The 570311-nt window shown below is 44.2% G+C and overlaps 3 protein-coding genes, 1 long non-coding RNA gene and 1 pseudogene across 10 annotated transcripts; 1 reads left to right on the top strand and 4 right to left on the bottom strand.

Annotated features, from left to right (window-relative positions):
• Window positions 1-65043: 65043 nt before the first annotated feature.
• Window positions 65044-77730, bottom strand: KCNK17 (potassium two pore domain channel subfamily K member 17). Of its 3 annotated transcripts, XM_070360945.1 has the most exons (6): window positions 77276-77730; window positions 73625-73739; window positions 73424-73556; window positions 71740-71900; window positions 71123-71297; window positions 65044-65651 (listed from the first exon to the last, which is right to left on the bottom strand). In XM_070360945.1, the coding sequence occupies exons 1-6, from the start codon at window positions 77552-77554 to the stop codon at window positions 65453-65455; spliced, it is 1062 nt and encodes a 353-aa protein (XP_070217046.1). In that variant the 5' UTR covers window positions 77555-77730; the 3' UTR covers window positions 65044-65452. The 3 variants fall into 3 exon arrangements, with proteins under 3 accessions (XP_070217046.1, XP_005896486.1, XP_070217047.1); XM_005896424.3 differs by lacking the exon at window positions 73424-73556; XM_070360946.1 differs by lacking the exons at window positions 65044-65651; window positions 73424-73556 and adding an exon at window positions 65684-66092 and having other exon boundaries at window positions 71130-71297.
• LOC138984941 (uncharacterized) lies at window positions 77301-84636 on the top strand. Of its 3 annotated transcripts, none has more exons than XR_011462191.1 (3): window positions 77301-77416; window positions 84051-84261; window positions 84498-84636. It is a non-coding gene; the product is annotated as an uncharacterized lncRNA (long non-coding RNA). The 3 variants fall into 3 exon arrangements; XR_011462192.1 differs by lacking the exon at window positions 77301-77416 and adding an exon at window positions 79791-79970; XR_011462193.1 differs by lacking the exon at window positions 77301-77416 and adding an exon at window positions 82159-83972.
• On the bottom strand, window positions 79403-86061 carry KCNK16 (potassium two pore domain channel subfamily K member 16). The gene is made up of 5 exons (XM_005896425.2): window positions 85849-86061; window positions 82571-82685; window positions 81282-81448; window positions 80315-80480; window positions 79403-79993 (listed from the first exon to the last, which is right to left on the bottom strand). Exons 1-5 carry the CDS (start codon window positions 86059-86061, stop codon window positions 79770-79772), a joined length of 885 nt encoding a protein of 294 aa, XP_005896487.1. The 3' UTR covers window positions 79403-79769.
• An 8154-nt stretch (window positions 86062-94215) lies between these two features.
• Window positions 94216-522687, bottom strand: KIF6 (kinesin family member 6). 3 transcript variants are annotated; one of them, XM_070360917.1, is made up of 22 exons: window positions 522538-522687; window positions 517829-517938; window positions 510435-510509; window positions 430132-430279; window positions 425370-425479; window positions 394620-394749; window positions 365116-365322; window positions 352911-353054; window positions 351897-351983; window positions 343285-343388; window positions 303157-303262; window positions 302168-302306; window positions 297175-297390; window positions 184542-184650; window positions 174158-174213; window positions 129675-129725; window positions 116955-117039; window positions 115665-115800; window positions 112633-112733; window positions 104261-104350; window positions 101961-102067; window positions 94216-95775 (listed from the first exon to the last, which is right to left on the bottom strand). In XM_070360917.1, exons 1-22 carry the CDS (start codon window positions 522601-522603, stop codon window positions 95765-95767), a joined length of 2388 nt encoding a protein of 795 aa, XP_070217018.1. In that variant the 5' UTR covers window positions 522604-522687; the 3' UTR covers window positions 94216-95764. The 3 variants fall into 3 exon arrangements, with proteins under 3 accessions (XP_070217018.1, XP_070217019.1, XP_070217017.1); XM_070360916.1 differs by having other exon boundaries at window positions 94219-94440; window positions 112633-112730; XM_070360918.1 differs by lacking the exon at window positions 104261-104350.
• A 19465-nt stretch (window positions 522688-542152) lies between these two features.
• On the bottom strand, window positions 542153-568121 carry LOC102265236 (transcription initiation factor TFIID subunit 9-like; annotated as a pseudogene).
• Window positions 568122-570311: the final 2190 nt, after the last annotated feature.

Genomic DNA, 570311 nt, shown 5'->3' with positions numbered 1-570311 from the left:
TGCCCGCAGAGGTTGTGGTCTCATGGCCTCACGTTTCTTACTAGTGCTGGTGTATGAACTAAAATGAGTGTGTGCCAAATGACTGGGGTCAGGAAGTTATTACTACTGCTATTTTCCTTATAAGCCAATTTTCATTTGCTCATGTTTCTGCCAAGAACACCTGATTCTGTCTCTGTCTCACACACCTTCCTGTAAGACAGGGGAAAGGCCATTAGAAAGGGACTGGGGAGGCTGTAGAGAGTCAGAAGGTATCAGGAACTAAACCAGTCAATAAGGCGTGCATGGCTCCTCCCTCTCATTTCAGTCTCACCTGCCCTGGTGAGAGCGCCCCTCCAACCCACCCCCACCCCTCCATACCAAGGAAAGAGCAGTAAGAGGCAACCCTGTGCATACCCCTCCCGGCAAACACGCTGTGACTCTACAGGAAACACTTGACCTGTTTCATACTCCCAAACATATTTAAAATGGCAAACACCCCCTCCCACATACACACAGACGCATAAACACACACACTCACACACTCCTTATCCCCCTTGTTGGTCTTATTTTCTTCCTGGCACTAAATTCCTTCTGATATAAAACACTAAAATGATGACAGCTGTGGAGTCTGGACTGTTTGCTGACATAACCCCAGTGTGTGTTACATAGCAAACATTCAAACATTTGTGAAATGGAGTGAATGAATTTATGAATTTGTCGAAAGCACACACCCAAAGCCAGAGCACTTAGGCAAGAAAAAGAAATAAAAGGCATCCAGATCTAGATCAAGATCCTTTGGCCCAACTTGGTCCTGTGCGGCTGATCAGCGAGAGTAAGACCTGTAGGTGTGGCTCTGGTCACTCCAGGACTCGCTTCAGGACAGAACATTCCAGAACTGTGCTGCTGTCATAAGGCCTCCAACACAAGATGGGGACCCTCCTGAGGAGCTTCAGGGTACCATCCTCAGTTATCTGGGGGCGCTGCCCGACTCACATGGCCTGGGGACCACAAATGTCTAGTCTGCCCGCAAGGGTAGTGCAGAGCTAGGGAAAGTCGTGGCCTTGGGAATGTCCTCTGATGAAGAATCTGAAGGGTTATAAGATAGTTTTGTGTGGAATGTTGGTGTGCTGAAAAATAGTTGTGTGTGTTCTAGGCACGCCTGCACTTCTACCCCTTTGGTGTGGATCAACAGGGCTGAGGGAGCAGGCATGTACAGGAGTATGAGTAAAGACCATTTGGAATCTGAAAAACTCCAGGGAAACTAAAGATGATGGAAAGTCTAGTGGAGAGGACAGAATTGGGGAGGGGGAGTGGTGGTGGCAGCAGGAGTCCTATCTCCAGTGACAACAGCCCAGCAGGCACCCCTTGGGGTCCTCATCCTAAAATCCTCCAGCCTGGTAGTTGGATAAGCTGCAAGATCTTGCGTGGAAGGATGTTCCCATGTTGGCAAAATTAGCGAACAAATGGGTCTTGAATTAAAAAAAAAAAAGGCATCCAAATTGGGGGGAAAAAAGTGAAATTGTCAGTGTTTTCAGATGATGTGTTGTTATACATAGAAAGCCCCAAAGATTCTACCAAAAAAAAAAAAAAAACTGCTAGAACTAATCAATGAATTTAGTAAGGTTGCAGGATAAAAAATATGTTGTGTTTCCATACACTAATAATGAGCTATCACTAAGAGACATAAAAGCAGTTCTGTTTATAATGACATCAAAAAGAATAAAATATCTATGAATAAATTTAACTAAGAGGGTGAAGGATCTGTACACTGAAAACTGTAGGACATTGGTGAAAGAAATTAAAAAAGACACAAATAAATGGAATGGAGGGATAACCTGTGCTCATGGACTGGAAGAATTACTATTGTTAAAATGTTCATAGTCACCAAAGCAATCTCCAGACTCAATGCAACCCCCATTGAAATTGCAATAACATTTTTCACAGAAATAGAACAATCCTAAAATTTGTATGTAATCACAAAAGATCCAGAATAGTTGGCGCAATCTTAAGAAAGAAGAAAATAGCTGGAGGCAACACACTTCCTGATTTCAACCTATATTCCAAAGCAACAGTAGTCAAAACAGTAAGATATTGGCATTAAAAACAACTCATGGATCAATGGACAGAAAGGACAACCCAGAAATAAACCCACAATGTGGTCAATTAGCTTACAACAAAGGAGTCAAGAATACACATTGGGGAAAGGATAGTCTCTTCAAATAAAAGTGTTGGGAAAACTGGACAGTCACATGCAAAAAAGAAACTAGACTACTATCTTATACCACCCATAAAGATGAACTCAAAACGGATTAAAGATTTGAATGTAAGACCTGAAACCATAGAACTCCGAGAAGAAAACATAAGTGGTAAATTCCTTGACATCAGGCCATAATTTTTTGGATCTGACTCCAAAAGCTAAGACAGCAAAAGCAAAACTAAACAAGTGGGACTACACGGAATTAAAATTTCTACCCAGCAAAGAAGATTATCAACAGTGAAAGGGCAACATTTTGAATAGGAGGAAATATTTGCAAATCATGTATCTGATAAGGAATTAAAATCCCAAATGTATAAAGAATCCATATAACTCAATATTATCAGAAATAAACAATTCAATTAAAAAGTAGACAGAAGATCTGAATAGACACTGTTCTAAAGAAGACATACAAATGGCCAACTGGTACATGAAAAGATGCTCGACATCATGAATCATTAGAGAAATACAAATCAAAACCACCGTGAGACATCACCTCACACCTGTCAGAATGGCTATCATCAAAAAGACAACAAATAACAAGTGTTTGCCAGGATGTGGAGAAAAGAGTTCACAGTACCTGCCAGCACTGTTGGTAGGAATGTAAATTGATGTAGCCACTATGGAAGAGAGTATGAATGTTCCTCAAAAAGTTAAAAATAGACCACTATATGATCTAGCAATTCCACTTCTGAGTATGTATCCAAAGAAAATGAAAACACTAACTTGAAAAGCTACATGCACCCCTATGTTCACTGCAGTATTATTTACAATAACCAAGACATGGAGACAACATAAGTGTCCACTGATGGATGAATGGACAAAGAAACTGTGGTGCGTATCAAATTGGGAAAGGAGTACGTTAAGGTTGTACATTGTCACCTTGCTTATTCAACTTATATGCAGAGTACATCAGGTGAAATGCTGGGCTGGATGAAGCACAAGTTGGAATCAAGATTGCCAGGAGAAATATCAATAACCTCAGATGTGCAAATGACACCACCCTTATGGCAGAAAGTGAAGAGGAACTAAAGAGCCTCTTGATAAAGGTGAAAGAGGAGAGTGAAAAGGCTGGCTTAAAACTCAACATTCAAAAAACGAAGATCATGGCATCTGGTCCCATCACTTCATGGCAAATAGATGACGAAACAATGGAAACAGTGAGAGACTTTATTTTTGGGGGTTCCAAAATCACTGTAGATGGTGACCGGAGCCATGAAATTAAAAGACACTTGTTCCTTGGAAGAAAAGCTATGACCAACCTAGACAGCATATTAAAAAGCAGAGACATTACTCTGCCAACAAAGGTCTGTCTAGTCAAAGCTATGGTTTTTCCAGTAATAATGTATGGATGTGAGAGTTGGACAATAAAGAAAGCTGAGCGCTGAAGAATTAGTGCTTTTAAACTATGGTATTGGAGAAAACTCTTGAAGTCCCTTGGACTGCAGGATCAAACCAGTCAATTCTAAAGGAAATCAGTCCTGAATATTCATTGGAAAGACTGTTGCTGAAGCTGAAACTCCAATACTTTGGCCACCTGATGCGAAGAACTGACTCCTTGGAAAAGACCCTGATGTTGGGAGATTGAAGGCAGGAGGAGAAAGGGATGACAGAAGGTGAGACGGTTGGATGGCATCACTGACTCAATGGACATAAGTTTGAACAAGCTATGGGAGTTGGTAAGCCTGGAGTGCTGCAGTCCATGGGGTTGCAAAGAGTCAGACACGACTGAGCAACTGAACTGAACTGACTGGAATACTAAAAAAGAATACATAAATGAGAAAGAAATACATAGAAAAGAAAGAAACCTTGCTATTTGCAACAATATGGATGAACTTTAAGGGCATTATGTTAAGTGAAATGAGTCAGACATGGAAGACAAATGCTGCATGATCTTACTTATATGGAGAATAAAAAACACATAATAAATTCATAAATACAGAGAACAGATTGGTGGGTTGGAGGTTGGGTATAGGGTGTTAGAATGTATAAACTTACAACTATAAAATAAGATATGGGGATGTAATGTACAGACAGCATGGTGACTATAATTAAATAATACTGTATTGCATATTTGAAAGTTGCTAAGAGAGTAAAAAAAGATCTTCATGACCCAGATAATCACGATGATGTGATCACTGACCTAGAGCCAGACATCCTAGAATGTGAAGTCAAGTCGGCCTTAGAAAGCATCACTACAAACGAAGCTAGTGGAGGTGATGGAATTCCAGTTGAGTGCTTTCAAATCCTGAAAGATGATGCTGTGAAAGTGCTGCACTCAATATGCCAGCAAATTTGGAAAACTCAGCAGTGGCCACAGGACTGGAAAAGGTCAGTTTTCATTCCAATCCCAAAGAAAGGCAATGCCAAAGAATGCTCAAACTACCACACAATTGCATTCGTCTCACATACTAGTAAAGTAATGCTCAAAATTCTCCCAAGCCAGGCTTCAGCAGTATGTGAACCATGAACTTCCTGATGTTCAAGCTGGTTTTAGAAAAGGCAGAGGAACCAGAGATCAAATTGCCAACATCTGCTGGATCATGGAAAAAGCAAGAGAGTTCCAGAAAAACATCTATTTCTGGTTTATTGACTATGTCAAAGCCTTTGACTGTGTGGATCACAATAAACTGTGGAAAATCCTGAAAGAGATGGGAATACCAGACTACCTGACCTGCCTCTTGAGAAATCTGTATGTGGGTCAGGAAGCAACAGTTAGAACTGGACATGGAACAACAGACTGGTTCCAAATAGGAAAAGGAGTACGTCAAGGCTGTATATTGTCACCCTGTTTATTTAACTTATATGCAGAGTACATCATGAGAAACGCTGGACTGGAAGAAACATAAGCTGGAATCAAGATTGCCGGGAGAAATATCAATAACCTCAGATATGCAGATGACACCACCCTTATGGCAGAAAGTGAAGAGGAACTAAAAAGCCTCTTGATGAAGGTGAAACTGGAGAGCGAAAAAGTTGGCTTAAAGCTCAACATTCAGAAAACGAAGATCATGGCATCTGGTCCCATCACTTCATGGGAAATAGATGGGGAAACAGTGGAAACAGTGTCAGACTTTATCTTTGGGGGCTCCAAAATCACTGCAGATGGTGACTGCAGCCATGAAATTAAAAGACACTTACTCCTTGGAAGGAAAGTTATGACCAACCTAGATAGGATATTCAAAAGCAGAGACATTACTTTGCTAACAAAGGTCCGTCTAGTCAAGGCTATGGTTTTTCCTGTGGCCATGTATGGATGTGAGAGTTGGATTGTGAAGAAAGTTGAGCGCCGAAGAATTGATGCTTTTGAACTGTGGTGTTGGAGAAGACTCTTGAAAGTCACTTGGACTGCAAAGAGATCCAACCAGTCCATTCTGAAGGAGATCAGCCCTGGGATTTTTTTGGAAGGAATGATGCTAAAGCTGAAATTCCAGTACTTTGGCCACCTCATGGGAAGAGTTGACTCATTGGAAAAGACTCAGATGCTGGGATGGATTGGGGGCAGGAGTAGAAGGGGACGACAGAGGATGAGATGGCTGGATGGCATCCCTGACTTGATGGACGTGAGTCTGAACTCCAGGAGTTGGTGATGGACAGGGAGGCCTGGCGTGCTGCGATTTATGGGATTGCAAAGAGTTGGACACGACTGAGCAACTGAACTGAACTGAACTGAAGAGAGTAAATCTTAAAAGTCTTCATCACAAGGAAAAAATTGTAACTGTGTATGACACATGTTAACTAGACTTACTGTGGTGATCATTTTGCAACATATACAAATATCAAATCATTATATTGTGTTGCTGCTGCTGCTAAGTCACTTCAGTCGTGTCCGACTCTGTGCCACCCTACAGACGGCAGCCCACCAGGCTCCTCTGTCCCTGGGATTCTCCAGGCAAGAACACTGGAGTGGGTTGCCATTTCCTTCTCCAATGCATGAAAGTGAAAAGTGAAAGGGAAGTCGCTCAGTCGTGTCCGACTCTTAGCAACCCCACGGACTGCAGCCTACCAGGGTCCTCCATCCATGGGATTTTCCAGGCAAGAGTACTGGAGTGGGGTGCCATTGCCTTCTCCGTTATATTGTGTTAGGTTAGTGAAAAAGTAATTGCAGTTTCAGACTGTGAATTTTAAATCATTATAACTAGGTTCGAACACATATTTATTAATCAAAATAGGAAAAATTACAGTCAACACACTTTTGCCAATGAGAAATAAGATTGTTTATTCCTGTAGCATAAAAATCCATGCTTTGGGATTCAATAAACTCTTGGAAAGCATTTTCTGCCTCCTGTTGGTTGTGGAAGCATTTTCCCTGCAAAAAGCTGTTGAGATGTTTGAAGAAGTGGTAGTTGGTTGGCAAGAGGTCAGATGAATGTGGTGGACGAGGCAAAACTTTGTAGCCTAATTTGTTCAACTTTTGAATCACTGGTTGTGTTACCTGCAGTCAGGCATTGTCATGGGGAAGGACTGGGCCCTTTCTGTTGACCAATGCTGGCTGCAGGCGTTGCAGTTTTCCATGCATCTCATCGATTTGCTGAGCATACTTCTCAGATGTAATGGTTTTACCAGGATTCAGAAAGCTGCAGTGGATAAGACGGGCAGCAGACCACCAAACGGTGACCATGATCTCTTTTTTTTTTTTGGTGCAAGTTTGGCTGTGAGAAGTGCTTTGGAGCTTCATCTTGGTCCAACCACTGAGCTGATCATTGCTGGCTGTCGTATAAAATCTACTTTTCATCGCATGTCATGATCAGATTGAGAAATGATTTGTTGTTGTGTACAGTAAGAGAAGATGACACTTCAAAACAGTGATCTTTTGATATTCAGTCAGCTCATGAGGCACCCACTTATCAGACTTGTTCACCTTTCCAACTTGCTTCAAATGCCACACAACCATAGAATGGCCAACATTGAATTCTTGGGCAACTTCTCATGTACAGTCAGCTTTGATGATTCTCTCAGTTGGTTGTTGTCACCTTCTAGTGGCTGGCCACTACACTCCTCATCTTCAAGGCTCTCATCTCCTTTGCAAAACTTCTTGAACCACCACCACACTGTACGTTCATTAGCAGTTCCTGGGCCAAATGTGTTGTTGATGTTGACAGTTATTTCTACTAATTTACAACCCATTTTGAACTCAAAAAAGCAATTGAATGTGCTTTTTGTCTAACATCATTTCTATAGTCTAAAATAAATATAAAGTAAACAGCAAGTAACATCATTAGCACAAATCACAAATTGAGAAATGTGTGTTAAAATGATGTATATGTGTATTTACTTAGTCACTCAGTTGTGTCCGACTCTTTGTGACCCCGTGGACTATAGCCTGCCAGGCTCCTCTGTCCACGGGGATTCTCCAGGCAAGAGTACTGGAGTGAGTTGCCATGCCCTCCTCCAGGAAAATGATGTATAAACACATTTATTTAAGAATGTATTCCAATAGCAAATGGCAAATTTCAACAATGCAAAGAACGCAATTACTTTTGCAACAACCTAATATAATACATCGGAGGAGGCAATGGCACCCCACTCCAGTACTTTTGCCTGGAAAATCCCATGGATGGAGGACCCTGGTAGGCTGCAGTCCATGGGGTTGCTAGGAGTCGGACATGACTGAGCGACTTCACTTTCACTTTTCACTTTCATGCATTGGAGAAGGAAATGGAAACCCACTCCAGTGTTCTTGCCTGGAGAATCCCAGGGACAGGGGAGCCTGGTGGGCTGCCATCTCTGGGGTCGCACAGAGTCAGACATGACTGAAGCGACTTAGCAGCAATATAATACATCTGAAATTAATGTTATATTTCAATTATCCCTGAATTTTTTTAATGAACCAAATTTATTTTTTAAAAGAACAAACAAAACAGAACAACAAAAACAAAAAACACGGGACTTCCCTGCTGGTCCAGTGGTTAACTCTCTGAGCTCCCAAAGCAGGGGGCCCAGGTTCGATCCCTGGTCGGGGAACTAGACCCCACATGCTGCAACTAAGACCTGGTGCAGCCAAATAAATGAATAAATATTAAAAAAACAAAACAAAAACACTTACCCAGGTTTTTTTCTCATTCAGCTTGCTAATATTTACCAAGTGGTGGCTTAGGGGTTAAGAATCCACCTGCCAATTCAGGAAATGCGGGAGATGCTGGTTTGATCCCTGGGTCAGGAAGATCCCCTGGAGGAGGAAACAGCAACCCATTCCAGTATTCTTCCTGGAGAATTCCCTGGAAAGAGGAGCCTGGCAGGCTGCAGTCCATTGGGTTACAAAAAGTTGGACATGACTGAGCACAGCCTAATAATAAATAACATAAGCCTCAGGCTGCACTATATCCTTTCCAGGCATCTTCATCAGGGCCTGTCATTACACCCACTTTGCAGTGAGGAAACTGAAGCCTGTGTGGGTTAGTTTGTTCAAAGTCAGAAGTTAGGGAGGGGGCACACTCCCTCCAGCACTCTGTAAGAGAGCTAGCCCTGACCCGGCCCCTCTATGGGGGCAGGCATTGCAGCGGGCTGCACACTGACCCCTAGCCAAAGCCTTTTTTTCTTTCACACTGGGGGAGAGGGGCCTTTGCTCAAAGGGTCAAAAGTTAGCGTAGTTCTTCCTTGGGGGCTGGAAGATGATAAAGTGATATCTTCAAGTCAGACTGGAGCCCAGGGACTAGGGATGCAGGTTTGAAGGAACGCCCTGGGTTTGTGCATGTTTCCATTTCTCCTTTGTGGAACCGTGTGTGTGTCCCCTGCAGGTTGAGACAGGAAGCTGGGAAACCCCAGGTTCTGCGTTCTTGAAGACTTCGGGAGCCTTATCCCCTCAACAAAGGCCTTGGGGTGGCCCCCTCTGGAGACCACCTACTCTCCATCCAGAGCCCCTTACCCACTCCAGACAGACACCTCTTTCTTAACCCCTGCCCCGCTCTCACCCTGCACATCGACGCTCCAGGGCTCAGCCTGGAGGGAGAGCAGACCCCTCTCTCTGGATAATGTCGGGGACTGCAGTGTGAACAGTTTACCCAGCGTGGGGTCGGGGCAGTTGGGAAGGCCACAGGCTCTCTCTTTGTTTGGAAAGTTCTCTCCCATTCCTTTCCCACCTCCGGTCTGCGTTCTCTTCCTAAGAAAATAAAGGGCCTCTTCCTATTTCAGTCTCCCTGTCTCACAAAAACACTGCAGAAGAGTTTGGGGTGAATTGGCTTTTATTTGAAGATTTTTTTTTTCTAATCATTTCTACTTTCCAGGCTATTTCTCCATTCCCTGACCCCTTCCTCTTTCTCGCCCCCTCTATGTCACTTTCATTCTCTCCTCACCCTCTCTTCCTGCGGGCCCCCTTCCTTACCTTCCTGCATTTCCCCAACCCCCTTAACCCAGCCCTCCGTTCTCCCTGCTCCAGCCTCTCCCTCTTTCCTTTGGCTCCATCCTACGTTGAACGCTCTCCTCCCCTCCTCCGCCCTCTCCCTGGCCCCATCCACACATTTGGATCAGCAATTTCTGATGGAGATCAGGAGCTGTGCCCATTCTCTGCACAACAGACAGTGGGGCTTTGGGAAATAGAAACTGTACTGAAACCTGTGAATGTCTGGACGGCTGGAGCCTCAGGGACAGAAAAGGAAAAAGTAGGTATATGGGGGGAGGAGGTGTATTTTCTTATACCACTAATAAAAATACATTCCAATGGCGTTATTATTATGCTTATGGGTGGTAATTGCTTTGGATTGCTATTCTTTGCAAGGCAATCAGCTTTGAGAATGATTGACTTTCACTTTGGTACTAGACTAGCCCTTCACTCGAGTCAGCTGGGTCCCAGCAGAAACTGGTAGAGCAGATGAGTTGTTTTCTCCAAGGCCATGCTCCCAAACCCTGGCCGCAAGATGATCCCAACTCACCTTTGTCATTTCTTCCTCGGTTCAATTCGATGAAGGGTTTATCCTCTTGGTGAATGAATGGTTTGATGATCCTTTAATAATGTTAAGATATTTACTGTTTTATTTCTGCTTAGGATTATTTCTGTTTGTATTTTGTTTAGGAATTTCAGAGGGAATAATCCTCCTCTGAAATTCATGACTGATCTAAAGAGGCATATAAAACACCATTGAAAGAATAAAAAGTTGTTCAACATCACCTGAAGACCTTGTATCCTTAAACAAACAAACAAAAAACTATAGCTCTCAACTCAAAAGGTTTTATTTTTATTTTTGTTCTTGTCATATTACTTGGAAGAGAGACAGTTACAAATGCTTATAAAATAGCTTGCACTGTGAAAGACTATCAGTTAATTTATAAACTTGCTTTGTTTCTAATGGATCATTTGGAAACCTGGGGAAAGTATCTGTTAAATTTTCACATCTACAAAGCCTCTGTTTATTCAATTAGAAAGGTTTCTGAGTAGTAAATTCAAGGTACGTGATAAGACTACCTTTATGTTTTATACCAGGAAACACAAAATAAAATCACAGCACAAAATGAAATTTCAGAGCAATATAGTTGTACCAATAAAAAAAAGTAGTGAAAATGGTATACACAGATAATAGAATATTATTTGGCCTTAAAAGAGAAGGAAGACTTGTCATATGCTACAACATGGATGAATCTTGAGGACATAATGGTAACTGAAATAATCCATTTTCATAAAAGACAGGTACTGCAGGCTTCCACTTACATGAGGTATCCAAATTGGTCAAACTCTTGGGAACAGAAATTGAAACAGTCATTTCCAGGGCTGAGGAGAGGGAGAAAAGAATTATTCACTGCGCATATAGAGTTTCAGTTTTGTGAGAGAAAGCAGTTTAGAGATCTGATGTCTAATGAGATACATATGGTTAACTCTACTGTGCTGTCCACCTCAAAGGGGTTAAGATGAAAAATTTTATGTTATGTATAGCTTAAGGTAAAAACACAGTTTTAAAAAAAGTAGTGAAAATTAGACTTGTAAATCCAGTGTTAGCTATTCGAAGGGACAAGAATTAGCTGGGCATTGAGAAAAGAGATATGGCTAAGTAATCATAATAAAATCACATAAGTGTTGCCTTATCAGGGTTTCCATCACTCTTTTTTTTTTTGTTTGTTTGTTTTTAATTTTATTTTATTTTTAAGCTTTACAAATTGTATTAGTTTTGCCAAATATACACCAAAGCTACTTGTCCTTTTCTGAGAGCCAGTTAAGCTATGGAGAAACGAGTCCTCATAAATTAAGGGTTGAGCTTGAGCATGGATTTTGAATTATTTATATTTGAAGATTTCTGATAGGTCTCCATCGCCCTTTTAATGTATCTTCTTTTATGTATATGTGTATATTTATATGTATTGCTACGATATTTGGCGTGTGGGATCTTAGTTCCCCAACCAGGGATTAAACCCAGAGCCTTGGCAGTGAAAGCGCAGAGTCCTAAACACTGGACCACCAGGGAATTCCCAATGTCTTTTCCTTTGAAAGGGAACATGATAATATTAGAATTTCATTGCTGTGTGGCAACATCTGAAATTTCTACTGCCCCCAAAACAACTCCGTAACAAGAGAGGCCCCCACTCCAACCAGTTTAGACATCACCTGAAGCTTTTCCTTAGATGGGGTCATTTTAAGAGTAACACAGCAGGGCGTGAGTTATGGGACCTACCTCCAAACTTTTCTCTCCAACTATCATTGACCCTTGAAATTCTACCATTTGAGAGTCATCCCTTTGTGTTAAACATTGTCCTTCCCTCTAAGATCTCTTTTGAAACTCAGGGAAGGAGTAGGGCATTAAGACTCTGTGCATCTTAGCCTTTTTTTTTGTCTGTTTGCTTTGAGCATTTATGGACATTTTCTCAGAAAAAAAATGCACTCATGCAAAAACTGAAAAATTTTTTACAAATTCTGATGGTTCACAGGAACACCCTACCCTGACCACCCGCCAAAGTTGTTCCTGGCTGGGTGACTCTGTAAGCACCTTGGGCAGGGAACCCTGGGGTGACTGAATGGGGCTAGGAGGGAGGCTCAAGAGGGAGGAGAAATGTGTATACACATGGCTGATTCACATTGCTGTACAGCAGAAGCTGACACAACATTGTAAAGCAAGTATACTCCAATGAAAAAGTAAATGAATAAAACTGGCAAGTGAAAAAAAGAAGAAGAAAAGGTGAGTGGAGAGGATGGTGGGCCCAGGGAGCCAATTTGTGTTTTTAAATTTGCCTGTAGCAATACCAATTAGGTGCTTTTAAGTGTTCACTATGTACTAGAAATGCAATAAACACTCAATGAGATAATACAGATCAATAAAGCACTTAGTCATTATTTACTCATTTGATGGTTGCAGTGACACCATGGGGATTATTGGCCCATCTTACATGTGAGGGATGCTGAGGTTCAGGGAAGTGAAGTAACTTTGCCCAGGTTCCTTGCTCAGGGTGGTCTGAGCCCACAGGGTGTGGCTTTCCTTGCGACCTAGGCAGGTGCTGTCACCACCTGCTGTCCCGTGGCCTCCTTCACCTTCCCTGCAGCCTCCTGGTTTTTCCTTCTGGGCTGAGAATCCTCACCCTGCTGGCTCAGGTCCCCTATGCACTGTGGGGCTGACCGAGAATGACGGGAGGGCCTGGCGGCCCTGTGGGGATACCTCTGTTGTCTCTGTCTTTCAGTGAGCAACTTCCTCTGTAGCCTTCCTCTTTTGGAGATGGTGGCCTGTCCCCACTGGTCCCTTCCAGCCTGCTCCCTTTGGGTCACACTTAACACAGATAGGAGCTTTAGAGATAAGAAGAGTGGATGGTCAATGGAAGAATTGCTCTTTGCCTGTAGGATGATGGTACCATATTGACCCTACCAGAGTGGTCAGGTGACTGCTCGCAGTGCTTCATATTCATACATTCATGTATTCATTCATTCATTCCTTTGATTTTTTTTGTTTATTTGTTTGTTTTTGAGCAACTACTTCATGCCTGACTCTGTACCCAACACGGGGAATATAGCACAGTATGGCACTGCCCTTGTCCCAGAGGGCCTTCACATGACCAGGAGACAAAGCAGCAGGAAAAGTCTATCCAGGGTTGGGAGTAGGAAGCATAAAGGAGAGGGTCAATTCTATCTGGTAGAGTCAAGTAACTTCAAAGAGAGGGTGGCCTTGACATTCACTTTGGACTCTAGGTAAGAGTTCGCTAGGTGCACTGGGCGGGGACGAAAATCAATCATGAACGCAGAAGGCAAAGACACAAGTTGGACGCCACGAACTTGAACGCAAAAACATTTTATACCTTTATTTGAACTAACCTCTACCTGAACTTTAGCATCCTCTTCAAGGGCAAACTGCAGTCGTGCTAACAGCCCCTGAGACTTGGTCACCCACAGACAGCATGGTTCTTTGGCTATCACAAGGAGAGGGTGGCAGATATTTCAAAACATTGTCACAAACAAAAAGATGTCAGTTATTAGACCCACTGATATGCCTTGTAATACTACATGTTATTTCAAAACCACATATATTACTATACACAAACTTTATTTTTAAGAACTATTTTGATAATGGTGTTTTGATATAATTGGTTGCCTTTGGGACACGGCACATTTTATTTTAGGCATTGAAAAACATTTTACTAGGAAGAAGTCCACGGGCTTCACCAGACAGCCAGAGGAGTGTACGAAACAAAAGTAAGTTTAAGCACTGTGCCTGGGAGTGCTTTAAGCAGCAAATGTCCTGATCCCTGTAGTATATTCAAGAGCTCACCCAGGCAGCCGTGTCCTTTAGGAGGGGATGGCCACAGTCCAGAGGGGAGACAGTGGGAGTGGAAGAACAGTAGAATGTTCTGGAGTCTGGCACCCAGGATATACTGCCTCCCATCCCCCACTGCCCGAGTCCTTGGCTCACACAGGAGCCTCTTCCCTGCCTCCCTCACCCCCTGGCTGCTCTAAGCCACCCTGGAAGCCTTCCTTCAAACCTACTGTCTCATGCCTGCGACAGCCCCATCTGGCCCCACCACTGCTGTACCCAAGAGACATAAAGATCTCAGAGACAATTGGCCACTTGTCCCCCAGATGGGAGAGGTGCCTGGGGATTGGTGGAGAAGGGGGCGGGGAGGGGAGGGGGAGGTGGAGGAGGACGATGCCAAGGGGAAGGAGGAATTGGGATTCCTGGAATTTCTGCCTCCTGAGCCAACACCCAAGAGCAAGCCGGGCAATAACCAGAACTTAGCTGCACACAGGACTTTGGCCTTGGGGACCTGAGACATGAGTATCTGGGCGATGGCTCACCAGGCACTGGGGCTGCAGAGGCTCAGAGCCCCACACCTTATTATGGGATTCATAACACATAAGGGGCTATTCATTTAATATCGTAAGGGGCTGGAATCTCTGCCCTGGTCACAAAGCACCTCAGTCCTCAAACCAGCTACCCAAACCTTCTCCTATCCTTGTGTCGGCGACCCAAGCTGACCTGATCTGGAAAAGCCTTTGGTTGGAACCTTACTGAAGGTGAACATGTTGGGTGCACAGTCCAGCCCCTTTACTCTTTACCACCGTACTGTCAGGGGACAGAGGGGGCTAGTCTAAGCCACGCTGTGATAGGAGTCACGGGCACTGAGTGCTTCTCACATGTCAGGCACTGCAATCAGATCAGCGCTGAAACACGTCACTGCGTCTAACCTCGCAAAGACCCTCTAAGGTGAGCCTGGTAATTATCTGCCTTTTACCTGCGAGGAAACTGTGATTCAGGGAGGGGAAGTAACTCACCCAGTCTGGTGGGTGAGGAAGTCAGGATGGGGACCCAGGTTGGTCTGGTGGCAGAGACCTCTGAGTACTTAGACAAGGTGGGACCCTAGTGAGTTTTGTGCCTCCAGCATCAAGTCCCATATCCCTGCAAAGTCAGAGTTTTACCTACTGGGGCACAGCAGTGCTGGCCCTGCTACTGATTTCGAAGCTGAACACCTAAGGCACAAGGAAAGCCCAGCTGAGGGTCTCTTCATTTGCCAAGAGGCGGTACCTACACAGGAAAGCTTCCCTACCTAGGGTGAAAATTATTGGTGCTCAGAGGTAGTGGAGACAAAAATGTCCATGGACCACAGCTGCCCCTTTTTTCCAGCAAGCCCTTCCCAGAGGGACAGGGAGAGACTGCAAGCCACCTCGGCCTCCAACCTGCTCTCCCCTCCCTGCCTGACGCCAGGGGGCCATTCCTGAAGGACTGGTGTCCTAGGCAGTGAGTGTCAGTGGCTGTCAACCTCCCCAGAAGGGAGACAAAGTGGTACCCCCATGGGAAGTACCCAACACCACCCTGAAATAGACTTGCCCTAAACTGAACTTGAATCTGATGAAGTCTCTAGCTACAACTACATTCCTAGGGACTACAGGGGACAGAGGAATGTGTTAAACTAAACCATAGGGGTTTAATTGATAAAATCCAAGTCAAATGACTTGCTTTCTTTAACAAATAAGTCACAGGGGAAAAAAAAAAGAAAAACAGAGAGGCAAGGAGAAAGATTCAGCAGAGATCTACGGATTTCAAGGGACTTTAAAGAGAGCAATTACATGTAGAGACTTCATTTGGTTCTTGACTCTAACAGTAATAAAAATAAAAGAGCTTACCAATTTCTAACTTTTAAGAAATAATTAGAGCTATTCTGTATAAAATAAGCTACAAGGATGTATTGTATAACACAGGAATTATAGCCAAAAGTTTGTAACAACTATAAGTGGAGTATAACCTTTAAAAATTGTGAATCACTATACCATACACCTGTAACTAACATAATATTGTACATCAACTATACTTCAATTAAAAAAAAATTTTTTTTTAAAGAGACAATTGGGAAAGTGAACATCATCAAATGGACTTTTGATGATATTAAGGAATTTTGGTTAATTTTTTGCTGGACCACTGGCCATCTGATACCTATTTTTTTTTTATTGTGACAAAATATAGTAACAAAATTTACTACTTTAATCATATTTAAGCTTATAATTCAGTGGTCTTAAGTACATTCCCAATGTTATTAGACCATCACCCTATTCATTCCCAGATAAAATCCCTTATGATTATACAGTGGAAGTGAGAAATAGATTTAGGGGATTAGATCTGATAGATAGAGTGCCTGATGAACTATGGAAGGAGGTTCGTGACATTGTACAGGAGACAGGGATCAACAACATCCCCATGGAAAAGAAATGCAAAAAAGCAAAATGGCTGTCTGGGGAGGCCTTACAAATAGCTGTGAAAAGAAGAGAAGCAAAAAGCAAAGGAGAAAAGGAAAGATATAAGCATCTGAATGCAGAGTTCCAAAGAATAGCAAGAAGAGATAAAGAAAGCCTTCCTCAGCGATCTGCAAAGAAATAGAGGAAAACAACAGAATGGGAAAGACTAGAGATCTCTTCAAGAAAATTAGAGATACCAAGGGAACATTTCATACAAAGGTGGCTCGATAAAGGACAGAAATGATATGGACCTCACAGAAGCAGAGGATATTAAGAAGAGATGGCAAGAATACACAGAACTGTACAAAAAAGATCTTCACGACCCAGATAATCACGATGATGTGATCGCTCACCTGGAGCCAGACATCCTGGAATGTGAAGTCAAGTGGGCCTTAGAAAGCAACACTACAAACAAAGCTAGTGGAGGTGATGCAATCCCAGTTGAGCTATTTCAAATCCTGAAAGATGATGCTGTGAAAGTGCTGCACTCAATATGCCAGCAAATTTGGAAAACTCAGCAGTGGCCACAGGACTGGAAAAGGTCAGTTTTCATTCCAATCCCAAAGAAAGGCAATGCCAAAGAATGCTCAAACTACCACACAATTGCACTCATCTCACACGCTAGTAAAGTAATGCTCAAAATTCTCCAAGCCAGGCTTCAGCAATACGTGAACCATAAATTTCCTGATGTTCAAGCTGGTTTTAGAAAAGGCAGAGGAACCAGAGATCAAATTGCCAACATCTGCTGGATCATGGAAAAAGCAAGAGAGTTCCAGAAAAACATCTATTTCTGCTTCATTGACTATGCCAAAGCCTTTGACTGTGTGGATCACAATAAACTGAGCAAAATTCTGAAGGAGATGGGAATACCAGACCACCTGACCTGCCTCTTGAGAAATCTATATGCAGGTCAGGAAGCAACAGTTAGAACTGGACATGGAACAACAGACTGGTTCCAAATAGGAAAAGGAGTACGTCAAGGCTGTATATTGTCACCCTGTTTATTTAACTTATATGCAGAGTACATCATGAGAAACGCTGGGCTGGAAGAAGCACAAGATGGAATCAAGATTACCGGGAGAAATATCAATAACCTCAGATATGCAGATGACACCACCCTTATGGCAGAAAGTGAAGAGGAAGTAAAAAGCCTCTTGAGGAAAGTGAAAGTGGAGAGTGAAAAAGTTGGCTTAAAGCTCAACATTCAGAAAACTAAGATCATGGCATCTGGTCCCATCACTTCATTGCAAATAGATGGGGAAAGAGCGGAAACAGAGTCAGACTTTATTTTTGGGGCTCTAAAATCACTGTAGATGGTGACTGTGGCCATGAAATTAAAAGACGCTTACTCCTTGGAAGGAAAGTTATGACCAACCTAGATAGCATATTCAAAAGCAGAGACATTACTTTGCCAACAAAGGTCCGTCTAGTCGAGGCTATGGTTTTTCCAGTAGTCATGTATGGATGTGAGAGTTGGACTATGAAGAAAGCGTGGTGGTGAAGAATTGATGCTTTTGAACTGTGGTGTTGGAGAAGACTCTTGAGAGTCCCTTGGACTGCAAGGAGATCCAACCAGTCCATTCTAAAGGAGATCAGCCCTGGGATATCTTTGGAAGGAATGATGCTAAAGCTGAAACTCCAGTACTTTGGCCACCTCATGAGAAGAGTTGACTCATTGGAAAAGACCCTGATGCTGGGAGGGATTGGGGGCAGGAGGAGAAGGGGACGACAGAGGATGAGATGGCTGGATGGCATCACCAACTCGATGGACATGAGTCTGAGTGAACTCCTGGAGTTGGTGATGGACAGGGAGGCCTGGCGGGCTGTGATTCATGGGATCGCAAAGAGTCAGACACGATTGAGCGACTGAACTGAACTGAACTGTTGGCATTGTGGTTTTAGAAAAAGACATTCTTGGACTTCCCTGGCAGCCCAGTGGTAAAGACTCCACACTTCTGTTGCAGGGGGGTGGGTTCCATCCCTGGTCTGTGAACTAAGATCCCACATGCAGCTTGGCCTTAAAAAAAAAAAAAAAAAAAAAAGACATTTTTCGTTTTAGAGATTAAATCAAACATTCAAAGAATCTTGTCACTTCTCTGGTTTTCTGTTGCTTGAGGATAAAGTCCTGCATACCATGACCTCTGGATCCATCCCCTGCCTGCCCCTCTGGTCATCTCTCCCACCACCATCTCGGGCCACGGTCTCTGACTCAGCCATGCGGCCTTCATGCCAGGACCACATGGTGAGTTTCAAGGGCATTTCTGTCTTTGTTGGGGCCCCTTCTTCCATACATTACATTTTATAAATGTATTAATATGAAGAACAATGCATGAATATTTACACTTAAAACGTTTTCTTCAACCCAAAGTCCATTTCTTTTCTTCTGATTTTAAAAGAAATTAAAATATTTGCATGAGCTCCTTTCAGTGTGGTGGGTCCCTGACAGCGTATCCATGATGGCTATCAGCCTTTTCACAAATTCAGTCTCTACCTCCCCAAACATTCTTCCCCCACCACTTCCATCTTGGTGAGCCCTACTCTTCCTTGCTGGCCTTCCATGGACTTCCCTGGTGGCTCAGATGGTAAAGCGTCTGCCTACAATGCGGGAGACCTGGGTTCGATCCCTGGGTCGGGAAGATTCCCTGGAGAAGGAAATGGCAACCCACTCCAGTACTCTTGCCTAGAAAATCCCATGGACGGAGGAGCCTGGTGCAGGCTACTGTCCATGGGGTCGCAAAGAGTCGGACACGACTGAGCGACTTCACTTTCACTCTTCCTTGGAGAAGACTTCTCTGACCACCCCAAGTCCTCATGATGAGCTCACGGCCCCATCACACGTACTCTTGCTTCCCCACCCCCTGGCTTCACGAGCAGCATCACAGTTAGAGAATCATGTATTAATGTGCGCTGTTCTTTTATTTTTTGGTTGCGCTGGGTCTTTGTTGCAGCTCACAGGCTTTCCTACTTGCTGAGAGCAGGGGTTACTCTTGTTTGCCGTGCGCGGGCTTTTCATCGCGGTGGCTTCCCTTCTTGTGGAGCACAGGCTCTAGAGCGAGGGCCCAGTAGTTGCGATGTGAGGGCTGAGTTGCCCCGCAGTGTGTGGAATCTCCCTGGACCAGGGATTGAACCCATGTCCCCTACATTGTCAGGTGAATGCTTAACTGCTGGACCACCAGGGAAGTCCAATCGTGTGCTTCTTTGTTGTCTCCCCCACTAGGCTGTCTGTCTCTGTGATCCAGGCACCCAGTCCTGTGCCGGATGCTTAGTAATAAACATTTGCTGAGTAGATAAATACATCCGAGGTGGGAAGGGATACCAGTGGTGTTTTAAAACAATCAAATAAGAGAAAGAAAAATGTCTGAAGAGAAATACACCAAAAGGCTAACCATATTTTTAGGGGGTGGGGAGGGGGTTAGGGGAGGATAGTAGGAGTTTAGAAAGAGTGGTAAGTTGAAGAGTGAATTTTACGAAGTTGCTAAGAAACTAGATCTTAAGCTAAATGTCCTCACCACAAAAAAAGTAATGATAATTATGTGATTGAGGGAGGCTGTTAGCTAACGCTATGGTGGTAATTACATTGCAATACACAAACGTATTAAATCAATGTGTTGTTTACCTTAGACCTGCTCAGTGTTATACGTCAACTGTCTCAACAACAAAAAAAGAGAGTGATATTCAGTTTCCTGGTTATACTTAAGTGCATTTTCAAATTCTATCTCAATGACCACCTGTGTCTTGTGTCTTAAAAATATAAAAACCAAACAGCAGAGAAACATTTTTTCCAGATAGTGCTAAAAGAAAAACTCTATTGTCTACAAACTCCTTGAAGCATGACTGTGTCTGTCTTGTTCTCTGTGATATCCCTTGCAATGGGCATATTGTTGTGGTTTAGTCACTTCAGTCATGTCCAACTCTTTGCAACCACACGGACTGTAGCCCACCAGGCTCCTCATGGGATTTTCCAGGCAAGAATATTGGAGTGGGTTGCCATTTCCTTCAGGTGCTCAGTCATTATTACTGACTGACCAAATGCTGATCCTTGGGGTCTGGATTAGAGATGGGAGCCGCTGACAGCAGGAAGGAGGCTGTTGTTTTGCCTGGATAAGGATGAGAGGGGAATGATGCACGGTCTGCTGAAGTTGGAGAATATGGGACCTCTTAGAGGTAGGACTCTCAGGACTGAGAGAGAAGGAATTCATTTAGCCTGGACAACTGCAGAGATTGCAGAGAGAGTCCGGTGGAGGGGGAGAGATAATGAGCTGACCTTGGGCTTTTTACAGGTAAGATGCTCTTGGCACACCTGGGAGAAGAGGCCCAGATAACAGTGAGGATGAAAGACCAGGAGTTCAGGAATCTGAAGAACCAGATTCGGGGGTCACAGCACCCAGATGGTGTTTGTTGGCAACTGCCTTCTCCCCAGTGGATCAAACTGGCCCGCTCCTGATCTCAGGCTGGAAAACCAAAATGTTGGCAGCTGAGGCTTGCTTCAGAGCTCTTGGAGAGGAAGAGGACGCTTCACTGAGACAAGGATGCAAACTGATCCCAGGGGTAAGACAGAAACTGGGGAGAACTGGTTCAGCCTCTGAACTGAGGACCAGAACCAAAACAGCCATCAATTACATGTACTGAGTCAGAGTCCAAGCTGAAGTTTAAGAAAACAAGCACACAGGGACATGGAGAGGCAGCTCTTTCTACTCAGTAACAACCATTACCTAAGATCAACTGAATTGTCTTTCAGCTCATGCCCGGATGGGAACCACTTCTCATTCCTAGCACGTCCTTGCTCTGAAATGGGCCTATGAGTCACTGGGAAAAGAGGATTCGATTAACCAAGATTCAATTCGACTACAGCTGTGGCCAAAAAGTGGGGTGTGCCTGCAGGACAAGCCTTCTCCTTGGGCAGCCAGGTTGCCTCGTACCCTGTTCAGGCCTGCTGTCTGTCACCGTGCCCCGATCTCACCATCAGGGGGTGTGCCACTGGGGAGAAGGCATGACAGCCTCCAAAGATCTTATTTCAAAATGCAAACATCCCATTAGGGTAGCACATCCCAGAGGCTAAGAACTTGTTGCGAATTTACTTCTCAGTTCTCTTTTCTCCTGGAGGGGTTGCTAGGACCAGCACTCTGAGAGAAAGGAATATTAACGAGGGAGAAGGAAAGGACAGAGGTCGTCGTGCAATTTGTTGTAATGCTGGAGTGGGAGAGGGTTGGGTGGTGCGGCTTGACAGCTGTGGGCATGAGGCGGGGAGGGGTCTGCAGGAAGTGCAGTATGCTATTCCAGATGTGTGTGGGGCCCAGTAGAGCTGATCCTCTGAGCAGCTCACCTCCTTCCTGTGCCTGTGTGGACTGTTCTGAGTGGTCCACGAATGGTCCATGATTGTTCCTCAACATTATAGAAAGCCTCTTCTTCCAGCAGCCTTTCCTTATACTGACAGTGAACTCTGAATCTCTTGGCATCACACCGGACAGTCTCTTTCCTAAGAAGGGCCCATTGTTAGCTGGAAGAGAAAAGCCCAGCCAGAAACCAAGCATCCAGAAGGTATAGTAATTACTTTCAACAGATTTTGCACACACCTATTCACTCTAAGCTTATAATGTCTTTAACAAACATCCTATATTCCCTGGTGGTTCAGAGGTTAGTGTCTGCCTCTAACGCGGGAGACCTGGGTTCGATCCCTGGGTGGGGAAGATCCCCTGGGGAGAATCCCATGGACGGAGGAGCCTGGTGGGCTACAGTCCACAGGGTCGCAAAGAGTCAGACACAACTGAGCAACTTAACTTTCACTTTTCATAGCATCTGCGTATAAGAAAGAGCTCCACCAACAGCTGTAGTCTCCAGGCTCTGCAGCGCTAGGCTCTGCAGACACCTTCAAGTTCGGCAGACAGCTATATATTTCAAAGCAATTACTCTTCAAAACTGTGATTTGAAATTGAAAAAACACTTAACAGGATTTCCCTTGTGGTCCAGTGGTTAAGAATCTGCCTGCCAATGCAGTGCACATGGGTTCAATCCCCAGTCTGGGAAGATCCCACATGTCTTGAAGAAACTAAGTGTGTGCTCCAGAACCATTGAGCCCACCTGCTGCAACTACTGAGACCTGTGCGCCTAGAGCCTGTGCTCTGCAACGAGAGAAGCCAGCGCAACAAGAAGCCCGCGCATGGTAACCAGAGAGAAGTTCCCACTCACTACAACTAGAGAAAGCCCACGCGCAGCAGTGAAGACCCAGTGCAGGCCCCTCCCCACTAAACCAAACAAACAAACAAAAAAATCAGTGAAAAATTTATAGACCAGAGGCTCTGCAAATAGGGGTAGACGCCGCAAACAGCTGTGCCAGCTGTGAGATGTGTGAAGAGCTACAGGCTTTGCGAAAGGAGACAAGCTCTGTGAACATCTGCAGTCTACAAGTGCCTGCAGATTCTGCAAACAGCTATAGGTTCTGCAAACAGTTAGACAATAGGCTAAAAGTATCAATCACAGGCCCAAACCCGAGAACGCTATTAGAGCTTTTGAAACTGATCATCCCTTTAAACAGGAAATACTTATTAGAATAAAGATGGGAAAGGATGGGAGAAGGGCAAGTAAATTTGATAAAAAACAGTTAGGGGCTCTGGTTGGGTTGAAAATGTGCCCACATAATTCAACAAACATTTGGTTGTGCTGAGAACAGTGCCAGGTACAGTGAGAAATGTGGAGAGCTATGTGCTCTCACTGATCTTGGAAATTCAGACGCCCCCTGGGCCCTTCCTGATAGCCCTTGGGAATACCTGCACGCAGCCTGGTTTCCTTCTGAGTCATGATTACTGTGTACCTGGCTAATGCCCTGGTTACCAACTAGAGCAATAAAAGCATATCACAATCCACTTGAATACTGGATGCAAAGGTGATTGACACTTCTGCCAATGGCTGCTGGCATTGGGGCTGGGACAACCTTGCCTGTGGGAACACAGGTAATCTAAGGGCAAAGAATGGACCAGGACTGGGGCCAGGACTCCACGCAAGGCATCACCCCAGTACATGATCCCTGCATGCTCCTGTGTCCCTAGGTTCTGGAGAAGCATGGGAATGAGGCTGAACCATTTGCTTGATTAAAGCAGGCTTCTGGGAGGAGATGATGGGCTTGGAGCATAGACACACCAGCTGACAGCTGGGGAGAAAGACGGCTGTCCCTGGTGGCTCAGCTGGTTAAAAAAACAAAAAAACAACAAAACACACCAGCCAGTGCAAGAGACAGAAGAGATGCAGGTTACATCCCTGAGTGAGGAGGATCCTCTGGAGAAGGAAATGGCAACTTGTTCCAGCATTCTTGCCTGGGACATTCCATGGAGATCTGGGGGGGTACAGCCCACGTGGTCGCAAAGAGTTGGACACGATTGAGCATGCACAGAGTGCCATATGTACGAGCGAGAGGAAAGGAGTAGTCCTGGAGGAACGTTGAGGCCAATGCACAGACGCCTTCTGGCTGTGTGGCCTTGGGAAGATGATTTAACCTCTCTGAGCTTCAGTTGCATATTCTCTGGAAAGTGGGGATAGTAATACAGGACCCACCTCATAGGGTTGTAGTAAGGATTAGAGAAGTAAAGTGCTCAGAATGGCAAGAAGCTTGGAGTTCTAACCACTGGACCGACAGGGAATTCCCTGTCTCATTGTTCTTTACTGTCGCACAGTACACGCAAGTCTGAGGTCAAGGTGTTGGCAGGAGTGGTCCCTCCTGAGAGTGTGAGGGAGCATCTGTTCTGTGCCTCTCTCCTAGGCTGGATGGCAAGCGTTGGCATTCTTTGACTTGAAGACCCCTTACCCCGATCTCTGCTTTCATATGGCGTTCTCCTAGTGTGTGTGTCTATGTCCAAATTCCCCCTTTTTATAAAGACACCAGTCACATTGCATTAGGGCCCACCCTAATGACCTCATCTTCTCTGACCATCTGTAAAGACTCTATTTCCAAGTAAGGTCACATTCTGAGTAGCAGGGTTTCAACGTTTTTGGAGAAGACACAACCCATAAAAGTAATGATGAGGATGGTGATGGTAGTGGTGATAATGGTGTCTTTCCTTCCTTGTGCCTCTCTTTGCCTGATTGAACAGTTTAAAGAAATGCCTGTTCACTGCCTGAAGTTAGGCCTTGTCCATTTTAGGTTCAGAGTAAACATCTACAGCAGGGCTTCCCTGGTGGCTCAGTGGTAAAGAATCCACCTGCCAAGGCAGGAGATGCAGGTTTGATCCCTGGGTTGGGAAGATTCCCTGGAGGGCAACCCACTCCAGTGTTCTCGCCTGGGAAATCCCATGGACAGAGGAGCCTGGCAGGCTACATACAGTCCATGGGGGTCACAAAGACTCAGACACAACTTACTGACTAAACAACAACAACCACAAAACATCGAGTGCATTGAATCGCAGTTGACCCCACCCCACCTGATCTTGCTGAGTGACTTGAAGTTGGAAATTCCCTACTCCTTGTTCTGGGTCCCCTCTCCAATCGGAGACAGAAGACTACATGGGGTGCGAAAACTCAGCCCAGGAAGCAGGAAGCAAGTTTTTTGAGCCAGCATCACTGTATCGATATTCCCAAGGTTCTGAGCAAGCAAGGCAGGAGGCCATGTTGTTTTACACATGTCTGTATAAACAGATGGCAGGGAAACACTCCGTTGTGACAGGAAGGGATGATAAGGCATGAAGAGTCATAAACACTTTGGCACAACCTTCATCCCAGCTGAGCCCGGGCTCCATGTTTGCTCAGGTGTGGTCCTTCTCTTGCCACAGCTCGGATTGCATCACCTGTTGCCCTAGAAGAGAAGGGGTTAATATGGGGGATGTAAAATAAATAAGCACACACTCCTTGGCAACACTGCCACCCATCCTCTTACACGCACAGCATACCTCCTGAGAATAATCACACATTCTAACGCGTTACATAACAATAGTCCCCTCCTTAGCTTCCCTGCAGTTTGCAAAGCATTTGGATACACTTCATTTTTACATATCTTAAATATTTCAAGATCATTTCAACTTTACAGAAACTCTGCAAGGACAGTGCTAAGAACGCCCTTGTCCCTTTTATCCAGATTCTTCAACATTTCTCCACATTTGCTTTGTCACCTTCTCTCTTTTTAACATATTTAATTTAATTATTTATTTGGCTGCATCTAGGTCTTATTTGCATCATGTGGGATCTTTTCCTGTGGGCCCAATAGTTGCAGTGTGCAAAACTCAGTTGCTCTGTTGCATGTGGGATCTTAGTTTCCTGACCAGGGATCGAACCCCTGTCTCCTGCTGTGGAAAGCAGATTCTTAACCCCCGTACCATCAGGGAAGTCCCACCTGTCTTTTAATAGACACCCATTAGGGCTTCCCTGTTGGCTCACTGGTAAGGAATCTGCCTGCCAATGCAGGAGACACAGTTTAAATCCCTGATCCCGGAAGACTCCACGTACTGCAGGGCCTTTGCACCACACCTACTGAACTCTGTGTCTCGAGCCCGTGAGAAGCAACTGCTGAGCTGACATGCCACACCTACTGAAGCCTGAGTGCCCGAGAACCTGTACTCTGCAACAAGAGAAGCCACCAAAACGAGAAGCTCGTGTACTAGCGAGTAGCCCCTGCTCGCCACAACTAGAGAAAATCCCTTGCAGCAATGAAGACCCAGTACAGCCAAAAATAAATAAGTAAATAAAATTTATTAACAATTAAAGCGTTATTTGTTTAACCATATATTTACGACAGACTTTAATAGCCCAGACGGTAAAGCATCTGCCTGCAATTCAGGAGACCCAGGTTCGATCCCTGGGTCGGGAAGATCCCCTGGAGAAGGAAATGGCCACCCACTCCAGTATTCTTGCCTGGAGAATTCCATGGACAGAGGAGGCTGATGGGCTATAGTCCATGGTGTTGTAAAGAGTCAGATATGACTGAGTGACTTACACGCACACACACACACACACACACATAATTCTCTGAGCATTTTGTTATATTCTGGCACAAGCAAATGTCCCAAGCTCATTTGTACTTTCCCTGCTCTGGCCCTGGAATCAGCCATTGCTACAGGAGCCCTGGTTTGTTTTAGTGGAGGGTGGTGTTTAGAAACTGTGATCTGGGGGCTTCCTGGGCTGCTGTTACTGGGGTGTCATTACTTCTAGGCCTTAGGAAGGAGCTAGGACATGTTTGTATAAACAGCCACTTTTCTTTATTTGCAGTGGTTGTGTTTTATAAAGAAACTACAAACACCAAATGGACGATTTAGGGGAACCCTGGCCCATTTAGGAGAAATGGGAACCAACAGCCTCAACACAGGCCTAAGTGATCTTCTGGCCCCAAAGGAACTCATTCCAATTCAGGGCAGACGCAATATGTGGAATGAAACTCCAGTTGTGCAATAAATACTCTGCCTAGTCGTCGAATGGTGGTGATGACCAACCTGATGGTGAAGGAGAAGAGTTGGCTGTTTAAGGCAAGTGCTCCTGGCTGGCGGCAAGTCCACTGGGGAAGCCCAGTGGCCTCTGCCAAAGGAGAGCAGGCCTTGTTCACCGGTCCAGCTCGCATTCTCTCTTCTATGACTCAGCTACACTAATTCTTACTATTTTCCACTTGCCTGGGCCAGGGGACTTTCATGGGTCAGTGGCTCCGTGCCTGGGAGAAGTCTAAGGTCCTGGAAAGGCAGAGGCCCATGAACTGGCCCGGTCAGGAGATGGCAAAGGGATGGGAGTAGAGAAGCCAGATAGCTGCATACCCCCAAAGAATCTGACCCCAGAAAAGAATCAGCCAAACTCTAATGCAGTGCCCGGTCCCAGCTTAGCCGATCTTGATTGGGACATGAGTGGGAAAATGAGTTCCTTGCTAGGAACGGCTCAGAGCAGGACTTCTGAGCTGGGGCCTTGCCAGCTGACCCTGCCGCCCTTTCCTGGCCCTTCCTGGCCTTGGAGGAGCAGGATGGAGGTGAGGGCAACCACCCCTGGGGGTACAGTCTCTGTTTCTGTGCTTCTTGCACTTGAACACCCTCCCCTTACCCCCTCAGTCCCAAGTCTTACTGCTTACCACCACCACCCCACCCCCAGTGCTTAAACATTTACCAAAGCCTGGTCAGGCAGTTTTCCAGGGGCTTTGGCCCCGTCAGGCACTGCTGAGCACTGAGCGTCACTGAGCGGTCCACGGAGCAGAATTGCTGATGCTGACTTAATGCCCCCCACACCCTACAAAGGTCCCCACTAAGGCCCTTGCCACTCGACAGCCCTTCAGCCTTGGCCTACCTCCCAGACCCCAGGCACCATTGTTCCGAGTTACTTTATCACCAAAGCACCAGGCTTGTCTCCAGATTACAAGGAGAATGGGAGGAGAAGGCCGGGGCAGGGAGGCGGGGAGGCTGGGGTTGTTATAGTCACAGCCACATCTGAGTGACAGGTCAAGGAGCTGGAGATCTGGCTTTCCACATCTTAGGCAAGTGATGTCAATCTCTCTGGGTCTCAGTGTCCTCATCTATAAAGTGCAAAAACCTAGATACATAGATACTAGAAGTTTTTTTGTTTGTCTCAATATGACTGAGCGACTAACACACAGAAGTTTTGCAAATCTGAAGCAAGATCATGAGTATTTTTAAGTTGCTGAAAATAGGAATGATCCAGGAGAAAAAAAAAGTTTAACTCTCACTTGACTTCTTTTATCAGCATTTGTGTAGCTGTGGTACCAAATGCTAAGGAATCATATGTCCAGCTGTGAAGTCCTAGAAGCCAAGAATGTCATAAGTTGGATAGCATTTCTTACTTATTTAAAAGTTTCTGACATTTTCAACACTAATATGTATTGAGAATTGCCAAAAGAAAAGTTTTAAAGGGCATTTCAGCACTTTTTAAAATTTAAGTGTTTTTCAGTAATATATATATGTATATATTAGAGATGTATTATTAAAGTTTTATAGTAGAGTTCATTTTAACTAAAGTGTGTATGTTAGTCACTCTGTCATGTCCAACTCTTTGTGAACCCAATGGATTGTAGCTCACCAGGCTCCTCTGTCCATGGAATTTTCCAGGCAAGAATGCTGGAGTGGGTATCCATTCTCTTCTCCAGGGGATCTTCCCAACCCTGGGATCAAACCCAGGTCTCCCACATTGCAGGCAGATTCTTTACCGTTTGAGCCACATAATGTATAAAGAGTAATGCTGAGTTTTTCCAGTGTAACTGCCACTTACTATCTAAGCAAGAACATGATTTGTTGGATAACTTCAAAATGATAAGTTATATCACGTTTAGGTAGGGATTGAATGTATTTAAAAATGGATTGATACCATTTTATATGTTAGAACATCAACAATTTCAGGATGTGGTGCATGGAATTCTTGCATTTTCCATCATGAATAATCAGCAGGTTCCCTGCCATACATTTTAAGCATGGTTTCTACTCAGTGGGAGAGAAACTTTCAGGCTGGTTTTTCTAAGCATGTCTCCGTATTTAACACTATACAGTCTCCATTTCCAATAAAAGCAAAGCCAAATTGGAAGAAATCAGCATTTGCTTTTTTTTGGAAGAACCCAAGATGTCTTGTTGTGTTTTAAATACTGGGTTGGCCAAAAAGTTCTTTTTCATTGGTGAACATGTTGCTCAATAAAGTTCTTGGTGAGAATGAAAAATACGTCTTGTATTTTCACTTAGAACCGAACAACCTTTTTGGCCAACCCAATAATTTCAATCAAAGATGAATGCAAATTATAAACCTGGCGATGAACACTTTGAGGCAAATTGCAAGATTCCTCGTGAAGTTGCTATGCTTCAGCATCAATATTTTTTCTCTTTCTCCTTACTAACCAACCAGCCATTGTGGTTAGACATAAAATGATAAATGACGGTATTGAAAAACTATTTAAAGTTGTTTAATGGTCAAAAAATACACATCGACTATCATGTGCTGCTGAGTAAGAAGCTGTGCCCTGGAGAGGCCAGTCACAAGAACTACTTGCTCACTCCGTAAGTACTCCCATTGCTCTGGGGGAAGCTTTTTAATTTGTTCTAATTTATTTTTAAGCAGTTAATAGGGTTAGCTGGTTTTAAATGTAAAAACTACAACAGCAAAGTGGAATTACGGGGTTGAATTCAACATGCATTTATAATTTCAATAGCTGCTGCCAGACTGTTCTCCAGAGGGTTTGTTCCAATTTACATGCTCAGCAGAAAGATCTGAGTGCTGTTTCTACACATCTTTGCCAACTCAGGGTACTGATCAATGTTTGATCTTGGCTAATCTGATAGGTGAAAGTGATATGTTAGTGCTAGTTTAAATATGCAGTTCTCTTATTGCAGGTGAGATTGGCATCTTTGCAAATGTTTGAGTCATTTGAATTTTTTTCTGCCTGCAGATTGTCTGTTGATATCCCTCGTTCATTTTTTTCTATTGAGGTTTGTAGGTTTTGGTGTTTTTTTTTTTTTTTTTTAATTGATTTGGAAGAGCTCCTTATTTATGATCTGGAGAAGAAAATGGCAACCCACTTCAGTATTCTTGCCTGGAAAATACCATGGATGGAGGAGCCTGGCAGGCTACAGTCCGTGGGATCACAAAGAGTCAGACACGACTGAGCAACCAACTATTTATGAGGGAAAATTAGCTGTATGTTTATGACATTAACCACAAATACTTTTTCAAGTTTGTTGTTTATCCTTTAGTTTTGTTATCATAGTTTCTGTCATGCAGAAAATTTTGAAATATATATGTATATTTTTTTGGAGTGGAGTTTATCAAGCTTCTATTTTTACGACTTCTGGGTTTGTGTCCTAATTAGAAAGGCCTTCTAATTAGAAAGGGTGAGGAAAATGATTATTTAATTTAGTAAAACTGCATGAAATAGAATGGGACTAGACACCATCATCTCCTTTAAAAGTCCCCGGCTAGGAAGACGTCACTCTGGGAGATAATGAAGGACAGGGAAGCCTGGTTGTGCTGCAGTCCATGGGGGTCACAAAGAGTCGGACAAGACTAAGACACTGAACGACAGCAACAAAGAAGACTGGGAGACCTTGGGCTCTCACAAGCCTTTGGTTGGTACAAACGGATTTATCCCAATCTCTTCGTTGAATCAGCGTGAAGGCTGAGACCCAGAGAGGGAAAAGTCCAGTCAGGGTTGGTGTAGAACCAGCCCACCCGCTTTCCCTCAGGGGGCACTGCTTTCTCTTCTCAAGGCACCCCCTGGTGAGGGTAAGCTCAAACTGGGCCGTATTTCTGCATAGAGCAAGCCTCCCTGACTGCTGGGAAAGGGGAAGAGAGGCTGCCTCTAGCTACAAGGGCAGAGGCAGATTCTTTGAGCGCTGAGCCCGTGGGGGTGCGGGAGAGGGCGGGGGAGGGAAGGTCAGCCAGGTGTGGCGGGAGCCTCAGGCACCGCCCCTTCCTACCATCTTCTCGAGGCCACGCCCCTCCCGGGCACTCTCCTGACCTGTTAGAAAGCAGTTCCTCAGTGCCCAGCGCCTTCCTAAGAGCCTCATCTGGAGGATCAGCGCTTTCGTTCATTTCTGCATTTCTAAGAAGCAGTGAGCTGGGTTTACCGCAAAGCTCAAGAAGCTGCGGCTTCAGCATCTGCCCCGGTTTACAACAGGTCCTTCCCAGACTGCGATGGACCCCGGCGTGGTGTCCCCAGGGTCGCATATTTTTGTAAAAATCGTCTTTTGAATTCTCTTTCTGAGAGAGCTCCCTCCCACACTGGGGCTTCCGGTCCCACAACCCACTGCGGATCTACAGTTAAGCTTCAATAACTGTGAGGTTTGAGGCCAGCTCAGGCAAAAGACCCGCTTGTGGGAGGGGATCTTCCCTCCACGTCTAAAATCACATCGAGCCAGGGGACCATCTTTAGTCACAAGTTCTGCAGAACAACGTCAGCCTCCCAGCGAGCCTGGGCCCCGAAAAGCAGGGCTCTCACCTCTGAAAATTCTTTTCCAACCCGTGTCGGGACCACGACCCTTATTTATATTAAAGGGGGCATGATATAGTGACCCACTAAACATAGTTCTGATTTAAATAATCTACTATACAATGGGCTTCCCTGGTGGCTCAGATGGTAAAGAATCTGCCTGCAATGCAGGAAACCTGGGTTTGATCCCTGGGTCAGGAAGATCCCCTGGAGAAGGCAATGGCAACCCACTCCAGTATTCTCGCCTGGAGAATTCCATGGACAGAGGAACCTGGCAGGCTACTGTCCATGGGGTCGCAAAGAGTCGGACAGGACTGAAGCAGCTTAGCACGCAAGTAATGTGTAATCAAGAACCACTCTTCTTCATTAAAAGAGAAGTGGGAAGCCCACGTGCTCTACAGACACCTTCTCAGGGTTTTTTTTTTTTTTTTAACAGCCCTTTCTTTCTGCTCAACTTAGATCCCTGTCTGAGAGTGACACTCCCCACACAACACTCTGCTCTTAGCTTTTACCTAAATGCCAACAGTTATCAGGGAGCAGAGAGCCCCTAGTCTGAGGAGGGAGGCACCAGTCCCACCAGGAAGGAGCCCCCAGCACGACATGGGGCGCAGGGAATACAGAGCCTTGGAGGGATCAGAGGAGACAGAACAGGAGCGAAGGAACAAACGCAGATTAAATCACATTCCAGATTCCCTGGAGATTATGTGGAAAAGACTTGTTAGTTAGGAAGGGTGGGAAGGGCAGGGTGACAGAAGGGAAGGGAAGAAGGGAAGTACCACCCAAAAGCACATGGAGGGAGGCAGTGGTGAATATATGTGGACTGTGGGGAGCTGCCCCCCATCTCCTTCCCTGCCTGCCAGGTTCCTCTGTGCATGGGATTCTCCAGGCAAGAACACTGGAGTGGGTCGCCATGCACTCCTCCAGGGGATCTTCCTGACCCAGGGATCAAACCCACGCCTCTTACATCTCCTGCATTGGCAGGCAAGTTCTTTACCACTGGGTGTAAGGAGTGCTGAGTGACATCTGTCTCCCTCAGCCCTGTCCTCCAAACACCCAGTTCCCCTCCTTCCCCTCAAACACTATTGCCAGCACCTTCCTCCCACCACACAATGTAGGAAATGGTGGTGGTGAGAATGCAGCTGGTTATATGAGCTTAGACTTTCTCTTGTATTTAAAAAATAAAGGTTGTGCAACCACTTTTGAAAACTGTTTGGCGATATCTTGAAAACTGACCACTGGCATATCCTATAACCAAACAGTTTCTTTTCTAGGTTTCTTTCTGACAGAGATGCATGCCTCTGCTCACCATGAGACTGTTCAAAAATGTTCATCACAGCATCAGGTCTAAGAGTCAACCATTGGAAACATCCAACAACTCATGGAAGGCAGAATGGATAAATAAGTTACAAAATGTCTCTCTAATGAGCTAGCAAACAGTAATGAAAATGAACCCATGACTGGGTGTGTCCCAGGAATGTGCTGAGAAAGCCAGATTCACAAGGGGCATATGGAACTCTTTGTGCAAAGATGTAATGCAACAACCATGAATCTACAGTGCTTGGTGTCAGGTTATGGTGACCAATGAAGGGAGAGAAAGCGGTGATGGGGGTTTCTGAAGTGTTGTCTGTGTTCTCCTGGGCTCAAAATCCTGAATCCCCCCTGGGCCTGTCCAGGGCCTGTGGTGCCCCAAGGTAGAAGAACAACATGAAAATGGGGATGAGGGACAAACTGGCGGAGGGAAGTCATCATGTATGAGAAGCGTGGGGAGCCCCACAGGGACCGAGTGAGCTGGACGATCAGCCCCACAAACTGGCCTGAGCAGCCTGTTGGCTGGAGCAGGGCTGGGAAGGCTAATGTGCTTGCTAAATCAAATTCAGGAATTGAGTCCAAAGACTTTTACACAGCCTGGGTTGGTTCTCTAGGATACGAGAGGAGTGAGACCTGCTCTCAGCTCTCACGGGGCTTGCAGTTTGGTGGGAGGAAAATGTGGCGTCTGGATGAACAGCTTGAATGCAACACAGTGAGAGCCACCAGGGAGGGAGGTGTGGGCCCGTGCCACAGGAGCCCTGAGGAGGAGGCATCTCTCAGGCTGAGGAGCTGACACAGGAGAAGGAACAGGAGCCCCAGGGCCAGCGGAGGGCCAGCAGAGTCAGAGGATCAGGGTTGGGAAAGCCCGTGAGCTTTGGGCAACTGCATTTTCTCTGGAGCAAAAAGTTTATGCAGGGAAGGGAAAGGAAGTGAGGCAAGAAATGGGCAGGACAGGACCCCGAACTGTGACCAGCTTGGTTTATCTCACTTGGGAGTCAAACTTTCCCTTCCTTCCTTCCTTCCTTTCTTTCTTTTTCTCCCTTCCTTCCTGACCCTCTCCCTCCCTCTCTCCCCTCCTCGCTTTGTTTTTTCACTTTTTCTTCTGCCTTTAGAAAACCAGTACCTAAAATAACTTAAAATAACCTTCCCTAAAATAACTTTGAAATATGCAAAAACTGAGAGTGTGAGCTCCGTAAAAACAAGAACTTTGCTAATTCCCCATCATTTCCCCAGGGTTCATGGTTGGTACATGACATTAGGTAGATGCCCCAAAAATATGCATTGATGATGTGTTGATGACAAGGGTACTGGGCTGTACCTGTGATATAACATAGGCAAGATGGGGATTGACCGTCTTGAATCATTATAGTTAACCAGCAATCTTGGCAAATGCCACAGCAGGGGATGGGGGCCAAAACACCTTACCTTGGGGTGGGTGGGGAGGAAGGCTTCCTGGAGTGAGCAGTACATGGTAGGGGCTAGTCAGGGCAGGTTTGTTCCAGGCAGAGGAAACAACACTGGAGAGGCCCAGAGGCAAGAGAGCCCTGGCTGGGGTTGGGGGGAGGTGTTTGTGCATGGCTTGGGGGCAGGAGTGAGTTTGAAGAGGACAGAGCTACGAGGTTGAGTTGTAAAAGGGGAGCAGGGATGGCTGCAGAGTAGGGATCATACTTGAAGGCCAAATTAAGAATATGTGGCTTTGACAGGGAACTCTGCTCATATCATAATGTCATGTGGCAGCCTGGAAGGGAGGGGAGTTTGGGGGAGAATGGACACAAGTATATGTATGGCAGAGTCCCTTCGCTGTTCATCTGAAACTATCACAACATTATTAATTGGCTGCATTACAATATAAAATAAACGGTTAAAAAAAAAAGAATGTGGGGCTTTGTTTTAAGGACAGTGGAGTTCAGGCAGGACAATGCTGTGATAAATTTTGTGGCAAAATGAACAGATCTGAGAAGGCAGGGAGAGGGGAGCCAGGCAGGTAAGAGACTGTTAACACCAGGTGATGGAGCGGAGGGTGGTCTAGGCGAGGGCAGAGGCCATGGGGGCAGGAAACAGCAGGACTCACAGAGTCTTCTGAAGGGAGACTGGACTTCCCTGGCGATCCAGTGGTTAGGACTTAGTCTTCCACTGCAGGGGACATGGGTTTGGTCCCTGGTCAGGGAACTAAGATCCCATAAGCTAGTTGGTATGACCAAATAAATAAATAAAGGGAGACTGGTCTTGGGGACCAAGGATGGGTGAAGGAGAGAGAAGAGCATAGCATGACTCCCAGGTCTCTGGCCTGGAAAACAGGCTCAATATGGGGAGAGGGACATTATGTAGATGCTACACAAGTGTTATGTAAATGCTACACCGGGCCTGCCTGGTGGCTCAGACTGAAAGCATATGCTTGCAATGCAGGCGACCGGGTTCAATCCCAGGAAGATCCCCTGGAAAAGGGAATGGCAACTCATGTCAGTATTCTGGCTTGGAGAATTCCATGGGCAGAGGAGCCTGGTGGGCTATAGCAACCAACACACACTTAAGTGTTACTTCCACTTATTCAAATGTACTGTTTGCCTGTGGCTCCTCTTCAGTGATGACTGATAGAAATGACAAGTGGCCTGGCCGCAGGCTCTGCCGGCTCTCAAGGGCTCAGACCTGGTTCTTAGTCTGTGGATATCTTTCAGGCTCCTTTTTCCTCCCTCCACCCTCCAGCTCTTAAGGAAGCAAAAATTTTTCCTTTCTGGCCCTGAGCCCAGCTTTCAGCCAAGGATTGCATGAGTCCCTCTCCAAGTCACCTGCTCCTTACTCATTCCTGCAGGGAAATGCCCCACCTGCCATAGAAGTGAAGTCGCTCGGTCGTGTCCAACTCTTTGCAACCCCATGGACTGTAGCCTACCAGGCTCCTCCCTCCATGGGATTTTCTAGGCAATAGTACTGGAGTGGATTGCCATTTCCTTCTCCAGGGGATCTTCTCAACCCAGGGATTGAACCCGGGTCTCCCGCATTGTAGACAGATGCTTTACCATCTGAGCCACCAGGGAAGTCCTGCCATGGGGCCTGGCTTTTGACTCAATTTCCCTTTCTCCCACCCAGGATTTTCTGCTCATCTGTCAGGCCTCTTGCCCAGCAGCCCCTTCCTTCCTCTTGGCTTCCTTCACCTTTCTCCCCAAGCTGCAGCTTCTTTGAAAATCTTCCCCACCCTTCTGGAACCCCTTGATTGTGCATCGGTGCCTATACCTCTTGGGTGCTAAGCTGTAGGTACACTCTGATGCGGGCAGGTGGTCACCCTGACCTTGATACAAGATATCAGGGTACATACTCAGGTTTGTGCAGAGAGATGGGCTAGACTGGAAGGTCTCCAAGGCAGAGTCTGGTCTCATTGAAGAGCCCCAAAGCCTGGCACTCAGTAAATATTTGTTGAGAAGAAGAATACAGCAGACATGGAGGTGTGTTTGCAGACCTCCCTCCAAGAAAAGACTTGCTATTTGCTGCCAGGAGTGTGGTGAGCTGACGGGTCCAGTTCTTAGCCTCTCCCTGGTCCCCAGGGCTGGGACTAGGCTGAGGAGAGCGAGGTGCCCAGCACACACAATGTGAGGTGGAGCTGGCTCCCAGGGTCATCCAAACACCTCCTTTTATTTTGTGCACCTCGCTCACCTCTCTCTCATCCTGGCACTTGAGGGCCAATGGGGGCTGAGCACAGCTGTGGTCCTAGGTCCCAGTCATCTCTGCCCAGCTCAGGCCTGGCTCCTCCCATGGGCTGACTATCTTTGCTTGGGAGTTGCACATCAGGCTTGTGGAGAATTGGCAGATCTGCCCAATCCTGTTTCCTTTCACTGCAGTGACTCCCCAGGGACCCTTTCCCATGCCTATCTTCATCTCAGCAGCTGCTTCCTGGTGAACCTGACCTGATGAGCAGGTGCATCCAGATTACAAAGCAAAGCACTGATGCCCCTGGGAGAACTCACGCCCCGTCTTGGACCTAGTGCCTGGCATAAATCACAAGGACTGACTGAACGGTGAGGCGATCCCCAAGGGTCTGAATGCCTGGTGGGAGTCCAGTGACTAGATATGCTGGCCTTGGCACCCCTGTAGGTAGTCATGAAGGTGGCAGAGCTGTTTCCACAGTTTAAATGTTCTCCTGAAATCTATGCTTTTAGAGGAAACAAGGCCACTCAGGTTCACAAAAGGACCCAAACTTTTTGCTTTTGGTGGGAATGATATCAGAGCGGTGTGGCAACATCGGCTTATCTTGGGTAAGCAATAATTCCCATTGGCACCTGTATATAAACATGTTTTTCACTGGGCATAATGGGAGCAGAGGAGAGCAGTGGGAAGGTCAATGGCTTTGGACTGTCGCACCAGGTATCCTCAGGCGAATCATCCTACCTCTCTGAGACTCAGTTTCCCCATCAGTAAAGTGGGATCTAGGAATGTCTGGTTATGGGGACTGCAGGGATTAGATCAGATCACAATATAAAGAGCCCACCACAGTGTTTAGCCTAGCATGGAGTGGCAGCTACTATTATCATCAACTAATGCCCATCAAAACCTTTTTTTACTATTTGGCCATGCCACTCAGTGTGTGGGATCTTAGTCCCTGACTCGGGATCAAAACCAGTGCTTCCTGCAGTGGAATTGCAGAGTCTTAACTATTAGACTGCCAGGGGAGTCCTGCCCATCAAAGCCTTTTCAAAGATGGAGTTGATAGGCATGAATGTCACAAGGTCGTGAGTGGCCTAACTGCTTTGCAAGGACCAAGTCAAGACAATGCCAGTGCCAAGCCACTTCAGCCATGTCCAATTCTCTGTGACCCTATGGACCATAGACTTCTCTGCCCATGGAATTCTCCAGGCAAGAATACTAGAGTGGGTTGCCATACCCTCCTCCAGGGGATCTTCCCAACTCGAGGATAGAACCCACATCTGCATTGGCAGGCAGGTTCTTTACCACTAGCGCCACGTGGGAAGCCTAAGTCGAGACAGAGACCATTCATTTTGAGAATAAGAGAGCATTCAAACTCTGAGGCCACAGCAAACACGGACATGAGCTGAGCCAAGCTCCTTGGGAGCCAGGGACAAACTGGAAGAGTGAAGTGCAGTGGGAATCTTCAAGTTTCCAGCCAAAGGCAGAGCTTGGTGTGGAGTATGGGAGATGGAATAACCTCTGTATTTACAGGATTAGGGTTTAGTCAATGTCCCAGGGATGCTCATGTACATCAGCCTGAAGGATCAATACATACAAATGACTTGGTAGCTGGATCCACCAGGAAGATTCACAGATCTACATTTCTGTGGGTACCCAGGGCTTTTTAGAAAGGAGACTGTTCCCACATGCCAGGGGCTGTGGCCAAAAAATAAACCATAAAGTAAAATAAAAAAGAACGTTGGTGCCTTAAAAAAAAAAAAAAAAGAACAACAACAAAAAAATGGAGACTGTTGGTTTTTCCTCCTAGGAGGCAGGAGGTTGCATATAAAGAAGGCCTTTATGTGGTCTGGGGCTCTGTGGAATACTCCACATGTACATATGAAGTAAAGACTGAAAGGATTCTGTAAAGCAATTATCCTTCAATTAAAAAATAAATAATTTTTAAAAAGACTGCAAGGAAATACGTAAGTGTCAACCATTGTTTTTTCACTTAGGGAGTGGGATCATGGGTGATTTTAATTTTATTTTTTATACTTTTTTGTTTCTTCTGAATTTGTTCTCCACAGATGGTGCTGATGTAGGTAGATGGAGGGTGTAAGTAGTGGAGGGTGGACGTCAACAAGGAGTTTTAAAAAATGTATTATCCTCAGGATCTACTTAACTTGAAGATGAGGTTCTAGACTCAGCATTTTCACGGCATGACCGAGAATCTACTGTCAGCTTATGGTTTGTAGAAAACAAGTGAAAGAAATCCACCGAAGCTCTTTACACCCCATTCGGGATGGGAGTAAGGATGCTCCAGGAAGCCTGAATGATCATCTCAGATTCTCATTTATTCTTCCCTTTGACACAAGGAAGGGAAGTGGAAGCGGAGGTCCTGACTGTCCCTAGAGCAGCTCTGCGATGAGTCAGAGGCTCAGAGAGGATCTATGGAGAGAGATCTCTATAATCTAATACCAGGCTCAGCTTGTCGTTCTGAAGAGGAAGAGCCTGGGCACCAAGCCCTTTGATAACCTGACAAAGTGTGTGTTTGGCATTCTCACTCTCTTTCCTGAGTTATCTCTTTACTTCTAGACATACTTTCTTGTCCTTCCGTGTCTAGGCTCTTTAAAACCCTCCTGGACCCAAGCCTTACATATTCCCAAATTGTCCCTTTTCATTCCCAACCTCCCTCTCCACTTTTACATTTCCTTCACTGTCCTATTCTTTGCTATCTCTTTGCAAAGTGTGCTGACCACTAATTTTTACTATAGTGTAAAAGACTCCTACTATGTATTACAGTTTGTAAAACAAGATTCTAAGAAAAGCAATTTTACAATGGAATTCACTCTCTGGAGAAGTCAGTATGTTGTTGTTGTACAGTCTCTAAGTTGTGTCTGACTGCAACCCCACAGACTGCAGCATGCCAGGCTCCTCTGTCCTCCACTATCTCCTGGAGTTTACTCAAATCATGCCCATTGAGTTGGTGATGCTATCTAACTATCTCATCCTTTGCTGCCCCCTTCTCTTTTTGCCTTCGGTCTTTCCCAGCATCAGAATCTTTTCCAATGAGTTGACTCTTCGCATCCTGGCCATAGTATTGAAGCTTCAGCTTCAGCTTCAGTCCTTCCAATGAATAAACAGGCTTGATTTCCTTTAGGATTTACTGGTTTGATATCCTTTTGGTCCGAGAGACTTTCAAGAGTCATCTCCAGAACCTTGATTCAAAAGCATCAATTCTTCAGTGCTCAGACTTCTCTATGGTCCAGCTCTCACATCTGTACATGACTACTGGGAAAACCACAGCTTTGACTATACAGAAGTCTGTCAGCAAAGTGGTGTCTCTGTTTTTCAAATGCTATCTAGGTTTGTCATTGGAAAGGAAGCTTTCCTTCCAAGGAGCAAGTGTCTTTTAACTTCATGGCTGCAATCACTGTCCACAGTGATTTTTGGAGCCCAAGAAGATAAATCTGTCACTGCTTCTAACTTTTCCCCCTTCTATTTGCCATGAAGTCATGTGACTGGATACCATGATCTTAGTTTTTTGAATGTTGAGTTTCAAGCCAGCTTTTTCATGCTCTTCTTTCACTCTCATCAAGAGGCTGTTTAGTTCCTATTCACTTTCTGAGTGATATCAGAGTGATATCATCTACATATCTGAGGTTGTTGCTATTTCTTCCTGCAATCTTGATTCCAGCTTGTGCTTCATCCAGTCCAACATTTCACATGATGTACTCTGCATAGAAATTAAATAAGCAAGGTAACAATATACAGCCTTGTCATACTCCTTTCCAAAATTTGAACCGGTCTGTTGTTCCATGTCTGGTTCTAACAGTTGCTTCTTGACCTGCATACAGGTTTCTCAGGAGACAGGTAAGGTAGTCTGGTACTCCCATCTCTTTAAGAATTTCCCACAATTTGTTGTGGCTTTAGCATAGTCAGTGAAGCAGAAGTCAGTGTAGAAGACCCAAAACCTAATTCTAGAATCAGAAGATCTGGATTCAAGTCTTGTGTTGGCCTTTAAATTATTGGCTCACCATGAGCAAGTCATGCCCTCCTGGAGCCTATTTCCTCACTTGTCATAACAGGACCTCGAAACTGTCTTTTTAAAAATCAGGTCACAAGATACTTTCCCCCTCCATTGTCTTGTTTTATTTTCACACTAATCCTGTGGTTATTCCCCATCCATTATATCTTTTGATTGTCACACTAATCCTATCTGGGCAGGAAGCCCTATTTTCTGATTTGCCTTTCAAAGTTGAGTTCAGATAAGCCCGTCCCCAGAAAACCCTTCTTCCCACCCCCACCCCCAGGCTAATCATTCCATGGAGATGGGAGTGGGGGGCTGGGCAGCCTCTGAGTCTGGCATTGGCTCCTGTCACTCCACTCAATCCCCTACCTGCACCAAGGGCAGTGATCCCTCATTGTCCCTTTGGTTCCTTAGGGCTTTGCACACAGTCTCTAGTGGCTGTTCTAGAAAATTGAATGACACCAAGTCATCATTCACGGGGGAGACTGAAACTGAGCAGGGCCCTGTGGGGATCCCAGATGTGGATGTCTTTCTTTCCCCCATATCTTGTAGGCAAGACTCCAGCCTCCGTCATGACCTTCCGTGCGTTCCAAAGGGTGGATTCCAACAGCTGCTAATCAAGGGTGGGGCAGCCAAGAGAACACCTGCTGTTGTTCAGTTATGCCTGACTCTTTGGGACGCCATGCACTGCAGCACACCAGGCTTCCTGTCCTTCACTATGTCCCTGAGTTTGCTCAAACTCATGTCCATTGAGTCGATGATGCTATCCAACTATCCATCCTCTGCCGCCCCCTTCTCCTTCTCACTTCAGTTCAGTCACTCAGTCATGTCTGACTCTTTGTGACCCCATGGACTGCAGCACACCAGGCTTCTCTGTCCATCACCAACTCCTGGAGTTTACTCAGCCTCATGTCCATAGAGTTGGTGGTGCCATCCAACCATATATTTGATCTCAAGATGGTGGGGTAGAAGGATGTATGGTCCTCTTCTCCTTCGAGAACTCCAAAATTACAACTCACTGCTGAACAACCATCGACAGGAGAATGTTGGATCCCATCGAAAAAAGATACCCCAAGTCCAAGGGCAAAGGAGAAGTCCTAGAAAGATGGTAGGAGGGGCAAAATTGTGTTTAGAATCAAACCCCATACCTGCCAGAGATGCTTGAAGGGTTCAAACAAGATCTTGTGCACACCAGGCCCCAGAGACCCCACAGAGACTGAGCCAAAACCGTGTTTGAGTGTCTCCTGAGGAAGTACGGGTCAGCAGTGGCCTGCTCCAGGGGCAGGGGCTCTGGGTTCAGGAGACCTGGTCACACAGCCTGTGGCATAAGCCGTCTTGGAGGAGGTCACCATTAACCTCACCATAGAGCTGCCGAGCAGATGACCCACAAACTGCAGAACAATTATACCATAGAAATTCTCACACTGTGAAGAAAGTCCTAGGACTTACAACAGATTTCCCAACCTAGGGATCTGGCAAAGGGACTAAGAACTCCCAGGGAATTTGACTTTGGAGGCCAGTGGGATCTGATTACAGAACTTACACAGAACTGGGTAAACAGACTCCAGAGGGCACAAACAAAACCTTGTGTGCACCGGAATCCAGGAGAAAGGAGCAATGACCCCACAAGAGACTGACCCAGACTTGCCTGTGAGTGTCCAGGAGTCTCTGGCAGAGGCCTGGGTTGGTGATGGCCTGCTGCAGAGTCGGGGGCACTGAGTGTGACAATGTATGCATGGGACCTTTTGAAGGAGGTCACCATTATCTTCTCCTTCTACCTTCAATCGTTCCCAGCATTAGGGTCTTTTCCATGAGTTGACTCTTCGCATCAGGTGCTCTAAGTATTGGAGCTTCAGCTTCAGCAGCAGTCCTTCCAATGAATATTCAGGGTTGATTTCCTTTAGGATTGACTGGTTTGATCTCCTTGCTGTCCAAGGGACTCTCAAGAGTCTTCTCTAGCACCACAATTGGAAAGCATCAGTTCTTCAGTGATCAAGCCTTCTTTATGGTCCACCTCTCACATCTGTTCATTACTACTAACCATCTGAGGCAAGATTAAAGGGACCAGAGAAACTACTGGACCAGCTGAGACTAAGGACTGCAAATCCTGCAGAGACCTCACATTTGACTCACTGTTATAAAAGTGAAAATGTTAGTCGTTCAGTCGTGTCTAACTCTTTGGGACCCCATGGGCTGTAGCCCACCAGGCTCCTCTGTCCATGGAATTCTCTAGGCAAGAACACTGGAGTGGGTAGCCATTCCCATCTCCAGGAGATCTTCCCAACCCTGGGATCAAAGCCAGGTCTCCTGCATTGCAAGTGGATTCTTTACCATCTGAGCCACCAGGGAAGCCCATTCTTATGAAAACCCTCACCAGATCCTTTGGGGTGGAGACACAGTTTTTTGAAGCTTGGTGTGTGTCCCTTCACCTGGCAAAACAATAAAGCTATCCTTTACTACTTCCCCCGAAACTCTGCCTCCAGGATTTGATTTGGCACCAGTATACAGAGAAGCCAAGCTTCTGGTAATAAGAATGCCCTCTGAATTCTGTTTTCCACAATATTTATTAGCAACTACCTCCTCCCCCTTCCATGACCCTCTCTAGAAACTCAGCAGGTGGGCGGTGGGCAGGATCTAATGACAGCACCAGGCAGGAAAGATCTAAGGGCAGAGCCCTGGACCCCTTCTATAGCGGCTGTCATCCTCAGGGCACCAGTCCTACAAGTACAGTTGGTTCAAACACCAAAGAATTTTGAAATTACCTGCACTGCCCTGGGCCAAATATCACCTTACAAGTATCAAGATGATATTGCAAATATCATCTGACAAGTGCCTGACCCAGGGCTGGTACTTCACTGATCTCCAAGGCTTGTTCCTGCTTCCACCTTCTTAGCAGGTGGAGGTGGGCAAAGGGGACAGTGCAAATTGGTTTCCAGTACACACAGCACACACCTCTCTGATGGCAAGGCAGAGGGCCACCCCCCCGCCCCCCCCCCGCCACACACACACACACACACACACTTCCCCAGCACCAGCAGCCACTTTCTAATTTATCCACAGAGTCTATTTCCTTCTCTCAGGGTTCTGGGTGCCCTTCTCCTAGGGAGAAGTTTGAGAGGTTTGCAAGGGTGCTGCAGAAGCTGGGTCACTGGCAGCATGCTGATAAAGAGCAAGAATTTGAGGCTTCCCTGTTGGCTCAGTGGTAAAGAATCTGCCTGCCAATGCAGGACACAAGCGTTCGATCCCTGATCAGGGAAGATCCCAAACGTTGTGTAACAACTAAAGAAAAAGTCACTCAGTCCTGTCTGACCCTTTGCAACCCCATGGACTGTATAGTCCATGGAATTCTCCAGGCCTGAATACTAGAGTCGGTAGCCTTTCCCTTCTCCAGGGGATCTTCCCCACCCAGGGATCGAACCCTGGTCTCCTGCATTGCAGGCAGATTTGTTACCAGTTGAACCACAAGGGAAGCCCTATAATTGATGCTACTATATGTTATATATGAAAGTTGTTAAGAGTAAATGCTAACTGTAACAACTAAGCCTGGGCACAGCAACTATTGAGCTTGTGCTCTGGAGCCTAGGAACTGAGACTACTGAGCCCATGTGCCCCAGTTACTGAAGCCTGTGCGCCCTAGAGCCTGTGCTCTAAAACAAAAGAAGCCACTGCAAAGACAAGCCTGAGCACTGCAACCAGAGGAAAGCCCTGGCAACGATGAAGACCCCGCACAGTCAAAAATAAATCAATAGAATAAATAAAATTATTTTTTTTTAAAGAAAGAATTTGGAACTGGCATTCCCAGCTCAACCACTTACCGGCTAGCTATGCCACCTGGACATGTAACTATGTCTCTTGTAACCCCAGTGCTCTCGTCTGAGGTTATTGATATTTCTCCTGGCAATCTTGATTCCAGCTTGTGCTTCTTCCAGCCCAGCATTTCTCATGATGTACTCGTAGAGGTAATAACATAATAAGATTGCTACCTCATTGAGTTTTTAAAAAATATGTATTAATTTATTTGGCTGGGCTGGGTCTTAGCTGTGGCATGTGGGATCTTCAATCTTCATGGCAACACGTAGAATCTAGTTCCCTGACCAGGAATCAAACCCAGGCCCCCTGCACTGAGAGTGTGGAGTCTCAGCCACTGGAGCACCAGGGGAGTTCCTCACTGAATTGCTAAAGAGACTTAGGTGAGGAAATATATGTCACAGGATGGGCAGTGTAAATTAGACTAGTAATTTTTTTTCTTCTTCCAGATTTATTGAGAACTTCTTCCTGGTATAATTGACATACACAACAGCATCATTTAAGTTTAAGGTGTACTTATCGCAGTGTTTAATGAACATCCACCTCATACAGATACAAGATTAAAGAAATAGAAAACAATTTTTTATTCTGATGAAAACTCTTAGGATTTTCTCTCTTAACAACTTTCATACATAACGTATAGAAGCGTCAATTATAGGGCTTCCCTGGTGGCTCAGATGGTAAAGAATCTGTCTGCAACTTAGGAGACCCAGGTTTGATCCCTGGGTCGGAAAGATCCACTGGAGATGGGAATAGCTACCCACTCCAGTATTCTTGCCTGGAGAATTCCATGCAAAGATAGAGGAGCCTGCTACTGCTAAGTCACTTCAGTTGTGTCCGACTCTGTGCAACCCCATAGACAGCAGCCCACCAGGCTCCCCCGTCCCTGGGATTCTCCAGGCAAGAACACTGGAGTGGGCTGCCATTTCCTTCTCCAAAGCATGAAAGTGAAAAGTGAAAGTGAAGTCGCTCAGTCGTGTCCGACTCTTAGCAGACCCCATGGACTGCAGCCTTCCAGGCTCCTCCGTCCATGGGATTTGCCAGGCAAGAGTACTAGTGGGCTACAATCCATGGGGTTGCAAAGAGCTGGACACGACTGAGTGACTACTCCTACTCCTACTAGTGTTAAGTATATTCATCATGTTGTACATTACGTACACGTACTTATTTATCTTATAACTGGACGCCTGTGAATTTTGACTGCCCTCAGCCAACTTCTCCTCCCTTCGCTGGATCTCGTTTTCTATGAGTTTTTTTTTTGGCTGTGCCACGGGCTTGCAGGATCTTAGTTCTCAAACCCATGCCCTCTGCAGTGAAAGCCTGGAGCCCTGACCTCTGGACCTCCAGAGAATTCTATGAGCTTATTTTGAAATATAATTAACCTGCATCACTATGTTAAGTCCAATATTACTTCAATATTAGAATAGCAATTTTTATGATCATCTCCACTGTTGCCTTTGGGGGTCAGGAGGAAAAGCTGGGCAGGGGTCCTTCAGAGCACCCTACACCAGGACCCCCGGCCTAGAGTGAGTCCAAAGGCTGCCTTGGCAGGTGAGGAGCACCCAGGCAGCCCTACCCTTGCAGCCGGCTGGGGCTGGAATGTCCTGGGTGCTTGCATAAAATTTGGGATGGGGACCAAGTGGCTTGGTGTGTACAAAGTAAATCATTCTCTGGGCCTCAGAAACTGTAAGACTTGGCCAGGCTTTCTAGGTGATGAAATGTACCAACCCTGGGTGGAGCCTGTCAGCCACTGCCATGCATACACCGCCCTACCACCGGAGTGAGAACGGAACAGTGTGTCTCCCTCTGGGTGTCAGCCTGGCCCAGAGCCCCAGGACCAGGACAAGGCTGGAAAGTCAGGCAGAGGGAGAGAGACAGTGGATCCTGGTGCCCTTCCCCTTGCAGGACCTCAGTTTCAGGAAATTTCCAAGGTCCCATCAGTTCAGGGAGATGTCTCCCTTCTCCCTTCCCAAGGAAAGGCAGGGGGCTGGGCACTCTCTGAACTCTTACTCTGCCGTGAAAACAGTCTGAGTTCTAGTTTCTGTCATGTGTTTATTTGTTCATGTTTTCCTAAGGACTGAGCCCATCCTGCTGCAGTTAAAACACCTATTCTCAAGGCTTGAGGATCTAAGATAAGAAGAAAAGGGGGACTTCCCTGGCAGTCCAGAGGTGAAGACTTCATCTCCAATGCAACGTGTGCAGCTTCAGTCCCTGGTCAGAGAGCTAAGATCCCATGTGCCTCATGGCCAAAAAATCAAAATGTAAAACAGAGGGGATATTGTAACAGATTCAATTAAGACTTCAAAAATGGTCTACAGCAAAAAAAATAAAAGTTAAAAAAAAAAGAAAGAAAAGATGCAAACTCCCACCTACCCCATATTAGCCAGGTGACAGACAGCAAGGGTACCCAGACAGAATGTGTTGTGGGAGGTCTGAGGGCCTAGGAGGGGCTGAAGGAGAGCAGGATGTGGCACCCTGAGGGGAAGGGGCAAGTATTCCAGCTGAGGGGACTTGATGTGTGTCTGAAATGGCAGAAGTCAGAAGCCCTGGGCTACAAGTGACCTCTTCCCCTAGACCCCCTGGACTGCACCTGCTTGTATACTTGGCCCTGCCCTGACCCAGGGCTCAGCCCTGCTATGGGGGCTCCCCAGGGGCTGGCTGTCCTCCTCTCAGCCCCCCAGTTGGCCCTGTTGGTAGCTTCAGGGGCTGCTGGGGACCAGCTGGGAGCAGGCCCAGCGTGGAGGAGGCGGGAGCTGCAGGAGCTGAGCCCCCGGCAGCCTCTCTCATCACTCTCCCTTTCGGATTTCATTCCGGGTTCACTTAGCAGTGATTTTCCTACTGCTGAGTCACCCTGGGAAGAGCAATAAACAAGGATGATTAAACGTGTTGTAGTTTCTGGGATTTCCCAATTCTGTTTACAGAAATCGAGAGGCATGCCACAGACATATCTGTGGTGAGGTGGGCAAGGGCCTCCGGGCTCTAAGGAGATACCCCTCTTGGACTGGGGTCTCCGAGGGCACAGTCAGGGTCTCCCTGTCAGACCCTGGCTTCCTGGAGACAAGGCTCTATCTCCCCTCAGACTGGGGCTCCCTGAGGCCGTATCTCCCCCTTCCATCAGGGTCTTCCCGAGAGGAGCATCCAGCTCTCATTTTCTGTACCAATGCCCTGTAGCCGCGGGTCACTGGGTGCCCCCTCAGAGGTATAGTTGGACCCACTGTTTGGAACAGACTAGGTATTTGGTGTCCTCTCCCGGGATTCTTCTCACATCAGAGGAAAATGCCCAGACATGAAATCTCTCGTCTCTCTCCTGAGTTCCTTCCTCCTCTCTCCTTTCCCTTCTCCCACTCAGACCGCAACATTTCCGCCCCCACCCTGCCCTTTGGTCCCCTGTTCCATTCGAGAGCCACTCTGCTATTCATTGACCAGAGAGCAAAGGTGGCACACTTGGGCAGTGTGGTGACACCAGAGTCCAGGCTGACGGGGTGAGGTCTGGGTGTCTGCCTCTCACCCCTCCTGCTGACGGCTGAGTGAAGGCACTCAGGGTGCCTCTGGCTCCGTCCTCAGTAGGAGCCTCGGCTCACAGAGAAATGGCTGGTGTCACGTCCATAGTGGGAATGGCTTGCTGGTCACCGGCTGGCCCCAGGAGACGAATGTCAGCCAGCATTTCCACCATCCCTATTGTCGGCCCTGGCAGCAGCTCACCCAGGTGACCCCAGCAGCTACGGGTGGCAGAGCCTGTCCTTGGGGTCGTGGGTGTTAGACAACGTTGATCCTTCTCAAACTTTCCTGCCAAAATGACACCCCAAAGGGCCAGATCTCCTCCTCCGCCCCAGGGCTTTGGCTCAAAATAGCCCCCTCAATGCCTTGGTAGGATCTCAAGTCTTCTATCTAAAACCCACAGGTAAATGTTACATTCTATTCCATCACAGCTGTCTTTAATACAAAATGTCCGTTATCTTCCTCATGTTCTTTGAAGTCAAATGGATGTTGCAGGAGACTTGGGGGCCCATTTATCCTTTGGCTTTGCAGCCCTGGGCCCCTTGAGGACAGCGGTGGGAGCCCAGAGCAAGTGGCGCAGGGGCCCAGGCAGCCTCAGACTTAGTCCCAGTGCAGACTTACCACCCAGCTTCAGCTGTGCAAGAAGCTGCTCCATCCTTCCTGCCTCCCACTACCCAGGTGTCACAGTTGGAGGTCAGGGGTCTCTCGGCCCCCTGAGGGTGCAGGCAGGGTAGGGGAAGGGTCAGGGAGCTGCGGCCCTGGATGCAGGGCACTGCGGTTCCTCCTCCTGGAGAGCTGTTTGGCTCTGCTCCCTGAAGAGGCTGAAGAAGGATCACACACTTGGACTAAGGATGTTGATGAATCCATGGACAGTGGTGGTATCTACCATGTCTGGTCCCAGGAGGCCTTGTCACGCCCCTGGGCCTGACCACTTGGTAGGAACCCACATGGGACATGGCAGCTCCTGGCAGATGCTATGGGGGTGCTGCCTGCCAGAGCCTGGGCAAACCCCTAGGAGGAGGAGCTATGAGAGCCAGGGAGCTGCTGCTTCCTGCTCCCCTATGTCCAGGGGGGTCTTTCTGACCCAGGGATTGAACTCACGTCTCTTAACATCTCCTGCATTGGCAGGTGGGTTCTTTACCATTCACACCACCTGGGAAGCCCCCCAGAGCCCATGCTCCACAACAAAAGAGCCATGGGACGAGAAGCCCATGCATCATGACTAGAGTAGCCTCCATTCACCACAACTGGAGAAAGCCCATGCACAGCACTGAAGACCCAGAGCAGACAAATATAAATAAATAAAAAAATTTTTTAATTTATTTCACTTTTTTGAGATATAATGAACCTACAACACTGGGTAGTAAGTTTGAGGCTTACAGCACAATGACGTACATATATTGTGAAATGATTACCAAGATAAGTTAACATCCATCATCTTACATAGCTACTCCCTGCCCCTCCAAAAAAAGAAAAACAGTGTTTTTCCTTGTGATGAGAAATCTTAGGATCTACTCATACCACGTAATAACAAAGAGACAAATAACCCAATCGAAAAATTGGCAAAGGGCCCAAATAGATATTTTTCTAGGTAGGCCAAGAGGTACATGAAAAGATGGGCAACATTACTTGTCATTCCAGTTCAGTCGCTCAGTCGTGTCCGACTCTTTGTGACCCCATGAATTGCAGCACGCCAGGCCTCCCTGTCCATCACCAACTCCCGGAGTCCACTCAAACTCACATCCATTGAGCCGGTGATGCCACCCAGCCATCTCATCCTCTGTCGTCCCCTTCTCCTCCTGCCCCCAATCCCTCCCAGCATCAGAGTCTTTTCCAATGAGTCAACTCTTCGCATGAGGCAACCAAAGTATTGGAGTTTCAGCTTTAGCATCATTCCTTCCAAAGAACACGCAGGACTGATCTTTAGAATGGACTGGCTGGATCTCCTTGCAGTCCAAGGGCCTTTGTCATTAGGGAAATGCAAGTGAAAACAAGAATGAGATATCACCTCACACCCATTAGGATGACTACTGTCTAAACCCCAGGAAACAACAGAGTTGATAAGGATGTGGAGAAATTGGAACCCTTGTGCCCTGTTGATGGGAATATAAAATGATGCAGTCATTGTGAAAAACTGTGATGGTCCCTTTAAAAATTAAAAATAGAATTGCCATGTGATCTAGCAATTCCACTTCTGGATACATACCCCAAATAATTGAAAGCAAGGTCTCAAAGAGATGTTTGTACACCCGTGTTCATAACAGCATTATTCACAATAGCTAAAATGTGGAAGTGACCCAAGTGTCCATTGAAGGATGACTGGATAAGCAACATGTAGTAAATACATACCATGGAATATCTTTCAGCTTTCAGAAGGAAGGAAACTCTGCAATATTGCTACTATATGGATAAATTTGAGGACATTATGCTAACTGAAATAAGCCAGTCACAAAAAGACAAATACTGTATAATTTCACTGCTGCTGCTAAGTCACTTCAATCGTGTCTGACTCTGTGCGACCCCATAGACGGCAGCCCACCAGGCTTCCCCGTCCCTGGGATTCTCCAGGCAAGAATACTGGAGTGGCTCGCCATTTCCTTCTCCAATGCATGAAAGTAAAAAGTCTAATTTCACTAGAGTAGTCCAATCATGGAGATAGAAAGTAGGAGGGTGGTTGCCAGGGGCTACGGGGGAGGAGAGGGTAGAGAGTGAGTAGTCCAATCATGGAGATAGAAAGTAGGAGGGTGGTTGCCAGGGGCTACGGGGGAGGAGAGGGTAGAGAGTCCTTGTTTCATGGGTACACAGTTTCAGGTTTACAGATGGTCATGGAGTGGCAGACCTGACTCTGGTTAAAGGCTTCAGTCTCCACCAGCTCTACTATTGCAACTCCATTATCTCCCTCTGGAATGCCCATATTAACCAGACTCTCGAGGTCCCAGTAGGCTAAGTCCTGAGGCTAAAGCATTGCCTGGGAGAGAACTGTAGCCTTTTAGTCTGATCTGCCCATAAGTCTCATGGCCACAGGCCACTGCTGTGAACTGGTGCAACACATTCCTCTTCCTGAAAATATCTAAGAACTTACACAAATTGATCCACCTGCTCCCTTAAACCCAGAACAATGGATGCCCAACTGTTCTACTTTTGAGTAACTAAGTGTTCTCCAGGACTGACCCTTTGTCTCACAGAGAAGGTCAGTTGTCCCCCATTTCAGAAAAGAAAGAAGGAAGGAAAGAATAAAAGAAGGAAAAAAATACAGACAGACAGACCATCATACTACATCTGAAAGATGCAGCCAGGTGGGCATCCAGGAGAAAGTGCAGGGACACAAATGCCGAGTCTCTGAGATGGGCAAGTCAGATAAGACTGGACAATGTAGCTGGTGCCGTGGAAAAAGTCTGGGTCCCTTCAAAATTTATATTGAAGGGGGGTTGAAATCTTAATCCCCAAAGTGATGGGCTTAGGTGGTGAGGGTTTTGGGAGGTGCATAGTTATGAGGGTAGAGCCCATCTGAATGGGATTAGTGCCCTTATCAGGGAGAACGCTCCCTCTCCCCTTCCACCCTATGAGGACACAGAAGGTGGCTAGATAGGAACCAGGAAGTGGGCACCCACCAGACACTAAAAGCTCATCTCAGACTTTCTAGCCTTCAGAATTGTGAGAAATTAATTTCTGTCATTTATAAGTCACCAGTCCATGGCATATTTTTTTTTAAATATATATAGCTGCCAGAGACCCCTGGACTTAATAACATGGACATCTATCCTCACAGAGAGACACTCTGGGGTCTGATTCTTCACTGGAGTTGGGGGAAGGATGCGGCCAAGTGAGGAAGCTCAGTCAGGGTGTGTCTTTGGAGGTAGTGTGGGGTGGTGTGAACACCAGGGTCTTGAAGTCAGGCTGAAGGCTGGTTTGAACCCTAGCCCCAGCAGTACCACCTCACAAAATGAATGAATACATCAACACATAGTAAGCGGCGAGGAAGCTGTAGTTTCATTTCTTTCCCCATTTTCTTTTCTAAAAATATTTATTTAGGCTGAGTCAGGTCTTAGTTGTGGCACACAAGAGCTTCACTGCATCATGTGGGATCTTTCTCTTCCTTGTGTGGGCTCTCTAGCTGCAGCCATGGCCTTAGTTGCCCTGCAGCATATGGGATCTTAGTTCTTTGATCAGGGGTTGAACCTGTGTCCCCTGCATTGCAAGGCAGAGTCTTAACCACTGGACCACCAGGAAAGTCCCTCCTCATTTTCTGCTAAGAGTGCCCACGGGCAGTTCACGGTCTCTGAGCTTGGTTATTGTTTCTGAAATGAAATGCCTGTCTCTGTGTATGTCTCTTCTTCCTCCAGCAGGTTAGTACAGAAATGTTCTCATGGAAAACATGAGCAAGAGAGACAGAGAGAGAACAAGTCAACTCATAAGCACTTTTGAGCCTTAGTTGGTGGAAAATTCTGAAGGAGATGGGAATACCAGACCACCTGACCTGCCTCTTGAGAAACCTGTATACAGGACAGGAAGCAACAGTTAGAATTGGACATGGAACAACAGACTGGTTCCAAATAGGGAAAGGAGCACATCAAGGCTGTATATTGTCACCCTGCTTATTTAACTTATATGCAGAGTACATCATGAGAAATGCTGGGCTGGAAGAAACACAAGCTGGAATCAAGATTGCCAGGAGAAATATCAATAACCTCAGATATGCAGATGACAGCACCCTTAGGGCAGAAAGCGAAGAAGAGCTAAAGAGCCTCGTGATGAAAGTGAAAGAGGAGAGTGAAAAGTTGGCTTAAAGCTCAACATTCACAAAACTAAGATCATGGCATCTGGTCCCATCACTTCATGGCAAATAGATGGGGAAACAGTAGAAACACTGGCTGACTTTATTTTGGGGGGCTCCAAAATCACTGCAGATGGTGATTGCAGCCACGAAATTGAAAGATGCTTACTCCTTGGAAGGAAAGTTATGACTAACCTAGACAGTGTATTCAAAAGCAGAGACTACTTTGTCCACAAAGGTCTGTCTGGTCAAGGCTTTGGTTTTTCCAGTGGTCATGTATGGATGTGTGAGTTGGACTATAAAGAAAGCTGAGTGCTGAAGAATTGATGCTTTTGAACTGTGGTGTTGGAGAAGACTCTTGAGAGTCCCTTGGACTGCAAGGAGATCCAACCAGTCCATCCTAAAGCAGATCAATCCTGGGTGTTCATTGGAAGGACTGATATTGAAGCTGAAACTCCAATTCTTTGGCCACCTGATGCGAAGAGCTGACTCATTTGAAAAGACCCTGATGCTGGGAAAGATTGAGGGCAGGAGGAGAAGGGGATGACAGAGGATGAGATGGTTGGATGGCATCACCGACTCAACGGACATGGGTTTGGGTAGACTCCGGCAGTTGGTGATGGACAAGGAGGCCTGGCGTGCTGTGATTCATAGGGTCAGAAAGAGTCGGACACGACTGAGTGACTGAACTGAAGTGAACTGGTATCTCATTCACTAACATTCCATTGGCCAAAGAAAGTCAGATGACCAAACGTGTATAGTCATAAGTTATGGACAAAGGGATGCAGAAAGTGGCAAAGAAGAAAAAGAGTTGATTTTGGCTCTTAGCAATGTGGGAGGCATTGATTCAAGTAGCAACTAAAATGTGCTCTGAGGAAAATAGATATGGCAGGGGTTTATAAAGGTCATACACAAAGGCATTCCAGAGAAGTTATATATGTTATCTTTGCAGAACTAAGGGTTGGTGCCTACAGGCATCTGGTCACTTGTGGGGAGCAGATTCGTTGCTGAACTGCGTTCTCTAGGCAGTAAAGAGGACAAGTTCCAGGCGGTCTCAGGATCATTGGGTTGAAAGTTTATTTTGCATTCAAGAGCGAACAGGTGTAAGTTCTACTTTCTCAATGGTGCCCTGGCTTCATTTTAGATTCTGTAAAGCAATTTTCTGGCAGTCCGGGGTTAGGCTTTCATTGCCAAGGCTGTGGGTTCAGTCCCTGGTTGGGCAACTAAAGAAAAAGAAAAAAACAAAGCCTGTGACATAAGTAACTCCATTATGCTGTTCATAGTCCATAGAAGTCACTGTGAAGTCACATGACAGGGACGGAATGAAGAGTTTGGAGTATTTTCTAGGTCATACAGCAAGCAACACAGGGCCAGGGGAACACAGCTAAAAGCTCTGTAAAACATTAGAACTTCTCAGAGTTCCCCCTTCCCTCCCATTTCACCAACCATGTGATCACTGATAGCCGGGGGACTCTGAGCTAGGGGGTTTCCCAGGCAGCCCAATGATAAAGAATCTACCTGCCAATGCCGGAGATCCACGAGACACAGCTTTGATCCTTGGGTCTGGCAGATCCCCTGGAGGAGAAAATGGCAACCCATTCCGGTATTTTTGCCTGGAGAATTTCATGAACAGAGGAGCCTGGCGGGCTACAACCCGTAGGGTCACAAAGAGTCAGACATGATGGAGCAACTGAGCATGACACACCGCAAGAGCTAGGGAGATAATTCAGTTAGCCAGGAAGAACACTATCAGTTAAGAGTAGGTTCAGCTTGCCAGTGACAGAAATCCCAAGTAACAGTGTGCTAAGTGAGGTGGATACTTCTCTCATGTAAAAAAAATCCAGTGGGAAGCAGATCAAGGCTGGTATGACAGCACCTCAATTGATAGGAACACATGACCTTGTGAAATGAAATATCCCCTACAATGTCAATAAACAAGAAATGTCACAGCCATCAGCTATTTCTGGCCTCCAAATGGGAATGAGGGCTCCCAAAATGGAACAGAGCGTTTACAGTCCAGCAAGAAGCCACCATCTGCCACATGAACCACACCTTAAGATGAACAAGCAAACAAGATCTGACCCCGGCGAGCTGAGGTGCATATGAAATTAATGAATTCAGCAGGTCCAGAGACTTGCATCTTCCCATACATAGAATGCTAAACTCCTTAACTTGATATCTGGTTTCGCGTACCTCACAATAATCTTTGGTGTTCAGACTACCTGCTCCCTTTGTTGCAAACTTATATATAGTCTGACTCCCCCCTCCTGCCCCCTTGGAGCAGTTTTCTCAGAGCTACTGAGAAGCTGTCTCCTGGGCTTGGGGTCTTAAACATTCCCACTAAATAAAATAACTCTTTTATTAAAATAAAATATTTTTATTTTAAAATAAAATAAAATTTTAAAACAAAATAAAATATTTTCAGGTTGTGATTATATTTTTTAGTCAACACCTTCCTATAAAGTGAATTTCCTACCTTAATGCAGCTCTTTTACCTCACAGTCTAAGAGGGCTGTTGGAAGTGCTACCTTCCAAAACAGAAAGAAAGAAGGCTGAGAAAGGGAATACTCCCCTTTTTCAAGGACAGTTGTACACACAATTTCTGACTCTATCCTGTTGCAAACACAGAAGCCATTCTCCCCTCCTTACATAGTAATAGCATTTTTGATGGATCCTTCAGCTGTTTCCCTGAAGACAACGTTTCCCAGCCTCCCACGCAGGTAGATGTGCGCATGTGACTAATTTCTGGCCAATAGACTGTGAGTAGAAATGATACACCGACTAGCTGTCACCTTAAAGGGAAGAAGTTTGATCTCCCTTTCCCTTTTCTCCCCTTTCCACTGACTGGGATGTGGATGTGATGGCAGGAGCCATCCTATATGATGAGATGAAGGTCTTCTATTGAGAATGATAGAATAATAAGATGGAAGGGCCATAGACCACCTCTCTCTTTAGTCGCTAAGTCGTGTCCAACTCTTGCAACCCCATGGACTGTAGCCCACCAGGCTCCTCTGTCCAGGGGATTCTCCAGGCAAGAATACTGGAGTGGGGAGTGGGTTGCCATTTCCTTCTCCAAGGGCTAGCAGTATAGTTAATTCTCAATTCTCTAGCCCATAGACCATATACCAGGTACTTATATGAGAAATAAATACATTCCTCCATTATTTACCACTATTTTGCATCTCTTGTTTCAGTAGCAAACCAATATTCCTTTAATGTCCATTAGACACACTTATCACAAAGCCACTCTGTTTCAAGGGAGCCTGGAAAATGTGGTTTTTATTCTGGGCAGCCCTGTGCTTAGTTAATGACTGGAGGTGCATCCTTGAGGAAGAGAAGATCCTGGAGGCAACTCACCCATCCCACCCACTGGAGGAATAATAATAGTCAACACACAGTCTACTTAGTGGGGCCAGATGCTGTGCTGGTGGCTTTGCCTCCAAGTCCTTATGGAACCTCACAGTCATCCTGAGACTAGACATTAGAGTCCCAGTTTTAGAAGTGGGAAGACCACAGCCCAAGAAGTTGTAACCTGGCCAAGGTCACACAGGCCCTAGGAGTGGAACTAGGATTCAGACACATGTCTGTCTAGACTCAAGCTCCTAAACCTATGCTTGGTTCTTAAAGTGAGCTTGCTGGACCAGCAGCCTCAGCCTAAGAACTTGGAAAAGCAAATTGTCCTAGAAGTCATATACTCAGGAGGTGGGGCCAGCAACCTGTCTAGCCTTCTTGGCAAAAGGGATGTAAACTCAATGCTGAGAATTTTCCAAGTGGTTTCCGATTGCTCCAAGGCAAACCTGAAAATGGTGTGCAGGGATCCTCACCTCCTCCCTCTCCAGACAAACCCAACCACCAAGAAAGATTCAACCCTGACCAGCTCCAGGCTGCAGTTCACCTACCAGCCCCAGGACTGGAACTTGACTTAATTGGTGCAGGCAGAGTCAACTTGGGGTGGGGAGATGGCTTTGTCTTCTCCCCAGGAGACTCATAAAAGGGGTGATGGAGAGGGAAGTAGCTGTGGCTCAGCCCCTGGATGAAGTTTTGGGGTGAAGAGGGGAAGTTTACACCACCTTGGGGTCGTCTTTAGGTATCTGACGTATACTCTATGAATGAGATCACAAGGGTCCTCTCTGTCTCTCTGTCTGTCTCTCCCTCTCTCTAAGTCCCCTGGGCACTACTGTCCAAGGTACGGCTGGTTTTCAGCAGGGAGGAGGGGAATGGGAGTCTATGGTGAAAGCTTCAGGGACTTTGGTCATTTCTGGTTCCCTCCAGGGCAGAAGGTGATGATGATGGTCTTTTTACGACTATCACATCTGTAGCATTTACTCTGAGCCAGGCCATTTTCTAATCTCTTCATGTGCATGAACTCATTTAATCCTCACAATTCCGTGCTGCTAAGCTACTGCTGCTAAGTCACTTCAGTCGTGTCCGACTCTGTGCGACCCCATAGACGGAAGCCCACCAGGCCCCCCAGTCCCTAGGATTCTCCAGGCAAGAACACTGGAGTGGGTTGCCATTTCCTTCTCCAATGCGTGAAAGTGAAAAGTGAAAGGGAAGTCGCTCAGTCGTGTCCGACTCTTAGTGACCCCATGGACTGCAGCCTACCAGGCTCCTCGGTCCATGGGATTTTCCAGGCAAGAGTACTGGATTCCGTGAGCAAGGTACTATTATTAACCCTGTGTTAGATGGAGAAATGAAAGCACAGAAAGGTTAAGCATGTTGCCCGCGGTCTCACAGCCAGTAAGCAGTGAAGCTGATCTCTGAACACAAATGACGTGGCGGCTGTGTCCATGCTCGTAGCTGCTGAGCTATTCAGCCTCCAAATAATAGTAAAGACATTCAAGGAGTTTTTTTCTTTTCTTTTTTTCTTTACTTATTTTAAAAAGTGCAATGTTCTTACCATTGTAGAAAGTGAGATATTTCTAGCAGACCCTTGGTGTTGGTGGATTAAACATCTGTGCTTTGGGTTATTTTTTAGGACCCATTGTGCACATGTGTGTCTCACCAGGAAAAGCGGGAATGTCGAGGCCAGAGATTGTTGCTCTTTCCATGGTGTCATGTTCTAAAAGGAACCTGCGCATCACACTTGTGGTTCCTGTGAAAAAATAAACCCGATTCTCACTACCAGTCAAAACAACAATATTTGTGCAGCTCCAGTAATAACCACTAGAACCACTCTTTCTCCTGACTTCCTGGCAGTGCCTTACCCTCAGCTCACTCTCACTCTCAGGGCCCCTGCAGCTTTCTTCCTGTGAAACCCATGTTCTTAGGCTGACAGCAGCTTCTAACTGGTTTAGGGACTCACCTCCTCTGGGAAGTCTTCCGGGATGGCTCATACCTTCACTCTGGGTGGGACTCAGCTCTTCAGAACTGTGTGCTCTCTATTGAATTGACCTTTGTGATGCAAGCCTCTGTGGTTCTCCCTAGACACCTGTGATTGAAGTTTCTATTTTTCTTTTCCTTGTCTCCCAAGTTTGACTCATCGTCTTCCCCTCTGGGCTTCCCTTGTGACTCAGCTGGTAAAGAATCTGTCTGCAAGGCAGGAGACCTGGGTTTGATCCCTGGGTTGGGACAATCCCCTGGAGAAGGGAAAGGCTACCCACTCCAGTATTCTGGCCTAGAGAATTCCATGGACTGTATAGTCCAAGGGGTTGCAAAGAGTCAGACAGAGTGACTTTCACTTTCACTTTCTTCCTCTCTGCTATTTTCCCTTCCTTTTCCTTTCCTTGCCTTCTCTCCCTTTCTCTCTCTTCCCTTTCCCTCCCTTCCTTTCCACTACCATCCTTCTCTTTAATGCTCTTTTCTACCCTTGATCATCCTCACTTCTTTGCTTTAGCTCTCAAGGTTATTCCACCTGGTCTACTCTCTCTCCTTTTCATCTGGTGACCAGAAATCAGCCCAGAGCCTCAAGCCTTGATCCAGCCTTTCCTGATGCCCACAGACCTGACTGCATCACCTCCTTCTCTGGCTGCCCACAGCCCTCCAGCATCTAGTTAATCCCACAAGTTCAAGCATTTGAATCGCTCTCCACTTATTTGGCATCATTTAAACATTTATTGTGCACCCACCCCACACGAGGCCTCCCTCCTCCTCTGCCTGGAAAACTCCTCCTCATGCTTCAGAGCTCTCCCGGAAATTGTCTCCTCCAGTCTGGACTCCCTTTCCCACAGGTGGGCAGGGCCCCCTCTGCTGCCATGTCCCCTGCACATCATAAGTGTGATGGAGGTACAAGGGCACAGATGCTGACCGTGCCTTGTCCACCCTCCATTCACATCCCTGTGCACTCTGCAGGCTTCTGCACCACGTGTCGGGGGGGAGCTAGCACCTCTGGGTTTAGGGAGATTTGAGGATTATATATCCCAGATCCCTTGCCCCTCAGGAGGGCAACTCTAAGCCACCCAGGTTCCCAGGATTCTGCGTGGAGTGGAGCCCCAGCCGCCCACAGCAATCACCTGCTTGTGAATACTCTCTGCCTTGGTTTCCTCTTCTTCCCTGTGCTTCCCTCGCTTCTTACCAGTGCTTCTTGGAGCCACTTCCCAAGTAAACTACTCGAAGCCAAACCTTGTCCCATGATCTACTTGTAGGGAACGCAAACGAAGAAGGTAGATCACATAGAACTTACTCTGTCCGAATCACATAGAATGTTCTAAGTCCTGGATTTGCATCAACTCCTTTTTAAAAAATTTATTTTTGGCTGCATCCGGTCTTAGCTGTGATACACGGTCTTCTTTCTAGTTGAGGCGTGCGGGCCTTAGTTGCCCCAGGCCAAGTGGGATTTTAGTTCCCTGACCAGGGATCGAACCCACATCCCCTGCATTGCAAGGCAGATTCTTAACCACTGTACCACCAGGGAAGTCCCTGAATTAACTTCATCTATACCGCAGCCTTCTTCATGAGGGAGATCTTGCTATTTATCCCTTCCATTCACATATGAGGAAACTGAGGCCCAGGGACTTTGAGTAGAGGGGACAACTGTCTCTTTTTTTCCGGGGACTAAGGGGTTTCCTTGGGTGTGAGACTCTCCCAGGACAGTCTCGGGAAAATCAGGACTGGTGGTCACACAAGAGTGAATGGGAAGATGGGTTGGGAGCCAGGCAGGTGCTCCAGGGTGGCGTTCTGGAATACCCTGTCCCCCCACAGCACAATCTGCTCTGCTTTTAAAGGGGCCTGCTTCCCACCAGAGGGTGGGGTCACGTTTTGTACCTTTCTGTCTCTAAGTTTTGCACTGAGGAGATGTTTCTTGGTGATTGAGCTAGATATTGGGGATCATAGAAACAAACAAAGAAACAAGCAAGGACTTCCCTGGTGATACAGTGACTAGAAATCCACCTGTTGATTCAGGGGACATGGGTTCAATCCCTAGTCTGGAAGATTCCACAGGCCTTGGCACAACTAAGCCTTTGTGCTAGAACTACTGAGTCTGCGTGCTGCAACCACTGAAGCCTGTGTGCCTAGAGCCTGTGCTCTGTAACAAGAGAAGCCACCTCCATGAGAAGGTCCCACTCTCCGAAACTAGAGAAAGCCCACATGCAGCACAAAGGCCAGTGCAGCCAAATATTAAATAAATAAATAAAAATAAAAATATATGGGTGAGATGCAGCCCTGCACTCAGGGAGCATCTAGTCAGATGGGGGAGACCTGGTTTCTCACATCACGGAGCCCCCAGTCTGATGAAGGGGTTTCCTATTGGGGGCAGGGGCTGTTCCTGCCTCCTTGACTTCTCTGCAGGGCCCAGAACAGGGTTTCTGGGAGCTTTTTCCCTGCCTGCCCTCACGCTGCTGTCCCCAGCCAGGCAGAGCCAGGCAAGGGTGACAGGGTCGGCCTGACACCCCATCTAGGTCTCCACTCTCGCTACCCAGAGCATGAGCTGGAGCCTGTCCTGAACCAGGGTGGGTGGATTGATTCCTCCAAGCATTAATTCAGAGTTCTGAGCCTCCGTCCCCACCACCTGGCTTAAGTTTGACTCAGGTAGGTGAGAGGTTGATGAACTTGAACTGGGTGCTTGGCTCAGTCAAGCCCTTGCAGGGAGTGGGTGGCACGTTCCATGAGTTCATGGCAAAGAATGTCACGAAGAGAGCGTGCACTGTGGGCGGGTCTAGGCGATGGTGCTGTTCCCAGGGCCTAGAAAGGGCGGGGAGTCCTTACCACTCCTAGGCTGAGGGGGCAAGGAAGGGCAGTCCTGTGAGAAGCCAGCCAATGCTGCTACCCTGGGAAGGGCCACTGGACACTGTGCCCTTAGGCAAGGGACACAGCCACTGCCAAAACCAGGACCTGGGGGGAGAGGGGAGCAACTACCCTGACTCCTCTGTCCCCACCTCACCCCCCATCACTTTCCTTCTCAGGCCTAATCAAATCTGAAGCCAAAGACCAAATGAGCCTTGGTGATGCAGTCCTTGGGTGTCAGCCCCTGTCCCTCACCTTGGAAGGTTCAGAAGTTCAGAGAAAGTCAGAGGGTGGATGGGAGATGAATCAAGAGAGATTAATGACCAGAGAGCTGCTGAAGGCTCTCCCCTCTGCTGCCCGCCCCCATCCCACCCTACCATCAGGGGGAAGGCCCTGTTAGGTGGGTGGATCAGGAGTTGCCCTTCTGAGATTCACAATAACATTCTCATTTTACAGTCTGTCTCTTTGCTTCCCAGAACTCTGGCGAATTTATTCCATCTCCTCCTTACTTCCTGCCCCTCCCAGTCCACTGGAGGCCAAAGGGCAGGCAGGTCCAGGTCTGGAAAGAAGGGGCACAGCAGGGCTTCATGAGCTGCTTGATGGAAGAGGGTGGAGGGGGAGATGTTTCAGGCCAAGAAGAAGAGAAAGTGAGGGAAACAAATATTTCTGAGCCCTATACTGCGCTAGATACAACATGGGTGCTTTCTCACCAGTTACTCATTCCCCTGCATTCCTCAAAACAATCCTGAGGTTGGTATCAGAATTTCCATTTTAAGGATGGGAAGATTAAGGCTCAGAGAGGCTCTGTGACTTCTCAAATATTGCAGAGCAAGTGATGAGAGTAAATGAGGTAAATGTTGGTCTGAAAAGATATGAAAAGATTGGAATGTGGGCAAAGGTCAAACAGGATTCTATCCCCAGAGTCAGGCAGGGAGCAAGGGACTGGGTCAGTGGCTGGAGAAGAGCCAGCCAATTTTTCTTTTATACTTCTGGACAATATGCTGGTAAGCTGTGGGGACCATCCCCGGCGCCGTGTCTAGCTCCAGCTGTTGTTCCTATCTGCAGGTTGTGAGCTGCAATGGGTCCCGGAGGGCTTGGGAGAGATTTTCTGTCTGAAGGTTGGGGCTAGTAATCTTGGGCAAAGACCCTAGGGATGAGATGAGAAGGTCTGGGGGGAGGGAAGGGTGGCTGTCTCCTTGGTGCCAAGGAACAATTTCAACTGAGATGATTTCCCCCAGCAAAGAGCAGAGGAGAAACATGAGATAAGGAAGTCCTGCACTGTATTTGGGGGGAGGGGGAAGGAGGGTCAGGGAGAGTCAGAGGCCCAGTCACCACTGTGTGTACATGGCGGGTGGGATGGACTGGGGCAAGAGGCCAGGGACCAGCCCTGTGGGTCAGTGGGTGAGTGGATCTGTGGGTGAGTGGATTTGTGAGCTGGGAGGTCCTGGGGCCAGCAGTGTGGGTTGTCTGGGGAGGGTGAAGGAGGTGGTCCGTGGGGTCGACTTCAGGGCAGTGCTCTCTAGGCCTGGAGCCCAGGGGTGGGGACCTGGTGAGATAAGGGCTGAGGGGAATGGGGAACAGGGAAATTTCAGCATCGCTCTTGCCCCAGGCTGAGGATTCTTCCAGCTCCTACTGAGTCAAGTCCTTCTCTGGCTTGGCTCCTAAAATTAATGGACATCCCTCCCCAAGCTGGGCCTTCAGCATCAGACAGGCCACAAGGGAGCGGGCAGGGGCCTGGGAAACTTGTATTGTGTGTGTGTATATGAGAGAGAGAGGGAGACAGAGAGAAAGAAAAAGACAGAGAGAGATCCGTTGGATCCAAACTCTTAAGACAGCCCCAAGAGACATGTGGGGCCAGGAACTGCCCTCCCTGAGACGTGGTTAATTAGAACAGTCCAGACTGAGATTGTAGAAGTAGTAAGACTCAGACTCCCTGAAGCCAGCCTCTTCTTTTAGAGGTGAGGAAACTGAGGCACAGAAAGAGGAGTGGCTGGTTAAGATCTCACAGGACTTAAAAAAAAGGAATCTTCCTGCCTCCTCCAGAGAACTGGCAGCGATCATTAAGATGACCCACTGACGGGGATCAGTGGCTACCTCCCGTCTTAACATCCATCAAGAATCTCATTTCCCTCATTTTAAAATAGCATTAAATAAATAGCTCCTTTCTCACAGAGTTGATGGGAGAAGAAAATGACCAAGAGCTTAGAACAGTGTCTGATGCGTAGTAAGCACCCAATAAATGTCAGACATGATAATGATGACGGCGGCGATAATCATAAAAGATGCCACTGTTTTAAAGGTGACGGCTGTTTGACATTGAGTCTGATCTTGCCCGGGCTGTGCTGGAGCCACAGAACTGGGCCGCCCATCCATGAGGGAAAGGGGAAACAGCAGCTGCCTGGGGTGAGGGTTCTGTCTGCCCCTCCGCATCAGGGTCCCCAGGCTTGCATTTGCCTACTCGGTCTGCCCTTCCTGGTCTCTGCTAGGAGGTTCCCCTGTGACTCATGAGAGTCCAGACCCCTCCTGGCCAGCAGCACCACGGCATCAGCCTGGGAGCCTCCAAGGGCAGGGCTTAGTCCTGCATCACCACTTGCTCAGCCCAGTCCCCCTGGCCAGCCACCCACTCCCCCCAACCCAACCCTCAACCCCGCCCCAGCCCCAGAGGGATCAGCAAAGGCTGCTGCCTGCCACGTGGCTGCCGGCCGGCAGTGTCCGCCTCCTGCCTCAGCCCCCGGGCCTGCTGTGGACCGCCAGCAGCTGACGTCCACATTACGCTTCCTCTGGGCTGACGCACTCTTCTGGTACTTTGCACAGTCACTCATTTAATCCCGGGAGATCAGCTCTGCTCTTATCTCCGTCTCACGGAGGAGAAAACTGCTGCAAAGAAGCTTCGAGTGATTTGTCGGGGATCACGGAGCTGGTCCAGGGTGAGCCAGGCACCACTACAGTATACAGTTTTGAGGGCCCCATTCCCCCTCCTCCTCCAGGATTTGGTGGCCGAAGTTGTGTGAGTGAATGAAGGACTTGGTTCCTTGCCTGCACACTGTGGATCGCTCTCTGGCTGCGACTATCACAGTATCATGGTTCCACTTCCCCTCCCTCTTGACTATGTGGGAAAGACCTCACTGCCCATTTTGCTCTATGATTTCAGTCCTGAGGTCGGCTTTTCTGTTCTCGTCCCTTTCCCAGATCCCGACCTCTTTCTGTTTCTTATTATTTGTCTCGCCACTCTACAACCCTAGCTGTTCACCTGTGTTCTCTCTCCTCTACCGGTCCCCACTTCCCTATTTGTACTGAGTCCCAGTGTCTCTTCTTATTGGCTGTGGGGCAGACGTCTGTAGGGAACTGGCCAATCAGAAGCTTTCTTCGGCCCCGCCCCCAACATCACAGGTTGTCAGTTGCCTGTGCGGCAGACATTCTTAGCAGGGATAGGCACGCGGTGATGGGCTGAGTGGAAATAGGATTGTCTAGAGAGGCATGTGAAGAAAGAGGTTCAAGGCAAGACAGAATTGGAACCACCGAGGCCAATCTAGCACTCCGGGTTCCTCTCTCCTAGTTCTGAATTGCTAGGCCCTCCTTCTGGGGTGTGCTAAGTACAAGTAATGTTATTTCCAGAACTGCAGCAAACTCTTTTGTACTTCGACTTTCCTCTGCCCAGCCTGTGGGCCTTAAGAAGTGGGCATGGACCCTGAGGTTTACTCGCTGGTGTTTGCTCCTGAGTCTGGCCTTGGTCCACTTTGGCCCAGGCCAGATGGGGCAAGCTGGATGGTGTAACAACCCTTCCTTCTTACTCTGCCAAGAGACTGCCCCTGACCCAGTTCCACCAGGGCTCTGAGGCTGAGGGGTTTGCCCACAGGGAGGAGCTACATGGAGCAACCCCAGGTCCTTGAGATGCTATCTATAGGACGGTGGAGGGGAGCAGACTTGCAGGTGCCTGCTGAGACCAAGGACCCAGCTGCCCCAGGTGACCTGTAGGTGCTGGTTGGTACTGCCAGGGGCTCCTGGCTGGGCTTGGGTTCCTGGGTGTAGTGGGGACCACACAGCTCTGTGCTGCCTTAATAGCAACCCTGAGTAAGAGATAGAAATGCTTAGGGTGATGTGCTTTGCAAACAGAAATGACCTCTGCAAACTCTACCTGGCTTTACAAACAGTGGTTGGAGCCTTCAAATGCAGTGGGGCAGGCTGAGTCAAGAGGAGCCCACTGGCCTGTTCTAGGCTTTTCTGTGGTATAGTGAGTGATTGAGTAAGAATTAGGAGCCAAACTGGGACCAGTTGCCTGCTGCCTATAGGAGCCCTGAGAGGTATCAGCAAATCTGTAATGAATTTACCTGGAAGGTCTCTGGGGCTGTGGGGAGCCTGCACTGCAGCCCTCAGTCCATTCCCTCCTCCTGTCTGGGGCAAATCCACCTGGGGAGGGAGTGATTTCTCTAATATGCTCCAGTCTCAGAAGCTGCCTTTGCCTCTGGGTACACGTGTCACCTGGAGTCAGAATTAGATTTGGTTATGAGTGACAGAAAAACTCAATTCCTAGTGTTTTAAATAAGCTTAATTTTTATTTCTCTCTTATACAAATGAAGTCTTTTATTTCTCTCTTATCAAAGTCCAGGTCTCTGTTTCATTGTGTCACCAGTCTCAAACATGGCCTCCAACTCATGGTGCAACATGGCTGCCAGAGCTCCAGCCACCACTGCAGCCAGCCAGAAGGGAGTGGTAAAGAGGAGTACCCTCCACACACTGTAAGTCACATCTGTAAGTCACACGGATTACTTCTCTGTATATCCCACTGGATAAAATTTAATCATATAGCTGCACCTAGCTTCAAGGGAAGACCAAAAACTGTAAACTTTAGTCTGGGTGGTCTTATGCTGAACTTAAAATCAATAATCTTCTTGCTGAAGAAGAAAGTGGAACAAATGCTGGAATATAGTTAGCTGTCCTTTCCGCAGCATGAGACTTGAGTAGAAGGTTCTGGGTGCTGCCCCTCTGGAGAGCAGCTTGGCTGTGGGGAGTGGGGTCCTGCCTCCTCATCCAGGCCCTGACTCCAGCTTCGGGGCTTGAAGTTCCCCTTGGAACTCTGAGGATAGCAGGAGTATGATTCTCGTGGAGCCTCCAGTAAGGAGAGGATCAGTTTGATGATCAATGCCAGCCACGCCATCCCAAAGAGGATCCACAGAGACACTGTGTTCTGGTACCACAGCGGGTAATTCCGGGAGGGGTTCATTCCTGAGGGAGAAGCAAGGTCAGAGGATGCAGACCTGGGAAAGTCAGGACCAAGTTCCCCAAACAGAAACAGACACACATGGCTTTGTGTGTATAAGCAGAACGTGGGGGGTCCAAACTGGTCTGAGCTGGCTGGGATCACCTCCCTAGGATTCTAGGAAGCCTCCTGGATTAACTCCTAGAGTTTTGACCCTAAAATTCCCCTTTGTCTTTCTGAAGGACTCTGCTTATGCTCTGTCCCAGTGGTTCTCAAAGTGGGGCCTGTGGACCAGCACCATCAGCATCGCCTGAAAGTTTGTTAGAAGTGCGAATGGTCTGGATTCCATTCCAGATCACTGAATCAGAAACTGTCATAGGAAACCCTCCGAGAGTGTGTAATACCTGCTCTGCGGTTTGCCTGTTTCTATGTTTGGTTTTCTCAAAGGAAAGGCAGCTTGCCAGCAGCTTTAGGAAGAAGAAATGGAACTGCTGGGGTTTGTATCCAGGCTCATTTCTCACTAGCTGTGTGACTATCATCTGCCTGAATGTCCTTTGCCTGTGAAATGGGGACAATAATTTTTCCTTCTTGGCTCATCCCAGCGCCCACCATCTGCTTCTCCAGACTGGATTTGCACATCTCTCCCTTGAGCGCTGTGCTCCGGTTACTCTGGTCCTTCCCCTGTTTCTCCATCTATCAACCTTCCTGCCCCAGGGCTTTTGCATTCGCTGTCCTTGCAGTTCAGAATGCTCTTCATTTCCTCACCCTTCAGATCCCAGCTCAGAGACTAGACTGAGCCCCTGTGTTACCCTCTCTCACAGCCCTTGTGCTTTGGCCAGGTAAGTTACTTACTCTCTCTGGGCCTCAGCTTCCTCATCTATAAATCGGGGACAATAAGAGGGTCCACCTTCTAGGACTGTTGTGATTATCATATGGTTCATATCGTAACGTGTTCATATCGTACATGCCTGGCATGTAAGATCTGTAGTACATCTGTAGTCAGGTGACTGTTTTTCTCAGCTTTGGAGCCCCACGGATCAGGACTGGATAAGGAATGACGGAAGGAGAAAACAGATGGAGCTCCCTGTGAGGCTTAGGTAGGTCATGTGAAGAGCCTGCTCCAGGGCTTCCCTGTTGGCTCAGTGGTAAAGAATCCGCCTGCCAAAGCAGGAGATGAGGGTTCACCCCCGAGTCTGGGAAGATGCCACATGCTGCAGAGCACCTAAGCCTGAGTACCACAATTGCTGAGCCTGTGCTCTAGAGTCTGGGAACCGCAACTACTGAAGCCCAAGCACCCTAGAGCCTGTGCTCAGCAACAAGAGGAGCCACCAAAATGAGAAGCCCGCACAGCAACTGGAGAGTAGCCTCACAGCAACGAAGACCCAGCACAGCCAAAAATAAATTTAAAAATAAATAAAATTATATATATAAGAGGCTGCGTATAACTTCGTTCTTCCCTCTGTCCTGGGGGTCTATCTTACCTCCCTCATCAGAACAAGATTGTTCAAAGGGCAGAGCTCTGGCCTTTTATTTCCCTGACATCTTCTTCTGTCTCCGATCTCTACACTACCCACCTCTCTGTCCACTTCCCATTCTGTCCTGCTGGCCCCAACACTACCACTCCTCGCTGTCTTCCCCAGCCTGGACACATCTCCTGGGTCCCAGCTCGGGGATGAGCGCACAGCCCTGGACCTGACATCACCACCTGGCAGCAGCCTGGATTGGATTACGCTGATTGGGTTAGGAGGCCACGATTCCGCTGGCGGTCCCAAATGAGAGCAGCTGTGAGCCAGCTCTCTGCCCCTGGGGACCCGTTGGCTTGGCTTGCTCCTGTCGATGGAAAGGGGAGGAGGTGTTCTTCTCCCTTCTGATTTCATTTTTTCTTTAGCTGAAATCATAAGCAGCAGGAGACCCGGCAGCTGGCAAGGCGCTCAACTGAGTTGCAAATGCAATTGGGGGACGTGGGGGCTGGCTGCAGGGCCAAGGAGGGGCAAGCGGCTGGGACCTGGGGGCTGCTCTGACCGCGGTGTTTGGACAAGAGGAACGGCTATGAAGACAACGCCCCTGTGGCTGCTGACATGGGACAGTGGAGGCCCAGAGTCCAGGTGGTGGACCTCAGCATTCCCATCCGAGAAAGGGGTTTGACCCTGTCCCTAGAGGACAAGGAGGGCTGAGAGACATGGGGAAGAGCTGAAGGTGGATTGTCCCCTTTCAGCTATGGAAGATTCCAGAACATGTGCACATGAGGATCCCTAGCTTGGGAGTCTATCCTAGACCTGTCCTTGGCTTGCTTGCACTATGACTTTCATCAACTTCTTTCTCCTCTCTGGGGCTGTCAGTGAGGCAGCGGGGGCCTGGTTGTGCAGGCTGGGCACTGCACAACCCTAGAAGGTTGCCATTCACACCCAGCACAAGGAAGATGTGCTTGTGGACCTGGTATGGCCTCTGTCCTTGTCTCCACTAGGCTCTGTGACCTTTAAGAATTACAGGCACTATCATGTCACCTACCCAGCTCCTCTGAAAACCTTCAGAACTTTCTTGTAGTCTTAGGACAGAGTCCAAAATTCATGACTCAGCCTGAGAAGGCTCTTTATGTGACCAGGCCCTGCCTCCCTCTCCACTCTGAGCTCCCTGCTTCCCCACTGGACGTGGGTGCCCAGGAAATACTCTTCTGACCAGCCCAGCTGCAGTAGCCTCAAGCCAGAGCTGTGTGTTCTCACGGAGAGGGCAAATGAGGGTACATGTGGTCACTTGTCATGAGGCGCTGAGACGGCTGCAGAAGGAAAAGTGCGTGGTGCAGGGGACAGAGCTGCCCATTGCCACTCCGTGGGCATGGTCTGCCCGGCACCCCTGTGGACTTAAAGGGCCCTCATGGGTTCATACCAGGCCTTCTCAGTCACAGCATGTGGTGGGAGGGGGCTCTGGGGGGCCTGCACCCCACACACCAGCCTCCCTGCCCTATCAGTCCCCACAGGGTGGCTCACAGGGTAGCAGGGACCCTCTGATCAGCCCTCCTCGCTCCTGCAGAGATGGCTGTGTGGAGGTCGCGGCCCACCTCCCAAGCCCCTGCTCCCCCAGTGGTGGCAGAGACCTTGTCTCCTCTTTCCAGGGTGCCATGTCTAGAGATGCCTGCCTCCTCCCCTGGCCCTGCCTTCCCTCAGGGGACCATGGGGCCTCGGGACATCCTCACAGAGCGCCCTAACAACCCACAGAGGTTTGTCCAGACACGCTTCTAAGGAGCCTATTGTCAGCTCTTCCCACCTAGGACCAAACTCTGGAGCCCCAGTGGTCAGTGGGCACCAAGAGACTGTAGTTAGGGGTCCCATTCCCGTTTCTCTTCCCTGCTTTTTGCGCGGGGCACCCTCAGAGAACAAGGACTTGTGGGTTTAAAATGGGCAAATCCTGAGTTTCATCCTTTGAGCCCTGGGGTAAGGGGGAGAGTTGGTGGGAGGGGGCCAGAACGACTACAGAAAAGCCCTGAGGTTTTCAGAGGAGCTGGGCAGGTGACATGAATTTTTTTTTTGGCTGGCCCCCATGGCATGTGGGATCTTAGTTCCCCAAGTGGGGATTGAACTAAGGCCTCCATATGGGAAGCACAGAGTCTTAACCACTGGACAGCCAGGGAAGTTCTGGAACTTGTAATTTTTAAAGGTCATAAGAGCCAAAGGGACACAAGGACAGAGATTGTTCCAGTCCATGGTGCCCTTCTCATTGTGCTCTGTGTGAATGGCAACCGCTTAGGGTTGTGCAGTGCCCAACCTGGGCAACCAGCCATATGCAATGGCCCTGCCTAGACTAGGGAGACGGCAGTGGGAACAGAGAGGAGAGGACAGATCCAGAACTCATTCTCTGAGCTGCACGTGTGTGTGTGTGTGTGTGCCTGTGTCTGTGTGTGTTTGGGGGGCAGTTGAGGCCTTGGGGACGCTGGCGTCACCTGTCTCTGAGCTGCACGTGTGTGTGTGTGTGCGTGTGTGTGTGTGCGTGTGTCTGTGTGTGTTTGGGGGGCAGTTGAGGCCTTGGGGACGCTGGCGTCACCTGTCCTCAGACACATTTCTCCTCTGGGGCCGGGAGTGGAAGCATGACTCACTTGGAGGAAACCATCCCAAAGACTTCCTTCCAGAGCAACAGCATCCCTTCCAGGATGGGGGACATTGGGAAGGGGCACCATGAGGCCCCAACCCCGGACCCTGGGGATGGAGAGGTGCAGGGAAGGGGGCCCGGCACCCAGGCCAGAAGCCATCACCCGGCCCAGCCCCTCGTTTTACAGACAGGAACACTGCAGCCCAGACGGGGGTTATGGGAGGCCGTCTGGAAAGGGTAAGAGTTCTTGGAGAAAAACAGATCAGAATTCGTGTCCTACTAGCTGTGTGATTGCAGGCAAATGGCTTGGCCTCTCTGAGCGTCATCTTCCTCCTCAGTAAAATTCAGTGACAATCATTACTCTTAATGGGCTAGCTCTTTGTTACTTTGGTAGGACCTCATTTCTTCTTTTATTAAATTTATTTACTTATTTGGCTGCACCGAATCGTAGCTGTGGGACGCGGGATCTAGTTCCCTGACCAGAACTAGATGAAACCTGGGCTCCTGGCATTGAGAGCATGGAGTGTAGCCACTGGGCCACCAAGGAAGTCCCGGGACCTCATTTCCGTATTCCAGTCTGGGTTCTGTCTTTCTCTGAGGGAGAGAAGGGACTCCTCCCCGGTTTAGGATCAGCGATGGGAGGTGGGGCACAAAGCCCGCCTGAGGCCTGCGTGTCGTGATGCTGGGGGGCCAATGCTCGTTTGGTGACCCTTTAGGGGCAGGGAGTGAAGGGGGATGAGGCTGCCCCTGTGCCCACAGAACGCCTCTCTGCTGCCCCCTGCTGGGCACCCACCTGGCTCTGTTCTGCGAGGACAGTTGCTCCTGTTTACCTTGTCCACGATGGGTGATGACCACCGAATAAACCCCACCCTGGACACTCCGGACCACACAGCTCTTTCTTTCTAACACTCAAGAGTTTGGAGGCTGACTGGGGGCTGGGAGAGGCTGGGGTTTTCTGATTCTCTCAGGCTCTCCTGCCAGACACCCCTGCACTGTGATGGGGGCGACGTGGCCCTCAACCCAGGGACAGTAAGAAGTTGGCATTTTGTGGGGCAGGGTGAGGTGGGGGAGAGGTGAATGAGAGAGGCCCTGGCCAAAGATGGATGGGGGAGAGGACTCAGAGCCCCCCTTCTTCTGATAAGCTTTAAAAATAATATGTGACCCTGTGGGATCCTCAGGTTCCTCAGAATGATTAGAAATGTGGCTTACAACCCGAGGTGCTGGGTTCAAACTCCAGCTGTCACTTTTAGCTGGGAGGCCTTAACCCCATCACACCACAAAGGCAGGTTAAACCAGCCAAACTAAGCCTGTGTGCTCTGGACTTTGGGTCCCCAAACCCCATGGGGCTGGGCACGCAGCAGGTGCCCAGGGATGCGGGCTATGAGCAGACGCATGCAGGGTGCCCCTCGCGTCTCACCAATCACGTAGTCGCCGAAGCCCACGGTGCTGAGAGTGACGAAGGAGAAGTAGAAGCCCTCCACGTAGGTCCAGCCTTCCATGTGGTTGAAGAGCAGCGGGGGCAACAGCAGGAAAAGCAGGAGGCCCGACAGGAGGGCGCTGGAGCCTGCCAGCCACCGGGCCTTGGCCGGGTCCTGTGGGTGCACACGGCGCCCAGCCCCCGTGAGGCTAGTTCTGCCTGGCGTGTGCGGCCGTGGGATGGCAGGGCGGGGGCGGGCAGATAGCCTGGAGGGTACTGAGCTGCAGACGGGGCTAGCACTCCCCTGGATAAGGAGGGAGGTGCCCTTGAGGCTTCTCCACCAGTGCGTGTTCTCCGGGCTCCTGAAAAGGGCTCGGCTGCCTCGTGCCTTTCCTGTGTCTCCCCACTGATGCCCCTTTGTTACTGAAGACCTCCCCATTCTGGGCAGTGACCCCCCAACCCCACTACACTCCCACCGGGAACCCTGATTTCCAGAAAGACCTTCTGCTTCCACCAGTGGCCCACCCCCTGGGGCACCCCGTGACTGCCAGCATCCATCCTCTTCTACCAGAGACTCTCCCTCCAGGCGGCGGTGGCGACCCCCGCGGCCCCCTCACCTTCCAGGCGCCCCCCAGCCTGCGGGCACAGCGGTGTACCCCCTGCTGCATGCAGTGCCCCAGGCGGTTGAGCACCACGAGGTTGAGCGGGATCCCCACGAGAGCAAAGAAGATGCAGAAGAGCCGGGCGGCCATCGTGCGGGGGCTCAGGTTCCCGTAGCCTGAGGGCAGCAAGGGGACACTTCAGGGAGCCTTTCCATCCTCAGGGGCCCCGGTTCTACCATTGCTATGGATGGGACGCGGCAGCTGGGGTGCCCTTCCCAGGCGCCGTGCAGGGCCCGACACACTCCCTCCCTCAGCCCAGCCTTAACCTCCCTTCCCATGGAGGTCATGCCCCAGTCCTGCAGACTGGAAGACCAATGCTCTAGGAGGGACGGTGTTTGCACCATAAAACGTGAGAATCCCGTTTGTCCTCACTTCGCTTCTTCCCTCCCTGGGCGGGCGGAGAGACGCGGGAGGGGGACGGAAGGATGCAGAGCCCCTAGGGCCCTCCTCCCACTCAGAGCTGGCCCAGACAGTTTTAGGGCTACACTGAGCGGAGAGAAGGGAGAGGGACAGAGTCCACTTTGGGGATGGTAGAGCTGGGCAGAGAGGCTGCGAACCTCTGAATCAGGTGGGCCTGGGGCAGGGGGTGTCGGGATGTGGGGCTCAGAGATGAGGGCGCCCTGCACACCCAGGAGGCCTGGACCACAGTGACTACATCAGCAGTCCCTCCTGCTCTGGAGCTCAGGGAATGCTGGTGGAATGGGTATTTTGGAATTTATTAACATGTCAGCATTTGTTGAGTGCCCACGGTATGCCAGGCTTATGCTAGACCCCTGGGGTGTAAGGATGAATAAACACCATCCTGCCTCATCCTTCTGGGGCCCATGGAGTCAAGGGGCCTCCCAAGCATGCTTGCTTCACGGTGGAAGACTACCCAAGTCCCCGGGTAGCCTGAGATCTGCTTCCAAAAAGTATTGTCTAATTTAAAGCCAGATAGAGAGTCCCTGGGTGCATCTTCTTAGCTCCACTCTGGGGAGGAAGGGGCAGCAGGGGGTGGGGTGGGGCGGGGTGGGAGTAGGGGGCGGCTGGGATCCTGGTTTTCTGGGGCGAGCGTCCTGGCTGGAGGAGGTAGCTGTAGCCACCAGTGGGGTCAGCCTGCCACCTGGTGGTGAGTATGGTGTCATGCAGGCTCCGGGGCGGGGCGACCGGGCTGGTTGATCAGGCAGCCCCACTGAGTTATTTCCTGGGTGTAGAGTTGGAGGGGTCTAGGCCATTTTTCTTCTCCAAACAAAAGCCCCCAGACACCTTCCCAGGACAAGTTTCGCCTCTGCTCTCCTGAGGATGGGGCCAGAGGAAGGGGAATGAGAACTATTTGGGCGTCCCTGTGTGGGGGGAGGAGAGGGGTTTGGGGAGGATGGTGATGGGGGTGAGGAGGTGCCTTAGTGAGCTGGGGGGAGGCCTCTGACAGTGGCCACCTCTCCCAAGGCTGAGACAGGGGGTTCTGTCCCTTCTTCTTTCCCAAGTTCCCCTTATTCTCCTGCACCCCCTCCTGCCGCCCTTCCAGGCTCAGTGTTAGGTGGGCTTGACTGAGCAGACCAGGACCCTTACAGTGCCCAGAGGGTCTTTACCGCTACACAGGGGACCCTCTGCTTCCTGAAAAGTTGTTTAGCAGAAATCCCCAGAGCAGGACTTCACAAACCTCCCAGGAACCTGGGTGGAGGGCAGGAGCCGATTCAGCACATCTTCCGTAAGACCAAGGTTCTGCTCCCAGGCGGTGTCCAGGCTGCTCGGCCTGACTGTGCTTGAGGTCCTAGTAATGCCTCTGAAAGAAGCTGGTCCCCGGTCTCTCAGGCAAGGCCACCCTCCCCAGCAACCCTCCCTGACCCCATTCTTCTCTTACCGATGGTGGTGATGGTGGACACGGAGAAGAAGAAGGAGCCCACAAACTCCCAGCGTCCCATGCTGGTAGTGTTGCCAAGGACGATGTCCCCATTTTTGTATGCCTCGATGATGCCCTGGGGAGAGGCTATAGTGACCACCAGGCTCTCTGGGGCAATGGGGCCCCTGCACCCACCCACACATACACACACACACACACACGGCTGTCCTTGTAACCACTCTGATCCCAGCCTGTCCGGGGCAAGGAGGCTCTTCCTCTCCAACCAGGGCCTCCCCCAGGGCAGGGAGCATGGGGACAGCTCCTTCCCCTGTCTACCCTGGAGCCCAGATCAGCCCCAGGTATGGCCATTTGTTTTCTCTCCTGTTCACTCTCATTCTTGCAACAAGCCCTGGTCAGGACCTGCATGTGAGGTATCAGGGGAGCTGAAGATGAAAGAGACATGACCTCAGTTTTCAGTGCGACAAAGCCAAACTTAACTTTGTCTCTTTTAATTTTTAAATTATCTATCTATATTTTTGGCCATGCCAATCGGCATGTGGGATCTTAGTTCCCTGATGAGGAATCGTCCCCCTGAATTGGAAATGCAGCCTTAACCACTGGATTGCCAATGAAGTCCCCAAACTCAACTAACTTTGGTACAGTGTCATCCATGAAGCTTTAGGCACCCAGCTACGTGAGCTGGGCAAGATAGCCAACTTCTCTGTGCCTCAGTCTCTTTCTCTGTAAAACGGGAATACTCATAGCACCCACTTCATGGAGTTGTTGAGGTTTAATGAGTTATTAGGTGTAAAGGCTTAGAAGAGTACCTGGAACACGGTTAAGGTTAGCAACTGCTCTCATTATCATTATTATGAATATAATGCTGTAGAAATACAGGATAGGAAAGGTGTGCATTCTGATGGGGGTAGGGGCAGAAGACTTCATGGAGAGGGTGATTGCTTTTCTTTAACGTACCAAAGTACAAAATACAGTTTTTTTAAGGATTATGTGTGTTTTCCCCCATGATTCTCGATTTTCTGAAAGGTGCTTATTTTGCCTCCATACGTACTTTAAAAAATGTGTGTCATCAACATTAGCATTCTGTACAAATGTGAGAAGGCAGCTGAGGGTGATGCTTTAGTTGGGCCTTCCTAGAGGGTTGGCTAGGATTGTTCCTGGTAGAAGGACGTTTAGGGAAATAGGACCACAGGGGCAAAGGCTGGAAGGGAGGACTGTGTCTGGGATATAGACTAGGGAGACTGAAAGGTAGTTGGCAGCCAGGCTGGGGATGGAGTGGCAGGCCTGTCTCAAGGTCACCGAGTAAAGGGGAGGCAAGCTCAGGTATGTGTGCTCCGTGGCAGCTGGCAGTACAGAAGATGCTGGCAGATCCGGAGAGGAGAGAGTCCTGCAGGGGTGAGTGATGGAGAGGGCCTGGCCTGCATCCCGGCACGGAGTGCCCAGGAGGCACAGAGAGGAGGTTCTCAGAAGCCCAGGGCTCTGGCCTTATTTGGTGTAGGTAGTGAGGGACACATCTAAGAGCACTCTGAAGGTGTGTGGATGCGGGGACAGATATTCGGAGCAGGGAAGAGCAGAGCTGCTTACTCTTGACCCGGGGGGAATTTGAGGGCTGCTAGGAAGGTGCAAGAGGAGAAGAGGGCAGGAGAGGATGAGATGGTTGAATAGCATCACCAACTCAATGGACATGAGCTTGGGTAAACTCTGGGAGATGGTGAGGGACAGGGAGGCTTGGCATGCTCCAGTCTAGGGGGTCACAAAGAATTGGACACAACTTAGCAACTGAACGACAACAACAGGAAGTTACATGAACATGTCTGCCCTCACTGGGGAGATCTGGGTTGGAGACACCACATCTGTATTCCTGGGGATGGTTGAAGCCACAGGGGGCTGAGGAAGGAGGTGAAGTGGAGGTGAGCCGGAGGTGGGTGGAGGGGAAGAGATGAGAGCTCCGCTAAGAAACTTGGGAAGCACCCCCGTATGCAGATCTGCACTGAGGCAGTCCTCATGGTGGTTGAGGGCCCCAGCGCTCTGACTATGAAGCCGTGCCTTTGTATGTAATCTCTCTGAGCCTCAGTTTCTCCATCTCTACAATGGGCACGATAATAATGGCGTCCACCTGTGAGACAGGTGGGGGTGGAGCGAGCTCACACATTAGGAACAGCGCCTGACTCGCAGTAAGCGCTGCATAGAAGTATTTCCTATCATTCCCATTGCTGTCACTGTCATATTTTGGGGGGCCAGGCTGCTCGTAATTGAAGTTCACCACCTTTTCAAGGGGAGTGTCACATAGCCTCCAGGACTAGGCGGTCTGTATTTGTAGAAGTTTAGAGATAAGGTGGAGGTGTCATCTGAGATTCTTAGCAGAGATAGTCCTCTGCTGGGCTCCAGGCCTGACACATCCGCCCAGTCCCAGGGCTCAGGACTTCACCTCCGCTCCAGTGCCCTTGTCCCTCGCCACCAGACACAATTCCCTGCCACCTTCTGGGGACCAGCTTTGGGCTGGCAACTCTGGGACACAGGCCCTGCTTTCCTCGCCAGAAAAGGCACCCGGACTGCAGAGCGGGGACGTCTGGCTAGGGGTGCAGCTGTCTGCGCTCATGGACCAAGCCAGGGACCCGGAGATGGAAGCTTGCGTCAGATCCGAGCAGCCCTCCGTCCAGCCCAGGGTCGAAGGAGAACTTCATCCTTCGTGAGGCCTGGAAGAACCCTCCCCTGCCTGCCTCCCTCCCCTCGCCCCGCTGAGTCTTCCCCCACCCACTCAGCAGTCTCTGCCCTCCACGATCTCTGCATCCTCCCACCCACCGACCCCTGCAGACCCTCTGGGCCCTCGCTGCGTGCCCTCAGACTCGGAGAAACCCGGGTTCAGCCACCGAACGTCCCTGTGTCTGCTGCTTTCTTTTTGCGCACCTCAAATCCCCGGGCCCCTGGCTCCTGCACCTCGGCCCCATTCCACTTAACCTGGGGCGTGTGTGTGTGTGTGTGTGTGTGTGTGTGTGTGTGGCAGCGGGGACAAGAGCGCTCTGCACCCCCTTTCCTCCCAGCCTCCAAAGATCTTGCTGCCGGCTCGCTCATCATCAGACCAGACCAGCGCCCTCTGCTGTCCCCGCCCCCAGGTCTCAAATTCGCATGTGGGTCTCCTGTGGAAGGGGCCATGGGTGCCCCTTCGCCCTTCGCCCGCTGTCCGACCCGACACAGCGCCCTAAATTCCCAGGTGGACCCCTCCCGCCTTCTCCCAAGCTGAGCAGCGCGCTCTGTCCTAACGCTACCCGGACCCGGTCGGGCCCCACCAGCCCTGGACCCCGTCAGTGCGCCCCCTATCGCCTTCACCCCGAGATTTGGATGCGTGCGCCACGCAACTCTCCAGACAGGGAGGGTCCCGCCCTCTCGCCCCGAACCCTGGGCTCACGGCGCCGCGCTGCGCATTTCTCTCGCCCGAGCCGGGGTCTTTGCATCGGGATCCATCCAGCCCAGCACTCTGGTCTCCTCCCTGCAACGCGCGCCCCCAGTCGTCCGCGCGTCCGTGCCTTCCTTTATTTCGGAGAAGTGCTCCTGGCGGTGCCCTGACCGGAGCCGGGCCGTGCCCTTTCTCCCCGTGCCCGTGCGGTCCGCTGAGCCAGCGCCCCAGCGCCCGGGCCGCCCAGACTCTCCCCTCACCCGGATCAGCGAGTCCAGCGCCTGGCCATCCAGACACGTGAAGTTCCGCAGCAGCTCCCACTTGTCACGCTGGAATCTCTTGCTGGAATCGTGCGCCGCGGGGCTCTCCAGCGCCCAGAATACGCAGGTGCCCAGGACCAGGTAAGTCAGGTAGGTGAGCAGCAGGAGCAATGTGCTCGGCACCGGTACCGCGCAGCCCTGGACCCCGCGCTCGCTCGCATCCCAGGCTCTCCATCCGCTCTTAGCCGGAGAGGCGGAGAGGCGGGAGTCGGGAGCCATGGACCCGGACCGAGGCGCAAAGGAAGGGCAAGGGAGGAGCTCGGCTGGTCCCTTCTCTGGCTAAAGCCCGCCTCTGCCCCGTTTTCTCAGCAGTGGAGGTGTGTGCTGGGGAATGGGACAGCCCTGCCCCACCCCGCGCTGGGATCCAATCCCTGGGACAAAAAGAGGGCAAGCTGTGGGCATCTGGCCCCGCCTCGAATGCGTGTGGAGTGCCCACCCCCAGGCACGCCTAGCTCAGGAAGAAGGGGAGGTCTGTTGGTGACCGCAGGCGCTGGGAAAGACCGGCCCAGGGCCTCCCCGTGTCCTGTATGTAGCAATCGGTGGGAGGAACTCCTGCAGACCGCACTCAGAGGGAAGAGAAAGCGGCAGGCAAGTTTATTTTCCTGGGGCCCTGGGATTATTACCAAGGACCCGCTGCCTGTCAAGTCGTCTCTGGATCTCTCCCATCACCATCCTTGCCTTATATACCCAAGGATGCGAGATCCCAGCAATCTATCGCCAATTGCCCGTGAACTTGGGAGGCAAGAGGAGTCTCGGCCAGCGGGCTTGTCCATTCCCTGCTTCTGAAGATGCCCCCCTACCTGTTCCCTCCTCCACCCAGGATGGAGGAAGGATTCAATATAAAGAGTCCTGGGGGTTCCCAGTTTCTCAGGCTTCTCCTCCATGCCAGGAAGTCCTGGGTGTAGCCCGGGACTCTTGCTGCTGTAGATCCTTCCCTGAGTGTCCCACCCAGAGCCTCCTCGGCTTCATGGTCTAACCTCAGTCCAGTCCAGAGGTCCCTGGTCTGTCTTGCTCAGAGAGGTTTGCAGTCCGTGGTGAGCTCGGGCCTTTTGATATGTGCGTGTGTGCTAAGTCACTTCAGTCGTGTCCGACCCTTTGCGACCCTATGGACAGTATGTAGCCTGCCAGGGTCCACTGTCGCTGGAATTCTCCAGGCAAGAATACTGGAGTGGGTTGCCATGCCCTCCTCCAGGGGGTCTTCCTGACCCAGGGACTGAACCCGTGTCTCTTAACATCTACCTGCATTGGCAGGTGGGTTCTGCACCACTAGTGCAGCCACCTGGGAAGCTCTGGGCTTGGGATGGACTGGTATAAATCTGTCTTCTCCTTCTGGCCAGAGGTGTCACAGTCTGGCAGGAGAGAGGCCAGGCTGCATGAGATATTCCCAGTGGAGGCTGGGCCTCCTCACAGCTCATTTCCTGGAAATCTTCTGGGATCAGCTGGCTGGTGTTTTCCCAGGGAGGGTTTGGAAGGGCTTGTAAGAGCCCAGAAGGGGTAATGAGATCAAAGGGTGCCGTGAGGCAGTCAAGGGAGGCCATACTCAGGAAAGTGGGTGGGACGCCCGGGAGTGCTGAAGCCTTGTTCGAGGACAGCTCTAGACCTCTAGGCAAGAGGAAGAGGCAGACCTGGAGGCAGCCTGCCCACCCCTCTAGCTGGGAGCCTCCTGAAGGCATGATGATGGCTCCAGAGTCCCTGCCTGGGCCAGCGGATCCCATGGGTGCGCGTCATATCTTGGTCTGCCGGTGCCATGAGGTTTTGGTCACTGGGTTGTTTTGCCTCTCTGCTTGTCTAGTCCTTCCACCTGGGGGGCAGGAGCGTCACTGTTGCTGCCCTGGAGCCTGGGCCAGCGCCTGACGCACACTGGGGGCCTGATGACGCCCCGCACACGTATCAGATGAGGCCCCGCACACGTATCAGATGAGGCACAGATACAGCGGCCCTTTGTTTATTGTCCTGTATGAGATCTTCTGGGGTGGGGGGTGGGGGCAGTTCAGGAAGCGCGATGGAGATTTGGTCATAATGATCCATGTCTGGATTCAACTTTTTCGGGTCATTTTTTTTTTTTTTTTAATTTTTTGGCCATGTGGGATCTTAGTTCCCCGACCAGGGATCGAACCCACACCCCATGCATTGGAAGAGTGGAGCCTTAACCACTGGGCCACCAGGGATGTCCCCACAGGTCACTTTTGAGGGAGGGGCTCGGGGATCGCAGCACACATCTTGCTCCGCACACATCCGTCTCCTGTTCTGTCTCCTTTCTGTCACTTTCTTGGGCCCTCCTGTTTCCTTTCTCTCTCTGGAGAGCTCCTGAGACCAGCTCTGGCTGGGAAGTGAGTGGGTTGGCCAAGGAGGAGGTGTGGCAGGAAATCCAGGGGGCCTATGGGGTGGACAGAGGATGCTGTGAGGGGCTTCTGCAGCCATGGTTTTGGGGGGCTCATGCAGAGATGGGAATCTTCTGAGGTCTAGGGAGCCCATTGGTCTCGGGGGCTCCCCCTTCCTTGAGACCGAGGCCTCTGCCAAGCAGCCAGAGCTGGGAGCACCGGTGCAGAAGCAGGGGGCCCAGTGGGAGGACCAGCGCCAGCCACGCCAGGCCCAGGAGGATCCAGATGGCTGCCAGACTCCGGTACACCGAGAGGTAATGCTTGCTGGGGTCTGTGCCTGGCAGGGAAGGAGGACACGATCAGTGCCAGCGGTCGGAGGGACAGCCACCCTCCAGGTTCCAAAAGGGTTCCCACCAGTCTCCCCCTAATAAGGATCAGCAGGCGAGGCCCCTGGGGTGGGGGAAGGGTGATGGGTTCCCGGACCAGTGACTTCTGAGGATGTTGTGAGAATTCGCAGCAGCCTCACAAAGTGTTTGTCTCCCTTGAATAACCAGGGGCTCTCTGGTCCTCAAGAATTACCCACTTCCCCCCACTGATATCTCCCCCTCCCCCAAATCCCGGTGGCCCCCACCCTGTGATCTGTGGCTGCCTTTCTCACCAACGACATAGTCCCCGAAGCCGATGGTGCTGAGGGTGATGAAGGCAAAGTAGAAGCCCTCGCTGAAGCTCCAGCCCTCCACGTGGCTGAAGATCATGGGCGGCAAGATGAGAATGAGCAGCGTCCCCAGTGCCAAGAAGAGGGCCAGGCCCAGGGTCTGCAGCAGCTGGAAGCGGAGGAGTCTCTGAGTCTGCTTGGAAGGCCCATGGTTATAAGCAGGGGAGGGGGTCTGGGGTGAGCTAGGAAGTGGGCTGGGCCATAGTCAGGTCCTTAGCCTGCACCCTGTGGGGCGGGGGTTGTATCTCTGTGTGACATCTTGTCCGGGCCAGGGAAAGAGCTGGTCAGCAGGATTGCGTTGGTGGGTCAAGTTGGAGATGCCTTTCGGCTTGGTGTCCACGTGTGCAGGACCCCGAGGACTTAGATATGGGATGGAAGATGGTCACTGAGCTGTCCCCAGTCCTTCTACACCTCTGCCTCTTTGCACAGCTTTGCAAGGGCCCAGATGACAGGGTGGGCACTGGGGGTGTTCAGGGTGGTGTGGAGATGGCTATTGGAGTTCTCTGATGACCATGGAGGTGTGTGCCCAGATAGATCCCCCTTCGAAGAAGGCCTAGCCAAGCTGCCAGCAGGTGGCCTCCAGCCATCTCTCTTGCTCAGGGTGTATTTCAGCCTGGCCCAAGGGCACACCTTGCCATGCCCAATTGAGGCCAGGGCAGAGTCCTGGCCACGTCAGCGCCCACTGTGGGGCAGCTTGTGCCACCGGCACCTGCCCAGCTCCTTGAGGGGTGGGCTGAGGCTTTGTCCAGCCTGCATCACAATTTTGTTCCTCCTTCCACCTGGTCCTTTTTGTCCATGGGTGTCGAGCCCTAACACACTGCTAGCCAAACTCTGTCTCCATATCAGCTTCTGGGCGACTTGAGCGCAACAGACTCTGTCCCAGTGGGGCTGTGGGGAGGGAGGACCTTACCTGGGAGCGTCTGGGCTGGTCCTCCCACCTCTCCAGCATGGTCAGGTGGGCACGCAGCCCTGTGCCCAGGTGGTTGAGGAAGACCACGTTGAGCGGGATGCCCACCAGGGCGTAGAAGACACAGAAGACCTGGCCTGCCTCTGTGCTGGGCGCCAGGTTCCCATATCCTGCAGGCGGGGGAGAGGGTACAAATATGAGGAAGGGAGAGTTTGGAACGGCCTCCCTGATAGACTCTAGCAGAGGCTGGTTTTCCACCACCACGGGGAGGAGAGGTGCAACGGGGGAGGGTGGGGCGGGGCGAAGAGAAAGCTCCTCTGTTCCCATGAACACTCTTCTCAACCTCTTCTAGAATGATCTCGATTGGTAAGTATCCTTTGAAGGCTCATCTCCAAAAACACCACCTCTAGGAAGCCCTCCTGACTGCCAGCCTCTTCCTCTTTACCAGGTGTGATTCCCCACAGTGCTCTGTGTCATTCCTATCTAGCTATCTAGTTTGCCCTGTGCTCCTATTTTTAGCCTGCTTATCTTACCCTTCATTAGTGTATCAGAAGCTCCTTGAGAGCCAAGCTTGGGTCTGATCCAAGGTCATACTCTGCTATTTCCACTCTGTCCTTGGGTGCGATCCAAGTTCATGCTCTGCTACCTCCACTCCAACTGCTTTAATGTCACCTGAATTCAAGGACGGTGTGTGGAATTGAACTTAATCGAATGAATGGGGAGATCGGGCTTCGCGGGATGGAGGGGTTCCTTGTGGGAGGGGGAGTGGATTTTCTGGCTGAGGGAGTACAGCAGATGCTGTTGGTGCTGTGTCCCCTGGGAACACAGGGACAGCAGCTGCAGCTGTGTGGACAGCTCTTGGACACACAGGGGACTCCCCACCCCAAGTCCCTGCCTCTCTGTCTACCCGAGGGGTTCTTCTGGCCACAGGAGGTGTTTGGTCTGGGGGCAGGTCCGAAGTGCTGGAGAATTCATACATCCGGACTCAGTCCTCAACCAGCCAGGGCAGGAGTATGTAGATAAATATGCCTGTTTCCTCCCCACTTGGCTGGGCTCTCCTTGGCTTCTCAGAGGGTCCCCAGCACTGGTGAACCCAGTGGCTCTAACCAGTCCCCTGCTCATGATTGCGAACTCTTTTGCCCTTTCTCTTCTTCCTGTTTCACTCTCCCACTTCTCCTGCTTCCCAGAATCGTCTCCGAGATAAACCACATCCTTGTCTCGGCCACTGCTTTTGGGGAACTCAAACTTTAGCAGGGGTACTGGGGGTGGCCTTCTCCATCCCAGCGCTTTACCTATGGTGGTGACGACCGTGCCTGCAAAGAAGAAACTGCTGCCAAAGTCCCAGTTGCTGGGGTTGGTGGAGTTGCCTTTGGGGTTCACGCCCTTCACCCAGGCTTCCATGATGACCTGTTGAGGAGGGGGAGCAGCAGGGGGTGGGAGGAAGAGGTTGCTGACAGCACCGGCTGGTGGCCAGCCTCCCCGCTGAGTGTCTCCTGTTGTTTCACCTAATGAAGTTCTTAAGTCACATTCCCATTTCATGGAAGAGGAAACTAAGGCTCAAAGTGGCTGACTTGCCCAAGATGGCTGAATTCCAAGCTCACTTCCTGCTTCGCTGGCCAATGGCTGAGTGTGATGTGGGCATTAAGTGTGGCTAGTGGAGGGGAGATGGCCCCAAGGGGACAGACAGTACTTATGGAGTCATCCAGGTGGGACATGTTACCTATAGCCAAGAGAGTGAGACCCCAGGGGTTGCCAGGACGAGAAGACTTCGAGGTGGATGTTCCTGGAAGGGTGTGCTTGCGAACATGAGGTTTGGGACCACAGGAAAGCCATGGGGCTGCCCTCTCTTGGGGCTGATGGTGGACAGAGGACCTTGAGTTCTCTGAGCTTCCAGGTGAGCTGGCAGGCTTGCTCTCTGCCGCCCCCTGGTGAGTCCCAGGTCTATAGCAGAAATTCCATCAGAGGCCAGGGCAAAGGTCTCTGTGTGTGTGTGTGTGTCTGTGTATCTGTGTTGGTGGTGTATATGTGTGGTGTGTTGTATACATGTGGTGTGTGCATGGGTGCCGTATGTTGCACGTGTGTGCAGGCTGTTGTTTATAGAACTTGAATCCTGCAGACTCAAGCCTAAGCCCCTCTGTCCCCTGCCAAGCCCTCTTGGAGGTGGGCGGGGCACCTGCCCCCATCAGCTCCCAAAGCCCTCCCCTGTAGCCCTGAATTGTTCCAGGGTAGCTGCGCAGTCTGGCCACCTGGTAGAGCCCCAAAGGCCAGAGGGAGGTGGGGTACGGGAGGGGAAAGCTCCAGCCCCAGTGCCTGTGGGAATCGGTTTCCCCGCTGGCTGGGTGAGCAAGCACTGCAGGGGCTGGGGGTGACCCCTGTGAGGGCCGGGCTAGTCTGGATGTCGTGACCGGGGCTGTCTGCTTCTCCTCATTTTGGCAGAATTGGCCTCTTCTCATGTGAACCTTGGCCTCTTTCTCTTTCCCACACATCCAGAGAGGCCAGACCGAATATTCCAGAACACGCCTGCTCCCCAGAGACCCTAGCCCATGGGAGCAGCACTGGCCCTAAGACCTGGCTGTCCCCTCCGCCAGTCTGGGGTTCTCCATCCTGCGGAGGAGGGGCCGCAATGCGGAGGGTGCTGGGGGTGGGGCTCCCAGTGCCGACTGTCCATTCTTCTCTAAGAATCCCCGTGCCCAGGTGAGAAAGGCAGACTTGCACCCCGGGCAAGTTTCCTGATGGTGTCGGTCTTCAATACTGTTTTTGTTACTGTTATAGCTCCGCTCCCCCTATTGTCATCTGAACAGTAGAGCAGGCCCTCCGTATCCAGGAGATTCACACAAGCGCAGTTCACACTGGCAGATACGGAGAGCATCGCTGGGGTTCTTGGAAGCAATCCCGCGCGGATACGGAGCGATGACTGTCACGTGTGTTCTTTGGGAATCTTACCTGGCATTCTTCTGCCTCTGAGTTGGACATCCCCTGGCAAGTGAGGGTCCCTCCCAAGGAGGCTGAGGACCCCTGGGGAGGTCTGGGGGCCTTTCATCAGTGGCACCTCCCTCAGGATTGCAGTCAAGCCTGTACCTTTAATTACATACCAGCTACCAGTCCCTCCCCTGCTCCCTCTGCAGCTCCAGGAATTGCTTCCAACCAGGAGCTGAGGGTGGAGGGGTTCCAGGGCCTTTGCCTTACTCCCCATCCTGAGCCCTTCTCACCCCTGACTAGGGTGCTATGGTCCCAGCCCTGTGCTGCTGTGGAGCGAGGAAGTGAAACCTGAGGCCGGAAGCCCCTTTTCCTGGGAGAAAGGGCCTCTCACAGCTCTGGAAAGTTCTCTGACCAGCCAGCCCACATCTCATCTTCAAGGCCTGCTGTTCTCCAGTCTTGGGGGTCCATCAGTGTGGCCTGAGGACTTGTTAACACACAGCCTGTTGTCCTGGCTGCCCGCTGGAGTTCCTGACTCAGGAGGTCTGGGGTGGGACCTGAGGGGTGGCCTTTGTAAGGAGCGTCCACGTAGGGCTGATGCTGCTAGGCCAGGGCCCAGCCTTTGAGAGCTGCCCCCTGTACTTATGTTAAGCTGTGTGGCGAGGAGCAGCTGGCTTGGGTTAGAGTTCTGCCTCTGCCATTAACTATGCAGCTCTGGGCAACATATCCCACCTCTCTGTTGCCCAGTCCCCACCTGCAAATCTGAGAGAGTGGTGGCAATAGGTAATTACGAGGAAACACATAGAAAACACTGAGCCCCAGGGGATGGACCAGTATTGGTCTGACCCCCTCGTGATGGCCCTGCTCCCTGCTGATTGGGGCACATTATAAACACTCAATAAAGACCAGTCATTGTGATGAATCTGCATGTGGCTTGCTCCTTTGTGGTGGGTGTTGTCCCCTACCGGACCCCCTGGTCTCACCCTCCCCCACAACACCTTGGTTTTGGCTGGTTTCCGGGAGAGAAGGGACTGGGACCCCATAGTTTCTACAGAAGGGATCCAAGCAGGGGTGACCCATCCATCACCAGAGATGCCCCATGGGCACCAGAGGGGTGGGGCTCAGTCACCTTGGCTGTTGCTTATCAAGCCCAGGTCCATGGCGGCCGGCGTGGTGGCTGCTCCTGACCTTTATCTGTGTCTCCCACCCACAGTGTGGTCAGCAGCCCGTGGACGGGGGAGGTGAGCTAGTGGGAAGGCAGAGGAAGAAGCTGCCTGGAGCCGGGGAAGGGGAAGCGAGGAGTGTGGGGGCGGAAGTGTGCACCGTGTTGGTAGCCCTGACACATGATTCACATTTATGCAGCAAGTGGCAGCCTAGAAAGAGCTTTCAATCAGCTCTCAAACGTCTGCGGCACATATAAGACTATTCTCCTCACCTAGAAGGGGACCAAGGAGGTTAAGTGGCTTGCCCAATATCACACAGCAATCCAGTTATAGACCCCGGGGCCAGACTCGGACCTCAGGTCTCCCCTGGCTCTCTGTTCCCATCACGCTCGGCTTCCAAATGGGGCCTCAGCCATCGGTGATGGCTCTGCAGCTGCATTCTGCAACCCCGCCTCCCCAACCCCCATCCCACATCAGCCTGTCCCCTCCACCTGCACAAACTGCTCCACGGCCTGCTGGTCCAGGCAGGTGTAGTTCTCCAGGAAGCGCAGCTTCTCGAACTGGAACCGGTCCCTGGACTGAGACTCTGCCTGCTTCTCCAGCAGCTGGAAGATGGTGGCGCCGAGCAGCAGGTAGCAGATGTAGGCCAGGAGCAGGGGCAGCACCCGGCCGCCCCAGCGGCTGCAGAGCCCGGTACGGGGCATGGCAGGCCCAGGACTGTGCCAGGGCCGTGGGGGTGGCTGTGGAAACAGAGGCGGGAAGCGCCCGGGGATCTGGTCTGGCCTCCTGCCTGCCTCACCCTCCCTTGCGGCACAGGTGTTCGGAGGCTGGGGAGTCTGTTTGAACAGTGCAGCTCAGCTTGGCTGCACTAAGTGCCCTGAGTGCAAACAGGCCTGCCACCCCCCGCCCAGGCTTTTTTTTTTTTCCCCATGGAGAGCAGCAGGTCAGTGGCAGGGACCCCTCAAAGAGACCTAATGGTCCTCCTGAGCGCATCATGTCCCACTTTCTGCCTCCAAGTTGGATGGGTGTTTGGGGACCAAATCGGATGCTCCCCTTCACTCTGTCCCGGCTCCCTTGGCAGCTCCCAGCTTCTCACCCATGACGTCTTCTGAGCCCCAGGCTTAGGAGCTGGGAAGAAATCAGATCGGGTGTGAATAAAACTTGCACTCAGTTGCCTTGGCTACGAAATGGGGCTGGAGGGATGGACCTGCCTCTTGGGGGAACCCAAGGATGAGAGATCTGGGTGACAAATCAGGGGAAAGCAAACAGACAAAGGACAGCCTGGATCAGGAAAAGTGTGAGGCTTGATGTTCCTAATAAACTGGATGCGTTTGCTGAAAGTCCTCCTCGCTTGAAATCCTTAGCAGGTTCCCTTGGGAGGCTACGTCGGTGAGACATAAGTGTGAGTAAAAAGAAGCTAAAACAAAGTACCTCCCGGCCCGGAGGTCTTAACAGTGGTTCACTCCGGGTGGGTGGAATCGAGGGTGTTTTCCTCTCTTTCTCTGCGTGTGTGTGTGTGTATTTGCAGCAGCTTTTTTTTTTTTTTTTTTGATTTATAACTCACATGCTACCATTCACACACTTAAAGTATATAATTGGATGGTTTCTCTGTTCAACTATATTCAGAGGCCTGCAACTATCCCAAGATCAATTTTAGAATATTTTTAAAACCTCAGAACAGAAACTTGTACCTTTTAGCTGTCACCTCCATTCGTCCAGCCTGCCCCCTTGGCCTCTGGCCAACAGTTAACTTGCTGTCTCAGGATTTCCCTAATCTGGACATGTTTAAACATTTTTAAAAAGTGAAGTATAGTTGATTAACACCATTGTACCTATGTCCGCTGTACAGTAAAGTGACTCAGTTATACGCATGCTGTTGCTGCTGCTAAATCACTTCAGTCGTGTCTGACTCTGTGCGACCCCAGAGACGGCAGCCCACCAGGCTCCCCCGTCCCTGGGATTCTCCAGGCAAGAACACTGGAGCGGGTTGCCATTTCCTTTTCCAATGCATGCAAGTGAAAAGTGAAAGGGAAGTCGCTCAATCGTGTCTGACTCTTCGCCACCCCATGGACTGCAGCCCACCAGGCTCCTCCGTCCATGGGATTTGCCAGGCAAGAGTACTGGAGTGGGGTGCCATTGCCTTCTCCAAGTTATACACATATATACATTTAAAAAATATATTCTTTTCCTTTATAGTTTAATCACAGGATATCAAATATATCGGTAGTTCACTGTGCTATACAAAACGGCCTTGTTAGACAGCATTTCATTTAAATGCAGTCATACCATATGTGGACTTTTGTGTCTGGCTTCTTCAATTAGCATAATGTTTTCATTATCCGAAAAGTAGCAAGTGTCGCTACTCCATTCTTTATGGCTGAATAATATTTCATTCCATGGATATGTACCAACATTTTATGTGTATTTATATATCCGTTTATCAGTTGATAGATATTTGGCTGTTATGAATAATACTGCTATGAGTGTTCACGTATGAGTCTCTTTTAGTGGGATTGTAACTTTCCATTTCTCCCCTGTAGTGTCCTTAAGAGTAGAATTGCCGGGCCACATCATCACTCTATGTTTAATTATTTGAGGAACCACCAGACTGTTTTCCAAAGTAGCTGTGCCATTTTACATCCCCACCAGCAGTGTGTGAGGGTTGTCAGTATAATCTGCTTGTGTTCTCTGGTGTTTCCTGTAATGAGCTGCACCCGCAGACATGAGTTGCCACGCCGATAGCTTTTCCCTCCTTCTCAACGAACAGAGCCCCACATTTGTACATGTCAGCCCCAGGCAGTGGAGCCTGGCTGATCTCACCCATCATGATAATCCCACTCCTCACTGTCTCAGGAACAGCCCTGCGAGGGTGCTTTATGTACGGGCAGTGAAGTAAGTGAAGACCCATAGGGGGTTAAACAAAGCACCGTAGCTCTGTCCTCCCCTGGTTTCTGGGGAGCCCTGATGGGTGAAGTGCACCCAGTTAGTCCCCTGGAGGCAGGGAGGCCAGGCTATCATTGTCCCCACCCAGGCAGTCATTCTGGCATTTCTAGCTCTTCATCTGCAGGCAGAATGGCTCCGGGAGCCTGTGGACAGTCCACCGAGGAGCCCCAGGTGCAGCCAGGCCATTAGAAGCAAACACTTGAAAGCGGAGGAGAGGGGCCCAGAGAGGGGGAGGGGATCAGGGGATCGCCTGCCCCTCGTACCCACTTTCGGAGCTCCCTTTCAGCAGGGCCGCCCTCCCTGCCCCGAGACCTGGTTCTGGCCAATTAGATGTGAACAGAGACAGCTGCGGAGGAGTGGGCTGAGGGTGCTGCATCCAAACCAAGGGTGGTCTGCCCTGAATGCACAGATGCTGGCCCCTGCTCAGCCACCCCGTGTCCTTGCAGGAAAGGTCACGAGCATCGAAAAGATGCTCAGCTGATTCCTGCACACGCCTACCTCTAGATGTAAATGGGCTTGAAACCTAAGCCTGATTTGTTTAAGCCACAGTTAGGGATTGTTACTTCTCAATGGTTAGATAAGTTCAAGGTTCAGTCAGGGCCCTGTCTGGGGGTGGCAGGTGCTGGCTCTGGGTCCCTGAGGCCACCTGGGCGTCCACAGCTGTCTCCTGTAAGGCCCTCCTCACACCCAGAGCTTTCCCAGATAGCACCATGCTGGGAGGCTGGCTGGTCCTGGGGCAGAAGCAAGCATCTGGGTCACACATCTCGCCCTCGGTCCTGGCTCTAAGCTAGGGTTATGCTTACACACCTGCCAGGCGTGTGATAATAAAATCCCATTTTATTGCCTGGGAGAAGCTCAGTATGTGAAGATTTCTCCTTTACCATTTGGAAAGCTCACGTGCTTCTGTCTGGGGACTTGGGCGGGTCTTAGCAACCTCTTCTGTGCGAATATCCTTGCTGAGTCTGGGCACGGTCTGCAGGTGATGGTGGTGGTTCTCAGGCGGAAGGAAAGGGAGGCGGAACATGGGCGAGCACAGTGGGGAGGGCCGTCTGTTGCAGGTGGACAGGGCTCCCTCACGGCCTGGACAGGAAGGATGCCAGGCTCCCTGTGGGCCAAGACCCCCACTCCTTTGGGGACCCCCTGTTGAGGGCCTCGCCCCATTTCTCCCCGCTGCTGCTGTTTCCTCTCACAGGGCATTGTGTGTGTGTTGCTCAGTTGTGTCTGACTCTTTGTGACCCCCTGGGCTGTACCCCGCCAGATTCTCTGACCATGGAATTCTCCAGGCAAGAATACTGGAGCGGGTAGCCATTCCCTTCTCCGGGGGATCTTCCTGACCCAGGGATCGAACCCTGGACTCGTGCAATGCAGGCGGCTTCTTTACTGTCTGAGCCACCTGGCTGGAGTTTAAGACAGCCTTTCCCAGGAGCTCTTCCAGCTTAAGGGGACCACAGAGCTAAAGGATGGAGCCTTCATGGTGGACTTGCCGGGAGCTCAGCTCGATCGGTCCCCAAAGCACGCCCCACTCCAGAGCCAGTGCCTGCCCTGCCTCTGCTTCTCTCGTAGAATATGTGAGCTGGGTGCCCTCTATGTGCTGGCACCTGCCTTGGCTGCTCCCCTGCCTGGCTGTGGCCTGGCCTGGCCAGGTTTAGGAGGGAAACTTCAGGCCTGCAGGGACCTCCCCTGCCCATCAGACATGGTCCCTGCCTGCATGACACCTCCCCACGTGGGCGCCACTCTGCTGGGAGCGATGGACGGACACAGGGCATGATTTATAATCCTTTTCAGGGAATTACTGCTCCTAATGGGAAGCGCCAATTTGTGCTTCCCCAAGGTGGGAGGGCAAAATCAATTAATGGAGAGTCTAACGTGGCCAGGCCTGTTGGCAGAGTGTGGCCTGACATCCGGCAGTGATAAGGGACCTTCTGAGGCTGAACTAATAAGGAGATTGGAGGAAAAAAGAAGAAAAACAACCCTCCCCCCCACCGCAATCAATTTCATGTACAGTGGCCAGAGGATGCAGGGCAAACAGAGCAGCTGGATGTGGGTCTCTTTCCGTCTGAATGAGCCCGGAGGGCAGGGCAGGCCAGCTCGCCCAGCCGCCGTCCAACATTGGTATTTGCTCACGGAGTTTCTCGACAGGCGTGCATCTGCACAAATGAGAAAGGCACGGACCAGAGCTCAGGGGAGGGGCTGAGGCCCACCTGGCTCAGGTGCGTCCCCTGCAGGGGAAAGGGCAGGTGGAGCGCTCTGGTCTCAGGTCCTGCTGCCCTAACGGTGCCCACCTACATGGTGGCACATGGGGCCAGAGCCACAAGCCCGGCGTGTGGTTGTCTGGGCTCCTGGTGGTGTCCCCACTGTGAAGGGTGTGGGAGGCAGGCCGTATGGGTGAGTGCCCTGCTGGCCAGAGAGTCAGGGGAGGTTCCGCTGGGCTGTGTGGCCCCCAGGGTGTGGGGAAAGCCAAGGGGAAGGAGGCTGAAGATGGACAATCAGACAAGCCCACCTGTTACTGACCTCGTTCAGAAGATTCCATTGTTTACTGGGGCAGTGGGATTCATTTCTCATGAGAGATCGTTCCCTGAGCCCCAGTGTGTAGCAAGGTTGAGAGGGGGGCTCTAGTTGAAGTTGGGGGGACTCCCATTCTCATCAGCCCAGAGAGCTTGATGCAAGAGCCCCCTGCCATGACTCTCAAATAGATGTCCTTGCCTGAGTTGGATTGACCTTGGAGCAGACTCTGAGACCAGATGTGGGTGTGCATGGTTTATCTGGAAAGTGAGCCCAGGAAGGGATTCCGAGAGAGCGGGGAAGAGGGGCAGGGGAGAAACGTGGGCAGCCCCGCACATGTGATGGAGCAGGTGGCTGCTGTGGGCACCCAGGGGGGCACGACCTGTGTAGGGCTCACTCAGAGTTGTCCCACGGGGAGGAAGGAGGGTGGGGTGTTTAGCTCCCGACTCCCATCCCTACCAGCTGAGGGCTGATGGGGAGGTTACCTCCTGCACTGCCAGCCTGCCCGCACATAGGCGACTAGAGGGCTCACCTCACTAGTTTCTCTTCTCTTGGGGTTCCAGGTCTTGTAGTGCCTCTGGTCGCATGTCGGAAAACCCTTGTTTTATGTGTCTTGCCTCGTTTTCAGCCGCTTAGTGCAGGAGGCTGAATCAGGTCTCTGTTGCTCTATCGTGGCCAAAAGTGCCAGCTCCATACAACCTACTCTCACGTGCCTGCTTCCCTCCTAGCTCAGTCGGTAAAGAATCTGCCCGCAATGCAGGAGACACGGGTTCGATCCTGCATCGGGAAGATCCCCTGGAGAAGGAAATGGCAACTCACTCCAGTATTCTTGCTTGGAGAATCCCATGGGCAGAGGAACCTGGCGGGCTACAGTCCATGGGGTCGCAAGAGCTGGACACGACGGAGTGACTTTACTACTAGTGCATTTTATTTCTTGGTTGTGCTGGGCCTTCGCCGCTGTGTGTGGGCTTTCTCCAGCGGCAGTGAGTGGGGGCTACTCTTCCTTACGGTGCTCGAGCTTCTCGTCGCGGTGGCTTCTCTTGTGGCAGAGCACAGGTTCTAGGCACGGGCTTCGGTAGTCGAGGTGCGCGGCCTTAGTTGCTCTGTGGCATGTGGGATCTTCCCAGAGCAGGGAACAGACCCATGGCCGCTGTGTTGGCAGGCGTTATCTTAACCACTGGACCGGCACGGAAACCCCCGAGTGCCTTTTGATAGGCGGCATAGAAGGAAGGAAACAAATTCTGAGAAACTCTGGGTCTGTTCACATACGATCTCTGGGTTTCAATTCCTGTGGCTCTTGCTACAGTTAATGCTTCATAGCAAGTCAGAACCCCCACCCTGCCAAGTCTCAGTGGCTAATGACAGCCAGCATTTATTCTCAGGAGTATGGGTCCTCAGGTCAGCTAAGGCTCAGCAGACCTGGGTCACCTGATGGGGAATCCAGGCTCCAGTGCTGCGGGGCTCGACTCCAGGCTGAGGCCTGGGCCCAGGTTGGCTCGCTGCGTGTTCTGAGGTGTGGGCTCAAGGGGGCAGTGCCTGCCCAGGGCATGTTCTTGCCAAGCAGAGATCACCAGCCTGGCAAGAGGCAGGCCCAGCCAGGCGGCACATTTCACGCCTCTGCTTGTACCGTAACTGCCAATGTCCTCCCCACTAACCAAAGCAAGTCGCAGGGCCGAGCCCAAACTGAAGAGGGAAGGAGGCATACTCTGCCCTGATGAGGCCATGGCCAGTGCTTTGGATGCCTGTTTCTGTTACACAGCGGGTGAAGAATTAAGGCGAGTTATTCAGTCTACCCGGAGAAGGCAATGGCACCCCACTCCAGTACTCTTGCCTGGAAAATCTCATGGATGGAGGAATCTGGTAGGCTGCAGTCCATGGGGTCACGAAGAGTCGGACACGACTGAGCGACTTCCCTTTCACTTTTCACTTTCATGCATTGGAGAAGGAAATGGCAACCCACTCCAGTGTTCTTGCCTGGAGAATCCCAGGGACAGAGGAGCCTGGTAGGAGGCCGTCTGTGGGGTCCCACAGAGTCGGACACGACTGAAGCAACTTAGCAGCAGCAGCAGCATTCAGTCTACCACAGCTTCTCTGTTTTCTAACCACGGCTCCCCACCCCCACCCCGGGCCTTTCCAAGATCAGAGAGAGCCACATTCTAAGCCTCCCTTCTCCTAACACTTCCTGCCACGGGACTGGCAGAGCCAGTTCGGTCCTAGTAGGACCTGGGTGGGAAGTCACTGGCCAGGCCGCTTTCCGGAAGACGTTTTGGGAAAACTCCACATTTCGGCCTGGAGTGAACTCAGATACTCTGGACCTCTTCACGGCTGGCTCTCCAGAACCCGGTGCGGATTGCGGATGCCCGGTGCGGAAAGACCCTGCTGGAGGGTCTTTCCAGAACGTTTCCTCTGCTCCTCCCATTTGCAGGGCCCACAGGGCTGAGGGGAAGTTGCATCGGGGGAGGGGCCATCCATGTCAGAAGCCGGCCTCTGTGGGGAGGGGGCGACTTCAGGGGCTGTCTGTGTTCCTCTCGTCTTTTCCTCTCTGGTCAGCGACTGTTCTAGGAGGGGAGTTTGCGCTCTGCGTGGGGCCATGTCACACATCCCTGTCAACGAGGCCTTTGGGTCTGGGAGGTGACTTCTGGGCAGGAGCACTATAGTCCGCAGACGAACCAGTTCCAGAGGGCTGGGTACCCAGGTGTGCGGGGTACTTTGAGTCTGTTTCTGAGGGAGCCTGGCCCACTGCATGCCATCCTCGGGGCTCGTAAGAGAGAGAGTGAGAGAGAGAGAAAGAGCGTGTTTGTGCCCTGCGGGCTCCTGGGGAGGCTTCTAGAATCAGGCTGTGAGGGCAATTTGTGCCCCCTCACTGGTTCCGTGGACTTTCCCAAGGATTTGCCACATGCCACGTGGGCCCAGGGGAGGTCACGGGGGCCCAAGAAGCAGGAGCATGGCTCTGACTCTGTCACTCGTGAACTAAGGACATATTGCTGGGGACACAGTGACGGGCAGGACAAACAATCCCTTGTTGTGGGGCTTTTAGGCTTGGCGGTGGTGGGCTCTGAAGGCCATTAGAGAAGAAGCAAGCAGGGGATTCTCTGGCAGGCCAGTGGACGGCTTGCTCTCAATGCCGAGGACCTGGGTTCAAATCCTTGTTGGGGAACTGAGATCCCACAAGACGTGCACCATGGCCAATAAAGGGGAAAAAAGAAAAGCAAATAAAGATCTGAAATCTGTCAGGTAGTGATGAAAAGATAACAGAGTGACGGGATAGAGGGTGACCAGGGTGGGGGTGTCCCTCTAGTGGGCGTGATCAGGGAAAGCTGCCTGAGGAGGGGACCTCTGCCACTAACTGGCTGTATAATTAACAACCAGGACCTCCCGTTCACTTCATTTTTCTTTCTTTTTTAAAAATAATTTTATTCATTTATTTTTCGCTGTGCTGGCTCTTTGTTGCTACACGGACTTCTCTAGTTGCAGGGAGCCGGGGCTGCTCTCTAGTTGCGGTGCTGGGGCTTCTCACTGCGGTGGCTCCTCTTGTCGCGGGGCACAGGGGCTTCAGTAGCTGCGGCTCTGGGCTCTAGAGCAGAGGCTCAAGAGCTGTGGCTCACGGGCTTAGCGGCTCCTCGGCATGTGGGGTCTTCCTGGACCAGGGATGGATGGAACCTGTGTCTCCTGCATTGGCAGGTGGATTCTTTACCACTGAGCCACCAGGAAAGCTCCCCCCACTTCAGTTTTCTAATGTTATAAACAAGGGTGTGGGTCAGAGGAGCTCTGTCTAGCTTTGAAATGTAATCACCTAGCTTCTCTTGCATGATCCTGTTACCCAGACCTGAAAGGGTCCGGGGTGGGGGGTGGGTGGTGGGTGGGTGTGGAAACTGACTATGCCGTACTCTCTCTCTGCTCCCTCCCCAGGGCGACTCATGGGCCAGAGGTGACAGGGCGGTGGACAAGTGCTTTTATTCGGTTAGCTGAATTTCCAGGGTCCCTCCCTTCCCCCCGTCCACCCCACTTCAGCTGGCTTGGACCTACTGCCAGCGTCCTGAGGCGGGTGGCAGTCCCCACAAGGGCCTCTGAGGGGTGGCCCACCCTCCACTGGACCTGAGCCTGGAGTGCTGAGAGGGCTCCCTGAGACACGTTCCCCCATGGGAGCGGGGAGAATTGGCCCAAACCCTGCCGAGCCCCGAGGCATGGGGTGAAGGTGAGGCCCAAGGCGCCCACACTGCTCCTTGCGATTCTCAGCAGAGCTCCCGGGAGCCACCCACTGCCCTCCGGGTGCTGCCGTAGGGGTGGCTCCCTGGAGATGCAGCTGATTCAGGTGTCGCCCGTGGGTCATCTGGACCACGAGAGTGATGGTGCGGGGTCTGGCCTGAGAGGGCAGGGCTGGCCGTCCAGATGCCCTGCTGCTCTCCACTGCCTTGCCTATGGTCTGACCTGCTGTGAGGCTGCCCCAGCCATTCCGGGGCGTCTCACCCAGGGGCTGGGGCAGGGGAGTGGCGGGAAAATATTGGGTTGGCCGAGAAGTTCATTTGGAATTTTCCTGTATGATGTTACAGAAAAACCCATATGGACTTTTTGGCCAACCCCATAGCTAAAGATAGCCTATTATCATTTCTGCCTCCTTCTACCAGTATGAGCTTCCCTGCCACTGCGCTAGGATGGTACTGTTTCATGACCTCAAAGGCTTGTAGTCATCTGTGTGTAAGACCACAGCAAGGGTGAGCTAAAGCGCTCGTTCCACCCCTAGAACCCGGCGCTGCCTGGCTGCCCACGGCTCCAGCACCCACAGCAAGGACAGCACCGTAAGCCTGGCCCCAGCCCCACTGGCAGCATCCAGGGCTCCATCCTTAAAGAAACACAGCCTCCCGACTGGGATCCAGGTCACCAGTTGCTTCCAGCAGTCCACAGATCGCTGCTGGAGCTGAGCCCTTTGGAGTCCGTTCTTGCTGCCACAATGCACTGGGGTGCTTACTGGAAACCTAAAAGGAGACGGGTGGTCTCGGTTAGGCTCTGCTTGGGTCACGGACCTCTCGGATCACCCCCCGTGGGTGTCAGGTGGCGCGCCGCTCACGGCCTTACTCCCAGGGGGCTGTGTCTACTCCCCAAACACTGTAGGAAATGCCTGCCTGCTTTGCTCTTCGCAAAAGTCTCATCACCCCAAGCCAGGACCCACACTCACTTTCCTGCTCTGCGGTTTTCGCTGACACACCTGTTTCATTCTTGCAGATTCACTCCTTGCTTTTTGCCCCAGGTATTCATTATACTCCATGACGTTTCCTCCTGACCATGTGGCCCCATCTAGAAGCTTCCCATGGCGGGGCATGGAGAAAGGGTTCTCTGGCCTAAGAAGCATGACCCCTGGGTTCTAGCCAGGATGGTCCCCAACCCATGGTGTGACTTTGGGTAAAACATGCTTGTTCTCTGGGCCTCACTTTTCTCACTTCCAAATTGCTGGAGTAGACCAGGTACCTGGAAAAAGCCAAATAGCTAGTGTGGCTCCTTGCTTTGCAAAGCGGGGCCCACTGACCTGTGGGACGGGCATCTTCAGGAGCTTGTTAAGAGGTGTAGACTCTTGGGCCCCACTCAGACTCACTGGACCCAGAAAAGTATGAGAACTAATATGGGGGATATGCAGTTAATTTGCTCAAAGTTTGGCTACCATAATAAGAATTTTTGAAGATCCTTGGGTAAAGAACACGGTATTTTTTAAAAAACTGCATCAGACAGAGAGATGAGGCGGCTGCAGCATCCAGGTGTGGACGTGGATACCTGGCAGTAGGGGGTGTGGGCGTGGCCGGCTCGCTCTTCCGGAGGGGGAGTCGGTGATTCTCTGCGACGCAGAGGATGTGGGGTAACAGGGCGGAAGATGTTGAAAACAATTCAAGGCTGTGAACCCTGATCCCCAAATTTAGTTCTGTGTGCCAGATCTAGTTCCGTGGACTTCACTGTCTAACTCAATGGAGATGGTCCTTATTATTATTTTTTTTAATGTAAAAACTTTTATTTTTGGCTGCACTGGGTCTTCACTGCTCTGTGCGGGCTTTCTCTAGTTGTGCTGAGCGGGGGCTACTCTGTATTTGTGGTGTGTGGGCTTCTCATTATGCCGGCTTCTCTTGTTGCGGAGCACGGGCTCTGGGGGCGTGGGCTTCAGCAGTTGCGGCCCCGTGGGCTTAGTTGCTCCACAGCATGTGGGATCTTCCTGGACCAGGAATAGAACCTGTGTCCCCTGCACTGGCAGGTGGATTCTTAGCCACTGGACCACCAGGGAAGTCCTGAGATGTCCTTATTTATTTAAACAAAAATTATTTAATTTTTGGCTGCATTGGGTCATCATTGCTTCTGGACTTCTCTGTGGGGGCTCCTCTCTAGTTGCAGTGCGTGGGCTTCTCCTGCGGGGGCTTCTCCTGTTGCAGAGCACAGGCTCTAGGGTTCATGGGTGCAGTAGTTGCTGCTCCTGGGCTCTAGAGCACAGGCTCGTAGTTATGGTGCTTGGGCTTAGCTGCTCTGTGGCATGTGGGATAATCCTGGATCAGGGACGGAACCCACATCTCCGGCATTGGCAGGCAGATTCTTCACCACTGAGCCACCAGGGAAGCCCAGTCCTTATTTTTAAGACATTCCTGGCTGTCATAATTTGACTCCTAGACCAGGAAGAAAGTCAGACACACCAGAGCGTGGGAAGGTGATGTGTTCTAGTCACTCTGGACCCAAGGTTCCCCCAGCTCTGGTGCAGGTTGGAAAGGGCACCCTTACTGCTACTGCTAAGTCACTTCAGTCGTGTCGGACTCTGTGCGACCCCGTAGATGGCAGCCCACCAGGCTCCCCCGTCCCTGGGATTCTCCAGGCAAGAACACTGGAGTGGGTTGTCATTTCCTTCTCCAATGCATGAAAGTGAAAAGTGAAAGGGAAGTCGCTCAGTTGTGTCCGACCCTCAGCGACCCCATGGACTGCAGCCCACCAGGCTCCTCTGTCCATGGGATTTTCCAGGCAAGAGTACTGGAGTGGGGTGCCATTGCCTTCTCCCTAGGGCACCCTTAGAAATCCTCATACCCAGGCCACTCTCAGGATGGATTACATCAGAATCTGAATGGCCAGGCCCAAACCCGCTGCTTTCATCTCTCTGTCCCGAGAGTTGGCGAGGGCAGGTACTGGGGACCACGAGGCATGTGGCTGTGGACCAAGTCATGGGTCTGAGGCTTCTTCTGCACCACTGAGAAGCGTCCTGGGCCAGGATTCCTGGTAAGGAGCACAGAGCCGGAGCCAGCTCCCCACTAGGGCTGTCCCTGCTTCCCCGCCCCAGACACTTGCCTGCGGTGAGGACTGGGGGTGAGGGTGGGGCTGAGAAGAAAGGGCCCAGTGCTGGGCTCAGAGTGCACGATATTCAAAGACATAGCCTCTCACACAGATCGACCTCCATTCACAACAAATGTCCCGGTTCCCGTTCATTCTCTATGAACCTCATTTAAGTAATGGAGCTACCAGTCGAGGCTGGTGACTGTGGATTCCCAGGGTGGAGGGCACCGCTACACCATTGAAACCACCACCACACCTCACCGCGTTAGATCAGGTCTCAACACACAGGCCAGTTTCCCCGCTGATGGCTCCCTGGCGCTCAGCAGGTTACGAGGGAACTTTGTGGACCTTGTCTCAGGAGAGCTGCCCACCGGGGCAAAGGTGGAATCCGGACCTGACAGGGGTGACAGGGAGGCTGGAGGAGGTGAGCGGCCCAGGGTCGCCCAAGGCCGAGACGGACAGCCCTTATGTTCCGGTCTCTTCCTTCCCAAATCTGTGCTGTTTCCGTTTCCCTGGGAGGGCTCCTGATGGAAGGAGAGACCAGGGGCTTCTCAGAGCGGAAGTGCTGGGGCTAGGGGGACTGGGGGGCTTTGGGGGTTCTCCTCCTGGCTGGAGAAGAGGGCATTGTGGTCATGGGGGGTCACAGCAAACATCAAGGTTCCAGACAGACATTCTTCCAAACTCAGGGATTAAGGAAGATTCTAGAAAGGGGTTAATCTTATTTTCTCCACTCTCGAAGCCACTGTTGGCAGCTAGAAACAGCAGCTTTGACACCATGGATGACTAATGCCCCTTCCGGGGAAGATATACCTGTCCACGTGTGCCCCTGGCAGGGATTGGAACGCTCCACAGCTTCCCCAGGAATCCTAAATCAAACAGATTCATCCTGGCCCTTGGTGAAGCCTAAGAGCCGGCTAAATCACCCTTTCCGGGCTCTTGGTCCTTGGCTGACGGTCACAAATCCCCCATAATGAGCACTTGTGAAGGAGCACCGCCAGACAGCGCCACTGAATTAAGAGCAGAGGAGCCCAGGGCAGGGACGGGCAGTGTTTGCTTTGGCTGCGGAGGGGAGGGCAAGGTGCCTGGGCCCAGCCCATGTGTTTGCCCACAGGGAGGCCTGATAAGTGGGCTGTGTAGACAGCGCAGCATGGTGGACCCGGGCCATCTGCCGTGTGTCGGGGCGGGGGAGCCTGCACCTGCTGCTCTGCAGCCCCGACCTCGCCAGAGGGGGGCCCTTTGTCACCCTGTCTTCAGCTTCCCTGGGGCCCCGCGGTCACTAAGAACCTGGGATTATTTTCCTCCCCTTGGGGAATAAAAACTGAACCCTCGAACTTGTGTTTGTTTTGATGAATTACTTCCAGGCTGCCGTTTGTTTGGAGAACCAAGCTCCCCAGCTGCAGGGAGGGTGGAGGCTGAGGGAAAACACCCTCAGCAAGCTGGCTTTCCAGACGGCTCGGCCCAGCGGAGCGCGGGAGGCCTGGGTTCTCCTGGCTCTGCCATTGCAGTCGGGGGCGGTGGGTGGTGGGGGGCGTACCTCAGCTTCCTCTCCTGTCAAAAGGGGGGAATCACACTCGTGGTTCTGTGCGCCTTACAGGCATGTTGAGGGCACCACATGGAATAATGTTCATGAAGAAAACATAACTGGTAACCTGCTCTAAACATCATAATGAAAGCGCCCCAGCTGGACTTCCCTGGTGGCTCAGTGGCTAAGACTCCACGCTGCTCCCAATGCAGGGGGCCCGGGTTCGATCCCTGGTCAGGGAACTAGGATCGTGCATGTAAGCAACTAAGATTCCGTGTGCCACAATGGAAATGGACCATCCCGCGTGCTGCAACGAAGACCTGCTGCAGCCAAATAAAATAAATACATAAAAATAAATAGTTAAAAAAAAACAAACCCAAGAGTGCCCCAGTCTTTGACCCAGTTTCCTGCATCAGCCAGGCCTGGTGTCAGCGGGAAGATGCCCTCCTGCCATAGACCTTGGATGTCTGCCTTTTCTCTTTGGAGTGGGCTGGAGCGTCACATCGCTAATGTGTGAAACAAAAGCTGAGTAAATGGAACTTTAAAATATTGCTTATTTGTAGACTTTTGGATGGGACAAATGATGGTTGAATTTTATGAATTTGTTCTGGGGGGTGGGGGTGTCTCCTAGCTCCAAGAACAATGCTCCCTCCACTTACATCCTGGACATTATTCCGTCAACTTCCTCAAAGAATTTTCTCTTGCATTTTGGTCCTCTTTCCCACATCATAAAACCCCTTCCATTTTTCACCCCCTTCCTGGGCTGTTCCTTTCAGTGTATAAACAAATCTTCGTGACCCCCATGTGTCCGTGCAGGCGGCAGTAGGTCCGAGCCATCCAGACCTTCCCAGGAAGGTACTTCCCTGAGAACCACTGGCTCCTGGTCCTCCGTGGCCTGCACGACACTCTGTGGCCGGAGTGAGCTTTCCAAACCACTGGTCAGACGACATCACGCTATGGTTTCAATTCTTCCCTGAGTTCCCACCACTCGCTCCTGGAGTGGAAGCCAAGCCCAGGAGGCCTGTGGGGTCCCCCACCCCAGCTGTGCTAGTCTCTGTCCCACCCTGTGACCATGCTGAGTCCTTCCCCTCTGGGCCGGCCCCCTGCTGCTCCTCCCAGAGTGAGTGGAACCCTGGCCCCCAGAGCCACGAGGCTGCATCATCCTCACTCTCAGGCCTCAGTTTTGAGTCTCCCCCTTCCCCCCTCCCAGATAAAAGCATCTCTCTGGGGATCTCTATGCATCACGTATTCCAGCTACTTCGGAGCTCTCATTGGCACCGAGGATGATCTTATGTCTCTGGGATGTGTTCACAGTCTCTCTCCTTCCTTCCAGCCTGTCAAGGGCTTCAGTCTTGTTCACTGATACGGCCCCAGCACTGGTACAGTGCCCGGCATACAGAAGATGTCTAATAAACACAGTGCTCATTTACCGACTGGCTGTCTGGTATTGCTCTGTGTCTGATACGTATCATTAGAGTATTTGGGGGATGAGTGGGGGGGTGGGGGAGGGGGGGGCGTGGCTTGGAGAGTACTCAATCCGAATCCAAATTTTTCTAACCCTAACCCTAACCCTAACCCGTCTGGTGCCTTGTGGTCATGTGAAAGCGACGCTAAGCCAGACGAGTAGCCTTTGGATTACTGAGATGAGGCTAAGACTAAAAGGAGGGCTGGGGTCAGGGGCCCCGGATGGAGGCTGGTCCCACGGGTCTCCAGGGAGAGGGAAGAAGTCCTGTCCACGCAGGAGGGCAGGGGCCATGAGGAAGCGGGGGAGGCCAGTGACGGAGGCCAGGCTGGGCCTTCTCTTTCTCTTCCAGCTCCCGACACACTGCATATTTCTTCTCTGGCTGTTCCCATGTCCTCGGGCCTGGGCCTTCAAGTGGTGTTCACACCTACAACTTGCTGGCAAGAACCAGGCTCCAACAGAAGAGTAAGATTACGACCTGGATGTTGAACGAGCTCCAAGCCGTCAGTCAGCCCTTCCTGTTTGGAGCGGGCAGACGGAGGGGAGCTGGCTCTGGGGACAGGCGACCAGACATCATCCTAAAGACTGGGGATGGAGGGACTCTTTGCCAAGAGGCGCAGGCAGGGGTCCCTGGGCCGGCCATCCCCTTGGCCCGTCTCGGTGTGTCCGAGGCTGCCTTCTGGGGCTGTCTCCAGGAGGAGGCAGTGGTGGCAATGCAGGAGGTGACCTGAGGCCCTGCCCGAGGCTTTGGGAACCTGCAGAAGCTTCCTATTTCCTCAGCTCCCTGTTGTTCCAGCTTTCTCCACACCGCGCTCCCCCACCGCCACCAACCTAGGGCCTGACCATGACCTTGGCCCTGGAGGAGCTGCCGGGGAAGGGGCTCTTACCTGTCCTCTGCAGGATGTTATGTCTGGCCTTGATGAAGGCCAGGATGTCGGAGTCCGTCTGGCTGTCCCCTGTGAGAGGGACGGACGACACTGGCCTCTCTGGGATGCTGGGGACAATGACACACCACACTTTACCATGCTTGACCTTTGGCCCTGGGATTCACCTTTCCAGGGCACTTTTCCTTGCTCATAGCTGGATCTGCTCTCACCCCCGCTTCTCTGCAGCCTGTGCAGCAAGCCACCTGCACCCACGCGAGGCACGTGGCGCCTGGTCTTTTGGCTCAAACCCTGCGTGGCTTCTTATCAGCCTTGGGATGAAATTTGGACCCTTCCTGTGTGATCTAGGCTGCTCACTGCACTCCAGCCACCCTGTTTCTCTGATAGACCAGGCTCCTCCCGGCCTCTGGCCCTTCGCTTTGCCGTCTCCTCCTTCTGGGCTGCTCCGTCCCCAGACCTTCACAAGGCTGCACAAGCTTTCATCACCTCCTCCATCCCCTCACCCCCACCTCTCTGCCCAACCTCTAACTGACACAAACCAAGCCCATTCTAGGGTGGGCCTGCCTTCCTCAGCCCCTGGCTTAGGTGTTGTATCCTCTAGGACATGACCCCACTGCACCCCCACCCCCACCCCCACAGGAGGTGAGCGCAAGGCCCTGCCCGAGGCTTTGGGAACCTGCAGAAGCTTCCTGCTTCCTCAGCTCCTTGTTGTTCCAGTTGCCCCCTGGCCTCCCTGCCTTGGGCCTGACCATGATCTCGGCCCTGGAGGAGCTGCTTAGCTAGCCCTTAGCTAGTTGCTCCTGAGACAGAGGCAACTCTTTCCCCTTCTCTCCTTAAAAACAGAACCATACACTATTTAGCCCAGCAAGTTGCCACATTCAGAATACTACATTTCCCAGCCTTCTTTGCAGCTATGTGTGGTCAGGTGACTAGATTGTGGCCAATGAGATTTGGAAGAAGTGAGATTTCTTTTCCCCTTTAAAAAGGGAGAGATGCAAGGATCCTCTCCCTTCTCATTTTCCATGCAACCCCTAGACGTAAAATCCTCCTTGAGAAATTCAAACGAGGTGCTCTCCTGGCTCTGGCAAGCATGCGTCCTCACACCTGTCACTCCACAGGGAATGGACAGTATCCACTCCCTTAGAAGGTGGGGAGGATTATATGTAACAGAGGGTTGCTTATCACCTCATGCAATATTTGGTGTTCTGACTGCAGCTCCGCGAGAAGAGCTAGAGCAGGGGTGGGGCAGGGAGGCGGGGGCAGCTCTGCAATTGTGCCTTCTGTCCAGAGTGGGGGTGTAGGGGTGGAGTGGGGGGTGGTGGTGGGTGGAATTCACCCCTGGGCAGCCTGTGGAGAAGAGCAGGGCCTGCCGGGCGGAGCAGGGCTCGCGGGTAGTCTAGTCAGAGGGCACTGGAGACACGCACTGGGGGTAGGGGCCGCATCGGCTTTGCTCAGCCTGAGGCCAGGCCTATCCACTCCACCCCTTCCCACCTGGGGACTGTGCGTGGGGCTGGTGGGCTACATGGAACTGCCCTGGCCTGGCTCCTGTTCCTTTAGTGGCCCCAGGTACATCAATTTACAAGGACACATGGGCTTCCTGGGTGGTGCTAGTGCTAAAGAAGCCGCCTGCCAGGGCAGGAGACATAAGAGACGCAGGTTCAGTCCCTGGGTGGGGAAGATCCCCCGGAGGAGGGCATGGCAATCCACTCCGTTATTCTTGCCTGGAGAATCCCATGGACAGAGGAGCCGGGCAGGCTACAGTCCATGGGGTCACTAAGAGTCGGACATGACTGAAGCGACTTAGCACACATGCATATGAAGCAACTCAGGCTCCCCAGGTGGTGCTAGTGGTAAAGAACCCGTCCGCCAGTGCAGGAGACATAGAGATGTGGGTTTGATCCCTGGGTTGGCAAGATCCCTCGGAGGAGGGCATGGCAACCCACACCAGTATTCTTGTGTGGAGAATCCCATGGACGGAGGAGCCTGGTGGGCTACAGTCCATGGAGGCGCAAAGAGTCAGACATGACTGAAGCGACTTAGCATGCACGCACGCATGTGAAACAACTCTGTCTGCACGGGGCCCCAGTGACTCTGGGGACACTTCCTCAGCTCTGGGAGTTGGCATCTGTGAGAGATTCCAGGGAATTCCTGGGGTGCCAAGGTGGAGGCCTGCCCTGGGTTCCGTCTGTGAAGCCACTGCACTGAGGGGCTGCTGGGGCTGAGAGAAGCCGACTGGCGGTTTCAGCCCGCTGCACCCATGGCAGTGCTGTTGCAGGAGTCAGAGGGGGAGGAAGACCACAGACCTGTTCTCCATGGGGGCACCAGGGCTGCTCTGCTCCTGGCTGTGCAGGAGGGGGCCAGGTGAGGGCAGGATCTTCCTGGCGTACACATCACTATAAAGACAGATCAACAGGAGACAAATGTGTGGAAGGAGGTTTGCAGAGGAGAAATCTAGAGTTTATAGTTAGGAGCTGTATGGATTGATTGAGAGTTTGTGCCTTCTGAAAACTCATATGTGGGAATCGATTCCCCTGTGTGATGGTATCTGGAGGTGGGGCCCTTGTAAGGTAACTTGTTTGGATGAGATCATGAGTGTGGAGTCCCCAGCATAGGATTGGTGGCCTTATAAGAAGAGGAAGAGAAAGAAATCAGAGCTGTCCCTCTGCTGTGTGAGGACTCAGAGGAGACAGCCATCTGCAAAGCAGAAGGAGGTTCTCACCAGGAGCTGATCCCTCTGGACCTTCGCCTGGGACTTCCCAGCCTTCAGAACTGTGAGAAGTAAATAAATTCCTGTTGTCTAAGCTGCTTAGTCTATGGCTTCTCTTACGGCGGCCCAACCTGACTATGACAGATGCCAAGACTCCTCTGTTATGGATGATGATCAGTCCGTTCAAGCTGCTATAACAGAATGCCATGAATGGGATGGCTTCAACTACAGGAATTTATTTCTCACTGTTCTGGAGCTGGAGTTCTGAGGTCAAGGGATCTGCAAGGTCAGGTCAAGGCTGCCAAATTCTTGTGTCCTCACATGGTAGAGAGAGTGAGCTCTCTGGCCTCTTTTTATCAGGGCACAAATCCTCTTTATGAGGGCCCCGCTTTCATGACCTAAAGACTCATCTCCAAATACTATCACTTTGGAGGTCAGATGTCAACTTACGAGTTTTTGGAGGACACATACAGTTTATAACATTCTGCCCCTGACCCCACTCCCCCCAATTTATGTCCTTCTCATGTAAAATATGTTCGTTTCACTCCACCAGCCCCCAGCTTGTGCCAGCATCAACGCTAAACCTCATCCACTGAGGTATCATCTCAATCAGATGTGGGTGAGACTCAAAGAAGGATCCATCCTAAGGCAAAAATCCCTTGTTGGCTGTGAACCTGTGAGACCTGACAAGGTATGTGTTTCCAAAATGCAATGATGGGACAAAGCAGAAGACAGACATTTCCACCCATTTTACCTTTTCCATTCCAAAAGGGAGAAATAGGAGAGAGGAAGGGAGTGAAGGTCCCAAGCAAACCCGAAGCCTACAATGCAAACTTCATGGGATCTTAAGGTTTGAAAGGTCTGGACCCTCTTTGGCTTGATGCTCTACCCCCCAGACCCACTAGGGGTGAAGGTCCTGTCTTCTGGACCCATGGGTGGAGGTCCCTCATGGTTCTGCTGAGCGGCCCCACCTCCACATCTTTGGGCAGAGGCTGTCTGGCTTGTTGAAAGCAAGGCTATGCACCCCCCCCCACCCACTTTTGAAACAGACGAGGCAGTTGTGATGATCTGTGAATTGCCTCTGCGGTCATTCTTGCCTTGACCTAAAGGCTACTGCCCATTCACATCGGATTAGCTCTATAGTCCCATCCTGTGAGATCTGAGAGGTCCACCAGCCTTCCTTTCTTCCTCTCATCTCCTCCCCTTCAGTTCAGTCTCACAGTTTTCCCTCTAGGAAGGCTGATGAAGCCCGCGATCCACACCCACACTAGTCTCCCAGCGTTCTCTTCTGAAACATTTCTTCGGTTTTTGCAGTATGAATAGGCTGAGAATTTCCCAAATCTCTACATTCGAGTTCCTTTTTGCTTAATAATTCTCAAATCATTTCTCTCTTCTTGAATGTTGATCTCAGCAGTCAGGAAGGGCCGGGGCCTCTCCTGCAACTCTTTGCTTAGAAATCTCCTCAGCTAAACATCTGGTTTTGTCACTTGCAAATTACTCCTTCTGCAAAGGGCCAGAACGTGAGTGTAGTTCAGTCAAGTTCTTTGCCACTTTAGAACAAGATCACCTTTTCTTCAGTGTCCAGTAGCATGCTCCTCGTTTCTGAGACCTCACCAGAATGGTCTTTACCATCCATATTTCTAACATTCTCTACATGGTTATTTTTTTATTCTTTCAGAAGATGGACATGTTCTCCTCAGCTCTCCTCTTTCTTGTCTTCCTTTCTTCCTTCCTATTTTTTTTTTTTCTCCCCTTGGCTGCACTCCATCTTCATTTGGGTGCTCGGGCTTAGTTGCCCCGCAGCATGGGGAATCTTAGTTCCCAGACCAGGGATCGAACCCACATCCCCTGCATTGGAAGGCAGATTCTTAACCATTGGACCACCAGCAAAGTCCCTCCTGTTTCCTTTCTGAGCCCTCGCCGGAACTGCTTTTAAAAGTCCATTCATGATGATCTTAGTGTCTTACAGCACGAGCTTCCAACCTCTTCCAAGCTTCTACTCATGACTCGCTTCCAAAGCTGCTGCTACATTTCTAGGTATTTGTTATGGTAACACCCTACGTCTTGTACTAATTTCTGACAGAGTCAGTTTGGGCTGCTATAGCAAAGGACCATAGACCGAATGGCTAGTAAACAACGGAAATTCATCATTTCTCTTGGCTTTGGGGCTGCGCGTCCGAGGTCAGGTGCTGGCATGGTTGTGTTCTGGTGAGGGCCTTCATCTGGGTTTCAGACTGCTGACTTCTTCTTGTGCTCTCTCGGGGTAGAAAGAGAGAGAGCTAGTTCTCTGAACGTTTTTCTTTTTAAGATTTTTCTTTTTTTGGATGTGGACCAATTTAAAAGTCTTTATTGGTTACAATAGTGTTTCTGCTTTATGTTTGGGTTTCTGGGCCGCAAGGCATTTGGGATCCTAGCTCCCTGACGAGGGGTCGAACCCACGCAGCCTGTGTTGGAAGGCCAAGTCCTAAGCACCGGACCAGCAGGAAGTCCCTGGACTCCCCTTACAAGGAATAATCCCGTTTTTGAGGGCCTCACCCTCATGACCAAATTACCTCCCAAAGGCCCCATCTCTTAATACCATCTCACTGGGGATTAGCATTCGATATGAATTTGGCGGGGGCACGAACATTCAGTCTATAATAGATGTTTACACGTTAATTCTCATTGTCAGAGCATTGCATGCACCTGCTGTGGAAGCCGAACAAAGACAACAGTGATCACAGCTGTCACTTACAGACACTGGCCTCACACAGGTCCTGGGAGGGCGCTCGGCAAACATCACCCCACTTAATCCTCTCGATAGCCTCCTCATCCCCATTATATAGTTGAGAAAAGCTGAGGCTTAGGAAGGTTAAAGAGATTCTAAAAGTTCCCCAGCTGGTAAGTGGCAGTATCTGGATTTAATCACAACTCCGTGAAGCTTCAGAACTTGAGCTTTATTTTTACTTTTGGCTGTGCTGGGCCTTTGTTGCTGTGTGTGGGCTTTCTCCAGTTGGGGTGAGCGGGGGCTCCTCTCCAGTTGTGGTACGCAGGCTTCTCATCGCAGTGGCTTCTTTGCTATGGAGCACTCAGCTCTAGGCAGGAGGACTCGGTCAGTAGTCATGGTTCCTGGGCTCTAGACTACGGGCTCAGTAGTTGCGGCACATGGGCTTAGCTGCCCCGCAGCACATGGGATCTTCCCGGACCAGGGATCGAACCAGTGTCTTCTGCTTGGCAGGTGGAGTCCCAACCACTTGCTTTATTAACCAGACTCAACTCTGGCATTCTAAGGACACACAGGAGACACACAGCTTGTTCCTGGCTGCGTGGATGACCCTGGGTGGCCCTGGTTGACCGGCTCTGTGCTCCCTGAGTCAGGAGTCAGAGCCAGCAGCTCTGCAGATGCAGCTTTGCACGTTTAATGGATGCGGGCTCCTTGCCTTGGACCCCAGTTGGGAGACAGTGGAAACCAGCAGCACCCCAAGGAGGTGAAGAGATAAGCCGTCCAGAATGGCAGTGACGTGAGAGATCCCCTCCCTTGCTTTATGACGTCCTGCCTAGACCAGAGTCAGAGCAGAAGGAGGCCTGCAGAGTCACCTGGCCAGAGCCCTCCTTTTCCCAGTGGGGACTCGCAGGACGAAAGGCAGTAGGGTTAGAGACAGGGCCTCTGGCTTTGCCCAGCCCATGTCATCAGCCCCAGGCTCTCCATGGGCCCGACAAGCTGCTGTTCCAGCCGTGAGCACCGCTTCCTCCCCAGCTCCAGCCTTCTGCCTTCTCCCGTCTCAGCCAGCGGCAGGGTCTCTTACCCTGGGCCTACTTCTACTGGCTCAGGACTGTGGGTCCTACAAACAGGAAAGGAAACAGAGCCTAGGATTTTTTTTCACCCCCAGCATCTCAGAGACTCTGCACTGACTCTGAGAGAGCGGGGCATCTGTGCTGTTTGGCCAGGACTGCTGCAGGACCAGAGGTGGCCGCAAGGTGGCAGGCTCTGCACGCCTTTCTTTGGAGAACAGAGGCTGGCTTCCAGAGCTCCTTCTGAACAGTGTCTGGGGTACAGCCTCAACACGGGAGGGAGAAAGGGCTTTCCATCCTGCAGGTGCTGCAATGACACCAGTCTGAGGTCAGCTTGGAGACTGCAGTAAGTCTTGCAAGATCCAGCCATTGGCATGCAAATGGCTCAGGAACTCAACGGTTTCCAGGATGAGATGCTGGAGAATGCTCACAGGTGCCAGCTGCTGAGAGTTGGGAGTGGGCGGAAGAGAGCGGAGCTGGAGCTGGCAGGGCAGAGGGCATGACCACACCAGGGCAGAGGGAGCATCTAGTACCCTCTGTGGGGGCCCAACTGCCCAGCCCGTTACCTCCAGCAGCTCATGCGGAGGACGGTGCAGTATGGAGGCCGTAGCTCTAGGACGGGGGTGGGGGGCTGTGGGGTGGGGAGGATGGGGGTGGGTGGAGGGGAAGGACTCCTCCAGTCCCGAGGCTTCAGGAGCCTTCCAGGATGCTACAGCCTCTGAACCCTCAGGGTCATACCGCAGTGACCTTTGTCCTCTCTCCTGACCCTCCAGCCTTCGACAGTGAATTCATTTCTCACGCAGACGTGCCTTCTTGGAGAGACAGCACGCCAGCCATCAGAACTGATTATCTCTTTCTTCATAAGGATTAATTAGTATTATTAATAATCATTAGGCCTCCTGGGTTGCCCATCAGAGTGCTGTGAATTTAGTGTGATTGGCCCACAGGCCCTAAACGTCCCTGGGGAAGGGATGAAGTCAGGCTTCTGTCAGAGCCTAAGAAGCAGAGGACCAGCCCCTGGGCTGCGGAGGGTCCATTGGGAGGAGCGGCCTCTCTGGGGCTCAGCGGAGACCAGCAGCTGGACTCCCACTCTCCCGCTCTGGCAGCTTTCAACACTGAAAGCTGGGACACTTGTCTGTTCGTGGAAGGATAGTGACAGAGGGACCCGGGCGCAGCTTATGGATGAGACAAGGGCATCCCAAAGGGGAATGCTGGCTTGCCCGAGGGCCCGTAGCTCAGGAGAGCACCCTGGGTGAAAGTTAAAACTGAGGGGACTCCTTGCAGGTAACCCATGGTGAGCTGATGGGCACCTTCGAGATCCAAGGTTCTGAACCTCAAGGTTTAGGATCTATGGTAAGCACACCCAGGGATCACTTTAATTTGGGATGGGTGTGTGCACACTCAGTCGCTTCAGTAGTGTCTGACTCCTTGCGACCCCATGGACTGTACTCTGCCAGGCTCCTCTGTCTATGGGATTCTCCAGGCAAGAATACTGGAGTGGGTTGCCATGCCGTCCTTCACGGGATCTTCCCCACCCAGGAATCGAACCTCTGTCTCTTACCTCTCCTACACTGGCAGCTGGGTTCTTTACCAGTTGTGCCACCTGGGAAGCCCTAAACTTGGGATACCCAAGGAATATCCTGGAAGGCCAAGGCCAGATGGGCCATTCTTCTCAGACAAGGCAGATGACGGGGGAGGGTTCTAACAGTGTTTCCCAAGGAGATCCTAAGAGGTCTGCCCAGTGGCCGGGTCTTAGACCCAGTGCAGGGTGGGCACTCTCTTAGAGGAGCTGGCAGTGGATGGACACACGGACAAGCAACAGAGAGTTGCCTGGGTGGAGAGGGAGGAGGGGGAGAAGCATTGGGAGGAAGACGAGAAAAGGGAGAAAAAGAATGTAGGATGGGGGAGGTTAGGGAAAGCGAGAAAGGGAGGGAAGGAAGGGGAAGAAGGGAGGGAAGCAGTGAGCAGGAGAGAGGAGGCGGGGGGAGCGGGAAGGACAAAGTGCTGCTCTACATGGAGCCTGGAGTAGGGCTGAAACTGCAGTTCTTTCCATTGCTTTCTGTTTGTTTTTTGTTTTTGGCCACACCTCTTGTTAATCTCAGAATTCAGAGCATCACAGCGATGAGTGATGTTGCCTTTTCTCCACATCCTCACCGGCATTTGGTGGTATCTGTTTCATACATTTTATTCTAGCCATTCCCATAGGTGTGCAGTGATATCTGGTTCTTGCTTTAATTGTAATTGGCAATGATCTGTGATGCATCCTGTCATACACTTATTTGCCATCTGTGTATCTTCTTTGGTGAGTGGCTGTTCAGATCTTTTGCTGACATTTTATATATATATATATATATATATATATATATATACACATATATCAGAGAAGGCAAGGGCACCCCACTCCAGCACTCTTGCCTGGAAAATCCCATGGACGGAGGAGCCTGGTAGGCTGCAGTCCATGGGGTCGCTAAGAGTCGGACATGACTGAGCGACTTCCCTTTCACTTTTCACTTTCATGCATTGGAGAAGGAAATGGCAACCCACTCCAGTGTTCTTGCCTGGAGAATCCCAGGGACGGGGAAGCCTGGTGGGCTGCCGTCTATGGGGTCGCACAGAGTCGGACACGACTGAAGCGACTTAGCAGTAGCAGCAGCATACACATATATATATTTCAAACATTTTCTCCCAGTCTGTAATTTATCTTTTCATTCTCTTAACAGTGTCTTTCATACAGCAGCATTTTTTCATATTTATAAGGTCAAACTTCTCAATTTTTTTTTTCTATTGTGGGATCTAAACTGCCTTTTAAAACACCAGGGTAGCCAAGGAGGACACACCCTGCCGGCTATTAGCCTGGGGCCTAAGAACTCACATCGGCCCATGTTTCTTAAAGCTGGAATACAAGCCGAAGTGCTGGCCCTGAGGACCAGCTTAGGGGGTGTGAAGAAGTCCAGGGAAAATGTCAGCGAGGTGGTGGACGGCTCATTGGTTGGCTGCTTCAAGAACAGGTTTAAATTTTTTAAAAATTTGAAAATTTTTTGGCCACACCACTCAGCATGTGGTATCTTAGTTCCCTAAACATGGGGTCTTGAACCCATTCCCCTGACGTATAGAAGCCTGGTGTCTTAACCACTGGACCACCAGGGAAGGCCCGTGTAGGTTTAGATTTAAAGAGAAGTTGCAAAGCTAGTACAGAGAGTTCCCACGTACCCCACTTCCCGTTTCCCTTATATAATCTCACATTTAAGCGAGGCACGTTTGTTGCAATGCTGATACACTGTTATTAACTATAGTCCTCTTGTTATTTGGATTTTCTGAATTTTTCTTATCCAGTCCCATCCAGGACAGCACACTCCATTTGACCATCATATCTCCTCGGGCTCCTCTTGTCTGTGATGGTTTCTCAGAATTTTCTTGCCTTTGATGCCCTTGGGCAGGCATTTTGTTGAATGCCCCTCAACTGGGATTTGTCTGACCTTTTCCTCATGATTCAATGGGCATTACGGGTTTTTGAAAAGAAGACCAGGAGGCAAAGGGCTGTTCTCATCACAGCATCATGTAGAGGACACTGTCTGGCAACCCCATTCCTACCCTCTTTAAAAAGCTCTATTTCACATTCCAGTGCAAGAGCTCGGTTCCTGTCAAGGATCAGGCCCTGGTGGTGGAGGTCGAGGCCCCGCTCCCACTGGCCTGGCCACAACGCTAGCCGGCCTGTCTGAGGGATGGAGGCTGCACGAGGCAGGTGTCATTGGCTCCACCAGCTGCTCTGCGCCCCCTCCTGAGCCTGGGCAAGGGCACAGTCATCTGCCAGAGCTTCCTGGGTCATGGCAGGCCGACTCCCCACTGCCTTCCACCAACACCCCCCCCACCCCAGGTCACCCCTCCTTCTCCCCTCTGCCAGTCGTTCCTTCCTACCCCCAGGTGGGACCGCACCCACAGTCTGGCTAAGTTGTTCTTCTTGTCACTGTGGCAGCAGGTCCCCTGGCTGTCAGAGCCAGAGGGACAGGGCTGGGGGTGGGGAGGTTCTCCCACAAGCCTTAGTGAGAGCCACCAGCTTGAGCGTCTTCAACTAATTTAACAGTACAGGTCACTCATTTTCCTGGATCACTCAGCCTACAGAGGGACTTTTAGAGCATCAAGACTGGGTTGGGCGAGAGAGGTAGGGCACCCCCACCTGTTGCAGGGTTCTCCCCTTACCTTTTGTTAGAGAGAGGCTGGGACCTTTCGTGCTGGGCTTCTGACATCTGGGGAAAGGGCTTCACGTGATTCGATGGAGTCACTGCTGGGGAGTTTACCTGCTGGTCCGGGAGAAAGTTTCACAGTGTAAGTGTGAATCCAATGATGTGGGAAACTGTCTTTGATGTATTTCTCAAGGGGAAAGAACTAGCTATAAAAGTTGGAATATACAACATGTATGGGGAAAAAATAGATCTGGATGTAGCCATGGACCATGCTGATGGGCGTGGAAACATTCTCTCTGGATAGCAGGCTAAGGGGTGATGTTTGAGTCATTCTGTGTGCTTTTCTCTGTTTTCTGAGTTCTCCAAATTGAGCCTGCATTACTTTTTTTTAAAAATACAATTTAAAAAATTTATTTCTTTATTTTTGGCTGTGCTGGATCTTCTTTACTGCCAGGGCTTTTTCTCTAGCTGTGGCGCACAGGCTTCTCACTGCGGTGGCTTCTCTTGTTGCGTACCACAGGCTCTATCTAGGGCACGAGGGCTTCAAGAGCTGTGGCTTCTGGGCTCTGGGGCACAGAGCCTGTATTACTTTCTGAAGTTAAGAAAAGATGTGTCTACAGTGTGATCTGACAGTGCTCCAGAAGTCCTTTCAGCTTTGCCTTCCCTCGTCCCAAAGAGATGCTGGTAGAGTCAGGGGTGACGCGCTCAGCACCGTATGTGGGGGCGGCCAGGCCAGGGTCCCAGAGACCTTGTACGTCTCCAAATGGGTCTCTGGAGCAGCAATTAAACCTCAGCTGACCCGAGTCCTAGCAGAACGCCCCCCCCCCGCCCCCCCGCCGCCCCCCCACCGCCACCCCGATTCTCCCAGAACAGGAGGGCGTGGGAGGCTGGTGAGCAGCTGCTGCCAGGCCACTCCCCCTGTGCCTCGCCATCTCCTTTGGAGACCATCAAGGGGCAGCTTCTCATCACCTCCCGCCTTCTGATGAGGCTTATGGCTTTCTGCCCATTCCACTCAGGCTTCCTCCTCAGGCTATGAAATGGTGTCGTGGCTGCATGGAGCTGACTCCCCAGCTACACGTGACCCATTGCCCCTGCTGTGGTCACCTGGTCCCTTCTGCTTCTGGGACATGCTGCAGGGTGGAAGGCCCACGCAGTGACACCTTGGCTACCCTGGCTTTCACTGTCCACGCGAGTAATAAACGATCTGAAGCCAGCAGCCTCGACGGGACTCTTCCTGGGTCACACAGAATGACCTACACAACTCTCCCGCGGCCAGATGCCCGTGGGCACCGGCAGGGGCTAACGGCCTCACCCACTGATGACCCCACGAGGGAGGCCTCCTAACTGGAGAACAGACAGAACCCAAGGGGTGCTGTGAGTGTGACCGGGAACCAGGGACATCTTTATCCTTCCCAACTTCCACCTGAAATTTAACATTTCTTTCAGTGATTAAATGTGGAAACAAACCACAGGAAGCCACAGGATATGGGCGGCACCAGTGGCTCTGTAACCAGTAGAGATCACGGTTGTTTTCAGATCACGTTACAGTTGGTGCAGAAGTCTTGAAATATCTGTGTTCTACGTGTTCTACTTTGAAATTTTGGTAAGTATGGAGCACTCCCCCAGATCTTATTAATTTGTGCATTTGTAAAACACTATACATATTATTACACCATAAATTTGCTGCTAAAATATTGCGATAACTGTACTTCCATCTCATTGGTTGTATTTGTCATTGTGTGTATTTAATTTTATCCAAATAGGCTTCTGCATTGTCTGGTCACAGGTGGCAGTAACATACGGGTTATGGCTTGGTTGTGTCTTTGGGAAAATATCTTCCGTGCCTCTCAGCTTCCTCATCCTTAAAATGAAGTGAGCAGCCTGTGAGATGGCCTTGAAGCGTTCTGCCAGCCCCACGAGAAGCAGGATTATGTGTCTGTCATCTCCTTTGTTGCACACACCTGAGGGGAAGTCACGGGAGGGCGGTGGGAACTGGGGGTTTGTACTAACATTTCTTAACAGGTTATTGTAGCCTTTATGATATCATAGAGTACTTCTAGGAATTTGCCTAGGAAATATGCAAAAACGTTTCTTCAAATACGTTTCCAGGGAACCAGTCCCCAAACAACCTAAACATTAAACAATAGGAGATAAAATATATTAAAACAGATCCATATGCTTGAACAGCGAGGGCCTTGGAATGATGTCATGGAATAATAACATGGAAGAGGTGGCAGGCTGGACAACGAGGGAAAAACAAAGGCATTTGTAATACTCAGAGACTAATATGGGCACTTCCCTGGTGGTCCAGTGGTTAAGAATCCGCCTTGCAGTGCAGGGGACACGGGTTCGATCCCTGGCCGGGGAACTAAGAACCCACGTGCCGTGGAGAAACTAAACCCACGCGCTACAGCTACTGAACCTGTGCAGCACAACTGGAGGGTCCGTGCGCAGCAACCAAGACCCCTCGGGTCGCAATTACGACCCGGCACAGCCAAATAAATAAATTCATATTTAAAAAGAAGGAAGATTTCTTTCTTAAAAAAAGACTAGTATGATTCTATTTTTATAAAAGCATGTGGATGTATATGCATAAAAGTATAAAATAATATAATCCAACATGTTATATCGATTATCCTTAAGTGGTGGGATTATGTAATTTTACCTCGCGTCTATGTTTATAACATATATAAAAAAAATATATATATAACTGTAATAAAGAACAATCAAGTGTTGTCACTCCATCACAGGAAGCAACGGTAGCAAATCCCTCGGCTCTTGGGGAGCTGTGCACACTCCACCTCCACCTTTCCCTGGGAACAGTGAGGCATCGGACCACTCACGTTCCTTATTACTACTGAACGCTCACTTCAGGAGGCAGGGGCTGAGAGTGCGTTCGGTGTGGGTCAAGGCCCCCCATTCTTTTCCCTCTGCACCCACCCCCCCAGGGGAGGGCTGCATGTCCCGCCCCTCCCTGGCTGCCTGCCAGTCCCCAGGCCACAAGAGGAGGGCGGACTCTGGGGCAGCGAGCGGCACAGCGGCCAGTACCTGCAGGCTGGTTGCCTCCTTGGCCCACCAGGCTTCAAACTCTTTCTGCAGCTTCACCTTGGCTTTGTCCATGAGCAGCTGCAAATGCTCTATCTCCACCTTCAGGGCCTTCAGGCGTGCGAACATCGTTTTGTATCTACAGTGGAATCAGAGAAGGGGGAGGGAGGGAGGGTTCGAGAGACCAGGGCGAGCCTCAGAAGCCCGGCAGAACGGCCGTGGTGCCCGAGGCCAGAGCATTGTGCTGGTGTGTGAGCCCAGAGCCGGGCATTTCTGTCTAGCGGGCCATGGGCTCCCCTAGAAGGCTGGCTATCATTACTGGGCACTGAGGGGCAGGTGTTGCTCTAGCCACTTGCTGTCTGCAGACTCATTCAATCCTCTTCACCACCCTAGGAGGAAGGTGCTATTATAACCATCTCCCCTTCACGGGTCTGGAACCTGAAACATGGAGAGGTTAAGGAACTTGGCCCTTAACACAGAGCTAATAAACACAGGGGTCAGGGTTTGAACCCAGGCCATCCGGGGATGAGGGCAGGGTGACATGTGACCCACTTGGGGTACATTCCTAGCCAGCTCAGGGGTGGGTGGCTTGGGTGGCAATGACATCATTGCCCGCTGCAAGCAAGGAAAGTTTCTTGTTTGGTTTCCCGCAAGCAACTTTTTCCAGGGCAGAGGAGATAGCCAACCTCTCTGCTGAATGCCTAAATGAAGAAATGAATCGAGATGCTTGTATCAGTAAGGACCACAGGACTGTTTATGCTTGAGGCTCCTCGCTCTGCAGGTTAAATCATTCTGGGGCTCTCAGTGTCTGATGTTCTCCGTCACCCTGCAGGTAACGAGCCTCAGAAGAGCAGCGAGGTGGAGGCCCTCCGTGGTCATACTCCGGGTCTCCCCTAGAGGGCAGCAGCAGACAAGACTAGCTGCTTCCGGGGCTGCAGCCCGGGCCCCAGGCTGCAGAAGCTGCAGAGGGTGCAGATGGCGACCAGCTCTCCCTGCCCGAGTCAGGGATCCTGGCTCTGGGGCCTGGCTGGGCCTTCCATTTCCACTCCACCCTCACCCTGCCATGGCTGGCTTCCTGCACCTCACGACTGCCTGCTTAAAGGTGGCGCCTCCTCCAGCTAATTTAGGACCCACTTCTCAGAGGAGCTGCAGGCCTGGGTTGGCGGGGTCGGGGGTGGTGGCCCCCTGCCCTGCCCCACAGCTCCAGGTGGTCCCGAGGGTCCTCTAGGGGAAGGGGTTGTGGTGGGGGTGGGGGGCAGGGATCAGGGTGTGTGCGGCGAAAGGAAAGGGCACCTTCTCTTCTCTTCCTCCAGCTGTGATCGCAGCTTCTCTTCCAGCTGGTCTGGCATCGAGGGCATGGGGATGTTTTCTGAGATACCTGGAGAAGGGAGATGCTGATAGCTCACTCCAGCGAGGAAGAAAGGGAAAGTGTGATGTTTAGAGCAGATGACAGAGTCATCGTGCCTCCCAGTGTGAGAGGAGACCCTGTGAGTCCCCGTAGGGGTTCTGGATGGGAGCTTGCTTCACTCGCCTCCTCTGGGTGGCAGCCTCTGCTCGGCCGAAAGGCCCCCGAGGAGGCTTCTGTGATCATGCTTTGGACATAAACCCACAGTCCAAAGCCTGTCACTGGAAGGCAATTCTTCCTTAGGTCACTATCAGTCCTTTGCGCATGGGGTTCCCTCATTCCTTCTTGAGTCATCAGCGAAGATGCAAAAGAGCATTCCCCCCTCTTTTGATACAGAGCCCTTTGTAAACCACGAAGGCATCACTAAAACGGCTCACATCTAACTTTGCACCACCTAAGGTGCCGAATTCTCCAGCCTCAAACCATGTGCCCCACTTCTGACTTCCCCTAAAGCATTGCTTCTAAGCCTGATTAACCCAACGCGCACCTGGGCTGAGAACCACGCTCATATGCCCTGTCCTGTGGGCAGCGTGACAGGACCCCTCGCAAGTCCTAGGTGAGGGCTGCGACCCAGACATGCCAGCCGCTGCTGCTGGTTGCCCGCTCTGGGTGCTACTGGGCTTGTCTGGAGCCTGTCTTTCCATAGCCCGGTGGTTGGGATCTGTCTATCCTTCCAGGAGGCTTTTGGTGGTTATACGGCATGTCTTACTCAGAAGGCATCTTAGAAGTCATGCAGCCCCACTTTCTGCTCCTTGGAGGGGACACTCTACCATGGGCCAGGCACTAAATGGACATGTTCAGACAATTGCTCCCACTTTACAGATAAGGGCATGGAGGTTCAAAGAGGTCACATAGCTAACTAGAGGAGCTTGGATCTAAATCCAGGTTTGTTTAGCTGCAAAGGCTTTGGAATCAGAAATTGCTTTGATGACGTTTTTGAGGGTGGTCAACTGCTTTCTGCTGTGGTATTGCCAAGCATTGGGCTCACTGCTTTGCATGAGAGCACAATTCATTGAGGGCAGCTCTGTTTCCTCTTTTTTTTTTTTCTTTCTGTTTCCTCTTAATTGGAGCTGAGACCTGCCACACTAACTTCTTTTCACCTCTACTTTGGACCTTTGGAGCAGCACAGTATGTCCTCCTTAATCTGAAGAGTCTTTAAAATATTTTAACAGCAACCACCACAACAAACTGTCACATCCGTCTGGAGCTTTATTCTCAGCTGACTCCGCCCAATTCCCTCATCTTAGGGCTCATGACATGGTGACCTTCTAACTGATCATAAGTATGGAGTCTGCATCTGGACATCACATTCCAGACAGGCCCAGGAGAGGCAGGGTAGAGGACAGTTTTCCTAGCTTTGAAAAATTCATGTTCGATATTTCTATGGGAGGTGAATTACAAGCAATGATCATTACTGAGCGTCTCCTTTATTCCAGATCCTACCAAGTCCTCCTAGGCACTGGGCTAGGTGCTCTATTTACTATTGCTAATTCTCAAAATAACCCAGCGGGAGAGGCATTACCAGCTCATTTAAGTTAAGAGTCTGAGGCTCAGAGAGATCAGTAACTAACTCAAAGTCACTCAGCTAACAAGCGGTAGAGCTGGGATTTGAACCCAGTTTCTCTGGTTCTAAAGAGCTAAATGCTTATACCAGGCAACATCCAGCACTGCTTTTGTATTTCAGCAGTATGGACATTGTCATGGTCATGTCAGTTTGTCACTGTCTTCTATTAATCTTGTAGTCAGTTGACACGCATTCTTATTTTTGAGTGGTTGTCAAAATGCACTCTGTTTCACTGCGACTGTCCTTTGGATCCCAAACGCAACATTTCCCATTCATGAGGGGTTTAGTCTGCCGAGGGGTCCTCATTCTGGCATGCCTCTATTCTTTCCCTTTTGGTTGCTTTTCATGTTGCTATCTACTGCTGCTGCTGCTGCTAAGTCGCTTCAGTTGTGTCCGACTCTGTGCGACCCCATAGACGTCAGCCCACCAGGCTCCCCCGTCCCTGGGATTCTCCAGGCAAGAACACTGGAGTGGGTTGCCATTTCCTTCTCCAATGCATGAAAGTGAAAAGTGAAAGGGAAGTCGCTCAGTCGTGTCTGACTCTTTGCGACCCCATGGACTGCAGCCCACCAGGCTCCTCTATCCATGGGATTTTCCAGGCAAGAGTACTGGAGTGGGGTGCCATTGCCTTCTCCATGTTGCTATCTAACTCACCGACAAATATGCTAAGTGGATTGGGATTCTGTTCTTTATCTGCCGGGCATCTGTTTGTCTCTCCCTTGTTTCAAGGGTCACCTGTCACTTGTTAACTGGCTGAGCAAGTGTCTCACCCCATAGACGCCATAGACCTCCCAGAGGAAGTCTGTGCTAAGCCGGTGCATCTTAGTGGCCCTAATGACCCAGACTGCCCGTCCTAGTCGCCGTGGGTCCCCCAGACCCAGGCAGCCAAGTCCCCGAGGGCAGGGACTGGCCCCTCTGCTCTTTGTTCAGGTTCCACGTCCAGGGTGCCCTCCGTGCCCACAGTGCTCATGGGCCCTGTCCTCTCTGGGAAAAGTCAGGAAGTACCTCAATGCCAAGCTGATAACTATGGGACTTGAAATGTGAATATTTCCTTTCCTAACAGTTTCAGCAATGGGCACATGCATCTCTGTTTAAAAAAAAAAAAAAGCTGTGACTCTTCTGCTTCCTTTTAACACTTTTCGACCCAGACCAAGGAACTCCCTGAGGGACGCAGTGAAGACCCTGCTCTGGGGGAAGTGAAAGTGTGAAAGTGAAAGTCACTAGGTTGCGCCCGACTCTTCTGGACCCCATGGACTATACAGTCCATGGAATTCTCTAGGCCTGAATACTGGAGTGGGTAGCCTTTTCCTTCTCCAGGGGGATCTTCCAAACCCAGGGGTTGAACCCAGGTCTCCCGCATTGCAGGTAGATTCTTTACAAGCTGAGCCACCTGAGGTGAGATCATGCTGGACCTCAAAGGGCCTGGTGGGGACATTGGCTTTGTGAGAACTGAGAGGCTGGGGGCTGCTGAGGAGAGGGAATGGCGTGATCTGTTCCTTTGATGGCCAAGCCAAGTAGTTGATTTGCCAGTTAAGACAAAGCTGTTGCAAACAGAATAGTTAATGTGAGGTGGCGCCAGGGTGGTGAAAGGATCTGGGAAAGAAACCTGGGACTCGGGGACTTGAGCAGCCAGAATGAGGGCACAGCGTACCCCCAAGACACAAGCCATCCATGTTGCCATGGCAACCAAAGGGGCCTCTCTGCCAAAGTGATGTTTGCTGAGTGAAATGCATTGTAACCCCACCAGGAGACGGCCCCTGGCTACTTCTGCTGCTTCCTGAGGCTTGGCTTATCAGACGTCTCTCAAGAGAAAGAGGGGCTGGGAGCTCAATGGGAACCAGACAAAGCGGCTGAGCAGGAACAGAGGCAGAGGGAGCAAGTAAAGGGCAGTTGGGCTTCGTGGGTCTCCGTGCCCACTGGGCCTGTGGCCAGGACAGGGCCTCCGGTCACCTGACAGTCACCTCCTTTCAAGCGCGGGCCCCTGGCTGGGAGCACAGGAGGTCACAGCCCTGAGGGGCCCAGGAGGTCACACTGTGGGCAGCCGGCCCCCAAACAACACACAAGCGAAGAAGGAGGGCTTAATTCCAGCGGCCGAGGGTCTGAATGTCACATACGGAGGAATCCTCCAAGCCTCAAAGAGTAACTGGAACTTCAAGCGGGGCCCACGCCGTTCTGGGGTGACCCTTCCTCTGATGAGTCAGGTGTTCGGGAATCAGCAGCGTAAGACAAGAGGGGCGCTGGGGGGGGGAGGCCAGCCTCCCACGGGTCTGCTTACACCTGGCGTGATTTTGGGGGCACTGGAAACACCACCTCCCTGCACCCTACACACACACACACACACGCACACACACACACACACACATACACAACTCTCCTAGTCAGTCCATGTCTGAAATGTGTGAATCTCATTTCTTTTGTTCATGGACTCTTTACCGGGGGTGAACCTGAGAAGCACCTAAGGAGCTTGTAAAAGCAAGAGACCTTTGGGCCCAACCCCAGACACACAGCATTAGGATTTGACAGCAGATGCCCCTGTGATTCGACGCTCACCCTTTATTAAGAAACTGCTCAAGGGACTTCTCTGGCAGGCCGGCGGTTAAGATTTCACCTTCCAATGCAGGGCGTGTGGGTTCGATCCCTCATCAGGGAGCTAAGACCCCACATGCCTTGTGGCCAAAAAACCAAAAACATAAAACAGAAACAGTATTGTAACAAATTCAATAAAGACTTTAAAAACTGTCCACATCAAAAGAATCTTAAAAAAAAAATCTTAAAAAAAAAAAGAAACCGCTCAAGGCTCTACATCCAGTTTCAATACAAGTACTTCATGTGGGAGTCACCGAGGATGCCAGACCTGCGGGGGTTCAGGTAAAATGCTCTCCGGGGACCTGAATAGCAATTTACCCCCCGCCCACCTTCCAGACCTCTGGAAGCCACTGTGGGGCAAAAGGACTCGGGGCTTTGCAGCAAGAAGTCACCGTCTCTGTGGGGCTGGAGCCGCCTGCACTTGGCCCTTGCCGGCGGAGGATAAAATCTGAACATGTGGCTCTCTGTGGCTCACCTGTAGTAACTCCCATCACAGACCGGGAAACTGAGTTCTGACATGGGTAGTGACCTTCCCTGGGTTCGCACCACTGGTAAAAAGAGCCGGAGTCAGGACCCTGCTCTGCCTGACTTCAAAGCTGGTGCTTCTTCCTCTGCAAGTGACCTGCACAGTGAAGGCTGCCACAGGGCAGATCACTGAAGTCGGTATTGACTCGCCCTTGGTATTTGCAAGTGATGCTCTTTTTTGTGCGAATGCCTTTTTGATGTGGGGCTCGGGGGCTGAGAGAAAGCCTCAGTCTCTCCCCTGTGTGCTGGCCTGTGTGGACTGCCCTTTCCTAACCAAACCCACTGCCTGCACCCTGATCCCACTTGGCATTTGCAGCTCACCTGCTGGGTGTGAGGAACGGTCTCATCCACATTACCCACTGAGTAATTACCCACTGGGGCGCCTGAGGTCAGCCCCCAGAACACTCCGAGCCAGCCTGCTTATCTCCTTAACTGTCTGCTAGGAGTCTCAATGAAGGCAGGATTGACATTTCCAGCTAGGTACAACCGTAAGTCCCTTGGATTGCAAGGAGATCCAACCAGTCCATCCTAAAGGAAATCAGTCCTGAATATTCACAGGAAGGACTGATGCTGAAGCTGATACTCCAATACTTTGGCCACTTGATGTGAAGAGCTGACTCATTTGAAAAGACCCTGATGCTGGAAAAGATGGAAGGTGGGAAGAGAAGGGGACAACAGAGCATGAGATGGTTGGATAACATCACTGACTTGATGGACATGAGTTTGAGTAAGCTCCTGGAGCTGGTGATGGAGAGGGAGGCCTGGCATGCTGCAGTCCATGGGATCGAAAAGAGTTGGACACGACTAGCGACTGAACTGAACAACCGAAAGGGGCCCTGTGGGCTTCCAGGGAGCAAGGCCAGGGCCCTCTGCGGAGGAGGCTGTGAATTATGTGGCTCTCCCATGGCAGATGAGACATCAGAGCCACGGAAGCATTCTGGCGGGTGGCCTCAGCTATCTGACTCAGGGTCTGCTTCCCAAATACCCACTCTAGGCCTTCTTGGGCTAGACTGTCTCACAGAACCCAGGTTGCCCAGCTCCATCCCCTTTCAGAAGTCAGCATGTCTATTCTCCCGAAGATGGATGTTGTCAGTAGGCTCAATGACCACGACGGTCAGCAGCTCAGAGGCAAAGACTCTGGCTTCCCCATCAGACCATTTCCTGTTTAATGGCTCAAGTGAATCGCCAACTGGAGAGATCACAGGCTGCCGGGCGCTCGGCGCTGCCGTCCGTCTTGGTGCTGATTTTGCGTAACGCCATTGCTGCCCGTGGCTGGCTCAGACTCAGGGGTGTGATGAATACCCTGCAGACCCAGGGCTGTGGTGGATCATTTCTCTGGCCCCGACTCATCACCATCTTCCGCGCAGGGAGAATGGGGTGATTTCCAAGAGCACAGATGGCCATAGTGAGAGTGAAAGTGTCAGTCACTCAGTCATGTCTGACTCTTTGAAACCCCAGGGACTGTAGCCTGTCAGGCTCCTCTGTCCATGGGATTCTCCAGGCCAGAAAACTGGAATGGGTTGTCATTCCCTTCATATGGTCAATAGTACAATCACGATCCTTCCATTCGCCTGTTTGAAGCACGGACCCTGCTCTGTGCCTGAAGGCCGGCCACATCCCTTCCTGCCCCAGTCACTCGCTCTGAGTCCACTTTGGGCCTCTCTGCCACAATCTGGCCGCTGGGATGGGGGCTTCTCTCCTTCCACATTGCTCCCCTCACTGCATTCTTGGAGGAGGATGCAGCCTGCACAGAGGGTCAGTGTGGACTGACAAGCAGTACAAGGGGGACCCCAGAAGCACCCTGTGTTCACAGGAAGGTGTGTCTGGTCTCCTCACTCACTTCCTGACCACGATCACCTCTGCTCAAACTGGAGCTCTTTCCTCCTTCTGTCTCTCCACAGTCCTTCCTGCTGGGACCCCAGCTGTACCTCCACTTTCTCCTCAGCATTCTCTGGTTGCACCACCCAGAGCCTGGCACAATGACCCTCTTTCTGAGGCCCCTGGCATCCCCCACTCTGCCTGGGGCAGGTCTGTGCAGAGGCTGCTCCTTCCTGCATCCAGTCCACGGAGGCTGCCTCACTCTTCAGAAATGCCCACAGTTCTGAACCCAGGGTTTCTCTCTGGGCCTGAGTCCCTTGGCAATTCTACCCACTGTCACTTTAGCCTCACCGACCAGTGGTGACCACATGCCTCAATCTTGGTGGCTTTTTAGAGAGACATTAGCAGGAAGCTTGGCATCCCTAAAACTCAGGTTTTCGGGATCCCTAAAATCCATCACAGTGGACCCAGCATCTCCTGCATTGGCAGGTGGATTCTTAACCACTGAGCCATCAGGGAAGCCCAACACCAGTATTTTCAAAGCACCACTTAGAGCTTCTTCTTGGTTATATGGAATACACAGCACCTATCATTTGTATCTGAGCACAGACAACCCCGATTTCCCCAAATTCATCATTGGTTTCTTTGGGGGAAATGGGAGGATCTCAAGCAGCTCCACTTCACTGGCAATAGAGTAGGACCTACCACACACCGAGACCTTTCCTGGCTGAGACTGGCCAAGCACAAGGACAGGTGGAGTAGATGGCCATGGTACATTTTAATCCAGCACATGAGGTTGAGGGGTTAGGATTTTGTCTTCTGTGTTTGATTGCTACCAATGGAATGTGTCCTCTCTGCCCCCTCCCCGCTCCAAGTTCACATGCTGAAATCGAAGCCCTAACTTGATGATATCTGCAGGTGGGGCCTTTGGGAGGTAATTCGGTCATGAGGGTGGGGCCCTCATGAATGAGATTAGTGCCTTTCTAAGAAGAGACCCGAGATCTAGCTTGATCTTTCCACTATGCGAGGGCACAATGAGAAGCCAGCAGCCTGTGCCCAGGAGAGGGCCCTCACCAGCACCTGACCGTGATCTCCAGCTTCCAGCCTCTACCGCTGTGAGGGAGAAAGGTTCTTGAAAGCTACAGAGCTTTTTTTTTTTTTTTTTTTTCCAAACAAAGGCTTAGTGGTAAGAAGGGAAATAGAAGTTGTTTTGGTTGATCCACGTGAAAATCTGGGGGTGCTGCCATTTGTACCCTGGGTTCTCTCACCCTTGTGGGGTCCCACAGAGCCCATCTGAAAACCACTGAGCTGCCTGATCCTCAAGGGTCCAGGCAGTTGTCTCCATTAGCGGTTCCTCTCCATACCCTGGAATTCCTGGTCTGGATCATACTAGGTGCTCAGTCAAATCTGCTGAATAAATTGATGATGGTCTGGCTTTTTGTTTTCTCTAAGATTTGTGGTTCCCAGGCTCAGAATTCCAAAAGAGTATTTCAAGACTCAGTCTTAAAGAATTTTCCGCCGAATGGCACAAGGTAGCAATGGCAGTGGCCTGCGTGTGGAGCACGGCAGGGGTGCCACGAGGTCACTGCAGCGATTCTGTCTGGGAGACAGAAGCTTCTCAGAGCACTCGGAGCTGGAACAGGGAAGAGCCTTCAGGGTCAGGGCCAGAGGCCCTGCTGGGATTCAGTGCTCTCACTGCTGGGTCTTCAGGTCAGGTTGGTGGGCCCTGCCTGGTGGTCATTCGAGGGCCCACAGGGCCCTGCAGCCACCGTGGGCTGCCGTCAGGGGCTGCTTCTGCAGGGTGAGTGGCCAGTGTGGGGCTCCCAGGAGGCCCCAGCTCTCGCTGGGCAGCATCTGCAGCAGGTTTACTCAGAGACGGCAGGAGCACCATCCCCCCGGGCCGGGCTGCAGGTGTGTGTACCCAGAGGAGGCGCCCAGTGCAGGGGCTGGGCTCAGGCTTGGGTGGCTAGGTGGGCAAGGGGGGTGGTCCCCAGGGTGGTGCAGACTATTTACTCGTCAGTCAAGTAGCGAATGCTGAAGAACGCATGCTCTTGCCTGGGGCTGTCTTTTCCTAAAAGGCGTCTCCTACCAAGCCTTCCTACCTTGCTCAGAAATATGTCCAGTGGCTCAACTGCCTGTGAGTGAAATGCTCAGGTTCAAGGCTCTCAATAAACTGGCCCTTCTCACCATTTTAGCCTTTTTTTCTGGACGATTTCAGATCAACTCCCCACAGTCATCCTCCCCCGACCTCCTCCACACACAAAACAAACACATGCCACACACATATACCCCACATGCATGAACACACACTCCACAAACACACATACACCCCCCATACACATATACACACACAGACTGCATACACACATATCCCCCACATACCTATACATGTATACCACACACACACGCACACACACACACACATGCACATACACCCCAGCCCCTCTCCCCACGCTCCTCTCTGAGGTTCTGAGTCCTGCCCATTCTTCTAGGCTTGGCTCAGGCCCATGGCCTTGGTGAGATCCCCAGTTCCTGGAGCTCCGATGGCCTGGTGCTCACTCTCACCTGTCACATTTCACATGCTGCTCGGCAGTGCCATGCGCTTTTTAAATTTTAATCACAGGCACTTGGTAGAGTTCTGATTGTGAGCTGAAGGAGAGCCAGTCCCTGATCAAATACTGCTCAGAAGAGACTTGAGAGAGAGGGCACAGCCCTGCATCCTGGGGCGGCTTCTCCCCGTCCTGTTCCGGCTCCATGTGGCCATTAGAGGGCTGGGCGCCCGGCGTGTCACCTCACTGCTCCCAGGGACACCCTCAGTGAGTCACACGCTCCTGATGGGCCTCTCGCTTCCACAGAGGGTTGATGCGAGAACCATCTTGTTGGACAACATTTCAGTAACCTTTGCAAAACTGCAGTTGACGATGTCATTCTCTGTCACTCAGAGTCCTTTGTACAAAGGTCCTCACAATAAATTCTGCTTTGTGTTTAGTTCCAGAAGAAATTCTCTTTCTGCAGATAAATTAGCATGCTTCCTGTTGTCAGAAAATGAAAACTATGGAACTCTGGGTGCTCCTCTTTCTGCTCTTTCTGCTAGATAAGATAGAGTTGGATTTACTGCCTGCGTGTTGGAATCTGCTCAACTGTGGGGTCCAAAGGCATTTATTCCTTATACTTCCTTTAAATGGACTTATTTTATGTTCAAATGTCTCATTACACTTCTATAAGATGTGTGAGTCTCAGAGTCATCTGGGGAAGCATTGACTCTGGCCTGTTTATTGCCTGTGCCAGCTGCTGCAGGGACAGAGGTGAATTTGACTGCACCTAGCTTCCCAGGAGCTCATATTTTCATGTGGAGAATAGATATGGAGATAAATAATTACAGGACAAAGGTGGTGCTCCAGCCGAGGTGCCTGATGCTGGAGGACAAGCAGACTGGGGAGAAAGGGGCAGGCGAGGCTTTGTGGGGAAGGTCAAAGCTGACTTGGTTTGGGGCTACAGTGGGCAGAGGATAGTGGATAGAACAATATATGCATGCTGTTGCTTCAGTTGTGTCCGAACCTTTGCGACCCCAGGGACTGTAGCCCATCAGGCTCCTCTGTCCATGGGGATTCTCCAGGCAACAGTACTGGAGTGGGTTGCCATGCCCTCCTCCAGAGGATCTCCCCAACCCAGGATCAAACCCAGGTGTCTAATGTCTTCTGCTTTGGCAGGCGGGTTCTTTACCACTAGTGCCACCTGGGAAGCCCCACGGCACCTCTCACCCCACCATTAAACTTCTGCTTTTCGAGATTGCCTTTCTGCAAATTTTCTTGGGCATATGTCCATTCCCACAAACAGAGACACATTCTTATGCAAAATGCATGAGAAAACCTCTCCTGCTCAGACTCCCTCATTACCCCTGAACCCCCCCACCCCCCAAAATCCCAAACCCAAGCAACCAACCCCCAGCTACACACTCATGGATGTAAAAGAAAGAAATACTACCAAAGGGAATATCAGAAATGGAGGGAAAGTAGAGAGGAGAAGAAGCAGACGAAGAAACAGAACAGACAGGGAAGGGACCGCCATACGAACAAACCCACGGGAGTGGAAGCGCAAGAGTGGGTGTAGTCACCTCCTCATCGCTCCACCAAAGCTCAAACTACAGAACGTCAGGAAGACAAATACACTGAGTGAGCCGTCTGTGGTCTTACAGAAGCTGTGGGTCCTGGCCTTCAGCCCCAACGATGGTCTGAAGGGCGAGGGTTAAGGCAGGAAATGGCGCTGCAAGCGACCTGCTGCATCGAGACTTTCTCTCAAGGAGAAGTTTCTGAACTGAGGTCCCCTGGGACACAGCACACCGGCGGGTCCACAGACCTGTCAGACAAGCTCCCGAGGCGCCTGGACAGCCACGTGGCGTTTGATCTCAAGATGGCAGCTGGAGATGGTACCACTTCCTCTTTAATTGGGATAGTCAGCTTTTAAGATAATTAGGCATTTCAAATGCTCTTAATGAGACTCAGCTACAGTGTTTTTCGTTTGAGGTTTGCTGATTACTTTGGGCGAAGCTGGGCCCTGCTGAACCTGACACCAGCCATACTTTGGAAGAAGGCTCCAGAGAGGTGAGCGGAGGAATTAAGGAGGGGCCTGCTGTTGAAGACACGTGGCAGGGTCGGGACTGGGGGGCAGAAAGACTGGAGCACGTCCTGCCCTGAAAGCCATGGAAATGGCTCCCCAGACCACAGAGTGAAACTGCCCTTGGAATGATTTGAGTGGTATTTTCCACATCATTGTTTCTATTCAACAAGCATGATGGACACTGGAGAAGAGGCCCAGTGGGAAGCCCCAGGGACAACTCCCCATCCAGTGACCTGCATCTCAACACAGCTTCCAGTGGAGAGCCTTGTGCCCCACCCAAGCCTGGCCCTAGGAGTGAGGACCCCGGGAGCCCTGGCTGCATCTGGAGGAAGGTGCTCTGCAGACCCTGCACAGAATCTCAGCTCCAAGCCCCTGCACAGGCCTCTGGCAAGAGGAGGGTAGGCCCCGAACGTCCGTCTGACCCTTCAGTCCCAGGCCCAACAGGGAAAAGCTTGGGTTCTGTCTGTGTGGCTTAGACTTCCTTGTTGTATGTTTCTGATGTAATCACTAGTTATTTGATATGATCATTGTTATGACCTAAACTGAACAACCAACTTCCCCCTTAATCCAAATTACTGGAGTCAAATGGATTACCCTCATGGTGCTGGGGCTCAGCTCCATAGCCCCCAGAGACCCTGGGTGCAAGGTTTCTCCAGCTATAGGTGATTTCAGGGGTCAGACATTCTCAAGGGGAACCCCCCTGTTTGGAATACAAGAATAGCTTATTTAATCAAAGCTCTAGAAGGCTTGATCCCAGCTAGGTGGTGAGGACACAGGGGTCCTGCCCAGGAACCCTGCTCCGCCAGCTTTCCAGGGAGCTGAACGCTCTCCCTGGGTGACTTCCTTGGGTTGTGTATCACAAGGGGGCATTTTCAGTGGATGCCCACTGCCTAAAAGGTGCCCGGGGCCTCTCAGAATATCACTCTGTTGGTTTAGTGCTTGCGTTATGGGCCCATCATTGCTGTGGGCAGTAAATAGCATGGGACAAGGGCGTCTGGGGTGGACTCAGAGACCTGGTTCAAGTCCTACCGCCGACAGTTGCTAGCCTGTGACCCTGGGCAAGCCACTGAATCACCTTCATCCAGAAAAGGCGCTGGCCTCAGGACTGTTGGGCACACAAAACAGTGCACAGAGAAGAGTTCAGCCACCGGGAGCTGTTTTCACCACCGGTTGTTCCTTCTGGGATTAGCTGGTCTAGCTCCAAGTAGGACCCTGAGGAGCTGGGATATAGAGGGTGACTTCAGGTTGGAATGTGGGGTGGAGAAGGTCAGAGATGAGGCAGCTGCTGGGAGGGTGGGTGCCAGGTGCTGACCGCCGGAAGCAAGTACACTGGAGGGGAAGCCTGGCGCCAGAGAGGAGGGGTGTCCAGAGGAAGCTGCCCTGACAGCAGTCCTCCCCACCCCTGACCTTCCTGAGGTCCAGCTAGGCGTGGGTTCCCCAGACCAGCTCAGTCTGTGTTACCTTCACCGTCCGCCTGCAGGCTCCACTCTGTACCCACCTAGAGCCACCTGCTGCACGTGCCGCTGGGTGATTTCCTCCTTCAGGCGACCTGTCAGAGACACAGAGGAAACCCCTGGTGAGTCCTCAGCGGGCTGGAGGAAGAGGTGGCCTTGGAAGCAGGTGGTGTGTTAAAAACCTTAGGCAGGGTGAGAAAGCCAAAAGTGGGCACAGGGACCTCTCCTCCCTGGAGACTCTGTGCTCCCAGTGCAGGGGTCCTGGGTTCGAACCCTGGTCAGGAAACTAGATCCCACATGCCACAACCAAAGATCCCACACACTGCAAATAAGACCTGGCACAGAAAAATAGACAAATAAAAATTTTAAAAAGGTGGGTACAGCTTCCAAGAAGAGCCCTTCATGCCCTGGATGTCTGGAAGAAGAGGCTGCAGAGACTGGGCCCCTGGCACATCAGTACAAGCACACATTCCACCTTTGGAGACAGTATCTGTGGGCTCAGTTATCTTAGACTGTCCCTCATAATCCTCGCTGGGGCTATAGTCTCTTAAATAGTTCTGTGTGTGCATTTTTAATGCAGGGGGAGGCAGGATTTGATCTTCTAATACTTTATAGGGCTCCCTTGAAATGCACTTCTTTCTTTTAAGCTATAAAGAAACTGTGTCAAATAAAAAATACTGTGGTTTTAGTTGATGATAACCTTCATTTGAACACAACAGTTGGTCATTTGGTAGGAAACACATCTAATACCATATTGCATTAATGCAGGTCTAGTGGCTTCCCTGCTGGCTCAGACGGTAAAGAATCCATCTATAATCCATTATAATGCATCTATAATGCAGTTTGTTTTATCCCTGGGTCGGGAAGATCCCTGGAGGAAACGGCAACCCACTCCAGTTTTCTTGCCTGGAGAATTCCATGGACAGAGGATTCTGGCGAGCTACAGTCCACGGGGCCCCAAAGAGTCAGATACGACTGAGCGACTAACATTTTCACTTTTCACAGTGAGTGGAACAAGGGAGGTGAGAGCACCGCTGTACTCTGCAGTGGTCAGAATACAGTTGGTTATTTGTTCTAGGAGCTACTTTTTGTAAAGAACATTCGTAAAACAGAACATATTTAGAAGATGGTAACCGGGCTGGTGAGGGGGTCTGAAACCACACCATGTGAGAAATGGCTAAGGTGACTGGAGATGTTTAGACAGGAAAAAAAAAATATTTGGAGTTCTGGAGACAATGGCTGTCTTTAAAAATCTAAACACTGTTATATGGCCGAGGGAACGGATTTATTTCTGTCCTTCCGCCGAGGGTAAAAGTCAAGTTAAACGAAGGCAGATTTGGGGCTCAGTATGGGGAAGACATGGCTCACGAGGACTGTCTCCATGTGGATTAAGTTGTCTCAAAATGGACTAAACCTCCTGGCAAAGCAGTGGGTCCTCTCCTGAAGGCGCTCAAGCAGAAGCTGGGCAGCTATGTGTTGGGGTGTTGGATGGAGAATTCCTGCCTGGGGTAGGACCTGGGACAGAATGACCGCCTGGCTTCCCCCATCTCTGAAGCTCCGTGATGCCGTGCTTGAGGCCTGGCTGCAGCGGCCGCCCTGGAGTTTGTTTATGTCCCAGGGCTCCACGCACTTGTTAACATGTCAGTGCTGTCTGTACTGCACATCCCGTTTGGGATACGAGATCAGGTCACTGGGGGATTCTGAGAGAGCCTGGGAACTTCACCGCCTCCTTTCCTCGTATAAAGTACATTCTGTGTCTCAGATGGCTTCCTAGGTGCTGGTGGTAAAGGCCTGCCTGCAAATGGAGGAGACTTTAGAGATATAGGTTTGATCCCGGGGTCAGAAAGATCCCCTAGAGGAGGGCACAGCAACCCACTCGAGTATTCTTCCCTGGAGAATCCCATGGAGGAGCTTGGTGGGCTACGGTCCCCAGTGTCGCAAAGAGTCAGACCCTACTGAAGCAATTGAGCACAGCACATGTGTCAAAGGCTATGCCTGAACTGAGTTTCCAGTGAAGTGGTCACAGGAGACCTGGCCATTCCCTGAAAGTTCTAGGGCATTCCTAGACTATTAAGGTTGGGAGGGATGGCAGAGGCCATTCAGTTTAATTTCCCCACCTAATTGAGGAGTCCCTTCTACAGAATGAGATGGTCATTTCACCTCTCACTTGCATGTACCCGGGCTGTTCCACCAGTTAAACCATACATAAGGAATTACTGATGTGGTGTTGATGCATGACTCCTTGTAATTTTCCCATCTGGACCTGGTCTGTTCTCTGGAACAGCATAGAAAAAGGATCTCTCTCATGGTCAGTGAGACTCCTTCATACATCTGAGGATGCTATGGTTTCTCCACTTAGACATGTCCTCTGCAGGTTAAACATCCCCAGGTCCCTCAGCTTCACCTTGGAGACCACCATCTCCTGGTGTGTCACAGTGCAAGTCTGCCATGACTTCCAGTGTTCCCCTCCCCTCACCGGAGAGGACTAGGCATAGAGAGGGAGCCAAGGACTGGGGAAAGCAATCATCACACCCCAATTCCAAGTGGGGCCCATGAGAGTGTAGGGACTGTGTTAGAAGGGAGTGGGGAGGTGGGAACCTGGCCCACGGATGAGTACTGGATGAGCCTGGAGCCATCAGGACCTGAAACCTGGAACAGTCTCTTCCCCCATGATCGTACTGTTTGTGCCAGCAGAGTCAACAAGTTGGGGGCACAGAGGCAGTGCTGGGCTGAGCCTCCAACATTGCTGTCTTGATTTTTAAAGAAGCATGGCATACACACTCTTCAAATAAAAGGAGACAGTGCTGTGGCAAGTGCAGTACCCCTTGAGACCCCTCTCTTGATTTTGAGGAGGTCATCAAGGGCTTTCTCAGGTTCACAGTAGGGAGTGCTGATGCTACATGGTTCCTGGCTGGTTTCTTGGGTATCTGCACAGTGCCTTGCACCACAAGCCTCTTATGTGCCTGGGTACTGTGCTGTGCTTAGTCGCTCAGTCATGTCCAGCTCTTTGCCACAGCATGGACTATAGCCTGCCAGGCTCTTCTGTCCATGGGGATTCTCCAGGCAAGAATACTGGAGTGGGGAGCCATGGCCTCCTCCAGGGAATCTTCCTGACCTAGGGATTGAACCCAAGTCTTCTGCATTGCACGTGGATTCTTTTACCATCTGAGCTACCAGAGAAGCTCAAGAATACTAGAGCGGGTAGCCTATCCCTTCTCCAGGGGATCTTCCTGACCCAGGAATTGAACCTGGGTCTCCTACATTGCAGGCGGATTCTTTACCATCTGAGCTACCAGGGAAGCCCCATGTGCCTAGATGCCTCCCTCCTAATGAGACTGGACAAAGACCTGATCCTTTAGAGCCATATGGGGCTGCCCGCCCCTCTGGAAACTACTTCCCCGATGACAACAAGCTTCCCCGCCAGGAACATCCTTGACAGCTGGCTTTCCTGACAACTCATCTCTCTGACCAGGTGCCTCCCTGTCTACGTGCCTCCCACAGGGCCATTTCCCCATGCCTGGTGGCAGGTTAGTGACTCAGTCGTGTCGGACTCTTTGTGACCCCATGCACATTAGCCCACCAGGCTCCTCTGTCCATGGGATTTCCCAGGCCAAGAATACTGGAGTGGGTTGTCATTTCCTTCTCCATTCCCAAGCCCTGGGGAAGCTATTTTGGAATGATAGGGTGAAAGATTCTCACCGTCCCAGGCTAGGAAATGGTGCTCATGAAAATAGAGAGGGAGGTTTTGCCACCAGGACTGAGAGTTCTATAAACTCTGCAAACATAGACACCCACTCCCTGAACGGTGAGCTATACCTAGGGGACACGAGGTGAGTCGTCAGAATGCCGCATAGTGACAGAGGTAGGTTGGAAATGTGTTTAGTGATTCTCAGTTTTGGCCAATTTGGCTAACATCTACAAATCCGCCACAGGGCGATTTTTGTTTTTGAGATCTTCGCCAACAAGCTTCTAAAGATAGCCTCATGGCTGATATCTAATTGCATTTTCCAACAGAGCCGTTCTTCATGCGATGATAACAGTCTCTGTAATCGGCTGGATCTTGCAGCTCCACAGGTCTTGGCAAAAGGAGTTGAGGGGGATTGCAGAAATCACTCTGCATGCAGCTTGCTGTCATTAGCATGGTGATAAATCTGCTGCTTTTGGCCTGGGTTCCTGGACACATCCCTGTCCCGAGGTATGGAAAAGAGATGAAACGGAAACAGAGGACTCCCAACCCGAGGCAGGAGATGCCGAGGAGGGGAGGAGCGCTCTGCTTGTAGGAGAATGGTGGTAATTAGTAATTTGGTCTCTGGTAATTTACAATGGTAGATGCTAGAAACACCTTATCTCCCTTTCAGATTCATTAATGGACAGAGTGGGGGTGGCAGCAAGGGGTGCAGGAGTGCACAGAGCTCCAGAAGAGATGCAGGGCCTCAGAAACAACCCCGTGGAGGGCACGTGGAGGTGGTGCACTTCCTGAGTACAGTTCGTCTGTACCAAGTGGTAGCTCATATGAGAGGTATAACCATCACGCAGAAGCAAAACTCACTTTTCAAACTGATACTGTTTTCTGGATGAAACAATTTTCCTGAAGCTTCATACTCTATTTTGCATGCATATTGGTTTGAAATCATGTACCAAGTGAAAGCTGCTTAGCTGGTCCAGACCAGAGCCCTTCACTGACGTCCTCCCAGTATAGTTGTTGCGAGCTGTTTGTGCAGCTTCCACCATGCAGTGCCTTATTGAGGATGTTGATGTTACAGTCAAGCGATACCTATTTATTGCTCCTTCACTCTGTGTTAAGCACTATGTTCTAAGTGCTACGGAACATACAGACTAGACTGATAGAAGACTCCATCCCAACTCAGGAACGTTAGTATGATGTGGTGGATGGCAAGGAGGTGGCCCACGTGCTCTTCCTTGAAAAAGCTGAACGCACAGCAGACCTTGCTCCTCTGTCATGGATGGTTTGCCTTCCCACTGAGCCTGACTTTGGCTCTTCAACACAGCACTTTGGGCAGTGATAACCAGTTGGCTGAAGTTGGACTTGAGATGAAGCAAACCTCTTTGCCATTTTGATTATACTACAAAGTGATTGCAAATGCGTAGGTCAAGAGTTGTTACTGTTCAGTTGCTAAGGACTTCCCTGTAGCTCAGATGGTAAAGAATCTGCCTGCAATGCAGGAGACCTGCGTTTGATCCTTGAGTCGGGAAGATCTTCTGGAGAAGGGAATGTCAATCCACTCCAGTATCTTTGCCTGGAGAATCCTATGGACAGATGAGCCTGGTGGGCTACTGTCCATGGGGTTGCAAAGAGTCAGACACAATTGAGCGACTAAGACTACACTACTACTAAGTCATGTCTGATTCTTTGCAACCCCGTGGATTGCAGCACACCAGGCTCCCCTGTCCTTCATCATCTCCCAGAGTTTTCTCAAACTCATGTCCATCAAGTCGGTGGTGCCATCCAACCATCTCATCCTCTGTTGTCCCCTTCTCCTCTTGCCTTCAATCTTTCCCAGCATCAGGGTCTTTTCCAATGAGTTAGCTCTTCACATCAGGTGACCAAACTATTGGAGCTTCAACATCAGTCCTTTCAGTGAATATTCAGGGTTGATTTCCTTTAGGATTGACTGGTTTGATCTCCTTGACGTGCAAGGAACTCTAGTCTTCTCCAACACCACAGTTCAAAAGCATCAATTCTTTGGCGCTCAGTTTTCTTTATGGTCCAGCTCTCACATCCATATACGACTATTGGAAAAACCATAGCTGTGACTATATGGACCTTTGTTGGCAAAGTGATGTCTCTACTTTTTATTATGCTGTCTAGGTTTGTCATAGCTTTTATTCCAAGAAGCAAGCATCTTTTAATTTTATGACTGCAGTCACTGTCTGCAGCGATTTTGATTCAAGTTCAAATTCCAATTCTGTTACTTTCTAGTATAGCAGCTTACTTAACATCTCTAAGCCTCAACTTTATCATTTGAAAAATAGGGAATAATAATATAACTGGGATAATATCTGCTTTCTTGTATCTCAAGACTCTTGGATGGGATCAGAAGATAACAAACCAGCATCTGTGACACAGCTTTAGGCATCGAGGCTCTTTCAGACATATTGGAAGGAAACTGTATTTATAAGGTGACAGATTCTGAAGGGCAGATGGCTCACCATCGGTCAATGGTAGAGGGAAGTTGAGAGGAGGAAAAGGTGGGCTAGTGGTGTTGGGAAAGGCATCATTACTAAAGGTGAGATTTGAGTGGGTTCCAGGAAAAGCAAAGGGGTAAAGTGGGGGGGTTGGGAAAGCCATTCCAGTCAGAGAGCCATTGGGGTCAGAGAGTGGAGAAGGCCAGGTGTACATTGATTGAGGGAGGGGTTGAATGGGGGAGGACGGCTAATACTAGAATCCTAGGTAATTCCAAAGGGCTTTGGACCCAGGAAGAAATCTCTTCTTCTATTTGACTACACTATTATTGTATTGTAGCCCAGGGAAATCAAATGAAAATACACTTCAGTAGCAGGACTGGGGTGCGTGAAGAACACAGAATGTTTACTGCAAGGCGTGTCTTTGAAAGGGAAGGTCTAGTTAGTGGCTCTGAATTTGGAGCATTGCTTTCGACTGTGACATGGAAGCTGGTTTCTCTGTGTTCTAAGCAGAGGACTGTGGTTACCATAGGTTGCATTCCCTGAGTGGTTCATAAGGCTGTTAGTAAAAAGAATGGGCCTAGCATAAAGCAAGTGTACAGTCTTAGATGAATTTCCAATAAATGAGTACATAAATCATTTCAAGCCTTAAAATCAGGCACCTTCATCTCCTCCTTGCTAATATTTCATCAGGCTTTATCTAAACATGTTTGTGAAATTTGACAACCTATTGAGTCAAGAATCACCTCTTCCCACCTCAGCAATGGTGGGTAAGATTAAAACAGACTATTGAGAAGGCTTTGCTGGGTTAGATGACAAGACATATTTCTGAAGACCAGAAGTGGGACAGAAATGCACAGTAGAAAGCAGAGCTTAAGCCTTCAGTCTCAGGACTCTGGTCCAGAAGTAGGAAGAAGACCAAGCGTGTGCTGTGCAAGACACAGTTTGAAGCCGCAGGTCGAGGGGAGACTCCCTGCCACCCAGCCTATGAGTGAAAGGGGACCAAGGGAAACCAGTTCTTCCTGAGCCGCCTGGGGCTGAGTTCATGCCTCACGCAGGCCCAAGATGGAAGAAAGGGCAAACTCAGTCTCTGTTGGCTGAGCTGAGATGCCCACTGACTTTCTGACCGGGTCATCCACAGCTCTATCCCAGTACTACTGGGAGCAGCGGCTTCAGACTGTCCTTCTTAGAGCTGCTTCTGGACTGGGGGCCTGGAGGGCCTGTCAGACAGAGAGGGGTGAGCATAGGAGACAGGGAGAAAGAGAAAGAGAGAAAGTGGTTTTCATTAAAAATGAAACTGTCCACCCAAATGCCAAAACATATGAATAAATCTAATGCTAAGAAAAGATAGCAAAATCAATAGTTGGGACATGAATTTGTGAGAGATGAAAAAGTAGTTTTCTGGACAGGCAGAAGAAGACATTTATTGATACAGAAGCACAGAGGGTTGAATTAGTCTTACTCTTCCATTTACTCATGCCACCCTCATCAGTCTGGAGAAAGCCTCCTCTGTGTGTGTGTGTGTGTGTGTGTGTGTGTGTGTGTGTGTGTGTGCATATGTCTGTGTGTGTGTGTGTGTATGTCTGTGTGTGTGTGCATTTTTATCCTCATGCCTTACACCCCACCCCCATTCCTATTCTCCTCTTCCTCCAGCAGGCACACACACTAATTTGTTTGAAGTGCGTCTTTGTATTGTATGTGATATTACAATCGGCATTATAAGCTTTCTGTGTAGTTTTTTAACTTATAGAAATAACACTGTGCTACAGATCTCATTCTGTTTCCTGCTTATTTATCAGCACTGTGTTTTGGACATCTACCTCTTTTGCTATATGTGCATCTAATTCGCAGTTTGTAACTGCTACATACATTTCATAGTAAGTACCCCTGACTCCCCAATTTTACTTCTCTTTCCGGAGGCTGGAACAACTAGACTGCCCCCATTTCCGTGAACAGAAATAGCACTGTGATGGCCATTCATCATGGAGTCTTGTAAGTCTGTGAGAAATCTCCTTTGCTGGGTCTCAGCAGATTGGTGTTTTGAATTAACACTATTCTTCATCACAACTGTTCCAGTCTACACTCCCAAGACAGACTTCAAAATAAGCATGTTGAGAATACTCAAAGAGGCGAATGCAGGTGTAAGTTTTCTTTAAAAGGAACAAGAAATCATGCAGCAAATAGGAACTAATATAAATGAAATAAGAGCAAGTGGATAGGAAAGAAATTTTGAAAAGAAAACTAGAATCATTGAAACAAACAAACAAAAATAATAGAAGGGATAAGGGACTAAACCCCAGACTGGACATATTTTAAGAGTGAATTAGTGAACTGGAAGATAGTATAGAAAAATCCATCCCAAACACAGCACAGAAAGCAAGAGGTAAAGCTGGCAAGAGCAGTTAAGAGTCACAGAGAAGCGACTGAGAGGCATCATCATCAGTCTGATAAGCGTCCTAGGAGAAGCAAATGAGGCAATAGTGAAGAAGCAATATTGGAAAAGATAGCAGTTGAGATTTTTACAGAACTGAAGGAAAGCATAAGCCCTTGGGTTGACAGTGCACTCTGAGCATTAAGCAGGTTAAATAAAAATAAATCTACCCCTGAACATATTATAGTGCAACTGCAGAACTTCAGGGGAAAAGATCCACTATTACCAGGCTCCAGGGAACCTGCAAAGAGCTACTCAGACAACAGCCCCCACCTCAGTGACAGCAACAGGCCCAGGAGACAATGGAGGGAAATAATTGTCAACCTGAATTTTATACACAGTCCAACTATCATTTATAGTGAGGACACAAGAAAGTAATTTTCCATTGTAAGAGGACTAAACTTGCATTATGCACAGAGCCCCCTCTCCAGCAGGACTCACTGAGAGGCAGCCAAACAAGAGAGCATGGACTCTGGAGCCAAGCTCCCTCATCCGCAGACCAGCCAGGTCATTTGCTGGGCAACTTCGGGTAAGTAGTATGCCAATGTGCCTCAGTTTTCTCATCTGCAAAATAGAGATAATGACAGTATCTGTTGAGAGGACTCAACTAGGTCACGTATGTTAAGTGCTTGGAAGATTGTCTGGCGTATAAAAAGAACTATGCAAGTGTAGTTCATGGCACATAGATGGGGAAACAATGGAGACAGTGGCAGACTTTATTTCCTTGGGTTCCAAAATCACTGCAGACAGTGACTGCAGTCATGAAATTAAAAGACACTTGCTCCTTGGAAGAAAAGCTATAACCAAACTAGACAGCATATTGAAAAGCAGAGACATTACTTTGCCACCAAAGATCCGTCTAGTCAAAGCTTTGGTTTTTCCAGTAGTCATGTATGGATGTGAGAGTTGGACCATAAAGAAGGCTGAGCACTGAAGAATTGATGCTTTTGAACTGTGGTGTTGGAGAACTTGAGAGTCCCTTGGACTGCAAGGAGATAAAACCAGTAAATCCTAAAGGAAATCAGTCCTGAATGTTCATTGGAAGGACTCATGCTGAGGCTGAAGCTCCAATATTTTGGCCACCTGATGCGAAGAACTGACTCATTGGAAAAGACTCTGATGCTGGGAAAGATTGAAGGAGGGAGGAGAAGGGGACGGCAGAGGATGAGATATTTGGATGGCATCACCGACTCAATGGACATGAGTTTGAGTAAACTCTGGAAGTTGGTGATGGAGAGGGAAGCCTGGCATGCTGCAGTCCATGGGGTAGCAAAATGTCAGACACAACTGAGTGACTCAGCTGAACTGAACTGAACTGAGATACAGCAATGAGATCTGAGAGCCCAGCAAGCTGAAACAGGGGCCAGAGCCAGGTCCTGGGGTGGGAGTGGGCCGGGGGTTGGTGGGAATGATATCAGGAACCCATGCAGCTCCAGAGCCCAGCACACTCCCCATGCCTCCCTCAGGGCCTCTGGTCGTGTATGATGACAGAGGATGAGATAGTTGGATGACATCACCGACTCGATGGACTTGAGTTTGAGCAAGCTCTGGGAGATGGTGAAGGACAAAAAGACTGGTATGCTGCAGTCCATGGGGTCTCAAAGAGTCAGACACGACTGAGGAACTGAACAACAACAAGGCAAGTATAAAGCCTTATTATGATGATCAGCAAGAAGAAAAATAAACTCAGACAAATATGGAAAATAAAAGAAACAAAGATGTACATAAAAAGTAGAGTATTTAAGTAAAAATATTTAGTAGCTACTAAAAACACCCTGTGTGTGTGTGTGTGTGTGTGGTGTGTGTGTGTGTGTAAAAACTAAAATTTTAAGCAGTAAGAACGTTGGAGCTAAGGTGAGAGGATGTCCAAAGGGGAGTTGAAACAAGCTATAGCCCTGGTTGTGCGTGGAGGAGGGTGGATTTGTAACTTAAGACTTTGTTTCAGTAACTTTTTAACTCTAGAAGAATAAAAATATGTGCCATAGCAGCCAAATAATAGAGAATCAGAAAAAAGGCAGGGGAGAGCCTTGCAGAGAGGGAAGGCTGCAATTTTAACAATTCAACACACCAGGAAAGGAGAAAAAAAAGAAGCAAAGAAGACAGTGGGGGCAAAGAGGCATAAATAACCCTGTTTGGTCAAACAATGATAAGAACCTCCCATACGTGTATGTATATGTGTATAATCGTGCGTGTGTGTGTGTGTGTGTGTGCGCAAGTGGGCGCACACCTATAAACATGCACTTTTGAGTGTGGAGCTGATCTGCTTGGGAATCTACAAAGTTGTTCTGATGTGTTACCTGTGGGTGGAAATGGGTGGAGGATGAACTGGGTGAGAAAGTGAGAGCCAAGCAAGATGAAAACAAAATCACACATCAATAAGTGAGTATGCCTTATGGTTTATGTAAAAGTGTATCTGTGTGTGTTTATAAAAAGAAATTAAAATTTAAAGACCCACTGCGGTATGCTTCAGATGTGATGCTATTGTAGCATGCTGAAAACTGTTCTGGGGACCTGCCACATGTGAGGACTGAGAATATTCACGACCTGAGCTGCAGTGATAGGTTGGGGGCCGTTGGGACTGTTTCGGCTTATTAGTCAGGGCTCTGTTACTGCTCAGGAACCTGACTGAGGAGGGGGGAGGATGGAGGACGGAGAGTCAGGCGGAACCCAGAGCAGGAGCACGGCCCCAGCGCTTTCCCACTGGCCTGGGCTGGAGGAAGGCATCCGAGAAGTCTGCAGCCCTCCCCCGGAGCAGAAGTTGGGTCCTTCCCTGGGTTCCCTAGACGCAAAGGTCCAAGGACGGAGCACAGGGTGGGAGACCAGAAATGTTTCAATGCTTGGCATGTGTTTTTAAGCCTTTTCATTCCAAAATGATATTTCAGTCCTCCGGAATTTCAAGATGCTTCTTCCATTTAAGATCATATTTGGTAACATTATTAACTCACAGAGAGAAAGAATGCAGTTCATTCTATAAACTATCAGTGATTTTAAGAAAAACATATTGTAATTTGCTTTGATTCCCTTTATGGGTCTTCTTCTCTCCAGGGCACCCCATCACCCTGGCCCTCCCTTGTAGAGGAGGACGTGACCCATAATTGATGAGCATTTCAGCTTGGGATGAAAACACCAGACCTGGGCTCCTTTCTTATCACTAGGATAGTACCTGGTGATCATATTTGGTGAGACACTCTCATTTATTAAAAAAAAAGACCAAATTATACTATGTCTGAGAGACCAGATTCCTTTCTTATGGGATACTCATCCTGGCTACCCAAAGAATCATAATATTTATATGAGATTAGCACATTCTGTCTGAAGCTTAGGCATTTGGCTGTTGAATATGCTTAATTAAGCTGAGGAGCTTATTGATATCACTATTCTAGTATGTGATAATATTCCATGAACATATTCAGAGAATTAAGTAAATGAGTGCATTTGTTGAAAAGCTCAAACAAATGTGCAGGTTAGGTAAGCACAAGGAAAATTTTCTGCTGAGTAACCAGCATGAATTGTTAAATACTAAACTTTTCAGGGAGCTGAGGCTTCATGATTGTGTTGGCATCCATTCAAAAGATGTTACTTTAGATGCCTGGAAGTCCTTATTTCAGCAAAGGAGGAATATACCCAGCTTCTAAGACCTGCCCTGGAGGAGAAAATGTAGATCATAATCTTTCTTTCCATTTGAAGATGTGGCTCTTTTTGCCAGGGATGCTATTTGGGGCGAGGGGAGGGCTCCTGCATCACGGCTTCTGACCTCCATCCCTGTAGCCCCAAAGTAGCACAGGATGCTCTCAGAGGTGCCCGAGCGCATTCAAGACTCTCCTGCTCCAGGCTGGGGGTGGATAGGGCTATTACACCTGTTCCCAACATCCCCCACTCACATGGGAGGCTAGTTTGTATGGACCCCTCATTGACTGGGGAGGTAGAGGGCAGGGTTCACCTAAGGGATATAAAGTAAGATGTTTGATTTGGCAATGTATATAGCTTTTAGGTAGAGTAACATGAACATAGTTTCACATTGCTCTTTGATACAGATAATAAACTTTTGCACTCCAAGATAAGGCTTGGTTCTATCCACTTGGCTTTAAATCAGCTAATGCTTAAAAAAAGTCAATGGAAAGAAATATGCCCCAGTGAAGGCTCACTGCAGGTCAAACTGCCAGCTGGTGTGTGAAATGACTGCCTTACAAAGAGTGCTTCTTGATGCGGGAATTGTTCTCCTTCAGAAGAGGCTGGAGATAAGGGGAAATGTGTCAGTGGGTTTGTAAATAACAGATAAAATCAAATGGAGGTGGTTTCAGCTTTCAGGTTCAAAAGTCACTTTTTAATGTGCTATTATACCTATTGCTTCTTTCTTGTGTAATGAGGGCCCCTGGGCTCTGCCTCTGCAGTCACCTACTGGGGGCTGGGATCTCTGAGAACAGTTCAGGAGAATCACCCAGGGTAGCCACGAGGGGCTGAGCCTAAGGGAAGGAGCCAGTGGGAAGACTGGGAAGTTGTGGTGGAAGTGAGGAGCCAGAAAAGTGTGTCTGGCCTTCTGAGACCACCCAGTAGTGGTGAGGGCTCACTCGGGAGGAGGACAATGGAAACTGGCCTAATCGCAGCGGGACCCTGGGCCCGGAAGAATGGAAACAACAGGGGTTTGGGGAGCAGGTGGGCTGGGACTGCCAGTAACTTCCAGTGAGTCATCTTGGGCCACTTCATCCCTTTCAACTTCATTTTCTTCACTAAAATCAGGTGATAACACCATTGCGGTGAGGTTGCTGAAAGAACTGGACAAGATATACAAGGAGATCAAATCAGTCAATCCTAAAGGAAATCAATCCTGGATATTCACAGGAAGGACTGATGCTAAAAATGAAGCTTCAATACTTTGGTCACCTGATGGGAAGAGCTGACTCATTGGAAAAGACCCTGATGCTGGGAAAGACTGACTGTAAGAGGAGAAGGGGATGACAGAGGATGAGAAGGTCAGATGGTATCACTGACTCAATGGACATGAGTTTGAGCAAGCTCTGGGAGACGGTGAAGGACAGGGAAGCCTGGTGTGCTGTAGTCCATGGGGTCGCACAGAGTCAGACATGACTGAGTGACTGAATAACAAATACATCAGCTACCCAGCACAGTGCCTGGCAATTGAAGGGGCACAAAATGAGGTAGCAATGGTGGTGGTAATAGTGAGAGTAATTATTATGGGGGGTGAATTACAAGCAATATTGGATCTTCTCTGGTGTCCAGTGGCTAGGACTTCACCTTCCAATGTAGGGGTTGTGGGTTCAATCCTGGGTTGGGGAACCAAGATTCCACATGCCTTGTGACCAAGAAAATCAAAGCATAAAACAGCAGCAATATTGCAACAAATTCAGTCAAGACTTTAAAGAAACAAAAAACCAACTAATAACCACAAAGAGGACAGGAGAAAGCAAATCCACTGTAATTGTTTTTAAGCCTTGATTATGTTCACATATGACACCTGCATTTTCTCCTATATCCTTTCTTGAAAGTCATCTAAATTAACACATTTCCTTGGGCCCAGTGGATGCAATGTCCTTGCAACAGTCCCAACTCAGGGCTTCCGCCGTCATTGAGTTCATCTCCAAATTTTTACAAATGTAGGACCCCATGGACTAAAACTCTGTCTTTGGATCGGTTATTCAGCCTCAAACTCACCATCACTTTCTATCGTAATGGGGTCTTTCATGTTCCTTGGCATTGGCAAATATGATTGATCTCTGTAAGTGGAGGTAAGTGACTTTTTAATAAGCTTGCTTGAAATGGTGGTGGTAATGGCCCTGCTTTCAGAGCCTGAAATAATTCCTACCCTCATTCTTTTATTTTGCTGTATTTTCCAGAAAATAGCACTAGAACTCTTTCTCCCTAGGTTTCTGTGGTGGCTAAGTATCCCCAGCGAGGGGAGGGGAGGCGGGGAGAGCGGCAGAGCTTGCCAGCCGTGTTGTAGAGGATGCTCTTCAGGAAGAACACCGTTCCCCTCCCTGAACTTGAACTTCATGACATTCTCGCGTACATGGCTCCATTTCTGTACAGATTTCAGTCCCGCTGGTCATTTGGGGGATAAGTGGAATCCAGGAAGTTAGGACTAGATAAAGGAGGCAGAGCAGATCACAGAACCAGGAGGGACGCGTTTGCGGTGAAGTTCTGGGAGAGAGAAAGGGAGCCGACAGGGGCAGTCCCCCAGCCCAAGAATTACACTTCTTCGTTCGTCAGGAGGGCGAGGGGTGGGGTGGCGGTTGGAACACGCGAAAGTTGGTGCTGCTTCTCAGGGCAATCAACAGCTCCAACTGCTAACATCAGAAAGGCAGTGCACACTGAGAGAGAAGGAAAACAGACACAGAGAAGGGACTGCCATCATACACAAACACAGAAATAATTTACAAGCTGCATGCTGAAACTTCAAGGGAGAGAGATCCTGACTCTTTTCAGTGTATAAGGAATGGTAAGGGGAAGTCAAACACGCAGAACCCATCGTGACAGACGGAAGATGAATCAGATGTTGTGATAGAAATGGATTCTTTAGTGTCCTGGCTTTAGTGTTTTGTTTTGATGAATATAAAAATATTTGCAGGACCTTTCATGGGTTTACTCACAAACTGAGTCCTGTTTTTCACAAAAAGTCTCAGTCCTTAATTCTGACTTTTCCTATCGCAGGATATACAGGTCCCTGGTAGCTGGGATGGATGGACAGCTGTACTCAGTAAATGAGAACACACAACAGCATGCGTCTCAGGGCTCAGCAATTGCTGAGAACCCTCAGTTCAGTAGCAACTACTTTCCTCTCGGGCTCCCCTGGTGGCTCAGTGGTAAAGAATCCTTCTGCAGTGCAGAAGACACAGAGTTGATTCCTGGGTCGGGAAGATCCCCTGGAGGAGGGCACGGCAACCCACTCCAGTACTCTTGCCAGGAGAATACCACGGACAGCACAGCCTGGTGGGCTACAGTCCTTGGGGTCAAAAAGAGTCTGACATGACTGAGTGACTGAGCACTCCTCTATCTACCTATCTACACACACATATCCTACTGATTCTGTTTCTTGGAGAACCTTGACTAACACAGGTGATGTGGGTGTGTGTACTTGTCTAAGCACTTGCTCAAGCACTTTGGGAGAAGAGGACAGAGCATCATAGGATGGACGTGCGTGCGTGCTCAGTAGCCTCAGTCAAGTTCGACTCTTTGCAACCCTATGGACTATAGCCCACCAGGCTCCTCAGTCCATGGGATTCTCCAGGCAAAAATACTGGAGTGGGTTGCCATGCCTTCCTGCAGTGGATCTTCCCCACCCAGGGATCGAACCTGAATCTCCTGTGGTTCCTGCATTGCAGGCAGATTCTTTACTGCTGAGCCACCAGGGAAGCCCTCATAGGATGGACATGCAGGCTATAATCTTGTCCTCATCTTGTAGGTGAATGCAGGCTCTCCTCCATATTTTAAAAAAATGTGACTCATAAGGACTTAATTTCCAAAATACACAAACAGCTCATACAGCTTAATAACAACAACAATAAAAAACCAAACCAATTGAAAAATGGGCAGAAGACCAAAATAGATATTTCTCCAAAGAAGACCTCATATATGCAGATAATACCACTCTAATGGCAGAAAGTGAAGAGGAACTAAAGAGCCTCTTGATGAGAGTGAAAGAGGAGAGTGAAAAACCTGGCTTAAAACTTAACATTCAGAAAACTAAGATCATGGCATCTGGTCCCATCACTTCATGGCAAATAAAAGGGGAAAAAGCAGAAGCAGTGACAGATTTTCTTTTCTTGGGCTCCAAAATCACTGCAGACAGTGACTGCAGCCATGAAATTAAAAGACACTTGCCCCTTGGAATAAAAGTTATGACAAATCTAGACAGCATGTTAAAAAGCAGAGACCTCACTTTGCTGACAAAGGTCCGTATAGACAAAGCTATGGTTTTCCACTAGTCATGTATGGATATAAGCGCTGGACCATTGGAGACTGGACATTGAAGAACTGATGCTTCCAAATTGTGATGCTGGAGAAGACTCTTGAGAGTCCCTCGGATAGCACGATCAAACCAGTAAATCCTAAAAGAGATCAACCCTGAATATTCATTGGAAGGACTAATGCTGAAGCTCCAATACTTTGGCCACCGGATGTGAAGAGCCGACTCATTGGAAAAATCCCTGATTGCTGGGAAAGATTGAAGGCAAAAGAAGAGGGCAGCAGAGGATTAGATGGTTAGATAGAATCACCGACTCATTGGGCACGATTTTGAGCAAACTCTGGGAGACAGTGAAGGACAGGGAAGCCTGTCATACTACAGTCCATGGGGTCACAAAGAATTGGATATGACTTAGTGACTGAATAACAATGACCAGATAAGACATACAGATGGCCAATAGGCACATGAAAAGATGCTCATCATTGCTAATTATTAGAGAAATGTAAATCAAAACTACAATGAGGTATCGCATCACACCAGTCAGAATGGCTATCATCAAAAATCCACAAAGAGTAAATGCTGGAGACAGTGTGGAGAAAAAGCAACCCTCCTACACTATTGGTGGGAATATAAATTGGTGCACCCACTATGGAAAACAGTATGTAAGTTCCTCAAAAAACTAAAAATAGAGTTGCCATATGATTCAGCAATTCCAGTCCTAGACATATACCCAGACAAAGCTATAATTTGAAAAGATACATGCATCCCTATGTTCACAGAAGCACTACTTATAATAGACATGAAAGCAACCTAAATGTCCATTGATGGATGAATGAATAAAGACGATGTGATGTATACACACACACACACACACACACACACACACACACACATATACACAATGGAATATTACCCAACCATTAAAAAGAATGAAATAATACCATTTGCAGCAACGTGGATGGATCTAGAAATTATCATACTAAGTGAAGCAAGTCAGAAAGAGAAAGACAAATACCATACGTTATCACTCATGTGGAATCTAAAATATTTAGGTTAGTACAAGAGTAATGGTGGTTTCGGACTGTGAATTTTATTCATTGTAACTAGGGTCAAACACATCTTTATTAATCAAAATAGGAACCATTAAAATCAACACATTTTTGCCAATGAGAAATAAGCTTGTTTGTTTAGCGTAAAAATCCATGCTTCAGGATTGAATGAACTCTTGGAAAGCATTTTCTGCTTCCTGCTGGTTGTGGAAGTCTTTTCCCTGCAAAAAGTGGTCAAGATGCTCGAAGAAGTGATGGTTGGTGAGAGGTCAAGTGAATACGGCAGATGAGGCAAAACTTCGTAACCCGATTCTTTCAACTTTTGAAACATTGGTTGTGTGACTTGCAGTCAGGCATTGTTGTGGAGAATTGCGCCCATTCTGTTGACCAATACTGGCTGCAGGCGTTGCAGTTCAGTGCATCTCATCAATTTGCTGAGCATACTTCTCTGATGTAATGGTTTCACCGGGATTCAGAAAACTGTAGTGGATCAGACCAGCAGTAGACCACCAAACAATGACCATGACATTTTGGGGTGCAAGTTTGGTTTTGGGAAATGCTTCGGAGCTTCTTCTCAGTCCAGTCACTGAGTTGGTCATTGCCAGCTGTCCTATAAAATCCACTTTTCATTATGCATCACAATCTGATTGAGAAATGGTTCATTGTTGTTGCATAGAATAAGAGAAGATGATACTTCAAAATGAGGATCTTTTTGATTTGTGGTCAGCTCATGAGGCACCCATGTATCAAGTTTTTTCACCTTTATAGTTTGCTTTGAATGCTGATTGATTGTAGAATGATCAACATTAACTGCTTAGGCAACTTCTCATGTAGTTGTAAGAGGATCAGCTTCGATGATTCTCTCAGTTGGTCGTTGTCAACTTCCGATGGCCAGCCACTATGCTTCTCATCTTCAAGGCTCTTGTCTCCTTTGCAAAACTTCTTGAAACACCATTGCACTGTACATTCATCAGCAGTTCTTGGGCGAAACGGGCTGTTGATGTTACAAGTTGTCTCTTCCGCTTTATGACCCATTTTGAACATGAATAAAAAAAAATCACTGAAATTTGCTTTTTGCCTAGTGGGCCTTAGAAAGCATCACTACGAACAAAGCTAGTAGAGGTGATGGAATTCCAGTTGAGCTATTTCAAATCCTGAAAGATGATGCTGTGAAAGCACTGCACTCAATTTGCCAGCAAATTTGGAAAACTCAGCAGTGGCCACAGGACTGGAAAAGGTCAGTTTTCATTCCAATCCCAAAGAAAGGCAATGCCAAAGAATGCTCAAACTACCGCACAATTGCACTCATCTCACACGCTAGTAAAGTAATGCTCAAAATTCTCCAAGCCAGGCTTCAGCAATACGTGAACCGTGAACTTCCAAATGTTCAAGATGATTTTAGAAAAGGCAGAGGAACCAGAGATCAAACTGCCAACATCCACTGGATTATCAAAAAAGCAAGAGAGTTCCAGAAAAACATCTATTTCTGCTTTATTGACTATGCCAAAGCCTTTGACTGTGTGGATCACAATAAACTGTGGACAATTCTGAAAGAGATGGGAATACCAGACCACCTGACCTGCCTCTTGAGAAACCTATATGCAGGTCAGGAAGCAACAGTTAGAACTGGACATGGAACAACAGACTGGTTCCAAATAGGAAAAGGAGTACATCAAGGCTGTATATTGTTGCCCTGCTTATTTAACTTCTATGTAGAGTACATCATGAGAAACGCTGGGCTGGAAGAGGCACAAGGTGGAATCAAGATTGCCGGGAGAAATATCAATAACCTCAGATATGTAGATGACACCACCCTTGTGGCAGAAAGTGAAGAGGAACAAAAAAGCCTCTTGATGAAAGTGAAAGAGGAGAGTGAAAAAGTTGGCTTAAAGCTCAATATTCAGAAAACTAAGATCATGGCATCTGGTCCCATCACTTCATGGGAAATAAATGGGGAAACAGTGGAAACAGTGTCAGATTTTATTTTTTGGGGCTCCAAAATCACTGCAGATGGTGATTGCAGCCATGAAATTAAAAGACGCTTACTCCTTGGAAGAAAAGTTATGACCAACCTAGATAGCATATTGAAAAACAGAGACATTACTTTGCCAGCAAAGGTCCGTCTAGTCAAGGCTATGGTTTTTGCAGTGGTCATGTATGGATGTGAGAGTTGGACTGTGAAGAAGGCTGAGCACTGAAGAATTGACGCTTTTGAACTGTGGTGTTGTAGAAGACTCTTGAGAGTCCCTTGGACTGTAAGGAGATCCAACCAGTCCATTCTAAAGGAGATCAGCCCTGGGTGTTCTTTGGAAGGAATGATGCTAAAGCTGAAACTCCAGTACTTTGGGCACCTCATGCAAAGAGTTGACTCATTGGAAAAGACTCTGATGCTGGGAGGGATTGGGGGCAGGAGGAAAAGGGGATGACAGAGGATGAGATGGCTGGATGGCACCACCGACTTGATGGACGTGAGTTTGAGTGAATTCCAGGAGATGGTGATGGACAGGGAGGCCTGGCGTGCTGCGATTCATGGTCGCAAAGAGTTGAACACGACTGAGCGACTGAACTGAACTGAACTGAAAGTAAATATAAAATAAACAGCAAGTAATAAGTCATTAGCAAAAAATAGAGAAATGAACATTAAAATGATATATAACATAATCACATTTAACAATGTATTCCAATATCAAATGGCAAAGTTCAACAAAGCAAAACTGCAATTACCTTAGCACCAACCTAACAGGACACAAGTGACCAGATCTACGAAACAGAAACATGTTCAAGGACATGGAGTGCAGACTTGTGATTGCCAAGGGGAAGGGGTAAGGGGAAGTGAAGTATTGGGAGTTCGAGATTAGCAGATGCAAACTACTAAATATAGAATAGATAGATGACAAGGTCCTCATCTGTAGCATAGGGAACTATGTTCAAAAGCCTATAATAAACCATAATGGAAAAGAATATGAAAAAGAATACATATATGTATAATGGGATCTCTTTGTTGTACAGCAGAGATTAATACAACATTATAAATCAACTAGACTTCAAAACCATTAATAAAAAAAAAAAAAAAGAAGACAACAGCTCGGTTTGGGAAAACAAACTGCTATGAACTATTTGTCGTGGCTATGATCCAGTGGCCTGGAGAGAGTAAATATGGGAAGATGTGGTTGGGCCTGGAGTTTAAAGCAGGTTGCTCCCTGGAACACCTGACTCAGGGGATATGGCGGCCTCGGTAAACAAGGCTCCAGAGCCACTGAGTCAGGACTCTCCAGGGTCTCACTGCCAGACGTAGGATTTAGAAAAGCTACTCTCCAGGGAGCATTTCCATTAGCCTCAAGCGTATGGTGAATTCTTGTAGAAGTCTGCCTGGCCTGGTGTTATAGGGTAGCCAGTGGAGCAGGATCACTGAGTCAGGAGCGGGGGCCACTGGTGATGCCCACAGTGGAGGGCGGTGGGCTCAGCAGATGGCAGCCCCTGCAGGAAGATGAAGCCAGGGGAGGCGCACTGGACCCACACTCCAGAGCCTTCAGGAGGCAGCCCCTGGAGACTCTCACAGGAACAGTGTGGGGACTTGTTTTGAGATGACTAGCTGAATTTCCAGCAGTGAAGCCAGCAGGGACTCTGGCCACGATGATTTGGAAATAAAAAAGAGGCGTAGGCTGTTTGGCTGTCACAGGCTAGTTAGCCAGGGATATGTGAGACTCCGGGGAGAAGTTTCCTCTAATGCTGTCCCCCGCTACCCCACCACCGCCCCCGCCAGCCCCAAGCCAGGGGTGGGAATGGTGGCTTACAGGGGCAGACAGAGGTGAGGAGCCATACACAGTGGGAAAGGATGGCCTTCTCTCAAACACCGCCCAGCCGATTATGTTCCTAATTGATGCCAATCTGAACTCACAAACTGCTGAAGAAACGAAATCTGGTTAAATTTGTTCTTTTTCACTCTTCTTAAAAAATATCAAAAAGCTAATATTTTGCAGGCAGCTCTTATTCTGGCCACGCGGGCCTGGCCTTGTGGGGTCCAAAGCAAACACACCTGATCTAGATTTGGTCAGCATTAGGAGGCCTAAGAAGCGGCCAAGGAATTAGGAGAGGAATCCGAGGATTGTTCCTCCTCCCGAAAGGCCTCCACTTGAAATAGCTCTCGCTTTGCAGGAGCTGAGTGGGCGTGTGACAAGGAGAGGGAGCAGGGATGTGGGGAGAAGTGTTTTGAATTCACTTGGGCTCACGTGAAAGGATTTTGATGTTGACCTGTCATTGGCAACAGATCTGACTCCTTCATGGGGATGTATTTGTCATCTTTTCTCTTCACAGTCCAGGGTACCGGTGAAGAGTGAAGATGTGGGTTTCGGGTGGGGACTTCGCTCTGAGCCGTAGGCTGTTGTCTGCTGGAGACAACATGCTTGAGGTAATGACTTTCTGAACCACAGAACTGCAGAAATCTGTTTTTCATGGATTATGTGTCAGCTGACTGAAATCAATGACCGTTCCTGGTTGTTATTTTAGCCACGAGGGGGCGTTCCGTGGGATCAGTGGTTTTCACCTGGAACTTAGGAAATCACCGACTTGTGTCATGAATGTATAGCAGGAAAAGAACAACTAAGTTTCTGAAGGGCAAACAGCTGTCCTGACTCCTGACAGCGTGACGTTACCAGAATTGACGTTTGGGCTTCTGGGAGGCTGTCGAGGGCTCCAAGGCTGTCTGTGGTTTCCCCACTCACTTTGAATTCTCTCGGATTCAGTCTGTGTCACCCCACTTCCAGTTTTCTCTATCTTCCCTTAACTGCTTGAGTTAAGGAGACCCCTATCTTAGGGAGGTGTCTTCCAGAAGCAGACCCTAGTACAAGCAACTTATTTAGGAAGCTGCCCCTGGACAAACTGATAAAGTAGCCAGTTCTAGCAAGCCAGTTCTACTGGAGGCAAGCGCAGCTCAGTCCCACTGGGGACCCCTGGGGGGTCAGTGCAGGACACATTTCTCTGAGCTGTCCCTTCTGGGGGTGAGGGGGGTGGGGGAGATAAGTGTGTATACACCAACTTCTAACAGTCACTGGGGAGGCCCCCTGCGGGAGGGGCATTAATTCCCTGGCACTCGCCTGCCCCACTTGCATCGCTTGGATGGTCAGAGAAGGCTCGCAGGGGGACTGGGAGGTGCCGGGAGATGAGGTCGTGCTAGGTGAACACACAGCAGGCATCGAGGGTACAGGTGGAGCCCTGACAGCATCTGCTCCCGCCTTTATTTCTTATTCCTCATCCTCCTGGTCTGGAAGAGATTACCACTGCCCTCAGTCAATATAGTTTCTTACAAACAAAGCTAGTGCTCTGGCAACCAAGCCAGCAGAGAGACAGGCAGAGGAAATGAAATATTCTGGCCAGTCTGCTGCCTGATTTCTTAGAGGTCTGGCTGGTACTGGGCAGGGGAGAGGGTCAGGTTTATTTTCTGGTGTAACAGCCCCTAGTTTTCTATTGACCATGTGTTAATATAAAGCAGATTTCCTGGACATTGGCTCACATTCTGCATGTTGGAGTGAGCTACTCTCTATCTCTCACTGCCTCAGTTTCCCTCTCTGGGGTGACACCTTGGAAATGAAGCTTTGGTATCAGAAGCTCCTTAAGGAGCTTCTTCATGGAGATCAGCTTTCGTCTCGCACTGTGGAAAGTGCCGACAGCTTGCTATGATGGTGAATGCTACTTTGACCAACCCTGGCGGTGGGGGACACCATGTGGAAGCCTGAGGGACTTCAGCTGTTTCAAGGACTGAAGCTAGGACAAGAGGAACAACACATTCTCCTTTTACCCATTCTGTGCCATGCCTGGCAGAGACCTGCAGCAAACTAGGAAGTCAGGGAAAGACACCCCTGGCTGGGGGGAGCTTGATGAAATACTGTTATGTGGACAGAGACAAAAACATAAGCAAACTGTCTTTAAGCGGGACAGGAATCAGAAAGTCTCCAGAGGTGCATTTAAGAAACCCCTAGATTTTCTGGGTTGACCACAGAAGGGAAAACTGAATTATAGATGATTATCTCTGATCAGAACTCTTATGGACACTTATTTGTGGTGACCTGTTACTCCACCAACAAAGCCTGGCTGAGGAGCCCTGACTATTTGTTTTATCCGGGGATCTACAGAGTAACCACAGGGTCTGACCCCAGGAGTCGTCTTTGTCTTCTCAACCAGCTTTTAAGTGTCCGGAAGCTGGGACTCTCACCTAGAGATCTGTGTATCCCCCACACAATCCTGGATTTTATTGATGCACAAAAATCACCAAATGAACAAATCGCAAAACCTAGAGTTTCCACCAATATTCCTGATCATCAGTTCAGTCAGTTCAGTTCAGTCGCTCAGTTGTGTCTGACTTTTTGCGACCCCATGAATCGCAGCACGCCAGACCTCCCTGTCCATCACCAACTCTCGGAGTTCACTCAAACTCATGTCCATCGAGTCTGTGATGCCATCCAGCCATCTCATCCTCTGTCATCCCCTCTCTGATCATAGAAGCCCTCAATTTTCCTACTGTCTCACTCTTGCTAGCCCTGCCCAAATTGTAGAAAACCTGTGGTAAAGACTCCTACTGTGTTCAGCCTGAGATAACTGACCAAATTTGTACTCTTAACCCATACACAATTGCCTAAAGCACCCTTCCTAGAGAAATTAAAAAAAATTTTCTGTCCTCTACATAGGATTCATTTCAAAATCATAGCTGAGATATGTTAATATTCCCTTCCATCTTCTTTATTCCATCCTGTTTCATTTGAAATTTTATTAAATCAGCATATGGTAAAATCGACTTGGCTGTGTGCATGTGAACACGCATGAGCAATTCTATGAGATTTAACACATACACAGGTTTGTGTAACCACCATCACAATCAGGATTCCCAAAAGTTCTATGACTTCACAAAAGTCCCTCATCTTGCCCTACTGGATTCACACTCTCCTCCACCCCTGCTCATTATCACCGAACTTTCACCCTTTTCAGAATATCATATGAGTGGAATTAGGTTGGATGCAATTAGGTTGGGTCCTGCTGACTATGCCAGACGTTCCTGGAGGCTCATTGGTAAAGAATCTGACTGCAATGCAGAAGAAGCAGGAGATGTGGGTGTTCATTCCCTGAGTCGGGAAGATCCCCTGGAAGAGGAAATGGCAACCTACTCCTCTATTCTTGCTGGGAAAATTCTATGGACAGAGGAGCCTGGCAGGCTACAGTCCATGGGGTTGCAAAGAGTTAGACATGACTAAGTGACTTAGCACAAACATGCAGGTTGTATACAAGTTTATGAGCACAAGGTCTCTGAGGTTTTCTATGTTGTCATGTGTATCCGCAGTTTGCTCTTTAATTGTTGAGCAGTATTTTATTTGATGTAGTTGAGCCATTCATTCATCAAAGGACATTTGGGTTATTTCTGGTTTTCATCAATTATGAGGAGGACTGCTATAAACATTTGTATGCAAGTTTTTGACTGAAGATAAGTTTTCATTTCTCTAGGTTAAATAGCCGAGTTGTATAATATATCCTTGTGTAACTCCATAAGAAACTGCCAAAGTCTTTTCCGAAGTGTGTTTACCATTTTGCATTCTCATTAGCGGAGTATGAGCTCCCATTGCTCCACATCCTTGTTGGCACTTGATACTATCAATTTACAAAATTAAAAAGCCTATTTCAATGAAGGTACTCATTAAGAGATTAAAACAATCTCATCGTTGTTTTAATTCACCTTTCTCTAACTGCTAATGATGTTGTACATCTTTGCTTATGTTCATTTGCCATCATGTATCTTCTTTAGTTTTGTTTCAAGAGGTTTCTCCTTCATTCTTGAAGCATGGATTTAGGAGTTGCTTTAAATCTTTGCCCCCTAACTTGAACACTGTGTCAAGACAGGGCTGGTTTTATCTGTCATCTTTTCCCTTGGGAGTTGAGATTTTCTTGGTTCTTCTTAAACTAAGTAACTTTGGATTACATCGTGAACATTTTCAGGGTCTTATTTAAATCCTAAGGCTACTGATTTTTGTCTGTCTCTTTCAGTAGTCAATCTGGTTAGGTTCAGGTGGCAAATTCCACTAAGTCTTCTTTGGACCGTGGCTCCAGTGTTGGCTCTGTTTTCAAAGGCTCTGCGGTGCTTTTCAGATTTGTCCGGTGTGTGTGCCCCTCAGAGGCCAGTATGGGACTTGGGTGTTGGTCTACCTTATAGCCGGCTTCCCTTGTGGCTCAGCTGGTACAGAATCCGCCTGCAGGGCCAGAGACCTGGGTTCGATCCCTGGGTGGGGAAGATCCCCTGGAGAAGGGAAAGGATACCCACTCCAGTATTCTGGCCTGGAGAATTCCATGAACTGTATAGTCCATGGGGTCACAAAGAGTCCAACACAACTGAGTGACTTTCACTTTCACTACCTTATAGTCGGATTGTCAAACTCTTTGTCACGCTCTTTAGAACCATGCAGGCTCAACTTGAAGGTCAGCCCAGTAGTTAATCTAAACAACTTTATGAAATTCCTGCCTTGATCTCCTTTCCTTTACTCTGTGATCTTCCTGACACGTTATGACTTCCTGAGGCCCCTTGATGCTGCCATGCAGTCCCCATGACTATGTCTGCATCCGGCACCAAATAGGGGAAGGACAGGGAGGAAAGAGCAGTGGGAAGCCTTCCCATGTTTTGGTATCCCGTTTCCCCTGTTTCGAATGAGGGAGTCTCCTCCATCAGAGCTTTAGGCTTCTGTTTCGCTTCTGCTGCTGTCACTGCTGCCGGATTTTCTGGGGGTGCCAATTTGATGGCACTTTAAATTCTTATCTCCTTCCCTGAGCTGCCACTTACTTTTTGGAACTCTCAGATAGCTGCTCCATGTGTTCTGTGCACAGTTTATAGCTGCCTTCAGTAGGACAGATGGGATGGAGTCTGGTTAACTTGTTCAGAACTGGAAACTCACACTGCGTTTTTGACTCTTTTATTATAAGAATATGTCCTTCTCACTGTTAGGGATGAAAACTCTCTTCCATAATATATTGTTCATTTTCTTTTATTGAAAGTTTAATTGATAAATTATTTTTGGCTGTGCTGGGCATTCACTGCTGCATGCAGGTTTTCTCTAGTTGCGGCGAGTCGGGGCTACTCTGAAGCTGTGGAGTAGCTTTTCATTGCGGTGGTTCTCCTGTTGTGGAGCACGGGGCTCTAGGTGCTTGGGCTCGGTAGTCGTGGTGCTCGGGCTTAGTTGCCCCATGGCACGTGGAATCTTCCTGGACCAGGGGTTGAGCCCACGTCCCCTGCGTTGGCAGGTGGATTCTTAACCTTTGGATCACTAGGGAAGTCCTCGTTTTCTTTTGTTGTCATGAGAGCAGGCTCATTTCTTTCCTTTACCCAGCTCATTAGCTGATTCTATAATAGATATGCTATATCTAATTTCTTATCAAACTTCAGACATTTGTTACTACCTGATCCTCTGACCACCAAACCCCGAATCTCTCTATCACCTGCCTTGTGGTCCTGTGTTTAGAGCATGTGGATCTGCCTCACATCAGATTCATACTATAGAAACTCTAACAGCCTGGACTTGGATGATGTATGACAATACTTATCATGTTCATATAATGTCTTTTGTCACTTTAGATTATGTAATCTTAAGCCATTTCCATTAAACTTGGGAACAAGAAAGGAGAAGCTGTTCCTGTTATTAGCTAATAGTGATTCAGAGGTTCTAATGAATGCAATAAGACAAGAAAATAAAATATTAAGTGCAAGCAGTGGAAAGAGATTTTTCTTTTGCGATGAATATGATTTCATTTCTAGAAAATGCAAGAGACTATAGCAAGAAAAAGCCCACTAAAATTGAAAAGAGAATTTGGTAAGATGACTGGGTACAAGAAAAAAAAAATCTATTTTTTTAAGTAGATTTTTTTTTCTATCCCAGGAAATGGAACAATATTCCATTCAAGAAAGCAGCAAAAATTATAATACTCTTAGGAAGAAATCCTACTCCTAGAACTCTATTCCAAGGATTGGCAAAGCGGAGCTGGCAAGCCAATCTGTTCTGCGGTCTGTTTTTGTTTGGCTTTGGAGTTTGTCGACCTAAGAATGGTTTTTACATTTTTATAGAGTTGTTAAAAAAAAAAGGAGAAGAAGAAGAAGAAGAATATACAACAGAGACCACAGGAAGCCCACAAAGCCTAAACTATTTACTATCTGGTCCTTTAAAGAAAAAGTTTCCCTAGAGGTAAAAGCGCCGGTGTATAAGGATATATATGCACGGGTGTTTACTGCAGCACATTTTGTATGGCAGAGAAATGGAATAAAGAAAATGCCTGTCGACTGGAAAATGATAGAAAAATATGGTGAGGCAACCTTTCTATAGAATATTACGCAGGCATTAAAAGGAGTAAGATTGCATCCTAAAGATTAATATCTCCACCCTTGGGGCAATCTCTCTCTTCCTCACTCCCACTCAGAAATCTCTGGAGCCTACCCATTGCCAAACAAAAATACTCATGACACTTTAGCCTTAAAAGGAGTGAGAGGCTTCCTTGGTGGCCCAGTGGTTAAGACTCTGGGCTCGCAATGCAGGGGGCTTGGGTTTGATCCCTGGTCAGGGAAATAGATCGTGCATGTTACAACTAAGACCTGGCACAGCCAAAATAAAAAGATAAATAAATAAAAATTAAAAGATATATAACCACAGCAGTTGATTTGGAGGGATTTTATATGTATATTCATATATATATGAAATTCAGAATGCAGGATGTAGAGAAATGTACATAATATGCTTTTTGTCTCTTTTGGTAAGACAAGCAACCCAGTCTTTCATATAAGAATATGAATTTAATGTAATTATTAATGTTGACGTAGTATAATTATTATGTTGACAAGGATAAAGGATTTAGAAAGGCTAAAGGGGCACTTTCACTTTTCACTTTCATGCATTGGAGAAGGAAATGGCAACCCACTCCAGTAGTCTTGCCTGGAGAATCCCAGGGACAGAGGAGCCTGGTGGGCTGCTGTCTATGGGGTCGCACAGAGTCAGACACGACTGAAGCGACTTAGCAGCAGCAGCAGCAGCAGCAAAGGGGCATGGGCATTTTTGTTTGGCAATCGGTAGGCTTCAGAGGTTTCTGAGTTGGAGTGAGGAGGAGAGAGATTGCCGCGTGCTATGGCTTGGAGATATTAATCTTTAGGATATAATCTTACTACTTATTACCCAGAATTCTAATTTAAAGGTGGCCAACTCCACTGACTCAATGGACATGAGTTTGAGCAAACTCTGGGAGATGGCGAAGGACAGGGAAGCCAGGCATGCTGCAGTTCATGTGGTCGCAAAGAGTCAGATACGACTGAGCAACAACTTCCTATAGGCAGACTACTGCCATATCTGCTGTTTCCCTCTCCGCTAGACCCTTCTATCCAATGGATTTCTCTCTTTTGGTATCAGTGTCCTTGGATTCTACTTTAGCAGTGGAACAGCTCTTTGCTTTTGGTAGCAGTCTGAGTCAACCCTGACTCTGACCTCCTTCCTCTGCTGTTCATCTCCTGCCCCCAGTAACAACAGCAGAAAGGTACTACCGTGAGGGTCCCACTGAGGGCTGACTGTGGACTCACCACCTTGCCTTCCAAGTGTTGGACCTCTTTTTCCACGTGGCGTCACCTCTGGAATGGGAGTTAACAAAGGTAGTGTTCTAGTTATCGCACCGGGGGGTGAGGCGAAGCTAAGCCCTTCCTGACTCCCCTCCATGTCGCAGCCTTTCCTTTTCACAAGACACCTCTGCAGGAATATGCTGAATATGTTGCTTCACCACCTTCAAACATAGACCTGGCCTTGCTTTGGATTACGTGTGCAGGCAATTAATAAACTTTACGTCTTTGATGTCCCTTGTCTATTACGTTTACTGGGCACATTACCCATTTCTGTACTCATTCCTTAATTATTCGCTTTTGTCTTCCAACAAAGGGAGTAACCAAGACCTCTAGTATTTGCTAATGAGTTATAGGTACTTGCCACATTCCAATTATTTATTAGCAGGTTGTCTAGACTAAAGCATCATCAAAACATGTGCTAATAAGTTGTTTTGCAAAACACAATTAAGTTTTTAAAATATTCAGGCATCCTTAAAGATGTCTTCAATAAAGATTAAGTCAATAAAATCAGTCTTTACCTCATTACAAAGCTTATGCTTTCAGCAGTAAGATTGCCAGACTCATGGTCTGCTAAAAGGTTTAAACATCTGCAGGCAAGAATCATGTGATCATGCCGTGGCTAGTGGCCAAGAGACCATGATCCGCAGTCATCATGTTCAGTTTTGACCCATGTCTCAGTGAGGCCTGTGCACTACAACCAAGGTTGTGTTAGACGTTTTGTTAGATGTTATGTAGTGCTGTGGTGAGGTAGGGCTGGGAAGGGGACGGGTGCATGCGTGCTAAGTTGCTTCAGTCACGTCCAGTTCTTTTGAGACCCCTTGGACTGTAGCCCGCCATGCGCCTCTGTGAAATCCTCCAGGCAAGAATACTGGAGTAAGTTGCCATGCCCTCCTCAAGGAGATCTTCCCTACCCAGGGATCAAACCCACATCTCCTGTGGCTCCTGCATCGCAGACATATTTTTTACCACTGACCAACCAGGGAAGCCCTGATAACTCTCACTCATTGACAACTTAAAAAAAAAAAACAAAAACAGACAAGGGGGAGAATGGATACATGTATATGTATGGCTGAGTCCCTTTGCTGAAACTATCACAGCATTGAGAACTGGCTATACCCCAGTACAAAATATAAAGTTTGGGGGGGAAAAAAAAAGACAGATCAGTCTTATTATCCAAGGCAATTTTTAAAAATTAGAGAGAGGCAACTGTCCTTGGGTTCTTCCTAAAAACCTTAAGAGAAAATTAAAATAAGTGACGGACTGGAAGAAAACATCTGCCACACGTTCCACAGAGAAAGGCCCAATATCCAGACGGTACTAAGTGCTCCTGCAAATCAAATAGAGAAATTCAACAACCAATGGGCAGAGGATATGAGGCACTCACTTCCACCAGCTGTCAGCAAAATGCAAATTAAGACAATAAAGAGATACCATTTTTTTTTTTTTTTTGCTCTCCAACTGGCAAAGCCTAAAATGACTGATATTATCATGTAAAAGCAAGGATGCAGAGGAATGAGTACTGTCACACACTGATGGGAATATAAACTAATGAAACCCTTTTGCAAAGGCAACTGGGGAGTACTCAAGAAAATTGAAAATACATATCCATTACCATTCTCCTCAGCTCTACTTGGCATCTACCTCGTGTTTGTACACAAAAACGCGTGCATTGTGACAGAGAAAAATTGGAGGAAAAAAAAGAAATTTCTCTCACAAGGGAGTAGTTAAATAGATCATGGTTCACTTATACTTAAATGTGGCCCCATTAAAAATGGTGAGCAGTAGACCCGTGCAGAATAACATGTACTTTATGGTCCTATTTATTCAACAAGATAAGGCATCTTTGAATAGGTCTACTTCTGTCTATCTATCTATCTCTCTATTATTTATCTACCTATCTATTCCCTATCTTTCGATCATCTATCTATGCCCAAATGCCCAGAAGGGAACGGAAGGACATGCATCAAATTGTTGAAAGTGGTTTCTCTGCTCTGGGGAGGGGTCTTGGTTGGTTCCAGGGAGAGGAAATGAAGAGGATTCTTACCTCTTGATATGTATATTACTGTAGTGTTTGAGCATTCCAGAGCAAAATGCACCCATGAATCACTTGTGCAATTAAAAAAGTACAAAGATAATCCTGAAAAGAATCCATAACTTTTTAAGCTCTAGAGAGAGGCTAGTAAGGGTCCTGTCACTGACTTAGCCCTCCTTCAGCTCCTGCCAACCTCTCTGCCTCCTTCATTATCTTCCTGGGAGTAACGGTGGGAAAGGCTTCCTTCACTGACTCCTTTTCTTTCTTTTCATTAACTTAACTCAGAGAGGACGTGTGACCTAATATCTCCTTTACAGTTGGCTTGTGAACTTTCTGCCATGTGAGGGCACTGGCCTTAGAGTCCAGCAGAAAGTGGGTTCGAGTTCTGCCTCTGCCCCTTACTAGCTGTGTATTATTGGGCATGTGTATGAGCCTCTGTAGACCTCAGGTTCTTCATCTATATTAAGAGGATCATATTATAATAGCACCTCTGTCAAAGTTGGTTATTATTATTATGATGAGGACTTGATCTCTTTGACTCTAAGTGGCCCAAAATCTGTGCTTAGACACCTGATAGTTGGTTGCAAACATCTCTTGCAATATCCCAGTCCTTTCGGGCACCCGCAGCACTGACCAGACATCGATCCTAGACTCTGGGGAGTCCCTGTGGCACTGCCTCTGGTTCTCTGCCTCCGGGCCTCCTTTCAGATTTGCTCAGGCAGCTGCCCGGGGTCCTGTTGTTAGGACTTTCCCCACACAAGCTGCCTGGTTGGGCTTTTGTTCATGAGATGCCTGATGAGGGATGCAGTCCAGATGTGCTTGGGAGGGAGTGTCCCTGCTTTTTAATGCTGCCTAACCGCAGACACCTACCTGCTGGAAGGGGAGCGCAGAGTCCCTGTAGTGGCTGTGAGAATGTCTCTCTGTGGAGTTTCATCGCCTTTTCTGAAAGTCTGAGCAGTGCCTAGCAGCCTTGCTGTGGAGCTGTGCGTGCCTTTTTCAGGCTTAAGTAAGTTGTGGTGCAGACTGAGCGTTAGAGAGCGGGGCTGGTCCACAGGGTCTTGTTACTACCTGAGGCCAACACCAAGCCATGGCCATCTCCACCCCAAGCAGAGCAGGGTGAGGTGGGGACAGGCCCACTCTTGCATAGGCTGTGCTTTGGAAAACTACTGGTGGTTTTCAGCAGGGGGCTCATCAGTGATTTCAGGGTGGTTGACAGTGGACATAGCAAACCGGCTGTTTTCAGCTCTTCCCTGTTCAGCATCACTGACAAAGCCCCTACCCCCACTTCCACTTCAGTTACCACTGTTCGCATGGTGCCAACTACCTTCCTCCAGCAAATGTGTAAGGGGAGCCCAGCTCATGCTGCTGTGTTTAAAGACTGTCTCTTTCCCCTTCAGAGGGTGTTGACAGAGCCCTCAGCCTGCGGGGTCCACCACTCACAGATACGTGCCTGTAGTTCCCCGTCCACGAGCTTCCTGGTTTACAGACAGAGTCACAGATGTAGAAAAAAACCTATGGTTATTGAGAGAGAGGGAGGGGGTGGGACAAACTGGGAGATTGTGAATGACATACACACACTATTATATATAAAATAGGTAAGTAATAAAGACCTACTGTATAGCACAGGGACCTTTACCCCATATTCTGTGATGACCTATATGGGGAAAGAATCTAAGAGTGGATATAAGGATATGCAGAGCTGGTTCACTTTGCTGTACAGTAGAAACTAACACGATACTGCAAATCAACTACGCTCCAATAAAAATTAATTTAAAAAGAAGTTGGCACTTTTCTGCAGGGTTATTCTGATGTCTAGATAAAAGTATCTGCTGGCAAAGTTATTTTTGAGATACTTGTATGAAAATGATCATGTGAAGAATGCACATTACTGCTATGATGAGATTAGAATGCATTATCTGCCTTCTGAAGATCTGAAATTACTCTGCTATGAGGAGAAGAAATTTTATTTTAAAGCATTTCATTAAATGAAATAGGTGTTGGGAAAATTGGCTCTTTGAAAAGGATTCAACTTACAGCCTCAGCTTATACCACATTTCACAATAAATTCCAAATGAGTTGCGTGTGAAAAATAGAATAAGAAAAACTAGAAGAAAATTTAGGAAAGCATTAAACAAATATCAGGCAATGAACAATTCATCATTATAACTATTACAATGACCCTTCCTAAGTATAAAAGCACTGGAGGAAGTTGTAAAAGAAAAGACCAATGAATTTAGCTAGATGAAAATATATAAAATCCCTATATATTATAATGTACTTTACAAAGATTGGTCACTATTACTGTCGGTAAAATGAAGAGACAAGGGCAAAGTGCTTCCTGGGGAAACTAGAAATAAAAGAATTGACGTCGCCTTATAGGTGTTGAAGCCTGGTGTGCTGCAGTCCATGGGGTCAAAAATAGTCGGACATGACTGGTCAACTGAACTGAACTGAACTGAACTATAAGTGTTCAATTGGCAAAACCTTCACACCTGTGAGATAGAGCCGAGAGGACACGAGATGTCCATTATTGTGCCTGCTCAACACGTTCTGGTTATAAAACATAAACCTCCCCATCACACCTTCTTTTGCCTAGGTGGACACTTTCTGAAATACAAGACCTCTCTTCCTCCCTGGTTACATCTGCCTGGACAAGACATGGGTTTCTGATCCAAAGACAGCACATTCTTAAGCTTGCCAGCAGTGGCTGTCCTGAAGGCTTGGAAAAGATAAACTGGGCCAGTCAAGTTCTCTTTCTCATAACTTTGAGCTAGAGTTAGTTGCTCAGTTGTGTCCGACTCTGCATCGGTTTGCGACCCTATGGATTATATCTGGTCAGGTTCCTCTGTCCATGGAGTTCTCCCTGTAGTTTGCCAGGCTCCTCTGTTCATGGAATTCTCCAGGTAAGAATACTGGAGTGGGGTGTCATTTCCTTCTCCAGGGATCTTCCTGACCCAGGGATCAAACCCAGTTCTCCCACATTGCAGGCAGATTGGTTACCATCTGAACCACCAGAGAAGCCCTTTGAGCTAAGGAACTTTGAGCTCAGAAACAAGCAAATCTTTAGCTTGTTGGGGACAGAGTTAAAGGATGCTTTCAGGTACAGCTGGGGCCAGAACAGACCAAAACCACGAGCAAGCACGACCCATGGTCAGCAGAGTCAACAGGTTGCAAGAGCAGATGTGCACAGAGGTAGCAAGAGGCCCTGAGGGAGGTACAGGCAGCGTGCTGGGCTCTGGAGCTGCATGGGTTCCTGACGTCATTCCCACCCACCCCCGCCCCACTCCCACCACAGGACCTGGCTCTGGCCCCTGATCTGGGCTCTCAGATCTCATTGCTGTATCTCAGTTCGGTTCAGTTCAGCTGAGTCACTCAGTTGTGTCTGACATTTTGCTATCCCATGGACTGCAGCACGCCAGGCTTCCCTCTCCATCACTAGCTCCTGCAGCTTGCTCAAACTCACGTCCATCGAGTCAGTGATGCCTTCCAATCATCTCATCCTCTGTTGTCCCCTTCTCCTCCTGCCTTCAATCTTTTCCAGCATCAGGGTCTTTTCCAGTGAGTCAGTTCTTCACATCAGACCAAAGTATTGGCGCTTCAGCTTCAGGATCAGTCCTTCCAGTGAATATTCAGGGTTGATTTCCTTTAGGAGTGACTGGTTTGATCTCCTTGCAGTCCAAGGGACTCTCAAGAGTCTTTTCCAACACCACAGTTCAAAATCATCAATTCTTCAGCACTCAGCTTTCTTTATGGTTCAACTCTCACATCCATATATGACTACGGAAAAAACATAGCTTTGACTAGACAGACCTTTGTCGGAAAAGTAATGTCTCTGCTTTTTAATATGCTGTCTAGGTTGGTCATAGCTTTCTTCCAAGGAGCAAGTATCTTTCAATTTCATGGCTGCAGTCACCATCTGCAGTGATTTTGGAGCCCAAGAAAATAAAATCTGTCACTGTTTCAATTGTTTCCCCATATATTTGCCATGAAGTGATTGGATCGGATGCCATGATCTTAGTTTTTTGAATGTTGAGTTTTAAGCCAGCTTTTTCACCCTCCTCTTTCACTTTCATCAAGAGGCTCTTTAGATGCTCTTTGCTTTCTGCCATAATAGTGGTGTCATCTGCATATCTGAGGTTATTGATATTTCTCCCTGAAATCTTACTATTTTTTGACTTTGAATTGGTTTATGTATATGAAAGAGAAGTTCACTGTCAGGCGAAGAGTTGGTCAGCAGGTAAATCCAAGAGGAAGCCACTGCACTGAGCAGGTCTGTGGCTGAGGGTGGGGAGCATACACCAGGGTGTATTATAATAGGAGATATCAGAGGGAGCAGGTCATTGACAGGAGGCTTTGAAAGCATCTACTTAGAGAATACCAGAGTGACAGTCTTCAAAGATGAATAATCCAAGGCATTTTCTTTATCTGTGGCTATTTGGAATATTTATATTTGAATACATAGGGGACTTCCTTTGTAGCTCAGCTGGTAAAGAATCCGCCTGCAATGCAGGAGACCTGGGTTCAATCCCTGGGTTGGGAAGATCCCCTGGAGGAGGGCATGGCACCCCACTCCAGTATTCTTGCCTGGAGAATCCCCATGGACAGAGGAGCCTGGTGGGCTTCAGTCCTTGGGGTCACAAAGAGTTGGACATGACTGAGGGACTAAGAATGGATGGATACACAGCATGGATAGACAGGATGTTTTGAGATTTCACTTTAAAGAAAATAATGTAGGTCAACTTTGAAATTATAAGTTAAGAGTCTAGAGAAACTGTTGTTTTCTAATTCTTTTTTTAAAAAAAACTTTTTATTTTGTACTGGCATTTATCTTTCAAACTGTGGTGCTGGAGAAGACTCTTGAGAGTCCCTTGGCCAGCAAGGAGATCAAAATAGTCAATCCTACAGGAAATCAAGCCTGAATACTCATTGGAAGGACTGATGCTGAGGCTGAAGCTCCAATACTTTGGCCCCCTGATTCGAAGAGCTGACTCATTGGAAAAGACCCTGATGCTGGGAAAGATTGAAGGCAGGAGGAGAAGGGGACGACAGAGAATGAGATGGTTGGATAGCATACCAGCTCAATGGACATGAGTTTGAGTAAGCTCCAGGAGATGGTGAAGAACAGGGAAGCCTGGCATGCTGCAATTCATAGGGTCGCAAAGAGTCAGACACGACTGAGCGACTGAACTGAACTGAACTGAAGTAGAAACCTAGCATATGGTATTGTCTCTTCTGGAGAAAAGTGTATTGTGCCCAGAAGAGAGGTGGCTGGGGTGGAGGCTGCCTGGAATCTCTGTGGGGATATTCACTCCCCTGGGCACTGGATGCCTGGCAGGGCTTCACCGTGCCTGTGAGAACCTTGCTCTCAAAACACTTCTCTGATTTGACTCCCTTTGTGCTTGGGGATGCTTATTTACTAACCTTCCAGTAACGAATCTATTTTGTTCCTGGGAGAAGAGGCCTTGGACAGAGGCAGTTTAAGAGTTCCTGTCTATAAAAGAACATCCTCCATGGTAAATTAATAGACTGCCTCTCTAGGTTGTAGTGAGTATGATTGACAGGGGACAGCCCTCCTGAGTTCACCCTGCATGGGCCAGATCCTGGACCTTGTTTCATTCACTAAGGTAGGACCACTCTGTCAGGAGTCTTGGGAGACAGCCATCCATCAATTTTTTTTTTTTTTTTGGCTGACATTCCAACCAAATCACTGCTTCCTTCTTTATATGTGACAATTATTAGTGTTACCTCTTGTCAGTTAATACACTCCACAGTCCTCCAGCTTGCTCAAATCATTTTGCTGTTGTTGTCTGATCTCCAAACTAAGACAGCAAACATTCAATCAAGTCTATGAAGATATCAGTCATACTGGTTATGGGTTGTCACTCCGGTAACTGCACGTCTTAGAATTTCAACATTCTAAATTGTTAAGGGAAGGACTTTAAGAAATCTTCCTTCTGCTCTTTTCATCTTTGGATACACCAAGTCATCTCAAAAGGTGCCAATCTATCCTGCTTTTAGTGATTCTGAGAATTTATATTCTGTTAGTCATCTTTTCTGACAAAATGTCTGTTTCACATGATCAGCTATAGGTTCAATACAACTGAAAATCATCTCTTCCTTTTTGAGTCTCTTTAAAGACGAGCTACAATTTACTGATCCCTCTGCACAACACCAAGTAATACACAGTGTGCCCTCACACGATTATGTTTAATAGGAACCACTCACATGGGATTGGTTAGGTGGAGCTGGAGTCAGTGTCATACAACAGGTTCATTTGTTGACATAGGGCGTTTTTTTCTAGAAAGTTCAAGAAAAGGTTGTTAAATACAAAGGAAGCTAGCAGAGCTGAGCCCAGGGGGCAGCGGGGACGGTCAGGACTGAACCCAGCCCCTCTCCCCACATGCCTCCTCTGAGTCCAGTGTGGCCAGTGCTCTTTCTTAGAAGGAAGCGCTTCTTTCTTCTTGTGGGGCCCTTCTGTCTGTGCATGTGTTGTTCACATTTCCACAACTCAGCCCTCAGACCTTCCTATGTGCTCTTCTATCACGATAGCCTTGTTTTGGGAGAAAAATGGATGTTTTGCATAGTGTTTCCTTATGCATTAGGAATTTAACATGTCTTTTTATTTATATAATTATTTTTTATTAGGATTGTAATTGGTTGAATTAGAGCACTAGTTTTAAAATTGCGTGGGCTTTGAGAAGTCTTTCCAGTCTTAATCTTCCTACAATCCCTGCTATTTTTTTTAGTATGTGACTGCACTTATTCCATTACAGCAGAGGCACCGGTACGTAAAGCCAGTTTTTAAATCCCTCATTCACAGCTTCCTTTTTTTTCAGGATAAATAACTCTAAGTGTTTTGGTCCCTCATAGGAACTACTATCCATTCCTTTACAGATGTATCCTGTTTCAAGCCGCAGATCAATATCTTAGAGGTTTGTAGTGAATATGATTGCTGTTGGCCCAGTACTTCTTCCTTTGGAGACAGAGACTTCTTCAGTTCCCTAAAACTTGTATTCAGCTTCTATGGAGCAGGTGGGCTGAGTCCTGAGGAGGGGACATAGGATGTAGCACCAGTGAATCAGAACGTTTCACTCCCTGGATGCAGGGTCTCCTTCAGAGATGGACGCACGACAGAAGCCAGACCGGTCATTCCCCCTCTAGGGGTTTTTGCCAACAGTGTTGGAAAAGACTCTGTTTACTGGGATTATGAATCTATCATCCAGAGGTCCCTAGCCTTTTTGGCACCAGGGACTGGTCTTGTTGAAGACAATTTTCCCACAGATGGTGTAGGGGTGGGGGCAGTTTCAGGATGATTCTTATAAGAAGCCCTCAGCCTAGATCCCTCACGTGTGCAGTTCACAGAAGGTTAATGCTCCTAGAGAATCTAATGCCACTGCCGATCTGACAGGAGGCAGAGCTCAGGCAGTAAGTAATGTGAGGGATGGGGAGTGGCTATAAATACAGAAGGAACTTCAATTGCATGGCCACCATTCACCTCATGCTGTATGGCCCCGGGGATCATGCTGTATGGCCCTGGGGATCATGCTGTATGACCCCTGCTATGGTCCACATTAGCTTAGACCTTTGAGAAGCACCTTCCCACTAAATTGGGAGAGACTCCCAGAGAACCCAGTTGAGTTGGGAGGAGGGGAGAGGAGAGGAGAGGAGAGGGAGAGGGAGGGAGAGGACGGAGTGGAGGATGGGGAGGAGGGTGCACATGAAGCCAAATGCATTCCTTGGATTTCCTGCTTTCATGAGACAATAAAATTCCTCTCATGCTTACAGCCAAACATCCTGGCCAATACAAATTGAACACAAATTAATTAAATTTGTTTGATAAGAGTAATTAAAAAATCAAACTAATGTGCAAACAGAGCTTATTATTTAAAATTCATGTGATGAATTACTTAATAAAGCAAAAAATCCCCCTTGTAACATTTTCATCATGACTTTACTGTTTTTCTCTGAACCATCTCTTTTCCCGTAGACAGGCAGAATTCCCAGGAAATGCAGTGCACACACATGGAAATGCTGGGCAGAGGGAAAGGGTGTCACCTTGACTTTTCGCATTTCTTAATTTTGAGAGCATGCATTTTTTCACATTATGCTGACATATTTTAATTTTGTGGCCCTTGATGATTTCTTTGCCTGCCCTTAACCAGGCTTTTTCTGGCCCAGTTGATTGGTGCTTGTTTTGGTACCTAAGCATAAGTACTTCATTACACCCATTTCTACTAAACCTCATCTAAGTTTGTGATTTGAAATCTCTCATGTTTTCTGAAGCATCAGTAAGTGCACTCAGTTGGAATTGTATAGAGCCTGAACATACGACCCCTCTATTTTATTTTGCAAACCACTGGAAATGAGAGTTGAGACCCATGTGGGACACTGAACCTTCCAGGGCTGCTGTAGGTCTGCAGCACACCTTTCTGCAAATTAGAAAAAGGCACCCCTCTCTAAGGGTCAGTGCAACTGTGGGCCAGTGCACGAGGGATGGAGAGCAAGGACAGGCTGGGTATCAAACCCACTCATCCTTGCCACTGAGCTCCACTGGGTGAAAGACCAATCATTAACCATGTTACAGAGACCCTTTTCATCTTCTTGGGCTCCATATGCACGAGCTAGGGTCTAGTATGAGCCTTTTGTTGGGCATATCAAATGAAGGGCAACAAGATTCAGGAAAACTGAGTAATAGCTTAGTGAAATATTAAACTCAGAAAATTTCAGAGGCAGGTAAATCTGAATTTATGGAGATAATATACTGTATTTAAAAGTTTTGGAGTTGGACAAAAATGCACTTTGATCCCAGACTGGCCACCTAGCAGGCCACCTCCCTGAAATTCCATTTTTTAAAAATCTGCAAAATAACGATCATACGATATTTCAGAGAATCTAGGCTACATCAGCTGTAAGATCTGGTCTCATTAAAGAGGTTTTTAAAATGAAAAGACAGCCAATGGATTGTTAAATGTTTCCTGACTTCAGAGGTGTCAAGACTGTAAAACTTGTGTATTTTAGAATCTATGACACATGTATCGACTGCGGTTCTTCTCTGAGTAGATTAAATGAGATAATGCGCTTGCTAAGTTCTTGGCAGGGCCCAGCGTCAGTGCTCCATGAAGCTGCAGTGGGTGCAGTTATTTGGAGCTGGTGACAAATAGTAACAAGAGAATAGACTTGACTGAGGCCTTCACAGCCTCACAAGACAATCTGGATGTAGGGTGAGATACTAGAAGCCAACATGCACGGGCAGGTCCAGAAGTAAACCTCAGAAGAAGATGAACGTACAGAAGATGCACAATGGAAAAATAATCCCACGAGTTCTGCTGATGGAGACCCAGATCTGAGCGATGACCTACCCAAACCCCAGACACGCAGGAGAAACACTTTTTAAAAGGGTACTGTTCAAATGGTGGGCTGGCGGTCCTTGTTTGAAGGTGAAGCAGGAGAGGGAAAACTTCCAGAATGTTCTGTCAGCTTTTCTAGCATTTGGGTTTTCTTCTTCCCTGCTCACTGACATCTACTTCTGTTACATTTCCTGTGATTTCTGAAGTGATCACTGATTGGCTCCCCGGGGAAAACCCTTCTGTGCTACATCCTCTGATGGATGTTTTCACTTAGGCCTAGAGGGGTCTGTGGAGGGTGAAGAGGTGCCAAGACGCGTCAGTCAGGCTATTTCACCTGCCTCTGAAGCTGCTTGTTCCCAGACTGGGCGAGCGTGGGCCTCATGCCAAGGAACAGCCATTCATTGTTCTCTGAGGCCAAAGACAATGCTGCCAGAGGTAGCACACTGCTGTAGAGAAGCCAACGCCAGGATTCTAATAAGTGAAAAACGGCCTAGATTGTGCCTCTGCTTTGGAAGCCATCTATTTCTTTTCCTGCGGTTTAATGGCATTTTTAGAGATATGATCAGTGGAGGCAGGGTGTATATGAATGTGTGATGGAACCTATGATGGGAAGTGGCCTAAATGCTGTTGAGTATGGGGCAGGAAAATGCAATGAAAATGACTCTCCTTTTGAAAACAAAGACCTCATTATTCGGGGAGGAGATCCTGAAGAAATTAGTCATTTCTTCCATTTCTGACTTTAACTTGTTTCAGCATCAGGACTGATGTAAATGGTGTACAGAGAATGACGAAGAAAAGAGTTTGTGGCAAGAGTTTAATCGACTCAGTTTGGGTTGGTTTGTAATAAGAAAAGAAAATAACAGGGAAATTTTGGTTGAATGATTATGCCATGTGAAAATTAGATATTATATGGTTGCTCCCGAACTAATAAACTCTAGGGATTTTTAATAATGAAATTCATGGGCTTTCCCGGTAGCCTAGTGGTTGAGAATCTGCCTGCCAATGCAGGGGCCACACGTTTGATCCTTGGTCCAAGAACTAAGATCCCACATGCCTCAGAGCAACTAAACCCCGGAGTTGCAAGTACTGAAGCCCGGGCGCTCTAGAGCCCACGCTCGGCAACAAGAGAAGCTACCGAAAGGAGAAGCCTGAGCGCCACAGCTAGAGAGCAGCTGCCACTTGCCACAACTCGAGAAAGCCCGTGTGCAGCAATGAACACCTGGTGCAGCCAGAAATTAGAAAAAATAATGTATTTCTTTAAAAAAAAGAAAGAAATTCAAGTGGCAGCTCTGGATCACAACATCAGAGAAAAACCAAATTGCCCGAGAAGACAGTGGCAACCTGCAGTCAAAGCGTGTGGGCTAGCTGTGTAGATCACAGACAGAGCTTCCCTCTCCCCTCGGCAGGCCAGTTGCACGTGCGCCCCCAGCTTCTCACTTCAGCCCGAGGGTCCGGAGAGAGGATGTGGCCCAGCCTGGGAGCTGAGCTGAGTCATCACCCTACGCACGTCATGGCACATCCGTGCCATGCTCCCACCTCCAGGCTGTTAGATTCACTAAAGGACTTGTAGGGGGATGAAAATTCCATTTGATTTAATTTCTTCCTAGGAAAAGATACACTCAGTAATGTTGTAAATCTCTTGAAACCAGTTTCCTTCAAAGTTGCCTCGGAAATTTTAAATATGTGTACAAGTTCCACCTTGTACTTCCTTAGTCTTAACCCTGTGTCTGAGATGCAGTGGTGCTGGTGGTGGGGGCTCCTCACAGTGGTCAAGCGCTGTCAGGGGCTTGTTGCGTAAGGCGGCTGAGTCTCAGTGATCCACTTGCCTTGGCCCCACCTCGTATCAAGAGCGCATCTGAAAGATGGGTGGCCAGGAGGTGGGTCTTAAGCCTATTATTTGCATAAAATGACTTAAGAGTGACATTGGTTTTATTAGCACCACTGAACTACCAGCCACTTTCTCATTAGCAATAAATGTTTGAGTTTTAACTCTGCTGTGAACTCTATTATTATGCAGAAAACACAAAGGTTTATTTGCCCAGGGCTCTCTCTAGTACATCTGGACCTTTTGTGTGTAAATTACAGACATATTGTCTGGAATACCAACTACAGCCTTCAGATCCCTGGCCTGGGCAGCTGTGGGGCAGCCTCTGATTTGCCTAATCTCAAGAAATATGGCAAATTGGATCCATCAATGTGTGTTGTTGCATCAAAATTATGGAGAATTTAAAATTACTTGTGACAGCAACACACTGTACTCAGAGTGAAACACTAAGTATATTAGAATGGGCCATTGTTGTCTTCCACCGTTTGTATATTTCATTCGTGTTGGAACAGTTTGATTTTGGTTTAGAGAGTTAGATGTTTTCCAAGGGCAAAACTTTATGTCACTTTTTGGGGAGAAATGATTCATAAAATGTCCTCCCCTCTTGTCTCCCCAGGAGTGAAACCAGACCATTAGGTCCTTCGAGTCAGATGGCTCTGACAAGCTGGCTCTGAATCCACTTAGGCCTGTTTCCCCTTCCCTCGTCATTGGTTTGGGTCACTGATCGCTATGAAAGTCCGATAAACTATAAATGTTATCTCTAGAAAAGTGCTCCTGACCCTCAGTTTTTTTTTTTTTCATATGGTTTTAGGGGTTTTGAGAATTCAAGCCAAGAAGGGAGTTTTACATAGGATTTTAAGAGAGACCAGTTACATTGAAATAGTTACCAAGATTTTAAAAAGTTTTGTGAATATAAATAGCTATACGTGCTTTTATATAAGTGCATTAAATAACAAGGTCTACTGGTGAGTCTAATAACTACTGTAATTTTGAAGCACTGATGAGTATAAAAGATATTTTACAATGTCTGCCAACTGTGCTGTGAAATGAAAATGTTGGTAATTTCCACTGTGACAGGTGCTAGTACTTCTACTGTGGCCTGCTGCTGACTTTCATCATTGGATGGAGCGCTAAATTGCAGTTAGAGGTTAGTGAAAATAAAGGTGCATTTTCCCTGCATCCAAGTTGCTGGACCTTAAGTCAAGAACCTCTGAGACTCTAGAGATCCTTGTCCTGGTGCTGGGCGTGGCTCGGGGCTTGCTGGCCTCAGTTCTTTGTTCAGGCCACAGTGGAGGATGCAGGGCTACCCGGTTCCCTAACTGAAACGACCCCAGGCTATTGTGAGTTGCCATATTTTGTAGGAAAAGCCAAAAGGGACGTTCAGAGTGGCCTTCTGTCCTGTCCTCACTTACGAGAGCAGAGAGGTCGGGACGAGGGGGACACAGGAGTCAGCTGTACCAGATAACTCCTGTCTTAGCTAGCACAGAGACGAAGCCACGAGGGACCCCCTTGGTGAAGCTGCCCAGCCTGGGAGATGGGTCTCTGTGTGTCTTCTAGCTTCGGGTGAAAGAAGCGTCTTCCTCTCACTTTGACAAAGATCTGAGGCACAGTATTACCGAGGTTGCCTCTTGCCTTAACCTCGCTTTTCCAGGGATGCTCACCTAACTGGGGGAGCTCCATTGGGCAGCCCAAGTCCTGGGAGGGCAGAGTGACTCATTTTTGCCTCTCATTCTCCTAGTTACTGAAAGAGAGGAAATGGTGCTGAAAAATGCACACCTGGCCAAAAATGAAAAGTATAACTCTGGGAGGTGTGGAAGTGTTCCACAGTCCCTTAAAAATGTGAACCGTCGCTGCAATAGTACAGTTATGACCAGTTGAGCTATTGCTGGAAAACACCAGGGACAGACAAAACTTGCCCATTGGGATGCTCAAACTCAGGCCTGCATGAGGATGCACAGTTCAAGTTCTAGACAAAAGAAAGTGATTTCCCTGATGAATGGTGGGAGAGATGACAAACTTCCAAGGAGAGGTGCTCTCAAAGCAACCTCCTTGGCAGGGACCTCCTGAAACTGGTCCTCACGGCTGCTTGGAAGCACATCATGACCTGATTTCACCAGGAAAATGGCCTGTGAAAGAGGCTCACAGAGTGTCATCTGCTTACCAATTTTACTTCTTGCTTCGTTTATGCTTTCTCCCAGGGCCTTAGCTTCAGCAAATCTGGAGGGGGGAAAAAGAAGAAATGAGAGTTTAACCTTTTCTGTTCACCCTAAATTATGTTTTAAAAATAAGAGATTTCTGAGAGGTCTCTGTTATAAAACTTCATGGAAAGGGACATAAAAAGACAATTTAAATGAATGAAATACATTTGGCTTAAGAGCAGAGATAAAATTTGTATTAATTACTGGTGTCATGAATTTTTACTCCTCTCTTCAGTGTAGAACTTCCTTCTCATAGTCTCTAATTTACGACTTTTGATTTTGAATGTTTTATGATACAAAGAAGCCAGAGTAAAGCAGGGCTCTACGCTTTATGTGCAGTGTTCTATTAATCATAGTACCAAGATATTAGAGTCAAAGAATATTTAAAGAACTTTTTTTTTCCGATCTTTTCTCTTTTTTTTCTGACTGGTAAACTATGGCTGGTCATGAGGCAGATTCACGCCATCATCAGCTTCTATAAATCAAGTCGCATGGGACGCAGCCACATGGATTCCTTTGTTTACTGTCTAAGGCTGCTCTCACACTGCAAAAGGCAGTTGAGCGGCTGTGATGGAGACTATGGAGCCTGAAGAGCTGAAAATATTTACTATCTGGCTTTTTCCAGAAAAAAGTTTGTTTACTTTTTTTATAGATGATGTTAAACCACATTTTGGAACTATCAAAATAAAAAAAATAAAACCCTCATTATTCCCCACCCAGAAATAGACCTAATCTGAGATCTAATTTTCTTTCTAGCCAGTTGTTACAGTTAAGATCATATACATATATATATATATATGATTTTATGCTTTGATTTTTTTTTTCATTTAGCATTGTAAGTCCTTCCCTATGTTCTTAGAAACTTTTCCATTATCTTTAGATGGCTGCATACTAGTCCCCCAGATGCTGTGTTGACATTTACTTAATGACTCCTTTCTATTTTCCAAAAGGTATTCTTGAGAAGCCCCCTGAGAGCCCAGTCTTACGCTGGACAAGTGTAGAAATGACCTCTAGGAAAACCACGCTGTCTAGGCCTACACACAGTGGGCCCTTAGGAAATGTTATTGCTCCATCCACAAATCTTTCTGGATCCCAGTAAATCCCAGATGTGCTATTGCTTCATCTATAAGCACTTTAGTCCTACGGGATTTTGTTAGAGGACGTGGGGAGAAGAGAGGGCTCCCAGGTACGGGAATACCAGAAGTGAGGCTCAGAGCGCCCAGAATGCTCTGGGTTGGCTGGGAAAGAGGCGTGAATTACGTCACTGCTATTTTCCGACCATGTCTGCTTGGCTGGAGATTGCCGACAGAAGTTTCCAGGAAGGGGACTACATTTTCTCTCAGTGTTAGGTTTCTTGGGACTCCCCACCCTGGCTCCTTACTAACAGTGTTCAGGCTCATCCCAGACGACATATGTCCCTTCTGCAGCTAGGGCTTGTTGCCTTCTGGAGATGAGTACAAGCCCACTGGATGCCACGCAGACTGAATTCAGCTCAGCAAACATTCGTAACATGGGTGGGTCGCTGTGCTGGGCTCTGGGGCCTCAGTCTGGCCTCTGTTCCCTGGGCAAGTAGACTGAGGCTTTGTCTGGGCCACTCAAATGAGGACTATCTTCATCCTTTAAGCTCTGCCATGTGGAGGTGGCGGGGGGCGGGGGGGCTCTAACTGTTTGTTGGTACCACGTCCATCCTCAGGACCTGTGGTTTCACGGCATTTGATAGTCCTCCACAGCCCAGTGAATGACGCCTCTGATGGCCTGTTTCACAGAGTTCTGGAAGCTTGAGATTCTTGGGAATGAGGAAACTACAAGAGCAAGGCTGCAAAGCTGTTGAGATTTATATCAGTGCTGGAGGAAACCAGGACAGAGCCGGAGAAGGGAAGATTCTGAAGGCACAGAAGGCCATCTCCGCAGAGGAGCCCTCACAGGCATGGAAGGGAGCCCCCCGCCCTCCCTGGTGGTCACCCACATGTGTCGGGGTGTGGGGCCCGTGGCGAGGAGCTGCTGAGTGCTGTGGTCAACCGTCTTCAAAGAGCCGCCCCACGCCGGGCTGGCAGACATGGCCGGGAAGCCGTGGGCTGTTGTTCCAGGCTCTCTGCAGCCCAGCGCCGAGCTAAAAAGGGCTTTCCCACTAGAGAGGTGTGGGCTGAGGGCTGAGCCGTCTCTGAGAGACCGTTTTCCTTCGCTCTGCAGCTGTTGCCACCCCAGGCCACCTCACCCACATGCTTTCCTGCTCCTGCGTTGTCAAGACAGACTCTTGCCTGAGGAAGCCCAGCCCTGAAGGAGAAGGAGGGGAGTCAACAGCAATGAGACATGGCTTTGCATTCCTGTCTTGGTCCTCCTGCATCTCCAGAACCCCCAGCCCAGCTCCCTCAGAGCCACCCCCTCGCCTTCTTCCTGCCCTCGCCTGAGCTCTAGACAAAAGAATTCATTTACTGTGAGAGAACCGCAGAGTGAAAACAATTCTCTTCCATTGGCTTCCACGTTTCATCATGTATCTCCCTGTTTTTTTTCCCCCTCTCTCCCTGACTGTTGCTTCTCAGACTCCTTTTCAGGCTTTTCTTTTGCAATCTGTTCCTTAGATGCTGGTAAGGGTCAGGGTTTGGCTTCCCTGGCGGCTCATATGGTAAAGAATCTGCCAGCAATGCAGGAGGCCTCGGTTTGATCCCTGGGTTCAATCCCTGGGTCGGGAAGATCCCCTCAAGAAGAGAAGGGCTACCCACTCTAGTACGCTTACTTGGATAATTCCACGGACAGAGGAGCCTGGTGGGCCACAGTCCATGGGGTTGCAAAGTTGGAAATGAATGAGTGACCAACACTCTCATTTTCCTCAGTGGTCAGGGTTTAGTCTTAGACCCTCTCCTCACGACACCCACTCTCTAGGCACTCCACTCAGGCCAGTGCCTTCATTGGCCACCTCTTTGGACACCTCCCAGATCTCAGTCCTGCTTTATTTTCTGTCTGTTTGATGCCCTGCAGATAACTAAAACCTATGGGATCCAGAGCAGGGCTGAGGTCCTTCCTTGAAGACCTCCCTGCCTTTCTCCCCTCGCTGCCTGGCACCCACACTCACCCAGGGGCTCATGCCACTAACCTACACACCACACCAGCCTTTGCCCTTCTCTCCATCAGCCCCTTCACTCAGTCCTGGAGTCTTGCCCCCTCTCTGTCCTCAGTACCTACACTGACATCCCACTGAGCTTTACCCTGCGCCACCGGCTCTGAGAGGGTGCTGTCATCTCTCCCCCATACCACTTCAACTGCTACTTGCTCGGCTCCCTGCAATTATGTTGCCTGCCTTTGGGCTATTTCCCACATTTCAGTCTTTGTCTTCTTGTCTAGGGTGATTAACATAAAAAAAAATGTGTTGCCCATTCATGGAGTGAACGTCCAATTCGCTTCCCCATCATAAAGACTGGTTCTATGTCCTTTCCTTACTCTGTTGACTCATTCCTGATATGACACCTTGGCTGCCTCTGTTATATGGTGATGAAGATCCAATGTTCATTTCTATTACACTTTTTAAAATACCGAAATTCCTATCGTGTCCCCTTTCCCCATCAAGATGGCTGCCCTCTTGTCGCCCACCAAGGGGTTCCTCCCCGACACAGGAAGCCACTGCTACATTCACCTACTTCTAGCAAGCAGTTCTCAGGCAGCATCTGGGCTGCTAAGGTTTCTCAAAGACAATTTCAAATTGTCACTCTCAAGCCAAAAAAAAAAAAGTCTTTTTGAATACCTTTTTTATGGCTAGCGTTGTTTTAAAAAAAAACTGTGGGGAGACTGAGAAGATTCTAATCTAATCTTTGCTCTCAGAGTTCATAATTCTAGTTTAGGAGACAAGGTGTAAATACAAAAAACAAATGGAAAAATAATAAAGGTTAAAACTGAAGTCTAACAGGAACCAGGGAACTCCTATTTGGGGTGGACTTTATTTCCAGATGATGGTGTTAGATTTGCTCTTGGATGCTCTTGGTCCAGTTTTCCTGTTGGTGTGATATTGTTGTTCTAATCTCTATCTAAAGGATTCAACTGAGTGACGGGGTTGCTTTTCTTGGTTTCGTTCACATTATCAACGACTTCATTTCCAATTGCGGCTGACCTCCCCATTGATTTACTCTTTTGTTACTGAATGGGACCCTGCTACAGGGGATTCAGTTTGTATGAGGGACCCGTCACAAAAGAAAGTCAGCCAGGTGGTGCCTGGGCACTGGAGTTAGCCAAGCATGGGGCTTCCAGCCTCTCTCTTCATGCTATTATATACTGTGAGGATGAGTCATGCCTGGAAAATATAGCGATTTTCAATTGCACTTCTATCTGAATTGTCTCCTATTGAAAAATCCAGCTTAAGAATTGGCTCACATGCTCCAGTTTACTGGAGGGCAGATATCCTATTAATGTGCCAACATCTCATTTCTTTGTCACAGGCAGGCAGCACAACTATCCCCAGGCTGGGGGCAGAGCTGAGACATGCTGGCAACAAGGGGTAGACATCCCTCCTACTAAGTGGCCCTAACGTCTGAGCCACGGATGGTCTCCTCTTGCAACTCGGCATCAAATCCCACACTCTGGGGCAGCTGAGGGAATTCGAGTCATCAAGAGTCCTTGGGCTTAGAAGCTACTTGCCATTGGCTAACGAGGCCGAGCTGGACCAAGGCTTGTGTTATTGGGGGGTAGTGGTGGTCCTGAGCCCTTCTTTTCTGGACTTTTCCAGCTGCAGCACTAGGGCCCTGGGTTGGCAGAGTTACTTGATAAGAGAAGTAGTGAACAAAACGGGAGAGCCCAGGCCCACGGGTTCTGCTGGCTGTGGATAATCAGGAAGGTAAGACTTTCTAAGAGGAAGTCTATTAGAAGTAGAGTTAGGGAAGAGCAATTATTTTTTGGCTGTGCTGGGCAGCATGTGGGATCTTAGTTCCTTGACCATGGATCGAACCCTCGGCCCTTGCATTGGAAGCGCAGAGTCTTAACCACCGGACTGCCAGGGAAGTCCCAGGGAATAGCAATTTAACCACCCTGGGGAACACCACTCAGGCGCATATCTGTATTTCTAGGACCCATCATTCCTCCAACAGATGGTCCACTTGATGCTCTCGGTCACTAGAGGGACTGGGAGCAGATGGGTTGGTGGGATCAGGGTCACCGCAGACCGATTCCTAAAGAGATGGAGGCCTGGAAGCTTTTCACACTTGATTTCAATGTCTGCTATGGAAGCACTGATTGTAGTTATTTGTTTTCTATAAAAACATCTCTCTTTGTCCTCTGCCATAAGAGTTATGAGCATGTAATATCTGCTAATTGAATATTCTCTGTGAATGCAAAGGTTCCAATCCTGAGAAAAGAGTAGGACCTGGCTTACACTCCCCAGTCCCAAATATTCCTTTAATAATTGGTAACGCTGAACAGATGTAGATATTTTAAAAATGTGGGCTGGTCTGCTGACTTTTCATTTGATTTTAAAGACTGATTTACTGCTGGGAAAACCTCTTCTCAGAGGGGAGCTTTGTGTGAGTTTCATTAACTCCTTTGCTTTAGGGCCTTGAGGAAGATGGGACCACCATTCGCACCAGCCCGTCCTGTGCGATTTCCATGTGTGTGAGCCCAAAAGCACATCTGTCATGTGGCTGTCAGAACTCTGCTGTTCTAGAGTTAGTGAACTCTGTACTGGAAGCCCATACATCCTCATCTTTTCCAACCACCCCACCTCCCCCCGCCCACCCCCGCCCCCCAAACCCATCTCCTGCTGGAAAGAGACCTCTAAGCTCAAGAGTACAAGCCTGATTCAGGAGCCATACCAATTCTAGAATAAGAGACATGACATATTATGTTCTTTCTCAAGGTCTCTGGACAAGCTCTCTGTCTGGCCAGTGGTTTTCAAACATGGTGGCATGTTGGAATTCTGAAACAAATGGATGCTCGGGCTCTATACCTAATTCAGTGAGAATATCCAGGGAGTCAGGCCTGGGCTCTGGTAGCTTGTACAAGCTCCACAGGTCAGTTTACCATGAAGCCAGGGCTACGAGGTCACTGGTATGGGCCCTGAAGCCCCGGGGGTGGACATAGCTGAGGGCTCTAGTGAAGTCACTGGACGAGGCAGCTGTCTTCCAGCCTGATGTGTGTGTCTCCAGACAAACAAGGTGTCCTGCTCCAACACGTCCAGCTGAAAATACACAGCCTGCCCCAGGGAGAGGTTTGAAAGGTACATGAAACCCCCTGGATTCACAGGCTCAAGTCTTCATGGGTGTGCATATTCCAGTTTCCTGGAAACAGAGACCTCAACTTCCACTAGAGCCACTTTATTTTCTCCCTGTGTGAGTGCTAGTTGCTCAGTCGTGTCAGACTCTTTGCGAACCCCATGGACTGTAGCCCACCAGGTTCCTCTGTCCATGGGATTCTCCAGGCAAGAAGACTAGAGTGGGTAGCCGTTCCCTTCTCCAGGGGATCTTTCTGACCCGGAGATGGAACCCAGGTCTCTCCCACATTGCAGGCAAATTCTTTACCATCTGAGCCGCCAGGGAAACCCACCTTCTCCCTACTCCTTGTTTTATCCATCTATCACTCACATGCCACGTCGGGCTCCCGTTCTGCTCCCTGCAGAGGTAGCCCTCCTTACTGGTAAAGTAGGCTGAAGTATACTTTTTTGTTCTGCTGTTTTTGTTTGTTTGTGTGCATCTATTTATAATTTACATAAACTGTGGTCTTACTTAGTGCTGCCCTTGTTGGCATGTGCTCAATAATCCACCGCTGCCTGCCGCACCCAGCTCCCCAACTGTGGCCTGCACGGAGCGCCCCCAGCCTTCTATTCTCCACTTCCCCAGGGACGGACGATCAGCCAGACGGACAAAAGAAGTTGAAGCAGGACAAGAGATTGAGGGTGGTGATGAGGGTTCAGTAGGTACAGCTGCCACAGGCAACAGGAAAGAAGGCAGAGCCGGGGAAAAGGAAAAGGGAAGGCTGACGGCCCTGAGGTCCCAGCCCAGCTGTTAGCCGATGGTGTTTACACTCGGGGGCGCAGATCGGAGAAGGTGGGCTTCCTTGGCGGCTCAGATGGTAAAGAATCTGCCTGCAATGTGGGAGAACTGGGTTCCATCTCCAGGTCAGAAAGATCCCCTGGAGAAGGGGATGGCTACCCACTCTAGTCTTCTTGCCTGGAGAATCCCATGGACAGAGAACCTGGTGGGCTACAGTCCATGGGGTTCGCAAAGAGTCCGACACGACTGAGCAACTAGCACTCACACAGGGAGAAAATAAAGCGACTCTAGTGAAAGTTGAGGTCTCTGGTGGGTGAGACAAACCCACCGGCTTTCTAGCCCTCCTCAGCCGCAAGCAGAGCTGCTGTGGACATCCTCATCCATGGCCCCTTCTGAGGCTGAGAACCTCTTGGGAGCTGCAGTCGGCCCTCTGGATCCGTGGGTGGAACTTGTGGGTTTGGAGGCCGACTGTACTACTCATTTTGCCTGAGGGACTTGAGCATGTGTAAATTTTGGTATCTGTGCATGCATGCTTAGTTGCTCAGTCGTGTCTGACTCTTTGTGACCCCAGAGGCTGTAGCCCGCCAGGCTCCTCTGTCCATGGGATTCTCCAGGCAAGAAGACTGGAGTGGGCTTGCCATTCCCTTCTCCAGGGGATCTTCCCCACCCAGGGATTGAACCTGGGTCTCCTGCAAAGCAGGCAGATTCGTTACCGTCTGAGCCACTGGGGAAGCCCTGGGTATCTGTGGGGGTTTCTGAAACTCATTCCTGCAGGTGCAGAGACACACTGGCTGTAAACCCAGAAGGGGAGTTGCTGGGTCACAGCAGGTGCAGACACTTCCTTGGTTAGGAGGGCTGCTCCGGCCTTCACTGGATTCCTCCAGTGATCTGGGATCCGCGCCCCCGAGTGTAAACACCATTGGCTAATGGCTGAGCTGGGCCCTCAGGGCCGCCGGCCTTCCCTTTTCCTTTTCCCAGCTCTGCCTTCTTTCCTGTTGCCTGTGGCAGCTGTACATACTGAACCTTCATCACCACCCTCAATCTCTTGTCCTGCTTCAATTTCCTTTTTCACAGACAAAACAGAGGCCATCTTTAACACGCCGCCTCTGCTTCCAAATGTATCAGCGTCAGCCCACCTTGCTGTGTTTCTCCATCCGGCTTCCTTCCAGGCCCCCCGCCCTCTGACGGTCCCCACTGCCTGGCTCCCTGGAGCCTTGCGGGGCCAGCGGTTCCCTTGTTTTGTTCCCTACTTTTCCGCCCCTTCTCTTTCTCCCTGATTGCTCCCCCCAGGAGCTTGCTTCTGCCTGCCGCCTACAACCCTGACCAGTTCTCCTTCCTGAAACAAACTTCTGATCTCCTCAGGCTACTTCCCGTTTTCCTGCCACAGAAGTCTTCCTCCTCTCACAGCTCTCTGAACACACTGCTGGCCCTCCCTCATTTGCCCAGTTCCTTCTCACCTGCTCCTTCACTCCTTGTAGTTCAAGCCCTTTCAGCTGCTGACTCCCCGGGCACTTTTTTCTGCTGCCTCCAGCTTAATACTTTTTAAGTTTTTGAAAACAAGCTTTATTTATTTGACCTCTTTTTAGAATTTTTGGTACCAAAAAATTCATTTGCAGGGCAGCAATGGAGAAACAGATATAGAGAACAGAGATTTATGGACACGGGAAGAGGGGAAGAGAGGGTGGGGAGGTATGGAGAGAGTAACATGGAAACGTACGTTACCATATGTAAAATTGATAGCCAAGGGGAATTTGCTGTATGGCTCAGGAAACTCAAAGAGGGGCTCTGTATCAACCTAGAGGGGCAGGATGGGGAGGGAGATAGGAGGAGGTTCAAGGAGAGGACATACGTATACCTATGGCTGATTCATGTTGCAGTTTGACAGGAAACAAGATTCTGTAAAGCAACTATTCTTCAATTACAAAATAAATAAATTAAAAACAATTTTGGGTGCACTTGTGGCTTCTCTGGTGGCTCAGATGGTAAAGAAGCTGCCCGCAATGCAAGGCACCTGGGTTCAATCCCTGGATTGGGAAGATCCCCTGGAGAAAGGAGCAGCAACCCACTCTAGTATTCTTGCCTGGGAAATCCCACGGACAGAGGAGCCTGGCAGGATACAGTCCGTGGGGTCGCAAAGAGTTGGATGCGACTTGTGGCATATAGGATCAGAGTTCCCCGACTAGGGATCAAACCTGCACCCCTGCAATGGAAAGCAGAGTCTTAACCACTGGCCCACCAGGGAAGCCCCCCTGCCTGCTTCTTTGTAGCATCGGACACCACGGACAACTTGCTTCTGGGAGCCATCTCCCTTCTTGGCTTTCAGGCTGGTCTTTCCTGCTGGTTCTCCTCTCTTCTCAGCTCCCTCCCCTCCGTTCTTGAAAGCTTCCCCTGAGTTTCTTACCCTCCAGGCTCTTGTACTTCGGCCCGTTTCCTTGAGAGAGCTCGTCCCCTTCTCGTGCTTCCTTGAAGCATTTATAAACATATGATTCTTAAACCTGGAGCTCATTTTAGTTCAACAAATACTTTTTGAAAATGTTCTGTGTGCTGTGTTGTGGAGTCACACATGACGTCTGAGAGTTCGCGGTCTAGAACCCTCTCTTTTAAACCGTAGGCCCACACGTCCAGCAGTGTTTTCTGTTTGCACCAGCTTGAGGACATGTGCTGAATTCAGGCATTAGCTGTAACAAACGATGCACCTCTAAGCTTTTTCTAAAGGGCCTAGAACACAGGCTTTGCTGGACAACCTGTCAACGAATGGTGCTGCCTGCTCTGCTTCTGGCCAGGAGAACACATTAGAGGTGTCTGGGTGACCCACGGGTCACGCGTCCCGTGACCAAGAAGTGCAGGGCGGCTCTGCAGAGTTGCTGGAGGGCCTGGAGTTCTAAGATGCGGGGTTTGGTATGTGTTGTTTAGTTACTAAGTCATGTCTGACTCTTTTGTGACCCAAAGGACTATGCAGCTCACCAGGCTCCACTGTCCATGGGATTTTCCAGGCAAGAATACTGGAGTGGGTTGCCATTTCCTTCTCCGTTTGGACTGTAAGCACTTTTTTTTTTCCTTGCCTTTGCAGCAGTGAAATAGCGATAGAGTCCCAGACTGCTGGGAATTAATGTAAGATGTGAGGACTGTATGCAAAGTGCTGGCATGTACAGCCCCTGTTCTAACGTTGCTGGTGACCCAGCTGTACTGGGATAATGAGGCTTAACACGTGGGAGACAAGGGTACCAGGCTGAACGCAACTCAACCAACGTGAAGCTGCTCACACCCCATGCCCTTCTCTCAGAAACCGGACTGGGCGGATGAGAGAGGCAGAGCAGCAAGTTTTCTGGAGGCTGGCCCGGCAAAGCCTTGGAGGACCAGCTGCTCTCCACGGCGGCCTTACCTCTGCTTCAGAATCTGTTTGTTGTCTTCGATGGTAACGCTGTCAGCATGGTCCCTCTTGAAAATCTCAAAAGCCTCTTGGCGTCCTAACGACATTTCCTCTCTCATCCCTGTTTGGAGACACAGGGAAATGGCCTCAGTGACGGCATGGGGGTCCCATTAATTCCGTTGTCTCTTTAGTCAGACCTCAGAGCCAAGCCTGGCTCTGGAGGCCCACAGCAGAGAGGCTCTTGACCAGACAGGTGGCCCCAGGCCCTTCCAGCTGGCCACTGCCACCCAAGGAGGAGGCCCTTCCAGGGACACCCGCTGTGACCTGTGGGGCCTGAGCCTGGGCCTCCTCGTGACTCTTGCAGGGCGGAGTCTGGAATGTCTGGTCAAAGGAAATGAAAACCAGAGCCCCAAGCCTTGGATGGCCAGGGACATCTGCCAAAGCACTTTTGGCCATCATTCGGGGCCACGTTTCTCCCCATTCTCCTGTTATGCCCCATTTGGGTTTTCTGTTAAATTTCACCCTGAATTTTCAGGCATCCAGTTAAAAGAAGTCAGGTTCTCAATCACAAGACCCACGAGTGGATGGCGGTGGAGGTTCCTAGTTCACAACTAACTTCAATCTCCTGGATCCCTGGAGCCACTACCGGCCAAGCAGTGTGGCTGGGCCCTGCTCGATGGGGCCAGACTCTGAAAACAGAGTCAGAACAGCCAGGGCCCTAGGGGTGAGCAGATGGCATTCCTGCCCTGAGGCCTCCTCCTCGTAGCCTCTCAGGGTGAGGCTCCAGGCAGGTGTGGGACCCCATGGTGAGAGCTGCTTGCACAGCTGGATTTTGGATGAATCTATGGAGTCGTTTCCATGCCTCTGCCCGTGGTTCCCTCTGGTGTATTGTCATCCACTTAACTCTATCTTTGAAGCCCTGGCTGAGTGCCGCCACCTCCGTGGAGCTTTCCGTGAGCCCCAGACTAAACAAATCCTCCCTCCACTGTGTGTCTAGCAACGCGTCTGTGACCTGCACAGCCCAGCAGACGCTGCCACTTCACATGACAGGCCTTTCTTGTGCAACGCACGTCTCTCAGGAGGTAGAGATAATATGTTTTGTGAGTCCCCAGTGTCTTGTTCGATGTCTGGCATTTAGAAGGTACACAACATATGTCTGTTAAATGAATCAGGTCAGGCATGAACCAGGAGTGATGCAGAACCTTGCTCTCATTGCCATGGGAACTGGGTCCAGGGTGAGAGGGGCTCGCCTGGGGTATGAGAGAGGTGCATTCATATGGACCACGTGCCACATCTCCTTTTGCCTGGAAAAAACGCATGATATTCCATCACCCAGCCCCGGGGTGAGGCACTGGACCAGCCCATCTGATACCAATTTAATGATTACTGTTGATAAAAATAGCACCACGGAGAATGTCTGAATGGTGAGGCACAAGACACCCCACCCTTTTCCAATCAGGAGCAAATGGGCTCATCTCAGTCCTGTTGCACACTCCTGAGTCAGGTGGGCCTGGGAATGGGTCTGAGCCGTGCTCAGAAAGATGAGCCCTGATGCGTGAGGGACATTAGCTGGAGGGTGCTTTGGCCCAGCAGAGCCCGCCAAGAGCCAAAGGACTCTTTCCACACTTTCCCCCCGACCCTAGTCCATGCCCAACTCTGACAGTGTATGCCCTTTTACTGCGTTACTTTTATGATTTATCATGTGTAGGATTTGTTTTAACCACAGAGGGTAGAGGACTGAATCTCTCTGGACTACTCATTGGAAAAGACTCTGATGCTGGGAAAGACTGAGGACAGGAGGAGAAAGGGGACGGCAGAGGATGAGATGGTTGGATGGCATCGCTGATTCAATGACATGAGTTTGAGCAAACTCGGGGAGATGGTGGAGGGCAGGGAAGCCTGGTGTGCTGCAGTCCATGGGGTCACGAAGAGTCTGACATGACTGAGCGACTGAACAACAACCGGGTTTGGGGAGAGGGAAACTCCACCAAGATCACACTTAGAACCCATCTGCTTGTGGGACCCCTAGATTGCCTCCTACCCAGGAGGTGATGAGAGGGCCTCCACCAGCCAAAGGCAGAGGATATGGGGTCAGGGTGGAGGTTGTCCAAAAAGCTGTAGAGGAGAAGGGCTTGTGGCCTTTTCTCTCCCAGGCTCTGCGCTCTTTTGGAGCCAAGAGCCCAAGGTGACAGCTGGGTGGAAAGACCACGGTGAGGCTTCTCAGAGCTCGCGGCACTGATATGGTCGTAGGTCCCGGAAGAACTTATAATCAGTGGAAAACCCCACTGGGCCTTTCCTGAGGGGGGGGGTCCTGGCAGGAGGGAGCAGAAGGGACAGGGGACACACAGAGGTGATAAGCCCAGAGGGTAGTTTGGGAGCATTTTGCAGAGAATTTGGAAGGTAGTGTTAAGAAAATCTGGGGCTGGTGCCATGACATATTGTACACAGATCATCAATTTTCAGACACTAGAAATTTAGTAAAGTCCGCATTATGGGATAGTTCCGCTGGAAGTATTTGACACTTTCGGTGGTTTAAAAGGCACCTGGGGTCCTGCAGTACCGTGCTAATTGTCAGGAATGCAGGGGACTGATTTTCCTCCAGCTACAGTGGAGGAAGATTCTGGGACTGGAGTTCTCTCATGGTGATGACCTCGGGTGAATGGGCACGAGAGTGAGGGCTGACGGCTCCGGGAGGTCAAGGTGAGGTGGCGAGGATGCCCATGGACCGAAGGCCAAGAGGCAAGGCCAGGCCTGAAGCCTCTAGGGGCTTCACGGCTTCACCTGGAGGGTGAGGCTGGGTCTACAGAGAGGGGTGTGTGGAAGAGACCCCACAGGCAGCCACAGTGCGTGATCCTGGATCCATTTCACTCCTCCTCTCATCCACCTCTGCCGGCTTAGAGCCTTTTGGACTGTGCTAAAAGACCAGCTCTCACTCCAGTTTGGGGTCAGCCACAAAGTTAAAAATAAAATAAAAAAGCACCTTTTTTATTTACAGAAGAGAGAGCCTCACCTTCCTTCCCTCTCAGGGTTTAGAAAACAGCTCTTTCTGGTCTGGCGACCCCTACCCTCTCAGCCCTGAAAAGAGCAGGAGCTTCTCACCTCACTAATGATTTATTTATTCTCTCAACAAGTATTAATTCATCTTAGGTGCTGTGCTAGGCATGTGACAGAGAGATAAGCTGGAACAAGAAGATTAGAGTGATGGATCCTTGCCCTTAAAGAGTTAAAAGTTCAGTAAGGGAGAAAGGTGAACAAATAATTATAAAAGAAATCGCTGCTTGCTGTAAGGCAGGCTTAGGTCCGGGAAACAAGGAGGGAGGGAGGCCAGGTCTGTCGGGGGGGGGGGAGGCTCCTGAAGATGGAGCAGCACTTGTCAGGTGGAGAAGTGGAAGAGATCCCGGGGAAGCAAGGGGCCGGAGAATTGTAGATTAAAAGGGCAACTGGAACCTCCATCCTGTTCTCTATAGTAGCTCCATCAATTTACATTCCTATCAACAGTGTAAGAGGGTTCCCTTTTCTCTACACTCTGTCCAGCATTTATTATTTGTAGGTTTCGTGATGATGGTCATTCTGATTGGTGTGAGGTGACACCTCATTGTAGTTTTGATTTGCACTTCTCTAATAATTAGTGATGTTGAGCATCTTTTCACCTACTTCTAGGCCATCTGTATGTCTTACAGATTGTGATACAGAGTGAAGGAAGTCAGAAAGAGAAAAATAAATATTGTATATTAATGCATATATGTGGAACCTAGAAAAATGGTACAGATGAACCTATTTGCAAAGCAGAAATAGGGACACAGACACAGAGAACAAATGTATGGACACCAAGAGGGGGAAGCGGAGTGGGATGAATTGGGAGATTAGGATTTGATAGGTCTCCCACATTGCAGGCAGATGCTTTAACCTCTGAGCCACCAGGGAAGCCCATAAATACACTACTGTGTACAAAATGGGGCTTCCCCGGTGGCTCAGTGGTAAAGAATTCCCCTGCAATGCAGGAGACGAAGGAGACTCAGGTTTGATCCCTGGGTCAGGAAGATCCCTTGGAGAAGGGCATGGCAACCCACTCCAGTATTCTTGCCTGGAGAATCCCATGGACAGAGGAGCCGGTGGGCTACAGTCCATCGGGTCGTAAAGAGTAGGACATGACTGAAGCAACTGAGCGAGCGAGCGATTTATAAAATAGATAACTAGTGAGAACCCACTGTATAGTACAGAGAACTCTACTCAATTTTCTGTGGTGACATAAATGGGAAGGAAATCCAAAACAGTGGGACATATGGATACACACAACTGATTCATCTGCTGTACAGCAGAAACTAACACAACACTGTAAAGCAACTATTCTCCAATACATTTTTTTTAAAAGGGCAACTGGATTAATATCTGTGGTAGTGCCACCGGGTAGGAATTAATGTTTTTGCATATCTGATGCTAATCATGGTGCCAAGTGCTTTCTTAAAGATTATCCCAGTTAAACTTCTGTGTGATCCCTGGTCATAATTTCATTTTACAGAGGAGGAAACTGAGGCTCACTCAAAGAAATGGTTATAAAGGGAGTAAAAAATCGCCCAGCTTATAGAGGAAGGTAGATCTACTCTTAGGTCAGTTTTTCCAGGGAAAAGTATGCTTGTTGGGAAGGCAGGTGCTGGGCTCTAAGTGACCTGGAAGCAATAGATTTACCCACGAGCTTGTAGATTATACTCTTATTAGTGCCCATCTTATCTAAAATTCTGAATTCTTTTTTACAGTATCATCAAAGAAACAGAACCATGAGTTCTGTTTACTCTTTGCATAGTTTGCTTCATATGTTGATATGTTCTATTGGTATTTCTAGAATTGTGAGCTCCAGGAGGGAGGGGATTTTTGTCAGTTTGGTTTGCTGCAATATTATTAGTACCTGGATAGTACCTGGCACATCAGTGGGACTCAATCAAATATCTTGTTTTTTCTTTTTTTTAAGATTTTTTTTGATGTGGATCATTTTAAAAGTCTTTATTGAATTTGTCACAATTTTTTGCTTCTGCTTTATTTTTTTGGCTGAGAGGCATGCGGAATATTAGCTCCTCAACCAGGGATGGAACCTGTACCTTCTTCACTGGAAGGCGAAGTCTTAACTGCAAGACTGCCAGGGAAGTCCCCAAATACCTTTTGAAAGAATGAATGTTTTAGATGCTTTACATTGTTCCTCTTGGAACAGCACGCTGTGATGCGATGCGGGAGGAGAAGCAAGCACCCACTGCTGTCGCTGTCTCCACCATCAGGCTAGGGGAGTGGGTCCATCCACTGAATGGTATGATTTTACATTGGCAGGTGGATTGTTTCCCACTGAGCCATCTGGGAAGCCCGCATGGTGTGATTCTAGAAATTCAACACCATCTTCTCCCTACTATATCTTACCCTTAGAGATGAATTCCATCTCCAAGAAGCTTTTGTTAAAAATGCAAATACTCCTGAAGGTATCTATTTTAGGGTCAGCCAAGAAAAACTCCATCGTTTGTTGACAAGTAGCTAACAGGTCCTACAAAGATGAGACATAAGATGGTGTCTCGGGCTGGTGCCAGAATCGCTGCGGGGTGGGAGGGAGATCTGAGCTTAGAAGGGATGATGCCCTGTGCCTTCTTCCCAACTTTGTTTAGTCTGCCAGACTCAGAGGCCTATCAGTTTTGGCCTCAGGGGCTCTGACGTGTCATGCCGTCTAGAACTCTCAGTTTTGTTGCCTCTTAGTGGATTTCAACCAGAGGTCCCAGTGCTGCGTCCCAGAAAACATAAATGACTTAGGGAAGCCTGCTGGCTTGCTGAATCACAGAACCACTTAAAACCTAAAGGAGAGCAAACAAAACATCACGGGGTAGTATAAAATTTCAAACAAAACAAAGCAAGAAACAAAATCCCCCCCAAACCCAAAAGGACAGGAGTTTCTCAATCTCAGTCCCCAAAATAGGACATTGCAATTCTGGGTTGTGAGTTGGATGGAAAATATTTCCAAGTCCTGAAGGTGCAACCTCTTCTGAATTTTGATACTTATTAAAGAGCACTGAGGTAGAGATGGCAGTCAACGAGGTGTCCTCAAAATTAGCCTTGGAGCTGGGTTTCTGAAAAGTTTGTAGGTACTGGTCTCCTACACAGTTCTGAATGCTTCTTTTCCTTTTCCTTGCCAGCCTGAAATTTTGTTCCTTATTTTTCTACAGAATGCAAATCAGTATTTTTGGAAGCCCTCCCTGCCCCCAACCCAGGGTCCCATGGAAACCAAATGGAAAGAAAAAACATCGGAAATGGAGAGTTTATGCTGCTGCTGTTGGGCCTGCTGTCTGATTTCCTTTAGTCTGGGGCCTGTGGGCCAGAGCTCATTTTCCTGGCTGCCCCCAAACAACCTACTACTGCTTCAGCTATTGCTTAAAAATTGACAGGAGAAAAATGATGGAGCGTTGTGTTCTTCATGCTGAAAAATGATTTGCTAGTTTGAGCCAGAAATATATTTGCCTTGGGAAAGACATGTATTCATGTGGTGCCTCACTTTCTTCTGACTGAAGAAGGAAGGGGAGAAAAGAAGATCAACAGGGAATCAGGAAAAGTGGGGTGGATTCCAAGGGGAGGGGGTTCAAGCCCACCGCTGGGGACTAGTTACACGGAAGACTCAGAGCCCGGAGGGGACAGGCAGGGAGGAAGCTGGATGAGCGGCGGGATAACCACACCCTCTGTGGCTGGGCGCAGAAGTGTTCTAAGCTGAAGGTAAGGGAATGGCTTTGACGCAGTGCTGTGATGAACACCTACAGTACGGAGACCATGGAAGTGCACATGGGGATGAGAAGCGATAGGCAGGGAAAGAGTGGTTTCTTTGGTACCTAAGTTCCACATGCACTGAAATTTCTCAGTAAGTGCTGACTTAGGTGAAATAAACAAAAACGTGCGTGCATGCGTGCTGTGTGCTCAGTCGTGTCTGACTCTTGCGACCCCATGGACTGTAACCCTGCCAGGCTCCTCTGTCCATGGAATTTTCCAGGCAAGAATACTGGAGTGGATTGCCATTTCCTCCTCCAGGGGATCTTCCTGACCCAGGGATTGAACCAGAGTCTCCTGAGACTCTTGCATTGGCAGGCGGATTCTTTACCACTGCCAACACCTGGAAAGCCCATACAAAAATATCCTTACACAAATAATCAGAAGAGAATCCCACCCTCTAGTGTGTGGAGAAGTTAGCATGAATAGACCGATGGGCGGGAAAGGAATGAAGAATTGAGATGAAAGGAGGGGCTAATCTATCAAGGTGGCGTGAAACATAAAGGTAAGGAAGACCTTTGGGATAGGAGGACCCAGGGAAAAGTCCACGGTCCAGCATTCTTGGGGATGGTACTTGGATGCCCTGAGGGCCAGAGGAAGTGCTGGCTTCAGCCAGAAACTCGGGTGAAGGACACATCAGTAACTTTAAGCATGGACAGCAAAGGGTCCTTTTATGCTAGACTAAATGAACTCATGAGATCAGGAGGTGCTTAAGAATGGACCGCCTCCCGGAAAACCTAGAAAGGACATCTGAGATAGTGTTTTCACTGTCTTGCCCCCGCTGTGGGGAGATGCTGTCATCTAGGAAGGGGGAGGGTTTCTGCAGTTACATGAAGGACAGAGATGACACGAACATAGCCCCTGTGTTCCCACTTTCCTTTCTCACACCCATGGAAGACGGTGCTAACCAATCACAATATCCTTTGCTGGAGAAACTAACTGTAGCTCTAGAGTTTTCAGTAGGGCTCTTCAGGCCTAGAAGTCAACTCCCTGAGGCACAGCAGCTCTTCCTAGTCAGTTATCCCTGGCAGAACAGCTCTTGCTGTAATAGGGCCCTCACGTTACTAGCCGATTAAATGATGTCTGCTGTTGCTTTCATCATTCCTGTGCTTTTAGGGAAAAAGAGTCACCTTCTTCCATCACCTTAGGGATTGACATGAAGGTAATCCTTGCCAGGGAGCAGCATCGAGCCCTGAATCCCTGAGAGCGGCGGTCTGGGAGGGGACGCTCCCCACCGCCAGGGTGATAGAGGTCACCACAGGAAGCCGTGCTATGGCTCTGTTTACTTTGAGGGCCAGGAGCAGCTCATCTACAATTTGAGGGGTTGCTGGGCGGGTAGAGCAGGGGTATGGAATCAAGAGGAGGAGGGGAAGACAAAACCACTTAGCCACGACCCAAGTGGCTGCAGATGTGAAGCCTGAAGAGTAGATCTTTTGGAGGGGGACCAAGGATGCTTGCTTAACCTACTTCCCCCCTTCTGATGGACAATTTCTGGAGTGGGTGGATGCCCCCCAAAGCTTTGGGGTCAAAAAACCTTAACATTCAAACCAGACGATACCACCTGGGCTAAAGTCCTCAGATGAGGACTTGCCCTGGAGTTTCCTAAATTGCCACATGAAAGACGTTAAAGAACTTTAATTAGTAGATTCCTAGGGGTGGCTTGGAGCGGGCTTGGCAGGGAGTGGAGTGGAGGGAAGATTCGAAGTGGAAAGAAAGCCACTGAAACCTTAGGAGACCCACCCAATGGTGGCACCGCATCTAAATAAATCAAATGGGCTCCTGACTTCTTGTGCCAGAAGTCACACATCCCACCAACAACCCTACTGGGGCCAGGCAGCATAGGCCATGTGAGCTGGACAGGACAGAGGGGCAGCATGTGATGCGGGCTGTTTCCTTTTTGTCTTGGTAACTGGGGCTGGTCCACCCTCCTGGTGCAGCTGTTTCCTGGATGTAGGCCTCAGCAGGTGAGAGAAGGCCCCGTGTGCCAGCCCAGTGGATGGTCTTGGAGCCCCTGAAGGAAGGGCAGCTGTTTGAGCTGCCCATTTCCAGCAGTAACATAAAACCTTCAGACAGTGGTCCTGAAGATCATCTGCAGAAAACTGTCATTTTCCTAACCCAGGATCTCTGTGGTTTTTTTATTTTGTGAGTGTTTTTATTCAGGACAAAGTGCCCATGTGGGCTGCTTAGAGAGACCTGTGGGCAGACGTGGGCCTGGAGTTTGGAGAGCAGCCTGGGTCATGTTGGCATTTCTGCGTTTTGGAGTTCACTCAGGAATCTGGAGGCCAGTGATGTTTCCATGAAATAAGACAGCATCCTGTGGCTTCTGCTGCCAGGCTGACCTGGACCTATGGGGTCTTTTCCATCCATTTCAGTCCATAGAAGTGACAGCTGCCAAAGGGCCTCAGTGTCTCATTCCACGCCCAATATTTGGACCAACCCTAGGAGGAACGACGTGGGCTCTAGACCTTTGGGGGTTAAAGGGCAGTTGATTGAGAGACCCACTGAACAGAAAGGTAGCATTTCTCTTCAGTTTAGAGACAGGCTCCAAATTCTGTGAAACCTGAAAAATACTGAATTGCGAGTCTGACGTGTTTTGATCACTTCTAAAGGCCATGGTTAGCAGGGTTCTGTTGCCTGAATCCCACCTCGATGAGTTTGGTTCTCATGTCAGCCTGTGCTCTGGGGTCAGTGGTGGTTAAAGCAGAGTCCACATGTCCTGATGTCTGAAAACAAGGCACATTGTCTATGTATGCCTAAATTAGGAACGAACTCCACTCTAGTCTCAAATTTCTTTGATACATTTTGAAAAGATAATTAAAGAATCACATTTTAGCCTAGTAGCAAAATGCTCTTTCCCTGCAATGCATGTGGGTTTAGATAAAATTCTGTTTCCCTGGCTTGGAAACAAATATAAGGCAAAATGGAGTTTAGATGCTCATTCCTTCACGGAAAAAAGAGAGAAACTTATTGTGTGTGTGTGTGTGTGTGTCTTCTATGTTACAGGCATAGTTCACAAATATTAACTCAACTAATCTTCACCATAACTCTATTGGTGGTGGTGGGGAGCTAGTGCTGGCTGAGAACTCTGTACTACATGGATTATATATGTCGTCTCATTTAATGCTTTCAACTAGGGAGTGTGGGGCCCACTTTACAGGTAAAATAATTGAGGTGAAGGAGATTCAAAGGGACTCCAACACAACAGTTAGTAAAACGACAAAGCCATAACTCGATCCCAGGTTTGTCTGATTCCAAACACTTTCCTGTGCATATAGCATTGCGAGATGGAAATCATTTGCCAAGTAGAATTAATCTCACAAATACCAGCTAACCACCGTGGTCAGACTGATGGAGTCAGGGGTGGCAACAAGAAAAAGGCAGATTTGGGAGGGTTGGAATGTGGACTGAAAACCATGAAAAGCATGATGGCAGCTCAGAAAAGCTGGAGATCTCTGTGAAGGGGGAACAGAGGGCACCAGGCAGCTGGGAGGAGTTGCCTCACCTGGGGCCTGCGGGGTGGGGTAGAGATCAGAGGTGGAGGGCAGGTTGGCTGACCTGCAGTGAAGCCTTGTCCTTCTGCCATGAGGGCTGTGTGAGTTAGCCTGCTATGGCAGGACCAGCTAAGTAGGTATCTTTCCCTCATCTACACGGAGCTTGTGCGCAGGGGGTCTCCACCGTGAAAGGATTTGTGCCCTGAAGATGGTTCTGTTGGACTGAAGCCAGGGAGGATGCTCCAGGAAAGAGAAGGGGCAGGGTCCCGGTTCTCAGTGTGGACTTCTCAGAGATTAAGCTCCCGCCCCAAACCAGCAGCGGTTGGGAAAGGAGGTGACAAGGCTCCAGGAGGCCGTCATCTCCCCTTTGGCCTCTCCACATCCTAACTGGCGCGTCTCTGGAAAGCATCTCATTGCTTACACGGAACATCTGTTTGTTCACTTAGGCAGCGAGTCAGTGGGTGAAGCGGACCATCTGTTAACAAGTACCGAGTGTCTACTCTATTGACAGCTCGCTCTCCCCTGGCTAGTGACGGATAAATGGAGGAGCCGTTGCCCTTGGCCTCAGGAGGCAAAGCACTGTGGGGCACGGGGAGGTCAGACCTTATGCGACGAAGCACGAGAGCGCTGAGACAGAGGGCCGACGGCGGCGTGGTGCAGGTGGTGTGGGTGTTCGCAGGGGACCAGGGGGCCGTGGTCAGACTGCAGAGGGGCTCCTGGAGGAGTGTTCCTTCTGGGGAAGGTTTTAGAGGAATGAAGAGGAGGAGAGGGAAGAAAGGAGCTTGGCCTGGCACAGAGTCTGATGGGGAGGACCTGGGGGCGTGGGTTTCCTCTGGCTATGTGGGGACCTGGGGCCCAAATGACCTCTGGGGTGGATACCACACTCCCCACTGCTTGCTCAGGGAAGCCCCAGGCAGAGGCCACTGGGGCTTTCCACAGCCTCCTCAGGCAACTCTCCCCCCTGCAAATGACTGAGGAAGAGCATTATGCTTTAGCATGTACCCTTGGTGATCCTCCCAACCAGGGGCTGGGAAAAGGCCATAGGATATGGAGTGAGAGGCCGTGGATCTGAGTGTTGGCTTCTCTTCAGCTGCGGGACCTGGGGTCTCTGCCATTTACACCGCTCCAGGTCTCAGCGTTCTCCTCTATCAAGTGAAGCTAACAGGACTCCTATCTCTTAATGTTACTGTGAAGGTTAATGAGAGGAGGCAGCACTTGGTGCATAGCTCCCTTTCAAGGCTACTGAATACCTGGGATTCCCTGGTACTCCAGTGGCTAAGTAAGACTCCGTGTTCTCAATGCAGGGGGGCCTGGGGTTTGAACCCTGGTCAGGGAACTAGAGTCTACATATTGCAACGAAGATGAAAGATACTGCCTGCCCCAACTAAGACAGGGCACAACCAAATAAATAAAAGTAAATATTAAAAAACCCTACTGAATACCTTTTGTAATGATGTATTTTCACAGTGATTTCACCTGCCCATCACCCCCACCCCTCAGGCCACTAGCTCCAAAAGGCAAGTGAATTTGCCTTCTGTGTTTGTGGCCCCAGCTCCAAGCTCAGGGCCGGGAACACAGTAGGTGCTCCAAGCAAGGTCTGTCGACTGAATGAGTGAGCAAGGATGAGATGATATCTCTGGTTAACTTGTTTTTCTTAAAAGCATTATTTGTTAAACTGTATATGTATCTCCAATGCAGTTTTCTGTGTATGTATTTTACAATAAAAATAAAGAAAGCTGAATACAGCAGCTCTGAATCGTTTACGTCTCTGACGGAGTGAATGAATAAGTATGGAATACCCTATAAAAAGTGGAAGTGTAAAAAATGAGTTATTATTATCATAAGTAATAATGAGTCATCTAAGAACCTCCTCGCAGAGAGCTGTTCAGAGCGCGGGAACTACTTTAACACACTAGCAGAATTTTTAAGGTGGCTGCAAATTATAGTTTAGCAACATAGGGAGAGGGAGTGGTTTAAACGGTCAGGCTGGCTTCTTCTTCCAGCCTCTACATGCTGCAGTGTAGCAGGACTCAGCTCTGGGTGCTCCTATCTTTCAACTTGTAATTTCATTCAGTCTCACAGTTTTAGTATGCATTACACACCAAGGGCTCCCAAAGTTCTATCTTTAGCTCTGTCGTCTCCACCGAGGGCCAGACTGGGACGTGTAACAGACCGCTTGAAATCTATCTGAATCTCTAATTGGCATCTCAGACCTGACATGCCCCAAGCAGAACCCCAAGTTTCATACTCCTTCCCAAACTCCACCCCAAGCTGTTTCCCTAATTATTTCCGTATCAGTCAATGGCACCACTTGCTCTAACAAACAAAAAAAAACCTAGGACTCTCCCACGATTCCTCAGTTTCCATCTAGCTCTGTCGGCGCATTCGGTCAGCAATCCTTTACGACTATGCTTTCCATCTCTCTGCTTCTCCTGGTCTCTTTTTTCCCCCACCCTAAGGCACCTCCTCTGCTCACCTGGACTGTTTCCTAATGGCTTTGGGAAGCTTCCATTTTGCTCTCCTGTGATCTTTCTGCTCCCCACAACAACCTGAGTGATTTCCTAAGAACACAATCACGTCACTTCTCTGCTTTAAATTTTCTGGTGGCTTCTTATGGTCCCCAAGGAAGTGAAAGTTGCTCAGTCATGTCCGACTCTTTGTGACCCCATAGACTAGCCATGGAATTCTCCAGGCCAGAACACTGGAGTGGGTAGCCCTTCCCTTCTCCAGGGGATCTTCCCAACCCAGAGATCAAACCCAGATCTCCTGAATTGCGGGTGCCTTTACCAACTGAGCTATCAGGGAAGCCCTACAAACCCCAAACTCCTCAGCCTGGCAGGCCTCCCATTGTCTAGTCTCTGCCTATGTGTCTTCCCCACCAATCTCCCACTCACATCCCCTTTGCTCGTGTCTCTCCTTGGCTCACTGATCTTTCAGTTCCTCAAATATGTCAACAGTATTCTTGCCTCTGTGTGTGTACACGTGCTGTTTGTCCCTTTTGTCTGGAATGTTCTTTCCCTGAATCATTATGACCATCAACTCCCTGTTCGGTTCTTAGCTCACTCGTCGCCTCCTTTGGTCCTCAACCCACCCCTATCGTTTCCTACCCTGTTATTCTCATTTTATAACCTTCCTACCACTTGTCACCATCTGAAACTACATGCATGCATTATGTAGAGTGAAAACTCCGCCTAGGTATAGATCTGTTTTAACTACTCCTTCTCTGGTGTTGGGAAGGAAGGAAAAAAAAAAAAAGAAGAAAGGAAGGAAGAAGAGAAGGGAAGAAGATGGGAAGGAAGGAAGGAATCAAGGGAGACCGGAGGGCAGGAAGGAGGCACTGGAGGAAGGAAGAGCGGAGTACAAGTTCTATTGGAGGAGGTCCCCTAACAGGCCCCAGATTTGTGCCCTCATCCTGCCTTCCACATCAAGCCCAACTGCCCCTTATGGAGACTCCTGGGTTTGCGGTCCCTCCTCTCTGCACCCACAATCAGAATTTTAAAATGACTCTTCTCTCCCAGGGACTTGCCCGGGCAGACTTGCACAGGCCTTTGTTAGCCCACCTCCTGGGCACCCCCTCACCTCACCCTGCTGCTCTCCCTCTCTCCCTGAGTCTTCACTTGGGTGGTGTTTGTTTTGTTTTTATTTTCTGAATATTGAACCCAGAACGAATTTCTTTCTAAAGGGAACTAACCTGCATTCCACATGAAGTGGCGGGCAGGCCTTTGAGAACAGCTCCCATCCCTTCCCCTGGCAAGAAGTTCCTTTTCTTTTCACTTATTTATTCATTTTGGCTGCACTGGGTCTTCGCCGCTGCGTGCGGGCTTTCTCTGGTTGTGGTGAGCCAGGGCTACTCTTTAGTTGTGGCTTGCGGGCTCAGTACTTGCGGTGCACGGGCTTAGTTGCCCTCAAGCAGTGGGATCTTCCTGGTCCAGGGATCAAACCCATGTCTCCTGCACTGGCAGGTGGATTCTAAACCACTGGATCACCAGCGTAGTCCAAGACCTTTCATTTTTAAGACTGAGAAATGAGATTCTTTGAGGCTGTGCTTAGTTGCTCAGTTGTGTCCGACTCTTTGGGACCCCATGAACTGTAGACCAACAGGCTCCTCTGTCCATGGGGACTCTTCAGGCAAGAATACAGGCGTGGGTTGCCATGCCCTCCTCCAGGGGATCTTCTCAACCCAGGGATCGAACCCAGGTCTTCCACATTGCAGGTGGATTCCTTACCGTCTGAGCCACCAGGGAAGCCCCATCTTTAGGGCTGCTGCTGCTGCTGCTGCTATGTCGCTTCAGTCGTGTCCAACTCTGTGCGACCCCATAGATGGCAGCCCACCAGGCTCCCCCGTCCCTGGGATTCTCCAGGCAAGAACACTGGAGTGGGTTGCCATTTCCTTCTCCAATGCATGAAAGTGAAAAGTGAAAGTGAAGTCGCTCAGTCGTGTCTGACTCCTAGCGACCCCATGGACTGCAGCCCACCAGTCTCCTCTGTCCATGGGATTTTCCAGGCAAGAGTGCTGGAGCGGGGTGCCATTGCCTTCTTTAGGGCTACCCAGCATCATTTCAGGATGCTGTAGGGCTATCCAAGTTAACATCTGTGCCTGGCATTCATACATCCTCAGCAAGGAGAAGGAAATTTACCATTATTAACTATCTGTATTATGCCATTCAGGGAAGTTTCTGAAGAATTTTTCTTTCATAGATGCATTATCCTATAGGGATTCAGAGAGGAATACAGCTGATGCAGAAGGCAAGTCCTAAAGATTTAAAGCCCATATCTTTGCCTAATGAGGTAAGACTATGTAAAAGGTATTATTTGATTTTCCTTATTATCAAGATATAACTCACCCATTGCTCCAAATTTAGGAAATAAAAAAAATGGTACAAATAAGCAGGAAAAAAAAATCACTTGCCATTCCTCCACCTCTGTTTTTCTTATACTTTGTTTAACTACATGGTTAAAATGATAATGTATATACAATTTTGTAGCCTGTTTATTTCACTTAAAATTATCTCACCATCCTTTTTTCTAAGTCATTAAATTCTTCATGAATATTATTACCTTTTACAGCTGTCTAATATTTCTTCATTATAGCCCATTCCCTAATGTTGGACTTAGATATTATTTTATATATATGCTCTGTAAATGCTGCAGCGAGCATCTTGGTGTATAAATTTTACTCCACATTGAATTATTATGTAATTAACATAATTGCATTTACTGAGTGCCCACTATACCCCAGTTACTGAGAGCTGGTGAACACTCCCACTTCCTTGGAGAGCGTTCATCCTCCTGAGGGTGAAGGGCCAGGAGGATCAAACTAATCCACACTGCTAATCAGCTCTGTGAAGAGAGGTGAGGCAGAGTAAGGGGGCAGAGGGCGACGAGTGGCGGGGTGAGCCGATTTTCCTTAGGGGGACTGGAGGAGCGTCTCTGAGAACACGGTATTTGCACAAAGACATTCTGGATTATTTCCGCAGGCTAGATTCCTAGAGGGAGCTTCTGAATTAAAGTTCATGCTTTCTAGGGAGCCGGTTTAAAGTTCTCAGCAGTGCCTGGAAAAAAAACCCAGCTGTAGAAAGACACCCTGCTAGGGCATGATCTTAATGAGCAAGTGACTTAATTCCTCTGCTCCTTAGTTTTCTTGTGGGAGGTGGAAATAATTGCACCTGTTTATGTACAGTGTGTGTGTGTGTGTGTGTGTGTGTGTGTGTGTGACAGAGGCAGCAGGGCTGCCAAGTGGCCACAGGGAAGGGACGTTAAAGGTCTGCATCCCAGGAGAATGAGCTCAGGGAGCAAACGTGAGTCTGTGGAAAGTGAAAGATCAGGTTGCTGAGTGTGTGCGGGGCACTCTAGCTGATGAAAACATAACTGAAAGAGGTTCCGGAAGGTATGGCACGAACACGGACTGTGTCTGGCACGAATCCGGTGATCTGAAGGAGAGGAACTCAACCTCTCGAGAAGAGCTGACCGACAGTCAGAGGCTGAGAAGCGAAGGTCTTAAATGACTGGTCACGCAGTGTTGCCCCGTGGCTCGTGACCTTCAAGAAGACACTACAAAGAAAGCCTTTTTTCCTTTGTGAGTCTGCAAATAGGTGGTGTCCTTGGTTTTCTCAATCATAAAATAGGAAGAGCAATGTCTCCTGGCTCTTAGGCTTGTTTGGGGGATTAAGTGGGCTTGAAATTCGGAAAGAACATGATGCCCTGACTTGTTCACAGAAGGTTTTTGATAAATGCTTGTTTCTCTCCCTCGACTTGTATAAGCATGTGGGAAAGGTTCTGGGGCAGTGAGAGAAGGGGCAGTGGTCTAAAGCACTTAGAGTGGGGAGGGCTTAAACCACAGCGCCGAGAACTGGATTGTTTATTTGCCGATGCACCAGCATTTGGGTTGTATCTTTTTGAGATCTGAGATCTGTAGTAATAATAGAGATGCAGACATAGAGAACAGGCATGAGGAACGGAGGTTGGGGGAGAGGAGTGGATGAATTGGGAGATTAGGATTGACATATATTTACTGCTGCTGCTGCTGCTAAGTTGCTTCAGTCGTGTCCGACTCTGTGCGACCCCATAGACGGCAGCCCACCAGGCTCCCCGGTCCCTGGGATTCTCCAGGCAAGAACACTGGAGTGGGTTGCCATTTCCTTCTCCAATGCATGAAAGTGAAAAGTGAAAGTGAAGTCTCTCAGTCGTGTCCGACTCATAGCGACCCCATGGACTGCAGCCTATCAGGCTCCTCCGTCCATGGGATTTTCCAGGCAAGAGTACTGGAGTGGGGTGCCATTGCCTTCTCCGATATATTTACTACTATGTGTATAATAGATAGCTAGCAGGAACCTGCAGTTTAACACAGGGAGCTCAGCCTGGAGCTCTGTGATGACCTAGAGGGGTGGGATGGGGGGTGGTGCGAGTGAGGTCAAAGAGGGAGGGGATATATGTATACTTATAACTGATTCCTGTTGTTGTACAGCAGAAACTAACACAACAGTGTAAAGCAATGATACCACAATTTAAAAATGAAACATTTTGTCGCATCTAAGACAACATCTGCTAATGTTGATAGAGTTTTTCAAAGGAAGGAGTTTCAAAGGCCTTGGCTGATGGCTGATAAGTAAAGTTATCAAAGGCCTCTGTTGTAGCCTCAGACATCAATGCTCTCCTTATCTAAAATGATCCACCTAATTTGGAAAGCAACTCAAATTGTATATTTCCTTTGGGTCTTTCCAGTAGTGTTTCCCCTTCGGCTCCAAGTCCCTCCACTGCCACAGGTCCTGCTGTAATCTCTCTCTCCTCCATCATACCTTTCTGATCCAACTGGAGGCTCTTTGTAAGGTGGGGACCAGGTGGACCCTGCTTGGGTCTTGTGCATTTGTCTGGGTTGAGAAAAAGACATGACCTGCCCGCCAATACCATCCTCGCCTCTCCCAAATTCCAGGGATGTCCTGGCTCCGGAGGCACCCAAGGGAGGCCACGGATCGGCTCCAGCTCCTGCTGGCCTCGTGGTTCCCATTTGCATTTCTCTTCCGCTCCCTTTGCCTCATCTCTACACGTGGCAGCAGCACGTGAACAGCCTTTCTCGGCACTTGCAGTAGTAGCTCTTCTCTGACTTCTTCCCTCACTTTCTTTTTTTTTTTTTATCCTGTCTTTTCTTTAAGCCAGAAGTAGAACCAGATTGCGGGAAACAACGCCAAGGGCACGGGGCCCTGACTGCTGCCATCTGCTGCAAAGGCAGGAAGAGGCGGGGGAGGGAAAGGGCGCTAAAAGTCAAGTAGCCTGATGAAGAAGAATCGCAATTTGATTTGCCTAAAAGCGTCTTGGGTTGGCGTTCATCTGCAGTGGAAAATGTTCCCTGGCAGATGCTCTTGGACCTGGTTAACTGTTTGCAGTCCAGTGGCTGGGGAGAAAGACTGTCCCCTCTGCCCAGGCCCAGGAAGCCGCCTTTCACTCCACTGGGTCCACTAATGAGCGCGTGGTTGCCTTGGGCAGTAATTTGCTCTTTGGAGACAAAAAAAAAAAAAAAAAAAAAAGCGAAGAGTGGGCGGGCTGAAAGCCCCCCTGGCTGGGCTTCCTCTTGTTACAAACAGCCAGTCTTTGAACTTGTAATTATGAGTCATGGGGCTCCCAGTCTGGTGCAAAAGTGACTCATTTTAAGCAAATTATCAGTGCTTTCCCTGTTACCAAATGCTGGGATCAGTCATTCTGTATATTAAAAAAAAAGGAACCATTTTATTAAAAGAGCAGGATGTGTGGAAGGAGAGCGAGCTGCACGGTGCTTTCCAGATGCATGGACCCAAGTCAAGCTCAGGCCCAGTGCAAGCCAAGCAACAAAATAAACAGTAAAAATGGCACAGAAAGCCAACGATCGGGAAAATTCGTTTCAGAACAGATGCAAAAGCACCTCTTTCAGCCAGCAGCATACAATCCCTGTAGCTGTGATTCCTGGACATTCTCCCCTGCCCCCTGCCAGCTCACTTGGACCTACTGGAATTGAGGTCAAGGAAGGAATATCTTTCTTTGGGTCGATTTAACCCACAATGTTGTTGAAGAGTCCAGGAGGAGAGATACCTCTGAGTTGCCCAAACCTGGTGACTTAGACAGATGGACTTACAGACACAGCAATCACAGTGAATAAATGTGATCTAGAGATGAGTCTGTGGTGGAAGGAGAATTTCAGGGCCTTCTGTTCCAGAGCCTTCTCCCGAGGACACCTGCTATGTTAATGGTCTTTAGCTGAGGAAACATTTGAAATGATCATTTCAAATGATCAGTTTTGTCAGTTGCAAGAGTAGTAACTGCTCTGAAAAGACAATTTTTCTTCTCTGATGCCTTGGGCATGACGAACACTTCCCAGGACCACAATAAGGGGAAATGGGACCAGACAGTGGATTCGTATGTGTGTGTTTTGAAAAAATGGCTTGAAATTTCTCATTAATCCCTTTAAATAGCCTCTTATATACCCATACCACTGTAGGAAGATTCCATAAGCTACATGGGAAACTTGGCTCTGAGTTAAGTTGTCTAACTTACAAATTTTACATCCTTTCTAGATTATTTTCAATTTAAAACAGCCTTTCTTGTTTTTTGAAAACATCATTTCTCATCCCTTCCACAGAAACCATATACCAAAAAACTCTATATTTGTATGTTCCCAACTCCCCAGGCTAAAAATCCACTAATCAATTCTCAATATTTTTGGAATATCCATCTTTTATGCATTCTGCTAATTACAGTAACTGATAAAGAGTCAGCAGAAGCCATAAAAAGTAAAGGCAGAACATAACTGTCAACAATCTGCTCCTAATTGGGAATTCCAGAACATATTTTCAATTATCATACCTCTTGGTCTCTCTGCAGTATTTAAATATTCCTTAATTATTAAAATTTTTCTCTCTAGCATTTCCACATAGTTCTCTCATTAATCTCCTTCTGTGTCTCTGACTGATCACTGCAAATCTCTGCTACTGGCAGCTATGCTGCTTGCCCATCTAAGCGGCACAGCTGATACCACGGAGGTCAGTGGGGTGGAGGTGTTGGATTCTGTGAATGCTTCTGATGGAATCTGATGACATACACTGCGTGAGTATATACTAGAACTCTTGAGTTGCAAATAATGGAAAGCCAAAATTTAAGACGACCTTAAAAAAGGGATTGTATTAGTTCAGGTAACTGAAAAATGCAAAAGCAATGCTAGTTTCTGGCATTCTTTGATACAAAGACTCAAAAACCAAAAGAAAGAAAAGATTGATCTGAGGAAGTTGCTCAAAACACAGCATAGATATCTAAAGAGATGCAAAATGTGAGAGACTGAAATGTGGAAGCTAGAACAATAAGACCTAACAGATGTTTAGTAGGAGTTTCCAAAGAAGAAAATAGAATTGAGGAGAGTCAATATTAAAAGAGATAATGGCTTTGCATTTTCCAGAAATAAAAATTATGTGAATCCTGGTATTCAGGAAGCACAATAAATTCTGGACAGGAAAAATAAAACCAAAACTCATTCCCTAATAATATTGATACTGAGAACACCAAAGACAAAAATCTTAAAAGTAGTCAGGGGTTTTAAAAGGCACATTACTTACTAAAGAAGGACAACTAGATTTACAGCAAACTTTCCGATTGCAACAATAGGAAAAAAGACAGTAAGATAGTAGCTCTAAGGTATTGAAAGAAAATATGTACCAACCTAGAATTCTATTCTCAGCTAAACTGACGTTTAAATCTGGGGAACAGAATGCTTACTTCCCTCTCCATCCTTAGAAAGTTTACTTAGAATGCTTACTTCCCTCTCTATCCTTAGAAAGCCCAGTAATCTTTACCCCAGCTACACAAAAATTTTCACCAGTATCCAAATACATTATATCTTCTCATGACTTTGGGCTTTTGTGATGCTGCCTTCTTGGCCTGGAATGCCTTTTTCCACATGGCAGGCTCCAATTTATTCTTGTATTTTACTTCATGAAGAAAACGTTGAATGTAAAAGAAAGAAGGAAGATGCAAGAAGAATTAGTAAAGGCAAGTAAAGTTAAACAAATAAAGGAACTAGGAAGATAAATCTAAATAAGTAGTGCCTGTATATAATGATACTAATACTATTATTAATTTGGAATAAAAGAAGAATAAATATAAACCTGGTAATATGTTGAACACCTACAATATTTAAGATAGAGAGTGCTTAGAATTAAAATGTTCTAAGTTCTTTTGTTTAGGAAGGGGTAGAACTATTAACTAGCATTTTATTTCATAAAGTAAAAATTGTTTGTTAAATTTGAGAATAATAGAAATAGTCTATGAAATGTCCAAGTCAATATAAAAATAAAAGAGAAAAGCCTTCAATAAATCTACTGAAAGTAGGAAATAAAAATAGAAGGAAGGACAAGTTATAATGAATAGAAAAGGATAAATTAAATAAAACTAGAAATCCAAGATATTAGTAATCACAATAAATGGAAATAGATCAAATTCAGTATTATAAATAATAAAGATTGTCAGATTGAATTTTGAAAATAAAGAATGAGAGTAATAGGAATGTAAACACTAACCAAAGGGAAGCTAGTGTAGCAAAGTTACCATCAGGCAAAATAAATTTTAAGCCAAGTTCATTGTTAGGGGCTAATAGGCTCACTGCTGCTGCTGCTGCTAAGTCACTTCAATCGTGTCCGACTCTGTGCGATCCCATAGATGGCAGCCCACCAGGCTCCCCTGTCCCTGGGATTCTCCAGGCAAGAACACTGGAGTGGGTTGTCATTTCCTTCTCCAATGCATGAAAGTGAAAAGTGAAAGTGAAGTTGCTTAGTCATGTCCGACTCCTAGCGACCCCATGGACTGCAGCCTACCAGGCTCCTCTGCCTATGGGATTTTCCAGGTGAGAGTACTGGAGTGGGGTGCTATTGCCTTCTCCAAATAGGCTCACTAGATGTTGATAAAAAGAAATCATAAAACAGATATAATAATTCATAAATTGAAAGCACTGATAGTACAGCAACAAAATGGACAGAACCAGGGTAAATAAATTACAAAAAAGTGGCTAAATCCATTATTACAATGGAAGCTTTAAATATACCTTCTCAATAATTGAAAGATAACTAGACTAAATGAGTAAAACTGTTGAGAACTTGAAATAATATGATTAGTGAGGTCAATCCAAAGAACACACAAAAATCCTATATCCCCAAATGGGAAAACATACATTCTTTTTGAACATACATGGAACATTGACAAAAAACAAATATGTACTAGGTCCCAAATCAGGTCTCAACAAGTACAAAGATTTAGTCATAGAAACCATGTTCATTGATGACAGTGCAATAAAATTAGAAATTAAAAAAAAAAACAAAAAGATACCTTTAAAAAGTCCATGGGAATTCCCTGGTGATTCAGTGCTAAAAATTCACCTTGTAATGCAGGGGATGTGGGTTTCATCCCTGGTTGGGGAACTAAGATCCCACATGCCTTGGAGCAACTAAGCTCGAGCGTGGCAGCTACTGAGCCCACATGCTCTGGAGCTTGAGTTCCACAACCAGAGTCAACACACCACATCAAAAGATCCCGCATGACACAGTGAACATCCCACATGCCGCAACTAAGACTCAATGTAGCCAAATAAACAAATAACTTAAAAATTAGTAACAAAAAGTCCGTATGTTTGATCATTTATAGAACATCTCAGAATTACTTATAGGTCAAAAAAAAAACCAAGAAGGAAAGTAGACAATATTTGCATGTGAGCTAAGCCACGTCAGTCATGTCTGACTCTGTGCGACCCCATGGACTGTAGCCCACCAGGCTCCTCTGTCCATGGGATTCTCCAGGCAAGAATACTGGAGTGGATTGCCATTCCTTTCTCCAGGGGATCTTCCCGACCCAGGAATCAAACCCGTGTCTCTCACATCTCCTGCATGGGTGGGTTCGTTACTACTAGTGCTATCTGGAAAGCCCTTGATAATATTTATTACAATGTTAAAGTTTTCATATCAAATCTTGTGAAATGCAGCTAAAACAGTAATTAATAGCAAATTAATAGCTTCAGGATTCTATCAGAAAATAAGGAAGACTTAAAGTTAATGAAATAAGCATATATCTTGAAAAGGTAGAGAAACAACATCAGGATAAATCCCTTACAAGAAAGAATTATATTAGAAGAACACATCTGTTCTTATCATTCCCCTGCTTAGAGAAATATCCTGCTTATTTCCCACTCTGCCCTCATAGAAAGCCCAAGTTCCATCTTCAATTCCCAGAAATGTACTCTGGGGTTAAATTTTCACGAGTGTCTAAATATACTGTATGTTTTCATGCTTTTGCAATACTGACTCCTTGGTTTGGAATGCCCTTTTCCACATGGTAGGCTCCAATTCATTCTTCTAATTTCAGTTCGAGTGCTACCTCTTCTTGGGTAATCGTTCATAACTCATCTGGGTAGAATTATTAACTTCCTTAATGCATTCTTTTACAATCATTTCAATATAAAATGCTTTTTAATTTGAAAGTGAGCGTGCATGCATGAATAAAAGTCCTAAACCAGGTTGTCAAAGAAGAGTTTTTGGAAGACATCAGCTTTAGACTAGAACTTGCTTAAAGCCGAGCTAGATCTTGCTTAAGGGCAAACTTAATAGCAATAGGAATAACCTCAGCAATAAATCATACTTAAGATTTATTGACCACTGCTCTGTACCAGTTAATAGTTGAAAAGAAGTATTCTTCATGGGCAGATGACTCAGATGACATGAGTGAGGCCAACCCTGTTGGGTGGCTAACCTAAGAATCAGCCCTAATCCACTTCACCTTTGCCTTCCTCTCACTCTAGAAAACCACCGTTCAATAAAAATATACTGCAAGTCATTTATACATAATTTTAAGTTTTCTAGTAGATATATTAATAACGTAAAAAGAAAGAGGTAAAGTTAATTTTAATAATATATTTTATTTAACCCAATATATCCAAAATATTATAATTTCAAAATCTAATCAATATTTATAAAATTAAGATATTTGCATTTGCTTTTTATGATAAATCTATGAACTTATTTTATGCTTATAGTACATCATAATTCAAACACTGAATAGACATCGAAAACATGACCTATATTTATATTTCATAGAATTTACAATTTTCCTAAATATCCTTAAAGGTTTTCCAGTAGCCTGCCGTGTTCTCTGTCCATGGGGATTCTGCAGGCAAGAATACTCGAGTGGGTTGCCATGCCCTCCTCCAGGGCATCTTCCCAAACAGGGACAAAACCCAGGTCTTCCACATTACAGGCAGATTCTTTACTGTCTGAGCCACCAGGGAACCCTATAAATACTGGAGTGGGTAGCCTATCCCTTCTCCAGTGGATTGTCCCAACCTAGGAATCGAACTGGGGTCTCCTGCATTGCAGGTGGATTCTTTACCATTTGAGCTACCTGGGAAGCCCTTCCAGTAACCAAAATGAGGGCTAAAAAAGTATTGTCTATTGATAGTCACATCCATATTGACAGAACTGGTCAATTAAATGTTTATGTCTAGTACTAGAAACAATGCATGTGCCTGTTGACATGTACTACAATATTAAAATCTTGTATCACACAATGATTAAAGTATAAGATTAAAGTGAAATGTACTCCTACCAAAACAACAAAGTTGTAGCTAATGGAGATAGGTTTTTTTTTTTTACTGCTTCCATTTTTATATTTGAATTAAATAAAATTATTATAAATTAATAATAGAGAAATTAAAGTTAAATAAAATTAGAAATTCAGAGCCTTAGTGGCTCTAAGAGATTAGTGGCACTAACCTCATTTTGTGTGTGCTTAGTCGCTGAGTTGTGTCTGACTCTTTGCAAACCCATGGACTGTAGCCCACCAGGTTCCTCTGTCCATAGGATTCTCCAGGCAAGAATACTGGAGGGGTTGCCATTCCCTTTCTCCAGGGGATCTTCCCGACAGAGGGATCGAACTGGGTCTCCTGCATTGCAGGCAGATTCTTTGCTGTCCAAGCTACAGGGAAGCCCAACTTCATTTTAAGTCCTCAATAATCACAGGTAGCTAGTGGCTACCAAATTGGACAGTTCAGCTATAGAGGCTAGAAAAGCCATACATCCATGTTCCCAGACTTTCTAGCACCTTAGCATAGCTGTGTAACACGTTTTTGACCAAAGAAAATGCATGACCGCGTTTGGAGTGGCCTTCTGGGAAGTCTTTTGCTTTCTTGATAAAGGGGAAAAGTCAAGAATCTGCTAGCACCATTCCCTTATCTTTCTTCTTACTTTGCATGTGAACATTATGTGATGCCTGGAGCAACAGCAGACCACTTGTTGCCATGGGGCAACTCATATGAAGACGAAAAGTCTACACACTAACAGAGAATAAAACTTGCACCTGAAAGCATTCCATGCAGGAAAAGAGACAACAGGCAGTCTAATAGAGTAGAAGAACATGTTGAAGAATAGTAATAAATTTGCAGAGATGGGATAGAGCCAGAAGATGGAGGGTCTCCTGGATACCTCAGCTGAGAAGCCCTGAGTAACATAACTGTATCTGTCTTATGGACCTTGTCATGTTCTGTCTTTTCTATAACAGTTTATATATATATGTTATTTTTTCCAGTTACTAGATTATAAAGACTGGGAACTTTTACAGAGAAAGCATTCAGTAAATATTCATGAGCTGAATAATCAGATATAGAACTGGAGGGATCAAGACTACCTTTTCAGCACGGATCAGATGTTTGAAATGAAAGAAAACCCAGCAAGCTAAAGCCCTGAGTAAGAAATCCCATTAAGGGTTCCTGTGTTAATGTGTCAAATAGAAAGCCCTTAGCCTAACTCTTCTATGCTATAGACACCCAAAACAAAAAGGACAATGCTGAATTGAATTTTGCCTAAAAACCCTCTCCACTTTCAACTTAATTACTAGGTTGTACCTTTATCCTTCCTCTGACATTGGGCATCTATTTCCATCTCTTTGAACATGTCGTACCTAACCTCGCTTCTGTCCTTATTCCTCTGAACTAAGCTCTCCCGTTTTCTCTCCTGTATCTCACTTCCACATCCCACTCCCAGTGTGAGGCCTCTAACTTACAGCTCAAACACTGTTCAGACCTCTACTGGCCAGTCTGCCGCCTGTCTCATCAACTCCAACCTACAATTCAGTCACATTCCTCTGACTTTATATTTTACAGGACATGTGATATTTTTTTTCAGATTTTAAAATAACACGTTCCTTATAGAATATTTGGAATAAACTTAAAAAAAAGAAAAATCTTTAATCTGACTACCAAGTGATAATAACTATATTTAAGTGTACTTTCCTTCAGACATTTTTCTATATACGTTGAAACTATGTAACGTAATTAAAATTGTATCATAAACAAAGCTTGCATTCATCCTTTTGATTTCTCATCACACCACAAAACGTTTCCTGTGTAATCAGAAATGCTTCAAAAGCGTTAAAAAAAAAAACACGTGATATTCCATCTGATGGCCGCTCTTTAATGTAACTATACTTTTATGCCATCAGTTCTCTTTTCTGATTTCCCACGGTGACTGCCAATTGTCTTTTGCATTAAATAAAAAGTCTGACTCCCGGACCCTGTCAGGTGCTGTCATTCTACACTCGCCTCTACCCTCCAGCTGGTGTTTCATGTTCCAGCCAAACACACCAGCTCTCTCCTTCGCACACAGCTCGCCTCTTTGCCTCTGAGCCATCCTGCATTTTCTTCCTCTTACATCTCTCTCTTGTCAAATCGTTGCTCTCCTTAAAATTTACCTCAGGTGTCATTCCAGTAACCTCCCACCATCCCTTTATATTTCATAGGTCCCAGCTTCTCAAATGTGCACATTTATGACTTGGGCCATATGTAGCTGGTCATATATATGTTTCTACCCCCATGAATTACGGTCTGACAGAGGGTGGGGCCAGCATGACGGGCCGAGAGCAGGAGGAGTGTAGCTGGAGGGTAGGGAGCCCCTTCTTCTTGATCCCCGCCCCTCTAATGCACTTTGCAAGGTCTGGTCAACTCTAGACGGGAGACCAGACCTCATGTTCTCATGCTCAGGGCTGAGCAGCAGTGGGGAGGGGCTCATGCTGGCCTGACTGTGATTAACAAAATAGACTATCAGGCATTTGGAGACCATCTGCATTTCCAGGCTAAATGAAAACATATTTATTTTGGCTGTGGAGTATCTGGAGGATGAGGGAACCTCTGTGCATATGGGAGTCTTACCCTTTTTTTTTGGAAAAAGTGATCTCAATTAAATCCTATATCTGCTTTAGATTAGCTGGTGTGTGAAGTACAAACTTGTGCACTAACTGAAGGGTCCCAGTGAAGGGTCCCTACTTTGGTATCTAATGTTTATCTCACACAACTCTTCTTTGATAATTGAAAGTTGTGAGCATCTTCACAACTTTTGGTTAAAAGCTGAAATATAAAACAGCCACTAGCCTCCTCGTCCTTAGCCCGGTCAGGCCATCACTTGGCAGCCGGTCTTGACACAGCCTGGAAGCCAGCAGGCTGAGGTGGCCAGGCCAGGTAGAGTGTTTGCAAGCACGACTGAGTGACGGTGACCCCTGAGATGGTTACAGCTTGCTGAATTCTGCGTAAGGATACACCTACGATGGATGAAAGGCCTTTCAAGAACTGCCTTTTTCAACTGATCATTTTTACCCTTGTTAATGGACAACAAACTCTAGGTTCCTGAAAGCATGACTGCTCCAGTTTATGGCAAAAGAAAGCTACATGAAAACCAGGTTTTATGCTTGTTAGCTACCTGAGCTAAAAGCTAGATGGGAGCTAGCGGCTTTAAGATGTATCAGTAGATTTGATTGGTCAGGACACTGTTCTATCACTCACTTTCCCACATGTTTCTGGCTTCACCAGATAGCAGTGTATTTCTTACTTCCAGGACAGGTTGTGGACTAACTCTTCTGCTTCCATAGTAAATGGGATGCCATAGCCTTGATATGTACAAGCCGTGAAGGAAGTAGCTCTATTATTTAGCTGGTAGCATCACTGGCCATGAAGTTATCAAGGGAGGGCACTGGGGAGAGGTCAGATATAACCATAGGGTGTGATGGACACATCTTTGCAAATGAAGAATTTTGGACAAGTAATTTTGGATGAGATATAAGCATCTGAATGCAGAGTTCCAAAGAACAGAAAGGAGAGATAAGAAAGCCTTCATCAGTGATCAATGCAGAGAAATAGAGGAAAACAATAGAATAGGAAAGACCAGAGATTTCTTCAAGAATATTAGAGATACCAAGGGAAAATTTCATGCAAAGATGGGCTCTATAAAGGACAGAAATGTTATGGACCTAACAGAAGCAGAAGATATTAAGAAGAGTGGCAAGAATACACAGAAGAACTGTATAAAAAAGATCTTCATGACCCAGATAATCACGATGGTGTGATCACTGACCTAGAGCCAGAAATCCTGGAATGTGAAGTCAAGTGGGCCTTAGAAAGCATCACTACGAACAAAGCTAGTGGAGGTGATGGAATTCCAGTTGAGCTATTTCAAATCCTGAAAGATGATGCTGTGAAAGTGCTGCCCTCAATATGCCAGCAAATTTGGAAAACTCAGCAGTGGCCACAGGACTGGAAAAGGTCAGTTTTCATTCCAATCCCAAAGAAAGGCAATGCCAAAGAATGCTCAAACTACTGCACAATTGCACTCATCTCACACGCTAGTAAAGTAATGCTCAAAATTCTCCAAGCCAGGCTTCAGCAATATGTGAACCGTGAACTTCCAATGTTCAAGCTGGTTTTTGAAAAGGCAGAGGAACCAGAGATCAAATTGTCAACATCCACTGGATTATCAAAAAAGCAAGAGAGTTCCAGAAAAACATCTATTTCTCCTTTATTGACTATGCCAAAGCCTTTGACTGTGTGGATCACAATAAACTGAAAAATTCTGAAAGAGATGGGAATACCAGACCACCTGACCTGCCTCTTGAGAAACCTATATGAAGGTCAGGAAGCAACAGTTAGAACTGGACATGGAACAACACTCTGGTTCCAAATAGGAAAAGGAGTACGTCAAGGTTGTATATTGTCACCCTGCTTATTTAAATTATATGCAGAGTACATCATGAGAAACGCTGGGCTGGAAGAAGCACAAGCTGGAATCAAGATTGCTGGGAGAAATATCAATAACCTCAGATATGCAGATGACACCATCCTTATGGCAGAAAATGAAGAGAAACTAAAAAGCCTCTTGATGAGAGTGAAAGAGGAGAGTGAAAAAGTTGGCTTAAAGCTCAACATTCAGAAAACGAAGATCATGGCTTCTGGTCCCATCACTTCATGGGAAATAGATGGGGAAACAGTGGAAACAGTGTCAGACTTTATTTCTGGGGGACTCCAAAATCACTGCAGATGGTGATTGCAGCCATGAAATTAAAAGACGCTTACTCCTTGGAAGGAAAGTTATGACCAACCTAGATAGCATATTGAAAAGCAGAAACATTACTTTGTCAACAAAGGTCCATCTAGTCAAGGCTATGGTTTTTCCTGTGGTCATGTATGGATGCGAGAGTTGGACTGTGAAGAAAGCCGAGCGCCAAAGAATTGATGCTTTTGAACTGTGGTGTTGGAGAAGACTCTTGAGAGTCCCTTGGACTGCAAGGAGATCCAACCAGTCCATTCTGAAGGAGATCAGCCCTGGGTGTTCTTTGGAAGGAATGATGCTAAAGCTGAAACTCCAATACTTTGGCCACCTCATGCGCAGAGTTGACTCATTGGAAAAGACTCTGATGCTGGGAGGGATTGGGGGCAGGAGGAGGAGGGGACGACAGAGGATGAGATGGCTGGATGGCATCACTGACTCGATGGACATGAGTTTGAGTAAACTCCAGGAGTTGGTGATGGACAGGGAGGCCTGGTGTGCTGCCATTCACGGGGTCGCAAAGAGTCGGATATGACTGAGCCATCGAACTGAACTGAACTTGTCTCTTCAAAAATCTAAGCAATGACGTTGCCACCAAGAGACAAGAATAGGCAATTGAGAAACAGCTGCCAAATGTGATCCCTCTGAATCACCCTTGAATCCTCCTTCCCCAACACTGGCATTTAATTGTTCACAAAGACCTTTTGATTTCCTTTCACATAAATCTCGCCCACTCATCTCTTCTTCCTCTTCAACACTACTGCCTTGCTTCAAAGTCTCATCATCTCATGCCTAAACAATTGCATCTCACATTTTCCTGATTGACTCTCTGACTCCATTCTAACCCTCTCCTTATGCTTGTCAGGAATATCCTCTTAATGTTGATCTTATAGTATTTATGCTTAGTGTACCGATTCCCAGCCTTATGGATTCAACAATTGGGCCTCATCTTGAGCCCCTATTTCTGCCACGCTCCCCACCTGATAGTGCATCTTGTGTTCTAATTACACTCAACCACTTCAAGTCCTCTAGCCAGTTCACACCTACCCGGCTTTTGCACATGTCTGTTCTTTTTTGACCATGCTGTTCCCTGTTTCTCAAATATTCTTCTCTATCACCTCTGGAGGATGAATTTATTTCAAGAGGCAGCTGAAATGTTGCTACTCCTGAAGCCCACCCTGGTTCCTCCAGGACAGAAGGTCATTTCCTTCTCTGCATGGGCTAGCACCCTCCTTATTTTACATTGGAGTATAGCCAGTTAACAATGTGAGTTTCAGGTGGACAGCAAAGGGACTCAGCCATACATGTCTATGCATCCATTCTTCTCCAAACTCCCTCCCATCCAGGCTGCCACGTGACACTGAGCAGAGTTCCCTGTGCTATACAGTAGGTCCTTATTGGTTACCTAAGTTCTCCTTTACTTTTGTCCGTCTCTTTCACTTCTCGGTGGGTTCCCTGACCTCAGCACTTAGTATCCCAGGAACTAACACAGAGCCTCACATATGTGTGATGCTCGTTCAGGTTTGCTCAATACATAAATAAGGTGATACAGGAAGTTACTCTGATCAACAATTCTGTGTGACAACAAGACCAGCTTCCCTTCCTCGCTCCTTCCCACTATCCTAACCTTTCTTCCTTCCTTTCAACAAACACTAGGTACCAGAACTCTTTCATACTTTCTAGAAGAACTTAGAGCAATTGTTCCTTAGTTGAAAATCAAAGACAAGGGAGTTGGCATTTCCAAAATGGCTGTATGAGGAGCTCAGAGGGCCTTCTCACCAGAAAACAACCATAGCTAGTGAAAAAGTTTTTTTTTTTTTTTTAATTCTGGAAATCATCCTAAGGGGACAGAACAGATGGAGAAATATTTATTCAAGAAAATCTACTAAATCTCAGTAAGAATAGTGATAGTTCATGGCATTTGAGCCAGGAGCTTCCTGTTTCCACTTCAGGGTGATGAAAGTTTTACTCCAGATGAATGCAAATTAGAACACAAGGCCCTCTACCCACAGACCCCAGACTAGAATTAGGGTACCTTGATAGGAGGGTAGGCTGCCAACATTTCTCATGATTCCCAGGTCAGGTGTTTCAGAAATTTTATTCTGGGCAGGAGGGATGAGAAGTCTTCATCTATCCCCATCTTAAAGGCAGAACCTCCACCCCAAGTATATCAGGTCAAGAATACTGGGACTTTATCTCCTTTGCCCAGGTTTTCTCATAAAGTGATGGTTCTGTGCTGGAAGAGTTAAGCTGAGAAGATAAAAGGTTACTGTACCTGACCAGCACTACAGTTAAAAGAAGGAGTGTCACTTTAAGAGAAATAGACTTGTCATGTATAACAGAACTCTAGGAAGATTAAAAGCTGACTTCTTCTTAGAAATGATGGAGAGTGGAAGGCAATGGGATAATTACTCAAACTTCTGAAAAAATCTGCCAACCAAGGAATTATATCCAGCAAAAATATTTTCAAAAATTCAGATGAAATAAAGATATTCTTAGATAAACAAAAAATGGAAGCCATTGTTATCAGATCTGCCTTTAAAAAATACTAAAGGATATCCTTCAGGCCAAATGCAAGTGACTCCAGATAAGAATTCAGATCCATAAGAGAGAACAGTGGAGCAGGAAGACCTTGTGCTTGTCTCCTTCCATGGGACACCAAAATCGCAATTATTTACAGAGCAACTCTTGATGAGAATGATCTGAAAACTAGCAGAAAAGATCTTATACCACTAACAATATAAAGTAGGAACCACAATGAAATGGGTAAGAGGAATTAAGATGCAGTATAGTCAAGACCCACACCCTGAGCTAGGTAACCCACAAACAAGAGGATAATAACAATTGCAGAGGTTCTCCCCAAGGAGTAAAGAGGTCCACAGCCCACATCAGCCTCCCCAGCCTGTGGATCCTGCACTGGGAAGATGAGCCCCCAAGGATGTTTGCTCTGAAGGCCAGCTCTCTTGGGAGAACCAGAGGGCCATAGGAAACAGACTTCATTTTTAAAGAGTGCACACAAAATCTCACAAACTCTAAGATCCCATGTAGAAGCAGTAATTTGAAAAGAGCCTATGTCAGACATAATTTCTGATCTTGAGAAAGAAGCAACTGGTATTCACTCTGGGGATTGCTATGCTGGCGAGTGCCATTTTGGATAAAGATTATCTAAGGATGATGTCTGGGACACACTGGAGTATGATTAGGAGGGGTCTCTTTTCATGCTTCCCAGGTGATGTGGAAGATGTTGCCCATTCACAGGGTCAAGTTTAGATGACATATCCGTTGGATCATTGAAAAAGCAAGACAGTTCCAGAAAAATATCTACTTCTGCTTTATTGATTATGCCCAAGCCTTTGACTGTGTAAATCCAACAAACTGGAAAATTCAAGAGACAGGAATACCAAATCACCTTACTTGTCTCCTGAGAAATCTGTATGCAGGTCAAGAAGCAACAGGTTAGAACTGGACATGGAACAACAGACTGATTCCAAATTGGGAAAGGAGTAATCAAGACTGCATATTGTCACCCTGCTTATTTAACTTAAATGCAGAGTACATCATGCGAAATGCGGACTGGATGAAGCACAAGCTGGAGTCAAGACTGCCGGGAGAAATATCAAATAACCTCACATACGCAGATGACTTGCTTCCAATAGAAGCAAGGTCCGATGCTGTAAAGAGCAATATTGCATAGGAACCTGGAATGTCAGGTCCATGAATCAAGGCAAATTGGAAGTGGTCAAACAAGAGATGGCAAGAGTGAATGTCGACATTCTAGGAATCAGCAAACTGAAATGGACTGGAATGGGTGAATTTAACTCAGATGACCATTATATCTACTACTGCGGGCAGGAATCCCTCAGAAGAAATGGAGTGGCCATCATGGTCAACAAAAGAATCTGAAATGCAGTATTTGGATGCAATCTCAAAAACGACAGAATGATCTCTGTTCGTTTCCAAGGCAAACCATTCAATATCACAGTAATCCAAGTCTATGCCCCAACCAGTAATGCTGAAGAAGCTGAAGCTGAACAGTTCTATGAAGACCTACAAGACCATTTAGAAGACCAGAGATTTCTTCAAGAATATTAGAGATACCAAGGAAAATTTCATGCAAAGATGGGCTCTATAAAGGACAGAAATGTTATGGACCTAACAGAAGCAGAAGATATTAAGAAGAGTGGCAAGAATACACAGAAGAACTGTATAAAAAAGATCTTCATGACCCAGATAATCACGATGGTGTGATCACTGACCTAGAGCCAGAAATCCTGGAATGTGAAGTCAAGTGGGCCTTAGAAAGCATCACTACGAACAAAGCTAGTGGAGGTGATGGAATTCCAGTTGAGCTATTTCAAATCCTGAAAGATGATGCTGTGAAAGTGCTGCCCTCAATATGCCAGCAAATTTGGAAAACTCAGCAGTGGCCACAGGACTGGAAAAGGTCAGTTTTCATTCCAATCCCAAAGAAAGGCAATGCCAAAGAATGCTCAAACTACTGCACAATTGCACTCATCTCACACGCTAGTAAAGTAATGCTCAAAATTCTCCAAGCCAGGCTTCAGCAATATGTGAACCGTGAACTTCCAATGTTCAAGCTGGTTTTGAAAAGGCAGAGGAACCAGAGATCAAATTGTCAACATCCACTGGATTATCAAAAAGCAAGAGAGTTCCAGAAAAACATCTATTTCTCCTTTATTGACTATGCCAAAGCCTTTGACTGTGTGGATCACAATAAACTGAAAAATTCTGAAAGAGATGGGAATACCAGACCACCTGACCTGCCTCTTGAGAAACCTATATGAAGGTCAGGAAGCAACAGTTAGAACTGGACATGGAACAACACTCTGGTTCCAAATAGGAAAAGGAGTACGTCAAGGTTGTATATTGTCACCCTGCTTATTTAAATTATATGCAGAGTACATCATGAGAAACGCTGGGCTGGAAGAAGCACAAGCTGGAATCAAGATTGCTGGGAGAAATATCAATAACCTCAGATATGCAGATGACACCATCCTTATGGCAGAAAATGAAGAGAAACTAAAAAGCCTCTTGATGAGAGTGAAAGAGGAGAGTGAAAAAGTTGGCTTAAAGCTCAACATTCAGAAAACGAAGATCATATTTCTGGTCCCATCACTTCATGGGAAATAGATGGGGAAACAGTGAAACAGTGTCAGACTTTATTTCTGGGGGACTCCAAAATCACTGCAGATGGTGATTGCAGCCATGAAATTAAAAGACGCTTACTCCTTGGAAGGAAAGTTATGACCAACCTAGATAGCATATTGAAAAGCAGAAACATTACTTTGTCAACAAAGGTCCATCTAGTCAAGGCTATGGTTTTTCCTGTGGTCATGTATGGATGCGAGAGTTGGACTGTGAAGAAAGCCGAGCGCCAAAGAATTGATGCTTTTGAACTGTGGTGTTGGAGAAGACTCTTGAGAGTCCCTTGGACTGCAAGGAGATCCAACCAGTCCATTCTGAAGGAGATCAGCCCTGGGTGTTCTTTGGAAGGAATGATGCTAAAGCTGAAACTCCAATACTTTGGCCACCTCATGCGCAGAGTTGACTCATTGGAAAAGACTCTGATGCTGGGAGGGATTGGGGGCAGGAGGAGGAGGGGACGACAGAGGATGAGATGGCTGGATGGCATCACTGACTCGATGGACATGAGTTTGAGTAAACTCCAGGAGTTGGTGATGGACAGGGAGGCCTGGTGTGCTGCCATTCACGGGGTCGCAAAGAGTCGGATATGACTGAGCCATCGAACTGAACTGAACTTGTCTCTTCAAAAATCTAAGCAATGACGTTGCCACCAAGAGACAAGAATAGGCAATTGAGAAACAGCTGCCAAATGTGATCCCTCTGAATCACCCTTGAATCCTCCTTCCCAACACTGGCATTTAATTGTTCACAAAGACCTTTTGATTTCCTTTCACATAAATCTCGCCCACTCATCTCTTCTTCCTCTTCAACACTACTGCCTTGCTTCAAAGTCTCATCATCTCATGCCTAAACAATTGCATCTCACATTTTCCTGATTGACTCTCTGACTCCATTCTAACCCTCTCCTTATGCTTGTCAGAATATCCCTCTTAATGTTGATCTTATAGTATTTATGCTTAGTGTACCGATTCCCAGCCTTATGGATTCAACAATTGGGCCTCATCTTGAGCCCCTATTTCTGCCACGCTCCCCACCTGATAGTGCATCTTGTGTTCTAATTACACTCAACCACTTCAAGTCCTCTAGCCAGTTCACACACCTACCCGGCTTTTGCACATGTCTGTTCTTTTTGACCATGCTGTTCCTGTTTCTCAAATATTCTTCTCTATCACCTCTGGAGGATGAATTTATTTCAAGAGGCAGCTGAAATGTTGCTACTCCTGAAGCCCACCCTGGTTCCTCCAGGACAGAAGGTCATTTCCTTCTCTGCATGGGCTAGCACCCTCCTTATTTTACATTGGAGTATAGCCAGTTAACAATGTGAGTTTCAGGTGGACAGCAAAGGGACTCAGCCATACATGTCTATGCATCCATTCTTCTCCAAACTCCCTCCCATCCAGGCTGCCACGTGACACTGAGCAGAGTTCCCTGTGCTATACAGTAGGTCCTTATTGGTTACCTAAGTTCTCCTTTACTTTTGTCCGTCTCTTTCACTTCTCGGTGGGTTCCCTGACCTCAGCACTTAGTATCCCAGGAACTAACACAGAGCCTCACATATGTGTGATGCTCGTTCAGGTTTGCTCAATACATAAATAAGGTGATACAGGAAGTTACTCTGATCAACAATTCTGTGTGACAACAAGACCAGCTTCCCTTCCTCGCTCCTTCCCACTATCCTAACCTTTCTTCCTTCCTTTCAACAAACACTAGGTACCAGAACTCTTTCATACTTTCTAGAAGAACTTAGAGCAATTGTTCCTTAGTTGAAAATCAAAGACAAGGGAGTTGGCATTTCCAAAATGGCTGTATGAGGAGCTCAGAGGGCCTTCTCACCAGAAAACAACCATAGCTAGTGAAAAAGTTTTTTTTTTTTTTTTAATTCTGGAAATCATCCTAAGGGGACAGAACAGATGGAGAAATATTTATTCAAGAAAATCTACTAAATCTCAGTAAGAATAGTGATAGTTCATGGCATTTGAGCCAGGAGCTTCCTGTTTCCCACTTCAGGGTGATGAAAGTTTTACTCCAGATGAATGCAAATTAGAACACAAGGCTCCCTCTACCCACAGACCCCAGACTAGAATTAGGGTACCTTGATAGGAGGGGTAGGCTGCCAACATTTCTCATGATTCCCAGGTCAGGTGTTTCAGAAATTTTATTCTGGGCAGGAGGAGATGAGAAGTCTTCATCTATCCCCCATCTTAAAGGCAGAACCTCCACCCCAAGTATATCAGGTCAAGAATACTGGGACTTTATCTCCTTTGCCCAGGTTTTCTCATAAAGTGATGGTTCTGTGCTGGAAGAGTTAAGCTGAGAAGATAAAAGGTTACTGTACCTGACCAGCACTACAGTTAAAAGAAGGAGTGTCACTTTAAGAGAAATAGACTTGTCATGTATAACAGAACTCTAGGAAGATTAAAAGCTGACTTCTTCTTAGAAATGATGGAGAGTGGAAGGCAATGGGATAATTACTCAAACTTCTGAAAAAATCTGCCAACCAAGGAATTATATCCAGCAAAAATATTTTTCAAAAATTCAGATGAAATAAAGATATTCTTAGATAAACAAAAAATGGAGAGAAGCCATTGTTATCAGATCTGCCTTTAAAAAATACTAAAGGATATCCTTCAGGCCAAATGCAAGTGACTCCAGATAAGAATTCAGATCCATAAGAGAGAACAGTGGAGCAGGAAGACCTTGTGCTTGTCTCCTTCCATGGGACACCAAAATCGCAATTATTTACAGAGCAACTCTTGATGAGAATGATCTGAAAACTAGCAGAAAAGATCTTATACCACTAACAATATAAAGTAGGAACCACAATGAAATGGGTAAGAGGAATTAAGATGCAGTATAGTCAAGACCCACACCCTGAGCTAGGTAACCCACAAACAAGAGGATAATAACAATTGCAGAGGTTCTCCCCAAGGAGTAAAGAGGTCCACAGCCCACATCAGCCTCCCCAGCCTGTGGATCCTGCACTGGGAAGATGAGCCCCCAAGGATGTTTGCTCTGAAGGCCAGCTCTCTTGGGAGAACCAGAGGGCCATAGGAAACAGACTTCATTTTTAAAGAGTGCACACAAAATCTCACAAACTCTAAGATCCCATGTAGAAGCAGTAATTTGAAAAGAGCCTATGTCAGACATAATTTCTGATCTTGAGAAAGAAGCAACTGGTATTCACTCTGGGGATTGCTATGCTGGCGAGTGCCATTTTGGATAAAGATTATCTAAGGATGATGTCTGGGACACACTGGAGTATGATTAGGAGGGGTCTCTTTTCATGCTTCCCAGGTGATGTGGAAGATGTTGCCCATTCACAGGGTCAAGTTTAGATGACATATCCGTTGGATCATTGAAAAAGCAAGACAGTTCCAGAAAAATATCTACTTCTGCTTTATTGATTATGCCCAAGCCTTTGACTGTGTAAATCCAACAAACTGGAAAATTCAAGAGACAGGAATACCAAATCACCTTACTTGTCTCCTGAGAAATCTGTATGCAGGTCAAGAAGCAACAGGTTAGAACTGGACATGGAACAACAGACTGATTCCAAATTGGGAAAGGAGTAATCAAGACTGCATATTGTCACCCTGCTTATTTAACTTAAATGCAGAGTACATCATGCGAAATGCCGGACTGGATGAAGCACAAGCTGGAGTCAAGACTGCCGGGAGAAATATCAAATAACCTCACATACGCAGATGACTTGCTTCCAATAGAAGCAAGGTCCGATGCTGTAAAGAGCAATATTGCATAGGAACCTGGAATGTCAGGTCCATGAATCAAGGCAAATTGGAAGTGGTCAAACAAGAGATGGCAAGAGTGAATGTCGACATTCTAGGAATCAGCAAACTGAAATGGACTGGAATGGGTGAATTTAACTCAGATGACCATTATATCTACTACTGCGGGCAGGAATCCCTCAGAAGAAATGGAGTGGCCATCATGGTCAACAAAAGAATCTGAAATGCAGTATTTGGATGCAATCTCAAAAACGACAGAATGATCTCTGTTCGTTTCCAAGGCAAACCATTCAATATCACAGTAATCCAAGTCTATGCCCCAACCAGTAATGCTGAAGAAGCTGAAGCTGAACAGTTCTATGAAGACCTACAAGACCATTTAGAACTAACGCCCCAAAAAGATGTCCTTTTCATTATAGGGGACTGGAATGCAAAAGTAGGAAGTCAACAAATACCTGGAGTAACAGGCAAATTTGGCCTTGGAATACGGAATGAGGCAGGGCAAAGACTAATAGAGTTTTGCCAAGAAAATGCACTGGTCATAACAAACGCCCTCTTCCAACAACACAAGAGAAGACTCTATACATGGACATCACCAGATGGTCAACACCGAAATCAGATAGATTATATTCTTTGCAGCCAAAGATGGAGAAGCTCTATACGTCAGCAAAAACAAGACCAGGAGCTGACTGTGGCTCAGATCATGAGCTCCTTATTGCCAAATTCAGACTTAAATTGAAGAAAGTAGGGAAAACCACTACACCATTCAGGTATGACCTAAATCAAATCCCTTATGATTATACAGTGGAAGTGAGAAATAGATTTAAGGGCCTAGATCTGATAGATAGAGTGCCTGATGAACTATGGAATGAGGTTTGTGACACTGTACAGGAGACAGGGATCAAGACCATCCCCATGGAAAAGAAATGCAAAAAAGCAAAATGGCTGTCTGAGGAGGCCTTACAAATAGCTGTGAAAAGAAGAGAAGCGAAAAGCAAAGGAGAAAAGGAAAGATATAAACATCTGAATGCAGAGTTCCAAAGAATAGCAAGAAGAGATAAGAAAGCCTTCCTCAGCAATCAATGCAAAGAAATAGAGGGAAACAACAGAATGGGAAAGACTAGAGATCTCTTCAAGAAAATTAGAGATACCAAAGGAACACTTCATGCAAAGATGGGCTCGATAAAGGACAGAAATGGTATGGACCTAACAGAAGCAGAAGATATTAAGAAGAGATGGCAAGAATACACAGAAGAACTGTACAAAAAAGATCTTCACGACCCAGATAATCACGATGGTGTGATCACTGACCTTGAGCCAGATATCTTGGAATGTGAAGTCAAGTGGCCCTTAGAAAGCATCACTATGAACAAAGCTAGTGGAGGTGATGGAATTCCAGTTGAGCTATTCCAAATCCTGAAAGATGATGCTGTGAAAGTGCTGCACTCAATATGCCAGCAAATTTGGAAAACTCAGCAGTGGCCACAGGACTGGAAAAGGTCAGTTTTCATTCCAATCCAAGAAAGGCAATGCCAAAGAATGCTCAAACTACCACACAATTCCACTCATCTCACATGCTAGTAAAGTAATGCTCAAAATTCTGCAAGCCAGACTTCAGCAATATGTGAACCGTGAACTTCCAGATATTCAAGCTGGTTTTAGAAAAGGCAGAGGAACCAGAGATCAAATTGCCAACATCCTCTGGATCATGGAAAAAGCAAGAGAATTCCAGAAAAACATCTATTTCTGCTTTATTGACTATGCCAAAGCCTTTGACTGTGTGGATCACAATCAACTGTGGAAAATTCTGAAAGAGATGGGAATACCAGACCACCTGACCTGCCTCTTGAGCTGTATGCAGGTCAAGAAGCAACAGTTAGAACTGGACAAGAAACAACAGACGGGTTCCAAATACAAAAAGGAGTACGTCAAGGCTGTATATTGTCACCCTGCTTATTTAACTTATATGCAGAGTACATCATGAGAAACCCTGTGCTGGAAGAAGCACAAGCTGGAATCAAGATTGCTGGGAGAAATATCAATAACCTCAGATATGCAGATGACACCACCCTTATGGCAGAAAGTGAAGAGGAACTCAAAAGCCTCCTGAGGAAAGTGAAAGTGGAGAGTGAAAAAGTTGGCTTAAAGTTCAACATTCATAAAACGAAGATCATGGCATCGGGTCCCATCACTTCATGGGAAATAGATGGGGAAACAGTGGAAACAGTGTCAGACTTTATTTTTCTGGGCTCCAAAATCACTGCAGATGGTGACTGCAGCCATGAAATTAAAAGACGCTTACTCCTTGGAAGGAAAGTTATGACCAACCTAGATAGCATATTGAAAAGCAGAGACATTACTTTGCCAACAAAGGTTCGTCTAGTAAAGGCTATGGTTTTTCCTGTGGTCAGGTATGGATGTGAGAGTTGGACTGTGAAGAAGGCTGAGTGCTGAAGAATTGATGCTTTTGAACTGTGGTGTTGGAGAAGACTCTTGAGAGTCCCTTGGACTGCAAGGAGATCCAACCAGTCCATTCTGAAGGAGATCAGCCCTGGAATTTCTTTGGAAGGAATGATGCTAAAGCTGAAGCTCCAGTACTTTGGCCACCTCATGTGAAGTGTTGACTCATTGGAAAAGACCCTGATGCTGGGAAGGATTGGAAGCAGGAGGAGAAGGGGATGACAGAGGATGAGATGGCTGGATGGCATCACTGACTCGATGGACGTGAGTCTGGGTGAACTCCGGGAGTTGGTGATGGACAGGAAGGCCTGGTGTGCTGTGATTTATGGGGTCGCAAAGAGTCGGACACAACTGAGCGAGTGATCTGATCTGATCTGATGCAGATGACACCACCCTTATGGCAGAAAATGAAAAGGAACTAAAGAGTTTCTTGATGAAAGTGAAAGAGAAGAGTGAAAAAGCTGGCTTAAAACTCAACATTCAAAAAACTAAGATCATGGCATCTGGTCCCATCACTTTATGGCAAATAGATGCGGAAACAATGGAGAGAGTGACAGACTATTTTCTTGGGCTCCAAAATCACTGCAGATGGTGACTGCAGCCATGAAATTAAAAGCTGCTTGCTCCTTGGAAGAAAAGCTATGACCATCCTAGACAGCATATTAAAAAGCAGAAACATTACTTTGCCGACAAAGGTCCATCTAGCCAAAGCTATGGTTTTTCTTGTAGTCATGTATGGATATGAGAGTTGGACCATTAAGAACGTTGAGTGCCAAAGAATTGATGCTTTTGAACTGTGGTGTTGGAGAAGACTCCTGAGAGTCCCTTGGATTGCAAGGAGATCAAACCAGTCAATCCTAAAGGAAATCAGTCCTGAACATTCATTGGAAGGACTGATGCTGAAGCGGAACTCCAGTATTTTGGCCACCTGATATGAAGAACTGACTCACTGAAAAAGACCCTGATGCTGGGAAAGGTTGAAGGCAGAGGAGAAGGGGAAAACAGAGGATGAGACAATTGGATGGCATCACCAATTCGATGGACATGAATTTAAGCAAGCTCTGGGAGTTGGTGATGGAAGGGAAGCCTGGCATCCATGGGGTCACAGAGAGTCCAACACGACTGAGTGATTGAATTGACTGATTTTAGGGAAAGAAAGAGGAATACTATGTCATTTGTTCACCCACGTGGGTAACCGTCTACTGCAGCTGTTCCTACTGAGCATTGGAGAGAAGCCATAACTCCATCCGTGAATACCCTACCCTTCCTGGCAGGTACGTGAGCTTCCAAGGGAGTAGTAAGCACTGACCGCCCACATTCCTTTATTTGACGCCCTTTTTCCCGTGGGCTCCTTTAAGATCATATTGCTTTAAGATGATCAGACTTTTTCCTTTAATGGAACACCACCAAGTCCTTCTTCCCCCGACCTTTTAATTCACATTGAATAATAAAACTTAACGTTGAACTGTCATTTGATATTGCAACACCATAGATGCCAAAGGTAAGGCCTTGAGTTTGTGAAAAGTTTGCAATTCTTGGTCCAGCAAGTTTTCAGGACGTAATCTGGAAGTGTTTTAAATGCCAAAAAGAAATATGACACCCCTCTCTTCTGTTTTCATTTCCTTTTTATCCTGGTCTTCTTTTCCCCTGGTATCTTTTATAGTCTCCACGTTGCCTCTTTGAGACGGTCTCTCCAGCACGTGGAACCACCTCTTCCCAGGGAAGGTGCTGCATTTGCTGCTGTTTTTGCTTCCTCCTCTCTGATTCCCTGATCTTCCTTTCCATCGTGCCTCTGTGGTCCCCAGCCAGTCTTCTCTCTGCCTTTTTGTCTGGCCATGAGACGGAGCCCTTCCTCTCCTCTCTGCCAGCTGTGCAAATGGATCTATCGTGCTCTTTCTGGATGAGGACACTGGTCACTCTGCGTCTTCAGTTTTACTTTTCTGTGGTCATTTTATAGGTCTTCCATTCATAAAGTCACATTTGTTCAGCAAACGTGTACCCACGATGGCTACAGGCTATTCAGAGTCTCTCAGATGTCCTGACCCTGAATGTCACCAAGAGAGGATAAGAGAGTAATAAATATAATTCCTCAGCACACCTGGAGGGACAGCTCCAAGTAGAAAAGGTCTAAGTAATTCAAACCCTTGTATTCCTCCCGATGGAACTATAATACTTTAGGAAAGAGAGACTCTCCCTACATACTTGCTGAGGATCTAAATTTGGGGATATATGTATGGCCTTGCCGAATAAACATTAAAGACATCATAGAGAGTGGGGTAAACTGTAAATATATGGCCTTCTACTTCTTCCATTTTTAAACAAAGCCATTGATACTGTTGATACACCAAGGTAGCCTAAAGTCCAGCAGTCCTAGCACAAGGGGCTCTTAAAATCTGTCTTAGAGCATAGTATCCTAATATAGGTAGCAATAAATCCCTGTACTCTACCTTCCAATCCGCTGCTAACCTCCATCTTCCTCCCTTTCACAAGCAAATGCTTATAAATTCTCGGTATTCTCTGGCTCCAGTTCCTCAACTACTCTTCACACCTCATTTCACTGTGGTCTGGTTTCTATATTTGACACTCTATTGAAACTGCTCTTCTCAGGTCAACTTACACCTCCTTATTGCCACACCCAATAATCCTTTTTTTGTTGTTGTTACTAGACTTTAATTTTTTAGAGCAGTTTTATGTTCACAGCAAAACTGAGGGGAAGGTATAGATATTTCCCATTTACCCTATATCCCCACACATGCACAACCTCCCCATCATTGATGTCCCCACCAGAGTTACAGCTGATGAACCTACACTGACCCATTACTACCACCCAAAGTCCATAGCTTACGGTAGGAATCACTCTTGGTGTTGTACATTCTATGAGTTTGGACAAATGTATAAGGACACATATCCACTATCACAGTATCATGAAGAATAGTTTCACTGCCCTACAAATCATCTGTGTTCAGTCTATTTATCCTCCCCTCCCCCAGCTCCTAGTAATGAATAATCTTTTTACTGTCTCCATGGTTTTCCTTTTCTAGAATGTCATTATGTTATAATCATACAGTATGTAACCTTTTTATATTGACTTTTTTTTTTTTTACTTAGTACATGGACATCACCAGATGGTCAACACCGAAATCAGATTGATTATATTCTCGGCAGCCAAAGATGGAGAAGCTCTATACAGTCAGCAAAAACAAGACCAGGAGCTGACTGTGGCTCAGATCATGAACTCCTTATTGCCAAATTCAGATTTAAATTGAAGAAAGTAGGGATAACCACTAGACCATTCAGGTATGACCTAAATCAAATCCCTTATGATTATACAGTGGAAGTCAGAAACAGATTTAAGGGCCTAGATCTGGTAGAGTGCCTGATGAACTACGGAATGAGGTTCATGACATGGTATAGGAGACAGGGATCAAGACCATCCCCATGGAAAAGAAATGCAAAAAAGCAAAATAGCTGTCTGGGGAGGCCTTACAAATAGCTGTGAAAAGAAGAGAAGTGAAAAGCAAAGGAGAAAAGGAAAGATATAAACATCTGAATGCAGAGTTCCAAAGAATAGCAAGAAGAGATAAGAAAGCCTTCTTCAGTGATCAATGCAAAGAAATAGAGGAAAACAACAGAATGGGAAAGACTAGGAATCTCTTCAAGAAAATCAGAGATACCAAAGGAACATTTCATGCAAAGATGAGCTTGATAAAAGACAGAAATGGTATGGACCTAAGAGAAGCAGAAGATATTAAGAAGAGATGGCAAGAATACACAGAAGAACTCTACAAAAAAGATCATGACCCAGATAATCACGATGGTGTGATCACTCACCTAGAGCCAGACATCCTGGAATGTGAAGTCAAGTGGGCCTTAGAAAGCATCACTATGAACAAAGCTAGTGGAGGTGATGGAATTCCAGTTGAGCTATTCCAAATCCTGAAAGATGATGCTGTGAAAGTGCTGCACTCAATACGCCAGCAAATTTGGAAAACTCAGCAGTGGCCACAGGACTGGAAAAGGTCAGTTTTCATTCCAATCCCAAAGAAAGGGAATGCCAAAGAATGCTCAAACTACCGCACAATTCCACTCATCTCACATGCTAGTAAAGTAATGCTCAAAATTCTCCAAGCCAGGCTTCAGCAGTATGTGAGCCATGAACTTCCAGATGTTCAAGCTGGTTTTAGAAAAGGCAGAGGAACCAGAGATCAAATTGCCAACATCCTCTGGATCATGGAAAAAGCAAGAGAATTCCAGAAAAACATCTATTTCTGCTTTATTGACTATGCCAAAGCCTTTGACTGTGTGGATCGCAATCAACTGTGGACAATTCTGAAAGAGATGGGAATACCAGACCACCTGATCTGCCTCTTGAGAAATTTATATGCAGGTCAAGAAGCAACAGTTAGAACTGGACATGGAACAACAGACTGGTTCCAAATAGGAAAAGGAGTTTGTCAAGGCTGTATATTGTCACCCTGTTTATTTAACTTATATGCAGAGTACATCATGAGAAATGCTGGACTGGAAGAAACACAAACTGGAATCAAGATTGTTGGGAGAAATATCAATAACCTCAGATATGCAGATGACACCACCCTTATGGCAGAAAGTGTAGAGGAACTCAAAAGCCTCTTGAGGAAAGTGAAAGTGGAGAGTGAAAAAGTTGGCTTAAAGCTCAGCATTCAGAAAATGAAGATCATGGCGTCCGGTCCCACCACTTCATGGGAAATAGATGGGGAAACGGTGGAAACAGTGTCAGACTTTCTTTTTCTGGGCTCCAAAATCACTACAGATGGGGAGTGCAGCCATGAAATTAAAAGACATTTACTCCTTGGAAGGAAAGTTATGACCAACCTAGACAGCATATTCAAAAGCAGAGACATTACTTTGGCAACAAAGGTTCGTCTAGTCAAAGCTATGGTTTTTCCTGTGGTCATGTATGGATGTGAGAGTTGGACTGTGAAGAAGGCTGACCGCTGAAGAATTGATGCTTTTGAACTGTGGTGTTGGAGAAGACTCTTGAGAGTCCCTTGGACTGCAAGGAGATCCAACCAGTCCATTCTGAAGGAGATCAGCCCTGGAATTTGTTTGGAAGGAATGATGCTAAAGCTGAAGCTCCAGTACTTTGGCCACCTCATGCGAAGAGTTGACTCATTGGAAAAGACTCTGATGCTGGGAGGGATTGGGGGCAGGAGGAGGAGGGGATGACAGAGGATGAGATGGCTGGATGGCATCACTGACTCGATGCACGTGAGTCTGAGTGAACTCCGGGAGTTGGTGATGGACAGGGAGGCCTGGCGTGCTGTGATTCATGGGGTCACAAAGAGTCGGACACGACTGAGCGACTGATCTGATCTGATGCCTTTGAGGTTCTTCCTCATGGCTGAATAGTTCTTTCATTGCTTGATCATTTCCTTTTAGCTCTGAATAATATTTCATTGCCTGAATGTACCACAGTTTACTTTTCCATTCACTCTTGAAAGACATCTTGGTTGCTTCCAAGTTTTGGCAGTTGTGAATAAAGTTGCTATAAATATCCACATACAGATTTTTGTGTGATGTAGATTTTCAACTTCTTTGAGTAAATATCAAGCAATATGACTGCTGGATTCTATGGTAAGAATATGTTTAGTTTTGTAAGAAACTGCCAAAGAGTCATCTTTTTTTTTAAGTTTAAAAAATTTATTTATTTATTTTGGCTGTGCCAGGTCTCTGTTGCTGTGCGGGCTTTTCTCTAGTTGCAGAGGGTGGGGGTTACTCTCTGGTTGTGGTACATGGACTTCTCGTTGCTGTGGTGTCTCTTGTGGAGCACGGGCTCTGTGCATGCTGGCTTCAGCAGGCTCAGTATTGTGGGCTCTAGAGCATGGGCTCAGTAGTTGTGGCACACGGGCTTAGTTGCTCTGCAGCACGTAGGATCCTCCTGATCCAGGGATCGAACCCGTGTCTCCTGCACTGGCAGGTGGATTCCTTGCCACTGACCCACCAGTCAAGCCTGCCAAAGTGTCTTCTAAAGGGGCTGTATTATTGTGCATTCGTGCCAGCAATGAGTGAGAGTCCCTGCATCCTCCCCAGAATTTGACGTTGTCAGTGTTTGGGATGTGGGCCATTCACAGAGGTGTATAGTGGTATCTTGCGGTTGTTTTCTTAGTAGCCTGCAATTTTCTGATGTCCTATGACGTGGAACATCTTTTCACATGTGTATTTGCCACCTGTATCTTCTTTGGTGAGGTGGCTATTAAGGTCTTTGGTCTATTCTTTTTAAATTGGGTTGTTTGTTTTCTTACTGTTGGGTTTTAAGAGTTCTTTTGTATATTTTGGATAACAGTCCTTTATCAAACGTATCTTTAGCTAATACAAATATTTTCTCATAGTTTGTGGCTTCTCTTTATTTTCTTGACAGTGTCTTCCAGGGAGCAGAAGTTTTTAATTTTAGAAGTCTAGTTTATTGATTTTTTTTCTTTCAGGTTGTGCCTTTGGTGTTGTATATAAAAAGTCATTGCTATACCCTAGGTAATATAGATTTTATCCTTCTAGAAATTATAGTTTTGGGTCCTGGAACCATTCCTCTATGGATACTGGCAAATGGCTATATGCAGACACACAACATACTCTAATATAAATATATATATTTCACATTTTAACTGGGTTTCACTGGTGACTCAGCAGTAAAGAAGTTCAGTTCAGTTCAGTTCAGTTCAGTCACTCAGTCATGTCTGACTCTGCAATCCCATGGACTGCAGCATGCCAGGCTTCCCTGTCCATCATCAACTCCAGGAGCTTACTCAAACCCATGTCTATCGAGTCAGTGAGGCCATCCAACCATCTCATCCTCTATTATCCCCTTCTCCTCCTGCCTTCAGTCTTTCCTAGCATCATGGTCCGGTCTTTTATAATGAGTCAGTTATTTGCATCAGGTGGTCAAAGTGTTGGCGCTTCAGCTTCAGGATCAGTCCTTCCAATGAATATTCAGAACTGATTTCCTTTAGGACTGACTGCTTGGATCTCCTTGCAGTCCAAGGGAACTGTCGAGTCTTCTCCAACACCACAGTTCAAAAGCATCAGTTCTTCGGCGCTCAGCTTTCTTTATGGTCCAACTCTCACATCCATACATGAGCACTGGAAAACCCATAGCTTTGACTAGATGCACCTTTGTTGGCAAAGACAGACCTTTGTCAGCCTCTTCCAACAGCACAAGAGAAGACTCTACACATGGACGTCACCAGACCGTCAACACCAAAATCAGACTGATTCTATTCTTTGCAGCCAAAGATGGAGAAGCTCTATACAGTCAGCAAAAACAAGACCAGGAGCTGACTGTGGCTCAGATCATGAACTCCTTATTGCCAAATTCAGACTGAAATTGAAGAAAGTAGGGAAAACCACTAGACCATTCAGGTATGACCTAGATAAAATACCTTATGATTATACAGTAGAAGTGACAAATAGATTCAAGGGATCTGATAGACAGAGTGCCTGAAGAACTATGGATGGAGGTTCGTTACATTGTACAGGAGGCAGTGATCAATACCATCCCCAAGAAAAAGAAATGCAAAAAGGCAAATGGTTGTCTGAGGAGGACTTACAAATAGCTGAGAAAAGAACAGAAGTGAAAGGCAAAGGAGAAAAGGAAAGATATACCCATTTGAATGCAGAGTTCCAAAGAATAGCAAGGAGAGATAAGAAAGCCTTCTTCAGTGATCAATGCAAAAGAAATAAAAGAAAACAATAGAATAGGAAAGACTAGGGATCTCTTCAAGAAAATCAGAGATATCAAGGGAACATTTCATGCAAAGATGGGCAAAAGAAAGGACAGAAATGGCATGGACCTAACAGAAGCAGAAGATATTAAGAAGAGGTGGCAAGAATACACAGAAGAAATATACAAAAAAGATCTTCATGACCTAGATAACCATGATGGTGTGATCACTCACCTAGAGTCAGACATCCTAGAATGCAAAGTCAAATGGGCCTTAGAAAGCATCACTACAAACAAAGCTAGTGGAGGTGATGGAATTCTAGTTGTGCTATTTCAAGTCCTAAAAGATGATGCTGCAAAAGTGCTTCACTCAATATGCCAGCAAATCTGGATAAGTCAGCAGTGACCACAGGACTGGAAAAGGTCAGTTTTCATTCCAATCCCAAAGAAAGGCAATGCCAAGGAATGTTCAGACTATCACATGATTGCATGCATCTCACACGCTAGCAAAGTAATGCTCAAAATTCTCCAAGCCAGACTTCAACAGTACATGGGCTGTGAACTTCCAGATGTTCAAGCTTGATTTAGAAAAGACAGAGGAACCAGAGATCAAATTGCCAACATCCGTTGGATCAAAGAAAAAGCAAGAGAGTTCCAGAAAAACATCTACTTTTCTTTTATTGATTATGCCAAAGCCTATGTCGATCACAACAAACTGTGGAAAATTATTCAAGAGATGGGAATACCAGATCACCTTAGCTGCCTCCTGAGAAATCTGTATTAGGTAAAGAAGCAATAGTTAGAGCCAGACATGGAACAAAAGACTAGTACCAAGTAGGGAAAGGAGTATGTCAAGGCTGTAATATTGTCACCCTGCTTATTTAACTTATTTGCAGAGTACATCATGTGAAATGCTAGGCTGGATGAAGCACAAGCTGGAATCAAGATTGCTGGGAGAAATATCAATAACCTCAGATATGCAGATGACACCACCCTCATGGCAGAAAGTGAAGAGGAACTAAAGAGCCTCTTGATGAAAGGGAAAGAGAAGAGTGAAAAAGCTAGCTTAAAACTCAACATTCAAAAAACTAAGATCACGGCATTCAGTCTCATTAGTTCAGTTCAGTTTAGTTCAGTTGCTCAGTCATGTCCGACTCTTTGCGACCATGTGGACTGCAGCATGCCAGGCTTCCATCTCCATCACCAACTCCCAGAGCTTACTCAAACTCATGTCCATCGAGTCAGCATGCCATCCAACCATCTCATCCTCTGTTGTCCCGTTCTCCTCCTGCCTTCAGTCTTTCCCAGCATCAGGGTCTTTTCCAATGAGTCAGTTCTTTGCATTAGGTGGCCAAAGTATCGGAGTTTCAGCTTCATCATCAGTCCTTCCAATGAATATTCAGGGTTGATTTCCTTTAGGATGGACTGGTTTGATCTCCTTGCAGTCCAAGGACTCTCAAGAGTCTTCTCCAACATCACAGTTCAAAAGCATCAATTCTTCAGCGCTAAGCTTTCTGTATAGTCAACTCTCACACCCATTCACGACTACTGGAAAAACTACAACTTTGACTAGAAGGACCTTTATTAGCAAGGTAATGTCTCTGCTTTTAATATGCTGTCCCTCACTCCATGGCAAATAGATGGAGAAACAATGGAAACAATGCCAGACTTTATTTTCTTGGGCTCCAAAATCACTGCAGATGGTGACTGCAGCCATGAAATTAAAAGATGATTGCTTCTTGAAAGAAAAGCTATGACCAACGTAGACAGTATATTAAAAAGCAGAGACATTACTTTGCCGACAAAGGTCTGTCTAGTTAAGGCTATGGTTTTTCCAGCGGTCATGTATGGATATGAGAGCAGTAAGGAATCCACCTGCCTAAGCAGGAGATGCAGTTTGATCCCTGGGTCAGGAAGATCCCCTGGAGAAGGAAATGGCAACTCACTCCAGTATTCTTGCCTGGGAAATCCTATGGTCAGAGGATCCTGGAGAGCTACAGTCCGTGGTGTCACAAAGAGTTGGACACGACTTAGCGACTAAGCAATAACAACAACAACATATCTTAATTGAAAAATACATTGTTGCTAAAAAATGCTAAACAACATGATTCTTCAGCAAATAGTCATCTTCTTGCTGGTGGAGGGTCTTGCCTACCATTTGATGTCTGCTGACTGATCATGGTGGCAGTTGCTGAAGCCTGGGGTGACTGTAGCAATTTATTAAAAAAAGACAAGAAGGAAGTTTGCTGCATAGATTTACTCTTCCTTTCACGAATGATTTGTCTGTAGCAGGCAATGCTGTTTGATAGTATTTTACCCACAGTAGAGTTTCTTTCACAATTAGAGTCAATCCTCTTAAATCCTGCCACTGCTTTATCAACCAAGTTTATGTAATATTCAAAATCCTTTGTGGTGATTTGAGCAATTGTCACATCATCTTCACAAGAGTAGATTCCAGTGCAGGAAATCACTTTTTTCGCTCATCAACAAGAAGAAACTCTTCATTCAACAAAGTTTTATCATGAGATTGTAGTAATTCAGTTACACATTCAGGCCCCAATTTGAATTTGAGTTCTCTTTCTATTTCCACTGCCTCTGTAGTTACTTACTTCCTCCACTGAAGTCTTGAACCCCTCAAAGTCATACATGAGGATGAGGGCTGGAACTAACTGCTTCCAAACTTCTGTTAATGTTGGTATTTTGAACTCTTCCTATGAAGCACTAATGTTCTTAATGACATCTAGAATGATGACTCCTTTCCAGAAGGTTTTCAATTTACTTTGCCCAGATTCATCAGAGGAATAACCATCTATGGCAGCTATAGACTTACGAAATGTATTTCTTAAAGAAGACTTGAAAGTTAAAATTACTCCTTGATCCACAGGCTGCAGAATGGATGTCATATTAGCAGGCACGAAAATAATACAAATCTCATTGGCTATCTCCCTCAGAGCTCTTTGGTTACCAGGTGCATTGTTAATGCAGTAATATTTTGAAAGGAATCTTAAAAAAAAATTTTATGAACACTAGGTCTCAACAGTGAGCTTAAAATATCCAGTAAACCATGTTGTAAACACATGTGCTGTCATCCAGGCTTTGTTGTTCCATTTATAGAGCACAGGCAAAGTAGATTTAACATGATTCTTAAGGTCTTAATATTTTCAGAATGGGACATGAATATTGGCTTCAACTTTAAGTCACCGGATGCATTAACCCCTAAGAAGAGAATCAGCATGTCCTTTGAAGCTTTGAAGCCAGGCACTGACTTCTCCCTAGTAAGTCCTAGATGGTGTCTTTTCCCATTGTAAGGCTGTTTCATCCACATTGAAAATGTGTTGTTTACTGTAGCCACCTTAATTAACTATCTTAGCCAGATTTTCTGAATAACTTGCTGCAGCTGCAACGCTTGCTGCTTCCTTTTGCTATGGACACGGCTTCATCCTTTACATGTCATGAACCAACGCCTGCTGGCTTCAAACTTTGCTTCAGTAGCTTCCTCGATTCTCTCAGCCTTCTAGAATTGAAGAGAATTATGGGCTCGATCTGGATTAGACTTTGGCTTGAGGAAATATTGTGGCTGGTTTGATATTTTGTTCAGACCACTAGAACTTTCTCCAAATCAACAATAATTTTTGCTTTCTTACCATTCTTGTGTTCACTGGAGCAGCAATTTTCATCTTCCTCCATGAATTCTTTCTTTGCATTTACAACTTGGCTAGTTGTTTGGTGCAAATGGCCTACCTTCAGGCCTATTTCAGCTTTTAACATGCCTTCCTCACTAAGCTTAATAATTTCTAGCTTTCTGCTTAAAGTGAAAGGTGTTCCTTTCATTTGAACACATAGAAGCTATTGTAGGTTTATTAACTGGCTTAATTTCAATATTGTTGTATCTCATGGAATAGGGAAAGGAGAGTTAAAGAGACAGGGGAATGACTGGTAAAGCAAATAAAACACACGCAATATTTATCAATTAAATTCATCGTCTTATGTGGGCATGGTTCATGGGGTCTCCAAATAATAAAGCCGAGACAAGCTACCACACGCCTGAGGTCAGGAGAGGAGCAACCCCACATCCAGGAGCGGCTGCAAAGCGGGCAAAGGAGGGCCAAGAGGAGCTACTCCATGTTCAAGGTCAGGAGGGGTGGCCGTGAGGAGATACCCCTCATCCAAAGTAAGGAGCAGCGGCTGCGCTTTGCTGGAGCAGCCGTGAAGAGATACCCACGTCCAAGGTAAGAGAAACCCAAGTAAGACGGTAGGTGTTGCGAGAGGGCATCAGAGGGCAGATACACTGAAACCATAATCACAGAAAACTAGCTAATCTGATCACACAGACCACAGCCTTGTCTAACTCAATGAAACTAAGCCATGCCCTGTGGGGGCCAGCCAAGATGGGAGGGTCATGGTGGAGAGGTCTGACAGAATGTGGTCCACTGGAGAAGTGAATGGCAAACCACTTTAGTATTCTTGCCTTCAGAACACCATGAACAGTATGAAAAGGCAAAATGATAGGATACTGAAAGGGGAACTCCCTGGGTCGGTAGGTGCCCAATATGCTACTGGAGATCAGTGGAGAAATAACTCCAGAAAGAATGAAAGGATGGAGCCAAAGCAAAAACAATACCCAGTTGTGGATGTGACTGGTGATAGAAGCAAGGTCCGATGATGTAAAGAGCAATATTGTATAGGAATCTGGAATGTCAGGTCCATGAATCAAGGCAAATTGGAAGTGGTCAAACAGGAGATGGCAAGAGTGAACATCAACATTATAGGAATCAGCGAACTAAAATGGACTGGAATGGGTGAATTTAACTCAGACGACCATTATATCTACTACTGTGGGCAGGAATCCTCAGAAGAAATGGGTGGCCATCATGGTCAACAAAAGAGTCCGAAATGCAGTACTTGGATGCAATCTCAAAAACAACAGAATGATCTTTGTTCGTTTCCAAGGCAAACCATTCAATATCATGGTAATCCAAGTCTATGCCCCAACCAGTAACGCTGAAGAAGCTGAAGCTGAATGGTCCTATGAAGACCTACAAGACCATTTAGAACTAACACCCAAAAAAGATGTCCTTTTCATTATAGGGGACTGGAATGCAAAAGTAGGAAGTCAAGAAACACCTGGAGTAACAGGCAAATTTGGCCTTGGAATACGGAATGAAGCAGGGCAAAGGCTAATAAGAGTTTTGCCAAGAGAACGCACTGGTCATAGCAAACACCCTCTTCCAACAACACAAGAGAAGACTCTACACATGGACATCACCAGGTGGTCAACACCGAAATCAGATTGATTATATTTTTTGCAGCCAAAGATGGAGAAGCTCTATACAGTCAGCAAAAACAAGACCAGGAGCTGACTGTGGCTCAGATCATGAGCTCCTTATTGCCAAATTCAGACTTAAATTGAAGAAAGTGGGAAACCACTAGACCATTCAGGTATGACCTAAATCAAATCCCTTATGAGTATACAGTGGAAGTGAGAAATAGATTTAAGGGACTAGATCTGATAGATAGAGTGCCTGATGAACTATGGAATGAGGTTCGTGACATTGTACAGGAGACAGGGATCAAGACCATCCCCATGGAAAAGAAATGCAAAAAAGCAAAATGGCTGTCTGGGGAGGCCTTACAAGTAGCTGTGAAAAGAAGAGAAGCGAAAAGCAAAGGGAGAAAAGGAAAGATATAAGCATCTGAATGCAGAGTTCCAAAGAATAGCAAGAAGAGATAAGAAAGCCTTCCTCAGCGATCAATGCAAAGAAATAGAGGAAAACAACAGAATGGGGAAGACTAGAGATCTCTGTAAAGTTTAAAATAAAATAAAATTAAAAAAAAAAAAAAGAAAAGAAAATTAGAGATACCAAGGGAACATTTCATGCAAAGATGGGCTTGATAAAGGACAGAAATGGTATGGACCTAACAGAAGCAGAAGATATTAAGAAGAGGTGGCAAGAATACACAGAAGAACTGTACAAAAAGATCTTCACGACTCCAGATAATCACAATGGTGTGATCACTGACCTAGAGCCAGACATCCTGGAATGTGAAGTCAAGTGGGCCTTAGAAAGCATCACTACGAACAAAGCTAGTGGAGGTGATGGAATTCCAGTTGAGCTATTTCAAATCCTGAAAGATGATGCTGTGAAAGTGCTGCACTCAATATGTCAGCAAATTTGAAAACTCAGCAGTGGCCACAGGACTGGAAAAGGTCAGTTTTCATCCCGATCCCAAAGAAAGGCAATGCCAAAGAATGCTCAAACTACCGTGACAATTGCACTCATCTCACACGCTAGTAAAGTAATGCTCAAAATTCTCAAGCCAGGCTTCAGCAATATGTGAACGTGAACTTCCTGATGTTCAAGCTGGTTTTAGAAAGGCAGAGGAACCAGAGATCAAATTGCCAACATATGCTGATCACCTTAGCTGCCTCCTGAGAAATCTGTATTAGGTAAAGAAGCAATAGTTAGAGCCAGACATGGAACAAAAGACTAGTACCAAGTAGGGAAAGGAGTATGTCAAGGCTGTAATATTGTCACCCTGCTTATTTAACTTATTTGCAGAGTACATCATGTGAAATGCTAGGCTGGATGAAGCACAAGCTGGAATCAAGATTGCTGGGAGAAATATCAATAACCTCAGATATGCAGATGACACCACCCTCATGGCAGAAAGTGAAGAGGAACTAAAGAGCCTCTTGATGAAAGGGAAAGAGAAGAGTGAAAAGCTAGCTTAAAAACTCAACATTCAAAAAACTAAGATCACGGCATTCAGTCTCATTAGTTCAGTTCAGTTTAGTTCAGTTGCTCAGTCATGTCCGACTCTTTGCGACCATGTGGACTGCAGCATGCCAGGCTTCCATCTCCATCACCAACTCCCAGAGCTTACTCAAACTCATGTCCATCGAGTCAGCATGCCATCCAACCATCTCATCCTCTGTTGTCCCGTTCTCCTCCTGCCTTCAGTCTTTCCCAGCATCAGGGTCTTTTCCAATGAGTCAGTTCTTTGCATTAGGTGGCCAAAGTATCGGAGTTTCAGCTTCATCATCAGTCCTTCCAATGAATATTCAGGGTTGATTTCCTTTAGGATGGACTGGTTTGATCTCCTTGCAGTCCAAGGGACTCTCAAGAGTCTTCTCCAACATCACAGTTCAAAAGCATCAATTCTTCAGCGCTAAGCTTTCTGTATAGTCCAACTCTCACACCCATTCACGACTACTGGAAAAACTACAACTTTGACTAGAAGGACCTTTATTAGCAAGGTAATGTCTCTGCTTTTAATATGCTGTCCCTCACTCCATGGCAAATAGATGGAGAAACAATGGAAACAATGCCAGACTTTATTTTCTTGGGCTCCAAAATCACTGCAGATGGTGACTGCAGCCATGAAATTAAAAGATGATTGCTTCTTGAAAGAAAAGCTATGACCAACGTAGACAGTATATTAAAAAGCAGAGACATTACTTTGCCGACAAAGGTCTGTCTAGTTAAGGCTATGGTTTTTCCAGCGGTCATGTATGGATATGAGAGCAGTAAGGAATCCACCTGCCTAAGCAGGAGATGCAGTTTGATCCCTGGGTCAGGAAGATCCCCTGGAGAAGGAAATGGCAACTCACTCCAGTATTCTTGCCTGGGAAATCCTATGGTCAGAGGATCCTGGAGAGCTACAGTCCGTGGTGTCACAAAGAGTTGGACACGACTTAGCGACTAAGCAACAACAACAACATATCTTAATTGAAAAATACATTGTTGCTAAAAAATGCTAAACAACATGATTCTTCAGCAAATAGTCATCTTCTTGCTGGTGGAGGGTCTTGCCTACCATTTGATGTCTGCTGACTGATCATGGTGGCAGTTGCTGAAGCCTGGGGTGACTGTAGCAATTTATTAAAAAGACAAGAAGGAAGTTTGCTGCATAGATTTACTCTTCCTTTCACGAATGATTTGTCTGTAGCAGGCAATGCTGTTTGATAGTATTTTACCCACAGTAGAGTTTCTTTCACAATTAGAGTCAATCCTCTTAAATCCTGCCACTGCTTTATCAACCAAGTTTATGTAATATTCAAAATCCTTTGTGGTGATTTGAGCAATTGTCACATCATCTTCACAAGAGTAGATTCCAGTGCAGGAAATCACTTTTTTCGCTCATCAACAAGAAGAAACTCTTCATTCAACAAAGTTTTATCATGAGATTGTAGTAATTCAGTTACACATTCAGGCCCCAATTTGAATTTGAGTTCTCTTTCTATTTCCACTGCCTCTGTAGTTACTTACTTCCTCCACTGAAGTCTTGACCCCTCAAAGTCATACATGAGGATGAGGGCTGGAACTAACTGCTTCCAAACTTCTGTTAATGTTGGTATTTTGAACTCTTCCTATGAAGCACTAATGTTCTTAATGACATCTAGAATGATGACTCCTTTCCAGAAGGTTTTCAATTTACTTTGCCCAGATTCATCAGAGGAATAACCATCTATGGCAGCTATAGACTTACTTAAATGTATTTCTTAAAGAAGACTTGAAAGTTAAAATTACTCCTTGATCCACAGGCTGCAGAATGGATGTCATATTAGCAGGCACGAAAATAATACAAATCTCATTGGCTATCTCCCTCAGAGCTCTTTGGTTACCAGGTGCATTGTTAATGCAGTAATATTTTGAAAGGAATCTTAAAAAAAAATTTTATGAACACTAGGTCTCAACAGTGAGCTTAAAATATCCAGTAAACCATGTTGTAAACACATGTGCTGTCATCCAGGCTTTGTTGTTCCATTTATAGAGCACAGGCAAAGTAGATTTAACATGATTCTTAAGGTCTTAATATTTTCAGAATGGGACATGAATATTGGCTTCAACTTTAAGTCACCGGATGCATTAACCCCTAAGAAGAGAATCAGCATGTCCTTTGAAGCTTTGAAGCCAGGCACTGACTTCTCCCTAGTAAGTCCTAGATGGTGTCTTTTCCCATTGTAAGGCTGTTTCATCCACATTGAAAATGTGTTGTTTACTGTAGCCACCTTAATTAACTATCTTAGCCAGATTTTCTGAATAACTTGCTGCAGCTGCAACGCTTGCTGCTTCCTTTTGCTATGGACACGGCTTCATCCTTTACATGTCATGAACCAACGCCTGCTGGCTTCAAACTTTGCTTCAGTAGCTTCCTCGATTCTCTCAGCCTTCTAGAATTGAAGAGAATTATGGGCTCGATCTGGATTAGACTTTGGCTTGAGGAAATATTGTGGCTGGTTTGATATTTTGTTCAGACCACTAGAACTTTCTCCAAATCAACAATAATTTTGCTTTCTTACCATTCTTGTGTTCACTGGAGCAGCAATTTTCATCTTCCTCCATGAATTCTTTCTTTGCATTTACAACTTGGCTAGTTGTTTGGTGCAAATGGCCTACCTTCAGGCCTATTTCAGCTTTTAACATGCCTTCCTCACTAAGCTTAATAATTTCTAGCTTTCTGCTTAAAGTGAAAGGTGTTCCTTTCATTTGAACACATAGAAGCTATTGTAGGTTTATTAACTGGCTTAATTTCAATATTGTTGTATCTCATGGAATAGGGAAAGGAGAGTTAAAGAGACAGGGGAATGACTGGTAAAGCAAATAAAACACACGCAATATTTATCAATTAAATTCATCGTCTTATGTGGGCATGGTTCATGGGGTCTCCAAATAATAAAGCCGAGACAAGCTACCACACGCCTGAGGTCAGGAGAGGAGCAACCCCACATCCAAGGAGCGGCGGCTGTGCGGGCAAAGGAGGGCCAAGAGGAGCTACTCCATGTTCAAGGTCAGGAGGGGTGGCCGTGAGGAGATACCCCTCATCCAAAGTAAGGAGCAGCGGCTGCGCTTTGCTGGAGCAGCCGTGAAGAGATACCCACGTCCAAGGTAAGAGAAACCCAAGTAAGACGGTAGGTGTTGCGAGAGGGCATCAGAGGGCAGATACACTGAAACCATAATCACAGAAAACTAGCTAATCTGATCACACAGACCACAGCCTTGTCTAACTCAATGAAACTAAGCCATGCCCTGTGGGGCCAGCCAAGATGGGAGGGTCATGGTGGAGAGGTCTGACAGAATGTGGTCCACTGGAGAAGTGAATGGCAAACCACTTTAGTATTCTTGCCTTCAGAACACCATGAACAGTATGAAAAGGCAAAATGATAGGATACTGAAAGGGGAACTCCCTGGGTCGGTAGGTGCCCAATATGCTACTGGAGATCAGTGGAGAAATAACTCCAGAAAGAATGAAAGGATGGAGCCAAAGCAAAAACAATACCCAGTTGTGGATGTGACTGGTGATAGAAGCAAGGTCCGATGATGTAAAGAGCAATATTGTATAGGAATCTGGAATGTCAGGTCCATGAATCAAGGCAAATTGGAAGTGGTCAAACAGGAGATGGCAAGAGTGAACATCAACATTATAGGAATCAGCGAACTAAAATGGACTGGAATGGGTGAATTTAACTCAGACGACCATTATATCTACTACTGTGGGCAGGAATCCCTCAGAAGAAATGGAGTGGCCATCATGGTCAACAAAAGAGTCCGAAATGCAGTACTTGGATGCAATCTCAAAAACAACAGAATGATCTTTGTTCGTTTCCAAGGCAAACCATTCAATATCATGGTAATCCAAGTCTATGCCCCAACCAGTAACGCTGAAGAAGCTGAAGCTGAATGGTCCTATGAAGACCTACAAGACCATTTAGAACTAACACCCAAAAAAGATGTCCTTTTCATTATAGGGGACTGGAATGCAAAAGTAGGAAGTCAAGAAACACCTGGAGTAACAGGCAAATTTGGCCTTGGAATACGGAATGAAGCAGGGCAAAGGCTAATAAGAGTTTTGCCAAGAGAACGCACTGGTCATAGCAAACACCCTCTTCCAACAACACAAGAGAAGACTCTACACATGGACATCACCAGGTGGTCAACACCGAAATCAGATTGATTATATTTTTTGCAGCCAAAGATGGAGAAGCTCTATACAGTCAGCAAAAACAAGACCAGGAGCTGACTGTGGCTCAGATCATGAGCTCCTTATTGCCAAATTCAGACTTAAATTGAAGAAAGTGGGGAAACCACTAGACCATTCAGGTATGACCTAAATCAAATCCCTTATGAGTATACAGTGGAAGTGAGAAATAGATTTAAGGGACTAGATCTGATAGATAGAGTGCCTGATGAACTATGGAATGAGGTTCGTGACATTGTACAGGAGACAGGGATCAAGACCATCCCCATGGAAAAGAAATGCAAAAAAGCAAAATGGCTGTCTGGGGAGGCCTTACAAGTAGCTGTGAAAAGAAGAGAAGCGAAAAGCAAAGGAGAAAAGGAAAGATATAAGCATCTGAATGCAGAGTTCCAAAGAATAGCAAGAAGAGATAAGAAAGCCTTCCTCAGCGATCAATGCAAAGAAATAGAGGAAAACAACAGAATGGGGAAGACTAGAGATCTCTGTAAAGTTTAAAAATAAAATAAAATTAAAAAAAAAAAAAAAGAAAATTAGAGATACCAAGGGAACATTTCATGCAAAGATGGGCTTGATAAAGGACAGAAATGGTATGGACCTAACAGAAGCAGAAGATATTAAGAAGAGGTGGCAAGAATACACAGAAGAACTGTACAAAAAAGATCTTCACGACCCAGATAATCACAATGGTGTGATCACTGACCTAGAGCCAGACATCCTGGAATGTGAAGTCAAGTGGGCCTTAGAAAGCATCACTACGAACAAAGCTAGTGGAGGTGATGGAATTCCAGTTGAGCTATTTCAAATCCTGAAAGATGATGCTGTGAAAGTGCTGCACTCAATATGTCAGCAAATTTGGAAAACTCAGCAGTGGCCACAGGACTGGAAAAGGTCAGTTTTCATCCCGATCCCAAAGAAAGGGAATGCCAAAGAATGCTCAAAACTACGCACAATTGCACTCATCTCACACGCTAGTAAAGTAATGCTCAAAATTCTCCAAGCCAGGCTTCAGCAATATGTGAACCGTGAACTTCCTGATGTTCAAGCTGGTTTTAGAAAAGGCAGAGGAACCAGAGATCAAATTGCCAACATATGCTGGATCATGGAAAAAGCAAGAGAGTTCCAGAAAAACATCTATTTCTGCTTTATCGACTATGCCAAAGCCTTTGACTGTGTGGATCACAATAAACTGTGGAAAATTCTGAAAGAGATGGGAATACCAGACCACCTGACCTGCCTCTTGAGAAATCTGTATGCAGGTCAGGAAGCAACAGTTAGAACTGGACATGGAACAACAGACTGGTTCCAAATAGGAAAAGGAGTACGTCAAGGCTGTATATTGTCACCCTGTTTATTTAACTTATATGCAGAGTACATCATGAGAAACACTGGACTGGAAGAAACACAAGCTAGAATCAAGATTGCCAGGAGAAATATCAATAACCTCAGATATGCAGATGACACCACCCTTATGGCAGAAAGTGAAGAGGAACTCAAAAGCCTGTTGATGAAAGTGAAAGAGGAGAGTGAAAAAGTTGGCTTAAAGCTCAACATTCAGAAAACGAAGATCATGGCATCTGGTCCCATCAATTCATGGGAAATAGATGGGAAAACATTGGAAACAGTGGCAGACTTTATATTTTGGGTCTCCAAAATCACTGCAGATGGTGACTGCAGCCATGAAATTAAAAGACGCTTACTCCTTGGAAGGAAAGTTATGTCCAACCTAGATAGCATATTGAAAACCAGAGACATTACTTTGCCAACAAAGGTCCATCTAGTCAAGGCTATGGTTTTTCCTATGGTCATGTACGGATGTGAGGGTTGGACTGTGAAGAAGGCTGAGCGCCGAAGAATTGATGCTTTTGAACTGTGGTGTTGGAGAAGACTCTTGAGAGTCCCTTGGACTGCAAGGAGATCCAACCAGTCCATCCTAAAGGAGATCAGCCCTGGGATTTCTTTGGAAGGAATGATGTTAAAGCTGAAACTCCAGTATTTTGGCCACCTCATGAGAAGAGTTGACTCATTGGAAAAGACTCTGATGCTGGGAGGGACTGGGGGCGGGAGGAGAAGGGGACGACAGAGGATGAGATGGCTGGATGGCATCACCGACTCAATGGAAGTGAGTCTGAGTGAACTCCGGGAGTTGGTGATGGACAGGGAGGCCTGGCGTGCTGCGATTCATGGGGTCGCAAAGAGTTGGACATGACCGAGCGACTGAACTGATCTGATACGGTATTCTGTTGTGGGAATGCAAAGAAACAACAGAGAAACAAAGAAAGCAAGCTTGAAACTCCAGCTAATGACAGTCTTCGTGGCCACAGGAGTTGAGTTTGGGGTGGATTCTTAGGGAAAACGAAGCTGGAAGGAGCCTTATTTTGTTTGTCCTGATTATTAGCTAGTTCTATGGAATCCACTTGATCAAACCAGCTCCAAAACACTCTAAATGAAATCTTTAAGTGAACCAGAACCCATGGGAAAGAGAATTTCTTGTCCCTCAACTCCCTCACCTTTCTGGGGATGAACAAAGTATTTCATGTAAGAGTCTCCACTTTTCAGCTTGAGGCAAAAAATTATTCACTCTTAGAATACTGCATGTAATATCTGAACATACACACCTTGCTTTAAATCTTCTCTGTGAGTTTATCACATCTTATGCTGCTTGAGGGAAGAATCATATCTAACTGAAGATTTATAACTCCAATAGTACAAGCATTTATGCAACCATTTATCTACTCATTCATACAAACATTTATTGGATTTACAAATTTTGACTGAAAATCTACTTTGTAGCAAGGCACTGGGGAAAGCTCTGGGAGGCATAGAGAAATGATGAAGTCAGTCCCTGAAGAAGGAGCATAAAATCAATCCACTGGGTCCAAGAACATATGAAAAGATGCTCAACTTCACTCATAATAAGAGAAAAGCAAATTAGAGCTGCGCAAAGATTTTACCCAATAGACTAGAAAAGCCCCTAAAGTGGTAAACCGCTGTGTTGGCAAGGCTGTGGGGAAGCAGGCAATCCCAGATATTGTTGACAAGAATGAAAAGTTGTACTACTTCCCAAAGAGGATAATTCTTAAATCTCTATGAAAGTTATAAATACATGTAGACTTTGATGCAATGAGCCCATTTACAGAAATGTATTCTATGGTTATACAGGCACATATACAAAATGATTTAAGGGCAAACTATTTTTTTGCAGCATCATCTGTAACAGTGAGAGATTATTAAAATACACACATCCATCAACAAGGGTCTGATTCTACATATAATGGAATACCATGTAGCTGACAAGAAGAACGATGGGTTAAAACCTTCAAGATCTATTATCAGTGAGAAAGCAAAATCCAGAGATGCATGTTACCTTTTTTTTTTTTTTTTTAAGAAGGAAGATAAGAATATGCATTTGTATTTCCTTGAGTTTGCACAAAGCAACTCTTGGATACACAAGGAGGTCATGAAAGTGTCTTAGAGTGGTGGTGGTGTGGACATACCAGGCTTGATGGGAAGGGGACAGATGGGAACAGGCGGGAGCAAAACCCTTCACTGTATGCCCCTGTATTGTTTGGATTTAAGAGTCATGTGGCTGTTACGATCTCTTCAAAAAATAAAACAGGTCTACTTAAAAATATTTTTTAGAGAAGGCACATACTTGTTCCAATAATGTGTACAATACACGTTTGGCCATATTTTCTTATTAAATCTAAAACTCCTTGAGAGATGAATCACATAAGAGCCTTTTAAACTAATCTCTCAGATGCTTTCTCCCTCTCCAATTTCTCTTGTAAACCCTTGCCAGATTAACCTTCTCAAATACCCCTTTAGACAGACTGTCAGAAATGTTTCCTTATGGTCTCTGCATCAAATTCAAACATCTCTGTTCGACTTTTAGGTCTCTCCCCAAACTCACTCCATCCAACTGATGCAATCTGATGTCCACTATTGAGATCTCCAACTAGCATCTCATGCTCCTATCAGGCTGGGTTCAACGTTGTCCTTGAACGATTCCATCCCTGTGCTTTCTTGGGCTATTTCCCCTGTCCCTGGGGATGCCTTCCACTTTGCCTTCTGTTTATTCTGAGCCTCACTGTCTCCCAAGGCCACTCCCTTCCCTAAAGACTGTGCTGTGAGTCCACACTGATCTGTTCCTTATGTGACCTCCGAGATACTTAACATCAGTGCTCTAGGCTTGGCTTTGATTCTGTGTGAGATTGTTAGGTCCTTAAAGATAAAGCCGATGGCACCTAAACACACACACACCCCACCGGGACCCTTGGGAGGCAGCAACATTAACCATACACACATACAGTTTTCTGGGTCCTACTAAGGAGAGATTGTCCAGGCACAGCTGTCTGACTGGCTAGACCTCAACTCATTTCCCACTTTATGCTTTAAATGGGGTTTTAGGGACCATGAGCCAAATTCTGTTCTGATTCATGTTATATGTTACATAATAGGCATCCTGTTGTTGTTGTTTAGCTGCTAAATCATGTCCAACTTTTTTGTGACCTCGTGGACTGTAGCTCACCAGGCTTCTCTGTCCATGGGATTCTCCAGGCAAGAATACTAGAGCGGGTTGCCATTTCCTTCTCCAGGGGATCTTCCCGACTCAGAGGCTGAACCTGCAGCTCCTGCTGCGTCTTCTGCATCGCAGGCGGATTCTTTACTACTAACCACTGGGGAAGCCCAGTAGGCATCCTACCTTGAGACAAAACTGAAATCCAAACATGACTGGCTGCGCCTGGTGAACTGGAGGGTGGTCCCAGGTGGAGTCCCCCCGACCTCCCACCATCACCACCAGATGAGGGAAGAGGCGGGACGACATTTGAGGTAGGAGAGAAGAGGATGCGGTGTCTTTTCCCCGTCTCGCTAGCCTGTGTCTGAGTGCTATGGAGCAAGATGCTGCAGGGCAAACCAAAGGTCCCGTTTCCAAGAGGGATGCCAGGAACCACACAGCAAGAGTCCGAGTCTGTGAGGGAGCATCTGCTAGGCCAGTGTGGTTCTGGGATGGTGAGAAGTGGAAAGCAAGCAAGGCAGCTTCCACAGTTTTTGAGTTTTGCAGCTGGAGACGCACCAGGAGCCAGAGTCTGAGCCAGGTGGCCTGGTGAGCCTGGGACAAGTGACTTCTCAAGCCATGGATGTGAGCGGGGGGACTGCTATGGAATTACAAAAAATACCAATTCTTGAGCAATGTTAAGATCCTTATTGGGGCTGTCAGAAATCCCTGGGTGGTTTGGGGATTCTGCAGGATGCTGGGGATGGGAGTGGATGGAAGCAAGAGCCAGAGACATTTAGATGAATGCTGGTGGTGTGACCTCATCCACACCCCCAAGCAGAAGACACCTTGTGGAATTTAGCTTACACTTGCCGTTCATCAACAATTTCCTCCCGCAGAGGGGGCCCACAGTCTCACTGATCATGAACCCATGGTTTGAGTGACAGAATTTCAGAGTGAGGCTTAGGAACAGCCAGCAGGTTGCATCCTGAGTGCTGACTTCTCATCAACTGGGAATGGCCCCTGTGAATCCCCCCAGGAAGGATTTCAAAGCCCAGTCTGGTTCACTGGGCAAAAACACCATAATCCACTCTACACATGTCTGCCCTGGGCTCAGAATGGGAGGGCACACTTCTTGTGGATCTGTTATCCTTGCTCCTGTGTTACAGACAGAGAAACTGAGCCCTAGAGAAGGGAAGTGGCTTGTTCAAGATATCCTTACCAAGGCAGAACCAGGACCTATGGCTGCTCCATTATCTTGTAAGGTTTGTTTTTGTTTTGTTTTGGTTTGTGTTTAGAAAGAGGAAAAAGTAAGGATAGTCAAAATAATGAATGATCCAAAACTTTGATTTTAGTTAATAGTTTTATTCTCCCATCCCTTCCCACTGTGCTGCTGTGCTGTGCTTAGCTGCTCAGTCGTGTCTGACTCTGTGACCCCATGGATTGTAGCCCACCAGGCTCCTCTATTCATGGGATTCTCCAGGCAAGAATACCGGAGTGGGTTGCCATGCCCTCTTCCAGGGATCTTCCCATTTCAGGGATCAAACTCAGGTCTCCTGCATTGCAGGCGGGTGGATTCTTCTACCATCTGAGCCACCAGGGAAGCCCAAGAAGACTGGAGTGGGTAGCCTGTTCCTTCTCCAGGGGATCTTCCTGACCCAGGAATTGAACCAGGGTCTCCTGCATTGCAGGTGGATTCTTTGCCAGCTGAGCTACCAGAGAAACCCATTCCTTCCCTCTGCCCCTCCACCCACTCACAAAGAAACTATGAGTTCCTCATAAAATAGTCAACAGATTTGAGACTTTCTCCTTTCTGTCTAGCTCTCTGCCTACTCTTTGAGGGGTAAGATGGAGGAGTAAAGGAAACCAAACACAGAATACAGGTGGTCTGCAGGAAAAGCAAGTTGGAAAATACAGTTGAATAACCCAGAATCTAAGGTGCCTGCAAACCTTTCTTGTAGGCATTCAGATCCTTTCCCTTCACAGCTGCTGTTTTCCTGAAGCTCCTTCCTCCACTCCTACCACATACACCCCCACCTCCAACCCCACCCGGCTCCACATCTGATCTCTGCAGCTGGGTTTATGAGGAAATAGTGATCTTTTAAGATTTCCCACCTGCCACATCACATCATGAGTCATCACACTGGGGTGTACCTTCGTCTGACATGCCAGGTCTCTCTGCTCACATCTTAAAAGGCAGTCTTTCACTCACAATAACAATCTGAAACCCACTGATAGAGACCAGGTTTTAAACTAGTACCTTTTGAGCATCTGAAAGAGATCTAAGCTTTGACCCTAACACGGAGGGCGCGGGCACTTAAATGTTTCGCCATTCTTCCAGGCCTTTATCCAGGATTCAAAGGGAAAACTCAAGGACTGTTAGTGCAATATTTAGGATATTAGCCCTAAGAGAAAAGGGAAATGGAAAAAAGCCTACCAGCGTTTCAGGAGCAATAAATGAAACGAGACAGCCTCTGACAGAAGACAAGGCATCGAAGAGTGACATTTCTCGGTGATAAGCTGCTCTATTCATTCCAGAAACATTTATTGAATTCTGAGCAAGGGCCAGGAGCCGGGGACAAAAACCGAAGCAGTCACATTCCATGTTCTTCAGTTCAGTGCGTGGGGAGGCCTCCACCCACGTGAACAGGTGACTTTGTTGCGGTGTGACACGCAGTGATGAAGGCGAGGGCTCGGAGCTATGGGAACGCTTTCAAAAGGGACTTAAGGGGACTCGCCGCTGCTAATATGTATTCTGCGCTTTTATACTCTGCCCTACACATGCACCTGTGCACTCCCCCGCCATCTCTGCTGTTAGGTTGCCTGCGCCACATTTCAACATATTTTGTTTTGTTTACAGGGTCTGTCCTACAGCAGATGCTTCCTAAATAATTAAATCCACAGACATCGATCGAGCAGCTGGTACCTGGTGAAGCAGAGAGAGCAGAGCAGGCTCGTGGTGAGGAATGCATCCTTCCCCCACTCAGGACTGTCGTTCAGTGAAAACGAAAGGCATGCTGTGCTACAGGGTCATAAAGCCAGCACAAACAGAAGTGCTGGAAGGCAGGAGCAGGAGAGATCAGTTCTGCGGGGATGGACAGGGAGGCGCAGGGTAGGGACAGAGTACAGAGCAGAGCAGAAATGGACCGCAGGAAAGAGTACACTGGGGGTGAAGCAGCAGGGGAGGCAGGAGAGATCGAGAGGCCAGTGCCACGCTGCGGACCTTGGACTTTATTTTCAAGGCGACAAAAGGCCTATTGCTGACTGACTGATGGGAGTGATTAACTTCAGGAGTCCCAGGTGTGTGGGAATCTGGCCGCGTTACCGGAGTTAAGTAATTACTAAGAGCCCCCTGGACTGTGTGGCTTCCCTTGGCTCAGACGGTAAGAATCTGCCGGCAGCTCAGAAGGCCTGCGTTTGATCCCTGGGTTGGGAAGATCCCCTGGAGGAGGAAATGAAAACCCACCCCAGTATTCTTGCTTGGAGAATCCCAAGGACAGAGGAGCCTGGTGGGCTACAGGGTATGGGGTCACAAAGAGTCAGACATGACTGAGTGACTAATACTTTCACTTTAACACCTGGACTGTGAACCCTGGTGCCGTTTTTCTCTGCATCAGCTCTCTGTGCTAAGGACTGGGCCTTTTTATGAAAAAGTATCACTGTTTCCTCATGCACAGGCCAGGCCACAGGGCACTGGAGACATTACGGCAGTCAGCTTGCACTTGTGACTCGTCATCCCTGCCCCTCTTCCTCCTCAACCCAGTGTTTGCCGCCCCAGGGAAACCTCTCCCACCAAGTCTACATGGCGAGCCCTCCAGACCCATCCTCTGCCCTCCTCTCTTCACTCTGATTATTCCTCCATCAGGTTCTGTCTCTCCAGCAAGTGACTGTCAGGTCCCCAGCCCTACCCCGGGCTCTACTCTTGACCTGGGGATTTTTCCACCTTACAGATGAGGAAATGAAACCTTGGTGGGATTAAGAGACTTGCGCCTGTCACTCCGTAGTAAGTGCAGTGAACAGAAAGGGACCTGCGGTGGTGCCCCTGGCGCTGGGACGCTAGGTTACTTCCTGGCTGTGATGTTAGCACAGCCTACATGTGGTGGGTGAGACTAACCACTTGCAGAGCCATTTCAGGGACAGGATATCTCATGAAGTGAAGGAAGGAAGGAAAGTTCTAGAAATTTAGAAAGCTCAAAGAGTTCATCCCTGATGCTTTATCTAAAAACATCCTCCCCTAGCCTAATACCTCAGCTCTGACTATAGTTTGGTTCCCCTCCAAGCACTTCTGACGTCTTCAGGTACCTGATTGGTAACTGTCCAGTCACTTGAACGCAAGGCCCTTGAAGGCTGGGGTTTTGTGTCTTCAACCGAACTCTGATCTCTGCACTTAGAATAGGGCTTGGGACAAAGTAAATGATGGATTACGGCAGCCAACAGCTGAGTGATTTTCAAGTGAAGAGCTTGACAAAGCACTGCTCAGGTTCCCACTCTCCAAAGATTCTGATCACCGCCTCTCTCACTGAAAATCTGTGTGGAGAACCACTGGCACCCAAGGAGTTGTTGGCCCTTCAAGTGTTTGGAGCAGAACAGAGGAGCAGCCCCAAACGAAGGTACTAACGGACGTTTTATAAAGAATACACCAACATGAGGAGAAATGGTAACAGAAAGAGCTGATACATACATAGCACCGTCTTCAGGCCCAGCGAAGGGCCTTGTGCTCTACGTTTTGCAAGCACTGAATCTTCACAACAGTTCTACGAGGGAGATGGTATACATTATCTCCATTTTTATAGGTATGAAAACTGAGGCACGGAAAGGTTGAGTGGCTTGCCCGAGGTTGCACAGCCAGGGAGTAGGATTCAAAACCAGACGGTCATGGTCCAGACTCCAGTATTTTTGCCTGGAAAATACCATGGATGGAGGAGCCTAGAAGGCTGCAGTCCATGGGGTCGCTGAGGGTTGGACACGACTGAGCGACTTCACTTTCAGTGTTCACTTTCATGCATTGGAGAAGGAAATGGCAACCCACTCCAGTGTTCTTGCCTAAGAATCCCAGGGATGGTGGAGCCTGGTGGGCTGCCGTCTATGGGATCACACAGAGTCAGACACGACTGAAGTGACTTAGCAGCAGCAGCAGCATGGTCCAGAGGGCATGCCAGGCAATCCACAGCAATGCTTGTAGCAGATTACAGATGGCCACGAGCGCCCTGACATTCCTCCCATCGAGAGGGGAGACTCTGCGTGCCCTCCCCTTGAGCCCAGCTTGGCCTGCAGCTGACCTGACCCATAAGGAGTGACAGAAGCATCACTACACCAGATCTGGGCCTAGCTTTTAAGAATTTCCATTTTTTCCTCTGGAGCCTTGACCTTCCACATCAGGAGTCTGACTACCTGCTGGAAAGGCCGGGTGGAGAGGCTCCAAGGCTCCAGGTAGAGTCTGGGCTTCGCAGGGCTAGGCTCTCCCTTCTGGGGCCCCAGGCATGTGGGTGAGCTGTCCTGGAGCCCAGCTACGCCCGGCTGACTCTGCTGGGCAACTCCACTCAGCATCATGCAGAGCTAATCATCACTCGGCTGACCCCCATCTACATTCCCAAGTCACAAAACCACACGCTGTTAATAAAACCATCTTGTTCTACACCTTGCTGAGTTTGGGGACAGTTTGTTACACAGTTACGCTTTATTAACCAGGACAGTGTCTTCCCAGGTTCCAACTGAGACACACAGAAAGAAGTATCTTTTCAAGAAAACACACATATGCACTAGAGAAACCCTGAAGTTTGCTTTGACTCCAGACTTTGAACATGCAGGTGGCCTAGAGCCTAACATGACATCGTTTCTGCAGTCTCTGAACTCGTGAGTGATAGGCTGCATGAAACCAGCAATGTTAGTAATAAAAGAAGGCATGTTATTCGCATTTATTGTTAACATCCATCCATTCATCCACCCATCCATCCATCTGAAATCAAATCTCACAATATTGCCCTTATTGTGTGTAATATACACTTATGGTCGCTGTTCCATTTAATTTTTAAAATACTCATTATGACCCACTAAGTTACTTTCCTGACCCACCAGTGAGTCAGCACCAGCAGTCTGAGGAAGGATCGGCACCGAGGAGAAGCTTGTCAGAGAATGGGCACCATCTAGGTGAGGCAATGCTTCAAGTCAGCCAATTCCGACGTTCCATTTACTCAGCAGAATGAGGGTGGAGACCCCCACACTGCCACCGCCAGGCTTCATGATGCTAGTGTTGACATCTCTCGTCTGACTGTTGTGCTCCGATCCCACATTCAATAATCAGCTTATACAGTTTGACCTGTCATTTCTGTACACGCTGCTCCCTTAGCCTGGGACTTGATCCTTTTGCCCAACCCCACTAATGCCTGATGAACAACTCCTATTCATCCATCAGGACCCATCAGAGATGCCCTTTCCTTTCCCCAGAAGCCTTCCTTGACTATCTGAGGCTGGGTTAGGCCTCTCTTCTATGTATTCTAAGCCAACTGTATTACCCTTGCCTGTGTTCTAGGTGGGGGGCTGTAAAAGCTTAAGACAGTATTTTACTCGGTTATGACTCCCTAGCACCTGACACAGCGCATGGTGCTGAGCAGGCACTTGGTAAATGTCTGTCGAATAAGCAAATACCTGTCTAACCATAGAAGCACCACTATGAACAAAGCTAGTGGAGGTGATGGAATTCCAGTTGAGCTATTCCAAATCCTAAAAGATGATGCTGTGAAAGTGCAGCACTCAATATGCCAGCAAGTTTGCAAAACTCAGCAGTGGCTACAGGACTGGAAAAGGTTAGTTTTCATTTCAATCCCAAAGAAAGGCAATGCCAAAGAATGCTCAGACTACTGCACAGTTGCACTCATCTCACACGCTAGCAAAGTAATGCTCAAAATTCTCCAAGCCAGGCTTCAGCAATATGTGAACCGTGAACTTCCAGATGTTCAAACGGGTTTTAGAAAAGGCAGAGGAACAAGAGATCAAATTGCCAACATCCACTGGATCATCAAAAAAGCAAGAGAATTCCAGGAAAACATCTATTTCTGCTTTACTGACTATGCCAAAGCCTTTGACTATGTGGATCACAATAAACTGTGGAAAATTCGGAAAGAGATGGGAATACCAGACCACCTGACCTGCCTCTTGAGAAACCTGTATGCAGGTCAGGAAGCAACAGTTAGAACTGGACAAGGAACAACAGATGGTTCTAAATAGGAAAAGGAGTATGTCAAGGCTGTATATTGTCACCCTGCTTATTTAACTTATATGCGGAGTACATCATGAGAAACGCTGGGCTGGAGAAAGCACAGACTGGAATCAAGATTGCTGAGAAAAATATCAATAACCTCAGATATGCAGATGACACCACCCTTATGGCAGAAAGTGAAGAGGAAACTAAAGAGCCTCTTGATGAAAGTGAAAGTGGAGAGTGAAAAAGTTGGCTTAAAGCTCAATGTTCAGAAAACAAAGATCATGGCATCTGATCCCATCATTTCATGGCAAATAGATGGGGAAACAATGGAAATAGTGGCTGACTTTATTTGGGGGGGGGGCTTCAAAAATCACCGCAGATGGTGACTGCAGCCGTGAAATTAAAAGACACTTACTCCTTGGAAGAAAAGTTATGACCAACTTAGACAGCATATTCAAAAGCAGAGACATTACTTTGCCAACAAAGGTCCGTCTAGTCAAGGCTATGGTTTTTCCAGTGGTCATGTATGGATTGTGAGGGTTGGACCATAAAGAAAGCTGAGCACCAAAGAATTGATGCTTTTGAACTGTGGTGTTGGAGAAAACTCTTGAGAGTCCCTTGGACTGAAAGGAGATCCAACCAGTCCACCCTAAGGGAGATCAGTCCTGGGTGTTCACTGGAAGGACTGATACAGAAGCTGAAACTCCAATACTTTGGCCACCTGATGAAAAGAGCTGACTCATTTGATGCTGGGAAAGATTGAAGGCAGGAGAAGGGGACAACAGAGGATGAGATGGCTGGATGGCATCACCGACTCAATGCTCATGAGTTTGGGTGAACTCTGGGAGTTGGCAATGGACAGGGAGGCCTGGCGTGCTGCGGTCCATGGGGCTGCAGAGTCAGACACGACTGAGTGACTGAACTGAACTGAACCATGTACATATTCTTACTAGAGAGAGACTGTCCTGACCAGCCATTTCCCAATCAAACATTAGAATTCCAACTTGCTTGGCAAACATAAACAATATTGAGAATTCTTGTTGATTGACATTTTGCAATTTAGATAAAATCTGTCTTCTGTGGGTTTAGTTTGCCTGAGTCAGTCCCCATTACTCTCGTTGACTCTGAGAGGAATCACAAAATTAAGTTTCTGGAATGGCAGTGCTGACTACTAGACCTTTATGATTTTACTGAATTAATGTGACCTTCTAAAGTCTTGACAGCAGTCCTCTTGTGTCTAATTCGACAGCCCTACCTTGCTCCCTGACATTGATTATAAGTGCAGGGCCAATATATGAAATCTGGCGCTTTAAAAAATATAGCTATTTTCCATGTCTTCATCTGAATTAATGTGATGACAGTCTTAGAAATAGGTTTAAGGTATTTTTTCACTTAAAAAAATTTCATATAAAACCTTTGTTTTCTAAACTGCCTCTGACTATTTGGATTTCTTTTGTGGGATTTATTTCTTTTCCTTTTTGAGGTTCAGAGTTTTCTTTTTAAGGAAAGCTATTAACGATTTTCCAAATTGCTTTTGTCCCAAATCATGTAAATTGGTGCTCACTGCAGGTATCTGTTGGTTTTGAAAGTCAGGGATGGTCATGGCAATGGACTTGAGAGCTATCTCAGCTCAAACTGAGGTCTGCAGGGACCTCTTGTAATTAATGTTATCACTAAAATAACCTTGGACTATTTATTTCTTACTTGTTGCCAGGGTAGAAAATGAAGAATATTAACACTTGAGTGAAAACAAAACAAAACAAAAGAAACTCAAACAGGAATCTGAAGACCCGAGAGGGATGGTAACTGTGACTGGAGCTGGGAGGGACTACTTTCCCCAGTGACTGGCTTCATAGAACCAAGAAAATAGCTACAAGGGGAGAGCCACGTGAGAAGGGGATGGGAAGATAAAGGTCTTATAAATGAGCAAACTGAACTGCACCAAACTACTTAAGACAGACCTAGAGGCACTATGACTTTATATTGTTATCAGTCACTGCAAAAAGAAAAATTAAGGTCTTTCGGAGAGCAGGGCACAGAGTCCAGGGAACAATCCAAAGAGTGGAAAGCAGATAATGCATTCAGAAATGAACCACTGGTCGTGCTCTTGACCCGTGACATCTTTGTTCTTCTTATCCTCTGGCCAGATTTCACCCTTGGATATATGCAAAAGTTCCTGGTAAATTAAGTGAGAGTTAAATGTGCATGCTCAAAGGACAGATTTGGCCTGTGGTATCTTTCCAAAGATATTAAGAAAGCAATAGAAGTGAAAATGGTTGTCGGGCCATCACAGTTCTTATTTCAGATGGGAAATGCCGGGAGAGATGGGAAGCACTGCATTACTCTCTCCTTTGGAGAAGGATCTGTTTGGATTCCCCGACGCCAGTGAATTCTCATTACCACTTAACTGTGTCCACAGAAGCATGGTCTGTTTCAAGGAAAATTCTCATCCCTTGCAGCGGAAGGTGCCTAGACAACGTGAAATCTGGATGGATTGTGAAGGTATCTGATAAGGGAAAAAATGTTGGGTTGGCCAAAAGAGTTCGTTCTGGTTTTTCCTATCTTATGGGAAAATCTGAATGAACTTTTTGGCCAAGCCAAATATAAACTCTTATTTCAAAGGAGAAACAGTGAGCTATCACGCTTTTATTGATGAGAAATGTGGGAACGCTACGGGGGGAAAATACTGGTTTGGGAATCCAAACAAGTGGTTTTGAGTTTGATGACTGTTGCCAATAGGTGTGGCGAATGACTCAGCTGCACTGAGCTTTGGGGCTTTCATCTGTAAAACAACAGATGGTTGACAGGATAAAGAAGATGTCCTTAGTTCTAATACTCTGTGATTTTATGAAATGTAAAATTACCTATAAAAGTACTCTACCAGGATTGTTATTACTACTCAAGTCATTATTATTACCCTTAGTATTCAAGGTGGGTTTTTTTTTCCCCCCTGAGTACCTAATGAACTCAAGGATTTAGCAAGGGAGATTTCCAGGAAGAGCACTGAGAGACCTGCCTGCTTTCTCCCAGCTGCCTGTATTACAAAGAGAGAGGAGAGAGATTAATTAAGAAACAAGTCAGTCGGTTTTTGAGTAGAAGTTGGAAGAATTTTAAAGGCTTCAGAAGTGTCTTTTCAGCCAACAAAGGGTTCTTGAATTAAGGAATAGCTTTCTGGAAAAGATGACATCCAGGGCGGAAAGGTAAGGCCCTTTGTTAAGACCTCATAAAGACCTAGAGAGGTATCTCTTTGATTCTCTCTGACAGACAAACATCTCCTAAGGATTTTAAGGGCTCACCCCACAGATCCTCACCAGTCAAATAAGAGAGCTTCGTTGTGCCACAGCAGCCTCAACAGGTTGGGGGTCCAAAGGCTTCTTTTTTGCTTTGTACCATCTCTGCCCCTTTCAGCCCAAACTGATACAATTTCCCTTAAAACTTTATGGGCTGCCTGCGTATCACTTACTTCCTCTATGAAGCTCACAACTTCATGACTGAAAATAAGCTCCCTTAGAGCAGGAATGGGACCTAAATTTGCCTAGTACGCAGCTCAGGGGCTTGCATTCATCAAACCTACATTAAATGCTGATGATAATGAAAATTTCTGAGAGCCTGCTATTTGTAAGGCACGGGTTAGATCCTTTTCTTCTCTGTTTCCCCTGAATATTCATTAAATGCTGCTAGCCAGAATCAGGAAATAGAGAGGCATTCAAGCCTGTCTGCTTGATTCTCTTTGTATTAACAGTAGTTCTAGAGAAGGTTTGTAGGTGAAGATGTTGAAACTATTGCCATTGGCTTGGTATTATCTGTGATATAGGATTATTTATGCCAGATGTTTTGTGTAGCACTTTATCACAGATAATTAGGAACTACATACAGTGGCTATTTTCCAAACAGAATATATTTCATGCTCATATGGCCACCTTCAAATTGTATAAAATCTCATTCAAAATTTTACAGCAATCCTTCTTGCTAGTTGCTCTGGACTATCCCCTGGCCTTCCCCTAAACCCATCGCTGCTTCTCAGTAAATAGAGCTCAACCTGGAGCTCCTCTTCTGGCTTGAAAATCCTTCTTATTTATTTCTTTATGGCTGTGCTGGGTCTTCGTTGTTGTGCCTGGGCCTCCTCTAGTTGCGGTGAGCAGGGGCTATTCCCTAGCTTGGGTGCGCGGGCTTCTCGTTGCCGTGGCTTCTCTTGTTGTGGAGCATGGAGTCTAGGAGTGGGCTCAATATCTGTGGCACCCAGGATTAGTTGCCCCGAGGCAGGTAGGATCTTCCCAGGCCAGGGATCGAACCCACGTCCCCTGTGTTGGCAGGCAGATTCTTAACCACTGGACCGAGGAAGTTCAAAGAACCTTCTTCTGGTCTCTTTCTACATATGTGTTGGTGAGGCCCTGGCATCTTTCATCAAAACCTTCCACTGCTCCCAGCAACAAATGTCTTGTTGCATAATTCCCTACATAAAGAATATTGTCTGCTCCCCAAACCATTAACAACATTCCTGATATTCTTGGGAAAACCTCACCAAAGAACCTACTTCCTTTTTAATCCCTCTAGGGACTGTAAGTGTGCAGTGTGGATTCTCCCTCCCGTTCTTACCAGTGTTTCTTTCTCATCTCGTGCTTATTACTGACTTGGTGCATAGCTTAGAAGGCAAGTGACTCTGGACAGTCTCTGGGAATCCTCACGCATTCAAGAGAATTGAGTGTTACATTTTGAGTTTAAGATTGCACACTCACTCAACTCACTAAGTCCTAGGAACATTGCTCCATTTTATTCACTTGGATGTTTATATATTAAGAGGTAGATCTAAATTCTTCCCTAAGAAGTTTCTAAAAGGAAAGGTTTACAGTGAAATAAGTGATAAATTGACAGAAATTCATACCAAATAAGATATTTTTTTAAAAAAGGTTAAATAATCATAGGCATTTTTGCAGCACTTAGAGAAGGATAGATTATACAATACTATTTAAAATACCTGAAAATAGTATTTTTGTAAAAAGGAATATGCATTACAACATCATTCAAATAAAGCATACGTTACATTTGATAACAAACAAATTGCTTTCAGAATTCTGAATTTTTGAAAGAAAGACTAATATTCAGATGCAAAATAATGGGATATTTTATTCACGGAGAGAAAAAATATTTTGACATTTGATTGTTTTCTATTCTTCGTCCTTTCTGTAGGAAAGACAATCAAGAATGGATGGTGAGGTATATCAGTTCAGTTCAGTCGCTCTCTGATGACAATAATTAAAATCAACTGTATTTTTTGTCTGCAAAGTTATCAGAAGTTCCTCTTATGACTTTATAGACAAAGAAAGATAAGGGAGTCTATAATAACATGGTGAATCCACAGAAACTTCCTAAATAGGCGGGGTAATTGCCAGGATCATCTTTCACCAGCGGACAAACATACTTTTTGCATCAAGAGCAGTTCTCAGAGCATGTGGAGATGTGGACATCAGAGGCCTCAGAACCACCACATTTATTTAGAGAAAGGAAATAAAGGTGGAAAAAATCTGTATCTGCAGCTCCCACACCCCACGTCCGCGGTGGCTCCAGAACGAACCAGTCACCGGCAGCATTTTTGGCCGATGAGATAACCGCATTCCCAAACAGCCACAACACAGACAAACTGCTGTAATTAAAACAGTTTCCACAGCGTCCTGGTTCTTTGAGGCACCAGGGAAGGGGAGCTCTGCTTTCCGTGTCTCTGCACGAAAGGGGAACTGGGCGGGGAAGGCACACACAGTGAGCTGTTTGCAGCAGCGAGAGAGAAACAGGTACAAACGGGGAAGCGGGCCTGGGCTCCCCGGGTGTAAGCCCTTCCCCAGGGGCGCTCTCTTCTCCAAGCCCTGCTTCCTGAGGGCAGGCAAGGGGCCACCACCTTTGGTCTTGGTGTCTCTTCCTCAGTAGCCATGGTGCTTCCTTACCCCAGCCACCATCCTACAAAAAGCACCCAGTGTCTGCTCTGTTAAAGAGCGTATAAAAGGGATGAACACTGCAGTGATCCAGCATGCCTGAACAATGGTTAAACAAAACAAACAGCTGTATGGGTGTGTGTGTGTGTGTGTGTGTATTTTCCAGATCTTTGGTAAATTAATACAGAGTGTGATTTTTTTTTAAGAGGGGGGCAGAGATGTAGAGAACACACATAATGGATACCAAGGTGAGAAGAGAAGGGTGGGATGAAGTGGGAGCTTGAGACTGACATAAATACACTGCTATGTGTAAAACAGATAACTAATGAGAGCCTACTGTGCAGCACCAGAAACTCTGCTCACTGCTCTGCGGTGACCTAAATGGGAAGGAAACCCAAAACAGAGGGGATAGATGTACACGTATAGTTGACTCACTTTACTGTACGGCAGAAACTAACACAACACTGTAAAGCAACGATGATAAGTCGCTTCAGTCGTGTCCGCCAGGCTCCTCTGTCCATGGGATTCGCTAGGCAAGAATACTGGGGTGGGTTGCCATGCCCTTCTCTAGGGGATCTTCCCAACCCAGGGATGGAACCCACGTCTCTTACGTCTCCTGCATTGGCAGGCAGGTTCTTTACCACTAGCGCCACCTGGTAAGCAACTATACTCCAATAAAATTAATATAAAAAAAAAGGGGGAGGGCAGGCTGCTTAGCATACAGGAGAACTCCTCATTCGTAGACTTTCCCCCAGGACTGCTCTGGGGAAGACTGCCTTCCATGTGATAGATGCTCACATCTTTTGAATTGAATTGCTGTGGAATAAGTCTTCCTCTTTCACTTGTTATCCTTCTACATCTGTGTTCCTCAAGAATCACATATTCCTGCTTGGCTTTTCTTTACCACGTTAAACACTCTCCTTAGGCTTTCTTCCCCTGGAATGATTCTCATACTTTCTTTCTATTCATTACTTATGAAAGTCTGTCTGCCTTCCACACTATAAGAGCTGGGAGGGAAGGTTCACCACACATCCCCACGGGCTCCCCTTTCTGGGTATTATCACTGCTGCTGCTGCTAAGTCGCTTCAGTCGTGTCCAACTCTGTGTGACCCCATAGACGGCAGCCCACCAGGCTCCCCCATCCCTGGGATTCTCCAAGCAAGAACACTGGAGTGGGTTGCCATTTCCTTCTCCAATGCATGAAAGTGAAAAGTGAAAGGGAAGTCGCTCAGTCATGTCCAACTCTTTGTGACCCCATGGACTGCAGCCCACCAGGCTCCTCTGTCCATGAGATTTTCCAGGCAAGAGTACTGGAGTGGGGTGCCATTGCCTTCTCCGGGGTATGATCACTAATAACCTTCAAAAACAAGGTGTCCAGAATGAATCCACCATTTCACAGGCAATCCCACCAACTAAGGCGATCTAACCATGAGACTGTTACTCCAGCTGTGTTTTAGACACAGCCAGCCTCCATCTGCCCAGGACCACACCAGCTTTGCTGGCAGTGGCAGGCCTCCCACAAAGTTAGCAGTTAACCAAGATCTCTGGCTCTCCTACACAGGGAGCTGCTTCTCCTGGGACTTTCCTTTTGCCATTTTCTTCTTGTTTGATGGTTGGTTTAAAATGGCTTCATTGAGATATAGTTCACATAGCATAGAATTCAACCACTTTAATTGTACATTCCATATTTTTTTTGTATATTCACCAAGTCGTGCAACCATCGCCACAGTCAACTTCGGAACATTTCCATTATGCTGAATAGAAACCCTCTCCCCTTTAGTGATCACTCCATAGTCTCTTGTGTGTCCTCTGGCCCGAGGCAACCACTAATCCACTTTCTGTCTCTACAGATTTGCCTATTTTGTTCATGTCACTTAAACAGAATCATGTGTGGGTTTTTTTTTGTGTGTGTGCGACTGGCGTCTTTCACTGAGCATATTTTCAAGGTTCATCCACGTATCAGTACTTCCTTTCTTTTTGAGGCTGAATTGCAAGTATATACCACATCTTGTTTATATAGTCATGAGTTGTTGGACATTTGGGGTTGTTTCCACCTTGTAGCTGTTGTGAAGAATGCTACTGTGAATGTTCTGTGTAAGTATCTGTGTGAACATGTTTTCAATTTTTCTGGGTACGTACCTAAGGATGGAATTGATGGGTCATCGGGTAACTCTAAGTTTAACTTTTGAGGAACTGCCAGACTGTTTTCTGAGTGACTGTACCATTTTACATTTCCACCAGCAGTGTGTGAGTTCCAATACTTCTGTGTCCTCTTCAATACTTAAATTTTTGATCTAGCTCCCACAGTGGTTGGAGTGGTCATCTCACTGTGGTTTTGATTTACTTTTCTCCCGATGACTGATGTTGTTGAGTGTCTTTTCACCTTCTCACTGGTTATTTGTATATCTTCTTTGGAGAACTGTCTGTTTGAATCTGTTGCCCATATTTTAACTGAGTTATTTGACTTTCTATAGTTGAGTTATTAGTATTCTTATATATCCTGCATGCTGCTGCTGCTAAGTCACTTCAGTCGTGTCCAACTCTGTGCGACCCCAGAGACGGCAGCCCACCAGGCTCCACCGTTCCTGGGATTCTCCAGGCAAGAACACTGGAGTGGGTTGCCATTTCCTTCTCCAATGCATGAAAGTGAAAAGTGAAAAGTGAAAGTGAAGTCGCTCAGTCGTGCCCGACTCCCAGCGACCCCATGGACTGCAGCCCACCAGGCTCCTCCGTCCATGGGATTTTCCAGGCAAGAGTACTGGAGTGGGGTGCCATTGCCTTCTCCATATATCCTGCATACCAGACGTTTATCAGATATATCAATTGCTAATGTTTTCTCCCAACTCATAGGTTGTCTTTTCATTTTCTTGATGGTATCCCTTGAAGCACAAAGGTTAAGAATTCTGGTGAAATTCAATTTATGTATATTATCTTTGCTGCTTACATTTTAAGTGTGTCCAAAAAAAGCATTAACAAAACCAAGGTCAAGTTTTCTTCTAAGCATTTTATATTATCTTAGCTCTTTGATTCATTTTGAGCAATTTTTTGCCTATGGTGTGAGATAGCACTTCAACTTCATTTTTGTTTTGAATGTGGGTATTCAGTTGTCCCAGTGCCATTTGTTGAAAAGACCATTCTTTCTCCATTGAATGGTCTTGCCATTCTTTTGAAATTCAACTGACCATAGATATATGGATTTATTTCTGGACTCTCAATTCTATTCCATTTGTCTATATTTCTGTCTTTATCCCAGTATCATATTGTCTTGATTGCTGTTGTTTTGTAACAAGTTTTGAAATTGGGAAGTGCTGAGTCCTTTAACTTTGTTTTTCTTTTTCAGGAACATTTTTGCTATTCTGGGTCCCTTGCATTTCCAAATGAATTTGTCATTTTCACAAAGAAGCAAGCCAGGATTCTGATAGAGACTGGATTGCGTCTTTAGATCAATTTGGGGGGCATCACCATCTTAACAATATTAACTCTTCTGATCCATGAACATGGGCTACCTTTCCATTTATTCATATCATCTTTAACGATATGAATAAAAGAATATGATTCTTTCAACAATGTTTTATAGTCTTCAAAGCGTAACTCTGGCCTTACCTTTGTAATTTTTTCCTAAATATTTTATTCTCTTTGATATTGTTGTAAATGGAATTGTTTTCTTACTTTTATTTTCAAGTTGTTAATTACAATATGTACAGAAATATAATTTTTTTACATATTAATCTTGTATCTTGTACTTTGTAACCTTGTTGAACTCTTTGATTAGTCCTAATAGTTTTTCTTATTTATATTCAAGATCATTTCATCTATGAAGACAGACAATTTTAATTCTTCCTTTTCAGTTTGGATACCTTTTATGATGTTGACTTTTTAACACTAAGAGCAGAACTTTACATTTATTTCTACTCCATTTAATTTTATTTTAACCCATAGGTCATTTCTTTCCATTTTTTATAGTTTTCCAGTGTATTTTGTTTGCTTTTTATCTCCATCAGTTGGCATAGGGTCTGGTGTTTTGCATTCAATAAATGCTTGTAAAATTAAGAATGTGGTATGGATCTGCAATTTTGGAAGGAATGATGCTAAAGCTGAAACTCCAGTACTTTGGCCACCTCATGTGAAGAGTTGACTCATTGGAAAAGACTCTGATGCTGGGAGGGACTGGGGGCAGGAGGAGAAGGGGACAACAGAGGATGAGATGGCTGGATGGCATCACTGACTCGATGGACGTGAGTCTGAGTGAACTCCAGGAGTTGGTGATGGACAGGGAGGCCTGGCGTGCTGCGATTCATGGGGTCGCAAAGAGTTGGACACGACTGAGCGACTGAACTGAACTGAGTTATGTTCTACGTATTTAATTGATACGATTGTTAAACAACATGGGTGCCAAAAAATTTTCTAGGGTCCCAGGATTTCAACAGTGACAGAAGTGGTGCTCAGAATCATCCCTTTCACAGGACCAAGGGGCCATATCAGAGGCAGGGAATGGCAGCCTCAAGAATCAATGGATGTACAACCATCATGAAAAAGAGTATGGAAGTTCTAGCAATCCCACTCTTGGGTATATATATATCCAAAGGAAATGAAATATTTCGAAGAGTTAACTACACTCCCACATTCATTGCAACATTATTCATGACAGCAACAATCCAAGCGTCCATCAATGGATGAATAGATAAAGTAAATGTGATACATATAACAATGGAATATTATTCAGCCTTTTAAAAGAGGGAAACCTTATCACTTGCCACAGCATTGATGGACCTGGTGGGCATTATGCTAAGCGAAGGAATTCAGCATGGAAAGACAAATACATCATTATCTCACTCATACAAGGAATCTGAAAAATGAATTCACGGGAGCAGAGAGTAGAACAGTGATTGCCAGGGGCTCTAGAGTGGGGGAGATGTTTGTCAACAGGTTCAAAATTTCAATTTTGAAATTGAATGAATGACTAAATCCTGGAGATCTAATGTATACACGGTGACTATAGGTAATAATACTGTATTACGTTCTTCAAATACAAGTAAACCCTAAATGTTCTCACCACACACAGGTACACACACAGGCAAAACACATACAGTAACTGTGTAAGGCAAGTGAGTGAGTGAGAGTCACTCAGCCCAACTCTTTGCGACCCCATGGACTGTAGCCCACCAGGATCCTTTGTCCATGGAATTCTCCTGGCAAGAATACTGGAGTGGGCTGCCATTTCCTTCTCCGATGTAAGGTGATGGATGTGTTAATTAGTCTTTCACAAGATATACATATACTCAACATTATATTGTATACCTGAAACATACACATTTTTACTTGGTGATTATACTTCAACAAAGCTTGGGAAAGAATAAAGTTTAAAAAAAGAAGCAATGGAGACACGACTGGCACAAACTGGCACTGGCCTTGTACTGACAACAGAGGGAGGTGGCGAGGCATCCTTGCCTTGGGCAGCAGGTGGCGCCACAGAGGCCTAGTGAGAGAGGAGGGGCACAGCTGCCTGATATTGGGGGTGGGGAGGGGAGACCTTGGTCATGTGCACGTGAAACGCTCTCTGTGGACAATTAACGGACAGGGAGGTACTCTCAGGAACCTGGGGGTACCAGAAGACTAGGTAGGAGTGAGAGTTAGACGTGAGAGCTGTCTTACCCAGGCTGCAGTGGTCTGGAGAAACTTAAGCCAGATGTGCTAAAGTCTCTCCATCGCAAACTAGTTCTTCAATTCTACCTTCTCCTCAAGATGCCAGTCCATTTTTCTTCTTTCGCTTAATTTTACACCCCTAAGCTGCTTGCTCTGCTTCTTCAAATCCCACACAACCCATGACACTTTGGCTTCTATATCCGCCATCTACTGAAGGAAATCTACCTAAAGTCCCTCAAATGGTGTGGTCACATCATATTTCATTTGCCACGTGACCCAGGATGGGTGGAAGTCAAAGGGGAGGCAGAGCCTTCTGTATCTACACACTGTGCTCAAAGGGCTAAACTGCTTCCCACAATAACATTGATACTGATGTACTGCTAACAGTTCTCGAGTACTTAGTCTGCTCAGCCAAAATTTTATGCATGTGTGTATATATATATGTATATGTAAACATATTTTAGATTTTAGACTCATAGTAACCCACTGAGGGTTCAGAAACTTCCTCTTTCCTCATTAAGTGACAGAATCCAGCCCCCCACACCATTTTCCTTCCTGCTCACAGTCATTTGAGGGAACGAAGTTTAGAAAAAAGTGAGCACTCCCCTTTTTCAAGCCTGAGATGGTTACAGAGTAAGTTAACCAATTTTTATAAGGAAATTTTGTTTATGAAGAAACTACACATTATGTTCAATGTCTATAGAGTCAACAGAAGCCACTTACCAATGGTAAATTATTAACATGTTCACACTGAGCCCAGAATGATGAGTATACATTTAGTTAAATTATTACATGGCTAGAATGAGTCAAAGCCTGGGTTAATACTGCCTTATGCTTCAGGGACCCTACTTTTGTGAGATATTTCTGAAAATTAGCAAATTTAGGAATTCTATTTTGATTTATAGTGCTTAATCAAATTATTTAAAAAGTGTAACTTTTGTACCAGATTTACAAACCTGTCACCACACTGAAATAACTGCTAGGGTCACAAAGTAAAGATTGCAAACTGGAGTTCTCAGTGCTTTGCGTGCTTAACAGGGGCAAGCTTGGCTGCAGAGGCCACGTGTCCATGTCCAGCTCCTCCTTGGGGGCAGCAGCTGGACTACACTAAAAATGGAAAACTGCTCATTCTGCACTGACTCCCTTTTGCAATCTCAGTAAGTTCCTCAGTGACAGGAGCCAGCCTGCCAAATGTCAGCGTCAGGATCCGGTCCAACGTAAACACCGGCATCGTGTGGCCAATACACGGAACTGGAGCTACACTGCTTACCCGCCACTCCTAACTCGAAGACGACGTCCCACATCCAAGAAAAACAGATCAGTCAGCACGAAAATTGGTACAGCTGTCAAGGAGAGAAGTCAATGCTGGTCAAATCCATTGTCATTAGTCAAGTCTGAGGAAGACCTTAAGAACTGTGGGCTCCTTACTTGACCGACTCCCTACTTGGGCTTGCCACACTATCTGTAACCTTCCATATCCAGGCAGGCTTCCCAGCTAGTGCAGTGGTAAAGAATCTGCTTGCCAATGCAGGAGATGTGGGTTCCATGTCTGGGCTGAGAAGATCCCCTGGAAGAGGGCATGGCAACCCTCTCCAGTATTCTTGCTTGGAAAATGCCATGGACAAAGGAACCTGGTGGGTTATAGTCCATGGGTTTGAAAAGAGTCAGACAAGACTGACTGAGCACGTGTGCGCATGCACACACATGCACACATGCACACACACACACATGCACACACACACACACACGCACGCACACACAGTATCCTAGGCAGATGGATTTGTTTGGAGAGAAAGGGCTTATTTGCTCTGATGACTCACTCAATTCTAGCACAAAGCACAGTGTTCAGGGTTCCTGACAACCAGTCTAAGGCAGGCTCAGAACCAAATTTATCCTGTATATTAAACAGTAAGAAATTTCAACCATAGTGACAGCTTCTATATGGTTGCATGGGGTCAGGCCTCCAGATAAAGCCACGCTGAAGTCACTTTTGACAACCCTTTACTTTCCTATCATTCCCCTACCCCTGCTCCAAACCCACGTTTCCTAACACTTCTTAATGTTCTTACACATTCCCTTTCCCTGTCCTCTTTACCATACAGTCACCCCCCTGTGCTGTTCCCCGCCACATTTCTGTAAGTGAACATCTAACAGATTATAAATGATCGGAGCTGGAGAGGTAACTTACTTATTTTGGAAATTTATTATTGGTTGTGTTAGTTGCTCAGTCATGTCTGACTCTTTGCAACCCCATGGACTGTAGCCCACCAGGCTCCTCTGTCCATTGAATTCTCCAGGCAAGAATTTTGGAGTGTGTTGCCATTCCCTTCTCCAGGGGATCTTCCTGACACAGGGATCAAACCCAGGTCTCCTGCACTGAAAGGCGGACTCCTTATCATCTGAGCCACCAAGAAAGCCCTATATTCCTGATTGCTCATCTTTAAAGGAAAATTCTATCCTATTAACTAGGAATCCAGGATGTCTTAAGGAGAGGAGAATTCTGTGACTTTAGGGTACATCAGAATCATATACAGAACTTGGAAAACTAGTTTGCATGAAGTGGGGCCCATATTCACCAACTGCCCCCATGGAGCTTAGGATTTGGTATTTTGAGAAATGCTGTTTCAGACTCAGACCAAGACCTTCCCTTCTTCCTAATTCCTGGGCTGTGCATGGTTTATATTTTCAAAAGCTTCTCAGTTGAATCTGATGCACCTGAGCCATAGACCTCATTAAAAAACCTGAGAGATGGGGTGATGTGCGGATTCATGTTTGGCCTGGAGCGTGCCATCTGGGGTGGCTGCAGTCAGGGAAATGCAGACAGAGGGGATGCTCAGGGGAGGTGGGCAGGGCTGTGCTCCAAGGACACTAATGTGTCAGGGATGGGAAGACCATGCAGGTAGCTGAGCAGGTGAGAGAGATCCAGACAGTCCCGGGGACAACCCACCTGGTGGTGGCATGGAAGTGACTGGAGAGAAAGAGTGCAGAAAAACTAACCAGCTTTAAGAATCCAGGAGAGAGAGGATTAAATGCAAAACAAAGGGCAGTATCCCGAGTTTGGGGCAGAATTGGTCAGAATGAATAACCAATTCAATTGTGGGGAACTAGGGGAAGAAAGAATGATTTGTGGATTCGTTACAAGCAGATCCTGAGGGTCCTGACCCTCACCTGGTTATTTCTCCAGGGGCCTTTGGTGTGATGTTCTTTTGTCAGTTCAGGAGTGTGCAACCAAGGGGCTGGCGATAAATATTTTTAATAATAAAAATGCATTTATAATATATGTATTTTCCCCATGGAACCACATTTACAACTCCCATTTCTTTGTAAAACATTTTCTTTCTTGCTGTGCAGCCAATTGCCATGAAAGTCATCCTTTTTTTGATAAAAAAAAAAATTTAGTTGCTTTCTCCATGTACGACACACTGTTTGTCCGATACCTTTAGTGTCTAGCAGTCTGGACTTGGAGATGATCAGAAACAGAACCTTGGAAGAAAGGTGAGGATTGGGGTTGGGAAGGTTCCAGTATAATCTGAAGCAGACTTTTGCGAAGTGTGGGCTCTGTGTCAGCAATGCAGGTTCCCAGGCCCACCCACAGGATCCTAACATGGGATTCCTATGTCCACTAAAGTTTGATGACCACTGGACTAGAGGGGTGGGTTCTAGAGACTATGACTATTAACGAAGAGGCCAGCAGGAAGAATCAGAAATAAAGAGAAGAACTTTCGTCTCTACAGAGAGACTAAAGGGGTGGTGATGGTTAGAAACATTATTTTTTCTCAACTATTTTCTTTCCTTTTTCCTATGATTTTTGTTTGTTGTCCACCATAGGATATTGTGTGTGTTTCCATTGCCATCCTTTGTTCATCTGCTTGTGATGCTGGTGGACCACAAAGAAGAGGGGCATTTCCAGGTTTGCTGGAGGGTGCTGGCTCACTCTTTCCCAGCTTGTCTATGGGACCTGGGGTCTCTATGGCCTCCCACCCACAGCCTGTACCAGTCTTGGCTGTGGCAGGCTGCACACAAGCAGCCTCAGCCACTGAGCTCTGGGGTGAGTGTCACCACCTCATGCCAGGGTTCTAGGGCTCCTGGTGAAGCACCTAGGCGCCCTTGTGTCTGTCCATCACTGTCTTTCTCTTCCTTCCTCCACCTAAGCACAGGTTATGAGAAAGCATTTTGCCCCAGCTTCTTTCCCTACACTTCACCCACTGAACCGCAGGCCCATCCCAGGCTTCATTCACATTTGCCACAATGCTGACATCCAACTGGGCCCCTAGAGTCCTTTCAGCCAAGCTTCTCACAGGACAAGCTTCTCTTTCCTGTGCCTCTAACCACAGGCTATGTTCTTAATATAAATCAACAATGAAGGGCTTCCTTTGTGGCTCAGCTGGTAAAGAATTCGCCTGTAATGTGGGAGACCTGTTCGATCCCTGGGTTGGGAAGATCCCCTGGAGAAAGGAAAGGCTACCCACTCCAGTATTCTGGGCTAGAGAATTCCATGGACAGTATCCATGGGGTTGCAAAGAGTCGGACATGACTGAGCGACTTTCACTTTCACATGAAGAGCTACAGGAATGTTTCTGTCCTGACTTTGTGTTTAGTCTGCCTCCTGAAAGGAAGTCTACTATAATTCCATCCTATGAGCCAGGGACATTTATATGTTTTTGGTTTTGTTTCCCAATTAGGTCTTTGACAACCCAGAGACGTAGGTATCATCTTCAGGTTTATATAGATTAAAAAAAAAAGAGGCTTAGAGAAGTTAAGCAACTTGCTGAAAGCCACTTGGCTACTGAAGGCATATGAATGAAGATTCTAGTTCAGATCTTCATGACCTCAGAACTCATATTCTTTCTTTTATGAAGTAGTGGCTGGCTTCCTGCTGGTGTTCCTATCAGAGTTTACCATGATGTTTGAAATCCTATGGCAAGTGATCCAGCTGCCTTTTGAGGGGTCAGTCAACCCGATGGGAGGTTTGCTTCCCCAAGTACCTGTTGCATCAGCATCAGGCTTTTCCTTTTCCACCCTGCAAGATTCCCATGAGCCTGAAACTGCCCAAGCCCCACAAGTCACAGGCACTGGCAGGCTGGTGATTTCTACACTCTTGATCCCTACTCATCATCATCCACAATACACTGAGGCATTGTTGCTGTTGTTCATTGTTCAGTCGCTCAATCGTGTCCAACTCTTCGAGACCCCATGGCCTGCAGCACACCAGGCTTCCCTGTCCTTCACTATCTCCCAGAGTTTGCTCAGATTCATGTCCACTGAGTTGGTGATGCCATCCAGCAATCTCATCCTCTGTTGCTGCCTTTTCCTGCCCTCAACCTTTCCCAGCATCAGTCTCTTCCAATGAATTGGCTGTTTGCATCAGGTGGTCAACACTGGAGCTTCAGCTTTAGCATCAGTCCTTCCAGTGAATAGTCAGGGTTGATTTCGTTTAGGATTGACTGATTTGACTGCCTTGCTGTCCAAGGGACTCTCAAGAGTCTTCTCCAGCACCACAGATCAAAAACCAATTCTTCCGCATTCAGCCTTCTTTATGGTCAAACTCTCACATCTGTTGGATCTATACCAAAAAAGATCTTAATGGCTCAATAACCATGAGGTGTGATCACTCACCTAGAGCCAGATATCCTGGAATATGAAGTCACGTGGGCCTTAGGAAGCATCACTATGAACAAAGCTAGTGGAGGTGATGGAATTTCAGCTAAGCTATTTTAAGTCTAAAAGATGATCCTGTGAAAGTGCTGCACTCAATATGCCAGCAACTTTGGAAAACTCAGCAGTGGCCATAGGGCTGGAAAAGGTCAGTTTTCATTCCAATCCCAAAGAAAAGCAATGCCAAAGAATGTTCAAACACAATTGCACTCATCTCACATGCTAGCAAAGCAATGCTCAAGATTCTCCAAGCAAGACTTCAACAGTACGTGACCCAAGAACTTCCAGATGTTTAAGCTGGATTTAGAAAAGGCAGAGGAACCAGAGATCAAATTACCAACACCCTTTGGATCATAGAAAAAGCAAGAGAGTTTCAGCAAAACATCCACTTCTGCTTTATTGACTACGCCAAAGCCTTTGTCTATGTGGATCACAACAAACTGTGGAAAATTCTTAAAGAAATAGGAATACCAGACCACCTTACCTGCCTCCTGAGAAATCTGTATGAAGGTCAAAAAGCAACAGTTAGAACCAGACATAGAACAATGGGCTGATTCCAAATTGGGAAAGGAGTACATCAAAGCTGTATATTGTCACCCCGCTTATTTAACATATATGCAGAGTATATTATGAGAAATGCCAGGTTGGATGAAGCACAAACTGGAATCAAGATTGCTGGGAGAAATATAAACAACCTCAGATATATAGATGACACTACCCTTAACACAGAAAGTGAAGAGGAACTAAAGAGCCTCTTGATGAGGGTAACAGAGGAGAGTGAAAAACCTGGTTTAAAATTCAACATTCAAACAGGAAAGATCGTGGCATCTGGTCCCATCACTTCATGGCAAATAGATGGGGAAACAATGGAAACAGTGACAGACTTTATTTTCTTGGGCTCCAAAATCACTGCAGATGGTGACTGCAGTCAGGAAATTAAAAGATGTTAGCTCCTTGGAAGAAAATCTATGGCCAACCTAGACAGTATATTAAAAAGCAGAAACATTACTTTGCCAACAAAGGTTTGTCTAGTCAAAGCTATGGTTTTCCAGTAGTCATGTATGGATGTGAGAGTTGGACCATTAAGAAAGCTGAGTGCTGAAGAATTGATGCTTTTGAACTGTGGTATTGGAGAAGACTCTTGAGAGTCCCTTGGACTGCAAGGAGATCCAACCAGTCCATCCTAAGGGAAATCAGTCCTGAATAGTCATTGGAAGGACTGATACAGAAGCTGAAACTCCAATACTTTGGCCACCTAAGATGAAGAACTGAGTCATTAGAAAAGACCTTAATTCTTGGAAAGATCCAAGGCAGGAGGAGAAGGGGACGACAGAGGATGAGATGGTTGGATGGCATCACTGACTCAATGGACATGAGTTTGAGCAAGCTCCAGGAATTGGTGATGGATAGGAATGCTTGGCGTGCTGCAGTCCATGTGGTTGCAAAGAGTGGGACATGACTGAGAGACTGAACCGAACTGAACTGGAAAAACTATAGCTTTGACTATATGGCCCTTTGTCAGCAAAGTGATATCTCTGCTTTTTAATAAACTGTGAAACTAATGAGGCTCTATTTTCACAGCCCCTCTTGCAGGAGCCCCTGAGAGTATCTTAGTAGTATAGGGACATGGTCATGAGGTATAATAAAATTTTCAAAAGCAAGGCACTCTAATTACTATCGGTCAAGACCCCTGGATCGACCCACTTGAATTGCCCCTCCATCCCACTTCCCATCTAGTCTGGACATGTGGAGTCCTGGCATGACCATGGGTGGTTTTGGATCTGACTAAGGAACACATTTAATCTGGCTTTATTTTTTCATTGGAGTATAACTGTTGTACTGATCTTGCTTTGGAATAGAAGAGTTGCATAGTGTTCAGCTGTTGCTGTCTGTGCTGAAGCTATTGCTAGTGGTCCTGATGCCAGAATAGCGCCCCCTGCAATATATTCTCCACTCACTGCCCTCTCACGGGCACTGGCAGGAAGTCTACACTGTGACATGCTCCGTGGCACCCAGCGCTAGACTCTGGTATGGGAATAGAAACAAGGTTTGAATGTATGAATGTGGAGACAGGTCTGTGGAGGTAGAAACATTCCTTCAAATCCGAGAGCGCACATAAAAAGAAACATGATGGAGTTTTTCCAAATTCGACAACAATTCTAACAATTTACATGACATAAGCAATAAGTTGAAAAGCTGAAAGTCTTTCCTCAACTACCAATAAGATAAACAAGCTTAGGGAACCCTCTTACACTGATGGTGGGAATGCAAACTAGTACAGCCACTATGGAGAACAGTGTGGAGATTCCTTAAAAAACTGGAAAATAGAACTACCTTATGATCCAGCAATCCCACTGCTGGGCATACACACTGAGGAAAGCAGAAGGGAAAGAGACACGTGTACCCCAATGTTCATCGCAGCACTGTTTATAATAGCCAGGACATGGAAGCAACCTAGATGCCCATCAGCAGATGAATGGCTAAGAAAGGTGTGGTACATATACACAATGGAGTATTACTCAGCCATTAAAAGAATTCATTTGAATCAGTTCTAATGAAATGGATGAAACTGGAGCCTATTATACAGAATGAAGTAAGCCAGAAAGAAAAACACCAATACAGTATACTAACACATATATATGGAATTTAGAAAGATGGTAACAATAACCCTGTATACGAGACAGCAAAAGAGACACCGATGTATAGAACAGTCTTTTGGACTCTGTGGGAGAGGGAGAGGGTGGGACAATTTGGGAGAATGGAATTGAAACATGTATAATATCATATATGAAATGAGTCACCAGTCCAGGTTCGATGCATGATACTCGATGCTTGGGGCTGGTGCACTGGGACGACCCAGAGGGATGGTATGGGGAGGGAGGAGGGAGGAGGGTTCAGGATGGGGAACACATGTATACCTGTGGCGGATTCATTTTGATATATGGCAAAACCAATACAATATTGTAAAGTTAAAAAATAAAATAAAAATTTAAAAAAAGAAGAAAAATTGAGTAATCTTTCTAATCTCTCTATGGAAAATAATATTATCAAATGGTCCGATGAAGTGGTGGTCAGAGATTATGCAGCGAAAATGTAGAGAAAAAGTATTACAGAGGTGTGTCAAGCAGTTAACTAATTGAAATACTGCATTATTCTGGACTTTGTTAGCTTTTTAAGATTTGTAGTGTGCTGCGATTAAGTTCTCTCATTATTTCATAAATATTAAATTTCATATCTACTTCTGACTTAGTAATTTTTTATTCTTTTCCTTAAGGAGGACCCCACAAATTGTATAAGCTTCAGGCCTCACAAACCTGGATTCTCTTCTAATAGTGGCATTTATGAAAGAGCTGTCTAGATCTAGGCATGAAACATGAAAATGTTGGTAGGTTTCAGACAGTGAAAGAGAAATATCTATGATATTCCTTACAAGCAGAATCTAAAAAGAAATGATGCAAATGAACTTTTTTGAAAGACAGAAACAGACTCACAGACTTGGAGAACAAATTTATGGTTACCAGGAAGGAGGGGTGGGGAAAAACTCCTACCAGGAGTTAGGGAGTTTGGAATCGATATGTATATAATACTATATTTAAAACGGATAATCAGTAAGGACCCACTGTGTATCACTGGGGAATTCTGCTCAGTGTTATGTGGCCACCTGGATGGGAGGGCAGTTTGGGGGAGAATAGATACATACATACATGTGGATGGCTGGGTCACTCTGCTGTCCACTTGAAACGATCACAACATTGCTAACTGGCTATATGACCAACCTAGACAGCACATTGAAAAGCAGAGACATTACTTTGCCAACAAAGGTCCGTCTAGTCAAGGCTATGGTTTTTGCAGTGGTCATGTATGGATGCGAGAGTTGGACTGTGAAGAAAGCTGAGTACCGAAGAATTGATGCTTTTGAACTGTGGTGTTGGAGAAGACTCTTGAGCATCCCTTGGACTGCAAGGAGATCCAACCAGTCCATTCTGAAGGAGATCAGCCCTGAGTGTTCTTTGGAAGGACTGATGCTAAAGCTGAAACTCCAGTACTTTGGCCACCTCATGCGAAGAGTTGACTCATTAGAAAAGACTCTGATGCTGGGAGGGATTGGGGGCAGGAGGAGAAGGGGACGACAGAGGATGAGATGGCTGGATGGCATCACCGACTCGATGGACGTGAGTTTGAGTGAGCTCCGGGAGATGGTGATGGACAGGGAGACTTGGCGTGCTGCGATTCATGGGGTCGCAAAGAGTCGGACACGACTGAACAACTGAACTGAACTGATACTCCAATAAAAAGTTAAAAAGAAATTTGTTGTTTTTCTCTTTCCTTTGGGAAGTCAAAATGCTCAAATGAGGAGCAAATCCCTGCCTTTACCTTGCTGCCCCTACCTGTACACCGGGATCTCCATCTATGTACTAGCATTTAAGCAGAGAGCATGGCATGAGACACTGAGAGTCAGAAAACCTCTTCCATGTAGGGCACACAGTTGAAAAAGAAGGCAAGTGTGTTTTCTAAATATCTATTACATACATAAATAAACACAAAATGAATAAGATATAATTTTTGCATCCTTTAGACTAGCCCAGAAACACAAAGAAGTGAAATCATTCAAATTTCAATGAAGTCCCCTAATATTTTCCTTGCTAGTCAACACATAGAGAGGCCATATGTACTCACACAGAAATATTCACATAGGGAAAAAAAAGGTGTGATGAAACACATTTAATTACTTCATTTAATGAAACTATTTGGATGACGATTCCAAAAATAGTCATTTAAACTCAAGACTTCTTTTTTTTTTTCTGGAGATGATTTCCCCTACTACATGATTTAGTCATTTTCAGGTTAAGTAAATGGATGGACAAATGGAAAATAACATAGCATTAATTTGAACATCAAAACCCAATTAATGATAGAAAAACCAGCATTGTTTTCACTGATGATTAAAGTGAACAAACCAAAGAAATGCTTAAATGATGTTTTTATGTTAAGTTTTGATGAAGCTGATCTAAGATTAAAAAATGCTCTGAAACCTCAACTGCAAATAGAAAACTATAAAACCTACTACTTTTTAAACTATATGAAAAATTTCTGCATGTAATGCACATTAAATTCATGTGGATTGGAGTGAGGTAAGGGAAATATTTCAATTACAAGGACAGGATTTCATTCTATGTATACTTAAGGTTCGTCTTATAACCCTCATTCTGTTTTTCCAGACAGAAGGGCTTTTCCACGTCTTTATCAAACCCAAATGTCTAGAAAAAAGGAATGCAGCCTTTCACGGTTCAGGAAGATTTAAAAAGAGAGCTAGGTGGTGTCATGGGGCTTCCCTTGTGGCTCAGATGGTAAAGAATGCCCCTGCAAGGCAGGAGACCCAGGTTCGATCCTTGCTTTGAGAAAATCCTCTGGGAAAGGGAATGGCTACCAACTCCAGTATTCTTGCCTGGAGAATTCCATGGACAGAGGAGTCTGGCAGGAGACAGTCTACAGGGTTACAAAGAGTTGGACACGACTAAGTGACTAAGTATACACAGACGGTGTCATGAAAACGAGCCATACTGTAAGATTAAACATAGAATATTAACACCAAAGTAGACCTTCCTCCAGTGTTTGATCTGGGCTCAGATAAAGCTGCCCCAACCCCTCTGTCTAGTGTGATCCTGTCACTTGCTGCTGTGTCCACGCCTGTTCCTCCCGGCTCCCTCCCACCTGCTCTCCTTTCACAAGGCTGCTGCCCGTGGTTCTCTTCCATTTCTACTCTCCTGGTCTGACTGTGATTCTTACCATTAAACCTTTGGTACATTATCCTAAGTAGGAAAAGAGATTTCTCGTTACTGCTAAGTCGCATCAGTCGTGTCCGACTCTGTGCGAACCTATAGACGGCAGCCCACCAGGCTCCCCCGTCCCTGGGATCCTCCAGGCAAGAACACTGGAGTGGGTTGCCATTTACTTCTCCATTCTCCTTACTAGCTCTCTCAAATACTCCTCTTGCTTTGCACTCTGGTTTGACAGCCCAGAATGCATCTGACAAAATCATCACGAAGTGATGTAGGAGATGCAGTTACATCATCTCTGCCACCCCAGCAATGGAAGCAAAAGCTGCAAGGAGTCCCTTTCCACCGCCGGCTGGCTGCAAAGAAATATCCAGCACACCAGATTGCTAGGTCCACATTTCAGGACACTAATTCCATCAATGTGGGATGTCTGCATCACCTGTGGTACAACCGCATTTATGCATCATTTAAAATGACTGAAGTGGATCTATGTATGAAAGTGGATAAACCTGCAAGACATACTGCTGAGTGAAAAAAGATGTTTCTGAATGATAGCATTTACTACAATGTAAGTTTCATGTGGGCAAAGATCTTTGTTTTATTCAGAGTTCAGTGGCCAGCACCTAGAACAGTTCAAGTGCAGAGTACGTATTTGACATCTACTGAATGCATGAATTTAAGGAGAAATATACAACTATATATATATTAAATAATGCTACACATTTTCTATGAATTTATCGTATAAAGATACATATTATATATTAAATGAATATATTAAAAATACAATTTATATTATATATTACAAAAATAGATATGTTATTTATATATTTTGAATTATATGTTATTTATATATAATTATGCATGTGCTCAGTCATGTCTGACTCTTTGTGACCCCATGGCCTGTAGCCCACCAGGCTCCTCTGTCCATAGAATTTTCCAGGCAAGAATACTGAAGTGGGTTGCCATTTCCTACTGCAACAAATATACAGACATATACGTATATGTAAGTATATGTATATATATGTATGTATTTAAAGAAAAAGTAAAGTTAACATACATACAGTTTTAACAGTTTTAACTGGGGAGGTGGGGATTGGGAGATTGGCATGGCTTGTCAAAGGAAACAGTGTTCTTTGTAAGGTTTCAATTTTTTAAAAGGAAAATATGCACAAGTATTACTTATAAAATGAAAAGTTTTATGGCATCATTCTTGCTAAGCCATGAGGATGTGTGGTCACTGGACACAGAATAAGCATACAAAATCTTTCTACAGGCTGCACACAAATGTCGGGTCTGTCTTGACAATACAGTCTCCTGACTTCTGCATCAGCTACCAGGAGGCCAGCTGACTGTGGCCGACTGGTTCCCTGACCACTTTTCTTCTCTTTCCTGACCTCTGTAACCCTAGCTAACTCCGGTGGAAGGACAGCTGTACCTGATGTGGAGTGAGGCCTGGCAGGACAGAAAGGCCAGAGCAGTGATGTTTCCCAGCAGCACACTTCATTCTTGCTCCCTCCCAGTGCCCTGTCCTTCTCCCTGTGGCCGGCTCTCCAGGCCTCTAGGAAACAGGCCCACATCACAGTGGTATCCCACCCACACGTGTCATTTCCTCAGATTACCGGTGTTTATCTTAGCTAAGAAAGGGGTTGACTAAATGAAATGCACTGGATTAGAATAATGGATGCTTCAAGCTTAACTGTTTTAAACTTGTTATTTCATTCGCCTAAATGAAAGTGAGACTGAGGCAGTTTCAAGCTTTGGGGAGAAGGCTATTCTGGGCAGAGCATCCCTAACCCCCACCAGAGGCTCTTGCTGTTAGGGAGCAGGAGGGATGCAGAGGAGAGAGTCATGCTGAGATTCCAGCTGCAGTGGTGCTCAGCTGGGCCATCTTCCATCTTCACCTTGGGCAGACTGGCGAGGGACAGTGAAGGATGTGGACTGAAGAGAGGCCCCCCTGGACACATTTAGGGACCATCTGCTGCACCGCCACCTGCCTGCACTTGGTGACAAAGGGGACTTTAAAACCCCAGGGCCAATCTTCTGTCAAACAAAACTATTCCACAAAAATGGAACACTGAACACCAAAGCAGTGCGTCTGGGGGTGATGAGGTTTTGCGGGCTCTGTTTGCTAAAGGCAAGAATTGATTTTTTTCACACAGAGTAAGCATCACCAAAATGGAAGGGGTGGTGAGTCATGATGTTATGAAACGATGTGATAACCAATTAAGTTTTCACTTCTGCTTACATTTTTTAAACAAGAGCCTATCTGTTATACATCCGAGCTAACGTAATTCGTTTAACAGACCTTGATGAGTTTGGAGAGCAGAAGAGACCACTAAATCCTGTCTGTCTCCCCAGAGGACTTTATCAAAAAACTATCTTGGGCCTTGGTGAGAAAAATCACCCCAAACCCCACATTAGGCAGAACATCACTTTTCCATTATCTCATACATACGAAATGCTGTTCTGGTCCTGCTTGTGTTTACAGAATAAAATGGGTCAAAGGAATTCATTGAGATTATAAAGGGCAAGAGAAATGCTAGCAGATAGAGACCCAGTAGCTGCAAAACTTAATGGAATGGAAAAAAATGGAAATTTAACCTATGAGTCAGTAAATCAACAATTTAGATAGTTCTGGGCCAGCAAGTATGGCAGGACGTTTGTTTAATTTAGTAAAGACAAAGAGAACTAAAACAGGATAGACTAGAAAAGCCCCAAAGAGGAGAGTCAGCGTGCACGCACGTGTGCAGTGTGCTCGCACACTGTGTGTTGCGTGTGTACTGTCCATTCTGTGTGAATGTCTTCTGTGTGCGTGCATGAAAGTATGTGTGCACACATACATTTGCACAGCTGGGACTGATGGACGTGATTTACAGTCACTCCTCAGTGTCATCTGATTTAAGTGATGAGCATTGCAGACTAACGGATAAAAAAAATCCTCAATTTTTCTTTCTCATGTCATACCCGTGGATTATAAAATACTGAGGTTACATATCTCACTGAGTTTTACAGTAATATAGGAGAATGATTAAGCAACATAGTTCTTGAAATATGAAATATTATGCTACAGTCTTATAAAAGGAATATTCCAGGCATTACCTTGTGATCACTAACATGAATTTCTACTGAAAGAAAAAGATACCAGAAAAAGCCTGGGTGGTGCTCACACCTCAGTTAGACTGCTGTTTGGAGATGAGGCCTGAAGGGTGAGCTAGTGGCTACATGGTACTTCTTGGAAGTACCACTGTCTAAACCCATTAAACTCTTGTGAGTGAAGTCACTCATATGCTGCAAAATGTCACTCAAACCATCCAAATGGTAAATGTTGAGCTTCTAAAGAAATTAAAGTCCTAAGCAGAAGGATCTTTTAATACATCTCAATAGCACAGTTGGAGAAAACTCAGGGTGGCCTTGAGTATTCTCATCATGCAGTGAAGACGGGAACACTACAGAGTTACGTGTTATTATCTTTTTGTTGTTATCTGTCAACTTGGCAAAGGCATATGACGTTATGAACAAGCTCTGGAATCTTTTAAGTCTGGATAGAGAAGTTCTTCTGATTGTACGGTTGGTGAAGTAAGAGTGTCTCAGGGGAAGAGAGCAGCATATATAATAGTTCTGTCTCGGCTTGTCAGCTTGAGGAAACTAGGTTCAGGGTCTTTCTGGGCACCTGAAAAACTTCCAGTGGAGCAGGTCACATTATTCATGAATGTAGTGGTTACACAATGTATTTCTGAAAATAACCACATACAGATGGCTGGGCTCTAGAAACTCAGTCAAAACAAGATATGGCCACGGTGCCGTGAGAGCAGTCATGCCGTGAGCTAGTTGTGGCCACTGACCACAGATCTGAAGAATAAATAGCTGAATACACTACTATCAGATGAAGTCAACAGGCAGCAAAAGATGTTCATGGGTAATAATACTCCAAACAATGTTCTACGGAGCACGAACATCTGGTGAGATGTGGATAAGCATTTGAGGCAAAAGTTTGAGAAATACTATGTACTATAGCACCTCTGTCCTCCTCCTAGATTCAGAAGCTGGGAATTCCACCAGCCTGGGAGGAAGTAGATGAGGAAGAAGTACAGAAAGCTGCAGTATATGGTGCTCATATGACATGAAGATCAGCTCCATCTCCTCCCGCACTGCCCCCACCGCCCCCACCACCCCCCCCCACCGCCAATATAAAACCAGCCCTGCAGCCGTCCTAATGAGCCCACAGAGACCTCCCTATTCCCCTCCTGGGGCAGTTCTTTTAAGGCTACCTGTGATTCCTGACACCAAGGAAACATCACGACAAAGGAAAGGGCCACGGGTAATATTGTCAGATAAAATGCAGGATTTCCCTGTTAAACCTGAATTCAGATAAATACTGCATAACTTTTAGTATAAGTATGTCCCAAATATTGAACGGGACCTACTTACACTGAAAACAAAACCTGTTGTTTATATAAAACTCAAATGTAACCGATCATCGTCTATTTTACTTCTGGCATCCCAGCCAGAAGGCACACAACCCTCTTCTATCATTTGTCAAAGGTGCTGAACACAATACACCTCTTTATGAGGCTCAAGACATATAGGAAAGACATGGCTATCGGAGCGCCAGGAAATTGCTGTTCACCAAAATGAAGGAGAAAACCAAAAGCACAGAATTTAACAGATTCATGGAAGCACAGCATTGACCAGTGCAGCATAATAAGAGGATGGGCAGACAGATCAGCCTGAAAGGCAGCAAGAAGGGGTGAAGCAGGGCTGCTGAGCTAAGATTTCTGGAGGACGGATGATAAGAGGCAGAGAAACAGGTGACAGGTGTGAAAAAGTGTTAAGTTGCTGAGCTGTGTCCCACTCTGCACAACCCATGGACGGTAGCCTACCAGGCTCCTCTGTCCATGGGATTCTCCAGGCAAGAATATTGGAGTGGGTTGCCATTCCCTCTCCGTGGGATCTTCCCAACCAGGGATTGAACCCAGGTCTCCTGCATTGCAGGCAGATTCTTTACCGTCTGAACCACCAGGGAAGCCCAGAAGGTGACGAAGCGCTTTTCAAACAATGTCTAGGATTCTAGTCAAAAAACAAACATCACACGTGTGCAGTGCAGAAAGGTTGTTGCTTCCGAGGTGGCCTTTCTGTCACACCCACATCCGACTCAACATCCACTGAATACAGTAAATATGAGGGACATAATCATACACGGGAAACCTAGCTGAACCTCACTGTAGTAGTAGCAGCAGAGTGCTAAATTCTGGCCCGGCTGTCAGAGCAACTGAGGGATGTTTTATACAGATCACGTCGTATGCACCAAACAAATTCAGGGTTCATCTATCATGTTTGCAAAAATACATTCCCTACCAAACGCACTGACAGAAACCATTTTTATCTTTGTTGGTATAAATCCCGGAACATCAGTTTTGAGAAAGGAAGTGCTGATGGAGTTCTTGAGCTCCGGGGTGAAGCAGACACTGCAGCTTCGTGTGATTATTGTCTCTCATCGCGAGGAAGTCTGATCCTGTTATGGCCACGGGGAACTAACAGAGTTAAAACTGTCAGACTGGAGGACTTAAGGATTCTCAGTGCTGAGCCAGGCCCAAGTCACGCAGACCAGGGAAAGAAGCTCCTTGAGTCCCTTCTGTTTCTCTTGCGTTTGTGTTTCTGTGTTACCTCCAGAGGGGGCTCTGCGGAGGCCCCTGAACAGTGAAGACATAGGAGCTTACACTTCAGGAAATACAACAGCAAATGTATCAATATCTGACTTAGGAAAAACCCGTATCTATAAACCCACAAAGCCACTACCACTGATGCAAGAGCAGCCTCCAGGCCAGTGCCCTCTCCCCAGGAGGGTTGCTGCTGCTAGAACCCGGCAGGATTCTGCCCAGAGATGCAAGAGCAGCCTCCAGGCCGGTGCCCTCTCCCCAGGAGGGTTGCTGCTGCTAGAACCCGGCAGGATTCTGCCCAGAGATGCAAGAGCAGCCTCCAGGCCGGTGCCCTCTCCCCAGGAGGGTTGCTGCTGCTAGAACCCAGCAGGATTCTGCCCAGAGATGCAAGAGCAGCCTCTAGGCCGGTGCCCTCTCCCCAGGAGGGTTGCTGCTGCTAGAACCCAGCAGGATTCTACCCAGAGATGCAAGAGCAGCCTCTAGGCCAGTGCCCTCTCCCCAGGAGGGTTGCTGCTGCTAGAACCCGGCAGGATTCTACCCAGAGATGAGCCTGCAGGGCATACCTACTGCTTCCCTCGAGGTGGGGGCAACTCTACCCCAGGGGGAACTCTCAACTCCTCCCCCACGTTTTTCCATGCTGTATCTATGTCCCAGCCTCCGCAGAGGCTGGGGTTTCCCTGGGGGTGGAACATTCTAGAAGCCAGCTGATCTTTCTCCCCACCCTCATTCCAACACATTCATCCAAGGAGAGTTTGTTTCAAAGAGAATTCTCAGAAGAACCGATAAGAGACTGAATCTGCTACCCGTGGCCTCAAGGATAATCGATCTGACCACGACTTTTATCCCTGCCATCTTCGCTTGCCCACAAAATGCAAGGCACTCCAGGCAGTTGTCACCTCACTCATGATCCCTGACTCCCTCGCTCTACCTCTGCTCACCTGCCCACCCCTCATTCCACCGTGGGGGTCCCGGAGAATCTGTCCTAAGCTGCTCTCCAGACCCCACGTTCCACTGTTAACTAAACTCTCTCTCACCCTTGACATCTTCACGAAGCACCCCTGTGGCTCTTTCTAATCACTGAAATCGGACTCTCCTCACAAGGACACTGCCTGCTCTGGAGCTCTCTCCAGTAGAGGACTTTCATTCTCCTGCAGTGTGGACACCAGAAGGGCCAGAGGCACAGCTGGGCTTCTTCTGACTCCTCGATACTATTTCAAAATTAGTGGTTTAAAAATTTTTTTTAAACACCAAAGCCAAATATTTTCCTCCTTTGAAATCTGTATTATTTGGTTCTGCTACCCACTGTCTATGATGCTGTAACTTAAGGCTACACACACACACATATATAGATAGATAGATAGATAGATAGATAGGACCAATAGTAGACAAACCAGCCAGCTAACCCAAGCTGACTTAAATTCCTGGCTCACAGTTTTCCTTTCTGCCCCATTTCCTGCCAATATCCGGAATGACTTTAACACCCACAGAGAAACTCCACTTAACAACCCTAGCCTCAAAATTCCTTAACCTGCAATGACCTGTGTGACCGCTTCCATCTCACTTCCTCACCTCCTGCTCTTCAATCTGGTGCTGAGAGCTTTCTGCCTCCTCATTCTTTGAAATGGCTTTGGCAAAGGTCACTGCTCACTGTGCATCCACTCCAGTGGACTCTGTAGTTCTCATCTCACTTGACCACACTGTAATATCCAGTACAGTCAGTCACATCCATTCCCCTTAGAACTCTGTCTCTAGCCTGGCTTTTGAGGTCTCCCTCTCTCCTGACTGTCTTGCCTGCCAAGTTCGCCCTTTCTGGCTCTTCTGCCTCCGTCTATGCCACCAATACTGGGGCTCCTAAGTTTTCTACTTTTGGTCCTTTACTACCCGTCTCATTGTGTGACCTTCTCCACTTCCATGGCTAAAGGTCAACCACAGATCCATATCTCTAATTAACCCCTCACCTTGAGCACTAGCGGGGTATGTGCTGGCTTAGACACTTCCATCTTGGACCCAATCTCAATGTTCCTTAATTTGACTCAGAAACTTTCCCTACAAACCTGTTTCTCTTCATATGTTCACTGCCTTGGTTAAATGACACCGTATCTACTCAGAAACCAGGGAGAAATCCTAGACTTTTCATCTCACCCCCACACTGATCAGTCACAAATCCATTCTCCTTCTAGATACTGCAAACACTTTTCTCATCTTTTCAGTCTCTACTGTGGCTGGTTTGATTCAAACCCTTTTAATTTCCTACCTCGATGGCTACTACCACATCCTATCTACTTTCCCCTCAGTTTCCAACTTACCTAGCACACTGCTATCAGTGATCTTTCTTTAATAGAAATCTGGCCACATTACTCTCATATTAAAAAGCCATTATGGCTCCCCATTGCCAACACAATAAAGTTCTGAATTTGGAAGCAAGGCTTTTAAGCTTCTCATGAGCTGATCTCTCTCCAGCTTTATTTCTTGCTTAATACTTCCTATCCACACAAATATTAAAACCCACCCAAATCAAATGCTTGCAATGTCACAAACATACCACGTGTTCCACACGTCTATGCACTTGCTTGAGAAACTTCCTGGTCCTCAATGCTCTGTCCTTCTTCCCCTGCACCCCGCCCCCGGCCCCCATTCATTCTTCCAGATGTAAATGTGATTACTCTTTGAACACCTTGTTCAAGTCCCACCTGTTCCACATCGGTTTCCTAAACCAGCCCAGGAAGAGTTGACCTTCCTCTTCCATGTCCCAGGACAGTGTATGCGCATATCTACTGTGAGCCCTCTTCTGTTAGACTGCACACCCTCTAACAGGCGCTGTGTCTCACTCACCTTCTAATCTCTCACACTGAGCACTGTCTGGCTCACTGCTTCAATTCAATGAGCATGTATTGTTGCTGCTGGTCAGTCACTAAATCATATCCAACTGTTTGTGACCCCATGGACTGCAGCACACCAGGCTTCCCTGTTCTTCACCATCTCCTAGAGTTTGTGCAAACTCATGCCCATTGAGTTTGTGATGCTATTTAACCATCTCATCCTCTGCTGCCCCCTCTCCCTTTGCTTTCCAATCTTTCCCAGCATCAGGGTCTTTTCCACTGAGTCAGCTTTTCACATCAAGTGGCCAAAGTACTGGAGCTTCACCTTCAGCATCAGTCCTTTCATTGAATATTCAGGGTTGAATTCCTTTAGGATTGACTGGTTTGATCTCTTTGCAGTCCCAGGGACTCTCAAGAGTCTTCTCCAGCACCAAAATTTGAAAGCATCAGCTCTTTGGTGCTCAGCCTTCTTTATGGTCCAACTCTCATATCTGTACATGACTACTGTAAAAACCATAGCTTTGATTATACGGACCTTTGTCAGCAAAGTGATATCTCTGCTTTTAATGTGCTGTCTAGGTTTGTCATAGCTTTCCTTCCAAGAAACAAGCATCTTTTAAATTTCATGGCTGCAGTCACCATCCACAGTGATTTTGGAGCCCAAGAAAATAATATCTGTCACTGCTTCCACTTTTTGCCCTTCCATTTGCCATGAAGTGATGAAGCCACATGCCATGATCTTAGTTTTTTGAATGTTGAGTTTCAAGCCAGCTTTTTCACATGTATTTAATAAATTTAATGAACACGTACTTAATGAATGAAGCCACTACTCCTGGAGCTAAGGATAATCTTTCATACTTCCTGTGAGCTCTGTAGTAGAATGTCTCATATTCTCCACATTATCTCAAACAGCACACTATTTCATGTGTTCTAGGGAGTAAATAAATATATAATTGGTGGAAGATTAATGTTTTATTGCCAAGGTCTGGGCAAGACTCTGCATGTGTGTGCACGTGTGCTGGTGTGTGTGAGAGAGGGAGAGACAGAAAGACAGACAAAGAGACAGAGCAGACCTCTATTCCCCGGCTGGCAGAGTGAAGGGGCTGTGTTCTTGGCGTCCCAAGCAGAATACATTGTGTCACGGAAACAATGCTAAAAATAGTGATTAGATTATATGATTCCTTTATTTTCAGCTTTACGGGTCATATTGCTGTTGAGTTACATCATGGGCTATAAAGTTATATAATTCAGCTAAATGAAGGACTATATTTCAGATATCCTATAAAACTTACGACTTGTGGTGGATACTGTGACGTCCCACCCAGCTACTCCTTCAAGAACAAAGGACTTATTCCTCCAGTTGTCAGGAGTACCTCAGTGGAAAGCCCTCACATTTCAACCCTATTTGGGGATTTTTCTCAGCTGAAAATAAACTGCCTCATTTAAAGGCACACCTCCTTTCAGGGGCAACCCATATCCAATGATCACCTCGAGGGTAGAAAGGCCCTGCCCCTCTGCCTCAGCTTGGGGATGACTCTGAAAGGCCCACTCAGCAACAGAGCCCCTCCTCAGGCAGCTGAGGCCTTTGCTGGGGTTGCATCAAAGCCCAGCGTCTCCCCCTATCAATCCTGGACATCCTTCCTCCAACTTCCAAGGCTGGTGGGCCCAGGGACCCTTCCTAACGCATCTAGCTTTGTTTCCCAGGAAACTCAACCTACCTGTACTTGGGAAAACAAAATCTGAACTCAGAATAATCAAGTGAAAAATTAAGTTTTGAATGCAATGTTTAATAAGATGAAAATTACTTGTGTTCTGACACAACCCTCATATTTATCCTTTACCCTAGAGCCAAAAGACAGAGTTCCTGTGTCCAGGACACTCTCTAACTTTTCTGTTGCACACGAGTGAGTCCCTGTGGGCAGCTGGTCTCCCACAGGTGTCTGGTTAGGGCAGTGGAGTACCTTCTCCCAGAAACTTTTGAAAGGCGGCTTGAGGATATCCCTCCTACTTGAAGAGATTATTTGCTTCGGCAGGCAGTACCCAACCTACTTACGGACATAACTGAAGAGAAATACAGTCTTTCACCCTAAAAGCTTCAGGGCAAGTTGAGGAAAATAGCTTTATCCCAGAAAATGATGTCTCCTGTGACCAGATGGGAAAGGGGGGAGGGTGTTGGCCTGCACTTTATCTGCTTTATCTTGGTGATTCTAGAATAATAGTCATTTATACTGATGAAAGCCAACACAAAAACAATGCAGTACTCTGCCGGCTGTATCTTCCTCCACCCTCTCCTCACTGTCATCCGCAGACCTCTCTCCACCCTCTCCTCACTGTCATCCGCAGACCTCTCTCCCAGTCATTTCATGAAGCACTTGAGTAGCACATTCATTGTCTTCCCCTGCATATTCGACCCATCAATTTTTATAGGTCATTCTGATGTCCACAGGAATAAATATCCATTTTACCAAACTACTTTCTGACTCTTCGATGCCTCTAGTGTTTGAACTCTCCTTGTATTTGGAACCTGTGTTCCCCCTCCTGACCACACTGTCTTTCCCAGAGTCAGGAATTGATGGCTGGCTGGTTGAAAGTCCAATGATCTGAACCCTCTTCCTGAGCATTAATCATCTTGAAAGACATCTCTATGTACCTATGTGTCTCTTCCACTGGATTAAAAATGACTAAAGGGCTCATAGAAGGTGACTTTTAGGGCTTCCCTGGTAGCTCAGATGGTAAAGTGTCCGCCTACAGTGTGGGAGACCTGGGTTCAATCCCTGGGTTGGGAAGATCCCCTGGAGAAGGAAATAGCAACCCACTCCAGTATTCTTGCCTGGAAAATCCCATGGACTGAAGAGCCTGGTAGGCTACAGTCCATGGGGTTGCAAAGAGTCGGACATGACTGAGCTACTTCACTTTCACTTTCTAAGACAGGTAGATAGATAGATAGATGGATAAACGACAGATAGATAAAGCACATGGGTGCTCTGAGGTGTCTGCTGAATCCAACCAAATGTCAGAAGCTCAGTTCCATCTAGGGCCCTGCTGCTTTCCTTTAGAAAACACCTAGCCTTTTTTTTCTTAACCAACATTTGGGGAAAAAATTATCCCTTATTTAAAATAGAAAGGTAAGGACTTCTCTAGTGGCCCAGTACTCAAGACTCCACACACCCAATGCAACGGGCCTGGGCCTGATCCCTGGTCAGGGAACCAGATCTGCAGGTCATGACTAAAAGATCCTGCATGGCTCAACTAAGATTCAGCGCAGTCAAATAAATATTAAAAAAAACTAGAAATGTAAATTATGATAATGAGGGATACCACTTTTCACATATGATGTTGACAAAAAATTAAAATGTCTATTTCCCAATGCTGAAGAGGGTATGGCGAAATAAGCACCTCATAGCACAGTAATTTTGCAAGTTGTATCGAGATCCAATTCCTCTGAGCCAGGGATTTTTCTGTGGATCTTCCCTAATGAAATAATCTTAACTACAGGAAAATCTATGTGTATAAACTTGTTCATTATAGCATTATATAATTTTTAAAAAACGGAACCAATGTAGATATCCAATAGAAAACACTTAGACTTTTGTTTGTTCACTTTTTAAGTTTTAAGATCTTATTGGGATTGCAAAGACTATCAGATTAAACAGACATTTGAAAATGGTTGTGAGCACTGATTTTGGAGCTAAAGCAAGTGATTTGTTCTCTCTCTCATGACTGTCATTTATTCATATAATCTATAGACCCTTCAAATATGAAGGATGCAAAGGTTTCCTCAGAAACAGTGAAAAGTGAAAGTGAGTGAAAGTGTTAGTCACTCAGCCGTGTCCGACTCCTTGTGGCCCCATGGATTGTAGCCCACCAGGCTCCTCTGTCCATAGGATTCTCCAGGCAAGAATACTGGAGTGGGTAGCCAATCCCGTCTCCAGGGGATATTCCTGACCCAGGGAATGAACCCAGGTCTCCTGCATTGCCAGGCAGATTATTTACCACTGAGCTACCTAGGAAGCCCTTGGAGTAAACCTGGTCAGTAATGCTTCCTGCAGAAATGAGATTGACCACAAAGCTACAGAGAAGGCAATGATCATTAACTCACTCTTTCTTTGATTGCATTTATGGGGAAGTGCAAAGATGAGTGTGGTCAGTTCCAAGAGAGGGTGAGATGGATCACGAGAGATTTGAAAAGCCAGGGGTCAGTATTTGTGCCTGAGGTCTACAACAAAGCAAGCTGGAAAGGATCTTAGAAAATCTAATTGTGATTCTTCTCTGGAATAGGAAGAATCGTTTTGTGGATGAATTTTGCCTCCATAAATTTCTCTTTGAACATTTCTTTTCAACTTTGTGGACTGGATATATGAAACCTTCGTAACAGTAGCTTTTGTTCTGGAGAGCAACCCTTTGAGCCAGAAGAGAGCAAATTCAAAGAACTGCCTCAAGGTTTGCATCAGCCCCCGGAGGCACCAACTCCCCATCCTCCTGCATGTGACTCTCGCTGCAACCTCAGCGCCAGGAGAACTCTGGAAGCTGAGGAGAGGGAGGACAGAGCTATCCGTTTTGCCGTGAAGGGCTGTTGTGGCAAGTTCTTCAGCTCCTCTCTGTTGCCTTCATCAGACTATGATGCTAGCTTCCAAACCATTTACTCAAGTCTCCCGGTGCCTCATTTCCAATACATCCTAAAGATTTCTTCCAGAAAAACCACCCAGAACACAATGCCCCCCTCTGCTTTGGTGGTTCCCTTGCAACTGAAAGCAGGAAACTCCCTGGTGAGGTTTTATGTGTTTTCATAACATGGGCCTACTTGTTCAAGAAATAAAAGTAAGAAATTAAAATAATATGAAAACATATAATATTAACAGAAGTTCCCATCTATTCCTCTACCCCTCCCAGAAGCAATCATCCTAACAATTTCCCAATCATTTTTCTACCCTATTTATTCTGACTTCCTGTACCTCTTGCTAAAAACAAGACAACAGGTCCCAAATGGAATCATTTATGCTAAACCCCATGTCACCAAAGGAAGATTTAACTGAATTACAGTTTTGGCTCCTCCAGAAGTGGAGTCTTAAACCAGTCAGTCAAGAATCTACCTGACACAAAACTTCCCTGGCAGTCCAGTGGCTAAGACTCTGCACCCCCAATGCAGGAGGCCTGAGTTTGATCCCTGGTTAGGGAACTAGATCCCACATGCCGCAACCAAGAGTTTGCATGCCGTAACTAAAGATCCCACGTGCTGCAACTAAGACCTGGAGCAGTCAAGTAAATAAACAAACAAAAAAATTGCCTGACAGACCCCTGTTGCGCCCAAAAGGAAGGTTGCTATAACCAACCTGCCTTTGGCCAGTATTTTCACTTGCTTGTTCCCATTCCTGTCTGCCTGCAAAAGTCTTTCATTTTGTACAGCTCCTCAGAGCTCCTTACTGTCTGCTAGACTGGGGATGCTGCTTGATTCACAAATTGTTGAATAAAGACAGTAAGATTTTTAAATATGTTCAGTTGAATTTTTTTTTTAAAAACAAACTCCAAGACAGCAGTTAAACAGATATTCCTGCAACTTTACTTGCTTTCGTTTTCAAGCCTTTGTTTACATTAATTTTGAAACCTGGAATGTTGACAAAGTTCTTCCCTCCATCATTGAATGTCCAAACTCTAAAGGCCTAATTTCCAAGTCACTTGCTCCGTAATGTTTTTGCCGATTTACTTATTGAAACGTTTCCCTTCTCTTTCAAATTCCTGCAGTAGCATTTCTTGTATTTCCTGCTTATAGCACTTGTTAACTTTATTCTCTGCTCTTTCCCTGTTGCCCAAAAGCATTTCTTAGTCCTCCCCCAATCACCGCAGCCTCCCTCAACAGGTACCTTGGGGCCTTCCTGTGTATATGAAGGACTACCCTGGGGCCTTCCTGTGTATATGAAGGACTCAACAAATTCTCCCAGAGTAAGAGAAAAAGAGTCTGGAGTCTCCAGAGCTTCCCTGGTGGCTCAGATGGTAAAGAACCCACCTGTAGTGCAGGAGACTTGTGTTTGATCCCTGGGTCAGGAAGATCCCTTGGAGAAGGGAAGGGCTAACCACTTCAAGATTCTTGTTTGGAGAATTCATGGACAGAGGAGCCTGGCAGGCTACAGTTCATGGAGTCTCAAAGAGTTGGACATGACTGAGCGACTAACTTTTTTTTTTTAGATGCCAATGACATCACCTGTGATGAGTGGATTTTGTTAGCATTTCAGACCATTAAAGGAAGTGGTGAGTCCTGAGGGGCTTCTGGGATGTTGACTGGTTCCAGGTGACTATTTGGAAGAACAGTTGGAGAACCAAATCAGAAAGATACCCCACAAAAAACAACAACAAAAACTCCCAAACTATAATATTCCTTCTATTTTAAAGAGAACAGTACGGATGGCTCTTTGTAAACTGTGGAGTTGAACAACCCCTCTCATTATTCCAGTGAAAGTGAAACAGACATTTAACCTCCAAAACAACAACAAAAGACTCTGGAAGCCCCAACCTCCCTCTGTCTTGGTGGGCGGCTCATGCAAGGATGGGGGTGCTCTCTGGTGAACCATGAATTTGGTTTCATTTTCTTTTCACACAAGGGATTTGAAAGAAGTTGTTTTCAGCATAAAGTAGCAGATGAATGGGAAAAGGGGGAGGGTTGCCAAAGGGGAAACAGTTGCACAACAGCCTCAGAGTGGAAGATGGTCAAATTTACTTGCTTTCTGCATTAAGACAGGGATGGCTAATAGAATCTGACAACACCTACAGAAGGCAGTAATACTTTCCATCTAAACAACATGCTTATTAATTTTTTGTATTTGTTTTAGTTTATACAAGCCTCTTGTATATAAAATAGTGCATGAATAAAAGCCCAATCAGCACCCAGGATTTTAAATATCGCAACAAACTACCCCATTACCTGTTGCTTTGCGGCATCTGATTCATCAAGCAGTTTTCAACCTAATTGTAGTTTTGCCAAAAAATAAAACCATTAATCTCTCCTTCAAATGGTTAGATCATTATCAACCCATTTGTGAGCCTAGTCCTATTTAAAGTCATTGCAAGAACTATATCCGACAGTTACAACAACTTGAAAACGCTTTCAACTCTAAGGCTTTTCTCCAAAACTGCTTTACCTCCTTTGTACTTGGACTTTGCAAACAATTTCCATAATTTTTTCAGTGCTTTTATGTTCAAGTGAACTTAATTCATCCTCCAAACAAAACTACAGTCTGTCTTGATAGCAATATCAAGGGATAAAAGAGTTACTGAAAAAAACTGGCTATAATTATGAGTTGGGAGAGAGATTACGGGATGCGCGGGGAAGAAGAATTATGAGAAGGGAGATGGTGTGGGCAAGAAAAAATAGAAACAGAGAAGGTCTGGCACATGGCGAGGGGCAGGGTAGCGATACTGGAGGCCACTAGTGCACAGGCGTGACGGTGTGCGTCTTCAGAAAAGGCCACGGAAGAGAGTTCCTTCCATCAGGAGCAAGCGATTCTAACTCAGGAACTGATGCTGACCTTTCATTTCATGGTCAGTGCCACGTTCTTGCAGCCAACAATGCCAGCTGTTGCCAGGCCAGGGGAGGCACTGCTCTCCACCTCTGTGAAGAGCCTCACCAGCCACCCAGAGACCCGGGGACCAATCATCACCCCCCGTAACCACCCTTACAACAACAAGCCCTGCTCCTCCTGGAGTGTTTCTGATACGCCACCTCTCTCCTCCTCCCCATCCTCTGGCTGGGACTCCTGGACTACAACAGCCTCCTAAAGGGTGGTCTGGTCCTGTGTCCTCTGCTGCCAGTCCGTCTGCCCAGCATGCTGCTGAACCTGTCCTCCCAGCCTCTCACTCCCCAGAGCCCACCACTCCTGGCCTTTCTGCTTCATAAAATGCTCCTTTCCACCACAGAGCCAGTGGAAGCCGTTCAAGTGATTCCTTCTGCTTGCAGAGTTCCTCCCAGCCATGCCCCACCCTCATGACCACTTTGGGTCCTCCGGTCTTAACTTGCAGGAGAGTCTCCCTGCTGTGTGCTCTCTCAGCCATACAGAGTGTACTTTGAAATGAACTGCTCGAGACTCTCTTCTCTGTCAGTCTGTAAGTGCTCTGAGGTCAGGGGCTGCTGGGCCATGCATGTCCTTGTCTGTAATATGGGGGTAAAACAACAACTTAACGGAATAAGGATTAGATGAGTTCACTCAGGTAGCGAACTCAGTATAGTACCTGATACATGTAAGGACTATGTAAGCTTGGTATCTGAGTCATTCAGTGGTGTCCAACTCTTTGCGATCCCATGAACTGTAGCCCACCAGGCTCCTCTGTCCATGGAGTTCTCCAAGGCAAGAATACTGGAATGGGTTGCCATTCCCTTCCCCAGGGGATCTTCCCAACCCAGGGACTGAACATGGGTCTCCTGCATTGCAGGCAGATTCTTTACCCTCTGAGCCATCAGGGAAGCCCATGTAAGCTTTAGCCATATGACAATGATTGACACAGTAACTAGAACAAAGCATGTACTCAATAAATGTATGTTGAATAAAGAAATGAAAAAAAATGACAGCGGAACTAATGAATTCACCAGTCCAGAGGGCCTCCTTTTTTCCAGCTAGCTGTTACCCATAAGACAGTACAGAAATGCCATATGGAGAAGATTGCTTGTTCCTGTCTACTGACACCATGATCAATGGTAAAAAATAGCATCTTTGTTTCCTGGGATTTGAACTTATCCTACTCTGTTGCTAAAGAAATATTCACAGCAAGGAAATTTGGAATGAATAAAGAGATAAAGGGATATAACATCACCAAATACACTTCCAGGTTTCTCAGTCTTGTCTCTATTAACTAAAAAGTGTGCTCTTTAATGAGCACCATACTCTTTATTTTATTTCCAAGCTAGATGCATAAGAAAACCACACATGGCAGGTTGTTCATCCCAACAAATGTTTACACAGAAAATTTCAACCTAAGTTGCAAAAGGGAAGCTCTTTATCCCTTTGTTCTAGAACATTCCATACTTGGAGTCTGAAGTATGTCAGATGTCTTCACAAGAAAGGCATTGGTCAACTATACACATGGTCTGCCAGTCTAATAGAAAGAGAAACATATAAAACCAACCTGGACTTCCAGCATGGTTCTGTGGCTGCTGTAGTGATGGGGCTTGCATGTTCGGTCGCTTCAGTGGTGTCTGACTCTTTGCGACCCTGTGGACTGTAGCCTGCTAGGTTCCTCGGTCCATGGGGATTCTTCAAGCAAGAATACTGGGATGGGTTGCCATTTCCTACTCCAGGGGCTCTTTCTCTCCCAGGGATAGAACCTGCATCTCCTACGTCTCCTGCATTGGCAGGCAGGTTCTTTACCGCGAGCGCCACCTGGGGAGTCCGCTGTGGTGGTGGTACCAACACACTCACCAAAAACCACACCCGGGGCAGGTGCCTCGGAGTCGGCCCAACCCTGACAAACCCTATTATCCGACAAAGCTGTGTGTGCTCATTGTCCTTTAAGGCAGACTGTGATCATATCCTAAAATAAGTCTGCTGCAGAGAGCTCCTGTGGATTTATAAATAAACACTGTTTCATCACATCAGTGGTGACTCTTCTCTCCCTCCTGTATTGGAGGAAGTTTTCTGTTCTCTCCTCTACAGTTGGCTTTTCTGCTGTTGCCCTGAACCCTCTATTTCAGCCTCTGGGACAGTCCACACTTTGTGTTTTCAGTTTAGTCATCAGTTTTAGAAACTGGCATTTAAGAGATTTGGTCATTATAAAAATGAATTCTGACAGATAAGTTGTTAGAGTCTTCATCCTCGCACATTTAAAACTAAAGGATGCTACACTGAAATCCATTATGGAGAATGAATTTTTTTTTTCCAGAGTGGAAATAATGGCGACAGAATCCACATGCCAATGCAAGAGATGCAGATTCAATCTCTGGGTTAAGAAGATGCTCTGGAGAAGGAAATAGCAACTCACTTCAGTGCTCTTGCCTGGAAAATTCCATGGACAGGGGAGCCTGGCAGGCTACAGTCCATGGGGTTGCAAAGAGTCGGACACAACTGAACAACTGAGCACATACTTTACTTGGGGTTTCCTGTTATTGCTGCTGCAGCTGCTTCTACTACAACTTCAAGACTTCAAGAAATGTTGGTAACATTAAAAACGGTAATATTTAGGATGCTTAGTATAATAATAAAGATTATAATCATTTACATGTTTGTTTATTTTTTATATGGAGGTATAATTTGACAGCCTCTATTTTTGATTTATAATTATAGAGTTTGTGTGTATAAATAAGTATAACTGACCTGTTTTTCTGTGGAGCAAACTGGATCTGTATGGAGAGGTGCTGGAGTCCAGGGCCTGAGTGGAAGCTGAGAATGGCAATGTCTTCGGACCGTCCGGGTTCCCAGGTGGGAAGGGGGAGCTCTGGCCATGACTCAGTTGACTTCTGTCCACGCTGGAGAGGTGGAGAGCGTCCTGAGCTTTCTTCTTCTCCTTCTTTAACATATTTACCAAAATATCTAAAACTTGACTTAAGGATTTAGTCACTCATGATGGATTAGAATGATCAAAACACTTATTTTCAAGTGAGATTGATAGTTTCAACAACACTTGCTATGGTCATGTGACAAAGACAGACAAAAGAAAGACTTCACGTTTCTGAGGTCCTTGATAAAGCGATGGACAGGGTAGGAGGCTGCTGGCCTTTCAATAGGGCACCATTATCATTACATGAAAAATGAGCAGGCCAAAAGGCCTTTAAAATCTTTGAGTTCAAACTAATTTGGGCTTAAAGCTTTCATGAAAGCATTTGTAAAAAGGAAAACGAACCCTGGGTAGTGGTTGACAATGGAGCTGTCTCCATAAACAAGACTTGAATGCAGGAAGCAGCTCTGGAATCGGCAGGACGAGAAGCAGGGAGAACGCAGAGCCTGCCCAGCAGGCAGCCCAGCAGAGTCAGCTCTGGGGCCAGACCACCTCCATATCCAACTCATGCTCATTCCGCATACCTTTGAACGGGGCTTTAAGTCACCTTTTTAAAAGTCTCTAATTTTTGGTCTCTCTAATTTCACTAAAAGAGGTGAATTATTAGTAAAGATGTGCATGCTAAGCAACTTCAGTCATGTCCAACTGTTTGCGACCCTGCGAACTATAGCCTGGCAGGCTCCTCTGTCCATGGGATCCTCCAGGCAAGGATACCAAAGTGGGTTGCCATGCCCTCCTCCAGGGGATCTTCCTGACCCAGGGATCGAACCTGCATCTCTTATTGTCTTCTGCACTGGGGGGCAAGTTCTTTATCACTAGCACCACCTGGGAAGCCCCATTAGTAAAGATTTATCATTTTAAATTAGAACTTCTGTGGGCCATATGGATCTATTAGGAGCACTGATAATGAGTGATAAAGTCACTCCATTCTACCCTCCTTCACTGTTCTTTCAAGTTCAAGTTGTCGAGACCTCTAGGGGATTCTGCCATCATGAGGAGAAAAGATGACACTCTTTGGAGAACCTCATAACTCTCCCTGCATTGCACTGAGATGAATCCAAGGCCTCACCAGCCCTGCAGATGGCTTCATTCAAACAGGAGTCTGAGGAAACTCGAAGATGGTGTAGGACAAGACGGCTACACGAAGCCGGGGGAGGCATCCAGGCATGTTCATTCTTGGGCAGGGAACATGGAGAGCACTTGACCTCCATTTTCCTCTTCAGCTTTGACCTCAGCTTTTTTGTGATTTCTGGAAGCATGGTTTTTCTCTTACAAGCCCTGACACAGCCTCTGTTCTTCACCTCAAACAAGCTTGTATTTACTAAAGGTGTTCACAACTTTGGTGGTGTCTAGGAATTCCCCATTCCTCTGTGCGGGGGTGATTATCGAGACCACCACGCACTTTCACTGATTCCTGCTTGGCCATGGCCATGTCCTTCCTTCACTCAGTCAGCGACATTCCTTGGAGCTTGCACTGGGTGCCAGGCAATGCTGTGTTCTAGGCACAGAGATAGAAAGATGCAGGGGCACACTGGCTTTTTGCTCTCATGAAGCAGATGTCTACTGGAGAAAGCTGGATCTCTCTCACACACACAGGCACACACATACGAGGGCAGAAGTGCCAGATTGCTTAGTTTTTTAAAAAGGTCGAGAGTGACTGAGTGGCTGCTTTCTACTGGGTGCTCAAGAAAGGTTCAGGCCTCAAGACAGGCTTTTTAGAAAATGACATTGAAGCTGAGACCTGAATGACAAGAAGAACCAGACATAGGGAGGGTGTCTAAGCAGAGGAAGTGGCGAGTGCTGAAACCCGAAGGAGAAACGGGCTGGGCAGTGGTTTACAACAGAGGCTATTTCACCACCCACGGGACACTTGGCCACGTCTGGAGATATTTTGGGTTGTTTTTGGGCTTTCCTTCTGCAGAGGGGTTGGGGATGCTCCTGGTGGCCAGTGGGTAGAGGACTGCTCAGGATAGCTCTGACGGCGGCACTGCTGAGGTTAGGAAGCCGGGTGTTATAAGTCAGGGCAGAGAGGCACCGTGCCCACAGCCTAACCTGCACGGGGTGAGGGCAGAAGACACGAAGCAGGGGCTGGGTGGGCGCAAGATCACGTGGGGCCTCTTCACCTGGAGGAAGAAGCGTGATTGCTACTCTGAGTGTAACGGGAACCTGCCGGAAAGACTGAACCAGAGAAACGCAGCGTTCTGATGGACGTTCACAAAGGCCACAGCAGAGACTCATCTCGCTGCCCGCCTTCTCTCCGGTTCCCTTTGTCTGGCCCTGCTTCCAGCTCCCATCTCATTCGCGCCTCTGTTCCTGCCAAGGGCAGCCCTGGGGACCAAGTGTCACCCCGTTAAGTGTTTTGTGAAGACATGTCCGAACTTTATGCAAGCTGATAATGCCACTGAAGTGACACCGTTTTCACTCCCTTTCCACGGAGAGCATTCCAGGCCGCACACTGTCTTTCTGTTTGCAGGACAATCTTCTGCTGAGCTCTAGTTGGATCAATTTTCCTCCTATTTTAAGCCATATCTTTCTCACTCCTCCTGTCAGTATCCTGGCCTTCTTGGTTCTACCCAAAAAAGATAATGAAAATCGTCTCCAACCTGACTGTGAGACATATGAAACGTCAGGAGCCTTTCTTGGTCATTAGCCCTTGATAAATGTCAGCTTTGTGATGAGTATGTCTTAGCTGCTCTCCCTCCTTCTTCTGAGTCTGCCCATTGTCTTTGGGGTCACACCCTCCACGGTGCAGCACTCTACAGAGCCCGGAGCACAAGCCAGGCGGCATCTTACCAGCTCTGCTCAGCTCTGAGATGCTGGCAAGAGGCAGTGTTGTGGGAGATGACGGATGAAGAGCTAGGGCATCCATCTGGGTGTGAACTTCCAAGTTCAGTGCTCTTTTCACCATGCCTCCTATACATTCTCCTTGCAAATATGAGTCTCAGAAGGCGAGGACCCCGCTGGAGTTGTTCACGGTCGGGAAAGAATCTAGCACAGCCCTGCGTGGACAGCGGTACCTGGATTTACCAGTGAAGAAATGATGTATGTCTCTCTCTCACTCCCTTTGTAAAGTAAACATATACGAACAAGCCTAGACTGTTCCCTCTCTGTCATATCTCATTTCATCCCTCCCATATGCACAGACATTCATAAGCCCAGAAGGGGATTAAGGAGTTGGTAGGAGTATTTAGGGGAGATGATCCTGAACTAGGATCAAGGCCAGGAAAAGAAGCAGAGCTCAGACTGGGGCTGGGGCCAGGACTGAGGCCTCGGCTGGGACCATCTCTGGGGATGGATGGGGCAGGAGAGAGGAAAAGGAATGCAAGGCGACAACACTGCAGCAGCTCTCGGAGACTCGGGCTTGCGTGGGAGTTCAGCTCACAGTCAGATTCACTGTTACTGGCCCGATAATAAAGCGGCTCGAACCCACTTGAATCAGACACATGGGGTCTGCTAACACTCAACCAAAATTAGAGGCTGAAGTTAATCAGGCAGAGTGCCTACCTCCTATTTGGTTTGGTTTTACCTCTTTATTACTGGATTTCCTTCATGTAAGCTATTTTTTATGAATTTTGCACAATAGCTAAAGCTAAAATACCTTTTAGCAATTTTTGAGAAGTGAACAAAAATATTTGTTCATAAAGAACTGACCGAAATAATTTCTCATGCATGTTTAAAGCCTGCAAATGTAATGAAAATGCCAAATCTTTTGCAAGAAGCTTGGAAGATAAAATAAGAAACAATACTGAAGAAATACTGGGGATACCTGAGATCTAACCATCCATGAGGGGCTCTTTAGTGATGGACAGGGAGGCCTGGCGTGCTGCGATTCATGGGGTCGCAAAGAGTTGGACATGACTGAGCAACTGAACTGAACGGAACTGAGAGGTAACCATCTCATCTGTGGGCTGTCCAGGTGGCGCTAGTGGTAAAGAACCCCATTGCCAATGCAGGAGATGTAAGAGACACAGGTTTGATCCCTGGGTCAGGAAGATTCCCTGGAGGGGACAATGGCAACCCACTCCAGTATTTTTGCCTGGAGAATTCCAGGGACAGCAGAGCCTGGCGGGCTATAGTCCATGGGGTCACAGAGAGTCGACTTAGCATGCACGCATGCACGTCGTCTGGAAGAGAGGCAGTTCCCATGTGCTGTTACAATTTTCAGTCCCCAATATACGCTGTCTCCTAGAGACGTAAGAATTCTATCCTTAACGCTCATCTACACTCATTTCCAAATTTGGGAACATTTGTAAGTGGAACTCAAAGCGGTAGATCTGGCTTTTAAATAAAAAAGTTACATTTAAATCAATCTCTGCTCTTTATAAGCTAAATACCATTTGTCATTTCTCGGCCATCATTCGAGTTTCACCCACACACAGAGGCCACAAATTCTGGGCCATGGTGAGGCTGTGGTCAGCCCGGTGTCCGGCCAGCTAGCTAAAGATAACCAGCTAGCTCACTGGGTCAGGACTAAAACAGGAAGAGCACTGTAGAGTAGTCAAAAATATATTAAAAATTTTTTAATGTGGAGAGAAAGAAAACCCATGCTTTTCAATAAACTGAAATGTCTCCCATAATGGTGTGATATCTAGCTAAAAGCAAGGTAATTTTTTTTTTCTTTTATGGCAACTCTGGCTTTTACTAGTGGCGACAACATGTTTGGTGAAGGGACATTTTACTTCTAAATGGAAAGAAACAACGTGAGCTAGAAGCTGGGTGGGGAGCTGGGTGATGTGGCTAGGGGAAGATAGCTAAGGGTTTCCTGGTCCAACCCCATAGAAGAAGAGTCTCTAATCTCTGCAGAAAGGATACTGATTTCATTGTCCCTCTGCTGTAGAATATCACGTAGCTTTTTATACTCTTCCTCTTTTAATGGTTCTTGGCAGTTTTGATCTTTGTTTTCGGAGGGGGCTGTGCTCTGTCTGTGGATCTTCTTGTCATTCAGCAGTTTCTGTAAGATGAAACAAGAGCTTAGCACCCACACGTCTACTCCCAGTGTCTTGTGTCTCTGATTCTTTTCGCCTTTACCAATGCCTTGCACACATTAGGTGTTCTCCTCTGATGCCTCGCCTTGCAATGCGGTTGCCTTTGCTGCAACGTGTCTTCCTCCTCCTACCTCCTTCATCATACCCCTCCCCCTTAACTTGTCTTTCCTTCCCTAACATGGGAAAATCCTGCTCAAACACTGTCTTCTCTTGAACATCTTTTGCTTTCTCTATAACCTCATATCACTAACTCACACTTAAAAAAAAAAAAAAACCAGTTGTCATGTCTTATAATTATTCTTTACATATCTGTCTCCTCCATGACTTACTTATTCAACTTTGCCTTCTCTATGCCTAGTCCAGAACAGACTCACACAAATGTCTATTATCTTCATGAAGTATGCTAAATTACAAGTCAGGCAGACATAGAGGCTAATGATATTCACACTGTGTCATCATGAAAATAAAACCTAAGACAGAAGCTGCTGGAGAAAAATGAAGGACACAATTCTTTTGACATAGCTCAAAAATAAGTGGATTTTGAACACGAAACGATTTTGTGTAGAAGGTAGAGAGATTCCCGGCCAAAGCTTTAGAAGTCCAAGGTCTGAGCTTATCCATTGGAAAGTAAGATACAACCTCTGAAGAAATTCAGTGATCATCTGTTTGAACCATCTCAATGGTTCAAAGATCATACTGTTCTGGAAATGGGAAGCTGGCTCCTCAACCTTTCAAGAGCAGGTCAACTAGAAAAGCTTTATTGCAGTTCAAACACAGCAGACAATGGCTTCTACTAGTGGAAATGTTTAAATTTACCTTTAAATAATGGAAACAGTGATGAATTTTACGCATATCAGTGCCAACCTCTAGTTTACTCTCTGGATCCTGGTCTTCCAAAAAGGATGTTATTAGTTTTTCCAGCCTAAAAATACATAATGTATGAGAATCAACTACAAGCTTGAAACTTTAGAAATTCTAGTGGCATTACTTTGTTAGTTAACATTTGAATTACAGGATATTGTTCTCACTTCCTTATGAAAATACAGGTATCCGATTTGACTATAAACATTAATGAGGAAGAAACAAATTGGCAAAGTGAAATCTGGAAATGATCCAATTATTTGACTAATTTCCAGTGGACTTTCACATGCAGATTTCAATTCAAGAATCATTTGATTTCTACAAGATATGCATTCTAGCCTGCAACACTGCTAAAGTAATGAAAAAAATTTTTTATTAGTTTCATTAAAAATTCATGCTGCTCAGTCTGACCTGGGACCTGAGTGGTGCCCCAAACCCTTTGAATTACTCCTGGTTAACATACCGTATTCACAGTGGCTCTTCCAAATCCTTCCACAGCCCCCAGCCTCCATCAATAATGCAGCTTCTCACTAGACTGAGAAGTCAAAGTTGTTTCAAGTGGGCTCCTTCAGCTATCTTTTCCTCCACCTGCCAGTGTCTCTGTCTCACCTCTCAGCCCTCTTCCTTCTGATTTTGGATAATATCCTTCCTCCTTCTCATGGCCAACCTCTCCCCAGGCTCCTCACAGGATTACCTGATTAGTTACCTCCTTAGCACCTCTTCATGCTGATCTTTCCCTTCTCCTTAAAGGATTTTTCATGTTAGTCCTATTCTAAACCAAATAAAAAATAGAAAACAAACATCTGTCTTTGGAGGGAACATCCAGGCCACGCCAGGAAGCTTAGTTTGTGGTTTATAGTGTCCACACTGCATTCTAGGGTCTGCATGGCATCTTCACCCCTCCGTTAGTTTATGAGCATCATGGGGCAATTCTTGACTCTTATTCTTCCTTGTGTTCCCTCTCCATGTCCCTGTATCTACAGCCTCAGTATAGAATCAATGGAATGATTCCTTCTGTGTTGAGATAAGACTCTTGATAAGGAAGGTGTAAGAATGGCAATCACTATCCGTGATGCTATCATTATACTGCGGCAGTCTATCTTTCTCACATTGTTTTGAAAATATCTGCACACTTTCAGGATCATTTTGAACAGAACACATCTCCTTTCCACTAGTACTACCAGCCTGCTCAAATAAGATGTAATGATTTCCTTCAGATAGCAGAGGATGAGGTGGTTAGATAGCATCACTGACTCCATGGACATGAGTCTGAGCAAACTCTGGGGGACAGTGAAGGACAGCAAATTCTGGTGTGCCACAGTCCACGGGGTCAACAAAGAGTCGGACACAACTCTGCAGCTGAACGAAAACAAGCAGCTTTGGATGTCGCTCTTACTTCTTCCTACAGTCTGTGACACATGACAGCTGTTGCTTCCCAATCTGCACTGTCATTTTTAAGGAGCATCTTTGGGTGGAGGGGTACTTATTTGTACCATTTGCTGACTGACATAATCTTACCTTGTAGCAGGCTTCAAACTGTCAGAGACATAGAGACATTAGTTTCTGATACAAAATGTGTTAATGTTTTTATGTGAAATATTATAAAAATAGATATTTATGGAAAGAATTCCAAACAACACAGGTGTGAATATATTAAAAAATAAACACTCCACTCTTCTCCATCCCTTGCCACCATTCTCATCTTTATTGACTCTCAATATTTTGGGAATCCATGGTTAGTAGCTGAAATACATTCTTCTAGTTCTTAATGAAAAGCTACCTATAGCCTTATGTGCATTTGTAGATTTTGTTTGTTTATACAAAAATGAGATCACACTCTGAATGGAGTTCTATATCATTATTTTTCTAAACAATTTATCAGAAATAATATTCCATGCCAGTACATATATAATAGAACTATTTCATTTTTAATGGCTATATAATATTGCATAGTGTGTGTCCTGAGCCTCTCATGATAGACAGTGAGGCAACATATTCATAATTGCTACTTTCTTCTGTCACTCATGAGGAGGCCTGAATGCACAACTGCCAATTAATGAAGTTTCAAAAAGTAGTAATGCGTATCCATTTGTATTGACCCTGAATACTTAGCAAAAATTCTGGAACTTTGAAAATTATCATTAGTTCTAGAATTTACCACAATAGTAAATATAATTTACTATCCTCTGGAGTAGAAGTGTTTTTGGTTTCCACTGTCTCTAAAATTTCAGACAGCCAATATTAGACTATGGCACCCCACTCCAGTGTTCTTGCCTGGAGAATCCCAGGGACGGAGGAGCCTGGTGGGCTGCAGTCCATGGGGTCGCTAGGAGTTGGGCATGACTGAGCGACTTCACTTTCACTTTTCCCTTTCATGCACTGGAGAAGGAAATGGCAACCCACTCCAGTGTTCTTGCCTGGAGAATCCCAGGGACGGGGGAGCCTGGTGGGCTCCGTCTCTGGGGTCGCACAGAGTCGGACACGACTGAAGCGACTCAGCAGCAGTGGCTAGTCAATTCTTCTGCCTTGCTTTTTCTTTCAAAAATAATTTCTCCTGTATAGTCTGATTGTGAAGTAAATATTCTAGGAAACACTCCATTAAGCAGGGCTGAAGTGGGTTCCAAGCTCACAAGAAAGCACTGTAAAACTGTACAGACCTGCTCATTAGCTGAGTTAACGCACAGATCACTCTGTCTCACTGGACTTTGGTGTTACATCAAGACTCTTGTCTTGCACAATAAGAGTTTAGGATACAAGCAAGACCAGGAATCCAAAGAAATGGTGAAGAACTTCTGCTGACATGAAAGAACTGGATTGCTTCACCCCCCTGAGGCTTGATTAGTTGGATATAAAAGTAAGAATGAAGATCAGGCCTTTTGACGTGCAATTTTTTTTTCCTTAGTACTTGACACAACAGAGCCTCTTCAGATAAGAAAAACATGCCCGGTCTTCCCTTCATCCATTAAATGATTCATTGTTGAATTAATTTTCTTATCAGCCAAGGACTTGGCCTAACAATTAAAATGCAGAAAAATGCCTATTCAGAAGTTTCTGATGTACTCCTCTCATAGTTAAGAGTGAACGATTGACCCTAAATTCCCTGCATTTTCCTATCTCCCAAAATAGTTCCTAAGTTCATACCTAGTCACTGGTCCCAGTGGGGGTCTCCCAGCTGCCAGAACCCTGTTGGCCAGTGAAGAACTGTCTGCAGGAAAGCTCTCCCAAGAGGTCAAGTGAGCATGATAAGTCTGTTCTTTAGGATAAGCTTTTGTAAACAAGAAATTTTACTTGTTCTCTGTCGCTAGGACAAAAAGAAGTAAAAGAATCCCATTGGAGAAGTAAAACTAAATGCATGCCATTCAGTTCTAGTTCATATAGACAAGAAAGATGGTAGATAATCTATGTGCCTGAACACTAAGACTGGCTGGTAGGTGACTGGAGGATGTTGGTGATGATACTTGTTTCCACCAAACTGACTGTTGATGAGACAGCGCTGACAGCCTGTAGCTTAGATCAGCAGTTCTGTTGTGCTATAAATTTTGATTCCTGGCCACATCACAAGCTGTCATTGCTTAGTTGCTAAGTCATGTCTGTCACTTTTGTGACCAGATTGACTATAGCCCACCCGGCTCCTCTGTCCATGGGATTTCCCAGGCAAGAATATTGGAGCGGATTGCCATTTCCTTCTCCAGGGGATCTTCCAGACCCAGGAATCGAATTCAGGTCTCCTGCATTGGCAGTATGGTTCTTTACCACTGAGCCACCCAGGAAGCCCATGGCCACACCAAAGAATTGACCATAATTTCTAATCCATGCTTTATCCCCTCAAGACCACTGGACTACTTCTGTTTTTGCTCCCAACATTTCTTGCCAAAAATAAAGTTTTATCTGCAGCCATATTTTTGTGGAAATTTAGGTTTAGTAGTGTGAATAGAAAGGGAAAGCCAGCTAATTATCGTCAACAATAGCTGGTATTACTTGGGCAAGCACTAAATGCTAGCTACTGGTCTGTGCCCTTTGAATACAACATTTCCTTAATCTGCACAACAACTAGATGGGCTGAGTACTATTATTGTCCTCATATCATAAGTAAAAGACCTGAAGGACAGAGAAGTTGTATGTCTTGCCCAAGGTCATACAGCCAGCAGACCACAGAGCTGGAATTCAAACTTGGGGAGGCTGACTTCAGAATTCAAGTTTTAAACACTGCGCTTACCATACTATGGCAAAGTTACTACATTTATTTAAACATCATGCTGGGCAGTGTATTTCTAAAGGGCAATGCCATACCATCTAGAATTTTTTGAAAAGGTAAATAGTCGAATAGACAAGAGGGCAATAACTGAGCTGCACTTGCTTAGATCTTAATAAGGTCACTGACTGGCATGCTTTATAACAGCAAAGGGAAAGAATCGGAATGCCCCATATTAGGAAATTAAATAAATTATGGCATAATTGTTTACACTGTTAGGCAAGTATTTATTCATTTTTAAATTTTTAAATTTTAATTGTTAGGCAAGTATTTAAAATGATGGTGAAGAGGTATTACTGGCATTAAAATAGTCATGATATACTATGATAGGTTAATAATGAATCCCTTTACAGGGATTCTGCAAGTAGCCTGAAATACACCCACCAAGAAGATAAGAGACAAGAAGGAAGGAAGGAAAGACAGAAGGAAGAAAAAAAACCTGAGGCTTTTGCCCAGTTGCCTTTGGCTCAACAGCATTTATTATCTCCTTGTGAAAAGAGAGACTAGCGATCCAAGAGAAACTTGCTCTTCTGCAGTGTTTTTATCATTATGTTACATTCAACTGTTTATTAAATGAAGTTCATTGTTTATCCATTGTGCACGATTTTGATGTTCTCATTATTCTAAAATAATCTTTGTTAAAAAAAATTCAGCATGTTCCTTTCAGCATTAGCATCTCAAAATGAATTACAAACCATGTCTCTATGGTACTGGCTGTGGGAAAGTTGGGGGAAAAGAGGAATGGGTATAAGCAAGGAGCACACCTAAACTGGAAACCCCGGCTGGTTCTAAACCCCAGGACAGCTATGGGAAGTGTGGCCCAGAGAGTAACTGGGGGACAAGGATGGCAGAAGTGTCCTATGACACAGTCTTATTCCAGGGAATTAATGGGGAAAAACAAGGTTAGGGAGTGCAAGGCATTGGGACCTTATCCTCGGATACTGAGCTGGAAAGAGTGAGTGGGATACAAAATACCCCAGCTTGTGGGTTAGGGCTGTTCTGTGGCAGAATTATGGAGATGACTGGTGCCCCTGAGCTGATGGCCCTGCTGGCTTCTCACTGGTTCTGAGAGAATAGGCAGTTCATTCTTGGGGGCTATTAAGGAGTTCTGATTGCAGAAGCTAACTGGGACTAATTATGCCCAAATGTATCAGAATCTGCCTGATCCCCATCAGTCATTCGGCCACTAAAGATGGTGCTGTTGAGCACAGGTTGTGTCCGACAGGGTTAAGCAATGGGGTTGCTGACAAACTATAGTCACGTTTCAACGTGAGCAAAGATCTTTCTTAAAAAGCTGAAAATAATGACAAAGATAAAAGGCAGCTGGAGAACTCAACTTCTAGGAACATAACTACATAGGAAGAATGGGAGAATAGTTACAAAATTAAAAATACTGCTCACTGTATATAAAGAATGTGGCTGAACAATTATGCTGAATTATCTGGACCATGAACTAATTCATCAGCTTCTGTGGGTCACAAATTTCTCAGCTGCGAAATGTGCAAAACAACATCATCTCTAGACTGTTTGAGCTCTATGAAACAATGCAATTCAAGGAACAAAGACAGGGTATTTATTGTCTGGCCCACAAACGCCTTGCTCTTCAGTGTGACCAGTAGGCCAACTTCTTAGGCATCACCTGGGAGACTTGAAGAAATGTAGACTCCAAGGCCCTGTGCCAGACTCGCTGAATCAACATTTAAACAACATTCCCTGGGATTCCTGTGTGCATCAATGCTTAGGAAGCCACACAACACAGCAACTCATTGAATTTTGAGTTATGAATATAAACACATCTTTTTGGCTCTGGAACCCAAAGAAATAACTTGAGATATTAAATGAAAGATATTAATGAAAGATATTAAATTAAATTAACAGCATCCCTTGATGGTCAGCCACGTCCTGGCTGCTGTGCTAGTGACCTTACATGATTTCTTACTTAAGAGGGAAAAGAATTAAAGAGATTATCATAGTCTGGTTCTCTTTATAACTGCCTTCCCCTAATTACTTTATTAGTACTTTTATTGAACATCCATTACGTTTCAGCCACTCTTACATGTATTTTGTTATCTATCTGTACCATAAAGCTAAAAATTATTTTCCCTCCTTCACAGGTGAAGACAGGAGCACTCTTAGAGATTAAGTAACTTGCATACTATTAGTAGCATATTATATGCAACGTACTTCATATAAGCTATAATCTATAATCTATACAACAGCCTGGTTCCAAATAGGAAAAAGAGTACGTCAAGGCTGTGTATTGTCACCCTGCTTATTTAACTTATATGCAGAGTACATCATGTGAAACGCTGGGCTGGAAGAAACACAAGCTGGAATCAAGATTGCCGGGAGAAATATCAATAACCTCAGTATGCAGATGACACCACCCTTATGGCAGAAAGTGAAGAAGAACTAAAAAGCCTCATGATGAAAGTGAAAGAGAAGGGTGAAAAAGTTGGCTTAAACCTCAACATTCAGAAAACTAAGATCATGGCATCTGGTCCCATCACTTCATGGGAAATAATGGGAAACAGTGGAAACAGTGTCAGAGTTTATTTTTGGGGCTTCAAAATCACTGCAGATGGTGACTGCAGCCATGAAATTAAAAGACGCTTACTTCTTGGAAGGAAAGTTATGACCAACCTAGATAGCATATTCAAAAGCAGAGACATTACTTTGCCAACAAAGGTCCATCTAGTCAAGGCTATGGTTTTTCCTGTGGTCATGTATGGATGTGAGAGTTGGACTGTGAAGAAGGCTGAGAGCCGAAGCATTGATGCTTTTGAACTGTGGTGTTGGAGAAGACTCTTGAGAGTCCCTTGGACTGCAAGGAGATCCAACCAGTCCATTCTGAAGGAGATCAGTCCTGGGTGTTCATTGGAAGGAAGATGCTAAAGCTGAAACTCCAGTATTTTGGGCACCTCATGCAAAGAGTTGACTCATTGGAAAAGACTGATGCTGGGAGGGATTGGGGGCAGGAGGAGAAGGGGACGACAGAGGATGAGATGGCTGGATGGCATCACCGACTCGAAGGACATGAGTTTGAGTGAACTCCGGGAGTTGGTGATTGACAGGGAGGCCTGGTGTGCTGCAATTCATGGGGTCGCAAAGAGTTGGACATGACTGAGCGACTGAACTGAACTGATAATGTACTAAATTCGTATTTTCATTTCAGAACTTTCCTTCCTACAGACTTTTGAAAAACAAGCAAAATGCAAAGAACAAGGGCAATGTGATCAGATAAACTTGGTGTCTTGCATTTCAAAGAAAATAATTTTGAACAAGATGCTGCAGAGGGGGTCCTTGAGACCCAGTGGTGGAAGGTGAAGGAAAGCCTTATTTTGACTTTGCTACCATGACAAGCTTCTTTTATGGGTATGACCCTTTAAAACATACAGTGTTGGGAAAGCACATAATTTATAAAAGGAAAGTTCAGATAAGAACAATAAATTCACAATTTATGATTAACTACAATCCACGGGACATGAAAAACTGAAGGCTGAGATTGTGCCAACAGGACTACAACCAAAGGAAACTACACAAATATTTTTTGGGGTCATTAGTTTCACATTTGCTTTTTGTTAGAGTCTGCTGAATGAACTATTCCCAATTGGCTTAAAGGTGGTTACTTCAAGATTTTTTTCTTTTAGACTTCTCTGGTCTATGACAAGTATTATATACATTTATACACTTACCAAGCCCTCACCAGTAAGTGAAAGACATGGACCCTCATGCGCAAGGAATTGAGTTCCGTGTCAGCCACTTTGTTGGAATGAGCTCTTTTTAATAACACTAGGGAGCCAGATAAGGACTTCCCGGGTGGCTCAGATGGTAAAGAATCTGCCTGCAATGCAGCAGACCCAAGTTCAACCCCTGGTTGGGACAATACCCTGGAAAAGGGAATGGTAACCCACTCCAATATTCTTGCCCAAAGAATCCCATGGACAGAAGAGCCTGGTGGGTGACAGTCCATGGGTCTCAAAGAGTCAGAGACAACTGAGCGACTAACACTTTCCCTTTCTTTCAGGGGGCCAGAAAGTTCCTAGTTTGGGTGATACAGAGGAAATTCCTATGCAGAGTTTACCAACAAGATTTCTCTTAGTAACACACATTTCCTTTACCTCCACAAAAGCAGTTATATAGCCCCTCAAATGCAGAGCTGCTTAACCTCTGGATACTTTCAGTGTTTCAAAATAGCAAAGGCAAAACATCCAGATCAGAATCCAGACTCACCTGCCTCTAACACTGAAGAGTGAAAGTCGATCAGTCGTGTCTGACTCTTTGCAACCCCATGGACTATACAGTCCATGGAATTCTCCAGGCCAGAACACTGGAGTGGGTAGCCTTTCCCTTCTCCAGGGGATCTTCCCAACCTAGGGATTGAACCCAGGTCTCCTGCATTGCAGGCAGATTCTTTACCAGCTGAGCCATCCTGCATTGTTGGCAGATTCTTTACCAACTGAGCTATGAGGGAAGCCCTCTAACACTGAAGATATAGCCTATTTATAGGAAAATACATTCACAGACATGTACTTCAATTTATAGAATTTTAAAAATTATTTTAAAATAATTTTTAAAGAAACTAGAAAAACTTTAAAGGCCCTAAAAACTCTTAAAATGCAATGATGAAGGCTTCTGATAAGTTATAAAAATTAATTTTTTTAACTTACATTTTCATGTATCCAATTCATTAAAGGCATACACATATGTTGATATGACTAAACATTTTAACTTCAGTAGACATAGAAAGTTTCATTGGTTTAGAACAAACATAAGAAATTAAACTAATACAAATTAATCAATCCCTACCTATTAATAACTGCCTCTTTAAATTCTACATCTTTTGAACCTTTTGCTCGCTGTAGGCAAATGCTCCATTATTTCTGTGAAAGGGTGAAAGTGTTAGTTGCTCAGCCATGTCCGACTCTTTGTGACCCCATGGCCTGTAGCCCACCAGGCTCCTCTGTCTGTGGGAGTCTCCAGGCAAGAATATTGGAGTGGGTTGTCCATTCCCTTCTCCAGGGGATTTTCCTGACTCGGGTATTGAACACAGGATCTCCTGCATTGCAGGCAGATTCTTTACTGTCTGAGCCATCAGGGAAGCATTTGTGTTTAATGTAAACATGAACACCTGTCTCCACAAATCCATCATAACTAAGAAACTGACCTACAGGAAAGAGAAGAGTGGGGTGGTAGAATGGGGCAGAGATGCCAGTTAGGGAGCAGAACAGCTGGCAGCAGAAAAAGGTGAAGAAAGTTACTGTTCAGGAAGTGGGTAATGACAGGAGAAACAGGCAGGAAAGGTTTCATTACGGTGGAGATGGAAAGAGCTAGCAGAGAGAAGCTAAACTGGGTTGAAGCTTTGAGAAGAGTGTAGTAGAGAGACAGACATTGAGGGCACGGACAGGGGAAAGACCAGGGACGAGGACGGACTGTGTTAAAATGGAGGAGCTGCCAGGACAGCCCCTCTGAGAAGCATACTGGGGGCAGCGTGGAGCAAGAGGGAGGAGAAGAGGCCAGAGACGGGGAGGGAAGGGGCTGAGAGTGGGGTGGGGTGGGGCTGGGAAGCAAGGACAGGAAAGGCAGGCAAAGGAGAGGATGAGGTGGAGAGAGAGGGAGGGGAGAGAGAGACAGATCTCAGATAGTTAAGACAAGAATGCACCCATGGAAGAAGGTGAGTGAGGAATTTGCAGGACCAGGGCCAGTTGGAGGGGACTGGGCTCTACAAGCTATATAGACAGCTATATAGCTCATTTCCTCGCTGGTAGCTCAGATGGTAAAGAACCCGCCTGCAATGCAGAAGACCTGGCTTGGGAAGGTCCCCTGGAGAAGGGAGAATGGCTACCCACTCCAGTATTCTTGCCTGGAGAATTCCATGGGCAGAAGAGCCTGGTGGGCTGCAGTCCACCAGGTCACAAAGAGTCAGACACGACTGAGCAACTAACACTTTCACATAGCTCGTCTCCATGGTTATAGACTTCCCTGACAGTTCATTAACTTGAAGGAGCAGTGAAAGCTTTATCTATCCTTTGCTCCAATTCTTTGAACTCTTTTTCAATAATTCAGTCTTTTATGAAATTATGTTTGTAGACAACATTAATGTGTAGAAATAAAGATTTCTCAGTTGGTTCTTTTAGCAAAAATTTAAAGTAGTCTTGGTTTACATGTAAAAATGCAGAACATAAATATATATATATACAGTTTGTTTTTTAATATTTATTTTTTATTTATTTACTTTATTTTAATTGGAGGTTAATTACTTTACAATTTTTTAAATTAGAAAACTTGCAAAAGTTTTAAAAGAGGTTGAAAAAGATTTTGTTATGTAAAAATACAAAGTCAATCCTTGTGAGTACGTCCCCATTTGATGACAAATCTGATTTATCCTATCATATGGAAAATAGCTTATTGCTGTTTGGAAACATGTGTTCATGTAATAGGAAATCGAGGACAAATTTATGTAAATTGAATCAAACTCAAGTTCTATATTTACATTGAAGATAGGTTTTTAAGACAAAGATGGAGACTCTAGATGCAAACAAAAAAAATCACAATAAGGAATACTGAAACCTTAAAAATTAAATACTTGAAAGGAAATGGACTTCCCTGGTGGCTCAGACAGAAAAGAATCTGCCTGCAATCCGGAAGACCTAGGTTCGATCCATGGGTCAGGAAGATGCCCTGGAGGAGGGCATGGCTCCCCAGCCCAGTATTCTTGCCTGGAGACTCCCATGGACAGAGGAGCCTGGCAGGTTATAGTCCATGGGGTTGCAACAAACACAACAAAGAGTTGGACACAACCGAGTGACTAACACTTCACCTCAAAAGGAAATGACCATTAAACTTAAAACAATGATGCAGGACCATATAAAGAAAAATACAAATTAACAGAGGGATCAGAGGAAAAGAACACGCTGGGAGTCATTATGATCCTGAGTGAGAAGATGCAGAACTGTCATCTCTCTCTAAACTATCACTAAAAGTTAAAGCAAATCCAATGAAAGTTTCAATGCACTATTTTTTTCCAAAAAAAAAAAACAACACAACATATACACCCAAACCCTACAAAATTTTATTCATATTTTTTGGGGTGAAGGGTCTATCAGTTCAGTTCAGTTCAGTTGCTCAGTCGTGTCCGACTCTTTGCCACCCCGTGAATCACAGCACGCCAGGCCTCCCTGTCCATCACCAACTCCTGGAGTTCACTCAGACTCAGGTCCATCAAGTCAGTGATGCCATCCAGCCATCTCATCCTCTGTCGTCCCCTTCTCCTCCTGCCCCCAATCCCTCCCAGCATCAGAGTCTTTTCCAATAAATCAACTCTTCACATGAAGTGGCCAAAGTACTGGAGTTTCAGCTTTAGCATCATTCCTTCCAAAGAAATCCCAGGGCTGATCTCCTTTAGGATGGACTGGTTGGATCTCCTTGCAGTCCAAGGGACTCTCAAGAGTCTTCTCCAACACCACAGTTCAAAAGCATCAATGCTTCGGTGCTCAGCCTTCTTCACAGTCCAACTCTCACATCCATACATGACCACAGGAAAAACCATAGCCTTGACTAGACAGACCTTTGTTGGCAAAGTAATGTCTCTGCTTTTGAATATGCTATCTAGGTTGGACATAACTTTCATCCCCCTAAATCTATACATGAGCCTGACAGCACCTTTGCTGAAGATGAGCATATATACTGATATGAGGAGATATTACAAGTGAATGAAAAACATAGGTTAAAAAGCAGTTTTAAAAGCATGAGCTCATTTTTATTGGAATACATATGTATTCATTGAAAAATCTGGAGGATTACAACCAAATAATAAACAGTTGTTATATTTTTTTATTATCTGAATTATACCATTTAATGATAACAGCTGTTATCTTTGAATAGAGGAATTACAAATGACCCCATTTTTATCTTTGTCCATTATCACTTTTCCCCAATGAATATGAATTGTCGTAAAATGAAAAATTATAAAATTCCTACAATTCTCAAAGTAAAATTTTTAAAAAATAGATAAAATTACAAACAGTTTCTAACATTTCAAGTTACTTTCCTTGAGGATAATGCTATGGGAGAGAGACATACATTATTTGTTATTAGGTCCTTGAAAAGAAGTGAAGTCAAAGTCTCTCAGTCGTGTCTGACTCTTTGTGACCCCATGGATTATGCAGTCCATGGAATTCTCTAGGCCAGAATACTGGAGTGGGTAGCCTACCCCTTCTCCAGCAGATCTTCCTGATCCAGGAATCGAACTGGGGTCTCCAGCATTGTAGGTGGATTCTTTACCAACTGAGCTATCAGGAAAGCCCCCTTGAAGTGAAATCCACAGTTAAATCCTAAAGCTGTTCCTCCATTGCTTCCAGACGGGTTTGATTTGTTGATATGATCTAATTACTTATTTTATGGTGCTGATTATAGTAGTTGGTGGCTATTCCTGCATTTGTTTATCCATTCTTTGAGCTAAGCTATCAGGGACCAGGTGTTAGACGTCATGTAATTTATTATTTCCATAAGTGCACATTTTCACACTGTGGGTTTTCTGTAAGTGGCATAAACCATATAAAACTGTAATTAGAACAAACATTTGTTTCAGGAAGTCTTTAAAAATATCCAGCTCCATGTATACGCAAACCTTTCCTGTGGAAAGGTTACAGGGGAAGGCAGGAGAGAAATACAAATATTCCTGTGTGATGTGATGAAGGGTCTCATTCCTTCTTTTAAAAGAATTCCCCGGAGCTCACAGAATCCAACTCACAAAAAGCCTTCACATTGAGAAAGCATTAAATAATGGGAAGAATGAAATGGTATGTTCATACTTTCACACTCCAGACGTACTAATTTAGAATCAAGTACTTGGACTGCCAAGGAAAGAGCCGTCTAGGCCAGAAGAATCCAATGTGTCAACTGTAGTCCGATAAATGGAATGGCCATTCATGCCTTGCCCGTTTTTTGTTATCTGGTTTTGATATTCATTCATTTGGTCTATTAGGACCCAAAGCACTTAAACTTGAGGAGAATAAAATAATCACTAAAGTACAGAAACAGCCCTGAGATGGAGTCAGGCCTTTTTAATCATATTAGATAACTATGTCTGAAGAACTCAAATGCTTCCATAAACTACCCAAGGATAATTAACACAAGCTGTAGACCATGCTTTTAGTTTTCATTTTAATATCTTCAAAATGTGGTGTCAGGACCAGAAACACTTTGTACTGAAGTGGAGGAACATCATCTGTAGTGAATTATATCTCATGAGTGATTTCAGAGATCTGATTTCTTATAAAATAAGAAGAGAGAGCATTAGCTATTAATGACCCTCTGGGATATTTAATCTGCAAAGCTTAGATTATTTCTCCTCAGCCAGCCATTATTAGAAGTTGGGATAAGGATGCCTAGGATCCAAGAGTTGTGAATTCAGGATCATGTTAATAGATAATCTTGGTTTTTTTTTTTTAAAACATTACATAATTACTTGGGCCTTTCCTATTCAGGTGGTGTGAATGAACTGTTTGGAAAATACTGACCATGTATAAGATGTTTCTCAATTCTTTACTGAGTGAGACATACTAGGAGGAAACTATATTGAAGGCTTAAATATACATGTTGCTGCTTAAGGACAGATTCTAAGATGATGAAGAATAAAAACTGAGAATGTGCTAACACCTTATTCTTACACTGATTCAGAGAGCAGAGCATTTACTAACTGCCTACTGTGATCCCGGTAGATAATTCAAGACAATAAGATCCACCCAAGACTATTCTTTATAAATCCTCCTGGATCTGGATCTTTAAAAATCCTTGAGGTGGTGGGTTTAATGGTAATTTTTTAAAAAGATATAAACGGAAACATCAGTTAGTTGTTTTCAAGGCAAAAGTATTCATGGAAATTATGCAGATGAAAATAAGAATCCTGATCATACAAAACTGAAATAGGGTTACAAATATTGCATCAGACACATACTGAAAGGTTATTTGCGGTTTACATGAAATTCACATTTAACTGGACTCCCTGTGTTTTTTTTTTATTTGTTAAACCTGGCCACCCTGAGCTGCAAGCCAGAGAGCCAGCAGCTACTCCAGCGTGGAGCTGGCCTGTGGGTGCCGCTGCGGGAGCGTGTGGTCCCAGGCATGAGGGAGGGTGCTTACAACTGCTGTTGGTTAATAACCTGCTCCCTAGAAATAAAGACAGGAGAGGCCCGACGCCACTGTCCTTTTCTGAGAGGATGAAAAGTGCTGGAAGCACTGACCACAGCATCTAAATGTTTCCCCACTACTAATATTCTACATTTTCAATTGATTTTAAATCTAAAAATTCAGAGAATTATAAAGCTATTTAGAGCCTACAGGGAGCCAGAATTGGTGAAGGCCAGTTCTCTTAGGGTTTAAAAAAAAAAAAAATCTGACTTGGTAGAAATCTTTTGTTAAGTCACATCACTTCTCTTGGACTAAACAGATGAATCTATAAAACAAGAAACCCAGACTGTGGCTTTGCTTGTATCGATCCCTCCTCTATCTGAAATAGTCTCCCTGGCCAACTTCGCTTTTCTAAATCTTGCCTTAATTCACGGGTCTGCTAAAAGTTGTCCCTGAGCTTCCCACTCAAAAGTAATTTCTGCTCCTCCAGTTACCTCAGCACTTCTCTTGTGTCAGGTACCACTTTTTATCTTATAGATATTCATGTGCTGGTCTTGACTGCCTTCCATGACTGAAGCCCTCTAAAGCCAGAACCTGTCACTCACTCGTCTTTGTAATCCCCGCCCTGCCATCCGGGCACCAAGTGCTTCGTTCTGATTAATGTCCCTGCTGTGGGCTGAGGACTCAGCCTTTTCTATGTGCTTCTAAGGAAGCCAGACTTTTTAGGGTCATTTTGCAGAAGTCATTGCCTGAGCATTTTCTGATTTAAGTCAGACCCTCAAAAATGCCTTTGTATAGAACTGAGCAATAGCAAACAGGAATAGAAATAGCGAAAGCAATGAAAATCCTATTGCAGGCACTCCTGAGGTTGTGTAACTACGGTCAGAAGTCCCTGCATTTTAAAAAGGGCTGATTGGGGGCACTTATGGACTGAGCAGATAAGTTGCCTTTACAACAAACATATGGATCAGCATCAGGATTCTGACCGGAAAGCATGGCCAGAGTGGGTGCAGAGGGGAAGTTCCCCTGACCCAGAAGACAATCAGAACCAGGGCAGTGAAAGAAGGCACCCAAGCCAGAACCAGAAGGAACCCTCCCCTGGAACAGGATGGACAGATAAAACAGGACCTATGTAATAAGTTATTACTAACCTATATACTATTACCTGCACAGAATATTTTTGAAAGTGAGTTTAAGTCATACAGTTCTTTTCAGTAAAAAAACAAAAAACACTAAGAAAGCAAACACATAAGTAGTAAAGTCAAACATTTTAGAAACAAACAGTGTGCAGTCTTCGCTTTCCTAATTCACTGAGGAAACGTGATGCTCTGGAGGTTCAAAGCCCAGCTTAGCCGCAGAACAAGGCTCAGCAAACGTGGAGGTGCCTGGGGAAGCCATGAGCATGATGGCATCATCCAGGGAGACCCTGAGGAGTGAGTTTACGAGATCAGGCATGAGGTGGCCCCAGGCCTTCTCCCCAGCCATCTGAGCTTCTAGTCATGTGACACAGTCAACAGAAGCCATGTGAGAACATGTGTCTGTGAAATCAGTGATACTGACTGAATCAAACAAAAAAAATAAAATCCCATACATTTCCGCTTTTCCTCTTTAGCTGATAACAACGAAGAATAAGAAATGACCTTTGGAAAAGCTAGTCGTTTGACCTGAATGGTGGCTAATAAGGATAATTAGGATCTGTCCCTGTGTTTCTTAGTAAATACCTCATAGGTTAGTGGCCCTATGATTACTTGAACTGTGAGGAATTTAATTATTGGCATGAACTCTTGAGTTTTATCAGCTGTGGTCACTTCTACATAAACTGTCTCATATGAAAACAAGCACTGGTTAATATACTTCTAACACACCAAAAATGAGCCAACAGCAGTGGGTGGATGTTAACTTTACTGTTCTCTGTCTTACTCCAGAAGCCAGTTCCTTAGGATGGAAAGGAAGACACATTTCCTACCAGGGGAAACACTTTAAGTCTTTTCCTTGTCTCTCGGCACATCTTCCAGATAAGACTAGATGGCATAGCTAGAGTGAATGAACAACAGTGAAGAAAATCCAGTGTTCCAGACAGACCTTAGTTTCTGAGACAAACAATATAGAAAAACCTAGCTAATTCTAGAATACTGCATGCGTTTTGGCCTGTAAACTCCTAGAAGCAGGATTTAAGTTTAAGTCATCACTGTACACCTTACATCTTTGTAGCTCAAGGTCACAAAAGCTCTGGAGACAGACACAACAGGGTTCAAATTCCAATCCTGCTTCTCGCCTTGTTAGCTGAATGCAATCTGCCTCATGAAGTTGTTGCAGAATTTTTATTAGACTATGTACATAAGAAGTGCAAGGCAATGCTCAAGGCAAGATAAATGCTCAATAGTGGCATTTATCTTTACAATTACATGTTTGCTGAGTGATCTGATGATAACTTATGGAAAATGTTAGGTGTTAGAGAACCTTTCACTTTTATTTTACCATGTATATTTTTAAATACCCTTTTAAATATTTTGTCTGATCATAGATTGATACATGTCTGTCTAAGGCAAAAAGTTTAGGAAATATAGTATAAAAAAGATTACTCCAATGTTAGAACCCAGAGATAACACAGTGAAACTTCAGTGTTTATCCTTCCAGAGTTGTTTGTAAGCAACTATATATATATATGCATATAAATGTATACATGTAAATGCATGTTTTGGTTACAAAAAATAAGATATAGAGTTTGGAAGTGTTCCTAGGTCAATATAATATATGGTTCTTCATTAATATAAAAAATCGCCACATTATATTTCATTAAATGAATGTATCATAACCCAATTCACTATTACAAATGATACTGATAAATATCTTTATACATACTCTTTGTACATTTGTCCTTAAGGACAGATTACTAGAAGTTAAACTGCTGGGTCTAAAAGCACACCCATTTTAAGTTTGTACAAATGCTCTACAGGGCTGTCCAACAAGGGGTGTGTGTGTGTGTGTGCTCACTTTTTCAGTTGTGCCCTGCAGACTGTAGCCTGCCAGGCTCCTCTGTCCATGGGATTTTCCTGAAAAGAATACTGGAGAAGGTTGCCATTTCCTCCTCCAGGGGATCCTCCCAGCCCAGGGATTGAACCTGCATCTCCTGTGTCTCCTCCATTGCAGGCAGATTCATTACCACTAGGCCACCCAAGAGGAACAAGCTAAAAACTTGCCCAGGCCTCAGAACCGGCCTCCCTGTCTGCCACCCCTCACTGGCACTGTCTACTCTGCCTGCAGAGTAAGAGCTCATCCATGCCCTCACTGACATGGTATCATCATCTTTTCATTATTACCAACATGACTGGCAAAAAATTACATCTCATTGTAATCTGCATTTCTTTGCTAATTAGCAACTCTTTGTTTCTTGATGGTTGCTCTCTTCTTCCAAACTCAGAGGAAAATTCATGGCTATCAGACAGGGAACATAACAAAAGTGAGATGCGGAAAGAAGAGGAAACACGTGGCTGCCAATTTCAACAAGGGATTTCAGATTAAACAGGAAAGTAAATAGTCAGTACTGTACTCTGCCCAGCACATGCTATTTGACTGATCAGAAAGCAAATTGATGAGGGAAGCAGTTGAAAAGCATGAATAGTGGGAGGTGAGCTTATGAACAGGAAGAGGGAATCTGATTTCTCCAGGAAACTGAAGAAAGCACACAGGCAGCACTAGTTACCTTGACATTGCTGCTGCTACTGTTCCTAAGTCGCTTCAGTCGTGTCCGACTCTGTGTGACCCCTGAGACGGCCGCCCACCAGGCTCCCCCGTCCCTGGGATTCTCCAGGCAAGAACACTGGAGTGGGTTGCCATTTCCTTCTCCAATGCATGAAAGTGAAAAGTGAAAGGGAAGTCGCTCAGTCATGTCTGACTCTAGCGACCCCATGGACTGCAGTCCTCCGTCCATGGGATTTGCCAGGCAAAAGTACTGGAGTGGCGTGCCATTGCCTTCTCCGTGTCTTGACATTACCGATGACGTATTTTCGAGGCTGTGGCAAAAGTCATGAGCCTGCTCGGTTAATGATAAACCCAGAGGGAACCACTAGGGAACTGGGTTGGGAGGAGGGGAGTGGGAATGAAGAATATTCTGAGGAATACAGCACAAAAACGAAACAACAAACAAAACAGTCCTGGGTCGTCACCGAGCTTAGCCCCTTGGAGTTAGGTGGCTAGGACACGTTGCTTGCCAGGACAACCAGAGCAGGCTAAGAGCCTGTCCTCACATTGTCTGGAGGGATGTTTGTCTTCTGAGAGCCTTGATAGGACAGCCCGTGAACCCCAAGCAAAAAGGGCTCTGGGTGCTTGGGATGGGGTTGGCTGGAGAAGGAACAGGGATTGACATTTTACTTTGGTGCCTTCGTAGGGAGTTGGATGTACATTGTGGACTCAGATTTACATGTTATTTTGGAGATAATTCTTCATTGTATTCTGCCAAACTAGAACAGTCTGTCAAACTACCATTTTTTTTTTTTTGATAGGTGTCAAAGTAAAAAGCGGTAAGATTTATCCCAATGTTCAGCTGAATACAAAATAACTGTCACTGCATAGCCCAGTGAATGACACAAATTATCCCTGTTCCACTCTGCAGCGCTGTTAACTCTACCGGCACTATGATGTCAGACATTGGGGTTCTTCAATACAAAAAAAAACCCAAAAAACAAAAAAACACTTTGAATTTTCTCACAAGTTCTCAGATCTTTACTTGGATGTCCGGGGGTGGGGATAGGGTGGTGGGTATCCATACTTTACAGAGAAGCCAGCTGAAAAATAAAAGCAAAGTGTCTATTTTCTGGATCCTAGCCACTTGGGAGCAGTGCTAAGAGTCCTCAAGTTTGCTTTGATATCGCATATGGATAGTTCCTGAAGCAGGCCACTTTGCGGCATTTTATTTAGAAAGCTTGATCTATTACAATTACCTGGGTGATTAATGAACCTTTCTTTCATTTAGTCCCTCACATTCCTGGTCTTTATTGCCCACTTTGTACATGATTATTTACTTGTCCTTATTTTTTGGACAAGCAGGTGTCCATCACTGGGTTCCCTCTGGCCAGGCACCACGATTCTGCTGCTTCTTGCTTTGGCTGCTTCGACAGCTCCTAGCACAGGGCTCCAGTGTGCCAATAATAATCCTCGGGGACTGGGAAGTAAGACCTCAGGATGGATCAGAATCCCCAGATTACAGCAGCTGCAAGGCCAAGGAATGAAATAGAAGGAGGAATCTTAACACCTCCTCTCGCAAGCCTCAGGGGATGAAGCTAAGACAAACTGTTCTCTCTGAACTCTCTTTAGCCCACAGATTTGTAAGCAAATGAAGATAAATCAGAAGATATACCCAAAGGTTAGACTCCTAAAATTATACAAAAAGTGAGCTCCCCCTTCTCCCCACCAAAACAAGTAATCAAAACAAAATCCTTCTCAGTAACTGCAAAAAAAAAAAAAAAAACCCACAAAACTTCAACTCAATTAATCTTACCAATTTATAAGATTTTAGGATGTTCCCTGACCATTTTATCTCTGTGTATTTTTAGTACAACTATTATACAGATGTTGAAATGCGAAATTCAGAAAATGGAAAACAGAAGGCTTTGCTGACACATCCAGCATTTGAAAGAAAGAATGGAGAGTACAAAACAAAGATCCTGGGAAGCACCTGAAAGAAGTATTAAGGGATAAAAATAAAGTATGTATGTCGAACTTCCATAGAGAGGTGCAGAGAATTCCAACTGGCAATAGCCCTGAAGAACAGGGTGAAGAGAGAACCGGGGCTTGGAGTCCACATCTTGGTGTTGGACACAATATTTATAAGTCCCTTGCAAAGTCATCTAGGAGAAAAAGTCTACGCCAACATCATTCGAGCAAAAAGGATCTGCCTCTTACCGTTGGCATGTTTTCCTTGCGCTCAGATACGGGCACTATGTACAGGTTGTTTCGCTTTTTATGTCTGCCTGGATTTTATAGAGCTTCTATAAGTGGATATTATTTATACACTTACATATTTTATCAAGTCACTATACATACATATATTTATAAAGATTTTGTTCACATTTATAATTCTGTTTTAAATCCAAGTATAAATGTTATGCTTCAGTTATGTGACTCAGGCTGTTACTTTAAGTTTCCAAATATCTTAAAGGTCTCAGCACATGTTTCTCACTTGGAGGGTATGTGAAGCTTGTTATGGTTAAGGAAGTGGACAGTAAGATGCAAAGCAAACAAGTCCAATTTGGAAGCATTTTATGAACATTCCATTCTGGCAATTTACAGTTTTTGTTTTCTTTAGCCCTTTAGAAATACAATCTTAGATCAACTGTATTAGAAAAGCACCACTCTGAAATGACTGATTAATAATACACAATTTTACAGCCCAAATATGCAAAAAAGAATATAAATATTATAAGATATTTTAAAGTTAAAATGCCAGAAGCAGATGTAATTTAGATCTCAGAAACAACTATGTGTGTTATGCAATAATTTGTTATATGCCAAGAGAGAACATTTGTTTTTAATTCTGCTGTGAAATGTAGTGTAAAAATAGAGTTAATAAAGAAAGGCAGTTTTTTTTCCTGCTCTTCATTAATTAAGTGAAAAAAAAATTATTTTGCCACTTGGAGGTGAGAAGTCAGCAAGTGACGTGAATTTTATAAAAATAACTTTTAATTTTCTGTAGAAATCTTAGGAAATATGGCCAAAATAAAAGCAAGATAAAACAAAACAAAAACCACCACTAGTACTTCTAAAAACATCATTTTCCTGGTTTTTCCCTCTGGTACCACCTCTTTCTTTGTGCATGAATGTGCGAGTGTGTATATTCTTAAGATGTTAACACGTGGTTTCTTTGTTTCTAATAGAGGAGCCTGACACAATACCTAATAGAAGTGAATAGATTCTTCAGCAGCAGCAAAAGTTGTATCAAAGAAGCACTGGGGGTAATATAATAATAATGTTAATAATAATCATCATAATTGTGTTTAGTGCAGAGGATGAAGTATTTCATCAATCCTCATAATAGCACAGTGAGTGGGGACGGTTATCACACTCACGACAGATGAGTAACTGAGACACATGTATTGGGTTTACTAAAAAGTTCATTCAGCTTCCTCATAAGATGGCTGTTGTAGTGCTTAGCTTTCTTTAACTTCATTCAAAACAATTTTTTTTAGATTGTATTGTGACAGCTGTCATGTCAGTGTGCATTAAAAAAATTATCAAAATTGGTGATTTTTGTGTAGCCATTTTAATATTGAAAATGGAAAAAAAAGGAAAATTTTCTGATATTATGCCCTATTATTTCAAGAAAAGTAAAAACACAATCTGAATCTGAATTAAACTTGGGAATGAGCAAATTTAATTCAAATGACCATTGTATCTACTACTGTGGGCAAGAATCCCTTAGAAGAAATGGAGTAGCCCTCATAGTCAACAAGAGTCTGAAATGCAGTACTTGGGTGCACCCTCAAAAATGACAAAATGATCTTGGTACATTTCCAAGGCAAACCATTCAACATCATAGTAATCCAAGTCTATGCCCCAATCACTAATGCTGAAGAGGCTGAAGCTGACCAGTTCTACGAAGACCTTCTAGAACTAATACCAAAAAAAGATGTCTTTTTCATCATAGGGGGCTGGAATGCAAAAGTAGGAAGTCAAGAGATGCCTGGAATAATAGACAAATTTAGCCTTGGAATACATAATGAAACAGGGAAAAGGCTAACAGAGTTTTGTCAAGTTTTTTCATTGGTCATAGCAAAGACCCTTTTCCAACAACACAAGAGATGACTCTACACATGGGCATCACCAGATGGTCAATACTGAAATCAGATTGATTATATTCTTTGCAGTTGAACTGGAGAAGCTCTATACAGTCAGCAAAAACAAGACCCGGAGCTGACTGTGGCTCACATCATGAACTTCTTATTGCAAAATTCAGGCTTAAATTGAAGAAAGTAAGGAGAACCACTAGGCCAATTAGGTATGACCTAAATCAAACCCCTTCTGATTATACAGTGGAGGTGATGAATAGATTCCAGGGATTCGATCTAGTAGACAGAGAGCTTGAAGAACTATGGACAGAGCTTCGTAACACTGTACAGAAGGCAGTGACCAAAACTACTTCCAAGAAAAAGAAATGCAAGAAGGCAAAGTGGTTGTCTGAAGAAGCTCTTTACAAATTGCTGAGGAAAGAAGAGACGTGAAAAGCAAGGAAGAAAGGGAGAGATACATCTAACTGAACGTAGAGTTTCAGAGAATAGCATGGAAAGATAAGAAGGCCTTCTTCAATGAACAAGGCAAAGAAGCAGAGGGAAACAATGGAATGGGAACTACTAGAGATCTCTTCAAGGAAATTGGAGATATAAAGGGAACATTTCATGCAAGAATGGTCATGATAAAGGACAGATATGGTAAGGACCTAACCAAAGCAGAAAAGATTAAGAAGTGGCAAGAATACAAAGAATTATACAAAAAAGGTCTAAAGACAGGGATAACCACGATGCTGTGGTCACTCACCTAGAGCCAGACATCCTGGAGTATGAAGTCAAGTGGGCCCTACGAAATATTACTACAAACAGAGCTAGTGGAGGTATTGAATTACAGATGAGCTATTTAAAATCCTAAAAGATCCTGCTGCTAAAGTGCTGCACTCTACATGTCAACAAATTTGGAAAACTTAGTAGTGGCCATAGGACTGGAAATGGTCAGTTTTCATTCTAATCCCAAAGAAAGGCAATGCCAAAGAATGTTCAAACTATCAGACAATCATGCTCATTTCTCATACTAGTAAGATTATGCTCAAAATCCTTTAAGCTAGGCTTTAGCAGTATGTGAACTGAGAATTTCCAGATGTACAGACTGGGTTTAGTAAAGGCAGAGGAATCAGAGATCAAATTGCCAACATCCAATGGTCACAGAGAAAGCAAGGGAATTCTAGAAAAACATCTATTTCTGCTTTATTGACTACATGAAAGCCTTTGACTGTGTGGATCACAACCAACTGTGGAAAATTCTTAAAGAACTGGGAATATCAGACCACCTTACCCTGTCTCTTGAGAAACCTATATGTGGGTTAAGAAGCAAAAGTTAGAATCATTCATGGAACAACCGACTGGTTCAAAATTGGGAAAGGAGTATGACAAAGCTATATATTGTCACCCTGCTTATTTAACTTTTATGCAGAGTACATCATGAGAAATGCTGGTCTGGATGAATCACAAACTGGAACCAAGATTGCTGGGAGAAATATCAACAATCTCAGATATGCAGATGATACCACTCTAACGGCAGAAAAGTGAAGAGGAACTAAACAGCCTGTTGATGAAGGTGAAAGAAGAGAATGAAAAAGCTGACTTAAAACTCAATATTCAAAAAATGAAGATCATGGCATGTGGCTTCATCACTTCATGGCAAATAGAAGGGGGAAAAGTGGAAGCAGTGACAGATTTTATCTTCTTGGGCTTCAAAATCACTGTGGATGGTGACTACAGCCATGAAATTAAAAGACCCTTGGTCCTTGGAAGGAAAGCTATGACAAATCTAGACAGCACATTAAAAAGCAAAGACATCACTTTACCAACAAAGGTCTGTAATGTCAAAGCTATGGTTTTTCCAGTAGTCATGTATGGATGTGAGAGTTGGATCATTAAAAGCTTGAATGCTGAAGAAGTGATGCTTTTGAATTGTTGTGCTGGAGAAGACTCTTGACTTTGGACTGCAAAGGAGATCAAACCAGTCAATCCTAAAGGAAATCAACCCTGAATATTCATTGGAAGGACTGATGCTGAAGCTGAAGCTCCAATACTTTGGCTACCTGATGTGAAGATCTGACTCGTTGGAAAAGACCTTGATGCTGGGAAAGATTGAAGGCCAAAGGAGAAGAGGGTGGAAAAGGATGAGATGGTTAGATAGCATCACTGACTCAACAGACATGAGTTTGAACAAACTCTGGGAGATAGTGAAGGACAGGGAAGCCTGGCTTGTTGCATTCCATAGGGTTGCAAAGAGTCTAACACAACTTAGTGATTGAACAACAAAAAGCAACAACAACAAAAAGACACAATGAAATGCAAATAAAATAAAAGACTTCTGCAGTGTATGGAGAACATGTCAAAAGCGGTTGGTGAAGTTTCACACTGGAGATTTCTTGCTGGATGGTGCTCCATTGTCAGGTCAACCAGCTGAAGTTGATAGCAATCAAATCAAGGCATTGAGAACAATCAATGTTATATCATGCAGGCAATAGCTGACACTCAAAAATCTCTAAATCAAGCATTTAAAATTATTTGTACCAGCTTGGTTATGTTCATTGCTTTGATGCCTGGGTTCCACATAAGTGAAAAAAAACCTTTTGACTGTATTTCTGAATGCGATTCTCTACTGAAACATAATAAAGATGTCTGTTTTTAAAACAAATTGATGAGTGATGAAAAGTGGATACTGTACAATAACATGGAACAGAAAAGATAAAGGGGCAAGCGAATGAATCACCACCAACCACACCAATGGCTGGTCTTCATCCAGAGAAGGTGACATGGTGTGTACGATGGGATTGGAAGGGGGTCCTGTATTATAAGCCCCTTCCAGAAAACCAAAGGATTCATTCCAACAAGTACTGCTTCAAATTAGATCAACTGAAAGCAGCACTTGATGAAAACTGCCCGGAATTAGTCAACAGAAAATGTATAAACTTCCCTTAGGATAACACAAGACTGCATGTTTTTGAAGACCAGTGAGTTTCAAACACTGTTAGAGCTTGGCTGGGAAGTTCTGAACATCGACTGCTTTCACCAGACACTGTACCTTTGGATTTGCATTTATTTTATCTTTACAAAATTCTCTTAATGGAAAAAAAAAAAAAACAACTCAGTTCCCTGGAAGACTGTAAAAGGCAACTGCAATGGTTCTTTGCTTAAAAAGATATAAAGTTTTGGAAAGATGGAATTATAAAGTTGCCTGAAAAATGGTAGCAGGTAGGGGAACAAAACAGTGACTATATTGTTCAATAAAGTTCTTGGTGATAATGAAAAATGTGTCTTTTATTTTTTACTCAAAAACCAAAGCAACTTTTTGGCCTACCCAATAGATGATATAATTTGCCCAAGGTCACACAGCAAAGATTAGAAAATTGAGGTAGGGGGGTCATTTAAGATAACACATCGATGTTATCTTATCTCCTTCGATGAAGAGGAGAGTCAAGATTAGAAATCAAGTCTCTTGACTCTCAGTCCTGTCAAATAAATTTTCTCTGCCTTATTTTGGTTGACAACTCTGGATAAAGTTCAGAAAATAGCTGTGAGCAAGATTCTGAATATTGCAGATAATTCCTGTGTCATTCATACTGACAAGATGAAACTCACTGGATACCAAACCAGTGTGTGTTGAATCTAAATGTCAGGAAGTGCTTACTGCCCACAGAGACTGGTTCTAAGGATCCTTGTTCATACCAAAAATCCAGGCACCTCTGAGTAGAGACCCTGAAGATGGAAAATTAATGGCTCAAGAAAAAAGTGTGAGAGGGAATCAAGGCCCTGATGGAATGTTCACCAAATCATTCGACAAATACTTATGAAGGATCTACCATGGGCCAGGTACATAGTTAAAAACAACACAGATGAAGTCCCAGTCCTCATGAAGTAGAGACAGACAGACAAAGGAAAATGACACATTAAATGTGATGTTGCTGCTATGAAGAAAAATAACTCAGCATAAAGGAGGTAAAGCGTGGTAGGGGAAGATGTATTTTAGACACTGTGGCATGGGAAGGTCTTTCTGATAATGTAACATTTGAAGAGCGAGGTAAATGAGGAAAACTATTTCAGGGGAGGGATGGTGACAAGCAGGGGCCTGGGAGGGTTTGAAGCTGTAGAGGTTGCCAGGGGCCAGGTCTGGTGGGGTCACTGGGCCCTGAAAAGAGGTTCTGGATAGTCACAGGTAGGCAGCATCACTCTCACTGGGACAGTTTCATCCATAATAATGAGAAATTAGGTACAAGCTTTCTTGAGATTTTTCATTTTTCAATGAGCAACCTGATATAGGACAGCATTCAGTCATCTCTCTATTAAGTTTCAAGAGATCGCTCAGATTCCAGTATAAGCTTCTCACTCTGTCTCTCCAGCCTCCTCTCTATGTCTATCTCTGTCCCTCTCACTCTCCCTGTCTCAGTCCCTACCTCCCTCCCTTTCACCCTTGCACACATGCTCGGGTGCACGGGCTCAGTTGTGCCCGACTCTTTGGGACGCCCTGGACAGTGGCCTGCCAGGCTCCTCTGTCCATGGCAAGAATACTGGAGTGGGTTGCCATGCCCTCCTCCTTTAACCCTTAAGGAACACAGTTTCCTGAAATCTACCCTTTCCTCTCTCCACAGTGGAAGAACCATCAGGATAGCTCATCATGTTACAGAACTTTTATAGCATAAGTCATGATTTTGAAGCATATTTTTAATAGTTGTTTGACAAATAAAATCACTTGGATTTCTAATTATACACAAATTTATAGTAGTCAAAACAGTATGGTACCGGCCCCAAAACAGTCACACAGATCAATGGAACAGAATCGGAAGTCACACATATCTGGATAATGAATTTATGATAAAGGAACAAAGAACATGTAATGGAGAAAATCTTCTCAGTAAATGATGTTGGGAAAATTGGACAGCCATACGCAAAAGAATGAAACTAGACCAATGTCTTACACTGGTACTCAGAAATTAACTCAAAATGGATTAAAGACTTAAGTGTAAGACCTGAAACCATAAAATTCCTATCAGGAAACATAGGCGGAAACCTCACTGATATCAGTTTTAGCCACATTTTTTTTTTTTTTGGATCTGACTCTAAAGGCAAGGGAAACAACAGCAAAAATAAACAAATGAGACTACACCAAACTAAAAAGCTTCTGCACAATGAAGGAAGCCAGCAAAATGAAAGGATAAACCACTGAATGGAGAAGATATTTGCGAATCACATATCCAGTAAGAAGTTAATATCCCAAATATATAGAGAAGCCATTCAACTCAACAACAACAAAACCTGATTAAAAAATGAGCAGAGGATCCGAATAGATATTTTTCCAAAACAGACACACAGATGGCCAACAAACATATGAAAAGATGTCCAACATCACGAATTGTTAGGGAAACACAAGTCAAAACCACAATAACATATCATCTTACACCTGTTACAATGACTATTATTGAAAAGACAAAGACTAACAAATGTTGGAAAGGATGTGGGGAAAAGGGAACCCTCATATACTGTTGGTGGGACTGCAAATTGGGACAGTCACTGTGAAAAACAGGATGCAGAGTCCTCAAAAAATTAAGAATAGAACTATCATATGACCCAGCTATTCCACTTCTGGATATTTATCTGAAGAAAATGAAAACACTAGTTGGAAAAGATATATGCACACCTATGTTCACTGCAGCATTATTTATGACAGCTAAGATAATGGAAATAACCTAAGTGTCCATTGATGGATGAATGGATAAAGAAGATGTGCAATATACACATGACGGAATGCTATTCAGCCATAAAAAGGAATGGAATCCTGACATTTCCGACAACATGAATGGACCTTGACGGTATTATGCTAAGGACAGTAAGTCAGACAGGGAAAGACAACTACCATATGCTTTTACTCATACACAGAATCTAAAAAACAAACATACAAAATGAAACAAAGAAAACCTCACTGATACAGAGATCAGATTAGTGATTACCAGAGGAGGAAGGTGTTGCAGGGGATGAAATGGGGGAAGGGAGTCAACTCTATAGTGATGGATGGTAACTAGATGTGTGGTGGTGAGCACTTTACAGTCCATACAAATGTTGAATTATAATGCTTTACACCTGAAACTTACTTTTTTAATTAAAAAAATTCTTAACAGTGGTTTGACAAATAAAATCACTTTAGAGGCCAGTGACAACAAGCCGAACATTAAAGGGATAAAGTATTATTGATCCAGGGTTAAGTACTGACAAGAGATTCTCCCTAAAAGTCTAGTTTGGTATCTAACTCTCCCTAGGGGTGTATTAACTCAAATATTGGAGGCTATCATTTATTTTTTTCTTGCTTGCTTTTCACTTCATAAACAGTCTGAGGGTCACAGGACAAGATTTATTATGATGATGATGACATATTTCAAATTATATGGGATAATCTCGATTTTAATTATTCTGTCCCATGCCTTTGGGAACAAGTTACCAATTTTTAGGTTCAAGAGAGCCACTATACCTGTAGTTGAAATCTGTTTTATGGTTCTAATCCAGCTCAAACGTATTGAGAAACCGAACCCAATTAAACTTTCATTAGACTAGTCTAATAAAAAAATGTTGACCTGCAAGTTAAACATGGTGGAAATGACTTCTCCTGAGTCACCTTTAAATGCTTACTTTAAAAGGATGAAAGCACTGATGGATTTTCTGTAAGTCCCTTCCTCTTTCAAGTCTTTCCTCCCTGGTCCTCTGCCCTTTCCAGAACACTCGCCCTCCCTGTCTTGGACCTGGATGTTTATTACAGCAGTTCGGCACCATCACGAAGCACGTATGTCTGGTCGTCTGTCCATCTCTCTCCAACGGCCGGCCTCCTGCAGGACTCTTTGGTTTGTCTGAGTGCCTGACATGGTATTAACCATATTCAATCAGTGTTTATTCACTAGAAAGAATGAATAAAGGTAAAAATCAATCTTATTTCAAAGTAAGATTTTTTTGGTGCGAGAATGGGACTTTAAGACTCTTCCTTTAGATGTATTTATTTGCACTGAAATAGAGGCTTGGACATCAATGAAGCTTTTATTAGTACAGATATACCCTTTTGAAACAAATTGTTTTGTTTGTGGGGAAGATAACACAATGTATTTGGTTTTAAACTATATTTATAGCACAGAGAGCTCAGCTCCATGCTCTGTAATGACCTAGAGGAGAGGGATGAGAGGGAGGGAGGTCCAAGAAGGAGGGGATATATGCATATATTTAGCTGATTCACTTCGTTGTACAGTAGAAACTAACACATCATTGTAGAACAATTATATTCCAATTAAAAAAAGTATTAGTCTTACTTAATTGTATTAAAAGAAATACTATCAGATAAAAATTTCCAAATATCAAGCAAAGCCCTAAGGAGGAAAGGTGAGATCCTTCCTTCCATCTTGCACATGGTTTAAGGGCCCAAGGGTCAATTCCAGCACAGCTGCCAGCTTTACAGAGTGTTTCAGCCTGGAAGGATGGGGTTATTCCCCAACAGGAGAGTGAGTAGAGCAAAGAGGAATCTGGGGACTTCTAAAGAGCAGGCAGGAAGACTGCCCTCGCCAGGGACTCAAGTCATTTCCTGTTTGGTAAAATGTACTTCAAACTAGGACACCATTTCCTTCGGGTAACACTTGCTTGCACAAGTGGATTTCCATTGCTCAATATCTTACATTGTGTGATCGTGTGACCATGAGCCAGTCAAAGACCTCTCAAGTTTTCCCCTTGTGGATTTAATGTAGTTATGCATAATCTTTGCTATATTAATATTCACTGCATATTCTTTGTGTGTCACAAAATGACACAAAGAAAGGTGCTGCGTACATTGATTTTTTTTAAAGTTTTTTTTCAAACTTTTAACTTTTTATTTTGTATTGGGGTATAGCCGATTAACAATGAATGCTGGGACAGTTTCAGGTGAACAGCAAAAGGACTCAGCCATACGTATACATGAATCCATTCTCCCCCAAACCCCCTTCCCATCCAGGCTGGCACATAGCATTGCTGTATTCATTCATTTAAAGCAGACATTGCTCCTGCCCTCAAAGGCCTTTCCACATGGAGGGAACACAGATAATACCCAAACAATACCACAAGTGTGTGATTATAAAGAGATAAGCACTCCGAAGGAAAAGCACTGCGAATATGAAAAGATGCAGCACAGTCATGCTGAGCTGGGACAGCAGGTCAGAGAAGATGCCCTTGAGGATGAACAATTTAAACTGAGGTTTGAAGGATAGAATTTGACCACTCCAGAGACTGGAAACGCTTAGGTTTTCAGAAACTTTATCAGATAAGTTTTCATCACTAGTAGGTACAGAAATCGCAAGGAATTTTTGAGACTTTGAGAAGGCAGGAATTCACCTACATCTGTTAAGTGAAATCTGTGATAAGCCTTTGGCATGACTTTCCTAGCCCTGGGACTTCCCTGTAGCTCATACAGTAAAGAATCTGCCTGCGATGCAGGAGACCCAGGTTTGATCCCTGGGTCAGGAAGATCCTCTGGAGAAGGAAATGGCAATCCACTCCAGTATTCTTGCCTGGAGGAGGAGCCTTGTAGGCTACAGTCTGTGGGGTCACAAAGAGTCGGACATGACTGAGCGACTAACGCTTGAAGGATAAGCAGAGCAAACTAAACAAGACACACGTGTGTTTGTGCACAAGCACGTGTGTACGTGCCCCCGTGCACACGTCACCCCAGGCAGAAGTCAGCACCAACTGCCTGTACAATGTCCCCAGGGTGGAAGACAGGATGGAATGAAACACTGGAAGGTCAGTGCTGTCAAAGTAAAGGGAGCAAAGGGGAGAGGAATGTGAAATGTGGTTGAAAACACAGAAAAGGGTCAGCCCAGGCAGACTCTTGTAGGCCACATGCAGGATTTTGGTGTTTTCCCAGGAACAACAGGAAGTCAGAAGTCACTGAGGAGTTTTAAGAAGAGTGAAATGGTAAGAACTGTCTTTTTAAAAAAGAGTATTCTGGCTTCACAGAACAAGATTTAGAGGGGAGCAAGAAAGACCTATTATGACACTATTTTAGTAGGAGAAAAAAGAAGACAGAGGTTTGCAAGGACAGCAACAGTCGGGGTGGGGTGAAGCGGTCCAATTCAAGACGTATTTTGAGGATAGAGTCAACAGGAGTTGCAAACTGATTGGATTTGGGAGGTGAGAAAATGAATAGAATCACAGGAAACCTCTAAGTTTCTGGCCTTGGCAACTATAGGGCTTGTAGAGACATTGACTGATGGGGATCTAGGGCCAAAGACCAGGTCTGGAGAAAGATGAAGAAGAATTCAGTTCAGGGGACTTCCCTGGTGGTTCAGCAGTTAAGTATCCACCAATGCAGGGGACATGGGATCGATCCCTGGTCCAGGAAGATTCCACATGTCACGGTGCAACCAAACCCATGTAGCACAACTACCGATGCCGGCACACTCTAGAGCCTGTGTTCTGCAAAAAAAAGCCTCTTGATGAGAAGTCTGTGCACTGCAACTAGAGGGTAGCCTCTGCTTGTTGCAACTAGAGAAAGACTGTGAGCAATGAAGACCCAATACGGCCAAAAACAGATACATAAATAAATTTTTTCCCCAGTCTTATTTATTTATTTACTTTACAATATATTGTATTGGTTTTGCCATACATTGACATAAATCTGCCACGGGTGTACACATGTTCCTCATCCTGAACCCCCCTCCCACATCCCTCCCATCCTATCCCTCTGGGTCATCCCAGTGCACCAGCCCTGAGCACACTGTATCATTCATTGAACCTGGACTGGGGATTTGTTTCACATATGATAATATACATGTTTCAACGCCATTCTCCCAAATCATCCCCGCCCCCCAACAGAGTCCATAAGAGTGTTCTATATATCTGTGTCTCTTTTGCTGTCTCGCATACAGGGTTATCATTATCATCTTTCTAAATTCCATATATATGCATTAGTATACTGTATTGGTGTTTTTCTTTCTGGCTTACTTCACTCTGTATAATAGGCTCCAGTTTCATCCACCTCATTAGAACTGATTCAAACGTATTCCTATTAATGGCTGAGTTATACTCCATTGTGTATGTGTACCACAGCTTTCTTATCCATTCATCTGCTGATGGACATCTAGGTTGCTCTCATGTCCTGGCTATTGTAAACAGTGCTGCAATGAACATTGGGGTACACGTGTCTCTTTCAATTCTGGTTTCCTCGGTGTGTATGCCCAGCAGTGGGATTGCTGGGTCATAAGGCAGTTCTATTTCCAGTTTTTTAAGGAATCTCCACACTGTTCTCCATAGTGGCTGTACTAGTTTGCATTCCCACCAACAGTGTAAAAGGATTTCCTTTTCTCCACACCTTCTCCAGCATTTATTGCTTATAGACTTTTGGATAGCAGCCATTCTGACTGGCGTGAAATGATACCTCATTGTGGTTTTGATTTGCATTTCTCTGATAATGAGTGATGTTGAGCATCTTTTCATATGTTTGTTAGCCATCTGTATGTCTTCTTTGGAGAAATGTCTGTTTCGTTCTTTGCAAATAAATGACCCAATCAAAAAGTGAGCCAAAGAAATAAATTTTTTAAAAAGAGAATTCGGTTTGGGGCATGCTGAGTTCAGGACCAGCTGTCAGAGGGGCAATGTGATCAATGAGTAGGGCATTCAGAGAAGAATAAATATGAATGAGTAAAATAAATATGAGTCATCAGGGCTGAATCATCTAGTTGCGTCTAGATGGCAACTGAGGTGTGGGTGTTGAAGAAATCATCTAGGAAAAAGTACAAAGAAAAAGAGAAAAGGAGGTCCTAGGACAATGCTTGAGGAATGTCCACATGAAAGGAGGATAATCTGGCCCAAGAGGCCAAGGAGCAGTCAGGAGATAAGGAGAAGACAAGAGAAGAGAGTGGTCAATCATGATGAATACAGGGGCTTCCCTGGTAGTCCAGTGGTTAAGGCTCCGCCATCCAAATGTGAGCTGTGAGTTTGATCCCTGGTCAGAGAACCACAGGCCTCGCACTACACCCAAATAAATAAATAGAACTGTTTAAAAAATTGTTTAAAAAAATAATGTTGAACACTGCTGAGAGGTCAAGGAAGATAAAGACTTACATAGGCCTATGAAATTGATCTACACTGAGGTTCATCAGTAACCAGGGCAATGGGGCAAAGGCCATACTGGAGTGTAGAGGAGTGAGTGGGATGGAAGGGAAAGGAGACTGGGAGTGAAGGCAACTTCCTGGGGTGGTTTAGCTTAAAGGAGATGAAAGCAACTGTAGATAGAGGGTGGGTTGGGGGTAAGGTCAAGGAGGAGCATTTCATTTCAAATATGGGAGACTTGAGCCTATTGTAATTGAATACTATTAAGAGTCTAGTAAAGAGTCCAATAAAAAGAGAGAAGTTGCAGATAAAGAAAAAAACAGAAGGCGAGTTGAGGTCCCTGAGATGGTAGAAGGGACTGCGGTTGCAAATATGGTTGGTGAGGTTGCCTCTGGAGGGGACACCTTCTCTACTGAACAGGAAGGAGGGAAAGGTGAGGAAAGGTATGGGCTGCTGTGCAGGTTTGGAGCAGAGCAGGCAAGTGAGGAAGATGCCTCAACTTGTACACGTAGTAATTAACTGTAAAAATATATGTCTGTGTGCTTTGAGGGGCTTGTCATCAAAGATAAGTTGCTATTATTTAACCATGGCAAAATTTTACCAAAAAGAAAATATCTCACTGTACAGTTCTGTTTTATTTTGCTTTGGTTTGTTTAATGACTGGTCTTTTAATTTTATATTTTGTCATACAGAGGTCTCCAGTTTTTTAAAAGTCAGGTTAGTTGAGGTTAAATTTACAGACAGTAAAGTTTTAAGTTTACCCTTTTTAGATACATACTACTATGACTTTTCTGGAACTCTCTTGCTTTTTTGATGATCCAGCGGATGTTGGCAATTTGATCTCTGGTTCCTCTGCCTTTTCTAAAACCAGCTTGAACATCTGGAAGTTCATGGTTCACGTACTGCTGAAGCCTGGCTTGGAGAATTTTGAGCATTTCTTTACTAGTGTGTGAGATGAGTGCAATTGTGTGGTAGTTTGAGCATTCTTTGGCATTGCCTTTCTTTGGGATTGGAATGAAAACTGACCTTTTCCAGTCCTGTAGCCACTGCTGAGTTTTCCAAATTTGCTGGCATATTGAATGCAGCACTTTCACAGCATCATCTTTCAGGATTTGAAAGAGCTCAACTGGAATTTCATCACCTCCACTAGCTTTGTCCAATACATTCTGAGGACCTGAGATACAGCATGGTGACTATACTCCACAATACTGCACCGTATGCTTGCAAATTGCCTACAGGGTAGATGTCAAAGGTACAAAAACAGAAAGATAACCATGTGAGGTGATGGGGATATTGACTAACCTTATCATGGTCTTCGTTTCACAATATAAATACCTATTCATATATTAAATCATCACAGTGTAGTCTTTTAACTTACACAATGTTATATGTCAATTATACCTCAACAAAGTTGGGAGGGAGGAAGAAAAAGAAAAGCATAGGATCAAGATGTTCGTAAATTTATTTTGAGAAACTTGAGCCCAAGAGATCCAATTCAGTTGCATCTCAGAAAGAAAATGTCGCTATGCAGAAAATATTCTACTCATTTAGATTTGGGCCAGGAAATGAGGCTTCCATCCTAGCCAGAGGCCTAAAGGCTTTAGGAAAAAACCCAAAGGAAGAAAGAGGTATGTGTTTAGAAAATCAATCAGAATCAAATCTTCACCCAAGAAGTTTTGCATAAACATTAACTTGGCTACACAGCCTTCATCCAGCTGTCTCTTTTCAAATTTACACAGGCAAAGAAAAAAAAGATGTAAACTAAAAATATCCCAATAACTGGAGGCTGACATCTGAAATCCTCTTCGGTTGGAGCATCCAAGTCAATGCAACAAATATTTACATTGAGAACTGAAATTCTGGGAAATAGTTCAAAAATTCGGTGGGGCTAGGAAATTAATAGACATCTCCAAACTGTCCAATGCATGCTACACAGAATATATTATCCAATACATATCTGGTTTCTGATGTCCTTCACAGAATCCCTGATAGGAATGTCCTCATGCCATGCCAGTCAACATAAGCCCAGGGATCAGCAGGACAGAGAAGCAGATGAGGCTAGCACATTCCTGCCACTCTGCCCTGCTGCTCCGTGGGTCCCTTCTTGTCCCCACACCACCATCCCCCTCCCACCGCCACCACCAGGGAGCCTGGGCACAATGAGAGGGCTGAAGCTGATTCACATTCCTGAGCAAGTGTCCAGGGTGGCAGAAGACACAGAAGCACCGATAATATTAAATAGCAGCACATTACAAGCAAATGTTAATTTCCTTCTTTTACTCTAACATAATAAAGAGCTCTGAAACCTGATGAATTTTAAGCTATACCAATATTGATCTAGCTAATCAGGCCAAAATGTAACTGCAACAGTATAGCAAAAACAGTAACACAAAGCCACATAATCTGAATAATCCTCACTGTCAGCACGAACAAGCACCAAAGTTACTGGATTGCTCTGAAACTGTGCTTTGGTTTTGGCAGGGTGGATTCAGTCTGCAACATGTGTTCTCCCCAACTGCTTATCAGAAATCATTGAAGAGACGCAATGCTATATATGGTATGCTTATCTTGACCCAGAGAAGCGACTTCATTGTGAATTGCCGACGTTTACTTACTTGCACATGAACTAATTTTACAATGATTCCCAGGTGGCGCTGTGGTAAAAGATTCGCCTGCCAATGCAGGAGATGCAAGAGACACGGGTTTGATCCCTGGGTGGGGAAGATCCCCTCGAGGAGGAAATGGCAACCTGCTCCAGTCTTCTTGCCTGGAGAATCCCATGGACGGAGGAGTCTGGTGGTCTACCATCCATGTAGTCACAAAGAGTCGAACACGAATGAGCGCACACTATGCCTGAACTAAAAATTAATCATTAGTATCTCTGCAGTCTCACGGCTTATTCATATATCTCCACACAATGCTTATACATTGCACCATAATTACTTGTGTCTGTCGCTGCCACTAAATTGTGAACCCGTTGAGAACGGGATCCAGGTTTTGTTCATCTTGGTGTTCCTTTCAGGGCCTATAGTAGATTTTTGTGAGTACTGGATGAATAAGAAATGTTGAATGGGTGAATGAGTGAATCAACTGCCCAGAAAAACTAACGGCAACCCTACATACTGTCTCTGTAGAAACCGTTCCAGCTGACATTTGTGTATTCATTATCCGTGGATCAAAGAAAACCAATCCAAGATCTAACAGTCTGTCAGTATTTTAAACCTGTTGTCACAATTTTATTTCTCACGATTCTGCCCCCAAACTCTTGTGAGAGGAGAATCATGAGAATTTGCTTGTTGTCAATAACTTTTAAACAGAAACATCTGTTTATGTAATAAATAGCAAGTTAGCGAAAGATGTAATGTAAATATAATACGATATTAAATGTCATAGAGAAGGTATAACAAACTTTGCTTATTATTGTTTCTTGTCCTTTATAGAATTTTTCTTCTTGTGGAAGTATAGTCTGTGGTGGTCTATTTAAGAGAGGATGTACCATGGGAAATTTCTTGTCTGAAAGTTTGTATGTCTGAAAAATGGCCACCTTCACCTTTGAACTGTAGGCTAGATACAGAAATCTCCATCATAGCCCTTTTTTGTTTTGTTTTGGGTTTCAGTACTAGAAGTCCCTATTCCCAGAGCTGTTGATGAGAAGTCTTCACTAAATTAGATTCTTAGTTGTTAATACTTTTCTTCTCTAACAACTTCTAGGATTATTTTCAATATGTTGAAGTTCTAAAATTTTTCTACAGTATTATTGCACTACTTAGCATATGATAACTCTTTTGTTCTGAAGTCTTATGTCCTTTTTTTTTTTTTTAGTTAAAAAAATAGGTTTAATTTCTTTAACTGTTGGCACCCTTGCATTCTCTCTATTTCTTCTTTGGAAACTCATTGTTGATACCAGTAAATCTAGGGCTATCCTCTATGGTTCTTCTGTTTAAACTTTCTAAATCTTTACCTTTTAACCTATATTCTGGAATGAGCCCTTAGCTCCCACCTTCCTGGCTCACTGATTTGCCCCTCCGTGTTTTCATTCTGCTCTTCAGCCATCATCAAGTTCTTAATGGCAACAAGTACATTTTTTCATTTTCAAGATCTCTCAATCCTGCTGCTTCATGGATGGAACGCCAGCAACCACTCCTCTTGCTTAGTTCTTGAGGCCTCCATGCCATAAACGCTTGTTCTTATCTTTCTCCTTGCTGGCTGTCCTGATATTCCTAGTCACCCCCAACTGTGAGCTCACATTTCCTAGACTCTGAGCTCTCCGCTTGGGCAGCCAGTCTTGGATAAGGGACTGAAGCAGTGGTGGGTACCTGTGCTCCTTGCTGCTTTCAGTGACGAAATGAGCAGAGCTGGAGGCAGGAGCTGTCTCCAGAGCTTATACCTCTTTGTCCTGGGCATCATTAGTTACCTGGGGCACTTCCCTATTTCCTGGGACTACTGACCTAAATACCAGGGGATAAAGGGAAGAAGGAGAACACTGGGGGTTCACAGGAACAAAGTCCTCCCATTCCAAGAGCTCTGCCAACCCTTACGGCTGTTTCCAGCCCTCTCCTGCTCCAGCGTGCCACCACTTCTAGCCATGGGGCCTTGGTGGTGCTGCACCATGACCTGGTTGATCCCTTCCTCCTGTCTAGACCCCTGTGAAACCTACTTCTTATTCTTGGGTATAGCTGGAGATTCTGATGTTTCTTATATCAGTTCTATCATCCACCCAATGTGGAGGGAACCTGCGGCATAGGCTTACTCATTCTGACATCTTGAACCATCACATTCAAAATCTTAGCTTAAACTGAGCCTTCTGAGCAACACAGAGCACACAGGAACTAGAGAAAACACTGCTACTTATTTGGCATGTGGGTCATTTCCCTGTTCGCTCTTAGATCCAATTTCCATTTTTCCTTTGTGTGACTACATCACACTGCTTGGCTCTTTTAACAACTGGCTCTGGGTAAGTTCAGCCAGTGGGAGGCACTGGTGGAAGCTAGAAGGGGAGATGAGGGAGAAGCCAGGGCTCCCTGTGGGATGATGCCTCCGTACCACTCAGGGCTCTTCCGAGGCCTCAGCTTCCGTCCCGACAGGCAGCACTCAGCTTGTGCAGCTTCTGCTGGCCAGCACCAGGCTCCGGCTTCGGTAACCCAACCTTCTACTGATGTCCCTCCAGTCCCAGGCTGAAGGACCTTCTCCTGCTGCTCTGATCTTTGGGTTGCTGTGAAGGTGACTTCCCTGGTGGCTCAGATGGTAAAGCATCTGTCTACAATGTGGGAGACCTGGGTTTGATCCCTGGGTTGGGAAGTTCCCTGGAGAAGGATATGGCAACCTACTCCAGTACTCTTGCCTAGAAAATCCCATGGATGGAGGAGCCTGATGTAGCACCCCATAATACCGTCTCCTGTACGACAAATTTCCTATATTTAATTCCTGCTGTTGAGAGGCCTAGAATGCTTTTGTTTTCCTGACTGGATACTGATTTGAAGATCAAAACTCTGAAGAGGCACCTTCAAAAATAATATTGGGTAAGCCCTTTCTTTATGGCTTCCCAGGTGGCTCAGTGGTAAAGAATCCGCCTGCCAAGCAGGAGATGCAGGTTCCATCCCTGGGTTAGGAAGATCCCTGCAGGAATAGAATGGCAACCCACTCCAGTGTTCTTGCCTGGAGAATCCCATGGACAGAGGAGCCTGGTGGGCTACAGTCCACAGGGTCGCAAAGAGTCGGACATGACTTAGCAACTAAACAACAGCAAGCCCTTTCTCTGCAGGGCTGGGAGCACCATAATGAAGGAATTTGAAACTTGGGTTTCTCAGTATCTAAGCTATCCCAGGTTATTTCAAGGAGTGACATGAAATTCTTTAAAATGTGAATTCTGGCAGTATATTTCATCTTAATCTCATATATGTCATGAAGCAGTTTTGTAAGGAAAGCCTTAGGGGCCTATCACATTATTAAACACAGTGTTTTAAAATGAGGAAATGCTATCCCAGAGGAGGAAGGCTTGGCGTATAACAGAAACCTTGCTTAAGGCTTCTCAAACTTTAGCCCTGCATTCAGGGGCAGCCATGAAGTTGTTTAAAGAAAATACTTGCACTGCCTGTTAGTTACCATTTTCTCTGTTGAGAAAGGGTCATGAGAAATGACAGTAAACCTTCAGAAAAAGCTTGTGTAGCTTGTTTCTCTGAAACAGAGAGTACCACTGCCTGCTGAGCCCAGTCCATTGTTATCACTTCACAAATGCTTAATAAACAGCACAGAAGCAACAAGAGAGCCCGCCGTGGTGGCTCGTGATCAGAGCAAGAACTCGAGCCACGCTGTGCCCTTGGCATGCCATATGGCTGCAAGTCTAAAGGCTCTGAGAAATGCCGCACTTGTATGAAGTCCTGAATACCTGCTTTCATTCCCATTTCGAGTGTTTGAACTGTAATATATGGGCCATCTATTTATTAAAGGAGAGAGCTTACTTTGGCATGGGATAAATTGGTGCTTGCAGCAAGATGCTGTTTAATACAAAGGACGTTTCTGGAATTCCTTTCAGATCTGAGATCCACAGCTTACAGAGTGTGTGGCGGATACATTTAAAAGTTGTGTGACTATTATATGATCCTTTTTCTTCAGCTGGCATGAGAAGGATACTCCCATCCTCTCCACGCTCTGTTCTTTTCTTCCTCAAAGCTGAGGCGGCAAAAACACTGCCAGCCTTATGCAGCTTTTCATGGAAAGCCGCCACTCTTCACTGGCGCCTACATGCAATTTCAGACTGTCCCAGGAGACCTTCGCGCTTTGAGGTGAATTCATAACATTAGGGCCAACACAGAAGTTAACACAAACTTGCACTGTTAAAGAAAAAGTCTACAGGCTTACTGAAGGAGCTCTGCTTCCGTGAGTGCCTCTGTCCTCTGCTCCCCAGTGACAATGGCCAGTTCATCCTTCAGTTCCTGGATTTCCTTTTGTAGGCGTATAATCATCTGAAATGGCAAGGCAGGAGCATAAATGTCAGCTCCTCAATGAGGGGACTATGTGACACATCTTTTAAAAAGACACATTTTAAAATTATGAACAAAAATGTACAGAGAAGGATACCAAAGGCACTCTTGTACTTACCACCTCGCTTTGTTAAATCTTATCATTTGGTCAAAATAGTTCTAGAATTTTTCTTAACAAATATAACATTACTCATGGAACCTGGAGGCCCTTACTCCTGTTTCCTTCTGTCCTTCCTTGAGTGACTGCGATCCTGCATTTAGTGGGTAGCATTTCCCTGCATGTTTTAAATATTTACTCCGTAGGTATAGGTATGACTGTAAATGATAGATATCATTTTGCATGCCTTACACTTAATGTAAATGCTATTACACTGCATGTAAGTGCAACTTGGTCTTTCTTCCTCACACTACATTTGGAGATTATTTATATTGTTTCGTGTGGTTCTAGTTCATGAATTTTCATGGATGTATAGTATTTCAATAAAGGACCACATCACAACGGATGTATTTACATCTCCGGGACATTATGGACATTGGAATTTTACCTTTGCTATTACGAACAGTGTTGCGGTGAACACTATAGATCTCTGGGCACATCCAAGTTTCTCTGTAGAGTACCTGCAGAGTAAGTGCAGCTTCCCTTTATTATATGTTGCTAAACTGCTCTTCAAAATCGTTGTATAAATTTATATTCTCATCAATTATATATGTAAGTTCCTGCTTCCCCACATTTTGGTCACTACTAGGTAGTATTGCCAGACACTAATTTTGCCAATTTGGTAGGTGTAAAATGGTCTCTTTTCTAGTTCTAATCTGTGTTTTCATAATTATTGGTGAGGTTCATGATCATCGTTGTAAATGTAAGTTGACTGTTTGAGTTTCCTCTTCTGTGAATTTCTTATTCACCATCTTGCCCATGTTTCAGTTGAATTGTTTTTCTTTTCCTTACGGATTTTCAGGCTTCTTTATATATTCAGGATGTGAACCCTTTGTAAGTTTTATGCAATGCCTGTATTTTCTCCCAATCTATGTCATGCTTTCCACTTTGTGGTGTTCTTTCTGTGAAACAAAAGTTTTAAATTTCAAGGCAATTTCATTATCAACTTATTTTGTTATGAGTTGCATTTCTGTGTTTTCTTTGAGAACATCTATTTTACCTAAAGCCATAGCAATATTCTCCTACAGTGTATGCGCATGCTCAGCACATGTCTGACTCTTTGCAATTCTGTGGACTGTAGCCCTCCAGGCTCCTCTGTCCATGGAATTTTCCAGGCAATAATACTGGAGGGGGTTACTATTTCCTCCTCCAGGGAATCTTCCAGACCCAGGAATCGAACCCGAGTCTTTTGTGTCTCCTGCATTGAAGGTGGATTCTTCACCACTGTGCCACCTGGGAAGCCTGTATTTCTCTAGAAGTTCTTTAAAAAGTATTAAAGTTTTGCTTTTTACATTTAGGTTGATTTTACTTTATAGGAAGTATAAGATATGGATCTAATTTTAATTTTTTTATGGCCAACCATGCAAGATTTGCTATTACAATTCTGTTATGTATTTCCACATATAAGACTTGTCTTTTTCTAGGCTATTGGTTAAAAACATTTGTCTACTTGACTATACGCATGGTAATACCACATTTTAATTCCTGTATCTTAAGAAATTTTGGCATCTAGATAGAACAAACCCTTTCCATGTTGTTCTCTTCTAAAATAGACTTGGCTATTCTTGATCATATGCTCTTTCATATAAATTTTAGACTTGGCTTGTAAAATTCTATCAAAGACTCTCCTCAAATTTCAACTGTAAATAAATTTGAGTAAAAGGTTAATTTGATAAGTAATTAAAGTAATCCTAATGAATCACTGGGCTTCCTGGTGGCTCAGTGGTAACGAATCTGCCTGTCGATGTAGGAGATGCAGGTTTGATCCCTGGATTGGGAAGATCTCCTGGAGAAGGAAATGACAATCCACTCCAGGATTTTTGCCCAGAAGATCCCATAGACAGAGGAGCCTGGTGGGCTACATGTCAATGGGGTCGCAAGAGCTGGACACAACTTAGTGAGTAAGCAGCACAGCATAATGAATCATTACATCCACAAACATGGTACGGCTTTCCATTGATTCCTTTCAATACAGATTTACAGTTTTCTCTATAAATACCGTATACATCTTTAATTAGATTTTGTCCCTAGAACTTTATAAAGTTTTTGTTGCTACTATAAATGAAATTTTTATAAAATTGCATTTTCTAATTAGTGGCTTTTGATGTATAGGAAGGCAATTCCTTTTTATGGATTGTATAACAAATACTTTTCTGAACATTATTTTGGTTATCATTTTTTTTGTTATCGAACACCTGGATGTCCTTTTTCTTCTTGGCTTCACTGGGTCTTCATTGCTGACTGTGGGCTTTTCTCTAGTTGTGGCAAGTGGTGGCTGCTCTCTTCTTGGAGTATGCAAGTAGAGAGTAGCCGCCTCTCCTTTTCATTGTGGTGGCTTCTCACTGCAGAGCACAGGCTCTAGGGCACAGGGACGGAGGAGTTGTGGTGCACAGGCTTAACTGCCCCTCAACATGAGGAATCTTCCTTCCACAAGACCAGGGATTAGACCTGTGTCTCCTTCATTGGTAGGCAGATTCTTAACCACTGGACCACCAGGCAAGTCCCACTACTGGATGCTCTAGATGAGCAATCAAATAGTCCACCAGTAATGACCGATATTCTTTTCAAATCCTCATAAATTTTAAAAAAATTGTCTCTTTCCTAGCCAGAAACTCCAAGTACAGTGCTTAAGACATTCTTGTCATATTCCTTTTAACATTTCACTTTTAAAATGTTTGCTGTAGTTTTTGATTGATACCCTTAATCACTCTAAGGATGTTCGCTTATATTCATAGTTTGATGAGCCTTTTCAAACTATGGATGAATGTTTAATGTTATCAAATGTTTTTTTTCTGTAGCTAATGATGTGATGATACAACTTTTTAATTAATGAGTTTTAATTCATGTGATTTTACATTTTAGTAGGAACTACTTCAGATAAACAAAGAGCTATAAATAATACCTTGTCCCTACTTCTAAGCTTAAGTGAACATTCAGGTACTGACTACTTCAGTTCAGTTCAGTTGCTCAGTTGGGTCTGACTCTTGGTGACCCCATGAACCATAGCATGCCAGGCCTCCCTGTCCATCACCACCTTCAGGAGTCCACGCAAACCCATGTCTATTGTGTCGGTGATGCCATCCAACCATCTCATCCTCCATCGTTCCTTTCTCCTCCTGCCCTCAATCTTTCCCAGCATCAGGGTCTTTTCAAATGAGTCAGCTCTTCGCATCAGGTGGCCAAAGTATTGGAGTTGCAGCTTCAACATCAGTCCTTCCAATGAACACCCAGGACTGATCTTCTTTAGGATGGACTGGTTGGATCTCCTTGCAGTCCAAGGGACTCTCAAGAGTCTTCTCCAACACCACAGTTCAAAAGCATCAATTCTTCTGTGCTCAGCTTTCTTTATAGTCCAACTCTCACATCCATACATGACCACAGGAAAAACCATAGCCTTGACTAGATGAACCTTTGTTGGCAAAGTAATGTCTTTGCTTTTGTATATGCTGTCTAGGTTGGTCATAACTTTCCTTCCAACGAGTAAGCGTCTTTTAATTTCATGGCTGCAATCACCATCTGCACTGATTTTGGAGCCCAGAAAAATAAAGTCAGCCACTGTTTCCCCATCTATTTGCCATAAAGTGATGGGACCAGATGCCATGAGCTTAGTTTTCTGAGCTTTAAGCCAACTTTTTCACTCTCCTCGTTCACCTTCATCAAGAGGCTTTTTAGTTCCTCTTCACTTTCTGCCCTAAGGGTGGTGTCATCTGCATATCTGAGGCTATTGATATTTCTCCCGGCAATCTTGATTCCAGCTTGTACTTCCTCAAGCCCAGCATTTCTTATGATGTACTCTGCATAGAAGTTAAATAAGCAGGGTGACAATATACAGCCTTGACGTACTCCTTTCCTATTTGGAACCAGTCTGTTGTTTCATGTCCAGTTCTAACTGTTGTTTCCTGACATGCATACAGGTTTCTCAGGAGGCAGGTCAGGTGGTCTGGTATTCCCATCTCTTTCCGAATTTTCCACAATTTATTGTGATCCACACAGTCAAAGGCTTCGGCATAGTCAATAAAGCAGAAATAGATGTTTTTCTGGAACTCTCTTGCTTTTTCGATGATCCAGCAGATGTTGGCAATTTGATCTCTGGTTCCTCTGCCTTTTCTAAAAACCAGCTTGAATATCTGGAATTTCACAATTCACATGTTGCTGAAGCCTTAGCTTAAGAAATAAAACACTGCAGGCTCTTGGGAAGCCCTTACCCCTGTAGAGCTTTCCCTAAATGAATCTCCCACTACCACTACCCTAAATCTGGTGTTTATTTTTCCCATCCAGTTGTGTTCTGGGTGGTTTTGAGGACAATTTTTCAACTGTCACTTGTGTTTCAGAAAAGCTCTGTACATCAAATAAAGAACAGTAGTGTCAGTTTTTAGAAGCAATTATAAGACATCAGAAAAAAACACTTGTCAATTACTAGATTATTCTGCTCCAGGAAGACCTCAACATTTGTTCAATTATCAGCTATTAGCTTTTGACTCCTGATTTCTCGTTTCACTAAATCTCTCACAGACCTACATCAAACACATGATAATGTTCATCTTTCTTCAAATTCCTCAAGTTCCTTCAAAGAAAAGTCTCTGCAGCCAAATTTGAAGGGAAAAACCTCAAATGTCTAATATGTTTATTTGTCTTTAGTTAGGAAGTAATTTTTGTCTTCAGGCTAATAAGCCCACTCCTGTCTTTCTCATTCTGCACAGTAATGTTACAGGGTGGCTGGCAGGGTCAGAACAGCAGAGGGATTCATCCTAGGCATTCAGTTCCACTTGTCTTAGGCCTTTGCACTGTGTCTCCTTTTTTCAGGGGGGTAGGGCGGTGCCCTGTGATGCTGGTATGTGAGCAGGGGCTGGCCTGGAAAAAGGGACGTTCCTCACTCATTGGTTTCTCCAGAAGAGAATTCCATCAGGTGAGTTCAGGCTCCCGGAGGCAAGAAGGACAAAATGGTCAGTCCTACTATTCTTCTCTCCTCCTTTTCCTCTACGCTTTGATGGAATGATTTCAGGGAAGGAAGGGCAAACGCTCAAGAGGAAGTAATAATATGGGTAATGGATGAATTCAAGATTTTCATTTTTTGGAATTTGAGAAATTTGTAAATTAAGCACCACTGAAAAGATTTCAGATGTTTTTCTTTTTTAAAAAGTAATGTATACTACCAAACTTTTGCACTCAGGCTTCTCTATGGTGGTCCAACTCTCACATCCATATATGACTACTGGAAAAACCATAGCTTTGAAAATATGGACTTTTGTCAGCAAAGTAATGTCTCTGCTTTTTAAGACGCTGTCAAGGCTTGTCTAGGCTTTTGAACTGTGGTGTTGGAGAAGACTCTTGAGAGTCCCTTGGACTGCAAGGAGATCCAACCAATCCATCCTAAAGGAAATCAGTCCTCCTGAATATTAATTGGATGGACTGATGCTGAAGCTGAAACTCCAATAATTTGGCCACCTGATGCGAAGAGCCCACTCATTAGAAAAGACCCTGATGCTGGGAAAGATTGATGGCAGGAGAAGAAGGGGACGACAGAGGATGAGATGGTTGGGTGGCATCACCGACTCAACTGACATGAGTTTGAGTAAACTCTGGGAGTTGGTGATGGACAGGGAGGCCTGGCGTGCTGCAGTCCCTGGGGTTGCAAGGAGTCGGACATGACTGAGTTACTGAACTGATCTGAACTGAGGCTTGTCATAGCTTTTCTTCCAAGGACCAAGCATCTTTTAATTTCATGGCTGCAGTCACCATCTGCAGAGATTTTGGAGCCCAAGAATATAAAGTCTGTCACTGTTTCCATTGTTTTCTCATCTATTTGCCATGAAGTGATGGGACCGGATGCCATGATCTTCGCTTTTTGAATGTTGAGATTTAAGCCAGCTTTTTCACTCTCCTCTTTCACTTTCATCAAGAGGCTCTTTAGTTCCTCTTCGCTTTATACCTTAAGGGTGGTATCATCTGCATATCTGAGGTTATTGATATTTCTCCCGGCAATCTTGATTCCAGCTTGTGATTCATTTAGCCCTGCATTTTGCATGATGTACTCTGCATATAAGTTAAATAAGCAGGGTGACAATATACAGACTTGACGTACTTCTTTTCCTATTTGGAACCAGTCCATTGTTCCATGTCTGGTTCTAACTGTTGCTTTTTGACCTCCATACAGGTTTCTCAGGAGGCAGGTAAGGTGGTCTGGTATTCCCATCTCTTGAAGAATTTTTCAGTTTGAGCTTTCCAGTTAAAGACTTCAGTATAGTCAATGAAGCAGAAGTAGATGTTTTTCTGGAATTCTCTTATTTTTTCTGTGACTCAGTGGATGTTGGTAATTTGATCTCTGGTTCCTCTACCTTTTCCAAATCCAACTTGAATATCTGGAAGTTCTTGGTTCACATACTGTTGAAGCCTAGCTTGGAGGATTCTGAGCATTACTTTGCTAGCACATGAAATGAGTGAAATTTGCTGTAGTTTGAACATTCTTTGGCACTGTGCTTCTTTGGGATTGGAATGAAAACTGAGCTTTTCCAGTCCTGTGGCCACTGCTGAGTTTTCCAAATTTGCTGGCATATTGAGTGCAGCACTTTCACAGCATCATCTTTCAGGATTTGAAATAGCTCATCTGGAATTCCATCACCTCCACTACCTTTGTTTGTAGTGATGCTTCCTAAGGCCCACTTGACTTCACACTCTAAGATGTCTGACTCTAGGTGAGTGATTATACCATTGTGATTATCTGAGTCATTAAAATCTTTTTTGTGTAGTTCTGTGTATTCTTGCCACCTCTTCTTAATATCTTCTGCTTCTGTTAAGTCTACACCGTTTCTGTCTTCTGTGCCCATCTTTCCATAAAGAAGGCTGAGCACTGAAGAATTGATGCTTTTGAACTGTGGTGCTGGGAAAGATTCTTGAGAATCCCTTGGACTGCAAGGAGATCCAACCAGTCCATCCTAAAGCAAATCAGTCCTGAATATTCACTGGACAGATTGATGCTTAAGCTGAAACTCCAATACTTTGGCCACCTGATGTGAACAGCCCATTCATTAGAAAAGACCTGGAAGCTGGGAAAGATTGAAGGCAGGAGGAGAAGGGGATGACAGAGGACAAGATGGTTGGATGGCATCATTGACTCAATGGACAAGAGTTTGAGCAAACTCCAGAAGATGGTGAAGGACAGGGCAGCCTGGCTTGCTCCAGTCCATGGGTTCGCAATGAGTTGGACATAACTGAGCAACTAAACAACAACCAAGCTTACCCTAGTTTATTTTCTAGAGAAATCTTTTTTTTTTTTTTTTAAAGGGAGTGATTTAAAAAGTAGTATAATCTTAATTTTGGAGTGTTACAAAATTGAGATACTGTATTTCAACATTTTCCATGTTGGTACAAATTAATTCCTTGTTTTATTTTATTTGCAGAAGAAGACTAACAAAAGAAATAAAACATATCTGCATTTATAATGAGTAGCTGAATCAGGTAACTTACAAATATCTTTCCTTAAATAAAGTACTTTGATAAAGAAGAATGAACTGTTATAAACATAGAGGCTTGGCCATTTTTTCCATGGATCCAACCAACTACTAACTTTTTAAAATCTCTAGAATAAGTAACAGAACAATTATGCAGAATACTATTCTATTTAATAACCACTGAAAGGCTAGGACCTTTCTAGAAATAGACTTGTGTATGATTTCACGTCCGTTCTCAGGACTCTCAGTGCATCTGACAGGGGGCTGTAGATAAGAGCACAGGCCCTGGGCTCACACTGCCTGTGTCTGAGTCCTGTTCTGTGACCTATTAGCAGTGCAACTCAGATCAAATCACTAAATGTTCCCGTGCCCCGCTTTTGTCACCTATAAGGTAGAGGAAAGTGAAAGTGAAAGTCGCTCAGTCATGTCCAACTCTTTGCAACCCCATGGACTATACAGTCCATGGAATTCTCCAGGCCAGAATACTAGAGTGGTAGTCTTTCCCTTCTTTAGGGGATCTTCCCGACACAGGGATCAAACCCAGGTCTCTCACAGTGGGGTGAATTCTTTACCAGCTAAGCCACCAGGGGAGCCCAAGAATACTGGGGTGGGTAGCCTATTCCTTTTCCAGCAGATCTTCCCGACCCAGGAATTGAACCGGGGTCTTCTGCATTGCAGGTGGATTCTTTACCAACTGAGATACCAGGGCAGCTCAAGGCAGAGGAAGAGATGGCATCTACTCAGGAGGCTGTCGTGAGAATTAAATGATTTTACACGTTTCCAGTATTTAGAACATTGCCTGGTAATGGGAAGTGAGTGCCCCCAGGCTTTAGCTAAGCTGTTACATACTTTGATTTTTTTTTAACATAGTTAAAAGTTGCTTACCAATTTGGGATCAATTTCTTCATTAAGAACGGCTTCGTTCTTTATGAGTGCCACTCGTTGTGCAAATCTGCAGGTAGATATAGACTCCTGAGAAAGCAAGATTATGTCCTTCAAGTGTTATTGCAAATAGAGAGAAAACAACTTCTGCTCACAGGAAAAATGCATACAACAGTTCATAAAACACAATGAGGAAACAGGCTTCCAAATTAGGAAGCTTTGCCCCAGAAATTTATTTTTCATTAAAGTTTTGTTTGAGCTTAATAAAATGACCAATGCCCAAAGTGTGGAAGATCTGAGGTTCTAAGTGACAATTGGCGTATGATTTTCTACTTTTCTGTCAAACCAGAACCACACAATACAAAGCAGAATCATAGCAGGTACCACCATCCATAAGCATCAAAGGGTACAAAATAAATATCTGTAACGGGCCCCAAAGAGAGGCTTTCCACAGTATCTCACAATGCACTTGGGACTGGGCCTTGTTTGGGGAGACACCTGGGTGCTTTCCATTTTCCTCTCTTAGAGAAAGTCTGAATCCCATTCATTAAACTGAAATTCTGTAAAACACCAGCTGGCTCTAAAGCTACCTGGGACATTTGGCAGCCAGCCTCTACCAAGGCATCCTGGCGTTGGGCTCAGAGACACATCTAGGCTCACATCTTGGTGATGTCTCCAAGGCATCTAAGCAACCAGGAGAAGGGTGGGTCAGGAGAAGCTGATGGGTCTCCTCTCCCAGGTCTCCAGCCAAGGCAAATAACCCATAAGCAGGTCTTCCAAAACATGTATATGAAGTTTTCTGCAAACCATCCCATGCTAGGTGAACTCAGTTCTGAAAAGGGGGAATTTCAGAGCTGGCACATAACCCAAGGCTCTGAACTCTGCCGGCCTCTTTACCTCTGATGGCACACCCCAGCCCAGCTGAAAAGATGGAGACCCACCCAGGACCATCAACTCCATCTCACAGACTAGCACAAACACTCAGACTAAGATCTCTGGAAAGAAGAACCAACGTACATCTATATTCCTTTTCTCTAAAGAGAGCGTGGCGATCATGGTCGTCATGCAGTTCCCTCCCAGGCTGTCTCTCAGGACGCTGGTCATCATGGAGTTCCGATACGGAATGTGTGAGCGGTGCTTTTCTGAGAGGGCGATGATAACCTGTGGGGAAGGAGAGAAACAGCAGCATTAACTTAGCAGAAAATGCGCAGCTGACAAAAAACTGATACAAAATGCAGTGACCCCCAAACTGGGCTCAGGATAATCTTAACAATAGTCAGTACAGTCATGGTGAAGAGGAAATGAAGCAAACAGAGCAAGACCTGTCCAAGACAAAGCCTGGAATTGCTGGACAGATGATATAGCTTGTACAGAATTGTATATATTATTATCGTCTTTTTCAGTCACTGGGAAATTTATATTAAAAACTCAAGGGTAAATCACGCCAGATTTTAAAAATTCAACCAAAACTGGTCTGAATGCCTCTTCGTCAAGGTAAGAGAGACAGAACACTGAATCAGAACCACAAGAGGAAACAGACCCCAAATTCTGGCATCAGATTGTCCAGGTTCAGATTCCAGCCTTCCAAGGCATGTCATTCAACACTTCGGCTTCAATCTCCTCATCTGCCAAACATGGAAAAGACAGTACTCACCCTGTGAGTAGTTGGGATGATTAGAAGAGTTCAAATGCACAAATTACTTGGAGTAGAACTAGCCCATAATAAATGCTGTATGCGTGTTTCCTTTCACTGTTAAGTGATGGGCAAGAGGACCTTGATTGAGCTAGAACCTGCTCATCTTGCTCCTCAGGAGTGTCTTCGGTACTTAACAGGAAGGTAGTAGATGAACGTTTGGGAGATGGATGAAGAGATGGTGTGGGCTGTCCCCAAGGGAAGCCACCAGGGTTTCAGGGGTTTCTGGGGAAGATGAATCCAGTGCCAGGATGCCCACTGCAAAGCACCAGGAATAAATCACCCACAGATGTGACATGTGATTTCAGGGGAATCACCGGGTCCTGGCTTCTGAGAATTCTGCCAACACCTGCCAATGCTCTAGTCTTCCCTCTTCCCTGGTGTGTAATTTTCATCACCAGAACTTTCTCTATTCCTTTAGTTACAAAATAAGATGGGAGCATTGCTTTTAAAGGATGCTTTTAGCAAAATCATGTAATGATACCACTTGTCCTCCTTTAAACGAATGACCACAGGTTTTACCAGGAATCAGAAATCCCGTGAGATTTTCTCAAAAACCACTTTTCCACTCTGAGAAATGGACCCTCCCACCTTATCCTTTTGTTCCAAACATCTACCCAGCTTCTTCTCCCTGCCTTTGATCTGAGCTGATGGCTACACACCCTTCTTCTAGGTGTAAGCAGCCTGTATGCCCCACCCCTAAATCCCCCTCACATCCCACCCTTCTTGCTGTTACTGCCTGGCCCTTGCCCAAGTCCAGCCCTCTGTCCCCTCCCTGTTCTCCTCTCACCTATTCTGCTCCTAAAATTAACCCCTTTCTTTGCATTAATTTCTCTCTCTCTCACCTGGATCACACCCATCCTGCAAGCCACAACAGTCCTAGACTAAGATGGATCTTGCCAAGGTCACCAGTGACCCCAGTGAATGAAGAGCACTGACCACTATGTTACTAGACCTCTGGTTTGAGGAAGGCATCAACATGGGTATTCACTGCCTCTTTCAGGAAACTTTATTCATGTGGTAATCAGGCTATCACACTTTTCTGGGTTTTATTTTTCTTTAAAAACTAGTTAATGAATGTTTCTTTATCTTCTTTCCAAATGCTTCTTTATCTTCACCTCAATCTATTGAAGTGCTCCAAGGCTCCAGTCCTGGGTCCTCATTTCTTTATTATCTATAGTCTCTCCCTGTGTAATCTCATCCAATTCCTTGGTTTTAAATATTAGGTTGGCCAGAAAGTTCATTCAGGTTTTTCCATAACATGCAATGGAAAAACCTGAATGAACTTTTTGGCCAACTCAATATAACCATGTCCTGATGTCTCCCCAGCTTACAGCATCAGCCACTGCCCCTTCCCTGAGCTACTATCCTTGTGGCAACTCTGTATCTCCACCTGGATGTCTGTTCCTGACTTTCTCTCTCCTTTACTGCCAGTCTCATTCTTTCTCAGATTTTACCCATTATTATTAGTGGCCCCACCATCCACCTATGGCACAGTCCAAAACTCTAGGCATCATTCTTGAATCCCCCAATTCCAATATCCAATTTCTGTTAGGTTTACCTGCAAGATACACCCAGGATTGGGCCACTTTCCCCACCTCTTTTGCCACTATGACAGTTCAGGCCACCATTGTCCCTTCCTTGGACAACTGCTCCAGGGTCTGAACCAGTCTCCTTGCTTCTCCTTGTGCCCCCCGTGGTCTCCTCTCTGCAGAGCAGTCAGAGGCATATTTATAAAATGTAAGTTACATCTGGTCGCTGTCCTGCTTACAGCCTCCCATGTACTTGGTATGATGATCCAAGCCCTGTCTGCAAGTTCCTGTCCACCCGTCTGACCTCCTCTCCTATGGTGCTTTCATGGACCACACTGGCTTTGCTCTTGCTGTACCAGGCCAAATGTCTCAGCCTTCGAACTTGTTTCTTTTAACCCGAGATGCTCTTGCCCCAGACTTTCTTACATCTTCCTGCTTCTTACCAGTCAAGTCTTTGCTCAAGTTTTATTTCCTCACCAGGGTTTCCCCTGAACTTTCTATCAAAAGTAACACTCCAATATCCAGGTTCTTAGTCTACGCTATTTTTCCTCAAGTAATTTTATTCATTTATTATTTGGTCAAACAAGTAAATTTTATTCATTTAATTGTTTGTTATCTGCTTCCCTGCTAGACTTTCTGCTCCACAAGGCAGAAATAAAACACTTGGTTTCTCTTGTCCATGGCTCCATCCCCACTGCCAAGAGCAGTGACAGTAAACAGCAGTGTGGCAGAAACTAAGCTGTCTTCTTCAGCTCTCATGACAGCCCCCGATCTAGTCCTGCTTCCTGCTGCTGCTAAGTCACTTCAGTCGTGTCCAACTCTGTGCGACTCCATAGACGGAAGCCCACCAGGCTCCCCCGTCCCTGGGATTCTCCAGGCAAGAGTACTGGAGTGGGTTGCCATTGCCTTCTCCAGTGCATGAAAGTGAAAAGTGAAAGTGAAGTCACTCAGTCGAGTCCGACTCTCAGCGACCCCATGGACTGCAGCCTACCAGGCTCCTCCATCCATGGGATTTTTCCAGGCAAAAGTACTGGAGTGGGGTGCCATTGCCTTCTCCGGTCCTGCTTCCTACAAAATGTCATTTCCTAGTCTCTCCTACAGCTCACAGTTTGCATGAGACCTACCTCCATCAAGCAGACACCCCTGTGTGGGATTTGGGGGTGAGTAAATGGGAGTGGTCCTCTTCATGGATCACAGTCTTGTTGTGGAAAGGGGCTTGCATAACTCAGTGAAGCTATGAGCCATGCCGTGCAGAGTCACCCAAGACAGACAGTCATAGTGAACAGTTCTGACACAATGTGGTCCACTAGAGGAGGGAATGGCAAACCACTCCAGGACTCTTGTCACAAGAACCCCATGAGCAGTATGAAAAGGCAAAAAGACGTGAAACTGGAAGATGAGTCTGCAGTCAGAAGATGTCCAATATGCGCCTGGGGAAGAGTGGAGGGCAATCACTAATAGCTCCAGAAAGAATGAAGCAGCTGGGCCAAAGTGGAAATGACGCTCAGTTGTGGATGTGTCTGGTGGTGACTGTAAAGTCCAGTGCTGTAAGAACAATACTGCATAGGAATCTGGAGTGTTAGGTCCATGATTCAAAGTAAATTGGACATGGTCAAGCAGGAGATGCCAAGATTGGATATCAACATCTTAGGAATCAGTGAACTAAAATGGATGGGAGTGGGTGAATTTAATTCAGATGACCATTATATTTACTACTGTGGGCAAGAATCCCTTAGAAGAAATGGAGTAGCCCTCATAATCAACAGAAGAGTCTGACCTCAAAAAACAACAGGAAGATCCCAGTTTATTTTCAAAGTGAACCATGTAACATCCCAGCAACCCAAGTCTATGCCCCAACCACTGATGCCCAAGAAGCTGAAGTTGACCAGTTCTATGAAGATCTACAAGACCTTCTAGAACTAATACCCAAAAACAGATGTTCTTTTTATCATAGGGGATTGGAATGCAAAAATAGGAAGTTGAGAAATACCAGCATAACAGGCAAGTTTGGCCTTAGAATACAAAATAAAGCAGGGCAAGGGAAAACAGTTTTATCAAGAGAACATGCTGGTCATAGCAAACACACTTTTCCAGCAACCCAAGAGACAACTGTACACATAGACATCAACAGATGGTCAATAATGAAATCAGATTGATTGTGTTCTTTGAAGCTGAAGATGAAAAAGCTCTATACAGTCAGCAAAAACAAGACGTGGAGCTGACTATGGCTGAGATCATTAGCTCTTTTCTGCAAAATTCAGGTTTAATTTGAAGAAAGTAGGGAAAAATCACTAGGCCAGGTGACAAACAGATTCAAGGGATTAGATTTGGTAGGGAGAGTGCTTGAAGAACTACGCACAGAGGTTCGTAACATAGTACAGAATGACTAAAACCACCCCCAAGAAAAAGAAATGCAAGAAGGCCAAGTGGTTGTCTGAGGAGGCTTTACAAATAGCTGAGAAAAGAAGAGAAGTGACAGGCAAGGGAGAAAAAAAGATACACCCATCACAACATAGAGTTTTAGAGAACAGCAAGGAGAGATAATAAGAGAGATTTGGAAAACTCAGCAATGGCCACAGGACTGGAAAAGGCCAGTTTTCATTCCAGTCCCAAAGAAGGGCAATGCCACAGAATGTTCAAACTACCATACAATTGCGCTCATTTCTCATGCTAGTAAGGGTATGCTCCAAAATCGTTCAAGCTAGGTTTCAGCAGTTTGTGAACCAAGAACTTCCAGATGTACAAACTGGGTTTAGAAAGTGCAGAGGAACCAGAGATTAAGTTGCCAACATCCATTGGCATAGAGAAAGCAAAGGAATTCCAGAAAAACATCTACTTCTGCTTCATTCATTATGCAAAAGCTTAGTGAATCCACTGTATGGATCACAATGAACTGTGGAAAATTCTTAAAGAATTGGGAATACCAGACCACCTTACCTGTCTCCTGAGAAATCTGTGTGTGGGTCAAGAAGCAACAGCTAGAACCTTACATGGGACAACTGACTGGTTCAAAATTGGAAAAAGAGTATGACAAAGCTGTATATTGTCACCCTGCTTATTTAACTTATATGCAGAGTACATCATGCAAAATGCCAGGCTTGATGAATCACAAGCTGGAATCAAGATTGCAAGGAGAAAGATCAACCTAAGATATGCAAATAATACCCCTCTAATGACAGAAAGTGAAGAGGAACTATTTCTTGAGGAGAGTGAAAAACCTGGTTTAAAATTCAACATTCAGAAAACTAAGATCATGGCATCTGGTCCTAACTTCAAGGCAAATAGAAGAGGAAAAAGTGGAAGCAGTGACAGATTTTATTTTCTTGGGCTCCAAAATCACTGTGGATTGTGACTGCAGCCATGGAATTAAGGTTGCTTGCTCCTTGGAAGGAAAGTTATGACAAGCCTATACAGCATATTAAAAAGCAGAGACATCATTTTGCTGACAAAGATCCATATAGGCAAAGCTATGGTTTTCCCAGTAGTCATCTATGGATGTGCTGGGCCACAAAGAAGTCTGGGTGCTGAAGAATTGGTGCTTTTGAACTGTGGTGCTGGAGAAGACTCTTGAGAGTCCCTTGAAATGCAAGGAGATCAAACCAGTCGATCCTAAAGGAAATCAAGCCTGAATATTTATTGGAAGGACTGTTACTAAAGCTCCAGTCCCAATACTTTGGTCACTTGATGCAAAAGAGCTGACTCATTGGAAAAGACCCTGGGATGCTGGGAAAGATTGAAGGCAAAAGGAGAACGGGGTGGCAGAGGATGAGATGGTTAGATGGCATCACTGACTCAATGGACATGAATAAGAGCTAACTCTGGGAGATACTGGAGGACAGAGGAGCCTGGTGTGCTACAGAGTCAGACATGACTTAGTGACAGAACAACAACAGATGAGATTGGAGGCCATAAGTAGGAAGACCATTTTGCAGGAGATTAGTATGGCAGTGGCATCTGGTTCTTTCGAGGCAGCTACAGAGAAGGTTCTGAGAACTAGGACCTAATGTCCTACATATGCAGTGGTGATAACAGCAGTGTTTAACAGAGTCATTCAGAGCTCTGCTTAGAAGTCTCTCTCAGTTGCTCTGCTCCTAGCTGGGTCATACCCCGGCCCAGTTTTCTAATTTTTCTCGAGATTCTTTATGTTTCATAAACTCTCTGCCACTTAAATTAGCTAGAGTGAATTTCCCAGTTTGCAACTAAGAAATCTGAGTAATATAACACAATCTCAATACTTTTCTGTTAAATGAATATGAATGAATGAATGAGTGGCTTAATTAGTTTTACCTAGGAAAACTGTCAGGGTCATTAGTAGTAGATGTGGGAAAACTAAGTGTCAGTGTAAGTGGAAGGAAAGTAAGGAATATGGTGGACTACAGTCTGACAGGCAAGGTGGTAGCATGGGGCGCTGAGTAGAGCTCTGGATCCTAAGAACCAGGGGACAAATACCTGAAACAGGCAAGGATGACCCAAACACCAAATACAAGACCAAACAGGTGCTGGTCTGACAGATATGCAGAGAGGGTAGCATACTGTTTATGAATCATCAGTTCATAATGATTCATCATTACTGTTTATGAATCATCAATTAAATACCTAAGAGTTTTCTAAGTACTTAGAGAACATAAAAAAGAAACAGTTATGTAACAAATTCAATAAATACTTTTAAAATGGTCCACATTAAGGCAAATCTTATAAAAAAAAATGAAACCTTTAAAAAAATAAAGAGCTCAGATGTCCATGGAAGATTATCCCCCGAGAAAACCGACAGAGTTACAACTAGCACGGCACAGTGAGCTTTCTCTCCTGAATGCAGCAAATCCAGTGGAAGCCAAGTGGAAAGAGACACTGAAAAAGTCCCACTCATGTTGGCTAACTGGCAGGGGTGACCCAGATTCTGATTTCTGTGCAAGTGCAGAGCAAACACTCTCTGTTTTCAGTGGTTTCGCACTTGATGTTTGGCCTGACAGAGACCCAGGGTCACTCGAGGAGTGCTTGAAGCTTCTGGTTGGAACAAGTATGCACAGCTCCTTCCTTTTTCTCCTAGGGCTCTATTTCTAGGGCCAAGATGTACCCTGTTATTGTGGCTTAAAATGTTTTCGAGGAGACTTTTTGGAAAAAGTACTACATACACAAGGAAAACTCCAAAACCAACAGTACTCGGGCACGCAGAAATTTACTTACTTCTGAGCATAATGAGGTACATTCAACTCAGAACGGCTGTGCCCTGCAAGCAGGTGTAAGGTCTTTCGGTATTGTCCAGGGAGCAGTTACAATCACATGGATTTTCTATACCAAGTGTGGGTTAATTCACGTAAGAATGGTTACCAAACTGTCTTTTCCTAGTCCATCTCCATCTTATATATTGAAACTGAGACAGAAAGGATGTCATTCGTCACCAACCTCTACATGAGTTTCTGTGATAGCTTTTCTCTTCCTGCACTTCGAGCACTTGTTTATACGCCTGGCTCTTTCACTGAATGACACGGTAGCACAGACTATTTCTCAATCATAAGTCGATCCCCATTGCCTAACGTAACTTGTAGCACCCAGTGGACACTCAATCACCATTTTCTGAATGGATGGATGAAGCTGATTAAACTAAATTGTGTTATACTTCCAGTCTCATAGCCTCATAATTAAGTCCTTCATAAGGAAACTTTCTTTATAAAAGTCCTTGAATTCTGTTATTTCATCAACAGTATCTGCTCATTCTTTTTATTATTCTCATTCCCAGGTATTCCTTGGTAGCCTCTCACTTGTCTGTGTAAAATTCCAATATTTGTCTACTGTCCTCTTACATTCTCTATGGCAGCAGCTTCTAGGTTTACTCAACCCCACATACCCATGTGCATACTCTGCATTTTTCCATATTTATGCTCTTCTTTCCTCGTTTGCTGATCTGTTCCTTCTCTCCCTCTCTCCATTATTTTATGCCATGACCTCCATGAAGACACTTGTACATCAGAGTAAAGAGCTAATGGCTGCAGCGATGCAGCCGGTGTCTATGAAACGGATAAGTTACATTTGGAGAGCCAAAAGCCAACAACATGTGAATGTTACCAGGACCCTGGGTGAGTCAATCCCCTGGTGGGAGCTAAGGGCCGACAGGCTCCCGGTTCTCACTGTCCGACATGCCCTGACCCCACCTCCTGGCTGGGCTCACTCCAACTCATCCCTCAGATCTCCGCTTTGCATCAGCCCCAAGAGAACTTGCATTAACTCTCCCCTCTCAGACTAAGTCCAGTCCCCCAGGACAAGCTCTTCTCGCCCCTTGGACTTGCTCTTCAGGCTCCCATCAGGATTACAGCCAGGTTTATTCTTATATTATATAAGTATCCTTATTTAGATTACTTATTCAAAGTGTGTCCCCCTCCACTGGACCGTGAGGACTTCAGGGCAAGGACCTTTTCCAGTTTTGTTCAGCGCTGTGCTCCAGGACCTAGCGCAGTCCTCGGCACATTATTGCTCCATATAAATATCTGTTAAATAAACTAGCTACACAGAAAATCAAATGCCACCATGACTACTTACATGAGGCTGATGGTACAAGAATTTTGAAGTGAAGAAAGGTAGGGAGAGGAAGAGTTTTAATAACAAGTAACAGCTTGCAAAGATTGTATAGAATGAATGAAGAAAAAAGAAAGGATTAGGAGCAGAATGTTTTTCTTGAGTGATTATAATTAGTGAAAATTTTGGTTCAACTAGCAAATATAAATACAATTTCACATGAATGGACAGATCTAATGGGAGTTAAAGGACAATGCTAACATCTGAAACAAGTAGGTATATTTTGAAAAAAAAGCACTTTGAATATAGTTCATTATGTTTTCATATCAGTGTTATATAAACATTCTGTAAAGTAAAAAGATCTGTTAAGTAAAATTAGAATGTAATATATGAGCAAGAAGGAGCCCAGGAATGCTGACTATTGTCAGAAACACTATCTGAACAACACACAGGCCTTAATCTCGGGGTGCTGCATTACTGGGGTTCATTTACTCAGAGCCCTATTGTGTGTGCCTTGTTCACAGAGAGTTCCCTTAGGTTTCTCTCAAACTACTTTCTCAGCCAACTTGGCCATTAGAAAGCATTTAACATCAGGACAACATCATTCTCAAAAGGGTTCATTAGGCAGCTTTAAAAAAAAAAAAGTATTTTTTGCCCAAATCTTTCAGTCTCCAACATTCATCAACAAATCATTCTGCCTTGCCAATGTTCTCTGTATTTCTCCACTCTAGCTTTTGATCATGTTTCTCTTTTTTTATTCTTGGAATTAGTTGCCATCCTTAACATTCAACTCACAGCGTTTATACTCACAGAGCTGAAAGGAACTTAAGAAATTTAATTCAATTCGCTCTTTTCAGAGAGAATTTTTTTTTTTCTGGAAGATTTATTTAGCAAAATTCAGATGAGCTTTCTTTGCCCTTGGAATAAAACTCAGAAATTAAAAATTGAGCATGCACTGGGACGGACTATAGTAAACCTGGAGTGGGGACAGGGAGGGAAGCTAGATAAATAGAACCATTGCAGGGTCAGAATCACCACCAGATGAAGTCACCACAAGTGGAAAAGATACTGGTCGTCTCCACATTATGGCCTCACAGCTAATCTACCAGCCCGAAACAAATAGGCCATGGAGGGTGTTTCTTATATTCATACCCACTACTAATTTTACAATAAAAACAATAAGCAAAGGTTTAAAAACAAAAAAAAGCATAGGCTTTGGAGTCAAGCAATTCGAGGTTCAAATCCTTATCTCACCACTAGCTACATGATCTTCGGAAGGCCTAGGGAGGACATGAGTTATAAAAACTGTAAGATGGGGGGTAATAACTAATACGTCCAGTGCTCAACTGTTCTGAGGTTTAAATGAAATGTTTATACAGAATTATAGTAGCTACCCCAATGTTGATAGCAGCATTATTCACAAGAGCCGAAAGGACAAAAGAAGTCATGTTCATCAACAAAATAGGATATATTTATATCTACATTCCCCCTTCATGGATCATGGCCTTGTTGTGGTGAAGGGGCTTGTGCAACTCAATGAAGTTATGAGCCATGCCATGCAGGGCCACCCAAGACAGACAGGTCACAGTGGAGAGTTCTGACAAAACGTGGTCCACAGGAAGGAATGGCAACTCACTCCAGTATTCTTGCCTCAAAAATCCCATGAACAGTATGAAAAGGCAAAAAGATATGACACCAGAAGATAAGCCCTAGGTTCGTATGCTACTGAGGAAGAGCAGAGAGATACCTCTAGAATGAAACAGCTGGGGAAAAGTGGAAATGATGCTCTGTCATTCTGCTTATTTAACTTATATGCAGAGTACATTATGGGAAATGCTGGGCTAGATGAATCACAAGCTGGAATCAAGATTCCTGGGAGAAATATCAACAACCTCAGATATGCAAATGATACCACTCTAATGGCAGAAAGTGAAGAGGATGTAAAGAGTCTCTCGATAAGCATGAAAGAGGAGAGTAAAAAAGCTGGCTTAAAACTCAACTTAGTTCAAAAAACTAAGACCATGACATCTATTTGCCATGAAATGGTCCCATGGTAACTGCAGCCATGAAACTAAAAGACACTTGCTCCTTGGAAGGAAAGCTATGAAAAACCTAGGCAGCATATTAGAAAGCAGAGACATCACTTTGCCAACAAAAGTTTGTATAGTCAAAGCTATGGTTTATCCAGTAGTCATGTATGGATGTGAGAGTTGGACCATAAAGAAGGTTGAGTGTCAAAGAAGTGATGTTTTTGAACTGTGGTGTTGGAGAAGACTTTTGAGAGTCCTTTGGTCTACAAGGAGATCAAAGCAGTCAATCCTAAAGGAAATCAACTGTGAATATTCATTGGAAGGGCTGATGCTGAAGATGAAGTTCCAGAACTTTGGCTACCTGATGGGAAGAGCTGACTTATTGGAAAAGACCCTGATGCTGGGAAAGATTGAGGGTAGGAAGGGGGTGACAGAGGATGAGATGATTGGACAGCATCACTGACTCATTGAACATGAATTTGAGCAAACTCTGGGAGATACTGAAGGACAGGGAAGCCTGGCATGCTGCAGTCTATGGGGTTGCAGAGTCAGACATGATTTAGAGACTGAGCAACCACAATATCTACACTTCCACACTTTCAATGTAGAGGACGCAGATCAATCCCTGGTTGGGGAATTAAATCCCACATACCATGGAGCAACTAAGCCCGGGTGCCTCAACCACTGAAGCCAGAGTGCTCTGGAGCCTGTGCTGCAACTACCGAACCTCTGGGCCACAACTAGAGAGTCCATGCATTTCAACGAAAGAGCCCACGTGACACAGTGAAGATCCCACATGCCACAACTAAGACTCAGGGCAGCCAAATAAGTAAACAAGCACTTTAAAAAAGGAAGGACAGTCCAATACATGCAAAAACATGGATGGGTCTTGCAGTTATGCTAAGTGAAAGAAATCAGACACAAAAGGACAAACATCGTATAATTCTACTTACAGGAGTATATGGAATAGGCAAATTCATAGCAGCTGAAAGCAGAATAGGCATGATGGGGCTGGGAGTATAAAGAGATGGGCGTTACTGTTTAATGGGTACAGAGTTTCTGTTTGGGATTATGAGACTTCTGGAAATGGATGGTGGTGATGATTGTGCAACATTTTGAATGCACTTGATGTTGCTGAATTGTATGCTTAAAAATTAGCAAAGTGGTAAATGTTACATTATATATATATATATCACCACAATATAATATAATTTTACATCATGTATGTTTTATTTTGAGACACAAAACAGGGCCAAAATGCTAGTAGAATGCCTGATGCTATGTACATGGTCACAAGGAGGGAGATTCAAGAGGGAGGGGACATATATATATACCTAGGGCTGACTCATGGTGATGGCAGAAACCAATACAACATTGGAAAGCAATTATCCTCCAATTAAAAATAAATAACATTTATTAAAATGGTAGGTATAGGTCATCCTACCCCAACTGATTACCTGTTCTAAGTAATGCAGTGACAAGTTGATATACTTGGCCTCTGTCAGAAGCTGGCCTCCGACTCCAGTCTTGGCAACCCGCTCTGAGCCAGCCAGGTCCACCAAATGCAGCTTGGCGTGTCTCACTGTTGCAGATCCTGGTTCCTTGCTTGACAGGTGAATGGTGAAGATGCAGTGAGAACGGGTTGAAGCTTGGTTCATAGGAGTCTATAATAAATAAGTTGTAAAACAAATGCGAACAATGAGAATTTTGGAAGACTATCAACAGATTTACATGTATATTTCCACTGATAAGACATTTCCCGTGAAGTGAATACTTTCAAATGGAGTAAAGATGCTTGCAGCGGAGATCCTTAATATGAATTACTTTCAGTGTGTTACCTCCTGAATGACTGATAACAGATATGGGTGGGTTCATTCAGAAAGTGAGAGGTTGAGTGAGGCAAAGCTTGGGTCTTTTTAAACAATACGATAAGTTTACCCTGTTACACGACCACAGTCCATACCTTAACTTTGGCTGGCCATACTGAAAATGTTCATTGTGAATTTCATAAGAAAAGAGCTGGGAATGGGCACATTGAGAGAGTTCATTCCACAAATGTAAACACCATCCACAGGCAAGGATACCTAACATCACTGCTACTAGCCAACACGGAATTGGGGCTCCCACTCAAAAGAATAAACAAGGAAAAAATATGAGGCATAGTAATAGAAAAGAAGAAATTCAAGTGTCTTATACACAGAAAATACTGTGTTTACAAAGAGAATGCAAGAACATCTACAAATAAACTGTTAAGGACTAAAAAGATGAGCATGGTTGTTGGATGAAAGATAAATACGAGAAATCAGTAAAGTTCTAATAATCCAGCAACAATTAATCAGGAAATATATTATTCATAATAGCAACAAAGATGATGAGATAATAAGAGATTAATCTTATAAAAGATATGCAATTTACAAGGAAAATGATCAAATAATATTAAAGAGGACAAAATGGAAACCTGAAAAATTGAGGTGCCAGATATTAATATACCATTTCATGGATGAGAAAATCCAAAATTAATCTCTGTATTAATCTCTCTCTATTAAGCAATATATTCAATGCAATTGAAATACAAATGCTGTTGGTTTTGCTTACAGCGCAAAACAAATTAATTCTAAAAATGAGATGGGAGAGCAAATATTGAAAATAATCAAAACCAATTCTGTGAAAGAATAATAAGGAAAAGAGTCTTGTCTTGCTATATATCCAGGGATAATCATAACACTAGAGTAATTAAAACAGAGTGGTACTGCTGCAGGAGCAGATAACTAGGTCAGTGAAACATGCTATGCTCATTTAAGGAACTCTGCCTAAGTTCCTGGGTGACATCATAGCACAGAGGAGGAAGGATGGACTTATTAACAAATGGTGTTGGAATAATGGGCTGCTACTGCTAAGTCGCTTCAGTCGTGTCTGACTCTGTGCGACCCCATAGACGGCAGCCCATCAGGCTCCCTCGTCCCTGGGAGTCTCCAGGCAAGAACACTGGAGTGGGTTGCCATTGCCTTCTCCAATGCATGAAAGTGAAAAGTGAAAGTGAAGTCGCTCAGTCGTGTCTGACTCTTTGCAACCCCATGGACTGCAGCCCACCAGGCTCCTCCGTCCATGGGATTTTCCAGGCAAGAGTACTGGAGTGGGGTGCCATTGCCTTCTCCAGAATAATGGGCTATCTGTCTTGAAAATGTAAATTTAGATTGCTTTCTCACACTATACACATAAATAAATGCCAGAATGTATAAAGATTTATGTGCAAAATAACACAACTTCTTTTTTTTTACCTTTTAGTTTAGCAAAATGACTTATACAAGGCAAACATCCTGTTAACTACCTCCTAAGGCAATGGCACCCCACTCCAGGACTCTTGCCTGGAAAATCCCACAGATGGAGGAGCCTGGTGGGCTGCAGTCCATGGGGTCGCGAAGAGTTGGACATGACTGAGCGACTTCACTTTTCACATTTCACTTTCATGCATTGGAGAAGGAAATGGCAACCCACTCCAGTGTTCTTGCCTGGAGAATCCCAGGGACGGGAGCCTGGTGGGCTGCCATCTATGGGGTCGCACAGAGTCGGACACAACTGAAGCAACTTAGCAGCAGCAGCAGGTCAAACAACAATTCTGCCAGGCACCTCAGAAGACCCATCCTAATCCTCTCCCCAAAATAAACATTTTCTTCCCGACTCTGTAGTAATCCCTTTCTTAGGTTTCATTGGGTTTTATCACTTAAGTACGCATCCTTAGATACTATAGTTTTAGTTTTGTCCTTAGGTTTTTAGCTTGAGAAGTGTTGGATTCTCATTCCATCCACAGGTTCCCTTTCCACCCCTTGTTTCTTTTACAACGTATCTGCTGCAGAACTTGAGCCATTTGACCGAAGTTTCTCGGTCTGCGCTTTGCCAACTGCATACGTTCTCATGGCAGAGTTCAACTTGTCCTGTCAGCTCTATTTCTTGGGTATCAGCAGCGGGATCGAGGGCTTGACCAGACTTACGTCCTATCCCTTTAGCAAGACTACCAGTGGCGGTGCATCTTTTTATCAGGAGATGTACACAAGTCTGGTTGTTGCTTTTTTGAAGGAAATAACACAATTTTAACCTTAAAATATAGCAGCATATTGTAATCAACCCAAGGTAGTAATAGATAACCTATGAAAAAACATCAAACACAAAAATGAATGGATTTGAAATAGTTGATCAAATAATCCAAAATTAAAGAACTTCCGTGTGATGATATCTGCTGCTGCTGCTGTTCGGTAAATCAGTTGTGTCTGACCTTTTTCGACCCCATGGACTGCAGCTCGCCAGGCTCCTCTGTCCATGGGATTTCCCAGGCAAGAATCCTGGAGGGGGTTGCCATTTCCTTTTCCAGGGATCTTTCCAACCCAGGGATTGAACCGATGTCTGCTGCACTGGCAGGCGGATTCTTTACCACTGAGCCACTTGGGAAGCCATGATATCTACCATAAAGTTAAAAGACTGGGAGGTGATATTAGCAGTATATGTGGCTGACAAAAGACTAACATTTGAAATACAGAACCCCCACAAAACAATAAGAGAAAGACAACTCAGAAAACAATGAGCAAAGGATATAAATATGTATCCTATAAAAAGGAAACCTGAATACGGTCAACATGTCTTTGAAAAAATGCTCAGGCTTACAAATACTCAAGACAAGTAATTAAAATCCAATAATTAACTATTTCATTCACCTCCATCAGACCAGAAAAAATGTAAGAAATAAAGTCCAACAAAACAAGTATTTGTAAAGATATAAGGAAGTCGAAATATTATATACTGCTGGTAAGATTGCAAATTAAAACTCTCTTTTTTTTTTTTGAGAGAGAATTCCCTATGACCTGCAAGCCAGCAATAATAGACTGACCACTGGTCAGGCTCAGATGGTAAAGAATCTGCCTGCAATGCCGGAGACCCAGGTTGGGTCCCTGGGTCAGGAAGATCCCCTGGAGAAGGAAATGGCAACCCATTCCTGTATTCTGGCCTGGAGAATACCATGGACAGAAGAGCCCGGTCTGCTACAGTCTATGGGTGGCAAAGAGTTGGACATGACTGAGCAGTTAACACTTCATTTCACTTCACTAGGAGTATTTCCAAAAGGGAAACCTGGGCCGGGCACATTATAGGGGAAAGAGACAGAGGCAGAGGGAGACAGAGACAAAAGTCACTGCAGCACTGCTTAGGGCAGCAAGAAGGTGATGCAAGATGTACAACCTAAACGGACATCTTGCGGTGGAAAGATGAATAAGCTACAGAAGAGTAAAATGCAACAACTTTTGTGTAGGTTGACACTGATTTCTAAAACAGAATGTTGAGGGAAAATGGAAGGTTAATGATAAAAATACTATGACAAAACTTAGATAAGTAAGAAGGCAATAATATTTAAAAACATTAGCTCGTGGAGCCATAACCTAGGTCATTAAAAGTTTAGAAAACGGACTGAGAGGATACAGCAAATTAATGATAGTGGTTGCCTTTGTGAGAGATGACTTCATCCTTATCTGAAATATCCTATTTCTTTTATGTAAAAATTATCAGAAGCAAATAAATATCAGACATCTAAAAATATCTAAAATAAAAAGTATCTAAAAATATTCCAAAGGAATGTTCATATGCATAAAGCCATTCAGATCTCCACCTCTGCAAAATGGGATTTAACAAAAGAATTTCTATATGGATACACATGTATTCAGATAGGGTAACATATACGGATTCTTTCTGTAAATGTAAATTCTTGATGGACACCATTGTAGATTTATACCAACTAGCAAAATACATGGAGAAGGCAATGGCACCCCACCCTGGTACTCTTGCCTGGAAACCCCCATGGACAGAGGAGCCTGGCAGGCTGCAGTCCATGGGGTCACTAAGGGTTGGACATGACTGAGTGACTTCACTTTCACTTTCCACTTTCATGCATTGGAGAAGGAAATGGCAACCCACTCCAGTGTTCTTGCCTGGAGAATCCCAGGGACAGAGGAGCCTGGTGGGCTGCCGTCTATGGGGTCGCACAGAGTCGGACACGACTGAAGCAACTTAGCAGCAGCAGCAGCAAAATACATGGGCTTCCCTGGTAGCTCAGCTGGTAAAGAATCCGCCTACAGGGGCTTCCCAGGTGGCCCTAATGGTCAGGAACACTCTTGCCAATTCAGAGACATAGGAGATGCAGGTTTGATCCCTGTGTCAGGAAGGTCCTCTGGAGAAGGGCATGACAACCCACTCCAGTATTCTTGACTGCAGAATTCCATGGACAGAGGAGCCTGGCGGGCTACAGTCCATGGGGCCACAAAGAGTCAGATGTGACTGAAGCGACTTGGCACACACACGGCAAAATATACAGATGTCCAGATACTGGCATAGTTTTGGTGATGATGATGTAGCTAGTGGATTAAATAGGCTGAAAATCTGACCCATTACTCGTTGCCACAATAACTATACCCAAACCTAGCCAGTGTGTGATTTTGCATGCTAAAGTGGATCAGCAAATAACCGTGCATGTAAAACCGCAAACTCAAATTTAGAACCTAAGTTGAGGTGTTTTGGAAGTGACTGTAAGTTATTTGCGGAACTTAAACATGGGTTTCATTTCACTGTTTTATTCACACAACAATAAATCCTACAGCACTGTAACAAAAGTCAAATGACAATCGATAGAAATGACTAACACGGAGACTATCCCCAACAGCTGTCTTCAGCTTGTAAATCGATGCACTGAAATCACTGCGAAATGTGGGCCATGAGCAAAGAGTGAGAGTCAACCCATTTCAAAGGGGACAGCAAATTAAACTGTATTTCTGAACTCTGTGATTAAAATGCAGTAATATGTGTAGGAGTCCATGCCTACAATTTTGTAACGTCTCATAAATATTTTCTGCATGAAGTAGTAGTTGGTGTCCTCTTAGCTAAAATTTTCTTAAACCTCAGAAAACATTCATAATGTGTAGCTGCTTAAGTGTGATTGAATGTGCCAGTGCTTGCTCTGTGTTTACTTAAGGACGTCTTTGTGTCTCAAAGGCATGCCCTTGCATTTGTCCTTTTAAAGGTAGAACTGTACTAAAACCTTTCTGAAACTGCCTAAGAACAGATGGCACCATTTAGGCAGATTCATTCAAATTTAAGCGCACATTTTAAACAAATGTGCTCTTGGCACTAGAGACAGTGCCTTTGGAACAATTCTAGTGATGATTAATCATCTGCATGCAGAGAGCTTTCACATTTTATATCGGTCTCTGTATACAGCCCCATGTTAGGCAGTACAGAGACAAGAAGGAAGAGAAGGCCTGGACCTTGCCCTCAAGGCGTTTATAACACAGTTCAGGAGCTACTGGCAAAATGTGTGAAATAAGAGTGGACAATGAAAAAAAGCTAAATGTGCAGGATAGAAAGTGATCTGTTTTCAGCACTGAGCATCCTGATCATTGAGGTAAAACCTAAGAATGCTAACCGTTTCTGCATTGTGGAAGCTCTCCACCTTCCTTCTGGTCCCAGGTTTCTAGAGCCAAAGACCACCCTGGTGCTCTCCCTCTCTCACCCTCTAACTGCTTGCTCAGTCTCCTATTCTTTTATTGTGCTCTTTTCTCTCCAGTCCGTAAAAACAGCCATGTCTGAAGCTATCTGTGGTCACCATATTTCTTCCTCTTGGGGAACTCTCCCATAGCTCTGATTCTCATTGGATTGGTTGTTATTGTTCAGTTGCTCAGTCATGTTTGACTCTTTGCAACCCCATGGACTGCAGCACGCCAGGCTTCCCTGCCCTTCAGCATCACCCAGAGCTTGCTTGTCCATTGAGCTGGTGATGCCATCCAAGCATTTCATTCTCTATTGTCCCCTTTTCCTCCTGCCTTCGATCTTTCCAGCATCAGGTCTTTTTCAACAACGATTTGGCTCTTCACATAAGCTGGCCAAAGTACTGGAGCTTCAGTTTCAGCATCAGTCCTTCCGATGAATATTCAGGGTTGATTTCCTTTAGTAGTGACTGGTTTGATCTCATTGCTGTCCAATGGACTCTCATTGGATTGGTACTGTCGTCCACTGGATTGGTACTATCACACACCCAAATCTTAGAACTTGGAATTGGATGACCTGGTTTCTTTAAGCTCAGGTTCCATTGCTTACTAGTGTTGAAAGTAATTTTGGTTTTCATGCCTTTGAAATGCCATAATAAAACTTGCTTTGCTGCAGACAGTTATACTAATTACCTATTGAAGTGGTCCATGAACTGTAAAAGGTCATAAAGATGTCTCACTACTGATGTTTACTGTTCAGATGCCTCTGATGTCCTCATTTCGAACCACAGTTTCTCTGTACCCCAGATTAGAATGTCCAAGAGCTAGACTGATAATTGTCGTTAAAATGCCTTACCAGCATCTTGAACTTAATGTTACCCCAAACAACCTCATCACTTTCCCTCATGCTGTGTCTAATCCATTCTGTAGCATTTACCTCCATCCTCTTCTTTCCTTCTCCAAATAACTATTACCTCTCACCTGGGTTACTACATTCTTTCCTTACTAATGTCCCACCCCCAAATTTATTCTTGTTTCCTCCAACTGTTCCCCACCTTGCAGTCAGAGTAATGCTTCAAAAGCACATATCTGATTATAACAATCCCACCTAAATCACTCAATTAAACTGACACACTCTAAGACTAGTAGCTCCAGTTTCTTCTACTGTGCCTTACACGACTGTTTATCAAAACTCTTTTTAAAATATGGTTCTCTGACACTCTGAATTGAGTATATTCTTTCAAACATAGCCTAACCACAGCAGAGAACACTGGAATCTGAAGAATCTAAATCTAGTGTTGCCAATAAATAGCACACAAAGTGATAAACTGTATTTGCTCCAGCCTTTTCCCTGTGCTACGGAATTTCTTTGGGAAACACACATACTTGTTTGTTTGATGACTGCATTTGATTAGTTTTTATCCCAGCATGACTATCTGTTGAGGTAATTCTGGATTTTTACTGTTTTGCAATTCTGTGCTATCTACAAATGAAACTATATCTCTTCACCCAAACAATTTTGAAAGAATGAAGTAGGGCAGAACAATAGCATTCCACGAAGACACCTTTGCTTTCTACTCCACTCAGGGGTATTTTCTAACTGGCTTCAATCCAAGTACTTTCAGATATCTTCAATTTCTGTTTATATCCCCAAGGATATTTTGAGGGACTTTATTAAATAAACTGAATTTACTTGACCTATGAATTTTTATAACCCTATCAGAAAAGTGAATGAAATTGAGGTGAATCAGCTGACTGACTTTTTTCTAACTGGTTATTGACCATCATTTAATAATCCCTTTTTAATTTTTTTTAGATTCTTTTTGAGGCTTTGGTATCAAAAAATGTTTTAATCTGTCATTTTCCAAATGTTTCCCTTTTCAGAGGGTTGAGAATAAATAACTTTCTTTTATAGAGTAAAGTCTAAAACCCAGGCTCACTGGTCCCTTACAGATTCATCATATTGGTAGTCTGTGGCTGATGACAGTTAGTTTCCTCCAGCTTAGCAGAAGCCTACTTCTCAGGAAAGGCCTATCTGAAAGGTTCTACAGAGGCTCTCACTTCCCACCTCCTCCCACCTAGACTCTGAGCTTCTTGAAGGCAGGGACTCGGTCTAATGCATCATTGTAACCCTCGCATAGCAATATACAATAGTTATTTAAAATTGTCTGTTAAATTGTTGGCTTTTGTTAATTTCTAGTTTTCCAGAATCTCTATGGCATGCTTGATAATTTTAGAACTCCATAGGCAAAGTGAAATACAATTTGAGTCCAAAAATTAGAATTCTTTGTACAGCAAGACTGACTTAAATCTCTAAATCTATCTTGGACTTCAATTACTCTCTGTGCCTGATTCCAGAGTTCTGATTAACCCCTAGCCTGAACATCTTCAACTACCCTTTCTCCTCCCCGGATTGTCCTCTTGATGGTCAAGTATTGGCCAGTATGTCTTACTGGAAAAGTATGCTCTTCTCCTACTCTCCAAATAAGCCTATTCAAAATTCATTTATTTTCATAAATTCCTTGCCCTATTCCTAACTGAGTGGCAAAGAACTGATGCTTTTGAACTGTGGTGCTGGAGAAGACTCTTGAGAGTCCCTTGGACAACAAGGAGATCAAACCAGTCAATCCTAAGGGAAATCAGTCCTGAATATTCATTGGAAGGATTGATGCTGAAGCTGAAGCTCCAATAATTTGGTTACCTGATGTGAAAAGCCAACTCATTGGAAAAGACCCTGATGCTGGGAAAGATTGAGGGCAAGAGGAGAAGGGGGCAACAGTGGATGAGATGGTTGGATGGCATCACCAACTCAGTGGACATGGGTATGAGAAAACTCAGGGAGATAGTGAAGGACAGAGAAGCCTGAGTGACGCAGTTCATGGGGCTGCAGAGTTGGACATGACTTAATGACTGAAAAACAATAGCAAATTCCTAACTAGCATTAACTACTGTGTTCAGAAAGGCCATTTAAACATTTGTGCATATAGTAGAAGATAACTAATATCCAAACTCTGGAAAAACCCATTGTTCTAAATGGATTTTTAAATGTCTATCACTTTAAAAATTATGACATTGTAATGGACAGTTTGCTATAAGGTAGTAAGGAGTGATGGTGGAATCCACCAGGCTACAACCGAATGTTTGATGGTTAACCCATTTCATGCAGTGTAGAGAGTGGTTTGGGTTATAGTGAACAGTGAAAGTGAAAGTCTCTCAGTCATGTCTGACTCTTTGCAACCCCATGGAGTATACAGTCAGTGGAATTCTTCAGGCCAGAATATTGAAGTGGGTAGCCTTTCCCTTCTCCAGGGGATTTTCCCAAGCCAGGGATCGAACCCAGGTCTCCCACTTTGCAGGTGGATTCTTTACCAGCTGAACCACAAGGGAAGCCCAAAATCAAAGTTGCTCAGTTGTGTCTGATTCTTTGCGACCCCATGGACTGTATAATTCATGGAATTCTCCAGGCCAGAATACTGGAGTGGGTAGCCCTTCCCTTCTCCAGGGGATCTTCCCAACCCAGGGATCAAACCCAGGTCTCCCGCATTGCAGGCAGATTCTTTACTAGCTGAGCCACAAGGGAAGCCCAAGAATACTGGAGTGGGTAGCCTATCGCTTCTCCAGTGGATCTTCCATGGAATTCTCCAGGCCAGAATACTGGAATGGGTAGCCTACTCCTTCTCCAGAGGATCTTCCCAACCCAGGAATCAAACTGGGGTCTCCTGCATTGCAGGCAGATTCTTTACCAGCTGAGCTACCCGGGAAGCCCTTCGAAATGTAAAAGATGACTCAAAAATGACCTTGTCAGACAATGGTGGCTTCAAACTGCATATCTAAAAGGGACCTGGAGTAGCAATGTACTTGCGGAGTGGTATTTGAATCTGCTTTTGCAGCTTTACAAAATAGAGCTTTAAATTGAGGAAATACCACACCTCTGTATTGAAGGCTAAAGCTTCTTCTCCTCCAGCCCTTCAAGCCATTTACTGGCACTGGCTGGGCTACCATCCTAAGAAGCTCTTTCACTGAACAAGAATCATTTCCTACAGAGCAGGAGATATTCCTAGGCTGAAAGAGAAACATGAAAAGAAATGGTAGAGCAACAAGAATTGGGAAACAGTGATAAGCTTTTTCAAAAGCCTGTCTATTCATCTTCCCTTTTGGAATCTGCAGATGTACAACTTCTAATCCCGATGCTCTATGATTTTGTTACACATATTCTTATTGGTAGAGCAACAAAACTTTTCATTTTTGTTCATTATTTCATCATCATTTGTGTGGGCATGGCCATTTTCAAGACTGAAAATTTGGGGACTTCCAGTGGCTAAGACTCTGCACTCCCGATGCCAGGGGCCTGGGTTTGATCTCTGGTCAGGGAACTAGATCCTACATTTGCAACATCTGCATGTTTCAACCAAACAAGTAAATAAATATGTATTAAAAGCAAATAAAGAAATATCATGCGTTTGAAAAAAAGATTGAAAAATTTGATTTTAGGGGCAAAAAATGATATGTGAGATATGATTTTTGTGTTTACATAATATACTATTAAGGTGCTTCCCAGATGAGGCTAGTGGTAAAGAACTTGACTGCCAACATAGGAGACTTAAGAGCCATGGGTTTGATCCATGAGTCGCGAAGAGGAAATAGCAACTCACTCCAGTATTCTGGCCTGGAGAATCCCATGGACAGAGAAGTCTGGGGGGCTATGGTCCATAGGGTCGCAGAGTCAGACAGGACTGAAGTGACTTAGCATACATGCATAATACTCTAGTACAATTTTCATACCTTTTTTCTACTTCCAGTTAATCTTGTATGTTTTCAATCACTTCAAAACTGATTATAAATAGTTAATACAATCTTCAATGATTTGAATAATTTATTTATGTTACATATAAGATTTCCTAGGATCCTTTGAATACTTGCTTTTTCTTGTCGGATCTTATAGCTTATATTCCATTCTTATGCACCAAAACTTTTCTTTTGTTTTCACTCACTTTTCTATTTTAGAGTGAAATAGCTCAACAAGAATTTCCCTTATTTTAGGATAAGTCAGGGGAAGGAAATCTCTCTTAGGCTGAAGAGGAGTTTGTAATATATGTGCTTGTGACTTTTAAAGCAAACCAACTAAGAACAACAGCAGCAGCCAGCAAATCCAGAATTCAGCTTTCACTCCAGTTCTCCTTGTTTGGTAACACTTTCTAAGCAGATATTCTATTTGACCTGTTCCTCTGCTCATCTGCTCTATCTGAATTGAAGACTGAGAATACTAATTGCCTAGGTGTTTCCCAGACTAATATCTGAGCCTTTCAGATTAAAGCTCACTCTTAACCAAGGATTATCTAGCCCGCCTCTGATTGTTTAAATGATTTCTTATCTAAGTCCTCCCGTGGCACACCTTGGCCCACAAGACCAACCATGGTGGGCACGAGGCCCACCAAGCACCCTATGAACTCTAACTCAGCCTGGAAAAGTGAGGCCTGACCAAACCTAGTGGTTTAGCATGAGACCCTAAAAACACCCATCTCGATCTTTTCTTTCTTTCTAAGACAGCATCATTATTTTTATTTTTAACCAACTAATATGTATTGACTTTTCACTATATCTACGGCACCAGGAATAGCAAGAAAAATACAGCATGCCACATAAATTAATAATTGCAATTCAGCAGAACATATTTATAATAGAGTAATGGGAAAATTATATTTGACCTGCCCCCCCGCAAATAGAGCAGTTGCATTTTCCCAGAGTTGTCAGAGGCAGATTTATTCACAATAAATCTTGAGGCAGAACAAATACTGTGAGTATTTATAAATACTCAATAAATACGTGAGTATCTGAATACTCACGATAAATCCTGAGTATTCTTTAGGAGTTTTGCAGTTTTACAAGGCAGATCAAAAGACAGAGGTACCAATGACACTAAAGTACAAAATCTAAGTTGTTTCAGAATATACATACTGCTTAGCAGCAAAATAGCCCCAATTAGATAACCCTCTATTGGAATTAATGACCCTAAACTGCTCATTTTCCTTTCTGGTTTTTCTTTTTATAAGATACTTGGCTTTTAGAAAAGTGATCAAACTCATTGCCCCTAGTAGAAAGATGTCTAGGTCCAGCGCATTATCAAAGTAGCTCTGTAAAAGGGAAAACAAACCAGGCATACTAATTTTGTTTAAAGTTTAAAAGAAAGCTTTGGAACAACCTGAAACCTAAGTTAAGACTGTGTTAGCAATTGGGATTCACCTTTCTGATAAGAACAGCCTGTTTGTTTCATTATTTATCCTTTCTAACAAGTCTGGAATCAATTGGATGGATTTTTGATTTTCATGCCTTCAGAGATCTGCTTGTTGTTATTTAGTCACTAAGTCATGTCCAGCTCTTTTGCGACCTCCCTGGTGGCTCAGATGGTGAAGAATCTGCCCGCAGTGGAGGAGACCTGGGTTCCATCCCTGGGTTGGGAAGATCCCCTGGAGGAGGGCATGGCAACCCACTCCAGTATTCTTGCTTGGAGAATCCCCATGGACGGACGTGCCTGGTGGGTTACAGTCCGTGGGGTGGCAGAGTCAGACATGACTGAGCGACTAAGCACACACACAGGGCTGCAGCCCATCAGGCTTCTCTGTCCGTGGGATTTCCCAGGCAAGAATCCTGCAGTGGGTTGCCATTTCCTTTTCCAAGGGAATCTTCCTGACCCAGGAGTAGAACCTGTGTCTCTTGCATTGCAGGCAGTTTCTTTACTGCTGAGCCACTGGGGAAGCTTTCAAAGATCTGTTAGCTGACTTCAAAATTTTAAGAAAATTGAGTGTCAGAGTTAGTGATGACTCTTCAGTTGGACGTCAAGATTCAGAAGATTGCTTCCCTATGGGTCATTTCTTCAAAATTAGGCAAATCAAAGTCAAACACATTTATTAAAAAAATATAAACATGCTAAAATCAGCACATATGGCAAATTGAAAAAGAATTTATCTATATCTTAAATCAGAGCTATGTTCAATTACCATCTCTGTTTAATATCATTGAACTGGGAATCATCATATCAACACCAGGACAAAGGTTTGTTTTCTGAACAATGGAAAATATATCACCCCAAGTGTTCCCCACCTTTTTTTTTTTTTATCTTGACTGCAAGAAGAGTCATAGCTAAATTTCATCCTCAATGGCATCCTTGTTGTCTAGCATATTCATTTTCCATCTTTTACATTAAGTTTAACTATTTTGTCTCTTCTCTTCCTATTAAAATTCAGTCTCATTTAACAATTTCCAAGTCTTACCATACACATAATTGGAAAAAATAATATTATAAGGATTAAAAATCTAATGATCTTCTCAAGAATTTATGGCAATTCATTTAAACTGGCTTTAGGGAAAACTTTTTGTTTTTTAATACATACTATATACCTCAAGATGATAAGTAAATTGAAAATAACCTTTACTATCCTGTGTATATACAGCCTTGACGTACTCCTTTTCCTATTTGGAACCAGTCTGTTGTTCCATGTCCAGTTCTAACTGTTGCTTCCTGACCTGCATATAGGTTTCTCAAGAGGCAGGTCAGGTGGTCTGGTATTCCCATTTCTTTCAGAATTTTCCACAGTTTATTGTGATCCACACAGTCAAAGGCTTTGGCATAGTCAATAAAGCAGAAATAGATGTTTTTCTGGAACTCTCTTGCTTTTTCCATGATCCAGCGGATGTTGGCAATTTGATTTCTGGTTCCTCTGCCTTTTCTAAAACCAGCTTGAACATCAGGAAGTTCACGGTTCACATATTGCTGAAGCCTGGCTGGGAGAATTTTGAGCATTACTTTACTAGCATGTGAGATGAGTGTAATTGTGCGGTAGTTTGAGCATTCTTTGGTATTGCCTTTCTTTGGGATTGGAATGAAATATCAATAACCTCAGATATGCAGATGATACCACCCTTATGGCAGAAAGTGAAGAGGAACTCAAAAGCCTCTTGATGAAAGTGAAAGTGGAGAGTGAAAAAGTTGGCTTAAAGCTCAACATTCAGAAAACGAAGATCATGGCATCCGGTCCCATCACTTCATGGGAAATAGATAGGGAAACAGTGGAAACAGTGTCAGATTTTATTTTTCTGGGCTCCAAAATCACTGCAGATGGTGCCTGCAGCCATGAAATTAAGAGACGCTTACTCCTTGGAAGGAAAGTTATGACCAACCTAGAGAGCATATTCAAAAGCAGAGACATTACTTTGCCAACAAAGGTTCGTCTAGTCAAGGCTATGGTTTTTCCTGTGGTCATGTATGGATGTGAGAGTTGGACTGTGAAGAAGGCTGAGTGCTGAAGAATTGATGCTTTTGAACTGTGGTGTTGGAGAAAACTCTTGAGAGTCCCTTGGACTGCAAGGAGATCTAACCAGTCCATTCTGAAGGAGATCAGCCCTGGGGTTTCTTTGGAAGGAATGATGCTAAAGCTGAAACTCCAGTACTTTGGCCACCTCATGCGAAGAGTTGACTCATTGGAAAGCACTCTGATGCTGGGAGGGATTGGTGGCAAGAGGATAAGGGGATGACAGAGGTTGAGATGGCTGGATGGCATCACTGACTCGATGGACGTGAGTCTGAGTGAACTCCAGGAGTTGGTGATGGACAGGGAGGCCTGGCATGCTGCGATTCATGGGGTCGCAAAGAATCGGACACGACTGAGGGACTGATCTGATCTGATCTAATCTGATCCTGTGTATAGACAATAACACACCAAGCAGAACTCAGATATACATTTGAAAAATCTTATTCTTATGAAAGAAGTTTTATCCTGTCAAATTGGTTGTGATAGCTCTCAATGCAATGTTTGAGTTCAGGCATCAAGACCTGGACCCAACACAGATCTGAGGAAAATTTCATTCACAGTACAGATGCTGAAGGAAGAACTCTCAAAGCACAGGGGTATAGTTATTATATACATTATTTTACTCCACTTTATAGTCTAATAATATATTCTCCAAATTTTGAAGATTTCACAGTTCTCTCTATGGCTATGAAGATCTCTTGCTGTTAGAACTGGCAAGTCCCAAACATGATCAATTTCCTTGTTGAAGGTTTGGGGCAGCTGATAAGACCCTTGTCTCCTCTCTCCTAACTTGAAATTTACACAAGGAATAGATGTAAAAGTCAGTCTGCCCAAAATGAAAGTATCTATCAACAAGAAGTGCTAGAAGAATAGCTTCTTCTATGTCTACTTAATAAGAAACATTGACTTCTTATACCCAAAATTGATTTCCTGCCAGCTTCCCTCATGTGTATTCCTGGTTGTAAAATAAGCCAAAGCAATCTATCTGAACTATTATCCCAATTTCTTATAGAAACAGCTTTGCTGCTGCTACTGCTGCTAAGTCACTTCAGTCGTGTCCGACTCTGTGTGACCCCATAGATGGCAGCCCACCAGGCTCCCCCGTCCCTGGGATTCTCTAGGGAAGAACACTGGAGTGGATTGCCATTTCCTTCTCCAATGCATGAAAGTGAAAAGTGAAAGGGAAGTCGCTCAGTCGTGTCCAACTCTTAGCGACCCCATGGACTGCAGCCTACTAGGCTCCTCCGTCCATGGGATTTTCCAGGCAAGAGTACTGGAGTGGGGTGCCATCGCCTTTTCGTGGGTTAATCTCTGTCTCTTTGCCCTCTGCTCCACTCCTTCCCTTTCCTCTCCTGTGCTCTACATTGCAGGGACACTGAGTACTAAAGGCAGCATCTCCCCAAGACTCATTTTAGCTGGTATCCAGCTGGGAAGAAAGGGAGGGGGAGAAATACTCTGGCTTCTCCCCATTTCCTGCCTCCCATCGCCCTGTCAATGCCTCCCACCAGCTGAGACCCATCTATAGTTTATAGTAGCTTCCCGCTGCTAGTCACCTCTGAGTTGCATCACCATCCCGGGTTGGCATCTCAGATTCTTCCACCATCCATGAAACAAAAGTATCTGCGTTGATTTCCTCTATCTCAAAAAGAGTGGTTTATTTTCCTTGTTTGATCCTGATTGATACACTCAGTTAAATACACAATTTAATATAAAGCTCTGAGATGTTATACAAGACTGATAGAAGTATAAAGCTTTTGTATTTCTTTCAAAGTTACAGGCAAGACAGTGCCCATTTTGTACACAAGATCCTTTAAACAAGTACATTGTTGTTCTTTAGTCGCTGAATCTTTGAGACCCCCATGGACTGCAGTCTGCCAGCTTCCTTGGTCCATGGGATTCTCCAGGCAAGAATACTAGAGTGGGTTGCCATTTTCTTCTCCGGGGGATCTTCCCGACCAAGGATTGAACCCGTGTCTCCTGCATTGGCAGGCGGATTCCTTACCAGTGAGCTACCAGGAAAGCACTTTAAACAAGTATAGATACAATTAACCTGCAATTCAATGCCTAGAAGTTTGCGATCTGAATAATGAAAACCATATAACCAAAAATGTCAAAATGTTTCCCAAGTTTTTATTTGTCTGCCTGAAGAATCATAGCTAAACTTTGTCCTTAACGGCAATAATTAATTTATTCCAGTCGTCTATCATATCCATCTATCTTCTTTTAAACTACGTTCACCTTAACTTTTTTTTCTCTCTGACATTTTTTTTGACCTGGTTTATATGTGTTTTGAAATTGTAACTTGCTTCAAACCCATTTGGAAAATAGATTATATATTTACACACACACATGTTTTCTTACTAAAAAAGCCATGCTACATTTGAATTTTATGAAGAATAATGAGTCATTATTTTGTACAAATGACACACATTCATTAAGACAGACTGAGTTAGATTATGGTAGCAATTTAATAAATAGCACCACAATCTCTGAGGCTTAAAAATCGCAATTTTTAAATCACAAGGTTTCTTTCTTGCTCATATTATTTCTCCAATATTGTGAAATGCTGGCTCTGCTCCATGTACTTGACCCCTCGAGACTGGTGAGGATGCTGCCATCTTCTAAGGTCACCACCCCGACATAAAGCTTTCAGGGTTTGCCACAGAGGAGGAGATTAAGGAGAACTTCATATTAATTCTTACAGGCTTCAGACTAAAACTGACATGCCACTGTCATTTTGATTGCATTGGTTAGAGCACTTGAACTCTGTTAACTTCAAAGAAGCATGTGCCAGAAGGAATAACCCATTAGTTTTGGTAAACACTGGTAATCCCCACCACACTCATTATTTTAAAAATCTAAACAACACAAAAAAGAACAAAGATGAAAATCTCCCTCAAAAAATGTTAATATTTGATAAAAATTATTTATTTTTAATATATGTATACAAATGTAAGAACATGTAAGAACAAAAAAAAAAGCATACTACACATGTTGTTATTGTTGGTCAGTTGCCAAGACATGTCCAACTCTTTGCGACCCCATGGACTGCAGCACACCAGGTTTCCCTGTCCTTCACTATCTCCCAGAGTTTGATCAGATTCATGTTCATTGAGTCCATGATGCCATCCAACCATCTCATACTCTGTCACCCTCCTCTCCTTCTGTCCTCAGTCTTTCCCAGCATCAGGATCTTTTCCAATGACTTGGCTCTTTATGTTGGTACCCAAGTATTGGAGCCTCAGCTTCAGCATCAGTCCTTCCAATGAATATTCATGGTTGATTTCCTTGAGAATTAATTGATTTGATCTCTTTGCTGTCCAAGGATTCTCAAGAGTCTTCTCCAACACCACAATTCAAAAACATCAATTCTTTGGCACTCAGTCTTCTTTTCATAGTCCAACTCTCACATCTGTACATGACTACTGGAAAAACCACAGCTTTGACTATATGGACCTTTGTCAGCAAAGTGATGTCTCTGCTTTTTAATATGCTGTCTAGGTTTGTTACAGCTTTACTTCCAAGGAGTAAATGTCTTTTAATTTCATGGGTACAGTCACCATCTGCAGTGATTTTAGATCCCAAGAAAAGAAAATCTGTCACTGCATCCACTTTTTCCCCTTCTATTGGCCATCAAGTGATGGGATCAGATGCCATGATCTTCATTTTTTGAATGCTGAGTTTTAAGTCAGCTTTTCACTCTCCTCTTTCACCCTTATCAAGAGGCTATTTTAGTTTCTCTTTGCTTTCTGCCATTAGAGTGCTATTGTCTGCATCTCTGAGGTTGTTGATAATTCTTTCACTAAACTTGATTCCAGCTTGTGATTCATCCAGCATTCACTCATCCAGTACATCATTTCTCATGATGTACTCTGCATATAAGTTAAATAAGCAGGGTGACAATATACAGCCACGATATACTCTTTTCCCAATTTTGAACAAGTCTGTTGTTCCATGCCCAGTTCTAACTGTTGTCATACTATTCTTAATTGAAAATTATTAAATTAAATTTTATTTGAATTTAATAGAAGAAAAAGGAAATAAAACTGAAGAAACTGATGACCTTCCAACAAAATTTTTTTTCATGGTAAAAGACGCATATCCTTTTTTCTAAAAGTATCTCTTTAGAATTAAGGAAAGCTCATGGAATTAAAGGACTTGGGTCATTATATTTTTTAACCATATGGTTGATATGTAGACAGCATCTATTCTTTTCTTGGACTTCCCTCATGGCTCAGCAGTAAAGAATCCACCTGCCAATACAGAAAATGTGGGTTTGATCCCTGAGTTGTGGTGGGAAGATCCCCTGGAGAAAGAAATAGTAACCCACTCCATAATTCTTGCCTGAGAAGTCCTATGGACAGAGGAGCCTGGCAGGCTGCAGTCCATGGGGGTTACAAAAATGTCAGACACCATTCAGTCACTAAACAACAACAGCTTCTTTCTTGCTTTGCAATATAAGGAAATCAGCTCACTTCTAACACCACTCCCTCTTCTATTTTCTAACTCCAAATTTGCGTTTCATCTATTATTAATTTATATTTTCAAGGTTTATAATATTCACTTTACACAGTTGCTCCGTTTTACATCTACAGTTAAATAAATTCAATGTTTTCCATCGTACCTTTTGTGATGCTTCTGGGTTCCCACATCCTTTAATTTGGTTCACCTCTTAACTGGTTAGACTTGACTGTCAAGCAGTTTTTAAAAAGGATCACTGGGTTCATTTTCTTCCAGAATTCACACATGCTTAAAATTACTCGTCTCATGTCTTTGCTTTTTAAGGACAATTTGAAAATTTGGCTGGGTATAAAATTATCGGGACACAATATCCTGGCTTTAGAACTTGTTCCGCTGTCTTCTGGCATTGAACATTCTGTGGAAAAGTCCAAGTACAAACTTTTTTTTTTTTAATCTTCACTCATAGTTGGCTTGCATTTTTCTGACTGGATGTTCATAAAGTTCTTAATTTAGCTTTGGAAATTAGTAACCTCAGTAGATTTTATCTTGGAGTAGAGCTCTTTCAATTTGAAACACAGCATGTCCTTTTCATCTGCAGATTCAAGTAATTCCAGATTTCAGGAAACTTCTCTCTCTCTCTCATTCTTTATTCATGTTTTTTTCCTGTTGCCCTCATTCTTTTCTTCAGGATTTCTAATTACTCACAGTTGGTTTCTCCTTTGTTTCTCTGATTATTTTCAGCCACATTTCCTCCTCTTCTCCTATTCCATCTCTTCCTCTTCTTCCTTGTTTTCCTTCTCCTCCTTTTCTTCTTTATTTTTTGCTTTTTAATGGACTCTCATCTCTATAATGGCTTTCTTCTCTTTCATTTCTAGGTTCTTCCAGCTTACTTTTATCTTTTTGTCCTGCAATATTTTCTTTGAATTTTTCTATATTTTTAGGTATTTTTAAAACCAAAGATTGCATTTAGGTAACATATTTAAGATTATGAAGTATACTACCTTGTTTCCTGATGTAAGCAGTCTTCAAATGTATGTTGCTTTACCCATCACACTCCACATTTATGAAAAGATCTTTTGTTATTTTCCTTCTGATAATTTTATCTTTAAGCATGTCCATCTTTTTCCTAGAGAGTTCAAATTCACTTTGTTTATTACATAGATTTACTCTGCACATTTCATTCTTAACTTTAACTTAAACTTAACTTTAAGTGTGCGTGTGCTTAATTGCTCAGTCATGTCCAACTCTTTGCAACCCATGGACTGTAGCCTGCCAGGCTCCTCTGTTCATGGAATTCTCCAGGCAAGAATACTGGAGAGGGTAGCCATTCCCTTCTCCAGGGGATCTTCTTGGCTCAGGGACCTAACCTGGGTCTCCTGCATTGCAGGTGGATCCTTTACCATCTGAGCTACCAGGGAAGCCCTTGAGAGCATATACTTTCCTCAAATTTTTGCACTAAAAGATCTGGGGTGGTAAAATTTCTTAAGTCACAAACTCCCTGAATTCCACTCACCGAGGCCATCTTTCTTGGCCATAAGCCTAGACTACTAACCATAAAAACGGCCTGTCTTTAACTCTTTTGGACTCACCTTCTATAGTGCAGAATGAATATCTAAATCACATTTCTCTATCTTACTTGCCTGTGTCCTTAGATCTCATCACTCTAACCAGAAGATCATTGGATTTGCATTTAAGAATTGTGACCCTTTCTTTAAGGCGAAACTGTATCCTGCCTGAGGTTGGAGGATATATGTGTTGGCTCTCAGCAACCTCCCTCACCGTAATTCAAACTTCATAATATTTGGCAGATTTCCTCACGGTTTGGGGTTATGGCTATTTCCCTATCTCACTGATGATGGCTTTCCCCTTTGACTTTTCATTTTTTGTCACTGTTGCTGGTGGGTTTTAGTAACAGGGAGTAAAGGCTACTTTTTTTTCTGCTGTTTAATCAGAAATCAGAATTTTAAAGATCAGAAGAAACTCAGGAACTAAGTTTTTACAGCGAATAAGACTGTGTTTCTCTAATTATGTATATGGGTTAAGTACATTTTAATATTCTAATAATGGCTGCACTGTACCACTTCATTTATTTTAATAAACGTTTTAGATTTGAAATTCATGGTTCATGCAATACTATTAATCAGGTTAGATGAGAGCAGAATGCAAATGATGTTATAAGACAGAATCACTAGTTAAGAATGACTGTATATTTCTCATATATAAAATATAAAAAAAGAGGGAGAAAAATGCCTGGGATATACTAAGGGCTCAATATTCATGTTCCCTTCTTTCTATACCTAATAACATATATTCAGTAGGTTAGAGAAGAAGTTAGAATTGTCAACACATCTTTTGCTAAGGCTCCTAGCTGCTTAAATCAAATCCCTTATGACTATACAGTGGAATTGAGAAATAGATTTAAGGGACTAAATCTGATAGACAGAGTGCCTGGTGAACTATGGACAGAGGTTCATGACATTGTACAGGAGACAGGAATCAAGACCATTCCCAAAGAAAAGAAATGCAAAAAAGCAAAATGGCTGCCTGAGGAGGCCTTACAAATAGCTGTGAAAAGAAGGGAAGCAAAAAGCAAAGGAGAAAAGGAATGATATTCCCATTTGAATGCAGAGTTCCAAAGATTAGCAAGGAGAGATAAGAAAGCCTTCTTCAGTGATCAATGCAAAGAAATAGAGGAAAACAATAGAATGGGAAAGGCTAGCGATCTCTTCAAGAAAATTAGAGATATCAAGGGAATATTTCATTCAAAGATGGGCTCAATAAAGGACAGAAATGGTATGGACCTAACAGAAGCAGAAGATATTAAGAAGATGTGTCAAGAATACACAGAACTGTACAAAAAAGATCTTCACAACCCAGATAATCACAATGGTGTGATCACTCACATTCACCTAGAGCCAGACATCCTGGAATGTGAAGTCAAGTGGGCCTTGGGAAGCATCACTATGAACAAAGCTAGTGGAGGTGATGGAATTCCAGTTGAGCTATTCCAAATCCTGAAAGATGATGCTGTGAAAGTGCTGCACTCAATATGCCTGCAAATTTGGAAAACTCAGCAGTGGCCACAGAACTGGAAAAGGTCAGTTTTCATTCCAATCCCAAAGAAAGGCAATGCCAAAGAATGCTAAAACTACCGCACAATTGCACTCATCTCACACGCTAGTAATTAATGTTCAAAATTCTCCAAGCCAGGCTTCAGCAATACGTGAACCGTGAACTTCCAGATGTTCAAGCTGGTTTTAGAAAAGGCAGAGGAACCAGAGATCAAATTGCCAACATCCGCTAGATCATGGAAAAAGCAAGAGAGTTCCAGAAAAACATGTGCTGCTGCTGCTGCTGTTAAGTCGCTTCAGTCGTGTCCGACTTGTGCGACCCCATAGACGGCAGCCCACCAGGCTCCGCCGTCCCTGTTTTATTGACTATGCCAAAGCCTTTGACTGTGTGGATCACAATAAACTGTGGACAATTCTGAAAGAGATGGGAATACCAGACCACCTGACCTGCCTCTTGAGAAACCTATATGCAGGTCAGGAAGCAACAGTTAGAACTGGACATAGAAAAACAGACGGTTCTAAATAGGAAAAGGAGTACGTCAAGGCTGTATATTGTCACCCTGCTTATTTAACTTATTTGCAGAGTACATCATGAGAAATGCTGGGCTGGAAGAAGCACAGGATGGAATCAGGATTGCCAGGAGAAATATCAATAACCTCAGATATGCAGATGACACCACCCTTATGGCAGAAAGTGAAGAGGAACTAAAAAGCCTCTTGATGAAAGTGAAAGAGGAGAGTGAAAAAGTTGGCTTAAAGCTCAACATTCAGAAAATGAAGAACATGGCATCTGGTCCCATCACTTCATGGCAAATAGATGGGAAAACAGTGGAAACAATAGCTGACTTCGTTTTTTGGGGTTCCAAAATCACCACAGATGGTGATTGCAGCCATGAAATTAAAAGACGCTTACTCCTTGGAAGGAAAGTTATGACCAACCTAGAGAGCATATTCAAAAGCAGAGACATTACTTTGTCCACAAAGGTCCATCTAGTCAAGGCTATCATTTTTCCAGTAGTCATGTATAGATGTGAGAGTTGGACTATAAAGAAAGCTGAGTGCCAGAGAATTGATGCTTTTGAACTGTGGTGTTGGAGAAGACTCTTGAGAGTCCCTTGGACTGCAAGGAGATCCAACCAGTCCATCCTAAAGGAGATCAGTCCTGGGTGTTCACTGGAAGGACTGATGTTGAAGCTGAAACTCCAGTACTTTGGCCACCTGATGGGAAGAGCTGACTCATTTGAAAAGACCCTGATGCTGGGAAAGATTGAGGGCAGGAGGAGAAGGGGATGACAGAGGGTGAGATGGTTGGATGGCATCACCAACTCAATGGACATGGGTTTGGGTAGAGTCTGGCAGTTGGTGATGGACAGGGAGGCCTGGCATGCTGCGGTTCATGGTGTCACAAAGAGTTGGACACGACTGAACGACTGAACTGAACTGAACCAGCTGCCTATTGAGCGTAATGATAAACGAATGCTCTTCTTATTATAATAAGAGCAGGGTGAGATGGATTTAGCCTGTCAAGTATTCTGCGCTTCCCAGGTTTACAAATCTTGGAGAACACTTGCTAATTATATACAACTAATAAATCTTTCAAAAAAAAAAATCTGTGAGGTTGTTTTATTCAGTGTCTCTCTAATAGTCTAGTGGAATATGATGCCAGAACTCTAATTGCAACCCAAATTCTCTTGTTTCTCACACACACTACACAAGGAGCTCGAGGCTTAGAGAGCTGTTGACAAACACAATCACACAGTAAAGCTGCTGTTTCCTTACTGTGCTGTCCTCATGCTATTAGACAACGTGTCCAGTGACAGCTGTTTCAGTACCAGTATCTGCACAAACCTACTAACTCCATTCACAGCCTGTCTCCCAACTGCCTTTGCACTTCCACAAGGTCACACAACTCAGTAAAAAGTTTGGTGGAGTGCAAAGTCTGAGAGCTTACAAAACACATCAGTACAACTCAGATACATTGAGTATACTTTTTTTTTTTTTTAATTTCAACCGAAGAATTAGGCAGAAAGACCTCTAAGAGCTCCTAGGAAAATAATTTACAAATCCCATAAATGCTGTTGGTAGGCTGGTTATTTAGAAAGTAACCTCTTCCAAAAGGGTTGAAGCACCACAAATAAAATTTTAAACTGTCAAAGTCATCTGTGATATCCTCTGTACTCCCCAAGAGGCACTGTGTACCATAAAATCACCCCAATTCTGGGCCTGGGATTACAGGTCCTTTCTCCTGAAATCATCAAGTCTTCTTCTCTATGTGAATTAAAAAAATAAAAATTGATGACTGATCAACTACGTAGTTGCCAGGTGCTGAGAGACTACAGCAGAACACGACTATAGTCTTGTTTTAAACAGTTGCCAGCTGAGGACTGTAGTGTCTTTCCAAATGTTATACTATACGTGTGTGTGCAGTCTCTCAGTCTTCACCAACTCTTTATAGCCCCATGGACTGTAGCTCCCCAGGCTCCTCTGTTCTTGGGATTTTCTAGGCAAGAATACTGGAATAGGTTGTCATTTCCTTCTCCAAGGGATCTTCCTGACCCAGGGGTCGAACCCATGTTCTTTGTGTCTCCTGCACTGGCACGCAGATTCTTTACCACTAGTGCCACCTGGGGAGAAGGCGATGGCACCCACTCCAGTACTCTTGCCTGGAAAATCCCATGGATGGAGGAGCCTGGTAGGCTGCAGTCCATGGGGTCGCGAAGAGTCGGACACGACTGAGCGACTTCACTTTCTCTTTTCACTTTCATGCATTGGAGAAGGAAATGGCAACCCACTCCAGTGTTCTTGCCTGGAGAATCCCAGGGACAGGGGAGCCTGGTGGGCCGCCGTCTATGGGGTCACACAGAGTCGGACACGACTGAAGTGACTTAGCATAGCATAGCATAGTGCCACCTGGGAAGCCCATTATACTATATATATTTAGCATATGGTGTGTGTGCTAAGTCACTTCAGTTGCATCCAGCTCTTTGCGACCCCATGGACTGTGGCTGCCAGACTCCTCTGTCCATGGGCTTCTCCAGGCAAGAATACTGGACTGGGTTGCCATGCCCTCCTCCAGGGTGTCTTTCCAACCCAGGGATTGAACCGGCGCCCTTTATGTCTCCTGCATTGGCAGGTGGGTTCTTTACCAGTAGCATCACGTAGGAATTTAGCATATTATTGCTTCTGAATTTATCAAGGTAAAGAGCAACACCAGGTAACAATCATATAAGAAATTATATCCGAGGTTATTTGGACACTGTGTTAGTTCTCCAGCACAAAAACTAGGCAACTTCAACAATAGAAATTTGCTATCTTACAGTTCTGAAGGCTAGACATCCCAAACGGAGGTGTTGGCAGGGCTGGTAATTCCTTCTGAAGACTGTGAGGAAGGGCTCCGCCCCAGGCCTTTCTCCTCAGCTTGTAGATGACTGTTCTCATGTTCACATGACACACTCCCTCTATATCTGTCTGTCTCCAAATTTCCTACTTTATAAGGGTACCAGTCGGAGAAGGCAATGGCAACCCACTCCAGTACTCTTGCCTGGAGAATCCCAGGGAGGGGGTAGCCTGGTGGGCTGCAGTCTATGGGGTCGCACAGAGTTGGACACAACTGAAGCGACTTAGCAGCAGCAGCAGCAAAGGGTATCAGTGATGTTGGATTAGGGCCCACACGAATGACCCCATTTTGAGTTGATCACCTCTGTAAAGACATTATCTCTCAATAAGGCTACATATTCTGAGGTACTAGAGGTACTAGGACTCCAACATGGGAATTAGATAAGGTGAGACAATTTAACGCACAAAAGACAGTACTGTGGAGTTTTGGTAGAAAGGATCCCCAGACACTACTCTCTTCTCCAAAGTTGCTTGTAAAATAATGCCGTGTTGGTTTAATTATGGGCTTCCCAGGTGGCGCTAGTGGTAAAGAACTTGCCTCCCAACGCTGGAGATTCAGCAGACCCAGAATTTGCTCCCTAGGTCAGGAAGATCCCCTGGAGGAGGGCATGGCAACCCACTCCAGTACTCTTGCCTGGAGAATCCCATGGATACAGGAGTATGGAGGGCTACAGTCCATGGGTCGCAAAGAGTCAGACACAACTGAAGTGACTTAGCACGCATGCGGTCTAATTATTCACTTTGAGCAACACTGTGGCTTCCTAAAATGAATACTTAAATGGCACTTTCCCCAGTGGAGATTGCTCCTAGAAGGAACATCTGATTTTGTTAATCTAGCACAGCTTCTGTCAAGATGCAGTTAAAAAAAATCCTGGATTTTACCTGGATCTTGACAGAAGAGCAAGTAGAAATAATCAGAAACAGAAATGCAGATGGCAAATAAAGGTATAAAAGAATTTGGTAATCAAAAATACAAGTTAGAACAAAATTCTTTTGACTACCAAATTGGCAGGACTTTCCAATCTTGTGGTGTTGGCAAGGGCACAGAATAGGGATCTGTTCACATACTTCTCTGGGAGTGGGTTTCAACCAGCTTCTTAACAGTAAAACCCGAACTGCCCCAAATTTAGACTGGGCACACTTAAAATGCTAGAATGCATATTCCTGGGCTCCACTGCTGAGAACATGAACCCATCCATCAGATATGGGGTCCTGTGTCTTCGGACTAGCATGGCATATCCTGATACAAGCTATCCTCGGGCCACACGTGGGGACAGCGTGCTCTAGACTGTGGGTGGGGCTGGGCAAATCATCTCAGCAATGGGGCTGTGCAGGGCCTGCTGATCGAATGCAGAATGTCTTGTCCAATTAGGTTTAATTAATTGAGAGCAACATTTCAATGCTAAGACAAAAAGTACCAAGTCATACTTGCTACTGGTGGGCTTTGACGTTGGGTCACAAACAGTTCAGCTTTTACAGTATTTATTCTCTTTGGCACAGCAAATCAACTTTTGAAAAAAAAAAAAAAATTCTACCCCAAGGATATAATCAGGTTTTATTCAAAACATTGGTAGGATTACAGAAATTATTTAAGAGTGGGTTCTAAAAATAAGAAGAGGATGAAGCTACTCTTAATAACTTTTCCTTAAAATTCTGGCTCTCTGTAGGAGAACTTAAAAGGGAAGAGTATGCTTGCTTTGGTCCCCCTATTCAGGCTTTGTTTTGCAAATGTTTTCTGGTTACCATGGCAACTTCTGGATTTCTCTATGTAAATGGGAAATTGGGAACCTCGTCTTCTGAAAAAAAATGATTAGTGTGTTCTTTTTATCCTGGTAAGCTCATTGCGTGCTGACAAATTACATTCTGACAGCTCAGTTGTAATCTAAAGCATGCCTCTCTGGAGACTCTGAATAATAAAGTATTTCCAGGGATTGACAGTTATTCTTCGTTTATATTTTTATGTATTTGCTTTCAATGAATTCAAGAGATAAGCTGAAGTGTTCCATACTTGCTATGCTTTTTAAATAATTCAGAAATGTATCCTCACTTGAAAAATCTGACATGTGTCAATTTGATTACCGTGCTCATGAATTGTGGTGTAAGGAAAGAACATAAGCTTCTGAAATGGTCAGACTTGGAGCTGAAGCCCAGTTCTGCCACCTACTAGCGGTGCGACCTTGCGCAAGCAGTGTAACTCTTTGAGCCTTAGTTTCCATCTATAAAATGAGAGTCAGAAATAATACGTACAAGTATCCACAACAGTGACAAGTCTACTGAGTAGGTTCTTGATAGAACATGGTAGTTATTACCAGAGAAAAAAATAAAAGCAAGCACAGAAACATCCAAAACCTATTAGACTTGGTTTAAAAGCAATCAGGCTTCACACAGGAAAAAAATTAAAAAATGAATAAAATTTTAAAGTACTGCACAACCAGCATTATTAGAATTGGACTTCTCCAGGTTTCAGCTATTTATACTATTGCAAAACACTCAGTGGTAAATAATAAGAAAAGACTGTCAGAATTTTGTAAGATGGTAGAACAGAAGAGCTTATACAAAGGAAGCTCAAGGTCCTCAAAACTTTACACAACAATAATCTGAGAAGATGCAGTTGGCTCAAGTTAGAGGCATAACTTTGAAAGCGCAAATTCGCTAACAGGGGCCATGGTGAACCAGGGCCAGGAGCCCTCCCTGACCCGTTCAAGGTGAAGGGATGGAATTGTGAGAACAAGGCCTAGACTCCTCCGGGATGAGTCACTTTAGGAAGACGGTCAGCAAAGAGGCAGGGGTAGGTTTCGCCTCATGTTTTCCAGGAGCATTTATGATCTCCCATTTTTCTTTTTCATACTCCGTTCGTGGGCAGGACCCATTTACAGTCTGTACCTCTCAGTTTGCTGTTGATTAAACTATGTATGGAGGAGGAGGATTTTTAGTGAAACATGTTAAATCTTTCACTATTACACTCCCTACTTCTTAATCTGCTTTTATTCCTGTCCCTTCAATTACTGTGACAAATGAGCACGATGGATGACTGCATGGGCAAAATGTTGAAATGATACACAATGCAAAACACTGTAAACAACAGAAAATATTCTGAAATTAAAAACTAGGTGCAGCTCTCTTTAAGTGAAAATGATAATTTAAGGGTCCTTAAATCCATATTATATGTGGCACCTCAAATCAACATTTTTAAGCTAGTCTGTTGAAAAGTACTGATGCAGAACCAGTAAAACAACAATGAAACGAAGGGCCCAGCGCAATGACAGATGTCAACACCATGCTTTCACTACCTGATTTCCCATTTATCTGTCTTGTATTTAAGGTGGTACATTCCAAGGGGTGAAAATGGGGCAGAAGGAAAGTCACTTGAGGGAGACTTTCTCAGACTACTTTTCCTCCCAGCTTATTGTCTCTTCTGTTGTTTGTCATCAGAGACAAGGTAGGACACAGAACTCAGGGAGCATGGTTTGAAAAGGAAAGTGCCTGTTTCCACACCACCACTACCCGAATCACCAGTAGCGCTACTTAATTCCTTTCAGTGCAGTGGCGCTGAATGAGATTTTTGTGACCCTCCATCTCCAATCAGTAACTGGTTGACGCCCATGACCCAGCTGGGTTAATCCTGTCTCCTGCTTATGGTTCCAAGGCAAAATATAGGTGACCAGTTAGGTGTGAATGTCAGATTAGCAATAAATAGCTTTTAGCACAAGAATATCCCCAATATTGCACGGATGCATACTTCTATCACACACCATGGCAGTGTTCCTGGATCTGCCAACAAGAGCTGCAAATGCACAGAGCACTTCCTATGTTCCAGGTGTTATTCTACATTCTTCATTCTCTAAACCCATGATAGCTAAATGCCAGTATATGGATGACTGGAGGTTAGGAAGAATAAGCTATGTAATTTTAAGTTTCAAAAATTAAGCAAAAATTCCTATAATGAAGACTTCCGATGAGTTGTCATGGGCTGGCTGCAAATCAATTTGTATAAAATTTAAAAATACAAAATTAAAAGAGACTAGATTTTAGTCCCTGCTCATTAACTAGCTAAAAGACCTCGAGAAAGTCTCCTCAATTCTCTGGTTCTAGATTTCCTTTTCCTAAAACATGGGATTTAGATGAGATTATTTTTAAAGTCATTGCTGTCCCCCAGATTCCATTATATCTTACAGTGTGCAAACACAGCTTGCAGAGAAAAGCTTATTACCTCTGCAATCATTCTGTTGGTGTCACCCAAGAAAAGCAGATTCAGAGCTTCTTCCTCTGTGGCCGCCTGATGAAGAGACAAGTTTTTCAGGTGGATATTCTGATCGGGGTCCTCCAGGACTGTCACTTTCCTAGGGAAAAAGGAAACAACAACTTTGAGAAGGAAAAGAACTTCAAGTCTTTCTTACAGGTTTCTTTTTTGAAGGCCGTATGTGTGACGCCTTGAATTTATAAAATCAAGAAGTACCCAAGGCATCAGACAGTACTGGATTAGCATCCAATACCGACATTCCCGACAGTACTACCAAATAGCTTTGGGGCTGAAAAGTACATTACAAGCTCCTAATTCAAAGGCAGCTTTACTGGGAATCATCAGATCCCCAGAGCATCTGAAAATGCATATTCTTACTGAATTTAAAATGCCCGTGGATAACCTTCTACCTGTGTCAGGAAGCTTGGCTATGCCTCTTTTTTGCCATGTCATAATTCAGTTTCTTACATTAGGTGGTACTGATTTTTCTCCTTCTAATTTTTCCCTTTTGTTCAATTTCATATTACTTCAATCTATGTGACATTTCAAACTGGTTAGCTCACCAATTTAAACACGATGAAAATTGAGGCATCTGTCATCCCTCTGGGAGTTATTCCCTGGTTTTCTTATTAAGGTGAGTTAAAAATTCTCAAGAAGTCTTCTAATAAAATCCTAGTTTATAATTATTATTTTTATGTCCATCAGATATGTTTTTTGACCTTTCTTCTTTTACAACATCACTTTTCCTTCCATTGACTCCTTAGGTTTGGAATTACATTCACTTATTAAAACTCCTCAAGAGACATTTTGGTGCCAATACTGTTTCCTCCCACGTGAATCTTAACACTGTCTCCAGAGCTGGCTTGTCAAAACTCTCCTCAGAGTCCTGTTAGGACTTTCTGGCAACTTCTGGAACACAATTTGGCTAAATTCCTAAGAGTCTTCTTTCAAAGGACTACAAATTCAAGCAACAGAATTACTAAAGAGAGTTCCCTGTTACCTCTTGAGTTTTGCCTTCGTGATCATTTTTAAAATTGTTGAGGAAAGGAAATCTGTAATTCACAAGTGTTGCCAAGTGTCTCTCTGGGTGTCTGCACTCGCTCACAACAGCAGAACTGATGCCAGGAGGTCTGCTGGCATCATCTAGCCTGCCATCATCATCATGCCTCCCTTCAAAGTACCACCAACAAGTGGACATGTGTCACTCACCTACTGACAAAAACACACTTAGAAAACTTTAAAAGTGAAGATTTTGCAAAGCCCGTAATTTTTCAGCCTTCCCTTCTGTAAGGGGACTCTCTGGATTTTCATATGTAATTTGTGGGCACTTAAAATACTAATTGCAGGAAGAAAGTGTAGTTTTTCCAGCCCATCTGTGACCAATATGTCACTAATAATGCAGCTCGTTGCCAAGTTTTGGACTTCTTTTTGTCTCCTTCAATAATACCAATGAGATGGAAAAAGATCTCTTCCCTTAATGGAAACAAGTGTATTTTATTTATTTTTCAACAAGGCTCATAAGTCAGCTTATTAAAAATGCTTTAAGAGTTAAAGAAAAAAGCTTGGAAAATATGAAGGCATTTTTTAAACTGAAATAGATGAATTGTGCTCTATTTTTAGGAACCCTCTTTATTCCTTAAGCTTTATTTCCACTGTGATTCTTCTGAAATGCTTGAGAAGGTTTGGTAAATGCAATCCCTAGGGATACAAAAGTCAGAATTCCTCCTAAATCTACAGATTCTACATCTCAAAGGTGAAAGAAGTTAAGTAATATGGGAAGGAAGATAAAAGCATGAAATGAGTGATGAGACAGTACATCAGAAGTGAGAAAAGAGGAGAGTTCTGTCTTTTACAACATGAAGAAGAAAACAAATTCTTCTACTCTGAGGCAAAGTAACCTGCAATATATGCTGTAAGACCAAGTCAGATACAGAACCATCCTGTGCAAGATCAGAAAAGGGGGAGACGAGGGAGCAGAAAATGATTCAAAGAGGAGGATGCCCACACTCCCTGGGCACCGAAAGACTCCTTTAATCCAGTCATTCTCACCCTGGCTGCATACAGGACCAGTCTTCAGAGCGTAAACCAAACAATACATCAGCACCAGGTGTCCTCTTTAAAGATACTGATTTGAATATTCAAATCAAATATTCAAATCAAATATGGGTGCGGACTGGGTACCAGAGTCTGTAAAGGCTCCAGGTGATTCTATCGTGCAGCCAAGATTGAGAGTTACTGACTTCATCTTTAATGACCATACAAGGTGGACAGATGGGAAGGTTTCTGGTTTCTTTATAGTTACTTTCCACCTAAGCCCAAAGAGGAGAGTTACTCATTTTACTGGTTGAAGTCACTTTGGGTCATATATCTACTAACAGGCAAGGTCCCTGTGAATTTTAAAAAGCTTGTCCTTCCACAGGAAGTTTCTTTTTCTACCTCCCTGACCATGCCACTGATGGGTAAACTAAGCCACCCATTAATCACAGCAATAACTAATGCTCAACTGGGGATTATGGATCTTCCTGGACATCCACAGGTTTTATATCATGGCTGAGTCAAAAAATCTAAATGTGATATCATACATAATCTCCTCACCATTACCTCACTGAAATTAAAAAAAAAAATGCAGAAAACCAGCATGCACAGAATTCTAAAAGTGTTCAACCTTTTAGATAACCTGAATGGCTCACTGATTCAGGTTACATTTACAAAGAATAGTTAGAAGCATAATATAGGAAGTATGGAATGTCATCGGCAGCATTTGGCTAAATCGCTCAGAGCCTCTGATCTGCAATGTCCTGCAGAAGTGTTATGCTTCTATATTTACTTCCGGGTGCTTGTCCAGCTGTGTCGCTGTGATCACAATTTGCATGTGCTTCAATTTTTCTGCATAGAAATCTCAGTCGTCTTTTGTAACTCATCACCATGTAATTTCTCTGACTCTTTTCTGATTTTTCACTTGAGCTTAGCCAAAAGGATGAGAAGCGATTCTTTTCTGGTTCTGTTTCCCTCACTATTTGCTTATTTTTGCCCACTGAGGTTTTGAAAAGTAAATAAAAAGACAGGTTGGTGTCTAGTTTAGTTTGGCTTCTCTCAGGGTTCTCTCCCTGCTCCAGGCTCATCTGCGGGCACCCTTTAATAAGAAGGCTCTGCCTCTGGCATCTTTCTGGAATCTTCTGTGGTGCAACTTTCTCCAATCAGGGTCTCCCTTGCCAGTTCTTCTCCTCAGATTCTTTCCTGGTTTCTGCCCAATCCCTTGGGCATGAGGCTTTGGACTTTCCTTATTGCCCTGCCTGCTCTTATTGAAAATTCCTTTTGCACTCACCCTGACAACCCACGTGTCAGCCCCACCCACTCTTACACTTTGCTCAGAGAAGCATGGCCTGAGCTGGGGGTACTTCTTCTTACCTAAATTGGTTAATCTGGGGGTGAGGATGTTTTAAACTCTGCTGTTGGTGGAGAATTTTTCAAAGTCAGAGGAAATAAGAACCATTAGCAAAAGTTTCTTATTAAGTTGCTTCCTTCCCTGCCCCCCACCCCCAACTCCCCAGCTCTCTCACAAATCAATAGCTATTTCCTGAATCCTCAGTCCACTACTCTGTTCTGGCTATAATTTTCATAGCTTGAAAGAGGGCTTTATTGGAGTTTCTTAAATAAACATCTTAATTCCAAGATGGAAACCCCCCAAACTATTTATTTGATTCTCTTTGAAAGGGCCTGTGAATAGTTTTCTCTACAAAATGTTTCTAAAATGTTTAGATTTTGAGCAAGAAGTCCCTGATAGCCTTAACTTGGACCCCTAAGTGGAAAAGTTCTGCTAAGTACACTCAGCCTGTTTAATGATGGGGAAGAAGCAAGCTTTGTGTTTTCTCTGTAAACAGAGAATCTTTTCCATTTGGCTAAGTAGTTGGAATTTTTAGGCTTTCTAACTGACTGGAAGACATATAAGGAGCAATGGCCAAGCTCTTGTTCCCAATAATGGACGCCATCAATGGGAGAACCCTCCCCACTCTCCATCCCACCTCCACGACATTCCAGTACCACCAACTCGCTGAACAGGGACTTTCCAGGAGTTATTACAATGAATCTGGTTTCTCACGTTCGTGTGATAGACAAATACTGCTATGGTGATTTCTATTTTTTTTTTTTACTTGCAGGGGCCCCACGTATTGGTACAGGCCTTGCACTACACAATGGCACCACGTTCAAGATGTTGCAATCCACATCCTGTGCCTGCAGATTTATTATGACACATGCTGGTCAGGGGCAGTTAACTGTCTTCTAACAAAACCAGCATATTACAACAATTTTCCAAAAGATGGCAGGGGTACCTTTTAATAATCACAGGAAGGTGCCATACAGATAAGAGAGAGCCCTGTCTAGTCACCTTGACTTTGAACAGTATCAATATCAAGAGCAGAGGGCCTCATAAAAATGGGAGGGTATCCATGAGGCTCTTCTAAATAACTGAAAGTATCTCACAGGTTGTAAACACAGCCCTGCTATTCATTTCAGTAAAGAGAAAATTCTACAGTTTCATGTTTTTCAACCTCATTCCCTCTCACCCCAACCAACCCATTTTCAGCAGCTCTCTACAGGCAAGATTTGGGGGAAGGGAGGATATACATTTTTAGGAGAAGTATGTAAAAGGAGCCCTCCTTCCTGCATTTAAACAATTTCAAAGGTAGACTTTCTTCAGATTGACTAAAAATCTCAAATATTTCTTCTGTTATAAAATATAAATAATTGAAACATACCACATAAGAAAGTTTTACGAATGTGCAATAAATTTTTCTGTTGGTCTTAATCTAGATAGATTGGGCTAAAAGGATACTTTTTCTATTTAACCACTATTAAGATATTTTGAAAACTCTTCCTAATATCTTGAAAAAGATATCTTTTCTTTCTCATTTTATCTAATATTATACTTTCTTACTGATAAGGAAAATATAGCCAATCACATGACACTTTAGGTTGAGTTACTTATTTTAGCCTACAAAGTACCAGGTTCTCAACCAAATATTTAAGGAAGATGTTAAACCAACTATCTACAATTTTGTTCAAAAGAGAGAAGGAAATACTTCCTAACTCATACTATGAGGCCAGCATTACACTTTTACCAAAACCAGACAAAAACGTAATGAGTAAACAAAACTCTAGACCATATCTCTCATTAATATAGATGTAAAAATCCTCAATAAAGTATTAGCTAATCAAATCCAACAATGTATAAAAAAATTATACCCATGACTAAGTGGGATTATCTCAGATATATAAGGTTGGTTCAACATTCGAATATCAGTCAATACAATCCATCATATCAATGAACTAAAAAAGAAAATCACACATAAGCATATTAATAGATGCTGAACAAACATTTGAAAAATTCAACGCCCATTCATGACAAAAAACTCTCAGTAAACTAGGAATAGAGAGGATCCTTCTCAACCTGATAATCTACAAAAAAACCTACAGCTAACATCATAGTTAATGGTGAGAAACTCAAAGCTTTCCTAGTAATATCAGGTACAATGTTAGGCTATCCCCTCTCATCATTCCTTTACAACATTATACTGGAAGTCCTTGTTAGTGAAATAATTTAAGAAAAGAAAATAAAAGCTATACAGATTGGGGGAAAAAAAACATAAAGATGTCTTTGCTCACAGATGACATGCGGAAAACCTGAAAGAACTGATAAAAAAACTCCTGAAACTAATAAGTGATTATAACAACACTGCAGGATACAAAGTTAATATATAAAAAATCAATTGTTTTCCTATATAACAGCAATTAACAAGTGGAATTTGAAATTAAAAGCACAAAGCCATTTACCTTAGCACTTAAACAATGAAATGTTTAGATATAAATCTAACAAAATATGCCCACCATTTATAGGAGAAAAATTACAAGATTCTAATGAGAGAAATCAAAAAACTAAATAAATGCAAGGTTTTCCATGTTCATGGGTAGGAAGACTCAGTCCTGTCCAGATGTGACTTCTTTCCAACTTGATATACATATGCAATGAAACCCCAATAATCCCAGCACATTATTTTGTGTATATTAACAAAATGATTCTGATGTTTATATGGAGAGGCAAAAGACCCAGAATAGCAAAAACAAAATTTAATGAGAAGAACAAAGTTGGAGGACCAACACTCCCCAACTTCAAGACTTACTATAAAGCTGTAGTAATTAAGATAGTGTAGTACTGATGAAACACAGAATTCAGAAACAGACTCATGTAACGACAGTCAGCTGATCTTTCACAAAAGATATCAAGGCGACATAATGGCACAAAGACAATCTCTTCAAAAAGTGGTTCTAGGACAACTGGACCTCCACACACAAAGAAATGAATCCAGACACAGACTTCATACCACTCATAAAAATTAACTCAAAATGAATTACAGACCTAAATGTAAAATGCAAAACTATAAAACTCCTAGAAGGTAACACGGGAAGAAAACCCAGATGGCCTTGGGTACGGTGACATCTTTTTGGATACAACACTAAAGACATTATCCTTGAAGGAAATAACTGATCATCATTAAAATTAAAAACTTATGTTCTGCAAAAGACAATGTCTGAAGACATAGAAGATAAGCCACAGACTGGAAGAAAACATTTGCAAAAGACACATCCGGTAAAGGACTGGTATCCAAACTATACAAAGAACACTTAAAGCTCAACGATAAGAAAACAAGGAACTCAATTTAAAAATGGGCCAAAAACCTTAACAGACACCTCACCAAAGAAGATGTACAGATGGCAAATAAGCATATGAAAAGATGTTCCACGTCGCATGTCATCAGGAAAATGGAAATGTAAAAAATAATGAGATACCAGTACACACCTATTAAAATGGCCAAAACCTGGAACACCAATGACATCAAATGCTGGGATGTAAAGCAACAAGAATGCTCATCTATTGTTGGTGGAAATGCAAAAATGGTACAGCCATTTTGGTAGTTTCTCAAAAAACTAAACTATTCCTATCAACCCCAAACTTAGAGGCAACCAAGATGCCCTTCACCTAATGGAGAAACTTTAGTACAAACAAACAATGGGACACTATTCAGTGCTAAAAAGAAATGAACTATCAAGCCATGAAAAAACACGGAGGACCCTTAAATGCATTTTACTAAGTGAAAGAAATGAGTCTGAAAGAGCTATATACAGAATGATTCCAACTGTGTGACATTTTGGGAAAGGCAAAACTATGGAGATAATAAAAAGAGATAATAAAAAGATTAGTGGTTGCCAGGGGTGGAGGTATGGGGTAGCGATGACTAGGCAGAGTGCAGAGGATTCAAAGTCAGTAAAAACACTGTGTATTATCATGACGGGTGCATGTCATTATAAATTTGTCCAAACTTGTGGAATGTTCAACACCAAGAGTGAAAATCTATGACAAATTATGGACTCTGGGTTGTTTTGATGTGTCTGTGTATGTCCATTCTTGGTAACAAGCATGTCATTTTGCTGACTGATGCTGGTAATGGGACAGGCCATGCATGTGTGTGAGGAGGAGACATAAGGGGCATCTCTGTACCTTCCTCTCAGTTTTGTTGTGAACCTAAAACTAAATACTTTATCAAGAAAAAAAAAAAAAGGTCCAACTGAAAGCTGCTGCTGCTAAGTCACTTCAGTCATGTCCGACTGTGCAACCCCATAGATGGCAGCCCACCAGGCTCCTCTGTCCCTGGGATTCTCCAGGCGAGAACACTGGAGTGGGTTGCCATTTCCTTCTCCAATGCAAGAAAGTGAAAAGTCAAAGTGAAGTTGCTCAGTCATGTCCGACTCTTAGCGACCCCATGAACTGCAGCCCACTAGGCTCCGCTATCCATGGGATTTTCCAGGCAAGAGTACTGGAGTGGGGTGCCATTGCCTTCTCCAACTGAAAGCTGCAAAACATTTTTTTTTTTAACTGAAGTATAGTTGATTTACAGTAGTATACTAGTCTCAGGTATACAACAAGGTGATTCATTATTTTTATAGTTTTACTCCACTTAAAGTTACTGCACAATATTGGCTATATTCCCTGTGCTGTACAATATCAGATCAGATCAGATCAGTCGCTCAGTCGTGTCCGACTCTTTGCGACCCCATGAATTGCAGCACGCCAGGCCTCTCTGTCCATCACCAACTCCCGGAGTTCACTCAGACTCACGTCCATCAAGTCAGTGATGCCATCCAGCCATCTCATCCTCTGTCATCCCTTTCTCCTCCTGCCCCCAATCCCTCCCAGCATCAGAGGCTTTTCCAATGAGTCAGCTCTTCGCATGAGGTGGCCAAAGTACTGGAGTTTTAGCTTTAGCATCATTCCTTCCAAAAAAATCCCTGGGCTGATCTCCTTCAGAATGGACTGGTTGGATTTCCTTGCAGTCCAAGGGACTCTCAAGAGTCTTCTCCAACACCACAGTTCAAAAGCATCAATTCTTCAGCACTCAGCCTTCTTCACAGTCCAACTCTCACATCCATACATGACCACAGGAAAACCCATAGCCTTGACTACACGAACCTTTGTTGGCAAAGTAATGTCTCTGCTTTTGAATATGCTATCTAGGTTGGTCATAACTTTCCTTCCAAGGAGTAGGCGTATTTTAATTTCATGGCTGCAGTCACCATTTGTAGTGATTTTGGAGCCCAGAAAAATAAAGTCTGACACTGTTCCACTGTTTCCCCATCTATCTCCCATGAAGTGGTGGGACCAGATGCCATGATCTTCGTTTTCTGAATGTTGAGCTTTAAGCCAACTTTTTCACTCTCCACTTTCAGTTTCATCAAGAGGCTTTTGAGTTCCTCTTCACTTTCTGCCATAAGGGTGGTGTCATCTGCATATCTGAGGTTATTGATATTTCTCCCGGCAATCTTGATTTCAGCTTGTGTTTCTTCCAGCCCAGCGTTTCTCTGCATGTACTCTGCATAGAAGTTAAATAAACAGGGTGACTATATACAGCCTTGACGAACTCCTTTTCCTATTTGGAACCAATCTGTTGTTCCATGTCCAGTTCTAACTGTTGCTTCCTGACCTGCACACAGGTTTCTCAAGAGGCAGGTCAGGTGGTCTGGTATTCCCATCTCTTTCAGAATTTTCCACAGTTTCTTGTGATCCACACAGTCAAAGGCTTTGGCATAGCCAATAAAGCAGAAATAGATGTTTTTCTGGAACTCTCTTGCTTTTTCCATGATCCAGCGGATGTTGGCAATTTGATCTCTGGTTCCTCTGTCTTTTCTAAAACCAGCTTGAACATCTGGAAGTTCAGGGTTCACATATTGCTGAAACCTGGCTTGGAGAATTTTGAGCATTACTTTACTAGCGTGTGAGATGAGTGCAATTGTGCGGTAGTTTGAGCATTCTTTGGCATTGCCTTTCTTTGGAATTGGAATGAAAACTGACCTTTCCAGTCCTGTGGCCACTGCTGAGTTTTCCAAATTTGCTGGCATATTGAGTGCAGCACTTTCACAGCATCATCTTTCAGGATTTGGAATAGCTCAACTGGAATTCCATCACCTCCACTAGCTTTGTTCGTAGTGATGCTTTCTAAGGCCCACTTGACTTCACATTCCAGGATGTCTGGCTCTAGGTCAGTGATCACACCATCGTGATTATCTGGGTCGTGAAGATCTTTTTGTACAGTTCTTCTGTGTATTCTTGCCATCTCTTCTTAATATCTTCTGCTTCTGTTAGGTCCATACCATTTCTGTCCTTTATCGAGCCCATCTTTGCATGAAATGTTCCCTTGGTATCTCTGATTTTCTTGAAGAGATCCCTAGTCTTTCCCATTCTGTTGTTTTCCTCTATTTCTTTGCATTGATCACTGAAGAAGGCTTTCTTATCTCTTCTTGCTATTCTTTGGAACTCTGCATTCAGATGTTTATATCTTTCCTTTTCTCCTTTGCTTTTTGCTTCTCTTCTTTTCACAGCTATTTGTAAGGCCTCCCCAGACAGCCATTTTGCTTTTTTTGCATTTCTTTTCCATGGGAATGGTCTTGATCCCTGTCTCCTGTACAATGTCATGAACCTCATTCCATAGTTCATCAGGCACTCTATCCATCAGATCTAGGCCTTTAAATCAATTTCTCACTTCCACTGTATAATCATAAGGGATTTGATTTAGGTCATACCTGAATGGTCTAGTGGTTTTCCCTACTTTCTTCAATTTAAGTCTGAATTTGGCAATAAGGAGTTCATGGTCTGAGCCACAGTCAGCTCCTGGTCTTGTTTTTGCTGACTGTATAGAGCTTCTCCATCTTTGGCTGCAAAGAATATAATCAATCTGATTTCGGTGTTGACCATCTGGTGATGTCCATGTATAGAGTCTTCTCTTGTGTTGTTGGAAGAGGGTGTTTGTTATGACCAGTGCATTTTCTTGGCAAAACTCTATTAGTCTTTGCCCTGCTTCATTCTGTACGCCAAGGCCAAATTTGCCTGTTATTCCAGGTGTTTCTTGACTTCCTACTTTTGCATTCCAGTCCCGTATAATGAAAAGGACGTCTTTTTTGGGTGTTAGTTATAAAAGGTCTTGTAGGTCTTCATAGAACCGTACAATATACCCTGTAGCTTTTTTTTTTTTTTTTGTACCTCTCAATCCCCAAAGCTGCGAAATATCTTGAGTTACTGTTATGATGAATTCTTGTCTTGATATACACATTAACTTCTTTCTTCTCAATTGGTAAACATCCTTTCCTTAATACCATCATTATTATTTCTAGTGATCATATTATCAGACTTGAACTCTGGTCTTTTGATTTCCCCCAGAACTTAATCAACCACCTAAGCTAACTGTACTAGCACAAGTCTGGCCTTGCAGAGGTGCCAGCAACCTGTATATGATTTACCCCGCCTGAAGAGGAGCAACATGGAAATGAGTCATTTAATGTACGTCAGTCCCCCACGTATGAACTAATTCTGTTCTCAGAGTATGTCTGTAAGTCCAAAAAAATTAGCCGAGGGCCCCCACTAACACAGTCAGCTATACAGTACTGTGTAATAGGTTTATAATACTCTTCACACAAATAATACCTAAAAAACAAAAAATAAAGAGAACACTTCAAATCTTACAATACAGTACTTTGAAAAGTACAGTGGTATAGTGCAACAGCTGGCATCCAGGGGCTGGCATCGATGCAAGAAGAGTTACCGACTGGAGGAGGCAGAGGAGGTGCGAGATGGTGGCCTGAAGGATCGTCACCAACAGGAGATGGAGGGCGAGCTGCAACGTCACTCATGCCTGACGCTGATGGCACAGGTTCTGATTCCTCGATGGATTCAACTCTATCTACTCTCTTGAAAAAACGATCTAGTGATGTCTGGGTACGTGTGTGCTAAATCGCTTCAGTCGTGTCCGACTCTTTGCGACCCTGTGGACTGTGGCCCATGGTAGCCAGTAGTAGCTGTTTTTCTCTTGTCGCAGATGACTGCATTCTGAGCGGCTGCTACAGTGCTTGTGTACCATTCTACCTTCGGGTCTTGTGCCTCGAAAACTAGCAGAGCCCCTCAAATAAAGAAAACCCCCTTGCGTTTCCTGCATCATGAATCTCTTCTGTTCTTCAGTTACTTCTTCCTCTTGTCCTGCTTTGTCCTTTCTCTGGGCCTCCATTTCCATCAGGTCTTCATTAGTAAGCTCCTCATGTTGCACAGCAAGGAGTTCAATGAAGTTGTCCTCTTGCAGAACTAGCTTCAGCTTCTCGCTGAGGGTCACTAAGTCGCTGAAGACCTTTTTGGACTTCTCATCCACCTTTTCAAGTCCACGCAAACTGTGAGCAAACTGCAGGCAAAGGTTCTTCCAAACCCCATTCATGGTGATGACCCTAACTTCATGTCAAGCAAAGTCAATATTTTTTGTGGCCTTGTACATGTTATAGTCTTTCCAAAATTGTTGTGAGGTTGTTCCTGATTCATCACTCGCCTTCACTGTCTGACGACAAGTGTGACGTAAATAATATTTCCTGAAAGTCGCTATAGCTTCTTGGTCCACAGGTTGGATGAGTGATGCAGCATTTGGTGGCAGATGCACTACTTTGACCTTGGGATGAAAGTCATCCATGGATGGGGGTACCCCAAACATTGTCAAGCAGCAAAAGAATGTTGAGTGGGATGTCCTTCTCCAAGCAATATTTCTCTACCTCCAGGATAAAGTGGTGGAAAAAACCAGTCCGGGAAAATGGCCTGTATAACCCAGGCTTTGGAGTTAACCGGAAGTGACTTGTGCAGCTATGTTTTTAGGGCTCTTGTGTTTTCTGAACAGTAAACTAAGAGTAACTTCAGTTTCATGTTGCTGGAAGCATTGCCACCAAACAACAGAGCTAGTCTATCCCTTGCTGCTTTATAGTCTGGCATCCCTGGTAGCTCAGACAGTAAAGCCTACAATGCAGGAGACCCAGGTTCAATCTCTGGGTCAGGAAGATCCCCGAAGAAGGAAACGGCAACCCACTCCAGTATTCACGCCTGGAAAATCCTATGGACTGAGGAGCCTGGTGGGCTACATCCCTGGGGTCGCAAAGAGTTGGACATGACTGAGCAACTGCACTCACTCACTCAGCCTGGCATCAAGTTTTCCTCCGTACTGCTGTAACTTCAGTCTGGCATCCTCTTCCAATACAGTCCTGTCTCACCCACATTAAAAACCTGCTCTGGTAAATATACACCTTCATCAAAAATTTCTCAAAGCATTTCAGGGAATTCCCAGGCAGCTATTGTATATGCACTCACCATCTCGCCACTTACTTTTACATTAAAAAGGTTGACTGTAGCCTTGAATGGATGAAACCAGCCATGGCTGGCTTTAAAAGATGCACCCTCTGATTCTTTGCCATGTTTCTTCTTCAGTTCAGTTCAGTTCAGTCACTCAGTCATGTCTGACTCTTTGCGACCCCAAGGCCTGCAGCATGCCAGGCTTCCCCCATCCATCATCAACTCCTGGAGCTTACTCAAACTCGTTCCATAGAGTCAGTGATGCCATCCAATCATCTCATTCTCTGTCATCCTCTTCTCCTCCTGCCTTCAGTCTTTCCCAGCATCAGGGTCTTTTCAAATGAGTCAGTTCTTCACATCAGGTGGCCAAAGTATTAGAGTTTCAGCTTCAGCATCAGTCTGTTCAATGAATATGCAGGACTGATTTCCTTTAGCATGGACTGGTTGGATCTCCTTGCTGTCCAAGGCACTCTCAAGAATCTTCTCCAGCACTAAGTTCAAAAGCATCAATTCTTCAGTGCTCAGCTTTCTTTATGGTGCAACACTCACAGCCGTACATGACTACTGGAAAAACCATAGCTTTGACTAGACGAACCTTTGTTGGCAAAGTAATGTCTCTGCTTTTTAATTTGCTGTCTAGGTTTGTCATAGCTTTTCTTCCAAGGAGCAAGTATCTTTTAATTTCATGGCTGCAGTCACCATCTGCAGTGATTTTGGAGCCACCCCCCCAAAAGTTTCTCCTTCAAGTCTTCATAAAGGCTTTTAGCTTCCTCTTGAATCAGCATTAAGCTGAGCAGGATTCAAAGCTGGTGCTGATCCTACATCTACACACTGAGAAGTTTTTCCGTCTTCTTTATAACTTTTCCATGCTTCTTCAATATTATTGTCAACATCATTGGCATAGCAGACTTCACATGTTCCGTCATCTTGTCTGTGTTCTTTATAATTATGCCAACTGTTGAATAATTCATGTTATAGGAACAAGCAATGTCTACCATATCTCACTCTACTCTCTCAGTTATTTACTTTATCATTTCCATTGCTATCACTTGGCACCTCTTAGTGGTACCAGCTACATCACCACTGCTTTTACACTTGTTTCTGAACATCTTGGGACTGAAATAAAGATACTAAACTACTGTACTATATACCTGTGGTGTGTGTGCTCAGTTGCTCAGTTGTGTCTGACTCTTTTTCGACCCCGTGTATTGTAGCCTGCCAGGGCTCCTCCGTCCATGGAATTTTCTAGGCAACAATACAGGAGCAGGTTGCCATTTCCTTTTCCAGGGGATCTTCCCAATCCAGGAATCGGACTTGCGTTCACATCTGCATTGGCAGGTAGATTCTTTACCACTGCACCATCTGGGAAGCCCGCTCTCTATAGTACTGTACACAAAAGCACACCTGCGTGTAGACGATGCACACACGTGACAATGCATGCCAGACGTGTGAACTTATGACTGGACGTGCAAATGAACGTTAGCATCGTTAAAAGTTCACAAGGTGAAAGCTTGAATGTAGTGTATCCTACATAACTCAAGAATGCCTGGTGTCCATGTGGCAACAACTCCCAAGAAGCTTCTGCTTCTTGCTGTGCTTAGGCTCCCGGATGCTATGAAAACAAGTATCATCAAAACAACTCAAGAAATAGACCTGCTGGCTACTGCTATTGAGATGCAAAACCAAAATGAGAATTATCCATGGTAGGCAAAAACAGAACCAGATTAGGTACAATTAATGTGTAGGAGAAGCAACACCTTTCTCACCAGTGGTTATATTAATTTATTGGCTATTATCATTTAATTATTTCACTAAGATTTAGCATGTATATGAAACATTCTTTGTTTTTTCTCAAAATTGTATCCAAATATGATAACAATTTAGACTGCTAATAACTTAATCGGATCATCTTTCTATATTATCTTAGATTAACCAAACTTCTCCCACCCAAACAATATCACATCGTAACAATTAACAGACAGAATGGCTCCCAAGTGTAACATAGGTAGGCATGACTTACAAAGACTCATCTATTGCCTACAGCAACCACCATTTGCATGATTTTCCAGAAGTAAATATTTAACAAAAAAAACTACACTTGTTACCTTCCCTCTAATACTAATACCCTTTGCTAATTTCCAACTACATTCAGCTGCCACATTCCTTTTATTAATGCTCCAGGCTCACAAATAATTCATCATTGAATGAAATGTCTTGTTTGGCTTAAATCCATATGGTAATTACAAAGCCATACACTAAAATTATCTTCTTCAGTGCTACTAACATTTTTTTTTCAAGGAAAATCATTTTCCTCCCATTTTCACTAATACTTGCTTTCTAGTTTAGAGTTTATAGTTTCAGTATCACAAATTATGTGCTCAAGTTTTCCACATTTGGGGAAATTACAGAAATAAATAGAACTAGAGGCAATGGATTTGCAATTTTGGAAAAACATAGCATTTCCTCTGCCAAACAAATAGCTTTATACACCTCTAAGTTTACTCTATGGCATTTTACAAGTTCTGAGTTTATTTACTTTCAATACTTTCATTTTAATATAAACTTTATTATTTTTCCAAGTATAAAAGGAATACATGCTTCTTGTAAAAAAAGTTTGAAAATTTTAAAAGTAGAAAGAATTTTAAAAGAGTCCCATCACAAGGACAATGTCAACTACAAATTGACACTTGCCATCTACTTCTACAATGATTAAATCATGAGCTGCTGTAGCTGCTGACCTTCAACAACCCCCGAAAAAGAGTTCAGGGTGGAGAGCAGAAATGAGGGAAAAATTGGCAGGACAGGTCTTCCTGATTGATATTTTCAGGAGCTGATTTTATGATCCCAATTTTTGTATCTCCTCATATCTAGGAAAGCACCAAAATCCTACATGGTGACGAGCGTTCCTCATGACTAGCAAAAGCATCACAAAACTAGGAGAAAACTGGGGAAAATATGTGCTTGATTGTATGTATTCCCCCTTCACCAAAATCACTCATATACTCATCTTTCACCACCATCCTCACCACCCCCGCCTCTTTGGAGCAGCTTCTCAGAGCTATCTGAGGTTCTGTCTCCCAGGCTGCCGCCCTCATTTTGCCCCAAATAAAACTTAACTCACAATTCTCACATTGTGCATTTTCTTAAGCTGACAACAATGACACACATATTGATATGATTCCTCAATTTCCTTGTTATACCGCTTAATATTAATCATGCTATTTTCCTTTGACTATTTTTGGATACAAGTGCAAGAAAAGGAGTGGGGGGGTCTCCATGGTTGGATTTTCCCCCTAAGTAACTAAGTGTGGCTCACAGTGCAGGTTGCCTGTATGGGGTCTGATGTCCCTTTCACCCTCTAAGGCTCTGATTTTGTTCAGGGAATTATTTTAAAACACTAGTTTTTCCCTGACTCCCTTGCAACCACAGCTGGCCATGTGACTTGATTCTGGTTAGTGATAAGTAGGTGAAAATCAATGGGCAGAGCTTCTGGGAAGACTGTTAAAGGGGCAGCCTTAACCAATGATTTTTTTTTTTCCTTTTCTCTTCCAGGAATGTGGGCGTGGTGTGGAAGGAAACTCAGGCATTTTGCAGACTGAAGTCACCTGCTGAGATGGCTCAGCAGAAAGGCACAAGGAAGGCCCTAAGGCCTCCCGAAGCTTCCCAGGCAGCCCTGGCTGCAATCTACAGAACCCTTACTGTGCTCCAGCAGTTGACGGGGAAAGAAGGAACTGTTTGGTTAAGCCACAGTAAACTGGACTGTTGTTACCCAGTTATTAGTTGATTCACTAACAGAAATGTCTAGTATCACTGACTGAATAACTCTTCCCTCTATCCACATTAAATAGTAACATGGTATAGGATCTGATTCTGTTTTATCTGTTCTTCACCTGTATAATTTTCAAGCAGTATAACATGATTTCGTTATTAGGGTTTTTACCTCATTGGGGCAGGAATCCCTAGAAGAAATGGAGCAGCCATCATGGTCAACAAAAGAGTCTGAAATGCAGTACGTGGATGCAATCTCAAAAATGACAGAATGATCTCGGTTTGTTTCCAAGGCAAACCATTCAATATCATGGTAGTTCAAGTCTATGCCCCGACCAGTAACACTGAAGAAGCTGAAGTTGAACAGTTCTATAAAGACCTATAAGACCTTTGAGAACTAACACCCCCAAAGATGTCCTTTTCATTATAGGGGACTGGAATGCAAAAGTAGGAAGTCAAGAAACACCTGGGGTAACAGGCAAATTTGTCCTTGGTGTACAGAATGAAGCAGGGCAAAGGCTAATAGAGTTCTGCCAAGAGAATGCACTGGTCATAGCAAACACCCTCTTCCAATAACACAAGAGAAGACTCTACACATGGACATCACCAGATGGTCAACACCGAAATCAGACTGATTATATTCTTTGCAGTCAAAGATGGAAAAGCTCTATACAGTCAGCAAAAACAAGACCAGGAGCTAACTGTGGCTCAGACCATGAACTCCTTATTGCCAAATTCAGACTTAAACTGAAGAAAGTGGAGAAAACCACTAGACCATTCAGGTATGATCTAAATCAAAGCCCTTATAACTATACAGTGGAAGTGAGAAATAGACTTAAGGGACTAGATCTGATAGACAGACTGCCTGATGAACTATGGACGGAGGTTCATGACATTGTACAGGAGACAGGAATCAAGACCATTCCCATGGAAAAGAAATGCAAACAAGCAAAATGGCTGTCTGGGGAGGCCTTATAAAAGGCTGTGAAAAGAAGAGAAGCAAAAAGCAAAGGAGAAAAGGAAAGATATACCCATTTGAATGCAGAGTTCCAAAGAACAGCAAGGAGAGATAAGAAAGCTTTCCTCAGCAATCAATGCAAAGAAATAGAGGAAAACAATAGAATGGGAAAGACTAGAGATCTCTTCAAGAAAATTAGAGATACCAAGGGAACATTTCATGTAAAGATGGGCTCAATAAAGGACAGAAATGGTATGGACCTAACAAGCAGAAGATATTAAGAGGTGGCAAAAATACACAGAAGAACTGTACAAAAAAGATCTTCACAACCCAGATAATCACAATGGTGTGATCATTCACCTAGAGCCAGAAATCCCGGAATGTGAAGTCAAATGGGCCTTGGGAAGCATCACTACAAACAAAGCTAGTCGAGGTGATGGAATTTCAGTTGAGCTATTTCAAATCCTGAAAGATGATGCTGTGAAAGTGCTGCACTCAATATGCCAGCAAATTTGGAAAACTCAGCAGTGGCCACAGGACTGGAAAGGTCAGTTTTCATTCCAATCCCAAAGAAAGGCAGTGCCAAAGAATGCTCAAACTACCACACAATTGCACTCATCTCACATGCTAGTAAAGTAATGCTCAAAATTCTCCAAGCCAGGCTTCAGCAATACGTGAACCCTGAACTTCCAGATGTTCAAGCTGGTTTTAGAAAAGGTGGAGGAACCAGAGATCAAACTGGCAACATCCACTAGATCATGGAAAAAGCAAGAGAGTTCCAGAAAAACATCTATTTCTGCTTTATTGACTATGCCAAAGCCTTTGACGGGGGATCACAATCAACTGTGGAAAATTCTGAAAGAGATGGGAATACCAGACCACCTGACCTGCCTCTTGAGAAACCTGTATGCAGGTCAGGAAGCAACAGTTAGAACTGGACATGGAGCAACAGACTGGTTCCAAATAGGAAAGGAGTACGTCAAGGCTGTATATTGTCACCCTGCTTATTTAACTTATATGCAGAGTACATCATGAGAAACGCTGGGCTGGAAGAAGCACAAGCTGGAATCAAGGTTGCCGGGAGAAATATCAATAACCTCAGATATGCAGATGACACCACCCTTAGGGCAGAAAGTGAAGAAGAACTAAAAAGCCTCTTGATGAAGGTGAAAGAGGAGAGTGAAAAGGTTGGCTTAAAGCTCAACATTCAGAAAACGAAGATCATGGCATCTGGTCCTATCACTTCATGGGAAATAGATGAGGAAACAGTGGAACAGTGTCAGACTTTATTTTTTTGGGCTCCAAAATCATTGCAGATGGTGATTGCAGCCATGAAATTAAAGTACGCCTACTCCTTGGAAGGAAAGTTATGACCAACCTAGACAGCATAGTCAAAAGCAGAGACATTACTTTGTTCACAAAGGTCCGTCTAGTCAAGGCTATGGTTTTTCCAGTGATCATGTAGGGATGTGAAAGTTGGAGTATAAAGAAAGTTGAGCATCGAAGAATTGATGCTTTTGAACTGTGGTGTTGGAGAAGACTCTTGAGAGTCCCTTGGACCACAAGGAGATCCAACCAGTCCATCCTAAAGGAGATCAGTCCTGAATATTCATTGGAAGGGCTGATGCTGAAGCTGAAACTCCAATACTTTGGCCACCTGATGGGAAGAGCTGACTCATTTGAAAAGACCCTGATGCTGGGAAAGATTGAGGGCAGGAGGAGAAGGGGACAACAAAGGATGAGATGGTTGGATGGCATCACTGACTCAATGGACATGGGTTTGGGTGGACTCCGGGAGTTGGTGATAGACAGGGAGGCCTGGTGTGCTGCGGTTCATGGAGTCGCAAAGAGTTGGACACGACTGAGCAACTGAACTGAACTGACCTCATTTCAGTATACAGTGTCACCAGTTCTCCTTCATTTCTTTATTTTTCAAACATTACTTTCTTCTTGTTTTTTTTTTTTCTTTCAGATAAACTCCAGAATAATATCATTTTTTTAAAGTCTCTCATGTTTTGCTTGGAATTTCATTGAACTTCTACATCAATATGGGAAGTACTGACCTCTTGAAAGTGGTCACACTTCTCATTCATAATAGTGTCATTTACCTTCCTCTTTTATTTCTCACTCCACACTATACTGTTATCTTCACAAATCTCTGAATGTTTCCTGAGTTATTTCACCTTTTATTTTTGCTATCATAAAAGAATTCAATGTTGCCATTATTTCTTCTACCTGGGAGATTCCTGGGGCTTGCTTCTTAGATTCAGTTAGATAAGTACCGAAAGATAACAGGTCTTCAGCCAGCCTGAAGAGCCTCTGTCTCACATCTGGTTGGTAACCACCAGCTTTGATTTTGTAAAACATTTTCAACTGCCCTAAAATTCAATCTGAAAACACAAGGTCCAGTGTAATTGGATAAACTGCTACGGATACCCAGGTTGTAACTGCTGTGGAAGTTTCAGAGCAGGGAGATAATATGCTACCTGTGACCCTAGTCACCTGGTCCAGACGACCGCTATAGCTACCTGATGGAGCCTCTTCCCTTCACTCACCGAGATTTCATGCTAAAGCTCTTGCCCACAGGCACTCTCTCTAGGAGGGCTCAGCACTTCTCCTGCCTTGGCAGCACTTGTCAGTCTGTGGTTTGCTCAGAACTCTGGCCTTGGCAGATGCCAGCAAAATTAGGACATCACTGAGGGTCACGGGGGCAAAGACACTGGTGTGAGGGAACTGAAGTGAGCTGTGACAGAAAATCAGTGGCTGATACGGGCTCTATCCATAAAACTGCTCCAGCTGCAAACTATGCCTTTTTTTGCATTTACGGACATTATTACAATAGCTGTATAGTTGAGGAGTTGTGTTTTACAGACGTCTCCTGAGGTGTTTCATGGGCATGTTACATTTTCCAACTAAATGGTTAGTGAAGATAAGAATACAGTTTAAATTCTTTATAACACCTGAAAAGAGCTCACTGAAATTCTTGCAATGTAGTGAGTGCTTCATATACATGATATTGACACTCTCAAAAGGTTGTAATACTTTAGTAGAGCTGTAAGACTTAGAGGTGTTTCCAAATCTATGTATTCATCTGCAGGACAGAATAAAGTGACCTGGTAAGCCTAAATTATTCACAATTCTTTTAGGTAACTTATGATTTTACTTTATATGCTCAAAATTCAGAAGAGATTTCAAAAAACATAATGTAGTATCAGAATAAATCAAACAATCAGACAACAATTATGAAGAGTACCTGGACAGTAAATTAAAAAAAAAAAAAAAACAAATCCATACCAACACATAATTTTTAAAGTGCATTTTACCTCTTAATCTCAGGAAAAGAAATTATATGCATTTGTTTATATACATATTACAAGGAAAATGGAAAAGACTGTGGTGACAACATTTTACATGTCAATAATTAATTTCATGTGACTAAATCCCCCCCAAATCTACATTCCTAATGTATGAGTGAAAATACTTTAGCTATTTCTCCCACAGTCCTCCAAATCACATATTAAGCAAATGATGGTGAAAGCACCTCTCTTACGAACGGAATGTTTGTGCCCCCTCTCCCCCGAATACAAATGTTGAACTGTAGAGTCCAGAACAGTGATAGATGAGCCTCTATTGTTTAAGTCTCCCAGGCTATGGTAATTTGTTACAGTAGCCAAGGTGACTAAGACAACCTTCTATCTAAGACATTTCTGATATTGAGAACGATCTCTTCCAATTGGCCATTTGGAGTAGAGGAAAAGCAGCTTCCCCCTTGTTATTACTCTAGCAGGACAGGCTTCCTCACTTTTCAGGCTAGAAAGTTCCTCTATTCCTCTACAGTGGTCATTGGTAATGTTCCATTTTTCCAGGAATGCAGTCCCTGGTCAACCCACGAAGGACACAGAGTACAACTGACCAGCACTGGGCACTGGTCACTTGTTCAGATAATCCCACAGGATGGAAGCTCTAGTTTCTCAAGAGGTCGACTCCCACAGGTGTCAGTAATTGACTCAGTAAAAGAGAAGGGTGGGGTTAGTTTTAACTTTGAGATCTATGGATACAGGTCTGCTGCTGCTGCTGCTGCTGCTGCTGCTAAGTCGCTTCAGTCTGTGCGACCCCATAGACGGCAGCCCACCAGGCTCCCCCGTCCCTGGGATTCTCCAGGCAAGAACACTGGAGTGGGTTGCCATTTCCTTCTCCAGTGCATGAAAGTGAAAAGTGAAAGTGAAGTCGCTCAGTCGTGTCCAACTCTTAGCGACCCCGTGGACTGCAGCCTACCAGGCTCCTCCGTCCATGGGATTTTCCAGGCAAGAGTACTGGAGTGGGGTGCCATTGCCTTCTCCAATGCGTACAGGTCTAGGAATCTCAAATGCTAAATGGGGCCAGAAAATGACACAAAAGAAAAGTGTAATGCAGTAGGTAGGTGTAAGAACTGAAGGCAGCCTGCTTCATCTAAAGGCACTGACTTTACAAATTTTAAACATAAAACGTGTAGACCAAACAAAGCGTATTTGGCACTGATGCAAGGAGTGTCCACAGCGTAAGTGAAAGGACCAGCTTTCAAAAGGACCAAGTTTCCTGAGACTAGAGGAATGCAAGTGATGGGGGGGAAAGGGTGGGAGGCAGCAAGTTGAGGGAATTTGTGTTTGAGGAAATGATCAGTTTACAAGTCCGTACCACTAGACTAGAGCTCTCTGAGGTCAGGAGCAGGAGCTCTCAGCCCCTCCACAGAGCGTCTGACACACAACAGACAGAACTGCACTGGACTCAAAGCTTTGGCTCACACAAGAGCCTCCTGGGGCCTGAAGATGCCCAGAAGTCACAGTCTTCCCAAAGCTCAGATGGAGAACCGAGATAAGCCTGGGGTGTCTAGGCAAGAAGAGCACCATCACCCCCAGCTGTAGGGGCTGGCTGCCTGGGGCTGATAGCCTATCTCTTGCCAGAACACGGAATCTTGGGGAAGTATCACACAATCTCTGTGACCCTTAGTTTAGTCATCCATAAAAACATGGATTATGATGTAATAGGGAAGAACTTTTTGTATTCTATTACAAATTAATCACTAAAGGGATGCTGCCTATAAGCTTAGATGGTAGTCGTCCGTCTCTGGGAACACTGCTTCCCAGGTGATAAACATTAAGCTAAAATACCTTGGTTTAGCTCACAGGAAACATCCTGACCTGTGAATATCTGTGAAAGACTGCAGGGAGGAAGAAATTAACACATTCCCTCTGGAGGTTGATGGGAACCAGGAAGTGTTTGACTTTACTTTCTCCCCTTTCAGAATAAAAGGAGTCTGAATTCAAACTCAGGCAATAGTTTTGCGGGGGTGGAGGGGGGATGAGCCTGCCATCTTCTTGGTTTGCTGGCTTTCAAATAGCATCGTTATTCCTTGCCCCCACAACTAGTCTCGATTACTGGTGAGCAGCACAAGCTTAGACTCTGTAAACAGTGATACTTCCTTTAATGAGAGGTTTTCCTGGTATCTCAAAGAGAAACTTTCCCTAGGTGGATGAGTGAAAAGATTAAGGTGGACGGGCCTGCATTAGAAGCATCTGGGATGCTTGTTCAAACATAAATGGAACCTTCTGGAGGTGGAGGCCAGGGATCTACATCTTTAACAGTCATTGCTGGTAATTCTTCCACACAGTTAAATTTCAAGCCACTGGATTATGACATTTTCCAGTTTTGCCTCTCCTGAGTCCTATTGCCACGTGAATGGTCCTAATAACTTCCCACAATGCTCCAGACTCTCTCTGACCTCCATCCATCTCATTCCTGTCCTGTACACTACTGAGTGATATTTCTTCCTGAAATATCCAGTCATGCTATGCCCTGGATTAAAAATCTTCAAGGCCTGCACCTTGTTTGCCAAATCCTTGTTTTTTTACCTTTCCAGTCTTAAAGTTCTCACCTGTTCCTTCACTGGGTTCCTGCTGAACAGGTCTATTAAAGTGTCCCAGGACAAGGTCTCTGCTGTGCAAATTCCCTGCCTCTGTTTCCACGTGGATGCCACACTCCATGGCCCAAAGTCCTAGCCTCTCCTTCAAGCACTATTCCATGTGCCGTCTTCTCGAGTCTTTTTCTGATTGCTTGACCCGGTGTGACTTCTTTTTCCTCTAAGCCCTTGCTATTCTCTGTGCCTCTCTTAGGATTTTCATATTCCACCTAATGCTATTTTGTACTATTTTTATCCACTGTGCTATGAGCTCCAGGAAGGCAAAGCCTATGTTGGTAAATTCAGTGCCTAGCAGAGTGTGTGGAACCAAGTTGGATTTCAATAACTGTTTGCTAAATCCATGAGTGATTCCACATGACTAGGCTGTAAGCCAGGGAGGCAGACACTTTTTGCAACTCCTGTGGCACTTAGCAGAGTTTTATATCCAGTAGGTATTAGAAATGTTGTAAATTTAAATTTAACATCTGTCAGTTTTTTTTTTCCTTTGATGACAAATTATTTAAAAAACACAACATAGCCAAGACTTCAATACTGAATGCTAGAATTTACTTTTTTTTTTTTTAACAGTAATAACCATGACTGTCTTTGGAACCTTAAATGGAATATGCATCTGTATTTAGGAATACTAAAATTACACTAAAGTAAGGTGACTATTTTCCCTATGGTTAAGACCAGCAGTTATACTGTTTTACTTCGTGAGACATACTTAGATTCTAACTATATTCCCTTTATAGCATATGACATAAGGAGCTTTCAAAAGAAGAAGTTCTATTTTCATTTAAATTACTAAATGCAGAATAGCTCTACTACACATCTGTGCATAAGCATATATATGTCTATAGATAAAAATATAGCCACTTACTGTTTTAAATTAAAATTACATTTTGTGATAATTGTGGATTTACAAGCAGCTGTAAGAAATAATGCAGAGAGGTCCCATGTACCCATTACCCAGTTTTTTCCAATGGTCAGTCAGTTCAGTCACTCAGTCATGTCCAACTTTTTGCGACCCCATGAATCCCAGCACTCCAGGCCTCCCTGTCCATCACCAACTCCCGGAGTTCATTCAGACTCACGTCTATCGAGTCAGTGATGCCATCCAACCATCTCATCCTCTGTCGTCCCCTTCTCCTCCTGCCCCCAATCCCTCCCAGCATCAGAGTCTTTTCCAGTGAGTCAACTCTTCGCATGAGGTGGCAAAAGTACTGAAGTTTCAGCTTTAGCATCATTCCTTTCAAAGAAATCCTGGGGCTGATCTCCTTCAGAATGGACTGGTTGGATTTCCTTGCAGTCCAAGGGACTCTCAAGAGTCTTCTCCAACACCACAATTCAAAAGCATCAATTCTTCGGCGCTCAGCCTTCTTCACAGTCCAACTCTCACATCCATACATGACCACTGGAAAAACCATAGCCTTGACTAGACGAACCTTTGTTGGCAAAGTAGACTCTGCTTGTCAATGTGCTATCTAGGTTGGTCATAACTTTCCTTCCAAGGAGTAAGCGTCTTATAAAATGATATTAAAGTATCACAACCAGGACCTTGAAATTGATACAATCCACTGATTGAATTCAGATGTTCCAGTTTTGCTTTTGCTCACCTATGCATAAGTGCTTTAGTTCTATGCATTTTGATAGTTTGTATATCCACCGTTACAGCCAAGACACAGGAGGTCCATCACCACAAGGATCCATCACTGGACGCATATAACCATTTCCCCTTCCCACCCTAACTCCTGTCAGCCACTGATCTGTTACTTACTTCTATAACTCTGCCAATTAATGAACATTACATAAGTGAAATCACAAAGCATATTATCTTTTGGGATTGGCTTTTTTTCCACTCAGCATAATTCCCTGGAGATTCATCCAAGTTGTTAAGTGTATCAACAGTTCATTCCTTTCTGTTATTGTCATTTTCTTAAACTGAAGATCCATAGTTTACATCAGGGCTCGCTCTCTGTGTTGCAAGTTCTGTGAGTTTGTACAAATGGGTGAAGTTATATGCCTACCGTTACAGTATCAAATCTGATAGTCTCACTGTCCCCCAAATCATCTGCGCTTCACTTATTCATCCTTCTACCCTTGGCAACCCTTTCAACCACTGGCAAACACTGATATTTCTACTGTATCTATAGTTCTGCCTTTTCCAGAATGTCATACAGTTGCAATCATCGAGCGTGCAGACTTTTTTTGCTGGCTTTTGCACTTAGCACTATACATTTAATGTTCCTCCATGTCTTTCCATGGTTTAATAGCTCATTTATTTTTATGGCCAAATAATATTCCACTACATGGATGTACCACTGTTTTTCTATTTGCCTATTGAGAAATATCTTGCTTACTTTTGGTTTTTGGTAATTATGAATAAGGCTGCTATATCCATGTGTGGGTAGGTTTTCACGCTGTCATAAATTTTCACCTCATTTAGTTAAATACCTAGGAGTGTGATTGCTGGATCATATTATGGTAAGACTTATGCTTAATTTTGTAAGAAATTAGAAACTGTCTTCCAGAGTGGCCATACTATTTTGCTTGCCCACCAGCAATGATAATAATGCAATTCGACTTGCATTACATTCTTGTCAGCATTTGATATTGCTAGTTTAACAGCTTTAAAAGGTGTGTGGTGGTATCTTGTGTTTTAACAATTCTTCAATGACAGATGATGTTGACCATCTTTTCATACACTTATTTACCATCTATATATCTTCTTTGGTGAGATGTCTCTTCAGATTTCTTCCTCGCTTCTTAACTGAATTGTTTTCTTACTGTTGCATTTTAAGAGTTCTTTGAATACTTTGGATACAAGTCCTTTATCAGATATGTGTTTGGTAAATAACTTCTCTGAGTCTCTGGTTTGTCTTTTTAAACTACTGAAAGTGCCTTTCAGACAGCCGATGTTTTTAACTTTAATGAATTCAACTTACCTGTTTTATTCCTTCACAGGTCATACTTTTAGCCTTATATCTAAAAACTCATTGAGAAATGACTAGAGCAATAATTGCAAAAAGGGATTGACTTTAGCTTGGTGCCCTGGCAGTACATATACAAAGACCACAGGAAGTCAACAGGCTTGTAAATGCATCTGCAAGAGCAGAGAGATGGAACCCATTAGAATATAAGAGGACAAAGAAACAGAAAAGGCAAAGTACACGTGAGAAGAGCAAGGGCGGGTGTCCATCACGTGACTTGGGAGGAAGCTGTGCTGCTCAGTGCTAAGGAACCTATTCAGTTCAGTTCGGTTCAGTCACTCAGTCGTGTCCGACTCTTTGTGACCCCATGAATCGCAGCACGCCAGGCCTCCCTGGCCATCACCAACTCCCGGAGTTCTCTCAGACTCATGTCCATCGAGTCAGTGATGCCACCCAGCCATCTCAACCTCTGTCGTCCCCTTCTCCTCCTACCCCCAATCCCTCCCAGCATCAGAGTCTTTTCCAATGAGTCAACTCTTCGCATGAGGTGGCCAAAGTACTGGAGTTTCAGCTTTAGCATCAGTCCTTCTGAAGAACACCCAGGGCTGATCTCCTTCAGAATGGACTGGTTGGATTTCCTTGCAGTCTAAGGGACTCTCAAGAGTCTTCTCTAACACCACAGTTCAAAAGCATCAATTCTTTGGCATTTAGCTTTCTTCACAGTCCAACTCTCACACCCATACATGACCACTGGAAAAACCATAGCCTTGACTAGACGGACCTTTGTTGGCAAGGTAATGTCTCTGCTTTTGAGTATGCTATCTAGGTTGGTCATAACTTTCCTTCCAAGGAGTAAGCATCTTTTAGTTTTATGGCTGCAATCACTATCTGCAGTGATTTTGGAGCCCCCCAAAATAAAGTCTGACACTGTTTCCACTCTTTCCCCATCTATTTCCCATGAAGTGATGGGACCAGATGCCATGATCTTCGTTTTCTGAATGTTGAGCTTTAAGCCAACTTTTTCACTCTCCACTTTCACTTTCATCAAGAGGCTTTTGAGTTCCTCTTCACTTTCTGCCATAAGGGTGGTGTCATCTGCATATCTGAGGTTATTGATATTTCTCCCGGCAATCTTGATTCCAGCTTGTGCTTCTTCCAGCCCAGCGTTTCGCATGATGTACTCTGCATAGAAGTTAAATAAGCAGGGTGACAATATACAGCCTTGACATACTCCTTTTCCTATTTGGAACCAGTCTGTTGTTCCAGGAACCTATTACTGATGCTATTATTGTGCCATATCAAAATCACCTTGAATTCTCTGTCACATGGTTAACCCAAGTATAAAAATATGGAAGGGATCAAAAATGTGTATTGTCATTGTTCCTCAAATGGATGACTTCAAGAGAGAACCAAGGTCAACAGACATCTTGCCTAGTAATTTTGAATGTTATTCAGAGTGTTTGGAACATTCCCGCTCACAACAAATACAGCCAGTCAACCAGACAGACAGGATTTCAGAGTTAAAGCCTGTTCTGGTTCAGGAGTGTAAAACCAGATTAACAGTGCATCCACACTCTTAATCCAATCCAGGTACAACAAAAGTCATATCCCATTATAAAGACTTGCTTTATCATCTTAGTAAAAGGTAAAACCTTCAAAATCCCCAGAAAACTAGCAGACTCAATACCAGTCAAATCCCATTATCCCCACACCAAAAGACTACAAAGCTCTGAGCTGTTCTGGGATTTTATACTATTGAATGCATCTGAAGTACACAGGATACAGTCTTGGGATATGGGAATCTCCTTTCTTAATGAGAATCTTCTCATTTTTATTTTAATGAGATTTGTTGTCATGTAATTATAGTCTGAAACATAAGAAACTTTCAGACCACTTTTGTATGTGTGTGTGTGCGTGTGGGGGTGGGGTGGGGTGTGGGGTAGTTCATTAAAAACATCTGTTTTGTAACTGAGGGCACTTTTGACTTGAGTCAGTGAACTCCTTCTCCAGCAAGAAGACAAAGCTACTAAAGAAGGAACTGCAGTTTCAGACAGGAAGCTGGCACCAGCTATAGGGACAACCCCACCAACACTGAGAACCATGGCTAAATGCCAGGCATGCTGGGAAAAGGAGAGTCTCGGAGGGAGTTAAGCCTTTCTCTTGCTCTCAAGAGGCCTGAGGGTATTTTCTAGCAGGACAACAGAACATACCTAGAGCACTTCTTATTCTTCTGTGAAGGGGAGAAGAACCACCAAATAAATTCTACCACCCTATGAGATCACTAATCTGTGAACTTTAGACACTGGAGGTTGGATGGTTGTTAAATATTATATAATCCAATGCCCACATTTTACAGACAAAGAGAAATCCAGGAAAGTGAAAAAAATGGTTTAAGCTTGCAGGTTTGGGACTAGAACCCAAATTCCCTGCCTTCTAATCAAGTGCTCTTTCCTCTAGATCACATCACCTCTCTTAGAGCTCAAAGGGCTTTTCTCACTCCTTGGTCTTCCCATAGTTAGACTGCACCTAATTACTCAGACTCAGACCTGTCTCCTCTCTCTCTCTCTCTGTCTCTCTCTCCCTTTCTTCCTTCCTTTCCTCTTATTTATTGCGTATCTCTCAGATTTCTCTCTCCTCCATGTTCATCACAGTCAAGCCCTTCATTTCTGGGTTTATTACTAAACATGCTTCAAGCTCTTCAGGGTAGATATGGCTTGTTAAAAGCAATTTTGCATGCTTGCTCAGTCACTTCAGTCATGTCCAACTCTTTGCAACCCCATGGACTGCAGCCCGCCAGGCTCCTCTGTCCATGGGGATTCTCCAGGCAAGAATACTGGAGCGGGTTGCCATGCCCTCCTCCAGGGGATCTTTCCCACCCAGGGACTGAACCCACATCTCTTATGTCTCCTGTACTGGCAGGAGACTTCTTTACCACTAGTGCCACCTGGAATGCAATAGTTATCCTAGAGGTACATAGATTAGACTGGAGGCTAGGAGACTCATTAAGAAGCCTATTAGAATAAAGATCAATCTCATACCAAAAACCTGTCATTCAAGTCCCCCAAAGGCTGGCTTCAGTTGGCCTTTCTGCTTTCACTTCACATGACTCCTCGACACATAGCCTTTCTGTCTTAAACACTATTGCTTCTATCCTTTCCGTGAGGAAACTGTTTCCTTTTTTGTAAACTTAATTCCAATGATTTCTTTAAGAGCAATTTCTTCCATGGAGTCAGTAGTCTTTCCTTTCTCTTAATTTTTATACAAATGTTAAGAGTACCAACAATAATCCCCTTTCCTAATTCCCTCTAGAAAATACTGTTAGCATAAAAAAGATGAGATGTAAAAACTCTTAATCAACATTTACAGAAGAATATATATGTTTTTATATATTCTTTATATATATATTTTTATGATCTCTTCTTGTTTCCTTTGCAAATTAAAATAAGCAAATCGCTGTTGACCTTTTTGGTAGAGGATTAACATATAGTTTAAACTGTCTTAGAATAGTTAATAAGAAAAATATCACAATACATTTTCTTGGCTCTACCAACATTCTAAAGATGTCTGCACAAAAGTATATGAATTATTACTAAATATATGTATAACTTAGGCAAATATTCAAGCAAACAGTGAGGAATATTACATATATGCTTACAGAGTAACTTATTCCATTGTGAGATAAGTTCTGAAGACTCTATTTCTGTTTCAGTTATGAAACTATCAGTGCCAATCTGACCAGAAGCATGTCAATGTTAGTCAATAACTGTAGAGAAGCATTTGGGGAAAACAAAGTTTTATTTTCTCTCTTCTCTGGTGACTCCGATGGTAAAGACTCTGCCTGCAATTCAGGAGACTGGCGTTTGATCCCTGGGTTGGGAAGATCCCCTGGAGAAGGGAACTGGCAACCCACTTCAGTATTCTTGCCTGGAGAATTCCCTGGACAGAGGAGCCTGACGGACTACAGTCCATGGGGTCACAAAGAGTCAGACACGACTGAGTGACCAACACTAACTAAAGTTTTACTTTCTCTCTTTCGAATTCTTTTATTGCTAATTTGAATATCTTCCTCAGAGAAAGGCCACAATTGGAGGAGTAAAATGGTCTCATTTCACGTGGCAGGAGTAAAGCGGTGTTGTCAGAGCCCATCAGTCCTCTCGGCACCCACTCTGAGAACAGTCACTGTATCCGCTTGTACCAGCTCCAAGAAAGACTGTTTCAAGAATGGAGTTTCAAGCAATTTTAGGTCCCATCACTACTGTCTATTTGTCATAACTGGAAAAAATATCCACTATACTACAAAAAGATTCTGTTATCCAGTATTTGTTAATTATGATTGAGACCAGAAACATACAAAGTTTCAAAGAAAACAATTGAAGGGAACATCTGAAAGTAATTTCCCCCCACTCTTTGTTGTTCTGCTACTCACGGCAAATCTTCCAAACTGGAGGCTTCATGTCTTGGATCCAATAGATCATAACCACATTCATTGTAGATTTCCAAATAGGAAATGTGCGTTGTATATATTTTGCTGCTGTCCTGATTGGGAAAGAGAAAGATGTTATTAAATGGCTATAAATCATGATTCAGCTTAGAGAGAGATGAACACATTTATCTTTAGTTCCCTTACAGTTTCTCTCCTTCACTCTCTCACTTTGCATGGTTTTCATTTTCAGTTCGTGACACTTTCAAGTTGCCAGTTACCATATGCATGAAGCTTTTTTTTTAAGATGGCCAACATCCATGATTACAAGCAACTTCAGTCTGTTATTTTTTATTGTTTCCACATTATATGTAAAAAGTCAATATACACTTGAAATGGACCAACTTGGTTGCAGAACTGTATAAAACACTATTTTTTACTTTCAGACAGGAAAAAAAAGAGAAAAAAACAGAACACAGAATTGTTATTTCAGTTTAAAAACTTCAGTAGCCAAAGAATTTCCATCTTCAATCATAATTTCTTTTTAACTTTTCTAATATTCAAATTTCCAATGACAGATAACAGACAGTAAATAGATGTGGAAAGTGAATTCCAGGGGATAACAATAAGATGGACATTAACAGTAACAGTAAGATGGACATTAACAGCTCACTACTTATACCTTGCATGCTCAATTGCTCAGTCGTGTATGACTCTTTGTGACCCCATGGACTGTAGCCCATCAGGATCCTCTGTTCATGGGATGTCCCAGGCAAGAATACTGGAGTGGGTTGCCGTTTCCTACTCCACTTATACCCTACCTGTTGGGTTAATTTTCCTTGCCCAAGAGGCAAATTAGAGATATTCAGCTATTGATTACAGAAAGGCCTTTTCTGTGCGTCATTGCTGAGATGCAATGATACAGGCATCAAAGTAATTAAGATAGAAGTCAAGGTGACTGGTCCTTGTCTCAGTTCTGTCAACAGACAGAAAGAACTCACTCCCTCTTAGATGGAATAAAACAGGGGATTTTTTTTTTTTTTTTCAGGTCTCAAGAAAAATTCAAGCTCTGTTTTTCAATACAAAGTATCAATAAGAGCACCTCTTCTTGTTTCCCCCAAGACAGAAATGCTTCCATTTCTGCAAATACTAAGAGTCCTGCTACTCATAAGAGGAGAGTATATTTGTGTCTTCTGGCAAGAAGATCGGCAGATTGTCAGAGTGGATATTTATAGGTAGGATTCTTTTCTATATTCAAGAAAACCCATTTGACAGGTATTATTCAAAGAAGGAGAAGATGGGAAAAGAATCACGGCCTGCAAATCCAAATCTGGAATCCTGGTCCTGGCAACTCTGAGCTGCTACCAGGTCAGGCCTCTGTTCCACACCTGCTGAAGTGAGGAAGTTGGATAAGGACTGTGTGTTCTTCAGGTTGAAATTAATATGATTCTCTGGCCCTAAAATGGCCCAAACTATCCACATAAAGATACTACCACTTCATAAAAATGAAATAATACATGAAAAATTAAGGCAGTTCTCAGCTAGCACATGACTACAGTGGGATACTCAAACTACAGCTGAAATGCCATGTCTGGTGTTCTGCAAAAGTGACAGCATGGACTGAATCTCTACTAAACAACTTCTCCCAACCAAATGCTGGAAATCTTGATGTAGGTGATGCTGGCCGCTAACACTGACAAATGATCTATCAATTATATTAGTGTCCTCGTTTAGTAAAGGCATCATATCAACATAATTTAGGGGGCTATAGCTTACATTCGTGCAGGAAACAAGAGCCTACAAATACACACTTCAACGCTAGACAGTCTGAGTGGCCTTTAGTCTAAGCCAATGTTTCCTAAAATACAGCTTAAAATACTTGTGGAAAAAAGTGCTCCATGATCAACGTACGTGCTGTCCATCCCTGAAAGATTCTAAGAGCAAGTTACAATCCAAGGGGAATCACTCAGCAACATCCTGAGATCCTGTCTGAAACAACACATGTCTAAAACTTATCTGAACATATCTGACATGTCTCATCGATTATGGCTTGAGATTTTAGTGTACAAATATGAATTCATCTCAGCACCAGACAAAGCTGGGTTAGAGCGGTGGCTCTGCCTTTATAACTGAGTGATCCTGCGCCCTTAGCCTCATGTTTAATCACGAAATCAGGGATAATAACCTTTAATTGCAGAACTATTGTAATGGAGAAATAAGTCTCTGTATTTTAAATCCTAACAACAATGCTAGGCACCAATAAATGTTAATAGGCACCAATAAATCATTGCTGCTGCTGCTATTATTATTTCTGAAAGCCTCCAAACAGAGAATTCAGTATGTGAATACAGAAAGAAAGGAAAAGAAAGGCAAAAAGAACAAACTGTATGTTCATCCACAGGGAAGAAACTCTTCTTTCAGAAACCAGAAGAAATTAAAAAAGTCAGGAAAATGGCAAGTCCATTGCCCTGAGATGATAGGGATAATTCCTTTGGCTCCTCCAGCTCCTGCGTTTTCTGGGCTTTTCTTGGAATACACACTTAAAATTCACTGAGCTATGTGGCAGCTACCTTTCCTTATTACTCCTTTTTTTTTTTTACTGTTTAGGAGTGCCAGACTGTAATGTAACACACATGTTCCCTGCAGACAGCCTTTTCTCCTGCCCCCAAACAAGTATGAGCCTCACAATACTCAAAAATAATGAGTGGTGATTTCTAAAATAAATGGAATCAATTTTCATCTTTGAAAATCTTTGCAAATGTGCTATCACCCATTCACAGGCATTTTAGCACCTGGTATGCACTAGTTCTTAGTTTGTCTTGAGATAAATACTTTGCATAAGTCAAATGTTTCCTTTAAGGAGTCTGGAGAGCACCACGTGACTTCTAAAGCAGTCAACTGGGGCAGCTGAGTACCTGTCGGCATTTCTCAGCTAAGAAGTAAAGAAAAACTTTATGAAGAATTTCAAAGCTGCCTCTGGCTCGTTCTGCCACAGTTCAGTCGGTTTATAACAAACGCATTGTGCCCCATCCTGTTAATCTGTTCGTTTATAAGGAGTTGTCCTGGATGGGGGTCCCTCCAAGTCCAGGAGGTTATTTAGAATCATTCAGAATGAAATGAGGTTTAGAGTAATGTCAATGACAAACAGATATAAAACAATGAACCCAAGTAGGTACTTGGGAGATATTTAGACTTTAAAAACTGTATTTTGGTAACCACAGATGAAATTTAAAGACAAATATATTTTATATTAGGAAAGAATTTATTTTGTTAAACTTAATTAGGGGATTAGCTCCATTCGTTCTAAGTTTCAAAGGGTTCTTTGAAATTGGTCAGAAGTCAATTGGCCAGAAGACATTAATGGCTGTAGTGATAGCTATCGTGTTTTGAGCATTGCCTATGTGCCAGGAATTGGACAGTATCTTTAAATACAGTATATTCAATTCTCAAAGCCACTCCACAAGCCTGAGACATCGAGCAACTGCCCGAGTCCACACCCTGTTAAGCGGAACACTGAGAACCAGGTTGGCCTGTACCACCTTCAGTGATTTCCCCAAGACAGCACACTCCTACATTAAGCCACAAAAACTCCTAGAAATTATATTCCCAGTTTGTGAGATCTGGGAACGAAACAAAACAGCTAATGTCAGAAATAAATGAGTAAATGAAAAGGAAGAATTTGGATTCAACATATATATTATACTCAATCCTTTCCTTCCCAAATTTTCTGGCACGCAGAGCTGGCATGTTTGTGCTAGGGAGAGATGAGCTGAACTAATGGGTAATTGCTACTTTATGGGTGGAAATTAGAATTCTGCATATCTCAGCAATTCTCATCTTTGCAACTCAAAATGTAAGCAGTATACAGTGGAGAAATTTTGGAAACACTGTTACACTGACCCAGTTAGGCCATTCGTTACACAGAAGTGATACAACCAAAGAAGTGCAGGAACTAGCAGAGATGCCAGAGATTGTCTAGTACAATGCAGTCCCTATTTTCAGAGGAGAACTGAAACCTAGAGAATTGAAGTGACTCATTGTGTAGGATTTGTTTAAAAACAGCCAGCAAAATAAAGCCAGCCTCATTGTCAGTTTTCTCAGTTTTAAAATGGGGATAGAGATACCTACACTGTAAGTTGTGCTAAATCTTGATACAGAAACAGATACTTGGGGGACATAGTTTTTTGAGGCAGCAACCCGCTGTGTCCCCCTTTGCGTAGCAAAAGTAATAAAGCTACCCTTTGCTACTTCAAAAAAAGAAAAAAGAAACAGGCATTTGGAACTATACAATAAATGATGCATATACTATAGAAAGGAAACTCCTCTTCATAACAATATTAATTGCAATAGGATGTTTACTGTGGTAAATTCCTCTGGGCTTCCAATAAAAGTGTGAAGGAGGTAAAGCCACAGTATCCTTTTCACTGCTTTAGTAGCTAAAATAAAAGATATTTTTCAATTTCTTAATGAGAAATAGAAGATATTAGTTGGAAAAATGTGTTATCTGTTCTTTTAACCTCCATGGATGTATCAGAAGGAACTCCCTTTGAGTCTTTGCTGAAGCAGAATCACTTAAAATGAGGCACCTTCTGGATTTCTACCTTTTCAGCAAAACCCCAAACTTTCCTTAAATGTAAATTATGGCCAGAGTTACTACGCAGTATTTCCTCATTTGTATACAATACAATAAAATGTCACAGTGAATTTTCCACCCACAGTAAATTTCTGCGGAATGTATCGAGCATAAAATGAACTGGAAGCTTCATACCTTTTGTAATTGCTCAAAAATGTATGACAGTGTCCTTGGGATGATGCCTCTGTCGCTGTAGCGCTCCGCCCCGCCCGTGATGGTGAACGTCTTACCGCTGCCTGTTTGTCCATATGCAAAGATGGTACCATTGTAACCCGCCAGGACGCTGCATAAAGGAACGACACACTTTTAATATCAAAATGGCTAATTGTATTTGTATTACGCATGCACGCATGCTAAGTCGCTTCATCGTGTCCGACTCTGCGACACTTTGAACTGTAGCCCTCCAGGCTCCCCTGTCCATGGGATTTTCCAGGCAGGAATACTGGAGTGGGTTGCCATGCCATCCCCCAGGATCATTTGTATTATATGGCTATTTTAATAGCAATTTGATTCAACACTACTGAAAAGACATCTATAGAAATATCTATAGAAATATTTGTGGATGTGACTAGCTAGCTAGGAATTATTTTTTATTTAGGAGTCTTAGCACATCAATCCTTTTCTCTAAGAAAGAACTAGTAACTCAAATGGGATCCAGTCATCTTAAATATTTTCTTCTGTTGTTTGAATAAAATTTTTATTTTAGAATATAATTAACCCTTGGACAACAAGGGTTTGAGCTATGCGGGTCCACATATAATCAGAATTTTTTCACTAAATACATACTACAATACTAATTGATCCTCAGCTGGTTTAATCCATCGATGCAAAACCAGGAATACAGGGGGCTAACTGTAAAGCTATACTTGGATTTTCAACTGCAGGGAGGGTTGGTGCCCTAAACCCCTCATTTTTCAAGGGCCAAATGTAGTTGACCCTTTTATATTTACAGAAAAGTTGCAAAGATAGTATAGGGAGTTCACATATACCCCACGCCTGGTTTCCTCTATTGTTCAGATCTTAGACTAATATTGTACATTTTTCACAATTAATGAACCAATATTGAAATATATTATTACAAACTCTACACAAATCTCCTTAGTTTTTAACATAATTTCTCTTTTGTCCCCTCTTCACTGAGATAAAGTTGGCATTATATAAAATTAAGGTGTACAATGTGATGAATTGATTCAATATATATTGTGAAATAATTACCACAATAAGTTGATTTAATAAATCCATCAACACATTCATCACCTCAAATAAGTATCTTTTTTGTGGTGATAACATTTAAGATTTTCTCTCTTTACAACTTATAAATACATAATACAGTACTGCTAATTATTGTCACTGTGCTGTATATTAGATGCCCAGAACTTACTCATCCTATATTTAGAAGCTTATATCCTTTGGCCAACATCTCCCCATTTTCTCTACTCCACAGCCCCAGGTAACCACCATTCTACTCTCTATTTCTATGAGTTTGTTCTTATAGATTCCACATATAAGTGAGAACATACAGTATTTGTCTTTAACTTATTTTACTTAGCATAATGCTCTCAAGGTCTATGCATGTTGTCACAAAAGAATTTTCTTCTTTTTTATAACTGAATAATATCCCATTGCAAATATATACCACGTCTTTATCTATTCATCCATAGATGGACACAAGTTTTTCCATGCCTTGCCAATTGCCCTGGGAGTGCAGACATCTCTTTGAGACAGTGATTTCATTTACTTTGGATATAGAGTTGACCTTTGAACAACCTGGGTTAGAACTTTGACGTGGACTTTTTTCAGTAAATACAAAAAGCCTTCTGCATTTGTGGGTTTTGCACCTTCAGATTCAACCAACTGTAGATTCAAGTTTCCACCCAACGTTCATTGAATCCACAGATTCGAAACCCATGGATACAGAGAATCAAGTATGGGACTTGAGCATTCATGGATTTTGGTGAACGCAAGGGGTCCTGGAATTAGTCCTCCACAGATACTGACAGATGTCTGTATCCCCAGAAGTAGGGCTGCTATATCATATGGTAGTTCCATCTTTAATTTTTTAAGGAAACTCCATACTGTTTTTAATGGTGGCTGCAAAACAGCTTACATTTCACTGACAGTGTACAAAAGTCCCCTTCTCTTCTCTTGAAATCAGGAAATATGACTCCAGCTTTGTTCTTCTTTCTCAGGACTGCCTTGGCTATTCAAATTCTTCTGTAGTCCTTAAGAAATTTAGGTGTTTTTACCTGCTTTTGTGAAAAATGTCATTGAAATTTTAATAGGGATTGCATTAGATCTATAGGTGGCTGTAGGCGGCTTGTTCATTTTAATAACATTAATTCTTCTGCTCCATGAACATGGTATATTTTTCCATTTATTTGTGTCTTGTTTAATTTTCTCTTTGATGTCTTGTAATTTTCAGCGTACAGATCTTTCACTTTCTTGGTTAAATTTATTCCTAAGTATTTTATTGGTTTTGATACTATTGTAAATGAAATTGCATCTTTTACGTTTATTTCAGATATTTTGTTGTTAGCATATAGAAACACAACTGATACCTGTATAGTGATTTTGTATCCTGCAACTTTAGTGAATTTGTTGCTTAGTTCCAACAGTTTTTTGGTGGACTCTTTAGGATTTTTCTCTATGTAAGATCATATGATCTACAAACAGGAATTTTTACTTCTTTCTCTCAAATTTGGCTGCCTTTTATTCCTTTTCCTTGCCTAATTGCTCTGAGGAGGACTTCCAGTATTATGCTGAATGGAAGTGGTAAAAGTGGGTACCTTTGTCATATTCCTGGTTTTAGTGAGAAAGATTTAAAGCTTTCACCATTGAGTATGATGCTAACTATGATTCCATTATATATGGCATTTATTATGTTGAGGTACATTCTTTTTATACTCAATTTGGTTGAGTGCTTTATCAGCATTCAAGAATGCTGAATTTTGTCAAATGCTTTTCCTGCACCTATTGAGATGATCGTACGATTTTTATCTTCTGTGAATGTGGTGTATCACACTTATTGATTTGCACATGTTAAATCATCCTTGCATTCCAGGGATAATCCTACTTGAACATGGTGTGTGATCCTTTTAATGTGCTGTTGAATTCAGTTTGCTAGTATGTTGTTGGGATTTTTCGCATCTATATTCATCAGGGATATTAGTCTATAGTTTCCTTGTGGTGTCCTTAATCTGGCTTTGGTATCAGTGTAATGCTGACCTCGTAAAATGAATGTAGACATGTTCCTTCCTCTCCAACTGTTTTTAGAAGAGTTTGAGAAGGATTGGCATTAATTTTTAAGTATTTGGTAGAATTTACTAGTGAAACAATCTGGACTCAGGATTTTCTTTGTTGAAAGACTTTTGATTACTAATTCAATTTCCTTATTGTTATTGATCTATTCAAAGTTTCCATTTCTCCATGACTCAGTCTCACTTCATTGTATATTTCTAAAAACTTTTTTGAGGTTATCCAGCTTGCTGGGATATAAATGCCCATAGGAGTCTCTTATGATCGTCTGCATTTCTTTGGTGTTAGCTGTTAGGTTCCCATTTTCATCTCTGATTTTATTTACTAGGGAATTCTACCTTTACTCTTAGGTGGCTAGCTAAAAGTTTGTCAATTTAGTTTAAGGAAAAAAAAAAAAACTTGCTTTCTAGCTATTTTGTAGTTCCTTTGTCCCTTTCTTCCTCTTCTGTCTTTCCTTGGAAATTGATGCTTTGATTCTTTCCTCTTTATCTTTTGTGTATCTCCTGCAGGTTTTTGCTTTGTGGTTACAATGAGACTTACATAAAATATCTTAACAATATAACAGATTATTTTAAGCTTAACTTTGATCACATATAAAAATTCTACCCATTTACTCCTTGTCCCATATTTTATGTTTTTGATATCACAGTTTGCCCCTTTTTATACTGTATATTTATTAACAAAATATTGTAGCTATACTTAGTTTTTAATACTTTTGTCCTTTAAACTCTGTACTAGAGTTAAGCAATTAGCACATCACCATGTTGTTGTTTAATTGCTAAGTCATGTCTGACTCTTTTGTGACCCCATGGACTCTAGCCCACCAGGTTCCTCTGTCCATGGAATTTTCCAGGCAAGAATACTGGAGTGAGTTGCCATTTCCCTCTCCAGGGGATCTTCCTGACCCAGGGATCAAACTTGCATCTCCTGCATTGATAGGCAGATTCTTTACCACTGAGCTACCAAGGAAGCCTGGTAACACATCACCATATTACAGTATTAAAGTGTTCTGAATTTGACTATATACTTACCTTGAGCATTATGTTTATATTTTCACATGTTTTCATGTTACTAATTAGTGTCTTTTCAATTCAGCTTGAAGAGCCCCTTTCAGCATATCTTGTAAGGCAAGTCTAGTGATGAATTCTATCAACTTTTATTTCTCCCTCATTTCTGAAAGACAGCTTTGCCAGTAAAGTATTCTTGGTTGGCAGTTTTTTTTTCCCCCCACACTTATATGTCAGCCCACTCTCTTGGGCTGAAAAGTTTATGCTAAGAAATCTGCTGATAGCCATATGGGGTTTCCCTTATTGTGGGCAGTTTTTTGTTGTTTTTTTTGTTTTTTGGTGTTTTTAAAATTTTCTCTTGGTTTTTGATTTTAGACAGTTTTATTTTAATGTGTCTTGATCTGAAATTTTAGGGTGACATATTAGTTTCATGAACAGGGATATCCAAGTCTCTCCCCAGATTTGACAATTCTTATTATTTCTTTAAATAAGCTTTCAGTCCCTTTATCCCTCTCTTCTGAGAATTTAACAATGAGTAGCTTGTTTCTTTTATGTTATCTCATGCTTCATGTAGGTTTTCTTCACTCTTTTCATTCTCTTTTCTTTTTGCTTCTCTAACTGGATGATTTCAAATGACTCTTTTTTTTCTAGTTAATCAATTCTTGTTTCTGCTTGGATGAGTCAACTATGAAGCTTTCCAATGAATCTTCAATTAAGTTATTGTATTCCTTGACCCTAGGACTTTAGTTTGCTTGTTTTTTAATGGCTTCAATTTCTTTGTTGAATTTTTCATTTTGCTTATGTATTGTTTTCCTAATTTCATTTAGTTGTCTACATTTGTTTTCTTGTGGTTATCAAATACTTTGTCAGAAAGCACACAGATCTCTATTTCTTTAGGGCTAGTCTTTGGAGCTTTATTAATTTCCTTTGATGATGTCATGCCTGCATGGGTGAACTTGAATGGTGGGTCCACAGGGGCTGACCCGGCATTGGGAATCACTGAGGTGGGTCTGGCATCTGGGTCCTAGAGTTTAGCCAAGAGTAGGGTGGACTGGGAGCCTGGTTTCACAGGAGCTGGTCTGGAGGCTGGGTTCACAGGAGCCAGCCTGGTGGTAAGGCCAGTCTAGAGCCTTGGGCCATTGGAGCTGAATTATTACAGAATATTTCTACTCAACAGAATCTGTCACCAATTATATAGCAATAACCCATTAACAATGTCATTTGGAAATATATTTCTTGGCCACAAATGCACTAGGTAAATGACGTCTATGACTTTAAGTATCAAACATTAAACATTTTATTGAGTTTTGATAGAAAACCTTCTAAAATATCAGATATTTCTAATATTGAAAAGTAATGGACACAGAATAAATTTGCATTTTCATTCTGATTTAGCTATGAAAAGCTTTTCACAACCTATGAAAAGTGAGCACTGTAGTGTGCTATACTGGCACCTGATGATTGTTATGTCTACATTTTTAAACTTAAACATTCTCTTTCTATCAGTTGTCTTAATATTATACCATCTTCTATGTGCTTACTCCCCCTTCCCCGCAACTGCAGTAGAATAGAAAACCAAATGGCAAAGCTTCAAAGAATGCTATATAAAATTTTTTAAATGTAGGCGCCACCTATATACGTTCTATGGCTATTTCTATATTACACTGCTACAATAAAAACTAAATAAAGAAATATAAATGGGCAAATTCTGTCTCCAGTTCCTTTCAGTTGAGCCTCCTCATCCAAACTCAATCTTCCCCCCTCTTCATTGGACACTGGGAAGTTTCATATGTTTCTAATCTCATCTGGCCTAAGAGAAAAATACTATTTAAAAATAAATATAGTGCGGTAAGGACCTTTCAAAATTACGTCTCCACAAGAACAATAAGAACAGTGGCAGATATAGTAAAAGTCAACTTTTTTAGAACCCTAGAAGATACCCAAAGGTTCACAACAGTCCAAGGAGTGCTTACTCAAGAAAAAGGACTGAATATCAGTAAGAACAGTGAGCTTTATGGTGTTTTAACCTAACCATTCCCACTCCCTTCTCCCCAACTCCATGGTAGCCTTGAAAAGACAACAGCCTTGCAGCCAGAGCAAGTGTGACGGTGCAAACTAGCAAGAGGAGACTAGCAACAGCTGGGCGCAGTACAGGTTTGGAGCCCAAAGAATTGCATTTCTCTGACCTGTCTGGAAACGTCCTGGAAAAGCCCCACTCACAGCATTGTCATTGTTTGACCTGACTCAGAGCTCACTCAGTGCAAACAGTCCTCTCCCCACGGTGTTTACTGAAAAAAAAATCAGTGTTAAGTGTTTAATATTACAGTTGCCCTAGGTTGCAATGTTAGTGAAGCAAACAAGAGGGTGAAAAAGGCTTACAATAAAAATTTGTGGAATGATATGTTTATGAGAGCTTTGAAAAGTAATGATATATTCCTGAGTCTCCAGAAGGCCGCATACTTGTGCCGGGCTATGTGCATGCCCAGGAAAGACCCAAGAAGGTGATTATATCTCACTTCTGGCTGATCGTGTGGCTCTGCACAAGCATGAAGTAAAGGCTAAGGCAGTTATAAACTTCTGGAGCATTGAGAGGGTGCCCCAACACTACACAGACTCCTTCATCAAAGGTTTGGAGATGGACTGATTTAAGGCATTTAAGGACAGATCTATCCAGTTATTAATTGATGATTAAGCAAGTGAGCAGTGATTTCAGAGGCTGCAAGCAACAAAGAATACAGACTTTACAGAGTCAGTCTAGAAAATTCACTAAGCAAACCAGTGGCAGCAATAACAATAACAAACTCTAGGGAGGGTGGAAATCTGGTTCTCAGAGCTGTTATATTACATTACATATAACATCCAGTTTTCCAACCCCCAAAATTTTGAGGGCTTCCCTGGTGGCTCACTGGTGAAGAATCCACCTGCCAATGCAGAAGACACAGGTTCATTCCTTGATTTGGGAAGATTTCACATGCCACAGAGCAACTGAGCCCACGCACCATAACTATTGGGCCTCTGCTCTAGAGTCCAGGAGCTGCAACTCCTGAGCGCATATGCCACAACTACTGAAACCTGTGTGCCCTGTGTGCCCTGCAACAAGAGAAGCCACTGCAGTGAGAAGCCAGCACATCACCACTAGATAATGGCCCCCGGCCGTCGCAACTGAAGTAAAGGCTGCACGGCAATGAAGAGCCAACGTAGCCAGAAATACATAAATAAATTTGAAATACACAAAGAAACAGGAAAGTATTTCCCATACACAAGAAATAAAAGGTGTAATAGAAACACACCTGGAGGAAGCCTAGACAATGACTCATTATCTAGATGTATAATTTATTTATTACACATATGTTCAAAAAAAAAAAGTGAAGCACGCTTAGAGAAAGTATGAGAATATCTTACATAAAAAAGAATATTAACAAAAAAAAAATTTTTTTAAAAGAACCAAGTAGAAATTCTAGAGTTGAAAGTTAAGATGACCTTTTTTTTTTTTTTAGTTCACCAGAACAGAATATTTGACTCCAAAAGAAAAAAAACAATCAGTAAACTTCAGGATAGGTCAATTAAAACTATCCAGTCTGAGGAACAGAAATTAAGAAGAAAAATAAATAGAAAATTAAGATATCAACATATACATAATGGAAGTCCTAGATGGAGAAGGGACAAATATTTAAAGAAATAATGGCTCTAAACTTCCCAAATTTGATGGAAAACATGAATCTATATTTCAAAGAATCTCAGTATACTCCAAGTAGAAAAAACTCAAAGATATCCAACTCTAGGCTTTAAAAGTAGAAAAAGAAAAGTGACTGATTACCTACAAGGAATCTTCACAAAGATTAACAATGGATTTTTTTCAATAGGAACAAATGGACGACAGAGGCAATGGAAGGACATATTCAGAATGGCAAAAGATTAGTTTAGATATCTTTCTTTGCCGAAGTTAACAAACATCTACTAAAATTTACATTTTAATTTTGTTTTCAGATTGGTCATTGCTACTGCATAGAATTACAAGTAATTTTATATATATATATATATATATATATATATATCTCTTACATTCCTGCAAACTTGCTAATTCTCTTGGTATTCATAATCATTTTATAGTGGATTTGTGTCTATATACATAATCATGTCATCTGCAAAAAGAGATACTTTTACTTCTTCATTTCCAATCTAGGTATCTTTAATTCATTTTTTGCTTAAATTTAAAAGCACTGGCTAGTTCACAAATGACAAATTCTCTCAGTTTATGTTTATCTGGGAAGGTCCTAATTTCTCCATTTTTGAAGAATGAGGTTCAAAGCTACAGAATTCTCTGTTTGCACATTTATTTTTTTTGTCTTCCTTTTTTTAGTGTCTCTTACTCTTCTTTTTTAACTAAAGTATAGTTGATTTACAATGTCATGCTAGTTTTAGGTATAAAGAAAAAGTGATTTAGTTATTCTTTTCTATTATAATGGGGTCTTCCCAGGTGGCACGAATGGTAAAGAATCTGCCTGCTAAATCAAGAGACACATGGACATCACCAGATAGTCAATACTGAAACCAGATTGATTATATTCTTTGCAGCCAAAGAAGGAGAAGCTCTACACAGTTAGCAAAAACAAGACCAGGAGCTAACTGGGGCTCAGATCGTGAACTCCTTATTGCAAAATTCAGACTTACATTGAAGAAAGTAGGGAAAGCCACTAGACCATTCAGGTATGACCTAAATCCAATTCCTTATGATTATACAGTGGAAGTGACAAATAGATTCAAGGGATTAGATCTGATAGACAGTGCCTGAAGAACTATAGATGGAGGTTCATAACATTGTAAAATGGGTGGTGATCAAAACCATCCCCAAGAAGAAACGCAAAAAGGCAAAATGGTTGTCTGAGGAGGCCTTACATGTGGCTGAGAAAAGAAGAGAAGCAAAAAGCAAAGGAGAAAAGGAAGGATATCTGAATCCATCTGAATGCAGAGTTCCAAAGAATAGCAAGGAGAAAGAAAGCCTTCCTTAGTGATCAATACAAAGAAATAGAGCAAAACAACAGAATGGGAAAGACTAGGGATTGCTTCAAGAAAATTAGAGATACCAAGGGAGCATTTCATCAAACATAGGCACAATAAAGGACAGAAATGGTATGGGCCTAATAGAAGCAGAAGATATTAAGAAGAGGTGGCAAGAATAGACAGAAGTATACAAAAGAAATCTTAATGACCCGGGTAACCATGACGGTGTGATCACTCACCTAGAGCCAGACATCCTGGAGTGCGAAGTCAAGTGGGCCTTAGAAAGCATCACTTTGAACAAAGCTAGTAGAGGTGATGGAATTCCAGCTGAGCTATTTCAAATCCTAAAAGATGATGCTGTGAAAGTGCTGCACTCAATATGCCAGCAAATTTAGAAAACTTAGCAGTGGCCACAGGACTGGAAAAGGTCAGTTTTCATTCCAGTCCCAAAGAAAGGCAATGCCAAAGAATGTTCAAACTACTGCACAATTGCACTCATCTCACACATTAGCAAAGTAATGCTCAAAATTCTCCAAGCTAGACTTCAACAGTATGTGAACCAAGAACTTCCAGATGTTCAAGCTGGATTTAGAAAAAGCAGAGGAACCAGAGATCAATTTGCCAACATCCACTGGATCACAGAAAAAGCAAGAGAATTTCACAAGAACATCTGCTTCACTGACTACACTAAAGCCTTTGACTGTGTGGATCACAACAAACTGTGGAAAATTCTTAAAGAGATCAAAATACCAGACAACCTTACCTGCCTCCTGAGAAAATTGTATGCAGGTCAAGAAGCAACAGTTAGAACCAGACATGAAACAATGGAATGCTTCTAAATTAGGAAAGGAGTATGTCAAGGCTGTATATTGTCACCTAGCTTATTTAACTTATATGCAGAGTACATCATGTGAAATGCCAGACTGGATGAAGCACAAGCTGGAATCAAGATTGCCAGGAGAAATACAAATAACCTCAGATATGCAGATGACACCACCTTTACGCAGAACTAAAGAACTCTCCTGAAAGAGGAGAGTGAAAAAGCTGGCTTAAAACTCAACATTCAAAAAACAAAGATCATGGCATCTGGTCCCATCACTTCATGGCAAATACATGGGGATACAATGGAAACAGTAATACACTTTTATTTTCTTGGGCTCCAAAATCACTGTGGATGGTGACAGCAGCCATGAAATTAAAAGATGCTTGTTCCTTGGAAGAAAAGCTATGACAAACATAGACAGCATATTAAAAAGTAGAGACATTACTTTGCTGACAATAGTCTGTCTAGTCAAAGTTATGGTTTTTCCAGTGGTCATGTATGGATGTGAGAGTTGGACCATAATGAAAGCTGAGCACTGAAGAACTGATGCTTTTGAACTGTGGTGCTGGAGAAGACTTTGAGAGTCCCTTGGACTGCAAGGAGATCAAACCAGTCCATCCTAAAGGAATTCAGTCCTGAATATTCATTGCAAGGACTGATGCTGAAGCTGAAACTCCAATACGCTGGCCACCTGATGCAAAGAACTGACTCATTTGAAAAGACCCTGATGCTGGGAAAGACTGAAGGCAGGAGGAGAAGGGGATGACAGAGGATGAGATGGTTGGATAGCATCACTGACCTGATGGACATCAAGCTCTGGGAGTTGGTGATGGACAGGGAAGCCTGCTGTGCTGCAGTCCACGGAGTCAAAGACTGAGAGACTGAACTGAATGTGAGAGACACAAAAGACTCAGGTTGGATCTCTGGATCGGGAAGATTCCCCTGGAGCAGGAAAGTGCAATTCACTTCAGTATTTCTGCTGGGAAAAGTCCATGGGCAGAGGAGCCTGGTGCCTACAGTCCACGGGGCCACAGTCAGATACGCCTGAAGCGACTGAGCTCACACATGGATTATTATAAGATATATATAGCTCATTGCTGTACAGTAGGACTGTGTTGTTTATCTGTTTTATATGTAGTAATTTATATCTGCTAATCCCAAACTCCTAATTCATCCCTCCCTCTCTTTCCTCTTGATGACCATAAATTTGTTTTCTATGTCTGTGAATCTGTTTCTATTTTGTAAATAAGTCCATTTTGTCATATTTTTAGATTCTCCATACAAGTGATATCATATGATTTGTCTTTCTCTGTCTGACTTATTTCATTTAGTATGGATAATCCATATGTTTTTTTATGGCTGAGTAGTATTCCACTGTATGTATGTGGAATCTTTATTCCATCTTCTTTATTCATTCATCTCTTGATAAAAATTTGTTTGCTTCTGTGTCTTGGCTATTAAATAGTGCTGTAAAGAACACTGGAATACATGTATCTTTAGAAATTAAGAGTTTTTTCCAGATATATGCCCAGGAGTGAGACTGCTGGATCACATAGGAACTCTATTTTTAGTTTTTTTAAGGAACTTCCATACTGTTTTCCATAAGGGCTGCACCAATTTACAGTCCCATCAGTAGTAATTATTTAAAAGACAGAAAGAGCAAGTAGTAATTAATAAAAGTAACGAAAAGGAAATGATGAATTTCAGCAATGAATGGGGATATACATTTTTGGTAAGAAATATTTCCTAAAACAAACAATGCAGGTTATTGTCTAATTTACCCGAGCTAGAGACATTTCTGATTTATGCAAGCAAATCAATGCCTTATAAACCAAAGTTTGATGATCAGATGAAAGTTGCATTGTAGAAATTCTCTCCCTCCTTTTGAAAAACACATTTTCCCTAGAAATTTAAATTGCAAAGCTATTTTCTCATTTCTTATCTTTCAATATTTGCATGAATAAAACAAAAATAAAGCTTCTCCCCTCTTGCAGATTATAAACTGCGGTGTTATTCCACACACATCACATTTACATCCTAGAAAAAAATACAAACCATTTTAGGTTTAGTTTTTCATTTTTAGTACTCTTTATTTATTTAACCCCAAGTGGAAGAAAGCTGTCTTGACGTATCTGAAGTGAGACTTCTTTTTGTTTAACTAGCTGAGAAGGCTTTAAAAATCTCCTTACACAACATCTAAATCAAAGTAACTATCAACAAATTAGTACTGTGCTGCTAATTTAGTCCACTGAACCAAACAAATGATATTATAGTCCCTTAAATCTGAAGAGATAAGCAGAGTTGAAAGCAACAGCAAAGCAGTGAGATTATGGGTTTCATGACTGGCGTCATTAGAGGTTTTCTAGCTACTTTTTGTTCAATGGAAGAACCCTTTCTAAGGTATTTCTGAAAAATAGATATCTGAACTATGTTTCAACAGCTGTCTGATTGAGGAGCAGGATAGAATCATATCTGAGTGGGGGTGCCTTCATTTTTGAGCACAGAGGGGCAAGTAAGAGGGTACCTTAAAAGATTCATGCAGTTGAGCCTGGGAAAAAATTAATAATGCCAGGAAAATACATATTTATCATTTTTTAAAATGTCATCAGAAGAAATCAAATTAGTTCACCAGAAAACATAAATAAACCAATTAGTAGTAAGAGCAGAATTTTTAAGCAAATAGAAATTATACTATGTGTTTAATTAGACTACTAAGACTATTAGTCAAGATAAACCTGAACCAGAATTATCAAAATTAAAGCCTCTATGTAAATACTTCCTTGGTGGCCCAGACGGTAAAGAATCTGCCTGCTATGCAGGAGACCCAGGTTCAATTCCTGGGTCGGGAAGATTCCCCTGGAGGAGGAAATGGCAACGCACTCCCATATTCTTGCCTGGGAAATCCCATAGACAGAGGAGCCTGGCAGGCTACAGTCCACGGGGTCTCAAAGAGTCGGACACGACTGAGCAACTAAACTACAAATACATGGTAACCCTATTAGCTCATCTTGTCTTTCACCCAGTTCTAAGAACCCGAGTGGCTGAAATTCACTAGTTTTGATTTATTTTCATTCTCAGAACATTTTCAATTCTGTCCACTGTCGCCCTTTTTTGAGAATAAAGTCCCTCAGAAGTAGCCTCAAGCAGTATTTGGGGCAGTCCGTTGTATTTATAGAGAATACTGTAAGTGACTCTCAATTGATTTTCACTTTCAGAATATTTCTGAGTGCGTAATTCTGCAACTTGAATTTTTAAGAGGAATTTGAACCCAAAAGAGTAGCAGTTCACAATTAACATGACTCAGCTTTGCCATACATAAAAAATAATCATCCCATCTGTTGAGACAAATGAACCTCTAACCTGTAAAATTTCCAGCAAATTTTGATCATGGGGCATCCCCTTTGCTACAAAGGGGAAGGAGGGAGAAAAGCATATAGTGATGGGGACCTAGCCTTCAGGGAAACTTGAGAAGGCGGTAGACTTGGAGAGCTAAATGGTTCTGCCCAGCAAGCTTCCTTAGTCCCTCATCTCCTGGTAATAACCCCCCACCCACTCCATCCCATTCTTCAAGCTCATGAGGAATAAGCAAGTGTCAGGGCACAGGACTCAGGCCTGGCCAGTCACCTCCCCTCAATCCACCATGGTCCCCTCAACATCTGTCATGTCTGTAACAGCTACTCTTCTAAGAGGCTGATAACATACCACAAGCAGAACAAAACAGGAGTCCCTCTAATATGAATTTTGAGAGGAAAAGAGCTTCCTCTTGCTGGAGTCTGTGAACCATGGCTGTCAGAAGCCATGTCGCCTGCCCTTCTGCACAAGGATCATGTGTCAGAAGGGTGGGGAAGGAACCTTGGTCTTGTCAGGGACCTAGTTCAAGTAGCGATGCCCCTGATTTCTGCAGCACTCCTTTCAATTCTCTGAACTAACTCAGTCATATGAGTCAAGAAATCCTCTTTACTTTGAGTGCAGATTCTATTATACGTAACCTAAGAGGGTCTAGCGTGATCTGCAAAGCATCTATTGTACCTCGGTTTAGACCAGCAGTCTCAGGCTGGTAGTGAATCTTGTCTACAGGAATGTTTATAAACTTATCTAAATGTAAATGGGGCTTCCCCGGTGACTCAATGGTAAAGAATCTGCCAGTCATGCAGGAGACCCAGGTTGGATTCCTGAGTCAGGAAGATCCCCTGGAGAAGGAAATGGCAACCCATTCCAGTATTCTTGCCTGGGAAGTCCAGAGGAGCCTGGCGGGCAATAGTCCATGGAGTCGCAGTTGGACACAACTTAGCAATGAAACAACAACAACAAAATGTTAATGCCTTTATGTGGGACATGTTCTTTGCAGTTTGCCACAGTCCCCAAAACTCTCTACTGTCTTAGACTGAGTTGCCTCTCCAATGTCTGATACCAGCCTAGACCTGAAGGCAGGGTTACATCCCTATACAATAACAGAGTGCCAACCACAGTGGGTCCCTGTGAACACCACCACGCCCCCAGAGGGGCACAGTGCTGTCATTCACGCAGACCACAGTGGACCATGCCTCCTGGAGGTGTGTAACACGCAAGCACTGGTTAAAGGCACGTGGGTTTAGTTGCCCTGGTTTGGACATCATCCTTCCAAAAGCACATCTGGCAAGATATCCTCCTAAGGTCTTGAGAGATTCACTTGCATGATGTACTGATCTAACCATAAATCCTGACGGAGAACTAAAGAGTGTTCCATGGCTAACCTTAGTTGACCTAAATCAAACCTTTAGTTGTTTTTTGGAAAGGAATATTCAAGGCAAGGCTATCTGGATGCAAAACAATTAACCTACACATCCAAAATGTGTTTTTGACAGAAAAATTAAACCGTAAAGGTAGATTAAGTTGTAACTGATATACTCGGGGTCATCGTTTAAAGCTCTCTGTGTCTGTGGGCATACTAGGGCTTCCTGGATAGCTCAAGTGGTAAAGAATCTGTCTGCAGTGTGAGATACCCAGGTTCAATCCCTGGTTTGGGAAGAGGAGAAAAGCTACCCACTCCAGTATTCTTGCCTGGAGAATCCCATGGAAAGAGGAGCCTGACAGGCTACAGTCCATGGGGTCACAAAGAGCTGGACACGACTGAGGGACTGGTTATTTGACTAGAGTCACAAATAAAAACACTCACAGGCCAGATTCAGTCAAAACAATCTTTTGTTTGTCCAGCATTATCTTTTCTTCTTCTTTTTATCTGAATATTTGTAGCCCCCGGGGACCTGTGCTTCCCAGTTTTGGCCCTGACATCATCTCTCCCTACTGCCCTCATTGGCTTATTTCAGATTAGCTGCCTGCCCTCTGTGGAATTTTTAATTTTGCAACCTCTGGTATAAAGTAACTCAGATAAATGTTAAAAGATTAACACTATGATTTTTTTTTTTAAATAAACTAAACTGAACTAAATATAAGAATGATATGAGCATGGAAAAATCTTCCAGATTTTGAAATGTCATAGGCAAACCCCCTCAAGCCACCAATCACCCAAGAAACAGACTGGATATCTCCCACCACGGCTCACGTTGCACAAGTTTTAGAACACAACATGAGGACAGGGGTGTTGGGTGCCTTCTTTTCAAACAGTGCCTTTGGCACAGTTGGGACTCCTGCTCTTGGATGTATCACAAAAACAGTATCAGCAACCGTCTTTCTTGACTGATCTGCAACTTCTTCTCTTTGGATACAGGGCTGAGACAGAGGACCATGTGAAGTTCTCTCCAGCTGTATGATTCTCATGGATTTGTTCACAGTCTTGTCCCAGTGACTTCCAACCAAATTTTGCAAGAGGCAAACACACCACGAGGTACATAATCCAAACAGTCTCCCTAGAAAGGACCCTCAAGATCTTATCCACACAAAACAGCTTTATGTCCATAAGTTCACAGACCAAGTCCAGGCCAAAGTGCTCTCTAAATGAGGCTGTTTATTTTTCCCCAAGTTTCTGAAGAAACCATTTTGTCTCAGCATTAACAATAGTGAAAGTGAAGTTGCTCAGTCACGTCTGACTCTTTGCAACCCCATGGACTGTAGCCTACCAAGCTCCTCCGTCCATGGGATTTTCCAGGCAAGAGAACTGGAGTGGGCAACTTAAACCTGGAAACATAAGATATATGCATGAAACTTCAATAGAAGAAAATGACCCCTTCTGAACACAATCCAGTTCTGAACTGTGTTTTAGTTTGAAGTCCAGTAAATTGTATTAAAAGGTGAAGGCTAAATTTTTATCTTATTGACACTATGGAAAATGCATTTACTGTAACATTTCTGACAGATACTTTTTCTGCTACCCTTGAGAACAAACGCTTAGATTCATTAAATACATAATTGTTTTCAGATGACCATCTAAAGAAGCAAATAAAATGAAACAACAAAAGTTTTATACAGTAATGTGGAAAAATCCATTGTCTATAGAAATTTATTCAAGCAGAATTTTGCATAAAGTCTGAACTGGCTTCTTTGTGCATATTTTGAAAAGGTACAAAAGAAAATAGAAAACAATTTTCCTTAAAACTGTAACACTGAGCTCTCTGTCAGTGAATTGATCAACCACATTTTCAAAGCATCCATTATATTACATTAAAAGCCTGGCATCATGTGCTGTGTGAATTTATAGGTGGGAAAAAAAACCTTTCAGTGCAAAATAATTAGCAAGGTAAATATCTTTAAATATACGAGCATGTGCATATATTATATCTGTATAATCTTCTAATTTACACATAAATCTATAACAAAATACTCCAAATGGCTTATTTATAAATGCTTATAGAGAGATAGAGGATTTATAAAAAGTCCTGTATAAGGATTTGTCATTAGAAAGGCAAAGTGAGATAACTGTATTTTCCTAGGGACTCCATGGGAGAAGGCAATGGCACCCCACTCCAGTACTCTTGCCTGAAAAATCCCATGGACAGAGGAGCCTGGTAGGCTGCAGTCCACGGGGTCGCTAAGAGTCGGACACGACTGAGCGACTTCACTTTCACTTTTCACTTTCATGCATTGGAGAAGGAAATGGCAACCCACTCCAGTGTTCTTGCCTGGAGAATCCCAGGGACAGGGGAGCCTGGTGGGCTGCTGTCTATGGGGTCGCACAGAGTTGGACACGACTGAAGCAACTTAGCAGCAGCAGCAGCAGCAGGGACTCCATTCTTATCCTCTGAGGACTGAATGAAGCCTTTGGACTCTCCAGCTGTCTGAGTATGTAGAAATAGAAATCTAGGAATGTAGGCTGCTGTGGGGATGAGTTATCTGAAGAGTTCTGAAAGAGTGTGGAGGGTGGGAAAATGGGAACCAAGGATGGTGGGGGAGGACAGCACGCAGCTACTACAGGCGTGAGGATGCTGAGAGAAGCAGCAATGGACCAAGGATGTTAAAGATGTTTGGTTGTTGTTTTAGTCACTAAGTCACATCTGACTCAATTGTGACCCCTCAGATTGTAACCCACCAGGTTCCTCTGTCCATTGGATTTCCTAGGCAGGAATACTGGAGTGGGTTGCCATTTCCTTCTCCAAGGGATCTTCCCAACCCAGGGATGGAATCCACATCTCCTGCATTGCAGGCAGATTCCTCACCACTGAGCCACAGGATCGAACCCAAAGATGTTTGCAGCCATTAAAAATGCACTCTCCTAACCCTTGCATTTGCTTGAGAGCCTGAAAACAACCTGACTTTTGTGTATCCTCAAAATGACACTGTCCACAAACTGGACCACATGGAGCTCCAGTTTATACTGGAGTTACAAGCCTTCGCCAAACGTTTAGTCTCAGGATTATTTGCTAAGATCTTCTAACTCGATTTCAATTTGGGGTGAAATGGAAGACATTTTTTACATTCCTGGGAAAATTCAAACACACTTTGATTTTGATTGACCATAATCAAGGGAGGAATTTGCCCTTGGGAAAAGAAAGGTAAATAAAAATGCATCTCATGAGGTTGCCAAGCACTCTCCAACGTAGTTTTGGTTATATCATGCATAAACAAGAATCCAATGAGATATACGAGCTGAGGGTCTGAAGCAGAAGGATGTGACCTGATTGCAATCGCTCAGAAAGGAATGAGGGGAAAGGAGCAGAAAACGAGGCAAAAAGAATGGGCCAGACCATTACTGAGCTGACTGTTCAGCTGAGGAACGTCAAGCTCGTCCTGCAGGCCATGGAGAGTCACTGAGGGGTTGACGCAGGTGGGTGGTAGCCAAGGGGTGACAGGTGGTCATTAGATGGGCTTGAGAGCAGAGGAGGGCAGGCCGATGTTGGTTGAGAGGACATCCTATGAGGGGCCTTCTAGGAGCCACCGTGGGAAGAGACATGAAGAGAACAGGAGGCAATGGTGTTCACCAAATTTTGTGAGAAATGTATCCTGCTCTTAGTTTATGGATAGTATAGTTGAGATACGATCTTATCAAGTGCTATTAGCAACATGGTCTTAAATAACTAAAAAATTTCTAGTCTTAAAGCAATCAATAAAAATTTACATATCTAAAATTTTCTGTAGCACTTCAAACTTAGTTTAATAAAAACCTAACTCGGTATTTTCCTCTCAAACATATCCCTCCTCTTTCATTCTCCAGAGAATTTCTCCTGAGACTTCTATTATCGCCACTTTATGATGAAAAAACAGAGCTTTAGAGAAGTTAACTAGATCAAGGTCACACTTCATAAGTGATAAGACCAAAATTAAAGTCTATCTAATTTCAAACATAATATCCTTCCTACTACCTAATTAAGTTATAAAATGAATCTGACCATCTTTTTTTTTTAAAAAACTTAATAATCTAGTGTGTTCATTAGAATCTTATCCAGTTAAATATCCATCTCAAAGTTGCCTTGCCCACACGTTCACAGGAAAAAAAAAATAACCAAATTATTAGAACTTACGTTTACTGACTTCTTTTTTTTAAGGTGAGGGCTAATCATAATAAAAAGATGACAGGTTAAGTTTTTACCATTAAATTACCCATTCTAATACTTTCCTTGTCTGCTCATCTTAAAACCACACCATTGTGGCTCACACTGCAGGTAGGGAGAATCTTATCAGTGTGAATGCCATGCAGGTCTGTAATTCTTTCATCTTGAGTCCCTTGATTTTCACTAATTATACAGTAAAATCCTGCAAAGCGCTGTTTCATAACACCACTAAGTAGGATGGCTAAAGCCAGAACAGAAAAATAATAACATAAAATCGATGTCACCCATTGAGAGAGAAGCAAAAGACATTAGCATGTGTCAAGGCTATGGTTTTTCCTGTGGTCATGTATGGATGTGAGAGTTGGACTGTGAAGACGGCTGAGCGCCGAAGAATTGATGCTTTTGAACTGTGGTGTTGGAGAAGACTCTTGAGAGTCCCTTGGACTGCAAGGAGATCCAACCAGTCCATTCTGAAGGAGATCAGCCCTGGGATTTCTTTGGAAGGAATGATGCTAAAGCTGAAACTCCAGTACTTTGGCCACCTCATGCGAAGAGTTGACTCATTGGAAAAGACTCTGATGCTGGGAGGGATTGGGGGCAGGAGGAGAAGAGGACGACAGAGGATGATATGGCTGGATGGCATCACTGACTCGATGGACATGAGTTTGAGTGAACTCTGGGAGTTGGTGATGGACAGGGAGACCTGGCGTGCTGCAATTCATGGGGTTGCAAAGAGTCAGACACGACTGAGCGACTGAACTGAACTGAACTGAACATCAGCATGTTAGTAACATCTGTATCTTAGTAACAGCATTTAATAGCAGCATAGGAAACAGAAAAGAATGTCCAGTCTTTTTAAGGTTTTCCTCCTGAAGGCAGCTGTCAAAAGGAGAAAGTCGCAGGGACTTCAGGGACAGCCTCTAGGCAAGGCAGAAGTTTAAGAGAAAAGAACTCAGATATTTTCCTCAGTTTCCTTTGATACCTGATATCTAAAAACTCATTTCAATTCCCTTTCTGGAACCCAAGGATCACAAAGGAATTGTAACTTGTAACGAGTAGCTAAATATAGTTTATATAATAGGTAAGGCCAGGTGGTTAAAAGACTCTTAAAAATCTAATGGAGAGGGCAGTTCAGAATCGCTTCTCTCCAGCCTCACAGTTAGCTGAGTGTTAAAGAGGAACAGCAGAAGGCTTTGTGAGACTGCAAAAAATGAAATTCCAGAGAATGCCGGTGGGAGGGGGGAGGTTTTATAGACTTCCCTGGGGAGAAAGCTGGTACGGGGACCTCTGGATGCACAGGAAACAGAAATACTCTTGAGTATAAAATGGGATGCCCAGGAACTGAGCCATTTGAAAGCCATTCCCCAGGTTTCTTTCAAACAAGAGGAACTGACTACTTCATTGATGTGGCCCATTATCATGACCTTTTTCTCAGCGTAGGGTTGCAGGACTTGTGGGTGCGTATGCCAGGGCGGTGACAAGCTATTCTTTACAAAGGTGACGAGAGGAAAGAGCCCAGTGAGATATTAATAACTGTCAACGTGCTTGGGGTGGACAGGTGGAGAAGCCAGTGTAGCCACATTCACTGACAGCCACAGTGAGGATGACAGGACCCGAGGGTGGTGGGGAACATGCTGTTACTTCGAAATGAACGTACAGGTCATCATTCGGGAAATTCTTCAGCTCCTCTCTCCCCTCCCAACCTTCACCCCCACATATACAAACATATCTCCACTAACCTCGTCCCTTCCTTCTCTTTGATCCTAGAGGACTGGTCCTCCTCCCATCCAAAGCTCATCCCTTCTGGCTAAACTCTAGACAGTGCTCTCTCTAAACTCCCTGAGGGAACTTTCTCCATCATAACTCCTCTCTTGTATTAATATTTTTGACTCCTTCCTTCCTATTGACCGCTTACTCCTTGGAAAATAAGAAGCTCAAGTTTCTCCCATCACTGGAAATGTTTTTACATTTGACTGTGTAAAAGTAATTCACAAATGCATGAATATAAGCTTATTAAAATTTTAAATTATGTGTAAAATTGGGTCCCCCTTGGACATAATTGCCCCCGACCAACCTCAAGCTGTCATCATAGATAATCCCTGTTATCCCTTTTGCAGATGTTACTTCCAGACATGTTTACATATAGGATTGTTTTAGGTCTTTTTCTCTTTTCAAATAACTGGGTTAATGCTCTCTGTGTTGTTGGGTGACTTCTTTTGTTCACTCAGTGATATGCTTTATCACATCAGTAGGTCAACCACATTCTTTTATGCTCTAAGTCTGCGTAGCATTTCACAGTAGTAACATATTTAATGTATTATTTAACCAGTCCTCTACTGATGGTAGAAGAAAGCCGAGTGCCAAAGAATTGATACTTTTGAACTGTGGTGTTGGAGAAGACTCTTGAGAGTCCCTTGGACAGCAAGATCCAACCAGTCAATCCTAGCGGAAATCAGTCCTGAATTTTCATTGGAAGGACTGATGTTGAAGCTGAAACACCAATAATTTGGCCACCTGATGTGAAGAGCTGACTCAATTGAAAAGACTCTGATGCTGGGAAAGATTGAAGGTGGGAGGAGAAGGAGACGACAGAGGATGAGATGGTTGGATGGCATCACCAACTCAATGGATATGAATTTGAGTAAGCTCTGGGAGTTGGTGATGGACAGGGAAGCTGGACATGCTGCAGTCCATGGAGTCACAAAGAGTTGGACACGACTGAGCAACTGAAATGACTGACTGACTACTGATGGTGGCACTAGAGATAAAGAATCTGCCTGCCAATCAATGCAGGAGATGCAAGAGAAATGGGTTCAATCCCTGGGTCAGGAAGATCCCCTGGAGTAGGAAATGGCTACCCATTCCAGAATTTTTGCTTGGAAAATTCCAATGACAGAGGAGCCTGTGGGCTGCAGTCCATGGGGTCACAAGAGAGTCAGACGCGACTGAGCACGCACACACTCTACTGATGAATAGCTGGACTCCGTCCAGTTTCTTGCCATTGCAAATAATGCTAGAAGGAACAACAGCCTTTACAATTTCTCTATAAGTGGATGCTTCGAAGTGGAATTTCCAGAAGCTGGGGTAGGTATACTCTCAATTTTGCAGATGCTGACAGTGACATCCTCTGAAGTGGCCATACCAATGTACGTTCACAGCCAAAATGGAAGAGGTCGTGTTTGCTCCTTCTCTCACTTACTCTTGTATTACCGAATTTTAATTTTGCCAATTTAGTGAGTAGTAAGAATATGAGAATATTTCTAATTTTCATTTGTTTGTTTGCAGTGTGATTAGGCATATTTTCATATTTCTTACTCATATTAAGCATACTTTCAATTTCATATTTCTTATTAATATTGAGCATGCTTTCATATGTGTATTGACTAATTATAATTCCTCTTCAGGAAACTGCCTGTTCATGTCTCTTGATTAATTCATATTGGATTGTCTCTTATTCATTGGGAGGAGTTGTTTCCATGTTATAGATTTTAATCCTGTTATGTGTTGCATGTTTTCTCCCAGATAGTAGCTTATCTTTTAATACTGCTTATGATGGTTTCTGTCATCCAATTTCTTTATCTGGTTCTTTTTTTAAAAGGTATTCATTGTTTTGCATGGGCTGGGTCTTTGCTGCTGCACGCAGGCTTTCTCTAGCTGTGGAAAGCGGGAGCTGCTCTTTAGTTGCGGTGGGCGGGCTTCTCATTGCAGCGGCTTCTCTTGCTGTGGACACCAGCTCTAGGGCGTGCTAGCTTCAGTAGCTGCTGCACGCAGGCTCAGCAGTTGCGGCTCACAGGTTCTAGAGCACAGGCTCTGTAGGTGGGGGACATGGGCCCAGTTGCCCTGTGGCATGCAGGATCTTCCCAGACCAGGGATTGAACCTGTGTCCTCTGCATTGCAAGGCGAATTCTCAACCACTAGAACATCAGGGAAGCAATAACTTTTTTTTTTTTGCAATAACTTTTTAAAAATTTTGATCAGGTCAAACTTGCTTCTTGCATCTTGTATCATTAAGAGGGCCTTCTTTTCCCCAATATCATAAACATTTTTTTTCTTCATTTCCCTCTATTTGTCACTTTCTTTATCTTACAATTATTTAATTCATCTTATTTTTTGTGCTAATTGCATGAGTTAGAATCCAACGTCATTTTTGCTCAGTTGATAGCTAATTTCCCCAGCACCATTTACTAAATAATCCATCAATACATTCCTCAACTCACTTAAAATGCTACCTTTACCATACATTTTCATATATACATGAGACTGTTTCTAAAATATCCACTCTGTCCTTTATTTGTTCATTCCTGTACTAGAACCACACTATTTTAATTGCCACAGATTTATAATATAGGTTGGTATCTCATCTTTGCTCGTCTACACAATTGTCTTGGCTAATTCTTGCACGTTTTCTTTTCCTTGTGAATTTTAAGATCGGTTTTGTCAAGTTCCAATTGCTTCTAATTTATTTGACCACAGAACTCATTTTTCAAACAGCGTTGTTCAAAAGAACACAATTCAGTGATATATTGGCTTAGGTTGTATCTGGCCTAAAGATTTATTTTGTTTGGTCAGTACAGTGTTGACCTATTCATGTTTTTAAAAACGTTTGACACCCATCTGAGAGCCAAACCCAAATAATGAATGTGCAACAGAACGTTTGTATGTGTGTGGTGGGCTCTTTGCTTTCCCAAAGGGCAGCAACTGGCTGAAGCCAAATGGTGAAGGCTCCTTGTATTTACTCAGTCCCTAAGTCCAAGTTCTCCAGTTTCTGCCCTTGGCCCATTTCGCTTATTTGCGCTATGTGCCTGGACCCGAGACTGCCTTTGCCTCTGAAAACCTGGCATTGCATTAACACCACCATAAAAGTTTTGAGTCTCTCCAATTCATCTTCTCTCTACACTCCCACCAGAATGATTTTCTATAACACCTACAGAAAATAACTAAATGAGCCACCACACTGATTTAAAACATTCGGCAACTTCTGACAGCTTTTAGGATAAGGCCCAGTTTTCTCTGTAGGCCACGTGAGGATTTTCATAACCTGGAATACTTCTCCAGCATCGTTTCCCATTACCTCCAGACTATCCCTTCTCTACCTTGACCTGCCTCCTACAGTTCCCCATAGGCTTCCCACATACTCACCCATACTTGAATTTAAGTTGTTTGCCTGAAAGGCCAAGTCATTCCCCACACATAAGCCTCATTTTCCAACTCTCTGCCCCATTCAAACTCCTTCTTTCCTCACACGTATTTTTTAAAACATTTTGTTGGAGTATCGCTGATTTACCATGTTGTGTTAGTTTCAGGTATAAGTAAAATGAATCAGAGATCTAGATATAGCTACTCTTTATTATTTTCCCATACAGCTCATTACAGTGTTGAGTAGAGTTCCCTGTGCTATACAGTAGGTCCTTATTAATTATTTTATAGATAGTGGTATGTATATGTCAATCCCAATCTCCCAATTTATCCCTCCCCCTTGCTGCTGCTTCCCCTCCCCAGTAACTGTTTGTTTTTTTACATCTGTGAGTCGATTTCTATTTTGTAAATAAGATCATTTGTACCATTTTTTTTAAGATTACACATATAAGTGGTAATATATATTTGTCTTTCTCTTCCTGACTTACTTCACCCAGTATGACAATCTCTAGATCCATCCATGTTGCTGCAAGTGGCATTATTTCATTATTTGTTATGGCTGATAATATTTCATGGCTGATGATGGTAATATACCCTTGTACATATGTACCACATCTTCTTTATCCATTCATCTGTCAATGGACATTAATGCTGCTTCCATGTCTTGACTATCGTAAATAGGGCTGCAATGAACACTGGGGTGCGTGTATCTTTTCAAATTATGGTTTTCTCTGGATGTATGCATGGGAGTGGGATTGCTGGATCATATAGTAACTCGATCTTTACTTTTTTAAGGAACCTCCATACTGTTCTCCATAATGGTTGTACCAATTTACGTTCCCACCGACAGTGAAGGAAGAGTCCCTTTTCTCCACATTCTCTCTAGCACTTATTGTTTGTAGATTTTTTAATGACGGCCATCCTCACAGGTATTTACTTGTATGACACCTACACGTCCAGGTCTCAGACTCCATTCTATTACCCTCCACTCTCCACAGTTCTTTCTGGCCATTTCTCCACTCTCACTCTCACCTTCCCACCATCGCAAGAAAGGGCTGAGGCTCTTTTTCTGTGTCCCTCTTCAGTCATTACACTTCCACTGAATCAATAAGTTATTGGTTTTCTTGTCTATTTGACCCTAAGACTGTGTTCTCCTTGTGGTCAGAAATGCTATGTTAATCAATACAGTATCTTCTAGGGCAGGGTAACTAGAAGTCTATACACTTTCAACAAAACCTGTGGGCTGAAGGAAGAGAAGCTCAGAGAGACAAGGAAGGACGGAGGGTTGATGGTTCAATGATTGCCTCTATTCTTGGAAAGCTTAAAATCATGTAGAATTCTGTTCGGAATTCTAGAACAGTAACATAGTCAACAAGACCAAACAACTAAACCTCCAAGGAGAGAGTGGAATTAACTTTGTCCTGTATTTTAACAAACAGAGTGGTGTGTGTGCGTGCTCAGTCACCTCAGTCGTGTCCGACTCTTTGTGACTCTAAGGACTGTAGCCCACTCAACCAGAATCCTCTGTCCATGGGAGTCTCCAGGCAAGAATACTGGAGTGGGTTGCCATGCCCTCCTCCAGGGATTCTTCCTGACCCGGGGATGGAACCCATGTCTCCTGTGTCTCCTGCATTGTGGGCAGGTTCTTTGCCTCTGAGCCACCAGGGAAGCCCCAGATAGAGTGGCCACAGTTACACATCTATTTCTTGTGAATACCAAAAGCAAATTACCTCTTAAAGGTTTTAAGGTTATATTGTCTTAAAACGAATATATTTTAAAATTTTCATTGCTAAAATAATAAATTTGATGATAATAAGTGATTAAGTACACAAACGCTTGCTTTCCATACAGGTATTTAGCAGTAGTTAAGGCAACCTGTGCTCAAAAAAGACTGAGGGATGTTCTTTTGAACATTCTTCTCACATATTAAACACCAATCAACTAGGCCAGCTTTGTCAAGAAATACCCCAAAACTGATCTCGATAAAATGCCTAAGCCCTATAATCACATTTACAGAACATTTTTAGTTGTATTTTTACTTGTATCAATCCCATCTTGGCATTTTTAGCATCTGTCTAGAAGACTTGTGCATGTATATATATTAAACACAAAATTCCATTAATATGACATTAAGGTTTCAAGTTTGAACACGGAGGAAACTGAGAAGTTTTATGACTCTCATAACAACTTCAGCTAACGTGCTAAGCTTAGGTACTAAAAGGTTACGTTGAGCTGGTACACAGAAAGAGCACAGACATAAACTGTCCAAGTGCTCATCTTGGCTAGCATGTCTATCTTTGTTTTCAAAGAACTACACATGAATATGATTTATTTTCTACGTACATAATGGATATATACAAAGGGAAGTAGGAACAGACCTTATTTCATTTAAATATCGAGGTGGTTTAAACTTAAATATTCATACTGCATTAAAAACATCTCTACATTGCATTAAAAATTGCTATACATTTTCACTATACTTTTAGGCCAAAAAATTAAAACAAAAATGTAGACAGCATCTATTTCCAAAATAAGAGAAGTACATGATCTTATTAGGTATCTTGAAAATTCTTTAACACTTGAAAGAGCAAAAATAATTATACCTAACAATCTTACAATGTCTTTTCAATTCTTCTCACTATTTTATTTTCTCCCTAAATGCCTTTGATCCAGAAATTTTAGAAAGAATTCTGTCAGCTTGAAAATAAGCACCCACCTTTCTTGAAGTATATAATTTGTTTCACAAATGAGAAGAAAAGCTTATTTTGTTCTACTACTATTTAACTCAGCATATTAAGTTCAGAGTTATACATTAAATAACTTCCCTATGAGTTGAGGCTAAGAACACATATTTCCACCCAAGGGAAAAAGTTTAGAGTGAATGAAAACAAAACTCAATGATGAAGGTCTTCTATGCTAGAGCATAAAAGTCCAACATGCTGTGTGGCTCTTATCAAAAAAGTACTAATTCATTTAAGTACCAGAACCTCCTTTTGGGTTATAATGAATTGCAAAAACTTTGGGCTAAAAGGGCCAGTTTGATTTGTCCTTCTCCTCTCAGGGAGGTCCAGCCAAGCTATCCTGAACAGAGGAGAAACTGAACTATGGTCAGAGCCTGCCAGGAGACTCCACAATTGCTCCCAATAATTCATTCTCGTATTTAATAGCTCTGTCATGAAATCTCCCAATACCTCCAGTAAATCCTTTGTGCTGAAATTTAAACCGGAAAACTGGCCCCAGTGAGACTCTAACATGTGGTCCCCTAACCTGAAGGTTATACTGGACCATAAAGGCTCATACAATGGGACCAATTCTCCACCTCTTTTATAGCAATTTCCCAACAGTTACTTTAGAACATCTGGGCCAAGAAAGTGTTACATACAGAAAATATATGTCCTATTTTGTTTCAGTATTTGGAATATCATCTCATTAATCTGGGTTTCTTTCCTTAAATGTGGCCACAAGACTAAAGCCACAGCAGAATATCGAAGAAGACCAGTTCTATATATTACCGCTGCCCTGGTCAGTCAGCAGTCAGACTGGCTTGTTCACCATATTCATGGTTGATCACATCATGGTTAATCAGCTCAACTACGCAGTGATATGAGTCAGTAAAGTTGTATTTTGTATGATTTACTTAGCCTCAAAGAAATGGATTCAATTTGGCCATGCTGAAAACTGGCCAACCTAGACATATCATATTTACCCACAAATTCATGTATGTGGAATAAATGTTTCATCAAAACTGCCAATCAAAAAATTTGTTGAAGCCCTATTGCTTATCCATTTCTCCACATATTCATTCCAACAAACAGTTATGGTTCCCCCGTCTTCCACAGCACTGTTCTAGGAGCAATACAATACAAATCAGGAAAATCCACGTGCTGTAGCAGCACATATGGAGAGAGAGCCTGGTCTACACCTGGAGGGGACGCTCTAACCACAGGGTGTTGCTCAGTCACTTGGGGGCTATCATCAAACTGCATCAGAATACTGTGTGAGCAGCCACCTGTGGCTTCTCTCATGGGAAGTTGGTAAAGAATCCGCCTGCAATGCAGGAGACCCATGTTCGATCCCTGGATGGGGAAGATCCCCTGGAGAAGGAAATGGCAACCCATTCCAGTATTCTTACCTGGGAAATCCCACGGACAGAGGAGCCTGGCTGGCTATAGTCCATGGGGGTTTCAAAGAGTCTCATGACTTAGCAACTAAACCACCACCAGCCACCTGTGAGGATATAACAGGCTCAGCTGTATTGCCAGTGTCTCTTTGGATGATCTGAGGTGCAGGTGGCTTAAGTCCATATATATAAAGTGCTCACACAGTTTTGTCAATGAAGCTTTGCTTCAACAGCCAAAATCTTGCACTTTATTTTCTCCAGGCCAGCTAAAATGAAGTTTAAAGAGCCAAATCTTATTGAACTCTCTTCACTCTATTCAGCGATGTGAGTGTCATCAGTCTAAACATGCTCAGCACTGGGACCCTTGTAAAAGAACTTTATACCAACTTCAGAATAATAACTTGTTAGCATGAGATAATAACATCATCTAAGTAGAATAATATGATCCGGAAGCATCCGTTTCCTTTCCAAATAAGTAGAAACTTACAATGCAATTATTACGGTCAACAAAGCCATTGTGAATGATTCCATAATTACATTAAGTTTCCTAAGGCAAGTGATAGCTTCCTTTCCACCCCTAGTAAATCCCACAACAGCATCTTGTCGTGCTTCGTACAAAAAGCTGGTGCCTACATGTTTGTTTATTGCACTGCTCTCAGTGAGAGCTGCAGAATCCAAATTGGTCTCACTCTCCCTGCAATTATTGCTCTATGAAATCAACCGCTCCCCAAAGGCTGACAGGCACACGGTGACAATCATTCACAGTTTGAAAAGACACATCAAAGTCTGCTACTTCAAAAGCTAGTCTTACTCTACAGTTACGTGTTGATAGAAAATTTAATAACAATCATAGCATCTTTTTTTAAATGGGTGGCCTCAATTCTTTATCAAGATTCATTTCTCCCATCTTTATAAAGTCTTTTGGATTCTATTGCCACACTAATCCCTTTGATTTGCATTTCTTTTTAAAATTTTTAATTAATTTTCATTTCTCTGATCATAGAAGTAACATATGCTTCTTGTCAAAAGCACAGTGTAGATTAGAGTAGTAGTCCCTCCGTAACCTGTCACAAAGATGACCCAGGTTAACATATGCTACTTATACTTCTAGATCTTTGTCTTTGTCTACAAAAGAACAGGTCTCCCAGGTGGCTCAGCGGTAAAGAACTCGCCTGCCAGTGCAGAGATGCAGGTTCATTCCCTGGTTTGAGAGGATCCCCTGAAATAGGAAATGGCACCCCACTCCAGTATTCTTGCCTGGAAAACTCCATGGACAGAGGAGCCTGGCGGACTACAGTCCATGGGGTCGCAAATAGTCGGACACAACTGAGCGACTGAGTATGCACCTGTCAAGAACACCTTTCTTTTTCTTTTTTCTCGGCTAAATTTAATCCCAATCCCATTTTCTTCCTGGGGCCTGGTTTTCTTCCACCTTTAGACTCTGAAGCATCCTACCCTACCTCAAACAGCAGAACTGGGAGGAAATGAAAATCAAGGACCAGAAAAGGAGTTTAAAAGACATATGGTACAGGCAAAAAATAGAAGAGAAGGCTGCAAGAGGCATCAGAGTCTTGGGAACTAATAAGGAGAAACTGCTGCTGCTGTTGTTGCTAAGTCACTTCAGTCGTGTCCGACTCTGTGCGACCCCATAGACGGCAGCCCAACAGGCTCCCCCGTCCCTGGGATTCTCCAGGCAAGAACACTGGAGTGGGTTGCCATTTCCTTCTCCAATGCATGAAAGTGAAAAGTGAAAGTGAAGTCGCTCAGTCGCGTCCGACTCTTAGCGACCCCATGGACTGCAGCCTACCAGGCTCCTCTGTCCATGGGATTTTCCAGGCAAGAGTACTGGAGTGGGGTGCCATTGCCTTCTCCGAAGGAGAAACTGGAGAAAATCCAATAAAGTGACTTCCCATGAAGAAGCTGATGAAGAGCTAACAAGATGAAGGAGTCACTACCAGATTGATATCCTCTAACTTCCCTCAATCCTTCACCACCGGCAACCAGGAGCCATCTTTTAAAAAAACAAGTCAGGCCAATATCTGAGCAGTAATTCAGCACAGGGATATTTTGATTTTCAACCCAGTAACTTCAGCCACCCAAAGATGGTACAACTATTTACCCTAATTGTGGTGGTGACTCTGCCACCCTAGAAAAGTTTAAATAAATAAGAATAGAGATAACAAAGTAAATCAAACCCATACTCAAAATACTTTTATGGAATACATTTAAGAGTAATTTTCATATCACTGGGCTATTCTAGTTATGTTGATTTAAAGAGTTTGAAATAATTACATAGATTATGATTTCAATTTGAAATATGTAATTGATTTCACACTTGTGATATTAAATCAGAAGGTGTAAGAATATTTTATTTAATTTTGGAAATAGTGTGGAAATGTTTAATAAAGGCTGATTTACTACATATGTAAGTTTGATTATTGTTACAGTTTAAGTTGGTTATGTTCTTAACAGTGATTGGCTTTTAGGTTTGTAAGTCTGTCTTACCAGGCAGTTGAGGTACTTGAGGAATCAGGTATTAAATGAGTAGATGAAGTTTAAGATGTTTAAGCAAACTGAACTGCTTAAATTGAATTCAGGACTAATTGTTACAGAACTTTCAACTAAGCTTGAACCTACTAATTGCTAATGAAATAATAAATAAGACTGTTCTTATTTTCTATAAATGACTAGATTTAAAAATGGAATCATAAGATTTGAATATTGAAATAAGTTTCTGAATGCACAGGTTTTATAGGTTAAATAATAATTTAAAACCCAACTAAACGTCAAACGTCCTTTAAAATATTCCCTTTGGACAATGATTCTCGAAATGAAAGTAAGCTCCAAGAAAGCAGGAATTGTCTCTGCCGTGTTTACCCTGGTGTCCCCAGAACCTAAAACAATGCCTGTACATCGCAGGCAGTTGGAGATACTTGTCAAATGAATACCAAATAATACCTACCAAATAATGCTGGTAGGGCTTTGAGCTGGGAATCCATTTGGAGCTATTTCAACTTCCACTTCATATCATCCTACAGATCCAACTCGTGGGACCAGTCACATCGACACTAATGGAAAAACCCGTGTTCTAGAGTATTTGTAGATTTAAGGAAATGTAAGTTTTGGAACAAAACGGCCCAGGGACACTGTCCCAGGGACACGGCCCAGGCACCAGATAACAAGAACTGTTAAGTGAGGGAGTATTAGGATTTGCACCTTGGCTGGTGATTGGAGATGGATTACAGGAAGAAAGAAGTAGGGACCTAGTGGTCTAGTGCAGAGTCAGCGATGAAACTAACTAGCCTTAGGGCTTCCCCACGAAGAGGTCTCATGTGTAACTGCAACCAAAGCAGAAATGTGGGAGACTGCGCGGTGCTGGACATGTGGAAAAGGTCAGAATAAGCACAGTGTAGGCACTTTCATATTTGACAGTGAGAAGCTCCAGGAAAAACGTATGTTGAAGAGAGGAGCTTAAGTGAAGTGAAGTTGCTCAGTCGTGTCCGACTCTTTGTGACCCCATGGACTGTAGCCTACCAGGCCCCTCTGTCCATGGGAATTTCCAGGCAATAGTACTGGAATGGATTGCCATTTCCTTCTCCAGGGGATCTTTCCGACCCAGGGATCGAACCCGGGTCTCCCGCATTGTAGACAGATGCTTTTACCATCTGAGCCACCAGGGAAGTCCATGAAATATGAATATCCCACAAATCAAGCTGCAGAAGACTTTGGATGGAATGAGGCCAAGGCGGCCAGAAGAGATGGTCACTTCCAAGACCTGAGCTGGGAAGAGAACTAACTACAAATAGAAAGTAAAAAGACAGAGTCGAGTCTGAGGAAGCAGCTGCCCTTTATTCATTTTTTAAGCTTCTCTTGAAGGCATAGGCAGAGGAGAACATAATGACAGCAAGAGAGGATGAGGGAGAGGCAAGAAACCACATCAGGTGAGGAAGGGCAGTTTTAAGAGAGAATTCTAAACAATTCAGTGAACACCTTCAGACACCCAAGCAGACAAATGGGCCAATAAAAGTGCTGAAAGACTTGTCCCAAGTACCTCGAGTGTGCAAGGTGGGGACCACTCTACTAGCTGGGGACACAGCAGTGACTGAGACACACAGGTTCCCGGTCCACATGGGACTTAAACTCGAGGGGAAATAATGAGGATCGGGACTCATACCAATTTAAAAAGTAGAACAAATGCTGTAGATGGTATAATTTCATGTGGTGATAACTGCCATGAAGAAAAATAATAAAGCAGGGGAAGGGGAGAGAGAATGAGAAGAGTTTATAGGATCGTCAGGACGAGGAGGAGGAGCCGATTAGCGGGTTCAAGCTCGGAGTTTTGAGGGTGGAAGACAGAAAACTGAGAAAGGAGAGAGAGACGGTTGGGTATCCTAAGAATGGCCGTCTCCAGAAGGATCGCAGGCCTGAGACAATGGCACGACAATTACCTCTAATTTCCCCACATGATGGCAGCCTTGATTCTAAGACTGAAGAGTATTGAGCTTTTCTTACCCCTTAACTTCTCACTGACAGATGGTTGCACGTGGAAGGAGCTGTTGTAACAGGTCCTCTCACAGTATTTCTCAATCAATTAGGGTCCTCTGGCTCCAAAACACACAGTGTTTTTCATGACAGTGGCTGTTACTGTATGTGAAACATGGAATTAGATAGGGAAAGAAGGAATATGTGGGCTAGCCATGAGCAGCATTCAGCTACCAGCACAGATGAGATAGAGGGGAAAAAAGAAACAGGAAAACATGTTCATTTTTCTCTTTTCTAGCCTGAGTTAGAGTTGCAAGCGTGACAAGTTAGAGACCTTTCTGCGTGCCTTTCAAAACTTGGATAAATCCTTCATCCTCTATGTAATTTATTTTAGGCTTGGAAAATTAGAAAAGCTGCACATTGACTGTATCTTAAATAACTAAGAGCAAGAAGAGCCATCCTAAGATGAGTTCAAACACTGACTCATCCAACACAAAGTACACGATTACGACAAACTGAAACCTTCGTAGAATTTTTATCCTAGAATTCAAAGAGTCGGGAGAAGTCTCTCCCTACTGAGCACCTCCCCACGACGTGCAGAGACTCAGCACGTGTCAGGATCCCTGATTACAAGGTCATGCGGCCTTTGCTTGAATACTTCCTGTGATGAGACGCTCACTATCTCTCACAGCAGCCACTTCACTCTGGGTCAGGTTTACTGGCTGCTCAGCCCTTGTGTCCGCAGAGCGCCTCTTGGGAATGTTCCCTGATGGCTCCTGTTGTGACGTCAGGTCTCCAAGTTAAATGCATTATTCTTTAAGTCCCTCAAATGAGAAACACAAATGTAATTCAAATCCACCTCCATTATAATTTTAAGCAATGTTTAATGCTAATTTCAATGTAGTAAAACAATTTTGTGAATATATATTATTTTGGCTTCTTTTCAGTAATGAAAAGTGAAATCTACTAAGAATGAAATTTACCTGCAAAATTACCTAAAGTTATAAAAACCATTGAAACATTTATTCCCAAGATTAAATATTGAATACTCTGACTACACCATAAAATTCTTATTTTAGTAATGGTTAGAATGTAACTTGAGTATTGACTTTTCAAAGTTATCTATTTATTTTTATTTAATACCTGTACGTTGGACTCATGAAATAAGGGATAAAATACATTCTCTTAAATCATTTGCTTAGATGTTATGAGAAGTTGCAAAAACAGATCTAAGGGGAAAAAAAAATAAATGAGAAAATCTAACAAAACAAACCAAGCTAAATGTTTCAAAGGTCACTTTTTAATTACTTTACAAAGCATCCATTATGTAAACAAAGCCCTACTCCACAAGGCATACAGTTCCCCCACTGCTCTGACTTAGAGGAAATGGCTAGAATTATTCAAAGGAGTTCCTTTCTTTCTGAATACTAATATTGAATAATCTTCCATGAGCATTATGCAAAGCACACACATATGAATTTATCCAAGACATAGAGGCTCTCCACAGAAGTGAAAAACTGACCTGCATAATTCATCTAAGTGCCACGTCTTTGAGGTGGTGAATCATTTCCTTTGCTTTAAAATATTTTCCACATCTCACACAGGTCTATTCTCAGTTTATTTTCTTTAGAAAATGTTACTGTTCATTCATAGCCAGCTACTTTCAAAACTTTAATTGTAATAAGAAACTCAGGTTTTGTTTTTTTTTTTTTTTTTCTGTATCTTGACTGATCTCTGTCACGCCAAGTACTTGGGCTTTATACCTCATACAAGAGGCTAATAGGTACAGTCCTATTAGCTAGAGGAGCTGTGTTTAAAGGCGCAAGGACCCTCTGGGATGCAGCATGGCCATGCAGTCAGAGCCAGCAGCCAGGGCAGGGGTGGCAGGGGCCCTGGGGTGGCAGGGGCCGTGGGGCCGGCTCCTGGACAACCAGCCGGGACTGCAGCACACTCAGCCTTGTAGAAATGTTGCCCGCAAGGGCAAACTACACGCTGTTTGCTTCTTCTTCTTAAAGCTTCCTTTCTGAGGAGCCCAGCAGGAGGAGGGAGTGAAAAGGCCACTCTTCCAGGAAGCACTGAGAAAAGGTCCTTTAATGGAAAAGCTATCCTGCGTCTCTGCTCAGAAAGGTGGGAAGTCCCCGTTGCATGGGGACTCTCTGAGAAATCCATGGGGCTCCGCTTCCCTCTTTCTGAGAAGGTATGCTGTTGCTGTTCCCCACTCCTCTGTACCACAATCTGTACTTGTCAGTTCAGCTGCATAACAAAATACCACAGAAACTGTGTGCGTGTTAGTCGCTCAGTTTTGTTCAACTCTATGCAACCCCATGGACTGTAGCCCACCAGGCTCCTCTGTCTATGGAATTCTCCAGGCTAGAATACTGCAGTGAGTAGCCATTCTCCATTCCCCAAGACCCTTTCTCCTGCAGGTCCAGGAGGTGAGCAGTTTCAGCTGAGAGCTCCCTTTAGGCTTGCCACTCTGCCTTGCCCTGTGTCCTCTTGTGGCTGAGAGAAAACAATCTCATTTTCTTCTTCTCATAAAATCATAGTACTATCTGAATAGGGCCCCACTCTTATGATTTCAGTTAACTGTAATTACCTCCTAAAGACCCCATCTCCAGACACTGTCATACTGGGGGTTAGAGCTCCACCGTACAAAGTGGGGCCTGTTAAGGTGCTGCACTCAATATGATAGCAAATTTGGAAAACTCAGCAGTGGCCACAGGACTGGAAAAGGTCAGTTTTATCCCAGTTCCAAAGAAAGGCAAGGCTAAAGAATGTTCAAACTACCGCACAACTGCACCCATTTTATATGCTAGTGAAGTAATGCTCAAAATTCTCCAAGTTAGCCTTCAACAGTATGTGAACCAAGAACTCCCAGATGTTCAAGTTGAATTTAGAAAAGGCAGAGGAACCAGAGAACAAATTGCTAACATCTGTTGGATCATAGGAAAAAACAAGAGAATTCCAGAAAAAACATCTACTTTTGTTTAATTGACTATGCCAAAGCCTTGACTGTGTTTTTCACAACAAATTCTTAAAGAGATAGAAATACCAGACCACCATACCTGCCTCCTGCAAAACCTGTATGCAGGTCAAGAAGCAACAGTTAGAACCGGACATGGAACAATAGACTGGTTCCAAATTGGGAAAGGAGTACATTAAGGCTTTATACTGTCACCCTGCTTATTTAACTTATATGCAGAGTACATCATGCAAAATGTTTGGCTGGATGAAGCACAAGCTGGAATCAAGATTTTCGGAGAAATATCAATAACCTCAGATATGCTCAAGATACCATCCTTATGGCAGAAAGTGAAGAGGAACTAAATGGCCCAATGATGAGGGTGAACAAGGAGAGTGAAAAAGCTGGCTTAAAACTCAACATTCAAAAGATGAAGATCATGGCATCTGGTCCAATCACTTCATGGAAAATAAATGGGCAAGCAATGGAAACAGTGACAGACCTTATTTTCTTGGGTTCCAAAATTACTGCAGATGGAGACTACAGTATGAAATTAAAAGATGCTTGCTTCTTGAAAGAAAAGCTATGACAAACCTAGATAGCATATTAAAAAGCAGAGATTACTTTGCCAACAAAAGTCCATCTAGTCAAAGCTATGGTTTTTCCAGTAGTCATGTATAGATGTGAGAGTTGAACCATAATGAAGGCTGAGCTCTGAAGAATTGATGCTTTTGAACTGTGGTGTTGGAGAAGACTCTTGAGAGTCCCTTGGACCAGAAGGAGATCAAACCAGTCAATCCTAAAGGAAATCAACCCTGAATATTCTTTGGAAAGAGTGATGCTTAAGCTGAAGCTCCAATACTTTGGCCACCTGTTGTGAAGAGCTGACTCATTGGAAAAGACTCTGATGCTGGGAGAGATTGAAGGCAGGAGGAGAAGGGGACAACAGAGGATGAGGTGGTTGGATGGTATCACTGACTCAATGGACATGACTTTGGGCAAGCTCCAGGAGGTGGTGATGGAGAGGGAAGCATGGTGTGCTGCAGTTCATGGGGTCGAAAAGAGTTGGACACGACTGAGTGACTAAACAAGAGCAACGAAAGACCCACCTCCAGACACTGTCTTATTGGGGGTTAGAGCTCTAACATACAAACTGGGTATGGGACGAGGGAATAATTCAATCCATAGATATAGAAGATAAATTGCTAGAATGGAAATGGAGTTGCTCATAAAATCTCCAAATAATTTAGAGTTCCAGACCCAGAAAACAGGCAGGAGCAGAAGGCAGCTAGACAACTAGAAGCATTCCCAAACTATGCCCGTAACCATTCTGATGAGGCCCCACTGCTACCCTTGGATACCACAGCTGAGGCTGTCAGCCCTGATACCTAGAAAGCCAAATGCCAATGTCATGGCCACTGCCACCACCAGCAGCCTAGGAACTTACTTTCCCTGTTTCTGTCCTAACTCAAAATCCCAGACATGTGATTAAGAAGCCTAGACCACAAGGCAGCACCTTATACGCAGGGGATGCTGGTAAAGCAAGGCTTTAAGGCTCTACGATGAAGGAGGGCTTCCCTGGGAGTTCAGTTGGTAAAGAATCCGCCTGCAACACAGGAGACCCTGGTTCAATTCCTGGGTCAGGAAGATCCGCTGGAAAAGAGATAGGCTACCCACTCCAGTATGCTTGGGCTTCCCTGTGACTCAGCTAGTAAAGAATCTGCCTGCAATGCGGGAGACCTGGGTTAGATCCCTGGGCTGGGAAGATCCCCTGGAGAAAGAAAACGCTACCCTTTCCAGTATTCTGGCCCGGAGAATTCCATGGACTGTACAGTCCGTGGGGTCGCAAAGAGTTGGACACGACTGAGCGACTTTCACACACACAGTGCAAGCCAGGCCCTACCTCCCACCAAGACTCATATGCTCCGTGGTTCCCTAAACACAGGAACAAGGCTCAGATGCTAGACAGACACACCTCCAAATGCCAACTACCTATACAATTATTACCAAGGATAAGTTAATAGTCTGGCCCATATACATAACTAAAATAAACGTTCCGAAAAAAAAAAAAACAAAAAAACAGTCTCATCATAGCCATGAACTCTAATGTTGTCTATCTCACCTATATTATACAATTAAAAACTTCTGACCACAAACAAGTAAATTTATTTTATAACCTACTAGATCCTGAATTGTGATGTGAAAAACACAGGACTAACATTAATGTCAGGAGACAGGAAAAACATTTAGGAAGTTATCCAAGTGTCAGGCAGGAAAGGATTAGAGTGTGGGCTAGGGCTTTAAATGTGGCAACAGAATACTGGAAACAGATATGAAATGTTTGGAAGGGGAGGTATTGACACACTTTTTTTTTTTTTTTTTTTTGATGTAGACCATTTTTAAAGTCTTTATTGAATTTGTAACAATATTGCTTCTGATGTTTATGTTCTGGTTCTTTGACCATGAAGCATGCAGGATCTTAGCTCCCAGACCAGGAATTGAACCTGAAACCTCTAAATTGGAAGGCAAAGTCTCAACCACTGGATCACCGGGGAAGTCCTTGACAGGAATCTTGATTAATGAATGTTGGTTGGGGTTACGGAGAGAAAAGACTAAAGATCAAATGCACAATTTCTAGTCCAAAGAAAAACTTATTTCTTAAACAGATTAGATTCCTTTGCTGAAAATGTGGTTACATCATTAGTTTGCCTAACAAATTTTCAAATACAAATATTTGAAATATTTTCAAATAAATATTTGAAAATTTTATTTATTTTATAACAAAATATTTTCAATAAAAAAAAGAGTAGGAGTCTTGGACCAAGTAGGAAACCCTGAGTGAAAAACTCAGCACAAGGGGCCAGACGAAAAAAAGTTCAAATTGATATTAGACATCTATATGGTACTGCCTTTCTGGGAAAGAGGAATTTCAGAGAAAATTTTGAGAAAGATTTTAACCAAGGGGGAAAATAGTTAGAATAGGAATAAAAAGGAAAGAAAATCTTAAAGTAGCTTAACACACGGCCAGTATTTTTGTTGTTTGTTGTTGTTCAATCACTAAGTCACATCCCACTCTTGCGACCCCATGGACTGCAGTATTTTTGTTGTTTGTTGTTGTTCAATCACTAAGTCACATCCCACTCTTGCGACCCCATGGACTGCAGTATTTTTGTTGTTTGTTGTTGTTCAATCACTAAGTCACATCCCACTCTTGCGACCCCATGGACTGCAGTATTTTTGTTGTTTGTTGTTGTTCAATCACTAAGTCACATCCCACTCTTGCAACCCCATGGACTGCAGTATTTTTGTTGTTTGTTGTTGTTCAATCACTAAGTCATATCCAACTCTTGCGACCCCATGGACTGCAGCACTCCAAGCTTCCTTGTCCTTCAGTATCTCCTGGAGTTTGCTCAAACTCATGTCCATTGAGTCAATGATGCCATCCAACCAACTCAACCTGTCACCCCTTTGTCCTCTTGCCCTCAGTCTTTCCCAGCATCAAGGTCATTTCCAATGAGTCTGCTCTTCACAACAGGTGGCCAAAGTACTGGAGCTTCAGCTTCAGCATCAGTCCTTCTAATGAGTATTTAGAGTTGATTTCCTTTAGGATTAACTGGTTTGATCTCCTTACTGTCTAAGGGACTCTCAACAGTCTTCTCCAACACCACAGTTCAAAAGTATCAATTCTTTGGCCTTCTTTATGGTCCAGATTCAGCCTTCTTTATGGTCCAAATCTCACATCCATACACGATTACTGAAAAACCATAGCTTTGACTATGTAGACTTTTGTTGGCAAAGTTGTGTCTCTGCTTTTTAATATGCTGTCTAGGTTTGTCATAGCTTTTCTTTCGAGAAGCATCTTTTAATTTTATGGCCACAGTCACCATCTGCAGTGATTTTTGAGCCCAAGAAAATAAAGTCTGCCACTGTTTTTAGCACTTTATTGCCAATATTTTTAGTACTTTTTATTAATGTAAAAATACTCTAAAATATAGGAATTGGTGCAGTTGTGCCCGACTCTTTGTGAAGCTATGGGCTCCTCCACCAGACTCTTCTGTCCATAGGATTCTCCAGGCAAGAATACTGGAGTGAGTTGCCATGTCCTTCTCCAGGGGATATTCCCGACTCCGGAATCAAATCCATGTCTCCTGTGGCTCCTGTACAGCAGGCAGATTCTTTAGCGTTGAGCCACCAGGGAAGCACAAAATACAGAAGTATAAAATACCAAAATGAATTTATTCATGAAAGATTATAGAGAGAAAAGACATGGAATTTAGCCTTGTGAAAATTTTCACACAAATCAGTTGTATAAGCTTAACTTATATGTCTATGACATGGCAAAAAAAGGAAAGGGGGTAGATGCCATAAACTGTAGATCAGCCAGATGGAAGTTATTCCTGAACAAAATACAGGAAGAGATCATCACATGGCTAGCCTGTTTGCTTTCCTGTGTTTCTCCTCTACCAGGCTGAGGGTCAGGAAGGAAGGAGCTATGGCTTGTTCTTCTTTATATCTCTGGGGCACAAAGTACACAGAGTGGTACACAGTGTGTACTTAGAAATACTGGCAGGAGTGAACTGGACTGACCTGAGCAAGTTCATTAAGGATAAGCCTTGTGAGCCAAATATTGAAAAGTAAACTGAAGTGAGTAACAGATTGGAGACATTTGTAAGTAATTTCAAGGATTTCTGATCCATGTCCACTAACAGAAATATCTTCAGTGGCATACACTTGGGCTGTGTACATGAACTGTTCTGGTTTAATGACTTTTACTAAATGCTTTTGGAAAATCAAGATGGTTTGTACATCAAATATACAAATGATTCAGTATGGGAGGTAAAACTAACAGATAACTGAGCCATGATTAAAAAAAAATAAAACTAGAATGAGGGACCAATCTTAACGACAGCAACAATAAAAATGTAACAGAGATGAATAGAAAGCCCTGCAGCTCAGCATTCACAACCAACAGACCAACTGCATTAGGACAGGAGCAGGAAACGTGAAATGACTAAGACTTCCAATTATTTCTCTAAGGCTGACCAGAAAGCTTGAAGTCACTCCTTCTAAAAACTACTTAGAAATTCTGGATAAAATATAATGCATATCCTTTTAAGTGCATAGCTGAATTTGCCCCCCAAAATGTAAGGAAACTATCTCAGGACCAAAGTCAAAGAAGTAAATGAAAAACAAAGTAAAAATGTATGAGGGAACACTAGGATACCCTAGAAGTGTAGGGGATAGGAACAGAATGCTAATGTCAATAACCAGGGTTTGGTCCAATGAGTGAGTAAGTGAAGAGACTGAAAGTCACTCAGTCCTGTCCGACTCTTTGCGACCCCATGGACTATACAGTCCATGGAATTCTCCAGGCCAGAATACTGGAGTGGGTAGCCTTTCCCTTCTCCAGGGTATCTTCCCAACCCAGGGATCTAATCCAGGTCTCCTGCATTGCAGAAGGATTCTTTACAACCCAAGCCACCAGCGAAGCCCAAGAATACTGGAGAGGATATCCTAGCCCTTCTCCAGGGGATCTTCCCAACCCAGTAATTGAACCGGGGTCTCCGGCATTGCAGGTGAATTCTTTACCAACTGAGTTATTAGGGAAACACTATATGAACTAGGAATTTAGAAATAAGATTCCTTATAAGCCTTGGGCCTATAAGTAATATCCTACTAAAGTAATGAACAAAAAAAAGTTATATGCACCTATGAGCATAGGGAACAACAGGAAGCATGTCTGCACTACGGGTAGGAAAAGAAAAAGTCTTCTTGCAGCCTTTGTAACCATTGAATTACTCATGTGCATAACTGAGGTATAAATTTACACTACCCAATTGGTCTGCAAGTCTCAGTTGCTGAAATTCATATAAAAAGTGGTTTCAAGCTGATGACAGCCCTGGGGTAGCAGGAAGAAGCAAAAATAAATCTAGTCCTAGTGACATGCCCTTAATGCTATAGAATAGGATTCCAAAAGACCCAGTTCCACTGAAGATGAGCTCACAATCCAAAAACAAAACCCACAAAGGCACAATCTACAGAAAATAGTCAGTAGGTATAATAAACATCAGGTTCAGACCTACAAGAGCTTTAGATATAAAGACTATACAAAAAACGTGTTTAAATTCTTAAAGTAATAAAAAATAATAGAATAGCAAGATGCTATGAAAAGCAAGGACAGACAGAAGAAAAATGACCAGACAAAACTTCTAAAAATGAGAATATAATCACTGACATTTTAAAAACTTAATGTAAGGGTTAAACTAATTAGGCATAGATAAGGAAACACTTGGTGAGTTAGGAGAGATTATCTGAGGAAATTATCCAAAATGCAGCAAAGAACAATACAAAGATAGGAAATACATATTTTTTTAAATCTAAGAAATAGCAGTGAATGCAAAGGAAAATGAATATGAGTTATAGAAGCAGACACTAAAGAGAATGAAAGAGGGAACCTGTTCAAAGAACAGTTGAGAATTTTCCAGAATTGATGACAGACCTGATTCTCAGATTTAGGAAGCATGAGTCCTAAGTAGGATATATAAAAGTAAATTCACATGGAGACATGTCATTATGAAGCTACAGAACACAAAAACAAAGTACAGCTCTTAAAAATGACGCAAGAAAAGACACTGCGTGAAAAAGAAAAAGTAATTAGACTAAAGCAGACTTCTCAAAAGCAGAAGTTAAAGGTGATGGAAAGAGATCTTCAAAGTACCAAACAAATATAACTGTCAACCAAGGATTCCAAACTCAGCTAATATATAAATCAAAAGAAATCTATGCTGATGGAATTAATCATTAACAGACCATCTCAGAAGAAGCCACCGAAGGATGTACTTCAGGAACAAGGAAATGAAACCAGAAAGAAGAGGAAAAAAAGACTGCACTGAGCAAAGATCTGGGAAAATATGAGAAAAATCAACATTCACTAAGTTTCTTTTATAAAATAACAATAATGATAATTGATATGAGTCATATAAAAACAATGTGAAATTAAAATAGTTGGCAAATCAGACAAAATAGGAGGAATGTGACTAAAGTTAATAATATAGATCAGAAGATTAGAAAGATTAATTTTAAACTTTATGAAGTCAAGTAGGCTTATAAATTTTTAATGATAACCATTAAAAGAAAACAAAGGTAATATAAAATTTCCAGATAAGAAGTGAAGAAAATAAATAAGAAAAAGGTGGTCAGCAAAACAGAAGGTAGGAAAAGAGGAAAAAACGACAAAGAAAAAGGGCAAATAGTATGTAAATATGATAGAACCAATTGTAAATATCAGTAATCACTAAATTGACTGAAATTTGGATAGAAAATTAAAAGTCATCTATATATCATTTATAAAGAGAAACTAAGATGTAAGACCATGAAATTTTGAAAGACGGAAAACTTGTAAATCAACTATATTTCAGTAAAAAATAAAAATTAAAAGATGGAAATTACATTTTTTATGTCCTATTCAGTGTGGATATTCACACATTGTATCGTGATTATATCAACATATTTGATTACTGCATGCTGCCTCAGACCCTATGGTGCTATTATGTAAGATTATGTCCATGTATTGTGGGCTTTAGATACGGGCCTATATGTTTTTCACTTATTTTTTAAACAGAGTTTAAGATAAAGAATTGTTAGACATGGAATCCATCAGGGCAAAGGATTAAAGGAAAGATTCTCAGGAAGATGAAGCAATTCCAAACGAATAACATAACCTCCAAGTATACAAGAAATGAATTGACATGAATTACATGAATATATATATGGAAGTCTTTATACATCTCCATTGGTTCTTGATAGATCAAAAAGAAAAAAAAAATTCTACGGATATAGCAAACTTCAACCACAAAGTTAACAAGCTTAAACCGAAGGACAAATATGGAATCCTGCAGAGAAGTTAATTAGCTATTATAGGACTTTAAACAATCTGAAATTGTTCCTGGAATCATGCATCAGGTGGAGAGACTGGTCAAATGACCTCTAGGATCCTAACTAACTCTGGGATTGTTTAGTCTAGTTTCAATAAATATTTTGCTCAAAGGTTTAAAATTCAGGCTTTTTTTTCCCTTTTTTTTTTTTCCAAAACTGGGTAAAGCTCTAGGATGAGTTATAGCTTGAGGTATAAACCTCAACATGCCCACTGTGTTCCACTTTGAGTTTGGAGTGGGGTGGGGATCACCAAGCTAAACCCAAAGAAAACTCCATGGGTGTAGTCCAAAGGGAACCAAATCAAACGAACCAACAATTTTGCACAAATTCCCATGAGCCAAAACCACTGAATTTCACTCAGCAACAAAGACCTATATTAGACGCCCCTCATCAGCTGGAGCCAAATTTTCCTAAACCTCAGACATGTCAGGCACTATTCAGTTTGCAAGATGAGCAAAAGGCTAGATTTCAAAAGAATTAACTCAAAACTATTCCAGTTTCTATAACATTTTGGAGTCTTTAAAATGCAACATTTTGGAGTCTTTACAATGGAATAAAATTAGAAGGAATAAATCACACAAGGCCCCAGTACCCTCCGCCAGGCAGCAATATTTCCTCCCAGAAATTCACCATGGGGAAAGGAAAAAGAATTTGTGTACTGATGTTCAACAAACAAATGACAGCAGCATTCTAGAAGGAAAAAAAATAAATAATAGAGCACACATTGAAATAATATAATGGGCTAAATTTATAACTAACATATTTACAGACAGATTTGGTCCAAACATGTATATACAATTACTGTTCGACTGTTATAAAAACAGATAAGTACAAAAGGGAGCCATCCTTTAATTGGTTCATAGAGTAACTACTTGTGTAGAAAACAGTTCTTTGTGTACTCATGTATGAATTTACACTGAAAATTTATGATATCTGAGTGTCCCTTTTTAGAGAGTCTAGTTAATCTATTTACTTTGTATCATTTTTAAGGGAAGCTTTAGGGAGGTATTATCTTCACTGATGCTTACTTTATCCCCTGGGTGGGGGGCCTGGGAAGGGCAACAGTGGGGAGAGGGAAAGACGGATGGAAGAAAAATTAACAGAAGCATCATCTGTCCTGTGAGCTTCTAGATCCTTTGGCTTTTCCTTAAATTCCTTTCTACTTTTGTACAAGTCATTCCATCTCTCTGGAATGCCACCCAGAATTTGAGATCAGTCTTAAAATCTGTGCACAGACATCATATAGCAGGATTTCTTTTCTTACATGAAAGCTATTAATAACTTAATGGTATGTCATACAACTCAAGCATCCCAAATAAAGCAAATACAGTTAGTTTTAAGTCCCCCAAGCAAACTATCAATTCCTTGAGAGCAGGCATGGCACCTCAGTGTTTGTCAGGACCAGGTACCACTACACCTCCCCAGCTCTTCTGGTGAGTATGCACTGGTTTAGACTGGGCTTCCAAACAACTTAGAGTCTAATAAGACAAAGAACAGGGCGGTGGGCGGGGGGGGGGCGGGGGTGGGGGCAGGGGAGACAATTAAGACAACTTCAACACAAAATCCACTGAGGCATATATAAAAATAGAAAGGAAATGGGTCAGGTGTTTTTTAGTGGGCAGACTGTGCTTATTGGTAGAGGAAGACAAGACAGGCTCATCAATGAAGATCTTAACCTAAGAACCAGAAATGGGAGAATGCACTATAATAGGCTGAGGATCAACTAAAATTCCTCCTTCCTACTTTGACAGCTTGACCAAGACTAGAAATAACTGGCCATTAAGCAAGCAGTTTTGTTTGTTTTTTTTCAACTAGGTAGGATAAGACGGAGTGGATACAAGTAATAGATGAAGGTAACTACAGAAATAGACATTCCACAAACATGCATTTAAAACCCATTTTCCCAAGGCACTGTGTTATCAGGAAAGATGGGGAGTGTGAGGGGCAGTACAGGAGAGGAATGCAAAGATGAATGGAACGCAGAAAACACTTGTCCTTAGTATGTTCACTGTACAGGATACAGACGGACAGGGAAGATTGCATGATAAGGGCCATGTATCAAGTACCATAGGTATAGCAGGAAGGGTATAAACACTCCTATCCGGAAAAGGTCTTAATAAGTGATTTTTAAAAGTAACTCAGGACAATTTGGGCTTTCCAAGCGGTGCAGTGGTAAAGAATCTGCCTGCCAATGCAGGAGGCTCAAGAAACTCGGGTTCGTTCCCTAGGTCGGGAAGATCCCCTGGAGAAGGAAATGGCAACCCACTGTAGTATTCTTGCCTGGAAAATTCCATAGACAGAGAAGCCTGGTGGGCTACAGTCCATGGGGTCACAAAGAGGCCAACACAACTGAGCAAACGAGCGTGAGGCAGGACATTTTTACGTAACATTTACGTGGCTCATAACAACTGAGCCATTAAAATAAAAATTTGACAACCTGATTTGAACATAATTGCCATTACAGTGAAAGAAAGATTTCTATATCAGAGCTACTTCTCCATTTCAGAATAATATACAATTAGACACAAAAACAAAGCTCTTCATTGTTCTGTTTACAACAAACTGTCAGCACCAAATATTTCATACTAGGAACTGTGTTCTGTTTTGTCGTTTCATTTTCTGGCCCTTGTTCAGGTATATTTTCATGTGTAGAAATAGTACCTGATGATGTACATTTCCGTGCTACAAAAAGTAGGAGAGAACAACTCTCAACTTTTAAAAAATAACTTGAGAGTCTTTTCTTGTTCACTGAACAGTAATTGACTTTTCATTTTTCTCTCTTCTCAGCTCCCCTCTCTTCTTCTAATACTCATATCATTCAGCAAAACACAAGCAAACAAAAAGCCCAAAGCCAACATTCCATATAGAACGTCAGGGCGCCTGGACGAAGAAGGTGGGAGGTCCACCAGACCTCACTCACTTCCCGTTTCAGAGTCGGAGCATTCCCCTTCCCGGTCCTGCAGGGAACTGGAGAATCAGCTGTTTCACCCCTAGTTTCTCTAGCCTGGAAATGCAATTTCTGGCTTGGTGACAAATTCTACTGGAACAAAGCCAACAAACAGCATGCCCCATGGATTCATTATAATGAGGTTTTTAACCCTATTGGCATTATGTGCACATTCAAGGGAAAGAACATCTTAGAGAACGGTGAACCTAGTAAGAGCTACAGGTTCAGAAGCGTAGAGCTGGGAAAATTCACTGCCTTTGCCTTTCAGAGGAAAGAAGATATGTTCCTGGAGGTGAAATAACACAGTTCCGTCCGTTCACTCGTGCCCCAGTACAAGGATGCTGACCACACGCCAGGTACTCACGGAGGAGCTGGGAATGCTGCAAGGAACCAGACGGCAAAGGACCCTGTTCTTGTGGCACTCACATTCGAGCTGACAGGAGACAGACCATAAATAAAAGAGAGAAAGATAAGAAAATGTGAGGGCTATGACGAGAATGAAAACAGAGGGATGTCTTCGAGAGAGTAACCAGATACGTGACTTCAGACTGGGAGGTCAGAGAAGCCCTCGGTGAGGAGGTAACATTTAAAGTGAGACCTGAGTGTCAAGAAGGAAGAACACTTAGGGAATGAGACCACAGACCCAAAGGCAAGAATAACCTCTTCTTATACTAGCAACTGAAAGAAGCCCACTGAGACAGGAGCCAGGGGAAGGAAGGAGTAAGTCTGAGGGGCCAGGAAAGGCCAGTTGTGCAGGCTTTGTAAACAACGTGAGCCAATCTGGGCTTTATTCAAAGTTCACCGAAGAACCTTTGCAGTATTGTAATCAGGGGGATGATTAGATCTGCTGTACATTTTTAAAGGCTCATTTTGTCTACTGAGTGGTGAATGGTCTGTGGGAGGGCAAGAGAGCAATTGGGAGGAAAGTCGCTGAAATACTGATTAGGGCAGCCGCAGTCAAGCTGGTGACTTGCTGACGGGCATGAAGAAAAGGGCAATCAAGAGTGACTGGAGCCATTTACAGAGATGAGGGCAGCTGAAGAAGGGCAGTTACGGATGAAGATTAAGAGTTCCTTCGAATGTGTTACCTTTTAGACGACCATTAAATATCCAAGTGGAGATGTCAAGAACATGATTCGATATAGAAGTCTGGGGTTCTGGGAGACATCAGAGCTGGGATAAAGATCTGACAGCCAATGATACAAAGATTATATTTAAAATGATGGGAATGAATAAGATCCCAAAGACATCAAAAAGAGAAGAGTTCATCCAAAGACGAAGCCACCAGTGTTAAGGGCTCTTGGAGAAGAGAAGGCAAACAGACAAGGGACTGCCAAGTGGGTCAGGGAACAGGACAGTGTGTGAGTCCATATGGATCCTCTAGGAAGGCGACACCAAGATGGGACTAGACACTAGATAGGAAGATACAAAGGAGATGGGATGAGGAGGAGGTGAAGAAAGCTTTAGGCCTTTTGTGGGTCTGACATCTATGAAAGGGGAGGAAGATGGAAGGAGGGAGGAAGAGCTTCGGGTCACAGTTCAGTTCTAAAGAAGGCTTGGCCTGGCCAATGGGGACTTCCTGATCCAAAGTAACAGAAGAACCTTGTGTAGTGAGACTGTTCCAGTTCTAGTACCCGCTTCATGCTCACTTACTGGCTGGGAACACTCAGGAAGTCTGGGCTTTGTTCCCACTGTAACGGATCTAAGAGCATGAGAGCTGGAGGCTGTCACTCAGCTATCATCCTGAAACATACGCTCATGAAGGGAGCCCCCAGGGGACACCTCCATAGCCACCACACTGTGATGGTACAAAAATGAGTGGTAAAAGACTCAAAGAGGAAGAAGCAGTTAACCTTCTCAAATGCTGCTTAGACATCAAGTAACACAAGAATGGGCACGTGACCACAGTGTCTCACAACACGGAGGTCATCAATGACCTCAACAAGAGCCATCTCAGGAGGGCAGAGAAGACAGAAGCCCAGCTGGAGAGGGCCAAGGGATGAAGAGAAAGCGAAGGAGTGTAGACAAGAAGACAGACAACTCTTTTCAGGTAGTGTTGCTGGGAAGAGGGAGTAAAGAAGTGGGAAACAGTTGAAAGGAATATGAGTAAACAAAGTAACATTACTAGAACATACTGGTGAGGATAATCCCTTTAGATTTGAAAAATCAGTGATGTTGCAGGAAGAAGAAAATTCCAAGTGCCGTATACTTGAGACAAGAGAAGAAGGCCTCAGGAAACAAACGCAGGATTAACCTTTGGAAGGGACAGGGCAGTCTAACCAGAAGAGGAAGGAAGCCAGAGAGTTAGGCGCTGATGCAGGCTGGCAGATTCTAGAGTGGGAGAATGAGGTAGGACCTGTCTGACTGGTGTCTTCGCTCAGTCAACTATGAAGCAGCTGAGAGTAAAGGGAAGGGAAAGGAACATAGGAAGTTTGAGGAGAATTAAATGGGGAAATAGTCATCTCTGAGAGTAAGACGGCAAACATACCAGGAAGGCATATTACGTCTACATGGCCATAGTATGTCTCTCTTTGAAGCATGTGGGTATGAGTCTAGAGTAAGACCCATCAACACAATTAATGCTTTTCTCTAGCAATGTTTAGGGGCCTAAGTGTAGGCGCAGAGTAGGTGGCTGATTAGGCTTCACGAGAGAAGGGGTTTTGCTGAGTACATGACAGGGAAAGAGGTGGAAGAATTTATGGTGTTTCTTGGCCATGGCTCCAACCCCATGTGATGGCAGTTACAGTGGCTGAGAGGCTACAGCTCCTTCAACTTTCCAAACTCCTAGAAAAACTTCTCCTTCTCTTCTCCTCTGCTTGGGCAACCTCTGCACTTGCACTTCCTTTGTTGCTAATGAAACTCACAGATATCAAAGCTTATAATGCAAAAATCTGCTGCGTAAGTTTATTTTTGTTTTAACTGAATTTAATGAAGTTTTTAAAATTTTGTTCTTTTATAATGAGGATTGGATTTTAAGACATCATTGAATTTAAATATCTTTTATATGGATGGCAGATGAAAGGACCTTTTGATAAAAATAAACAAAAGAGCTCAACACGACATCTTCTTAAGTCTTTGCCAGGATGATAGAGTAAGTCATTTTTGCTAAGGTATTATATTTAGCTTAATAATTCTATCTAGATCTCAAATGTACATAAAATGGTAATTTTTTTAAAGAAAAGATATCATCACATTAATCTTTTTTGGCAGTTTGCCCAAGGTAGGTGCAACCAGAAACTCCCCATTTATTTGAGCAAATCAAGGCTCAGATGGTAAAGCATCTGCCTGCAATGCAGGAGACCCGGGTTCGATCCCTGGGTTGGGAAGATCCCCTGGAGAAGGAAACGGCAACCCACTCCAGTATTCTTGCCTGGAGAATCCCACGGATGGAGGAGCCTGGTAAGCTACAGTCCATGGGGTCGCAAAGAGTCAGGCACGACTGAGCGACTTCGCTTTCACTTTACACTTACATACTCTCTTCAAGGGGCTTCTCAGGTGATAAATGGTAAAGAACCCGCCTGCCAATGCAAGAGGCCAAAGAGAAGCGGGTTTGATCCCTGGGTCAGGAAGATCCCCTGGAGGAGGGCATGGCAAACCCACTCCAGTATTCTTGCCTGGAGAATCCCATGGACAGAGGAACCTGGTGGGCTACAGTCCACAGGATCGCAAAGAACTGGACACGACTGAAGTGACTTAGCATATACGCTTGAACTAGCTTCATGTAAAAACATTTGGCCAAAAGATGTTAGCATTTACACCCATCCTGTGCCAAAACTGAAACCTTTTAATCAGCAGCTTTCTATTATAATCTTAAAGCTATGGCTTACTGCAGAATGATTCTTAATTCTTAAATTCAACACCAAGGTAAGTACTTGGAGAAAATATAAATGATTGTTTGTGCTCAGAGATTTGAATTTCTTGTCAAATCCCCAAGTTTGGCAGTTTAAGCCCACGGTAGTATCGTAAGGGGTTCCAGGCAACAAGGAGAGAGAACGGCCAAGAAACGCTGGCCTTCTCCCATGACCCAACCGCCCACGCTAGGAAAAATGACTGGGAAGCACATTTGTCAAGAACAGAACCTTCTCTACAGAACCACCACCCAAAACCCAAACTATAAACAGGCACTCATTCAAAGGTCCTATTTTTAACAACAAGAACACCTGAATTATAAAAATGTATGTTTTTTCTTCTCTGAGCTCCTAAAAATCAACTGCATTTAAAAAGTTTGTGTATACCTGAGACAAAAAAAAAAAAAAAAAATTACAGGCTATCATTCTATGAAGTTTTAATGATCCAAGGATTCCCAAAGGGACTGTTACAGGGCTGTTTCTTTATTTTCAGTATTTGAGCATGAAGACATGAAGCTACACTTTAAGGAAAATTTTCACTGCCAAACCAGCCATCCAGAAGCAGCATACTGCAGCAACCAGGGGCGCCCAGAGTCCAGAATCAACACGCTGCAGCTGCAGTCGACAGCAGCCCCGCAGCACGAGGCCAAGAGACAGAAAATGTGACAGGTTACAGCACAGGGACCCGGAGGACAATGAACAATGAAGAATGGGTGGTGGACGCGGTGGGGGCGGCAGAGGACTCAGCCCCCCACCCCGCGCAGACAACAAAACCACGACTACGGCAGCTCTGGGGACAGAGTGACAGGACCGACATGATGTAAAAACTAGGTCATTATGAGAAATGAATACCAACTCCTCATGTCAGGCTCTTCAGAAAAGAAAGAAGCTAAATTTGAACCTTTGATGAGCTCATATTTTAAAGAGAATACTTAGTTGTGGGCAAAGGAAGTTTTTTTTTTTTTTTTTTTCCAAACAGGGCTGAGGATTATAAGTAAAATTTGAATTTCTTATTCCTTAACATCAAAGAATATCAATGTTTCCATCTTTCCTGGGTAACAGAGAAAAAGAAAAGTTATTCTCTTTTGAAGTATTCAGATGAAAGTGCCAGGTGAGGAGGGGGCACTGCTGATAATTTGTGGTTGATCAACCTTATCTGTCATCAACATGATTAATGTTAAGGTGCTTTATTACTGTGAATATTCCTGGGAAAACGACGAAATCCTGGATCACTCATATTATCATACCTGGAAAACAGTAGGGTGGTTAAGTTGAATCCTGGCTCTATCACAGCATAGTCCTGTGACCTTTGCAGGTTACCCAGTGTTTCTGTGCTTCGCTTTCCTTGCCCCTAGAACAAGGATATTACTTATACTTACTTCATAGCAGAGGTGAAGGAATTAATTACCCCACATTAAATCATCGTTTCAGTGAGGATCCCTACAGGAAACAGATGCACACGCTATTCATTGAGGGTCTTTTTACAAAGATGTGGGACAAACAGAGGAGCCCACAAAGAACACGCTGAGACCTGCTGCTTTTATCAGAAGATCTGATATCACCCCCTAGGGCTTACACAATATCAATACAAAGGGAAAGGAAGGCAACTGGAATCCAGAGGAGAGAGAATTACTGCGAGCAGGCTGCCTGAAGAAGTAACTCATCTGATCAAGGTGACCTTGCAGGGAAAATCATGGGGGAAAGTGACCTCAATGTCCCTTCCCCTCTCATCTCCCACTGGGGCTTTCCATTGGCCAAAACTGCCCAGCAGCTTGGGGGCAGGAAGCATGTTGATGAGCCCACAACCTGTCCAACAACCAAGACAGAGACCAGGTAGAAAAGGGAAGATAGGAGACCTGGAGGCACAAAGAGACCCAGCTCAAGCACTTCCAGGCACCAAAACCATCTGACAATTTTAAACTTCCACAAATACACATTAACTGTACAATAATTATGTCATACCAGTCAGTACCAACTGTGAAGAACAGATCCTCTACACACTGCAAGATTAATATACCCAAACATTCACTTTGACCTGATACAGACCAGGGATCAAGAACTCCTTATTTATTCAATTTTATTATGACCCAAGATAAAGGAACTATCCTCGGAACTAGCTGAAGCGTGTCTCAGATTGCCCAATAAGGATCTGCTACGATATTTTGCACTCAAGCCGAAGCCATAAAGAGAAGTGAGGCAAGGGACAGCTGGGGACGTATTCTCCTGAGCCTGAGCTTCTACAACAGAACAAGTGGAGAGTCAGGAGGGGAGGGGAGGACTGTATACAATCTGGATTTTCATTTATTGTGAATAAAGACTGTCTAATTATGAGATACACTCATTGTAAAAAAAAATGCTTGGAAATAGTCACCTGAAACCTGCTTTCTTATCTCATCACTTAAAAATGTACTGTAAAAGGTATGAAAATTTTCAGATTATGAAGAGATTAACTTCTAAATGCAAAATGTAAGAATTAAACATTAGGTCATAAAATGCTGTTGTCACACAGTTTAACGATAATGTACATTTCCATATATATTTGGTCACAAAGCCAAATACAATGCAAGTGTCATTTTAAATGTTGTTAATAAATCACATTTTTATTATCTAACTAAATTCAAAGTACAAGAAACTATGCCTCATTTGATAAGTGAGGAAAAGTCAAAACGTTTCTTTATGTAATTAGAATATTATTAAATTTTTATTAGAAATAAATGTTATAATGTAATATTTACTAATATAGTTATATAGCCTAGGATAATTCTTCCTTTTAATATATATGCCAAATTATTATGTAATTTAAAACATCCCTAAAGGGATTTTCAGTATTGTGGTGAAAGAGAAAATTAATCTAAAAGGGTGATAAACACTAGTGTAATAAGGAACAGCCTTTTATATTCTATTACAAGTTAATCCCTAAAGGGATATTGCCTATAAGCTTAGGCTATGCATAACGGCCGTCTCTGGGAACCCTGTTTCGCAGGTAATGAGCATTAAGCTAAAACACCCAGAAAACTCCTGACCAGGCCAAGCTGTAAATAACTGCAGGGAGGAAAAAATTAACACATCCCCTCCGGAGGCTGATGGGAACCAGGATGTGTTTGACTTTACTCCCGCCCCTTTAAGTATAAAAGGAGCCTGGATTCAAACTCAGGAGGACGGTTCTTCGGGGGCATGAGTCCACCATCTTCTTGGCTCGCTGACTTGCTGAGTCAAGTCATTATTCCTTGCCCCAACAACTCATCTCTCAATTACTGGCCTCTTGTGCAGTGAGCAGTATGAGATCAGACTTGGTAACACTAGTATAAAGTAATGATATAACTAGATAAAAAGGCAGAGACCAACTCAAGTTTTCCCTGTAAGACCTCAAACAAGGGGCTTAAACGCCATTCTGTAGACAAGTCCCTGAAGGGTCTCAGCTGGGAAGGAATAAGATTGGTGGAACGGTTGACAGTGATGAAGCTGGCAGGCAAAATGACCTGGCCGTGTGAGCGCAAGCAGGAGGCCGGCTGGAAAGGCAGATGGGCAGGGACCTCGTGTGAGCAGGAGCCTGAACTGAGGGTAAGGTGGGGAACGGGCACACAGGTGCAGACAAGAAGGAGAGGCTGTGATGGGGAGAGAAAGAGGACGAGGAAGGGCGGAGGAGCAGACAGGGAAGAGAACTGGGCCGCACTGGTTACTGACTAAACACAGAGGGCAAGGGTACAGAAGGACTCGAAATAACCTTCAAGTCTCAAGTATAAACACTGCTGCGTGCCGTTTATATGAGAAGGATCAGTGGGAGGGGCAGATGGGTGACTGCATCAAGCTAATAAAACAACAAAGAGAGGACTTCTCTGGGGGGTACAGTGGATAAGAATCTGCCTGCCAATGCAGGGGACACCAGTTTGAACCCCAGTCTGGAAAGATTCCGCATTTTTTAGTTGCCTCGGGCAACTAAAGGCCCACGTGCCACAACTACTGAAGCCCAGGTGCCCAGAGTCTGCAATCTGCAATAAGAGAAGCCACCGCAACGAACAGCCTGTGGGCCACAACCAGAGGGAAGCCCCCGTTCACCGCAACTAGAAACAGCTCACATGCAGCAGAGAAGACCTAGCACAGCCAAAAACAAATATATAAATAAATTATTTAAAAAAAAAAAAAAACAGAGAAGACATCATCCAGACAGAAATGACCAGAGGCAGAGGGAAATGCAGAAACAGGAGAAATCCACTGATGAAGATGTGAACTCCAACAAAGAAAATAGACAGATATATCACAGCAACAGGGGCTGGAGGTAGGGCTGCCAGATCCAATACAGGATGCCCAGTTACATTTGAATTTCAGATAAACAATGAATAATTTTTTGGTATAAGTACGACCCAAGCAACATTTAGGATGCATTTATACTAAAACTTTATTCATTGTTTATCTGAAATTCAAATTTAACGGGGTGTCCTCTGTTTTCATTTGCTGAATCTGGCAACCCTAGCTGAGGAAGTGAAGAAACAGATGAACTTCTGAAAGAGGCAGACTGAACTGGAGACAAAGGCCTAAGTGGTAAATTAGCAAAAAGAAACCTAAAACTAAAGGAAAGGAACCTATGTTCAAATTTTTTAAGACCCCCTAACTTCCCCGAAGTAACCACTACCATTCTTTTCATAACGTGATGGCCAAATGGAGACGTGACGGACTCTGGCTTAGTTTAAGGTTACGGTACTAGACCATTCAGAATCATGGTCTAAAAGAACTTTATTGAGGACGTCTCACACACTTGCTTTTCCATCCGTACTTCTAACCTTAGAGAGGCTGAAAACAGCAGGGAAATAGCCAAACAGCTTTGCAATATACTGAAGCTGTGCTATATGACTCACAGTTCAAATAAAATGGGTCTCACAAAGAAGAATGATGGCTTTATCACTGAGATGTTTCCTGAACCTCCATTCATTACTTATTTTGTCAAGTAATCTCCAAGGGGAAGTATTTTTAGCATACCTACACTTTCATACGTTGACTGGAGGCTACTTAATATACAACCCTATTGTACTCTGAAACTATTCCTTAAAGGAGATGCAATGTGTGAGGTGAAACAGAAGAGTTAGACTCAATATTTTTTTTTCATGAGAGAACAGTGTGCTGTACTTAAAATATATATAGGCCTGACTTTTAAAAGTGACACAAAGGTGGTGGTAGTGTAAGAGCATGTGAGACAGCAGCGGTCATAAGCGGTGCAAGCGTAAAACACCATTGCCCTTGTCAACCACACAAGGCGAGTCCGTACATGGCTGGACTCTGACAAGACCCACCAGGAGCCTCTTTAAAGCATGTCTGAAGCAAGACACAGGCAGAGACGTAGGCAAGAGAAGGAAGGGAACTCTTAAAACACCACTCAGTCGTGTCCGACTCTGTGACCCCATGGACTGTAGCCCACCAGGCTCCTATGTCCTTGGGATTCTCCAGGCAAGAATACTGGAGTGAGTAGCCTTAACCCTTTACAGGGGATCTTCTCAACCCAGGGATCAAACCTGGGTCTCCTGCATCACAGGAAGATTCTTGACCATGTGAGCCAGCAGGGAAGATCCCACAGATTTTAGGACCTTCCTAAATTAGGTCCCATGGTCTTCCAGCTCCTGACTGATGCTTGTGTATGTTTTAGGAGGTAAATTATGAGGCAGGGACTCGTGGCTGCCTCCCAGCAGTCCTTCTCCCCTCCTTCTCAGTAACCAAGCCCCAGATGTTAGCTGGGCACCTGGCCTCCAAGCCCAAAGATTCACATTTCTCTGCCTCACTTACTGCCAGGTGTGGCCACCTGACTGAGTTAAGACCTAATGAAATCTAAGTGAAAATGTCATGTGGGAATGCCAACCGTTCTCTCTAAGAAGCAGCGGCTGCAGTCTTCTCCTCCTACTCCTTCCTCCTGCCGGGAAGGTATGTCTCTGGGCTTCTGTCTTGTACCATGATGTGATGTGGTAGGGAAGGTGGTCATGGGGCTGTTTGTTGGTCACTGAGCTGGACTGCCTACCTCCAGGTTTCCTTTATGTGAAGTAACAAATGCTCATATCTTTAAGCCATATTAAGTTTTTCTGTCACTCACAGATGAATTAACACCGCACTGATTCAACTACAGTTGAATCACCATCACTGATTCAACTATACACACACACACACACACACACATATATGTGTAAAATACACCAAAGTGTTTACAGCCTAACACATGATAGAAACCCAACGCATGTTAGTTCTTCTTTATTTGGTATGACATGACTACAATCAACCCCAAATATACAGACAGCTGTTCACTTCCCATTATCAGATAGAGGAGGTAACTATTGGACACCACAGAAGGACACAGCCAAAACAAGCTTTGTTCTTGTTCTTCACCTTTTAAAATCACCCTTGAAAGTCATCAAGCCTTCAGTATCTCACAGGTATCTTCAAATCGATTTGGATTTCTATTTTTGTTTTTCTTTTTAAAATAATTTTATTTAAATTATTTAGGGCTTCCCTTGTGGCTCAGCAGGTAAAGAATCCACCTGCAATGAGGGAGACCTGGGTTCGATCCCTGGGTCAGGAAGACCCCTGGAGAAGGGCATGGCAACCCACTCCAGTATTCTGACCTAGAAAAGTCCAGGGACTGTATAGTCCATGGGGTCGCAAAGAGTTGGACACAACTGAGCGACTTTTACTTTCATTTATTTATCTTTGGCTCCGCTGGGTCTTTGTTGCTGTGTGGGCTTTTCTCAAGCAGGGGCTACTCTCTCCTTGTGGTGCACAGGCTTCTCACTGCAGTGGCTTCTCTTGCTGCAGAGCACAGGATCTAGAGCACGCAGGCTCTGCAGCTGCAGCTCCTGGGCTCCGGACCACAGGCTCAGCAGTTGTGTCACACGGGCTTAGTTGCCCTGTGGTTGTGGAATACGGGACCCATGTCTCCCGTATTGCCAGGCAGATTCTTTACCACTGAGCCATCAGGGAAGTCCCTGACTTTCTTTAATTTGCTGCTTATTCAAGGCAGAGGTTTATCTGTCTAGCTTGTTGCTTCTCTTGATGCCCTCTTCTCTGGCATCTCCAACATCTTGTCCTTTAGCAGAACTTCTCTCTACCTCCAAGTGGTACACAGGCAGGGCTATCAGTGAGTCTGGGGGAACGTAGGTAAAGAGGGTATCCCATCCTTTAGTGATAGATTTGTCTGGGAATAGGCATGATCCCAGAATCCTCACATGGGCATTTTATTAATGCTAGCAGGAAAGATAAAGTCCTACTTGAAGGTTGTGGTTTTGCAAACCTGTAACCTTGGAGCTGCCAGTCACATGGAGGAAACTGAGACTGAAGTCAACACATTTCTAGACTTCCTAGTAATGTAAGCCAATAAATTTCTTTTTCTTTGATTTGAGGTAGGTTTTTATCTCTTGTCATTGGCAAAGTTCAGTAGACTAACATTAGATGGGTCATTTTGCATGGTTCAATGACATATTAAGGATAAAATAGATTGGGAAACTTCAGAATCAACAACCTTTTAGTATCTGCATTGGTTATCTTCTTAGTACTGTAAAATTTTTACTCATATTACTTATATAATATTACTAACATTAGATGGAAACTGGGAAATCTTTGGAGTTATAACTTTAACTAATGTAGATATGAAACCATTGGCATGATTTCCATCCTTCTAATGGGAGGCTACAGTCCACGGGGTCACAAAGAGTCAGATACGACTGAAGCAACTTAGCATGCACACACAATTCTACTTAAAGAAGCCGATCATGTTTTTACATCACATCAACATACAGAAAATAGTTTTGGTGTGCTACTTAAGTGTTTCATTATTCTGTTGGCTTCCTTGGAAATTCAAATTTTACAGACATGATATAAACATTCCCTCTACAGAGGGAAACATACACAGAGCACAGCAACTTTCAGTAACAATTTCTCCCACTAAAGAAGCAATTCCATTTTTAAAAGTAGCAGGCAGCACAAGTTTGTTACTTAAAACTGGATACTTCCTACTTGTAACAGTAATTCTGATTTTGTCTCAGGGAGAAAAAATGTTGGTGGTCTCATGGTAAACTAACCAAACTTAAAAATAAAAGAAACTTTGATTTTCAAAGTTCCTAGTGTTTGAGAGTGAACACAAGTTAGTAAATATACATTTGAATTTCTACTGAGCCATGGATGAAGAATATTTTATCTATGAATAAGAATAGTTCCTAATTCCTAACATATTTGGCTATGCACCTAAATTGAGTGAAAATACAGACGCTCCTAAGTGAAAACATACTGTACTTCTTTTATCATTTAGATTGAGGCAAAACAGGGTCTCATAAGAGATAAATATTCTTAACAAGCAAATAAAGAATTCCGCCACTGGGGTTTTCTTTTCATTCAACTCTTTAAGCTTTTATAACAAAAGTTTTTAGTGTTCCGAAAGCCTTTTACAGCTACAATTATATGAACAACACAATTTAATTAGCATGCATTCAGTGTATGGCTCTATAGTAGGAATTTCCATTAATTAAAATAGATGGAAAATACAAAAGCATTAGCTGTAAACAATTTGAGGAACCAAGAATCTAATTTGCCTATTGCACAACAAAGAAAAACACACTGCAGTTATGTGAATGATTTTGGCTCGCGTAGCAATTACATGTTTATCTAATAATTTCAGACTTCATTCATTTTACAAATATTCAATGGGTGCGGGTCAGCATTGTTATTGGTGCTTGGGAATCATCAGTGAATAGAACAGAAGATTCCTGTCCTTGCGAAGCTGACATTCTAGCAGAGGAGAGAGATACTGTACAACAGACAGAGAGCATAGGTAAATTATAAAGATCAGATGGTTCTATGGGAAAACATAGAAAGTGTAGACTAATATGGGGGGTCAGTGGTAGTTGGGGAGAGGGCTGGGCTGCAGTTTTCACTGAGATGGTCAGGGCATACCTCACAAGAAGGTGACATTTGAGCAAAGACTTTAAAGAACTGCCAGTGCGAGCTATGTGGGTATTGGGGGAAGAGCATTCCAGGAAAATGGCTAGGGCAAATGCTCTGGGCTGAAGATTCCTGGACTGTCAAAATCTGAAGCCTAGTGAGCAAAGCAATGGCACCCCACTCCAGTATTCTTGCCTGGAAAATCCCATGGACGGAGGAGCCTGGTGGGCTGCAGTCCATGGGGTCGCGAAGAGTTGGACGCGACTGAACGACTTCCCTTTCACTTTTCATTTTCATGCTTTGGAGAAGGAAATGGCAACCCACTCCAGTGTTTTTGCCTGGAGAATCCCCCAGGGACGGGGGAGCCTGGTGGGCTGCCGTCTATGGGGTTGCACAGAGTTGGAAATGATTGAAGCGACTTAGCAGTAGCAGCAGTGAGCAAAGAGGAGAATATGAGAAAATTTGGGCCTCTTTGTTTACAAGGGGGAAGCAGACCTTGAGGGCCTTTTTGATTGGGCTTGTTACATATGTGTGAGGCCAAAGATATAATGAAAATGCAGGGCCCCTTGTTCAAAAAGGAAAAAGTGCTATATCAAAGACATTAAAATATAAAGCTTTCCCTTAAAAATATTTAGTACTTAGAGTGATTATTTATAGTTAGATGAATAATTGTAGTACATGAGTAATGATTAATTTTCAAATTGTAAAAAAATGTAGTATTTAGTTTTATAATTTTATGTAACACAAAAATAATAATACTTTATTAGTATATCTTGATTGATCATACAATTTTCCTGACTAGTTTTTCTACATATTCATTTATTAGATCATAAAAATTTGTATTTCTGGCAATTTCATTTTCAGTTGATATAACTGAAAACTCTTAGCAAATTCAAGATCATAAATAATTTTTCTTTCAAAGGTTTTCCTTCTTGTGATGATAACTTTTAGGATCTGCTCTCTCAGCAACTTTGAAATATACAATATAGTATTGTTAATTATAGTCACCATAGTAGGCAGAGGTGGTCAAAATGGCCAACCTTCAGTTGTAAAATAATTAAGCTAAGGGTATGTAATGCACAGATAATTTTTAATTTTGAGAAAGATATTTCTGCTGATGCAACTGTTGGTGGAGTTGTTAACAGTATTGCAGAAGCTGTGACAACAGTGAGAAAAATTTCCTATAAATTATTTCAAAATGTAAAGTGTAGTGTATCTAAGCTGATGAATCTTATAAAACAATTTCACTAGAAAGATTTAATTCTTCATACAAATCAGTTGCATTTTAGTTTGAATTTAATTTTAAATACAAATATATACAATGCATGTTAATGTTTCCTCTGACATCTCCTGTAAGTCATGGAGGTTGAATAAGAAACTGTGTAGATTTGTAATTTGTACATAATTCAAAGCACATGTTTATACATTTGATTACTGTATCTATGATTACAATGAAAAATTTAATTTAAAATTTTTCTTCAGTGAGTGGTTCACCTGAACATTCGTAGGAAAACAGTGTCCTTTTCTGTGGAATGTGATCCTTAAATTTAACTCCTATTTCTAAGCCCACAGACAGTTTCTTTACCATATTGCAGCAGTTTTCAATAATGTGAATTCTAACCTCTCAGAGAATTCCATCAACTCTCTGATACACTTTATTGCAATGTTCATATGTCCATTTTTAATTAATTAATTATTTTTATAGCTGGAAATAGTCTTAGAGATCAGAAACCAGTGTGTGGTAGAAAACTTCCCAACCATGAGGAGCCTTGGAAACACAAGTAGAGCCTTTTAAAGAGGGGTCAGTGCATGGGTGTCCTCTCTTTTTTTCGCTACACTGACAGGATGTAGGCTCTTAGTTATCTGACCAGGGATTGAACCTGTGCCCCTGTAGTGGAAGTCCCTGTCTGCTTTTATTTTGTAATATCTTACTTATAAAGCCTGCAGCCCGAGTGCCTGCAGTTCCTGTCCTAGGGCTCAGGCTGGAGGCTTAAATATCAGATGCTGCCAAGGCCAGCTCTGGGGATACAAGGCACAGCCTTGCACGGCTGTCCGGGTGCTGCTTCCTCGGGAGGCCCCTTCTGTCCCGCGGGGACCATTCTACAGATTTTGTGGCTGTTACCCTCACTTATGCAGGTCCCAGTTCCAGCATACCCACCCACTTAGGGCCCCACAGTGCCCTGGACTATTCCCAGGTGCAGCTGGTCAAACGCTACTGTGTGGGCACTGCCCGCTATGCCCGAGCTGAAAGGTCAAACGGGATGAAGACTGAAAGGTATCCACTGATTCCGTGACAGGAACATCACTGGTGAATTTACCTAGGTCGATTTTTGTGAAATGGGAGGGGATATGTAAACACAGCTGTGTGATACAGCAGTTTAAGGATCAAAGGACTATGAAAGGAAGATCTATTCCAGTCTCAGTTCCACAGCCTAATTACTATGTGACCCTGCAGAAGGCAATTAAATGCTCAGAGCCCTGGTTTTCTCATCTAAAATGGGAAATCATATCTATCTACCCACACGGTTATGGTAAAAACTAAGTGATATAATACATGTGAAAGTGCTGTAAGGTTGGCAAAACTCTATATAAAATGAAAGGTGCTCACTGTTACAAGTAAATCTGTTCATGTTATTTAGCAAGAAGTACACTAAAAATCTGACGTAAACCACATGGCCGATAATAGGAAAGGCCAGATTCACTGAGAATGATGGAATTTCTGCTAAAAGAGCTCTGCTCCAAGGAAAGCAACGTTCAAGTGAGGAAGATATTTAGATCTGCAAGTGATAAAACACTAGATAAATTTACTGCCGTATTTCCCCAACAATTTAAACAACGTATTTTAACTATGGTTGTGCTGTTCGCCACAGTTGATTATAAATTCAAATAACCATAGTAAAAAATCTTGCCAGTTATAATCAATCACTGCACATTTGTCTAGGGAGGATTCTCCAGAAGGCTTTGCATTCTATTGGCTTTCTTTGTCTATCATTCTTTGGGAGGATAGAAAGGTGAATAGTAATAACCAGGAATATCTCTAGATCATCTGTAAATGCATCCTCAAATCCTGAAGTAAAGGTCTACGGTAAAATTGCAAACTTGTGCCTCAGGAGAAACCAAATCTAAAAACAGTCAAGGAGGGGGGAAAAAATCCATAAAGAAAAAACATTCATAACTTGTAAAATCCTGAACTGGAATGAAAAATCTTTTTCTATAAAAATGTTGGTGAGGACCCAAAAATGGATGGTAGCTAATAGTTCTGAACACATACTATGTACTGGGGCATGTGCATTTCATGTATAGTTCACCTGATCATCATGGCAAATGAATTAGCTGTTATGGCATCATTTACAGGTTAAAAACTGAGACACAGAGAGATTAAATAATTTGCCCAAACCACACAGCTATTAAGTATTCAAGTTGGGAACTGAAGCAAGCTTCAATGGCTCCAAAGCTCACGATCTTAATCAATGTTTTATACAGTCTCCCACAATTACTTCTTTTGAGAGCTTTATTAAATTTCTAAAAACTAATCAATCATAATTAATTACTCAATTTAGTCCAAATAGTTTCTGATATCTCTGCTACTTTTTCATCTTCCTATAAAACGTTAAATCAGGATGGATCCCCTTCTGAACATGAAGGCTGCCCTAGCATCAGGGTAATGCGTCTTGATTGATTTTATAAATAAATGTGACGTAAATTATAAATAAGGGCTTCCCGGTAGCTCAGAGGTAAAGAACCCACTTGCCAATGCAGGACATGGGGCTTTAACTGCTGGGTCAGGAAGATCCCCTGGAGAAGGAAATGGCAACCCACTCCAGTATTCTTGCCTGGAAAATTCCATGGACAGGACTGTAGCCTGGCATGCTACAGTTCATGGGGTCGCAAAAGAGTCAGACACTACTCAGCGACTAAACAAAAGAAAACAAAAATTATAAGCAAACAAATACCAATTTTGGAATCAGGAAGTTATGTAGATTACATCTCAGATCTCTGGGAAAGATATCATTAAAGACAAATACCACCAGTACCCTATCTCACTATCTCCCTGTTTTCCAAGCCCTCCCAACCTGTATTAAGCTTTGTACCAAGGTCAAGATCTCAGTTCTAATTTGGTGCATCAGAATCACTTACAGATTGCTAAAACACAGATGACTCTGATTCAGCAGACTTGGATGGGGCCCAAGAAACTGCATTTCTAACTAGTTCCTAGACTACATTGATGCTGTTGGTCCAGGGACCACACTTTGAGAACCATTGCTGTTGCTCAGTCACTAAGTCATGTCTTACTCTTTGCAACCCCATGGACTACAGTATGCCAGGCTTATCTGTCCTTCACTATCACCTGGAGTTTGCTTGAACTCATGCCCATTGAGTCGGTGATGCCATCCAACCATCTCATCCTGTTACTCCTTTCACCTCCTGCCTTCAATCTTTCCCAGTATCAAGGTCTTTGCTAATGAGTTGGCTCTTCCCATCAGGTGGCCAAAGTATTGAAGCTTCAGCTTTAGCATCAGTCCTTCCAATGAATATTCAGCACTGATTTCCTTTAGGACTGACTGGTTTGATCTCCTTGCAGTCCAAAGGACCCTCAAGAGTCTTCTCCAGCACCACAGTTTGAAAGCATCAGTTCTTCAGTGCTCAGCCTTCTTTATGATTCAACTCTCACATCCATATATGACTACTGGAAAAACCATAGGTTTGACTAGATAGACCTTTGTCAGCAAAGTAGTGTCTCTGCTTTTTAATATGCTGTCTAGGTTTGTCATAGCTTTTCTTCCAAGGAGCAAACGTCTTTTAATTTCATGGCTTCAGTCACCATCCACAGTGTTTTTGGAGCCCAAGAAAATAAAGTCTGTCACTGTTTCCATTGTTTCCCCATCTATTTGCCATGAAGCTACCCCACACCTGAGGCCAGGGGCGGCGGCCGAGAGGAGCAACCCCACATCCAAGGTAAGGAGCAGCGGCTGTGCTTTGCTGGAGCAGCCGTGAAGAGATACCCCATGTCCAAGGTAAGTGCTGCGAAAGCACATCAGAGGGCAGACACACTGAAACCATAATCAGAGAAAACTAGTCAATCTAATCACATGGACCACAGCCTTGACTAACTCAATGAAACTAAGCCATGCCCGTGGGGCAACCAAACACAGGCGGGTCACAGTGGAGAGGTCTGACAGAATGTGGTCCATTGGAGAAGGGAATGGCAAACCACTTCAGTATTCCTGCCTTGAGAACCCCATGAACATTATGAAAAGGCAAAATAATATGCTACTGAAAGAGGAACTCCCCAGGTCAGAAGGTGCCCAATATGCTACTGGAGATCAGTGGAGAAATAACTCCAGAAAGAATGAAGGGATGGAGCCAAAGCAAAAACAATACCCAGCTGTGGATGTGACTGGTGATAGAAGCAAGGTCCAATGCTGTAAAGAGCAATATTGCATAGGAACCTGGAATGTCAAGTCTGTGAATCAAGGCAAATTGGAAGTGGTCAAACAGGAGATGGCAAGAGTGAACGTGACATTCTAGGAATCAGCGAACTAAGATGGACTAGAATGGGTGAATTTAACTCAGATGACCATTATATCTACTACCGTGGGCAGGAATCCCGTAGAAGAAATGGAGTAGCCATCATGGCCAACAAAAGAGCCCAAAACGCAGTACTTGGATGCAATCTCAAAAATGACAGAATGATCTCTGTTTGTTTCCAAGGCAAACCATTCAATATCAGAGCAATCCAAGTCTATGCCCCAACCAGTAACTCTGAAGAAGCTGAAGTTGAATGGTTCCATGAAGACCTACAAGAACTTTTATAACTAACACCCAAAAAAGATGTCCTTTTCATTATAGGCGACTGGAATGCCAAAGTAGGAAGTCAAGAAACACCTGGAGTAACAGGCAAATTTGGCCTTGGAATATGGAATGAAGCAAGGCAAAGGCTAATAGAGTTTTGCCAAGAGAATGCGCTGGTCATAGCAAACACCCTCTTCCAACAACACAAGAGAAGACTCTACACATGGATATTACCAGATGGTCAAAACCAAAATCAGATTGATTATATTCTTTGCAGCCAAAGATGGAGAAACTCTATACAATCAGCAAAAACAAGACCAGGAGCTGACTGTGGCTCAGACCATGAACTCCTTATTGCCAAATTCAGACTGAAATTGAAGAAAGTGGGGAAAACCACTAAATCATTCAGGTATGACCTAAATCAAATCCCTTATGATTATACAGTGGAAGTGAGAAATAGATTTAAAGGACTAGAATTGATAGATAGAGTGCCTGATGAACTATGGACGGAGGTTCGTGACATTGTACAGGAGACAGGAATCAAGACCATCCCCAGGGGAAGGAAATGCAAAAAAGCAAAATGGCTGTCTGGGGAGGCCTTACAAATAGCTGTGAAAAGAAGAGAAGCGAAAAGCAAAGGAGAAAAGGAAAGGTATAAGCATCTGAATGCAGCGTTCCAAAGAATAGCAAGGAGAGATAAGAAAGCCTTCTTCAGCGATCAATGCAAAGAAATAGAGGAAAACCACAGAATGGGAAAGACTAGAGATCTCTTCAAGAAAATTAGAGATACCAATGGAACATTTCATGCAAAGATGGACTCGATAAAGGACAGAAATTGTATGAACCTAACAGAAGCAGAAGATATTAAGAAGAGGTGGCAAGAATACATAGAAGAACTGTACAAAAAAGGTCTTCATGACCAAGATAATCACAATGGTGTGATCACTGACCTAGAGCCAGACATCCTGGAATGTGAAGTCAAGTGGGCCTTAGAAAGCATCACTACGAACAAAGCCAGTGGAGGTGATGGAATTCCAGTTGAGCTATTTCAAATCCTGAAAGCTGATGCTGTGAAAGTGCTGCACTCAATATGCCAGCAAATTGGGAAAACTCAGCAGTGGCCACAGGACTGGAAAAGGTCAGTTTTCATTCCAATCCCAAAGAAAGGCAATGCCAAAGAATGCTCAAACTACTGCACAATTGCACTCATCTCACACACTAGTAAAGTAACGCTCAAAATTAGACAAGCCAGGCTTCAGCAATACATGAACCATGAACTTCCAGATGTTCAAGCTGGTTTTAGAAAAGGCAGAGGAACCAGAGATCAAATTGCCAACATCCACTGGATCATCGAAAAAGCAAGAGAGTTCCAGAAAAACATCTATTTCTGGTTTATTGACTATGCCAAAGCCTTTGACTGTGTAGATCACAATAAACTGTGGAAAATTCTGAAAGAGATGGGAATACCAGACCACCTGACCTGCCTCTTGAGAAACCTGTATGCAGGTCAGGAAGCAACAGTTAGAACTGGACATGGAACAACAGACTGGTTCCAAATAGGAAAAGGAGTATGTCAAGGCTGAATATTGTCACCCTGCTTATTTAACTTCTAGGCAGAGTACATCATGCAAAACGCTGAACTGGAAGAAGCACAAGCTGGAATCAAGATTGCCAGGAGAAATATCAATAACCTCAGATATGCAGATGACTCCACCCTTACAGCAGAAAGTGAAGAGGAACTAAAAAGCCTCTTGATGAAAGTGAAAGAGGAAAGTGAAAAAGTTGGCTTAAAGCTCAACATTCAGAAAACTAAGATCATGGCATCTGGTCCTATCACTTCATGGGAAACAGATGGGTAAACAGTGGAAACAGTGTCAGACTTTATTTTTTGGGGCTCCAATATCATTGCAGATGGTGACTGCAGCCATGAAATTAAAAGATGCTTACTCCTTGGAAGGAAAGTTATGACCAACCTAGAGAGCATATTCAAAAGCAGAGACATTACTTTGCCAACAAAGGTCCGTCTAGTCAAGGCTATGTTTTTTCCAGTGGTCATGTATGGATGTGAGAGTTGGACTGTGAAAAGGCTCAGCACCGAAGAATTGATGCTTTTGAACTGTGGTGTTGGAGAAGACTCTTGAGAGTCCCTTGGACTGCAAGGAGATCCGATCAGTCCATTCTAAAGGAGATCAGTCCTGGGTATCCTTTGGAAGGGCTGATGCTAAAGTTGAAACTCCAATACTTTGGCCACCTCATGCGAAGAGTTGACTCATTGGAAAAGACTCTGATGCTGGGAGGGATTAGGGGCAGGAGGAGAAGGGGACAACAGAGGATGAGATGGTTGGATGGCATCACTGACTTGATAGACATGAGTTTGAGTGAACTCTGGGAGTTGGTGATGGACAGGGAGGCCTGGCGTGCTGTGATTCATGGGGTCGCAAAGAGTCAGACATGACTGAGTGACTGAACTAAACCGAACTGATGGATGCCACAATCTTCATTTTTTGTATGTTGAGAAAAGAAAAGAAATGTTGAGTGAAGAGCCAGCTTTTTCACTCTCCTCTTTCAGCCTCATTAAGAGGCTCTTTAGTTCCTCGTCATCTGAGGTTATTGATATTTTTCCCAGTATTTTTGATTCCAGCTTGTGATTCATCCAGCCCTGCATTTCACATGATGTACTTTGCATATAAGTTACATAAGCAGGGTGACAATACACAGCCTTGATGTATTTTTAACCAGTCTGTTATTCCATGTCTGGTTCTACTTGTTGCTTTTTGACCTGCATACAGGTTTCTCAGGAGGCAGGTAAGGCGGTCTGGGGTTTCCATCTCTTTAAGAAGATTCCACAGTTTAAGGCTTTAGTATAGCCAGTGAAATAGAAGTAGATGTTTATCTGGAATTCTCTTGCTTTTTCTATGTTCTAACAGATGTTGGCAATTTGGTTCCTCTGCCTTTTCTAAATCCATCTTGTACATCTGAAAGTTCTTAGTTCATGTACGCTGAAGCCTAGCTTGAAGTATTTTGAGTGTTACTTTGCTAGCATGTGAAATGAGCACAAATGTATGGTAGTTTGAACATTGTTTCACATTGCCCTTCTTTGGGATTGGAATGAAAACTGAGCTTTTCCAGTCCTGTGGCCACTGCTGAGTTTTCCAAATTTGCTGGCATATTGAGCGCAGCACTTTCACACCATCATCTTATTAGGATTTGAAATAGCCCAGCTGGAATCCTGTCACCTCCACTAGCTTTGTTTGCAGTCATGCTTCCTCAGGCCCACTTGACTTCACACTCCAGGATGACTGGCTCTAGGTGAGTGACCACACCATTGTGGTTATCTGGGTAATTAAAACATGTTTTGTACAGTTCTGTGTATTCTTGCCACCTCTTCTTAATCTCTTCTGCTTCTGTTAGGTCTTTACTGTTTCTGTCCTTTATTGTGCCCATCTTTGCAGGAAATAGTCCCTTGGTATCTCATTGTATTGTTTTCCTCTATTTCTTTGCACTGTTTACCTAAGAAGCCTTTCTTATCTCTTCTTGCTATTCTCTAGAATACTGGTCTTAGACAGCCACCCCGCTTCCCTCAAGCAGGTCCTGAGGCCAGGAGTTGAGTGGAATAGTTTACTTGGGACGTGAGCCTCGGAAGCTCCAGTCGAGGCAGGGAAGGAAAACAAGCCACTTCAGGTACATGAGAGAGCAGGCACCACTGTGGGCCGCGGGGACTCAGTCTCACTGGTTTTCTCTGGCGGACGGCAAGGAAGAGGCCTTAACGTTGTCCCCACCGAGGGGTGAAGAGATGCCTTTGTATTTAACAGCCCCCTACTCCTGTCCGTCACTGGTTAGAGGGCTGCTTCCTGTGTTAACACCTTGGCACATCCAGCCTCATCTGTTCACAAGTTACAGAAGCACCTTAGGCAGAAGAGTGTGTGGCGGAGAGAGCAACAGATAACCGCAGAACCCTGCAGCAGGAGGCCGTCAATTGAAGGGGAGCAGGGAGTCCTGAGTAGACAGGGCTGGAAAGACAGTGAAAGTGTTAGTCACTCAGTCGTGTCCCACTCTTTGTGACCCCATAGACTGTAGACCGCCAAGCTCCTGTGTCCGTGGAATTCTCCAAGCAAGAATACTGGAGTGGGTTGCCATTCCCTTCTCCAGGAGACCTTCCTGACCCAAGGATTGAACCTGGGTCCCCTGCATTAGCAGGTGGATTCTCAGGGCACCATTAATTCTGTTGTGATACACCCATATTTCCACTAATTGTAGCCTGAACACTTCTGGGCTTCTCAGCAATTTCTCAACAGAAAAGCAGGTTGCAATGGAAAAAAAACAAAATCCAAAAGGAAACTTGGAAAGCGATGTTATCTGTATCTACATTTTATGTGAGATCGGGTTCTTAAAACATTACGACACCAGAATGAAGAAGAGAAGTTATCTGCAATCTGCGTGTGGCAAGACCTTTCCTCATCTCTTCCCAATATTCTGACACTCACATACTCAGTGTCACTGTGCCCATTAACCCTTGAAGGTAGTTAATGTGACATGTGTGCCTGTGTGCTAAGTCGCTTCAGTCGTGTCTGACTCTTTGCAACCCTATCAACTGTAGCCCACCAGGCTCCTCTGTCTATGGGATTCTCCAGGTAAGAATACCGGGGTGGGTTGCCATGCCCTCCTCCAGGGGATCTTCCCGACCCGGGGATCAAATCCAAGTCTCTTATGTCTCCTGCACTGGCAGGTTCTTTAACACTCGTGCCACCTGGGAAGCCCCTTAAGCTGATATATGTTGCTGTTTTTAAACACAGAGCCATGTTTTCAATTGAAAGTATGATTTTTAAAGTGTTAAAACTTTAAGAAAAGTAGTAAAATCACAAAAGCCATAAACGTGCTGTTACAGGGAAATTCGGAGTAGTAGGAAGTGGAGCCAAGTACAGGTACACATTTATAAACAATGCGTCTGTTATGTGAACTTGCGGCCTGAAGTTGAATAGGTCTGTGGGAGCCAAGGGGTTTTTGTACAATTTGGTGGTTGACCAGCGTGTTCTGTTTGAAAGCCAACTCTGAGAAAAATAAAACGTTTACTGGCAGGCATGTCTGGGTGAATGTCTAATGAAATTAGTTTTATTGAATTGAGACCCAAGGGGGAGAAGTTCAAATCTAATCATTCGGATTACTGAATTTGCTGAATAGAAGAACATCATAAAACAACTGACACTAAAATATTCATACTTGGAAATATTACTGTTTTCTTTTGAAATAATTATAAATTTATAGGAAGTTACAAAAGGAGTACAGAGTGGTTTTGTGTACCTTCACCAAGTCTGGGGAAACTCAAACTTTAACTCAATGGTTAAATCTCGTATAACTAGAATATATTATCAAGACCAAGAAATTAACATTGGTACAATACATGTGTAGAGTTCTATGCCATTTTATCTCATGTAGATTCAAATAGCCATCAATGCAATCAAGATACAAAACCATTCGATTACCAGAGATCTACTGATGTGTTGACACTTTACCAATTTGAATAAAGTATAGAAAGCTTGCATGCATGCTCAGGCAGTCTTTGTCACCCCCAAGGACTGCACCTACCAGGCAGTCCATGGGATTCTTCAGGCAAGAATACTGGAGTGGGTTGCTATTTCCTCCTCCAGGGAATTTTCCCAACCCAGTGATCAAACCTGCATCTCCTGTGGCTCCTGCATTGGCAGGCACACTCTTTACCACTGTGCCACTTGGGAATCCTTCAGTTCAGCTCAGTTCAGTCGCTCAGTCGTGTCCGACTCTTTGCGCCCCCATGAATAGCAGCATGCCAGGCCTCCCTGTCCATCACCAACTCCCGGAATTCACTCAAACTCATGTCCATCAAGTCGGTGATGCCATCCAGCCATCTCATCCTCTGTCGTCCCCTTCTCCTCCTGCCCCCAATCCCTCCCAGCATCAGAGTCTTTTCCAATGAGTCAACTCTTTGCATGAGGTGGCCAAAGTATTGGAGTTTCAACTTTAGCATCATTCCTTCCAGAGAACACCCAGGGCTGATCTCCTTTAGAAGGGACTGGTTGGATCTCCTTGCAGTCCAAGGGACTCTCAAGAGTCTTCTCCAACACCACAGTTCAAAAGCATCAATTCTTCGTAGCTCAGCTTTCTACACAGTCCAACTCTCACATCCATACATGACCACTGGAAAAACCAAAGCCTTGACTAGACAGACCTTGTTGGCAAAGTAATGTCTCTGCATTTGAATATGCTCTCTAGGTTGGTCATAACTTTCCTTCCAAGGAGTAAGCATCTTTTAATTTCATGGCTGCAATCACCATCTGCAATGATTTTGGAGCCCCCAGAAAATAAAGTCTGACACTGTTTCCACTGTTTCCCCATCTATTTCTCATGAAGTGATGGGACCAGATACCATGATCATAGTTTTCTGAATGTTGAGCTTTAAGCCAACTTTTTCACTCTCCTCTTTCACTTTCACTTTTTAGTTCCTCTTCACTTTCTGCCATAAGGGTGGTGTCATCTGCATATCTGAGGTTATTGATATTTCTCCTGGCAATCTTGATTTCAGCTTGCGCTTCTTCCAGCCCAGTGTTTCTCATGATGTACTCTGCATAGAAGTTAAATAAGCAGGGTGACAATATACAGCCTTGACGTACTCCTTTTCCTATTTGGAACCAGTCTGTTGTTCCATGTCCAGTTCTAACTATTGCTTCCTGACCTGCATATAGGTTTCTCAAGAGGCAGGTCAGGTGGTCTGGTATTCCCATCTCTTTCAGAATTTTCCACAGTTTATTGTGATCTACACAGTCAAAGGCTTTGGCATAGTCAATAAACCAGAAATAGATGTTTTTCTGGAACTCTCTTGCTTTTTCAATGATCCAGTGGATGCTGGCAATTTGATTTCTGGTTCCTCTGCCTTTTCTAAAACCAGCTTGAACACCTGGAAGTTCACGGTTCACGTATTGCTAAAGCTTGGCTTGGAGAATTTTGAGCATTACTTTACTAGCGTGTGAGATGAGTGCAATTGTGTGGTAGTTTGAGCATTCTTTGGCATTGCCTTTCTTTGGGATTGGAATGAAAACTGACCTTTTCCAGTCCTGTGGCCACTGTTGAGTTTTCCAAATTTGCTGGCATATTGAGTGCAGCACTTTCACAGCATCATCTTTCAGGATTTGAAATAGCTCAACTGGAATTCCATCACCTCCACTGGCTTTGTTCGTAGTGATGCTTTCTAAGGCCCACTTGACTTCACATTCCAGGATGTCTGGCTCTAGGTGAATGATCACATCATCATGCTTATCTTGGTCGTGAATATCTTTTTTGTACAGTTCTTCCTTTTAAATCCCGTTACCCTTCCCTGTTTTTAACTCATCAGGTAATGCTTTGTTTTTTGCTTCATTAAACAACTTTTGAAACTCAAGAGAAGAAAAATTTGTTAGTTATATTTCTGTTCTTTCGCTTGTTCCTTCTTTTGTTCTGATGTTCCAAGATTCATTCTTTTTTCATTTTCCTTCTTTTTAAGAACTTCATTTCTCCCTTCTTTTAGGGTAGATATGCTGGCAACTAATTCTCAGTCTTCTTTTGTCTGAAAATGTCTTTATTTCCCCTTTATTCCTGAAGGATAATTAATTACACTGGGAATAGGGTTCTGGGCTGAGAGTTCTTTTCCTTCAGCACTTGAGAATATTCTGCTACTTCCTTCTAGACTCCAAGCTTTCTGGAGTGGAGTATGAAAAACACTATAATTCAAACTATTTTTTCCATGTAGGTGCGATATCATTTCTTCCTCATTGTTTTCAGATATTTTTCTTTGTCTTTAGTTTTCTGAAGTTTAATGTTTGTTTTCAAGTGGATTTCTTTGAGTTTATCCTGTTTGGAACTTTCTCAGCTTCATAAAGTTCTAGGTTTATGCCTTTTGCCAAATTTTGGGAATCTTCAGTCATTATTTCCTTGAATGCTTTTCATCTATATTCTTTCTCCTGTCCTTCAGGACTCTGATAACATGAATGGTGGATCTTTTGCTGTAGTTCTCACAGGTCCCTGGGCATCTTTTTTTTTTTTTCCAGTCTATTTTCTAGTGCCCAAATTGGGTAATTTCTATTGTTACATATTAAAATTTATTGACTTTTTCATCTGACCTCTCCATCCTGTTATTGAACCCACCCACTATATTTTTAATTTCAGTTATTATATCTTAAGTCTAAAATTCCCATTTGGTTCTTCTTTATATCTTTTTTTTTTTTTCACCAAGACTTTATATCTTTTCATTTCTTTCAAACACTTTCATGATTGCTCAGTGAAACATTTTTTATGATGGTTGCTTTAAAATACTTGTCAGATCATTCTATGATCTGTGTTATAGGGTGGGGAGGCTGATGGTGGTGAACTCCAGGATCCCTGTAAGACTTCCACTGACAACCTGGGTGAGGCGAGAGGGGAAGTTGTTACCTCTGAGAGGGGAGGAAAGTCCTTCCACTCCTTCTCAGATACCACCCTGGCAGCAGCGGAATGGGGTGCCTTGTTATAGCCAGGCTTTGCTGGATGAAGGTGGGGCTGTGGGTTTTTCCATAGTATTTGGATGGAGTAGGGCAACCAGTATTTAAAAATATGTCTCACTGGGTTGCCCCCTTTCCTGGTGCCTTGGTTATAGACAGCAGAATTTGGCGGGCACTTTTGTCTTGACTTCCCTGGTGGCTCAGACGGTAAAGCATCTGTCTACAATGCGGGAGACCTGGGTTCGATCCCTGGGTCAAGAAGATTCCCTGGAGAAGGAAATGGCAACCCACTCCAGTACTCTTGCCTGGAAAATCCCATGGAGGGAGGAGCTTGGTGCAGGCTCCTGTCCATGGGGTCGCAAAGAGCCGGGCACGACTCAGCGACTTCACTTTCTTTACTTTTGTCTAAGTCTACTGGTGTTTCTTGGTTGCCAGTTTTTCTAGCATCCAGCCTGGAATACACCAGGCAACAACAGCAAAAAAACACACTGGAAACTCACTGCTGGGTCATTCCTTTAGGTCCTGAGGCCCTCTCACCAGTCTATCCTTTTATCTCTACCCTTTTATCTTTATGTTCTTTTAAATACAATGCCCAGAGTTTTTAGCAGCACTTAGTAAGAGGGTTGCAAGAGATGCAGGTTTGATCCCTGGGTCAGGAAGATTCCCCTGGAGAAGGAAATGGCAATCCACTGCAGTATTCTTACCTGGGGAATTCCAGGGAGAGAGGAGCCCGGTGGGCTACAGTCCATAAGGTCCCAAAAGAGTCCAACACAACTTAGCAACAAAAACAGCAAGGAAGAGACTTATAGAGAAGTACATCGATTTCACCTTTGTTTGGAGACAGAAGTGAGTGGGCAGAGTTTTAAAGTGCCAGAAATAATGAAGATTTCTAACTTTTCAACCCTTAGATTGAACAGGGCATTGACGTTCACAAAGTCCATTCACAGGCATTGCTTCTTTGCATCTTCAGAACCTGGTAAACTTGATATTATTAGCATCAGCCTTTTTCATATGGGAGAACTGGTTCAGAAGGGACATGCCTGACCCAGAGTCACACAATGAGTTATCACAGGGCTGAGGCCAGAACGTGATTATTCTACTTGTTGCAAAATTTTTTCGAGCCAAAGTAGAAGCATGAGTACATGGAGGCGAATAGCTGGCCAATGATATTAAATACTCTTCTGTGGCCCTCCTTGTCTCCCATTCTGCTTCTCTTGTCTTGAAGGTGCAGGATCTACATTCACTGCTTGTGCTGCAGGAACTGGGCAAGCGATGTGACCCACAACGTCACCAGCCAGGCCTGTTTTCTAGGGCACAGATGACAGCCCTGATGGGCTAGGCCCTGGCCCCATGGGAGGGTGGGACTACCTGCTCTGGGAGGAAACCCCTCAAACCAAGCCCTGGCCTCCCACCCAGTCAGAGCACAGGTGGACAGACATTCTTCCTGAGGTCATGACCCTGGGAGCTTTCTTTTCCCCTCAGGCTCTTCTTCTCATAAATTGACAGGCTGCCCTTGATATTGTTCACCATTCATGAAATCAAAGGTTAAAAAGCAGTGGTTCACAGTAGATTTTCAAAACCAACCTGGCTGCCTTGCAATGCAGAGGCTTTACCCATCCTGTGGGGCCCACTGTGGGGACCTACATCTTTGTCACAACCCGTCCTCCTGGCAATGTGCACCCTATTCATTTCAGTCCAATCATGTTCTTCTCTAACACTAAATCTCCAAATTTTTCCTAAAGCACTCACTGTACAAATTTCCTACATCTGAAGCTTTTAAGTATAACATAAGATTGGCTGGAACACTGGGATTCTGCAGATTTATGAGTGCATGTGATAAAACCTCCAAAACGTCTAGACCTCAAAGTTTTCTGAGTCAATCTTTAAGTAAAATTCACACTCCAGAATGATGTGCTATGTTCAGTCTGTGGCCTCAAGTATCCCCTCGTAGAGCACCACATACTCCCAAGATCGACACACTCCAGTCTGAGAAGCATAACCCCAGGTAACTTATCAAATAAAGCTACAAACTCTTTTCTATGGTTCAACAGCACACACTAAACACATCTGTGGACTTCCTAAAATTTATCTTTCCAAAAAGTTATTCCAAAACCAGTGAGCAAAAATTAATATGACAGAAGGTAGTTTTTATCTGTTGCTAAACAACAAAGGATATATTTCAGGAAAATAAAGTTTAGAAGAGGTGGGATGTGTTTCCTAGTGGAAACTGCCAAACAGCAAATAACCACAAAGATACAAGTTTAAAGCTTTATGAATTCTCACCACCAGTCCCGCAAATCTGCAGTCATGAGTCATATTACTGATTTGAATTAAGTAGGAAAAGGCATGTCTAAAAATAGTAAGATTCTTGAATTACAGAATTTTGGAAAGAAATATGATTAATTTTATTTAGCTCCAATTGCACTCAGTAACCAGAATTAAGCTACAATGGGTTAGCCCAATAGAGAAGTTTTAAAGCATGGTGGAGATGAACTGGATTTATGCTGGGAATTTGTTCCTGGAGATCAATCTTCATCAGGAGCAGACATTTCCATTTAACATCTAAAGTGGCACAGATTCCATTCACCAGGACTGCCAAGTTAAACAATTCTTTAATTTTTTTTCAATTTATGGGGGTAATTATTATTTCAAATATTGTATATAAATGAGATTTTATTGTTACCTTGTATTTTACCACTTCAGAGTCACACAATTCAAGTTTTCAGAAAGCATGAACATACTGCATATGACATATTTAAAGGAAATGAAAATAGTGATTCTCCTGGTTCTTAGTCCAGTGTTAATTTGCTTAATGACTCCCTCCTCTGCAGATGAATCAGAGAGAGGTGTGAGTTTGCCTCCACCTGTCCATCCAACGTTGAAGAACACTTTACAGCAGAGGAAGAGCCTGGATTACTGACAGTGACCAGAGTCCCTGGTGGTAAGCAACCACCAGGAGAAAAGAGCATTCTCACACCCAGCAGAGCCACTCAGGGACACCCTGCCCACAGCCCACACACCATTCCTTCACCACAGACATGAGGGGAGCCACGGAGAACAGAAACCACGTTCCCAAACAGACGACGGCCCTTGCAACTGACAGAGGTGAGCCCACCCCTGAGAATCACCAAACATCTGAGAAAATTCTGTAGGTGAAAAGCAAGGCACCAACTCTACAAAAGAAGAACATTCACACAGAGAAACTGCATGTAGAAAGAAAAGCCAGTGTTTCCAAGAAGGGATGCTAATTTTCTTCGGAAGGAGAAAGAAGGACATCACACCAATAAACAAGAATAGACCTTTTTTTTCATTTCCTACAAATGAAAAAATAAAATTGTAAAAGTTATTAATTTAAAAGGGAGGTGATAGAGAATACAAAAAGAAAAAAAAAATCCAAAAACATCTAGGACAAAAGTGTAATTCCTAAGAAATAAGGTCCAGATAGACCCTGGCATCTCTTCAGCAACACTGCATACAAGGAGACAATGATGCAATGTCTTCACAGTGATGAGAGAAATTATTTTTTAACCTAGAATTCTATACCTGGCCAAATGGTCATTTACTTGTGAAGGAGAATGAAAGCTTCAGAAAGCTCCTCAGTCTTGAGTGCTCGCTAAAAAAATTGTTAATGATGATTACCAGCAAAACTAAAAGAGAACCCAAGAAACAGACATAAGTATAAGAAACAGTGATGAGCAAAGAAACAAATAAAAGTTACAGGTAAGCTTAAGTAAATGTTGATCATGAAAATAACGACCCAGAATGGAATCATGGGTAGATCTCAACAGTTAAAGTGCTAGGAGAGTAGGAAAGGCAAAGTAAAAGTGTGCTAAGGGCCCTGCCCGAGCAGCAGAGGGCCAGACAAGCAAGAGGGAAGAAGTTTAGATGTTGAGAAAAAGCACAGATGAGCTTAAATATCTGAATTAAATCATAGAGACGTGTTTACACTTTGAGAGAGAAAATAAAGCAGCAAAAAACAACAAAGAGCACAAACAAAAAGCAAGAAAGGGGAAAAAATAGAGAGTATGATAAATGGGGAAAAAAATAAATAGAGAAGAAGAATTGCTCCAAACACTATTACAGTAACTATAATAAATATAAATAGGTTAAAGTAATTAATCAAATATCAGGGACTCTGAATTTGGCTATGAAGGCAAAGGTCTGCTATATTTTATTCACCAGACCTATATTTAAAAACGAAATGACCCAGGGAAGCTGAGTGAAGAGCTTGAGACAGAGAAACTAGATAAAGCCCAACAGGGGGGAAAAAAAAAAAAACCAGCAAAAACGGTTTCAGGAAAATTGGGATACAAGAAGAAAAGTATTAAAAAGGACAATGAGGAATGTTTCCTATTGATAAATGATATAATTCACTTGAGCAACCTCGATAACAACTTGAGCATCCTGGATAACAAAGCCCTGAGATCTTGTCATCATCAAGTCGGGTATCTCTGTCAGGTCATGAACAAGACAAATAAATCCCCAGCCTTCATGGAGCTTTTGTTCTGGTAGAAGGCTGACAAAAAAAAAAAAAAAACTAGTAAGGAAACTATATAGTATGTCAGATGCTAAAGCAAATATATAGGGAAGGGTGACAGGGAACACAGTTTCAAGTTGGGTACTAAGAACAGATGGCCTGACTGAGAAGGGGATACACGAGCAAAGGCCTCAAAAGAGCTCAGAAAGCAACTAGGCAGATTTCTGAAGGAAGAGAATTCCAGGCAGAGGGCACAGCAGGAGCCAGAGTGGGAAGTGGGCTCAAGATGGGAGAGGGAGTCAGTAATGGGGGGCAATAAATAGACATCCAGGAAACACAAACTGATGTCCCTTTCCCACAAGACACTGGGACATCACAAAATAAAACACACGAGATGAGCTACCTGAAAAATGACACAAACTGAAACATTACTAAAAAGAACAGAATTTTAAAAATAGACGACACCCAGTCAAGGAGACCTGAATTTAGAGAGATGCTACTGGACTGTGACTACAACTAAAATAGCTGCTGCTGCTGCTGCTGAGTCGCTTCAGTCGTGTCCGACTCTGTGCGACCCCATAGATGGAAGCCCACCAGGCTCCCCTGTCCCTGGGATTCTCCAGGCAAGAACACTGGAGTGGGTTGCCATTTCCTTCTTCAATGCATGAAAGTGAAAAGTGAAAGTGAAGTCGCTCAGTCGTGTCCGACTCTTGATGACCCCATGGACTGCAGCCTACCAGGCTCCTCAGTCCATGGGATTTTCCAGACAAGAGTACTGCAGTGGGGTGCCATTGCCTTCTCCGTAAAATAGCTTAAGCCTATTCAATTATATCTTACCAACTGTGATGGAAGACAGTATAAAAAGAGAATGGCTTAAGTTCAGGGATCTAATGGACAGCATGGTGACTGTAGCTAATAATACTCTTATATGTACCAAATACTTAAATGTTGCTACGAGGGCAAATCTGAAATGTTCTTAGCACAAAAAAGAAATGGGAACTATGTGATGAGATGGACGTGGTAGCTGATACTATGGTGATAATCATTTTGGGTGACATCATTTATAAATGTGTCAAAGCAACACATATACCTTAAACTTACACAATGTCATATGTCAATTATATCTCGATAAAGCTGGGGGGGAAAGAGAGAAGGGCATGGTTTGAGTAGTATTCATGAAACAGGTACTTTGGAGACAATATGTGTTGATACATTTTCGGCAAGGTTGTGGTTGAGAATGCACTGATCAGTAGACTTGAAAAATGAGTTTGTTCAGCAGAAGTATTTTTCATTCTAGTCATAAAGATAGAAGTATCTGGGGATACTTAGATCATTAAAATCACCCAGTAATTTCAGGAGCTGAAAGCCACCTTATTAGTAGTAATTTCCCATATAGACTCCCTATAGGAGAAGGTGCTTATCTAAGGACTTGAGCATCTAGTACCAAGGAGACTTCACCAACATATATTAATAAAATGGCACTCTGATTTATTCAGAATTATTTATTCTCAGGTGAGTTTGGTTTTAGTAGCCAGCAGCCCACAACTACCTGGATATGCAGAAACAAAAGGGACCTAAGTGAAGAGCCGCCAAGTTTTGAAATAGAGTTATTACCCTGAGGTAGAGTTGGGTCTGGAAAAGGCAATGGCACCCCACTCCAGTACTCCTGCCTGGAGAATCCCAAGGACGGAGGAGTCTGGTAGGCTTCAGTCCATGGGGTCTTGAAGAGTCGGACACGACTGAGGGACTTCACTTTCACTTTTCACTTTCATGCATTGGAGAAGGAAATGGCAACCCACTCCAGTGTTCTTGCCTGGAGAATCCCAGGGATGCTGGAGCCTGGTGGGCTGCCGTCTGTGGGGACGCACAGAGTCGGACACGACTGAAGCGACTTAGCAGCAGCAGCAGCAGAGCTGGGTCAATCAGAATTAGGCCTTCCAGGTGTCACAGTCCTTCATCCATCTAACCATAGGCGTGAAATACTGTCCTGAGCAAACAGCACTGGACCTAACAGTTAGACAACCATCTAGGACTCTGCCACCACTAGCTACCAGCCCTGAGCAGTGCTACTTAGTCTCTCCAATCCTCGGAGATTTACATATCTTTCAAAATGGGAGTAGTAATAGCTCTTCTATCCATCTGATCGGTTTGTTTTGAGGCTCAGTATCTAAATCTAAAACAAACAAGCTGTGAGAAGAGAAAGTATTAGCACTGCCATCATCACATGCCCTGTAGCCTGAGTATATAATTGATAGACTGAAGTGCATTACCACAATTATCTGAGAATTGAAGGCAAGATGAAAAACCACTAACCCACTGAACAAAATATAGGAAATCCTACCTCTCAGCAACTGGTTTGGCAATGTTTTCAAAAATGGTCTCCTGCTTTGCATCCTGATCAAAAATCCTTTGAAATCTGCAAATGTGAAAACAGTAATTATTTAAAAGCTGAGCCTTCAAACCCTATTGGATTAATCCATTTTTTTCGTCCTAAAAGCTCTGTAAATTACCCCATATTTACATCACTAGGCTTACCTAACCTAACACAATGTTTGCCCTGTAGCCCCAAACACACTGAGCTCTTGTACCCCTGTATACAAATGGTGAGTAAACAGTATTGCTTTGACAAGATCTGCACAATAAATCCCTCTGAAAAACTGCAGCAGCTTTGAACCAAATAATAAACTGTGTGTTTTTTAGCTCTCAAGAGGGACAGTGTCTGCAATTGGCATCAAATTCAGATCGAGATTAAGTGCATGAAATGGAAACCCAAGAACAGGACGTAAACAGCCAAAGAACTTCTGATGTCTGACCTGCAAGAGAAAGACGCAGCTGTGAAATGCATGATCATTGAACTCAGTTTTAATGTCTTGAGTTGAGGTTTATTTTCCATTAGTTACCGCATCCTAGGATCAGCTACTTAATTCTCAGGATAGTTTATTTCATTTTGTTGCTCAAAGTCAAAAGTCAAACAGTAAGTTAAAATAGAGCTGCATTGTAAAGGAAATCTTGATGTGACTGGCACAGCTAGGGGACCGGGGAGATAGGATGGTGTCCACTGCACTCTTATTACCTTAGCTTAGGACAGGATCACGAGCACTGCCAACACCGGGAGGAGGCGCTGTGCTGTGTGTGCTTAGTCACTTAGTTGTGTCTGACTCTTTGCGACCCCATGGACTGTAGCCTGTCAGGCCCTTCTGTCCATGCAGATTCTCCAGGCAAGAATACTGGAGTGGGTTGCCATGCCCTCTTCCAGGGGATCCTCCCAACCCAGGAACTGAACCCAGGTCTCCTACACGGCAGGTGGATCCTTTACCATCTGAGCCACCAGGGAAGCCCCAGGAAGATGCTCAACCCATCCTTATACAGTGTTTACGCACTACCAGCAAGTATGGCCCCCATTCCAAACATCATGAAGAAAGAGACAGCAAGACAAATGGGGGAAGGAAAGGTGAGAAGCAGGGAAAAGGCAAGGAGAAGGCGGAGAGACAGAGAGAGAGGGAATATAAGTGGACGGGGCAAAACGTTAATAAATTGGTGACTCTCCCACAAAGGGTAAAGGAGATTTGATTGCATTATTCCTCCACTTCTTCTGCATAGTTAAAAGTTTTCGAAATAAAAATTGGGAGGGGGAGGATTTTAGAGCAAAGCCTTTGAAACATACACGTCCTAAGCAGCTTTCAAAGTGGTGTGTGTGTCTGCCCACACCAATGAATTGGGCACCAGTTCAATTAAAGTAGAGATGACATGAAATGTAGGTTTGTTTTCACTACTAAGGAGTTCAGAAGGATGTCTGGAGCTGGGTTGGAAATATAAAATGGAATGAATTTCACTGTCTTTCAACAACATTCATTTCAAAAGATTCCTATAGCATAACAACCACCCTTTTGAAGAAGCAAATAATGAAACTGTATATAAAGAGAGATTGTAAGGCGCTCTGGGTACTCATTTAGCAGACAGGATTATAATTTAGCAATATTTACTGAGTGTGCCCAGAACACTCCTCAAGACCCCAAAGGTGTTTGAGGGCTTCAGATACGAATATTGAGATAACGCGGCTGCTCAAGTGCTCTTTGGAGAACTGCCCACTGTGATGTCTGAGCACGGACCCAGTGGCGCTTTTCAGTGATGACGATGTTTCTGAGGCTGTTTTGATTCTTTTACCAAGTTGGTGATGACTGAGTAAATGAATTAGTCATTCCCAAGCCTACTTCCTTACACTTCCCTGGTGGCTCAGATGGTAAACAATCTGCCTGCAATGCAGGGCACCTGGGTTTGATCCCTGGGTCGGGAAGATCCCCCTAGAGAAGGGAACAGCAACCCACTCCAGTATTCTTGCCTGGAGAATCCCATGGACAGAGGAGCCTGGTGGGCTACAGTCCATGGAGTCGCAAAGAGTCAGACACGACTGAGGGACTAACACAGATACACAGCCCCAATTCCTGAAGGGGAATGACATCTACCATCGTGTAAACCAAAGAGATGGGAGGAGGTTCAATAAATCATACATTGTGCATTAAACATCAAATATAATCACTCTCAAACATCTTCTTTTATATAACAGAGTTGTACAATAATCTGGAAATTCATTATGATCAGCTGTCTTCTGAAACCCACTAAAAAGCAAAATAAAATCATAGAGTTTAAGAGGTTTAATCTAATCCTTTCCAGAAGAAGAAACTGAGACTTGGAGAGATAAAGCAATTTACTTTTGGTCCTGGAGCTAATCCATCGTGTGTCTTGAGATATAACTTAAGTTCCCTGATTCCAAGCAGGTCCTTTAATTTATTAGGAGGTCATGTTATTGCTGTTGTTCAGTTGCTCAGTCATGTCCAACTCTTTGTGGCCCTATAGACTGCAGCACACCAGGCTTCCCTATCCTTCACTATCTCTCAGAGCTTGCTCAAACTAGTGTCTATTGAGTAGGTGATGCCATTCACCATTTCATCCTCTGTTGTCCCCTTTTCCTGACTTCAATCTTTCCTAACATTAGGGTCTTTTTCACTGAGCCTGCTCTTTGTAACACGTAGCCAAAGTTTTGGAGCTTCAGTTTCAGCATCAATCCTTCCAGTGGATATTCAGGGTTGACTTCCCTTAGGAGTGACTGGTTTGATCTCCTTGCTGTCCAAGGGAATCTCAAGAGTTTTCTCCAGCACCACAGTTTGAAAGCATCAATTCTTCAGTGCTCAGCCTTTTTTATTGCCTAGCTCTCACATTCATACATAACTACTGGAAAAACCATAGCTTTGACTATATGGACCTTTGTAGGCAAAGTAACGTTTCTGCTTTTTAATAGGTTTGTCATAGCTTTTCTTCCAAGGAGTAACCATCTTTTAATTTCATGGCTGCAGTCACCATCTGCAGTGATTTTGGAGCCCAAGAAAATAAAGCCTGTCACTGTTTCCACTGTTTCCCCATCTAGTTGCCATAAAGTGATAGGACCAGATGCCATGATCTTCATTTTTTGAATGTTGAGTTTCAAGCCAGCTTTTTCACTCTCCTCTTTCACCTTCCTTCATCAAGAGGCTCTTAATTCCTCTTCACTTTCTGCCATAAGGGTGGTGTCATCTGCATATCTGAAGTTATTGATATTTCTCCCCACTGCCTTGATTCTAGCTTGTGCTTCATCCAGCCCAGAATTTCACATGATGTACTCTGCATATAAGTTAAATAAGCAGGGTGACAAATAGCCTTGACATACTCCTTTCCCAATTTTGAACCAGTCCATTGTCCACATCCAGTTCTAACTGTTGCTTCTTGACCTACATACAGGTTTCTCAGGAGGCAGGTAAGGTGGTATGGTAGTCCCTTCTCTTTAAGAATTTTCCACAGTTTGTTGTGATCTACACAGTCAAAGGCTTTAGCATAGTCAATGAAGTAGAAGTAGATGGTTTTCCGGAATTCTCTAGCTTTTTCTATGGTGCAACGGACATTGGCAATTTGATCTCTGGTTCTTCTACCTTTTCTAAATCCAGCTTGTACATCTGGAAGTTCTTGGTTCACATACTGTTGAAGACTGGCTTGAAGAATTTTGAGCATTACTTTGCTAGCATGTGAAATGAGTGCAGTTGTGTGGTAGTTTGAAGATTCTTTGGCATTGCCCTCCTTTAGGATTGGAAGATTGTGTTAAGTTTTCCCTACAGTGTTAGTCACCCAGTCGTGCCCGACTCTTTGTGACCCGATGGACCGCAGCCCACCAGGCTCCTCCGTCCTTAGTCCATGAGATTTTCCAGGCAAGGATACTGGAGTGGGTTGCCATTTCCTTCTCCAGGGCATCTTCCCAACCCAAGGATCGAACCCGGGTTTCCTGCATTGCATGCAGATTCTTTACCGACTGAGCTACAAGGGAAGCCCATACTCCATTTCAAATGTGGTACATGCTGATTTCTTCTCATCCCAAACTGGCTTCTTCTTGTCTTCTCCATCCTAGTAAGTGCCAACTCCACTTTTTTCAAAGTTCAGTCCAAAACCTTAGAACATATGCTTGACTCCTCTCTTTCCATTGTACTCTGTATCCAACCCATCAGCAAACTCTGCTAGTCTGACCTTCAAAATACAGCCAGAAGAACCCAATTACTTCTCAACATTTCCACTAGCTACTACTCTGGCCCAAGCAACCATAGTTTCTTGCCTGGTCTCCCTTGGCCCCCTTTCAGTCCATTATCTACACATTGGCAAGAATGATCCTGCTAAACCATAAGTGAAATTAGTCTATTATTCTGTTCACAACCCTCCATTACCTTCCCTGAGCACTTCAGGAAAAGCTCCAAAGGACCTGGCCACTCTGTTATCCCTTAGCCTTCGTCTCCCTCCAGCCCTCTTGCTCACTGTCTTCTAGCCACACACATTCCTTGTGCTTCTTCAAGCAAGCCAGGCACTCTCTCATCCCAGGAACTCCATTCTTGCTCTATCCTGATCCTGGAATTCCCATCCCTCACACAGCAGAGTGTCTGGTTTCCTTACTTCCTTCAAGTTTCTGTTAAAATGTTCACCTTCTCTGAAGCCCCTGTGAAAAACTGCAGCCATGCCTCCAGTTTGCTGTCCCTCATCCCAGCAATCTTTATTCGCCTTTCCTTACCGTATTTTCCTCAATAGCACTCAATACTTTCTGACATACACACACTGCCTGTTCATCTTTTCCCACTAAAATGCAAGTACCTGAGAGCAAAAGTTTGGTGCATTCCTTGCTGTATTCCTGGCCATTAAAACAGCACACAGTGGACGAGTAATAAAGATTTACCGACTGCATGAATTTTCTTGGGTGAAAACAGCATTTAAGATGCTTAAATATTTTATCTCTGAACATACATAATTTACTAATTTCTTTATTTAAAATACTAAAGCCAATATTTTTTGTTTCTATCATCCTATAGGTGACACAAATTGAAAGTTCTTCCTATTCTCTGACTTGTGGGGATAACATAATGGAAATTGGAAAGCTCAGTGGATTTTGGGAAGCTCATGAAGAAAAAAAATCCCTTAATTTTACTTTTCTAAATTTAATCTTATTTTATGTATATGGATCATACTACACACTCTGTATTTATAACTGAATTTAATTCATTCAGCAATGTAATCAGATATCTTTCTATGAAAATAAATCTTACTTTATTACATCAAATAAAATAAAGATTTTTAATTCAGAGGTTTACAAAGAATGATCAAGAGATTTAAAAATAATAAGCAAACAGCACTTTTTCAATAAGCGTATGTGCAAATATACTGTTTATATCTGCATAACATACAGTATACTTTGGAAATGGCCAAAAGATAGCTGCTGCTGCTGCTGCTAAGTCGCTTCAGTCGTGTCCGACTCTGTGCGACCCCATAGACGGCAACCCACCAGGCTCCCCCATCCCTGGGATTCTCCAGGCAAGAATACTGGAGTGGGTTGCCATTTCCTTCTCCAATGCATGAAAGGGAAAAGTGAAAGTGAAGTCGCTCAGTCATGTCTGACTCTTAGCAACCCCATGGACTGCAGCCTTCCAGGCTCCTCCGTCCATGGGATTTTCCAGGCAAGAGTACTGGAGTGGGGTGCCATTGCCTTCTTCAAAAGATAGGGACATGGCCAATTGTTTCTTAGCCATCAAACAGAATCAAGCTGAACACAATGTTTTAGGAAATTGTGGCTTTGTGGAGACAGGCCTAGCCCAGTTGTCATTAAGTCATAGCTAGTAAGGTATGTAGTATGCTTATACCAGTGGGAGAATGCCACCTTCAGAAAAGTAAGTCATGTATTACAAGGCTACTCCTTAAGGGACAGAATACAAGGCAATGAGGAGCCACAAAGACAAGGTTAGACCTACCTCACCATGCAACCCTGGGCTAGTCCTTCTGCTGTGCTTACTGTAAAAGGAGCCACAAGACAAAGATGGGCTGGAGGTGGTGGGAGAGATAACCATGACAGACATAATAGGGGGAGTTGTGAAGACCAAAGAGAATCTTTATGAGACAAAGTCATCATCATCATCACCATCATAATGAGGAGGGAGGAGAAATAAGAAGTAGAGAGAGAGAAACACACAAAAAATATCTGAGGTGGTTCTATCCATGCACAAGGGCAGGAACAGTCTCAAATTAAGGCCCATGCAGAACAGCCTAGAACACAAGAGAGCAATTAGGACGCCTTCAGCAGGACCACACAGAGTCGCTCAGTTGTCTCCGACTGTTTGTGATGCTATGGATTGTAGCTCGCCAGGCTCCTCTGTCCATGAAAATTTCCAGGCAAGAATACTGGAGTGGGTAGCCATTCCCTTCTCATTTGGCCCAGAGATTAAATATGGGTTTAACTTGAGCTCAAACTTCTCCAGAAATTAAAAGTGTGGATTAAAAGAAATTATGCCATCTGAAATTATGCCATCTGGAGAGTAAAGACCGTATGCAACAGCCATAATCTCCAAATGTAAGGCCTGCCTACTAGGAGAGTATTTGGACCAAAGGCACAGATGACAATCCAGGAGTGGCTGAATGTTGCTTGCATCTTGCAGTTCAGCACTGTGCCAGAGAAATAAAATGCAACCCATAAATATGAGTATATATTTAACATTTTTACTAGCCACATTGTTGAACTGAAGTGAAACAGGTGAAATTAAATTTAATAATATATTTTAGCACAATATATTCAACATGTTTTCACTTTACTGTGTAGTTAATATGAAAAGAATTATTGAGCTTTTTTATATTCTTTATTTCATAGTAATCTTTCAAAAACCCTTGATATGTCTCATACTCACAGCACATCTCAATTCAGACCAGCTCCATTTCAAGTGCTTAAGAGCTACACGTGGCGAGTGGCTGGTACAACAGACAGTACAGGTACAGAGTGTACACATGCACAGGTGAGGTCATTATGCCTTTTAGGTTATTAAGAAAGCTCACCTATTCAGCATACAGATTGTTCCTTAAGTTGTCATCTTTAATAAATTTTAGTCATGCATTGAACGTCCTATAAATGGGCCAAGAAGGAAAAAGATAACACTTGATAAACAGATGTAATTAAAAAAAAAAAAAGAGTAGGATCTTAGGATATCCTGTTGGATACAGAAATATACCCCCTTTTTAATTCTGGGCACAGCAATGAAAAGACAACTTGAATTCTATTTACTAGATAAGACAGAGAACTGTACTACATTCTCCCCAAGAAATGATACCAATGATTTCACAGTGGATATTAAAGCAGGACAAGAGTTACTTCAATAGTAAAACAGAACTGAAGATGAAAAAAGGAAAGCTTACTTAAATCTGTAGCTTTCTCGCTTATTATTCACAAATCCATCTGCCAAATCACGAGGTAAGATAATTTCCAAGCTAGGTGTTAATTTTTCATCTTCATCTATGGAATAAATCTGCAAATATGAAGACAACAAATGGATATAAAATGATAAAATTATGACTTGAACAATGACCATGTTATTATGACATACATTGTAATAGTATTTTAAAAACTGTACTTTTCAGATAAAAAGTCATAACACAGCACAACTTGGATAATTTTCCTGTTTAAACTCTGTGCACACTCAAACAAATATATGGAACTGAACAAAAAGTAAAACCTAAATCAATGTCTGATCAAAACTCAGATCCTCTTTGCATTATCTAATACTTAAATTTGAGTATTTGAGTGTCTGTCTCCATTGTTGAGAAAATAATAGCCCTGACAACAACATATTATCTAAGTATTGCTTTGGAATTATGTACCAGAAATTAACATTTTACTACAACCAATAAGCATTTCTCAGCATTTACAAAATGCTAGACACAGAGATGAAAGGCCTGGGTCTGAGCCCTCTCAGAGAGCTCACAAGAATGCCCTAATTCAAGTTATGTTCAAAGAAGCCCGAGTTTCCATGAGACATATTTAAGCATTTGATAAAAGACATGTGGTTTCAAAAGACACATGTAATTCACGTCTTTGATGTCATTTTCTAGGTTCTCCTCCCAGCTCAGCCACTAATTAGAAAATGACCTGAGAGAAATCACTTAACCTCTTTAAGCAGATAGGGAAATGAAGGGTCTTAACCAACCCCCTTTACAACTGTAATATTCTGATTCTCTTCTTGGTTATCTATCCCTTTACTTATTGGCCAGGAAAAGCAAGAGTCCAGCCTATAAACAGATCATAGGGAATAAATAGAAGTCTACAATTTGATGTCCAAAGACCTGGGTCTAACACTGATCTCAGTTTACCAGCTGTGTGACCAGTCACCGCTTTTAGCGTCTCAGAACATACATAAGATGAAGAACACAGAATCGCCTCCATTACAAGATTGCTGTGGGGATCAAATGATGTCATGGAAATAGAAGCATTTTGTAATGCACCATAAAAAATGTTAGTCATTAGGTTTAGAAGTTTTTAAAAAAGACTTTTTGTCTTTCACCAAGAAATAAAATTCTTTCTAACAAGCAATACTTCCCGTTTAAGACCCATTTAGATGCTTGATTATGGGGGGAAATTCATATTCTGAAATAAGTAAAAAGCCTGCCTAAATCTCCAGAAAGTCTGAATAATTTTCCTAAGCAGATTTTTATTGAGCTCTCTCACTTAAAATGTGAGGAATTCATGTAAGAAAAGTCATGCTGTAAAATAAAATTATTCATAGAAAGTTATGGCATCACGTCCAAGGCTTTCTGGTTAGATTTTCTCAGGAGACATTTAAAAATTATATTCTATAGGGCACTACATTGTTTTTTTAAAAAAAGGTTAATGGTTAGACAGGTGAGTGAAAAGGGTGAGTAAGACAAAAAAAGTGTACAGGAGTGAGGGATGCCATACATTTTTTAAAAACCTGTAACAGTACTTAGAAGACAAAAAGGGCCAATATATTAACAGAGTAGGAACAGTGACTTTCCACTCCTCTCATTAAGCCATTCTTTCAGGCATTAAGAAAAGCCCACAACAAGAAAACTTGTTTAGTCTAATAGATTGGCTTTCTACCGTTAGTCATAAAAATATTTGAGATGGAGCTGTTCTTTAATAGGAGACAATTAGACCAATGCAAGGATGACTATGAAGATATTTCAAAATATACAAAGCACTATGCAAATGAAAAGCACTGCTACTGTTAAAATTATCACAGAGGGTCATCTTATGTATCTTTTAATACACTAATCTATAAATTATCATCATTTAATTTATAGTGTCTCAGGGAGTATGATTAATGAAGTAACAGAGCCACAAAATGAAGAAAAAACATACCTTTGAGTCACTCTTAGTTTAATGCTACAAAGAGTATATTTAATCAGAGAAACAACTACACAACCTTTGGGAGCAAAAGTACAGGGTGCCAACAGTGGGATTTCTAAGGAAGGGTTCAGTTCAGTTCAGTCGCTCAGTTGTGTCCGACTCTTTGCCACCCCATGAATCGCAGCACGCCAGGCCTCCCTGTCCATCACCAACTCCTGGAGTTCACCCAGACTCACGTCCATCAAGTCAGTGATGCCATCCAGCCATCTCATCCTCTGTCGTCCCCTTCTCCTCCTGCCCCCAATCCCTCCCAGCATCAGAGTCTTTTCCAATGAGGAAGGGTAGGGATACACTAATTCAAAACTTGTTCATCTGTGTTCTCTGATTTTTCTGTACATGGCATAATGTTGCAACTCAGTAAGAATCTGGCATTATTAAAGTACAATATGATACCTAAAAATATTTCCTGGAGTAGCAAACAAGACACTCCATAGAATCTCACAGAAGAAATGCAAAAGAAGGCACATTTTAAAAATACAAACATTGCACTTTAAGGAAAGAAGTTCAAATTAAATCCAACGTTCTCTATCAACCCACCCCCCCTCCAAGCCCCACCTCTATCCATCCTGTCACACGATCACATCCAAGCACCTGTTTCTGACTGCTGAGTCAATATAGACAGGTTCAGTATTTTTAGCTAAGAATCTGGGGGTGAGGGTGGGGGAAAGTATGGGTGTGGGGGCAATTTTTATATGTGATGTACTTTAAAAACCTTGTAAGTGAATGTAAGAGGAGAAAAAATGGGAAGATACTCAATGGTTGCTTTCCATACTCTATATTCCTTAAATTTTTTAAATGCCACACTTAGAGTGTTTTCATGCATCTTTTCCTAACTGTATTCCATGAATGAAAAGACTGAAGATGAAAACAATGACAAGACACTATATTCCCCTTGTTTTAAATATATAAATTTACATGAGGCAAATCCTAAATTATAAGCTGCTATGATGACAGAGGATGAGATGGCTGGATGGCATCACTGACTCGATGAACGTGAGTGTCAGTGAACTCCGGGGGTTGGTGATGGACAGGGAGGCCTGGCGTGCTGCGATTCATGGGGTCGCAAAGAGTCGGACACGACTGAGCGACTGATCTGATCTGATCTGATGATGTTACATGGACTTCCCTTGTGGCTCCGCTGGTAAAAATTCCGCCTGCAATGCGGGAGACCTGGGTTTGATCCCTGGGTTGGGACGATCCCCTAGAGAAGGGAAAAGCTGCCCATTCCAGTATTCTTTCCTGGAGAATTTCATGGACGCTATAGTCCATGGGGTAGCAAAGAGTCAGATGTGACTGAGCGACTTTCACTTCACATGATGTTACATGGGCTTCCCAGGTGGCTCAGTGGTAAAGAATCCACCTGCCAATGCAGGAGACAGAGATACTAGTTTGATCCCTGGGTCAGGAAGATCCCCTGGAGAAGGAAATAGCAACACACTCCGATATTCGTGTCTAGGCAATCCCATGGAGAGAAGAGCCTGGTGGGCTACAGTCCATGGGGTCACAAAAGAGTCTGACACAACTTAATGACTAGACAACAGCAAATGTTGTTACACATATACATATACTCTTTGTAGATATGAAGTAGAGATAAAATATTATTAAAAATATACCCATTCCAGAGACTCATGAATATGACTCAGATGGCCCTTGCCAATATCCTTATTTTCTGAGGCAGAAAGGTTTTGTCCCAAAAGCTTTGGAATAAAAAAATCCTTAATTAAAATCACAGTTCTGCCACTCACCAGGTGGCTGGCTGAGCCAAATTATTTAACCTGTCCGAGACTCAGCTTCCTCATCTATAAAATGAGGAAAACAGCAGCCTTGCAGGGTTTTCATGAGACTCGAGGATAATGCAGACAAAGAATCTAAGTGGTAAGAATGACTATGCTCCTTCCCAAGGAAAGAAAACAATGTTTTGAAACATCTGAGGAGCATTCAAAGTATTTCCGCTCAGAGTAGGATCATGCCTTAGCCTTCTTTGCACACTTCTGAGCGTAGCATCCTAGAGGAAACGCCTAGTAAATGCTCAGGTAATGTTTTCAGAATAAAAGGTATGTATATTCTTTGTGTAAGTTGCATAAATACCTGTTTACATCTGCAACGAGTGTATGTCAACGTTTATGTTCAGAATGACAATATAGTCAAAAAACTCTAAGGGCCCACTGCGTAAGAACCACCGGGTAGGCTTTGTGTGTCTCTATCTGTATCTATCATCCGTATCATCTTAGAGCGTGTAGACACGTATCTCTGGCTTGCACATTTTGCCCGAGGATGAAACAGAAGTTTGAATGCACCTGGGTGGGCAGACCTGTGTGACTGTTCTCGAGAAAAGTGCAATAAGGGCGCACAGCTAAGGCTAGTCTATGATCACGCATACACGCAGACGTACATGTGTGTGCACGGGTCTGCAGCTGCGTGAACACGTGTGTCCCGGAGTACACAGGTGGTTCTGTGCAGGTTAATCGGGGCCCGCAGGTCTGTGTCGGGTGGAAATGGACTGGGTCTGTCCGAGCCCCCTGACAGCAATGTGTTGGCGTCTATGGGCTGTTCGGGTGCCAGAACAGAGTGTGCTGGACGTCTGGCGGTATCCCGCGCCGGGAGCCGAACCCCTCACCCGGGCCGGGGACCCTCGCGTGCCGCCCCTCCCCCGGCCTGAGAGGCCCCGCCGCGCCGGCGCCCGTGCTGCTCCGACCCGTACCCCTTGTTGCTGCTTCCGGACAGTGGGCTTCACCCTGGCGAAAATTTGGATCGTCTGCTTCACCATCTCCTCCTCGGCTCTTGCACTGACCCTTGACCTCTCTCAGGCACTGGCTCCCAAAACTTCTGACTCCAGCCGCCTCAGGCAAGCCGTAGCCTTGGCAACAGTAACTAGGGACACTACCCATGGAGCACCGCGCCAACCAGGACCGCCTCCTCTCCCTAATTGGTTGCTGACAAGTGGGAAGGCCCGGAGGGAGGGGTTGAGGGCGGGGGCGGGGCCGAGGACGGGGCGGGGCCACGCGAAGAGAGCTGCGCGTGCGCGTGATCGGATCTGGTACCTGGCTTAGAGCCAAAGCTGGCCTGGAGAGTGGTTAATGCGGTGACAATCGTTATGCCTTGCCCGTTCTTTAATCCATTCTTTCTCTTTGCCAACACCTCTTTTTAGCACTGAAGTCGTTCTGGTTTTTATTATTCATTCATTGAAAAGATGGCACTTGATTTGTGACAGCAATGTACTGCCTGGGGATTCTGAGCTAAGCAAACACTTCCTGTGCCCCCTTGGAGATTAGGGTCTGATGAAGGAGACAGAGTTTTAATGGGAAATCACAAGTTAAGACCGAGTCCTGTGGAAGGGCACCTTATCTAGTTCTGTTTTGGAAGAGGCCAAAACTGGAGGAAGGGGGACTATTTTTCACGCAATAGTCCTGTCATGAAAGGATGGGCTCTGGTGTGCACTGTTGGGAATGTGAGTTGGTACAGTCACTATGGAAAATAGTGTGTATGGGCCTTAAAAAATTAAAAATAGAACTGCCGTGTGATTCAGCAATTCCACTCCTGGGTATATATACAATAGAATTGAAATCAGAGAGATAGTTGCACTCCCAAATGCACCAGAAATATTAACCATGATATGGAACCAACCTAAATGCCCACTAATGGATGAATGGAAAAAAGAAAATGTGATATATATATATATATATATATGAATATTATTTTATATATTATGTTTTATATCTATAATGGGGTATATATATTATTCTGCCAAAAAAATAAAGACATCCTGCCATTTTAACAACACGGATGGAACTGGAAGGTATTATGCTTGGTGAAATATGTTGGAAAAGACAAATACTGTATGGTCTCACTTACATGTGAAATCTAGAAAAGTTGAACTCATAGAAACAGAGAGTAGAATGGTGGTATTCAGAGGCCAGGAAGTGAGGGAAATATGTAAATACTGGCCAAAGGGTAAAAACTCCAGTTATAAGTTCTGGGGACTTAGTGTACAGCATGGCAACTTTGGTTATATATTTGCTAAGAGAGTAAATCTTAAATGTTCTTACCAGGAAAAAAAGGAATTATATGAGGTGATAAGAGTTGCTGACTGGCTTTATTGTGATAATCATTTCATAATATATGCATGATCAAATTATCACGTCATATACTTTAAGCTTATATGTCAATTGTATCTCAGTAAATCTGGAAAAGAAGTAAATAAGAAAATAATAAAAAGAAAAGATGGAGTCTTCAAAAGACACTGTTAACCCATGAAAAGTTGTTCCATATGTATCCACCAAGGTGATACATGTTAAAAAACCACAATGAGATATTGCGACATGCTTATCAGAATGGCTAAAATTAAAAATAGCCACAAAACAAGATGCTGACAAAGATATAGAGAAACTGAATCACTTATGTATTACTGGTAGGAATGTAAAGTGTAAAACATATTGTAGATAATTGTACAACCACTCTAGAAAACTGTTGGGTAGTTTCATACAAAACTAAGTGACTATTATAAAATCCAGCATTAATCCCAGAGAAATGAAAACATGTTCACACAAAAATCTATACATGAGCATATGTATGGCTAAGTCCCTTTGCTGTCCAACTGAAACTATCACAGTATTGTTAATCGGCTATATGCCAATATAAAATTAAATGTTAAAAAAATGCAGGAGACCCAGGTTCGATCCTTGTGTGGGGAAGATCCCCTGGAGAAGGGAATGCAATCCACTCCAATATTCTTGCCTGGAGAACCCCATGGATAGAGGAGCCTAGCAGGCTACAGTCCATGGAATCTCAAAGAGTCAGACACAACTGAGTGATGGAAAATTTCACTTTCTTTGATTAAAACAAAACAAAACAAAACAGAAGCTATTACATGTGTGTTCATAGCAGCTTCATTCATAGTAGCTCCAAGTTGGAAAGAACCCATATGTCCTTCAACCATTGAATGGCCAAAGAAACTGTGGAATACTATTCAGCAATTAAAATGAAGAAATTACTGATACATATAACTACTTGGATGAATTTCCAGGGAATTACGCTGAGTGAAAGGAATCAGACTCAAAAGTCAAATACTGTATGATTCCATTTATATAACCTTCTTGAAATGACAAAATTATAGAGATGGAGAGCAGATTAGTGGTTGCCAGGGGTTAGAGAGGCAGAGTGGGGGGAGGTGGCTGGGGCTATAAAAGGATCTTTGTGATGGATTGTTCTTTATCTTGACTGCGGTGGTCACAGAAATCTACATATGTGATAGCACCACAGAGGAGGAGACACACACACACACACACACACTACATATAAACAGCTGAAAGCTTAATAACATTGGATGAGATGGATGGATTGTATCAACGTTCATTCCTCAGTTATAATATTGTACTATAGTTATGCAAGATGTTACCAGTGGGATAAACTGGCGGAAGAGGATGCCAGATCTTTCTGCATTATTTCTTACAATTACATGTGAATCTACAATTATCTCAAAATAAAAAGGTTTAAAAAGAAACTCTTAAAGAATGAAAAGGCAAACCACAAACTGGGAGAACAGTCTTGAAAAACACATATCTGACAAAGGACTTGCATCCAGAATACTTTGAAACTCTTAAAACCTAATAATGAATAGGAAAACAAATGGCCCCGTTTATTTTTATAAAGAAGGGTGTCAAAGATTTAAACAGACACTTTCCACTATAAGGATGTCAGATACATGAAAAGATGCTCAACGTCATTATAATGAAATAAAAATTAAAACCACAATCAGATACCATTACATACCTTTCAGTTCAGTTCCGTCGCCCAGTCATGTCCGACTCTTTGGGACCCCATGAATTGCAGCACACCAGGCCTCCCTGTCCATCACCAACTCCCAGAGTTCACTCAAACTCACGTCCATCGAGTCAGTGATGCCATCCAGCCATCTCATCCTCTGTTGTCCCCTTTTCCTCCTGCCCCCAATCCCTCCCAGCATTAGAGTCTTTTCCAATGAGTCAACTCTTCGCATGAGGTGGCCAAAGTATTGGAGTTTCACCTTCAACATCAGTCCTTCCAGTGAACACCCAGGACTGATCTCCTTTAGGATGGACTGGTTGGATCTCCTTGCAGTCCAAGGGACTCTAAGAGTCTTCTCTAACACCACAGTTCAAACGCATCAATTCTTCAGTGCTCAGCCTTCTTTATAGTCCAACTCTCACATCCATACATGACTACTGGAAAAACCATAGCCTTGACTAGACGGACCTTTGTTGGCAAAGTAATGTCTCTGCTTTTCAATATACTATCTAGGTTGGTCATAACTTTCCTTCCAAGGAGTAAGCATCTTTTAATTTCATGGCTGCAATCTCCATCTGCAGTGATTTTGGAGCCCCCCAAAATAAAGTCTGACACTGTTTCCACTGTTTCCCCATCTATTTCCCATGAAGTAATGGGACCAGATGCCATGATCTTAGTTTTCTGAATGTTGAGCTTTAAGCCAACTTTTTCACTCTCCTCTTTCACTTTCAAGAGGCTTTTTAGTTCCTCTTCACTTTCTGCCATACGGGTGGTGTCATCTGCATATCTGAGGTTATTGATAAAAAGAAGAAAATAAGTTAGCACTTACAAGAACTGGCATGGATGCAGAGCAGCTGGAACTTTCAAACACAGCAGGAGAGGATGCAAGATGGACCAGCCACTTTGCAAAACAGCTTTTGAATTTCTTAAATATAAAATTGCATATATACTTACCATGTAACCCAGCAATCCTACACCTCAGCATTTACCTAAGTGAATTGAAAACTGATGTTCACACAGAAAGGTAAACAGGAATGATTATTGTGGTTTTATTCACAATTTCCAAAAGCTGGAAACAAAGCAAATGTTCTTTAACTGCTGAATGGATAAACAAACTGGTATGTCCACACAATAAAAAGGAGTGGACTGCTGATGACTGTAACAATGTAGTTGAACCTCAAATTTGTAATGCTGAGTGAAAGATGCCAGACTCAAAGTTACACACTCTAAAATTCCATTTTTATGACACTCTGGAAAAAGCAAGACTATAGGGATAGAATCACTGACCAGATTAGAAGTTGCCAAGGGCTGGGGATAGGGAAAGAGATTGACTACAAATGAGCATGGTAGTTTTTGGAGGGTGATGGAATTGTTTTACATCTTGATTTTAGTTTTGATTACATGTACAGTAACAATGTACATGTTAAGTAGTCATAATCGGACGTGCAAGTTGGACCATAAAGAAGGCTGAGTGCCAAAGAATTGATACTTTTGAATTGTGGTGCTGGAGAAGACTCTTAAAGAGTCCCTTGGACTGCAAGGAGATCAAACCAATCAATCCTAAAGGAAATCAACACTGAATATTCACTGGAAGGGCTGATGCTGAAACTGAATCTCCAATGCTTTGGCTACCTGATATAAAAAACCAACTCACTGGGAAAGACCCTAATGCTGGCAAAGATTGAAGGCAAAAGGAGAAGTGGGGGGAGGCTGAAGATGAGATGGTTAAATAGCATCACTGACTCAGTGGACATGAATTTGAGCAAACTCTGGGAGATAGCGAAGAAGAGCAAAGCCTGGCGTGCTGCAGTCCGTGGTGTCACAAAGAGTCAGACATAACTTAGTGACTGAACAACAACAACATTACTATGTACATTTGTCAAAAGTCATAAAACTATCTATATACTTAAAAGGGTAAATTATACTGTATGTAAACTAGTATAAGAAAAGCCAAAAAAAAAAAAAAAAACGAAAAATAGAGAATGAGGAATGAACAGGTGGGGCAGTAGCAAGGCTGGAGAAGAGGAGATCACCAACTATGAAACAGTTTTTAAGAGTTTTTTTCACCTGGTGCTAAGTGGAAAGGAAAAAATGACTCAAGATTGGGCTGTTACATTGTTTTTATATGTTGGCTCTTGTGAATCATGCTGCTGGTTACATGTGGATGCAGATGTCTCTTCAAGATACTGGTCTCATTTCCTTCAGGTTTATTCCCAGAAGCGGACCAACCTTTGTTCACCGAGAAATAAATGGTCAAAGGAATTGTGGCATGTGTATATACAATGGAGTATTATTCAGCCATAAAAAGATGGAAGTCGTGGTTTTTAATAACATAGATGAAGGTAAGTGAAATAAGCCAGACAGAGAAGGACAAATACTGAATAGTATCATTTATATACAAATTTTTTTTTAAGTCAAACTTATAGAAACATGGAGTAGAATGGTGGTTACCTGGGACTGGGGTGGGGTGGGGGATGGGGAGATGCTGGTGAAAGTTTCACTTATAAGATCAGTAAATTCTGAGGACCTAATGGTACAGCATGGTGACTGTAGCTAATAACACTCTATTGCATACTTGGAATTTTTCTAAGATCTTTTTCTAAGATCTAAGAGGATAGATCTTAAGTGATCTCACCACAAAAAAATTTAAAAGTAGCTATGTGAAGTGATGAATGTGTTAACTTGACTGTGGTAAATATTCCATGATGTATACTTGTATTAAATCATCCCATCGTACACTTAAAATATATACTATTTTATTTTTTGGTTATACCTTAATAAGGGTGGGGGGATGGTGGGGAAGATTGGGCAGCTGGGTGCAGGTACTCACCTGGACAGGTAACACAGATTAGAGCAGGAAAGAGGAGCATGAGGAGTCAAGGACGTGCTTAATTTCAAGTACCTGTGGGACCTCTGTCCGTAATGGGATAAATTTTAGGAGGAAGCTATGGCTGAAAATACGGACTGGGGAGGCATCCCAGGGTGTTGGTTCCCCACCCCCCCCAGAAAGTGATCTAGTTATTCACAAGGAAGAAGGCTGCAAACCTTACAAGTATGGTTGGCGGTGTAAGCGGGGCTACACAGGAGACTGGAGGAGCAGTTGGAGTGATGCTCTGAGCGAGAACGGCAGATGCTGTAACATGCAAACCGGGAGGAGAGGGCACTTAAGAAGAAGGCCGTGTCCAATGGCGTTGGATACTAAAGAGGATGCCCTGAAAAATGTCCTTGCAGTTTAGCAATTAGAAGATCACTGGTAACCTCGACAACAGCTTCAGTAGCGTGATGGGGTCAGAAGTCAGATTACAGGAGGCTGAGAAGTAAAGGGGAGGCTAGGAAAGTGGAGGCCGCCGAGAGGCTACCTTTCCAGAAGTCGGCAAAGTGTTGCAAAGAAGCAAAACACAGGGTGAAAGCTGGAGGAACACGGCGGGAGGGAAGGGTCTTTTGTTCATATGTGAGGGGGTGAAACCAACAAGGAAAGAGAGGTTGAACGTATAGGACAGAGAGAAGATAATATGTGTTTGCCCCAGGTGAATAATGGGCATTATACCAATATGGTGTGATGCAAGAGGCCAGGAAGCCAAAGGCGTTCAAAAAAGTTCATTTTAAGTGTTGAATCATGGAATTTAGGTTGGTTAGAGAGGTAAGAGACCTTTGACATGGAGGAATGTCATGAGTTTCAGAGAGAGAGCTATGGGTACCACATAAAGAAAATGGGCACGTCTTGTCTTGAGTGCCAGGCCACATGATCAAATGCATTGATGGGGAGGAAGAGTGTGTTCAGATCCTGCTTCTCTCATACCTAAGGGTGAGACACGGGGTGGATTACTTATGTTTTTAAGTTTCATTTACCTCATCCAATACATGAGGGTGGATTGGATAATTAGCTATGTCACTGACTTGGAAAGATCACATGTGGACATGAATGTAAAAACATTATTCTAGGGTGAATAGAGAATGCTCAGTACTCAAAAGATTCTGACTTCTGAACTGAATTTTTTTTTTTTAATTTCATATTCAAAAGCAGAGACATTACTTTGCCAACAAAGGTTCGTCTAGTCAAGGCTATGGTTTTTCCTGTGGTCATGTATGGATGTGAGAGTTGGACTGTGAAGAAGGCTGAGCGCCGAAGCATTGATGCTTTTGAACTGTGGTGTTGAAGAAGACTCCTGAGAGTCCCTTGGACTGCAGGGAGATCCAACCAGTCCATTCTGAAGGAGATCAGCCCTGGGATTTCTTTGGAAGGAATGATGCTAAAGCTGAAACTCCAGTACTTTGGCCACCTCATGAGAAGAGTTGACTCATTGGAAAAGACTCTGATGCTGGGAGGGATTGAGGGCAAGAGGAGAAGGGGACGACAGAGGATGAGATGGCTGGATGGCATCACTGACTCGATGGACGTGAGTCTCAGTGAACTCCAGGAGTTGGTGATAGACAGGGAGGCCTGGCGTGTTGCGATTCATGGGGTCGCAAAGAGTCGGACACGACTGAGTGACTGATCTGATCTGATTTTTGGCTGTGCTGGGTCTTTGTTGCTTGCACAAATGTTCTCTGGTTGCGGCAATCAGGGCTTACTCTCTAGTTATGGTGCCCAGGCTTCTCATCCTGGTGGCTTCCCTCGTTATGGAGCATTGGCTCTAGATGCCTGGGCTCCAATCATCGTGGTGCGTGGGCTTAGCTGCCCTGAGGCATGTGGGATCTTCCCAGATATGTCCCCTTGCATTGTCAGGCAGATTCTTAAACAATGGACCACCATTAAGTCCCTGGTCTATATTCTTTTGATTGTAAACATCTCCTCAAGAGTTGAAACCTCAACATACATATGTATAGGAGATGCCCCAGGGATTACAAACTTGCATCTCCTGGGCCCAGACTGATGGAGTAAGCATGTCAGACAGATAGATATATGACAATAAACTGCAGTCATGTGAACTGGAGACTAAGTGCCCCCAACTAAAAACATTCACATTTAAAATGGTTAAAGCACAAGGCTTCCTAGATAAAGCACACTATGAATCCCCGGCTTGCAACCTCTGTTTCTTTCCCTGGTATAACCGTCATCAGTAACTGGCAGGCCCAGGGCCTCTGACAGGTTTACTTAAATCTCAAACAGATGGTTCTAATGAGTATTAAATAAGTTTGGAGATTAAATCCCCAAGTTACAATGTCTTTCCCACAACTAGAATGATATTTGGTATTATTATTTGCACCTTAGCCACTTGCTTAAATGTGGGAATTAAGATCCCTTCAAATTGTTCAAAAGATTCTTGAGTTCTGCAGTTGTCAAAACAACGTATAATTGCATAGGCAAATTAGCCAAGGTTTAGAAGCCTCAAATCTGAAAGAAATTAAGGCTGTGCCTGAAATGAATTAGTCTGTAAGCAAGTTAGTTGGGTTTTGTGTGTTTGATTGTATGTTTTTTAAGAAAAATTGTAACTGTGACCTAGTACTAATTTTCAACTAGCTCTTTAGCTGTTGATACTACAACTGTAAAATACATTAATCTTCTTTGTAGGTCTGAAGATGGACCAGTTAAAATTTTAGGGCCGGTAATTTTGTTATTATTGAATACATACATAAAATTACCTAGCTGAAGTAAACTTCCCCTTCTGTTTTATTCAGTGACTTTGAGGGATTTATGATGGTTTGTTCAAAATCTTTCACTGACACAGCAATCCTCTTTTGTATCAGATGAGCAAGCATGTTCAGACAGAGGTGGTAGAGTCCCCATAAATGGGATGGAAAACATTTGATTGAGATCTTCTCCCATTAACTTCGGAGAAGGCAGTGGCAACCCACTCCAGTACTCTTGCCTGGAAAATCCCATGGATGGAGGAGCCTGCTAGGCTGCAGTCCGTGGGGTCGCTAAGAGTCGGATACGACTGAGCGACTTCACTTTCACTTTCATGCATTGGAGAAGGAAATGGCAACCCACTCCAGTATTCTTGCCTAGAGAATCCCAGGGACTAAGGAGCCTGGTGGGCTGCCGCCCATGGGGTCGCACAGAGTCGGACACAACTGAAGCGACTTAGCAGCAGCAACCCATTAACTTACTCCAAGGGGCAAGACGAGGAGCCAGAATTTTGCTGCTTACTAGTTGCTGTTGTTTAGTTGCTAAGTTGTGATCAATTCTCTGCAACACCAAGGACTGTAGCTCACCAGGCTCCTCTGTCCATGGAGTTCCCCAGGCAAGAATAATGGAATGGGTTCCTTATTGGTAAATAGCATTGTTAATAGAATAAAAAGTCAACCAATGTAAACTCTCTCTCTACTCTACTCTACTTGGAAGCTGCTCTTATCCATAATAAGAACTCAAGAATATGTTTGGGGATGATGGAGAGGATATTGGGCATGATTCCTTCATGACTCCTTAGTGTCTCTCACTGAGGATTCCATGGGAAGGAATTGAAAGCCAAAGAAGGAAGCATATTTTCGATGGTGGATGCTTTTCTTCCTTAGACATCCCTTTGTCAGCTGAGCTCTTGTTCATCAGTCTTACGAGTGGTCAGTATGGTCATTATCAGAAAGATCCGCTCATACCTGGCAGAATAAAAAAATCATTTATTCCCTTGTTTCTGAATCAAGTAGAGAATACATAGAGCATTTTCTGGTACTCATTAAGTGCAGAATAATAACAACATGCCATTAAATTGCAGAGTAAGTGTACCACAAAATCTGTAATATATAATTTCAGCAAGGAATTTTCTTTTGAGAATATGTTCAGCTAATTTAAAGCATAACTTCATTAACATAACCATCTCTGCATACAGAGCAGAGTGGAATTCATAAAACTTTACCAGCACTTGGGTTTATAAGATCACAGTGGGAATCACCGGGATTGGTAAACTTGCAAGGCCTCCCTTTCCCTATCAGACAGGGGATGGAGATTTGCAACGTTATACTGGGACCTCGCTCGGGTTCATCTCCCTCTGGCTCAGAGGCAGAGGCCCCTTTCCTCCTGCTTTGCCTGATCCTCTTCCTGCAGCTCTCCTGGGGCTCTCCCTGAGCAGCAACATCAAAGTCATTTATGGCTGGAAGCTGGTGGCCAGCCATATGGAATTACAGCCCAGGCTCTCGCCGGATTACAGAGTGTAGCATATGAACCAGATGACAGTGCCATGGCACAGAGGAAAGGCTGGTGAAGCCTCCAGTTTTGAATGGAAAATATGACTGCTTGTGTATTTATATACAGGCTCCTCATAAACAACCTGAATGTTTCACCAACATCCCAATGAAGCAAGGGATGGGCTGAGTTAAAAATAGCTCCAGAATGCCTCTCTTCCAAGTAAATTACCCACCCTGTCCTATCTCCCCCGGCTGCTTACTGTAACATGTTTCCCTGCATATTTCAGAATTCAAGAAGTGCTTACCAACACATAGCATAACTTAAGACTTAGAAAAGAAAATGGCTCTCATAGCAGAGTTTCTTTATCTAATGCATTATTTATTTATTTGACTGCATTGGGTCTTAGTTGCAGGGCAGGAGATCTCTCACTGCAGCACACAGACTCCAGTTATGGAGCAAGGGTTCAGTGTTTGTGGTGTGCTGGCTTAGTTGGCCCAGGGCATGTTGGAGCTTAGTTCCCCAACCAGGGATCGAACCCATGTACCCTGCATTGCAAGGAGGATTCTTAACCACTGAACCCCCAGGGAAGTCCCTCATGTGTTATTATTGCCACAAAGTCCAACAGTCCAACTTACCCATCCTGTATCTAGCTATTTAGCCATCTCATGTACCTGAATATCTACTTCCTCATCTCCTACTTGCTGCTCAACCCCTGCAGTGTGGCTTTCATCCCCCAACACTCCACAGAACCTGTTTAAGCTTTGCAGCTCCAAGTGATACCTTTTTGTGTGTACATCCTGGAATTACAACGTGATAGACCAGTTGTCCAGGCTTGAACTTAGCATTGCTCCCTGCTGCTTTCTCTCTCTGAGATAGCCAGGTTCCAAGTCCCAGTGATCCTGTCTCCTAAACCACTTTTGTCTCCTTCTGGTCAACTCCATGTGTGCTTCTTATTGCCTTAATGTGACTCTCCGTTCTTTGCGACAGTTAGCAGAGGTCTCCCAACTGCTCTTCTTGCCTGTAATCTTGTTCCCCCTTTATTTCATAGTCTACACCTGCTACTGGATTGTCTTTATGAGGTGCAAATCAGTTCATGTCACTCCTTGTTCGAAACCACCAATCCTTCTCTGTTATGAATAGAATCAAGTCCAAAGAGCCTTAACCTGATCCCAAACTGTCTTTACATCAACTTCACATCCCTTATCATATTCCCCACCCCTACTCCCCTGTCCTTCTCCTCCAATCACTGATTTCCTGCAGTTCCCAAGCATGCTATGCTTTTTCACGTCTCTGCGCCTTTGTATCGGAGAAGGCAATGGCACCCTACTCCAGTCCTCTTGCCTGGAAAATCCCATGGACGGAAGAGCCTGGTAGGCTGCAGTCCATGGTGTTGCTAACAGTTGGACATGACTGAGCAACTTCACTTTCACTTTTCACTTTCATGAATTGGAGAAGGAAATGGCAACCCACTCCAGTGTTCTTGCCTGGAGAATCCCAGGGACAGGGGAGCCTGGTGGGCTGCCGTCAATGGGGTCGCACAGAGTCGGACACGACTGAAGCGACTGAGCAGCAGCGCCTTTGTCTGTGTCCTCCCTACTGTTTCCAGTGCCCTTTCCACCCTGCTCCTTGAGAATACTCAACCCACCTTTCAAAGACCCAGCTCAAACGCCACCTGCTCTGTAATGGCCGTCACCCTCATCTCCCCTTGGCAAAGTTAGTGATCCTTTTCGGTGCGGCTACCTCTTATGTGTCCCTTTGTAAATAGCATTTATTGTCCTGTCAACATGGCCTGTACAAATCTGTCCTCCATTCGTGCCAGGGATTATTTAAAACTTCAACCGTTTCCTGCTTCTGCCTCTGTATTCCCAGTGACTAATAAGGTTTTACACACATACCAGAGATTTCTACATGCCTCATGAATGAATGAGCACATGCATAACTCATTGCAAGGGATAAATAAAATAAAACCCCTACAATTGAACATTTTTATCTGAGGTTCATATTTCCATGGCAAAAATCCTCCTCCTTCTCCTCTCTCAGCCCAGGGAACAAAGGTAGCCTCAGACTGAGTAGACACTGAACAGGAGGAAGAGAAGCAGATACAGCATCACCGTTTCCATTTCTGAACCCTCTTTCTTCAGGCACAAAAAGATGGTTACCAATTTCCCAGGGTGATAAAGAGAGCGCTTTTTCAGTGTCACTGGAAGAGAACAGAAACAGCGATAAGTCACAGAAGCAAAGGAGCCCCATTGTTAAGTCAGTGAGTTTCATCCAGGATGTCTGGGAAGCATTTAATGAATCTTGGAATAAACTTGTTTTTCATTTTAAAAAGAATGCACTATTTACAAACGACCAATTAAATGTTTATTCACCTTCTTTTGTTTCACTTTGAAAAGGGTTTGTTTGACAGTTTGACAAAGGCAGTCTCTGGCAGTTCAGTAAAGGGCTCTCCCAGGAGCTTTAGTCCCCAGACAGCAAAGGAATGTTTCCTAAAGTACACAGCCTCCTGCCGCTTTCTCCCGCCTCTGTTCCCAGCCCTCGCTCAGTATTCAGATCCAGGTGAAACCTCACTTTCTCTGAGCAACCTCTCCTTGTTACTGAATCCAAGCTCACTCTGCTCTTTGCATGACTGGCCGATGGCTGGGAGATGAGGTGTTGAGGCAAGGAATAGCGACTTTTTGCAGAGAGCCAGATATCCAAAAAGATGGCGGGCTAGTGCCGTAGAGTACCGTCGTATCAGGGGCGGGATGCCATTTTCTTTTACAGAACAGAGACGGGGAGGACGTGAGTAAGTGAGTAAAAAGGCCATTAGTCTTGCAAACTATCTCCTGGCTTGGCCAGCAAGAGGGGATGTGTTAATTTCTTCTTTTCTGTAGCCATTCATAGGTGGGCAGGGTCAGAATGTCTCTCTGTGAGCTGAATAAAAGCACTTTTAACATTCAGGCAGAGGGGCAATGTTCCAAGATACAGGCCATTGTGTACACTTTTAGCTACAGACAGCATCCTTTTAGTGATTATAATAACTAAAGCAACAAAGAGCAAAGATTGAAGTAAAAGGGACGGATCCAAGATGGAGTCAACTATGGCTCTTCCCTGTTACACACTGATCCTCTCGGACTCCATACCGCACTCCAGCTCCGCGAACCCTCAGCTCCCTGAACACCCTGTGGCACGCTTACTCCACACTGTCATTATTACTCATAACACTACGTACTCACCGTGGTTCAGACTCAACAGTTTTTTTTGTGTGTGTGTGGGCATCAGTCGTCTGTTCTTTTCATTGCTGAGTAGTGGTCCGTAAGGCATCAGTAGTCCATTCTTTTGATTGCTGAGTAGTGGTCCGTGAGGCATCAGTAGTCCGTTCTTTTGGTTGCTGAGTAGTGGTCCATGAGTTAGATGTGCTGTGATATGTGTGTTCATTCATCCAGGGTAGGACAAAAGTCTTCATTTCTCAAACTTAATGCCTAGTGGTGCAATTGTTGGGTCATGCGGTTAGCATATGATTATATTTATAATAACCCCTAAATACTGTTTTCCAAAGTGACTCTACCATTTTGTCCTCTAAGTGGCAATATTTAAGAATTCTTTTTTCTATCCTCATCAACACTTGGTATTCACATTCTTGAAACACTTTCTAGACATTTAATAAGTACTGGTATCTCACATGGTTATAACGTTCATTCTCCTAGTGGTAAATGACAGTGAGCCTCTCTTTATGGACTTATTTGTCATCTACATATCTTTGATAAAGTAAAAACCTTTGGGCCACTTTCTAAGTGAGTTACTTGCTTTTTGTTGACTCTCTACATATCACAGGGCTTCCCCAGTGGCTCAGCGATAAAGAATCCTCCTGCAGTGCAGGCGCTGCAGGTGACATGCGTTCAGTCCTTGGGTGGGGAAGATCCCCTGGAGGAGGGCATGGCAACCCACTCCAGTATTCTCGCCCGGAGAATCCCCATGGACAGAGGAGCCTGGTGGGCTACAGTCCATAGTGTTGCAAAGAGTCAGACACAACTGAAGCGACTTAACACACACATACAAACACATACGTATCATATATACATATGTTTATATATGATCTATGAATATTTTCTCCAAGTCTGTAGTTTATCTTTTCATTCTCTGAACAGCATCTTTCATAGAGTAAAAGTTTTAAAAGTGCTCAGTTCAGTTCAGTTCAGTTCAGTCGCTCAGTTGTGTCCGACTCTTTGCCACCCCATGAATCGCAGCACGCCAGGCCTCCCTGTCCATCACCAACTCCCGGAGTTCACCCAGACTCACATCCATCGAGTCAGTGATGCCATCCAGCCATCTCATCCTCTGTTGTCCCCTTCTCCTCCTGCCCCCAATCCCTCCCAGCATCAGAATCTTTTCCAGTGAGTCAACTCTTCGCATGAGGTGGCCGAAGTACTGGAGTTTCAGCTTTAGCATCATTCCTTCTAAAGAAATCCCAGGGCTGAATGAAGTCTAATTTATCATTTTTTTCTATTATACTTCATACTTTTGATGTCATATCCAAGAACTCTAATTCACAGTCATAAAGATTTTCCTCCTACTTTTTTCTAAAAGTTTTATAATTTGACATCAATTTCTACATTTAGGCTTATGATACATTATGATACATTTAAAATTAATTTTTATAAGATGTGAGGTACATGGAATTGAATGTCTTTGGAGACATTTTGCCTTTACCTTGGAATATCTTCTTTACGGTTCAACCATTGCAAGATGGTTTATTTTTTATGTCATGGTTATCTAGGGAGAATCTTTGAGGATGGGCAAATTTGATTTGAAGAAAGGCTTAATTTTAACCAGACAAGCTGACAGCAATGAATATTAATAAAGAATTAAAAATGCAGATACTAAAGTATCTAGCCCTTGCTTTGACAAGCATTGTTTGGCGAAATCAACACACTATGTATGTATGTGTTTATTTGTATGTATGCTTCTGTTCATTTATTCACACATGCACACACATCTATAGAATCTTAAATATTTCTGAGTTTATTGCTTCTCCCTAGAGCTTTAAGCCACAATTTTACTTGTTCAGAAATACCAGCTACCCTTTTCCCAGAGGCAGGAGATTTTGGTTAGTGGCTTTAGAGTTTGTCACAAACTGTCACATTCTTCAGTTTATAAAATGGACTTGACTTGGGTAGACAGAAGATGGATTTTCCATTACTTCATTTAGAAATGGATAGGCCTTTCCATAAACACACTTAGACACTTTATCCCAACTTTTAGTTTTTTTTCTATTTCATTTTCATGTTTTAATGGCCCTCTTGCCAGCATATCCCTTTTGGCATCGTTGGCAACGTCAAGAAGCTTGAGTGCATCTGCCTTACCCTGAATCCACCAGAATGGCAGAGGGGCTTCTTTGCCAAGCCCACTGAGCTTGAGGCCTGAGGCATCCCCATTACCACTTAGCACCAGGAGACCTTCACATGGAGCTGGGAGCCTTCTAAATTTCTTGGATTTAGGATTAACGACTTTCTCTGTTGTCAATTCTTCAGTGTTTCTGGATTCACTTAATATAACACTGTCAGGCTTTAGTCTAAAATATATTCTTTGAATTAAATAAAAAAGCAGTTATCTAGGCCAGCCTTTACCAAAAAATACAGGATACTTGCTGTGAAAGATTGGATTGTTTGTTTCAGCTCTTCACTCGCCTGCAGTAGGGTTGTACATCCGCACCCTTCCCTTTGCAGCTGGCACTTGTACGCCCACAGGACACTGGGACAGTGGGAAGAGTTTGCTTCCCCCCAAACTCCACGTTGTTGGCAGTTGGCTTGGCCAGTGGAGTGCTGTGCAATTGGCGTGAACATAGGCTTTGTGTCGGCCTGTATGTTTTAGCTTGCCCTCTTGCATCCCTGTGATCATCATCATCAGAACTAGGGCTTCCCTCTCTGCAATATGGGCCCAGCATGAAACACAGAGAACTGACCCAAACCTGATCTGCAGCTTGGACCTAAACTAGCTAAACTGCAGCTTGAAGCAGAGCTACCCTAACCAGTCCACAGACCAGGGAGTAACAAAGGTAAAATTCTTGTTTGTTTATGCTTGTTGAGTTTTCTTACTTACTAACACACTGACCTATCTCTCAGTCATGTTTCCCACAGTCAGTGAAGTCCATATGAAACCTAGAACAAACCGTTATTTGCTAGGAGAAACAAGTGAATATTGTAGCCATGAATCAGAACGGTTACCATCTTCTCATGGATTTTTCTCCAGTCTACCCCAATCTTCAAGAATCCACTCTGAGCAGATTTTCTGAGCATCCTTTTGGTCAGATTAGTCTGTGTAGAATTACACAATGTGAAGGCTGTCATTTCCTAGTGGTCCTCACAAGTGCTGGATCCCAACAACGGAAGCCTCTATCAAGTTGTTATGTTATGATTTATACATGGGCAATGGTACAGGTTCCAAGCTGTAGAAGCCGGATTTCTTGGCAATAGAAAGTACTGTTAAAATTCAGCCTTTACCCAAGAATATTAACAAGCTCTGATCACTAGCAGTTATGGTGCATCGAAATGTTCAGCGAGTATCAGCATGAAATGACAGGCTGTCCTTTGTCTTCCCGAGATCCCCAAATCCCCAAACGAACACATTTTCTTACATTCCTTGCTCCAGGAACATAGGTATATTTTGCAGTTAACTTTACTGGGCTTGGCCAGACCTCAGGAGTCTTATTTCCTTACACCTAGATTTTTAGCTAGATAATTTTAATTGGAATCTTTTATTACAGTGCGCTCTTTCAAAATCTAAGGATATAGCTGGCTATTTCGTTTACCAAGCCCATATCAGAATTAGATGCCATCATCTTACTGGCAGAAAGTTCCAAGGCCACCTTGAGCCTCTGATTTGTATCTTTACAACATGATCAAAGAGTCTTCCTACTTTTAATGCATCACATGAGCCCTAAATATTTAAAAATAATCACCAAGTACATAAAAGTCATGCTTAACCTTATAAAACATGTGTTGGCTCTGTTCATTTTCTCAAAGTTCACCTCCCCTTCTGTGCTTTAACTTTTTCTACTTCTCACCCAGCCATTCCTTTCTTCCTTGGATCTGATTGTTTCTCTTCTGACTAGGCAAACACAGGCAGACTGAGCAAGGCTTTGTCACAAAAGAGATGTTTAGCCAGAGCGAGGAAACACTAAAGGGAGACATTATAGTCATCTTTTAAATTTCATTTATTTTTATTTTTTTGGCTGCATTGCATGGCATGCAGGATTAGTTCCTCAAGTAGGGATCAAACCCATGGCCCATGCAATGGAAGCAAGAAATCTAACCACAAGGAAGTCCCTATGGTCACCTTTTAACACGTGATGGTCTGTTATATAAAAAAGGGAATATGCTAGAGAAAGAAAGAAAGAGGGAATAAGCTTGTCCTCTGTTGCTATGGAGAGGATGTAGCTAAACAAGTTAGAACAAGTCATAGAAAAGAGTTTTCAGGGAAACTCTCCTATAAAAAAGAAATTGGGCTCCATTAAAAATTTTTCAATCAATTGGTAATGTCCAGTCATAGACTAAAAAGCAGTGAGTCCTTGTGAGTGAATGGATTCAAACTTTTCAGGCATAATAAACACGTAATTCCTACATCTCTGAGTACCTTCCGAATTTAAAATATTATGATTTGATCTATTTGGTTTCTACAGTTTATCTACTGAGTGTGCAGTGCAGGATAACATCAGCCGTACCAGTTTCATGATTCTGTGATTAAATGAAAAAGTCAAACAGAACTTGTAGTCTTGAGTCTAGTAGGTCCTTCTGAATACTCCTGACTTCTGTGGAATCCAAATTGAAATATCTTACATAGTAAGATAGAGAGCATTCTACTTTTTCGTATTGTGCTGGTTAGTTTTTTATTATACCTACAGCTTGATCTCCACTGTTTAGAAGCATAAATATGCGTATAACTTTATGACTGGGATCATGTTAATTTACTACCTCCTGCTGTCATTCTGAAAGGAGCTTGTTACTCTGTTTTCTAGTTTCTAACCACAACAACAATATTAAAAATAACATTAAAAAGCAGAGACATTACTTTGCTAACAAAGGTCCATCTAGTCAAGGCTATGGTTTTTCCGGTAGTCATGTATGGATGTGAGAGTTGGACTATAAAGAAGCTGAGCACCAAAAAATTGATGCTTTTGAACTGTGGTATTGAAGACTCTTGAGAGTCCCTTGGACTGCAAGGAGATCCAACCAGTCCATCCTAAAGGAAATCAGTCCTGATGTTCATTGGAAGGACTGATGCTGAAGCTGAAACTCCAATACTTTGGCCACCTGATGCGAAGAGCTAACTCACTGGAAAAGACCCTGATGCTGGGAAAGATTGAAGGTGGGAGGAGAAGGGGATGACAGAGGATGAGATGGTTGGATGGCATTACCGACTGAATGGACATGAGTTTGAGTAAACTCCTGGAGCTGGTGATGGACAGGGAGGCCTGGTGTGCTGCAGTCCATGGGGCTGCAAAGAGTCAGACACAACTGAACAACTGAACTGAACAGAACTGAACCACAACAACTTTGGGGTTAACTTTCTTTTAGTCTAGCTATATTAACGTACAGAGTGTACTAAAAGAAACACTTTCTATGTTGACTTTTAAAATCATGAATACAATTCCAAGGAACAAAAATAGTAGATAGTGAAAATTCTTCCTTCTTAACAAAATCAAAAGTCAGATTTTAAAACTATATTTAAGACTTAAAGACTATCTAGATGCTTCAGTATGAGATTTGGGATTATTTTCTTCTACCTATATACACCTTTTAGAAAATCCTTTGCTGTAATTGATTAGTAGTGAACTAAGTGTTTGAAAGAAAATGCCATTCCTGAAGGACATTTTTCCTGGTGCAAAATTATAGCAGTCATCATTTATTTACTGCTTTCAGCACACCAAAGACTGGTTTCTGGCTTCCATCAGTGTTGTTGAGAAGTCAGCTGTCAGTCTAATTACAGCTCATTTGAAGGCTTTCTTTTTTCTTTCTGGTTGATTTTACAATTTTTTGTCTTTGGTTTTCTAAAGGTGCCCTCTAATGCACCCAGGTGTGAATTTCCTTTATTCATCCAGTTTTTGACTCAGTATGCTCCTTGACTTGGTGGTGTTCATCAGTTCTAGCAAATTCTCACCCATAATTCTTCAAATATTGCTCCTTTGCCTTTTACTTTTTCTTCTTGGATCCAATGAAGCATCTTAGAATTCTGTTACAGTCTCTATACCTTTTATCTTCACGTCGGCATTTTCTAAGGATTTGTTGGTTTCTCCAGGATTCATTTTTAATATTTTTTTTAAGTGCATGAATTGCAACTCTATTTTTTACACTTAAAGGCTGATGAGAAACCTTTACTAATCCTATTAAAGAAAATCCAACATGACAGCTCAATTGAAAAGTATGGTAAGCATGTTTACTCACTAAATACTATTTTTCAAGAACACAACATGAAACATCTAGCATGCATGTTTAATCTCAGTACAACAGATTCAAAACCAAGTATACATGTGTACATGCTTCAAGGCTAGGTTACAATTATCATAGTCATCGTCATCATCATCTTCACATTTTCTTTTCAATGCATTTGATGCTTCATTAGCAGTATTTTGTGATGACACCATGTTAGTGGTAATAAGAATATTTTTGGACCCAATTAATGATGGATTAATTAGAACATTCTGAACTACTGATGTTGCAGGAATTGATGCCTTTACAGCTGGGGATTGTGAAGTGGGCATCTGTACTGTGAATCTTTGCCCTGTGAGGGACACTGGAGTCCCTACTTTAGTTGAAATGGACATGGCTTGTGGGGTTGGTGTGCCAAGCGTGGGAGTACTTGGTCTGCTAGTAACTGAACCAACACTTAACTGTGGAACTCTCATTCTTCCTATAGAAGTAGATGCCTTTTTTGTAAAGACTTAAGTCTATAATTTGGAGCAGTCAAGCAAAACCTATCAGGTAGCAATCTAGGACCTGAATATGGCTTGATCCATGGCAAAGGGGTTTGATTTCTTTGCCTTGCAATATCTAATAAAAAAATCTCTTGGGGGAGGAGAGGTAACAGACTGGTCAGCAGAACACTGGATTGCCATTCGCACATCATCTGCATTAACAGTAGCTTTCTTAGCATGATTGAATAAATTTTTGCATTGTCTAGAATTGTGGTCACATACCAGAAAGCAACCTCCAACATCTGATTTATAATTCTTGGTTCATGAATTCTGTAATCCCCATACCCTTCAGGATTTGTGCCATCATCTGTGCATCTTTTGGCATGCTCTTGGGAGAAGCCATCTTGCCAGACTCCTTGATATTTGGTGGTCAAACTTTTCAAGCTAAATCACACACATTAATGTATTTCAGTCCTGATCTTGATGCAAGTTACTTGCCTAATGTAGTTTTTCCAACCCCTGGTGTACCAGTGAGTAGGATGTTTGGAAGCAACATGGTCCTCACCCCACTGGCTCTGGACACCTCTGCACACGTGCTCTACACCCGACTCATTTTTAATATTTTTGACTCATCTTCCAATTCTCCAAGTCTCTCTTTAAGTGCTATTACACCTCCCTGCTGAGATCTTATTTTTATTATTATATTTTTCAACTCTGCAACTGTTTATTCAGTTTCTTTCAAAAAATCCAGGTCACTTTTTTATGGTTTCCAGTTCCAAGCTATAATTTTAAGATTGTCTTTTTTGCTAATTGAATATACTACACATAGTTTTTCTTGGTAGTCTGTCTCTAGTGCAGTCCTATAGCCTACTTTTTTTCACTTCACAGTATATTGTTCACATAATGTTACTCAGTTTCCTGTCTTATTATTTTGGTATCTGAATAATATTCTGTTGATAAAATGAATGGTAGTTTCCTCATTTATAAGACAGGAATATTCCTACCTCTTGGGGTAGCTGCCTGGCTCACAATAATTAATCTCACAGAGAATACTCTAAGTAATTACTTCTGACCTTCTGTATCTTTGCAATGATTATGACTTTGAAAATTATGTTTATGAGTAGATGGGGTCTTCAAGAAAATATGGAGAAATGAAATAAGTTTATTGGGTATTTGGATTCTGTATGTTAAAAATTTCCATTATTTATATTTAAATATGTTTATGTACTAAACATAAATCATAAAAGTAAAATGAAGTTCCTTAAAGGTAAAAAGGTAATATTTTATATTTTAAAGAACCCTTCCTGTGTACCAGGCCCTATTCTAAGCTCTTCACATGTATTAGCTCATTTGACCATCTCCCAGCAACCCTCTTTGAGAGGTATAATTATTAGTCCTACTTTACAGATGATAAAGTTGAGGCCCAAGAGGGTTAAATAACTTTCTATGGTCATACAATTAATAAAGGGAAAGACCAGGATTCTAATACAAGCAGCGTGGCTCCAGAAATCAGTTTGTTAAATATTGGTATATGAAAAAAAAAAAAGGAGAGGAAACAGGAAAGGAAAAGCAAGAGTATCACATGTACCTCTACCAGTAAACCTCGTTATCACATCTTCTTTGACATCCCCAGCTCCATTCTGTACTAATCTTAGAGAACCAGGAAAAGATGTGAAGAGAAAAAAGACAGTGTTTCTCGTTCTATGGATGTGTAACAAGTCACCCTTCGTGGCAGAAAGTAGCCATTTGTTTTACCCATGGATTTCATGGGTCAGAAGTTCAGAAAGGGTAGAGTGAGCAAGATTTGTCTCTGCCTCACAATGTCTAAAGCAGCTTTAAGTTTAAAAAAAAAAATCTTTATTTCAGATAAAGTTATTTCCATAATTAAGGTTAAAGTAAATGCACTTCCATGAGTCCATTATTTCAGGTGACTGAGTCCTCAGATGGAAGACTTGAAACTGGGGATAGAAATTAGGCAGTCATCTGAAGGCTCCTTCACTCACTCGTCTGTTGATGATGATCCCTGGCTGGGAGTCTCAGAGACTCTTTGTGAGGACCTCTCCAGGGGGGCTTCCCTCAGAGACTAGATTGAGCTTCCTCATAGCCCAGGGTTGGCATCATCCAGAGTTAGCACTTTTAGAGAAAGAGAAAAGCAGATGGAGAAGGGAGAGGGTGGGAGAATGAGAATAAGGCTGAAACTTTTATGATCTATCTGGAACTTACATAGTATCTCTTCTACGTTTGTCAATGAAGGAGACTCAAAAGATGCAGGTTTGATCCCAGGGCTGGGAAGAGTCCCTGGAGGAGGAAATGGCAACCCACTCAAGTATTCTTGCCTGGAAAATTCCATGAACAGAGCACCTGGTGGGCTACAGTCCATGGGTTCGCAAAGAGCTGGACATGACTTAGCACACAGCATGATTTCCTCTGTTGGTTGATGTAGTCATGACCTCCCCAGTCTGACTCAAAAGAGAGACAGCCACATTGTAAGAAAACTATATGAGGTGGGATGTGAAAGTGAAAGTCGCTCAGTCATGTCCAACTCTTTGGGACCCCATGGACTACACAGTCTGTGGAATTCTTCAGACCAGAGTACTGGAGTAGGTAGCCTATCCCTTCTCCAGGGGTCTTCCCAACCCAGGGATCGAACCCAGATCCCCCACATTGCAGGTGGATTCTTTACCAGCTGAGCCACAAGGAAAGCCCAAGAATACTGGAGTGGGTAGCCTATCCCTTCTCCAGGGGATTTTCCCAACCCAGGAATCCAACTGGGGTCTCCTGCATTGCAGGCAGATTCTTTACCAACTGAGCTATGAGTAAAGCCCATGAAGGGGATATATATACATTCCAGTATACATGTGAGGTAGGATATATATTGGTAAATATGCCTGAGAAGGAATATACAAAAGTTCATTTCTGTGTTGTACTGAAGCCAACAGAAAGAAGAGTGGTGATTTAGGCAATCTTTTTTAAGTTAAAAATAACAGCTAACAGAAAAATATGCATTTTCACCCAGAGTAATGGTGAGTGAACAGATATACTAATTTACATAAATACAAATGACTTTAAAACTAACAATCTTTATAAGTCTGCCCTGATTGATTTATAAACTACCTCCGATATTTTACAGTAGGACACATTCTGGAGGAAGAAAAAGTCTGATTTCACATATCATGACTGGTCTTTATATCCGAGGACCACACTGAGAGTGCATCTGTGGGACAAGGCTTCCCATTAAGCAGACAGAGTATTTAATAGCAAGAGCTTATATGATGTGGCAATTTGGTTCTTACATGTACATTATTACACAAATAGACACTTCGTAGGACAGAAAATGCATCTTTTGTGTCACTGATCAACAATGACAGCAAAAGATTAATTTTAAGAAAAATAAATACGATCTTTTAACAAACATGGTCAATGAGACCAGATTGAAAATTCAATTTATGAGATGAAACTGATGCCTATAACAAACCAGCAGATTATGAGATAATGTGCCCTCTTGAATATCAAAAAGCCTGAAATATCAAAGAATGTTCTGCATTCACTGGTTTTACCTAAAACTCTGGGTATAAGGTCAGAGGCAAAGCCTGAATGGTTAGAAGGAGCTAACTGTGCATTTCCACTGTATCATGGAAGGCATAACCACTTCTCAAGCATCCCTACTCCAGTATGCATCAGATGAGGTGGGGTGAATTTCAAACCAAAGAGGCTCAATAAAATCCTATTTAGGAACAAATCAATATGTATTAAAATTAAATCCAAGTTCTCAGCCTGTGCAAAAACATTTGTAAGTTACTATCAAGATTTTTCTTTTTCTTAAAAAAAAAAAAAGTTTGCTTATTTATTTGTTTATCTGGGTCTTAATTGTGGCATGTGGGATCTTTTTTAGTTGTGGCATGTGAACGCTTACTTGCAGCATGAGGGGTCTAGTTCCCTGACCAGGGATCAAACCCAGACCCCCTTCAGTAGGAGCCCAGAGTCTTAGCCACTGGACGACCAGGGAAGTCCTGCAAGATTTTTCTTAAGGAAAATGATCATAATTACAAAACCCAGAGGCGTCAAAGCTAGACACGGACACAAAACGCAATCCTATCCAAGGCAGATGGATATGTGGGTTGGACCAAATGTTTTATGGGAACTTCAGTAGATGTGCAGCTAAGATGGTTGGAGGGAGGACCAGGAAGAACTGGAACTTCTTTCCTGGACCATTTCTCATGCCTGCCCAAGCCCTCTGGATCATGTGAGCTCCTGCTCCTCATGCCAAGTTTTTTGGCCCCTTCCATTGTGGTAGCAATACAACAACAACGAAGACAGTTCTGAAGCAAGATGTAATGATGATAATAACTACCTAAGAATCTCCTTGGGTGTACATTATTTATCCTCACCATTGGCAATTGACCAGTTATACACAGATCACCTGCTTGTGTTTTTTTTTTTAAGTCACAAACATTTTCTTTTATGGTGGCGGGAGTCTGTTGAAGTAAGCAGTAAAGGAATACTGGGGATATAATTGAATAGAGTTTGTATAAATCATAAATGAGTCCAAATTTTGTGTAAAAAAAAAACTAGAGGATGACTATATAAAAATTTTCCTCTTGAACTGATTTTTAAATAATTTAAAAAATATTTTCTTGAGCTGAAAAAACATGGATGTTGGGAAAACTCATTTTGCATGCAAAAGGAAAAAGAGATGTTCAGAGAATGCTTATGTATTTTGCTGTCTTGTAGTGGTCCTCAGTTGCTGGACAGTTCTGAAAGTGTGTCTGTGGAGACACATTCAGCTTAGTGGCACATAGAGTCTGAGGCTGCTGTGCTGTGGATGCTGACATGTGGCATCCGCCTTCCTCTAGGCCGGGGTCCCCAACCCTGGGACATGAACTATTAGGAACCAAGGTGCACAGCAAGAGGTGAATGGCAGGTGGAATGAAACCATCACCCCCTCTCTCGGCCTCCCCATCTAAGGGAAAATTGTCTTCCGCAAAACAAGCTCCTGGTACCAAAAAGGTGGGGGACCGCTGCTCTAGGTCATCCTGGTGGGGGACCACTGCTCTAGGTCATCAGGCTGACTCTCTACTGGAGGACAGAAGAAGCTTGCTCTCCTTTGTGGAGCAAACTTGAAAAATGACATTGTATGTCCAGCTCACTCATAGTTAACATGGACGGATCACATTAGGTGGGTCCCTTCCCTTGTCTGATGGTGGAACTGATGGCCCACTCCAATTCTCTCTCCCTTAGCCATATTATGTCATTTGGAGCGTGACTGCAGTTGTTGACACAGCAGTCTCCTTACCGCACTGCAGGGGGGTGCCACTCCCTGCCCGGGACCATCAGAATGTGTTGCCTCTCTGTGTTCCTACTTCTTGATGGCCACTACTTTTACTCCTCCTCAGTGGCTTTCAAAGGCCTCGTTATCCATTTGCCAATCTCAGCCAATAATTTCCTTCCCTCTGGCCACAGAGTTTATAGAGCTGCCTTTCTCGCTCAAATCACTTGTCAGACCCACCTCCAGCTCCTGCAACCGAATTTCCATGTAGGGAGGTTGTTTACAAAAGGCCAAGGGACCTGTTTCATTTCTCCATTGTCTGGAGCACACCCATCATTACATGGAATTATGCAACATATTCATGGCTTCTGAAAATAATGCTTACCGTGTTTCTTGGAAAATCAGGATAAAATTCACTTCAAATAAGATGACCAATGTGAACTTAAAAAAGAAACCCACAAGAACTCACTTTTTGAAACAAAACAGAAGCTTTTTTGGCCTGCGCAATGCCCTCAAGTTTATTTCCAGTAAAGGATCATTACAGAGACAAATAACCCAACAGTTACTGTTACCGGATGCAAGATGGTGTGCCCGGTGCACAGAGGGACCAAACAAAAGGAAAGATTGGATTTTGGAGTAGAGAGAAGTTTATTGCAGGACATGCAAGTAGAAAGGGTGACTTGTGACCCCTCAACCCCAAACTTCTTGAAGTGTTTCAACACAGCATTTTTTATTGACAAATAATTCATTTTTAAAATTTATGTTTAATTGGAGGATAATTGCTTTACAATTGTGTGTTGATTTCTGCTGTGCAACAACATGAATCAGCCACAAGTGTACATGTATCCCCTCCATCTTGAGCCTCCCTCAAGAGCACGAAGCTGAGTTCCCCAAGTTTTATAGTATCTGAAAGCATTTTTAAAGGTAAGGTGAGGAAGGGATGTGATGCTTTTGAACTGTGGTGTTGGAAAAGACTCTTGAGAGTCCCTTGGACTGCAAGGAGATCCAACCAGTCCATTCTGAAGGAGATCAGCCCTGGAATTTCTTTGGAAGGAATGATGCTAAAGCTGAAACTCCAGTACTTTGGCCACCTCATGCGAAGAGTTGACTCATTGGAAAAGACTCTGATGCTGGGAGGGATTGGGGGCAGGAAGAGAAGGGGACGACAGAGGATGAGATGGCTGGATGGCATCACTGACTCGATGAGTTTGAGTGAACTCTGGGAGTTGGTGATGGACAGGGAGGCCTGGTGTGCTGCGATTCATGGGGTGGCAAAGAGTCAGACACGACTGAGTGACGGAACTGAACTGAACTGAGGGAGGGGTGTGGTTAGTTGTTAAAGACTTCTCTGGTCGAAATCTTTTGTTCTTGGCTGCCATCAACTTCCAGTGTTCCTGTAAACCTCTAACAAGACAAATGTTATTCTCTTTTCAGCAACTTTTAATCTCTGTATGAATGGAAAATTGTTACACCCTTCAAAGAATGGACTATCCTATATATTTCAGGCTATGGGCTACATTCTTTTTTTTTTAATATTTATTTTTATTTGTTTGGCTGTGCCAGCTATTAGTTGCCACCATTCTCTGCCCACCCCAGAATCCATATGCTGAAAAGGTACAGCATCTGTAGCACCAGACTGCAAACTTCTTGAAATCAGCTCCTAAAACTTAAATTCCCTTGCAATCTCAAGAATGTTTAACACATCATCATGTGTAGGGTAGGTCCTCAGATATTGTTCACTTGGCCATGGTTCAGCTTCCAGTTATGTGACGTAAGATAAATATTGAATAATACAGGCTGGGTTAAATTACCTCTACATATTAGCTCTGACATTTATAAGCGGAATTTCTAAGGTCTTGAGCTACTGGAAAAATACACAAAGTATGGGGCAATTCCTTCCTATCATCACACAAATAGTGAAATCCTCTCTAGGGAAGTTGACCTTCATTAGGTTGCTCACATTAGTTGAAAATGTATTTCAACTGAGCTTGAACCCTCACTTGAACATTCTTCTTAGAGGATTTCAGCCACTCTTACAGTTTCAGCTACCTCCTTAAAAGTGGATGATTCTCGAACACTTTCCAACTCCTATCCGTTTCAGGATCTCTAGACTACTCATTCCAACTCTTCATTGGAAATCTTCACCAGGCATTTAAAAGCCAGCTTAAAATTAACATGTGCAAAGCTAAACTCTAAATCTGCTTTTCCTATTTCAAATATTATTTTATAACATTATCCTCCCTAATGGACCTTAGCTAGAAACCTAGGCATCATCCTTGACTTTTTCTTCAATCTTACTCTCCAGAGACACAGTGAGTTGCCATATCCCATCTTGGTTGCCTTCTTAGCTCATTTTATTTTTCACAGTTTTTTGAGATTTAATTTACATTTCATAAAATTCACTCACTTTAAATAGGTTCTTCAATGTGTCTCAATAAATGTATATAGTTGGGCAACTGTGATCACAATTCGGTTTTAAAACACTCCCATTATGCTGAAAAGTTCTCTGTACCTCTCTCTGTACTCCCACCCTGGCCTCAAACAACTGCCTATCTGTTTCTACAGTTGTGCCTTTTCTAAAAATCCCATATAAATGAAATTACATAATATGAAGTCTTTTGTATAGGACCTATTTCACTTTCCATGATGTTTTTGAGATCCATGGATGTTGCATGTAGCAATAGCCTGTTCCTTTTTTGTTCTTGCTATTCAGTTGCTCAATTATGTCCGACTCTCTACAACCTCATGGACTGTAGCACACCAGGCTTCTCTGTCCTTCACAATCTGTGGAGTTTGCTCACATTCATGTCCATTGAATCGGTGATGTCATCCAACCATCTCATCCTTTGTAGATCCCTTCTCCTTCTGCCTTTAATCTTTCCCAACATCAGGGTCTTTTCCAATGAGTCAGGTCTTCTCGTCAGGTGGCCAAAGTATTGCGGTTCAGCAGTTCCTTTTATAGTTAATAGTATTCCATTGTATGAGTATACCATAGTTTGCTTATTTATGGACATTTGATTGCTTTTCCAGTTTTTTACTATTGTGACGAATATTGCTAAGAACATGCTCATACAAGTCTTAGTGTGGATACAGGTTTTTGTTTCTGTTGGGTAGAGATCTAGAACTGGAATTATATGGTGAGTATATGCTTAACTTTTAAAGAAACTGCTGTAGTTTTACAAACTGGATGCTCAAGTTTACATACCACCATCAGTGCATTTAGGTTCCAGTTTTTCTATCCTCATCAATACTTGGAATTGCCTATCTTTTAATAGTTGATGTTTTGTTCAGTCACTAAGTCATGTCCAACTCTTTGTGACCCCCATGGAGTCCACCAGGCTCCTCTGTCCATGGGATTCTCCAGGCAAGAAGACTGGAGTGGATTGCCACTTCCTTCCAGATTAGGGATCAATAAAACCCATGTCTCCTGCATCGGCAGGTGGGTTCTTTACTGCTGAGCCACCAGAGAAGCCATCTTTTAATAACAGCCATTCTAATAGGAGTAGCAGCACATTTCATTATTATTTATTTTATATTTTCCCAAGGACTAACAATGTTGTTAGTCTAACATTGTTAGTCTAACTAACAATTTCAATCTTCTCATGAAATGTGCATCCATTTATCTTCTTTGGTAAGGTATCAATATCATTTGCTTTTCTTTATTGAGTTGTCTCTTGTTATAGAGTCATAGAAGTTCTTTGTATTTCCTGGATATGAATCTTATTGAATATATGTTTTGCCAATATTTTCACAGAGTCTGCAACTTGCCTTTTCATTTTCTTCATGGTGTCTTTTGAAGAGCCAACATTTAGCTTCTTAACTTTTGAATGTGGCTCATGCCTCTCTTCCCACAGCCACTTCTTTGAGCTCAGCTGTTTTCTATTCATGGCTGAATTTTTTTTTTTTCATGGCTGAATTTTTGTAGTAGCCTACTGACTAGTCTCTTTATCTCCCCATTGCATTTTCTAAAATGACCTTTGCTTTCAGGACTAAACATAAGTTCTGTAGCCACATATATGTGATGTGACAACTACGGAGGGATGCCCCTCACATCGTTTCCCAAACAACCTGCTGTAGAAAGCATGGTGACTGTCAGAGTCCAGCCACCAGAGCTGTGGATCCGCCGCAGCACTCACTCCAGGGCCACTCTTGCTCCAAACTGCAAGACAGTGACGGAACTCAATGCAAGACTCTGCTAACAGGCGACCCCTGCTGAGGAGCTCCTAATCAGCTTTGCCAAGGCTTTCTCAGGGTTTTGCTGCAGTCTTTGGAGCTTTTCCAACCCAATTTCTTCATTCCTCATTTTTAAAAAAAAAAACTTTCTAAGTTTCATTGTGAATTGTCCTTTTTTTTGAGTCTGTATTGAATTCGTTGGACTTCCCAGGTGATGCAGTGGTAAAGAATCTGCCTGCCAATGCAGGATATGCAAGATATGGGGTTTTGATCCCTGGGTAGAGAATATGCCCTTGGAGTAAGAAATGGCAACCCACTTCAGTATTCTTGCCTGGAAAATTCCATGTATAGAGGAGTCTGGAGGGCTATGTCCATGGGGTCACAAAGAGTTAGACATGACTAAGCACACACACACACACACACACACACACACTGAATTTGTTACCACATCCCTTCTGTTTTATGTTTTACTTTTTTTGGCCATGAGGCATGTGGGATCTTAGTTCCCTGAGCAGGGATCAAACCTGCACCCCCTGCCTTGGAAGCTGAAGTATGAACCACTGGACTGCAAGGAAGTCCTCTTCCTTCCTTCTTTCCTTTCACAGGTGTCAAACCTACATCACAATCTGAAGGCTCTTCTAGCCTTCTCCTATTTCCTCTCCCTTTATCCTTCTTGGTGTTTTTCTCAGTAAACCTCTCACATGTCTAGTCCTATCTTGGCATCTGCTTCTCAGAGAACCCACCTGCCACAAGAGACAAGGCCATGCCTGATCCAGTCCCCACTGTAATCTTGCTGACTCCTCAGTTGTCAGTGAACTTGTGTCTTCTTCCAGTTCATGATGACTATAGAAGGAACCAGGGCTTCTTCTGCCAGTTTGCTCTCTTTTGTTCAGACTTCTGAAGCAGCAGAAGAAAAATCCATCTGCCATAGTAGAAAGGCTATGATAATGTGCTGAGGAAACCTTATAAGAGTAATGTTAGGCAGGAAGTTAGTCATGAGCAACAAGAGGTGGCCCCATTGACTGACTGTGGAATAGCTGCCTAATCTCAAGCTATTTGCCAACCCCTTCTCAAACACATACCCCATCAGTACTCCAAAATGGTCAAGAGACTGGAAAAACCCCCCACAGGCCAACTGGAGGGATTTTCCCCACTCTGGCACATGTGCACACCTCATGCTATCATGTCCTTAGATAACCTTTGGTGGCCATAGGGCTCATTAAGTGTTCATAAATATCCTACAAATACATACATCTAATTATAACAAACTGAATTATGGGAAGGACATGTACAGTAGAGCCTCTTCTTATACAAACTGCAGCTATCAATTAAGACTGTCAATCAACAGCCTCCTGGATTATACAAAAAACCTTGCCTTAAAAACCCTATACCCCAGCTCTCCCAAGGCCATTGGCTTCCTTGGCCTGGCCCACCTCTCTCTTGAGGTGTTCTCTCTGTTCTCTCTTTACCTTCAAATAAACTCTCTTGCAACAGGTAAAACTTCAGATTCTTTTTTGCATTCTTATCAAGAACTGAGGCCCACAGAAGGAGAGGTCTCCAGACTCTCTTCCACTAAAAGTAAGAAGAGCAGGAACTCCAAAGAAAATTCAACCCTTCTAAAGAACGTATACCCTCAACACCTTCTTTTGAGCTGTGGATGTTGGAGGAAGAAAAAAAAAAAAAACCCTTTTCTATAGGGAGTTATTCTCCTTGTACGCATAAATAAATTCACTCTTCCTTGCAAAACCCGATGCTTCTGACAGTGCTCAAATGTGCTGTTAGAGGGGTTTGGTCAGTAGTGAGAGACAGCAGGCAGGCATGCTGTGTTTATCATCGCAGGAATCTCATGGGGCTCTTAAAAATTTGCAGGGCTCTGGATCCCAACCCAAACCTCCTAGACTAGATTTTCCAGAGAAGAGCACTGGGAAGAGTATTTTGGACAAATGCCCCATTACAATGTTTGAAAAATACTGGTAGAGTGGTTCAGATTACAAGTACTAAACCTAGCCTGATTAGTCTGGTTCTCTGACTTTTTCTGGCTGTGTAATCTTGGACCAGCTCCTTTGTTTTCTCATCTGTGAGATGCTATAATGAATAGTACTTCCCGCATTGGTTTCTGTGAGCACACAAAGAGTTAATGGTTTGGGTATGAGTAGGACAGTGTCTGTTGCTTGTGGATTAGTTGCTAAGTTGTGCCTCACTCTTTTTGTGACCCCATGGGCTGTAACCTGCCAGACTCCTCTGTCCATGGAATTTCCCAGGCAAGAGTATTGAAGTTGGTTGCCATTTCCTTCTCCAGGGGGGGTCTTCCCAACCCAGAAATCGAACCCGAGTCTCCTGCATTGCAGGCAGATTCTTTACCATTGAGCCACCTGGGAAGGCCAGGACATTGTCTATCTTATAGTAAATTGCTTATTAAATTTTAACTCTCTTTATTGTTGCTATTGTTATCATCATCACCATTATAAGTCTTATTAGTGACAGATTGAATGCAACAAAATCATGAGCAGCTGCCAGGTGTTATGCTAGGATCCAGTAGGGAGACAGTATATTTTTGAAGGGTATGGTTAGAATACAGAAATGAGCCCGACCTACCACCTGCTCATAGCTAGTTGAGTTTTTCCCTACCTGGCCACGTTCTCCCATCTAATCTCCATCATCTAGAGCATTCATTAGTCAGCTCTCTGTCAGGATTAGGAGTGGGCTTGGTGGTTGGTACAGAGACAAGCTAATAGTCTTTGATCTAGATTTAGGAGAGGCTCTGAGAAAAGTCTCTTAGTCATCAGTTCAGAGTTCACATCCCAGGGAATCTTATTAGAGAAGTGAATGACCTTGAGCAAATTATTTAAGCTCTTTGAGCTTTTGTTTCCTTAATTTCCGAATGTTTTCTACCTCTCTGGGCTACTGTGAGGCTTAACTAGCGAGATGATGGATGTAAACTCCCATGCTGGGGGCTGAAGAAATGGGTGTCCCACCTTGTTTCATTAGGACTGTTTTTAGTTCACTGAAATAACCTATCCACAGACCCTGGATGAGCCCAGCTGTCTCCCTTGGAGGGGAGAATTTCAAGACCCAAAAGCCTCCCCCGACTGCCAGACTTATAACTCAAATAAGCCATCTTCTCTCTGAATGTCTCAGCAGTGCGTGGGAATTGTCACTCCTCACCTGTATATTGTCTTGTCATTTACTCCTACAGTCCAGGAGTGGCCGTTCCAGGGTCATTTAAAAATGCTGAAAGAAATACATAGCTCAACAAACCCAATTCTTTCCCCAAACTTTGGCTTTGGTTTTATCAACATGGTTTTTAATTCTCGCCCCCTGCCTCAATGGTGAGCACATGGTGAGCTCAAAGGCACATGGCCTTTGCAAACATGTCTTCAAAATGTCTTCAAAGTTTACAAAATGAACTTTGAAACAGGACAGTAAGTAATATCACCAAAGCAGCAGTCATTGAGAAAATGGTCTCTTTAAATGGGCTAATGTTTTGGACTTTGATGTGTCCAAATTTCAGAGGAATATATATATAAATGTGTTGATATAAACTTTATTTTTTTAAAAATTAGGACATTTGCTAAAGCAGTTGCCAAAGTGGTGCCTAATTTGGAATTGTTCTTTCCACCCTGGTTTGCAAGGGATTTGCTATGGGTAAGAGTATGTAACAGAGACTGCAAATCAAAATTTGCTTCTTACAGATTTCCAAGCTTAAGGAAAAAGTCCCACACAATGGATTAGAAAGTACTTGAAATCTCTCTGAAGTGAAGGGTAGGATTATGCGAAGATAGTAACAGGCAGTTCATAACCTTTTTGCTATTTTTCAAGTGTGATGGTGAACTCCTGCAAGCTAATAAAACATAGAAATAGAGACGTAACAAAAACTTTTCAGCGCTGAGAATGAAAACACTGGGATACTCTAAAAAATTTGCTAGATAAGCAACTCATGTTCAAAGGTGAAATAAATCATACACATTATATGATTGATTTATTTAAACATAAGTCTATACTTCAGGGAAAAAAATGATTTCTGAGGAATAGAATGAAATTCAGGATGCAGTTGCCAAGACATCCCTTGGAGAAGAATTGTATCTACTTAGATAAAGCTGGGATGGAGTCATGTGAGGTGGAATGCCAACTCCCAGGAAGCTGAGCCACAGCGGGTCCTTATGTCCTTTGTACAAAAAGGAGAGGTTATGCCTAGGGTGACAGGAAGAACCTCCTTTCCTTGACAAAGGACAAACAGTAAGTAGAATCCTACCAAAAGGGTTTTAGAAAGGCCCATAGATGAGGGTTATAGCACCACAGCTCGAGTGGCAGTAGGCAAGTCCTCCTTTCCTGGTGTGAGTTGGGAGACTGTTGTAGATGTTTAGGACGGGGACTTTCCTGGTGGTCCAGTGGTTAAGAATCTGCCTGCCAATGCATGGGACACCAGTTCAATCCCTGGTCCCAGAAGATCCCACGTGACACAAGGCAGCCAAGTCCATGTGCCACAACTACTGAGCCCACACACTCTACAGCCCATGCTCTGCAACAAGAGAAGCCATGGCAAGTGAGTAGCCCATGCACTACAGCGAGAGAGTAGCCCCACTTTTGGCAACCAGAGAAAGCCCCCGTAGCAGCAAAGGCCCAGCACAGCCAAAAATAAATAAACAAAAAAATATTCTTTAAAAAAAAAAAAAGATCTTTATGAGAGTCTTGCCCAAATTCAGAGATTTAAAGCACATCCCAGCGCAACCTGGCAGAGAGATATTTTTTAACCTTAGTCCTTGGCATGTGTTTTATTCATTTAGTCCTGCATAACAAATTATCTCAAAACTTGGGGCTTGAAATAACAAGCTATGTTTTTTTCATAATTCAGCAAAAATTTGATCAGTTTTCTTCTCCAAGTGGTGTCAGCTGGGGAACTTGGAAGCGTTCAGCTGGTAACTGGGCTGTGAGGTCCAGCAAGTCTACGCTCACAGGTCTGTTGACCTGGTCCCCCATTAGGCTGCCTCTGCACATGGTTAGCTTGGGCTTCCTTACAGCATGGTGGTCTCAGGGTAGTCTGGCTGCTGACATGGCACCTGGTTTCGCCAGGTCTTAAAAGTTACCACTTGCCACTTTTGTAGCATTCTGTTAATCAGAGCAAGACATAAGGCCAGTCCAGATTGAAAGGGAAGAGACAGGGACCCCTCATCTTGATGGTGCAGTGTGCGCCTTGGTTCATCTTAAAGGAGGAAAAGAACTGATGGCAGCCCTCTCTGGAGAGTCTACCATAGTCTGAGAAGGTGGGGCTGGCATCTGATGGCTTTGGAGAAGAGCGTGAAATCAGGCTAAGCCAGGGAGAGCTGCATCTGGAGGCAAAGCTGATGTATGAATGGTTATTAAAGTTTAGGCAGTTGGGCACCAAACTTCAGGTAGGAGTTCAGACATAGTGCAACAGGAAGTTGATCCTAAGGAATCCTAGGGGCAAGGAGCAAAGGAATCTGGGAACATTATACCAACATGAATCAGGCTTCCCACAATACCTGGATTTTTTTTAAAAATTCAAACATCAGACATCCCTGGTAGTCCAACAGTTAGGAATCTGCCTGCCAATGCAGAGGACATGGGTTCGATCACTGGTCCAGGAAGATTCCACATACCACAGGGCAACTAAGCCTGTGCCCCACAGCTATCGAGCCTGTGCTCAGGAGCCCCTGCTCTGCAACAAGAGAAGCCACTGCAATAAGAAGCCTGAGCATCACAACTAGAGCGTATGCTTTGCTTGCCGCAACTAGAGAATGCTGATATGCAGCAACAAAGACCTAACACCGTCCAAAATAAATAAATAATAAAAATGTTTTAAAAGATCCAATGATGTATATTGACCTTATTGTTTTTTAAAAACAAAGTCAAATATCTGTACAAAAACAAGTTCCTTTTGCATCATCTTTGTGTTCCTGATGTCTCTAAGCTCTTTAGGTAAAGAGCGGGGAGATGAATGACTCAGAAAAGATGGGGCCAGAAAAGCACAGTCAGTTGCCCAGCCTTGTCCTGGCTGCATCTGACTTCCTCATCTCAGCTCTGGAGGCTTCATATGAAATAGCCAGTGTTCTTATTGAGGAGAAGGCGGTGCTCTCCTAGGGAGTACTTGCAGATGTGGTCATCCTAAAGACCTCTGCTGGTGGGAGTGCTCCTGGTGTTGAGTGGATAAGAGCCAGGGAGGCTAAGTATTCAAACACCCCACACACTCGCAGGGAATTATTGCAGCCCAAATGCCATTGGCACCCTGACTGAGGAACACAAGGTAGACAATTGGGGTGATATTGAGTACTTGGGTGGAAATATGGAATTTGGAAGATGCAGGGGCTGCAAGATCCCATAATAGGCTGCTGTCATCTAGTAAGTCCAGTAAGTCACTGCTAAACTGTAGCAAGCATGGTGCCTATAGAAAATACAGTCTTTAGATCATGTACCCCAAAAAAGGTCACCTTTGAAAGCATGCATTTCCTCACTTCTCTCAACTATTCTGAAATGATAGCTGGAGAATCAAAAAATGTTATAATATTTTTATAGAAATAAGGTTGTACCATAACCTTGTGAAAAGAAGGATTGGCTTATCTCCATCTGTGGAAATAACTGCACCCTACTTTTATTGTTCTTATTCAGAATAAAATATGTTCATTTTGCTGTGAAGAGATGTTTCTGCTAACATGTACAGAAACCTATTTATTCTCTCCCAATCCAACTGGTTTTCTCCTAACCTGCCAATCCACCAGGTTTACATGGTCAAGTCCAGTCTCTGATGGCAGGGGAACCCGACATGTAGAACCTTACATGGGGTCTAATGTGTGGGGTCTAAGCTTTTCCTCCAGAATAAACTTCACCTTGTGTGGCAGAAACATACTCTGCAGCCTTTCTCTTGCAGTGATACATTTAAGAAGTGAGCTTGAATTTGGGAGTCCTGATCAGTCTGGCCATGAAATTGCTCCTCCCAATGTCAACCTTGTTCTTCTAGTCCTCCTTTGTCTCTTTTTATGCTTTTACTCTTTTGTGTAGCTGGGACTAATGCAGAGATTTTCTTGGAGGGAAGAAAGCATTCCATGTGAAGCTTAGTACTGTCCATTCCAAGCTCTGGAAATGACTTAGGTGTTTGCCGCTGTGTGGTCAGCAGATGGCTATGTCTCACCCACTCCTAAGCTCAGAAAGTTTCCAATTTTAAAAGCTTTTTAATGACCTCTAATTTGTCAATGGATAATACAAATTCGGCACAAACAAGCAGTGATTTAATTGGGTACACTGACATCTGCTTTCACGGCCGTGTACTTTTGAAAATTGTGCACAAGTATTTTGGTTGAGTCTACACTGACCATGAAGAAAGCCTTTGAGTGGGGGCAAGCTGTAACAGATGTAGTGTAGATTTCATTATCCATACAGTGAATTACCTGTGGCAAATTTGAAATCCTCACGTTATTTCTTCTTCTACCTAGCACTTATCTGGACTCCTTCCCTCTGTGGTTGGTTGATGTGTGCTCTGGGAATGCAAAATCATTTTAGTGCATTCCCTTTGATGACTTGGAAGCATCTGAGACCACGCAGAGCCCCAGGGTCATGGTTATGAACAACAATTATTATACTGGAGACTTACAGATGTGCCGGTTACTAGAGGGTTGTGGTTAATAGAATGTTAAACAACAAAGAGTTTATTGTAGAACTGAGGAGGAAAAAAGCTCCCCAACAGCAAAATACATAATCTCAGAAAGTCAGTGGATCTGGAAGAAAACACACAAAGTTAACTTTTCCCTTTATAAAAAATTGTTCCCCCAAATTAAATGGTCTGAGTTTTAGAAACTTACCCTGTGGGAAATACGTTGCTTCAAAGGAGAAAGAGATTAAATGGAGATGCAGCGAGCAGTGTCTCCCACATGTAGACTCTCTTCCACAACGTGGTTAGGCATTTGGTGAAATCTGATTAACTCCAGTCACTAGGGAACTGTTCAGTGGCTTTTTAGTTCATGGCACTGAGTCCCCGTGCACCAACTCATGTCCTCCTACTGCACATGGAACATCAGACCTGATGGCAAATTCAAATGCAATTCAGGCACTATCGTGATCCTTTACACTGAAGGCACTAACCTGACACGCCTTTTAATGCCATCACCTGCCTTGGCCTGTAGTAACCAGACACATAAATTGGGTCTTGCTAAGAAGTTCACTCCAGTATTCTTGCCTGGAGAATCCCATGGACAGAGGAGCCTGGCGAGGTACAGTCCATAGGGTCACGAAGGCTCTGACACAACTGAAGTGACTTAGCAAACACACACACACAAGAAGTTCACCAGCGCTTCCCTGGTGGTCCAGTGGTTAAGAATCCTCCTGCCAGAGCAGGGGACATGGGTTCAATCCCTGATCCAGGAAAAGCCCACATGCCACAAAGCAACTAAACCCATTTACCTCAACTACTGAGCCCACGGGCCTAGAACCTGTGCTCTGCAACAAGAGAAGCCGCTGCAGTGAGAAGCCCACGCATCACAACTACAGGGTAGCCCCTGCTGACCACGACTAGAGAAAACCTGCTTGCACCAACGAAGACCCAGCACAACCTAAACAAATAAATAAAAAAATTTAAAAACGTTAGTATGGCAAAAACCACTACAGTATTGAAATTAGCCTCCAATTAAAATAAATAAATAAAATGTTTTTAAAAAGAAAGAAAGAAGCAGAGGTGAGAATTCAGATTATAAAATATTACAAATTAAAGAGACTAACAAAATTATAGACAAATGCCACTCATTAAATTTTTTGTTTTGGAAAAAAAAAATACATGTTAGCAAGTAATTCTCATTTTATTGATTTGAGCAAGTAATTCTCATTTTTATTGATTTGATCCATTGATCCTGGAATGGTAAGTGATACATTACCTGTAAATGGAAAAACTGTTTACTCACAGTGTAAATCTTTTTATATCCAATAAATTTCTCAAAAAAAAAAAAAAAAAAAACATAAAGTTCACCAAAAGCAAAGCAAACTCCATGGTGTTGAGCTCATCATATCACAGTGGATGGCCTTGTTTCTGACCTATTGAGCTGTCCAGAAAGTTCATACTTACGAAAAAACCTGAACAAAATTTTTGGCCAACTCAATATTTCCCGAGATCAATGGGGTGAGCTGTGAAACAGACCAAACCCCACTGGGTTTACCTAATACAATAGGTAGACAGGCTACATGGTGCCAGGCAGTTGGTGATAGAATGTATTTCTGCCCAGTGACTGCTCTGAAGGTCTTTGACTTGTCCCTCCAGATTCATTCCTACCCCCTTCCATCCTTCTCTGTGTTCAGGGAAGCTGATCTTGGATTTGCCCGATAGGGAGGGAGAATATAGCATTGGGAGACTCAAAGAAAGCAGAGCACAAGATACACTGCTCCATTCCTGGTTCCTAAGCTACTTGGTAGCCACTTCTGTCTATCTTCAGTTTCTACTTAAGTCCCTGGCTCCCTTGGGGCAGTCCACTCTGCCTCTGGGTTCTGATTACCACTCTTTCCTTTCATCCTTCCAGGCCTAGGATTTTGATAGCTCCTGCTATGTCTAGCCCCAGGTTGCTGTCATACTCTGTAGATTCTTTCCCACCCAGATCTTTGGAAGGGCCTCTTTGTTGGCCTTCCCAGCTAGGTGAGCAGTAAAAAATCCACCTGCCAATCCAGGAGGTGCTGGAGATGCAGGTTCCATCCCTGGGTTGGGAAGATCCCCTGGAGGAGGAAAAGGCAACCCACTCCAGTGTTCTTGCCTGTATAATCCCATGGACAGAGGAACCTGATGGACTTTATGCAGTCACAGAATCAGACATGATTGAGTGACTGAGCATGCATGCAGCCCCTTTGTTAGGCTGGCTTTAGGTTACCCAGTGAGTAGGTTGGCCTGTCTTCTGCTGGAACCCTGATGACCACATGGACTCAGTTCACCCTCTTTGTATGTGACTCCATGTGTCCCAGGCTGCCGGGAGGAGTGCAATAATAACAACAGACACAAAAGAGTGTTTCTCTTCATCCTGCACCCCCATGCTTCCTGCAGAAATTTCAGTTCCTCGGTGCCCTAACAATGAGTCCGCTTGACTTGACCCTTTGGAGGCACAGCCTTCCTCTATTCCTGCCCCAGTTTGCTTTGTGGACAACTCCAACCTTTTCAAAAGGCAGCAGAGCCAGTTCTGCCCATTAGCTCCTCTAGGTAGCTGCTGCAGTGTCTGGGCCAAGGTCCCTGGTGGGGACCCTAAAAGTACTTCTATAGCTGATACTGTGGTTTTCACATCGCAGCTGCCATCGCCAGTCCTGGATGCCACTGTCACACTCCGCACCTCCATTCTCAGTGTTCCATGGAAATGATACTCTTTATCTTTGCTTGCTTTTTATCAGAACCCACTCGGCCAAAGACTTGGTTTGAAGCCCAGTGGAATGTGTCAGAGTTTAGTCTATGTGACAGATCATGCGCTGATCTCAGAATCAGGCATCCCCTTGTCCTTAAACCAACTTCCTCACCTCCATTTATCCTTCCCTTGGGAAGGGTTCTTTCTCAGGAGTCAGATTTCTCATGTAAACAGTGCCCTGTGGGGGCTGTCCTGTTGTTTATTTCTCCAGACCAGCCTAGAAATGTCTGAATCCTCTGGGGAATTCAGCCTAGGTTCACTTGATACCCTCAGTCTTCTGGCCATTCTACTTGTGCCCCTAGAACCCTACCATCTACCCTTATCTGCATCAATCTGTGCTCAGAAATGTCAAATTCTATGGATTTCATCACTTAGCCCTCCCTGCCCTCTCGGTGCCGTTTGGGCTCAGGCAGTAGAAGGCAGGGGCAGGATGTGAGCGTATGAACAGAGAGATCTCAGAGGGTGCGGCTGGGGTTCAGCTGGTAGTAGTGGTTTATATACAGTCACGGTGCCTACCAGGTCACTCTCTCCAGGGCCACAGCTTTTGCCGCATTCTTGTAAAAGTACCCCCAACCCAGCCCTTTGTCCTTTTAGTCCTAGGAGGTGTGGTGGGCGTAATTGCCCCCCAAAGATGACCACAGCCTAAATCCTAGAACTTGTAAGTATGTTACATTACATGACAAAAGGGACTTTGAGGGTGTGGTCAAGGTGCTTAGCTGCTCAATCGTGTCTGACTCTTTGTGACCCACCAGGCTCTTCTGTCCATGGAATTCTCCAGGCTGGAGTGGATAGCCATTTCCTTCTCCAGGGGATCTTTCTGACCCAGGGTCTCCTGCATTGGCAGGCAGATTCTTTACCGTCTGAGCCACCAGGGAAGCTGCCGTGGTTAAGGTAACAGTCCTTTTGAGACAGGGAGAGTAGGGACTTACCAGGTGGTTCCAGTGGTTAAGAATCCACCTTGCAATGCAGGGGACATGGGTTCACTCCCTGGCTGGGGAATTAAGATCCCACATGCCGTGGAGCAACTAAGCCCACGTGCCCAACTAGAGAGATTAAGTGCCATGACAAAGATTCGTGTGTTGCAGTTGAGAACGAACACAGCCAAATGAATTAAAAAAAAAAAAAAAGATAGGTAGAGTAGCCTGGATTATCTAGGCAGGCCCAATCTAATCATGCGAGCCCTAAAAAACAGAGAACTTTTTCCAGCTGGAATAAGATAGATGCTGCAGTGGGATAAATCAGACATTCCAAATGTGAGAAGGATTCCGTGTTGGTTCTGAGATGGAGGAGCCAGAGAAGAGGCTCTGACTCCCATCTATCAGTCAGTAAGGAAACAGCTCTCAGCCCCGCACCTGCAAGGAGCCAGATCCCGCCAACCACCGGCATGAGCTTAGAAGCAGATTTATCCTCAGAGCAACCAAATAGGACCATGGGCCTGAGAACATGGTGACTCCAGCCTTGTGAGAGGAATCAGAGGACCCAGACGAGTTACACTGTAACCAGACTTCGGAACCAGCCAGGGAGTGAACCCATGTCCCCTGCATTGCAAGGTGGATTCTTAACCACTGGAACCACCTGGTAAGTCCCTACTCTCCCTGTCTCAAAAGGACTGTTACCTTAACCACGGCAGCTTCCCTGGTGGCTCTACATCACTGTGTATATAAACCAGGTATCATTTTAAGCCACTAAATTTTGGGTAATTTGTTATAGCGGCAGTAGGAAATGTTCCAGCAAGAATACAGGTGATGATGGCTTTCTATTGTTGCTAGTCTGGGTGCTGCTTCTGCTGCTCCTACTCAGTCACTCAGTTGTATCTAACTCTTTGCCACTCTATGGACTGTAACTGCCAGGCTTCTCTGTCCTTGGGATTTCCCAGGCAAGAATACTGGGTTGCCATTTCCTTCTCCAGGGGATCTTCCCGACCCAGGGTTGAATTCACGTCTCCTACGTCTCCTGCATCAGCAGGCAGATTCTTTACCACTGAGCCACCTGGGAAGCCCCCCATGGGTACTGCACCATCCCCTAACTCTGCTCACACCGCGTCAGTGGTCCCTCCCAGGCTCCGTTCAGTTAGCCCTTTGAGTGGCTGCCTCTTTCCTGCCGGGTCCCTGACTCACATGCACTGCCCTATTTAAAAGCCCTAAAGATACTTATCTACATATTTGCTAAGTGGTCACACATGTTCTTTTTTATTTTCCTTTTATTTACTGTTTGCATTTTTTAAATTGAGGTACAGTTGATGTGCAAATATCATTTACAACATAGTGATTTGGAGTTGTTAAAAGTTGTATTCCATTCATAGTTATTATAAAATATTGACTATATTCCCCGAGTTGTACCATATTTCCTTGTAGCTTATTAATTTATACAAAGTAGTTTGTGCTTCTTAATCCTCTATCCCTATCTTGCCCCTCCCCCTTCCTTTTCCCCACTGGTAACCACGAGTTTGTTCTCTACCTCTGTGAGTCTCTTTTGTGTTAAAAATCACTACTCTGCTTTATTTTTTAGATCCACATATAAGCGATGTCATACAGTATTTCTCTTTCTCTGCCTGATTTATTTTTCTTAGCATAAGACCCTCCAAGTCCATCTATGTTTTCGTTGTTGTTCTGTTGCTCAGTCCGACTCTTTGCACCTCCATGAATTACAGCACTCCGGGCTTCCCTGTCCTTCACCACCGCCCAGAAGTTTCTTAAAATCATGTCCATTGAGTCGGTGGTGCCATCCAAACATCTCGTCCTCTGTCATCCCCTTCTTCTGCCCTCAGTCTTTCCCAGCATCGTGTTGTTACAAATGGCAAAACTTTCTTTTTAATGACTGAATAGTATCCAATTTATATATGTATCACATATCTCTTTGTCCATTCATCTGTTGATGGACACTTAGGTTTACTTCCATATCTTGGCTATTGTAAATAATGCTTCTAAGAACATTGGGGCTCATGCATCTTTTCAAATTAGTGTTTTCATTTTTTTCAGATATATACCCAGGAGTAGAATTGCTGGGTCATATGAGAGTTCTACTTTTAGTTTTTTGAGAAATCTTCATACTGTTTTCCTCAGCAGCTGCACCAATTTATATTCCCACTAGCAGTATACAAGGGTTCCCCTTTCCCTACATCCTCCTCAACATTTATTTGTGGTCTATTTGATATTAGCCATTCTGACAGGTGTGAGGTGACATCTCATTGTGGTTTTAATTTACATTTCTCTGGTGATTAACAATGTTGAGCATCTTTTCATGTGCCTGTTAGCCATCTGCATGTCTTTGGAAAAATATCTATTCAGGTCTTCTGACCATTTTTAATCAAGTTGCTTGTTTTTTTGATGTTGTATTGTATGAGCTGCTTATATATTTTGTATATTAACCCTGTTCATGACATGTTCTTGACATACAAAGCATAATAGGCTTCATCAGTGTATATAAGCCATGTGTCTCTCATAGCCCCGCGCCTATTAGCTAATGGGGGCGTTTTTAACACCAAGTGGAGGTATTATGTGTGGGGTCTGTGACCTAAGAGAATTTTGTTGCTCTTATCCCTGGGATTCCTGAGGTCCTTCTGGAATAGGCATGACATTTGATGCTTCAAAGTGTTTCCAAGAGCTCAACTACTCGGAGACTAGTAGCTGCACAGTGTCGGCTAGGTGAGTCACTGCATGGAGTGTAACACTGATCAGAAGGATCTGATCCCCGTGTAGTCAGCTCGTTTCCATTTCTCATGGACATGAAGGCCACCCAGTCCTGCCAGCTGTCTCACATGTAGGCTTCTCCGGAGGGTACAGATGAGATGGTGTCAGTGGATCGCCACCGTCAGAGAAGGGCTGGCAGGTGGTGGGTATTTTTCATTTGCCAAATACACTTAACCATGAGATGCTTTCCTGCTGTCCTTGCTCCTCTGATTTCACAAGTACAACCCGGCATCATTGCCTTGGCTTTTGAGAGTCTCCCAATATAGGAGACTTTTAAAAATCAGCTTCGGGCTCAAGGAAGGACTAAGGCTGAGCTTCAGAGAAGCTGTATGGTTAGCACTAGAGACATGATGAAAAGACAAAGGATTGGCTTTCCTGTTACTTGGAAGTGATATCTCCTCTCATTTACATTCCCCAGGGGTTCTTTGGGCGTTGGGTATTTTCAGAGGGACCTGGACCATGCTTGCACTACAATACGCCATGGAGGTGGGTATCATAAGAGCTCTGCAGCTTAAACCAGAGCACTAGACACTTCACAGAGCCCTTGTTTCCCTTAGCAGTCACAGCCAGTCCTAGACATAATGGGTAATACGTCACTAATTATAAACAAACAGACAATGGAGTTTGTTTTTTGCCCCTGGAGTCTGCTCTCGCTCCCAGTCAGATCTGAATGCATTTTCAACTGTAATAGAAACCAAAGCTAAGCGCTTTGCGACTTTATTACGGGCACAGAAAAACAGAAGGAAGGGAAAAAACACCCAGTCCAAGTTTTTAAAAATTGAGTCCCCACTACGTGCGGGTTGTTTTACATACATTTTCTCTAGTAGGAAAAAATAACCCTGCATGTTTATCACGACCCCTGCTGTCCCTAGTTTATCGATGAGAAAACCAAGGCCTGGTGTGGCTCTTTTCACTTGGGCAGGGCCACCATGTTAACAAGCATTGAAGTTGGAATGAAACATTATGATCCTCTGACTCCAGAGCCTAGGCATCAGCCATTTCATCACACTTCCACACTAACTAATTTTTCTCCAGAATTGAGGGATATTTAGCTTTCTTCTCGGGTGTGCCTTACTGGACCTGGAAACTTTTGCCTCATCTGCTCTTTTGCCTTCCAGTAAAACTACATCCAGACAACTTCAGATAAATACTATTTCTAGGACTTTCTCCTAATGGTTCTCAGTGCCTGGAAGTTCTTTCTTATGACTGACCCAAATATTTCTTGCTGTACTTCGAAGACTTCTCTCTTGCTGTGCTCTTCCTGCAGACGGTGAGCAGCGCACTGTAAAACCACCTCGCAGACCTGCAGGATTGTGAAATAGCTGCTCTGTGGAGGGGGAGAGTTCATCCCCTTAGGCCAGACAACAGAGTAGCCAGAGAAAATCAGTCTCGTCTGCAGGAACTCAGTGTAGGTTTTAACCTTTCCTGGCCTCTCCCAACTAAAAGTCCAACTTGGAATAAATCTTCAGTGCCTTTAACCATCTTTTCCATACCTCTACTCTCCCCATGTCCCCTCCATGATCATCTTATTCCCCACCATCCTTGAGTTAAAAGATGGGGAAAGGGAAGTGGGAGGTTAAGGGGAATTGAGTTAGTTATACACAGCAACTGCTGTATTAAACTCCTTGGCTGAAAAATGTCCTTGAGGAGATCCAGTTGACAGGAGCACAAAAAGGCCAGGAGAGGTAGGGAGGCCACTGCTCCTGCCCAGCACACCCCATTAGACACAGCTGGCTGAGCATGTGAGCAGCCTGCTGAAGCCTCTCGTGTGGTTCAAAGATCAAAGCAGAGTGTCCCCCGTGTCTGGTCTCTTCTGAAGGAGCCTCAGGCTCATCTGGGAAAGAGAACCCAGAGGAGGGAGGCTACCTGCTGTGACCATATATCAGAGGGAGGGCTGAGCAGCCTGGTCAGTGGTTGGCAACAGAATTCCCAACTGGAACTTGCAAGACTTTGAAAGGGAGCCAAGGCCCTAGATGGCAGGCTCTGGGCTTGGTTCAAGGAAAACCACAGAGGGTACCAGGATGCTGTGAAGATCTGGGAACTGGTTGGCTTACCGGTGTTGGCATCTGGCACTCTGGGCGTGCTGGGGGAGGTGAAGAGCCATGCAAGCTGGGTTCTCGCCACGCTCTCTTCTCATGCTCAGTGAGGCCTCCCTGAGCTGCTACTTCCCTTCTCAGGGCCTCAGTCTTCACCTGGATTGAGTCGAGTTTCCCTCCACCTGTATTTCTGTGCTCAGCTTGGACTGTTCTCCTAAGTAACTGACTCCTATTTTGACAATCCCTGAGCATATCCCCCCAAAGACCCCACGGGTACCTTTTTTACTATCCCAAACTGAGACGACCACTTTCTCCTCTTTAAAATTGCTCCTCCTGGAAGGTCCTTGGTGATCCAGTGGCTGAGACTCTGAGCTCCCAATGCAGGGGACCCAGCTTCAATCCCTGGTCAGGGAACCAGATCTCACATGCTGCAACTAAGAGTTCGCATGCCGCAACTGAGACTTGGCACAGCCAAAATAAATAAATACTTTTTAAACATCTTTCTCCTTCTTTGCCAGGATTCAAATTCCAGTAAGCTGGTTTCAGAGCCTTGGCAGCAGGGCGTGAGGAGGGTTGATGGACTGAGGTCACTGGGGTGACTCTTCCTGATTATCCTAAGCAGGAGAATTCTGAATCCTCTGCCTCTGAACCCTCTGATCCCCAGACCCTGCCCTCAACCACTGTCTTAGCTCAGGTCTCCCTCGTCTCCATATAGGGTGGTAACAGCCTCCCTTGGCTTCCCTGCCACAGCCCTGTCCGTCATTCACTCCACCCTGTCCTAAACCTTCTAGATCCAGCCACAGCCCTGCTCTGTAGCTCTAGAGGCTTCCATGCTGTCTGCAGGATACAAACAAGGCTCTCTGGCCCCTCATACTTCCATCTACAATTATAAACTTCCTGAACTCAGTCCATCAACCCTCCTGACACCTTGCAGCCAAGGCTCCGAAACCAGCTTGCTGGGATTTGAAACCTGGCCTCTTAGACAAGGGTTTTATTTTGTTTTTAGTTTTCCCTAAGGGTCAAAAGCTCTTAGGAGGCCTCCGGCAATTTCTGCCACACTCACTAGACCTTCCAACCCCAGGGGAACAATATATGTATATATGTACACATACACACATCGATGCATATGTAAGTATATATTTATACTAAAAAGTACCCGCTGAGCACTTTATAAATGGGTGGGCAATTCTGATTGCCTTGTGTGTGAGTCAGGGGCTTCCCTGGTGGCTCAGATGGTAAAGAATCTGTCTGTAATGCAGGAGGCCCAGGTTTGATACAGACACAGTTCTAATTGCCTTGTGCACATTATTTATTCCTTCCTTAAGCTCTCTGAGGTAGCTATTATTATTAGCCCCAACTTATAGATGAGGAAATAAAGGCACAGAGAAGTTGAGAACCAGCTCAGTGTTGCATAGCTGGGAAGGAGAAAAGTTTGGCCTTGAACCTGTGCCATGGGACTCCAGAACCTGCACAATTAAGAACAAGTTCTTACCACCTGTGCCATGTTCCCCCTCATAATACACCTTCTGAGTTAGGGAACGTCCCCCTGCCTGGGCACCCCAGGGATCTTTTTCCCCATTAATTCTCCTATATTTGAGAATCATGGAAAATCAAAATTGAGAGGCTTCTCAACTCTGGTCCAAGTTTTCCACTGCTCAGAGAGGGAAAGTGACTTATTCAGAGGCACACAGGAGACAAGGAAAGGCCCGACAAAGAACTTCCACACTGCTTTTCTTTTCTGTCTCTGGACATAATTTTTCACTCATTAGGCCCTTGCTATGTTGGTTCTGATTTGAGATTCCAGCAATATCTACTGCATTTTAGAAAGAAAAGGGGGGAAATGTGTGTATGTGTACATGCACGAGCACACACACTCCATTCTGTAAATGAAGATTTCTTCTCTAGCTTCTCCAGAGTGAGTTCTTTGTGTGTGTGCACACATGCACGCTCAGTCGTGTCCAACTCTTGGGGACTCTATGAAGTGTAGCCCGCCCGGTTCCTCTGACCATGGAATTCTCCGGGCAAGAATACTGGAGAGGGTTGTCATTTCCTCCTCCAGGGGATCTTCCCGACCCAGGGATCGAACCCACGTCTCTTGCATCTCTTGCACTGGCAGGCGGATTCTTTACCACTGCATCACCTGGGAATCCCTGGTGAGTTCTTTATCCCCAAACTCCCCTCTCCCCTCCCTGGGCATCTAGCCATGGCGTCCTTTCCCCG

Source organism: Bos mutus, chromosome 23 (assembly GCF_027580195.1).
Source record: "Bos mutus isolate GX-2022 chromosome 23, NWIPB_WYAK_1.1, whole genome shotgun sequence".
In the NCBI taxonomy this organism is placed as follows: domain Eukaryota; kingdom Metazoa; phylum Chordata; class Mammalia; order Artiodactyla; family Bovidae; genus Bos; species Bos mutus.
The sequence above is the reverse complement of the archived record's forward strand: the minus strand, read 5'-3'. Positions and strand labels throughout refer to the sequence as shown.

Coding starts and splice junctions, on each gene's coding strand:
- KCNK17 (XM_070360945.1), bottom strand. CDS start 77,554: ATGGCTCCCGACTCCCGCCTCTCCGCCTCTCCGGCTAAGAGCGGATGG. Junction 73,557..73,624: donor GTCCACCATCACCACCATCG/GTAAGAGAAGAA, acceptor ACCGGGGACCAG/CTTCTTTCAGAGGCATTACT. Junction 65,652..71,122: donor CTTCGGCGACTACGTGATTG/GTGAGACGCGAG, acceptor CTTCTCCCTCAG/GAATGAACCCCTCCCGGAAT.
- KCNK16 (XM_005896425.2), bottom strand. CDS start 86,061: ATGCCCCGTACCGGGCTCTGCAGCCGCTGGGGCGGCCGGGTGCTGCCC. Junction 82,686..85,848: donor CCGTGGAGCAGTTTGTGCAG/GTGGAGGGGACA, acceptor CCTCCTCAACAG/GTCATCATGGAAGCCTGGGT. Junction 79,994..80,314: donor CTTCGGGGACTATGTCGTTG/GTGAGAAAGGCA, acceptor CTTCCCTGCCAG/GCACAGACCCCAGCAAGCAT.
- KIF6 (XM_070360916.1), bottom strand. CDS start 522,603: ATGGTGAAGCAGACGATCCAAATTTTCGCCAGGGTGAAGCCCACTGTC. Junction 302,307..303,156: donor ACTGTTTCCATTATTTAAAG/GTAAATTTAAAC, acceptor TTCATCTTACAG/AAACTGCTGAATGACAAGAA. Junction 184,651..297,174: donor TTTGCTCCACAGAAAAACAG/GTCAGTTATACT, acceptor GTCTCCAAACAG/GGATGAGAGAGGAAATGTCG.